Raw genomic sequence first — 576,716 nt, forward strand, 5'->3', positions numbered from 1 at the left:
GCTCTCTCTTGGCTCAAACTGGGAATGCCCCGAGGCTCTCTGCACAGTTCCTGTTTTTTGTTCTTCTGGTATTGTTTCCTTTCTGCCTAGCGCCCTGAATGACAAGGCTGGTGTTTGAAGTTCCTCTACTGTGAGCTTGGCTTCCCCAGGGAACCCAAAGATGAGTACAGAGCTCTGCCCACTGGCTTCCTCTGGGCTCTGGACCCTTACAACCATCCTTATTCTCCCTCTTGCACTCTTGGGGACCCCTGGTCCCTGGGCTCATCTCATTCAGGCTAAGAGACTCACAAGACCCGTAAGGGGGTCTGCTGGGGCATCTCTGTTTTTCTCAGGTAGATGTAGGGAAGAGGCCTTCCTGTAGCTGAATTTCACCTATCAGTTCCAGAAAGAACTTGGCATTTGTGTCTTGCAAGGTCTCCTTGGTCTTCAGATAGCCAGCTGGTTAGCACCCAGTCTTCAGGAAGTCCTGTTGTAGGAGGAAGACAGCAAACCTGGGGCCTGCTGTCACAACTTGAGCACTTGAGAGGCAAGCCTGGATAAACACGGTGAACTGAGGGTGAACTAGGGCTTAGATTCTGTGTCTTAGGAAAGGACAGGGGAGCGGGTTAGTAGATAAAGCAGGCAGGATCCCAGAGTTCAGGGATGGGGGAAGACATGTAGGGTGTGCGTTCTCTGCCCATGGGTTGGATATATGCATTTGGTGATGGATGGGGGAAATGATTTGTCATGTATACATTTTATTTCTCTCAGTCACAGTTTGCTGACTTTGTACATATTCCGGTTTGGAATAAAGTGGTGAGGTCTGATTGGACAGACTGGCTTTGGGGGTTTTGTTGTTTCATCGGACTTCACTCTGGAGCCTGTTAGAATTTTATTGCATGGAAAACGGGAACCATCTCCTAAAAATGTTGATGCAAACAGGGACACCTAGTCCGGGGGTGTGGTCCCCAGAGGAAGACTTAACTGGAACCTCTCTGCTGTCTCCAGACCCAGCAGCTCCGATGAGACCATTTCACTCACCAAAGCTGTGATTTTGTTTCTCCTGGATAGGACTTAAAGAAAATAAAACTTCAAAAAACTGTGGAACACACTATTTAAAAACATGCATTCTGAGTCAAGCATAAACACAAAGCTGTCTTTTTATAAAGTCTGAGCTTTATGAGGCTGCCAAAATGTTTCTCCGTCAGTTTTAAAAATTGAAGTAGGAACCACTTAAGAGTGAAAAATATTCCATGGAGGAAATTCTCAGATGTTGAATTCCCAGGTTTATATCACAGAGAAGTCACTATCTGTGTGTGAGAGCCTTGTGGGCAAAGCTGGTCAGATGGAGCCCTTGGGCCAAGTTATTACCTGGGAGGACACTGTGAGAGACCAGATTCCAGTGGAACACCTCAATAATTGAGATGTCATGCTTATGTTCACCAAAATTCCCCAATTTCCCAGTCACCCACATTCCTACTTCACGTACCTGTATCCTAAACGTGCAGACAGACACACACGCACAGAAGAGCCATCCTCCCTTCTCAACCCATCTGGGCCAGAACGGAGCGTGGGAGACACATCTCAGGGGTTGCTCTGGAAACAGTGCTCTATTACTTGTTCCATTTCCAGAGACTCCAGGTTCAGGCTCTCACCTCCCACCATCAGTCCCATTACCTTCTGGATTTTCCTCTTCCTTCCCTTCCAACGTGTCCCCTTTCTCAACTGTTTGTTTTCAGCTCTTAGAAATGAGTGGAGAACAAAGCCATCACTGTTCTTGAGCCCACTTCTGGGTATTTCTCAGACCCGACGGGCACTTCTCTACTGTGTTGTGGGTGTTGTTGACCTGGCATGAGGATCCATCATCTCATCCGGAGGGCAAGAGCCCAGACTAATTTTGCACACTCGCCCAAGAGCTTAGGAAGCCAGCACAATGCTACTTTTTTATAGCGATTTGACAGAATAATCTTGACTCTAGTATGATATGGGGACTTGTTTTTAAAATAAATGTTTCTCATGTTTTACAAAAGAATTGGACTATGTGGATTCGAAATAAATAGCCACAACTGCAATTCATAGATGGGTTTGAAAAACAGTGAGCCAGGGCACCCTAGAGCTGCCGTTGACAATCCAGAGGCTGAAGTGCTTAGGGAAGGGGTGGTTTTCCTGTATTGGGACGTGTGGCTGGAAAACAGAGAACAGAAGTACTTGTGGAAGGCTTTGGAGTGACGTGTGAGGGGACGCTGGAGTGTGATGGGCCAGCACTGCCCCCGGGGCACAGTGCAACAGATGACATATAGGCTGTCACACCATGCTTCCCGGTGGGCCAGATCCACGCGGGTCACTCCACGTCTTTGTAGAGAAGAATTAGGTTCTAGTTATGGGTGAGGTCTTTGCTGTCCTCAAGGCTTCCTCTCAGCTTCTGCAAGTCTTGGGCTGATAGGGAGTCAGGGTCGTGGCTAGATGTAGTAACTGTTCAAGGGACCAGGCTAAGGTGTTTTCACAGGAGTTTGGATTCTCCTTGTATTGCCCTGGTGGCAGTCTCCTCACTGGCTTAGAGAGCACGAGTTGATAGTGCCCACTTGTGCTGCTTCTGGATTCCTTACACAAGCTCACCATAGCCTCTTCCCACCCAGTATGCCATAGCGGTGTTACTCATCCCCCTCTAATAATGGAATTACATCTCTTCTACAGAGAGGGCCGTTAGGGGAAGTCCTAAATGCTTTATTATGTGAATAACCTCTCCAGGATTGAACATTCCATTACTAAGGTCAATGGCAAAGAGCTGCAGCTTTGCTGATAAAAATCACTAACTCCTTTCAGGCACCATGCTGAGCCCTGTTTCTCTTCATCTTATACCTTTCACATTTACCCTCATTTCACGTGTTGGAAAAGTGAGGCTCAACTTTTCTCTTGCACATTATCCCTTTCTTTTTAGAATACTCTGGTCATACACTGAGCTCTATCTCATTTGAGTTATGAGAATTTAATTCTGGGCAGAATTTCATTTAATATTTCAGCGTATGAGGCATTTCTACATGTTTCCAGGGACTGTTTTGGATTTTGTGTGTCACTTGAGCAGCTTGAGCCCGGTAAAAAGAGAGTCGGTGTGTGGTCATTCTTACAACGTCAAGCTGTGGTTGCCTCAGAGAAACCTTGGATTGCTAAATTTTGGTGGCAATAACTTCTATATACTATGTTTCTTTTGCCTTCATATTCTTCTTTTTTGGATTACAGGTTTAATTATATAAACCTTGAGTATCACAGGCCAAAAAACAAACCAAACCAAGGCTCAGAGAGGTTAAGTAACTTGTTGAATATCGCACAGCCAGAGATTTCAAACCCACATTAGGCTCTTCAACCATTTGTTTAATTGCCATTATTTGTATCAGATATACTTGAATCAGAGGTATTATGAGATTCAAGCCATATGTAGTTAAAATGTCAAGGTTCCAAGGAAGCTGTTGTTTCTTTATACCATGGTTAAGGGGTGAAATATGATCTCAAAGACATTGAAAATGGAGAGGAAGCTATAAAGATGATCAACCACAAGGATAGAATTTGTATTTAAAAATATGCCTTCAAGTCAGGTGATGCATATACTGACTACTCGGGGCACATATCAAGTAGCATAAATGTTTATACCTCTACCCCTCCTCTTTCGTTAAAAAAAAAAAAAAGGGAATCATAGTTGAAGACAGTTTGCATAGACTGGTCAGGTGGTAATTGTTTACAGCGATGTCATGCTCATTCTTCCTTGCTGGCTTATTTCTAAGATTTAGTTCTTGCTTTCTAATCGATCATATCGACAAACAGGAAAAAAGACACACACACCAGTGTTACAAAACCTTGTATTAATCATTTCCCTTCACTTTCAATATAACGTTGATATGAAATATAGCCATGATTCTTAGTTACATGGGAGGAAATGAGTAATAAATACATTGTAGCAAGTTTAAACCACAAGGGTGTTTCACTGGTAACAACATTTGAAAACTGTACACTTGCAAAGAACAGCATCTTCAAACATTAGTATATCTGTATATCAGTAAAGCTTTACATGTAACAAACATGCTATTTCCATATATGACAAATTTAAAAAATATGCATTGCTTGGCAACATGAACTAGGCAAAAATAGTTCTTTGTTCACTAACTTTATACAGGAAAACAGGACGAGAGGCATGCATGTACAATAGGGATGCCTGCACGGGGCATGCAACAAAAGAAAGCTTTTTAAAAGTCAGCTTACATTAGGCATAAATACATGAGGGTTATATATTAATAAGGGAGGAAGTCTTCTGTTTGACATTATTAACATTCCTGTTTTCTTCCTATTCCTCCCAGAGGAATACACATTCACCTTTAAGTAAAGATAAAGGAATTACAAAAAAATAAAACTCACTTTGCAAACATCTCTGATGACTTGTAAAAAAAAAAAAATCAACATTAGTGTTATCACAGCCCCATGTGCAAATGATCCTTCCGCAGGTCCTTCTTGTAACAGGCACGCCCGAATGCCTTGGTCAGGCTGCTTCCCTGTACCCAAGCCGCAGCCGCCTGCTGCAGACATCTCCAGAGGGCCAACGAGACTGGGACCTGCTTTTCCGCCCCTCGCTGCCCTTCTGGTTGCATGCCTATGCATTCAGCCCAGGCTTTTGGGGGACTCCCGGTGCTAACTGGGGAATGCACGTCTACAAACCTTGCACTGGCAGTCGCTACAAGAGGTGCAGAAGAACACAGGACCCGGAGAAGGCTCCCATTCCGTAAAAGGCAGCCAATGACACCTCAAAAGAAAACCTTGTTTCCCTCAGTGTCTCTTCAAAGGAATGGGAGATGGGGGCCCAGCTGTAGTTCCAATCCTGAGTACCAAAAAGGGACCATCAATACACAGGATTTGAGAGCTTGGTGCAAACAGCCGCCCTCTGCAGGCAGACCCAGCAGCGTCTATTTGGCTTGCTGGCCCTTGTTCCAAAAGTTAAACTCAAAAAGCGTGTGGAAAAAGACACATCAGCAGCAATGTTTCAATTCTTGTACACAGTTCATGTGTGTCTTCCTACTGTTTCTGGTAAGAAACCACTATGAATAAAAAGCACCAATAAAACATCATACATGGTAACAATATCATAGACCACCACTGTCCCTAGGACAGTGTAGAGGTGCCACATACATACTGCTTAAATCAGAAAAAGGGGGGGAAACATGTAGTGAAATAGATTTTCCTCTAAGATTTTTTTTAACGTTTACTATTAATATAAAACAGTTGCATTTGGGGGTCAATGGGTAAATACAAAAAAAGGCACTGCCGCTTTATTACTAAATATCCGACTTCACAGCCTTACGCATGCAACTGTTTGATTTTTTTTTTTTTTTATAAATAAAGTTCTTTTGCTTTAGGATTTTAAAATTGAGCTGTATACCTGCAGTCAACACAGGACTCAAAACAAGGTTGGGACAGGCTCCTAAAATTTATCAGAACACTCAACTTAAAAAAAAGAAAAATTGAAACACTAATAGCAAAACACAACTAAGTAGATAAATCTATACACAGTCAATGAAAAATAAGCTTTTCTTTTTTTTAAAAAAAGAATTATGTTGTTATTAATAACAGACTTTATCATGGTTACCAGCCATAGCAAGTTAATAAGTAACATATCCAAAATAATATCTCTAATAATCAGATAACCATTGTTTCTATATTCAGTGAAGGAATAAATAGAAATCCAGATTTGCAAATACTTTAAGGTCTTCTTCCTTTTAAAGGATTCATGCTAATGTGATTGTGTTCACAATCTGTTTTCTGAACAACCCAAGTCTTTATGGATATATGTGTTTTGCAGCAGATCTGAGTGCTTTCTCATTTCCCCACAAGATGTGTAATACCCTTGCTTTTTCTTCTCTTTATTAACTTTCTTAGCATCCAAAAAACACCTTCACAAACCCTCTGGTCTTACCTTTGGCCTTCGACATTTTTTATCTTTTCTTCCTGCCTTACATGTGATCGTCTATCTCAACACATTCCCCAAGCAACACGAAGCTTGTTTAGAAAAGGGGTGTGGAGGATGAATGTTAATGGCACTTGGTTAAAAACACAAAAAACCAAAAATAAAACGCACTAAAAATTGCTGCCCCTTTTTGCACATGGATTTGCATGTTTAGAATGTAGTCCCCGAAGGGGAGGTCAGTCTGTCTTAACGCAAAATGTGATGTGGTGGGTTCAAGTCCCCCCTTCCCTTGCTAAAGGCTCTCTACGGTTAAGATGCTCCCACCTTTTTAAACCTTAGAAAACTTCAAAAGCAAGGCTGAACTGGGTGCACATTTTCAATCTTGAAGGTAAAAGAAAGTTGTTTAAATTTCATTAAGGCCTTTTAAATCTGTATTTACTTCATTAATTTTTTTTTTTTTAATAACCGTAGGCAAGTGCAGTGATTTTCATGGTCCAATCTCTTCAATTTCGACGCTGCCTTCGCCGAAAGCAACGGCACCAGACTCACCCATTTAATAAACAGGCCTTAGACCGTCTCCCCGCTCTCGCCTCTGGCTGAGCATTCATACCATCATTTACACAAACCAATTTTCCAGTGCAAAGCACAACTCCTCTTTGATTTCCTTTAATACCCTCCATTGCCTCGAATCCCAAACGTCGTCTTTCTTGCCCTTAAGAAACAGAGCTATTACTTCGTGGTAGCACAGTTTGTTAATACCTCGCCACGTCAGGGCTGGTTTTCTGGCTCTTCTGTGCCGCCGGATCGACGACACAGCAAACCCCTGACGTACACGTGGAGGGAACCACGTTTGCATCCTGAAGCCGCCCTTTCTCACATCTTCCTTCACAGCCCGCCCTGCCGCGCGCACTGCACGTCTCCCTACACGCTCTCTCTGCCACTTGCTGACTGACCCCTTAGACACTGTCCTGGGTCTGGCTCTCCTCCCCTTCCTCAGCAGGGAGCGAGCCAGGGGGACGCGGCCCCCAGGCTCAGGTCCCTCTGCGCAATCGCAGTGGAAGTGGTCTTTTGAGCTCCTTATCTGCCATGAAGGCCTTTCGCAAGGGAAAAATGTCGGTCCTTGCCATTTTTCCTCCAGTGGAACTTGAACCCACGTGTGTGTGTGTGTGTGTGTGTGTGTGTGTGTGTGAGAGAGAGAGAGAGAGAGAGAGAGAGTGGAACTTGAACCCGTGTGTGTGTGTGAAGTGAGGCAGAGGGCGATAGGATGAAACTCCACCATAGGGTGGGGAGGAAGAGGTGTCTCTGGGTGAGAAGCAAATCCAGCCCAGAAAGGGGCCGCAGGATTCTTTCAGCATCTCACGGTGACCTGCGAGCCGACCCTAACTGATCACACACACGGTGCCGTCCTTCCCCGCGCTTCCGGTCACGTGCTCGTCCCACCAGCCGAGCGCGGCCACGGTGGAAAGACCGACGCCTCCTCGGCCTACGTGACGCGTCCGCCTTCCCGGCCAGCGCGGCTTCGCAGCCATTTTGAGAGACAACCCTGCTGCTATTATAAAAATAGAGGAAAGAAATGAATCCATATCAACAAATCCTTTACAAAAACCATAGTATGAAGAGAAGTTCTATCCAAACTCTTTACACATTATGTACCCTTTAAAATTGTTATGTAAACAATACACAAATCAAAGTTTCTCTGAAATTTTGTTGGAGGGAACGTTCCCCCCACTCTGCCGCCGGGGCCGTGCGGCCCTCTGCGGCGGCTCGACTCCAAGCCGGGTCCTCAAGGAAAGCCGGTCCTGGCGGCAGGGAGGGCGGGCCGCCATCTTGCTTTGGTCGCACTCGCCCACGACTGCGTCCGGGGGCCTGACTGCGGTGGCGGGCTGTGAGGGGCGCCTGGGCCCAGGGTTCAGCCTCCCTCCCTCGTCACTCCCAGCTCTTTGCCCGCGGTACTTTTTGTTCGTTTCTCCCTCTCTCTCCATCCAGGAAGCCACTTGCCTTCCCTCTCCATCCCCTCCCAGCCCCACATTTCCCTAGAGACCCCTCCCCACCCCGCACACCAAGCCATCCCGTGACAGAAACAAATGACAAAATAACCAATCCCCGGTCTACTGATATGTTTACAAGGACGACCTACGCTCTCACAAAATCAAAATGGGAGAGGGACCAGGGAAAAAAAAAAGGCTGCAAAGTATCTCGGAGGATTCTGTGCAACCCTGAAGATGGCTGACACTGGACCCGCAGCAGTCGATTTCACGGCCAGCGCGGTCACTCTCATCTTCAGCTTCTAGATTGTGGAGGTCCGGTCAACCCCGTCTGGGAGAGAAAGAATTCATGGTGGGCACAGCTGAGCAAAACCGTTCCCTTCACGGCCACCTAGTCGCACACCCTGCACGCTGGGCTCCCCGGTCTCTGAAGACAGGTGAAGACCACACTTCCCCATTCATCCACCCCTTCATTCACACACTCACCCACTCAACATCTGCGGAGTAGCCATTTTTCCAGGAACTGTAATGAGTCTGGGAACCAACACAGGAGACCTAGTCCTCACCCTGTAAGTACACACATCCTTGTCGGGACAGCTCTGTAAAGCCACAGGGATGTAGGAGGCATCATTGCTATGATGGAGTATGTACCAGGCAGAGCAGGAAAGATGGAGTAAGAGTTAAGAGGTCCCTGGGAGTCAAGTGCAGTTTAACGGAGAAAGAAAATAACTTTTGTAAGATGGTGCTTGTAGGAGGAGGAGGAAGCAGGAAAGGAAGAGGGTGTGGGGAGGGCATACAACTCATGTACTGGTGTGATGTTGGTCATTAATTGGTGGGGCTGGGGGCTACATGGAGGTTTAGGGTGTGGGATGGGGGAATGGAGGAGTGGCAGGAGATGTGCTGAGAGCTGGCAGGGATACTGAAGCAGACATGCAGGTGGACCTGTCTAGCTCACATCCCTTTCTTTGGTAGCATCCTCCTCTCAGCGAGTCCCTACTGAAAGCCTGGGCATGAGGTGGTTGTGACTCTGAGCCCCAATCACAGCTGAGCAGACCAAGGGGATGCAGCTCACCCAAACTGATCTAGATTCTCTGTCTCAAGAATCTGGTTAGGGGCAGACAGTATAGTTAGAGGTGTGGGCACTGGGAACGGAAAGATCCTGTGGAAGTGGGTGAATGCTATGCTATGCAACACAGGCTATGTCTACATCATGCAGAGTCAGTGAGACCAGGCTGTAAAGTGGAGGATGTGCATGTCCGACACAGAGGCCATGAGTGAGACAAACTGCTGGGGGAGCCGAAGGCTGCCTAGCTCCTTTATGGTTGTCTTACACATGGGACTATAGGAGGATCCCCAGAATGAGGCCATAAGGGTCTTGTATACTATGAACAGGAGCTTGGACTTGGTAATTGGGGCATTCTGAGCAGTAGAGTAATTGGGTCTGATTTTAGAATGGTTTCTCTGGCAGCTGTGTTAGAAGACCTAAAAAGGGACAAGGCTGGTGGCAGCAGGGCCCCTACAGTGGTCCATGCTAGGGCTTGTCTGACAAGGGCTTATCCAGTGAGCAGAGAGAAGCATGGATGAGCCATTGTAGAGGTAGACATGACTGTGTTCAGTGGCCAGTAAATGAAGGCCAGGGAGAGAGGCAGGATGCTTCCCTGGTTTTGCTGATATCCAAACATCAGCAGGTATGTCCTGGTCTGAGCCTTGATGTCACAAACCTGGTTTACCAGGAGGAGCATCTAGATCCAATAGACAGAACTCAGGTGTGAGAGGGGAGTGGCAGAGTGTTGTGGGAAAGCTGGAAGACCTAAGTGATGGGGGGGAGTACTGAATCCACTGTACAAGCCTCCTCGCCTCCCGATGGGTGGTGCCAGTCTGGTGTCTTGCCAGCAAGGACTTGAAGGAGACATGTTTAATTGAAATTTTTTTTTTAAGATTTTATTTATTTGATAGAGAGAGATCACAAGTAGATGGAGAGGCAGGCAGAGAGAGATAGAGATGGAAGCAGGCTCCCCGCTGAGCAGAGAGCCCGATGCGGGACTCGATCCCAGGACCCTGAGATCATGACCCGAGCCGAAGGCAGCGGCTTAACTCACTGAGCCACCCAGGCGCCCCTGTTTAATTGAAATTTTGACTGAGATTACTGTAGGTTCACATGCAGTTATAAGAGAGTATCAGGTTTCTGGGTTTGCTGGGTTTCTCCCAATGGTAACATTTTGCAAAACTATAATATTACCATGAAGATACCAACGTTGACACAATTCACTGACCTTACTCGGATTTTCCCAACTTTACTTGTACTTGTGTGTGTCCATAAATTTCCACATAGTTTTTGGAGAGATTTTAAAAAAGAAAAGCAAATGACCCGGGGAGTGTTTATGATAATCAGGCCATCAGTCCTCGAGGCTCCCAGATATGAACTTACAATCATAATGCTGCCCTGACTTCTGCAGGTGTTAACCTGAGCCTCTTATGGTGGTTCTGCAATGGTAATGGGTCATGGGAAACAGCGGGTGCATTAAGTATACACACGTGTTGGTGTGTAGACATCACTCCCTTGTCTGTAGGAGTGAAGTGCACACACTTGCCAGGGCTCATGGCCTACTCATTAATGCCAACCCTTCATAGCTGTGTAAGTGGGGAGCGAGAAACATAAAAATCCCAACTAATCCAACCCCAAGCTGCATTTTCACTTAATTCCAATCCTATACTTCATCCTCCAAGGGTGACAGTATTCATCTGTAGGGAAATGACCCACAGGTAAGTCCAGATTCACTATTTACAGTTGTGTAAGGTGTACAACTCCAGGGAGCACCATTTTCATGTATTTGTTGTGAGTTTTATAGTTAATTGACAAATAACAAATCAGTGGCAGAACAGCATGTTAAGAAAGTAGAGCCTTTTTCTAATTTACACAAAGTCTGGTGTGGCTCAGTGGGTTAAGCCTCTGCCTTCGGCTCAGGTCATGATCTCAGGGTCCTGGGATCAAGCCCAGAGTCAGGCCTTCTGCTCAGCAGGGGGCCTGCTTCCCGCGCGCCCCCCCCCGGCCCCACCCCTGCCTGCCTCTCTGCCTATTTGTGATCTCTCTTTCTGTGTCAAATAAATAAATAAATAAAATCTTTTTTAAAAAAAGTCTCCATATCAGCTAGAAATGAGGCTGTTAAGTCTCAAGAAGGAATAAGGAAAGAGGGTGAGAAGGAATGGCGAGGGAATCATGTGAAATCCATGAATCCTGGAGCACCAGAAAGTGGATGGGACATTCCTCTTTATGATGGAATTCACTGCAGACTCTGTCCTGCTTGGACAAGGCTTGCTTTTGTAGCCATGTCTGTTCCTGCCCATACAACCTCTGTGCAGGAGGAACATAGCAGCCAGGCCACCAATAAGGAGCAGGTCCAACAGAGCCAGATGAAAACCTTAAACCAAGATGGCAGAGGCAGCCCACCTCCTTGGCTTCCTCATGTTGGAGAGGCCAAGGGGAGGGCAAAGAAGAAGCAGAAATGGAAGGCCAAAGAGAGAAATGGCTTAGACTGGCACCAGGAGGGTTGTAGTTAGTGTAGGACACTGAGAGTAGAGATGTCAGCATAGAAGGATGGGCCCCTCCAAGGCCTGGGGCTCATGGACTAGCCACATTAGAAAGTCCATCATAGGATGTGGTGTCCCAGAACTTGGCCACCCTCCCATCCTGTCCTGAGACACAGGCAGAGGAACCTCTTTTACTTTGCTTTCCTCTCCATAATTATATGTCCTCCTGTAAAATGATTTAATTCATTGGCATTCTCTTCCCAGCGAGGTCATCTTCCTAGCACCTGGAAGAGGTGGGCCCAGCAGAGAGGTGCAGTCTCAGTGAGGGCGGGCTCACGGCCACTGTGCCTAACTGGGCCACCCTGAACTTTCATTCTCTGCTCTGGAAACTGCTTACGAGGCTTCCCACCAGACAGGATTATTGAGGAAAAACACAGCAATAAGAAGGCTTAGGAGATTAACAAGATGAAAACATTAGCAAAAAGCCCCATCAGTTCATAGAGGTTTTCTGTAAAAGTAGAAGAATGAGCTAAAAAATGAAACCTTTTCAATGAAAACCTCCCTTTAATAAAGAGCATTTGGCATTCTTGCTACTAATGATGATAATGTTAGCACTTAGCAGTTTGAGAAGGGCTCCCAAAGTGCCAATTATCGGAGATATATCAAGCCCTGGGGAAGAAGGTCAGTTATCCTTGCTGACTCTCAAAGGCGGAGGGAGTTCCTCACCCACCAGCCACCGTTGGGTGGGCGGGAGCTTGGGCTGCCTGAAGTGGGCCGAGCTTGGCCTGAATGCGCAGGGCCTGGGAGGCTTCCCTTTTTGAAAAAATTGAGATCTAATGTGCATACCACAAATTTCACCCTTTTAAAGTGTATAATTCCGAGGTTTTCGTATATTCACAGAGTTGTGCAGCCATCACCACTGTCTAATTCCAGAACATTTTTATCCAGTATCCATCAAGCAATCACTATCCACTTGGCAGTTCCTTCTGGTCCCTGACAACCACTAAACCATACTGTCTGTTTCTACAGATTTGCCTCTTCTGGACATTTCATAAATTCCTAAGTGGAATCGTATACCATGTGGCCTTTTGTGTCTGGCATCTTTCATTTAGTGTAATGCTTCCAAGGTTCATCCAAGTTGTAGCATGGATCAGAACTTCATTCCTTTTTAAGCTGAACGATATTCCACTGTCTGGCTATAATGTATTTCGTTCATCCATTTCTACCTGTTGATGGACCTTTGGGTTGTTTCCCATTACTCATTAGGTGCTACCAGTGTGCTGACCCAGTCTCCTTGGTTAGCTGGAGAAGAGCAGTTGGTGGCATCTCCCCACAGAGGGACCAGGAATGGACCAATGATGTGGTAAAAGCTTCTAGGATATGAGTGGCTAAGGGAGAGAGCAGTGTTTGCAAATGGGGTTCCTGGAACCCCGTGGAGGTCACATTAGGAGCTGTGCCTTCCCAACATCTGTTCAGTCAGAGGCTCTGGGAGGCCTTGGGATAGCTCGCTTCTGGTGCTGAGTGGAGGATTTCTTTGGGCCGTGGAGAGCCCTGAACAGCTGAGGTCAGGTAGGTACAGTCCTTGCTTTCCAATCTCCTCCATGCTGAGCATTTGTTGGTCTCATACTTGGTGTCAGGATAAGACTGTGTTTGCAGGGACTAAAAATCTAAAAGTCCCTGGTCAGGAGGACAAAGCCCGCTGGAGCAGCAGCTGACCGCAGCCTTTCTCCCCACCACGGCTAGATAGTGCACATTTTGGCTTTAGGTGTTCTGACTGCCCATCTCCAGGGAGGGTGAGCGCATCCCGACTGGAGAGGACTGTTGGGAAGGGTCACAGGAGGCCTCTCTGACTCAGAGCCTCCTGGAGGTTGGCAGGAAGGGGTGGACATTGCTCCTCTGCCTGCCAAACATCCCCATGGCTGGCGCAGAGTTCAGGCTGGAGAAAAGCACTTGGTTAGTACCCGGAGGGCACTGAAGGCCTCCCGGGGCTCCAGTGATGACATAGGGCTTCAACCAGACAGGGGACAGCCCAGCTGCTTCTGGAGCTCCTTGCGGGGCTGCAGCCCACAGGCACATGGAACTAGACCATCCCTGTCACACTGTGAAGGACGTCTCAGACTGCTTGGGGCTCCAGGCATCGTGGAAACCATTTGGAGCAGGGAGATGTAAAAACAAGCAGGGATTTTTGTTTCAAAAATTCTATTTTTAGAACAAGCTGGGATACGCTTGGACCAGACGGGGAGATCTAGTGCCGAGAAGGAAAGAATCCAATTCTGTTGGCGGGGGGGGGGGGGGGGTTGTTGCCACTAAAAGCCATGTCTTGTGTTTCTGACTCCTCCAGCTCCCAGCATTTGGCTGGGACAGCTGCTGCGCTAGGACCTCAGAGTGCACTGGGTGGGTGGCTCTGAGGAAAAAGGGACAGAGGGACAGCCTTGGTCTCCGGGTCCCTGACTCACCTCCCAGAAAAGAAGGAGCAGGGCATTGTGGGCTCCTCAGTGTGGTATGGCTTGACAAGGATCCAACAGCACCCTGAGGCCACTCTCTCTCCTATCCCCTGCCTACTTCTCCTTATGCCTTGCACATTCCTCCTGAGCTATGGCCAGAGTGTAGACAGCAGATGGCTGCTAGTTCTCCCAGGCATGTGGTAAAAGGCAAGGAGGACTCACTCACCTCCCAGGGCGTGCTCGGTCATACTGAGGCACAAGGACTCCAGCCTGTTGTTGATGTCAGGTTCAGTCACAGGAAGCTGGAATTCTGCAAGGGACAAAGGGTTATCTTGGTGATAGAGACTCTGAGAACAAGGAGAAGGTATGCACGGTGCTGTGGGGCACCACCCTGTCCACCCTGGAGCAATTTCAGGGGGCTCTGAGGATCAGCATGGAGGAAAGTTACACTCTGATTTCAACCAACCTATGAGTCTGTTAGGCGTACGGAGTCCATTGTGAACATGGGCAGCTGGAAGAAAACTGCTCACTAAAAATAGCTGGTCAGAGTCAGAGTCTGTCAGTCCTCTGCTCAGAACCCTCCAGCAGCTTCCCATCAGAGTAACAGCCAACCCCCTGCCATGGCCTGCAAGGCCCACATGATCGGACCCTTATTAACCCTTCCCCGTGTACAGCTTTCCTCGCCCTTCCTTCCTTCCCAGGACCTCTTCTGCCCGTTTTTGCACTGCTGTTCCCTCTGCCCAGAATGGTAGTCCCTCGATACTTCCATGACTTTCTCTCTCCCTGCCTTCACATCTCTGGTTCTCCTGTGTCTTTAGAAAGGACATTAGAGATAAGCAGAACTTTCCCAGCCCTATGCCTTTTCCTCTGCTTGCTTTTTCTCCACAGCTGTCACCAGCATCTGACCCATTCTTTATTTGCTGCCTGCTCCCAGTTCCATGTTCACTTCGCTGGAGCAGGACTTGGCCCTGCTGCTCCCCGTGCCTAGAAGCGGGCTTGGCACATTTCTGATTTGTTACAAGGAAACAGAAACCACAGCATGGCACAGTTCTCGAGTGGTCTTAGAGTGACTGGCCAGGTTGGCTTGGCTAACACAAGAACCCACCGAACCCACAGGGGTCTGACTCCAGAGCTGGCTCTCCCCAGCATGCTGCAGCAACTAAACTTGCTCGTCAGTCCTCGCTGCCTCCAGCCACTTAGAAGGTCAGAGATGTCCACTGGGCAGACTCTCACTGCCCGGGACTAGGCTGTGGGCCTTATAGTCACAAAGCCCCCTCTACCATCTGGACCTTCCCTCTCTCTCCAGGCTCCAGTTCGTCCTCCGCCAAGCAGGAGGCAGCCAGTAGGGGCCTCCTCCTCTGTTCTGCTGGGCCCCTCACTGTCAGTACGTCCTTCTCTCCCAGCCCCCGTCAACCTGGGAAGCTCTTGAGTGTCTTTCACTGGCTTGGAAGCACCTTGCAGACAGCGACAGTGCTCTCATTTCTGAACCTCGCCTAATTCCAGCGATGGCCTTCTGGCACGCTTCACACATGTCTATTGAGTGATGAAAAAGATGGAAACTTTTCCATCTAAGCTAAGAACTTAGAAAGAACTAAGAACTGTGAAATCCCATAGTGGGGGTTAGGGGACAGACAAATCAGCAGTGGGATATGTTCTGAGGGCCTGGGAATCTCAAGGTTGCCACTGTCTTCATATGTGACTCTGGGAAACTTCTCTTCTCCATTGGGCCTTCCCTCTTCAGTCTGGAAGTGGGAAGAGGATCCTGGTGGCCCAAGCTTCAGGCCATTTCCTCGCTCCTTTGAATCTCCACCAGAGGGCACTTGGGGCTGGTGGGCGGGATGACAAATGAGGTTAGGTTGGTGGTTTAGTGGGATAGGAAGTTGAAACCAATGGCTAAACCCAAGTATTTGTTTTCCTTGATGAGCTACACATTTAGCTTTTCTCTGCAATCTGTGTTCCCCATCACCAGCTAATTCAGAGGCAGATATCATTTCTGTTGTTTAAAATTCTGAGTAGATGGGCAAAATGGATCAATACGAAAAGCACTGGGGAGCAGACAGGGTTCTTTCTGACACAAGTTCCAGCATCAATGGGTTTGAAAGGCAACTGTTGCCAATTCATGAACAGAGGATGACATGAACAGAGGATGAAGGGGGGCTGCCGGGAGCCAGGGAGAATGGAAGGGTCTCTCCCACCACCACCCATTGTTGCTGTCAGAGTAGGGTCGGGGCAATCAGACAATCCAGCGGGAAGAGTATTTTAGTATTTTCATCCATTCATGTGAAAATCATATGCATGCAAAATTAGCAGCCTTCAGGGTGTGAAATCTATAAAATAGAAACACAGTTTTATATATAGCCAGTTAGCAAATATGAAAAAAAAAACCCTCAGCAATTATAACCATCCATATGCTCATTGTAAAATTTAGTTTACTCTCTAGCACTCCCCTTTAAACAAACACTGTGGAGAGATTTGGATAAATAAAGATGCTCGACATTTGGAGAGAAGTGTTTCAGCTGCAGGATTTCTTGCCAACACGCAGCAAAATGCCATTTTCCAAGCCTAGGACTGTGTGTTCAAAAAGGGGGCTGAGAAATGCGGGGCTCTCTGCTCTAGCATCTCCAAACCTTAGTGGCTGCTCTTTTAGGTTGAAAGTTGGCACGGTTGCTTTTTCTCCCTTGGCTCTTCCCTCTGGTGCGCCAGGGTGTCGCGACCCCCACCACTCTCAGAGAGGCTCCGAAAAATTCTAAGTCTTGGGAGAAGCCCATATGTTCACACTCCAGAGTTTCCTAATAGTGTGACTTTTTAATTGTGTATTTGATAAAAACAGATCCGTGGCATCTCCCCACACATACAAGACAGAGGGAGACCAGCTGGGTAGATAACAGCTTCCATCTCAGGCTAGAAGCCCTCAGCCAAGTGTGGCTTGGGTGGGCAGAACTCTCAAAGCCCCAGGAAGCATTTGGGCAGCTCCCGCCACCCAGGCACACATGACGCACCAGGCCAGCTCCTGCTCTGGCTCCTGCTACCCCAAAGGCTCATTGCATTGAGCCTGGGTCCCTAGCTGTAATGGGACAGGCAGATGCAGTTTTATGTCCTCAGTAAGGCAAAAGGGAAAGACTGAGCCTTCTCTGCTGTTGCTGGAGGCAGGCCTGTTTCCTTAACTCAGGTGACATCTCCGAGAACAGGAATTTTTCCCCTGACCATCAGCACATTCCAGTATTTAGTGAGAGTTCTCCGTCCTAGGAACCCACGTTCTAGGTTGACCTGGGCCTTTTAAAATTGTGCCTTTTCAGAAGTCCCGTAAGTAGAGAACCTTGTACAGGCCCAAGGTCAACGAGATTCTGGAAGGGACCAGCTGCCCATGCCTAATGGAAGTGTTTCTGGAGGGTTCACCTGGAGGGTCCCATGTGGCTTTTTCTTGGCAGAAACCAGCCATCCTAGCTGAGTCTCACACGCGTGGAACGTATGGTATAGTCTGCAGCTCTCTCCCAGTCCCTGTGGCTGAGGCAAAGAGGCCGGTGTCTTCAGTACTTTAGAAAAAGAAATGGGGTATCCTAGCAAAACCCGCTAGAATTCGACTTTGCCAACAACAGCCTAGGATACTTGTTGAATAGCTAGGAAAGCTTCAAGTTAAGTGAAAAATGGGGTTGCTGGGAGGCTGAGGAGGACAGGACAGAGGGTGGAGAAGTGGGATCCGGACTGGGGTAAGGGGTATAAGAAAGAAAGGGAGACAGGGAGGATGGGAACCAAGCAGGACGGGGGAGGGTAGTCACAGAAGGAAAAGAAATCAGTGTGGTCAGGGCAAGAGAGCCACGCTGATAATCGCAGAGACAGTCATGGTGGTCGTGGCAAGTGGCAGAGGAACATGAGTTGCACTCCTGAGTCTGCTATGGGAACACAGCTTGTTCTCTGGTGGCCTCATTCCTAAACCTGCAGAAGTTTGTGCTATGAAAATCCTCTAGGACGCACACTTTCATGAAAAATGATGAGAACATAAGATAATATTGTACTGTCTAGGTCTCCAGACCTAGAGGGACCACCTAGACTAGAGGTTGGGTCACTCTCAGTTGGACTTTCAGAGGCAGGGGAGCACAGCCCAGGTGCGTTCTTGGCTGTGATACAGCCTCTCTACCTGAGCAGAATTGTTTGCCCTGGCCTACTAGAAGGCAGAGAGCAGAAGTGCACCAGGTACTTTAAGTGGGTCCCTGTTATGGTCCCTTCCTCTGCATGGCGGCCCCTTGCATTCCCCTAATGGACCCAGTGTATGCACAGCACTCTCCCTCTCCCCACTCTTTTGAAAGGCAGTTCTCTGAAAGGGAGAAACTCACATGAAGGAGGCAATGAATGACAACAGCTTGGGGCACTGTGTTCCCCGGTATGCAGCATTCTAATGGTGGAAGAAATACAGTCACGAGCTGGTGCATAGGGGAGGTCTGCTATGGCGAACAACTACGATACTTCATGAACCGCTGCCATGCAAGGCACCTTATTACCCATCTTACATCTGGGGCAGTGCAGCACCAAGGATAGATTGCAGATGGTTTTGTGCAGGAAGGAACCCCAGAATAAAGCTCTGTGAGACTGCCCAGACTGCCCTTCCTCAGGCTTTTCTTTCAATGTCGGCGTCTGGTCCCTCAGCCCCTTCCTGTCAGGCCTTCCAGATGGTGAGGAGACTTTGTGGCTTCTCGGTGCTACACCCGGGCTGTTTTGAGATCCTCTCTGACAGTATCTCAGTGGCGGCTGAGCCTTGGTCAGCAAGGAAGAGATCTGCTTCCAAGAGAAGGTAGTCCTGCAAGCGATTTCCCAAACTAATTTTCCAGTTGGGAAAACACCCTGCCTTTTTGGGAGAACATTACTACACTAGGCACCACACCTGTTTTGAGCTCAAGTTACCCCACTGGTGAGTGTAGAAGACCCTTCTCCCTCTTGCTCTGGGAGGACCAGCTTAGTGTTTCTTACTCTTGCCACAGGCCAGTGAGAGGCAGCGATCACTTAGTGGCTCTCCTTGTTTATCCCAGGAAACATCTAGAAAACTGTTCCTGTGGGAATAAACTAAAATACCATTCCTGACGTGGCCTTCAAGGGTCCATAAATCCTGTAGATTCAGGAAAGAAGAGATTGTTTTGCAAATTCGAGCCAGGTGACTGATTAATTGATACACAACTCAGGAGCTTGTTCTAGCCCCCAGACTATTCTATATTCTTTGGAGACATTTAAAATTTTCCATCATTTTAATGAAAGCATTTTAAGTTTGAATTGTCATCTTCAAGATCTGCCCACCTGATTTAAAATGGGTAGATATCCAGTGGCCAGGAGGAAGCCACTGTGCTGTATTATAATGGTTTTCTGACGATCTAATTTAGGGTTGGTCACATATCTCTACTCCATTTTCTGTTCACTACCACTTCTGCTTGTGTAAAATGAAAACCACTTGCTGCCTTCCTGATTTTGACTCCCTGACATGATACTTGTAGTTTGGTCGTGGCCCCCCGGCTGTCAGACCCTAGACACCTGCCAAACAAACAAGGACATGCTGCTCTGAGTGGCAAGGCCTATCCTGGATAGACCCTGTCTATCTAGTACAAAACTTCGTCTGGGCCTGACTGTGGCTGTTAGCTGCGGTAGCCCTGTCAACAAGGCTGACTCCTCAGGAAGAAGGAAGAGCTCTGATGATGACATGTGGTCTTAAAAACCAGTGTCTGATCTGCCAGGGGCAGGAATGATCTTGGAGACTGAGGAGCCTCCCATGGCAGTGACTCTGTGCAGGGTCTGTTCCCTTCAGCCAGGAATCCCAAAGTCGTGGCTGTGTCTGCCTTGCTCTTCATGACCATGTCCTGGGAAGAGCCACCCAGCATGGGCTGAATGTGCTGGGCAGGACTTAAGAGTGGCTCCTGCCCAGTACTCACCAGTTTATTTGCTTATGCAGGAGGCTAACTGAACCCCCTCCTTTAAAAAAAAAAAGACCCCCAGGCGTTCTGGAGTTCTAAGTCCCATTAATAAAGAACATCATTTAGAGACTTTGAGTTAACTACCAGGAAAAGTGAAAATAATTATAAGTGGCTGTCTCTGGGAGATGAGACTGGGGGCTGAGAAGGGGAGGGGAAGGGGACAGTCACTTTTCCTTAAAAGGCTTTCTATATTATTTGTTGTTGTTTTTTTTTTTAACAGTAAGAACAAGAGGGTGGAAACAATCTTAGGGTTATAGTTGCTCTGAGCATTAGCAAGTGACAAAGGTGCAGATGGAGGATATGTATCTACAGACTCAAAGAGTCCTCCTAGGGATGGCCCAGGTCTTCCTGGTGGGCCTGGTCTTCCCAATTCACACAGGAGAATGTGGGGAAAAGTAAGGTGAGAAGAGAGGACTGAGGACTTGGAAGAAGCCAAACGAAGGGACAGGGGCTTAGAAAGGAGCAAGGAGGCCACAGGTGTATAGAGACTGAAGGAGAAGGAGAATGGTCAGCTGTGCTAGGCCTCCCATGAAGCTGCAGGGTGGCTGGTATGTTGTCCCAGGACCAGGCCTGAGATCAGAGTCGAAGGATACATTCAAGGTGAAAGATCTCCTCGTGCCCAGGATATCTTTAAATCTCATCTAGCTTCTCTTTTATTGGAAGTGGATTATACAAAATTCTGCATGAAAACAGAGGCTGCGACTACAAGACCCAAGGAGAAGACCTTCACAACCCCTAAATTTCATCAAATATTTCTTCCCGGGAAGCTACAAGTATCAAAGGCATTTTAAAACAAACATGCACAAACAGTAAATGTTCTAGAAGAAGCAAGTTTAAACAAGCATTTGGACCATCTTCCTTTCCTGACACACCTTACCTCACCTTGCCATTCCTCCTCAGTGTCTCCTGATCTCCGTCCCACCTTTCCCTCACTCCACCAGGCACACTCCTACTCAGAATCTTCCACACATTCGCCACTGAGAGTGGCTGGGGTCCGAGCTCCTTGGCCTTGGGTTCAGAGCCCCCGTCATCAGCCAGGATCTTTCCAGCTCCCTTGTTCTACTCACTGCTACTTCAGCTTGACCCTTTGGCTCAGCCACGGCTTCTGGAACTCACTGAGGTACTTGTTACCATTGCGGTCTTGCTCCCTTGTTTCCTTCTGCATGCAACTCCACCCTCCTCTTTCCACGTCTTCACTCTCCGTCCCCTGAAGCTCAGCTCCAATTCCAAGAGGCTTTCTTGCCCTCCCAGGCCACAGCGACATTTCTTCTCCTCAAACTCCTGTAAGACTTGCTGTACAGAGCATCCCTCTTGCCTAGCGTGGGTATTTTCCTACAGGTACAACCTCTGTACCTGTGTGATTTTCCTACTTAGAAAGCCATCAAGCTAGATTCAGTCATTGTTTGGATGGCTCTATATTACTCACAGACTCTTAAGAGGTCGCTGTCTCATAGACAAAGTGTGCAAGTGATCATTGTCTGTGCATCATTTTGGTAACCCTGCTTTTAGGAGGCGCGGTGAGAGGTGCCACTGACTTGAAGTGACCACGCTGCTCTTTAACCAAGGAAAGGGAAGATGGCTGGTGCAAGAAGTCATGTTTGCAAGGTGCTCCCCAACCAGGGGTAAGTCTCTTAGCGTCAGTGCTGTGGAAGTTTTCTCTTTCTCTGTTTCACTTTCTGCACATCCCCCCGACATACACCCAAAGTAAACACACACACACAGACATGCACATGCATACTGCACATGGAACCCCTCCCAACTCCCCCAGATACCCTCCAGTGATATCTCTGGTTTAATCAATCTAGAAATATGACTAGTATCAAAAATATCCCCGTCAGATTGCAACCGACTCTGGGGCTCCATGTGCTGGCTCCCAGCCAACCAGCCGCTATTCATGCTGGCAAGGCACAGTTTAAAAAAGGAAAGGCTTCTATAAGCTCAAAAGAATGCGTGGTGACAGTCGAGGCTAAGCACTTTCCGGCTGGGTTCACAGGGGCATCTATTTTGGCGTCCTGGCCTCCCCTGTGTGTCAGGGGGAGGAGAGAGGGAGAGATCAAGTGCAGAGCCCTACCTGGCTGTTGGAACATCAGCATATTCTGTGGAGAAGTGTGCACGGGCAGCGAGCGGGTCCTTTGGACTGAGCTGTGGGTGCGGCTCGGCATGCTGTTGCTGCCCCCAGGGTTGGCGAACCATAGGTTCTAGTGAGAAACACAAAGGGGGGGACCCATTAGCCCACACACCCTGGGGTCCGGGGAGGGGTGTGGAGCAGGGCCGCCAGCCAGAATGCCGGAGGCAGATACCCCTGAAGAACTCTTTGCTAACTTCTGGGAGAGGCTCGTAGGCTCGTGCTGCCCATCCACATATTTATAGAGAGGGGGGTTGAGATTCCATTCATTTTCTTCCCCTCTCCAAGCCCCAGGCCTGTCTAAACCCCAGCTTAATCTGGACAGCTCTCTCCTTCACGATCTCCAAAACTCTTTTTATCCCTTTTGTTGCCTTTGCTTTTCCTATCACTTTTTTTCGGAGATGGGAAGAGTTCTATAAATGTTTGCAATGAAGAGCACAAACTATTTCGGGGCTCTCATTTGATTTTCTTTTTGAGATTCTTACAACTTACTACAAAGCGAGGGGGAGAAAAAAGAATCTTTCAGCTGGCACTGAGCTGGCACACCAAGCTCGCGTTTATTATTCTGCGGGTGTCCTGGTGGTGACTTCCTCTTGAACTGATGTGGGGCTTCCCACAACGGTCAGCAAGTGGGGCTTTCTCAGACCTTGTGGTGTGTGCTCTGGAGAGGGAATTCTGCCCATTTTCCCGGGAGCTCTTCTCCTGTTTTTAAACCAATCATCCCTTAGTTTCTCATGACAACGTAGACCCACTCATGCCCCTCCAATCCCAGCCCCAACCTGTGGAGCCCCACAAAGCCTTTCCATCCACAAAGCCGGGCACATAGATGGAAGGTATTGGGCAGAGTGTGAAACGGGACTGGTGGGTGGGGAGCCGTGGGACAGAAGTCAAATCTAAATCACACGGTAAAGACCTCTGGGGCAGCCTGGTCTTGACAGGCGGAGAATGTCCAGCTCTTTCTCTGACAGCTCTCTCAGGCTCCTCTTTGGATTCCCCACCTCAGCTGGGACGGTGACAAAGGAGCTTTTCGCGGTGAATAAGGCTAAGAAAGCTCCTTAGAACTCTGGAACCCAGATCTGGAGGTGGTGAGTTCTGCTGGGGCAGGTCAAGGACCAGGGGCACATAAAAGGTCTTGCATTTCCTCCTACAGGGTGCTATGTGCAGGGCCCCCAAGGTTAAAGTGGCCAGAGGGCATCCTAAGTAAATCCCACGAAGCCAGGTGCAGCCATGGGATTGCTCGGTCTCCCAGAGAAACAGTACATACCACTGGCTACTTTCGAGCACAGGGACCCCTGTATCTCAGTGCAGCCCTCCTTGGCCTCTGTGCTCACCGTGGGGTCATGTAGGGATAGGTCCTGAAGCCTGGGGCCCTGAGCCTGGCGGCTAAACCTCCTCCACAGACACAGAACCAACCTGTCTTCCTTGCTTCATGATGGTGGGGTTGGCCGCGGTGCTGCGCTGGGTGGAGCTGACGAATCCACTGGTGCCCAAGAGGCCGAGGCGGGCGGATGGGACGTTCCGGGAGGGGATCTGGTACTGGCGCGGGTTCCGCCGGCCCATACCACCGCCCACAGAGCCGGCTGTCGGGAGGGAGTTGGACTGCCCAAAGCCGCGGCTGCGAGATGGGAGAGAGCAGTGAGAGGCTGTCAGCCACCCAGTGTAGTTCCCAAACCCCAGGCTGCCAGTGGGCTGCCTTCCCGGAGTCTGCTTGCATTTTGACAGTTATGAGGTCTCTCTAGGGGCACAGGGTAGCTGCGTGCAGGAAAAGGCTAGGATTAAGATGACAGCTAAGAGATATCCGAGAGGGACTATCACGTGCACCATCCTGGGGCTTTGACCCTGATTCTTCAGTCCTCATGAAAACCCGAGGAAATAGGTGCCCTATCCCCTTTTTCAGCTGGAGAATGAACACTGAGTGCTTCGTGATTTTGCAAAGGTCCCGCGGGCAGCAGAGGACAGTGCTGAAATACGAGCCTGGGAGGTTGGCCGGGGTGCTCTTCAGCGGTCTTGCCTGCCAGGTCCTAGGACCCTGAGCGCTCACGTGCCCATCCCAAAGCCACATAGAGCAAGAGCGCAGAGCCGTGATCCATGCACCTTCTGCCACACCACAGTCTGTTTCTGATGTCTGTGTAGCACACTTGGAAAGGGTAGCCTGTGAGCCCCGCTAGGATGGCAGCTCTGAGACAGAAAAGACGGCATCCATTCTCAGCAGTCCTGCATGGCCCAGGCCGCTGGCTCCCGGCACAGTGAATGCAGGCTGAGTGAATGAACAGACATTCACCTCTGCCATCAGGATGCTTCTCCCTGTGGAAGCGCTGACCCCATGTCTGGGGCTCCGATTCCCAGCTTGAGAGTGGGGAAGGGGAACAGAGATGATGATGTTTGCAAGTATTCTGGACCTAGGACACTGACGGCTCCCCAACTCCACAGGCCCTCCCTGCTGCAGAAAGATGGGGAGGTCCCATGCTTCCCCACATGGACCAGGGAGGCCGCCACCGACCCGTGGCATGGCATTGGGACACCGTGCTCCCACTTCTCCAGTGACCTCAGCGCTCAAGAACTCCTCCTTCTCCAACATGCTTCAGGTTCCGGGATGGTGCGCGGCAGCCAGTAGGGTTTCAGAACCAGCACATTCTTTCCAAGAAGAGTCAGCTTTAGTCATTCACTGATGTTTAACTCGAAATGCTTTACCTCCAATGGCCACAAGATGGAACAGACTTGCTTTCCCAGCCACACAGGGGAGGTTTGTACCAAGCCTGTGAGGGGACTCCAGCAGACCGGGATGACGTAGTTTAACCAGCTGAAGAATTTAATGGGGATTGGGGAGGGGGGGGTTGTTGCAAAATAGTAATATCCTGCGAAAGAGAATTGTGTGTGTGTGTGGGGGGGCATCTAAGCCATTAGACAGGTGATCTCAGAAAATGTTTCTCTTCTCCCCAGAATGCCTACATTTCCTAGGGGGAAAGGGGGCGGGGAACAGAATTCCACAGGTGAGCTGGCTGCAACTGATTTCTGGGCCTGTGTCTTCCCACTTCTAGGTTTTTGGGACAAAGGAAAGGGTTCCTGATTCCTGTCAGGGACTTATCTACATGTAAGTAGATGAGTTCTAGGTCTCCCCCACTTCTTTTTTTTTTTTTTTTTTAATGAACATTAAAATTTTTTGGTTTGGAAGAAACCTGGGCCTGGAGAGGGTAAGAGCTCCTAGATCACACGATCTAGACGACCTTTTTTGGAGGACGGACAGTCTGACATCCATGACAGGTGGAAACAAGAATCAAGTGGTTGTTTGCTTTTTAAGCGATGAAAACTTGTCCTTTGGCCACCTGGCAGATGATTCAGTATTCTAAGACTTTTCCTTATTTAGTGCAGATAGCTTTTTTGCTCATTTTCCTTTTTGGTCGGATTTTTAAAAAGTTATTTCATATGCAAAATACAGTAGTCAATGGGTGACGTTAAAATGATTTGTGCTTCCAGGAAGGCAAGATGATATCCTCGAGCAATTCATGTGGGTAGAAGATTCTGTGATGGGACACTTAGTCACTGAAACCAGGGCTCCAGGGACTCCTACAGCTAGGACCCATGAGCTGGGCTGTATGTGGCAGGTAGAGCCCAGAACATTATGGGATCAGGCTAGATCAGGGGTAGAATTTGGCTAGGCCATCTTTCTAATGGCTGTGGGACCCTACTGTGACACCCTTAGTTGGTTATTACAAAGCCAGAGTTTTGAGGGTTACTTAAGATGACTAGGCTTAATGACATAATCATTCTTTCCGGGTGGGGGGGGGGAAGCAAAGTGACACTAGTTAAGTTTTCATTTCTCATTCTTTTGCTCTGCCCATCTGTGTCTTTCTCTGATTCCCTAAATCTAGCCAACTGACTTCATTACCTTGAAATGCGTGCAGAGGCTGATTAATAAGAACCAATTAAGTTGGTATTTCTGATCATTCAGGCAGGGGCTGGGCGGCAGTTACCTTTGTATTATGGGAGAAACGGTTCTTTGAAGCAAATAAATAGCATAAAAAGACCCCAGAAGTAATACTTATGAGAACAAATGATTTTTCTAGAGCTTTAGCCACTTCCACAACTGATGATTGAATTCATTCTTATCTCATCAAGAAAAACAGGTCCATCAAGACTCCAATATGGCAAACTTTGCGTAGCCCAATACACACGTTAGTTAGTAACACTCTAGAGAGCTCAGGCTTCAGGGGAACTCCAATATGCACCCCGGACAGAGCAGAGCTGACAGAGGCACTCTTCTCTTTTGAGAGAAGCAAAGAGCTCAAAGGCTCTGTCTTTCTCTTTATCCTCTAAATTCCTTCTTCCTCTTTCAACATGTTTCCTGAGGGCCTGGTGGTACAAGAGGGATCTGGAACCTCGTCCCCTCGCTTCAGAGATGTATGACTGCCCTTACAAGAAGGGAGCTCGAACCTGGGAAGGGGGCAGTCCCCAGGACAAGAGACCTACTAGCCTGTCTTGATTTTCACCTGGGCCCCTGGGATGCACAGGTGGTCCCAGCCCATCTCCCCAGGGAGGGCAACCCCAGAGAGCTCGGATCCAGGGAGCTGCCATGAGAGGGCCGCTCTGCCTGATGGTTTTTTTCTGCGCATTGGCTGGAGAGCATGAGGGCTGCCTGGCATGTGTGGTGGGTTAAAAGCACGGACTCTGCAGCTGGTGCTGGCCTGCCTGGTCCAAATCCTGGACACCCACTGCCTACCGAGTCCTCTGTAAATGGAAGTTAATAATAGCAAGTCTACCTCATATGGTTGTTGCAAGGATTAAATGTATTAATATTCCTAAAATGCTTGGATACCGCTTGGCATACAGGAAGTGCTAAATGTTTGTTTAATAAATAACAGTGTAATGTATGCTGGCAGGTGATAACACGTCAACTTTTCCATTAATCTTTAATGAAAACTTTCCATAAATCCCAGCTATCCTTATCTCCCCCAGATGATATAAAACAGTGATGATTTAAGACATACTTCTGCAAATAAATGCCAAAATTGTTAATAACACAGAGCTTCTCTGTGCATACTGAGAAATGAATTCAGAACTTTTCAGGTGCAGGTGAAAAATTATTTACCCGCTCATGTTTAAAAATGTAAAACAGAGAGTTGATTTTTCACGATGCTTGTACCGTCACCCTTTGTCTCCCCCCAACTGCCTGTCACTGCTGAAGGCTTCACCCCACACCTCCCTAAATTCCTCCCCCAGACTGTCGCTGTACTTCACCTCTAATATGCAATCGGATTCCTCCATTTAAAACCAGATTAAGGTAATGGGTTCTAAAGTACAACGAGGCTTATTTTTAACCGCATCCAAGAAGCGGAAGTACTATGAAAACTCAAGAATGGTGCTGCTTCACTCTGGGACTGCAGCTCAGACCAAAATAGACCAGCACTGGGCTCTTCACCCTGCCACCAACTATAATTAGCTAGTCTGCTGCGAGAAGGGAGAAAGAAATGACATTACCTCAGAAGGTGCTGCTGGAACAACCCATTTTTGTCCCTTTCAGGGCCCCTTTTTGTGGACAACCCCCAACGTGCTTTGCGGGCAGTTCCTTCAACTGTATCCATCTCCCCCTCGATGCCCATCTGGCCCAATACTGTCATTTTGATCATGTAAAATGCGTTACGAAAGATCATATGTGGTTCTTTTTCTGGGAACGCTCTCTCTCTATAGCCTTTTCCCAACTCCATCTGTTGAAGGAGTGCGATCTGGAACTCCTCACAGGGCATCCTGTGAACCAGGAACATTGCCCTGCCACGGTCCTGCACAGGAACCAAGGGAGGCAGCAGCCGGCTAGGGAACCACCACCGTGCATTAAGAAGAATGAAATCCCAACATACTTTCTTTGCTGTCGATATCCTGATATGTCTAGAAGGGTTTTCCGAGGGAAAGACCGAAAGAGCTTCTGCACCTGCTGTTTCCATGACAACAATCTTTTTTTCTGAGTCTCTGTAAATGCCTGCAAAAACAAACAGGACTTTTTAATGGGTGGCGCAGCCTGGCATTACAGGGAGGAAAATGCAATTAATAGGGGGGACATCAGAGTCTCTGCAGCTGCCTTTGCTTCACCTGCTTCCCACCCGGTCCAAACAGCAGTCAGTTTCACTTGGGAGCCACCTGTACCGACAATTTAACATTTGAGGTGCCTGGTTAAGTATGTGCATTAAGCTTTCGACGACGCTTATTTTTGGCTGCATTTCTGGCAGATCTGTACTCATCTTCGCCACCTTCCTGACTCTACTCTGGACTCTATAGATTAACCGAGAATGGATAGTAAAAATGGATTGTTGTATAATCTGGCTTTTGCAGGGCCCCCTTCATTTTCATAATCAATGGAAATGCTAAACCACTCCAAAAATCAATCAGCTTGATCGTGCGTGGTCTGCAGGCTTTCAAAAAATGGCACATGGTCTCCACTATACTATACCATAGGCCAGGACTGGTGCACTGGGGTTTTTGTAGGGCACGGGGCTTTGCTGAGAAATCTCCAGTTAAGGGGCCCTGTGCCTTACAAAAAACTCCAGTGCACCAATCCTGACCAAAACTTTCCCTAAAGTTTAAGGAAACAGGTAGATCTGATGCCTTTTCACATGTTTTTAGTAAAAGTGGCACTGAGGGGTGTTCTGCCTGCTTTATAACACACTGTCATCTGTATCACATGTACTTTTGTGTACACTGAACCCCGGACAGTGACTTTACGGGAGTTGTGAGTCCCCAAGGTGGAGACACTCAATTCTGGGATATAGAATCCCTTAAGAAAACTATTAAATGCAGATTCCTAGGTCCCTTCCCTGATTTAATACATCTGGACAGGAGTCTAGAGGATGTTTGCAGCAAGTGCCCTGGTAATTCCACTGCCAATGGAACATGGGCATGTGGCATTCTAGATGGTTTGAGGGCCCTACATTCAATATAGGAATGTCCTGTCAGGTGCCTAGAACCATGGTCTACAAGCTGTGGGAGAGCCTGCAGCTCTGATTAGCAGTAACCGTGATAGAATACCCGTATAGTTTTGTCAATAAGACATGAAATCCTTTAAGTAGCAATAAACTATACCTTAGAGTAACAGACTATATGGGTCTTTCCCATAAAGGAAACAGATTCCTTAAACAGAAAATATGACAGCTTAATTTTTTTCCAGATGACATTTAATCTTTAAGGACCTAAACACAGGAGAGCTATAAGAACAAAAGCAAAAGATGTTATGTTGTGAAAAAATTACTGACTTGCAAAAGACCCTTCCCCCTGGATGACCTCAGCCCAACGCTTTTAAGGATCTTCATCAAGGAGGGCTACCCAACCAAGGGACTCCATGCTTCCTTAAAGAGGCGCAGACACTGCGCAAGGTACATGGTGGGTTGGTCTCATGATAACACGGTGAGGACACGGTTCTACTTTGTGGTCCCTTCTCATTCGTTGGCAACACTTGGTGAGTGTCCAACTATACATGAATGCCTCTGAAAGCCTGAAAGGCAAGCATTTCTACTGGCCAAATAAAGAAAGGGACAGATAGATTCTGCTTTTGACTGGCTTCCTCTGCCAAAGGTTGAGTGAGAACACAGGATGCAGAGGTGCTGATCTAGGTGACTTGGGGAGGAGAGTCCAGCCCAGCTGGTCGGAGGAAGGCTCTGGATGGATATGGGCAGGGCTTGAATCCCTACACATTCTTATGCAAGTTCCTTTACCTGACACTCAGTTCCTTTGAAAAACCCAGGATACTATCTCCCTCCAAGAGATGCCGTAAGGGTTAAATGAGAGAACACATGAGGTCCACTTAGAATACTTAGGACATGCCTCGGCTTAGTAATGAGCCACTTAGAACTGCGGCTCAGAGATCCTCTACTCAGGTTTTTGTGGTCACACAGACCAGACCTTTGGGGGTGGTATATGAGTGTTTGTCACATTTGGCATTCAGCAATCACATTTAGCCCCAATAAATGACTTCAAGTTCTCAAAACTACAATACCAAGCTGGTCTGGAGCCAGCTTGAAGGACAGCTAGCCTGAGTTTCCAAGGGACAAAAGAGGAAATGGCTCACTTTATAGACAGGCCTTCTAAGTGCTTCCAAGGACACCAGTTCATACAGGACATCTCCCGTGGTGGCAAAGACTGTCCAAGAAGATGGAAATGTTTATACCCCAGCACCACCCAGAGAAGTGAGCTCATTCACTCAACACAGGGCAGCACGCTCATTTCGTTCCAGGCTGCAGAGAGGACTAAGGCCCTTGGCCATGTTGAGTGAGTGTGGTGGCCACTTCTCAGTCTTGGAGGCTGAAGCTGGGAGGCCTGGAGAGGAGCTAGAGGTCATGGCTGGCAATAAGGGATTTCGAAAAGCTGGTTTGCCTGTATTTGCCTGAAAAGTAGCCCTCCATTGTGGGAGCTCTTCTGCCAGCAGGGATGGCTGACAACTCACTTCAGCCATTCCACTGGCAGCTCTGGCTTGAGCTGATAGCTTCCTCAGGGAGTGGAGAGGAAAGAAGCATCCATACAACACACTGACACAGCCAGTCGGCCTCTTCCAAGTCCTCTGTCCCTGTCAGGGCCAAACCAAGGAGTCTGTCTGGACAAAGATGGCTAGGATGCACCCTACAACTTTCGTGTAGTGTTAAAGGGCTCATAAACGGGCAAAAGCTCATCTCCACAGAACCTCCTTGGGATGGCGAGGAGGCAAGAAGCTGGGGATTATAATCCAGGAGATGAAATTCAGAACCTCTCTGTCCTCTCTTCTGTTACTCTACGGAACTGGTCCCTTTGTCCCTGAGGAGGAAGGAAGGTGTCTAGGTTTGGTCAATCCGCTCCCATCCAGTCAGCTAAGGAATGGCTTATTTGGGCTGTGAAAGGGAGTCCTGTTTCATGGGGCCCAGGTGAAATTCAGCCAGGATGGAGACTGTCGTGCCTCCATGGAGCCTCACGGGGAAGGAGTGTGCTTCCCACACAGAAGATCCCAAGCCTGTGGAAAATTATTCAGACATGCTTCCTCTTTCTTGAACTAAAACAATAAAAGTCTTGCACAACATTTTCCCTTCCAAGACAGAGTGCAGGCCCCCTCCATCCTGACATGAACGCAGGCAAGCAACGTGGCATGAGCTCTACTTGGCCCAGGACTCCCATCAGCCAGAGGTCCCTCTACTGTCGTCGGGGTCTCTTGCCAGCAGATGAGTCTACATGGCGCCATCTTTGCATTTAATCACTTGGGCGGGCAGTGAGGAAAAAACCAGGAATTTCTCTAAATGTTCTAAGGAAATGAAAAGGAGAGCCAGGTTGCCCAAGGACGGCATGCATGATGGCTGTAAGGTGAGAGGGATCAGGCCCCAGTTTTGGGGCTGGCGGGATCCAATTAGGAAGCATGAGCACTGTCCAGTGGAGGCTGCTGGAGGGCTCATTACTTTGTCTTATAGGCAAGACAGAAGGTAACTTACAACTTGTTCTCCAGTGTCTGGAAGGCTCAGCGTGAGCATGGGCGTGGAAGAACATGCAAGGTTCTAGTTTGCTTTACGAAAGTTTAGATCATCCCCTCATCAGTGCCCCCCAAAACCCACTCCAAATGTTCTCCTGCCCAGTAAGACACAGGGGAGCGCTCCCTCCTGCTTATGCAGTGAGTCTGTACCACACCAAGACTTGGTTTCCCTTTCGTGCCTAGCTTGGAGGCAGTTCCTCTGAGGCAAAGCCATTTCCGGCTCCTGGTTTGGTGGCCTGGCTCCTTATCTGGGTTCTGCGGGATGCCAGCACAGCCCCAGCCTCACGTGTGTGATCACCCACCCTCCTTTAGTCTTCCCCGCTACCCTCACACCATAAGCTACCTAGCCAGGGACAGGGCCTAGGCGTTTAATAAAGATCTATGGAATGAATGAGTTCTACAATTCTTTAAGTGCCCTTGCCTTCTCTTCTTCCTGGTGCTTTTTGCTGGCTGAAATGTGCCATGTCAGGACTGAAAAACACCAAAGGGTGAGTTGGGGGTTGAAGGGAGGGACGCATAAGAATTTGCACTGCTGAGAGAGGAAATAGCATAAAGGAGAGTTTAGGGGATTGTGGGGCAGTGGCTGGGAAGGAAACCCAGAAGGAGACTGTGCTCGTGAGCGGTGGGTAATCAGACCGTGGAACGGTGGAGGGCCCAACGAACTGGCCTTGGACAGATGCGCCTGTGTGGCAGCTGGAGGGTGGGGACGATGTGAGTGGGGTGGTGGGTGAGGGGGCTAGACCTCTGCCCTGGGTGTCTCCTTTCGCTGGGGCCCACCTCACTTCTGGAGCTCTGGATGCCAACCCAGCAACTGTGAGCAGACTTGGGGTGGGGGGCTTTACCATCTTATTCTAACATAAAAATCCAACAAAAGGACCTCAGTGCTCTTAAACTTCTCTAAAGCCTACACTGTGATTCTTGTCTCTGGGACTCTTTGGAGGGGGTTTTCCCAAAAAGCCACTAGAGTCTCGGGTCTGGTGCGCCTCGCGGCAGCCGGCCAGGCAGGTGGCTGTCCCAGCAGCAGCCCCCAGGACCTGCCCTGCTCCGTCAGGGAGACGGCGCTCACACTGAGTCTAACGGGGCACAGCTCCAGCCTGCCTGGGTCCTCTTGCCAAAGGACATGTGGCTCAACACAATTCCCATAAAAATCACAAATCGAACCACATGGAACATAAACACAAACACATTATTTCTTTTGTACACTCCCCAACCCTCCCCCAAGTTTCCCTGAGTCGAAAGGCAAAAATTTTCAACAGAAAAATTTTAAAAGACTCGAAAACGCCAAGGCGAGGTGGCAGGGCTGGACATTCCCACCTCAGGCTTGGGTCACTCAGGGATTCTTCTAGAGCCAAAGTTTCTCTCAGGCATTCACCCCCACATCAGAGCTCTATCTAGATGAATTTCTAGACACCACCGTGTTACAAGCTGTGCTTAGGTTTGAAACCATCATAGCTGAGTTCTGCCCGGGTATTATTTATGCTTGTCTAGTCTTCAAAAACAAGTTGTTGGAGACCCAAAGGATCACATCACAGAACCTCTGAGAACCATTCCTAAGCAATGAGAAAAACAGTTTTGTGAAACCCATTACTACTCACCTCATGAATTAGACATTTGTCTATGAGCTGTAAATAGGAACTTATATTTTCCTCATCAGGTCTGGAGACCAAGAGCTGTGTGCACACTGTGAGTTAAAAAAAAAAAAAAGATGAATTAGAAACATGTATAACCATTCCAACCTCCAAGATCTGCCCCTGATTTCCTTTCAGGACCAATATTTTGAGAGGTATGTGTGCCTGTGGTTTTATGTAAGGTTCACAAAAAAGGCCAGGAGGCTCCTCATTCCACTGAAGTCAAAGGCTTGGTCGCCACGGGAGCCCTCGCCTTGAGAAGCCCCTTCGGTTAATTCCAGGCATACCATTCTATATTAAGCCTTCTGCAATCCAGCCTGAGACAGACACTCTGGGAGAAGAAGAATGTGGCCATGTCCTGAGCCCTCTCTCAAAAAGAGGCTCCTTTTGAGAAGGGAGTACAAAGGCATCAAAGACCGTGGACATCATCAGAGTGCTGTCTCCATAATTTGATGAATGAACTGCACGCCTCATTTGGAGGCGTGAAGCTCTGGCACATCTTCTAGCACACGAGGTTTGTGGGCACGCACACGAGCAGGACACCTGCTACTCGGTTACTGGAGGGTTATTTTCTCAAAGCGGTAACACACTTACACACATGTTGGTCCACCCACACACGCAAGTAACTGAAGTAATAAAAACAGAGAAGGGTGGGTCTGCAGGTAGAGCACACTGCCGCCCACCCCCCGGCCCCTGAGCTTCCCACAGCCACGCTAGTATGGCCCGTTCGAATCTCGTCCTGGAGGCTCTGATGCTCTGATCTCCATGGGGGTGTTTTGAAGGCCATGGCACAGGTGGTTGGACAGAAGATGTCCATGAGAAGGGAAAATGCCTTACACTCAGGTAGACCATGCTTGAAACCTAGGCATCACGATTCCTTTCTCCCCCTAATTCTGCATACCCACTCTGTTGCAGAATTCTGCAAATCCCATTTATACCCTATCTTTGCATAGAGACTCCCAGTATAGCATTGTTTGTACTAACAAAAATTTGGAGACCGTCTCCATGTCCGTTCTCTGGGGCCCTGTCAAATTATGCCTTATGGGTAACAGTGGAACACGGCATGCAACCTCGGAAAGAGATTGGGTGGTGCTATGGTAGTGACAAAATACTTGAAGTATTCAATGTCGAAATACAAGCTGCAGAAAAACGTGTGAACAACACTTGCTTGTGGATAAAAAGGATACTCGTGTGCTTGTCTAGGACTATTAGGAAGTTTCTGGAGGGGCAGTCCAAACCTGTTTAGAGTGGTCACCTCTGCGGGGGAAGAGGGAGGCACTTGGGGAGAGAGGTTATTTTTCACTTTCCATCATATTGTTTCATTTTGAGTTTTTATGTGGAGCATGAATTGATTTTATAATTTATTTGAAAGTAGCCAAAGTTTAAAAAAGAAGCCATGCCAGAGGAGTTTGGGTGTCTTGAGGGCAGAGCCCAACATGGACCACCATGGTGGACTCAGGCATCCACCCCCACACGTATCTTCACCCTTGGGGTCATCCATTCTAATCCCCCACAGCGAAGAGCCCACTCAGGGGTGGGAGGTCAGGACTCTGAGGCGAGTGGTGGGGGGGAGACCCAGGACCCACCCTGGCCATCAAGCTACTGGCATCTCCCCTCAAAAGGATATCACAGATCATCTCTGAACCAGATTTCTATGGCTGGACATCTTTATTAGGATGTGTATACACCGGGAGTTTCTCACTGCACCTGTAAGACTCAGGTGTCCATTTCTTTTGGTAAAAGCTTGGTTCCTGAAAATGACTGGACAATCAAGAAAAAATTGTTTCTCCTTCCAAAGGAAATGTATGGGCATTCACTGCATTTTTAACATAATCACATTTTCTCGTGCAACACTGCATTCGAGCACAAATTCTTCTAGCGTTGGGACTTTTCAAGGATAATCACGTAATCATGGTGCCATTCATGGGGGAGGCCCAGGGCAGTCCAGGTGGAAAGGGTGCTCTCACCGAGAGGACCACACGAGAATTCTATCCCGCCCTCAAGCAGGCATGAGGCATGGCCATGGTGCCAGCCAGGCACGGTCTCCCATAAGGGCTGACTTCCGCCTGCAGGCCCAAAGGCCCCACAAGCACTCACCCTACCAGGTGGGCCCAGCAAGTCCCTGTCTGAGGGAGCGGGAAAGAAAGGGGACTGGAGTAAGGAAAGGCCTTTGGGGATTAGAGGGTCAGAGTTCAGATCCAAATGACCACCTCTGAACCTCACTCTCCTCATCAGTAAATGGGCTAATGGCCTCGACCCCGACAGGTTTATCCAGCACTCTGGGAAAGCTTCTCAGGGACCCAGGGCTCTGGTTAGTGCTGTTGGAGGTGGAGGGGAAGAGACGGGAGGTGTGAGAATCAGGCTCTACCTTTCCCCATGACACGTGTGAACTGCCCGGGGAGATCCCCCTCCGGCAGCGGGGCGACGGCCAGCTCCCCATCACAGCTACTCAGCTGGTGTGGCTGCAGCCCCCCGCTGGCCCCAGCCGAGGTGGTTGCTGGGACCCCGGTGGCCGAGGCACTGTCTTTGCCATCAGGGCTCTGGCCCTCAGGGCCCATCAGCGAGGGCGGGTGCGGAGCCTGGGGCTCCCGGCGGCAAGCCTCGGGGGTGGTGCTCGGGGAGCTGTAGGCCTTGATAGGAGTCAGGATCATCTGGTGCAGTTCCTGGAGTGGGACGCGCAGGTTGCCCCCCTCGATGATGTCCTGGAGGGTCAGAGGGAGAAGACCTCTGTTAGCAGCAGGAACAGGAGTGACCCAACTGGGTGCCTCCCCTCCCCTTTCCCGAGCTGTTCCCAGACAGGACTCACAGCTGCTGACCCCCTCATCGCAACGTTCTTTGGAAGTGCAATCACTTTAATTTTATCGTCCTAGGATTAGTCCAGGTAGAAAACTTGGAAAATACGGATAGGCATATCCGTATTTGCAGCACCTGTAAATCCCACCAACTAGAGGTGATCATTAAAAGGATGTGGCACGTGGCGCCTGGGTGGCTCAGTGGGTTAAGCCGCTGCCTTCAGCTCGGGTCATGATCCCAGGGTCCTGGGATGGAGTCCCACATCGGGCTCTGCTCATCAGGGAGCCTGCTTCCCCCCCCCTCTCTCTCTGCCTGCCTCTCTGCCTACTTGTGATCTCTGTCAAATAAACAAATAAAATCTTAAAAAAAAAAAAAAAAAAGGACGTGGCACATTTCCTTCCCTGGCGTCTTCAGTGCATTTCTAGAAAAAGCATTTATATCATTGACAGATACAGACTTTAGGAGCTGTATAAGAAAGCTGGGTCACACGGTAACGTCCTGTCCTGCGTATGATTTGTTGTGCAGGAAGGAACCTGGGCACTCCCACCTTCACTCAGCCCCCAACACAGGCATCGCGGGGCAACAGTGAAGGATACATAACGGCTCTAGGGCCCTGCGAGGGCAAAGGCTGAGGCGGGAGCCTGCCGGGAGAGTGTGAGGCAGAGCAAGGTGGCCTGACATGGAGCCGGATGGTGAGGGGAGAGGGCAGGAAATCAGTTCCAAGTTGCTACTGGGGCCTGAGCATAGAGGCATGAATGCTGGAAGTGTTTCTAAATGAGACGGGACATCAGGGAAGGTTTTGAGCAGGGGAGTGACACACTTTGGAAGAATCGTTCTAGAGAGAAATATGTATAATCTATGTGTATAGGATACAGCTGACCCTTGAACAACGTGGGTTTGAACTCTGTGTGGTCCACTTACCTGCAGATTTTTTCAATCAATATGGTGCAGTATTATGAATTTATTTTCTCTCATGATTTTAACTTTTTCTACTCTCTAGCTTACTTTAAGAATACAGAATATAATACATATAACACGCAATATGTGTTAATCCACTCTTCTTGGTATCAATAAAGCCTCCAGTCAACAGTAGGCTATTAGTACTTAAGTTTTGGGGGAGTCAAAAGTTATACATGGATTTTGAACTGCACAGGGGGTGCCTGTCTACCCCATGTTGTTCAAGGATCCCCTGAAGTTATCTATAATATATAAAGGGCTTTATATATTGTAGAATATAGTTGGGTCCTTCTGTACCTACTGTTTGATCTACTGGCCATTATGTATTAGAAAAAGAGTGAAAGTGGATTTTGATTGACATTTATTTGTGCCCCCGATGCTCACGGAGGCACAGAACAGGCTCCAAGTCTGGGGGCCGGGGGTCAGGTCCTGGGAGTCTTGTGGGTATGGTGAGCAGCCTGGCCCTCTGCCCCGCTGCTGTCCCGGTGCTTCTGCAGCAAACCTCTCCCTGGGACCCAGGAAGGACACTGACAATTGGGGCCCTGATTACTAATGAAGTACTTGGTCTTCTGAGAGCCCAGAATAGCAAGGACGTTGCTGTAAAAGCCTGAAGATTTTAGATGGATTTACCATCCATTCCTGGGATCCTCTCTTACCAAGGAAAATTGTTGGATGATGTCAAGGAACACAAACCCACGGAACACAATCACATCTACATCCCGACTTCCCAATCAGTCAATTAGAAAAAGGAAACCTGGGGATGGGAGACTTGGACAGGCAACATTTCAGTTCTAGGCAGTAGACCACCAACAGCCCAGCCCCGTCTTTGGAGGGAACCTGCTTTGCTCAGGACGCTGGAGGCAGAAGCTTAGCTGAGTTGGCACTCAGGGTTATCGAGGAAAGTGAAATGTAAAGTAGCCATCAGAATTGTTTCAGTCTTGTTCAGAGCTACTGTCCACTATTTTAGAGGGGATGGTCCATTTTTCTTTTAAAGAGGAGGGTTTTAGAGTCTACTGCCTTCCTTGTAAGCCTGGCAGATATGGCAGAAGTTAAGACTAGCCTACTGCCTGTGCTGGCAAGCCTGATGTGGGAGCCTGGTGGGGCTGGGGTGGGGCTGGGGGGTGCTCCTGATCACTCCCAGTTGTCCTGCTGCCCAGACTGGACCAGCCTCTTCCAGAGTCTAGGGTGCAGCATGCAAATGGTTCCTTGACTTTGGACATGGTGATCCACCTGGGCACGGTGTATGGAGATAAGCTAGCTGGCCCACAGCAGAAGAACACCCGTTGTCTTTCCCAACTCAACTGTGTGTCAACTGGGGAAACCCTGTGTCAAGGTCCTCCACTTCCGGCCAACTGTGTAGCTGGCACCTAGGACATGGGGGGTTCTGATCTTGTCCCCCTGACTGAGCCAGGGGAGGGGGAAAGGAGAGAGAAGGGATGAAGCTTCCTCCAGAGTGAGGCTGAGTAGGCAGAGCTGGCCAGCCTATTTGGGAGATCACATACCTCCCTGCCACGCTACCCCATGTGCCAGTGACCACTGAGGTGACATTTTGTCACCTGCCACCAAGCAACCCCCGTCTGCTCCTGTCACCTGCCAGAAGGCTTCTGTAGTTACTCAGTGATGGAGGAAGGAGAGTCTGATTATGCTAAGAGCTGAACTCCTAGAAACAGGAAACATACAGGTGCCCCAAGTTCAAATCTCATTTTATTCCACTGGAGACAACTGCCCCAGAAAGGAATCCATAAACCTAATGAATAATGACGGATGCTCTCTGTAAAATATCTTATCAGGAATCATGAGGAGTTTTGTTTTGTTTTGTTTCCCACCCACAGCCTTCAAACTAGTGTCTCCAAGAAAACACCTGGCTACCAACAAGTTAACAATGCCCTTTAGGCCAGCTCCCATGGAGTTACATGTATGACCCTTCAAAATCCATTCTAGAACTTAACACTCCATGCCCAGGTTGGGAAGGAAGCTAGAAAATGGCCCGAGTGGGACTCACTCCAGTGTCCTCAACTCGCTATAGGAATTAATTCTGCATGTTGACAAAAATAGGGAACCAACCCAAGTCTCTATTGATCCTTCAGACAATAAATATAATCCTACATTATAAACACAAAGAGGCAAAATGAAGTTGTCTGTTCACCTATGGGCAGAGCCGAGGAGCCCATGGCGGAGCAGGTACCACGAGACCTGTCCCAGCGCTCCGCTCGGGGGTCACAACTCAGGGCTTGCATGCAGGAAAGGGAGCTACTTGCCGACCCACCCCTTGCCTGGCTTTCTTAGGTCTTGGAAGAAGACTGCTTTGGAAACTTTCACAAGGCTCGTGATGGCAGCAAGGGGCAAATCACCTGGAAGACAGGACTCGGGCAGCCAGCATCCCAGCACTCACACACTGTCCGTGGCCCCACCCTTCCCCCTGCGTGGGAAGCCCTGGACTTCTCATGCAGGAGACAGCAGGCTGGCATTGGCTGAGACCCGCTCCCTCGCCACCTTTCATTCACCAGACCCCAGCTCAGCCCTACTGGGAGCCATGACCTAAAGCAAATTCAGCAGAATCTTCGTCCTAAGATGCTTACTGTTCCTGGGCCCATACAGTGTTAGCATGCTGCTGGGACCCGGAGCTGTGGGAACACAGCCCGTGTGTGTGTGTGTGTGTGTGTGTGTGTGCGCGCGTGTGTGTGCGTGTGTGTGTGTGTGTGTGTCTCCTTTCTCCAGGCCAGGTTCCCAGAGAAGGGTCCACCTTTCACAGTTTCGGAGTCAGTTGCAAAAAAGACAGTGAATGAAAAGCATGGGGGAACATTTTTAGTATCAGAGATCAATGTTGAAAAGTCTGTCCCAGCGACCCGTCTGATCTTCCCTTTTCCTTTTCCACCAGACATCTTTCCCCGATGACCTTCTCACCCATCCACACTCCCTGGCTCACAGGTTTTTGCTCTATCCCTCCATTCTCCTGGCGACCCTCCTCACAGGGGCTACCAGTGACCTGCCGGTGGCTGATTTCGGGGCCTGGGGTGAGTAGTGTTCAGTCCTCGTGGTATGGGACACATTCAGGACCCCTAATGGGATTCCCTCCTGCACACACTATCTCTGACCCTCAGGGCAGCTAAGCCTCTGGCATTGTTCGGTCCCTCCATCTTCTGGTGCTCCTCAGGGTCTGTCCTCGGCTCTTACCACTCAACACACACTTCTGGGAAACCAACTGCCATTTACACACAGATGAACCACAGTGAGTCTTTCAAACCCTTGTGGACTCCAGCGCTGTGCTTCTGGCCACTAACTTGCCCTTTGCGCCGCAGTGTCCCATTGGCACCTCAGACAATCTATCCAGCTGAGCTTCACTTCTCCCGCCCTGGCAACACCTCCTACATTTTGTTTCCAAACGGCACGACACCCAGGCCAATGCCTGGACTTCTGCTAAATGACCTCCCTTGTCCCTCTCCACCTTCACGCCTCCCCGCCTTAGCTCAAGGGACCACCAAGGCTGGCTCTAGGCTCCTACCGGGTCTCCAGCCAGTGCCGGCCCCTCCATGCTCTCCCTCCTCCCCGCAGCAGAGTGCTTGGTTTTATCCCAGGAAGCACCCCCCCCCCCGTCCCCGCCACCAGCCTCGGCCATGGCACCCATCACAGGGGATTGTGAGAGCACCACAATGTCTGTGTGACATATCCGTGTCGCAACATGCATCCAAGCTCCGCAAAGGCAAGAAACACGTATTTCTGTATTACTCACAATTAGTCTCCAGTGGATGGGGGTAAATCTAGTCCAAGGCAGCTGCCTAGTACGTATTCAGTGAGTGAGTGGAAGTGCTCTGGACCTAGAGCTTACCTGCAGCGACTACTGATTATGAACTAGCCACGGGCGGGGTCCCAGCTATCTCCTTAGAAATCTCTGGGTTCTATGTGAGGTAAGAATGCTGTAGGCAGGGGCCTGATGACAGCATTTCCAACAGCATAATCAGCTCAGGACATCTGGGAATGCCAGAGAAAGGGCTGGTGCGAGTCTGTGGGAGGAGACCTAAGTGGCAACACAGTAGGGACAGCTCCCTCCCTCCAAGAGCAGGAGGGTCCTGGGGCCCAGAGGAGAGAGAACAGAGGCAAGGGCCTGAGTCCTCAGTGGATGCAGGATCCCTACCCCCAGGCCATCATTTCCTGAAGGGATGAGCATACCGGTGTCTGAGATCAGGTGTTCTGAGGCAAGGTCAACGCGTTGGTCTGAAACACACACAAGCTTTCTTCCCCCAAAATGTCAAAATAAACTCCTTATCGCTTTTCTCTTGGCCATTAGCGGCCCTCAGACTTTGTGTGACTTTTTTTTTTTTTTTAAAGATTTTATTTATTTATTTGACAGAGAGAGATCACAAGTAGGCAGAGAGGCAGGCAGAGAGAGAGAGGAGGAAGCAGGCTCCCTGCTGAGCAGAGAGCCCGATGCGGGGCTCGATCCCAGGACCCTGAGATCATGACCTGAGCCGAAGGCAGCGGCTTAACCCACTGAGCCACCCAGGCGCCCTTTGTGTGACTTTTGTCATCTTTTTAACAATTCCCATTCCAGTGAGCCTGGCAGAAGGTATTTTTGTGGAATTAATATTATTCAAGGTGTGAAATGGCAACGGGCTTCTCAAAGGCCAGACAGAAAGTGAGCGGCATGTCAGGCCACCTGTGCCACCTTGCTGCTCTTGTGTTTCCACACCGAATTGGCCCAAGGCCACAGGGAGTAGAACAAACAGCAGTTCTGTCTCTGTCCCTCAGGTCGTTGTGTTTCCTCAGTGACAGCGTTCCTGTGAGTTTACGAGGAAAGCTCCAGAGATAAAGGGGGCTGATCCCTCTCTCGCCTAATACTCAGCTGTCTAGTCCTTGGGCAGAACACTTCCTGGGCTTTCTAACAGAGACAGAGAATACTGGCGTTTTCATGGTCGACAACAAAATGGGTTCTTATATTAAAGATGGCAGCAATCACTCAGTCAGACAAACTGCTTGGTAAATGAAACAGAATTAAGAATAGCCTTGGTTTCAGTCAGATAGGTCGCTTGTCATCTGTGATTCACTTTAAGGACAGGCCTCTCAGTACGGACGTGCATGTGAGTAGTCTCTCCCCATCTATCTATCTCAAGGCTTTCAAAACCACCTTCCTTATAAAGTTATATATGCATATTCTGTAAGTATATGTTACTTTATATTTTATGAGATATGCATTCAGGGTAGCTTTATATATTCTATGTAAAATTATACACACACATCTTTGTAAATCCGTTAAAAAAAACTCCTGTTGCATTATAAAATTTTTACGTGCTCACAGAACTTGTGTTAGCCGCCCAAGCTCCATATTTTCTTGCCTTCCAAAGGCACCCTGGGATTGCGAGAGGACATCACTGCTCAGGCTGTGCAGGGAGCACATGCCTATGGAGCTCCCAGCCCGCCAATCCCAACCACCTCCCAACAGCAGTGCCTGCACCAGAATTCCAGGTTGGGGCACAGGCAACACGGGAATGAGTCTTGCTCTCTTTTGCCCCTCAGATGAAATCATAAAGTCACCAAATCCCCAAAATGGTATTGGTACGAGGGCGATGTCTGGATACAAAGATAGGAAGAGAACCTGTGTAGGCAGCAAACAAAAAGAGACAGTGGCAGCTGGTAAGTGCTTATCACCCCAGTGATTCTGATGCCTTCTGTTGAAGCCAGAGTCTCCCAGGATGGCCAGTCACCGGCTGCCTAGACCCAGGGAATAAGTACATGGCAGAGGTCAGGTTACACAGGAGTGTGGATAACCGGGAAACTTGACTTTAAAATCCTTTCATTCTTTTTCTGCCTTTGGTAGGAAAACAAGGTGAAAAACTCTGCAAGGTACATCTACCCATGACACCTTCAGCCGAGACTTTTCCCATCATGGCGGCAGAGACACACCCTCCCTGGCGGTCACTCACCCTTTCCAAAGACTTAAGGAGGTTTTGTCTTTCTTTGAGCTTCTGAATACTGATGACAATTTTGTGTCTTGCACCTTTGGTAACATTCTGTAATTAAATAAAAGTTACACTTAAAAACATATTTTTAAGAATCAGTTTAGAGCTCCTGGAGGCTATTCAGTACTTCACTGTCTTCTTGGTTCCTACGTTTGTGGACTAGTAAATATCCATCAGTCCCCTCGGTCACAAACCTCTCCTTACTAAATGTTCTAAGTACATCTGGCTATACATTTGCCTGTGTCCTTTGGCTGTGACCTTTAGGAGAGAAGAGAGAGAGAAAACTAGAACAGCCAATTACCCACCCAGCATAAAATTTCTTGTCTTCAATGATCATTTTAAAGTTATACACTCTTCTCTGTATTTTGTCATTTCATTCCCACCCAAGGTTGCTTGAAGGTTCCAATCCCATACAGAGCTTCATTGTTTTCTTAAAACTTTCCTGGGTTTCCCCATCTCTGAAGTCTGGTAATGGTTCTCACCAGGTACCGTACAATACAGGGTAATTTTTGGCAGTTTACAGCTCATCTTTGGTCTCCATAAGGAAAACAAGAATAGAAAAGAACCTAAAACACTTGTTCAGTCATCACTTGAGCTAAATGAGGAGGATTCACAGTTAGGGTTGTGGATTTTGTCTTAACGGTGTGCAGTGGTGAGCCCAAGGATTTAGTTCAGTGCTTGTTGATTAGAGATACAGCAAAGTTCCAAACAGGAGGTCCTTTCTTAAGTCAGGTCTCTAAGGCAAACTTCTGGTGACTTCTTCTTACACCGACTCATAGGATTCCTCTTACAGAAGGAAAAGATGGGAACACCAGAGGCATCTCCTTCAGAGATATTAACACTCAAGTGATAGCAAAACTCATTCTCTAACATGAAGTGCTGAGGGCAGATTTCTCTTTAGCCTTGACTTCGGGTTCAAGTGAATTAAATTACTCTGCATGCCTCTGGCTTTGCCCTCTCTGTCAATTAGGTCTTGTTTTTTCTCAAGTCAAATAACTGAGGACTTAGATTTTTTTTTTCTTAACTCTGACCCAAACAGCAAAAAATGCTCTTAGAAGTAGGTCTCATCAATCCCTGGGATTGATTAAGGAACAATCAAGATCTAAAAAGTGGTGCAAGAAGTGGTAAGAAGTTGAAATTAGTGCTTTTCATTCTCCTAGAATGTACAGTGACTTTGGGCTTTGCCTTGCATCTCAATACTGGTATTCAGCCAGGCCTGCAGAGGTTAACTGAGGGTACTGAAGATGCAATGGGAAACCAGCATCTGCTGGGAGGTAGGAGTCGAGACCAGTGTTGCCCCAAAGGGTACAATCTCCTCTTCCTGCGAAGGAAATATTATTAGCCTGTTCAGACATTTAATTCTTTTAAATCATTGCTCAAAAGAAACTGAGGTCAATTTGAAACATGCAAATGGCATTTTAAATAAGGGAAACAAAGACATCAGTCAGATTTATTTATTTGAGCACAGCATGGTAGGAAACATGGTCAGTTTGGGGGGGTATGTTGACTGGCCTAGCCTTTGGCATCCAGACTTGGGCAAAGATGCCTGAGAAGGAAGGGGAAACTTTGTTCTTTTATGGCACTCAAAAGGGAAATGAAACCAGAGACCTAGGGTAATCCCATTCTCTGCGTCAGTCCCATGTTATTCAAGGTAGTTAGAAGAAAGAAATGTTTGGCACCACTTACTCTGATCTCAACTATGTCCAATCTGAACATGTTCTTGGAAAAGTGCTGGGGAAGGTCTGAGGGACTTGGTGTTTCTAATTACTACCTACTAGAAGTTAGCTGATTTCTTATCAGACTGGACAACAGACAACTAATCTGTCATAGTCCAAACAACCCCTTGTCCCACAGATGGAGGGAGGGGGTAGGAAAAGCAAGGGCAGGGACCCAGACTCTTTGGGGCCTTGGTCAGATGTTCTTTCTAGGCCACTCTACCTTGAACTTAGAGCATGCACCTAGGTATTACCTTTTTCATACTCTTTCTCACTGAGCCTTATTTGCCTTCCAGTTATCTGTTGGTCCCCCACCTCCTACTGGACGCTGAAGACAAGAACTCAGCCTTACTCACCACATAATGTGGGCCAGCACCTGGCAGTTCCTAGAACAAGGCAAGCTACTGGGTGGAGATAGGTATGTCTTGAGCTGGAACTTCAGGTTCCACCTGGCGCAACTTCTCAGGGAATGGTCACCTGCACCCCTTACCTGAGCCTCCAGCTGGCACTCGGTAAGGGCCATCATTTCCTCATAGGTCATCTGGGAGAAAAGCGCAGCGTACTTGTGCAGGCGGAGACTTTTTAACCAGGCTGGAACATCTGCAGGGCAAGGTGCGCGAGAGATGGGGAGAGAAATTGAAAGGGAACAGGAAGAGATGACAAAAGATGTGGGAATAGAGAGAGGACAGGAGGGTGATGGTCAGAGGGGAAAAAAGAAGAAAAAAACCCTTTATGTTACTACTTGTTCAATTCCATTTTGGCAACAAATTATGGACTTCGAAGTCTTGGTCTAGCCCTGACATTCCCACTGTCAGGCTCCCTTCTTCTATTTTAGACTAGGGGTTGCTACCTTGGGGTCCGTGGGCTGCAGGGCATATAGGAATTCCCTAGAATTATATCCCAATTTGTGAATATAGGAGTATTTTTCTGGACAGAGGTCATCCATAGCTTCCATAAGATCCTCAAAATGGTTCATGGCCAAAAACATGACAAAAACCACTGCTTTGGCCAGACTATTTATTACTGATTTGGAAAGAGGTGACTTGCAATGTTAAAACTACATAGGATGAGGCTTCCTCTCCAAGATTTCCTTTTAGGTTCAGTGTAGCTCTCCATGTGTTCTTTCTGCCACTTCCACAGAAAAGAGCTAACCCAGGCAACTGTGAGAGTCCATGGGTGGAGTTGCTGTCATTCTTAGCCTAATCTTTCTTCTGCCTTTTTCCACCCCAGCGGGAATAAGGGCATCCTAGACTCCAAAACTATTACTCCAGTGTGTGTGTGTCTGTGTGTCTGTGTGCGCGCGCGCGCGCGTGCGATGACCATTTCTCCAGGCCATGGAATGTGTCTGGATGTGTCTCAGACCTTTTCCTTGAATATTAACCACAAATATACCAGGACTGGAAAGGCCCCCAAATTCGCTAGATCATAGGATAATAGAATCTCCAAAGCATATCTGAAATAAGCCCACATTTTGGATTCTAGAGTTGGAAAATTAAATAGTAACTGCATCAAGATCCATGAGAATTACCACCTTGCTAAGTTCAACCAAAACAAAGCACTTGCCCCTGCTCTTTTAATTCAGAGTTTTTGAGCAAATAGGATCTTTGAAAATTCTTTAGAATCTCCTTCCCCCACCCTTCACCCATTTCACCGATGGGAAAGTTAAGTCATTGTCTAGGTCATGGAGCAAGCATATGATGAAATGGGGCTAGAACCAGGCCTCCTGCCTCATGGCTTTTTCCTGCCTTGTATCAACTTCTTGTGAGAGGAGGACCACACAGTCCATCAGTGGTAGGGCTGGGGAAACAATGACATCAAAGTACTTTGAAATGTTAAAGCACTGGGTAAATGTTATTCACGTCTCCTATCAAGTATTATCCATTACTAGCCATGTTGATCACAAGATGCTATTGTGCCAAGTGCTTTATTATGAGGCACTGACGAACACCCAGAGTAAGTGGGAAATTTCCAATTTCCAATTTTTAAAGTAGTTAACTTTGATTGATGAAGAAAACTGGCCCACTCTGTAATCAGGCCCAGCCCCCCCTGCAGAACCTGACCTAGGCTTATGGAATGTGGGTATTTGATATCTCCCCAAATTCAAAGATTACAAGGGGAGGGTAGGCCTGGTAAGATTACCTCATGATCTGCCATAATGTGAAGGCTAAAGAAGGGGAACCTGTAGAGAAACAGAACTGGATATCCTCAATGCCTTTTGAAGAACAAACTCAGTCATCTTAGGCAAGAAATCAATTTGATTCTGAACTTCTAGGCCCTTCCTTCTACCATGACAAGCACAGAGTCCCTCTGGGACCATCAGGAACCACAAAGAGATAAGGCTTCCCCAGGCACATAGTACCAACTACTTAAGTCCTCCTTGACTCAAACTGTGGTTGCATAGATTCCAGGCCCTGCCAGCTCAGTTTCTGGTACTTTCCCTCCTGCGGCATCCTGGACCCATCTTACCAGACTTTATTCTCCACCATGTTTTTTTGTTGAATCAATGCTGATCCTTCTGCAGTGTGAGCAGCAAATAACCACAGCTCCAGCTTTGGGGCCAGTGACTTGTCAACGCTTTGGCATCAGGTTTCATGTTGGCTACTCACGTCTTTGAAAAGTCCCAACTTTCTGCTCAGAAAACTCAGTGATCATGATTCAGCAAAGTCTGAGTGACCCCATGGCACACTTGGGCATAATCTGTCACAGAGTATGGAGCATCTCATGGGCCAGACTTTTCACCGGTGCCCTAGTGTTATCAGGCAAAAGCCACTCATGGTAAAACAGAATCCTGAGCTACTAAATCATGTCAAAAGAAGTGGGTATTTTAAGCCAAGAGGGCAATATGGTGTTTTGAGAGTTGGGGACAGTAGGGTACAAATCTTGACTCAGCAAGACTAGCACTCCAGTCAGTACCAGCTCCTTTCTATAAAAGATTTGGATAACTAGAATTCCTGTCAGGGGGTTGGAAGAGCCCGCCTCATCCATTTAGTGAAAATGTGGGCCAGAGGGAGTTGTCTTCCTATCAACTTCACAACATGGTGAGTTAGGCCTTCTGGAGAATTTATTTGTGTATATCTTCCTGGTAAGCACCCATTGGCCACTGTTCCCTGAGGCAGGCACATGTTGACTCTGCTTGTACAGCAAGTGTCTCCATGCCTTGCTTGGTGTTCCATGCTTAAAGAGCTCTCCTTCCTCAAACATGAACAAAGAAGAGAAAATTCCAGTTCTTAAGAACACAGTCTATTAATCTTTCACCCCCTGCTTGGAGACAAGGCACCTTCTTTTGCCAGGGATTAAAACAAAACTCCTTTAAGAGGGAAAAAAAAAAACCAGAGAGGTGTGCACCCGCACCATTCCACTCCTCCCAAGCCAGGAATTCCAATAATTTGGATGCTAGATTCTGTTAAGATGCTACCCAGAGATGAAGACTAACTGAAAATTCAGATCCTTTCCCATGGTCCAGGTGCTACAGGTGGATGCAAAGCTGAGAACCATCTCATATAACCTCAGACATTATTTCTTCATTCTGAAGAGCTATGGCTATGGTTGAACGAAAAGACAAGTAGGGGTGTTTCTCAATTGGGGGCATGCATGCCTCCTGGGCTCCCCCCTCTAACTGGCACACAGCCATTTAGCCTCCACTGGGCTGCTTCTGCTGGACTTGCCAACGGAGGTCCCAGACTAGAAACTCACTCTCTTACGCAGTGTGAGAAAGATTAAGATGCTTTTGCTATATGCCGGGTTGACTTCCTTGCCACGTGTGACCATCCTGATATTTGCCCACTCAACCCTTATTGAGTGTTTTCTATGGGGGCCAGGCATGTCCCTGCCATCAAATAGATTTTAATCCAGAGAGAATGACTGACTCAAACAATACATTTATAACAGTTGTAGAACAAGTGCTAGGTCAACTCCAAGTTCGGGGTGGGCACAGAACAATGAGCATTTTTATTTCCCTTGGGGAGTGAGGGATAACTTCACAGTAGGAGCAGCCTGGAAATCACTGGGCAGAACACGGTGAGGAAGCCTCTCTGGAAGCAGGAACGGCATATTAGCAAAGCACAGAGCCAACAGAGCATTTGGCGCTGAGCAAACACTTGGGTGGGTGATAGAGAATGGCTAGTACAAGGTGGAGCACACAGGGTCTGATGATTGAGATCCGTAATGCTGAAAAAAGGAGGGTAGACCTGGTCTTTGGTGATGAGGAACTGCTGAAATCTGAGCAACAGAGGCACAATCCGATGAGGATATTAGAAAGATGATGGCTGTCCATGTAAAGGCTGGACTGGAGGATGTGGGAATGGATTAACTGAAGCCCTGGGAGATGGCTTGGAAGGGCAGTAGCAAGGAATAGGATAAAAATGGGTAGTATCTGAAGATCAGGGAAGAACAGAGGAGCCACAGATTTGGGGTGACAAGGGAGAAATGATGAGGTCCACTTCATGTCAGCTGAGTATCACTGCCTTTGAGCCATCTAGGGCTCAGAGTCGATAGGACAAGATCTCTGAAGAGAGGTCTGAACGGGAGAACTTGTCAGCAGCATATGGTGGTGACTTTAAGCCATGGAAGTGGTAAGATCAGTCAGGGAAAGAACATGGAGTGAGAACAGGGGTGATCCAAGATAGAGCCTTGGGAGCATGAGGTATTTAGGGGAAGGGATGAGAAGAGAAGCCTAGGAAGAAAACTGGGAGGACAAATCCAAAGGGTAGGTTCTGGGAGAAAGTATCACCATTCATATGCAGATGGTGGGTCCCCAAGCACCATCCTTCATGAAGTCCTTCACTGTCCATCCTTCATGAAGCTCCTTCTAGATCTTGCTGCAGTCCACAGTGGTTTATCTCCACATGGCCATTTTTGGTAATAGCGCTACACTCAATTTTTATATGCTCTATGTTTACCTGCTGGTCTTTACCAATGGGTTCAATTTCCAATTATGTTGGTTTGCCATAGAGAAGCTTTGTGGCACGTACAACAGCTCACACAGAGGCTAAGGTCCAATTAGAACCTGAGTTACTTTTTTCAAATGTTTGCTTCCAGAATGGCTGCATATACCATTCAATGGGCCATGCGTCAACTGCCTCACAAAGAGGCTCCACAAGAATGAAAGATGGAACCAATACTGCAGAAGGGCCCAATATGGGAAGACTTGTAAGGGCAGGGAGTAAGGTGCCACTGGAAGAGAGAAACATGAACAGCCTTGGTTTCCACAATAAGCCTCACCCGTGGTGGTCCTGGTACCTGCAGACAGGAGAGCAACTTCCATTCACCACAGAGAGCTGAGACAACTCTCTCTCTCTCCCCAAGATACAAGCGCATACTTGATCTTTGAGGGAGAGAAGAGGAAACCAGCTGAGGGTAAGAAGAGGCGTACTTTTCAGTGTTGAAGTGAGAGGGTAAAGATTCCTTTCAAAAACAAAGCAGAAGTTCAGGAACGGCATCAATATTATGGAAGCCTGTCTACTTTTGGTCAGAGTGGAAGGAGCAGCCCAATGCTGCTCCAGCCTCTGAGCAAAAGAAAGACACGCCTTGGTCTCTGATTCTTGGGAGCTGAGAGTGTGTTCCTCAATCCTGGGAAACGTCTGCTGTGGCCTCCAAGAAGGGCTCACCTTGATGGGGAGCCTGTGTGGGTCTCAGAAGGAATGGTTTGAGTAAAATACCAACTTAGACCGTTCAATTACAAACACAGGAATTAAATTTCTCAATGTTTCCGTGAGCTGTGACACTCCTAAGTGGTGTTCTACATGCAGCCTGTTTTGCGTCATTAAGTGGCGGCTGGGTTCCACGTGGAAAGCTGCCCTCCCCAAGCCTGCACAGTTCTTCAAGCACCACAGCTGAAGACCCATGCTTGGTAAGGAATGGTGATTAAAAGACTTCTATCTTTTAGAATTTGGGGGAATCCTGAAACTTTGCAACGGGCCTCTGGCCTATCTGAGAAGAGGGGGCACAATCTGAGCCCATGAGGACCTGCCCATGCAGGATATAGGCTGGCATTTGAGAATAAAGAGAGTGAAGGGAATTTACTAACTCTTGGCCTTCAAGTTAGATGAATTCAAGACAGCGTCTAGAAAGTCAACATTCAGAACATGGTGGCTTGTTTCCAGGAGAGCCATGCTGAGAAGAGTCCCGGCCAACTCCCAGCCCATCACTCATACCCTTACGATCCTAGAAATGCTGGAGTCACCACTTTTCTCACAAAGCTTTATCTTAAAGGTTCTTCATCTTAAAAAGGATCACACTTGTCAATAATTTTTCTAATCGCATTCTAAGACAGGTAGAGAAGTTCAAAGGTTTATATTTCAAAACCAACTCGAAACCCCAAACTGGCTACTTCAGAACAGGCAATGCATTTCCTTCACTGTGAGCGAAAAAAAAGTTTACTTCAGTTTCATTGAAGATGCCCAAGAAAAGGCAACCAAGCCTATACTCCCAGTCGCTGGTTCCCTCCACTCTTAACTGCTAGGTTTCTATCAAGGTAACTGGAGCCACAGGTTTCTTTTGAATCTGTATGATGTCTGAATACAAACAATGTAACAGTTTCTATTACCTCCATATTTTGAGTACCACACATCGTAAGGCAACCCAGTCAACGTCCACTCCTGATGGTGAGGCTGAAGCTCGTGTCAAGATAAACAGCCCCCGACCTCCACCCCTCTCCTGCTGACAGCTGTGACGAGAAAGTCATGGGGCCTGCCACTTTTAGGAGCCCGAATCTATGGGCCTTACTAGCTAGAAATCTGGAATGGAGTCTCCACACCAGCTTCCCCACAGGCAGTCAGAGTGCTAACCTGCACAGGTGGGGAGAGAAGCTGGGGCTTAGGGAGACCAGCCAGGGAAGAACATGGCACACTGAGGTCTGGCTCAGCTCCTCAGAGTGTCCTACTGGTTTCCAGACTCACCAGGCCCCACACTGGCCCAGGATCTGTTTCTTCTCCTCTGTTCTCTTTGCTATAGAGGACACCGCGGGCTATCCAGCTGCCCCGGCAGGATCCTGGGCATCGTCCTAAATTCCTCCCGCTCCTGCGCGGTCTACTTTCAAGAGGACACATTCAATTCCGAGCTGTCTCGGTTCTCTCGCACAAAGACCATGCCCACACACTCCTTGGACTCCGTTGTCACTGCTGCTTCCCTTGGTCCCATCTCTTTTTCCTCCTCTTTTACTAAACAGCCCCCACCTCTCAGCTGGTTTCCCAAATCAGAATCCCCTGCTCCTCCTCCCTTCCATGCCCCCCTCCCCATCTTCCACTAGGGTCCGATTTCTCAGGAGCAAAGGTAAGTAGGTCATTCTGCTACTAAATGCCCTTGACAGCTTCTGTGAACGCCAAACCTTTTGCAAAGCCTGGCTTTCCCCTCTCCAGACTCCTTCCCATGTCCTTTTGACCTTCAAGCTATAGGAGGTACTCGATTGATCTGTCTCATCACCATGCTTTTCTTGCATCCTTTTCCCTCTGCACAGAGTGCCCTTCCCTCACCTTATGTATTTGGCTAACATGTAATTAGGCTCCAAGACTCAGGTCCAGGCCTCTCCTCCTCAGGAACTTCCCTTGACGTCTCTCGACTTGGCATCAGGGCCGTCCTTGGTGCCTACCCTGACCCAGGGCAAGTCTCCAAAGACAAGACAATTTCATAGCTGTGCACCTGCGTCCAGTCCGTGTTTGTTGCTCATGGGATGGGGACTCCCATGAGGCAGGTCCCATCTCTTTCTTCTCTGTGTCCCCAGTAAACTAGTCCAAGCCTCTCTCAGCAGGTGCTTAAAAGCCAACTGACTTGATAAGAACTAAAGTAAAACCCATGAACCAGTCTTTCTTCCCTTCTCTCTGCTTCCATAGAACACCGCCCCACCACCCATTGACAGCCTTGGCCTTTTGAGAAGTCTTTGGATGTCATGTCTCTACATTATTTCTGAGCACATGATGCTGCTATGAGGGGCAGATGTGTTTCCCCAACCAACAGACTTCTGCTCATCTAGGTTTCTCTTCCTTGCAGGAAATTAGGGGAATGTCTTTTTTCTTCCTCTGGGTCACCTGAAGGCTTTGCATGAGAGAAGAGGCAAGGGAGCCGAGGGAAAGGAGGGTATTATGATTGAGAAGCAACCTGGAAATCATGAATCTTTCCCCTGGGATAAGTCACAGTGATGTTTCTGCCAACAACGAGGACAACTGAATTTAGAAACCCCCATCAGCATATCTGGGCCAACAATGTATAACCAGTAGCCTCCACGGGGCACGTTAAGGGGGAAACTCCTATTCCTGTTGTTTCCTACTTCAGTTCGTTAATTTCTCGAGTAGCTGATCCCACTCCTGCTTCAGCCTGAGATTAATCTGAGATCCCTACCCGGAGGGACAGCCAATCTGGGCTTTGGAGCTGACTTACGTCTTCGGGATGATATTTACTATAAAAGGAAAAACAAAGCAAAGCAGGCAGATGATGTTATTCCCCGGAGAGCGCAAGCTGGTCTACTTGGGAGAGAACTTTGCGACGACCCCTGACAGGGTGCTGACCCCAAAACAAAAAGAGGGGCGAGATCAGATCGATGTTCGTGAAAAATTAAAAAAAGAAGAATACTGGGCTGCGAGCTTTATTTCACACTCTTGACCCAAGAGGCCCATTCCTAAGGGACAATTCATAGCCAGGCCTGGCCAGTTTGTCCAGATGAAAAGGAAGGAAGAGATGAACACTGTGTTTCCACAAGGTATGCACAGCTGTTGGCAAGAAAGATGAATTCACACTAAATTAAGCTCAATTATGGCGACTTTTTATTCTTTCCCCAAGGTGCAGGGAGAGGGCTGACACGCATCCTCTGGAGAATTGGAACTCCTCCAAATTCAACTACAGATTCCTTGTTGTTTCTGTAAACCAGGCTTTTAAAAGAACTTTAGAAAAATAGCAATTTACTGATGGTGTCCTCAGGTGGACCAGAAAGTAGCCTAAAAGGGCTGATACTCCTGCCAAAAATCCTGGTTACGTGGAAGAAGGGGATGTGGATCTGAGGGCAAGAGCTGGCTCTTTTTAGAAGCGTTTCATTTGATTTCATATTTCATTTCTCAGAAAGTATGAATTAATTTGGAAACTTAAACCTGTGTCTGCTCTCGGACTTGGGAACCAAATGAGAAACTCTTGAGCTGGGCCTGGTGAGGGCTGCCTCCTGGGCACTGTCCCGGGAGGCCACCCTGTACAGGCTTCACTGACGGAGTTGCTGTCTCGAGAAGACATCTCCAGGCACCGCGGGGGGGCTGCCTTCGGCCCCCCACATTCTGGGAGGCCGCTGTTTCAGGTGTGGACGTTTCTATGATTTGACCTATCAGCTGAACTACAAACACACTTTTCCCACAAATACAACTCTCCGTTGTTTCTCCTGCCTTCTTTCAAATATGTTTTGCCCTCTAATTTGCTACAGACTTTATATTTTGAATCCTGATCCAGTTCTTTGGGAAAAGGACAGTTTGCTAGGTCAGCAGAAGGTGGGTGTATATAGGAAAGAGTCTTCGGTTTTACCTGGTCACCAAATCCCTTGGGCCTATAAAGAAAATCTTGGATGTAAGAGCTTATCTCTGCCACTTTCTGACTGAAGGATCTCTGAGGAGACAATTCTTATCAATTCTAAAGAAAAGAATAGAAGATGCTTACATAGGGGATATTCCCTGAACTTTGGAATATTTTGGCTTGTATTCTAAAACAGCAATAAGAAGTTTATTTGGGTTTTCTGTCATTTTTTTCTCACCTCAAAACAACAGCACATTATGAGCACACCTTTACCTACTTTGGGAGGATGTTGAAGGTATACATTAAAGCTGAAAAAAAGAACGAATGAATGAATGTACAGAAGGAAGGAAGAAAGAAAAGGACAAGGAAGAAAGGAAAGAAAGCAGACCTCTGATAATCAGACAGGACCAGCATTCCTCTCTGGGAGATGTCTGTATCCCAGAGAACAATCTTCTTGTAGGACCCTCCTTGCCCTTGAACACAAGGGCCAAGGCCTCCTTCCCATAGTCACCGATTAGAACCACACGTACACTTTCTTGGAAATGTGCTGCCCAGTCACTCCACTAGGCCTAGGAAGAAGCTAGTCCAGAGGAACGACTGGCCCTGCCTCCTGGGGTCCCTCGGGTACTTGGGGGGTCCCCGTGACAGATGTCCTACAGGCTTACCTAAAACATGGCTGAGGCTCATTGGTTACCCGTCACCTGGGGCTCAGCTGCGAGAGCACAGAACCATACAGCATGAACTCAGAAATGAGTTTTGCTAGGTCTCCAAAATTATGACACATTCCCTCGAAAACTGTGAAAGAGAAAGAGGACACACATCCCCTCCATGCCAAAATGAGCCATTGTTTGTGCTGTCTGTTAAACACCTTGAAAGACCCACTTGTATCAGCGGAAGAAAGCATCAAGACACATCCCACTCACTCTGGGCACTCACCATGGGATGGGGGTGGCATGGGAGCATACGGGCCTGCCGCTGAGGGAGAGGAATGTTCAAGGAAGGCACCAGGGAAGGAACTTCCGGCAGCTTTGTTCCCCTAATGGACAGGCTCCCTGCGTCAGCCTGGTGGTCTCACACAACTGGCCCCTGGGTGGTCATGGGTGTCTCTCTGTGCTACGCTTCCATGGCGGGGAAGGGACTTGGTGCAGAGACTCCTACATCAACACAGCCTTCTCGAGGGAAAGGCTGGAGACAGCCGGTCCTCAGGACTCTGGATGCCCGCAAAGAGGGCCGCTCTCAGAGGCCCCCTGCAGTCTTGTACTCCCAGAAGCAAGGCTAATTACTGTTTCTCCATCTAAATCTGTTATTCCTGGGTCTCTGACGAGCATCTTTCCCCGAGGACTTCCCAGACTTTGAACAACTTGGCGTCTAAAAATACAAAACGCACGTATCCTCTTTGAACCTGTCGAGGGTAATTTGGCAATCTCTGTCTCCTGATGAGTAGCTTAAGAAGAGGCTAGATTTACAGGGCAATGTACAAACATTTATTTATGCTGCACGAGAAGGCCTTTATCACTGTACGCGAAGCTGTTCTCAGGCTTAACACCCTGACATAGATTCTCAGTGGTACTGTGTTCACGTTCCTTAAACAGGTGCAGAGGAAAGGGTTTAAAAGTTTCTTTGCATATCAAAAGAAAAGGGAGAGAGAAAGGAAGCACGACTACCATTCTGCATTAGGAGAGACTTAAAGAGCCTGTGGTTTGTGTTGCTGAATTATTGACAGTTCCCTGGCCACAGCCAATGAGGTAGAAGGCTGGAGGAGCTCAGCGCCTTTCCTAACAGGACAGACTGAGCAATGTACGTGCACAGGAGATCCTACCGCCGGTAGCGGTGACTCATTTAATTGCCTGCAAGTCACTGCATTTAAAAAAAAAAAAAAAAAGAGTGTTGACCTCTCCTGCTCTGGTTCCTGCTTCCCAGGTTTTGGCAAGATACCCTGGAAGGGGAATCGGAGCCCTTTCCGCCAGGGTGGACCCTGGAGCTCTGCAAGGGCTGGGTCAAATGCATGAGTCTGGGGAGGGGGCTGGGCTCCTCTCTCGCTGACTACCTACCTCTCTTTTCACCCTTCTGACTCTAAATAAAGGGACAGATTCTGTTCCCAGTGGTTTCTCGTCCGTCACTCACCTTTCATACCACTACCTTCTTCTTGGAATGTGTTACGAGCAGTGTTCTGATCTTCTAAGTGTTCACTCCCACCACTTCCTGAAGAGGCTACACTGCTTTGTGGAGACAGGGGGGCATGATCGGATGGGAGGCACTGGGGTCCTCTAGCTCGTAAGTCCTCATGAGACATCCATCCGTGGCCTAGAGGCTGGTTTGGCACATTCATGGGTGGGGTAAGGGACACAGATCGTTTCAAAGGGCTGTGGTGTGCCTGGCCTGAGAGAACTGGAAAAAAAAATAAAATGAAATAGGTTATTCCCCCCCCTTTAGCCTGGGCCACAGAGAACCCACAATACCTTTTAACCCTGAGAAATGACGCTAACTATCTGTGGTCCCCGCAGGCTGAATACAGGCCTGGTAGGGACCTTCCCTTCAGGGGGTTCAAAAGGATGTATCTGCACCTCTTAGTGGGTTGGGTTTCCCCAAAGAGGCTAAACCTACAGGCCCCACCCATCTGGCCTTCACCTCTGTGGGTCCGGATCTGGTTTTCATTCTAACTCTAGAAATCAGGATCCGTGGCAGGAGGCCTATAAATCAGGTGAGGCTTGACAGCCTGGCAAAGTAGCCATGGGCCAAGAGTGAAGAGAACATGGGCTGGACATTCTCTCTCTCTCTCTTTTTTTTTTTGGGAAACACATAGAACCCGACATTACCCATGTCATTGGGGGTGGACTCCTTGAAGGGTAGGCAGGCTGGTCACCGTTTGGGATCTTGGCTGGGCTGGACGAGAAGGTGGACTAGGCCTGGCAGCCAGGAAGCAGGGGAGCCTCTCAGTTCTGGAGGGGTGTGGGCTCCTGGGGGGCCGCAGGGCGCACACAGACCTCAGGGTGTGTGTGGGACACGGGCAGCTGTGTGTGAAAGGGCCGATTCTTTCCCCGGGCTTCACAGGTTAATGCCAAACTTCACACTGACAAAACTGCCAGGTAACAAGGCCTTCATTCAGAAGCCGGTGGGGCGCTCGCAGTGAGCTGGGGACGGTTTCCACCCGCGGGATCAACGTTTCCCCCCCGGTGGGCTACATCTGCGCAGCCCGTTTTCCATGTCTCTTCCAGAAAAGGAGGAAAAAGCAACACAACTCCTGTAACTAGCCAAACTCAACTGAGGTCATTTGAGGGAGGGATTTCACCCAAATCAACGCCCGGGGAGCCGGCGTTACCCTCGGTTGGTTTTTCTGGGCGTTTAAGTAACTTTACAAAATAAGTCTATTCATAAGAGTCTCTGAGGCCCGTTTCCTGACAGGTCTGGGGTATTTTGACTGCAGCCACGCTCACATGGAATTGAGCCACATGCATTTTTAAACATTTTTCAGGGAAGCCATTAAGTTCCATCTTGGGCCTTATCCCCTACAGTGAGGTTTTGCTCTCCCAGGCCCGGACAAGCTCTTCCTGGCTGGTGTGAACCTGTGTTTTTTAGTAAGCAGAGCTGACACCACAGTGTAAGAAGCACCCACGCCACAAAGACCTGAGCAGCAGACTACCTTGCCCTCACTTCAAAGAGAAAGATCAGAGCCAAAAGGCTGGGTGCTTCCAGAAAGCATATCTGGGGGGAGTGGTGGTGTGGGAAGGTAGTTCATGGTCAGCTGGCTTCAACCAGGCCTTGAGAGCAATGGGGTCACATCTCTGTTGTCAATGTTTCCTTCCATGTGGCTTCACGTGGCCAGAAGGGAGACAACTTGGGCAAAAGAGGGACAGCCTGAAGGGCGAGAAGCTTCTTCATTAGCAGAACAGGGAGGCAAAAAGGGAGCTGCCCGAGTTTACCATTTGTAACCTGAGAGATTCCCACCTGAGGCAGATTCTATCAAAGGCAAGGAATTATCACTGGACTTTAAGAAAAATGCAAAGGGAACTTTGTTTAAAAAATTTTTTTTGACCCTAACAGGCTGAAACAGCTTGCCTTTCCACTAAATAGGCTAGGGAAGAAACTATTGAAAAAGGCTCCCTGGAAAATGCAATCCTACCTGGTTGGATCAGAATTACCAAGAGAAAAAGAAAAGAAAAAAAAAAGCAAAAAGGAAAAAAGTAAATAAAAAGGAAGCAGCAGCAAAAATGAAGAGAGAAGCCAATAGGAAAAAAAAAAAAAAAAAGCCAGACATCCAGAAAATCCATTTCATGCCTGTCTAAGTATTTATATAAAATTGGGCAGACTTGTTGAGGGCTCACTGAGTGCTGGAACAGTCCAGCTTAGACATCTTAGCTTTCTGATACCTTGGTAACTGTTTCAGACTATCTATCTGGTTGATGCTCCGACCAGGTGTGCCTCAAGTGGAAATGGGGTTCCTCTTCACAGCCAGGATTAGAGGTAAACCCCACACCATAAAAACAGGCTAAAGAGAGACACCCAGCTTTGAACTGGAAGAACCCTTAGGACCTAGATTGGTTAGAGGCGACAAGTGAACATGTATGTAATCATGGGTGGGCACACCACTAAGAGAATCCCCTTCTTTGGGTGCTGACAGTGATACCCCAAATATGTAGGAGTTGAATTCCATTTCTGGATGGAATCCATTTGCATCTTTCCACCTAAATTTTTCTTAAATGCCACGCCACCTCCCCATCGATGGGCATCCTTGGGGAGGCGTGTCGATCGATATCTGAGGATTCTACCAGTTATTGAGAATGGAACAAGATCGTTACCTTAGTGGGACTTATCGGGTTTTACTCATAAATAACTACACCCATGTCTTCATATATCTCTGAGTTTGACTGACGTCACAGGGAATATGGCATCCACTTGGCCTCTGCCTCTAATAAAAAATCAATTATAGCCGAGGGAAAACCAGGGCCTTTCCCCAGTGACTTTCTACTGAATGCCCACCCTGTCTGCATCATAAAGATTCCGCAGCTGGCACCCAAACAGCAAGGTCTCCTTAGGAGTCAACCTCCTATAGCAACCAAGCAAAATGCCTCACACACAGCTTCCGATTTGCAGAGATGGCCCTGTGCTTAGATCCAGGCATGGGACCCACCCCAGTAAGAGTGAAGTCATGCTGGGCAAATGCCTCATTTCTCCAAAGAGAACCAGGCCCAGAGGCAAGACCAGGTCGTCTTCCTGTGTGAAGGAGAGAGAAGCAGGTGACAGGTGACCTGTCCAATGTGCCATTCTGGGGCAAAGACAATTCTTCAGGTAGAGATAGTAGGTAGAGGCTTGTACCACAAGGCCAATTTTAGGGTTACTTCAGGTTCGGCACAAAATGGCAGAGGCAATGATCAATGCCGTGGGCAGCATGTAGGCCTCACCGCTGTGGCATGAATGAGGTGGCCAGGGGCACAGCGCTGATGGTCGTCCCCTCACTCCATTTTTTTTTAACCAAAGAATTCTTCTGATGTGATAAATAGAGGAAAAATGGATATGCAAGCAAAAGTAAATACCTAAATAAAAAATTCCTTTTTCCTGTGAGTAGAGAGGCAGAGCAATGAAAACAGTCTTCTGGTAGCTGTCCCAAAAGGACTCTAGCTAGAGGCAGACCTTTAGAATGACAACAGTCAATGTTTCATTCAGACTTAAGCTGCCCCTGGGTATCCAAACCCTGCAGAATTAAGTACACCTTGGGGAAAAAAAAAAATCTCAATATAGATTAGAAATCAGCAGGTTCCGGCAGAATTGAAGTCCTGAATTTATATTGCATTCGTGACTTTAGAATAGTGGGAGTTGGAGGGACAGCGTGTTTCTGGATGGATTTATTATATCGAAAATCCTACTAAAAATTACTCAGGGAACAAAGGTTGCACCTCTTTTGCCCTTAAAAAACTGAAGCTAAAACTTAATATAGTGTAGAGTATAAATTCAATATTGTTTATTATTTTTAGAAGGAAATAGAGGTTCAATATTGCTTATGTCTTCTTACAGGAAATTTCAGGAATGTCCACATATTCACGTATGTACACATAGGTTGGCCAATAGAATATTGTGATTTGGGGGGCATTATAAATTCAAGTGAACCAAAAATAAATAACAAATACTGAATAAGTCTAGTTGAAATGTAGGGGAAAAAAACAGCTAAAAATAATCTTGTTATAGCCATGGAGCCGTGTGATACAGGTTGAGAGGGTCTTATAATCTGGCAATAAACTCTGCCATACCATTCTTGGCTAGCCAATTTCTCTGACCTTATTTAAACTTATGATTTCTTTTTCATCTCAAAACATCTTTAAGGAGACTCCTGTCAACACCTTTTTAGAGGAAAAGACCATACCTGACTCTGGGACCTATTCTTTTAAGTATTTTCCTAAAAGCCTGGAAATCAGATTTTTTAACCCCTTTCCTTTGACCAAACTTGACTTCAGCTCAATTTCAGCTCAAAATTCAGTGACAGGCTTTTGGGGACAGACTCTTTTAAGAAAATTAGGAATAACTACTTTTTCTGCTTTCTAATGTGACAAATAATAGGGTTTGCAGAAAGAGGAAGTTTGGAGGTACTGGCCCACGAGCTCTTTGGTTCACTGTTAGGTTAAGCATTATACCTCACCGTGGAGCAGAGAAGTGATCCCCACAAGCAAACAGTATAGATAATTGGACTCCACTTTCAGTGAAACTTTATCCTCACAAACTTTAACGGACATCTTTCAAAGATACATTGCATACTTCCCTGTCCTCCTGAAGCTTATGCATTGAATGCAATTTCTGCTTTAAAAATTGTTAGGAGCCTAGATTCATAACTTTTCAGAGCTGGAAGCTCCCTGAAAGGTAATTCAAGAATTCCTAAGTCATGAGCTCTGGGCCCCTGGGGACTGAAATTCCCTTAAAATCCCTGTGTGCACCACACTTTGCTCATGGATGAAATACTGTGTTGCAAATAATCTTTATATATAAGCAGAGTATAAACATTAATAAAAGGCAAATTAATTTACATGTTGCTGAATTCATAGCTCTTTTGGTCCCTTTTTTCTATCAGCAGATTCAGGGTAGAATTCTTGCTTTTTGGGGACCCCTATTTTTTTTTTATATATTAACAACGGAGCTCCAAATTCAACAAATGGTAGAGACTGCTGTACTCTGCTTTGCTGACTGAGGTTTTCATGGGCAGTAAAGGCAGCCTTGGGCACTGTCGTGCTCAAAGTCCCTGGCATGTCTTTCATCGTCAGGATATTCCCTCCAGTCCTGTCCACCAGCACTCTGCGTTGCTACTACTATGTGTTTCCACCTCCTTACGGTCTTAACATTTCGTTCTAGAGTTTATAATCTAGAAGCTGACTTCTTTTTGAATAAGGGCAGTAAGTGTTCCCATATTCCTAATCACGCCCTCTTTCCTCAAACCAAATAGCTTGATTTCTCAACCCAAACTTGAGTTCTGTCTCGTCACATCCCTAAGAGTTCAGACGGGATTGGAAATTTTAATCTTTTTTACTCCTCAGGCAGTCTCTCAATTTCTAATTCAACAAGCTGCCCTTCTCACAGGAAAACATGTACTTCCTCAAAATTTCCAAATTCTAGATGCTCACGTGATACAACTTGACAAAATTGCGAGTAAACTTGACAAAAATAACTCATTCTAATTTAGGGATTTGAAGAAGTAGAACGAGGAAACCAAACATCAGCACATGATTTTAAAATATTAACTTCAAGGTTTTTTCCTAAATTAAAACATCCTAGGCTATTCCCTACTCTCAGGATACACGCTGGGCATGTCAACACACTATGACAAAGCCTAGGAATACTCTACGTGTGAGCTGCTAATGGTGTAACTTTAACATTGTCTATTAGACCTACTCTGAAAGAAATTCAGAGTATCCACAGAACCTTTGCTGTATACAGCAATTTACTATATACAGCAATCATATAATTCTTACATTTTGTTATAGGAGATGGTTTGATACTAGTCTAGTTTAAAGGAGAAAAAACTCAACCCACTGCCAGCTACAAAATAGCTTCAATTATTGTTTCAAAGTTACTGGGGGAGCAATTCCGATCATTTCTTTAGATTTAAGGCCTGCTTCTCAGGCATTTTTCAGGTGCCATCCAAGAATTTCTCGAGAGTGCTTTCAGGGCATCTAAGGAACTGCTACTAAAGGCTTTCCGTTTTCAAAGAGTAGAGTTCTGTTAACATCACTTGTTTGAATGATTCCAGGCATTTGCTTAAGGGAAAAAAAAAAAAAAAGCCAGCATTTTCGAGGCTCAGTGGCGAAATGATACCAGAGCCTGGATTCCTCTTCTTTAGTTGGTTTTGTGGGGCCACAACCCGTAACCCTGTAGTGGGAATCTTTGAGGAAGAAAAGATTAATAGTACTGCAAGACTACATTAAAAAACCAAACCAAACAAAAACAAAACCAGAGTGTTTGATCAGTGACATCATGCAAAAGAAGACAAAATAACACCACTCACATTTACAGCCAAGTACAGATTGGTGTAAAAGGAGGGGGAAGGGGTTATTAATTACTCAGGTTAAAATTAACATGCTCTGCCATCATTGCTTCAGGGAACAAACTAAAAGCCCATCTAGAAGGTTTCATGCCTCAACTCTGCATGCTTGCTCTCTGCTTCTTGTTGAAAGGTTTGGAAAACCAGTGCTTACAACATCTGGACACCAGGAGATGATTCCCCCAAAACAGCTTCAGACTCCACCTCACTCTGGGGGAAGGGGAGAGAACAGGCTACAAAGCAAAGACGTGGCCGGTGGATGGGGTGTTCCCGACGAGCCCAAAGGGGAAGCCACACACTCTCAGGAAAGAGAAAATGTACACTTGCCTAAGCAACAAAACAACACAAATGGATACTCTGAAAGAAGAGAAAGTCGCAAAGAACATCGCGACGAGGTTGACAAATACACAGCGCCAAATCTCTTTTTCCCTATTAAATCTCATTTTCATACAGCATTGAAACAAAAGCATTCTGATGCAGGGAAAAGCACCTGGAGAGGCTTTTTCAATAACACGAGTCCTTGTCCCTGATGTCAGCTCTTATTACTCTCCAGACGGCTCAGCCTTTGGGCAGAGGAAAGATGTATGTTTCTGCCTTCACGTTATCACTTAAACATTTGGGCTTTTAAGAAGTAAATTAGGATGTTTCTGGCAGACTTTTATTGCTGCATTAATCTCTGGTACATTTCATTTGTCCTCTTTTGTCAGTTTCTGTAATGGCAAAACTGGGTGTCATCCAGTAGAAAATCTATTTTAGATAATGGCTATTTGACTTTGTATTGTCATTATTTATGAAATAAGCTAGACAAGAAGCCAATATAGACATTTTATAGAAATTGGTTGAGTCTCACTCACAAGCTTAACTTCAAATCAAGCAGTCCTAAAAGGAAACTGCCCAAATCCTCTCATTCCATTCCATCAAAACCAATGACATCAACTATGGAAGTAATCGGACACCACGGAAGCAGATGTTGAAGCCAATTCAAGGGACGGTGGGATCAACCCAGCCACTTCTGAAGTTTGTGTATGTTGGGTTAACTTCTACTTTCCTGCATTTTGTTTCTTTTCCTATCTATATTTATACCTACACGTGTTCAACCCTGAGGCTTGTCCATGGAATTTCTACCCACATAGAGACTTGAAGAGATGAAATCCAGAAAAGAATTTAGACAGAGACACAGAATTGGAATCATTTTGTTGATGACACCAAGTAGAGTAAATAATTGAGTCAAGCCAGTGGCCAGGAGTGGATTTAAGAGGGCATGTCCTTTTTCATTTTCCACCGTATCCATAAAAATGCCCCAGTCATTGTGTTTCAGGAAGAAAGTGGAGACACTCAGAAAACTAGATATTCGATGAAAAAACATCTCTCCTGCCCCTTTCTTAAAAGACAGCTGTCAAATTGTAACTGCTCACATGCCTACCCAGGAGGTCCTTCTTAGCTTTACAAAATGCAATGTCCATCCTGTGTTTAATGACGTTGGGGCTGCTCACTGAGCATGGGTACCAGAAAAGCAATCCTGATATGGAACTGCAAACAGCTGGAATTTCATGATTGAGCAACTCAGACCCTCTCAGAGCATCAGTGCTCCCAAGGCCACAGCAGAGTCGCTGAACAAATAGTCAATGACTTCTACAACCTGACACTGCTAACAAGGCTTCTCCAGAGGAGAAGCAGGTCAATCCCTTGAAACGGGCTCACAAAGGCTATTTTAAAAACCTTGTCTATGAAGGCAAGGTCTGCTGCTGGAACTTCAAGGCTCCCAGATAAGAGGCCGGTATGGCTTGTAAATGTCACGGCTCTCATTAGGCAAGGACTGGAATCATTAGATGCCTAAGTCCTGCCTTCGGGGCTCAGCTCAACCCCAGCCCAATGCACTGCCCGTGCCAGGATTTCTCTGGGCGCGAAACTCTGAACTTTGCCTTGATCAAGCAGAAATCTTTTTTCTTCTCTTTCTAGTGCTAGGAGAAGGGTGATAAATAATTAGGATGTATTATGTGGTCCTGACTAATTCTTAACTTAGTTACTTGATAGAAGAATGAGAACCGGAGTTTCTCAGCATTGTGACTCGCGGGGCAATTTACTGATTAGGGAACTGGTTCTTGTTTTCATTAAAGCATTCAATCTAAATGTCAAATGTAATAATACACATAAATGACCATTCAAAAACCCCACAATTTGAGCTTACATGGCTAATTAGATGATTTTTTGTTGTTGTTAATTAAGAGAAATTGGATGGTTTAAGCTCTCCTGGCTTCTTAATTATGTTTGATTGAATTCACCATGTGATTCAAGACAAGCTATCGAGGCTTCACACATCCCAATTCCCACTTTGCTTCACCTTTGGTATCTCCTCAGATTCCAAACTGTCACAGCCAGCTCCGGTGGGTGTTGGAATGTGGTGATACTGGTACTGTGTTTGTAAAATTGATTTACTGTGGCCTGTAATTACACATACAGATTTGAATTTTTGACTCGACACTGCATTTTTCACTTAAACCGTACTGTTCTTCTCTACCCCAGAGAAACAGAATTTACGTAATTGCTCTCAACTCATCTACTTGGGTATTATAAATCAGTCCTGCAATAAAAGACTTCCAGAGACACTGCAGGCACGAGGTTGCTGGCATAATTCAGCCCCCGGGACTGTTCTAGTTTAAGGACAGGAATTGAACAGCAGTCATTTCTTATTGGAGATGAGATGGGAAGGGCTGTGTGGAGACTTTGGATCCCGGGGGTAGAGAGAAAGGGGCCATAGGACCATCAGGAGGGCTGGCCAGAACCCAGGCAGCCAGTTCAGATCCATAGGTCCCCTCCCTTTGCTCCTCGCCAACTGTCCCACATACTGTATAACGTTTGTGGGGTCCCCCTAACCTGTCCCACAAACTGTGTGACGTGTTGTCTGTTCTTCTATTCTGTGTCTTATCTGCCATGGATCCTCCATATTCACAGATTCCATACTTGTGAATTCACTGATTTGCTAAGCTTTATTTGTAGGCCCCCAAATCAACACTTGTCTCATTTTCATGGTCATTCGTGGATGTGCTCAGAGGGGCAACAAATCGGAGTCCCTCATGCACAGACTCCCAACTGAGGCTCTGCCTTCCTGTGTTGGCTTTCGTCCTGTAAGCAAGTGGCCTTTTCCAGGCCTGTGTAGGGTCATGGTTTTCTCACTTTGGTGTTTTTCTTTGGTGATTTTTCTATTTTTGATGGCCCCAAGTGTGGCAGAACTGAGGTGCTCCCTGGTGTTCCTAAGTGCAGGAAGGCTGCAATGTGCCTTACAGAGAGAATACATGTGCTAAATAAGCTTCACTGAAGCATGAGTTATAGTGCTGCTGGCCTTGAGTTCAAGGTTAATGCATCAACAATACATAAGACACAAGATGTCTTTAAACACATATGAAACAAAGTTACGTACTGATCTGCGGATGAAAATGTGAGGCTTGCAGGAACGTCACCCTCTATCTCCCCTAGGAGCAGTGGTTCAGGATTTGCTAATTTAGTGTTCACAGTGGTTTTATAGAATCTACTACTGCAAATACTAGGAACTCACTGTGTGCATATGTTGATACCAACTCTTCATCCAAATGCTGAATACAAACTCCACCTCGCATCCTGGGACATGTTTATCACATTTGCCACTTTTTTTCTTTTGCCTTAGGCTAGTGGTTCTTCACCTTGGCTACACAGTCAACCTTGCTGGAGGCTTTAAAAAAAAACCTGATGCCCGGGTCCCATTCCAGACCAAAGAAAGAGACAATCCCTGTAGTGGGTTGGAGCATTTGCACTTTTTAATGCATCTGAGGACCTGTAATAGCTAGCCAGGCTGAGAACTACTATCTTAGGCTATCTTTTGGCCTAAGGGTACCCCCAAACTGGGCCTGCCATCCTGGACATTGCAAACTTCCCCAGGTTGGATGCCATTTCTGCCTGGTCTTAAAAAGATGCCCACAAACAATGGATCTCTTGTTTCCTTTTCAAGTGGCTTTTAAAGGACAACATACAAATCTTTGCTTTTCCTACCAAACAAGTCTTGTTTGCTTTGGATTCACATGTAGAATTCTGTTTGGGCTCTTCAGCTCAGGATTTTATCACTCTCGTTCTGCCCTCCAAGTAAAATAAATAATATTTTGCTTCCAGAATTCCAACCTGAAGGATACCTGAGGAGAAATTTCTGAAGACTCCTTAGACACATGTTTTTACTCCCGAACAAGAGTGCCTGCTTCTTGCTGTGGCCATTTTGCTCTTGCTGAGTAAGAAGAGAGGATCGGGGTCAGTGGGAGGCCCTCTCTGAACTCTCTAAGTCTGGAAATTTCTGCTGGTGAAAGCAGAAATGATTTACAAACAGCAAAAACTGTGTTCTGACCGGCACTGACACCACCTGGGAGCTCTTTCCTTTTTTTTTTTTTTTTTTTTCTCGCAGAAAGGCTGGACTCTCTTGCCTTACCTCACACCTACAGAGAACCATGATCTGATTTAAAATGCCAGGGGATTTGTGTGCATATTTAAGGTTAAGATACACTGCCTATGTACCTAGCTCTGACCTGCTAGCTTGACACCTGTTCTCTTGATGTTGGGACAGGCATCAGCCACACAAAAAGGAGCCTGCTAGAGTGAGAAAAATTTGGGGTTTGTGTAATAAGTCATATAACCTTTCTGTGACTCAGTTTTCCCCAATATTAGATATCAAAGGATACAGTGTGGGATTGTTGGAAAAAGGCCATTTAATGTACATAAAAGGGTTTTGGGGAAAAAGGGGGGTTGCAAAATGTAAAGTGCTACAGAAATACTAGTTATTGGTTGTCAGAGTAAGAAAACCTCAAATGGAAACCAACACTGCTTATGGAAAAATCAACTCAAATTGTTAGCCAATCTAATGACATTCATGGATCATTTTCAGCATATTATGGACAATATGAAAAAATATCTCTGATTATTGATAGTGTTTCACAGATTTACAAGAGATAAATTTCCATCATGGTGTGTCATATCAAAAGGAGTATCTTCCTTGCTCTTTCAGAATCCTTACACTGACAAAATTTTCTCTGCCCTAATCAGAATCCTCTTCCTTTGATTCTGACTCAACGTTGTCTTTCCTTTCCTCTCACATGTTTTATTTTTTAAAGATATGTTTATTTTTGAGAGAGAGAGAGTGAGCGAGTGAGAGAACGCACAAGCTAGGGGAGGGGCAGAGAGAGAGATCGCCAAGCAGACTCCCCCCTACCCGCCCCTCACTACTGAGAGGAGAGTCCAAGGCAGAGTTTGGTCTCATGACCCTGAGATCGTAACTTGAGCTGAAATCAAGAGTCAGACACCTAACTAACTGAGCCACCCAAGCGCTCCTCCCCTCATACATTTTCGTGTTCATGTTTCATTTCTATTTTCTGGAGGGTCAGGGCATGTGGCCCACCTTCTTTATCATTAGATTTCAGTACCCAGAACTCCTCATGAGACCCTCTCTTTCTTTGTCCTGATGTTGGTAAGCAACATTGATTGCCCAAAGTCTTACTGATGCTAAGTATCGCCAGTATATTTAGAAATTCAAGCTATAAACCTATTATGTAGCTGGGTAACACTCAGTTCTTCATATGCAAAACAAAGATGTGGACTAGATGACTTAATTAACTCAGTCATCAGATACGAGTTGAGTGCCTACCATGTTGCATGCTCTAAAAGCTGAGGGCACAACACCGAAAAAGCCATTACAGCCCAGTGGATGCTCTTTTTTTTTTCCAGTGGATGCTCTTTCAGTCCCTCTCTGAGCCAACCTTCTGCAATGGTATTAGCATGTTGATGCAGTGCCGTTCTCATCTGGACAAGGTATTTTCCCCACATTATGTATTTCTGCATATTTTTTAAAAGTCTGCCTTGTAATACCAATAGCACAGCCAGCCAAGGATGTCAGGGTAAAAAATCTGCCAGCTGCTCACCACAGGCAAGGTTCTGGAGAAGGGAAGGCACTAAATTTTATCATCCTCCCCACTCCTGGCTCATCCCAACGCTCTCATTTTTCCCTGCACATTTTAGGATCTCACGAAAGGGTGACCAGATGAATGAATGCCCTATCCCCTAACTCTGCTTCTCTCTTACCTGCCCCAGGGTGGGGATACTGTACTGTCATTTCCCCAAATGCAATCTAAAAGACCCATCCCTAAGAACCACCTTTCCTGGTCTTTCATTTTCTGAAGACGAGACCACATGGCAGTGAGCATGGCACCAGCTACAATTTGCCAACGCCACTAAGTGTCAGCTACAGATAGATATTGTTTCATTTAGTACTCATTTAATGCCTTCTGAGGTAGGTTCTACCATTGCTCCTCCCTCCACCCTGCCCAACACAAATTTCACAGACAGCAAGCTGAGTTGCAGAGAGTAAGGGACTCATCAAAGATCAGATAGCTAGGAAGGGGCAAGAGCCAGGGTTCAAGACCAAGTTCCTCTGACTTATGAGACTGCCTTCTTGTGACCAACACTACACTGCTTCTTGCAGCAGAAAGAACTTGCGTGCTTAGACTTTCAGCCCTGACCCTGAACACTCAATATCCAAAATCTTGAGCAAGTCTATTGGCTCCTCAGGGTCTCAGGAGCTCTAGTGGAACACAGTTCTAACAATGGTAATACCTCTTCTACCGACTTCCCAGGGTTGCTGTGGGATCACATGCTCCCTGCTTCATCCCCATCCACCCATCCATCCATCCATCCATCCATCCATCCATTTGCTGAGCATGTGCCCTGTGGTCAGAGCATATGCTGGGCACTAGGAAGGACGATCAAAAAAGACCCACTAAGACGATAGGTGAAAAACTGCTTTTGAAATTTTTCAAAAAAATTGTTTGAATTTCTTTTAAATTTCCCTTCCTGGGAAGAGATGGTTCAGCTACTCGCCTCATTCAGCAAACACTTAGTGTATGCATAGGACATTGAACTAGTCACCAGGGCCCCAGATGCCAAGGAGAGTATAACAGAAGACAGGGCAGCCAGAAGCGATCGGTATCTTCTACTGTGTATTAAGCCACCGCCCGCTATGGTGAGAAGCACATTGCAGCGAGGAGCTTAAGGCAGTGCTAATATTCTAAGTAACACCTTGCACGAAGGTGAAGAAGTGCTGAAAAAGTAAAAATTTTAGATGATTTCAATTTCAATGAATTCACCACAGTATCTCAAGGACTAATGAGCGTTTTCCAGGAGGTATAATAGGCCTGGCCCTCTATTTTGGAATGACAGTAGCGGGATATTTGTGAAAGTCAAAGCTCTTCTCTCTGGCTTCCGCAGTAAACGTGCATGTTGTTTCCTTGGCTGTAAGTTGGCTATTCCGTACAATCATTTAAAATTCGTGAATCTGAGATGCATGAAGATTCCCTATGACTGAATTAGAAATCACCTGCTCAACCACATGGAAAGCATCTCTTTTCCATTTGGGCTTTCCCCAAATGACTCACAAAGCTTATGGTTTGGGTCTTGTGTGGGTAGTCTGAGGGCAGAGTCAGGCAATCATCTGCATAAAAAAGCCAAACCAGGATCTTTTCATTTTAAAGTAAATGCTGGAAGAGCCCCAGACTTAAAAGAAACAACATGGCTTTTTTTTTTTTTTTTCCCCTTCAGAGAAGTAAGATAACCACATAATGTGTCCCTGAACAAAAAGCAATGCTTCAAAAATGATTCCCCATGAAATGAAGGAACCCCAACGGGGGTGCCTGAGGGGGTGAGCTTTTCATTCCTGAGGCAATATCTCAGGAGAACTGGTCAAGAGCAACACCAACATTTTATTGAAAAGTAGATGTTGCTGTTGTTTGGGTGCCCAGTAGAGTTGGTCCTGATGGAATTTTAATGATGGTGCTACATTTCTTGGGCCCTTCCTCCAAAAATATTTTCAGAAGGCTGGAAGGTATAATACTACAATTTGCTTCCCTCGTTTATTTACTTTCTAATTATCTTGGAATTCCAGAACTTTAAAGCAGAGAGGGAGTTGATAAATAGGATTTAGGAATCATCTATTCCACACCCGTCTCTCCCCTCACTGCCCCCCAACCCCTGCATTTTATCAGTTAAAGAATCAGAGGCTTAGAGAGATACAGCGACTGTCTAAGGCCACTCAACAAAGTTGATACTGAAGCTAAGATGAGAGCCTTGATGTTTTTGGTCTTCATCATTCATATTATATCGACAGTTATTAGTCTTCATATCAGTGATATTGATAAAGAGGAATAGAATAATAGAACTGTGATCTAAAACAGATAAGCCCTCATTTAATACCAGAGTAATACATTGCAGAACCCAGCTGTTGAGGACTATAGATTTGTACAACAGTGTGAACAGTGTAACCCACACACAGCAAGGACCTCTGAAAAATGATCATATGCCATCAGAGTTTTTCCAGAACGAGGGCTGTTGCATCTTCACAGATGTCGGCATTTTTTGGATCTGGGCATTCTGTGCACCTGTCCTTCTCCTGTTTGCTGTCTACACTGTTTAGCCATCATCAATCCAGATATGCCACAGAACCCTCTCATATTTATCTCACTGCTCAGAGAGAGAGCCACCACTGATGTGAAATCAAGTATTGTTTATAGATTGGAAAAGGCAACACCTTCTTTAGTCAAAGTCTTCACCTGTGGAAGACTTCTTTCTCTACTATGATTAATCCTGCTCATCAGTTTGGGTTTTATTTCCTTAATTCCATGGTTTTAATTAGACAATACATTTATGGAGAGATTTGCAGCTAGGATGTCTATATGTAGACAGACCTAGAAGCCATCATTTATATACCTAATTATCTAAGGAATCAACTGATTTGTCATTTGAAAAGACTTGACATTTTCACTGGGATGTCACTATTGTCTGACGTGGGCCTTAGAGATGGTTATTTATTATTTACTGACACTTTGTAATTAGCAGAACTGCAGAATCTGTCATTTTCGATGCTGGAAAAAAACTTCAGAGATCATTTAATCAGTATTTTTCTTCTCTGCAGGCTAGTTCCCAGATAAGAGAGTGGAAACTGAGCGAAGATGGCTGACAGGCTGAAAGTCACATGGTAAATGAGAGGCACCGAGCTTGAGTTCCAGGAATCCTTCTACTGGGCCATGGGACCTTTCAACAGTCTCTTAGCATCCAAATCCAGCCCTTGCTTTAATGGAAACAGGCGACACCCTATCAGTTATCCAGATTGATGGTGAGAAGATCACCATTAGGAAACGTTCAAACTTGAAAAGGAAGTTCTAGGGGAGGTAAAGATATTTCAGGAACTCCCCATTAAATATCTTAATGTAAAAGTAGAAGATTTGGGGTGCCTGGCTGGCTCAGTTGGAAAAACATGTGACTCTAGATTGTGGGGTCGTGAGTTCAAGCCCCACTTTGGGTGTAGAGACTACTTAAAAAAATAAATAAAAAACTTAAAAGAAAAAAAAGCAGCACGTTTATCCCCATTTAGTATCAATGGCTATGAGTAGCATAAAATTTTATTTCACTGCTTAATCCTCAAAGACAGAAATAGTTATGGGTAAGGTATTATTTTTTAGTGGGATACAGAGACAAAAAGAGATCTATATCACAAGTACAAAGAGATCTATATCACAAGTATTTCATTCATGCATTCATTCAATAAGTATTTATTCAACATCTGTGATATGCCAGGCAGGGTTTGGACAATAAAAGTACTGCAGGGAACAAGACCAGGCCCCTGACTTCTTGGATTTATATTCAAGTGCAGGAGACAGATCACAAACAAGTAAACAAATTAAAATATACTTCCAATTTATGCAGATGTTCCTCTGTTCTTTCTGGAAGCTCACTAAAATGACAGCAAATGCAAAAACCCATAAGGAAAAGAGTTCAGCCGAGATGACAGAAGAAGACAGTGGGTATCACCAGAAGTCAATATTTTGGAAACTGGAAACAGAAGGACATGGGATAACTGACTCAGCAGAGCAAAGAAAGATGACACATACGTCCACAGGAAGGAGAAGCATGACTATTCCTGCCACAGGAATCCCAAGAAGTTCTGGACTCAGAGACCAGGTATCTTTCAAGGCAGGGGTACAAGGAGGGGCCAAAATAAAAGGTTTGGTAGAAAGTATATCGAAAGCACAAGGAGACCCCTAGATTCTCTCCCACACCCCATAAAATCAAGTGACTATCTTAGCACCTTTCTCATAACAGCCCCTACAATTCTTGCAGCCAGGCCTGAATCTTCCAGGAGGAGACAAAGATTCCTCTAGGGGAAATGGACTGGTCCATGAGAAAGGAATTATGGCTAGGTGTTTTGTGTTAGCCTCCAACAGAAGCAGCCAGTCCTATGGTAAAATCCACACATATAAGGTTCTAGCAACTTCCCAGTAAAAGAAAGGACTCTCACTTGAGAGACAGGGTCCAAAGCAAACTGAAAAAGAAACTCCAAGGAAGCACAAGTTTGGGAGCAGAAAAAGACTCCAAAACTCAATTGTCATGTCTTCAGAGCTATTAGCAAAGATTTTGCACCCATGAAACAAGAACAGAATGCAATACAAAAAGGAACACTCACAGAACAAGAAAGAAACTCTGTCAACATCAAAATGTGATAGCAGAGATTAAAGTTTATATAATAGGTTTGGAGGACTAAAGTCTTAGAAATCATCCAGCAAGTAGAACAAAAAGATTGGAAATAGGACAGGAAAGATTAAGGAGATAATAGGATCATTAGAGAAAGGCTATTATGTAATTAAAAGGAGTTCCAAGAAAAAAGAACACAGAATGAATAAGAGGAAAATATTTTTAAAATTTGAGAAACTTTTCTATACTAAAGGAGAATAAGTTTTAGGGGTACCTGATGGCTCTGTTGGTACAGCATGTGACTCTGAGTCTCAGGATTGTGAGGTCAAGGTGCACGGTGGGCAAGGAGCCTACTTAACAATTTTTTAAAAACTTTTTTTAAAAATGAAGAACAAGTTTTTAGACCAGGACTGAAACAGAAGGATAGGGGACTCCACAAGGGATATCTTTAAGAGAAAACACCCAGAAGACTCTCATAATCACTCATGGGTGGCGATTAGTCCCCTTTTTATAATATGAGGAAATCAAGGCCAAGAGAGATTAAGGCCATTTCTCCAAGGTCACACAGCTAGTAATCAGTGGAATTGGGACTGAAACACGGGTCGGTCTGACTCCAAAGCATGTGTTCTGAACCACAGCTGGTATTGTCTGAGATCTTTCTGGACTCTGTTATCTTTCTGTAACCTAGCATATTAATGACCCTGCCAGATCTGTACCACCAGAACGAATTCCCGAATTCACCAGAGTATGACAAAGGAGGGAATGTTGGGAAATGCTGGGTCATTTGCCCCAACTCTCCCTCCAATCCTAGAAACAAATTTCTCCAGCACTGAAGGAAGGCTCCCGCCAATGCCGCTCTGTGACAGGCCTAGAGATAGAACTCCTAGAGAGTCCTTACAATCATCAAGAACTGGTTTGAGTTAGAAATTCCACCAAAGTTCCAATTGGGTAGGCTTGGCTTTGGGATTCTAGAGATTCGTTAGGCTGAAGAGAAATCCGGGTATCAAGATGGTTTTTCTTAGAGTTCTAGGTTGGCCAAGGGCCCATTCAAATCTTTGCCAATCTGGATGATACCGAGGGCTTAAGTCTATGCTGATCTAAATGAGGGAAAGGCAGAGGGAAAGGTGTTCCTTTGCATCCTTCTTTCCCAAAGTCAGGATCCTTTCCCCTCCCCTTGAAGTCAGGATTCCTAATGAACTTTTTTCCCCAGTGCTTTGTTTCTCTCAGTCCATACCATTTAGGGTGGCAGAGTTCTCACAGGGTAGGAGGATCTCTGGAAGTAGACCATTATTTACTCAATAATGAAGTGGAGTTGAAAAGATTGACCTGCAAGCAAAAGCAATCTGCTGGGCCAAGGAATTTTAGCAGCCCTTTTGCTTAGAGTCACATCAGTTTGAGAGTTTGACCCCTAAGTGTGTAAAGCGTCTTGCTCCCAAGCCATTGCAGGGACAGCCAAAACGACAAAGCCTTGGTTAAGGAAAGGCACTTGTCTTTTCTCTTGGCCACTCTGTGGCTGGGTTTCTGGAGTGAAGACCCAAGAAGTAAACAAGAAATCCTCTGCTCGCTCCATCCTGTCAGAAAAAGCATTTATTTCTGGTGTTGACCTTTCTAAAAAGTTTGTTCTTACAACTGCACAGGGGATGGAAGACTGCTCCCATGCAGACCGTGTGGACGTGAATGAGGAGAGGGTCATGAGCGTGACCTCGGCATCAAGCCCTCCTGGTTGAATGCTTAAAGAGCTTTTCTCCAAACAACTGCTTCTCTAGTACCCCATAATTAGCCTGCTCTCGGAACTGCATACAGATTGAGTGGCTGGGGAAGAGGAGCAAGAGAATAACTCTAAAAGCAAATAAAAATTATGCAGCTGTCTCTAGCTAGAGAGAAAGAGAGATCACCCACAGAAAATTAGGGAAAGAACTGTGACCATACAAAGTTTTCCATTCTTTTTTTTGCAAATCTCATAGATTGAAAAGAAAGTCTTCAAGCAACACATCATTTGCTTGCAAGACATCTACCCTCTCCGAGTACTGACAATTCTTATTCCTTAACGACAGTGAGCTATGCACCCAGACTTACCTTGAATCGAGGATCTGCAGCTCAGATCCAGCCTTAGGGACCAGCTGGCTTCAATCACGTTCCCAGCTCACACCCCAAGTAGAGACACTTTGGGGAACCAAAAACTCTGACTTTGAAGTTGAGCTCACAGAGCTTTGGGATTTGGAGCTACGTTGCCCACAGTAAACAAATGTACACATGTGGTCATTTTTACCCAAACGATGCCACTATTACACTTGCAGTGAGCTCTGGCTTTTAGAATAATACTTAAATAGAACATTCAGTTGGGATATTTAAATTATCCTGCTAAAACCAGCAGAGTTAATAACAATATCACAGGCACAGAATAATTTCTTAGATAATGATGAACATATGTGAATAATTCCCTTCCTCACAACCTAGCTCCCTGAGGCCTAAAGACTACTCCCCAACTCTTCCAACTTCCCAAACATGCTGCAGTCTTGAATGTTCTCCCACTGCACCCAGTGGATCGAGACCCAGGCATTATTCTAGCCAAGCACCCCCGCCCCCCCGCCCCCCCCCCCCGCCCGGGGTCAATAACTCTCCTCAGCAAGCTCTCTTGGTGGGGGGGTTGGCGGGGGCGGGGGAGATGCACTCTCTACAGTTAGAAATGCAGCCCGAAGTGTGATTTAAGGCACCGCCTACCTTGCCCGTCCAATGCCATATAAATGGGACTTGTTAGAGACAGCAAACCCAAACCAAAAAAAGCCACTGAAACAATTCCACCTTACTAGCAAAGAGGACTATTAATACACATTACAAAAAAAAAAAAAATCACTTGACGAAATCTTTTGAATATCTGTTATCTTAAGATACTTCACAAATTATTAACTTTGATAGAAAATCTCAGGAACTGAGTTCCTGCCAATGAAGATCATTAGAAACCAGGATAATGTGCACCCCAAATGAAAGTTCTAGTCAAAGGAAAAATGATTTAATTCCAATAAAGGTCATTTCAGGCCATCTTAAAATAATGTACCCAGCATGTAAATGAGACTTGTCTATATTATATGTTCTCTCCTTAGGCTTCACTTTGACACTAATGATAGATTGGAGAGTGTGCTCAGTGTCTTCTTCTTTGCCACCACTATATCCCTCTTCCCCTGGGAAGAGGAACTTCCGGGCTGTGTGAGATAGTGTTGGGTGCTGTCGCCCTCCCCTGACGCCACTCAGAGACTGCTCCTCAGGGAATTGGCACTGAGGGATACAGTCTAAATTTATTTTGACTTGGGTATTGCAAAAGTTGTTGTTGGTGTGTGTGTGTGTGTGTGTGTGTGTGTGTGTGTTTTAATCCAAAATGGGTAGTAGCTTTTGCCATAGAGCCTCAAAGCTGCATGTCTCCACTTCCTCTGTGGAAATATTTGACTTAATGGCACAGGAATAACCAGTAGCACGCCGAATGTGTACCAGATCTCTGAAAACAAAGAACCTTCAAGCAGTCCACTTTCTCCCAAAAGAATCTCCTCGAGATGATGCCACAATCACAAAAAAGAGTGGCTCTCAGGTCATCTGTGATGTGGGCACTGGGCAACAGGACCTGTCGATCCTCTGATGTGTCTTAATTCCTGACAGGACAGCAAACCCACATTTGTCATCGTAACGTGCTCTGGAGTCTCATCACCACCAAGATCTTTACCTATCATTGTTGCCAATTTTCTTTTCTTTCTATACGGCAGAGACCAAAGAACTCATGGTAATGCCCTTCCTGTTAATGTGCTTTGATATACTTCTCAATGATCAAATCACTCCTTATTTAGCCTTATGATTCCAGGCTAGATCACCCTGGCTTTTCTTTTAGATCTTTTTTTTCCTCTCTTTCTTTGGGAACATCTTCATACTGTTTCCATTTTATATCTTTTTTATTTTTAGTAGGTGGTATGTGGCACTAACACGGTACTCACTTCAAAAAGTGTTTCCCCTGCAGTCCCTGTCCGCCAGACTTTTCAGTTCCAGTGAGCAGTTACTGGTGGTCACATTCTTTTAACAACGACGGGAACTGAAATCTTACCAGGTTCTCACTGAGAGTGCAGTTAATGCCAAATACATCCGGGGAGCCTCCCCCTGGCTTTGGCAGGTGCCACTCTAACACCAGCCCAGCCCAGCACCCACCCCAACCCCCACTCACCACAACCTAACAGCAGCAGCTCCTACCTTAGAAGTGTAGGATCCAAATACTAACAAGGGTCCTTACGGTCATCCAACCTAATGCCTGCATGAAGATGTGGGAGTCCCCAAGATTGCAGGATCACACACCCTGAGTTAGAAGTGGGGTGACTTTCCCAACCCACTGCTCTTTTCACTATGCCACATTTTTTTCCTTCCAAATATTTTAAACTCTTGGGACCGGCAGCACTTCCCTGGCCTGTTTCTGTATGCATAGCCTCCTTTGTCTCTCGTAAATCCAGTTCCGTTCCTTAAGTATCATTTTATTTTTTTAAGATTTTATTTACTTATTTGAGAGGGAGAGCACAAGCAGGGGGAGAGGCAGAAGGCGGAAGGAGAAGCAGGCTCCCTGCTGACAGGGAGCCTGATGTGGGGCTGGATCCCAGGACCATCATGACCTGAGCCTAAGGCAGACGCTTAACCGACTGAGTCACCCAGGCAACTCCCCATCAAGGATTATTTTTATAAATTTGAATAATATCCTTACACTTATCACTAATTTAAAAAAATTATTCCTGTTAGCAGTGGATCCCAAAGAAGCAACAACAAATGTTTACCTTACTTTACTCATGTTTTTTTCTAGTCTATTTTAAGGCATTAAGATAAATCACTGGAACGATCCTTATGGGTACACTGACATGTGTGGAGGGCCAGCTCTTTATAGAGCTAAGTCAAAGTATCTTGATTTCAATTTAGCATATAAGAAGAGCTTTGTCATAGGGCTACCCCAGGGAGCCTAGTCCACCCCCATTTCCTGCAGAGCCTGGCGTGGTGGAAGAGGCAATCCTTACCATATCAGCATTAGCAATGAGTACAGAAATAATAATAATAATGAGGGCTATTATTTGTTGAGCGTCTCCTACTGGCAAGAGTTCTACACACATTTCTCATTAAATCCTCACAACAGGGGCACTTGGATGGCTTAGTCGTTAAGTGTCTGCCTTCGGCTCAGGTCATGATCCCAGGGTCCTGGAATTGAGCCCCACATGGGGCTCCCTGGTCGACAGGAAGCCTACTTCTCCCTCTCCCTCTGCTGCTCCTCTACTTCTATTCCTTCTCTCACTCTTTCTCTCTCTGTCAAATAAATAAATAAAAATTTAAAAAATATTTTAAAGAAATAAATCCTCATAGCTCTCAATTCATCTTCATCTAACCAACTTGCTAGACCAACCAGTACCCTCCTTTTCCTTAGACTACTTCCTGATGGCCATGGTGCACCAACTCTTCAACAGAAATTTAATTGTGCACTTCTGCTCCCACCAGCAAACCTGGAGGGGGACCAAGGGTCCATTAATCTTGTTCCCAAACCTGTTTATGCCACTTGCATTTACTGTAAATATGTCACTGAGAAAAGTGTAACAGATGATGACAAAGGAATTATAGAAAAGTTGATTGCACAAAAACTGTGTTACATGCTTTAGAAATAGTCATTGTTTTGCTTAAAAAATCCATTGAATTCAGTGAGAAAACTATAAGCTGAATGACAAAAAGACAAAAAGCCTAGAAAGATTCTGTTCTCTGATTGGTTTTTTTTGGCTAATGTCTTCACAGTTTCTTGCTCCATTTTAAAGAGATCACAATCTCGCATCCAGGGTGTGAATTATGCAGGAAAGACAGAGCAGCCACTGTCAAGAGCGCTATCCTCAAGGAAAGGTCCATCACTCTGCACAGAAGCAGCATCAGAAGGTATGCATTCAGGCTTTAAGTTAATATTTACGATTTTATTCCTTTATGATTCCTTGCTTTAAACAGCTATTACAATCAACACATCAACTACCAATCCTGATCAAATCATTTAAGAGGTCTCCTACTGAAATTCAGTTTCATTTCACAGACAAAGAAAGCTTTGGAGGCCAAGTAACTTGTCCATCACCACACACCTACTCATGGGATGAAAACCACAGCATCTGACTTTGAAGCCATGTTCTCGATCTTCATGGACAGTGCCCTGTAATCTATACCCCAAACTTGAATATCTAATGTTCCACTTAGCCTTGTAATTCCCTTTGCACAGCAACATTTTCCTGTGCAGTGGAGTAGACCGAAGTATAAAATAATCTGTTATGAATCTTTTAGCTCCATATGGATTTGCTGGGCTTTTCTGAAAGGATGCATCTTAGCAAGGCTGGCTGTGAAACAAATCTGTACAGCAAACCCTGTGCTCTCATTGGTTCCTCTAATTCTAGCTATGGAATTCGTCTATGGAAATGGGCCAGACTTTTGGCAAAGAATGATTCCTCCAGGATATGTTAGAAAATCCTATATAGCATTTTCCAGATTTTGGAACTCCCTGCCTTCCTTGCTTCCCCATCTCCATATCCTTTGCTTAATTGGCTTATACCTGAGATTTCCGATACCCAGATACCAGATACCTATCCACAGATTTCCCACACTTGGACACCGTACCTTACCCAATAGAATGTTGAGAATGGGGGTGGCAGGAACAGTATGTACAGTATTGGAGAGCTAGAAAATATACCCCGAATTGACAGTAAGCACTGCCATTAAGATTCAACCTCACTTGAAACCATGAAATTCAAGGGTTTAATTTGGCTGATATTAAAGATGTCAAATACACACACACACACACACACACACACACACAAATAATGTATATATTTAAGTTACATTCACGATACATCTTTATTCAACGTAAACTGAATTTGTCCCTGGAAGTCTTAAAAGTGAGAAAAAAAAAAAACAAGTATAAGATTAAAAGTTTTCTTGTCAAATTTCTTCCTTTCCTTTCCTCTTTTTTCTTTCTTTTATCTTTCTTTCCATCTGTCTGTCTATCTGTCTTTCTTTTTTTTTGTGGAGCAGCCTCTGTTATACTATGACCCTAAATCTTGTGAAATAATAGAAATCATAAGACTACAGGGCTCAGGGACGCCTGGGTGGCTCAGTGGGTTAAGCCTCTGCCTTCGGCTCAGGTCATGATCTCAGGGTCCTGGATTGAGCCCTGCGCTGGGCTCTCTGCTCAGCAGGGAGCCTGCTTCCCTCTCTCTCTCTCTCTGCCTGCCTCTGCCTACTTGTGATCTCTCTGTCAAATAAATAAATAAAATATTTTTTAAAAAATGGACTACTGGGCTCAAAAAAGTCTTAAAGAAACCACGTTCATTTCTTCCTCCTCCCTCCCCTCTTCCAGCCTAGTCCAATCCAAGCCATGTATCCCAGCCAGAACCCATCCTATTTTTGCATTACAGTAGAGAATTAGAATATAGCTCATCTAGTATTTAATAACCCTCCCTAGAATTAGGGTCGAAGAAAAATCCTCCCAGATAGGGGACGGATGGCACAGCGTCCCGACCCAAGGTGCATGGAGCCCATGGAGGTCTTTGACTTTTCCCAAGCAGTGGGATCTCCGCTGACTCACAATAAACCAGCAGACTTCTTGCTTATTGTAGTGTTTTTCTGACTGTTGGCCCAGAAAATGAACATGAAGCATGGTGAAGAAAAGCACAGTCCTATAAGACCTCTGGATACTTGGAAGGGAAGCCTTAGGTAGTGGCAATATCAGGTCCTCTGAGATCTCGCTGAGCCACCTTCACACCGTACTATCCAGAAGGCCAGCACCATGCTTAAAAAAAAAAAGTTTCCCCTGAAGGGGAAGGAAGCTGAGGCTAAAAATATATCATGCCAGCTGTTATAAATGCTTCTCAAAGGAAGCAAAGCAACTAGAGTTACCTCTTTGAAGAGCAAAGGAGGGGTTAAGGAAATAATGGAATTTTTCAGTTACATGCCAGCTTGGCTAGATTTAGGGGAGGAAGAAATTTTCCAACCAGGAAGTATGTTGGTAAAAGACAAAATAATTCCATGAAGAATTATTTATACGGCACCAGCGGCTTGGGACGGAGAAGATCTGCAGCCTGCAAAGAAGAACTGGGGTCTGCAGGCCTTGCCCTTTCTTTTCAGTTTCCAAGAGGCCACTCCCAAGACCTCGCTTGCTGTCAAGCTACCTACAGTTGTGTGGCATCCCTCTTTCCCTTGAATACCTGGGTTCTGATGGTTTTCTGCAGACTGACTGGAATGAGCTTGAAATGGCTGCAGGTCTTGTAAGAAAATGCTAAAGGGCAGAGGATTTCTTGAACCAAACATGTATTTCTGAAGGGAGTTGGCCCTGGCTGAAGGGGTCAATCCATGGGCTCGGGAGGGGTTTTCTCCAGTGGCAGACCAGGGGTTCCCAAAGGAGCCACTTTCCCTGAGACTCATGTCACCCTCACTTTTCCCCTTGCCTGCTGGAGTGTTTTTTCCAGGTGTTGGCTCCAGGTGTTGGCTCCTTCCCATAAATCCATAAATGAATGGACCCTCCACGGTTCTGGAAGGCCAGGTCACAAGGACAAAAGCCTAAAAAATATCCAGGTACTGGATGCCTCGGTAGTTTTTTTTTTTTTTTTTTCACTTTTAATTTTGAAGTAACTATAGATTTAACAATCCTGGGATGGAGCCCCACATTGGGCTCTCTGCTCAGCAGGGAGCCTTCTTCCCTTCCTCTCTCTGCCTGCCTCTCTGCCACTTGTGATCTCTGTCAAATAAATAAAATCTTAAAAAAAAAAAAAACCCAAACCCAGGAAATCAACATTTATGCAATACAATTAACGAGATTACGGACATGGCTTTGGGTCTCAGGAGTTTTGTACACATATCTGGGGGGGGGTGCTTATAAATTTGCGTACAACCCTATGGCATTTTTTTTCACATGAATAAATTCATATAACCACCTCCACAATCTCGATCACAGTATGTTATTAAACGTCTGCTAGTATTGAGACCTAGTTGGCAAAATAAGTCATGCAAAAAAAAAAAAAAAAAGCAAGAGTAACGACAAATGTCACTATGAGGATTATGACAGAAGGCAAAATGATCAATATCATCACCAGATATTTAGTGAATTCCCAAGGACGCTTTCTCATTTATTTTGGAAATTCATTAAGTTCAAGAACATCTGCCTGGTGAGCCCAGGAATTTATTAAGTTCCTACTGTTCAGCAAACACTTACGGCAGGGCGGCAGACGGGCTTCAGCTCACATGCCATCTCTTATTGAATTATAGTGGCTGCCTTGAGGGGTCTACAGAGGAGGACTGGGAGGCCACATCTGGCCCGAGCATGAGACAGCCAGAATCTAACAGAGACGTACTACCACGAGAAGATGGGAGCTGAACATGTGCCAGGAAATGACCATCTCCACAGTTTCTGTGACTTTTTGAGCCACGCAAGTGTTCTAGATGCTGGGAAAGAGGGATCGAGAAGACATAACCCTTGTCTCCAAGGAGTCTGCCTACCCAAGGGAAGGTAAACATGTCAGCCAAAAACTGTGGCACAGAATGCTAAGGGCTGACATTGAAACATCAGGGTCAATGCCAAGTACTGGGGAAGGGGGTTCCAATTTGGCAGGATCTTAGATCTGTGCGCTATGGAGAACCATGTGGTGGCAAATTCAGAGTCAGAGTCAGACAAGGGTCTACTAGCTAGTAACTGAGTCGATCTCTGGGAATAGGATTAGGAGAGACAGTCATGTCTCCTCAAGGAGACTGACTGGAATGAGCTTGAAATGGCTGCTGGTCTTGTAAGAAAATGCTGAAGGGCAGAGGATTCAGAACCAGACTCTGGAGGCTGGCCATCTGGGTTCAAACCCCAGTTCATCCAAACTTGGTTGGTCTGTGACACTGGTCAAGTGACTTCACCTCTCTGTACCTCAGTTTTCCTCCTCTGTCAAGTGGGGATAACAAGAATACCCACATCATGGAGGTATGAGGATTAAATGAGTCAATATTTGTGGAAAGGGTTTTGAATGGTACCCAGCACATAGCAAACAATACACAGCAGTGTGCTATCACTGTTAATTTACTTTTCATGAGCTCTGGTGCCAATATTTTTTAAGGTATTGTTTTTATTACAAGAAAAATCAACTGAGACTAAGAAAAGAAATACTAAGGTTCCAATGTGTACCATAAGATTGTAGAAGTGGGCAGTTTAAATGAAACATTTTTGAAGAATTTCTGTTACCCAAAGTTTCTGAGTTCTTGTCTCATACTAGGCTGAGCAAAGGGCAGCATGTTTTCAAACCCAAATGTAAAGAATGTGAAGAAAAATCAAGTATTGCAACAATTTGAATAGAAACAAGTTTCTTTCATTCGTAACCATAGTACATAGTTTTTTTCTAGGTCCACATCCACCAGCGAAGAGTAGAAAATGGTTAGAAAGGCAGTCTGGAAAAAAAAAAAAAAAAAAAGGAAAGAAAAAAAGGAAAGGCAGTCTGTCATAAAAGAGGGGGCACTGACCTCCACACAAGGGAATTCTATGGGCTCTTCAAAAAACCAGGAGGTCTTTTCCTGAATGTTCTTTTCCTGAATGGTTTACTGTTTTCTATAGCAGACTGCAGACAGGAAGCAGAGATGCTAAGCCAGGTTCTACGCACTTTACAACTGGAATTGCTTATAATGGCCAAAACAAAGTTGACTAAGGCTTGTGGATGGTTTGCAACAGCCAATGCCTTGGTTCTTTCTGGTCCCATGGGCTGATGAAGAAGAATCTGCATGTTCTTGCTTTTAGTGATCAGACCCGTGAATAGCCTTCAGAAGAGTGAGGTACTGAAAAGTACAGTACCGCTTTTCGGAAACACCTTGATGCTATCCAAAATGTTTACTTGACTTCTCAACTGTCCCAACCCATTCTTTGCTTTCTCATGGAAGTTCTGGCTCAAAGGTCTTATGTGGTCTCACTTGATTTAATGCCAGCAACCGCTAAAAGTAACTCTTGATTCTGCTTATATGGATGAAAACAGGTTAATTCTCTCATAAAGGGTTTAGTTTTTGCCCCCTACTCTTAGCCTCATGCTAATCCCTTCCTTACAAAACTTCCCATGGCACCATCATGTACATTTTAAATATCCTCTAAACATTATTTTTCTCCATCTCAATGTTCTAGCACCTTCTCTAATTCAACACACTCCAAAATTGAGCTTGTAGCTGGTTTCTACTCAACTTTCTTTATCCCTTAAATGCCTACCATGTGTGAAGTACTCCCAACTTATCTCTAATATTCCTTTTTGATAAATCCAGTGGTTAATTCTTAGTCCTCCTTTTCTTGGATATATCAGCAGAATTTTTTCTGATCACTTTCCCCCCTTGAAACACATTCTTTATTCATTTTTGAAGATGCCCACACACTTGAGTTTTTCTTGACTTCATTGGTTTCTCTGTGTTTCTTTTTACTTTATCCTCCTCTTCCTCAGTCTTCATGTTGAAGTACCCAGGCTCAGTCCTTGGTCCTCTTCTCCACCTATATCTTTGCTTTGGTAATTTCATTCGATTTCAGAGCTTTAAATTCTACTTCTGCACTGGTAAATCCCAGATGTCTATCTCGGATCAGTCCCCCTCCCAAACTGCATACTCATACATCTAAATGCCTACGAGACATGTCTGATCATCTCATGGGCTCCTAGATGCATCACCTGCGACACAACTCCCAATCTTGTTTTCAAACTTAATAGAAACTTTCTCTATCCTTCTAGTTACATAAGCAAAAACTCTGGAGTCATTCTTGAATTCTTTCGCTCATACACTTCATCTCTTTCATCAGGAAATCCCATTGGCTGTACTTTGAAAATACAGTCAGACTCTGACCATTCTTCTCTCTTCTACTTCAGCCATCCTGGTCAGAGTCAGCAGTGTCTTGCCTGGATTACTGCAATAGCCTCTGAACTGGTCTTTGTGTTTCCATCCTTGCCCTGGTACAGCCTAGTCTTAACACAGCACGCAAAGTGATCCCTTTAAAATGTAAGCCAGACCATATCACTCGTCTGCCAGAAACCCAATGGCTTCTTGGCTTCCTGAGACCAAAAGTCCAAGTCCTTGCTATGGCCTGCAGTGCCCTGTAGGATCTGTCCTTCCCTGACACTACTGCAACCCCTGCCACTCTACCTCACTCACTCATTCCCTTTCAGTCACTGGCTTTCTTTCTTTTCCCCAACAAGCTGGGAAAAGATCTTAGGATCTTTGCTTAAGCCTTTTCTCTGGCTAACCCCCTTACCTCCTTCAAGTCTTTGTTCACACGTTACCTTCTCGACGAGATCTATTCTTACCATACTTAATACTAAAACCACTTCACCACTTATGCCTGAATCTCCTGACCCTACTCTTTTTTTTTTTTTAATTTCCGTGTCACTCACCAATCTCTAACACACTATATAATTTCCTTATATATTATAATTTATATACACTAGACTGCAAACTCCACAAGGGAAAGTATCTTTGTCTTGTCCACTGATGCACCCTTGAGCACCTAAAACAGGTCAGGCATATAGCAGGTGCTCAATAAACATATTCTAAGTGAATGAATGAATAAATAAATGAATCAATAATGTATATCCCAGTCAGTAATGAATCCTAATTCTCATAATTACACCTAGGAACAATTCTAGGACCCATTCCTTCTGCTCCATGCCTGCTCCTATCCTCATGATACTTTTACTACCGCACAACTGAGATTTGGTAACTCAGCACTTTTCAATCATCTGGTTTGCCCCCAGCAGACCAGTCCCCCTACAGCATTGCTCACATCACTGCCATGTCCATGGTGGGATGCTTAGACTCCTTAGAGCTCTACCAGCTTACTTGGATTACCTGGCTCTCCAATTCCTCACCCCAGTCTACTTTTATTGCCTTCTCTCACTACTCTTTTCCTTTCGTGAACCCCTCCTTCTTCCTCACTGTCTTCCAACCCTGACCGTGTACTACAACCTCCACGCCTTTGTTCACAATGCATGTCCCGACCCCTGCCATATCCATCCTAGGTTACTTGGATTACCTGTTAACTGCAAAGGCTTTCCTGACCCTCTGGTCCACAAGGATCTTTCCATTTTATGCTTTCACAGCCCTTGCAGTACAGACCCCCTGTTCCGCTGACACAACCCTATATTGCCCGATGGCAGCTACTGGGGTTATTTTTTAACTGCACTTTTATGTAATGCATGGGTTATTATGTAAAGCTTTTGCAGATTAGTCTGGCTAGAGGGAGAGATTTCACTTTTAATTGTGAGACTGAGAGATACATCTTCTCTCTCCACTTATATTATTGGTTCTCTGAAAGGGAATCACTTTCTTCAAGCTTCCTTATATTTCCCATGGCCTCAAACATAGTGCTGGGCACCCAGGACAGGGGTAGTGTTTGCAATGAATGGAGGATGCAGGATCCACATAGGGAGGTGGTCATGGATGCTAAGGCACTTTGCTGGAGCGTAAGGACCAAAGGAGAAAACGTTCATGCGAAAAGCCAAGATTAAAAACCAAAAACTATGTAAGGAAGTTGTCTTCTAGTTAGTTTCTTTTCGTTAACTGTCATAAATGTGGTTGGTAATTTGAAAATGTGAAGCACCAATTGATCTCTGTTCTCTTACTGTGATTTATAATCCTGTTGTAGTGTGTGAATATCTTTCCCATTTTGAAAGAAGGAAGACATGTAGCTCGTTGGTGCAGCAGGAGAGGTTCAGCAGCCTTCGGCCCAACCCATTTTCTATTGTAGTGAAATGGCCAAAGGTCATGGCATCAGCGAGGACCCCTAGTCTACTCTGCAAGGCCCAGGCTCAGGGAAAGGTGCTTTCATCAGGTGACGATCAGAGATGCAAATGCAGTTACAGATTCTGTGGGTCAGTGTTAGCGCTTTGCTCCTCCGTGTCCTTCCTACTCTCTCTCATTTATTCGCTTAGCAGATGCCATTGCCAGCTCTGGCCAGGGCTGGCCATCCACATACAGAATCTCAAGTGCCTTCACCACCGCCCTCCACGATGGATATCATGAATGTTCTCATTTTACAAGTGAAGACCCTGCTCAGAGAGGTTAAGTAACTTGGCCCAGTTATAGATCTGAGATTTGCACTTGGTGAGGCTTTGACATCAAAGTCCTTGTTCTTTCCACTTCTTCAAACCGCCTCCCAGGTGCCCAGGATATATGTGATAGAGGTACAAACGAATGAATGACCCCAAAATTTGTAGCTTTGACAAACACCATTAAACCACCATAGACAATGCAGAAGGCTAAGGCAGTAGCACCGTTTTGTTAAAGAGATACTGAGATACAAGTGTTGACACAGCCCAAGGGTTTGCATGAAAGTTTCTGGAAGACAGATCTCAGCTTTCTTTGCCAAGGTTCTGAAACAGGGTTCCAGCCCCTTCCTTCTTCCTGAGATATGTGATCTAGTTATCTTGTCAAACCTTGAAGTCTCTTTCTACTCAAGTACTACACAGGGACCCAAAGATCTGGGAGGCCATGACAGTCATCTCTGAATCTCCTCCCCTCTGTGGGGCTGGGCGGCGATGGTGAAAAATGAAAGTACCCACGGACGACAATCTGCTAACCACCCCGAAAGTACTAATCTTGTCAAGACTTATAGCCCTGACTGTGCAAATCAGGAAAGACAGAAATAGGATGACCTAAGATTAATGACATAAAATTCAGTTTTGAGAGGGCAGGCAGCCTGGAGCTCGCCTCTCTCCCAGCTATCAAAGAGTTCTGTAATAATTACTAGATTCTGTCCCTGACCCAGGAAACTTGGGCCAAAAAGCTCTGTCATTCAGCCTTCATGTGTCTGCCTTAATAGTCCCAGCCACCGTTCTCTGTCACAAAGCGGCTAGTGAAAACGCTCCCTGGATTACTAGTCTGCGAAAGAGACCGCCCCCAGACTCTCTTACATTATCAAGTAACGAGCAGTAGTCCCTTAATTCCCCAAATGTATGAGTTATTGAAATCTCGGTGTAAAAATTAAAAAAAGGAGAATTAAAAATCTCATGTTGTAGCTTTATGAACACAGTATCTTAAGTATTTCCTTGGTTATTTCAATTAATGTAGTTCTAATTCGATGCTCCTATGTATTTGAGAAAGCCCTTTCAAAGGGCCCATTAGCTGAGCGATCCGAGTGGAGGTTGAGGCCAAGAAGCCGTCACTGTTAATTCTTACTACTCTTAGATCTTTTAATTGGGGGTCCTGCATGTTGACAGGCACGGAAGATGTGACAAAAGCTTTCCCCCGAGAAAGTTATCTCAGTGCTGACACTGTATTCACAGACACAAGCAACTAGCATCAAGGATTTCCGTTTAATGACGGGTGCCCCTGTCCCAGGTTACCACTGTCTGTCACTTTGCTTAACCTAAGTGGGGAACCGCAGAGAGGACTCCTGGCCCTAGTCCCGGCTGTGCACAGGGGACTTTGCTTTAGTGGTCAAAGGAGCAGAAAGCTGTCCTCTGCTCTCCCCTTCCACAGAGCTGTCCCCGACCCACCTCTCCTAAGTTAGACTGAGCGAGAAAAGGCCACAGCAGTCACACCAGGCCACAGCACAGAGCAGCATTCTCAGTTAGCAGACCTGTTTCCCCAGTCGGGGCAAAAAGTGCCCCCAACAAGGGGGACAAAAACCAGAAAATGCAAGGGAGGGAACATTCCAGGGTGAAATATATTAAAAAAAAAAAAAAAGGAAGAAAGAAAGAAAAAGGACAAAAAAAAAAAAGAAGGGAAAAAAAAATGCACAAATCCCATGAGGGTGTCTGGTTAACCAGGGGTTAGAATCAGGTTTAGAGAATCACACGTAACTCAGTGTCTTGGCAAATCCAAAAACCCCAGGGCGAAAGGCATGTGGGTAAAAGGCATTTCTACTTGTGGAAACAGGAATTTTCCTTCTTTTACCATTTATTCTCTCTCTTATTTATTTTTTAGTCTGTTTGTAACCCATATTTGGACCATCGATCACTTTTACCCAACCCTCCCACCCCCTGCATTTTTATCTTTCCAGAATGAAAGGAGCAACAAAGACGGGATCCAAAGATCCCTTTCCCACAGCCAATTCCAGTAAGCCCCTCTCTCCCAGGGTTACAGGGCGCTCGGAGCAGACATTCTCAGCAAGACGTGCCACACACAGCAAGTCACCACACCAGACTGCTCTAGAGGGCTTCCAGGGAACTTACTTGTACTTGTGCTGGTTCCAATTGTATTGATTGTGGTGGGGACAGATGAGGAGGAGTAGAGGGGCACGTGGCCGTTCTCACACCCCAGGCTTTTGTCCTGCCAGTTGGAGGCATTGATGCAAATCCCAGAATCCCGAGAGTTCTGCCATCCATTGAGCTTGTCATCGGAGTTCTGTCTTTGGTGATAGTAGTGTGTCTGCCCATAATCCACAGAGTCCGAGCGGCTTCGGTTCTGGCCACCAAAGCTGGTCGATGTGCGGTCCTCCAAGTGATTCAGCCACATGGCTAACGCACTGCGGTCTTCCAGCGAAGTGGCCGGATGTATCAAAGCATAGGACAGCAGTTGCCTGCTCTCCTCAATGTGCTGGTTGTGTTCAATAGAGTGCGCCAGGATTTTGGGCAGCAGTTTCATATACTCTACTTTTGCATCAAGGTTTCCTGGCTTCAGCAAAGGCAGATGAGTTAACAGGAGGGAAATCACTTTATCCTTGGATTCCTGTTGCCATTGGTTAATGATTCCTGGAAGGGAAAATATACAGGGCAAATAAGCAAATCCACCCACCATGGCATGAAATACCACACTGTAAAGAGAATTCCTATGGGTTAGAGTCTCCTTCTATGTATCCTGGCTAAGTTTTTTTTTTTTAAACAGGTCATGCATTGGATTGGATAACTAACTCCAGGTTGTCAGGAGGCAGTGACATAAAAGAAACACAGAACAAATGTTCTTAGATGTTGGGGTGCCCAATCTAATTCCCACTCACGTCTCCAAAGAGCCAACAGCTACTTTGGTACAATCAAATAGAATTTACAGAGCGGTGTTCTTAGAAAAGCCTAGCTACGCCTTCAGATAGACGGGGATAAGGATTAAGAAAATCTCCACAGAGAAAAGAAGTGTTGTCTTGTCAGCGGTTCATTGGATCCTTGTGGGGGGTCAGCCTGCTTTCTCTTCTGAAGACATCTGTGGAAAAGTGGTTTACACCCTAGCCAAGACATTTGTGTGAAGGTGGCAAAACTTCCTAAATAGAGAAACCTGTCAGGAAAAGAAAGGACTCCCCTCATCCCAGTGAAGTAAGACTACACCTTTCTCATGAGAAGCTGCCTCAGAAAACCACTGTGACCTCAAAGCTAGATCTCAAAGCTAGACTTAGCTGAGGTGGCACTTCTGATCACACGTGAGAAGCAAAGCTATTTTTCTTTACATATAGACGACCTGTTTAGTTATCTTTATTAGGGTAAAGTATGTATAACGTAATATTTACCATTTTCACTGTTTTTAAGTGTACAGTTGTGTGGCAATAAGGACATTCACAATGTTGTGCAGCCATCCCCGCCATCCATTTCTGAATCTTCTTCATCTTTTCAAACTGAAACTCTGTAACCCTTGAATAACAATTCCCTATCTCTCCCCTCCCCCAGCTCCTGGCAACCACTGTTGCATTTTCTGTCTCTATCTATTTGCCCACTCTAGTTACCTCATATCAGTGGGAACCTACAGTGTTTGGCCTTTTGTGACTGGTGACTTCATTTAGCGTCATGTCTTCAAGGCTCCCTCATGAGAAGATCCATTTGTGACACACTCTCAAGGATCCCTGCCTGTCCCCTTCTACCAAAAACACAACTTGTTGCCTTTAGGTAAACGTGGATAAATAATGTGCTTTGACTTTGACTAGCCTTTGAGAAGTAGCTTGTTCTGGAAACTGGTAGTTATCTTCAGAGCCTGGGGCTACTAGAAAGCAAGCTCCCTTCCTGAAAAGTCACTGCTGACACCTGAAGACATTGTCTCTGGCCTACTGATTACCCTACATAGGGTAGGGCAGGGCAGTCCTCCTGGCTTTCATGCAGTATCTGCAGAGTCTCTGGAATATAGCAGAAGGGCTTCACAATTCTAGTGAGGCACAAACATATCAGGACACACTCAAGAGTCATTGCTGACCAGAAGCATCAGCCAAGTACCGTAAGCCCGTCAAGACCAAGGGTATATCCAAAGAAAATTGTCAGGCAAGGAAGGCATGATATATAATGCAAAAATGTGGGCTCTGGAATCAGGCAACCCTGGGCACGGATCCCAGGTCTGCCACTTAATTTGCCATGGGACCTCGGTATGTTACGTTGCCTGTAGGAGCCTCAGTTGTGCCATCATTTAAGACTGTTACCAGCAGCATCTGTCCCTCCTTGCATGGTAATGTATCAGAACGACAGGTCAAGTACTCAATGGCAGAAGTAATGCCTTCTACTCATCTCTACATTGATCGGGTCCCACATTAGACGCTTGTGGGTTGGTTTCAGATACCGAGGTTTAAAAATAATTATAGAGTCTAAAGACCACCCGGGGAAGGTCATTAAAAACTATCAGAGTTGGAAGAGGTAGGAAGTCAAAGGGTGAAAAAAAAAGAAAGAAAGAAAGTCAAAGGGTGAAAGAAAACAAGGCTTATAACTGAACAACAGGAAGGGATGCTCTATGTGGGGATTTCATAAGACGAAGACTCAGCAATTTGAAGTTCACGTCTTCAAATGGAAGCAGCAGAGATTAAGACTGGATGTGTAGAAGAAATGAAGTGTCAGAGTGACAAAAGACCCAGAGTAGCAGCCAAGGAAGGCTTTATCATATCTGTCCTGGGGGCCTGAAGAATAGAGATAGACGGTCTAGGGAAGCGCTGTTGGGTAGAATGTAATGTGAGCCACACACAGTATTTGAAATTTTCTAGCATTAAAAGAAAAGTGAAAAGAGGGAGATGAAATTAATTTTAATGATATATTTTCTTTAATCCAATATAGCAAAACATTATTATCTCAATTTGCAATCAATATAAATCATCAATGAAATATTATACATTCTTTTCTTTCCATCAAGTTGTCGCCATCCAGGGTGTATATTACCACTGACCTCACATCTCTAACTGGGACTAGCCACAGCTGAAGGACTCAGAAGCCATGTGTGGCTGCCCAGCCACAGGGCTGGAGACATTTAGATGGGGAAAGAGGATGGCAGGAGGGCACCCATGACCTCAGCAGGTCCCTCCCGGCTCCCTAACTCTATATTTAGCTAACTGCCACCTGACAAAAGACAATCCTGGTGCATTCCATTAGTATGGCCTCCCTTTTAAAGCAGCTTTGGGAGACAGAGGAAGCACCCGTTCCAGCTTCCATTGACACATTTTCAGGAAACACCCAGCATGTTTTTAATTATGAATATGCTTCGGACAAAGATGAAATCTATTCATTAAGTCACAGAACTAAAGAGTCACTGGCAAGAAGCAAAAGGCCCCGAGAGGAAGATACAGCTGTGTCTGATGCCAGCCCAATGAGCAGATGTGGCTGGCGTACACCTGGAAAATGTATGTGTAGAAAGAAAATTCAGGAACCAGTTTCAATACAAATTCACGAGGTTGAGGAACACCCTGGCTTTCTGCAAGGTTACTTTTCTGTTTGGGGATTCTACCCTTCTACAAAAGGTCAGCCTGGAAAAAAAAAAAAAAGAGAGAGGAACAAAAACAGAACATAAATAGGACTCGGAGTGCAAACTACCCATGTTATCTCCATGTAAGTACTCTCTGCCAGGGATTAGCAGCAAAGGGGAGAGGAAAACAAGGGCCCTGGCCCTGGTCCCTTCCACGCCTGAAATGGGTCTTTTTCTATCCTTGGGACAGGGCTTGGGTGGTGTGGAACTGGGGTGTGGCCAGGAAGACAACCATGACTTTTGTTTACTACCACCAGGAACCTGGACGTGAGGATGCCCCCTGAAGGCAGTCTTCTGAGGTGTACTACTGGATCGAACGTTTCCTGAAGCAGCTACAGCTACAACGCTCAGAGCTAACGGTGTTGAATGGGGTTTATGTGCACTCTTGTAAGCTCATTTAATCCTCCCAAGGAACTGATGACGTAGGTCCTGTTACAGCCTTATTTTACTCATGAGGACAGAGAGGCACAGAGAGATCAAGCCGTTTGTCTCCAGTCCCACTGGCAGGGGAGGTGGCAGAATGGGGGTATGCAAATTAGCATAAAGATACATAATGGTTACCATGCTAGAAGAGTTTGGCCATAAATTAGATACATTAATGTTTAGAAATAGGTAAAACGTGATTCTATAATACAGAAGATACATAATACATTAACCATATGTAAAAAGTGAAGATGTGTATGATATTTACAAATATCTGAATAGAGTGCATGGATCAGCAGAAGACTTGCCATCTGCAGACATGCAGGAAGAAGAGCAGTTACAGGGTGATACTTACTGTGGTTTTAAAATATGTCCACCACTTCCTTGATATTCCTCTACAAGATGGAGCCTCATTAACTCCTTTCCCATTCAGGGCAGAGCTAGACTTAGGGAGTCACTTCTAACAAACTGAACATGGCGGAAGTGACGGTGTGTGAGGTCAAGGATTAGGTTTCAAAAGGCACTGAAGGGGCTGCGGGTGGCTCAGTCGCTTAAGCGTCCGGCTTCTGATTTCAGCTCAGGTCATGATCTCAGGGTCGTGGGGCTGAGTTCCGGGTTGGGCTCTGTGCCAAGCGTGGGGTCTGCTTGCCCCTCTCCCTCTGCTCCTCCTGCTGCTCACACTTGCTCTCTCTCTCTCAAATAAATAAATTAAAAAAAAAAAAAAAAAGAGGCGCTGAAGCTTTTACCTTGCTCTCTCTTGGGTTGCTCACTCTGGAGAAGCCAGCCAGCCACCATGCTGTGACAATACTCAAACCACCCAGTTAGGGAGAAGGGTCTTTTTTTTTTTTTTTAATATTTTATGTATTTATTTGACAGACAGAGATCACAACTAGGCAGAGAGGGAGGAGGAAGCAGGCTCCCCACCGAGCAGGGAGCCCCATGCGGGGCTCCATCCCAGGACTCTGGGATCATGACCTGAGCCGAGGGCAGAGGCTTAACCTGCTGAGCCACCTAGGCGCCCCGGGAGAAGGGTCTTGATAGCGAGGGACTGAGTCTTCCTGCCAACAGGCAACGGTGACTTGCTAGCCCTGTGAGGGAACCATCTTGGAAGCAGAACTCCCAGCCCATTGAGCCTTCAGATGACCACACTCCAGACAACATTTGGGAGACCCTGAGCCAGAAACACTCATATTCCTGATCCACAGAAACTGCATGTGGTAACATGTTAACTGTTATTTTAGCCACTAAGTTCTGGGTTATTTGTTATGTGACCCCAAAAAACCAATATATCTCTTCAAGAGTTTTCCTCTAGAAAAATGGAAATGTTAGCCACTTGGCTTTGAGCAGTTCACTCCTTCAGATTCTGAGATCTACTCATGAAGCCAACTGGTGCCCTTGAACGTTCACCTCAGCCTCCTCCATCCTGATTATCCATTTGTCAACAACTTTTGGACAGTGACTAATCTCTCAGTGTCTTTAGGGAAAAAATGAACTGATCACACAGATTTAAGGTATTTCTAGATTCTAGATTCTGGTATTTCTAGATTTAAGGCGATTTAATGGTTTCTGATTGTGATTTGGTTTCCTGTGGAGGCTGCCTTCCTGTTCACAGTACATCTGGTCCCTCTGGTGATGGCTCCTCATAGCAAATTAATAAGCCAGCATTGTGGGGTTTACTTCCCTGCTTCCTCATTAGTACTGAGTCAGTCTCTCAGGGTGAACATCCCCAGGACACTGATGAGAGTAAGCATCTCCACCTCGAAGTGGGAGCCAGGTCCTCCAGGTGGGAACTTGGGACATGAATTCTGGGTCCTGCCCACCTGTCCATTGGTCTTCTTTGTGGCATCTGCGCCATCTTCTAGAGAGCAAGGAGCTTTTACTGAGATGTGTATTCAATGGATTCTCCTCACTGGGGAAGATTTAGGAATCTTGAAAGTTTAAATTAGTCAATCACTTCTGTGATGCAGTTTCTGTTACCATATACCCCAATATCACTCTCTTCAGTAGACATTCTGGATTACAGAGGTCCAAGAATGGCAAGGTTCAATGGTGCAAACTCACCTCCATTACTTTCTCTGAATATTTTCTCTAGATAAGGAGCAAAGATATCATTTGCTAGATGTTTTAAGTGGGTAAAAGTTGATGATTTATAAGTGACATAAGAGTAGTAAAAAAATTCCTAACGGAACTATAATAAAAGACCATGAGGATTAGGAAACTGTCCCAATGATTCTTAGAGTGACAAAGATTGTGTTTAAATACCAAGTCTGGTACTATTACTACCCAATGGTATGTCAATACTTAAGGGCTCCAGTTGTTAGTAAATTACCCTTAAATTGCTATTTTATTATACCCTTGTTTTCTGTTTAATAACATTTACTATAAAAGGGTTTCTCACAAGTATATTTAGGTAATTAGCTTATGTGAGGGATGGCTGGAAAGTAAGTGCACACATATAAGAAGTACTGTTCAAATAAATGCACTAAAAGGCAGGAATACTAGGGGATCTTAAATGGTCAAATTCTCTCTATATGACAAACTCAATCCTAGACACATCGCATAATAAAACCTTCTAAATGAAGTGCAACTCTGCACAACTCAAGGACAGAGAGCACACACTATGCATTTGGTAGGGGTGTGAGCTGACAGGGCACCTAAAAAGGGGGACAAATGGCAAATACCAACATGGAAAACGGTGGGATTCTTTTATTGGCACTGACACTTGCTTACTGTCTCCCAAGATAACTTCTTGAGCTAGAAATGACTGGAGAAACAGTCCCATGATTTGGTGAAGCCCCGAAGAACATGAGGATTGGACTAGATGTTATGGGGGACCTGGGCAGACTGTAGTTACTGAGTTCCTATTGTTACAAGTGGTGCTTCAAGCAGATACAAAGCGCTGAGTAGACAGAAACCTTCTCTGTTTTCAAGGAGGGTGACTGCCAGCTTCTCAGCTGGCTCCCATTGACTCCTCTTGGTAGTCACACCCTTGTGTACTCTCCTCCCACACTGAATCCAAACAGGTCTATGTGACCAATGAGTGTGGTAAGGTGTTATAAGATTAGATCATAAAAGGCACTGTAGTTCCCACCTTCCTCTCTTGGCTCACTCACTCTGCGGGAAGGTAGCCACATCAGCTATGAAGACATTCAGGCAGCCCTGGGAGAGGCCTGAGTGGTGGGAAATCCGGCCTTCTGGCTAACAGCCTGCACCAGCTTGACAGCCATGTGAGTGAGCTACCTTGGAAATGGATTCTCCAGCTCTAATCAGTATCTTGCGAGAGACCTTAAGCCAATACTACCCAGCGAGGTTGTCTCAAATTTCAGACCCTTGGAAAACTGCAAGGGAAATACTGTGTGAAGATATTGGGTTTTGGGGTAATCCGTTACACAGCAATAGTTAACTAATATAGCTTACTAGTTAACTAATTAGGGCTTCACATTATTTGGTAAAAAGAAAAAAAAATCACTCAAAAATGCTACTGTCTCTAGAATTCACTAGAAAAGAAAGGGATTTGTGTAGCAGACTTCACAGCCCAAAACTAGAGTTTTCTCTGAGACCATGAAGGTCATTAGCTATTGGACACTCAAAGACACCTGACCATCTTCAAAAGGTACCCCTGACTCCAAAATACCTACAATGATCCACTTACCACTGCAGAGTGATCTGGTCATCTCTTCAATGGGGCCTTTCCATCTTAGTCACGTTTCGTCCTGGGCACTGGCATGGCTGAAGGACCCAGTCCAATAGTAAACTAGTTCTGAGATCTCAGCCAAGAGCTCAAGCTGGGATTCACATCCAGGTTTCTGACCTCTTTCTGGCTATGGCTAACTTTTGTAGGACTGAGACTGCTCATTCCCAGAGGGTGCACAAAGCCAGCCAGCAACTCTGACCACTTGCCTCCATTCTGACCTCACATCTGTATAGACAACTCCCACATCTGTATCTCCAGCCCAGGTCTCACCCTGTGCTCCCGACTCACACATTCAATTGCATCTTCTATGTCTCCACTCAGATGATCTCCTAAGTTAGTCTTTCCCAAACTGAGCTCCCCCCTCACTCTCACAAGATCTGCTCCTTTGGTCCTCTTCTCTATCTCAGCAATGGCTCTTCCATTTGTCCAGCAGCTCAGGCTGAAGGCTTCGAGTATCCTTGACTGCTCTTTCTTACATCCTGTATTTCACCTGTTAGCAATCCTGTGCACCAAATTTTCAAAATGTACCCAGATTCTGACTACCTCTTACCATCCACCTCCTGACCCATAAACAACATAACCATCAGAACAATCCTTTTTATACTAGAATATAGGTCATGTCACTTCTCTGATTGAACTTTCCAATGGCTTCTCTTCTTACTCTAAGTAAAAGCCATACAACAGCGATTAGGCCCTCTGTGATACAGCCCTAGACCGTACTACTGGTCTCTCATTCTTTTCAGTCCATTCTGGCTTTCTTGCTGTTTCTTCAACATGTCAGATACATGCCTACCCCCCAACCTTTGCTCTTGCTGCTTCCTGTCTAGACTGCTGTTATCTCCAGATCCCACATCTAGCCCCCCTCAGTTCTGTCTTTGCTTAAATGTTGCCTTCTTGATGAGAACTTTTCCATCCACAGTATTTTAAATTGCCCACATCACTGCCTCATCCTACACTTCCTTATCCCCCACGCTATGCTTTATTTTCCTCCCTACCATTCATCATGTGACCTGGTATGGACGATACCTATTTTCTGTCTTCCTCCACTAGACAAAGGCTCTATGAGGGTAGTGATGATAACTCCATTTTCCCATCCATTCTCATTTCCTTATTAATCACATTTTATAATGGCTATATAAAGTTGTCCCCAGGCATTTTGTCTGATAGTGGTTTATTAGACTTTGGGATTTCTTACTCAAAATCTTTAGCATTTCCTAGAAATTTCTTGTAAATGAAGACTGACAGAGTGGGTGACCTGCAGACTATAGTGGGTACAAAATGTCACCCCAAAACTGTTTGGTCACCCTTTTCACATTTGATTCCGCAGAATTCTGATTATTTCTAGCTTTAATATCAATAAAAATAGGAACATGTAAAAGAGGAAAATAAAATGATGAACTTATTTTTCAAAATCTTTAGTCCATTCCCCTCTCAGGATTCTGTTAGGATGGAAAATTTCCCTACGTGCTAGAAAACAAAAGCATAATGGGTGCTTTTCTTGATTATAACTGACACCAATTAAAGTAATCTTCATGATAAAGTTTCGTTAGGCTGAGACAGCAGAATTAGATGTATTTAATATGACTCTTTTGCAAACATCTGTTGAAGAAAGAAATAAAACCATTGCCAATAGGATTGTGTTAAGACTATTGTATATCCAAATTTTTGGGCCATGAGTAACTATGTTCTAATAAAACCCCACAGGAAAGGGTCTCCTAAGAGTCATATAAATTAGAGATGAAGAAAATGTTACCTTACTCCCAACATATATAAGACAAATCCTTATAAACCACATTCGGCTAGTTTTTTATACCAGAAACCCCTCAGAGCCTCAGAGGAGAGGCTATAAATGTTCCAAAAGCAGGAAGCTTTCCCACTCACTAATCTTCAGTACCATTCTCGTGCTCCCAGACCACCACCAACAAAACCCCACATACCACAAAATGACTCTCCAATAGTATTTCAAAATAATGAATTAGCAATCCTGACACTGACCTTGCAGAGGAGAAAACCATGCTTTGTACTACACCACTTAGATTTGGGCCTTCTTCGAGGAGAAGCACTAGAAATGAGAACCTTGCAAGCAGCACCCTGCTGTCCAGGTAGCCTAACTGCAAACATATTTGTTAGTGAAGAATTCCCAAGACCAAAATCCTCGGCAATGTCCAGATGGGAGTCAATAAGGAGTGCCTTGGGAGGAATATAAACAGGTCAAGTCTCCAAAGAATAGTTTGTGCCGGACCAAACAGACCAAGCTGAACAAGAGCCACTTCCCACAACAGGTTTACAAACCTCACAAAGTCTGGGAAGAGCTGTTTTACCTCTGACAACAGGGAGTCATTCTATATCTTTAAAGGAGTCTGGATCATTAAGTCACTGGGTCCCACGCGTTCTAAAATGCGGAAGTTGCTCAAAACTTCTAGACAAAATTTCCCATCTTCAGAGATGGGAATCCAAAGTGTAAGTGTGAATGTAAGAACCCTGTGATGTGTGTAAACACTGTCACCAAGGAACAGCGTACATACACCCCCAAAACAGACGTGCCAGCAAAGTTGGTAGTAAGACTTATATATCCCTCATTTAGGTATAAAATCTGCAATACATGTACAAGTTATTCCACGGAGGAGAGAATGGACGATTTTGTGGAGGGGAGATATTCGAATCCATGGTCACAAATTAACTGTCACTGTATTTGAAAATAAGGGCCCTTGTCCAACTCTGTACAAGGACAGAGTTGGGTGAGCAACCCTAGAACATTCCCAGTCTCACTCACTTGTCCTTACTAGGTACAGCCCCATAGAGGGAGTGAGAGGTATACCTTCTTTTCTGGGGTTCTCTTGAGCTATTAGCCAAATCCAAGAATTTATGCAAAGGTAAGCAGCTTATGTTCACCTGTTATCTATGTACCAAACTTGTGTTCAGGTTGGTAGGTCTGTCGATGAAATCAGAACAAGCTTTCACAGATTTTTTGAATAGGGGAGGTCCTTTTTAATTTCTTTTTTTTTTTTAAAGATTTTATTTATTTATTTGACAGAGAGAGATCACGAGTAGGCAGAGAGGCAGGCAGAGAGAGAGAGAGGAGGAAGCAGGCTCCCTGCTGAGCAGAGAACCCGATGCGGGACTAGATCCCAGGACCCTGAGATCCTGACCTGAGCCGAAGGCAGCGGCTTAACCCACTGAGCCACCCAGGCGCCCCGGTCCTTTTTAATTTCTAAAGCCCTCTGAGACAGCGGGATAAGAAGGAAGACGAGCAGGAAGGACAATGGCAAGGGATAAAACTCTGCAACCAGAAATGAGAGTGGACAAGGCTGTTTCTCTCCTTCTGGGCATCCCACCGTGAAGCTAATAGGCCCACCAGCCACTGGATGGACCAGAAGGAGTGTGGACCAGCTGAGGACCCTTTGCTTGAGTAGACTTTGTGGGAATACTGCCGGAAGAGACAAGAGCTCAGAGCTCACAGAAAAATTATGGATGAAGGCCTCTCACTTAACCTTCTTGAGCCTCAGACATGCCGTCTGGAATTCTAAACCAAAGGAAGACCCAAAGACAGCAGAAAGACTTAGGCAACATTGGTCCAGAGCTGGGAGTGACCAGAGCAGCCTATTTTGTTTTAATCTACCTTTACATCACCACCATTAAGGGTAGGTGTGTTTATTAAGCTCTTGGGTCTTTATCTTTATCTTTATCATCTACTCCAATGTAGATGGTGACTGTTAGGATCTATCCTCTTTGATGGGGTGTGCAGGCTCAGAGATAACCATGGGAAATGTTTTATACCCCATAGAAATGTCTGCAATACAAAGAATTTGGAGAGAATGAGAGCAGAGAGGTAGATAAAATACTTTAAGAAGGTCTTCAATTATAGAGCCAACTGGCAACTCTGTAAGGAATAGAATCCATTTTCTAAAATAACACGAGAACCTCCAGCAGACCTCCAACCAGCATCCAACACTGTTTACTGGAAAAACAAAAAAGTTTAATAGATCATCACTACACCAATGGAGACAACTTTGGTTGTTCAAATCTTAAAAGAGAACGTTTTTTATTACTAAAGATTCTCTGCTGCAAAAATGCCTGTATACATCTAAACCTTTGGCCTCCTGACCCTCATCATCATCCACGACATGGTTTAAGAATCTGCCAACTCCCTCGAATTCTGTTGATCTCCTCTGGCCCTCACTGCCTCTCTCTACTGCACAGACCAGCTCAATGACATACGCATTTGTGTGACACTCTCCTCAGTGAGAGTGCTGGCTCCCGGAGGGCAGGGACGGTGCCTCCTCTGACGTGTCTTCTAATGCTTGTCTAGGTCAGTGCTGATCACACAGGCTTGCTGGACCAGACTGGATAAAAGATCCATGTGTTTTTCTATCACAGCCGATGACAAAGCAGATCAGTTCCCTTCTCAGCTTTGTCAGTCTCTGGTTAGAGTGCTCAGTGTTAACAGTGGAAACCTCTGCACCAGGGCAGAATCGTGAGAGGACACTGGACTCAGCAGAAGGGGAGTTCTGGCCTCTTTTCAGGGGTGGATGCTCCCAGAATCTTCACTTTAGTCCCTCCAGAGGATCTCTGAGTCTCAGTCGGCTCTCAAACAGCCACCTCCTACCAACCTACACATACACACACACACACACACACACACACACACATGGGAGCCCAACTGTCTGGAAACTCAGACCCTAAGACACAGGTTACAGGTACCGAAGATGGGCTCAGTTTGCCTTGGGGCTCCCTTCTGAGGTATTCACTTCCAAGGACTGTAGGCACATCAGATGCTCTAAGTGGACTGAGGAAAAGGGAAAGAAAGGTAATGGCCGTCTTGTATGGGATGGAATCTTGAATCCTGATCTTCCGTTTGGTTAGCTGTGTGACTTTGGGCAATTTACATAACCACTCGGTACACTTCGGTTTCCTCATCTGGAAAATGGGATACATCATAGGATCGTCAGGATGTTTGAATTCTCTAATCTGTGTAAAGCAAGGGACCACTATCTGGCCCATAGTAAATGGTGTGTAATTGTCAGTGATAGTTACCATCATCTAAGGAAAATGCTCCATGGACTCCTCTCCTACAGATTTGGGAAAGGGAGGAAGAGAGGACAGGAGAGCTGAAAATGCCTAAGACACTGGTTCTAAAGTGTAACAACCCCCCCCCACCATACACACATACCTGGCAGCTTGTAAGAAATGCAAATTCTGGAACCCCGTCCTAGATCTACTGAATCAGAAACTGTCATAAAAACCCCTTTAGGTGATCTGGATCCAGGCTTAGGTTTGAGAACCACAGGTCAAAGGAGCTAGGAGAAAATCAAGGCCTCCAATTTCCAGCTTTGGGACGATCAGCAGCTTAGGCCTGATGTGTAACCAGGTAGGAAAAATAATTGCCTACAAGGAGAGGAGCTAAGAGGAATCAATACAAAGAGAGGGGGGAGGGCAGGGACCTATTTTTAAGAGAAAGCTGTTGAATTTTTAAAAAGTCCTCAACAAATAAGCAAGCGAGATATCATCATATTTCTAGGACAGGGGTGATCTCTCCAGTTTTCCATCCATAAGCAACCGTGCTAGTAAAAAAGAGTGAGCACTAGACAGGGAGGTCATAACCCACCTCCCCTGAGTTTGCAGGGACCTGTCAGAACAGTACAATCTCTCCAGGCCTGGGGTTACGGCTCTCGATAAAATGAAGGTGAGAATTTCTGGTTTAAAGCATCTTTCCCACAGAACCGCCCACGCCCAAACCACTTCCCCTTTGCCTTTGCCGCCCCCCCCCGCCGAGTTCTCTGCTGCTCCCAGAAGGCTGGAGGGGGGCCTGGGAAGTGTTACCTCTAGACGGTTGCTCCGGAGAGCCCTTTGATGAAGAAGTATCAACTCACAGGTCTGACAGTGAACCACGAGACATGCAGCAACAGGAGCAAAACTCTCTTGAGTAGAGGACCGTAAGATTTTGCTGAGTTTGAGGGAGAGGGCACAGACGCTGTACAGGTGATATGGAGCTGAACACATTACAGTTGAACCGGATGTTAGGTGAAAAGCTGTGAGTTGATGGAATGATCACATAAGGGATTGCTCCATCTCCTCCCTCTCCACTTTGTCCTCCTCCTTTTCTCCCCTCCTCTGGTGGCCCCTAGGCACGGCTCCTCATTATTGAGTGTCCAGCTGGGTATTGTGATGTCAGAGGCATCCCCCACTGTGGGCAACGCTGGAGGAGAGAGTGGCGGCCCAGTCGTGTTTGAGGATACATGGCCCTGGTTCCAGTTGCCGTGACACCAGGGGACACCACGTTCCCTCCATTTACCAGTAACATCTCACACTTCATACACATCTCTGGAACCCCTCATTGTCTCCTCTCAAAACCAGTATGATGCTTTGGGGAAACTGAGGCACAGAGACGCTCATCCAAGGTCACGCAGCCATGCTCTGGTAGGACGGTGAACAGTGCCAGAGTTTCCTGACCACTCATCCACACCAGTCCAGGGGCCCCGGCTGCCTTTTATAGAAAGTTTCCACACACCTTCTATTCCTAACCTTGATCACAAGCATCGCCTGTCCGCATGCTTTGGAAGCACCAGCAGACTCTGTGTGTCATGGACTTAGTAACGCGCCCCATTTAGGACCATGAGCACAACTTGTTTGCACGGGACATTCAATTCCAGATACCCTTCTTGGGCCATATTTTTGTTTTTACTTCAAACACAGCTAGCTAACTCAGGTTTTCTACATTAAAAAAAAAAACAAAAGCCAACTTCGATTCTCCAAGAAAACTCAGCGGCTTACCACCCACATCCTTTCCAGATCATCTTCGGGACCCCGAAGACATCAGAAATCTGCAGTTTTGAGATGCAAAACTCTCAAAAGTTTTGAGAGTGGGGCATGGTGGGGCAGGGCCCATCTTTTTTGGTTTCTTTTTTGCAAGCTGAGAGGAATAGTAACAGAATATGAAAGATGATCTAATAAGTAGAAATCATCACCTCAATACAGTTACAAACACCCGCACAGATAGAAATATATATGAAGCTATCACAGTGTCTTAACCTTGAGATCTAAGAAGAGAAGGATGCGAGCCCCTCCCAGTAAGACCCGTAGGCAAAGGTGAAGAGCAGACATAGAGCCTTTAGCACATGATTTGTTCCACTAATTACTGAACACATTCCAGCACCTAAATAAAGCCCCAGAAAACATACACACCGGAAGAACCAGCTCACTAAGAGAACCACTGATGGGCCCAAACACGGACTGTTCACCAGCCAGTGAGGTGACTTGGTTTCTCAATGGGACAGAGGTACATTTCGATTGTGTAGTAAATAAAATAAAAGTTCATTGTAAAAGGGCCCCGACCGTCCCCCATGTGATCCGTCTTTGCTGCCTCCTCATGTGACTGGCCTCCCAATTTAGAGCATAACCAACTCCCAGTGACCTGTAATAACACCATTCCCAAATTAGAGCTCTCAATTTGACTTGGCCTCGGTCCCTCCCTCAAAGCAAAATAAAGCATCCGTTTTCTTTTTTTTTTCACATTCATAATACTCTCCTTTTTGAGTTGCCAACTCAAACCCTTCTCAGTCAGATTGAGCCCTTCCTCTATTTTTTTTTTTTTCTGGTTAGCCAAAGAGCCCGATGGAAAAACACCAAGAGACAAAAACAAAAACAAAATCAGACAAAAATTCCAAGTAAGTGACATTCAGCTGGAAAAGCTATGATTCACATGCAAATAAAAATCTCCCTGAATTCACTGTTATATGACGCAAGCCTCTGGCTTCGACATAAAAAGGGCAGAATGAAATCACCCACAATTAAACTCACTCTGGAATACTGGAATTCTCTGGCTAGGCCTCCCCAGCTAATGATAAGAAAACCCCCAACTGTGACAGAATGGAGCTAATTGTGTTGGATCTCAGGATATCCCCACCTCAGTAGACATTCTCTCCTGAACATTCCCCGGCCCGGCATTCCCCATCTTCTCTCACTCCCTGTCCTGGACCCAGCATAACCAAGGAGGTAGGGCTCAGCCAGGTCTCCCAGAGGTGGCCGTCCTCTCTGGGTACACATGAGGGCACTGTGCTGAGAACCTTGGACTTCACCTCCCACCCTCTCAGCCTGGGCTGCTACTGTGCAAGCAAGTTTTCTAAGCAGCTCTGGGAAGTTCTCCCCAAGAGTGAGCAGAGCCTCTGAACTTTACAGTACCATCTGTCTCTGATCTCAAATCCAAGCCAGAGACTGTTCCACAAGTCACTCTCCTGACTGGTACATAATTTACCGTCCCATTTCTCCTATTTCTCCTGGAGGCAGGGAGGTGGGAAGGGAGGGAAGTTGATCTAATACCACTTTCATTTCCTTCCAGATGGTTCCCTTAGGATGCTCACTCCATCTACCTGAGAATCACAGAATTCTGGAGATGGAATTGCCCTCAGAGATTCTCTGGCTCCTCCTTTACTAGCTGTGGGGGTCTCATCCCATGATTCCTCCCCAGTGGTCACCAGGGCCAAGCTCCTCCCTAGCCACCATCAAGGGGAGCTAGGATTATTAAAGCCACCATCAGGCTCTCTGTAACTTCTTTCCATTCAACAAAGGTCATTTTTCTGAAACCACAAAGAATAAATCTAGAGACACTTACACACCCGTGTTCATAGCAGCCTTATTCACAATAACCAGAAGCAACCCCAATGTCTATCGACAGATGAACAGATAAACAAAGTATGGTATACACACACCATGGGATACTATTCAGTCTTTAAAAGGTATGAAATTCTAACACATGCTACAACATGGATAAAAATCAAAAACATTATGCTGAATAAAGGAAGCCAGACACAAAAAGACAAATATCATAGGATTCCTTTGTATGAATACCTAGAGTAGGCAAATTCAAAGAGACAGAAAGTAGAATGGTGGTTACCAGGGGTTGAGGGGAGGGGGAAGATGCTGTTCAATGTGTGAATAGTTTCTTTTTGGGATGATGACAAAGTTTTGTAAATGGATGGTGAGGGGAATATAGTGGGAATATAAGATAATGGAACCGTATGGGCACCTGGCTCAGTGGATTAAGCCTCTGCCTTTGGTTCCGGTCATGATCTCAGGATCCTGAGATCGAGTCTCACATTGGGCTCTCTGCTCAGCAGGGAGTCTGCTTCCTCCTCTCTCTCTCTGCCTGCCTCTCTGCCTACTTGTGATCTCTACCAAATAAAAAAAAAAAATTTAAGATAATGGAACCGTACACTGAAAAATGATCAAAATGCCAAATTTCATGTACATTTCATTCCAATCAGAAATACTAAAAAGTTTTCTTCCCCCTTTCATGACATAGCTATGTCCCCTGAATTTTCTTTTTTCAGGCTCCAAACCCCCAGTTCCTTCTAATAATCTTTAGATAATAGGACTTCTAGACCCTCACAGCTTCCCAGCCATACTCCTCTACCTGCAGAGGGGAGGGGGGGCGGGGGCAGATGGGGGGACCTGAGGTGGGGCAACATGTCAGCTGAACACACTCAGGCCTTTCCACAGATTTTCCTCGCTATGCTTGTGTTTGGCAAACGGAAACAGGGCAGGCCCAGGAGGCATCTCTCTCCAGGCACTCGGGGGTGTCCCTTGGCAGCCACCCACCACCGGTCTGTAGCCGTCATCATGGTGTTCACCCCATAAGCTGAACCAGCCTCTCCATCCCTTCTGGAATAGCTTTTTGGACGTTTGAGGTAGGAAAGTTGCCTTTTGCATTTTAAAGTCTGTTGAAACTGAGCAGTCTGGGTGTTGGTCTGATTCCACAAGTGAGTAATCCATTTCCTGAAAGTAAACTGCTCACCCTTTGGAAGTGGACCAGTGATTTTGGGGTGCCATTTGAAGTGTCCCTCACTGGGTAAATATTTACAGGCACAAGCCATGGAGCTTTTCTAGGAATGTCAGTTAATTTGCTAAATTAATGACCCTTAAGGTGGAACCCTTAAAAAAAAAACGTTAATTCATCTCTAACGGGTGAGTAATTTATGCCTTGGGACAAGGTATTCGTGGGGGGCGGGGGAGGGTATGCTTGTCTGACTAGTTAGAATAACCACATGTAAATTAAAACCAGGCCTGACTCAAAGTCTCTATCTTCTAATTTTTTTTGACTCCTGATTTTCTACGACTATCTGAGCCAATGACGGGTTGACTTTGGAAAACTCTTTTCCATGCCAATATTTTGCCTGGAGTTTGAAATGACAAGATTTTTTAAAATCCCTTCTTGGTAAGTCTATCGGCCTCAGGGATTGCATACAGAAGGTCTCATGTATCTGCCACTCACTAAAAGATTGTGCCCACCTGCCTGTACCTGGAGACCTGCCTCCAGTTCTCTGGTGTGGAATAATTCACACTTTAATCAGCTGGCTTGAAAGAGCCTTTTGTCTTAAATAATCAAAAGGTGATTTCTTTTGGGCTCAAATGATCACTTAAACAATCCTTTCAAAAAGACTCCTGTGCCATCTTCTCCCCCCTCTTCACAAGACAGGCAATCTGCAATAAGTCATCTAAATTTTCTGATTAAAAGTATGCAGCTAGATGAGTGTTTTTGGAGCTCTGTTGGGAAGATAAGTTTGTGTGTGTGGTGGGCTCTGAGTTATGAATAAATCAGGCGGAGAAGTGATCCTCAAGGCCAGCGTTGTGGAAGTTTGTGCATCTGATAGGGAAGAGTCGTTCTGGATTCCCCACCCGCCTCCCTCAAGCACTCTTCTGTCTCTGCACAAGCCTGTATAGTAAAGAACTTAGGAATCCCGTGTGACTGATGGGCTCAGCTGTCACCACCACCCTTGCGGGCTTCCCAGACAGAACTAAGGGTTCCCCTGACTCTCCCTGAACCCCGATGTAGTCCGGGGCCTCCGACTCTGTCCTATCTTAAAACCACTTATGCCTGGGTGTTAGCCCAAGCCTATAAGACTTCCTGGAATTTGTGGCTGGCTACCTGCTAGCCCATTCCCATCAGGGGTCCTCAGAAAGGAAAGGACTCTGTGACTCCGAGCGATGACAGCCCTCCCTCAATGTCCTGGAGCTTAAGCCCACGAAGGCCCGAGCATCAGAACACCCCTCCATCCCTGGAGAACCAGGCCGGGTGCTGGCGGGGGACACAGCTTCCCCAAGAGGGCCCATGTCTTAACAGTACCGGAGGGAAGGAAACAGGTGCAGAGAACCCAGGGCTGGTTATCCAGGTAGCCAGCAATGCTGAAAACAGTGTTTTTCCTTCTTCGTTCATTTCCTTCCTTCCCACCAGGCCTACGTATGAGGCATCAGGGCTCTTCACGAGTCACTGAACACCAGAAAGACAACCGGCCGTATTGTCAGCAGAGTGGGGATCTGGTCTTAATTTATTTCCTTTTATGCTTTAATTTGGCCTGTGTTCATTCCCCATTCCATTACCTTTTTTATTTATCTTTTTAGGAAGGCAGCCACAGCCGGAGTACAGAGACCCACCTCAGGAGCTTGATTACGCGCTGAGAAACTCCATCTTAAATATTTGTGGGAACAAAAGTAAATGCTTAAAATACAACTGATGATTAATAAGTATTGATGCCACCAGGGTTACCAGGAATTGGGGAATGTCAGGCTCACAAGCCAAGCCTTCAATGGGCTGTGTGCTGATTAAGTCGGGGACCCAGATATGGTGTGTGCGTGTCACTTGGCGACTGTTGCTACCAGCAACCAACAGCCCCTGACAAACTACCTTACTTTGTTTTTCTGTAACTCCCTCCTGTACAGACCCGGTCTGGGGAGATGGAGAGGCCGCAGAAGAAAGCAAACAGAAGGAAACGGTAGCGAAAGGAGGCGGACATGGAACCCAGAAAGCCCCAGTGGCTTCTGCAGCCTTCTGAGTGCTGGGAGTAAGCCCAACTTCTGGACTTTTCTCCCTGATGAACTCACACTTCAACCTTCTTCCATGCACACGGCAGACTCCCCGTGACCCTGAGCAGCCGGCCATGTTGTGGGATGAGAACGCGGCTCCTTCTTCATCTGTGGATCCCTCAATCACACACCCCTTTCATGGACTGCCCGCCTCACGTGTGTTCCTTAATACTTACTGCCACACCCTCTGTAAGGCCAGTCCTGTAACCAAACGTTGTATATATTTTTAAAATATTTTTATTTATTTATTTGACAGACAGAGATCACAAGTAGGCAGAGAGGCAGGCAGAGAGAGAGTAAAGAGGAAGCAGGCTCCCTGCTGATCAGAGAGCCCAATGCAGGGCTCGATCCCAGGACCCTAAGATCATGACCTGAGCTGAAGGCAGAGGCTTTAATCCACTGAGCCACCCAGGCACGCCCAAAATGTTGTATATTATGATCGCTCTCTTCAAGAGCTCTGGGTTTCTCCATCAATCTTTCCATCACTGGGACCACTGGTCTGTCATAACTTATTTCTACTGCTCGCCTTTGGGGAAATTTCCAATTCTCACTTTGGTTAAACTTACACTGCTGAACTGAACCGGTCTCCTTGCCTATTTTTCACTTGAGGCCCCCTGAAAAGCGACTAAAAACTTTTCCAAAATTACCCGCGTCCCCCACATATAATGGTCAATGCACACATAGAATTAAACGTTTACCTACTTGGCCTCTGGCTTAGTTCCTAACTTAGTCTGTGGAGTACTTTTTCAAAAACTCCGCAACTCTTTGTCAACATCATCACATCTAATTTTCAAAACCAGCATGAGTGGGTGCGGACCCTGAGGCTGGGGGAGGCAAAGGGCCATGTCGGGGGCTCCCCTGCTGGCCTGACTCTGCTCCTCAGCCCCGGGGCCAGCATCCCTGTCCTCTCACGGTAAGGCTGAGCGAAGGCTCGCTGGGAGAAGGGTCAGCGCCGTGCAGCCCGACCAGTTCATTTGTTTTCTTGGTTCTTCTTACACAGGAATCTAAGTCTAGATGGACATTAGGAAAATCATAGCCGTTTAAGAGCAAATCCCAGCGTGTCTCCAAAACAATAGAGAATCAAATTCTGAAAGCAAATAAGACGTTGCTTTAGTCTTCTTTTCTGCGGCACTGCTGGCTGGGTGTGAGTGAGTTGGGCGTGTCGGGGGAAGGGGAGGAGAGCCTCCAGAACATACCATTATGATTATCTAACAATAACAACACTCTCACTGGCAATGTCAACTGAAAAGATTAAAAGCATGCGGTTTCTTTTTACTTTACATGGCAACTAGCTTCTGAAGTTAAAAAAAAAAAAGTAAAACTATTAACTGCTTCATTAAGTCTCAGGGATGCTGGTTACTTTAAGTACTCTTCACCCCTTAACATTCTAAACTAAAGAATGTGCTGGAACAGAGACTTCTGGATCGTATTTTAACTTGTTACTTCTCAATTTTTAGGAAAGGATAGTTAACACATGTGGTTAAATTTAAGCAACTTCAGCTTAGTTAACTTTCCCTTAAAATAACCACGCCATAAAGTAATCGTACACTAAAAAGGCCTCAGTCCTCACATGACGACCCTAAACACTGTCTCTCCACACAGTCCAGAGACATGCACCATCCAAGTCTCAGTCACAGACTGGAAATTACACCCCACTGGCAAGAAGCAACGCTATAGCAGATGCATTAAAAAAAAAAAAGAGTGGAAGCTTCTGAGGCCCGATTTGCCAGGCATCATGTTATTAATTTTATATTTTGAGAAGTAACTTTTTTTCCAAATAGAAAATGTGGCAGTTAGGCGCCTGGGTTGCTCAGTTGTTGAGCTCAGGGTCCTGGGATCGAGTCCCACATTGGGCTCCCTGCTCCTCCTCCTCCCACTCCTACTTGTGTTCTATCTCTTGCCCTGTCTCTCTCTCTCTGTCAAATAAATACATACAGATCTTTTTTAAAAAAAAAATAAGTGACAGTTGTAACAGGACCAACACTGTTACTTCTCACTTGAATAATTCTTATCCTACAATCACACAAAACCTAAGAAAAGATCGCTGGGTGCAGAAAGACACAGTGACCCCAGACTCGCTTGTGAGATTTCCAGGCAGACACAACACAGGAATCAGTGGTGGTGGAGGACCAGGCATGCGCCCTCCGGGAGCAGAAGACAAGGAAGTATGGCCCCAACGGGACTCTGGACACACATGCACCTGTCCCACAGCACCCCTCACCCCCCACCCTGGGATTACCTCAAATTCCTTCAGCTCATTTCCCCCTCCTGTCCTCTCTATCTCAGGTCCCAGACAAGATCCCTTAACCAAATCTTGAAGGCTGTCACATAAAAGTGTTTCCCTTGGCCCATTCGGAGAGATTGTTCCAGTAAGGATAAGCAGATGGAAGAGTTACCGTGTAAGAACCAGCAATGCAAAAGCAGGTGCCCAATGGCAGAGAGGTACTCAGGGACGTAGTAATAGGTTCTTAGTCTGGGAGGCAATCTCTTGTATTTCAGATTTCAGTTTTTGGTTTTCTCATAAGAAAAAGTAAACATGAGAATCTTCCTGCCACCAGCCACTTCCAAACAATGACCTGGAAAATAATGGTGTGGGGATCTCTAGAGACTCAGTACTGGGAGAGTGAGAGGCATCCACTTTGAATATGGTTGTCTAAAGATCTTTACTCCTATAAATAACAATCTCTCCCAACCCCACACTCCCCCTCCCCCACCCCCACCCCCACTCCCCCATGCCCATGCCTCAGGGCATCCTCTGAAATCCAGTGTTTTTCTAGAATCAATCCTGCATCATCTGGAAAGGGAAGAGAGTTTAAACATTCTTAGTTGCAGATTGGTATTTTTAGCACTTTTAGAAAAGATTAGACTGCTTTTCATGTAACTCATTTCTCGTAATATTAGCACTTGTGTTTTAAGAGCACGGAGCAGGGAGCTATTGTTAGAGAAGACAGGATCAGAATAAAGTGGCTGAGTTATAAGCTATATTGCTCATTCTTTTCTTTAGCTGAAAATAGCTCCTCAATGTCTACTTTCCTATTAGCAGCTCCCAAATATTCATGGTCCAAAGGACCGTAGATATATAAGATTCACCAAAAACTGGCTTTAAATATTTGACCTTCTGTCCCAGCCTCCAAGAATGATGAGAAACTGGCTCATCTGTGTTTCCAGAAAGTCCTACTAGTCTGTCAGACACAAAATTCTAACCTGAGTCAATAAAAAAACAAGCATTTGAAATACCTGTCTTCCTTGTTTCCCCCACTTCTTCCTGCAGTCTATTTTTTTGTTTGTTTTACAAGCTTATTTTTTATTACTTCATATAACCCTGAACTGAAGACAAGATCTACTGCAATGAAAAATAAAGTAGCACCCCCCCCCAAAGCGGTTCAGACACATACAATGGATTAATAAGCAAGTCACACACAATTTTAGGTACACATGTTCTCCTGATTGGGCCCAACCTCCTGCAGTCCATTTTTTGGCTATTTTACTACTTTTAAATTTTACAATGCACAAAGAAAGGGGGAATATTACTTGAAAGAATTTGGGGTGGGAGGCACACCCGTTGGCTAGGCCGTTAAGCATCTGGGTTCAGCTCAAGTCATGATCCCAGAGTCCTGGGATAGAGCCTCACCTCAGGCTCCCTGCTCAGCGGGGAACCTGCTTCTCCCTCTGCCCCTCCCCCTGCTTGTGCTCTCTCTCTCTCTCCCTTCTGTCTCTCAAATAAATAAATAAAATCTTTAAAAAAGAAAAGAAGTTTGGGGACAAAGTTGGATCAAACAGAATGTAAAATAAAAGGTTGGGATTATTCAGGGTTTCAATTTTCTATGCTCTCCCAATAGACCTTATGTGTGTGCATGTGTGTGTGTCCGTGCACACACGCATGTGTGTGTGTGTATATATACACCACACGCACACACAAACACAATTACAGATGGGTAGATCAATAGAATGAATGAGCAAGAATTGGAGACTACTTAAAAAGTGTTCAGATACGCGTATACTCCCCAGGAGACTAATTCTGTAGACAAAAACGCCCTTTTAACCAAACAGTTCCAACATAGAGGAGAATGTCCTCCTTCCACCAAAGCCAAATATTTTACTGTACATTAAAAGACTAATTAAAACAATATTGTGGTGTTCAAGCACGGTGGGTTATGAAGAGAAACCTTCACTTCATGAGCAAACACTGAGTCACCAGTGAGTGAGGCTCATGCAGGAGTTTTGGAGACATGGGGTGTTTCATCAATATTCACATATCCACTTGGTAAGAACTGTAGCTTGCAACTATGATTTCCATTACAAAGCCCCTGAAATGCCAGGAATGAGTCATGGCTTTGTGCCTGGGCATTGCGCTGATTTTCTCCATTAACCAGACTCCCATACTGACAACTTCCAGGAGAAAAGCTGAATGAGTCAGTTTCAGGAACAAACTGCATTAGAATACTATGTGCGAAGAGGAGTTTGGGTAATAGGAATTGGGGCTTTTTTTTTTGTTTGTTATTGTTTGGTTCTCCTTAAATAGAAACTTTCATAAAATTCGTTTCTCCAAAAAGCAGCAAGCATTGATCCATGCAGTTATAAGGATTCTAACACCAGGACCAAATTGGTTACCCAAACGCAGCACAGCGTGCGTGAACTGGCTGGGATCAATTCTAGCTTTTTGAGGACCATTCTGCAGTCACTCGAACACACACGGTGCTACCTCTGGACCAGTCCCAAACATCTTCTCTTGTCCTGGCTCTCTTCTTCAAGTGTCTTCCACGAGCTGACTTTCGCATGGGAATGGGACTCACAGGGAGACAAGTCAGCTAAGGGAAGGAGGGAAAGGCAGGGCCAGAATTTGGGTAAAGCAGGGACAGGGTCTCAGCAGTAACAACATCCCTAACTACACAGACAAAGCTCTGGCATCAGTGGGAAACTGAGTGCATTCTGTGAGGCTCCACACTGTTGGGACCCTTGCCTTCTGTCCTATTCCCTGGTGCTGTTCTAGGAGATAGGACCCCAGATCTCTTTAGCCCTCCTTTTCCTTGAGAGTTGTTCCCATATTCAAGAGGTGAAGGCCTAGAATACTGTCATCCAGGCCATCTTTTAAAAAAAATTACCTTATCTGGGGTGCCTGGGTGGCTCAGTGGGTTAAGCCTCTGCCTTTGGCTCAGGTCATGATCTCAGGGTCCTGGGATCGAGCCCGGCATCGGGCTCCCTGCTCAGCAGGGAGCCTGCTTCCTCCTCTCTGCCTCTCTGCCTACTTGTGATCTCTGTCAAATAAATAAATAAAAATCTTTTTAAAAAATTACCTTATCTGAGCATTTTTGGGGAATGGCAAGGCGGAAGTATTCAAAGTACAGTGAGCATCAGTGGTTAACACCTTCTCAGAACTTCTGATCTTATCTGACGTTTGAGACCTGGATCATGAAATGCTTTGAAAACAGCAGGATCACGACAAGTGGAGAAAATCTGAATATGGTATCGGCACTTGCAAAGCCACACCGTGAAGTTAGTTAACGAGAGTGATTCCGCGAAGCTGGTGCCCCTCTCTCCAACACGGGCATCTCATAGGCTCCCCCTGTCTAGGATTATATTCTGTTGCTCTACGTCTTTCCTAGGACTGAGCCACAGGCTTACTTTTTCTCTTTTTTGGATTTGGCCTCCAATGTTTAGGCACGAGTCGGCACACACAGATGAGTGTAGATGAACCACGCTAATTAAGGGAGCCCTCCCATGGAAGGATTCTCTTTTAGCCCTCTATATTTAGTTAAGCACAATTTCAGTGCAAGACACTGAATTTTCTAAACCTTGCGAGCGAGGAGTCTCTGCCATGAGATTTGCCTCCTACGAGGCTCCTCGCTTGTTCACTGGGGCTATGAGGTCCCCATAACCACAGAGCATTCAAACAGGCCAGTCAAGGTGACCTCATTGAGAGGACGGGGGACTAGCTTCACTTCTGTCAATGCAGCAAGCCCGTACGGTGTTGGGATCCAGACTGGTGAATATCCCGATCGGACAAAACCCACTAAATTAAACTTAATTTGACATGACATCCCTACTGAACTGCTCCCAGAAGCAATCATTTTCATTAAACCACAGGGTTCCTAAATTTTACATTTAGTAGCAGACTGAAGATTTTGAAGCTTCCCATTGCTGAAGCATGGATTCTCATGTTCTTACGCTGTTGCTTTGTCAGAACGGACACGTGGTGAAGGAATAAGTTTCACGTCTAGCTCTCAAGCAAAAATTTGAGAAAGATTCTGCAGCTTCCTGGCTGTGGCACAAGTTGCTTTCCATGATAAGAGATTCTCTGCCTTCTTATAAAATCTCTCCTCGTCCCGTTGATGGGAGCGTCGTTTCGGGCATGGCTACCTCAGTATTAAGGAATATACTGCACTGTCACGATGACAAAAGTCAATGGGTTTCCTCCTCATGTTTTTGACATTTAAAGACATCTGCAGAAAGGTAGACTCCATCTGTGTCCTCCTGCTGGTAGAGACTAAACACCTGTACGGAAGAAACCAAGCCAGGATTCCGTTCCGTGTCAGGATGGGCCTTTGGAGAACAGAATCAATTACCCTCTGCTTTCTCTTTTGTTTCTCAAACTCTTGGGCAGGCTGAAGTGGTCAAGTTTCAAACAAGCTGCTGTTGCGTTCTGGCTTTTTTAGAGAACCTCATGCAGAAATGTATACCCAGAAGCAACCTAAAGGAGCAGCAAAGCTCCTGTCCTTTTCTCCCTAAAAATGGAATAAATTTACTTGGCAGCATCTTTGCTTCCACTGAATATATTTACTTCTTAAATGAGACAAATCTCTTGCCAGGCTTCTCACCCACTCTGCAGGGACATAGGCCTCCTTTGCATAACCTCTTCTTCCCAAGAAAAAGAATGAGAGTGCTATGCTTTCATCTTCTGGCATTTCTTGCTGGATGCAAGTAGGATACCAAAACGGATTTAGGTCCCAGGAAGGAGAAGTGAAAGAATCTTCTTCATTCCCTCCCCTCTTGAATCACGTGTGCCCCAGCATGGGGTTTTTACGACTTGTGGAGTAAGCTGCGTTCTTAGAGACTTGAAAAAGCAGAGAAGAGTGGTCTCCAAAGTTAAGGTCTGAACAAGAAACCAGTCCAGATCCATGGGCTGAGGTTTGACGTTTTTAAGACTAATGGCTGTGACTGTTTACACAGACAGAAGACAGTTATTTAAGGGTGAAATTTGATCTACCTTCAGCTCAGCCAAAAGGATGATCCAAGAGAAGTGTAATGCTAGGTCTTCTTAGACTCAGCGGCTGCAGGGTCCTGCAGAAGCAGCAGGGCTGGAGGGCTGACACCTGCTGCTCCCTCCCTTGGATCCTAGGCCCAGGACCCCATGGCAGAGCTTCCCCTCAATGATACTGGGTGTCCCAAAGGCAGGTGGGGCTTCAGTAGACTTCCAGAATGTTCCTTCCCAGCAGACAGGGCAGGTAAATGAAACTGGTCCAAACCTCAAGTGCTAAAAGCAACAGGAAGCCTGCTTTGCTGACACTGTCACAAAACCCATGGTCTAGAACAAGGAAGCCGGTAGTTCTCTCCTGGTCCGGACAGAGCTGGTTGCCTGTATTGTTTTCTAGCTTCGGAAACACCAAATAAGGACGACTTTTGGTTCAAGGTAGGAGACATGGCTCTTTTTATGACCTCACTTTTTCTTACATAATATATTAAACAGGCCCTTTAAGCTGAAGTTTAAAAGCTAAATTCTGCCTCTGCACAAACATGTGCCATTCCCATTGAAGTTAGTGCAACTTGGCTGTCACAGCTGGGGGCAAACTTCACTCTTCAGCAGGAGTGTGATGGATAAGTAATAGTTTCCAAGACTATTGGAATCCAACGTTCTAATAAAGAGACACTAGAGGACTATGGAAAAATGCCTTTAAAGCCCAAATCAACAAATACTTCCCATCATTTAGGAATGTGCTTGTGGACCTTCCTGGGTTACAAGGAAACCCTTGAAATAGGGCCCAGGCACCAGTCTGAAGAACATTCAAGATCTCTTTGGGAAGGATTCTACTGCAGGAGAAATCCAGCCGGGACCAGAAGACCCCACTTCCAACAGTGGACAAGCTGGTGTCTCCCTCCCAGTCACTTGGTGGGGAGATGCCTAGTGAGTTCTAGAACAACAGATTACGTTATAAGTCGCACTTTCTCATTTCCCTGTTTCCGGCTACACACAGACATTTTATGGTATTTGATCTTGATGTGGTACTTATATAGATTTATTGTATACTATGTTGTTCCACAACAAATTTTATTTTTTTTAAAGATTTTACTTATTTATTTGAGAAAGAGAGAGAGAGAGAGAACAAGTGGGGGAGGGGCAGAGGGAGAGGAACAAGCAGACTCCTCGCTGAGCAGGGAGCCCAATGCGGTGCTCAATCCCAGGACCCTGATACCATGTCCTGAACCGTAGTTAAGACACTTAGCTGACTGAGCCACCCAGGTGCCCAATTCCGCAACGAATTTTAAAAGACTTCCATGGGGTCTTAGGAACTGTCCCACATCCCCGTAACACTTAAAAACAATGAATCTAACTTAAAAACTTGAAAACAATATTACTTACTTAAAATAATTTGGATGATTATTTTAAAAATTGAAGATAGCCTTTACACAGCTAAAGTCAAAAGTAAACCAAACCTGAGGCATTCAAACCCTCCAATTTTCATTTAAAGACAAATTCCAAAAGAAGAAGTCATCCTCTTGGCTGTGAACACTGTACAGCCCTTTCCCAATTCCTACAGAATCCTCCTCTAGGTGCATAGGAGAGGGCAACATCCACATCCTGACAAAGCATACATCTATAGGTCACTGAAACCAAAGTCTCCAAAAGTCAGCTTTAATCAACCCCACCGTACTCCCCACCACCCTAGCACAGAAAGTAAAGATGACACACGCATCCCAAAGCTCAAAAGAAATAAAACATGAAAACAAAAACAAAACAGCTGACTATACCCTAAAGAAAAAAATCTGTACCCTAAAAAGGAAGCAGTAGATGGGGGTAATGGTGTGACCTTTCCTGCCGCCCCGCCCCCATGCTTCCGCACCTCGCCTCCCTTCGCTCCCTGGTTTTGCTTCCTGCTCAGGCTCCGCTGCCTGTCTTCCCTGAGGTATCATTTCAGGCCCATGTGTTGAGCCCTGTTAATCCAAGTTTCAACTTCATGCCCACTGGCATCTGGTTCATTGCCATGTTCCCTGCCACGGAAATGTAGAGACCTACCCGGAGACACGTTCAGATTCTGGCTTCACACGCGCTGACAATGGAACTCTAGAAGACTGATTTCATTGCACATTTTCAGTAAAGTCTACGGCCCCTGGGCCACACTCCACAACACCCATAGTCTCAGCTCGAGCGGCATTCCCCGCCCTCATCTTCTCCCACCCTGTACCTCATAGCAGGCTCTGCCTTAGTTTATGTTATTCCTCCATCTAGAAACAACATTTCTGCCCCCCTTTGCTTGGAGGGTAAATTCAAACCTGTTCTAAGCATGTCACACATCTCACTGAATCCTTACACCAACCTTGAGAGGTCGATATTATTATTATACCCATTTTAAAGATGAGGAAGCAGAGGCACAGAGATGTGACCCAGCCTGCTCAAGTAGCCCAAAACAAGGAAGTAGTAAGGCCAAGGTTTGAACCTAATGGCCCAACCCCAAAATCTGTGTTCCTAAGGATCCTAACTAAGCTGCCTCTTTCATAATACCTGCATGTCCCAACTCTAGCTAAAATTTTGTTCTTCTCCCAAACTCCATAGCCCATGAGTACTGTCTTTACTATGGTCTTACCATTTTCTACCCAACTTCCCGGATGTTTATGGGCATTTCCTCCTTCCTGGTGGATGGTAAGCTTCATAAGGACAGAATCCATGCGGGATTCAATTTGGGCCCCTAGGGCTCACCTGTGAGTCCCGCACAAGGCAATGGGTACCTGTCCATATATGTGGGTCCATATCTGGAGAGAAGCAACTCGTCATTCTTTGTTTCCATCCCGATGTAGTCGCACTTTTATGTTTACTTTTACTGTTTTTAGAGCAAGGACAGTGCTCTGGTAAGGAAAGCAAGTTGCCTAGCGGGTTAAAGCTGTGTCCTACGTGCACGGGAAGAAGCAGGGGTCAAGATCCCCTTGGTGCTTCCCACGTACAAGTGCTGCTTGGAGAGGCAGTAGTAATGGCAGAGAGGACAACAGCAGAAATAACAAGGAAAACCACCAGCCGCGATCGCACACTAGTGCCAGGCACTTCCCATCCAGTGTCTGTGATCCTTTCAATAACCCTGTAAGCTAGGCCTTGTCATCTTGCATCCACAGATGGGAACTGAGATTTGGAAAAGTGAATTCTTTTGCTCAGGGTTACAAGAAGTTAAAGCCCAGTGCAGTAGCATGAACCTAGATCTTCCTTCAGGGTCGGTCTGGGCTCTGTTCACTCGAGCCACAACGCCTACAGTCCCCTGAAAGCTAAGAACGGCAAGCTACCTGGTCCATTCATTCTTTACTTCCCGGACTCTCTCTTTGGTTTTGTCTTTTGGTGAAAAATGACCCTCGCACACACCCAGTGCTTCCAAGAAACCAAATGAACAGTAACCTACTTTCGTGTTGCTCAGAGAGTTCTTAATTACTAGGAACAGACAGGACCGTGGTCATAAAAATGTACCAGGAGATATCCAAGAAGGTGGTGCTGATGCAGGAGGGCAGCAAGGGGTGGGGCCAGACAGATGTGCATGGAGTCCAAGAGGCAGACAGAGAACTAAATGTTCTGCTTAGAAGAAAGATAAATCACTTTTCATTAACCTATAAAGTTGTCTTAGTTGGACCACAACAAACATTTGATGCGTTCACAACATCACCACAAAAACATTTTCGTGGTCTTGGCTGTAAACAATGGTTTTACACAGGAAGAGCAATGCTTTCACCCTGCAGGGGCGGGGCGGGGTGGGGGGAGAAGGGAATCCCTCAAAATGCAGCACACACTTAAACATGATTCAGCTGTGATTCATCAAAGCTGGAGTAGTATTCTGTTCCCTCTAGGATTCTGGGTGCAAAGTGTTCTCTCAATGCTGGCAAAATTATCTTCCCATGCTCCTGAATGATAGGCCACTTCCGCTAATGTGCTCTAAAGTTCACAAGACATTTAAGATAGATTCTTCTGTGTTGTAAGGCTGAGTGGCGCTAGCGTGAGCAGAAATCCTAATAGCTACTGGGAGCCTAGTTAGAAATCAGCCACATTAACAGTCATGCTTCTAAAGATAAAAGCTCCCATTCAATATTCTTTATCAGCTTGCTTTAGCCAAACTTGACGCATTTGTTACTCATGTCTAGTTGTGGTGATTTTAAGTCTGTGACTGTTCCCTTGAAGGCAGCCTTCCATGAAAAGCACAAGCTCTGGAAGGAGCATCTGGGGAGAGAGCAGCAACCGTTCCCCAGCTAAGGGACTCCGGGCTAGAGGCACAGGAGCGGTTTAACAGTCCCTAGACCAAGCCTCCTATAATGACTGGGATACAAGGCAGGCAATCTGGGTGCCATGCCTTTAGGGAGTCTCACGGCAACCCATGATCCAGGCAGCAGGGACAAACCCTGTGGTCCGGCCATTACTCTGATGTTTAAGTGGAGATCCTTCTCAATGGAAATTCAAAGAAGACAAAGCATGGCAGCCTCATCTAAATGTCCTCTGCTCTATTGTCTTGGGCACCGATCTGAGGCTCATCCTTCTTTATGAGGAGAATGAGCTTTCCCTGTCTGTCCATCCTTTATGACTTGGCAGCAGAACACGGTGGAAGAAGAGCACAGGCTCAGTGGCCAGACCCCTTGGGTTTAAGTCCTGACACTCACTTATCAGCTCTGTGACCTCGAGCAAGTCACTTTAGTCTCTCTTGCCTTGGTCTTCTCACCTGTAAAATGAGGCTGAGAATAACAGGACCTATTTCGTAGGGATTTTTTTTTTTTAAGTAGGTTCATGCCCAGCATGGAGCCCAGCACAGGACTTGAACTCACAACCCTAAGATCAAGACCTGAGGTGATATGAAGAGTCTGACCTTTGATTGACTGAACCACGCAGGCGCCCCCTAGGGACTTAAAAGGGAGTCAACTAGAAAGGGGATTAAGTTAAAACAAAAGGGCTGTATAAGGGGTAGTTATTACTGTTTTTTTCCCGTCTTATCTTCTTTCTTTTGCTTTCTTTCAATAAATACTTATTGATTAACCCCTAGATACAAGATGCTACGCAGGATGCTAGGTAAACTTTGACTATAGACAGGGTAGAGTCCTTGTCCTCCAAGGAAGGACAGAAGGTAAAACGCTGTAGTAGAAAAAGATCACCAGTCTGGGACTGGTGGGAATGGGAATGGGCCTCTGGCCCCAGCACCATCACTAACCTCTCTGTGGCTTCCTCATCTGGAAGCCCAAGATCCTTCTAGGGATAGTGACAACAGAAATCAAGAGTACCCATCCAGGCCCCACACACCATACCATCAGTACCACAGCTAGAGGGGAGAGAAAGGATCTCTAGCCGGGCCAGTCAGGGAAGGCTTCAGGGATCTGGATTTATGCGTGGCCCTGAAGGGCAGCTCAGAGGCTGGGAGATGGAATTGCCGAAAGGAAGGATAATGTGCAGAGGCACAAGAGTATTTGGGTTAAGAACACATTTTGCAGGCAGCTGAGAATGAATTTGGGGAAAGCAGAAGGGAAAAGAGACGTGCTTAGTTTTTGGAGGGCGGGTGCGCATACAACGCTGGGCAGGTTACGAGGCGGAAACCCTAGCAGGACGGCGGTACAGGGGACACGTCTGGTGGTGGCCTGCAGAATGGACCAGGTGGAGAGCGAACAGTTGGAAGACAGCTGCACAAGGCAGCCTTGAAGACTGAGAGGCTGGGGAGGGAACCTCCCCACCCCCACAGGACAGCTGCCTGGTCTGGGGGACTCCTGTCCCCTTCCTTCTCCACAGTTCTCTCTCTCCAGTTAACGAGAGGATGACAGAAAAAGTGTTAAGCATGGTGCCTGCGCACGACCAGAACTTAGTACACATTCTCGAGAAAGCAAAATAATGCGCGTGAGAATAGTTGTGAACAAGAATTACTATTCACTTGGAAGTCAGTTATGGGTGAAACGCATAGCAGGTGAAAGCAAAAGGAGGGGACCCATGGAGACCTCGCCCAGGTCACCAGCCCTGTGAGCAGGGAGAATATGACAGAGAGCTGGTAATCCAGGAGAATGTCAGGATGTGGAGAAATGGCGTGGACCTCTCCTTGACTCTCCAGTCCGAATGACGGAGGGTTATTGGACGCTGGAACTGCTATGTAGACGAGGGAGAACTTAAATCCAATGTCCTCCCTGGACTTGGATCCCTGACCCACACTCGTTGTCCCTGAGGAAGAGAGGAGAGTTACACCCTCAGACTCTCAGCCTAAAACCACCAATGGTGCCAATCACAGACACCACTGCATCCCATAAAAAGACAGTTTGTGTAATTGTTCCCATTTTTCAAAGTGAGGAAACTGGGCTGAGGTCACTTGGTGAGTTGGTAACAGCTGAACCCAGAGCCTGGGACTTTGTCATGGACCTGAAAGCCTGCTCCCTCCCCAGCTGTCTCTCAGGGCTGGTCTTTGCCGCAATCAGCCTTCACAAACAGATCTAAAAACCACAGGGCAAAATACAGGAACATGAAATTGGAAATAAAATAGGTGCTTCTACATCTATTTAAATCTCATTTATTTTTAGTAACTACTGAGGTTAGGCTTTGCATGAAAGGTGAGAAGTTGGTTTAAATCTTGATTCATGTCTTGGTTGACTAGTAAAATACTGTCATTCTGCTCAAGTGAAGAAAAGGCCCATGGAAAATGCCCCACTTATTTAGCTTTTAAAACTAACTGTACATCTCCTGGGCATTTTCTTCTGTGGTCTTAAACCCCTATGATCTTCCAGATTTTGTTCACTGGTATGTTTCCTTCCTCCAACACGTGCGGATACATATGTGTCTGTAGGTCTATGGCAACCAAAGGTTTAATGCTCACCTTGTCAGTCACCCATAAGTTCCCATCCTAAATGGGGATCATTTGTCCTCTTATTAAGTGTCTTTGACAATGTTTATAAACTGAAGGCATCTGGCTCAGAACGGGGGCTAATACAATTGCAATAAAAAATAACAGTAATACAAATTGTTTAGCAGGAAAGTCTTCAGTATGAGCAAAAACAATTATGTCAATAAGCCTACCCTAATGTGGAAGTAAATGAGAATATCAGGCCATAGATCAAGAAGCTCATACAGGCATTGTTTTAATTAAATCAAACAAGGCGTTGCTGTTCCTAGTACTTCCCATGGGTGCCTCCTTCCTTTGATCTTGGGGATCTCCTCTCTACCTCCATGGCCTGAAACAATGCTTCTGGGATTTTCCCACAATCATCTGCTTCTCCTTATACCTTGTTCCATAGCATGAGTGACCCCTGTCTGTCTTGCTTAGTGATGGGCAGTGAATATCTCATTAAACTTAATCTAAGAACCCAAAGGTCTCTCCTCTTACCTGAACAACAGCGGAAGAAACTTGTGTCTTAAACTTACTCCCTGAGTTTTCGCATTCATACCCTGCCCAGTTTTGTCCCATTACCAGGAAAGAAAATCTCCCGTTGCTCGAAGGAAGGACAAGATTTCAGGTTGAGGTGGCCCCTCTCTTCTAAAAGCCTGAAAAATAGCAGGTGACTGCTTCTTTCAATCTGTTCAGATTGTAGTCAGAACATTTTGGTTATTCTGGAACCAGAAAATCCTCAGAAATCAGAATTCATTATGGAGGGTCAGAGAGATGGAGATGGATAATGGTCAACCAGGAATTAATGAGGATTGAGGAAATCCAACCAATTTCGCCTGGAGATCTCTGTGGCCATCCATCTTTTTCACCATCTGCTCCAAATTTGGACCTATGCCCTGAGAGGCAAAAGACAAACACATCCATCTTAGAAGTCTGCCCAGGTGAAATGCCATTAAATTGCATTATTGTCCAGAACTGCAGAGAGAAACATTTCTTTCCTAGTTAATCTGGAAGCCATCAGTTGTTCCCCCATTAAATTGAGAGAAACATCTGGTTTATGTGCTAGAATAAAATACCTCACCATCTATCAAAATTAAACCCTGAAGAGCTATTACTGAAATGAAGGATGGTGTCTTATTTGTTGGAGGTGGGTATGCATGCTTTCCCACGACGTCTATGTTCTGGCATCCTTATCTTTGGGATCTGCATTCCCCGGATGAACAGGAACCCAATAATCCTACCTGTTTGATGACTTTAAGCATTTCAGGTTAGCATAAATTAAAGCACGTTCATATGACTGTTGTTGTGAAAGACACCAGCCACAGAGACAGAGGATGGCCTTTCCAAAATGTTTGTAGACAGGGAGGATAGAAAACTGACCTAAAACACATTGGATTTGGGGATACCTACAAAAGAATTCGTTCCTTATATCCCAATCTCACTTCATGGGAAGTAGGTGTATTCCTGAACTATCTAATGGAAGTCACATATTAATAAATCAAATTGCATCATCTCATTATTTACAGGAATTCCCTCTCTCCTTCTGTGTGGGTTGGAGGGGGTGTAAACAAAGATAAACAAACAAATATTTCAAATGTTTTTTAAGCCAAAGACTACCTTTCTTGAAACAAGTATTTGAAGGGACACCTGGGTGTCTCAGGTTAAGCGTCTGCCTTCAGCTCAGGTCATGATCCAGGGAGTGCCAGGATTGAGCCCCCCATCGGGATCAAGCCCCACATTGGGCTCCCTGCTCAGTAGAGAGTCTGCTTCTCCCTCTCCCTCAAATAAATAAGTAAAATCTTAAAAAAGAAAGAAAGAAAGAAACAAGCATACTTTGGAATATACTGTTGTTCAACTCCAAAGACTCTCTCCCTTATTGATTTCAGAGTCCTCTGAACTAAACTACATTGGTTAGGGAGAGCGGAAAGAGAGGCAGAGAGGAAAAGAGAAGATGGGGGTGGGTATGGGAGAAAGAAAGTGAGTGAAGTCAGCAAGCTTTCATAGACAGTTCTGCCCACAGCATCCCCCAGCTACATGGGTCCTTGATGAGCACTATCGGGAAGACTCGTGTCTGTCTGCTCTCTCCCCAGCCTGGCTCAGTTCTCTTGTAACCTGCGTAGTATAAGCATCTTGACGGGCTCAGTGGACATGTGTATTTTACACAACAGACCACAGCTGCAAAAAAGACATTCCCGTACAAGACTGGGTTGGCACTCAATCTAAAAAAACCAGTTAAAGCATGGAATCATAAAAGTGATACTCTCATTATATTATCTATCTCTATATCAATCTATCTATGTATCTATCTACCTAGATATACTCATTGATACTTATTATATAGATTCACGGAATTTACGTGTCATCCTTGCTCAGGGACTATGCTTAATCTCTGTATCTTTCCAGGTTTAGTAGATGTGCTGCCAAAACCAGCACCACATTCACAGACATTTAAACATATGAGTGTACACTATCATTCGCAAATTTGGTACAGGAGTAATGCCTTGTCTTTGAAAATGGGTCCACTCTCTGAAAGTCCCAGTTTCCTGTATAAACCAGAAATCTGCTATGATTTTCAGGTTCTAGTTTCTTTCTTTCTTTTTCTTTTAAAGATTTTATGTATTTATTTGACAGACAGAGATCACAAGTAGGCAGAGGGAGAGGAAGAAGCAGGCTCCCTGCTGAGCAGAAAGCCTGATGCGGGCTCCATCCCAGGACCCTGGGATCATGACCTGAGCTGAAGGCAGAGGCTTTTAACCCACTGAGCCACCCAGGCGCCCCAACTTTAAAGAAGATAAAAAAATTCCAAAGAAAGCTGAGAAGCAATGCGACTATGGACTCTGCCTAGATTTTTATGATGTTCCCCACCATCTTTTAAGGCTATCTTGTTTCTACTTAATTTGCCCATCATTTTTGTTCAGCCTTGACAAGTCTTTCCAAGACAATACAGAAATACCTCTCCTTGTCACACTCACACAACATTTGTTTACATAACATTTAGTTACATGTCTTAAATGGAGAAAGTACAACTGGTGTAAACAGGTTTGGGAACAAACACGTCTCCGTTGTCTACCGATAGCCGAGATCAGGGAACTGGGAGGGACCACGAGAGAGCAGCTGCCTCAACCACCGGGCACACAGGCGCCAGGCACACAGGCATCGGGCCTGTGTGCTGGGGGACCAGGGCACAGCCTGGTTGGGAGCGGACCCAGTGAGCTTCTCTGAATCTCAGCTGAGACTCAACCAAAGAAACAGCTAATGAGCTATTCTCATGCCAGAGAGGAAAAAAACTGACCAGGTTGGCCCTAGGGAGAAACTATAGGCCAGTTTCTAACCTGATGCCTTTCTATGGCTTTGAAGGGTTTTCTGTCTGCTCAATTTTTATCTTACATAGTATTGGACAAACTTCCTTATAAGATGTAGTAACACTGCTGTAAACAGAACAGAAAGAAAACGTAGTCATGCTTCTGGCCAAACAGAGAAAAACTAAAAAGGCAGAATATACATCGTGTAAGTATATATAAGTATGTGTTGTATTAAGTATAAATACTTTAAAACATATATATAAAACTATACATATTTTATATTTATATTCAACTATAATGGTACATATTATGTAAAAATATATATTATATATATTTATATTATGTTTATATGTAGTGTTATTACATATTTATATTCTATATAAAGCATGTATTTTTACATATTATTTTTTATACACGTTTTAAGATGTATATATACATTTCTGTATGCTATGTTTTTTTTTTTTTTTAAAGATTTTATTTATTTATTTGAGAGAGAGAGACAGTGAGAGAGAGCATGAGCAAGGAGAAGGTCAGAGAGCGAAGCAGACTCCCCATGGAGCTGGGAGCCTGATGTGGGACTCGATCCCGGGACTCTAGGATCACGCCCTGAGCCGAAGGCAGTCGTCCAACCAACTGAGCCACCCAGGCGTCCCGTGTATGCTATGTTTTCTTATATTCCACCTTTTAATTATACCTATTCTGCCTTTTAGTTACATATATGTGTGTATGTATGTCTATAAGAGTAGGTACTCTTGCAGGTCTATGCAGGTCTATGGCGTGTGTGTGTGTGTGTGTGCACTTATATGATGGTGCCTCATGAGGTGTGGAGGTTCACACTCTGTCTTAAGATAATTTGACTAAAAGCTTTAATCCCTAAAATTCCAGGTGGATTGAGAAATCGACCTAGTTGCCTTGGTTCATTCATTGGGTCCGAAGTCCATCATTTTACTCATCCCAGCTGCTCTCCAGGGTTTGGATAAACTTATTGTGGATGAAAAGTATCTGCAGCTGAATCCAGACTCAGTGTCAAGGGGTGCCCACCCCTGATCAGTCACCCGCACCAATGTCACTGCTTTGCCACCTTGCAACACTTGCAGCTGTGAGGGATGGTAGATTGAAAGGGCCTTTATTTAGCACCTGCATTTTGCTTATTTAGGATTTATGATTTCCATCCTGCCTACTTCTGCGGATTGGAGGCAGCTTAGCTCTTCAGTTAAGCCCATTCTTAATCAGTTCAGTCCCTTCTCCTTCATCCTGCTGCGTCTGACTTCAATGGAGTAGTCTTCCCAGTGTGATCAATTAACTCGGACCCCTGTGGTCTGGGCCTTCCACTGAGCAACAAAGGCGGTGCCTTTGCAGAGTCTGTGACCTTTGGATTACTGCCCCAGCGATACAGGAAATTCTGGCAGCCCTTCCCAGGGCATCCCTTTTGGTGTCAGGACTTCTCAGGGGTGGCATGGGGTGTGGAGACCCACAAGGCTGTCATCAGTTCCACACCCTGTGCGGAGGGAGCTGAAGAGTGGCTTCGAGGACCTTCCCTGGTGAGGACTTTGGCTGTCAATAAGCGTCCCATCTAGCAGGGGTCTCCGTCAATACGTTCAATAATCATACACCCCTTTGTGAGAAACATGAGAATGAGCAAAGCCTCAGTCTCAGCTTCTATGGATGCCCACCCCTCCAGGTTCACCAGTCAAGACTCTAACCAATGGAGCAAAGCATCCACAGGTGTTACTTCAATTTGCCATGATCTTCCTGGGCTGAACAGATCACCTAACTTTACTATGCTTGGTTTTTCCATTTAGACCTCCAGTGATGGAAACACTGGTCACAGGCATGCTTCCAGAACCCCAGGCAACCATGTGTGGCTCCAGCAAAAGCCCCTGAAGGTTGCTGAGCCTGACAGCTGCTCCTATCTGACCCCCTGTTCAGGCACCCAACCCCTTGCTCCTGGCTTTTCGTTGCAAAAATGGCAGCCACTGTTGGAGTCTTTGGGAGTGACCCGTGGCCACGGAAGACCGTGCAGCTAGCTCGCATGCATAAGGAACGAATCCACGACCCACACTAACAGATTCACAAAGGACTGAGGTTAACGAAAAGACACATGATCCACATGCTGGTCTTGACTGGAATGGAAGCAAATCACAGAAGAGGAACCTCTGGGCTAGATTCCCCAAGGGTCGACCTCAGTGGTCCATTCTTACCTGCTACTCAGCGGTCTGTCCCAACCACCTGGCGAACCAGTTACAGACTTAGAACATGCTAGACATGCCACGGCAGGGCTTTGAACTCTTCATGAATAAAATGACAACAAAACAATCTATAGCCTCTATTTTATGTGTCTGAAGATAGGTATGTAAAATTTTTATTCTATATTATATTAATCTCAGAAGTCAAGGCAAGTAAATGCAGATCCATGTCCTGGGTATAAAAATGCATATAGATCAAAAGAGAATCCCACTTCTCTCTCCATGAAGCACTTCCAAATGCTACCCGTGTGTGGTCTCATTATGGAAACCTCGCTGGACAGTCGCGGTGACTAGCATGTTCTCCGTCACTGGCAGACCAAGGTGGTGCCTCCCGTTGTTGAGCTGCTGTCCCCCTGGACTGTGCTGCTTCAGTCCTGGGGACTTATGGGCCCCCAGGTTCCTGCTCCCACAAACTCTCTAGGAACACTGCTCAGCCACAGAAGGAACTTTCTCCTGTTCTTTGCAAACAGAAGACACCTGTGGCAAAACTTATGCCGGGGCAAATGTCCCGAGAGAGCAGTAGATGACAGTGTGACAGCTGCCTGGGCTTATGTCCCCAGCCTATCACTTTCCAGAACAAGTTATCTAGTTTCTCAGAGGGCTCTTGGTTCCGTCTGAATTAGGAAGAAAATAAAAATAATACCTACATCCCATATTCCTATAGGGATAAAAGGAAGGAAGGTGATTTGAGAACAGCGTGGCACCATCCAAAGAAGAGTTTAGATACATGGTAGCCTGGAAAATTAGACTGGCCAAGACCCTGGGGTCTTGACTGACAAGGGGCTCTAGAGTGGACCTGGTTCATTTCTCTACTTCTCCTTCCCAGCTCCAAGCACATACCCTGCCCCCTCCCCGGTGGTGACAGCAGGCCACCTAAGCTCCGTCCCAATGTGTTGTTATACAGGGAGCTGAGGTTGTCTTAAGCATAGTCCCAGGAAGTGACGCAGCACAGATAGTTTCTAAAGGACATTTTCAGAGCCCAGAGATAGCCAGAACTCTGACAGTTGGGCTCCATGACTGTTTTCACGTGCAATGTTCTACCTCATGACCTCTAGCTCCCATTCATCTTTCTTTCCCTAAAGCACCAAGTAGGGCATCCCCAGGAATGAGAATGAGAACAGGGATAGGGATCCATCAGTTGATTATTCATGGTCCAGATAAAGGAAGGGCCATAAAAGAACCAAATGCCACCACCAAACAAAATCCCCCCCACAAAAAGTTTTGCTAACAGCCCTGAAAAGAATGGATACCACCCAGGAAGATGGCAGGCCTCTCAGGCCCTGTGAGTCTGAGTTCCTGATCATGATATATCTTGAATCGTCAAAGGTCTGTGGAGATACTGATCCTCTCTCACCTCGAGCAGCTGGGCACAGCCTGAGGCAGCTGGGTGACACCAGCCTGCTGAACAAATGTTAGCATTCTCCATGTTCCTGATCATCTAAGGGACCCCAAAACAGCCACAGCAATGTGGAACTGCAATCCCAAATATCTCCTCTTCATAATACAAATAGCCAGAGCTAGATAGGATAGTGATTGCTCCATTTCATCTGTTTCCTGGCTTGATTGCTCCCCTATGACATTAGGCCCTCTCAAGCAGCCTGTGAACAAGGCAGCCACAATTTACAGGTGCATAAATGGGGCCTTCGAGAAGCCCAGTGACTTACCCAGTGACACTGGGTGCCTCTGAGCACCAGCCTGGCCCCAATCCTCTCATTCTCTACCTCCTGCACAGCATGTAAACCATAGCCAGCCAGAGGTGGGCCCAATTCCTCAGTCTGACTTCTCTTCTAGTGAATGTCATCTTAGAAGATGTGAGAATGGAAACCAAGAGTTAAAGTAAGGACATTGCAATGGGAAGAGAGTAGAGCGGCTTGTGGGGAAGGCTGGCAAGATGGAAGAACTTCACCTGGAAGCCAAGTGGATACCACAGTGGAAACCTCACAAACGGCACGGAGAAGTCCGGCCCCAGGCGATGATGGAAGAGACTCTTGGGGGAGGTGGGCGTGTGGGGTGGCAGTCGGGATTTGACTGTCGTAGGGCCAGATGGCTACCCACCCAGAGCGGGAAGTCACACAAGCTTTCAGGAGTGTCAGGATGGAGGCCATCGAGAGATGGAATTTGGCAGTCATTTGTCCAGAGAAGGAGGCCGAAACTCTGGCTCGCTGAGGCCTTGTAGGAGAATACGGCCCAGATCCGGCATGTGAAGGGGTCCCTGAGTTTCCATGAGGAGGTCTGGAAGATCTGTGGCCCCAGGTTAACATTTATAATTCACTGGAGAGCTAAATAATGACATCTTCCCTTTAAGCTCCTCGTACATTTACGTCGTGTGACTCAGTTAAAGAGTACTCTTGACCTCAAGGTCCCGGAACCTAAAGTTGAACTGCATTGTTAAAGGACTCTTCATTCTGCAGAACCCCAGGTCCTGGGATGAGGGGGTGTAAGGGGGATCTCCTCACCGTGCAATCTTCAGACTAGCCAGATCTACAGAATTGCAAAGTAGAACCCGAAGTGGACATTCTCACCTCCAAGAAATGGGTGGAAAGAAGCCTGGTTCTCCACTGGCTAATTTCAACCGTCCTCACATGGAGTTTCTTAATATTGTCACTTACTATGTAAGGCTGACTGTCCTCCCGGGGCAGCTGGCCCGTAAGGAGGAGCAGGGGGCCATCTGATGTGACTATCCCACCGCAGAGAATGGACAGTGCCTGTGCCTCAGCAGAGAACCTGGCACGATTTTGACAGCAAGGCTGCAACACTCCTGGCAAAAAAACCCCTTGACTACGAAGCTAGAAATCGTGCTTCCGGCTGACCCTTCCTCTTCCCCTTCAAAAACCTGGCATCTCTCTGAGCCCTCAGCTGGCAGTGAGCAAGCAAGACGCCAATCACACAGTTCATTCTGGCTGCCTTGGAAAGCGAGAAAGGAGTCGGGGAGAAGAGTTGCACCTACAGGGTTAGGAATGCAGCAGAGCCGCGAGGAAAATCTTCCTACAAGAACACTATGATCGTGTGACTTACCGAAGGCGAGTTTTAGCTCATGATCAGTTTCAGTTTCTCATTACACTGCAGATAGGTGGTGGGCGGACTAATTTGTTTCAGTGGCCAAGGTACCCGGAATATTTTATAATAAAGTATTTTAATGGCTGATATGCGTCACTGTAAGTTTGGTGAGGAAATTGAAAAGTGCCCAGACTATAGGTATTAGACACACGTGTAAGAGTAGACAGAATGCTTACATTCTTAAAAAAGGCACCGTAAATTCTCATCAATCTGGCATTGACTTCCACTGGAAAACAGATGTTAGGTTTCTTCAGGGAAAGGAGAAATGGCCAAAAAATAAATAAATAAAAAATCACATTATCTGTCACCTTGCCTTGTGGGCTTGAGAAAATAGGAGAAAGTGCATAAAAAGCTAGTCCCAGAATCAGCTTTACTCTAATTCTGGCTACTTATTTTAGAGGATATCTGTGCAAATATCTCAGCATCTTGTAGTGTCTCAGCAGACAGGTTCATGTTTGACTTATCACGAGTTAGGGGGCGTCTCCTAATACCACCAACTAAGGCAAGTCCAAGCTCAAAGGGGAAAAGCCGGGAAGGGGTGACCTAGGGAAGTCCCACTGGGACGGGTCCACATCACCAAGAACAGAAGCTTCTCCGAAGGAGCACCTTGGGGAGAAAAGCCTTGACAGCTTCAAAGTACCTCTCCATGTCAACAGAGACTAGCCAACCAAAAACGCGATTAGTAAAGAACAGTCTCAACAGAGTGACGGGATATGAAAATCTACTGAAACGATGAAGGGTGAAAACAGAAACCAAAGATTTTTGGAGAGGTGAATTCTATAGGAAGGGAATCTGACTTTTTAGAATCTATAACCCTGCCCATTTGATTTTTATCCATTTTCCATGTCCACCACAAAACTAGCTTCCTCAATAATATAAATAATAAATAATTGTTGATCATTCAGATTATGCACCACTCTAAGCACTTTACCTGTTTCAACTCCTTTCCTTATCAAAACAAATGGCAAATTGTATTATAATTATCTCCATTTTACAGAAGACAACATTAAAGCACAAAGAGGTCAGGGGCGCTTGGGTGACTCGGACTGTTAGATGGCCGGCTCTTGATTTTGGCTCAGGTCATGGTCTTGGGGTTCTAGGATGAAGCCCACGTTGGGCTCTGTGCTCAACAGTGAATCTGCTCGAGGATTCTTTCTCTTTCTCCCTCTGCTCCTACTCCCATCCTGGGGGGCTCACATGCGTGCGTGCTCTCTCTTTCTCTCAAATAAATAAATGAATAAATCTTAAAAAGAAAAGGCATAAGGAGGTCAAATAAATTGCCTAATATCACACACCCAGTAGGAGACAATGCCTAGATTCATACCCGGCCACTCTGGCTTCAGAGTCCTCTTAACCATTATACTTCAGTGTCTTCCAACGAAGAGGAACATCCAAAGGAAAGGGGGAAAACCGTACGAGTGAAATAAAATGGGCTCTACCTTAAGCTTGCTGGAACACATTCTGTAAGTACATTCCTACTGCGTGGATTCTGTGTTTTCCAAGGAAAGTGAACACAGTGATTGCCTCGCCAGCAGCCATCCCACCTCGACCCCACTGTGGGAAGGACATGGGATTTGGGCAGACCAATCAATTGATTGGTCTGAAAAAGCCTATCTTCTGTTTGCAGAACAATGAACTGTATTTTTATGTATGGGTTAGCCGCCTGCGAATTTGGGAAAGGCAAGTCTTTCCTGACTGTCCATGAGACTACTGATGACTACTACTGACCATCCTCAAGATCTGGGTAGCTGAAGATCAGATCCTACTTTACAAGGAAAACAAGCTCCACAGAACAGTGTCCCTTGAAGACCAAACTGAAATAGTCATCATGAAATAGCGCCATTCACTTTTCTAGGAGAGAATAAAAACAAGCATCATTTACTCAGCGCACACCATATATGTGCCAGACACTGATGCGTTCTGCTCCCTGTGCTGTCCTTCATGCATCCTTTGGTCCTCTCCCTGGAGAGACAGGCTGGGGCTTCCCAGCCCCAGAGTGAGGGCTGTGGTTCCAATGCATCACAGACCAATACAGCTTCTGGGACAAACTTCATGCTGGCCTATGGCTAAGTAAGAGAAACACAATACAACACAATAGGGTTTTTTCCAGAAGCTGTATGTGTGTGGTATAGAGGACTGTACTTTATTATTTTTTCTTTTTTAAAGATTTTTTTTATCTGAGAAAGAGAGAGAGTGCATGCGCACAGATGGGCAGGGGGAGAGGGGCAGAGGGAGAAGCAGACTCCCTGCTGAGCAGGGAGCCTGATATGGGGCTTGATCCTAGGACCCGGAGATCATGACCTGAGCCAAAGGCAGATGCTTAACCCACTGAGCCACACAGGTGCCTGAGGACTCTCTTTTATTCTGAGATTATATTCTTCCTACTTCTGGTGTTAAAATATCTTTTCTTTTATGAAAGGATTGTAACATTATATGACAATTTTGCTCTTACTGTTTTTAACATCCTAACTTCTCCAGATAAAAGCTAACAATCTTAGGTTAAGCCTCTCAGTTAAAAAAAAAAAATTGTTAGATCATAAAATTCCAAAGTGTGGGGTCACTGGCCCAGGAAGCTGATAGCCTGGATTTTGTCCGACCTCAACCACAGGGGGAACTCAGGAAACAAAGAGAAAATCCCAAGTTCAGAAAAGTACCTGCACTGCCAATGTCTTCCTTGCTAAGCTCCTATCTGACCTCTAGTTACTCCCTGGGTCCCCAGTGGCTGCTACCAGTAGGAATTCCCTATCCTTCCTGGCCAAGCTGACATGCTGGGCAGAGTTCAGGACACAGCTTTAAATGTGGTTTCCTGATTAACACAGAGACTCCAGTGAGGCAGGAAGGAGTTCAAGCTCGAATATTATATGTCATAGTCATCTACCGGCTCTTAGGAATGAATACATCCACAGAAATGGCCTGGAGCAAAATAACATTCCTGAGAAAATCCCTAACAACCCAGGGAGGGACTCCTGTGACTGCACTCCACCTTTTGTGTCTTCTTTTCACAAGAAAATGGCACATGAAAGACTCCATTCCCTGAAAACACATTTACACAGAAAAATATTTGGTGACTAAGAAAAATGAGTGCTAAAAAGAACTAGGCAACACATCTATATGACTTTCTGGCTAAAAGGGATAAGAGGAGAACCCCAAAACAGGAGATGGGGTCGTTAACTTGGCTTTACCATTAAATTGCCCTTGAATCTTAGGAGAAATCACTCACTGCCCTTCTCCTTCCTCACTTGCCAAAGAAGATTCTGGTCACTCTCGAACCTCACATTCTCTAGGTCTATTCGCTGTCTGGAGCAAAGAGTGAAGTACCCTCATGAATCAAGAAGGACACCAAGAAATAACTTGGAAAGGAAACATGGTGCATTTCCAGGGGCATCTCCGGGGAGGGGTCTCCCCAGAGTGGACTTCCAGCCAGAGCAAACGTAGTGGCCCTACATTGCTGAGAGCAGGAAAGAGAAAATAAGGAAAAGAGCAGGAAGAAATGAGGAAGGGCGGCGTCCAGGGCGCACCTGGGTACTTCACATCATGATCCCAGCATTCTGGAATTGAGCCCCACATCGGGCTCCTGCTTCTACTTCTGGATGCTGCTCCCCCTGCTTGTACTCTCTCTGTCTCTCTGTCAAATAAATAAATAAAATCTTTTAAAAAAAGAAAGAAAGAAAGTAGGAAAAGAGGAGGGGGGAAAATCAGAGAAAAGGCAGGGCTTACAATAAGTGTGATCCTTTGAATAGAGAAAGCTGAAAACAGGAAAAGTGAAGAAGAGTAGAGAAAGAAGGGGAAGAAAGGACCAGACCCCTATGTCTCATTTTGGATAGAAATAGAATTTCCTAGCTCTTCTACCATCCACGCACCAAAAACGTCACCAGATGTGAGGTCCCACGGCATTCTGCCAAATTAAATAGAGAAACGCCTCTCTCTTCTAGAGAACAATATAGTACCATTTTCCATAATACAGCGAAAACAGAGGCGGCCCATCTGTCCACAGATCTGACAGAGAAAAGGAAAGAAAAAAAAAAAAAAAAAAAAAACCTCCACAAAAGGTCTATAACCTTTAGGGGAAAAAAATGATTCTGGGCTGAGCTCTCCAGAAATAGAACATTTTGATTACAAAATAAAAACTAGGTCAATAAGATAATGGACATGATTTAAATGAAAATCACAGTATTTGTAATGGGCTAAAAATGGTATCAATATTACTGCAGAGAAGGAATATAATTAAATGTATTTTTACACAGCAGCTCCCCGCCCCAGCCCTACAAATCCCAGCCCGGCCACCAGTATTCCTCCACCTCATCGAAGAGGAATGTGCTGGCGTGCCCCAAGTTGGTCTGAAGAATGCAGAGTTTCCGTACTCCTTTAGAAGATCCCAAATGACACTGGTTAGCTACATTCTTTCACTTTTAGATCACTGTTATTCATTTATAAAGCAAAGAAATGGAAAGGTTAGGGACTGGACCACTTCATTCTTTCACGATTTCTGCTCTATGGACAGGAAACATGCAGAGGGAGGTGTCAGTGCCACAGTCCTCTCAGGCCGAGTGACCCAGGAATTCCCCACCATCCTAGGAGGGAGACAGAGATCCTAAGAGGTTTCGCTCAGGGCAGGAATTAAGATAAAGGGTGGAAGGGCCAATTTCTGGTTTTCTTCCTACAACTTGGGCTGTGACCTTGTGGATAAACTCTAACTCTGGGGGGTAATTCATCTTCCAAGCCCTCACAAGGGGAAGGGGAACAAAGAGAAGCGAGATGAATGAGCCATAAGGAATCGTGCACTGAGTGGTGACTGGGTGGCAACTAGTGGGCACAGAAGGGCTGCTGCGGCACCTGCCTTTGCCTGGATGTCCACATAAAAGCCTGGGACTCTGTCTACAAGAAACAGTCAATGGTCCTTCCACACTCAGGCTGCCTTCCGGGGTCACAGACTCCTGATTGAGATTAAGTAGGATTACTCTATGATGACTATATTATCGCTTTAGAATATATATATGTACACCCACAGGCACAAGGACAGAGCATTCCTTATGACAGGAGGCCACGTCAATATTGATTTCATGGAAATCACAGAATATGGTATTTGCCTCAGAACACACCATCGTCATCATTCTGAAGAGACCGTTTTCTCAAAATCTCTTTGTGGGTAGCGCCCATTGACTAAAAAGTCTTTTTTACAAGAATTAACTCTTTAATATGTTTCGATTCCAACACCCTGGCCACAAAGGGCAAGGCACTCGTTCACCCTTAGACAGCACAAGCTCACGTACCATGAAGAAGATCTGTGAAGTGACCAGTGAACTTGCCCAACAAAAAAGAAGTAGAGAACTTAGTTATTTGACGTTACGACTCCCGTAACGTTGAACTCCTTAAGGGCATTGAAGTGTGTCTGTAAAGTATCCCTCCGTTACTGCCCACTTCACCCTCTCTTTACTTTGAGCATCGGAATACAAGGTATTTCAACAAGCAGCAAGTGGACAGACACCCTCACCACGAGTCCTTTCTGTAAGTGACTTAAGGAGCTCCGAGCCACTGGTATTCTCAGTCAAGTGAAATAAGTCACTATAATAGGCCTTGAGGAATTCTAAGCCAGCAGAAAGGCCAAAAAGTTAAGGATCATCTGAGCTCATCCTATCACTCTCAGGGTTGTTCTTATTTATAGTTCCTTCCTATCACCAGGGCCTCCAGACCATGAAACAAAAATAGTGAAGCAAATGTGTGGCGAGGGTCACTGCAGACGAGGCAAGATTTCTGCGCGTATCCACAAAGCGTGGCACTCGGTTCTCTGCAGACAAGCAGTCTGTTAATCTCGTTTTTACTCTGACCTTCCATGACCTCAGTTGGGAGATCCTAAGAGGGGTAAAAGAAAAGAACCCAAAGGTCAAGCGAGTAAGACACACTGAAAGAATGCTCACTGCAAGTGTATGATACGGGGCATGCCTCTGTCCTAGGAGGGTGGTGGAGGGAAAATGGATTATTTATAGGGGAAGAGAAACAAGATGACAAAATAAGCTCTTGACAAAGAGGACAGAAGCTTATGTTTGGAAAAGCTTCATGGGGCGGGGTGGTGTTCTTTGCACTGTCACAGGGCAAATGTGGTCTGGCCATGACTTTGGCAGATTTGGGCTTCTAGCAGGGAGGAACCAGCTGGGGGCTGGGGAAACTGGTGTTTTTGGAGAAAGAGAAACAGCTGCTTGAGCATGAATGTCGGAAGGAAGTCCTCTTCCCTACTGCCAACCCACAAGACATAAGTATAATCCAGTCGCGGGAGCTACTATAATGAGACAAAGGGGGACAAGATTGAGTCACTGCTGATCAGTGGCCCCGGACCTCTGACGATAGGACCATGCCAACAAACACATGAAGGGAAAAAGCACGAGCCAATGACATGGGGATCCCTGTCTCGAAACAGGACTCAAGGAAGAAATTCTCATTTTATCTCCTCAAGCAGCTATTAATTACTTATACAGGTTTGGAAACAGGATGGACTGGTGAATCATATGCAATGTAAAGATTTATCTATAAACAATATGTAAACCCTCTATTCCAAGCCTTTGATCTGGTAAAAGTGGGGAGTCTGATTGACTTAATTTACCTGCATTTGCTTCTCTTCTGTTGACTGTCAGGTGAGAATCAGTGGAGGAGGTAAGTGGTAACTGGAATGACAAGACCTTTCTCTCTGGAGTAACCATTCCCTTAGTAAGAGTTTTCAGTAACCCCTTCCACTGCCCTTATTGGTCCATTAGAAGCCAACAACTATAATAGAAAACCTTCCTTTTTTAAATAGCAAACATTCTTATGGTTAAAAGCCTAAGTAGACCAGAGACAAGAATAACTAGAATACCGAATATTTCAACACTTGGCCATTTTAATGGGAAAAAAATATGAAGTACACATTTCCATGTAAATGGAAATCCTACATTTATAAAAGCAGGCAAGATGATTACGTGTGACAAATACTTATAGGCAAATGAGAAAAACTAGCAAAAAGTTCCCTCTTCTAAAATAAACTCCTCTTTTTTCAGCGCACAAGTCTCCTAAATTCTGACATTTATGCTTGCTTGAAAAACAATTTAAGTCAACACTTCCCACTCTGTTATTCAACCCTGAGGCATAAAAATTTGATTAAATAGCCTAAAAATGCCTTCGTGCACAAGGATCAGGCAACAACTGGCTTATACCATGACAAAGTCAGGCTGTAGCTTGACTTCTACCCAGGTGCTCTGTTGGAACCTCCTAAATCCATCGTCGACTTTTGCTTTCCCTGCCTTCTCCCTTCTTTGAGAACATACCAAAGCCTCCCAGCGTGGGCTTTCTCCCAGTGATTGCCACCACACTACACCAGCCTCTTGAAAAAACACCTGGTCTGTTTCAACAACACCATAACCAGAATGGCAAGTTCCCCCATCCCCCACCCCCTGGGTCAGCACCTCCATTCCAAAACAGGATCTTGTAACTTCACACTTCCTAAAATCTCTGTCCCACTCTTGAATACTCTTGCCACTCAGCTTCTCCTTCTCTTCTGGTTCCTTCCTTCCCCCAAAGACCTTAGCAAATCATAACTCATCAACTCATGAGACAATCCAAGATCACATGTTCAACTACTTCCTTGACAGCCTCACTAGGATGTCTAGTAGACATCTCTAGCTTACTATGTCCAAAACAGAATTCTTGATTTGGGGTTGTAAACCTGGCACTTCTTCAGAGTTCCCCATAGCAACAAAGGACACCGCTCAACTGCTTAGGGCAAAATCTGAGAATCACTCCTGACTCCCTCGACTACCACCACCATATGTCTCATCCAACAACAGCTTCTATTGACTCTGCTTTGAAAGTATCTCTCTGCAATCCAACCACTTGTCTCCATCATGACTACGCCAATTTAAGTCATCAGTCTCTCTCACCTGGCGTACTGTAGTTACCTAACTGAGCTCCCAGCTTCCACACCTACTCTGTTACTGAAGTCTGTTCTCTGGACCCCATTCAGAGGGGTCATTTACAAAGCCCAAGAAAACTCATGCTCCTTCTCGAACTTTCCGAATGCCTCCCATCATACTTAGAATACCGTCCAAACTTATATAAGGACTGGATGACCCCTAGTAGCCCCGTAACCTACAAGGCTACCTCTCCAACTTTATTTCTGACCACACTTTGCCTTGTTCTCCCGACTCCACTCACACTGACTTGCCTACTATTTTTTAAAACATATAACTCTGAATATTATGTGGGTGCACGGATTACATGTTATCACTATTCAAATGCTAAGTCTGTTTATCCACCTACACCTGCTCTCTGATACATCCTCAGGATACACACTCTGTCTATAAGGCATCTGAAGCTAGATGTTCCTATGCCAACACAAATGAGACATTGCAAAAAGAAGCCGTTTTCCTATCACCAGGGTGGAAACCTTGAGGCAGCTGCCAACCTCCAACCTCCACTGTACTGTCATCCACCAACAGTCACGGACCAAACCCTGCCATGTCCCCTACCCCGGACACATCACCTTGTCCCTTTCTTCTTCCTCCCTGAATTTAGAGTTTTGTGTCTGTCCCGGTCTATCTCATGTCTGAAATCCCACGCCTCCACTTGTCACTTATCTTCCTCATATTGCTATCCGAGGGTCCTTCCAGAGGGCTGACAAGGACTTCTTTCTATACCCGAGTTCAAGTCCACACATGTCAGCCTCCATCTCTGCCTCCCACCCCTTAAACTTCCTATTGCCTTTTACTGTTCCTATGCTGTCCAATAAGGACAGCCACTAGCCACACTCGGCTCTTTACACTACAGTGAGCTAAAATTTAATACAACCCGAAATTCAGTTCCTCCACTGCACTGGTCACCTTTCAAGGGCTCAAGGGCTACACGTGGCTGGTTGGGGACCCTGCTGTACATTTCCATCTTTACAGATAGTGCTACTGGGCAGTGCTGGAACCTATCCCCTCTGGAAAATTTACTCACCTCCCAAAGCAAACCTTTCTGTGAGAACAAATTCCATAACCAATGAGCCCTTTCAACCTATTTTTGTCAAAACCTCACGCTTCAACATTAAGGAGCTCCTGATACAGTCTTCCCTGCGATCCACCCTAATTTTAAGGGAAGGATAAATGCCATACCCTTCGCCCTAACACACATAAACATGACTTTCCTTTCACAAAAGTTCTTTTCTGTGCAAATATTTGCATATTACTATTCAATTTTTTTTCAGTGTTTGATCAGATCTGCTCTTCACTGTCTGCTCAATAGCGTTAACTATTTTAGACTGAACGCCCTTGCAGGCAAAACCAATATTTAATGATGCCAAGTATAGGAAGCTCTTCAAAAAGTGTGTTTTTAATAAGGGTGAGAGCGTAGTGGGAAAGCACCTATGCTTCGGAATTACCCTGCTCCGAGTTCCTGTCCTGATCCTTGCTAGCCACTTGGATCTTGGGCAGGTTCCTTAATCCTTCATTCTCAGCTTAAACATTCATAAGACAGAGAACATGGGGTTGTTGTGATAATTGCATGGGATCGGACCCATAAATCTCTTAGCAATCGCTGATACATGATGATTACTCATTAACGTCAGCTGAAGATATCAATGATTTTAGTTAGTTGTACACAAAATAAATTTAAATAATACTTGAAGGGGTTAAAAGCCTGATGAAAAAGAAATCATGAATGCAAACTGCTCCTCTTACTGAGTCAAGTGAGTGTCTTCGGATACAATGTGATGGATATTACTTAAATATCAAATGGTGGAAAATATGTATCAAAGTAACATAAATTTGAGCATTTCTATTCTGCTTCTTGTATAAAAACTGCATAGAGTTTCCAGTTCTTTGGAAAATTTTCTTCAGGAACAGTGGAACCTTGCTTGGCAAGTTGAAGAACTTTCCATTAGTTAAATGCAAGAAGGATGATTTCATTTTAAAAGTGAAATGTGGAAAGTAGTTAAATGGGCAGGCTATAACTAATCATACTAGTCTTTTAAAAAATCTAAAAAACAAAACAATAATAGAAGAAAGACTCATAATTCAAAGCACATGTGGACATCTATTTGTATTGATTGCTTCCAAGTCAACATGCCAGTGAACAACTAAAATGAATATACATATTCTGCACATTCCCTAATCGCTATCCCCAGTGTGGGGCTCGAACACGCAACCCCAAGATCAAGAGTCCCATGCTCTACCGACTGAGCCAGCCAGGCACTATTCCACACATTCAGAGCATGAACTATCTCTCCCAGCCTTCAGTAGTTGAAATTCAGAAGGGGCTGTGTATACTTAGTAGCCAAAGCCAGTATATGAATTCTGCCAAACCCGATATCCATCCTTCTCGTTCGATGGCTTCTGAAGGTACTAAGCCTGTGCGGTTATCAAAGTTTGCACTTTGGACCAATAGCAAGAGTATCACCTGGAAACTTGCAAATTCTTGGGCCTCACCCTGGACCTACCGCACTGGGAAAACTCTGAGGGTGGGGCCACCCACGTGCATTTGAAGAAATACTCCAGGTGTTTCTAGTGCCGGAGCCTGGGAGGCACACCAGGGGCTGCACCTGGGCCCTCTACTGGGGGCAGCTCTGCAGGGAAGCCGTTAGGCCTTTTCGTGGACAGACTGTATTGAAAATATCTTCAACTGGCTCTCATTTGTTTGGACACGTGATACAGATTCAGCTTCCCTCACTAAGATATGATCCCCTGATGGGAAAATTAATGGACTCATTAACGACACCAAGCAGAGCCCAGGAAGAGAGGACCCCCCACGGCTCTAAGGCACAAACAAGCCTTCACAATACCACACATTTTGTCTATCACATTTAGAATGGAGTCAAAATTACATGGCCCTAAATCATACAGCTTTATAAGAAGACTTACTGACCCACAACGAGACCTAGAGGAACGACAGAAAGGTTGGCAGGCTGTGGCTAATTTCCCTTAATGCTTGTTTATTTTTAAATTCGTTTGGGAAAACAAAAGAGTCACATGATTATATAACAAAATCGCACCAACTATATGAAAAACAAACAAAAAGTAAAGATACTAGACACCCTCTTCAGAGGTTCTTCAAAACAGAACACTTCCAAACAGTCTAAATTCTTTTAGAGGGAAAATGGAGAAACATGCTCAACCTCAAATTTTCATCCTTCGAAAGTACTTTTAAGCAAGAGTCACCCTCAGTGACTTTTGTTGTGATTTTTAAAAGGATCTAAGACAAAACGGAAGCTTATTTTAATACTTTGATGCTTCAATAATGTTGACAGTTACATTTTCACAATTCAAATGTTTTCTCCAGCACAGTGCCTTACTCATCTTTCGGTGGCAGGCAATGGAATTCAACGTGCATTAATCTAAAGTCTTGTGCTTTTTAAAAGATTTTCTTTATTTATTTGAGAGAGAGTGTGTGTGTACATGAGCAGGGAGAAGGGGCAGAGGAAGAGGGAGAGGGAGAGAATCCCAAGCAGACTCTGTACCAAATGACCGGCTCGAGGAAGGGGGGGATTCCAGAACAGGATCTGAGCCCAAATCAAGAATCAAGTGCTCAACCCACTGCTCCACCCACGCGCCCCTGAACTCTTGTGCTTTTTTAAAAACAGGTTTTGTTTGAAGATCTTTTTATAAGGCGCCTATAGTCATACACTGCCTTTGCAAATAAGAGAATTTAAGGAAACTAGCAGATTCTTTCACAAAAATTTTTAAAGATTTTATTTGTTTGTCAGAGAGAATGAGCATTGGCAGAGGCAGAGGGAGAAGCAGGCTCCCTGCTGAGCAAGGAGCCCAATGTGGAACTCGATCCCAGGACACTGGGATCATGACCAGAGCCAAAGGCAGCCGCTCAACCAACTGAGCCACCCAGTTGTCCCTCTTTCACAAATTTGTATCACAGACCTATTGCATAGTTGTATATGAATAGCCAATTTCTGAAAGACCAATTTCTGAAAGGAGAAAACAGTAGTAATGTCTGGGCAATGGGACTGGGGTTGGGGGACAGAGAAATAAGACTTTACTTTTCCCCTCTAAATTCTTAAGCCCTATTCAAGCTTATTTTTGTACATATTTTGTAAAATTCTTTTAACTACACTAGGCAGAACTAAAATGAGTGAACTTGAAAGTCATAAATCCATGTTGCTGGACCATTAACCTTTGGCATCCATTTCATTGTCCATCCCCTGATAGCTTTGGAAGCAGTTTCTGCCAACTCTGCCTACTTTGGGGGGCACTGTCTCCAGATGACAGAAGGCTCTCATCTGGTACAATTCAGTCACACTGCCAATGAAGAAACCGAGGTCGGAGAGGTTAAAGTCGGTCCATGTCATCAAACTTACCAATACTGGGGCAAGGCTCAGCCTGAGCTCCTGGCCTTCTTGGTTTACGCTCGGTTTGTTTTTGTTTTTGTTTTAATCCTATCATGTTGCCCATCCCATGTTCTACACGCCACTCATGCATTAATCTAAGATCTGTATCATCATCACGAAGGTACTAAAGTGTTACACAGACATGATTCCATTAGAACTAAAGCTGGACACTGTAGCCGAACCCTGCACCTAGCAATGGTCCAGGCAGAGAACCTACATACAAAGCAGCAGAGGCATGGGGGGTAGTGCTGAAGATCAGGAACTCAGCAGTTTTCTGCCTGAATGTGACTCCTCAACTTAATGATTGTTAGACTTCTTGCACATAAACTCTTTATGCTTTCTTTTTCCCATCAGCAATGTTGCAGTTAAATAGACTATCTAGCTAGGGAGAGGGTGGTGGGGAGATGGACATCAGGGAGGGTATGTGCTATGGTGAGTGCTGTGAACTGTGTAAACCTGGCAATTCACAGACCTGTACCTCTGGGGCTAATAACACATTATATGTTTATTTAAAAAAAAAGACTACCTAGCTACTTAATAGAACTGTGACAATTAAACGACATAATAGATATCAAATTTGTAGCCAAATGCCTGATACATAGTAAGTGCTCAGTAAAAGTTAGCCAACATCAATTACAATTTAAATTAACAAACTAGGCAGAATCTAGAACCTTCCACACTAACTCTGGCCGTTTTTTAACCTATTACAGACATAGTACCACCCTAAAATTTGATTGTAAGTGTTTGTCTTTTGCGAAGATCTGCATTTATCCCAAGTTAGTAACCTAAGAAAAGATGCACCTCCCTGCTCCGTTCTCCCCAGCACTCAGGGCTGAGTAGCTCGAATTAATGAATGCGTGTGAAAACACTGTGGAATGGCAAAGTCTCCCAAACAAAAGATAGATTTTGTGTTTAGCTTACCCTGAATCATGGCTGGGAGTCAAGGTTTGTTCTCCGCTCTCCTGATCACCCAAACGATTCTGATGGCTTCTCCAGCTAGCTGCCCAAACAAGAATTTGCTCTAACAGGTCCCTCCTGGGCCAGCCTGCCTTTCCAGCCCAGTGAGAAGTCCCAGGCCCGCCCCTCTATTAAAGCCCCCTCTTTTCTCTTTTCTGCTGATGGAGAGACCGCTCTTCTCTAAACCCAATGTAGGGCGGGGGAGGGGGGAGAAACGAACCACAAAAAACCTGTGAGTAATTTCTTTTCAAATCTGGAGAAGGTAGTTTTCCACTCTTCTCTTGAGCAAAGAAGTCAGTCAAACCCCTGTGACCTCTAACAAAAACATTCTTTGAAGGCACAACAGAATAAGCAATAACTGACAATTTAAACATACCTAGAATACTTTGCCACACATATTTCTCGAGTGTCTTATAATGGCACAAAACTTCAAACAGCATACCAACCCCTGCCTACCGGCTTAAATGGAAGTCAAGCAATCTAAATCCACTGTCAAGGCATTTCAAGGATATTTTAAAATGCCTGCTGGAAACAACTACAACCTACAGAGCGCTCAGGCTGTAGACCTCTGGGCCCAGAGGACTTCCTAGCTCAAGGCTGGTGCAGCCATAAAAGGGCGGACATTGGCCAGCGTCTGGTCTGGTGACAAACTCAAAAAGAACAGCTTTGGATTTTGAAACCAAACACTCAAGGGTGTGAGGCAGGCACTGGCTGTGACCAACAACCGAGCCAAGGAGGCTCGAAGTCAATTCATTTGCAGGGAGTCAGAGCAACAATTACTCTGTGACCTTCATAATCAGGGCAAACAATCCCGAAGGGCGTATTCCTTTTTCATCTTTCCTATAGTTCTTTTTCCAAATCAGATCTGTTGAAGAGGAGCGGAAGGAAAGTGAGTAGAGCAGGCAATGGAGTTTGTTGGGTTTTTTTTTTAATTGAGATATAATAGACATATAACATTTTATTAGCTTTAGGGGTACAGCATAATAGTTCGACATGTGTATATATTGTGAAATAATCACAATAAGTTTAGTTAACATCCATCACTGCACATCATCACAGATTTTATTTCTTGTTCTGAGAACTTTTCAGATCTACTCTGTTAGGCCAGTTCACGGGGTGTCCACACTGTACATCTCATGCCCGTTACATCCATGTGGAAGATGTATTGATCTTATAACTGGAAGTGCATACCTTATAACCACCTTCACCCATTTCACCTAATCCTCGCCCCCACCGCCACCTCTATTAATCACAAATCTGATCTCTACCTCTGAGTTTGGCTGAAGTTTGTTTTTAGATCCTACATATAGGAGAGATCATACATTATTTTTTCTTCCTCTGACTTATTTCGCTTAGCCTAATGCCCTCAAGGTCCATTTGTTGTTGCAAACGGCAAGCTTTCCTTCTTTTTTATGGCTAAAACATATTCCGCTCTACATAGATCACATTTTACCTAAAGGATGGGGTTCCTGGAGCAGGGTTCTAACTCTTCCGCTCCTGCCTGTTGTCATATTGATCTTTACCAAGCTCCTTGCTGATCCAGGGCTTTCTTCTTACTGAATATCTGCCTTCCTATACAGAGATTAGAGGAACTAAAGAAGCGGTTGAATCAGTAAATCACATTGAGACCTTTGAGGAAACGGACTATTTCCCCATAGAGTCCAGGACTTTCCAGCCACATGTTGGGCCCACCGCTGAGCTCCCCAGAGGAGGAGGCTCTGGTTGGGCAAGTGACCCCATTTGATACATCTCCTTTTATCTGTTAATGCTCACGGACTTATGATACCGTGTTAAGAAATGTAGGATTTGTTCGTTCGGTTCAAGTAGACTCACTTCCCCTTGACTCAGAATGCTTTTCTCTTCGTCTGACCCTCTGACCCTTCCCTCCCGTCTCCCTCCTCCTCTGTCTCCCACCCAGCAACCAGGAAGCTGGATCATTCATTCAACAGGATATTTCATCCCTGTTATTCCAGTGACTAATACAGGCACGTAGCTAGTATTGAGTGAATGTCTGGTGAATGAGCAAAGATTTGCCCGGATTTGGGGCCAGAGTCAATGCCAGATGGCTTCAAAAGGGATCCTTCGACAGACAGTCAATGCCTGACCGATGTGAGGGCAGCAGTTCATGCCAGGTTTGCCACACCGGCCCTTGTTTTTGTGTTGCTTCTCCCTCCTTCCAATTCCCCAGCTGTAGACAGTGTCTTCCTCGTGAAATGGGAGCCCTTGTGCTGTACTCCCCAAGCACGACTTTTCCAGCCTACACAAAGCTTTGTCCATATTATCATGACCCTAGTCCTCAGCCCTCAATGAGATGTCAGGAAAGAAACCTAGTAAGTAAGTTCAAGCCATAGTACTGGGAGAAGATGAGATAAATGCATTGTAGAAAGAGACTCAGAACGCTCATCTACCTTCCAGGAACTTAGAATTGAATGACTTCTTGATAAAAGCCCAGGTAGAAAATTCAATGTCATTGCTCCTCTACAAACACACACGTAAAGGGGACCCACACAGAAACTACACTGGACTTGGAGTCAGAGGGGGCTTGAGGCTTGGGTCTGCCTCCAATCGGCTGGTTATCTTAAGCAATATATGTACTCTCTCTGATCTGAAATTTTATCACGTGTACAATGGAGAGCACGATGTCCCCATCTCATAGTGCTGTTACTCAGATTAAGTGCAGTGACATTTATAATGCTGCTTGGTCGAATGAAATGTAGATAAATGAGTGAGTATAGTGAAACAATGCAGAAAAGAAGGACAAGAAGACTATTTGAAAATCCAGAATTGAGTAGAGAAGAGAAAATTGGCACCATAGGAAATGCATTTCAGAGGAGACCTGGGTTGTGATTTGTAGGGTCTAACACGTAATCATAATATCAAAATGACAAGTGCTCCCTGACGGTAAACCCAGTATATGTCTACAGATGGTGGTGATGAAGGACATGATAATGTCTTTACTGAGTGATGATCATATACCTGGCACTATTCTGAGCACTTTATATGTTTTATCTGGTTCAATCTGACAATAACCCAATGATGAAGTAAGTAATGCTATTATCCCCATTTCACAGATGAGAAAATGAACTAAGACCCAGAGAGCTTAATTCATGGCTAACTGCAATTCTCCCTGAGCGCATACTTATCTTTTCAGTAGACTCCTGGGAGAGAGGAAAAAAACATCAGGAAGTGAGGGGCGTCTGCACAGCTCCCGGCTCTTGGTTTCAGCTCAGGTCATGATCTCACGGTCATGGGATCGAGCCCTGAACCTAGGCTCCACGCTGAGCAGAGTCTGCTTGAGGTTCTCTCTCCCTTTCCACCGTGCCAGTACTCCCTCTCTCTTTCAAGTAAATAAATCGATCCTTTTAAAAGAAATGAGGACGTGAAAGGAAAGCATTTATTCAGCAGGACTGAAAGGGTGAAGCAAAAAGAGGAAAAGCTCAAGATCGGGAGTGGGATGAGGTTAGAGATGCTGAGAAGAAACCCACAAGAATCCTACCGGGAAAGACCAAAAGGACATTCCTCATAATGGAAGACAAAATGTATTCTGTGTGGAAGGCGAAGGCCAGTAGGAAGCAAGGAGAATGTAATTGTTAGGAAATCAACAGAGATCATACCATGGCATTTCCCTCACAGCCTGCCCAGCGCACCAGGCACACTAATCAGCAATGTTCTCATTCTCGGAGGCACGACCCCACTGCTGTGACAGTTGAGGGCGGGGGTGAGAACACACTGATGAAGCTGCTGCCACCCCAAGAGCCTTGGGCCACCTCGGAGCCTTCAGCGCCATTCCTGTGAGCAACGACAGGAGGAAACAGCTAAAGCTAGCGGTCACCACCAGACTGCTAATGAAAACAATAAGTCTGCAAACAAAACGGCCAACTTCTTCACAATGAAATGACCACCCAGAAGAGAATCAATTCAGAAAAGGGGTCCCTTCCACGGGGAACAGGTTTCCTCAGTGGTGAGTCCCCGAACAGGCTTGTCTTAAGGGACCATCAACCAAAAGGAGATACATACATCCTGACACTGTCTTTGCCGTTCCATATTCTTCTCCTTCTAAATCAGTAAGTAACTGAATCTGTGTCAATTGGGACTTATCCCAAACACAGATAAGAGATTTCAGAGATCTTTATGGCCATGAAAAAAAATTTACAAAACCAGAGTAAAACATGGAAGCCCATGGCACAAAGGCTGCCAGGTCCTATTACAAGAGAGGGATGGAGACAGAGGGCGGCGGGTGTGTGTGGCGGGGGGGGGGAAGGGGGTAGATAGAGAAAGAAAACATTTCTGAGGAAAGGGAAAAAAGGCAGTAATCCTGTACTGTGTTTTGTTTGATTGGGGGAAGGCCAACACTAGTCACTCTCTTTCTTGATTTGCTCAGGGTAACAGGTTTTGCATATGATGATTTAAAGGCATGCGGGAAACGAAATATGTAGGTTATCTTTTTATCAAACACAAATATTCTGCTTTAATTAGCCAATGCATGCTGGCGTTTTCAGCCAAATGTATTCTGTCAAAAATAAACACAATTGCAAGGATTTGGCATTTTAAAAGGGAGTAGTTTGTTGATAGCTGTATGCTAAGACCTCTTTATTACCTCGTCAGTGACCCAGATGTGTTAGAACCACAACCTGGTAGCAAGTAATTGTGTGTGTGTGTGTGTGTGTGTGTGTTAATCAACACCAATTCGACATTTAAAACATCTAATAAAGGTAGGCAAGTAGCAGGCACTGCTGGCATACTGAGGAAATGGAAGCAGTGTGGGATAAACTAACTTGTTTGGAATCCCCAAGCAAAGGAGAAATAATCTAAAAACCCCAGGGTTGAACAAGGGACACAGGTCTACAGAGAAATGCTGACACAGTCTGAGTATGAGGAGCCCTCCTGGAGGGAAGGAAGGGAACCACCAACCCACCCCATTAGGCCACATTGGCTGCCATTGTTTCCTGTGGCCTGGATGGTGGCTGCTGTGAGAAGGAGCCCCTCCCCCCGACTCCTCCCTGCCCCCTCCCCGCCCAGCAAGGCTGGCTACCCCCTACCACCTCGATAGCCCCTCATCCCCAACCCTGATGCCTCAGTTGAGACAGAATGTAGGGTGGTGAAGTAAAGGCAAGATGTTTTAGGTAAGAGCGCAGACATGCTTGAGAAGCACAGATGCTGAGAGATTTCACGGGGGTTCAACCACCGTGTTTCTTTTCTTATGTCTTCAAGACTGGAGGGCAGAATGTCACAAGAAGCTGCCATGGCTCCGAGCTCCTAAGCATGGAGCACGGCGTGAGGAACTTTCCAGTCAATTATTTTGTTTAATTCTCGCAAGAACTCTGTGATGCAGGTTATTTCCCCCACAACAGAGGTGAAGAAACAGAAGCTTGGAGAGATTCCAGTATTTTGCTGGGGTCAACAAGTGCCATGTGTCATGGCCCACAGATCTGTGGAGCAGTGTCCCCTCCCTCTGGCATGCCAACCTTACTCCAGCATCTAGAGAGATGAATGGGATTCTGAGCCCTATGGTGAATAAGCCTAAACTTAGTCAGATTTTAAAAAATAAAACATGCCAAAAGGCAAAGTCAACCCTGTTTGATTTAGGGAGGAACGTTTCTTCGAAGACAGCATTGAAAATAGGCATGGCCAGACGCCCACTCCCCTAGAACGTGAGTAGACATCGGATCCGGATAACAGAACCAACTTTACAATTTCTAGCCTGGCTAGAAATGATTATGAATAGTTTCCATGAGAATAGAAGTTAATTTTGAGATTCTATTATAACTCAAGAGTATAACCTATCCTGAAACATTATAGTAAGTGACTGGCTTAATCCTAAAACAAACAAACAAAACAAAACAGAAAAAACCTCTCTTGTTGCCCAAAGAATAGTAATGGAAACAGTTTTACTTACAGATGAATCTTCTTATAAACCAAGGACTTACAGATGACTATGCTTTTAAACCAAGGAATTTTTTTTTAAATTTTTTTTAATTTATTCAAGAGAGAGACAGAGTGAGAGAGCATGAGAGGAGAGGTCAGAGGGAGAAGCAGACTCCCCATGGAGCTGGGAGCCTGATGTGGGACTCAATCCCAGGACTCTGGGATCATGACGTGAGCTGAAGGCAGACACTTAACCAACTGAACCACCCAGGTGCCCCTTAAATCAAGGAATTTAACAGCCTCTTTGATAATTATTTTAACTTCTCTTTTTTCCCCACATTTATTCTCATTAAGACAGAGGATAGTTATATTGTTAAAATTTTATAATACCAATCACTAAATATTCACCCTCAGGATGTCAATATTCTAGAATTCTACTGCCTTTGTTCAAGGTAAAATATTAATGGGTACAGAAATTTGTATAGGATCAACAGAGCCAACTCAGTATGACAAATGGGGCAAATTCCATGCACAACATTATGGGAACATCAGGTTAGTATGCCCCTAACACCAGCTGTTCCGTGCTGGAGCTCCCTGGTATAATCACCCGTGAATCACGAGGATTCACAGTTGCCCCAAGCCTGTGGCATTCACCAAGTGGCTTGCTTGAGCAAAGACAAGACTTCTTCTGCTCCTGGAGAGTGAGGACTCCATATGTTGTGCCGTAATCTTCTTGTAGCAAAAATAGCCTCAGGGATTTATATCATTTCCAGGAAGAAAGGATGTATGGATGGTGACCATTTGGCAAAAAGCTACCCATGTTGGGACTGGGTGCAAGAACGGACCTATTTTGATGTCTGAGTCCTTCCTTACTATAGGAACATATTAGCAGAGAGTTTACGGAGTCTGAGTATTGTTTTTTGGCATATGAAGAATTCTTAGTAAGAATTTCAAGAATTCAAAAGATCCCGAGTGGCACACAAAACGACTGGGAAGGAAATTTCATCTGCAGGGAATCCTTTAGGATTTTAGAACCAAGTGAACATAACTTTACTGGTGGTTCATCCTCCTTGCTAGTTCTCACGCTTCTCCCAGCCTCTTAATGCTAAAATGACTCAGTTCTTGGTCCTTGTCTCTCCCCTACCCTCGCTCCCTTGGTGATCTCATGCAGTTTCATGCCAGGCTGATGGTCTGTCGAGCAATCAACACCCAAGTCCACATCCCCACCCTCGATTACTCTCTTGCATTCTAGACTTGTATATTCAACTGCTTATTTAACAGTGGACTTGGAAGTAAATAAAGATCTCAAATTCAACATGTTCCAAACTGAAGGCACTGCACACACACACATTAAGTCACTTATTTATAACCACTATATGAGAATGCTGAGATTATTCTCATTTTATAAAGGACAGTAAAGCATAGAAAGGTAAGATGATCGTCTAGGGTCACACCTCTAGTGCGTGACAGAGCCAAGAGGGCACCATCATCCTTGAGTTCTCTTCTCCCTGTCTTCCTCCTCCTGGCAACTCTGCTCCCACCCCTCAGTCCTCTGAATCCAATCCATCAGCAAAGCCGGCAGACTCCACTTCCTCCGTCCCAACGACCACCACATGCCCCCGAGCTCCATGGTCTCTCTCACACGAGTCACTGCAATAGCTCCTCACTAATCTCCCTGCCTCCTTCCACTTGCCCCCAACTGTCTAGTGTCTACCTCACAACAAGAGTGATCTGATAAAACCAACCTTTAGACCCTCGAATAGCTTCCATTCCACTTAGAACACACTCTTAAGTCAATATGAGCTCTGCCTTCCTGTCCAACTCAAAGTCAGGCACCCTCCCGCTCATCCACTAGCCGTCAGCTGCGGTTGGCTGCTCTCCGGTCCTTGAACACACCAGGACTACTACTTCTGCCTTGTAGCACAGTCCCAGCTGTTGTGACCCCAGATCTCACATGGCCGCCAGCTCATCATCTGGGACTCATCCTCAATGTCACATCCACAGAAGAATCTTCCTTGACCACCCAAGGCAGAGTAGCCCCTGCCTCCACCCCACCTACCCACTCTTATACACTATACCTTGAATTCGTTAGACAGCCAGTTGGCAACATCCATCAAAGCCTAAATGCACATACCTAGCCATCTGACCCAGCAATTCTACTTCTAAGAATTCATTCTAAATATAAACTTGTACATGTGTGAAATGATATATATTATAGGATTATTTATTGCTGTGTTGCCTCTAACAGCAAAAGGCTGGGAACACCCTAAAGGTCTATCAGTAAGAACTCCTTAGATAAATTATTATATATAATAACAAATAAAATAAATGTATTTGATACCTAATAACCTAACCTTAAGAGCTAAGTAATATTGTAAGCCTTCTTTGTGAGCAGAAAGCTAAGGGGAGTTTAGGTAACCAACCCAAGAAGTGCAGCTAATAAGTGGTAAAGGGGGGATTCAGATCCCAAATTCTTAGTCTTTTTACTTTAATGCTTCCCAGTACATGTATCATGGTGAAATACTATGTGGCCATTAAAGGCATTCAAAACATATTTATATGTACTCATCTTTAAGACATGTTATTAAGTTAAAAAAAAAGTATAGGATAGTGCTTTTTAAAGAAGGCAAATATATATGTTTGCAAGACATGTAAGAAGCTGTAGGACACTATGTAGGAAACAGTGGCTACCCTAAAAAAGGAAAGCAGGTGGCTAAGGGCAGGGGTGGAAGAAAACCAACATTTCACTGCATACTCTTTTGTGCCTTTTGGTTCTGTTGTATACGCACAGACATATACCCATTGCTTATTTAAAGAACGAAATAATTGAAAACAGATTGCTGAGGTTTTTCAAAAGAACAAAAGAGCACACCCACATCACTCTTTCTCATGACATCTGTTGTATTTTCTTTATCTATGTACTAATAAATGATTTATTTCTTAATGTGTGCTTATGACTTCACTAGAGTCACTGTCTAAAATTATTTGTTTTTTCTTTGTGGGCAGGGCAGTGAATACTTACTGTACTAAGTATACAAGCTCACTAGACCCCATTAGAATGTGAGCTCCATGTGGACAGGGGCTGGGTGCGTGCAGTTCAGTTCCACAACCCCAAAACTGAGCATAGGAGTCATGTTTAGTAGTCATGAATGAATGAATGAATGAACAAATGAAAATTAGTGCCCAAGAGGCTAAGGCTTAGATAATCAGAGTCAAAACAGTAAGAAGCTTTTTATTAAAAATGCACAAAAGCTTTTAATGTTTCGGATCAACAGTAATTTTTAGTATGAAAAAGTAAGATTTGAGTTCAAAGAGCCCACTATTAACAGCTGAAAGTAGAGATTCTAAATAAGCAATATTCACAATGATAAGCCCTACTTGCCATGGGACTTTAGTTGGGCTCAGATAGGGTCAGAAAATGCTGCTAATGAGCAAATAGTGGTAAGGTTATAAAGAAAAAAAAATAACTCAAAGCTTAAAAACTAGGAATGATTTTGTAATGCTATATAGGAATCTACAAAGCTTCCGTCACTGTTTTGGGTATGTAATTTTGGGTTATAAAAACTGTTGATTCAGTCAAGGGAAAACTCCCTCTTTGAGGCTGCATGATGCTAAAGAGAACATCTGCCCTAGAAACAACCTCCATGAGCCCAACAGAGATGCTTTGTCTGGTCATATCTTCAGATACAAAGAACCGAGCCCAATAACAGACCCAGACCATAAAACCTACCAAAAAATGATGATCCTGAGAATATTCTTCATTTTCAAACTAATTAGCAAGACAGAGAAGGATATATCATTTATCAGTGCATGTGATGGCTAACTTTGTATCAATTTGACTAGACCATGGGGTACCCCATTATTTGGTCTAATATTATTCTGGATATGTCCATGAAGGTGCTTCTGGATGTAATTAACATTTAAATTGGTAGACCGAGTAGAGCAGAGTGCCCTCCCTAATGTGGATGAGCCTCATCCAATCAGCTGAAGTCTAAAGAGGACAAAAGTCTGACTCTCCCTCCAGAGAAAGGAAGAATTCCTCCCCCCGACTTCGGGTTGGAACATCAGCTTTTTCCTGCCTTTGTACGCAAACTGAAACACAGGCTCTCTTGGTTCTCAGGCATTTGGACTCAGACTGGAACTAAATCCCTGGCTCCCCTGGGTCTCAAGTTTGTTGACTCACCCTACAGATCTTGAGGCTTGTCAACCTCCACATCGTGTAAACCAATTCCTCATAATAAGTATAATCCATATATTGATTCTATTTCTCTGGAGAAGCCTGGTTAATACATGCTGCTTCCTCTGTTAGGAAACAGAGCGCAATAGCCCTTGTCTGGTACTACCTATCACTACAAGCCTGAGATGGGAATACAGTGTTTCTCCATCTGTGACCCCCTTCCCATGAAAATGTATGAATGTATTCTCAGCTAGTGGCAAGAGAATACCTGAGAATACCTGTTAAGGGATGGATATCCCAGAATATATAAAGAACTGTCAGAACTCAACAACAAAAAACCAAACAGCCTGATTATAAAGCCAGGCAAAGGATCTGAATGGACATTTCTCTAAAGAAGACATACAAGTAGCTAATAAGCACATGAAAAGAGGCTCAGCATCACTAGCCATTACAGAAATGCAAATCAAAACCACATGTGATAGCATCTCCTACCCATTAAGATGGCTATTATAAAAAAAAATAGCACATGTTGGCGAGGATGTAGAGATATTGGAAGACTCAGAGACTGCTGATGGGAATGCAAACTTTGGTGTGGCTGTGGGGAACAGTATGGCAAGTCCCCCCAAAATTAAAAACAGGATATTGTATGTCTAGCAATGCCACTTCTGGGTATATATAACCAAAAGAACTGAAAGCAGGATCTCAAAGAGATACTTGCACACCCATGTTTATAGCAGCATTATTTACAATTGCCAAAAGGTGGGAGCCACTCAAGTGTCCCTCAGCAAATAAATGGAGAAATGCACATGGTACAGATAAATGGTGGAATACTATGCAGCCTGGAAAAGGAAGAACATTCTGACACACACTGCAACATGGCTGAACCTGGGGGATACGGTAAGTGAAATAAACCTGCCACCAAAAGACAAGTGCTCTATGATTCCACTTCTAGGACATTCCCGGAGTTGTCACATTCCTAGAGACAGACGGTGGAAGAGTAGTTGTCCAGGGCTAAGGGGAGAGAGGAATGGGGAATTTCTGTTTAATGGATGCAGGGTTTCAGTTTTACAAGATGAAAAGTGTTCTGCAGATGGGCGATGTTGGTGATTGCACAAGAACGGAGTGTAGTTAATACCACTGAGCTGTCCACTTAAAAGTGTTTAAGCCATGGGGCTCCTGGGTGGCTCAGTGGGTTAAGGCCTCTGCCTTCGGCTCAGGTCATGATCCCAAGGTCCTGGGATCGAACCCTGCATAGGGCTCTCTGCTCAGTGGGCAGCCTGCTTCCCCCCCGCCCCCGCCTGCCTCTCTGCCTGCTTGTATCTCTGTCTGTCAAATAATAAATTTTTTTAAAATCTTAAAAAAAAAAGTGTTTAAGCCAGTACATTTCATGCTATATGCATTTTACCATTAAATAAGCTAAAGACTTACAGATTTCCAAGATCCACAAGTAAACGCAAAAAACTCAAAAATAAAAAGGCTAGGGGTGCCTGGGTGGCTCAGATCATGATCTTGGGCTCCTGAGATTGAGTCCCATACTGGGCTCCATGCTCAGCGCAGAACCTACTTGAGATTCTCTCCCTCTGCTCCTCCCCGGCTCTCTCTCTCTCTCTCTTTCCCTCTTTGGAATAAAGAAATAAAATCTTAAAAAAAAAAATCTTACAGCAAAATGCATATAATATAGGCCCATTAGATAAAAACGAATATGAATATATATGCATAAAGGAGACAAATCAAATCATCCCTAGCAATTAGCAGTATGGTGGGAAGGGGGAGATAAAGTGGATAGAAAATGTTCATCTGTCACTCTGTATGTCTCTGTCTCGACTGACTCTGGTATAATAAGCATATATTTGTATTCCCTTCCTAGGACGGCTGTTAACAAACCCAGGAGCTTAAATTCCCTCCCTATTCTGAAGGCTAGAAGTTCAAAATCAAGGAGCCAGCAGGCCCCAGCTTCCTCTGAGACTCTGGTGGAATCCTTCCTTGCTTCTTCCTAGCTTCTGGTGGTGGCTGTCACTCCTGGCTCCACGTCCCTTGGCTCCCTGCTGCATCCCTCCAGCTCTGCCCCTGTGGTCACACGATGCTCCCAGTGTGTCTGTCTTTACTGCGTATTTTCCTCTTCTTGTAAGGACACCGGTCATTGGACGAGGGCCCACCTAATGACCTCATCTTAGCTCCATTACGTCTGCAAAGACCCTATTTCTAAATAAGGTCACATTCACAGTCACTGGGGGGTGAGAACGTCAACATTTCTGAGGGGACACAATTCAACCTATAACGACATTCATGTTTAAGAAAATAGTTACTTTTTCTGGAATACTCTACCTACCAGCCCACAAGGGGATAAGTAAAGATCCTCTGGAGGCAGTTTTATGAGAATAAAGACCCTGGATTCAGGTTCACACTACAAAAGTTCAAATCCCAGTTTGCCACTTACAAAACACAGAACTTCAGGTCTGTTCACGAACTGCCCCCGCCTCAGTTTCCCTGTCTTTCAAATAACAGCACCGAACTCAAAAGGTTGTTATGAGGATTAAAAGTGTTCTAAAGTGCTTAGCATGTAGGACGTGCCCAGTCAACATGAGCAACGGTTACGCTCTACCACCTTCAGGGTTCTTAAGGCCCCCCGGCCCACCCCCACCCAGACAGCACTCTGGAGGACAGAGTAGCTTTATGTTTGCAGCACCTACTCAAAGCCCTTCTCTATGGTTCCTCGCCCAAACAGTCTCATGCTTGACTTTCAGAGCACCAGCAGTTTCATTAGATACAGGTTAGGCTAAAGATTGCACGAAATATTCTTCATCCACACAGTCATCCAAAACGACCTTCCTGGGGGCGCCCCAGCTGCTGAGTGGCAGACAAGCTCGCGAGGGCTGACTGGGGTCCCCGAGCAGCGGCACCTGAGCCATCAGGGCCAAACGCCCATCACTTCACGTGCAGCCCTGCAGAGGGACGCTGAGCTGTCCTCGGCCTCAGCACCAACCCCCCTTTCTGTAATCAGTGCCCTAAATTTGGATTTTGATCTTGGCCTCCCTTGCTGCTAAATCTGTATCCAGTTAATCTTACAGGGTTGTGGGGGAGGAGTCACGTTGCCGCGGCAACCCAACAGCTCCGGGCAGGAGGAGAGAAGACTTGGATTTTCAGGACCCACGGAGACCACCAAAGGATCCAGAAGCTCTCCTTTCTGTCTTTGTTTTGAAGATACGCATCTTGATATGCTAAAATAAACAGACCTCTCTTCTCTTTTTTACAAGTTTCCAGCCATTGACAAAAATAAAAGCCTGCTTCTACAAGTATTCTATTCACATGTCATTTCCTAACAGGATAGAAACTAAAACTCGCACTTCATTCAGCAAGTCAGGAAGTCAGCTGATTTCCTTTAACGCTCCCTCTCCGCATGAAACGAGCAATTGTCCAGTCGGGATTTTATACATAATATTACTTTTTGACCTGCAGTTTACAAATAATCTACCAGAGGGACACAAATAGAACTCAGGCCCTCTCATCTCCTGGCGGCTGAGAGGAGCCAGAGGATGGCAGAGAAAGATGAAAGAAACTGCCTTGGGGGCACACAGATCTCCTCTTCCACGAGGACTCCTTACCCTGCCCACACCATAGCAGAGCCGCTCACCCACGCAGAACCCACACCTTCCATCTCCTTGTCTTTGTTTTCCTGCCAACATTCTGGGGGGAGCTTCTAAGCAATAGTAAACGAAAAGATAAATCACAGTCAAACACGCGAATACAAACCAGGCATGAAGACTGTGTCTCACATATGCAGGTGTGAAATCATCTGAAATGGACCAACGCAAAACCTGGTAGACTAGCTCAGGCCGCGATCAGCCAGGGAACAGCAAGAGAGACCGACAGGCTTCCTCTCTGAGAAACTACGCTGGCTTAAACTTAGCACTGACATCTTCGGGCAGCAGTTGAAATGTTCTCTAAAGGAAACAAAAAAGAAGAACTCTTAATCTGATTCTTGTTGCTTTCCATGCTTCTTTACCTCTTTTTCCAAGATAGTCTTCCAGACTCCGGACAACAGAGCTAAGTACAAGACCGGGGTTTGTTAACTCGAGGGTCAGGGAGTGCAGAGGGGGAAAAGGTGGTGCATTCGTTGGGTTATGATTACATAAATTTTCTGAATTTTTAAGGGAACAGCAATTGCTTAGAATCACATAATAAGATTACATAAATAAACAGACCGGAGAAGTAGGATGTGATCAGGGAACGCTCTGGTGCAGGAGTCAGAAGATTGAACCCCTTGGCTGGCCTCTACCACTTAACCAGCCACATAATCACAGACAAGTTAGGTAAACTCCCCAAACCTTGGTACTTTCAACTATAAAATGGGTATAATAATACCTGCCTTGACCTCAATCATGGTAGAGATCAATTGAAATCATACACATGGAGAGGTCTGAGATAAAATATTAAGCACTGCTTGGTGAATATATAGCTATTTCTTTTTTTTTTTTTAAGATTTTATTTATTTATTTGACAGAGAACGAGAACTCACAAGCAGGGAGAGCAGCAGAGGGACAGAGGGAGAAGCAGGCTCTCCACTGGGCAAGGAGCCCAATGCGGGGCTCAATTCCGGGACCCTAGGATCATGACTTGAGCCAAAAGCAGATGCTTAACTGGATTGAGCCACCCAGGTGCTCCATACCACCATTCCTATTAGACTCTAGATTTGTTGGATGTAGGGAATGATTATTCTCTCGCTTTGTGTTTCCTGCAGTCTCCAAGGATTTCCTTGTATCTGGCTGGAAAAACAAACAAATGCGACTGAAAACAAGAATGTGCTAACCAAATCTGCATCTAGGTTTTTAGACCAGTATTTCCTAAAGTAGGTTTAAGGGAGTGCTGTTGGACTGGGAAAGTCAAAGCGGTGGCCGTCAGCAAACCATCAGCACCGCATTCACCACTCACGAGGTCCAGAGCACCCCGAGGAAGAGCTGCCCTGCCGTCCGCCATCCACCTCCATCATCGTATCACTCACTGCTGGGCTAGAGTTAAGAAGTTTAAGTTCCGGAAAATTCTAGCTGGTAGTATACCATGTCAATTAGTTGCTTACTCTATGTTCATAGCATTAACACCGAATTAGAACTAATTACCCTCTGAATTGACAATTTAGAGGCCTTTAAAATATAAATCAGCATGAAAGAAATACAGTATCCTGTGGGAAGTGAAATTCTATGGAAAGCAGATAAACTCTAACATCTAACTGTTAGTGTGTTAATGACCCTGTGTCACGGGCTAATGTAGGGTGTTAATTAAAGTAGAGCTACTACCTCTCCTGACCTCCTGAAACCTAGGGTCTAAAAGGACAAGGTCATTCAGACACACACAAGTTCATGCCCATACCTCACAGAGGAGCGGCCATCTGGTCTGACACACAGTCGATTCCAAACCTGGGTCCGGCTCAAAACCCAGACCTTGCTAAGCATGCTTCAGAAACAACCAGAAGTTTTTTTGTTGTTTTGTTTTGTTTTTAAAGATTTTATTTATTTATTTGACAGACAGAGATCACAAGCAAACAGAGAGGCAGACAGAGAGAGGAGGAAGCAGTCTCCCTGCTGAGCAGAGAGCCAGATGTGGGGCTCGATCCCAGGACCCTGGGATCACGACCTGAGCCAAAGGCAGAGGCTTTAACCCACTGAGCCACCCAGGCGCCCCCAACCAGAAGTTTTTAAGCAGAAGTCACAGAGATATCAAATTGGAGTAGGATAAAGAGGTACGGTGTCTGGAGAGATGTAGCAGGGAAGAAAGTGGGGAGAACAAGGCAAGGGAGACCAGTAGTTACGAGCTGAACATGCCCAACGAACAAAGCTGCACACAGGAACGCAGAACATTTATTTTTTAAAAATTGCTTTATTACTTCGGAACTTCCTGAGGATTTGGTATTTCAAAACAGGCAAACCACTGTTTAAGGCCTTCTCTCTGAGAAGACCTGCAAATTCCGGAACTAAATTTTTAAAGAGGCATCCCGTGATGGATTTAACCTCTCGTTGTATAAACATCACCAGGGGACCAGGAGAATAACAGTGTATCAACAAACAAACCCCACCTGGGTCTACCAACAAATCAGTACTCCGGGTTCTGGAAGGAAACTTATTCTGGCTATCTTCACAGCTGAACCTGGGGGCAGCTCCTTTCAGAACAGTGATGTTTACATTCTGTTTGCTACAACCCCACACCTAGTGTAGGGGAAGGGGAAGCCTAATGACAGTGTGGCGAGGCAGCAACTGTGGGAGTAATTACTTAGCAAGGCGGAGTGCTTGTAATCTGGATGCACACAGCAGCAGGAAAGCCCATTACTCCAATTGCTGAAATTATGTCTCACTCTAGTCAAGTTTACAGAAATATTTATAGAATTAGCAAAACACTATCATTGGCAGTTTCTTTGGGTTGCCTAATCTCCTGAAAGGCTTTTGGGGAGGGGTGGGGGCGGGGAGAGCGCCTAGGGAAGGAGGAACATGGGAAGCCATCCACCAAAAAATAAATAAGTGTTAAAAAGAAATAATTGGGCTGTTTGCTATAGTAGCATAGCATTTAGAGACAGTATGGGAAACCAAACCCATGCCATAATTCATCCTAAAGAACAAACAGATGCCTATCGCTGTCAAATCCAGATATGTGTTCCAAAGACTTCTATTAGCCTACAAAATCCTTACATTTGAAAAGCACTCTGAAAGGTGGTATTGATTTTCCTGATATATACGTTTTTAATCACTGTATATCTTTGCCGTATCCTTCATGTTTTAGTAATTTATGGTTACTTTTCCCCACCAAAAAAAAAAAAATCTCTTTTCTCAGGTCACCATTTACATTACAAAATAATTGTGGTGTTCATTAATTGAATTTGGTAATTGAGAATAACTGCACAGTCATATGAATAAAACTACTTGCTTTCTTGGCAATTCTGTCAGTTCTCAAAATCTATTAAAAGTCACAAGTGACTCAGAGGGAAGACTGCATTTACTTTCTAGGTCTCAACTGTAGGCGTTTTACCAAACCTCAGTGAGCACATCATTTGGGCTCAGTTAAATTGGTTGTTTCTGAAATTTCCTGCTAGCATTGAAATAGATGTCAAAGCAGGTGGTCTCCAAAAGGTCTTAGATCAGTAATTCTTGGGCTCCCTGGCTCAGTGAGGGTTTGTATAATAAGAGTCAATGGAAGTGGTTCCAGAAAAGAAATAGTCATTCTGTGACGTTTGATGTCTTTTTCCTCCCCACATCACAAACTGACATGTAAGTTATCATGTGATGGGAGAGGACTCGAAGGAAATTAAATAGGAATACATGAAATCAAACCAGTTCCTCCTGATACCATCCATTATACTGTCCCCTCACCCTAAGGTCTTATAAAAGAAGAAACATCCTTCTTATTTTCTCCCTGGTTGTTAAGTTAGAGGAGAAGGGCCATGGGCAGTCATCGTCCATTTCCTTCCAATGTTTCAGGGAGAGTAGAAAGAATGAGAACATTCCAGGTCAAGAGATTTCAAAGGTAGGTATGCTGTAATAGCTGGGACCTCTCAGGTTGCTATCCCCAACTATGTTCAGTATATTTCTACATTGATATTTACCCTTACTTCAAATTCAGCAAGTCCAAATCAAGCTTATCCTCATTCCACCCAAAACCTGTTTTTAAGACCTATTCTAGACACCATCCAGCGAGTTCTAGTAGTTTCTGGATCAACTCATTTTTCAGCGACAGAATTAAACCATTTCCAGGTGCCATTAGGACCCTGGGCTATCAAAAGTGCATCTCAGACTTGAATGTACATACTTGGGGCTCTTGTTGCAATGCAGTCTCTGTTTCAGTTGTGCTGGGTGGGACCTGAGACTGCCTTGGAAACAGGCTCCCAGCTGATTCAGCTGCCGCTCCTCCACAGACCACACACAAGAGAAGTAAAAGTCCCAGTCTCCAGGCTATATGGCAGACCCAGGAGATGACAGTCCCAGGCAGTGGGACCGGGAGTCAGGAATACTTTGAGTTTTGGATGACTCCATAGGCAGCCAAGGTTGAGACACCCCCCGCCCCCTGGGCCACTGGCCAAGATGCTTTTCCAGGGCCAGGAGACTTTCCCTGGCCGGCATCACTACACTTTACATGCAGGAACACATAACAAGACTCTGTCTTGCAGAAGCCTGGGCTACTGCCATTTCTTGAAGGTCCTCAATGTCAAGGCAAACCGGGACATTTTTTTTAAGGGTTTACAGGTGTCAAGCCAATGCCTTTAACACAAAGTACAACTTCACGGATATGCTCGTTTGAAGATAACATCGCAAGTGTTCATGTGAGGCTCATCGTAATCTCCCATTCTGCTTCCCAGAATAGTGCCTCCATTAGTTGCCTGGTTATCTGAGAAAACTATTCTCTGAGAACTAGATAATGAGAGCGCAAAAATGGCAGAGAGACATTGTAACTGTGGCCTTCTCGGTACAACACCAAAATTGATACGGCAAAATAACAAACCCTAAATGATTAATTTCTAATTTAAACAAAAACAACATAACCTTCATAGAAAGTGATTTTTTCGCCTCATTTACAAGCCACAGCATAGTGTCACTGCCGCAAAATTCTATCCATTCAAGAAAATTCGTTTTTTAAAGTCAATATCACAAAGATTGTGCATAGGTAACACATTTTTATACACAGAAAAAATTCAGTGAAATACTTCCCTTCCTCCAGAGAGAAATTCTTCCATGAAATATTCATTATTCTAATCCTAAATTTCACATATTATCAGCAACACAAAGGAACCCAAATGAATAAAAATAATTATTAAAAGATTAATTGCTTCTCCCCCAAAAAACTGTCCTCCCCTGCTTCATTGGCATACCAAAAATGAGTCCAGTTCTCACTTAATGGTTTCGAAATCAGGTTTTCCTTTTTTTTCCTCTTAGACAACACATGACAAAGTATCGATATGTATACACTTTAGGTGGTAGATATGTTTTCTTTGGGTACGGGAAACTAGAAAGAAAGGATGGAATCTAGGATCGCGTATGTACTTCAAAAAGGCATTCTGAAAGTTAACACGAAGGCAACAGTCTTCAGGCATTTTAACCATGTGGGTTAAAAATGAGCCTTATTGGGCTGTCTGTGGTGAGTGCCAGCGAGGGAAGGCTATTCTGTGTCTGTGCTGTTTGAGTTCAAGAGTTGCTATTTTAAAAAAATCTGAACAGGAAATCTGGGAGTTGCAATGCACGAGACCTTCTCCTAGAGGTCACGCCTTCAAAACAGCTCTCAGATGTCAGCTCTTCCTTTCTCCTTTTGTCACCTGATTTGGTGTAAAACTTCAGTTGCACATAAGGAAAAGGGAAAGGAGCAATGTTTTCTTTTCTTAGGTGCAATTTAAAATTACACCTCAGTCTGCTGAGGAAACACCATGGCTTTAGCACATAGTCCTTAGGACCTCTTTCCTATCTGGTTTAATTCCAGTTTCAAGAAAAAGACCTCAGACCTGAAAATAGTCAAAAACATCCCATTTTGCAGCAAGAGCAAGTGTTTCTAAACTGGCAAGGGAGAACCAATGCCATTATAAATCTGTGCCCTCTAAGTAGACCACAGCCGCATGAAGGGAAGGGAAGGGCACTCCTATTCACCTGGCATGGGGGGGGGGGCTTGATAGCACCGAATTTGGGATCAAATTGACCTAGGTTTTTTTTTTTCCCAAATTGACCTAGTTTTAATGATAATAGTGATGATGATGATGATAACAGCTGAGCCATACCCATTGCTTGTTTTTGTTGTAGGCAAAGTTACGGGCCGTTTCCAATGGCTAATTCTTTCACTGTTCAGAACAACCTTCTGCGGTGGACAGTGATATTGGGTCCCTTCGCAGATGAGTTTTGGCTCTACAGTTGCTACCTGTGAGACCTGAGGCAAGTTAACCTATGATGATGCCGACCTCACGGATTGATGTATGGAAGTCTCTCTTCATGTCGTGCCCACCGAAAGGTAACTGTGAGTGTTAGTGGGATGCCTGGTGTAAGAGAGGACCAACAGGGTCTTATGGCTAAGCATCACCTCACATCAAGCTGCGGCTGAATTAGAGACATGGTGGCAGCATTCATGGGGCTACATTTAAGGTCATCCAGAAGACAAATGTTCTCTAGAGATCAATGAAAACAGAAAAGCATCTCCCAAATCCAAAAGAAGACATTATTCCTAAAAATTAACTGACTTGCCTGTTTCTGTTTTTGTCTTCCAGCTCAAACAAAAAAGGTTATCCCTAGCCACAAGCGTCATCCCTTTTCTGATTTCTTAATGTGTTCTGTATTAAATTTGTTCTGGTCATTTCTCCAATATATGCTACATATGGAAAGAACACCTGTTATGTAAAATGCACTAGAAGTTAAGATGTGTCTTATAGACACAGCTAGAAAAGAAAAATGTAAATGAGAAGCAGGAGCTCAAGATTACCCCTTCTGCCCCAAGGGATTAAAGGATTTTAAATATAATTTAGGATACTGTGGGAAGAGAGTTATAATTTTCAGTCTTGATAACAACTATATCTGAATACCAGAAACTGATGCTGGCTAATTAACTACTGACTTGAAATAGTTATCTATTAATTATATCAATAAGTAGATTATCATTCCTAGCAATTTTTCCATTTATAATTCATTCCATTTTAAATCATTGTTAAGAATATATTTGACAGCAGTTGTATTCATGTTGGAAATAATCTACAAATCTACCTCAAAACATATTTAAGTGACATATTGGTCAATAAAGGGGCTCTTTCTTATCTTTCTAATGAAAGCTATATATTTTTATTCAAGACATGACTTTTTTATACGATGCTAGCCCTACTATATGGAAAGCCTTAGGAAAGAAGTACATTGCTTTACAGAGATCCAATAAATAGTGAAGTAAAACATTTTTCTTTTTTGCCCAAGCCATCTTTGAGTAAGTAATTTTCCAAAGAACAAGTGTTATCTTAAGAATAAAACAAACAAAAGAAAAGTGGAAAGCATCTTGTTGGCCCACTTCTCTTGCGCGCCAGGCAAGATGAGCAGTCCCAAGGAAATCTTCCTTAGTAACCGCAACTGGCTTTCTCCAAACGGGAAAAGACCTACACCCAGAAGTATCTATTAAATCAATACATTACCAAAAAAAAAAAAAATACAATACAAAAATACATTTTAAAACATATTTATCTATTCTAACCCAGGCTTAAAATCTCTTGTTCATTTTTAAGTTTGAAAGGAAGCAAGTTTAATAAATGCTTGAGTAGAGGGAAGTAGTTTGGCTAAACCTGTGATTTCTTAATGTCAAAAGCCTTATTTGGTATTTCCTTTGTGATCGATCCTGGGTAGATAGTTTAAAAATCTCAAAACTGCAGAGTTTGTACATCTTGGTTTGAAAGCAGCAGTGTGTTGGTCAAAGTATTATTAATAACTGGTTCTAGGAGAGTGGAGAGGTGGACGTGCAGGGTGCCAGGTTCCTTGGTGTGAAGACTCCCAACATAGCTGATTTCCGCTACCACAGTTAAGTCTTCAAAAGTCTAATTGGAAAGAGGTGTGCGCTGTCAGCTCCTGGGTGCTGGTGTGAATTGTCTCCAGCACACTAGTACAGATAAAGCACATCAGCAACACTATAGAGCTGTAGGCCAATGGTAATCGGAATTACACCAGAACCCACCTCATCTAATTTGAAAGCATTTAATTTTGCATTCTTACCATGTTTGTCACCAAAAGACTAATAATGTTTGGGCACAATCAACTGTGAACTCCTTGAGGGGGAAAAAAAAACAGGCTAATGAATGGAATCGCTCCTTAAAGAACACCCCCTCTCCTACTGAATCTCCAAAAACTCAGGGACATACCAAAAAGACATCATCCATCCTAATGCCAGGAAGGCTCTGAGTCCGTTCCCATACAATACAGTCCTCAATGAACTTGTGAAAACATAGTGTATATTGTGATTAAAACAGGTACTCAACTTTCAAGAAACTTCTACACTAGGCACAGTGATGAGTCGCAGAGGTAAGAATTTTCCTAGGAATAGTTGTCGAATGGTGCTCCAGTTTAAAGTTATTAAAAGGACCTCGCTATTAGTCCTGTAGAATGATGTGCGACTAGGGGTCGTCAGAACGCTCTTGGAAAAAGAGGTTGGATGACTTCTTGAAATTAATGGTGAAACATAATGACTCATCAGAATGACTGCATCAGTACATGGAATTCCAGACATTTGCTCATTTTCTCAACTTCACGGAAGACAAAAAATGTGAAGCCTCTAGGGAATGGGCTAAAGTAAACTATCTTCCTACACCGCTTTCCTCTGATTTGTCAGGTTCTTCCTCACATAATTTAAAAAACCAGCCTGAACTCCTGTCTTTGAGTGAAGAAAATGGTCTATTACTTGCAGTGAAATTACTGACATAGAAATTCATGTTTGCATGTTCTCGTAATATAACTTACTGACCATTTACGTACGTGAATGCACGGTTGTATTTATTTTTGGTTGAAAAAGCCTATCGTGTTTGGGGAGCCACAATTTTTTCATATACCGCTGGGAAGGAAACACCGTATATATCCTACAGAATCTATTACCTCAAGGAAATGAATGATCCTTTAATGTTCCCTCCTTTATTGTCACAGAATCACAAAGGAGAGTACCATATCTAAACATCTCCACATTTATTAACTATTTAATTTCAGCACCTTTAAAAATCCTTTGGTTTATAAATATATATTTAAAATTCATCAGAGTTTGAATAAGTTGTTTGACACATCCGTGAAGTAAGGATACATTTTACTCAAATGTAAATCCACTAGAAACAAACTCCAGCTCTGGCTTCAAGGTTCACTATAACTCACATTCAAAATTCACCTTTTGCAATTAAAGGATATTATTTTTCTCCTGCTACCTTATAAAAAGAAATTTCACATACTTTTGAAAATCCAGTGCCCTTAAAACTGCGCATTGTTATGTTGGGAAAAAATACACAACTATAGGATTGGTGACAACATAGTCATCATAGGGCCCCAAAATTGTCAAAACAATAATCACATCAATTTAGCAAAAAGAAATCAATAATAGTACATTTAATTCTATAAGAGCTTAGCTTAACCAGAGGAATTCACAATAGTCAAGTCTTCATATTATAAGTTCTGGAACAAGCCAATAAATGGCCTCACGCAGGAGGGGGCTTTCCCACACTCAGACCCTCTGCTTTCATGGCTATTGACCCAATCACCAAAACATACACAGCTTCATACAATGACACAAAACCATAACTGGCAGAATGGGCTTCTAATGGAATAAGAAAAGAAAAGAAGGGTGGTATATTAGTATGTGATCTTCCTGTTCAAGAAAGACTTAAGAAGTGCGAAAGAATCAAAAAAGAAAAATAGGCATTGTCACCTAATTCGGGGGAGAGTTATGGAAAGATTTTTTTCCCCCCTAACAATAAGAAAGTATAACTGAATAGTTTTAAAAAGAACAATAGAGACAGATATTAAATGTGCATGACTGGAGGGAACAAGGCAATTTATAATCTCTCCTATGGGAGGGTTTATATTTTCATTCTCTATATGGGATATGCTTAAATTGAGGCAGCTATCTGCCTTTAGTTATTGCCTCTAGAAATAGTATGTAGTTTTATACAGAGTCACATGGGGCATACCACAGACTGTACAGCCACCTATAAATACAAGTAAAATTAAAAAAAAATACAAGTAAAATTTACTTAAAAGACGATAGAATACGTCAAAATTTTATTTTTATATAGGCAATCTCTGATAAGAATTTTCCCCCCACTCACTTCTATAATAAAATTAAATGTGCCTTCTGAGGGAGCAGAGGAGGGGGACTCCCTCTACAAAATAAAATAATGAAGTAAAGCTATTGACTCTGGAGGAAATACTATTGGCTTAGTTCATGATCCCAGAGTCCTGGGATAGAGCCCCGCATCTGGGTCCCCATTAGGTGGGAAACCTGTTTCTCCCTCTACCACTCCTCCTGCTTTTGTTCCCAAATTCCTTGTCTCTGTCAAATAAACAAATAAAAGCTTAAAAAAAAAAGAAAAGAGAAGAAAAATAAGTAAATAAAATAGTATACTGTACAACTATCGCTTTCAGGTGAAGTATTCTGACTTTTTAGTGGTACCATATTACGATTTCAATTAAGTCACAAAATGAAAACGATAAACATTTAAAAAGAACATAGTCCCCAACTATCAAGTGCTTTGTATTTCAAAAGCTCATTTACATACAGGTTGTGTGGAACTCGAAACACCTCTTTCATGGAACAATGCCTTAAGAGGTGATTGGGAATTTAGGTTGATACCCACAAATATCTACTTAGCCCACAGTACTCCTCAAATGTAGTGCTTACAATATCCAGTCCTAAAAACTGCCTGTAACTAGCTATGTCGCTATGGGAAAGCATTCAGAGCTCCAGCTTGAGGAGTCCAATACATCTCCTATGCTTTGAGCACGCATTTCTCAAGGACCCAGAGCCCGGTTGACGTACACCATGGCAGAGGTTTTGTGCTGTTAGGATGAGGAAGAGAATGAAGTGTCATCCCTACTAATCATATAACCTCCGGTACTTCCTGAACTGCAGTGAAAGTAATGACACCTGCCTTAGTTACTTCGAGGTTTGTTGTAATCATGACATGAGACAGAATACAAATAAATTACATTATAAACACTAGCAGTGCCCCCCACTTCTCTAGGCCAGTATGTCTTTATTTGACAGATGACCCAGAAGCCCTGGGAAGGTTGGTGACTTATCCAAGGTCACAGGGTGAGCTCATGAGTTGCTGAGAGAAGCCAGGACCCTTGACTTCGGGTCCATCTCCCACTCTACTAGATTTGCAGTATCTCAGACAGTCTTTCAATAGTTAATCTCTGTCAAAAACACATCGGGCAGAGTACCAAAGAAAGGTGACAGTAACGATGGCACATTTTGTAGTGACTTAGCTGAACTCAAGAGAACCAAGTAACAACCTGTCTCACCTCTAAATCTATGACTCTATGAGATGTCACTTTCCACTTCATAAGTTCTATGTCTTTAATTGGAAGAAATAATGTGGCTTCTCCAGTCTTCTTAGGAGACTGATACTTTGGCTTTTATTTTAACAGATAAATAACCAGAGAATCAATGAAATTTTGTCGTAAAGCTGTGTCCCTCTGGCAAAAAGGGCAAAACTGCTTGCTCTTATTAAAGTATTATTGACAACTTGAAACATTTCATGAAAAGAGAATACATAGTAACTGTTTCCCACATATTTATATAAGGTTTCAGTCAGGTTTTACAGTTATTGGTGTGTAAGGGCAAGAAAGAAGAGGGAGATGTAGCAATTCCTGGCACAGAAGACAGGAGAGACCCAGACCAACTACTTTGTAAAAGTCATTATCAATCTCTGACTTTGTAACTGTATGTTTATGGACCATACATTTGTGTTATTAAACCACCAGATTTCTGTGTTATAAACAAATGCTTACTTTAAAGCTGTGGTTCTCTACCTATTTAGTCTTAAAATCCATTTCCACTCTTAAGAATTGTTGAGAGCCCCAAAAAACTTTTGTTTATTTGGCTTATACCTATCTAGATGAACCATATTACAAATTAAAACAAAGAAACTTTTAAAATATTTATTAATTTATTTAAAAATAACAGTAAACCAATTATATATTAACATAAATAAAATATTTTGTGAAAAATAACTGTCTTCCAGGAAAAAAAAAACTAGTGAGAAGAGCCAGTTTTCACATATTTACTATTCTTTAATGTCTGCTTTGATTGAAGTCAGCTAGATTTTCCTATCTCCCTCTGCAGTCAATCTTTTGTGATCTGCTCTTTCAGTTAAAGTATATGCAGAAAATCTAGCCTCACAGAAATGTAGTTGGAAAAGAAAGGAGTATTTTAATAGCCTTTTTTGAATTCTTCTTTGATATACACTAAAACTTGACAACTGGTTGTTCCTTAAAGGTTACTTGTGGCATGGAAGCTGAATCCTTATTGATGAACTTGTACTCTGTACAGTCATGAGATAATGTGAGCAAAAAAAGGCAAGCAATATCTTAGTAGTGAAAATAGTTTTGATCTTGCAGATTCTCTGAAAGAGCCTAAGGGACCCTTGGGTTCCCTAGACCACAGTTTGAAAACCACCTCTTTAACTTACTTTTTTTCTCTCTTTCTTCTTCTTCTTTTTTTTTTTTTTTAGTAGGCTCCATGCTGGGCAGGGTGCAAACCACCAACTCTGAAATCAAGACCTGAGCTGAGATCAAGAGTCAGACTCCCAATCAACTGAGTCACCCACATGCCCCAAGAACCTTCACTTTAAAGACACAAATTGTTTAGATATATAATTGGTAGAATAAAGGAGACACCGAAACTCAAGAAACAATGTAAAAAGAAAGCTACAAAGAAATGGAAGAACGATCACGTGCAAACAAATCATTCATTCTATGGTCCACTTTCATGGGGACATGGGCTGGAAATCAAGCACTGTAGGAAAGAAGCACCAAAGAGATGGCCCCAGCTGGAGCCTGGCAATGGTTGGTGCACCCTAACAGGCCAAACATCTCAAAGGATGACTTTTCAACAGTTTGTCTGGGGACACTGTAAAGACATTTACTGCACCGTAACTATTCACAACTAGCCCTAATCCTTTCAACCAGCCTGGCACACACACTCCACGAACCTACCTACCAACAGAGGCAAATCAAGAATACCCAGTTCTCGTCCAAGCAATGCCTGCTATCTGCTTCATTTCATCACTACCTGTTCCCACCTCCCTCTCTTCATCACCTAGCTCTTGACCCAGGACTTCTGCTCTTATACATATCCTGTTCTCGGTGTCAAGTGTATTTGCTTTCCTTGGCTTTTCCTCCTTATGAGGCTTGTGATTTTTTCTGTTACTGACTGCCTCAGGTGGCCCCTTCCCCACCTTCAGCTCTCCCGCTCAGGTCCTGACTCCTAGGTAGATAAGGCTGGGTGCAGCAAGCTTGAACAGGCCATCCCAGAAAACTGATGCTTTCCAGTCTTCTTGTACAAATTTTTCTTTTTGTCTGTTTCATAGCACAACAGAGAACATGGAAATAAGTCATTTTCATACTATTAGCACATTTAGGAAACAGGCTTCTCCCATAATTAAACTAATGAAGATGACCCTAGACTGAAGAAACAGCAATTAGAGTTGACTGAATAGGCATTAGGGAAAATGAAGACATTCACATTCAAAGAAAGATAAGATTTTAAATAACAGGTAAAACTAATAATAGTCCAAACTCTGTTGAGGAGGAAGAGCTTCTGATGACTCAAAGGACGGTTGGAGACATGCAGATTAGTTCACCAAACTCAAGTGAATACAAAAATGATGGTATCCTAACACAAAAGTATGGACATTGAGGGATAGAATAAAAGAAATGAAAAAAATTAGAAGAAACTGGCTAACTATATGTAACCCAAATGAAAATGGAAAGGATTTTCTTTGAATAAAGTTTTCTTTGCTAGGTAAATTTTCAGTTATTGTTTTCCAAAGATAAACAACCAACTTTTAAAGTAATAATTCAAATTCTGTGCTATTCAGAGATGCAATTTGGAAACCAAAGGAAACTCCATTCCAGTGGTACGGGTACCTAGTACTACCCACCCAGTTCACCTCAGCAGAGGAGTCTGCACATTCAGATGGGTTAAAGGAAGGCCCGATCTGAGGGCTTCCATCCACAGATTGAGTACATCTGTCTACACTCATCATTAGTTGTGACAACATTTATTGCTGGTTTATTTCCAATCAAACCCAGTGTGATACCTGAATCTATGTATCATGCTCTCCTTGTACCCTTACAGGCAACCAGAGGCCAAACCCAGAGGGGAAAAGGCTATTTCCTAGGACATGACTTCTTTGTAAAGGCTCATGGAGTGGTTTGCTGGGACCTGGCGCTCCCCAGGGAGTTTTGTCCACTCTGGAAGGCAACTTGAGTTCGGAACATTACTCAATTGCCAAGCACAACAGAAACCTCGAAGGCCACCCATGGGGCAAACAAGGAATATGCTCATTATTTTTGATGCTGTTATGATTAATAAATGGGGCTTTATGGATGAAAAGGGGAGTGAGCTATGGCATTATTAACATTCATCTTCTTCATTGATCCTTCTTTGAATCTTTTAGTTTTTTTTTTTTTTTAAGATTTTATTTATTTATTTATTTGACAGAGAGAGATACAAGTAGGCAGAGAGGCAAGCAGAGAGAGAGAGAGGAGGAAGCAGGCTCCCTGCTAAGCAGAAAGCCCGATATGGGACTCGATCCCAGGACCCTGAGATCATGACCTGAGCCGAAGGCAGCGGCTTAACCCACTGAGCCACCCAGGCGCCCTGAATCTTTTAGTTTTTTCCCTTCAAGACCTATATGTCCAGCCAAGATTCAGAGGCTCCCTTTTATGAATTAAAGTACTGTATCTGTATGCATAATCACAATCAATATAACTTTTAATGCATAAATTAAACTGCTATAAATTCTAATTATCATCATGCTGGTTTTTAAATCATTTTTATTTGATGAAACCTTAGGAAAAAACACATACCTATCGTGAACACTAAGAGCTTCCTATTTTAATTCTACAAATTTGGGCCTATCTGCTGGCCGAAGGCAGAGAGGAAAAAATCTCTTTTTTTCCATCTGACTAAAAGTGCTTTTCATAGTTTATTTTTTCCACACTCACCCCTAAAAAATGCACTGGAGCTGAACTATTGTAAGATTGTATCAGAGTCAAAGAATTATATCACTATCAATTATGTCACAGGAGAATTGAACTTTCTGTTTTTTTTTTTAAATCAGAATGGACTTTTATAGTAATGAGACTTTATCAACAGTAACTGCACGTTTCATGCAACTTGGCTCAAAAAAAAAAAAAAATCAAAGCTTCAGCAATTAACTTCATCATCAAAAACATTTAGCTGTAAGCAATATCCAGCTGTAGGGCACAGAGATGAGAGACATGGGCTAAGAAATAAATACTTTTCAGACGCCGAGTCGAGAGAATAGTGAGAGCTGGTGTCCGTCCACAGCAGTGCCAGGCCGAGCTAGCTGGTAAGTTCTCTGGTGAAGAGAACGCTTTTCTGGGAGGACTATAATGGGTACTCTGTGAGCTCTGGGGCCCGGGCTTGCTTTTCTATAGATGACTTTGTTCCTTCTTTACATTGTGAAGTTCAGTTTATATTTCTGTAGAAATACATTCTTGTCATTTCAAATGTAGATGCCGATACAGCCCCATTTCAGTTTCATCCTGGCTCGACTTTAGAAGAGAAAATCCTGCAGAAGTTCTTGTTTCCCTCTGAAACTTTTATTAACTATTCCGGCCAAAATGGAAGTCACCTAGTTCTGGAAGGGACAGGTCATGTTTATAGTTAAAGACAAAAACCAGGTTAGGGACGCCTGGGTGGCTCAGTGGATTAAGCCGCTGCCTTCGGCTCAGGTCATGATCTCAGGGTCCTGGGATCGAGTCCCGCATCGGGCTCTCTGCTCGGCGGGGAGCCTGCTTCCCTTCCTCTCTCTCTGCCTGCTTCTCTGTCTACTTGTGATCTCTCTCTGTCAAATAAATAAATAAAAATCTTTAAAAAAACTTTTAAAAAAATTAAAAAAAAAAAAGACAAAAACCAGGTTACCCAAAGATCGAAAGACAAAGCAACTCCCTAGCTGGTTGGAAGTTAGAAACACAGTGTCCAAGAGTCACCTCCAACTTTAGTGGCAGCAGTGCCAATAAAAGGAGATTTTCAAGGTCATAATGGGCTCCCACTCTTTGGAGCAATAAATTCCTTAGTGGAAAAAGAAAACCACAAAGACATGGTAATTCTTCTTTTATTTCCAAGATCAAATCATGCCTCCAATGCTGCAAGCAAGCTTAAACACTCCAACAAAGTTTTCCAAATGATTCTGGTAACTTCTGCTATCAGTCTAACACACGAGAGACAGAACCAACTTCGCCTTCTTTGAGAGTCAGTTAAAAGTCTGCTCTGAGTAATCATGTGGCAGAGAGAAGTACAGTGAGGCCAAGAGGCATTGGTACTGATGTACAGGTCAACCACTGCTATTTCTTTCAAACCCGTGTCCTGTGAAATTCGCCTTCCCCTCCAGATGCAGAAATCAGCCCTCCAGGAAAGCATTCAGATGCCAGAAAGGACGTGATTCTCCAGAGATGAACCATCAGGAACAGACATAGCATACCTTTCGGTGACCATTTTGGAATGGCTTGAGTTTCCTGTTGGCTCCCATGACAAATCACCATAAACTTAGCGGCCTAAAACACCCACATTTACTAGCTCATAGTTCTAGAGGCCAGAAGTCCAAAAATGGGTGTCTCTGGGCTAAAATTGGGGTGTCAGCTGGGCTACGTTCCTCCTGGAGGCTTTAGAGGAGAATCCCATTCCTTGCATTTCCTAGCTTCTAAAGGCTGCCTGTGTTCCACGGGCGATGCTACCCCCCTGTCTTCCACACCTCACCCCTGCTCCCCACCAGGCAAGAAGTAATGGTTACACAACCTGGAGGAGAATTTCCCTCTAAAGTAGAGTCGGCTCCTTTATCTCTTAGGACAGCACCAAAGACAGTGCTGGCAAATATATGAAGATGGGCTGACCAACCAATACACCTTCAGCAGCACTTTCAGGAGCCAGAGAATCTCTTCAGCCACCAAATGAAAGCAGGAAGGGGGTGGGGGTATAAAAACATGGCGCCAGGCGGCATGCAGCGTGCTGAATTAAGAGCCATCTGAGTCACTCAGTCTCTCTGGACGTTGAAAGCTAAACCTTTAAACCAGACATTATGAGAAGACATTTCACAGAAAACCTCAAAGAAATGTACTGAATGAATGCTGACAGTCTAGTGATGATTTCCGGAGCGCGGAGACCAAACGGGGCCCGTGGCCTTCATCTTCCCGAGGTTACTGTGCCTGCCGGGGAGAGGCAGCCTCACCCCCCGCCTGGCTGGGTGGGGTGCACCCTCCCTCCCTGGGCTCAGCTCTGCCTCCCGCTAGGGGACGTGTGAGAAGGAGGCACATGCCACAGATGAGGCAGCACCAAGCAACATTTTGCAAACAGCTTGTAAACATGGACGTCATACCAATCTGTGATGTCCAGTCAGGATGGTAATAAGGTGCTCTCTAACCTAGAACTTGCTCTGCTGGAAACCACGTGAAGCCCATGGCATGGAAGCTGCGCTACAAAAGTGTGCACCAGGGGCGCCTGGGTGGCTCCGTGGGTTAAAGCCTCTGCCTTCGGCTCAGGTCATGATCCCAGGATCCTGGGATCGAGTCCCGCATTGGGCTCTCTGCTCAGCGGGGTGCCTGTTCCCCCCTTCTCTCTGCCTGCCCCTCTGCCTACTTGTGATCTCTGTCAAATAAGTGAATGAAATCTTAAAAAAAAGAAAAAAGTGTGCACGAACACACATGCACACACACACACGCACCCGCTCAGAATTAAGGCAGATAAAGTCGTGATTGCTTCCTTACAGTGGAAAGTTCAGGCTTCATATTTTCCAAAAGATAGGACTAATCCTTAAACTTATTTGCACAACTTCTTCCCCTTCCTAGTAGTTAGAACAGTCCCAAGGTAAAAATGGGCACCTAATACTCACAGAAATGAGTTCATTACTGTTTTATTCTAGGTTAAGGATAACTTGCTTTTAACTAACAAGGATACTGTAAAGGCCTAGATTTCTTTTAAGGTCTGTATATGTAAAGTTAGCAACACTGCAAAGTGTTAATTCAGTAAAATAGCTTTTTAAAGTTATATATACCTGTGTGTCTGCTAGATGCCCAATCTATTTTAAGAAAATAGTTTATTCACAAATATGTTTACGAAAACATTAGTTATAACAGTCAATACCAAACAATGGAGCAATGTAGAAATTACTAGAGTCATTAAAATTATATTAATAAAGATATCATGATGCTAATACTCGTATCATCATTATATTATCATTGTAAGTATAAAAGGATGATAACGATCACAATGATATTAAAGTAGTACAGAAAAGGGCAAATATCAACAGAAATTATGTTTGGATAGTGGCAAGAAGTTTTTTCCCATTTTATTTCTATGTATTTTCAAATTGCTCTATAACAAATAGTTGCTTTTATAATAAAAATGAATTATTTTCTAAAATATTAAAATAGCTGACTCAGGACGCCTGAGTGGCTCAGTTGGTTGGGCCGCTGCCTTTGGCTCAGGTCATAATCCCAGGGCCCTGGGATCAAGTCCCTCATCGGGCTCCTTGCTCTGCAGGGAGCCTGCTTCTCTTGATGCCTCTGCCTGCCACTCTGCCTGCTTGCGTGTACTCTCTCTCTCTGACAAATAAATAAATAAAATCTTTAATAAATAAATAAATGAATAAAAATAGCTGACTAATCTCAGACTTAGAGAAATGCTCCACACTGACTCTTTACTGCAAACTAGCTAGACTTTCCTAAGTATGCATTGTATGGTATGCACTGGACCGAGGATTTTACAGTCATTACTTCTTAATCCTAAACACAACCCTAAGAGGAAGGCAGTGTCAGTATCCCTGTTTTACAAATGAGGAAAATGAGGCACCCAGAGGTTAAGGTAGCTTGGCCAAAGTCACAGAGATAGTAAGTGGCTGAATGCACCATGAACCCAAATGGCCTGTCCAGTGCTCACCCCAAAACACTCTGTAATTCTTTCTCTATGAGACTCTAGTAGAGACAGTGACTAATGCAACCCTGGCAGGTGCCTTAGCTTCTCTGGGCCTCAGTTTCCTCATTTATAATAGGACCTTATCAAAGCAGTTGCTATGAGACACTTAACACAATGCCTGGCACACAGGAAGCACTCACTGTCAGCTCATTCCTAAAAAAGAACCAGTGCCTTTGGCCATGAGCCCATACCTCCAGCAGGATGGGCACTCCACCGGGCCTCTTGAGAACAGTCGTACTAGCCCTCCACATCACTGGGAGGTTTCCCTGCCCATTTCTAAATGACATAATATAATAGTTATCAATTCCTTCACTCTCTCTTTTTCAAAACTCAGATTTTCATCAAAGCATGTAGTTATTAAATGTATGCATCCAACCTTGGCTCTTTGGAACTGTAGGTGACAACAAAAAATCCACGTCAGAAGTGACAGGGTAGAACTTTGATGCCCCCGTCACACACCTAGAAAATAATGACACCTTCAATGGATTTAATGTCGACAACTTAAAGACAGTTTCCATTAGCTATGCTTTCTCCCGGGCCTGGATAGATCAGTTTCTAGGCCCCTCGACTTCTCTACAGCAGAAGCTCAAGCTGATGGATACTCAGCCTGGGCTCAGGGAAGCTACCACTGCTGTCACTGCTACGTGAACAGGAAAATTAAAGTCATGAAGGATGCTATTATTTTTAAGCAGGATAATTAGCTTGTTAAAGATCAGTTTCTAAGAAGAAGAATTTAACTGTTTTCAAGTTCAGTGTCAGGCAGATTAGAAATAAGAGAAAACTCTACTCATGAGATAAAACTGACTGAGTCTCTCTCGCTTGGGTGTTCACCAAAACGAGTGCTCACAGATAAAACATCGAGGGGCACATTAGAGCTGTCTAGAAATGCACGTTAACAGAGAAAGCTTTAAAGACACTGGTAGGGCACCTGGGTGGCTCAGTCACTTAGGTGTCTGCCTTCAGCTGGGGTCATGATCCCAGGGATGGAGCCCCGAGTCACGCTCCCTGCTCAGCTGGGAGCCTGCTTCTCCCTCTGCCCCTCCCCCCAGCTCAGGCCCTCTTGCTCTCTCTCTCAAAAAAAATAAACAAAATCTTTAAAAAACGTAAAGACACTGCGTAATGTTCTCTTTCTTGGTCTGGGTGGTAGGCACAGAGGCGTTCATCTTATCAATCTTTAACGGTACATAAATGTGATATACTCTTGTATGTGTGATAAATTTCACAATTTAAGAAAAGATCAGAAGTCAATGGGAATTCCAACTTTAAAGTGCATATTAGATAGAATGTAAATTTAAGGCAAGGAGCCCTTTTTCTCTTCATTTAGAATTTATAAACAATGTTTATAAGAGTTCAAAAATTTCAGACTAGAAAAGACTGAAGATCATCTCATCTAATGGGTTTCCAACAATGTCCCAGAAATAAAATTCCATCTTGCATGGACTTACAATCAACTCCTTATTCAGAGCTGGGAGTTTTCTTGGCACTGAAGCTCATTTTGCATTTCAGAAGAGTGGCCCTAAGTCTCTGTGTATCAGACATCACCCCTGGTACTTCCTTTCTTTCTTGATTCAAGAGCCTCTTTCTCATCACCTGAATTGCTTCAATAAAGATACAGATTTAATTTGTGTCTTCATTAAATTCAGAGAGAAACTGACAATGTGCCTTACAGAGACCTATTCTATTTAAAAGGCAGTATGAAAATCCATTATTCTTGCTGGAACGGTAACTAAGCAGGGAGAAACCAGCACCTTGAAACACCAAAAACTCAACCAGCCAAGCAAGGAGCAAACAGTTAATCACACCTCAAACAGGTATGGTCAGCAAGGGCACTCCAAGGGAATGAAGCATTCAAATGGGTAAAATTGTGTAGAGGGGGAGGGCATATGGGAAATCTTTGTACTTTCCCTCCAATTTTCCTGGGAAGCTTAGACTACTCTAAAAAAAAAAAAAAAAAAGTCTTAATAAAAAATATGAAGAAATTAAAAAAATAAAACCAAAAAAACTCACAAAAAAACTCTTTAACTAAAATAAACTAACGTAAGTAGAAGAGTTCTCCATTCTGAGAAAATGTTTTCTAGGATGTGTAATGTACCAATCTATAAAGAAGCCGTAAGTGACTGATACACACACACACACACACACACACACACACACACACCCCGGTCCTTGAAGGATCTGATTCACAGAATTCCTGAAAAGGGCACTCACATGCTCAGTCCTATATTAGCTATAGGCCAAAGACCTGTATAATCATTGAAAAGAATCAACTTCACAGGCTAATGGGCATGATGGGAGACAGAGCTATGCACACGGGACTCCAGACAGAGCTGGGCACCACGAGCTTTGTGATTGCTAGCACTGATCAGTGTCTGCTAGCTAGAAGCGAGACGTAGCTTGTGTTAAATCACCTGAGCACATTTTTGTCAGAGCAAAAAACTCCTATTCATACAACTGCCTAATTTATACCCAGTCTATAGTGTTTCCAGGCTTAATTACCTTTGAGCCAATGAAACATAAGATATAAATAAAACAATGACATTTTCAAGTAGTAATGACACTGCAACCAGTTTTATTTATTCCTAAATAAATCGCAAGATTTCTCTACTAACTTTGTCTCAGCAGTTGGGAACCCACCATGGTCCTAACAGATGCTACAAGTGAAGGGAAGCCTGAAAGTCTTAGAGACTGTCTAAGATGAGCCAGCCTGGCCTCTCCCTCCCACAGGCCAAGTTCATGCTTGTTACATGGCCCTGCCCATCCCCTCACTCAGGATGATGACATTGGAGTGGGCACCTGAGTAAAGGGAACATCGCTATAAATAGCCAGGGAACTAACACAGTGTTCCTCAAACCCTAATGTGCAAACAAATCACCAGGAGGTCTTGTTAAAATGCCAATTCGGATCTGGGGTGGGGCCTGAGATTCTGCATTTCTACAAGATTGCAGGTGATGTCCCTGCTTCCGGTCCCCAGTCTGCACTTGGAGTAACAGGACCTAGACGTTGAGCCTGACAAACACAATGAAGGGAAAGAGAAAGTGAGAACGTAGCTGTCCTGGATCCCAAAAAAGCATCCCAATTCTAGCTCCCCTGAGTTTGGGAAGGTTCCTGACCATGAAAGTCTCACATCATTCTCCCAAGAACGTAATCACATACTTGCACTAAATCCCTGTTTCCTTAAGCTGGTTCATGATGGTTTCTGTCCCATGCAGCCGGAAGAGGCTTGACTAGAACAGACAAAGGGAAGTATCTGCATCCCTGAAAGCCACCGTCTGGGCCATTCTGTTTTTGTTTTGTTTTTAGAAGGGCAGTCTTCTAGCAAGAGACAAATACCAAATTATTTTGGTTTAAAATAAAGCAGCAGCATGTGAATGTGCTTCCTCTTTCAACAATTTTTCACTTACCCCTAAAGGAATGGTCCCGTCCTGGAAAGATGTTCCAAGTCAAGAGGACACTGATTCCATGGGGACCTAATCTATGACCAACTGTCCCACCCACATGCTAGATCACAAGCCCTCCCCAGGACCCAGTTGAGACTCCGTGAGAGAGGACAGAAAGCCTCTGGTTCAACCTGGATCTCAGGATCCTGCTCTGTTTTGCTTTCCCCTTGGTTTCTATATAGTTGTTGCCTGATATTCTCCCCACCACTCCTGCCAGATGTCTTTTGAGTTTTTTTCTTTACCCAATGAACTATCATCTTATCCTAAAGTCTTTAAGTCCCTCTAGCCAGACTGGCTTTCCAACCCTAGTGCTCATGCATCAGTTCTTATGGATAGTGATGTTAGAGTATCTAAAAGGTCAGACTCTTTCCTCCACGTCATCAGCCTTGGTTTCTGCCTAGAACAGGAACTGTAAACACCGATATGAGATTCAACCAAAAAGCACTTTGTAATTCTAACACTGAAGGCTGCAGGGGAGATTTTGGCCACGAAGTCCATTATTTAACCTCAACAAAACCCCTACCCAAACACTCTTAACTCCTATGCTGTACCTAAGACAAATGATGGCTATCTGATTCACATGAAAATAAAAATATTTGTACAGTAAGCCTTGTAACTTTATACTTTAAACTACAAAAAATGTTGCCAGGTTTCTGTTGAGGATCATATCCCTTTTTTGTTCCTATTCTGGTTTTCATCCCCATCCAAATATGAGCGAATCAAAAAGGATAAAGGAGAAGTTCAGAGGGAAGCAAGAGACTAACGCCAAACATAAATCAATAATGTGACTGTGACAATAATACGAGCAACAGAATTTTATTTATAATCTGAACTCTACCTACTTCCATAAAGGATTTAAAATGGCTTAAAATAAACACACATACAGGATCACTGAAATAAAGAGAAGAAGAGCTAATCCACATGGAAGAAAGGGGAGATAACTACCAGGAAATGAAGACGAGAGTTATTGTAACGAAGCACTAATTTTGGCTCTGAGCTTAGGAAACCAAAGCTAAAAAGGAAACATGATAGGTTATGAATTCTCAATTTCATAAACGTGGAAGCAGATGGATTTGTCGGAAGGAACGTCCATTTTCTACTGCTGAGCTGAAAGAGGAATTTATGGCATAGTCCCTCCATAAAATAAGTTAGAAATAAGGAATGGTGATTCCAGCTGAAGCCAGACTCTTCCTTCAACCGCTGGTAGAAGCCAAAGGCCAGATACTGAAGTGCAGCTCGGTAACGGCGTATCTGTGCACGGCTGGTTGACACAAGCCCAAGCAAGCTGTTTACTGGGGTTACTATGATAAAATGGAAGCACTTCGAGAACATACAGTAACTCATGACTAATCCCCCTGCAAACTGTCTTCCTCAAGGAACGATTAAGGTTACTTGAGCATGTTGAGTGCGGCCTATAGGGTACAATCAGCTGCTGTTCCATTCAGGAAACGAAGGGGTCTGACCTGAATTCTTACCAGAAAAGGGGCTCTCACCTTCTGTAATGGCTCCTATAGGCAAGAGTCCTATTATTTTTCGGTAGCAAGCTTTTAATAAGCTTTATAATGCGAAACAGTTACCTGAGGAATACCAACCCACCTGTTCTGGATGACAGAGAGAAACAATTTTAATGTAGAAGGTTAAGGGCAGGGGTTATCTGGTGGCTAGCTCAATCACAAAACCACCACGGCATGGTTCCAGCAGAATGACAAATTTGGAGAGAAAATATACCCTATTGGCAATTCACCAAATTCCAAGCAGCTAGGTCTACGGAAACACTGGAAATACTTCATAATAAAGATCTTACAGGAACAAGCATAAAAAGAAAAACAAAAGCAACAACTACCACCACAAAACCGCAGAAAATGTCTTCCAAAGACCCTCATTTCAGGTGTGAGGCATTTAATGCCAAAACATGATATCGTAAGTAGCTGCTTCCTAAGCCCAGACCGTCTGGGTTTATGACAATGACATACACAGACGAGGGGCCTGGCTTCCCTTTGGTCTGGCAGAAACCAGGCATCTAACTCGCCTAAAAAGAGAAAAGGGACATTTAGCTCTAATTTAAAAAGGAGAAAGACCAAAGCACAGCTTTGCTTCCTGGATTTTAAAAAACTGAAATCCGATCCGCCCAAAGGTTGTTATTACTCACTGCAGTTGGGCATTAGGAAATGATGTGGTACAAGGTTGGGAGCAGAATTAAGAGCAGGATTAATGATCTGGGAATAGGCAGGAATACGTGTCTCTTCTCTCCAAGTTCCAAGACTACAGGTTCATAAATTCTCCTGAAATTTTCCTTTCAAGATAGAGAGATCCAGTGTTTTAAGAAGAAAAGAGGCACAAAGTTTCAAGAAAATGTCCATCCAACTAATTAATCTGTACCCTGAGGAGTAACCAGAAGGAACTGCATCAGAAAAATTTAAGAATAATATTACTATTATTACTAATATTATCAAGAAATTTGTATATTGCTTTTGCAGTTTACAAAATACTCTATATTTTCATCAATAGTAGTGTTTAGCTCTTACAGTAACACTCTGAATCAATTACGGTATCTTCTCCACTGAGTAAATGAGAAGATTAAGACAAGTCAACTAACCTGTCCAAGATCATATAAACAGAGAAACAGCTGGCCCAGAATTAAAATTCAGCTCTTCTAATTCCAATCTTTTATCATGGAGATAATGAGCCCATTTCTCTTGCTACAATCTAAGCAGTATAGTATTTTTTAAAAAATCTTCTCACAGGGGCACCTGGGTGGCTCAGTGGGTTAAAGCCTCTGCCTTTAGCTCAGGTCATAATCTCGGGGTCCTGGGATTGAGCCCTGCATCGGGCTTTCTGCACAGCTGGGAGCCTGCTTCCCCTCTTCTCTGCCTACCTCTCTGCCTACTTGTGATCTCTCTCTCTATCAAATAAATAAATAAAATCTTAAAAAAAAAAAAAAGAATATATGAGAAAGAAAAAAAAAAAAACCTCCAAAACTTAAGTGCTGAGATTATTTACAATATATGGTCCTAGTAGGTAAAAATGTAGTCTGTTTCTGTCATAAATACCTAACAGGCTGCCTTTATTTTGGGTTAGATGTCCTCACTAGTCCTCACTATTACTCCAGACATATAGGTCAATTTGACAATAAGAAAGAATTAAAAGTCTTAAAAAAGAGGTATGCTGTTTGGGAATGTCTCTCAAAAATTTAAATGCACATTACTGCAGCAATTCCTCTTCTAGGAATTTATGCTAAAGAAATCGGGCTAACTTCGCAAAACTATAAGAAACACGATGCTTCTGACAGATTATTTATATCATAGTACAGGTTATCTGCTTTTTCTCTCTCTCTCCGTCTTTCTTTCTTTCTCATTTCAGCCTTTCTTTTTCCTTAGCATGCTCTTGCACTGAAATAAGGAATAAACTGGAACATATTTTATTCGACAATCTTTGTCCTATGGAAAAGAATTAAAAGTTTAAAGGTAAACACAGAGACTGATCTAAAAAATCCAATTGAATTTCATGTATCTAGCAAAAGCTTCTCCTAGGTAGTCTAACAAACACTCGGGCTGTGTCTCCAGGGACAAGATTAATCTCCCTGTCTCTTTACTCCCTCTGTAGAGAAACGCGTCTTCCAAGACAGACCTTACTGTCTTTCTAGGTTAAGTGTGACTTATCTATCTATCCTTCCTTCTCTAAAGTGCTTCGGTAAGGCCAAGGGTCACAAACTGAAATGTCTACGGGGGTCAGAAGCCATGTGGGTTAAAGACAACAATAGGGAGTGGTGGGGATTGAGGCAAAATGAAGAGCTGTCCAAAGGGGCAGCTCCTACTAGGCTTCACAGATTGTTCCCAATGCATGTTCAGTGCTGCCAAATTTTCCATTTGTCAAAAGAATTGTGAGACTCAGACTTTGATGTGAATCTCCCCAGCGACAATATAGTTTGCCATTTGTGGTTTTTAAAAGAAAACGCTGTGTGAACCACACAACCTACCTGATCTGGAGGTCTACAGGCAAAAAAAAAAAAAAAATCCTAACAAATGAAGCACTTCATTTAACCCCTCAAACAAACACAGAAATGCTATGGACAATAAAGGCCACTTTTCATAACTTGAAGATTTTTCCCCCGTCTGGATATTCTCCATTTGTCCCTCCAGATCCACACTCCTCTACTTTGAACCCTGATCTGTGCTCCAGGAGTACTCTCCTCAGACTACTTCTCTTGGCCTGTGCTTTCTGGGGTCCATTTCGGTCATCCAATAGAACGGGCAGCAAGAAACTGAATGAAGGGAAGAGACACAGGTGGCAATATTTATCCCCCCTGGTCCCTGCCCTGCTGGGCTGCTTTGGCAGTGACTGTAATCTTTCCCCAAAGGCCACAGCTCCTGCCAGGGATAATGATGTTCTGTTGTTGTTAACTCTAGGATTCTTGTGGATTTTCCTGACCCCTGCATACATCTTTGTTAATAATCACTTTATTTCCTCCATTTCCCTTTCAAGTGAGCCATGTCTTTCTTGCCAGAACCTGACCAATCCATCTTCTCAGGTCATAGACCATGATCTAGTTACGATACTCAACAGACAAGATCGAGATCCCTCCCTTCCAGAACTGTGAGTCTAATTCCAGAGAGGAAAGAGATCTGCTAGTAAAGCTACCTTGACACTAATTTTTTTCTTGAAAAAATATTATTTCTTGAGCCTTACATGAACTCTAGTTTCTAAATCATACTTCTGAATTACTAAAACCTTTAGATTAGCAGTCCCACTCTTGACTGTTAACATGGAAGGCAAAAACCAGTATCCTCCCACTAAAAATATAATTTGGAAATCATATAGGCTCACGGGGCAAAGATTTTTTTCTTCTATCTTCCTAAAATGTCCACATAAGACAGTTAACAATTCCTAAATAACATTGAATGAGACATGCCACTAAAATATATTATACTGAAGCTCTTCCCATTTAACTCATTAAACACTTTTGGGTGTTCTGCTTAATCCCATTGTCTAAATATCCAAACATGATAAAGTCTATATTAAGAAGGACATCAGACTGTCCCTCTACTCCTCTTGACACTGTTCCTTGACTCATTGTATTGCTGTTAGGAATATAAAGATTTTGGTCCACATTACTAGCTTTTTAGTTCACTCAACCATTTATTCAACAAATGTATGCTCCTGTCTGTCTGTCTATCTATCTATCATTTATCTATCTGTCTTGAGCACCTACTACGTATTCATTTTGACTCTATAGCCATGAACATACGAAGGCCCTAACCTCAAGGAATTCGACATCTATATTACTGTGTAGTTACAGGACAATAAGTAATGCCCTCGGGGAGAGGTGTTCGAATGTGAGCTGGGAGGGATCTGCTAAGTCAGTCTGTAGGGCTAACAAGCCCGGACATCAGAAATGACCTTTGTGTTGAGACATGAAGGATGTGAGAGAGAGGCTGTCAGATAGAGGAGAGGAAGGTATTCCAGATAGATGGGAAAGCATGTGCAAAACACCAAAAGGGCCGACAGGGGCAGGTTTCACAAGTCTGTATCTCTAATACTGAACATAACAGCACAGAGCAGGTGTTTTTTAATGAATGAACAAAGTGGGATTTCACGGGCAAAAATTCTACTGCTTTCATTATTGGGCTCTTATGCCTTCCTTTTCTTAAGCTTCCCTTCTGCTGTATTTTCCATATATAATCAATTCTGTCCTGTTATTTCTACTTATCATTTTACTTCTAACCAGGAGAAACTGTATGTGGTCTGTATACTTCAAAGTTCCTGATTACACTAGCATTTCAAAAAGTAGCACTTTTGTTCTGTGTGTTATGCAGATAATATATGCTAATACAGGCCTAGAGAAATCAAAATGAGCATATCCAGCGCTCCTAAGAGTGGTCATCCAGTGGGAAGGGGGGTGGATTACAGGAGACTTTCACTTTCTCTCACTTTTCTGTACATCTCTAGTATAAATCTCTGAAAACCTATTATCTGTCTTTTTTTTATATAGAAACTATGTTTTACTTTTTTTTTTCCCAAGATTTTACTTATTTATCCGACAGAGAGAGAGATCACAAGTAGGCAGAGAGGCAGGCAGAGAGAGAGGGGGAAGCAGGTTCCCCGCTGTACAGAGAGCCCAATGAAGGGCTCGATCCCAGGACCCTGAGATCATGACTTAAGCTGAAGGCAGAGGCTTAACCCACTGAGCCACCCAGGTGCCCCAACCATGTTTTACTTTGTAACAGAAGAAACAAAGACATTTTCTTAGAGTAGGCAGGCACATGAGTCATCTTCGCGCGTATGACCCGGTGTAGAAATTTCAGCAGGTGCCGCAGAAGAACCCCCATCAGTTCGAGGGCAACAGTAATCCCACTGCCCATCTGACTCTCTGTTCACTCATCCTCCCACAGCTCACAACGGGCCACATCTAAGGAAAGCATCTCTCTCCACTGCCTGAGATAGTACCTCTTTGAAAAAGAAGCTGCATACCAGAACTCTCCCTTTAAAGATGCTGTGTTTTAAAAATACCAAATACACTTGTTAAAATGTACATTTAAATCAGCTCAAGAAATACACATATTGGTTCAGGTACACTTTAGATGCTCACCATTTCATCCATTTTTCAAGCAAAATTAAGCATTTAAAAAATAATTTTCCATTGACCAAAGATTATATTTTACCAGATATTGTTTCTCCTGAAGCCATTTTCTCTTTTCTTCTTGTGTTTGCCCCTTAAAATATCTAGAAAGCAAATGCCATCTCCTACATAGTGAGTTTTGGATCTTTTTCTTCTAAAAGAAGAAGAGGAAAACATGACTTGTTATTCTAATTCACTTGAGACTCATTCTGGCTAATGCAAGAAATACCTGATGGATGGAGAAAGAAAAATGATAGTGAAACCAGTTACAGATATGAAATACAATAAAAACCCCATAACATTAAACTACTAATAATCAGATTTACTTAATAATGAAGAAACTAATTAGGTTCTCCAAAGAGCAAAAATAATAATTATGACTAGAAGTACAAAAACATAAGCATCTAAAATTACAACAAAAACAGAAATCATCGAAATTTTCAAGAAGAGAGAAGGGGTTAAATAAATTATGTATCATCCAAACAACAAAACAGTGTGCATCCATTATAAACTACACATTCAGAATGGCATACTATTGATAATTAGTGAAGCTGAATGTCAGGTATCTAGGAGTTTATCATATTATTCTACTCTTTCATGTCTAAATTTTCCATAAAACATGTTTTATATAAATACAGTTTCTAAAACTATTCAGTGACACAGGAAATGCTCATGATACAATATCAAGCTAAATGGGCGAGGAGAGTAAAATACAAACTATAGAAAATACAAAATTCTAATTTTATAAAAAACAAAACAAACCAAAACAAAAACATAGATATATTCAGAAAAGACAACGTAGAAGAAGTTTTCTAAAATGACAGCAATGAGTGGCTCTAGACAGCAGATCAATGATAATTGTTATTTTCTTCTTTTAGTTCTCCATATTTAAAAACGCCTTAACAATGCATAGATTTTACTCTTATAACTAGCGAAATGACAGGGAAGAATTCCTATCTGGGGAAGGAAAGAGGACAGGAGAGCACAGCTCAGGAGAGGGAGCTGCCTCCTCAGAACGCATGCCTGGACGCGGCATGGGATCCAAAGAAGACCAAATCAAGCTGACCATCTGCAGGCAGCTTACAAGCTATTTGAGGAAATAACTTCAACATAAAAAGATACGTATCGTTACCAGACAGAAGACAGGTGTTGAATGAAGAGCTCTTACAAGTGCTACAGTATTTAAAAAAAAAAAAAAAAAGTCACGGAGCTCTAGTGGTTGAGGAATGACAGCTTCACAAGGTCGCCTGAAACTGGGCTCTGATGGATGAGTAGGATTTATAGAGGGGGAGATGGAAGGAAGTTGGAGGAAGAGGGATAGTTTGAGTTTAAGGCTCACATGGGGGAAGAGAAAATGGGGAACACACAGCAAAGCACTTTGGCTGAAACAGAGTTTTCGCAGAACCGTGAGAAATAGAGCTGCCGAACTAGGTTGGAATGAAGGACTTCAACCTCATCAGACTCCATGCCCCTTTTATAATCTTATAATGAAAATCACAGTTCATATACTCTAAGCTACACATAATTCTAGGAAATCAGTATTAGGCCTAGTTATGATATAAAAAAGAAATAAAAGGAAAATAGTTCGTAACTGTCTAACATATCATAGGTACACTTTCGGGCACGAGATCTCAAGAAGACATCCTCACCCCAATACTACAATCACCATGTAAAGTTACACATACAGGCACAGACACCCATTACAGACCACAAGTCATGGTGCTGCCAACGTGGGAAGCGATTCCTGGTAAAATCTCAAAGAAAACAAAATACACACTTCCATTTACTTAACTTGTGCAAAAAACCACCTTCTTCTTACAGAGTTGGCTGTAGACTCTGACAAGCATTGATAGGGCTTTTCCCGTCTCTGTTGCCAGGTGGTCATTTGAATGTCAAGGGGGATGTTGGGCAATTCTCCGGCATGGGCGGCTGCCCTGGGCATTGAGGGGCTGCTAGTATCATTGGCCCTGCCCATAAAATGCCACTAGTAAACCTCCCTTTAATGTTGTGAAAACCAACAACATCCAACAAATTTCTAAGGTACCCCCCAGAGACCACAACCAGTCTTGCTGAGAACCACTGGGATAGAGTCAGCACCTCTCGCTGAGGTAATACTGGCATTCTGGACAGGCCAATTTCTCTTGGGCATAGCTGTCTCCTGCATTGTAGGATGCTGGGTATTCTATCATCAGGTGCTAAAATCTGGTCATGGTGATAACCAAAACACAGCCCCTCAACCATCCTCTCCGGAGTGCTACCTCTCTGCCTTTGAGAGATGCTGAGATCTTGGAAGATTTGAATGACAAGTTACACAACTGAGTGAAAGAGATGAATCTGTCAAAGAAATTAAGTTCAGAATCATGTGAACAGAAAATGAAGACTATAATAAAAGTATCTGTGAATGCTTACTAACAGTTGCCTATCTATCAACCCCTAAGATAGCCTTTGGCTACTTCTGGAAGGAGCTAGTTACTAAAAAGCCTGCTACCTGGGAGTCTGGGAAGTACACTGTTCAAGAGTTGACCACTTTGGGTTTTCATGCCATTCAAGTGGGAAGGTCAACTTGGAGTGAGGCATGAAAAGAATGTCCTGTGACTCCTTCAAGAGACTCGGCACAGCTGACAGAGTGGCCATGACAGGGCTAGGAGAGAGGAAAGGGGAGGACTCAAAGACACTCAGGAGAAAGAAAAGGGAAGATAAGACTGCCTTATCAGTGTCTTCTCACCTTTTATAATCCAGGGACTTTTAAAATAGATGTTTTTAGGAACTCCTTAATGTCTCCTTAACCTGCTTTATTTTTCTTCATAGCTCTTTCCACCAACCATAGTGTCAACCACACCACAGGTACGGAAATATTCAGTGAAATAATTCATTCAACAAATACTTATTGCATACCTGCAATATTTGATGTTCTCCTTCTGATGCTGAGGAAAAGCAGTCAACAAAATCGACAACACCCTTCTTTCATGGGCTTTACATTCTAGTGTGGGGGGGAGTTCAGATGACAGATACATAACGTAATACTTCTTACAGCGATAAACATGATGCCTAAAATAAATCAGGGTAAGGGTTTTAAAGAGGGTGGTCAGGAAGACTTCTCTGAGGAGAGTACAAAGACCTGAAGGACATGAAGAAGGGATCCATGTAGACATCAGAGGGAATCAGAGCAATCAGAGGGAACTCCTGTCTTATTTGAAAACTAAAGTTAACATATATCATGGTTAAAATAAATCAAAGGAATGGACTTTGCTTTCAAATGAAGGAAGAGAAAATGTCTTGCCTACAGCTGTATCCTCATCTTCTAACATGGTATGTGTTCCTTCCCATATAAAATAGTTCTGGGGCACCTGGGTGGCTCAGTTGGTTAAGTGACTGCCTTCAGATTGGGTCATGATCCTGGAGTCCTGGGATGGAGTCCCACATCGGGAGTCTGCTTCTCCCTCTGACCCTCCCCCTTCTCATGCTCTCTCTCAATCTCTCTCCTGATTAAATAAAATTTAAAAAATAGTTCTGAGAGCCACAAAATAAAAATTCCGAAAAAAATGAATAACACAAACCACCTTATTACCACCTGGAAAGACATATGTCCTCCCCATATTGAGAATCACTAGCTCTAACTGATGTTAATATCATTTGGCCTCAAATAAATTTGCTTACAGTTGAGTCTTGCTACTTCAATTGGTAACATTAGTTTGATGCTGAAAATATCGGAAAAATAACAACATGGAAAATCCAATATTAAGTATCCACACTACATATGGCTATAAGATTCTCACACACTGGAGTGAAGAAATGAGCTTTTTGACCCAGCAGGTGTCTACAAATCAGAAAACCATCCGTTTTGATTGGCCCATAGCTGTCATTGTTCCTATCGATCTCTCAGCATTCCTGAGAGATGAGTACACAAATTAGTCTGTCTTTAGAAAATTTCACACACAATGACTCATTGATCCTTTTTAACTTTCATCCCACCTCTAATGTGTCTTAAGTTGGCATAAAATAAACCAAACTCTAATATGAGGACTTTCTAGCATAAAGTACTAATTTGAGCTCTTTGACATAGTGTTCAGACAATGTAAATACAGAAATGTCTTCTTAATATATAAGCTGTATACATTTTAACAACTTAAAACCTTCCTGAGAGGATTAAAGGAAAACTGAGCAGTTACCTCCTTCTTCCTTCTGGAAAACTAAATGACATCACACAGGGGAGAAAAATAAGCTTTTGATAGAAATATCACTTGCTCTCAAAACTCATTTTCCTATCAACAGGCTGCATCATAATTTAGCACTTCCCAGCACAGTCACACTATAAGAATGGAAAGGGAAAAAAAAAAAAAAAACAACAACACATGTAAGAAAGAGTGCTCATAAATTAGAAAGTAAAAACAGATGCCCTCACGGAAAAGGAGACAGAGAATAAAAACCACAACTGGATCATAAATATAGGAAAAAGTACCATCAAATAAATGCACCTGAAAATAGTAAGTCTATCAAAAAGAGGTATTGTGTTAGTTTTTAATGATAGCCATTTTAGAAAAAAGGGTACAGGAAGTCAGTACTTAAATGTTCGCAGGAACGTTCATTGGGCCAAACCTTCAGAAGGACGATATGGTTAACACACGATATACAAAATTCTAAGAGTGTATTACCCAGAAATTGTACTTACAGGCCTAGATCCAAGGTAATAACCGTGTTTTAAAGGATGTTTATCACAGCATTGCGAGCAACCAGAAATACCCTGAAGGACCATGGGAGGCACAACTGTACTGTGAGAAACCATACAGTCACTAAAAATATTGTTGTAAGACAATTCATGGTGATGCAGCAATATATGAATGACGTACTCGGTTTAAACAGACAGTTTAAATAAGATTTTTTCACAGAACAGCACATAAACACGTATCTACTACTACAATACGTTCATGTGGTCTTAATTTTGTGTATGCATGTAAACCAATTTATTTGTGTATTTGTGCTGGGAAAGAAAACAAAATGAATTCCATAAAAGGAAGAACAGGATCATAGGTGCTAATTGATGTGATTTTCTCCCTTTTTCAATTTTTCTATCATCGGAACACAATTCTTCCAAGAACGTTGTCTTTTGAAGAACTTTTCTACCCAATTTGCTAGGACCTGATTTGCACAATTTGATAAATCTTTTCAGACACAGAAGAAAGTATACTTAATAAAATAGACTTCTCAGTAATAGTTTTCATGTCAAACTCCATCTCATCCATTCAATGCTTCTAATTCTCTATATTCTAATCTGATCTGGTATAAACTTAGCTTAGAACATTTATTTTAATCAGAAAACATGTTAACAATTGTGTTGCCAAGCAATTGGGAAAAGGGCAGTAACTGAAAGATCTTCTATTTCCAATAATTAAATCATATTAGAAGTTAAGTAACATCCCAAACATAATTATCTAGTACATTTCATCAAACAAATTTTACTTTGAGTGCTCACTGTTTGCTAAGCACTGGACCAATCATTAATTTGACAAAGCCTTCTTCAGTACCTTGGACACGAGATAAAAAAAAATTCAAGTCTAGGGGGTTAATCTGAACAGTTGCCCTTAAGCCTAAAGCCCAGGAGAACAGTTCCTCTGGTAAAAATTCCTCTGCTGCATAAAGAAGACTCTGGATGCTTTATCCCTCAGCTGCTATGTCTTATCTGTAAGCTTTCCAACTCCCGCACATGCAAGACACCCCACCCTGAACCCAAACCTCAACACTGAAATACAATTTGCCAAAGATGAAGTCAGCCTAGCACTTAATCACAATTCCAACGGTAAAATAATGCTGTGCTTTATTCGAATCACATTTCAGTGAAAGCAGGCCAACGAAAGCCACCTGTTACTTGCATAGACCCCTCTTTTAGTAGCTCGGCAACAAAATACTATAAATATTCATTCTTTATGAAATTGCTCAAAGGTCACTTTGAAGGGGAAGGTTATCAATGGGACAGCTGGCAATAAGCTAGCTGTCTTTAAAGACTCCACACCTGCATTTTAAAGGGCACTGGTAATCGAGAACATTGTAATACACTGTTACTACATTGGTGGGGAAAGTTACTGGAAAATATTACCAAGTGTGTAATTTCTAAGACCATTATATTTGATAATTTAACCGTGAACATCATCATCATTTAAATTCTATAAAATACTATTTGCCTGAGCAGCGAGCTCCTCTTTTCAAAAAGTTCACTGAATAATATCGGTGTTACGAATAACCTCCTTAACCCGCAGGAGCAACAGCCTAGATTTCCAACAGCTGTCAAAATAGATTCCAGTATCCATTCTACTCAAGTGTGTTAGGAGAAGATCTTAAAACTGTCAGGAGTGTCAGGATGCTGGTAACTTAGTATAACATGTAACCCAGACGACTCCACCAACTGACAGAGAAATGGAGAAAGCTTGAAGCAGCTCCAAGAGAAAAGCTCATTCAAAGAGAGAAGGAATAGGAGGAGATCAGGTCCGAGAACAGGCCAAGTCCCAGCTCCACGCTCTGACCCAGTGGCTTTTACCTAAGGGGACTACAGAACAGAATTCTGAAAAGACGCGGCATTCATTCCTGGAACAGAGGAACATGTCCTATGGGCCCTGCATGCTGCGGGTACCAGGGCCGTTGCTCGTTTAGGGCAGATTTGCCAGATACAGCAAATAAAAACATGGGACCCCCGGTTAACTTGAACTGCAGACCCATCATGAAGAGTTTCTGAGCACTGTGCATGCTATAAGCATGCTCCCATGGCTCACAGGGTATCGGCAGTCCAAAGGTAACTGGACGTCCTATGCAAAGGTCTTCAAACACGTCTCTTTGGGAGCCAACGTTCCAGTGCGGGATATTGGTATAAAAAGGTAAACATTTTGAACTTGTTGTTTTTAAAAATGTACTCTCCTGTACATTTCACCAGGATTCACTAATTCTTCATCTTTGTTCACCTTATAAATAACCGTTTGAGAATAAGCTGCAGACATCAGGTTCCTTTATCCCAAGACTTCAGTACACATCTCCTAATAATAAGGACATCTTCTGATGTGACCAAGGTCTAATTTTATTAAGAAAAGTCAAAATTGTATATGTTATCCTTATTATCCCCTAAAATGGATAGAGTCCACACTTAAACTTCACCAATTGTCCCATTATCCTTTATGGCAATGCCCCCTCCCCCCAACCTAGGCTCCATTCCAGAACCTCCTGTTGCACTTAGGTGTCCCCTCTGTTGATTTCCTTTACTCTGGGACAGTTCCTCAGCTAACACAGTAACTGCAATCCATTATGCCAGGTGTTGAGCTGGTGATGTATAGGGGTGGGGGGTGAGGGCACTGGGTACTATGGGGCACCTTCTTCTCTTGCCTTCACCCACCCATATCCATTCTACCTGAGGACCAAACCATACTGATGTTCTAACTCTTGAGGAGTTCAACAAAATACACAAGCATTTTCTCCCTAATTGGAAAAAAAATCCAAGCATTTCTCTGAGAGTCTCACTCTCTCTCTCAATGAGAAGAGGGGAGAATCTGAAAGAAAACCAACAGCAGCAATTCACCTCCAAATTACCTCTACAATACCATGAACTCAACATACGCACACGATTGTTTCCCTGTAACCCACCCGTGGCGTAATATCAGAATCACACACGAGGTTCAAGTTCAACCTTACGGCTCACAATTTCAACATTTCAACTGTGTTCAGATCATCGGCAAGTACCACAATAATCTGGAAAATGTGCTAACACAGCTCATTCTGCCACAGAAAGGAAATGTGAGAAGAGGGAGGTTTTGTTAAATACAAATGACAAGAAACCATTCTCCTCTTCCTACTAAAACTTGTTCGGTGACAGGTAAAGGCGGAAGTAATATTAAAGAATAAAAAGCCAAGCATAATATTTTCTTGTTTAGCTGAGGTACACAAAAATATGCAAAGGTTCCCCACTAAATGGCTTTAAGTTGGATAATAACTTTTATGAGGAGTTCCTTCTTTAATACTAAAACAAAACAAAACCCAAACTGTAATTATCACAGATTTTGAAAGAATCTAGGCCTGCCAATTCATGCATAGAATCCCTATGCCTCAATGACTTCCTGAACACTCATAGTGTCATATCTGAAGGCAGGAGTATTATGGTCACAACACAACATTTTAGGGAGCTTTCCCCAAAAGACGTTCTTTAGCACTGACATCAAAGTCCTTCACGCTCTGAGAGAATGCACCCAATGACCTAATCAACTGAACGGATGAAAGTGGACACCAACGGAACTTTGACAAGTGACAGCCAGGCCAGGCTGTGGGGGCTGCGGGTCATCGACTCCAAGTTCTGACCGAATCAACAGATTCGGGCCTTTTTCCAGGCCCAGAGATGGCCAGCGTTCACCAAGAGAATCTTGCGAACGAGCAAAAGATCTGAAAAAGAATCTATGCTTATCTTTTCCTAGACCTTTTGAACACTCGCATTCCTGAATTTTGTATCCCACTGTTTCAGTGAGTCCTTTGAGAATAATGTCAGCCCGCATTTGTAGAACGTGATGCAGTTTCCCAAGTCTTACCTGCATATATAATCCCGCTTCATCCTGGGAGTTATCCCTGTGAGCTCCAGGGGGGGAGCTCCTTTCACAGATGAGGAAATGGAGGGTCAGAAGTTAAATAATGTTTACAAGGGTGACACACTTCTGTGTAAGAATGCCAAGACCCCAACCTGGGCCTTCTGTAAGGGACTGAAAAGTGACAGCCTCTATTTCTCTCATCCCATCTGGCCTTTATCCCCTACCTCTTCATACCAGCATCAGGATTATCATCACGTCCTATTTCTTCTTATGAAATCTTTTTGCAGTTAAGTTCCTCTCACAACCAAGATGTAACCAAGCTAGGGCTAGAAGCTCAATGTCTTTGTACTCATTCACCGTTCTTCTAACAACCACATACTGAGACCGCCCAGGCGCCATGCATGCTATTAGGTACTGGCGGAGGAAAGTGAACGAGACACAGGCTAGCCTGGAAGGTGGATGATGGCAGCACCCCGTGACTGGTCCGCTAAAGGAGGTACCTGCAGGGTGCAGGCAAGTCCAAGGGGATCAGGGGACACCCTCTGGAGGAGTCCTGCTTGGTCCACCACCTCACCATGCAAAGGAACCACTTCACCAACCAGTGAATGACATCCCTCCCATAGGCATGGGGACAGTCATGAACAACAGCCGGCTCTCTGCTGGGATTTAGAGTGACTCCAGCGTGGCCGAGTCGGATTCCCCGTAAACAAGAGGACATCATGGAACTGTGATGATGCTGAAATAAAGCCCAAACTTTCTACACTGTTACTCTCTGGTGTTTCAAAATATGAATGCCAATCATCTTCCAATAAAAATGAATCTGTGCTTTACTGTGAGTAAAAAAAAGGAGGGGGTTGTGGACCTGAATTCGAGGAGACCAACCCGATGAACAGCCTTTGACACTCAAGTAAATAGAGCATCCAATAATCCTTGAATGGGGTGACTGCAGCAGCCATAGAAAGTGGCGCGATACCAAGTTCTAGGTCATAGATGGTCAGAAGGTGACCGTGGGTAACAGCAGAACTTCCTCACCAGCAGGTACCCTCAGCTGACCTGAGTCTTCCCCAATCTTCAACAGAGGGGCTGGCATAGTTAAATTCTCTCCCACCTCCTGAATTCTATGCTGTTCGAAAATGAAATAAGGGGGATTCACCCTTACACCAACTGTAACATGTGTTTTCTTAAACTAATCTTCAGAAATTTTCCACCATTTACAAACAATGGGAGAGCTTGTTTTAATTTACAGCCCTCAAGTTGGTGCTTTGCCCAATTCCAGATCCTAAGGAGATCCTGACCCAGCTCATCAATTGCTAGCTTGTCAACGTCAAGGATGCCATGAGCTATTAGATAACACATTCCTCATTCTTTCCTCTCTGCAGCCTGCCGAGCCTGTTTCCTTCCCCAAGTCCTGCCCGTTCATGCACAGGCGGCAGAAGCCTCTGTTCCACCAGTCTTTCTTACAGGAAGGGAAATGTCTGAATCGATGCTTTTTGCTAATTAAAAAAAAAAAAATGCTAGTGGAAAGAAGAAGCCAAACTGTATCAAGCTACAAAGCATTAAAATGGACAAGCCACAAAGAATTCTTCCCAGATTAGATTTCTAAAATGTTAGAGGGAAACCTATTAAAATTATCATTAAATATCCTTACGTACTTTTCATTTAACCGCCAACATATTTATTTACCTAAGAACTGGAAGAGCCCTGCAGCGTTCAGGTGGTGGTGAGGATTCAACATGGGCTTTTGGAACAGAAACACCTCAGGGACCTTAGTTCATTTCCAACGCTCTCAACCTAAGCTCCTTTATCCAGAAAATGGAGATAAGATCTGCTTTGTGGATTTACATAATTTTGAAGCCAGTTAATAAGCACTCACTACGTGCTAAACTCTGGGTCATAAGCACATTATCTAATTATTGAAATATAGTGCATTTAATTTTTACAACCATCAGTTCTGCTCCTTTGTATCATTCATCTGTTCAATAACTGGAGATGGCATCTGAGTATATGTGTAGCTATCTGCACAGTGCCCAACACATTGAAAGTGCTTTTTTAAAAAAACAAGAGTAGGGGCGCCTGGGTGGCTCAGTGGTTTAAGCCTCTGCCTTCAGCTCGGGTTATGATCTCAGGGTCCTGGGATCGAGCCCCATATCGGGCTCTCTGCTCAGCAGGGAGCCTGCTTCCCCCCCCCCCCGCCTGCCTCTCTGCCTACTTGTGATCTCTCTCTGTCTATCAAATAAATAAATAAAAATCTTAAAATAAATAAAAATAAAAATAAAAAAACAAGAGTAGCTCAGTAGGTTGGTTAAGCATCTGCCTTCGGCTTGGGTCATGATCTCAGAGCCCTGGGATCAAGCCCTGCGTCAGGCTCCCTGCTCAGCAAGGAGTCTGCTTCTCCCACTGCCCCTCCTCCCATTCATTCTCTCAATCTCTCTCTCAAATAAATAAAGTCTTTTAAAAATTTTCTATAGTGGCACCTGGATGGCTCAGTGGGTTAAAGCCTCTGCCTTTGGCTCGGGTCATGATCTCAGGGTCTTGGGATCGAGACTCACATCAGGCTCTCTGCTCAGCGGGGAGCCTGCTTCCCTTTCACTCTCTGCCTACTTGCGATCTCTCCCTCTCTGTCAAATAAATGAATAAATAAAATCTTAAAAAGAAAAATTTTATAAAAAGAAAGAAAAGATAGCTATTACCCTATATATGGTCACTTGTAGAACCCCGTGGAGAAAACAAAAAAGATTTAGAGATAGAGATTGCAATTATGAGTTAACTCTGCTGATAAGTGACTGATGCTTGCAGGGCTTTATCACTGCTCTGGTGGGACCCAAAAGAAACAAGATCCAATTCAGCTCATCACATCTTCTCTTAAACAGGATGGCCAGATTTATCATAGTGATCTAGCCTCACCTCACTGCCTACTTCAAAAAAGAAAAGAAAATCACCCTACATATTTCTTTTCTTTTCTTTTTTTTTAATTAAGTTTGGGAACCAAAGCGTTAATGTTTATAAGGTTTTTGGGTTTGTTTGTTTTTTTTAAGATTTTATTTATTTATTTAACAGATATCACAAGTAGGCAGAGAGAGGGGGGGAAAGCAGGCTCCCCGTCAAGCAGAGAGCCCGATGCGGGGCTCGATCCTAGGACCCTGGGATCATGATCTGAGCCGAAGGCAGAGGCTCAACCCACTGAGCCACCCAGATGCCCCACCCTACATATTTCTTAAACAAAAGCCACAAATCAGGGACACCAATAGGCCAAGAAGTACAGAAGGAATCCACTGGAAACAATCTGAAGAAGGCCCTTAAGACCATTCATACAGTCTCTCTTTCTCCTCTGCTCCCAACAGCTTTGTTATTCGTATCTTTATTCCTGATTTGCCTAAGCTATAGAATCTTAAGGTTAGAAGGGACTCTGGAGGTCATCAAGGAGGTCATAGTTTCTTTTTTTAAAGAAACCCATGGAGTGGGGGGTGTGCCTGGGTGGCTCAGTCATTAAGCCTCTGTGTTCAGTTCAGGTCACGATCCCAGGGTCCTGGGATAGAGCCCCGCATCAGGCTCTCTGCTCAGTGGGGAGCCTGCTTCCTCCTCTCTGTCTCTCTGCCTCCTTGTGATCTCTGTCAAATAAATAAATAAAATCTTAAAAACAACAACAACAAAAAACCATGGGGTCCCTAGAGTGGAGAAGCACGTGGGATTGTCTGGAAGTGAGACTGCTTGTTTCCTCCCTGACCAAGGGAATAATGAGAGTTCCTTCCTCATTTCATAGGGTTGTTGGGATGCATGCCCGGGATAACGGATGCAAAGAATTCAGGATCGTGCCTGGCGCACAGCACGCACTCCATAACAAGGAGCGGGTCTCATGCAGAAGCATTACTCGGTGTCCGGCGCTGTCCTGAATGCTCACCCACCCCCAGTGAAAAGCCAGCCTCCACCTCCTAGGGCAACTAAAGCCACTGTCCGGGAGCTCTAACCATCAGAAAATTTTACTTTGAGCTAAACTTCAGCTTCCATATATTATCCTCTACACGGATACTGAATTAAAGCCCTCAGCTCCAAGCCAGACTTCCAAGGGACCAATGACAGTTATCATGTTCTTTGCCCACCTTCTTCTCCAGCCTAAATGCTCCCCTGGTTCTTCAAGTGTCCCCCATCCTTTTTCCTCTGGCTACAACCTCACCTGTCCGTCTCTTTCAGCATGTGCACCAGAACTGCTCCCCGGACTCAAGGGACAGTCTGGCCGGCAGAGAAGACCTGTTTCTAAAGACAGTATTATTATACACTATATTAAACATACAATGTATTAGTAAAGGTTCAGTGGCTTTGGGGCAACCGCATCGTGCCGTTATTCATTCTGAACTCGAAGTCTACTGAAAGCGAGAAGTCCTTTTCCTGCACACTACTGTGGGGTCGTCCCTCTTCGGGCTGGGGCCTGGAGGATACAAATGTAGGGGCTCTGCCTACAGGAATTTCAGAGTGATCCTGTTACCTTCAAGTATTTTGGCTCACGAATCAGTCACCAGGTGCCTGGTTGTCCCTCTAGGTTCATCCGTGGATTTGATAACTACACCTAGGCTTACGCCGTAGTCCTTGTCTTAGCCGCCAGCCTTGGGCGGGTGTGACCTGACAGCGCCACGCCTCAGTTGTACCACTTCTCTCCAGCTTTCTGCCTTCTGGCTTCTCTGTCACCCCAGTGTGGGACCCTGGGAAAGACTCAGCACTCACGATGTGCAAACTGGGTAATGCAGAGACTTGGTACCCCAGGGCAGCCCTTGACCAAGGGGAGAAGGGAGCCATGGACCAGTGCCACCTTGTCTCTCCCTTCTGAGGCACGGGCAGCAGCAGGGAAGCTGGATGACATAATCCTGTGTTGGCTTTCCCTCCTTCTATTTCTCTCCAGAGGGCCCTCTCCTGTCTCTGGGATCAGTGCCCTAAATAAGCTACCTGAACGACAGCCCCTGCCTAGGGCTCTGCTTTCTTGGGGACCCCAGGCTAAGTCACATGTCAACACGAATAATGATGGTAGACAGAACACGTGAGCTCTGAGGAATGGCACCAAAGTCCTCCCTTAAGGCTGACAGCGCCCGAGCCAGGCCTGCCTGTCAGTTCCTGATGCCACACTGAGGCCACATAACTAGACTCCGACCCAGCCTCCACATCTCCATTTGATTCAGCAGGAAACAAGGGGATTTGTCAAAGGCTGTGCTAAAATTCAGGTAGGGGCTGGCTACCAATTCCTGTGATCTGCCCGGAATACAGAAGTCTCCCGTATGCTATCTCCCTTCCTTTCCCCATCTCCCATCAAAAAGGAAATGACATTAGTTCTCCACAACCCATTCTTCCCCTTCTTATGAAAGCCAGGCCACTTCCTACTTCCTCATCCAAACACTCGCAAATCAAATTTCAATTACTCTTCTGGTATCTGACGCAAGATTAGTGTTAACTTCATAGGTCCCTGCACAGAACCTACTTTCTCCTGCTCTTCTTTAACAAACTGAGACAAAGATTATTTCTCAAGGTTCTCATGATTGCCTTATTCCTTGACCACTCTTCAGAAATTCACAAGTGGTTCCACATTGCCATTTTAGTCACATACATCTCCATCACGTATTTCGTGCACATATTCACACTGACAGAAAAGTATACAATGAAAAGTCAATGTTCTATATGCATTTATGCTGCACACACAAACACTTGAATTCTACTGACAGACCAGGGTGAGCTGCCTCAGAAATTCCAATGATTGTGCTGTATGGGAGTGCGCTGGGGAAGTAGGAAGAGATCTCTCCCATCCGGTCTCTGGAATTAACATTCCTGCTCTTTCCAGCTCAACTTTACAGCCCACAGCATCAGCAAAAAATGAATCTCTCCTGGAGCCTCATTTTCCATGGGACACTGATCATTAGAATGCCTAAATTCCAGCAGGGGTACCTCGAAAAAGCTCAAGGAAATGCTACCACAGAGCCTGGTACTGCTTTCCTCCAATCCAGACTCATTTCGGGCTGGGGAAGAGACGGTTCAAAAGCCTCTGAGCCTCTGAGCCAGGGGAAGAAGTCACAGGGCTCGGACAGAGATGATTTTCAAACTGTTCTCCTCCGAGTTAGTGTGGGGGAGGGTAGGAGCATCCACTTCTCATAAGCCTTCATGTCAAGTTTCCTTTCCAGCAAACAAAACTCTTCTGATTCAAGGCATCCATAAGACTTGAAAGCCAGTGCACCAAATACCTCTAAATAACTTTCCATCTCTAATCAGTCTATGATCTTTCCACTCAAAGAGTGGTCCACAGACCTGCAGTAGCATCACCTGGGGCCTTATTAGAAATACAGACCTTGGGGCGCCTGGGTGGCTCAGTGGGTTAAGCCTCTGCCTTTGGCTCAGGTCAAGATCTCAGGGTCCCGGGATCAAGCCCCACATGGGGCTCTCTGCTCAGCTTCCCCCTCTCTCTCTGCCTGCCTGGCTGCCTACTTGTGATCTCCCTCTCTCTGTCAAATAAATAAATAAAATTTTAAAACAAACTAAAGAAAGAAATACAGACCTCCTCAATCAGAGTCTTCAGTCTAACATGATCCCCAAATGACTTATGAGCACATTATATTTTGAGAACTAGTCTAAGCCACTTATGCCTTTTCCTACACATCAAAATGTTTCTGCTGAACACGAGTTCTAATCAAGATAACATCTAAAAGTACTCTGCTGGGAGGAGCCAAGAGAACTATGACTAAGTCTCATAATTTTATGGCTAATTTTAGGAATAAAAATATTAGGGGAGCAGATACTTCACTTAAATGTTAGAGATCACATGGGTGCCTGGGTGGCTCAGTGGGTTAAACCTCTGCCTTCGACTCAGGTCATAATCTCAGGGTCCCGGGATCAAGCTCCACACTGGGCTCTCCGCTCAGCAGGGAGCCTGCTTCCCTCTCTCTCTCTGCCTGCTGCTCTGCCTACTTGTGATCTCTCTCTCTGTGTCAAATAAATAAATAAAATCTTTAAAAATAAATAAATAAATGCTAGAGATCACAAAGAAAATAAAATTTAAAAATTAAATGTTAGAGATCACAGAAGTATTTGGATTACTCCTGCTATGCAGAAATTCATTCCTGATGAACAACAGACATCACGCTCCCCTATCTCTAACATACTCATATTCATCCTTCAAAGGCCCAGGAAGTCTGACCCTTTCATGGCTCACACACAGAATCCCCCTATATGTGTGGTTTCCTTTATAAAACTTGCATTACGGATACTTCAAAGGCAAGAAGTGCATGAGTCTTAAAGCACTTCGTTTCAAATGACACGTTCAGATTTATTCCTTCTGCTCATTACTTCTTGGACTACCCAGCCCACCCTGTTCTCTTCCTTACATTCAGCTCCATATTCGTTCTCTCGTGGGAACCCCAGCATATAGTATCTGTTTATGGTCTAACCATTACATATATTGACATTTGCTTTACCTTCACAACTCAAGTGTAAGTTCCTTGAGAAGAATCATTATACCTGGGGCGCCTGGGTGGCTCAGTGGGTTAAAGCCTCTGCCTTTGGCTCAGGTCATGATTCCAGGGTCCTGGGATAGAGCCCCGTACCGGGCTCTCTGCGCAGCAAGGAGCCTGCTTCCTCCTCTCTCTCTGCCTGCCTCTCTGCCTACTTGTGAACTCTGTCTTTCAAATAAATAAATAAAATCTTAAAAAAAAAAAAAGGAATCATTATACCTACTTCATGTTTTGACGTGGACCTCGCTCTCTGCTCTGATATTTGGGGAATAAATAAATAGGTCATAAGGAACTTGGTACCACAGTTTCTTATCCATTAGTCCTTGCCAGGTACCAGTTGATGGTATCATTTACTGTGTAAAAGAAACCACCAAATTATTTGCTTGATTTTTTCTTTCCCCTAGTAAATCAAGCAAGGAAAACTCTATTACAATGTTGCTATGTGGAGTGGGAACAAATTCCTACAACTAGCTTATGAGTCACCCAAAGTGATGTGCTCCTGCATAAAAGCAGGCGATTTCGCCCCAAACCCCATGCTGGCCTTTGGGTACAGGCCTCAGAGCAAGGCCCTGGCATTGGACTCACTCACCAAGAGGGAAAGCTCACCTCTCATTCTGAAAGTTCTGCTTTCTTTGGGAGATCCCTGCCTCAGGCAGCTTACACAGAAGCAAAAAAATAGCTCAGAGGAGACATCTGATTCGGCATCTTAATCTATGTGAACTGGTAAAAGTCAGGAAGGCCTTAGAAAGAATGATTGGGAGGAAGGGAAAGGAAGGAACTGGCTAAAACCTCAAAGCAACAGTTCTCTTTTAAAAAGAAAACAAAAACAAAAACAAAAAACCACACCTTTCCTGGCAGATGAGTTCCACAGAGCACTTCACTCAGAGATGCAAACCTCTGAATTTCTCCTCAGATCACGGAAGAGAAGTATTTTGCCTTCTCTGGTGTTGTCACGGCTCTCTTTAGAATCACACCTGTGCAGGATATACTGGGAAGTTTCCGGCTACTTCTCAATTCCCTGTGACCCTCATTTCACCCTGCTTTGTTTATTGAAACGTAAACACACTGATGGTACTGCTGTTAAGTTTGTCTACCTCTCACTCGCTTTCACAGGACCTGCTTATGACACATATGCCGTTGCTTGAAGCCCTTGAGCACGGAAGATGAACGGCCAAATCCAAGTGCTTCACAACAGAGAGCATAAACATGCGTGACCGGTCGGTCACCTGTCATGCTAGACCGACCCAAAGAAAATGATACCTTCAGTGGAAAGTGCTTCAGATATAAAGTCCTTACACATTTTGTTCAACAAAACGACTTCTGCTTTTTCACATTCACCAACTGGAAGGGAAATAAAAGCATCACCAAGTTATGTAGGAACAGTGGGCCAGGGTCGAATTTTTTTTAGGACCCAACATGATAAAGAATAGAAGAAAGCTGACATGCAGAAGGTGGAGGGAGGTAGACTTGTATCTTTTCGGGGGCCTAGTCATCTTCACTCTCTTCTTGATAATCTTTTTGAGAAAAAGAGTTCCTCTCATCTCCAATTCATATTCCACATTCCACATCCACTAGAGGCAATCCCACATAAGTTAGAGGCAAACTGAAGCCATGCAGCATAGAAGAGGTACTCAGTGGATTATTAACAACTAACTTCTGGACAATAACAAGGTTTTATGAGCTCCATTTTACAGATGGGAAAACTGAGCCTCAGAAAGTAATTGACTAACCCACTCTTATTTCAAAATCCATACTCTAAGAATCCCTTACAACAGATGCCCTCCCATGGATATAAATAAATGCCCACCTGGACAATATCTTCTTTTCATCTCCACATCCATCCCTTCTTCTCCCCCACAGATCAATGCTGACAGCAACAAAGCTGTCCAGAGCTGATGATGCCACCAGGTGACCAAAATGGAAATGGAAATAAACCAAATTTTACCTCACTTCTCCCTTTGTGCCTCTCAGAGGATCATGCAAATACTAGAAGCTCCTTCCCAAAAGTGTACAAATACACACACACCTTCCATCTTCTACCTCCTTTCCTAAAATCCTTCTTGGGCTTTCTAACATCTCTTCAGGATTGAATCCAAACATCCTAGGCTGGCAAATCCCACACACCCGCAGCTTCTGTTTTAACTTTAGCCTCCTCATGGTCAACATTCTGCTCTCCTCTAGCCACCCTGAACTCACTATTTCCTGCACAAGTCCCTTCAAGAGGCAACATTCTTATCAAAGCTATCCCTTCTACTTGAAAAATGCCTTCACGCCTACTCTTTACAATTCTTTGGACACATTGAACCAACTCCTAGTCACCCTTCAAAATTCAACTCAAACATATCTCCTTTCCAGTAAAATGTTCTCGGACTCCCCTAGACAATTAATTAGCTGCTAGGTTCACAATGCTCCCAGAAGCCCTTCCTCCACCTTCTTTATTCCCATAATTGTGCTTCAGCACAATGATATTGTATTAGTCATTTATTCGACACGGGGCATCTATGGACCAGGCTCTGAAATATAGCAAGACACCTGTGCTCCACACTGCATAACAGAGGGGCAGGAAAGTAGTAGGCAGTCAGAAAATGGATGTTGAATGAATAAGGGAAAGGAAGAACTACACACAAGGTCTCCTCTAGGATCATCAGGAAAATCTCCATCCTCTGCTTTCCTTTGACTCCATCTGTGATCTAAAAACAAGCACCCTGGGGTATGGCATACCCACACTGTGGAAACCAAACACCATAAAAATCACAGAGTCAACATCTTCATCCTAAAATGAAAGCAAATGGGCACACAGGTCCTTTACAATTTCCACAACTAGTTTTGTCTCAAGCACTGCCATTTCAGATCATCTTTTCTGTTGTATTAATTGTAAGTAAAGCAACAATCTTTTGCCATTTATTTACCACAAACATATGCAACTGCCCCAGAGTATGCACTGTTTTGGAAGTCTTCATGGATTCACTTGTGAACCTCCATTTGTAACACTGTTTCCACCGCAAAACATATTTCAAGTCCAAATGACAAAAGTCATGAATAAACAATGCCATACAACCTATTTTTCTTTAGGAAACTGCAAATAAGTTCAGTGGGTTCCATTTTTGCCATTTTAATGCATCAAAGGAATTGTTAGCCCCAGAAACACTCACCTACAAACTGAGGCTGGCCGGAATTCTCATGGTTAATCTGGGTTGGTGGTCAAAGTGCACTAAAATCTACGATTTCAGGGTTCTGGAATTCAGCCTCTACTTAGGAAGGTGACCATTAGCAATACCCATTGGTAAATCTAGAAGGGAAACACACACACACACACACAAGCCCACAGGGATGGATTCAACCATTTTTTGGATCTCAAATGACCATGAACTCAAGGCAAAGGATAAACCAGTGAACCCCTAAATTCTCAATAAATGCTAAATTTAAGAGACTAAAAAGTTAGTATCAAAATACATCCCACAGATCTCAAACAAGCCATGCTTAACGTGAAAAACTCTCTCTCTAAGTAAGTCAGTCCTGGAGAAAACAGAGCCAAGTTCATACTATGACTAATTAAATTTTTTATTATACTGAGATCATGCCTTAGATAGGAATTTAGTTCCCATTCAGCAAGGTTTAAAATCTCTCAACACCAAAAGAAATATATGCTTTTTAATTGATGATCACAAAGTACAGTAAGTGATACATGATGATTTTGGTATAGGAAACCCCAGCCAGCCAATGAATGAGTCATTCTACACAGCCTAGTTTTCTGAATGGGTAAGAGCTTTCCACACCAAAACCGCCTTGGAGGTTAATTATCTTGAGTGTCAATATTTTCAAAGTTTATGGCATATTTCCCTCTCTTCTCAAAGACTGTACTTGAAAGCATACCCTTTTTGGTAGTTCACGCTCATTCATGCTAAATAGTAATTATTGATTAACATTATTACAGAGTAATGCCTGCAAGATCAATTGAGCGTTTCTATCCTCACATATTCAAACCTTAGGGCTTCTGCTCCCAATTCTTGTGTTGAAAGTAAGAATGCTTCTATCACTTTCCCGGTGGCCAATCTGTCTAGGGTCACCTTGCACTGCTGGTGAGAGCGGCCCCCCATCCCATTCTAAAGGTGCTACCCCTAAGAGACTATGGATTAATTTTTCACATTAAAAAAATTGTTAGGACTGTTGTCTAAAACAAGAGTAAGTATGTTCTGAGAAAGGGTTTGAAATATTCTCCCATAATTTCTGCCCTCTATTCTGATTGCCGGGTGGGCACTTTTGCCCCTTTCCTGGCTCTAGGCTAGGTTCCAGGTACGTGAGAGAGTCATACTCCAGACATGAATGGATAATGACAAAGCTTGATGTTCTTTATGATCCTCCTAGAGAAGTAAATCGACTCAACACACACCCTTACTAATGAATTTCTGTCCTGGCCATACAACAAAGTAAGTGTGAAGTTTTCCAAGGAAGCAAAATCAGGTGGAATGATTAATTCAGAAACTGGAAAAGGGTCCCTGTCTTACATAATGGCTCTAGATTTGGTATCCCTACGGCATTTGGCAACAGGAACAGGTAGGCTTACACAAGTTAAGTGCAGTGAGATAAAATTTGGGGTGGGGGGGAATTACCAAGTGACTTTTAAAAACTCAGAGAAATTCATTTTTCTCTTGGTTTATTCAATGGCAAGGCTTTTAAAACGTGCAACTTCTTTTTGCACCACACGTTGAATGCTTTCACTTACTGAACTGCTGCTACGTGGGGGAAAAGTCTCCTTTAACTCGAAGGGTAAAAATGTTGCTCTAACATTTGAGTCACCTAAAGATTCATTACCATTCTTTGAAATAGTCCCTACAAGCGGTGAAGTCAAGCATTGGACATCAATGGCTATACTGAAATCCCCTGCATTCTCTAACACCCGAAAGTTTACATAACCTTGTTTGTCAAACCTGAGAAAACAAAATTGAGCTGCTGAACCAGGCCACCCTGTCATATCAAGGACAGAAGTCAAGAGAGTAGATCATCGGTTTTCCTCGTTATGCTTCCACACCCTTATGAAGGAGGCTGGCCCTTCAGCTATTTATAAATGTGGAACTGAACAGAAAGGGTCCCCCCCACCACTGCCACCCCTGTAAGGGGGTGGGCTGTCTGGGCTCTGGCTAAATCCCAGTGGGGCCTGTGTGATCTCTCTCATGTGGCCTTCCACACCTGGCAGCATAGGGACCTCTGGGTCCAGTCCTGTCTGGTTAAGGAAAGGGCTGTGAGGATTTCCCGGCTCACTTCCAGCCTATGATTCTATATATGGAAACATCCCATCCAAGGTTTTCAGCCTCATGAGCACCACACCAGGGAGGAGGAGTGAGGAGGAGGCCAGCTCTCCTCTTGCTGCCCAGACAGCACACTCACTCACTCTGGTGTCTCCCAGGCCCTGCTGCCCTGGACTGGACCTTGTCATCCCAAGGCAGCCCAGACCTCTGCTGAGTCTTGCAGACTGGTGGCTTTAACATGGAACAGCTGGAAGAAGACCCTGCATTCTTTCCTCTTGGTAAACACTGGGGGCTCTGTTCACCCTCCTGCTGCAGCATGAACTAAAGAATTTCCCCTATCCAAAATTATACGACCAACAGACCTTTCCCCCATCCCCCATCCTTACCCCCACTTCCCCACCCCAAGATATAATTTCAGTCTGTCACCACCCATACCAGCAAATAGAAAACTGCAGCACGTTCCCAGTATATTCACTTTCTATACTAGTTGAGATGTCTGTAAATACTAGCCAAGTATGAAACAATTGTTATATTCAGTAAAGTTTTCCGACAAAGAGCATGACAGACCCTGATTCACGCCTTCTCTCCGCGGAGACCCTTTCCATAAGATCCCTTCTACAAGATCCATAATCAACACGATAAGGTCGTGATTGGTCAGTATAACCCCATAGAATATAACCTGCAAATATCATTTAATAGTCTGTAGCGTCACCTGCGTCTGAGTCTGAAGACAGAGCTCTAAAACTGGAATATCCATGGGGGGAAACGAATGATAAAATTGAATTTCCATGTATTCCTCATACAGCCTAATCAAAGCTCGGCTTTCTGAAGGGCAGTCCGGCTTCTTCATGTGTTGCTGAAATCCAGAGAGCCACGTTGCCCAGAAGGAGAAGAAGAAGAAGGGGGGGGGGGGAAGCCCAGAAAATCCAGACTCTACGTGACCTGACTTACTTATTTCCCAGGAAACTGCATGAGAGAAAAATCAATCATTCATGCTACCGTGGCTACCACACAGAATGGGCTGAAGGAGTTGACAGTGGGCAAAAAACCAAAGCGGCCAGCGGAGGTAAGTGGGCGGCAGGGACTGGGGGGGGGGGGGTGGTGAGATGCCAAGGGCCCCGGCTCGCGCCCTCCGCGTACCCGCTGGGAGGAGGGCGGGGGCGGGGCCCTGGCCGGAGGCTGGGAAGCAGGAGGGGGTGGGGGAAGGTGGGGGGGGTGGGTAGCAGGCGGGACAGCCGTGGCCGCGCACTTACCGGGGCTGTTGGCCTCCCCTTCGAGGACGTGCAGCTCGGCGCAGTCGGCCAGCGAGTGCTCCAGGCAGAGCTGAAGGAAGCGGGCCTGGGTCTGGCTCACGCGCTTAAGCAGCGACAGCAGCGCAACAGTCTGCTCGCACTCGTTCCAGCCCTTAAACCAGCCCGCCAGCACCCCGACCTGGTCGCGAAACATCATGGTTAGGGGGCGGCCCTCGATCTACGAAGCCCCCTCGGCGCCCCAGCCCGCCCCGCCCGCCCCAAAGTTTGGCGGAGCCGCAGCCCCGCGGCCGCCGGAGACGCGTTCCCGTTCCAAGGTGGCTCTGGTGCCCGGACGCTGCAGGTATGGCCTCGGCTCCTGCCTCTGTCGTCTGGTTTCGGTTACGTTCCGGTGGTTCTGGCTGATTTCCCCAGAGATGATGACAGACAGTGGCACGGAAATGTTTCTTTTTTAAAAAATAACGATTAAAAAAATTCCCCACAAGGCACACAAACTGAAAGAATGCTCTCTTTCCCCCCCTTCTCGCAGCTTCGGGATGGTGATTTCCGGCGTCCCGGGGTCTCTTCCCCGCTGGGCGGCAGCTCGGACCCTTCACACCCGCATTCCCGAGCGGCGATCACCACTGGAAGGAGAGAAAGGCTGCAGTGAGTCCTCGGCCAGGGAGAGAGCGCGCCCCCGGGAAACGAGTGCATCAGAAGGGGCGGGGGGGGCGCCCCGCGGGGGGCTGGTCCCCCCAAATTCCGGCAGACCCCCTCCGCACCCGGATGCGCGAGAGGAGCTATTCCCGTTCTGGGAATGGCCAGAAGGCTTCTTCCCAGGTGCTTGAGGAGACCCCACGGCTTCCTGTTGCTGCCGCCGCCAACCGCTGGTGCTCCCCACACACCCCACCCGGGGTGGCCTCGAGGGCTGAGCCTGCAAAGGCCAGCACCAGCAACAGATCCTCGCGCGGAAAACTTGCAATGCGGCTGGGAAGGGGCGCGGGGGTGGGGGTGGGGGCTAATGCAAAACAGAGGCGGAGGGAGCAGCAGCCCGAGTTCCTTCCTCCTCCTTCTCTACCTCCTCCTCCTCCTCCTTCTCTTCCTCCTCCTCCTCCTCCTCCTTCTCTACCTCCTCCTCCTCCTCCTCCTTCTTCTCTACCTCCTCCTCTACCACCTCCTCCTCTTCTCCTCCTCCTCCACCTCCCGGAGAAGCAGCCGAGCGGCTGCAGCTCCATCTACAGCAACAGCCAGCATCTCCACCGCCAGGCGCCCCTCTGGATTTAGGCCGTGAGCAGCCGCGGCAGCAGCTCCAGACAAAAATAAACTCCCCACCCAAAGCTCGGAGCCCAGCGGGCGGAGGCGCAGCCGGAGCCCCGGGTCCCCCGCGCCGCGCCGTGCCGTGCCGCGCCGCTCCAGCCCATCCGGAGGTCTCCAAGGGCCTGCTTTGCCCAGAGCGATCAGATGTGTGCGTGCGTGTGCGTTTGTGTGTACGAGCCTGTGCGCTTTAGGCATTCTGCCCTGACTGCCACCGCCTACGGGCGGGTCCCGCCGGCCCAGCGCCTCGCCCGCGCTTCCCAGGCCGGAGACTGCACGGCCCCCGGCGCGCACCAAGCGCGGAGACCGCCTGAGTCCGAAACACTGTTTCCCCCGGCGGGCTGGGCGGCTCCGCGGAGACTGCGGCTCCACGCCGCCCGCACACGCCCCCCAACGACCGCAAAGAAGAAAGTTCAGCTTCGGGGGGCTCCCCCACTCTTATCCCTGTCCGGGTGGCCGCCAGCGGCGGAGAGAGGAGCCCAGCGGCTCAGCCCTCGAGGGGCCAGCATCCCTCTTCCCGCCTCCCAGAAGTTCTCGAGCAGAGGGGTTGGTCTCTCGGGAAGGGGACCCAGTGGCCGGCAGATCCCCTTCCCGGGGTCGGAAGGGTGGAGGCGCTCACCTCGGCGCGGCTCATCCCGGCGGCTCGGGGCCCCACGCGTGGGTCGGGGGCCGCGGCGGTTCTCAGAGAGGTTGCGGGCTCCCGGAGCGCGGGCCGCGGGCCATGCCGTCGGGGCGGGCGGCGCTGAGAGAGTGCGGCGCTGCGGGTCCGGGCCGCCGCCGCCGCCGCTGCTGCTGCCTCCAGTGTCGGCTCGCGGAGGACTGAGCCGCCGGAGCCGGAGCTCCCCACATGCTACTGATTAACATACACCATTACATCATGGGCTTGGCAGGGAGCGCCCGAGAGGGGGGAGAGGAACCCGGGCGGCGGCGGCGGCACGCGGGGGGGAGTCGGGGGGAGGATCCCCGGACCCGGCCGGCGACGGGGGTGGGGGGGGCGGATTCCTAAGTGGGGACCAGAAAAGGGGAGGAGAGCAGAGAGGGAGGAGCCGGATGGCGCAGAGGGGTCGGGTTGGAAGAACCGCCCGGCGGAGGGAAGAAGTTTGGGGAAGGGGAGGGGTCCGAGTGAATTCCTCCCCTGGCCGCCAGCGAGTCCTGGAGAGGTCAGGGCCCTAGAGCCGCGGGCGTGCTGGCCATAGAGGACCCGAAGGGCACTTGAGAGGGGGCGGTGCTGCCACCGGCTGCTCGTCCTTGGGAATGTGGTTCGCCGACTCGGGTGACCCCTGGGTCCCATTGGGGCCCGGGGGTAGCAGATCGGTTTGGCCCGCGGGAGGTGGAGAGCTGGGGTCACTGCCGCTGGGCGGGGAGCGGGGGAGGGGGTTGGTAGTGAAGGGGGCGTGGGCGGGTTCCGAGGGTCGCAGAGCAAAGCGAAGGAAACCGAGGGGCGGTACGCAGGGCTGGACGTGCGTGGGTGTCGGGCTCCTTGTGGCCCTGGTCCCAGCGGCGCGAGAAGTGCCCGGCCTGATCACCCCTCACCCGGCTCTGGCCTTTGCTGCCCTTTGCTCTTGTCCGCGGCCTCGCGGGAGACCCGGCGCCCCTCTCGGGCCTCGCTCTCCCTGGGGAAGCCTCCCGCCTTCTGGGGCCGGCTTGGGAGCTGTGCCTGGCGCACGGGCTGTGGCCGCGGACCCGGAGTGGGGAAGAGCGCCGCCCGGGCGGCAGGAAGGAGAGCGAGGCCACCTGTCAGCGCGTCCGAGTCGCGTGGCTGGGCAGTTTACCTGGACCTGGACAGTGCGCCAGGCCGACGCCGGGCTTGGGTCAGAGGTCCACGCGTGAGGGAGAGAATAGGGGGGCGCGGCGCGGGTCAGAGAGGCACCGGGTGGGCTGCACGAGTGCTGCCGGATTGTCTGGAAAGTAGAGGATGGCTTTAAAAAAAAAAAACCCCTAAACCCTAAAAATCGCTGTACCTTCTATTATCAGGTGAATATTCACGGGGGGGACTTGATGGCCTAATCCAGCTCTCTCCGTGTTTTCGATGAAACACTGAGCCCTTGAACATTTTCTTCTGTGACTTGAAGCTTTGTTTATAAAAGAATACTTCTGAGAAATCAGTGAAAGGCGCGCTTCAGCCTCAGCCTTCCCTACTCTCGCTAACACAATATTTTTGTAGAGAAAGTATTCGAGATATTATCCCACTAATTCACATTTCCGTTTTTCAACTCCAGCATATGCCACTGGAATTTCAGTCCTGCTTTCTTTCTTAAAACCTAGCTTCTGCACCGTTTACTTCGTGTCAGACATGGGACAACCCGTATCTGTTGGAAGTATTCAGAGGTCTTGTGGAACTACAAAAGTTTAGGTGTTACCATTAAAATAGGGTATGCGAATAATTTTTCAAGCTCATTATTAACTAACCAGGAAAGACATCTGCATAATTTAATGAATCTTTTCCCTAAAATCGAGAATTCTAAAGTCAGTGTTTTATTTTTGTTTTGTTTTGTTATTAGGCAGAAAATCTTGTCGGCATTTGCTCCGAGACATTGCCATCTATTAGCTAGTCCTTAGTAATAACTTGGGTCAGGAAATGGGGAGGAGGATTAGAGCCATCTACCCTGGTGTACATATACCTTGCTATCAGTGGCAGCAGAAGTTCAAGTTGGGCATCTGAGGCTTTTGAAATCAACAAGGGTGATTCTTTTTTTTTTTTTTTTTTTTTTTGAAGTGAAAGAAAAAGAAAAGAAAAACGTGAAAGAAACCTCAGTTTCACTAACTTATTTATTGTCACCTGCAGGTTCCTGAAGGAATAGTAAAATTAAAAAACAAAAACAAAACCAACAAACCTTGAGGCAAATGTTTAAGAATTCTACTGAAGTCTACTACTTTCTACTGAAGAAAGAAAACACTGCCACCTACTGGAAAAATGTAGCCTGACACCAAGCTTTAACCTAAAAAATGATCTTGATTTAGCTAATTTTTTAGCTATTTTTGAGAAATACAAAGATAAGCATAACTGAGTTGCTAGTCCCCCTTGTTTGGTGGGTTCACAATCCTTGTGATTTCCCTTGCCTTTTGTCCTTTTTCTCTGATAATAAAGGGAGTATAGATAAAACCCAGTGATGCTGCCTCATTATTCTAAGGAGTGAAGTCAAGACTGAAGGAAGGAAAGTAATACTAACAGTTAAATATATGTTTTTGTATTAAATGTGGAATTTTCTCATATGAACCTTTATCCAGCCTTTATGGATAATGATGCAGTGGCTTGGGACGCCTGGGTGGCTCAGTCAAGTGTCTGGCTTTGACTCGGGTCGTGATTCTAGGGTCCAGGGATGGAGCCCTATGTTGGGCTTCTTGCTCAGTGGGGAGCTTGGTTCTTTCTCTGCCTGCCATTCCCCTGCTTGTGCTCTCTTAGAAAAGGAATGAAAATATGGGTTAAGAGAGATTATTAATATGTCTGTGTTCACTATTTTTCTATTTATTCCTACCTATTGTTCACCTACTTTGTTCCAGGCACTGCATTAGGCAGTGAGTAAACAGCACAAGTACTAAGTCTATAATGATGTTCCAATCAAGAGAGTCTCTGTAAATTAACATTCTTTGAACACTCTTTTGCTTTTCTCCTTCCTAGAATCTGGGAAGGGAAGAAATTGGTGTTTTCTCAGTGAATAATAATACTTTTGATCAAATAATTCATGTTCAAATATTTCAAAGATAAATAAATCATTGCTTAAGAAAATGTCTAGGTATTGGGGTGTCCGGGCAACTCTGTTGGTTTTGCATCTGCCTTCAGCTCAGGACATGATCCTTCCTCTCCCTCTGCAGCTCCCCCTGCTTGTGCTCTCCCTCTCTTTCTCTATCAAATAAAAAACAAAATTTTGGAAAAAAAGATGTCTAGGTATTGTTTGCATCAATAAGATATCTCCAGAAGCCCATGTTTATAGATTCTAAATTCACATTTCTTCTAGTAGTAATAAGATAAAACAAGAAAAAGAAGTGCATTAGTTATAGAGACATTAGAACAAGTCATCTTTAACTATTTGCTGTATGAATTAGCAAAACTATTAAAATCTCCACATAAAGGCAAAAGACAATGAAGAGTTAACATTCAGTCATTTAATATATGTGTATTGAGTATTTATTCTGTGTCAGGTCCTCAAGATACAATATTGAAGATAGATGGTGTTTTCTATCTAACATAAAAGACTATATATGTGTGTGTGCATATATATGTGTATATATGTATATATATATAAAATATTTGTATTTAATATATAAATATAGTATACTTAATTTATAAGGAAAATGTAATAACAAATAAATAGTAATAAATAATAAAATAAATAATTTAAAATGCTGAAAGAAATAAAATTTCATATATCCTCTATATATTAAAATATATTTTATTGCATTTATGCATAGGAAAAGGAAAAGATTTCCACCAAAATTATACCTACTCATCATTTTCCCTGGATGGTAGAATTACTGAGAATTATTACCTTGTTGCTCTATATTTTCTAATTTTTCTACCGTATGTACTAAAATTGCAACAAAACGAAACACTGCATAAGCTCAGGACCACTGATCAAACTTACATTCAGCAAGTATCTTTAAAACACACACACACACTGTAGGGGCGCCTGGATGGCTCAGTGTGTTAAAGCCCATGTCTTCGGCTCATGTCATGATCTCAGGGTCCTGGGATCAAGGCAGTGTGGAGCTCTCTGCTCAGCAGGGAGCCTGCTTCCCTTCCTCTCTCTCCCTGCCTCTCTGCCTACTTGTGAGCTCTGTCTGTCAAATAAACAAATAAAATCTTTAAAAAAAAAAAAAACTGCACTATAAAAATTGGGTCTTCAACTCCCAGTAATTGTTTAAGGGTCTGTTTGCTTCTTCCTGGGATCCTGTTCCAGCCTCATTACTAAATCTCTGGGCTTCAACTCTAGTCTTTCCAGGTCCGGTTCAGACACTTCCTGTGGTTTCTGAATCAACATTGAATATGTTCCAGGCTCTTTGGCCTGAAATACAAAGACTCCAGCATTTGGCCACTATCTGCTGCTCTGGACTTTACTCCCGAGTTTCATTCACTGATTCATTCAACAAGAAGTGTTTATTGAGTATAAATCGCTGTGCTGGGCAAATAGAGGATACAAAGGTAGGAGGAAGGCACGCTGTCTTCAACCTCTAGTGAAGGACACAAATTACGTGCACGCACACACTTCACTACAAGGTATGATATGCAGTAGGTATAGGCGAAGGCCTCACACGGTGTTGAATGAGACCGTGGAGGCAGAAATTTTTCCAGAAAATTCAGAAAGGCACCGTTCAGCTGGTGCTTTTTGAGTTGGTGCTCATTGGATGAGTAGTTTGAACAGAGATGGGTACAATTTTAAATGCTGACAGCATCTGGTGGGAGCAAGGATGTATGAGGCCTTGTACTAGTAAAGTGTCTTGAGAACTCCATGTTTCTATACTTTTAGTCCACACTTCTTCTAGCAGCAATAAGATTAAACAAGGAGAAGAAATGCAGACCTTTCCAGACTGTTAGTGGCATTGTACTTGTGGAAAGCGATCCAACAGTAACTACTTAATGAGGCATATCCCTTAACCCAACAATCTCATTCTTAAGAATCTATCCTACTGAAGTTAAAGCATTATTACTACAAGGAATACGAAAATATACAAGAATGTTAATACAAGAATGTGAATTTTAGCATCATTTATGAAACAAAACACTAGACTGCTTATCTGTAGAGGAATGTGTGAATAAATTATCAAAACTCCGTACTATAAATCTTTCACAGCTATTTTTTAAAATGAGTTATAGTTGGAAAAAGTCTATCAGAGATAGGATGGATTGGGGCGCCTGGGTGGCTCAGTGGGTTAAGCCTCTGCCTTCAGCTCAGGTCATGATCTCAGGGTTCTGGGACTGAGCCCCGCATCGGGCCCTCTGCTTGCCTCTCTGCCTACTTGTGATTTCTCTCTTTGTCAAATAAATAAATGAGGGGCTCCTGGGGTGGCTCAGTGGGTTAAAGCCTCTGCCTTCGGCTCAGGTCATGATCCCAGGTCCTGGGATCAAGCCCCACATCGGGCTCTCTGCCTGCTTCCTCCTCTCTCTCTGCCTGCCTCTCTGCCTACTTGTGATCTCTGTCTGTCAAATAAATAAATAAAATCTTTAAAATAAATAAATAAATGAAATCTTAAAAAAAAAGAAAGAGGATGGATTGATGGATAGAGGGATACATAGGTAAAGTAACGTGTGATAAATATGAGAAAATGTTAATTGTAGAATCTAGAGTGTATAGGTGTTTAACATTCAATTCTTCTAACTTTTTTGTATGTTCATGTTAAAACAAATTGTTGGGAATCAAAATGATAATTCAAATTTCATGTATTGGCCTAGACATAAGCTTTTTAAAAGTGTGGAATAATGTCTATGTTATGAACCTTGTGCATCAGAATCACCTGTAGCATATTTTAAAATGCAGATCTCTGAGTTTCCCTGCAGATGTCATGAATCAGAATCTTAAAACTTCAAGTTCCTATGTGAGTCTCAATTACAGTGCTCACTAAGCTTCTGTTGGCACAAGATGAATCTGGACTGTTTAGTAACATAACAAGATTCCGAGGCCCCTTGCCTGATAATTCTGATTGATTTGGGCTGCGGACTTGAGAATCTATATATTTGGGAAACGTTCTATGTTATCCTGTGATTGGATTAGTTTGGAAAACACTGAGTCAGAAAATTCTGAAGAGCCTCACGATAGAGTTTCCTAAACACACTTGGTAAGAATCACCTGGGCTGTTGCTATGAGAAAGCATGCATATTTGCAGCTCTCACCAAAACCTCCTAAACAGAATTTTCTGCGGTGGGCCTAGAAGGCCATATTTTCAATCAAGAGCCTCTGTTGATTCCTTTTTATTTTTTTTAAGATTTTATTTATTTATTTGACAGAGAGAGCGAGAGAGGGAACACAAGCAGGGGGAGTGGGAGTGGGAGAGGGAGAAGCAGGCTTCCCACTGAGCAGGGAGCCTGAAGCAGGGCTTGATCCCAGGACCCCAGGATCATGACCAGAGCCAAAGGCAGATGCATAACCACTGAGCCACCCAGACGCCCCGCCTCTGTTGATTCTTGAGACCAGACAAGTTTCGGGACAAGGCGGGGGAGGGTATCAACACACAAGTGTGCAAAACCATCTGGGTAAGAATGGCCCGTTGAAATAACGAGGTCAGCCACAGAAGCAGTCAGAGAAGAGGGCCCATGAAAACTCTCTCTAGAAGAAAGACAGCACCCAGGGTCCCTATGTATCTCAGTTGGTTAAGAATCTGACTATGGCTTGGGTCATGATCTCAGGGTTGTGGGATCAAGTCCCACATTAGGCTCCCTGCTCAGTGGAGAGCCTGCTTCTCTCTCTCCCTCTGCTGTTCCCCCTGCTTGTGTTCCCTCTCTCTCTCTCTATCAAATAAAGAAATAAAATCTTTAAAAAAGATTTTTTTTTTTTTTTTTTTAGAAAGATAGCCCCTTTCTCTTCTTGGTCACTCAGGGACATCTCTAAGCATTCTAATCGCCACATTCCAGTGCCAAGAATCTGATTAGAGCCTGTCTTCCCACACGGAGTACTTACAGATGAAAACGTGCTCTGGGAGTGCGCGTGCAGATTTTTGGTGCCCTTGAAAGTCAAAGATCTCACTGTAAATTAATACCCAGTCATACTAGATGTATGCAAAAATCTCACAAATGTGCTCAATATATGTCAACCCCTGGAAGATGGAACAATTTTTTTTTTCTTTAGTCTGCAAAAAGGAAAGCCCTGATGAATTTGTAAGGTAAGGCTGTCCCTTTCAATGTTTCTGGGGAATACCCAGGCATCACGCTTCAAGCCAACTTCACACTCTGCTTTCCTGTGAACTTCCAGCGTATTTAGACAAAGAGGAATATCTGTCACTGAAATAAGGTTGTTAAGAGCCCTGGACTGGACTCTCAGCCAGACACCCTGGAAATTCGTCCTGCCGGATCTCGCAGGCTGCCCCGCTTTACCCCATTTCATGTCCCAGCACCCCCCGCCCCCCGCCCGCCTCCCACCCCGCCTAGGTTCACTTCCTCAAATGGGCCAAGCTCATTCTCTTCTGGAGGACTTTGCGCTTACTATTCCTGGAGAACTATGTCTTTCTGGCTTCTCGTCCAGCACTTCAAAAGCCTGGCTCCTCCCTTGGCTCAAATGTCACCTTCTTAGAGAGGTCTTTTCAGACCACGCTATCTAACTAAAGTTCTGGTTTTTTCCTTCCCGGATCAGGAACCACCAGGGAGACTGTAGTGCTCAGTTACTGGTTTTCTGCTTCTTTCTCTCTCTCCACTCACCGGATTGTAAGCCACACAAGCTCAGGGACTGGCTCAGGACACTCACTATCTTCCGGGATCCATCCCACAGAAGTGCACGGTCAATATTTGTGAGTGCAATGAATGAGTCTCGGTGTCCCATCCTGTACGTACGTACCCTTGAACTGCGTTTCGAGATCCAGCCCACGAGCATGTTTTTACCTAAACTGCGGCAAAACGAGAGTAGCAAGAACAACGTTTTTTCACTGTTCGAAAGGTATTCAACTCAAAGGGCTTCACTCTGAGATTATGTTCTTCGTGCATTGGGGGGTATTAAAGTATCTTATATTAAATGATGGTGGTAGTAAGGAGTATTTCACTATTAATGTCTTAGGTGGAGAGATTTTAAAAATGGGGGGGGGGACTTTAGTTGGTCTGCTAGTTTTTCTGGCCCATGAAATTCAGAAGTCTCAAGTCCGAGGTCACATCACTCCCTCCAAGCGGCTATTTCCATGACCTGGGGTGGCCGCTGGCATGGATGATTATTATCGGCTTTCTTCAAGTCCTCCGTTCGTGTCTCTGTGACTTGCACATGCGGCAACCACGGACAGGCACTGGTCAGCTCTCCCCCGAAGGGTCTGCCCCAGGATGGTGTGGCCGACCCCAGCTGCCACCTCTTTGCTCGGGGGCACACTGTCCACTTTGTAGGGACTTTCTCAGAAGTGTGCTGTGGTCTGAGGCCCTTCCTCTCACTCCTTCCTCCCTCTCTGCTTTCACCATCCTCATCTGCAGGCTCTCCCTGCCCAGTCCTGCTCCCTCCCCATGGAACCTTCAGGAGCATTTCCTCCCAATAAATGGCTTACACATCTAATGTTATCTTCTTGAAGGACCTGCCTAAAAGACAACCTATCCACTGGCTTAAAGTGACCCTGGGGATCACACAAGGGATTCCAAATGTGATCTGACCAACTGTGCAACCAGGGATAGGTGACAATCTTATTTCACCCTCTATAAAATGGAGAAAATACAGGGCTGTTGTGAGACGTGAGTGAATTACACATGCACTGCCTCCCAGTGCCTTTCAGTAATGGCAATGGCCTGTCCCCCACTCTCCCTCGCCCTGAGGATATGGAAATGCCTGTTCAAACGCTGTTCTGATCTACGAAGAAGTGTTTCACAGGTTCAAGGGAAAAGTGAACCAAAGTGTAGATTCTTTGAAAGTTGTACATTTGAAAGAGCCTAAATGAAGGTCTCCTAGGGTAATTAGTGTGTAGTATCAGATGATCACATGTAAAATGAGCTCTGGTGCAAACTCCAGCTTCCAAAGAGCAGATGTTCGGGCTGTCGTCTGGGTGGAATGGGGTTTAGCTGAGCTAGAAACGTCACTGGCAGGTGGCAGAACCATTTCCTGGTGGAAGGAGACAAGTGCAGGTGCTTCTCTGTCCACTGTCCTCAGGAAAGGAGCAGAAGCACTGATAGGCATGCTGGTGAGAGCAGGCTGTTTGGGTGGAGATGCAGAGAAGGAATGGACGATGAAAAGACTGGACTTAGGCCAGGACTGATTCTGATTTAATTCTGATTTAAACTGTCTGCATCAGACAGAACTCTGCATTTCCCACTGGGGTCTAGGGTGCTTCCTGGAAAGCAGACACAGCTCTGGTAAAGTAGCTTCTGCATGAAAAATACTATTTAGGGGCACCTGACTAGCTCAGTCGTGGAAGCATGCAACTCTTGGTCTCGGGGTGCTGAGGTCAAGTCCCACATCGAGCAGACAGCTTACTTAAAAAAATATATTATTTACACACAATTGCAATGCTGACTCTCAGAGGTTCATTAGGAGGTCTGACATAACCGACCCATTAGGAAGTACTTGATAAATAGTAATTTTCCTTATTTCTGTGCCCAGGTTAGAGTGTGTTTGTTTGGCTACTTTACATCTTAGGGCTGCCTCGCACGGAGACATGCTTGGTTCACTCTTCAAAGACATGCTCTCTCAAAATCCATGTTATAGGCCTAGGACAGGATTGCCAGGGCTTGAGTCAGGATTGGAGGGGATAAAGAGAGAGATGTGGAGGAAGGAACCACAGAACTGGTGACAGATGGAACGTGGGAAGGCTAAATCAGGAGTCAGGTTTGCTAAGATAGCAAGTGACAGGCAAGCCAGGGAAGGCCCAGGAGCCATGCATGGCCTGGGAGACTACACTTGAGTTCAGCTCTCATCAGAAGAATGCTCTGAAACATCTGTGTTGTCAGGGGCACACATGCGGATAGAAAGCCCGAGTTCTGTGAGCCCAGGGCAGAGTGGGGATTGCCTGGACCAGCTTCCCACATCTCAACCGGGCTGTGTGGGCCTTGGGGAAGGAAGGTAGACTCTTGAGAAATCAGGTTTTGCTTTTCATTAGGGCTCTTAATTCTCTCAGGACAATTTTCAAATTCTGTTCAGTTCCTCCATTTAAAGACTTCTTCCCAGGGTGCCTGGGTGGCTCAGTGAGTTAAGCCTCTGCCTTTAGCCCAGGTCATGATCTCAGGGTCCTGGGATCGAGCCCCGCATCAGGCTCTCTGCTCAGTGGGGAAACTGATTCCCTCTCTCGCTCTGCCTGCCTCTCTGCCTACTTGTGATCTCTCTCTCTGTCAAATAAATAAATAAAATCTTTTAAAAAAATTAAAAAATAAAGACTTCTTCCCCCGCCAAAAAAGACTTCTTAAACCGTTTTAGGTAAATAGAATGCCACTATCCAAAGCTCCTGACAAATAGTTATGATTAGTTATTGTTCAGGAGTCCAACTGGAATGTGAACTGGACAAGTCTGTTGAATCCAGGAAGAAAATGGCTTTTTAAAAAAATTGTGGTAAAATACAGGTGGTGGGTATTATAGAGGGCACAGCTTGCATGGAGCACTGGGTGTGGTGAAAAAAAAAATGAATACTGTTTTTCTGAAAATAAATAAATTGGAAAAAAATTGTGGTAAAATATATAAACAAAACATTAAATTTACCCTTTTTGTCAACAATTCTGAAGTGTGAAATTCAGTGGCCTTAAGCACATTCACGCTGTACAGCAAATCACCACTATTTCTGGAACTCTTCATCCTCCCAAACTGAAATCCTGTACCCATCAAAAAAAACAACTGCCACCGCCCCCCTCCCCTGCCCCATTCCCTCCCAGTTCCCTTAGCCCTTGCTAACCAGTATCTATTCTCTGTGTCTACAATTCATTTCTAGGGACCTCATAGAAGTGGCATCATACAGTGTTGTCCTTTCATGTCTGTGTTCTCTCACTTAGTGTGATGCTCTCAAAACTCATCCATATTGTGGTATGTGTCAGCATTTCATTCCTCCTTAAGACTGAAGAAAGAGGGGCGCCTGGGGGGCTCAGTGGGTTAAAGCCTCTGACTTTGGCTCAGGTCATGATCTCAGGGTCCTGGGATCGAGCCCCGCATTGGGCTCTCCTCTCAGCGGGGAGCCTGCTTCCTCCTCTCTCTCTGTCTACCTCTCTGTCTATTTGTGGTCTTTCAAATAAATAAATAAAAATCTTTTTAAAAAAATGACTGAAGAAAGAGTCTATAAAGAAAGCTTTTGAAACAGCTTTCTCTAAGATGGAGTTAGATAAGAGGGGGTTAACTCTGATTTTTAGAACTTAGTCAGGAACACTACATTTTTTACTGATTTCCAAACAATATAATTCAAACCAATTAACTAGTACAGTTATTTAAATAAAATATAAATGCTAGCAAATGAACCACAGTTTCAAACACAAACGCAGATGGAGTCACACTTTTTTTAAAAATAGACAAGTGTGTGAAGTATTAATTATAGTTTTTTTACAGTAAAACATCGCACAAGGTGTCATAGGTAAATTTTCAAATAAATATAGTCAGAAGGTTAAATGTAGGCATTGCAAAATTACTTCCATTTACAGGATTTATATAGGTCAGAATTTAAAAATGGGAGGGATTTTGGAGGGATTACTTGTTCCAGATTGGCATAAGAGAGTAAAAATCAGGGGCACCTGGGTGGCTCAGTCATTAAGCATCTGTCTTTGCCTCTGGTCATGATCCCAGGGTCCTGGGATCAAGCCCCTCACTGGGCTCCCTGCTCAGTGGGAAGTCTACTTCTCCCTCTCCCACTCCCCCTGCTTGTGTTCCCTCTCTCCCTGTGTCTCTCTGTGTCAAATAAATAAAATCTTAAAAAAAAAAAAAGATTTATTTATTTTGGCAGGTGGGGAGAGGGTCATGGAGAGAGAAAATCTTGAGCAGACTCCCCCTGAGTGGGGATACCCATGCAAGGCTTCATCTCACGACCCTCCGTGGAAACTGGAAGTCAGATGCTTAACCAACTGAGCCACCAAGGCGCCCCTCGGATCACATTTCTACAATCTATTCAAAGATCAGGCTCTCCCTTCCCCAATATTCTTTTTAAAATTTATCTAATATTATGTTTGTTTATAGATTTTGTGATACTTGTGGTATTAGTCAGCTTTGTTATATTTGTAATTTGTTATACTTTCCCCCAGTACTTTTTGCAGCAATCTCTGTAGGATGAGAAGATCCCGCTGTTGCTGGCACCAACAAGCACTCTTGCACGGGATATGCTAGGTTAAATATTGATGAATCCCACATTTTCCACACCCTCAGAATGTTCCCAGTCAGAAAAGCTACGAGAAACGGCCTGGTTACATATTTAAATTTTCTTGCAAGATTTTTCAAAGCCTTTATTGAGCTAATGTTCATTAAGCCTCTTCTGGAGAGTATAGTGTAGGCAGGGCAGGCCCTAAATTTACTTGAGCCCGGAACCCATTCTTCATAGCGTAGTCTTGTCATATAGTATTGCCTGGACTATGTTTTAGGAAATGCATAGCTCTGATAATAGGCTTGAGAAAAGCAATAAAAGTGATGAAAGAATTTTTAAATTGTATCTACAGTTCAGTGATGGAAAACCATGAGTTTTTCAGACGACGTAGGAAGGCAACTAGTGACTGAGAGTACAAGCTTCAGGCAAAATAAGAGACTGCAAAACTGAATTCAAATCCCCACTCTACCATCAAGTAGCTGTGTAATGGGGGCTATTTAGCCTGTGGGTCTCAGTTTCCTGTCTACCTCAGTAAATTGAGCCAGGATTACGGGAGATAATATCTAATTGTGTCAATTAGAGTATACCCAGGAGACAAAAACCACAACAATCATTTTATCAGAGATTATTAATAATAAAGAGTCATTAACTGAAAAGTCGAAAGGAAAACATGAAGGTATTTCAGAGGTAGCAACAGCAGAGAGCAGCTCTCTTCCCCAGGGCTGGAGAAACAAAGTAAAGAAGGTGGAATTATAAAACCTGGGGCATTTGGAGGTTGAGGGGTTCGTGGCTCCCAGAGCTGAACTTCTCAGACCGCTGAGGATGGGGTGCCGCTGGGCTGGGGCTGGTGTCCTGAGTGGGGAGGCGAGGAAGCAGGTTCGGCAAATGTCGGAAGAACGGCCCGGGGAGGCGGGGGTTCAGCGGCTTCTCCTGGAACCAAACACCCCTGCCAGGTAAACTGACCGTAATGCTCCCAGTAATAGGAAGCCCACAGGAAAGAGACAGCAAGGAGCAAAACTTTTCTTCCTCTTATCTGCCAGTCTCCCTCTGTTGGTCTGATTTGCAAAGCTCTGTAGGCAGCCCACTGGGGAAGCATGAATGTGGTCCCCAGAGCCTTACCCCAGCATCACAAAGCAGAGAATGGAAGGGAAGGGTGGGTCTGGAGATTAGAGGCAAAAGCTTCATCCCCCACCCTCGTCCCTGCACAAACCACAAAGTGATTAGGTCATGGAAACTAGACAACAGCTCTTTCTGCTCCTCCTAATCTGACTAGTTGACTCACTCCTGTACCTGGGACAAATTTGCAGGATTTCTGTAGGACGTGGCTATGATAAACACAGATGAGATTAAATGTTTGGGGCGCCTGGGTGGCTCAGTGGGTTGGGCCGCTGCCTTCAGCTCAGGCCATGATCTCAGGGTCCTGGGATCGAGTCCCGCATCGGGCTCTCTGCTCAGCGGGGGGCCTGCTTCCCTCTCTCTCTCTCTCTGCCTGCCTCTCTGCCTACTTGTGATCTCTATCTGTCAAATAAATAAATAAAACCTTTAAAAAAAAAAATGCTAGAGGTTCAACCAATTACATGAAACAAACAAGGTAGGCGTAATGTCGCACCTGAAACTTAAAATGTCTAAAATGGAACTCTGGGTTTTGCACAGCCCCTTCCCCAAACCCATTCCCCCTTTGCCTTTTAAAAGTGCAATTTGAACGAGGTCACCTCCCTATTTGACTCTATTATCTTCCCACTGCACCGAAGACAGTCCTAGATCGTGCCGTGGCTGATAAGGCCTGTCCTCTTTCCAACCCCACCCACGTGGCTCCTCCTTGTTTATTCAGTGCCGGTCACACAAACCTTCTCTCCGTTCCTCTTCCAACAAACACCCAAGCTCTTTTTCACTTTGAGCCATCGCACTTTTCATTTCTTCCATCCAAGTGTCAGACTTCCCACCACCACCAGGACCACCACCAGATGACTAGTCTCGTATCAGTCTCTGGGGCTTCTATCTTGACCTCTTCCTTCCCAACAACACACCAGTTCATTCTCCACATTCAGCCAGCTAGCTTTTTTATTATTTTTTTAAATAAAGAGCAGCTCATATAAGGTCACCTTCGTGCTTCAACTCTCTAGTGTTTTCCCATTGTTTTTTTTTTTATTTTTTTTTATAGGTTATTTATTTGATAGAGAGAGATCACAAGTAGGCAGAGAGGCAGGGATAGAGAGAGAAGGGGGAAGCAGGCTCCCTGCTGAGCAGGGAGCCCAACATGGGGCTCGATCCCAGGACCCTGAGATCATGACCTGAGCTGAAGGCAGAGGCTTAAACCACTGAGCCACCCAGGCGCCCCCCCATTGTTGTTTTTAATAAAACGAATCAAATCACTTCTGATTAAAACCCTTCAATGACTCCTCTTTATTTTGTGATAAAGCTTAACTCTTACCAACCCCTTCCTGATCTTTCCTTAGTTAATCCAATGATACCCACTCTTGCCACTTCTGCTCAACATTTTGTGAAGCTTTTTCTGTACATATTAAGATGATCTTATGGTTTTTATCCCTCCTTGTGTTAATGTGGTATCACAATCATTGATTTGCATGTTGAAACATCCTTACATCCCTTGAATAAATTTCATTTGATCATGGTGGATGATTGTTTTATGTGTTGTTGAATTCAGTTTGCTAGTATGTTTCGAGGATTTCTACATGAGAAAGAATGTAGTTGAAACCTCTTCCTCAAAACAGATATAAAATTGTGGAGGCCGAGAAAAATTAAGGCCATCCCACCTCAGGGTTAGCCTTAGCATAAGTACAGCCATCTCAGACCCCTGTGCCCAAGGGCTGAACTTTCCCCTACTTTACTTTAGTTCCAGAGACCCCCACCCTGCTTTAATAACAGGAAGCCCCACCCTGCTTTTTTAACAGGAACCCATAAATACCCCTGCCTTAACTAAGCTCGGGGTCCAAGTCCCTACTCTGCTGTGCCGGTTGGGCCCAAGCTTAAGCTTGTCGAATAAACCCTCGTGTGATTGCATTGGTGCTTGGCTCCTTGGTGGTCTCTCAGACAGAAAAACTCGGGCATAACAAAAATTTCACTCAAAATTATTCATCGACCTAAATGATAAAACCCTTGGGAGAAAATACTGCAATCATAACTTAGGCCAAGTCTTCTTAGATATGACACCAAAAGTACAAGCAATAAGAGGAGCAAATAGATACACTAGACTTCATCAAAGTTAAAAACTTCTGTGCTTTAAAGGACACCATTAAAAAAGTGAAAAGACAAATCAAAGGATGGGAAAATACTTAAAAATCATATTCCTGGTAAAAGACTTATATCTAGAATATAAGCCCCTACAAGCCAAAAATAAAAAGTCAACCCAATGGGCAAAAGATCTGAATAGGTATACAAATGACTAATAAACACATGAAAAGATGCCCAACATCACTGAGCCATTAGGAAAATGCAAATCAAAACCACAATAATACTGTGTATGGTGGTTGTCTGGGGCTGGAGTGAGGCAGGTAGAGTTTATTGAGTATAGAGTTTCGGTTTAACAAAATAAAAAAGTTCTGGAGATTTGGTGCACAAGAATGTAAATATTCTTAACACTACCAAACTCTACATTTAAAAATGGTTAGGTTGATAAATGTAATATTGTATACATTTTAACCACAACTTTTAAAGTTTAAATTATTCTTAAAACCCCCTAATTAGGGGCGCCCGAGTGGCTCAGTGAGTTAAGACCTCTGCCTTCAGCTCAGGTCATGATCCCAGGGTCCTGGGATTGAGCCCCACATTGGGCTCTCTGCTCTGCAGAGAGCCTGCTTCCCCCCCCCGCAACCCCCCTGCTGCCTCTCTGTCTACTTGTGATCTCTGTCAAATAAATAAATAAAATCTTTTTAAAAACCCCACAGTTAGGGACTTCTGGGTGGCTCAGTCATTAAGCATTTGCCTCAGCTTGGGTCATGATCCTAGGATCCCAGGATCCAGCCGCTTCAGGCTCCCTGAAGCGCAGGGAGATTCCTGCTTGACAGGAAGCCTACTGCTCCCTCTCCCACTCTCTCCACTTGTGTTCCCTCTCTCCCTCTGTCTCTCTCTCTCAAATAAATAAATATCTTAAAAAAACAAAACAAGGGCGCCTGGGTGGCTCAGTGGGTTAAGCCACTGCCTTCGGCTCAGGTCATGATCTCAGGGTCCTGGGATGGAGTCCCGCATCAGGCTCTCTGCTCAGCAGGGAGCCTGCTTCCCTCTCTCTCTCTCTGCCTGCCTCTCCATCTACTTGTGATTTCTGTCTGTCAAATAAATAAATAAAAATCTTTAAAACAAAACAAAACAAAACAAAACACAGTTATATCACTTCTATCCACTTGGATGGCAACAATCAAAAAGATAATGAGTGTTGCTGAGAATGTAGAGCGATTGGAATCTCTTTGCATTGCTGGTAAGAATGTAAAATAGTGCAACTACTTTGAAAAACATTTGGGAAAGTCCTTAAAATGTTCAAAATAGGATGATAGGACTTCCACTTGTTGCTGTATACCCAAGAAGAATTAAAACATGTCCACACAAAAACTTGTAACCAATGTTCACAGCAGCATTACCCATAATAGCGAAAAAGTAGAAAAATCCAAATGTCCATCAACTGATAAATGGATAAACACAATGTGGTATATCCATGTAATGAAATATTATTTGGCAATAAAAAAGAATAAAATGCTCATTCATGCAATAACATGGATAAACCTTAAAAATATTATGTCAAGTGATGTCACATATAATTCTACTTGAGATTCTACATGTGATTCCATTCCATGAACTGTCCAGAATAGGCAAATCTATAGAGACAGGAAGGACATCAGTGGTTGTCTAGAGTCGGAAAAAGATGGCAGGGATTGAGGATGAATGCTAATGTGCACAAAATTTCTTTTTGGGAGTAATGAAAATGTTCTGAAATTGATTTAGTGGTGGTTGGAAAATTCCATATTATACTAAAACTAGTCACTATACTAAAACTATTGAATGGCATGTAAATTATCCCCATTAAGCTGTTAAAAAAGAAAAAGACAAAACAAAAAAGGCCACGCAGCTTTTACCTTGTTCACTAGGAACAGTTGCTCTTGGAATCCTGAGCCCCCTTTAAAGAAATCTGACTACAGTGAGACCACCAGGCTGTGACAAAGCCCAAGCCCAAGGAGAGTCCACATGTCCTAGATCAGCCCTGCTTTCAAGTCATCACAACCAAGGCACCAAATATGTGAACGAAGACGACGTCAGATGATTTTAGCCCTCTGGCCTTTGAGTTACACTCCCAAACATTTGCGTTTTCCCAACCTAACTCCCAGGCAGGCTCATGCCTACCATATTCTGCCCCAATACCTGACCACAGAATCTAGGAGCCTAATAAAATAGTGCTTGCTTTATTCGACTCAGCTTTGGGATGGTTTGTAAATACCACTCTTCTGGCTTTCTTCCTATCTCACTGTCTACTAGTCTACGGGTTCCTGTCCAATCTCTCTGAATGTTAGATTATCTTCTCAGTTTGTGGACTTCTGTTCCTGGGTGTACTCCTTCAGCCACTTCACATAGATCCATGGCTTTACATACCACATTGATGATCTTCAAATTTATATTTTTAGCTGGATCTCTCCCCTGAACTTCAGAGTACTATCTTTGCCTGTTTATTTGATATTCTTCCTTGGTTTCCAACTAGTAAAACAAAACCGAACAAAAAAAATTGCTCTTTTCCTCCAAACCTGCTCTTTTTCCAATTGGCTCCATCTCATTCTTGTAGTTGTTAAGGTCTCTTTGCATAGACATTCATGTGGCTCACTTCCTGGCCTTCTTCAAGTCTCTACTAAAACCCCTGGTGAGGCCTTCCTATTACTACTATTTGAAATAGTAACCCCATTTCCATCCTTCACACTCCCTGTGTGCCCAACCGAGCTTTGATTTTCCCATAGCCCTTCCCTCCACCTGAACTGCTACATCTTTTACTAATTTGTCTCTCTCTCTCCACTAGAATGTAAGTGCCACAAAGGTAAGTGTCTTGCCTATTATTTTCACTGCTGTATTCTCATGCCCAAACAATGTGTGATGTCTGGAACTCAGTAATTACTTAATTATCGAATGAAGAATCAAATGAGTTCAGGGAGCAGAAATGTGATCAAGAACACAGGTAGAGTACTGGTCTCAAAAGTAGATATAATACACCTCCTCTTTTAAGGAAGAGAGAAAAGTCCACTGGCTATGAACATCTAAACAAAGCAGTAATAGTATTAAGCAGCACATATAGGGCTTCCTCTGTGCTCTGCCCAGGTCGAAGCACTTTACACATACTAACTGGGCTAATCCTTTCAAGAGGCTACAGGTAGGTTCTTTTATCGCCATTTCTACAGATGAGGAAACTGAGGTGGAGTGAGTAAGTAACTTAGCCAAGGGCCAAGTGGCAGAGCTGGGATAAAAACCCAAGATATAGGACTTCAGGCTCTATCATCTTAACCTCCACACCACACTACATCTTGAAGGTTCTTTGCTGGAGGGATACAGGACTGGTGGGATACAGAACGTGAAAAAAGTGGAGGAGGTTTGCAATAGCTATTAGGAATTATAGGGGGTCCAAGAGGAAAAAAAATGAAAGGATTGTTGAGCAGCAGTGAAGGCCTGAACACAACTAAACAACATGGCTCTGTGGTAGACTCCATTAACTGCTTAGTTCATTTGACCTTCTGTGGTAACAGCAGTAAAGAAACACAGTTGAGTTCAGCCAAGTTTGTAGGTTGATGGGGCAGGTAGAGCAGAGAGATCAAGAAAGCAAGCTAAGATAAAAACACAATTTGCTTACTCCAAAATAAAAAAATAACAGATTCAAAGGGGCACACACATCGATGTTTACAGCAGCATTATCAACAATAGCCAAACTATGGAAAGAGCCCAAATGCCCATCGACTGATGTGGCATATATATATATATATAATATGGGCAATATGACTATTACTCAGCCATCAAAAAGAATGAACTCCTGCCATTTGCAAGGACGTGGATGGAGCTAGAGTGCATCATGCTGAGTGAGATATGTCAGTCAGAGAAAGACAAATACCCTATGATTTCACTCACATGTGGAGTTTAAGAAATGAGACAGATAAGCATATGGGAAGGGGAAAAAAAAAAAGAGAAGGAAGCAAACCATAAGAGACTCTCAACAATAGAAAACTGAGGATTGACGGAGGAAGTGGGTAGGGGGATGGGCTATATGGGGGATGAGTATTAGGAAGGGCACTTGCTATGATGACCATGGATATTGTATGTAAGTAATGAACCATTAAATTCTACTTCTGAAATCAATATTACACTAAAAGTTAACTAACTAGAATTTGAATAAAAATTTGAAAAGGAAAAAAAACCACATTTGAAATAGTGAGCAGGGAACCCAGGAACGAGTTAATGAATTATTAGAATAAACTCAAGGACCCAGGAACTAGAGGTCAGGCTGACAAGGATGAAGATTCAGGAGGAATATAATACAGAGAGGCAATTTCAAAATATGGGAAATGGCGTTAGGGAATTATCCAGCGATAGGGCCCATCTGAGGCAGAACAGGAGGCTGAAATCATCTCTTCCTACCCTTCCTATCTATGTTCCAGACTATCTATGTTGATGCTTCAAATGGCCACAAACCAAGACAAGGCTCTTCACACTACAAAAATGGGAAGGCTTAAAAAATACAATAGCCCCATGGGAAATCATTCAATGACTTGTGTTGAGTCCTTGAGTTTTTAGGTTCCTCCTCTAGAATTGGTTTGGACAGTAAAAGCCCTCATAGACACTAAGTTGGGAAGAAAGAGCCACTGAAGGAGAAGGTAGCCAATCCCCTGTCAGGTCTGCTTAAGGTAGCTCTGGGTGGGATTTTTGGAAAGTAGCAACTAATCTGTATCAACCAAATATTTTCTCTAATAACCCATTCAAATAAAATGCTTATGTAGATGTTCTCACAAAATATCACTTGTTCACTACTACTGGAAGATTCTGACATAAGCCTCTAGGAGTCAGTGTACTTGTTTCTACTTGATTACCTACCAAATTCCTCATATGTATTACCAGAAAGGGCAGGAAGATCAATTACTTTAGTCATAGTAAGAGAGGCTAAGGGCAAATCATCTTTAAGAGTTATAAAAAATGATGGGCGAAATAAACAAATTCCATACCATGGAATATTAGCTTTTAAAGTGAAGGAATTCTGACTCCTGCCACAGCACGGATGAACCTTGAAGACATTGTACCCAGTGAGATAAGTCAGACCCCAAAAAACTAATATTATGTGATTCCAGGTCTATGAAATACCTAGAATAGTCCAATTCATAAAGACAGAAAGTAGAAGGGTGTTACCAGGAGCTGAAAAGAGGGAGAATGGGGAGTCAGCGTTTAAATGGATATAGAGTTTCAGTTTAGGGTGATAAAACATTCTGAAGATGGTTACTGATGATAGGCACACAACCATGTGAACATACGTAATGTTCCTGAACTGTACACTTAAAAAATAGTTAAAATGGTAAATTTTCTGGTATGTATATCTTACTACAATTAAACAGTTACGAAGAATGGAGAAGATTGCAGGTGGAAATCTATCGCAGATGAGAAAGCAACCACATGGCTCAGACCGTTTCAGTACGAATGGATCCGTAAAGAGAAGCAGGATGGCTGAGATGGACAAAGTGATCTTTGAGGATTCCCCCAATTTACAGCAGAGTGAGTTTCCCAGATAAGCTGGTATGAGCTAACTGTAGCTTTCCCCGACCCCTGCTTCCAGGGGCAAGGTTGGAGCAGAGGCCTTGGGACTTCCGAGGTGGGGACATGTTTCTAAAATGCTGCCGGTGCTCCTTTGAGGCCTGAAGTCTTGCCCGATTCTCTGTAGCCCAGATTGCCAAGAGGGATCTGGCCCCTAGGAGGTATTTAATACATAGCTACTGAGCAGAGATGAAAGTTTGATTTGGTTTATAAAGTGGAGAATAGGTAATTTTTTTTAGTGTTATATTTGATTAGAATAAAATGATACTACGTAGAAACACTGATACAAAGATAAGGCATTACTCTTAATACAAACAGGACAAAGAAGTCTTGAAAATTTCCCTGAAGTTCAGTTTATTTGCCATGATCTAATTTCTTGGTCAATGGAAGGTAATTTCCCCTGAAGACACAGAAAAGCTCTGATTTACCTTTTTCTTCTTTGTCATCTTAGAAAGCAGGAGGGATGGGGCTTTTTGCCTATCAGGTTACTACTTGGGAGGATATGGGTTTATTTGGAATAAAAATAGAGTAGAAAAAAATAGGTATTTGTTTCTCTTAACAGCTTTTCCGGCTCTAAAACTTTTTTGGTTTTAGAAGGATTTGCTACACAGGAGGAAATCAAAAGTAAGGCATTACAAGTCTCACAGTTCTTCCCTGATAGGTCACATTCTGCTAACCTAATAATATTTGACAATAAATTTAATTATCCAAGACATTTTATTATCCAAGTTTTATATATCTGCTTCCTATAGATGAGTATCATTTTAATCTATGATACACTGAGAACAGACAAGAATTGCATCTCACATTTATGATTTAAGATGCTATATTAGAATTAAGACTTGTGTTTATGTGACTATAAGGAAAATTAGATGGATCTTTATAAAAACTGTTATTTTAGGAAAAGATTTAGAGTTAGAAGCACTTTCCAACTCCTTTAGAAAATGGGGAAGATAGAATTACTTTAGGAAGAATTCAGTTTTTTCCCAATTGCAATCCATATGATGTCAAAGGCAAAAACATCCATAGAGCTTGACTTTTACCTTCTCAGATTTTAGACGGACTGCTCTTCAGGATTTTTCCTAATCAGCATCATGTGAACTCCGCTAGCTGATAAAAGGCCAAACATTTACATTCTTCCCAAGAGGTGAATGCATTTTTTATGTAGTAACACAGATGGTATTCCAGTATTTAGCATATAGGACAGGAAGGAATTCATGTCATCATCCATGTACCATACAAAGGTGAAGTTAAAATAGAATTTTCACTGATGGTCAACACTGTAGATTCCATGTTATGGTCAATTCCAAGAACACAAATTTCTACATCTTCAGTGGAAAGTATACTTTTCAGTCGTAACAACACTCTCAAAGAGCTTTCGGTTTGTCTTTCTCTGGCTCCTTTTGACTACAAAGTGTAAAAGACTCCTGAACGAACTGCCGGCACATGGGACACTGCTGGAAATAGCGAACACAGCCGTCACACAAGCATGCGTGCCGACAGGGCAGCAACACCCAGTTCACAGTTCCGTTCTGGCAAACTACACAGTCCTTGCTGCTCTCCTCTGGAGGCTCCGCTTCGCTCTCGGACAGCCCGGCCTTTTCCAGCAAACTGCGCTCTCTGCTTTTTTCTTCTGGAGATGAATTGCTGGAGGGAGTGGAATTATTATTTGCAGACATGAAGAGTTGCTGAAAATCAAAGACACAAGGTGAAGGATAATCACAAATGACAATTACTCCTTTTTTTTTTTTAAGATTTGATTTACTTATTTGAAAGGGGTGGGGCAGACTCTGTACTGAGTGCAGAGCCTGATGTGGACTGATCCCACAACCCCAAGATCACGACCTGAGCAGAAATCAACAGTCAGACGCCCAAATGACTAAGCCACCCAGGCACCCAAACAATTACTCTGTAAATCTGGGAGTCATAAAAGCTGCTAAAAATTTGTGAGCTAGCAAATCCAATAGCAAATAATAGCTAGTTTCTGTGATAACTGAAAAATTTTATCTCTATATACATGGTCATCATTTGAAACTCTCCAGATAAAGGGACAGAGATAAGATAACAGGGTACTTACCTTAAGATCATGAAATTGACCTTGAGCCAGGAGTAAATATTGATACAATATTCTACAGGAAAGTTTATACGTTTTATCAGGAATATGAATTACTGACACCATGGAAATCTAAAATAAAAATTAAACACTAGTCAGTCAGTATTTAACCTCCTTACATTATTTCACAGATATGTAAAAGAAAAGTAAAAGGTGGGGCACCTGGGTGGCTCAGTGGGTTAAAGCCTCTGCCTCCGGCTCAGGTCCTGATCCCAGTGTCCTGGGATGGAGCCCCGCATCGTGCTCTCTGCTTAGCGGGAAGTCGGCTTCCTCTTCTCTTTCTCTGCCTGCCTCTCTGCCTACTTGTGATCTCTATCTATCAAATAAATAAATAAAATCTTTAAAAAAGTTAAAAATTTTTTAAAAAATTAAAAAAGTAAAAGGTTGATAAATTAGAAAACACAATAATTTTTTAAAAAGATTTTATTTATTTTTTTAAAAGATTTTATTTATTTATTTGACAGAGATCACAAGTAGGCAGAGAGGCAGGCAGAGGGAGAGGAAGGGAAGCAGACTCCCTGCCAAGCAGAGAGCCCGATGTGGAGCTTGATCCCAGGACCTTAAGATCATGACCTGAGCTGAAAGCAGAGGATTTAACCCACTAAACCACCCAGGCGCCCCAAAATAAGTGATTTAAATCATAGTCACTAAAGTGGAACAAGTTATGGAACACATTTTTGCCAGAGTTATTTTAAATTATACTCAAAGTTACAAATTTAATGCAATCCCAACAAAAATAAAAATGGGCTTTTTCATAGAATTTTATGAGTTGACTCTACGATTCCCATGAGGAAAAAGAACACGTAAGATTAGCTAGGAAAGTACTGGAACAAAGCTGTGGGGAAGATCAAGCCCAGTCAGATATTAAGACATAGTACAAAGCCTCTAAAATTAAAATAGTACAGGCACATGAACAGACAGGTGGCTAGACCAGAACAAACAGTCCAGAAACAGACCCAACTATCTATACAAATATGACAAAGTTGCCATCTAAAATCACTGGGCAAACAGTCTTTTTATAAAAAGTACTGGGACTGGATAGCTATTTGGAAAAATATAAAATTAGATGCACTCCTCAAATCATATGGAAGAATAAAGTCTAAAAGCTTAAGAAGCCTAATTATAAAAAAATAAAACTATGCAAGCACTAGAAGAAAACATGTGAATTCCTTTTTATTCTCAGTGGAGGGAAAGACTTTTTTTTTTTTTTAAAGATTTTATTTATTTATTTGACAGAGAGAGAGAGATCACAAGTAGGCAGAGAGGTAGGCAGAGAGAGAGAGGGGAAGCAGGATCCCCCTTGAGCAGAGAGCCTGATTCAGGGGTCGATCCCAGGACCATGAGATCATGACCTGAGCCAAAAGCAGAGGCCCAACCCACTAGCCACCCAGGCACCCCAGGGAAAGATTTTCTTTTCTTTTCTTTTCTTTTTTTAGTTGTTGTTTTTTTTTGTGTGTGTGTGTGTGTGTTTTTAAGATTTTATTTATTTATTTGACAGAGATCACAAGTAGGCAAAGAGGCAGGCAGAGAGAGAGGAAGGGAAGCAGGCTCCCCCCTGAGCAGAGAGCCTGATTTGGGGCTCGATCCCAGGACCCTGGGACCATGACCCGAACAGAAGGCAGAGGCTTTAACCAACTGAGCCACCCAGGCGCCCCCAGGGAAAGACTTTCTAACAATGACTGAAATCCAGAGGCAGATGCATTTATTTGACTGTGTCAAAATTTAAAGCTTGTATGACAAAAAGCCCCATAGGGAAAGTCAAAAGACATTCGATGAAATGGAATAAAATATTCACAATATCCATAATTTATGAAAAACTTTTAAATATTGAAAACCAAAATATTGTAACCAAAAATCCTATTTAAAAATGGGCAAAGGGGCACCTGGGTGGTTCAGTGGGTTAAAGCCTCTGCCTTCGGCTCGGGTCATGATCCCAGGGTTTTGGGATAGAGCCCCGTATTGGGCTCCCTACTCAGCAGGGAGCCTGCTTCCCCTCTCTCTCTGCCTGCTTCTGTGCCTACTAGTGATCTCTGTCTGTCAAATAAATAAATAAAATCTTTAAAAAAAAAAAGAGTAAATACAGCCTTTATGACTGAATTATGATTGGAAATGGAAGTATTCCACAGTCTGAATATTTAAACTTTCAAATAGCAGTTAGTTCTTGAGTTCTTGGTCTAACAGAGTTCAAAAATAAATAAATAAATAAAAATGGGCAAAAGACATGAACAGACAATTCACACAAAATTATAAACACAATTAAAAGATGTTCAATTTCACTCATAGTATGATAAATGCAAATTACATCTTCACTGAGATATTGTTTCCCACTCATTGGATTAAGAGATTGCAAATGTTTATCAATATAGTCTATGGGGAAATAGTCACTTTCATATATTTCTGGCGGAAATGTATAAAAAAAGAAAAAAAGGTACAAGTCCAAGGATATAAACCGAATGGAGGGGAATTTGGTAATATGTATCAAAATGACATACCTTTGCTCTTCAACCATGCAACTTCAACAATATAAAAATACATATGCACAGGTTATTCAGTGAAAAATTATTTGTTACTGCAGAATACTGGAAATTACCTGAATGTCCAGCTGCAGGAGATTGGCTAAATAGCTATGGTACCTATCGATACAGTCTACATACCATTGAGTGCTACACAGCCACGGGAAAACAATGTGAGGAACAGCTCTATTAACTCATCTGAACTGATTTCCAGAGATATTATGAAGTGAAAAAAAAAAGCCCAGAACATGTATAGTATAAAAAGTGTAATATCTTTTGAGTAAAAAAGAAAATAAAAAATATACATATCTGTATTTTCTCATTACAATAAGAAATAGGAAGAATAAACCAGAAAACAATGAACTTGGTTATCTACAAGAATTGGTGTATATAAGAATGGGGGGCACCTGGCCTGGGTGGAGCATGCAACTCTTGATCTCAGGGTTGTGAGCTTGACCCCCTTGTTGGTATTGGTATTATTTAAAGGTAAAAGTGTTTAAAAAAAAAGAAAGCATTGTGGGAAGGGATGAGAGCAACATCTGAGTACATTTCCTCTTTATATGGTTTTTTCACTTACAGGAGAACTAATCTAAGTAATTTATGGACACAATTTGATTATAAATCCTTGGGCAGAAAACAAAGGAGAGGGCAGTTGAGCATCAAAATAATTAAATTCAGTAACGAGTTATAAATCACTGGGGGAAAAAAGAAATTCATGAGGACATATGGATAATAAATAAAGAAATAAATGATTACAGTATGACACTGTACTATAGTATAGTACAATACTGCTTATAGTACAATACTTGTACTTGCTTATAGTACAATACTGAGGGCTAAATGGAGAGCTGGAATTGGAAAATGATCATTTTGCAACCATCATGGTAAAGATAAAATCTATTAAGAATTATCAATGGATAGGGGCATCTGGGTGGCTCAGTGGGTTAAGTCTCTGCCTTCGGCTCAGGTCCGGATCTTGGGGTCCTGGGCTCAAGAGCAGCATGGGGCTCTCTGCTCACTGGGGAGCCTGCTTCCCCACTCCCCCTCTGCCTGCCTCTCTGCCTACTTGCTCTCTCTGTCAAATAAATAAATAAGATCTTAAAAAAAAAAAAAGAATTATCAAAGGATATTAAATCCAGGGGGGAAATTTTCATAAAGACTGGGATTTTGTGTGGTCTTAAAAGTGTCCTCTCCCAACTGCTTATCATTTGCAAGGGAGGGGAAAAAATAGAGCAGAGGAGAAATGAGACAACCCCTTGCAGAGAGATCAAAATTAACATCACCAATGAGAGGAAAGAACTGCACGTGCCTCCAAAGGTGACGCCCTGAAAAGCCCGCATCATCACCCATGCCAAGTAGACTGGCTGAAAATGCACAACTCTGATCCGATCATGATGAAATATCAGACAAACAAAATGGCAACTGTCTTATTTTATAAAAAGGGTGTACATGACTTGTATTCTTAAAAAATGCTAATATCGTAAAAGACAAACACGGGCTGTGAAAATGTTCTAGATTAAAGGAGGCTAAAGATACATGACAAAAAGACTATCTGACTCTAGACTAGAACCTGTACTGGAGGAGGAAACATGCTGTAAAGAACACTGATACATTCACTGACATAATGGAATATAGGTCATAGATTGGATAAAATATTTTGTCAATGTTAGATTTATAAAGTTGATAACTATATTGTGTTTATATAATAGAACATTTCCTATTATTAGGAAATACAAACTAAGGTATTTAGGGATAAAGAATCAGGCATACAACTTATTCTTGATTCATTTAAAAAAAAATACACACACACATATGGGCAAATAATAGTGCCAATCTGGAAAATGTCAACAATGAACAAAAGGAGATTTGGGTAAAAGGTATAGGGGTATTCTTCCAGTTTTCTATTTTTGCAAGTTCCTAAAATTATGTCCAAATGAAAAGTTTAAAGAAAGAATCTTAATATGGTTGTAAACATATAATATTCTTTACTGCTTTATAAAGATTTAATAATTTGGCAATGGCTTCAGAAGTTGTAATATTGAACCAAAATGACAGGACTGGTAAAAGACAGTAATATCATCACCTCACACAAACAATCCTGCCATTCGATTTAAATTAAAAGCTTCAGAAGCTACTATCATGCTAGTTATAAATATATATGTAGCTGTATATATCTCAACATATATAAATATGTGTACATATATATGTATATATATACATACATATATAAATGGTATGTCTAAACAAAGTCATACTCTGAAGGAGCTGTTACATGTATAAAAATCATATATCTGTACTTCCCAGGTATTCATATTTGATATGGAAAAGATGCTCAAGATACACTGAATGAAAACAGGTCACAAAATAGTACATATACCTTTACCCTGTTTTTGTTTAAAAACTTACATATTATAAAGGTCTGCAAAGATGCAAATATTGACAGTGGTTAACTTTGGATGAAAGAATAGAGGTGATTATGCTTTTTTCCTTTTGGCTTACCTAGATTTTCTAATTCTATTTCTGCCACAAACATGTATTATTTGAGTAACAGAGAAAATATAATTGAGTAAAAATGAAAAAAAAAGTCAAAATCAAAATATTGCAATAATAACCCCTGCTTCTACCTAAAATAAAAAACTGACTACACTATCAAAACATAATTTTTACTGCTACAACAGGAATGGTAGGGCTTAATTTTTTTTTCTTTAGATTTAGACTCTGATCCCCAGATAAAATAGTGAAAAACCAAATGCTCAGTTTGCTTTTAAAATTAAGAAGGAGAACATTAATACAAACTATGCTAACAAATATGCTATAGTTCCAATATTAGGCCCAATCTGAGTGATAAGAGATGGAGAGGCAAAATTAACAGGAAAAAAGGGAGGGCATGTGCTGATGAGAAGAAAAGACCCAGAGAAGGAGACTCCAAAAGGAAAAGAGAAAATGCATATTAACCTCGAGGGCCCGCTGCCCCAGCTCCCCTGTGGGATTGCGCCTCCCACAGGTTCAGCCAGGCCACACCATCTTCTTTCCAGTTGGATGGGGGGCTGAAAGCAAATCTTTCCCTCCTTGTAATGCCATTGACTTATACACTGGAAAGTGGTTAAAATGGTAAATTTTATGTTATATATATTTTAACACACACACTCTGCTGTTTAGACTGAGGAAGAAAGTTAGAAAACCAAGAGGACTCTGAGTACCTCAAAGAGATAGCGATCACCTTCAGTGAGGGGGCAAGAAGCTAAGAGGAGAAGCTGGGAGGAGGTGAAAGATCTGACCCTTTCTGTTTTGAATGAGAGGAAGAAAGGAACTTAGAAGACACGGGTGACATGGTGGTGACAGAAGGGTTACCTTGCTGGGGTAGGCTGGGTAATGAACAGAAGCTGGAAATATGAAACACCAACCTAACAGTTCTTATCTATCTTCAGCTGAACAAGGTGAAGGGGAAGAGGGGAGGAGGGAAGGGAAACCAGATCTCTCATATGGGCTCCTCAGGCACAAGTAACTGACTTGCTGTCAAGCTCTATGAGGCTCACTAACACTGCTTATGTTTGGGTTGTTTTTTGGGTTGTTGTTCTCACTTATCACATTTATTGACCACCTTCTGCGTTCCAGGCACTGTGTTAGGTTCTGGAAATATACTGCTTTCGGTATGACTTACCTAGAAAAACCAAATTGACTTCAGTTCACTGGAACTTCAATTTGGTTAAGATTAAAACCCCAAATTGTGTATAAGCAGGGTCCAGATTTCTCAATAAGGGTCTGTACTTTCCAAATGCAAGAAAATGTACATTTGTTTTGAGGAGATATTCCTTAAAAAAAAAATTTTTTTTTTTTTTTTCTGAAAGTACTGGCAGAGGGTTGCAGAGGCTTACTGGTCCCGTCTCTTCCTGAATGACTGAGAGTTCTCTTCAGACTCCCATTTCAGTCTTTATAAGAAGAGGATTTGCCCTAACACACAAGGTTGTTGGAAGAAATAAATAAGGTAACGCTAGCCAGTGTACTGTATATGTTACAAAGTATCATAAAAATGTTACTGTATCTTTATTAATGAGCATATCAATACCACGCACTTCAGAAAAGTAGTAAATTGGGTATGATAGCATTCCTACCATGAAATGGTTTTACCAAAAGTTTATTTCATGTACAAGCTTCTACCATACTCAGAGGAATGTCAGGGCTCAGGTCCTCTTAGGAGGACCTAAGATGCTTTTATCTTACTAATAGGGAAAAACTACTAGACTAAAGAAGTAATGAGCACATAATGAGAAAAGGAGATCACTATAATTACTGAAAATACAAAGGATCAAGTACATAGAAGATGTAGGTGCAGCAGGGCGATGACGGAAACAAGGTGACTTGCAACCATGTAGAGAAATAAGGGAAGATGGTCTTAAAACTGAGCACTTCAGATGATTACAAGGCTTACTCATTCGGTGCCAAAAATGCTAAGAATAAACATGCTTCCCAAGAGACTTTTTTCTATCTAGCAAACATGATAGAATACAGAATGATAAAATTAACTTAATTCAACTATAATGTGCCTTTTGTTTTCTAAATAATATCCTATTCTTACAACATATTATATATATATGTACATATTTATATATATATAAATAATATATCTAACGAAGTCATACTCTGAAGGAGCTGTTACATGTATAAAAATCATATACCTATACTTCCTAGTTATTCCTTCTTCAAGAAAAATGTGTCTGGGCCAAACATATAGCCTCAGAAATTAAAATAAAACCTTTTCTATTTACCAAATAATCATGACCCATCATGCTTCCAGAATTTTAAAGTTACTTACAATGTCATAAATTTCTCGGTCTTCCTCATCAGCTAGGGTCAACAGCGCTACCAACGGATAGCGAGATCTGGGCACTGTACCAAAGTCTTCAATTTTAGTATCTCTTGGTAACTGGCAATATATTTCTTCTTTGCTGTCCTTCTTAATACTTTTTGAAAATGTAAAGGTAAATTGCCACTGTAACCCAAAATACAGTAATACACAAAAAGTGATCAATAATAACTGAGCAAATACTTTCTTCATTAAAAAGTCTTATGTCTGAGATTTTCACTGGTTAACGGATGTATCAGATAAAAGGATACAAATACTGCTCTTGATAGAGATATTCACTATACAGAGCATCTTCCAGGGCTCGGGGGGTGCTTATTCGGAAGCAATAAAAGTGCTTCTGCAGAGCTTCATAGAGTTTTTGGACACTGCACCCCCAGTAGCATGTCAAGAGGCTATCTTCAAGGCAGTCTGTTGTCAAAGTTATGCCGGCTGTCGAAAACAAAGAAGAAAAGAAGACAAAGAGAAGAAAATTACCGAATATAGTTTTTCATACAATTATACACAGCGAATGACAAAAGCTTCCTTTCGATGGCTGACCCGGCTGATGGCAGTTCAAGGAACTCATTAAAGGGCACGTGCCTGTAAATGAAGGAACTGGTCCCTAAACAAGTAACGGAAAAACCTCAACATCTATACACAATTTTGAAGCACGATCAGTAAACTCTTATTTGTACATTTACACGTGGAAATCATGAAGTTAATTTTTTGGCTGGGACTCAGAGGCTTCTCCCACATAGTGTTTAAAAACTGAAATATAGTTCACCATTGATAACCTACCATTCTAATAGCATATGTAATCCTAATTACAAGAAACAGGAGCACTGTCTCCAAATGTGGATATATACAACCTTGTAACTATAAGAAACAGAGCAGGACTGTCTGTGAAAGTGGATATACATAACTCATGGGGTCCTCAGATGATCACTGGAGTAGAAAAAAAATGAAAAAGAAATCAAGCCTTACTAATATTAATATGCACACTGACAACATTTATACTTTTTTTCTTTTTAAGATTTTATTTATTTACTTGTGAGAGAGAGTGAGAGAGAGCATGAGAGGGAGCCCAATGCGGGACTCGATCCCAGGATGGAGGACCCCAGGATCATGACCTGAGCCGAAGGAAGTCGCCCAACGGAGCCACCCAGGTGTCCCAACAACATTTATACTCCTGTCACATAGTTAATGTCCCACATGATATGCAAACATCCTAAGGAAAGAGTAGGGATTCCAAAACATGAAGGGCTTAGTAGCAATGCCCTCGTTCATTTATTTGCTTTCAGCATAATAAAACACATTATAATTTGAATAAACCTGATTAAGTGGAAAAATAAATTATAAGTGGGCATACAAATTAGACTATTTTACTATTTATTAAACACTCACATAGGACTTACTATTACCACCCATATGATTTTTTCCCCCTTGCTCATGGCAGTTGCAGCAATATCAAGTTCAAGGGCAGCAATATCTAGGATCCTATACCATTGGCAGTGGAAACTGTAGTATCTGGTGTTCAGTGGCAGCAGCGGACTTGCAAGACCAAAAGTACGTGGTCTGGGGATTGTTCTTTGCTGAACAGCCTTAGTCTCTGATTCTGGATCTCAAAACCTAACAGCAATTCTGTAAGTTACCCAGTATCCTTTGACTGGAGTCTTTTTTTTTTTAACTTATTAATAGGAATTCTGATGGATACACTGTGTAGTTTTAAAAAGGTGATCATTGGGTGGCTGGGCAGTTCAATCAGTTGGGTGTCTGACTCTTTGTGTGTGTGTGTGTGTGTGTGTGTGTGTGTGTGTGTGTCTGACTCTTGATTTCGGCTCAGGTCATGATCTCAGGGTTGTGGGATGGAGCCCTGAATTGGGCTCTGCACTCAGCAGGGAGTCTGCTTGAGATTCTCTCTCTCCTCCTCCCTCTGCCACTACCCCCTGCGCTCACTCTCTCCGTGTAAAATAAATAAATATTTTTAAAAATATATATAAATCATCCCTTAAGAAAATAAAAAGGTGATCAGAGTATGTTTTAGAAGGATATACACAAATACAAGCAGATGCTCTACAGGATACCAAAAATTCAGTTTTTATTTTTCTTCCCCGTAATAGTACATATGTAGACTTTCACATTTGGAGTATGTGTAGCAGCAGCGACACAGGATTATATCCAATCATAGTTAAGCAAAACTTTTAAATGGCAGGAACACTGCACAGGTAATTGGAACAGAATTTGATTTCAAAGTTTTATATGACACTAATCATCAGGTATTATTCAAGAATGGGAAATTTAATTAGCTATTATTTGTTAATTAGCTATTAAATAGCCAAAGAAAAACACCCCATCAATATAAATTTAAATATATTCATATATATTTAATATGTAATTACATTAATTTATTCATTAAATATCAAAACACATTAATGTCATGTTCATATATACTATTTATATTATCCTACATAACTGTGCTCATATATTTAAAATTAGTATACATATTAAAAATCATACATCCTTTTCTCGATGTCACCACAGAACCATACAACATGAGGGAAGGAAAAAAAGCTGAAGTAGATATGAAAGGGAGAAATAGAAAAGGCATAGAAAAGAAAGTGGAGGGGTGCCCGGGTGGCTCAGTGGATTGAGCCTCTGACTTCAGCTCAGGTCATGATCACGGGGTCCTGGGATTGAGCCCCACATCAGGCTCTCTGCTCAGCGGGGAATCTGCTTCCCCCTCTCTTTCTGCCTGCCCTCTGCCTACTTGTGATCTCCCTGTCTCTGTCAAATAAATAAATAAAGTCTTAAAAAAAAAGAAAGTGGAAAAAGAAAAAAAGGAACTCAGAAAATTATTTCTTAATATTCTTGGCAGAAATGTGTAAATGTGAAAAGATGTTAGTTATATCTAACTAACTCTAGTTGTATCAAAATGACAGGATGCACCTAGATGTCCAATGATAGGGGATTAAATGAATAAAATGTAGAACATTCTATAATGAAGTATTATGGAGCTCTTAAAAAAGAACTGAGGCATGGAATAATACCTGCATATACTACAGTGGGATGATCTTCAGAATATACACAAATGAAAAAAGCAAAATGGAGGCAAGTATATAGCATATTCCTGTTTATATCACAGGAGGGGATATCCATATCTATGTGACTGTTGACAGTAAAAAAGAACCATAGAAGGATAAGGCCTAAAACATGTAAAACTACCCAGTTTATTTGCTCTGTAAAAAGCATCAGAGTTCTAGAGATTCAGAGCTGCATAAAAGGCTTATTTATAGACTGCATATATGTGACTAAAGTGGGGAGAGCATCAGAGACTACTGACAACTGGATACTAATCAGACTTCAACAGCTATGTCTCTGAAATTAATTAAGTTAATGAGAAGGGAGAATACAATCTGTAAATTCTACTCTCCACAATCTCTCCTACACTTGTCCATGACACAGACTGAAAAGAGAATGTACTGATTAACACTAACTGACGACAGTTCAAATCCCACAGGCAAAACTGTTCTCCCTTTTGTTTTTTCCACTTGTTCTGCAGACAGTTCTCATTCCTACATTTTCTGTCTTCTAAGATTCAGTGCAAACACAATGCCGTCTCAGATCGACAGCAACAACAGACTTGGAACACAGCCTTAAACCAGAAAAAGTCAGAATCGAAGCTAACTGAAGCAGCACGGGGATGATTTCCCTCAACCTGCCTAGTTGTAACGGGCAAATGGAGCCCTGCATATGAGACAACCTTGCAAAAAACTGCAAAAAACAAGGACAAGAGTCAATGAGTTGAGGCATTAAAAAAAGAAGAAACAACAGAGCAGAAAAGCCACAGACTTTCAGGAGGAGAATCCCTGAGAAAGAACTAGCGCACAGGTGATCCTGCATGAGGATAATAAATCTGGAGTATTGGGAGATGAAAGTTTTACATCGTAGAGAATAGAGGTTCACAAATTCCTCCGAAAATGCTATGTGTGTCATTTTGTCTAACCCTTTCACCTTTGTTAGGTCTCACCAGGGTGAATGAGCCAAAATATGAGGAAGCTGTCACAAGGGACAAGAGAATTTCTGACCCAAAGGAATTAAACTCAACTAGCAAACCCTGAACAACTCCTTTCCACTTCATTAGAGCTTCTTACACTGGGGACATGGAAATACCATAAATCCAAATCCAGTATCATCACATAACAACAAAAGAAATCCCAACAAGCACCCATGCTAAAGATAAACAGAGGACTAAGATTAAAACTGATTCTCTTGTTCATTTTCAAGTAAATCAGATCTCCAGATATTCCCCTTCCCTTCCTACATGCCAAGCACCTTGGGAACAGTGGTGAAAAAAGACCTGGATTCTTAAACTATCTGCACACCAAATGAAATAACTTTTTAAAATGTCACAACTATTGCTCAGAATATTATTTTAATGGCCTTGTTAGACATCTTTAATGATATCCTCTGTTCCACAGTTTAAACAAATGAATTTTATCCTGCGAAACATAATTCCCAACAAATTCCTTCTCCTTATTTACCCGAAGAAGACATATAATGAATGATAGGCACTGGTCATTTAAAAGATTTTATTTATTTGCGAGAGAGAGAGAGAAAGAACACGAGGTGGGGGGGGCAGTGGGAGAGGGAGTAGACTCCCCGCTGAGAAGGGAGACCAAAACAGGGCTTGATCCCATGACCCCGAGATCATGACCTGAACTGAAAGCAGATGCCTAACTGAATGAGCCACCCAAGGCACCCCAGCACCAGTATTTTAAAAATTAAAATACTTCAATAAGCATGCTATAAACCACACATTTTTAAAAAAATTTTGTGTACAGCTGAGAGAGGTCTTCTACTTAGTAGGTATCTTTTCATTTGTTTCTACCATTTATAGAGGGGCAGGGGAGGTTCTTTTTGATACTATTTCTGCTTGAAAGGAAGATTGGCAGATTTCCTCCCCGTTTCTACCTCATAAGTATTCTGTGTTTGTTGGCTTATAATTTAACAGTTCTTACTTTTTCAGCATTTCCCAGCTTGTGGAACTATGTAGCAGGAAGGACAGCTTTGTATTGGCAGCTTTTTGTATGGGCAGTCCTACTCAAGATCCCAGTGTGACATGGCAGCAGGTGCAAGTGCCTGACCACAGAGGTCAGAGGTCACCAAACTACCACTGTTCTCTATATTTTAATTAGTCATGTTTTCTAAATAGGATAATTTTCTTGTCAGATCTTGAAATTTGGTCTTCCCAAGTGAAAAATGTCAGAACAAACCCCTTATCTATCATTAGAGGTGGAAAAAAAGAGGTCCTTAGTTCTCTTCAATTCATAGGGTAATAATATAGTATTTATAGCTAAAGAAGAGTAAGAAATTTTATACTACTTCATTATGAATCGGTATTTACTTAAGATTGATAAGTCTTATTGAAAAAGCACACTGATGTTTTTAAAGACTTTATGTATGCATGTGCGTATGTATGTGTTTATAGAGGGCACGTGAGCAGGGGGGGGCAGAGGGAAAGAGAGAAGGAAAGACTCTCTAGCAGACTCCCTGCTGAGCACAGAGTCTGACTCAGGGCTCGATCTCACAACCCTGAGATCATGACCTGAGCCAAAATCAAGAGTCAGATGTTTAACCAACTGAGTCAATCAATACACTGATTTTTGACATGATTCTGGAAGTCAGAGACAGAAAGATGACTAAACAAGAAGAGTCACAGAAGCCAAGGGAGAAGGCTATCAAGAAGGAAGGGCTGATCAACTCTATTAAACTCTGCAGAGATAGTGTTAATTCAAGCCTACAATGCCTGAGGGTCAGGGTAGGCGGGCAGAAGTGAGGATTGGTGACCTCAGAGAAAGCCAGTTCAGCAGAGAGACATAGGCAAAAACCAGACTGCACTGATCTGAGGAGTGAAAGTAAAGCAGGCTAAGGGAAGAAGGCAAATGTAACCTGCTTTTGAGAAGCCTGAAGGGAAGAGGAAGAAGGCAGTAGTTACAATACGATAAAACATTGAGAAAGTTTGGGGTTGTTTTTAAGATTCCAGAAATCTGACCAAGTATAAAGGGTGATACGGTCTCAGCCCAGGAATCTTTGTAGAGCCACAGAACTGTACCTAGAACTTCCTACTCCATGTCTTTACTTACCTGCTACAAGAGCATTTCTAAGCCCAGAAGTTCAAAACTGCAGTCATTACTTTTCTTCCAAAACCTGCTGCTCCTCCTGTATTCTTTATCCTCGTAATAGGATCTGTCTATGGGGGGGGCCCGTGTGAAGACCCTGTCTTCTCCTACTATTCTCTCTCACCTGCTCCACCCTGTGTTTTATACACAACAAACTACTTATTGTTTCTCTACTGTCTTATTCTGTTTCTGTACTGGTGCTTTGTTCATGCTTCTCTCTCTACCTAGAATATCTCCCAACCCCATGTGATAAACACATACTTATCTTTCAAGACTCTACTCAAAAACAAATAAATAAATAAGACAGAATCAGCACATTCTTTAATGAGGCTTTTCCTGAATATGCCCGAACTTAATCATTTCTTCCTTCCCTCTTCCCTCCCTTTCTTTCCCTCACTCCAATGGTTCCTAGATAGTCTTGCAGACAATTTATTTTTCCAAGTAAGCACAGAAACAAACAATTGTCATCTATTATTACCATCTCCCAGAATAACATCTTATACTAAAATAACTTAGACCCAAAATACCACAATTTCAGATTAAAAACACTTGTTCTTGAGGTTAGCAACCTTACAGTAACTGTTTATGTTATACAATCCATACCTTTTTCACTGCACTCAAGACCCATGAAAATGGCAGTGTCCTAACAAACTATTCTCATTAACAGTTAAGATTCTTGATTCTTCTCACATGAATGCCTCTGTTTGCTAGTTGATTAAGTTAGTCTTTGTAATAGAGTTAAAGTTAGTTAACTTTAATAGTTAACTATTTTAAGTTTAATAGTTGTAAAGTTAGTTAAAGTTTAATAGTTGTAAAGTTAGTCTTTGTTAGTACTTTGTAATAGTACAAAGTACTATTTGTACAGTGCCCAGAATAAAACAGGTGCTCAATAAATACTTGTTGAGTCTAATGAAGAAAAAGCAATGTAGAAAGAAAAATGCTAAGAAAGGGGGAATAGGAAGAAAAAGATCTTTGGAAAATAGCCACCAACTTGTAATTGAAGCTGTAGATGGATTGGTGATCTCTAAGCCAAAAGGATTCTTGACTTGTCTCATTTGCTTTTTGAAAACTCTTGTGTTGAACTGGGTCTCTTCTGAATTTCTCAAAATTACTGGAACATCCCAACCAAACCTGAATAAAAATAAAAATAAAATAATACATAATTCTAGCAAATGCTGAAACTTTGTTATATGTGAAATATGTTGGGCTTCATTAATTATTCCTTTTAACACAAGTACCACAAAAAGAGATTCATTTATTCAGTTTACATTATATTACAGAATTAATCTAGAAGTGACTGATGAGAGGCCCCATGCAATATATTGTTCAGCTGGTTGAACTGACATACTCCTGAAACAAAGAGTTCTATTTTAATATTGTCGGTGATAACAAAGTAGTACAGTCATTAGAGATTAATTATACTTAATATGACAGCAAAAACATGATAAGAGTTAGTGAACTTTTTACATGATATAAAAGCAAATTCATATTTAACATGCAGACTATCTGATATTATTTATGGGCCAGGAGAACTTTTATTTAAACACCAAACATAGCACTTCATTTATATAACATGCTTTCTACTTTTAAATTTCAGGTAAAGCTGTGAAAATGCACACTGAACAGATGAAAAGGAAAATGAAACAGACCCAACTCAATTTGTTATCAAGTTAGAAAGCAGCTAAGTTCACTCAATTAAAAAAAAGTAATTTAAAATTAATAGGATGGCATTTATACTCTGATGCACTTTCTTCTCTCCAAACACTTAGCAGTGGTGGATAAAAAATAAACAGAGAAATCAAAAAGACCCCACTGAAATGAGCAAACAAACCAAACTGTGTTGAAACAAAGGAACAGTAGTACTCAGCAATGAAAAGGAATAAATTATTGCTAGAGCCACATGGTCAAATCTCAAAAGCAACATCCTGAGCAAAAGAAGTCTTACACAAAGGAGTACATGCTCTATGATTCTGTAATATACAATTTGAGAGCAGGCAAAACTAATTCATAGTAGAAATAAAAAACAGAGCAATGGTTGCATCTGAGGCGGGGGGAAGGGGTATGGACTGACAAGGAAATGGCATGACGAAACTTTCTCTGGTGATGGTCATGTTGCATACCTTGCGAAGAGGTTTGAGTATAGATGATGCATTTAATAACACTGAAGACTTGTATATTTCATTGTGTATAAATATTACTTTGAAAGAAAAAAAAGGAACTATAAACAAAAATGTTGAGGGACACCTAGGTGGTTTAGTCAGTTGGTTTTGGCTCAGGTCATGATCTCAGGGTCGTGAAATCGAGCTCCACATCGGGCTCTCTTTCCCTTTCCCTCTGCCCCTCTCTCCCTTTCCTACTCCCTGCCCCCAAACAAAACAAAACAAAACAAAACACCCAAATGTTGAGCTCCAGCTAATAATATGCAATGCTTTAGTGTTTATGGGAAGAGTAACAAATTACTTTGAAGTGATCAAGAAATAAGATGGACAAATATGAAATAAAGACTCTATACCAAAATATTGATTGTAGAACCTAAGTGATGGGCATATATATATTCATGGTATAATTTTTTCAAGTTTTCTGTATGTTTGAAAATTTTAATAATAAAATGGTAGGAGAAAAAGAGACATAGCGGGTTCAAAGACAATCTTAACGGTTCTAAAAAAGGGAAATAAATATAAAGTAATGAGTAAGGCTAATGCCAGGGTTTGATAGGTCCCAAGTGTGGCAGCAGGCAGTGGCAAGTAAGCCTTCCCATAGTAAGAGGACTTTATAGGTTGTCCATTCAAAACAAGAGCCAGACGGAGGTTCATAATCTGAATCCAGGCGCTGGGTTAGGACAATATCAATATGGATGTCATTATAAGAGGTGTCTGGGTGGCTCAGTGGGTTAAGCCTCTGCCTTCGGCTCAGGTCATGATCTCAGGATCCTGGGATCAAGCCCTGCATCAGGCTCTCTGCTCAGCAGGGCCTACTTTCCCCCTCCGCCTCTGCCTGCCTCTATTTGTGATCTCTTTCTCTCTGTCAAATAAATAAATAAAATCCTAAAAAAAAAGAAAGAAAGAAATGTCATTATAATACCTGTCCTTAACTAGGAGGCATCTAGGAATTGGGTTGGAGACAATCGTAAAATGGTTAAACAGCAAGGGTGATGACAAAGGGTAGGGAAGAAAACTATTAAAATTAAGTTTGCAAACCAAAATTTCAAACCACTTCAATAAATCTAATGCCAAGAGAAGACCACTAAAAGTAACATACAGTATAAAGTTATACTCTAGGCGCACCTGGGTGGCTCAGTGGGTTAAGCCTCTGCCTTCGGCTCGGGTCATGATCCCAGTGGCCTGGGATCGAGCCCCTCATCTGGGCTCTCTGCTCAGCAGGGAGCCTGAGTCCCACCTCTCTCTGCCTGCCTCTCTACCTACTTCTGACCTCTGTCTGTCAAATAAATAAATAATATCTTTAAAAAAAATTAACAGCCATGCAAAGAGAAAGTATGACTCATAATGAGGAGAGAAAATAATCTAAAGAAATAGACCCTATAAATGACAGGTATACTAGAACTAGTAGACAAGAATATTGAAATAATTGTTATAACTACACTTCATATTTTCAGAAAAGTAAGTAAAGATTGCGCATACTACATGGAGATGTGGAAAATATTTAAAAAGACCCAAATCCATTTCTGAAGATGAAAAAATACAACATTGGAGATGAAAAATACACTGGATGAAATTAATAGCTGACTTAACATTATAGAACAAAAGAGTAGTATATTTGAAGACTTATCAACAGAAAGGATCCAATATGAAACAGAGAGAGGAAAAAAAGGCTAGACAGAAAAAAACCCCAAATCACCCAAAACATCATTGAGCTGAAGGACAACTTCATGTAGTTTGCAGAGAAAGGGCAGAGATGCACAAGAAAACTACAGACGTGTATCACTCAGGAAAATAGACGCAAAACTTTTTTTTTTTTTTTTTTAATTTGTTTGACAGACAGATCACAAGTAGGCAGAGAGAGAAGGAAGCAGGCTCCTGGCCGAGAAGAGAGCCCAATGTGGGGCTTGATCCCAGGACCCCGGGATCATGACCTGAGCTGAAGGCAGAGGCTTTAAACCACTGAGCCATCCAGGCGCCCTGACGCAAAACTTCTTAACAAAATGTTAACAAATGGAATCCAGCAATACATTAAAAGGCTAATATATCATGACCGAAGGATGGCTTAACATAACATTAAAAATTTAACATAACTCAGCATATTAACAGACTGAAAAAGAAAAACTATATGATCATCTCAATACATGCAGAAAAAGCACTTGTTCAAATCCAATGTCTCATCCTGATAAAAACTGTCAGCAAACCAGGAATGTAAAGGAACTTAACCTGGTAAAGGGCAGCAATAAATATGCAGAGCTAACATCGTACTTAATGAAAAACTGCTTTCCTCCTAAAATCAGGAACAAGACACTTAATAGCTATGTGTCCTTGGGCAATCACGCAACCTTTGTGTAATTGGTTTCCCATCTGGAAACCTTTGTAACAGAGTGTGGCACTAAGTAAGTGCTAGCGATGATAATGCCGATGATGGAGTAGACAAAGGGGTTGGCAGAAGAGCTAGAGGGAAAGAACAAATCCAGTAATTTCTCCTTTTTGAACCTCAGAATCAGTTACCCCACAGCCACTGTGTCCACTGCCCAACACTGCCCCAGTGCCTTTTAGCAGTTAAGTCAGGAATGTGAAATGGTAGGACACAAGATATAATCTTCCCATGAGAGCCATAAGATAACACCTCCCTCTTCTTTCCTTCATCCCTTGGAGTGAAAAAAACAAGGGGAGAAAACACCATTCTATGCTATATATACTCATTCTATTTCCTGGCCCCTTCACCATTTTAATTCTTCCTACCGTCCACCTACCCCCCCCCTTTTTTTCTTTACCCCCACTGCCTGTCTCCTTACACCCACACTACCAGCAGTAAATTCTGGAATTCAGAGCTCATTTTGTTCAGTTCTACTGAAGGTTCAACCATTATATTTCAGATATTTTATCATATTGTACCTAACATTTTCTTTTCTTTCTTTTTTTTTTTTTTTTTAAGATTTTATTATTTGACAGAGAGAGAAAGATCACAAATAGGCAGAGAGGAAGGCAGAGGGGGAGAGGGAAGCAGTCTCCCCGCTGAGCAGGGAGCTTGATGTGGGCTCCCAGGACCCTGGGATCATGACCTGATCTGAAGGCAGAGGTTTAACCCACTGAGCCACCCAGGCACCCCTTACATTTTCAATTAAAGAATCTTTAAAGGTATAGGAGTCAGAAACCCAAAAAGCAGGGCTTTGGAGAAGTATCTGAAAGCAGCCTTTTGTAAGCACAGAATTCCTCTGCAATTGTTTTATTTATTGCATGTCAACTACACATCAATAAATAAATTTTTGGGGCGCCTGGGTGGCTCAGTGGGTTAAGCCGCTGCCTTCGGCTCAGGTCATGATCTCAGGGTCCTGGGATAGAGTCCCACATGGGGCTCTCTGCTCAGCAGGGAGCCTGCTTCCTCCTCTCTCTCTCTGTCTGCCTCTCTGCCTACTTGTGATCTCTGTCTGTCAAATAAATAAATAAAATCTTTAAATAAATAAATAAATAAATAAATTTTCAAGAAAAAATGTGCTTTATTTATTCTATGATTTATCTGGTTTTAATACAAAAAGTATTATTTCTCCAAATCTTTACAAAACATCAGTGTTGTAGGAAGATACACCATATCTATTCTGTGGCTTTGAATACACTTCGGAATGGAAGAAATAATTTGAGATGTAAAGTGTGCTTCTTTTTAAACATGCTTATCCAAGGCTGCTTCGCCCAGTATCAGATCAAGAGCTGCCAAACCACACTTATTATTAGAAGAAATTCATCTCCCTAGATTTTTTTCTCCATCTCATGCTTTGTCTTGGGTCTGCATTTTCTAATGGCCTAAGGTCCTAGATTTGAGTCGAATACATCTTTTAAAATTGGTATTATGGATCATGCTAAACCCTTGGCCTTTGTATCATACATAACCTCTTTACCGTGAAGGATAACACACAGAAAAGTACACAAAACATAGTTCAATGAATTAGAAAGTAATTAGTATTCGGGTGAAGAACCCGAACAATATTCTCAGAAAGTCTCTGGTGTCCCCTCCCAGGCACTATCCCTTCCCTCTCCAGTATCTTGACTTCAATTGCTGTAATTTAGTGTATCTGTTTCTGAATTGTTATGTAAGTGGAAGGATGCTGTGTACACTTCTACTTCCTATTTTATAATGTTATGCTTGCAGATTTATCCATGCAGCTATATCTAGCACATCTTTGTAGCTATGTAATATTCTACTGTACAATCAATATGCTGTAACTTGCCTCCTCGTTCTACTCTTAATGGACGTTTAAGTTGTCCTCACTCTGGCCATCACGAATAATGCCTACATCAACATTGTCATACAAGGCACTTGGTGAACATGGGTGTACCCCCATTTTTTCTTAGGTGCCCATATACTGAGAATGGTATTTCTTGGCCGGGTCTGTGCTTCTTCAACTTCCGAGGAGAAGGCTAAAGATTGTTCTACGGGGTAGCATCAATTTACCCTCCTATGCTCCCCTTGTGCCAAAAACTGGCCAAAACCTTGTTAGCCACCTGGTAGGTATGTGGTGGCAGTGCACTACATACTTGTTAATTTATATTTCTTTTTTTAATTTCTATTTCTCAGATGACTGTTTTTATTTATAGAAATTCTTCATATGTTCTGAATGTGAGCCCTTTGTTGGATATAGCTTCACCCCTCCTGCACCTTGCCTTTCACGTTCATAATGGTATCTTTTGATGAACAGAGCTCTTAGTTTTTACACAGTTATTAACTTTTTCCTTTAAGGTTAATGCTCTTGCTCTTTGGCTTTCCATTACCGGCTAATCTGAATCATGTCCTGACACTGCCACACTTCTGAATTAAGATCTCGGACATTTCTGTACTCCTGTCCTCTTAAAGGACTTAGTCAAGCATGACCAGAACGGCCAATGCTGAATCAAGGCTCTGGGTCCATATCTGACTTCACCAGCCCTGTTACCTCAATATCCTTATGCTTTGAGGGAAACAAGTGTTGGGGAGTGAGGGAAGATAGAATTCACTATATACTAGAGTGACGTTGCACACAGTCCGACCACACCTCTCCAAAGCATTATGTTTAATGTAGTCTGAGATCAAGTAAGCTGGTTTTGGGGCAGCTAACACACAGATGACTCATGATGAACTTTCAGCCTACTATAATCCTAAACCTTTTCACATACCTGACCCAACATGAACTTCCTCATTTTTGCACAAAAATTCACAACTTCCACAGTTTTAACCTGCTCGATGAGGATCAATGTTTCTATCCTTAACATATTACTCAAAAGCCTATATGCAGAGATGACCTGAAATAAGGTTAAAAATTAGAGACTGGTCAAATAGTAATCCATGATTGGTGCTGAAAAATAGTTCTGTGAAATACTGGTAAAGAGACCCAATGACGTTTCTCTGGCCACAACCTAACATCTGGTCTTTTCCACATTTTTAAAAAAGATTTTATTTATTTATTTGACAGAGAAAGAGATCACAAGTAGGCAGGCGGGGGTGGGGGAGGGAGGAACAGGCTCCCCGCTGAGCAGAGAGCCCGATGCAGGGCTCAATCCCAGGACCCTGATATCATGACCTGAGCAGAAGGCAGAGGCTTAACCCACTGAGTCACCCAGGTGCTCCTTTTTCCACATTTTTAATCAAAAACTAGAATAAAGATGTTGATGCCCTGTATATCAGATTACAGCTGATATGACATTACAAGGAATAATAAAATAAAATAGTAAAAAAGAAAACTGACAAGTTTTCTTTTCAATTTCTTTTCAATCTTTTCAATGATAAATTCACCTTTATCTTTTTCCACTTGAAGTCAAGTTGGCAACTGTTAGTAATGACATACTAACTAAACAAATGCTTCTAAACATTCATTACTTTCTTTTACCTAAACTTTGTCCCCCTTTTTACCACAAAGAGGATTTTCTATTCTCTTTCCTTTACTGTTACAATTTTATACTTATTCCTCCTGGATTTTTCATAATTATGTTTTTTTTTTTTTTAAGATTTCTGTTTGTTTATCTGACAGAGAGAAAGCATGCATGCACAAGCAGGGAGGAGTGGCAGAGGGAGAGTGAGAAGCAGACTCCCCACCAAGCAGGGAGCCCGATGCAGGGCTCCATCCCAGGGTGCCAGGATCATGACCTGAGCAGAAAGCAGACACCCAACTGAGTGAGCCACCCAGGCACCCCTGCTTTTTCCCATTTCTAAATTGTTTATTATACTTGTTCATAATGTTTAAACTTCTAACACAGCAATAATCTGTGGACCTCCAATTCTTTTTTTTTTTTAAGATTTTTATTTATTTATCTGACAGAGATCACAAGTAGGCAGAGAATTACTCAGAGAGAGAGAGAGAGAGGAGGAAGAAGGCTCCCCGCCGAGCAGAGCCCATTGTGGGGCTTGATCCAATGACCGTGGGATCATGATCCGAGCTGAGGGCAGAGGCTTTAACCCACTGAGCCGCCCAGGCGCCCCGGACCTCCAATTCTGACCACATTTTTTCTTATTGCTCATATAATGTCTTATGTGGCACACACTTCCAAAGCTTTTAATCAGAGGCTGAATTGGTAGACCAGACCTCCTTTCCTTGTGTCTGGAGTCTCATAGAGCTCCTCATGAATAAAGGTTACTTTGAAGATAAAATTTTAGGATCAGCAGTAAACAATTTTTATTACCCCTTCAGCTCTGAGTTCTCAAGCCAGAAAACAGACATGCAATTGTTAATTTGGGGGGCCTTCTCTCTACGGTGATCTCCCAAAGATGGTCTCATGCAGTAGCTGGATACTGACACTGGATCAGGATAAAAAAGCCCTTCGTGGGTAAACTCAGAGGATTGTCTCTGAGGGAACTGCTGTGCTAATGATAGGACTTTGGGAAAATGACCCAGTCTCGAAAACTCCGTGCCTTTACTTGTAAAATGAGGGTTTAAAATAAGTGACCTTAAGGCCCTCCGAAGGCTTGAAATGTTGTTTCTAACAGTTTTGTGTTTTCTTCTAGATTCCTCTAAAAAAAATCTTGCCAATGCAAGGGTGGAGTATTGTGCACTCTAAACAAACAGAAACCAGTCATGTTCTTTTCCTAAGGAAGAATCTGTACCTCATCACCAACCTCATCACACATAGACATCCTACTGCATTCAACAAGTGAGATGAGAAATAGTCAAGGTCAGTCTTTCAAAAGAATTGTTAATCAAGTACTAAAGACTGAAAATGCAAGACACTGAGGTATCCTAGCACAAAGCAGTTATCACTCTTAGGGTGGGGAAAAACAAAGGGAAAAGTGGGGATGATGATGATGATGATGATGATGATGATTTAAGATCTTATTTCTTTATTTGACAGAGAGAGACACAGTGAGAGAGGGAACAGAAGCAGGGGAAGTGGAAGAGGGAGAAGAAGGCTCCCTGCCGAGCAGGGAGCCCGATGTGGGGCTCGATCCCGGGACCCTGGGATCATGACCAGAGCCGGAGGCAGACACTTAACATCTGAGCCACCCTGGTGCCCCATAGAGTGGGGATTATTATAATTTAGAAGCTTAGATAAGGGATTCCCCCAGAGCTGGCATGCAGACGTTTGTGGTAGGAGTGTTGCCAACTGGCACTGATACCGCTGAAGGAGTGTGATGAGGCTAGTTCTAGGAAAAATTGTCAACTAAAATAAACTGCTGCTACTCGGGTCAACTGCCAGTGCCAGGGCAAAGGTCAGTGCCACAGGCATGCAGACCAGGAAAAGGAAGCAAACTGTTAAGCAGAAGTCCCTTCTTCCTCCTCCAGCCTTCCTGTTTCTTTCTAGCATCATCTACTGGCAGATTCTAATAGGGAGCAAATGATAAGAGTAACATGCAAAGTCCCCGTCCCAGTATTACCACGCAGAGTACAGAAGAGCATGTTTGCTTCTGAGAGACAACAGCTTTTGAGAAAGATCTGGAGGATGATTTAGAGTATGTCCTGTGGCAGCACAGAAGGGTACAAGGTCCTTCCTCCAGGGGATCTGACCTCCCCTTAATCAGACATTCTAGGTCTATGGATTGGCTTATATCTATAAACTGGGTGAAAGGTGGTAACTCGCCGTTGTGAACACTCAAGTCAGGTTTCTGGCTCCAGACATGGAGTTTCTCCTTCTATGTAGTTCATGTAGCATTTAGTAGGCTGCCCATCTATTTTATTCCTAGAAACACTCTAATCCATTAGCCACCGCCAAAAATCCTTGTGAGCCAAAACATTCTCTGCTTTGTCCTCCACTGCCCATTATGGAACATATGTACACCTCGACTCTGATGAGGTGCCACTGGACCTCAGGTCAGGAGCTCCCACCATCACAAACAGCCTAGAGAGAACAGAGATTTTCAAGGATACAAGTCTCCTCTCAGCAATTTATTTCTCAGTGCCCTCATGAAAAAGTGCCCTCTTCTGTGAAGTCTTCAAGGATGCAGTAGGGGGATGGGTGTGCAGGTTGCACATAATAAATCCAGTCCAATATTCTTATCTTTCTAAACTGTTAGATTCTTTCCTCGTTATGCCAGGAAAGTTCTAGCACCTTAACCTTATTACATACAGGCCACCACTGAGTCTAAGTTTCAGTCAACCACATCTGAGTTAATACCTTAGATTCAGAATTTCTTAAGAACACACCCAGATCAATAAATTTTATCTCTAGCACCTAGGCTGCTCAGTTGGTTAAGCATCTAACTCTTGGTCCCAGCTCAGGTCTTGATTTCAGGGTCCTGAGTTCAAGTCCTGCCTTGGGCTCCACACTGAAGTGGAGCCTACTGAAAAATAAAGAAAGAAAAGAAAAGAAATAATTCATTTTATCTGATTTACTGTTACATTCTATCCTTCCTGGCCTAATCTATTTACAATCAATTGTTTGCAATGACACAAATTAGCAAAATTTTGCACATCTTTTAGAAGCTAAGCTCTTTCCAAGCAAGTTGGATTTTGTTCCTGTCCTTTGGAACATGAAGAGATCTGGGCCTCACAGCAAAAGGTTATAAAGATAGGTCTTGAGTATAGACATCCTTTGCAAAGCAATTATTCTAGGAAAGGTTATAAAGGAGAGTTAGAATGACCGGGGTTTCAAGACTCTCAGTTTTATCCAAGCCAATTCAGATGTTCCCATTCCAAGTCTCAGGGGTCTGGTTCTTTCCACTCAGTGTCCTCAACGAGACATTGACAAGGCTGTATAATTCTATTAGCAGCACAATTAAAACTTTGTTCAATATTTAGTTCTGTGGCTACATGAAATAAAGTGCTTTAGAACCCAGAACCTCTCTGATTCTCTAAGGGTTGCCCTGAGTGTGTTAAGATGTTAGCTTATCATTTTCTTTCTGTAAGCGTTCCAGTGATCTGAGAAGCAACCATCCCATCCATCCCTCAGTCCTTATAGTTAAAAAGTGCTTTAACCACTTTAAACACTTCAGAAGTCATTTTATCACAATCAATCAAAGGTAGCAATCTGATGAATCACTATGCAAATAATTGCCATTGATTACTAGGACCTTATATCATGTTGGCAAGGAGCCGAAGATGCAATCGCTGAAGCCCATCTTTGAAAGCACCCCCCACCCCGCCAGGGTTTCCAATTGTAGTAACAATTTCTTTATTAATATCTTTTGTAAGTCCAACCGGGAGACCAAAAACACAAAAGCTATTTTAACAGAGGGAATTTAATATGGTTAATTGTTAACCATATGCTGAAGAACTGAAAACGCTAAAAGGGGACAGTGAGCATCATAGAAGTAGTACCAGTAGGAAACAGCTATCACTCCAAAACAGGGATAAGGAGAATTACTACAGCTGAGAAATTTGGAGCAAGGACTGCCATGGAGCTGGGACTCAGATCTGAGGAAATGGTATTGATATCTTTGAAGGGGTGTGATGGCTGGTTCTAAGAGAGTGGAAAACTACAAATTGGAAAAACTGGGGCCAACTGTTAATGCCAGAGTGAGGCATTACCACTGTGGTGAGAGAGACAAGAAAAGAATCACACAGGAAGCAGCAAGCCCTTTTGTCCTCTACCCTTCCACTCACCCTCCCCTGCTGGCAAAGCCTGCTAGGCAGCCAGCTAGCAGAGAAGAAATGTGGTTTAGAGGTGCTGCCCCAGATTCACAAAACAGAATCTAAAGGGGTGCTATGAAGCTGAGGGACAATAGCTTAATAGCCTGTAGTCAAGAGGAAGCAGGGGGCAGCTGCAGAGTCAGGGTCCCCCATTATATGAAACTGTTAAAGGATGTATGGCATTTTGGTCTCCTCTCTGCACAGCACCTGGCAAATAGCAAGAGCTTAATAAATGTGAGGTATTAGAGCTCACAAAACGACCAAGAGTTAAAGAGAAATACCATACTTCAGTGGCACGATTCTTTGCTATTGCTATTGGGATTCAAATGTTCCTGTTCTTTCTCCACTCCCACACAGTGCAAACAGACAAGGAGAACATGAGAAAGAAGCAGTGGAAAAGAAAATCAGAGCAGTACTGAGATAATGGCGAAGATACAAAACCAATAGGGATTATATTTTGGGAAGTTAAAAAAACATGACACAGGTGAAAAGCATAGTGGATTCATGGGTTTACCTTCTGTCGGGGGTATTATCAGAAAGTTGCTTTTATGAGATCTACATGGTTTTCTTTGTTTCTACTCAATGTACCCATTGCCTTGGCTTATGTTAGCAAATAAACACTAGTAAAAAGTTTGCCTAGACAAAGGTAACCCAGCTAAAGGTAATGGTTGAGTTAGGTTCAAGATAACTAGATAGAAAGTGATTGGGACTTACACGGTTTCAGCAATACTTAGCCCAGACTTTCAAAAATTCTAGTTATCTGGCCTTCCACCCTTCAAAGTCATATCCAAATGGAGTGGTTAGGCAGTCATTACGTTTTCAAAACAAGTCCTAAATTTGGCAGAGCCAGAATTTGCATCTAGGTCTGTCTGACTCCAAAGTCTGTCTCTTGACCAGTACAAACATGAGGTCATGAGGTTCCTGACTACCCTTACCCACAGATACTGCCATCATTAGCCATGTGGCCCTCACTCATTTTCCTCTTCCCAGTACTATACCTAAGATATCTAATTATCTGGCCTACAGAAAATTAATTTTTTAAAAGATTTTATTTGTTTATTTGACAGCACAAGCTGGCAGAGGGGCAGGCAGAGGAAGAGAGAGAAGTAGGTTCCCCGCCAAGCAAGGAGCCCAACGCGGGGCTCGATCCCAGGACACTGGGATCATGACCTGAGCTGAAGGCAGCTGTTTAACCAACTGAGCCACCCAGGCATTCCCAGAAAATTAAAATTTAAGGATAAAATGCAATGATCAACTAGTTACCTATTTTCCTTAATGGAGGAAAATCATATTTCTTTAAGAGAATAACACTGACATTATAGTCATTAAGAAATCCTGTGTTAAAACTGCTTTACTCACTTAGGCAACCAAGTTGCAAATTCCAATTACAAACTTTCTTGAAATGAACACTAAATAGCAGTGAAATCTGGTGAGTCAAGAATAACAAATTGTGTGAGACTGGTTTAGTCTTCTCCCACTCAAAAACAAGGAATTTTGTGTTCAACAGCTGGCAGGGTGAGGGGCAGTACGGAAGTATTAAGACTGGGCTTAGTTTCTCAAGAAGGCATATAGTTTCAGAAATTAACAAGGACTTGTTTCCTTTCTGTAAAGTAATCCTATATATGTGATTAAAGGGTATTTTAAGATTCGTTTTAAACAGGCAGATCTATTCACTAACACGCTTCCTCTGTCTCTCTATGTTAATGATGTACCCCTGTAATGTCTTCTATCCTCTACCATACAGACTTAACTTCATTTATTTCTCAAAATACTGATTCTTCAAAATCGAGCTCATGTTTCCCTCTGCAATGGATGAATTAGTAAGATAGTTTCAACTAGCTGTATTTATAAGGCTTCTCTAAGCATGATACAATGGCATCTCCTCGAAAGAGAAATTTTAGAATCTCTGAGCTAGAACAATTGCTCAAGGATTACCTAACAGTCTATTCTCCCTGTCTCCAATGCGTAAACTGCCCCTACCCGTTAATGTAACTTATCTCAAAGGTCTTTTCCAGCTCTAAAATTATGACTTCACAGTTCCACCGACTAAATATTACTTCAAAAGGCGTGGAATGTATCTAGAAACCATTAAATTCTCAAACGGTAACGGAGTTCAGTTATAAGTTACGCTCAAAGATCTGAGGCCAAGTCCTCAATTCTGGTGAGAACAACAATCAGCTGTGCTTACTGTCCACGTCTGTGCACTGTACCGCAGGTGACCGATTCACTCCGGGCACACCGTAGGCCCCAATCCGGGACAGAAGCCTGCCGGTCAAGCACTCTATCCCAACACCGAGACCAGGCCCTGACAGACCGCTTTATCTCTTAGAAACAACGCTGGGTAAAATACCTCCACCCGGCACCACCCCCAGATACCCGCAGCGACGGGGACGACACAGCGATGCAGAGCAGTGATGCAGGTGCACACCGCACCTTGTTTTGCTCCCGGAGCCAGGCGGAGTTCGCGACACCAGCTCCCCCCACCCCCAGCCCCGGGCGCCCCAGCCCCGCAGGATCCCCCGGCGCCGATGCACCCCTCCTCCGGCTGCCCTCCGCGACCCCACTGCCCCAGCTGTCCGCCCCTCCGTCCCTTGTTTCTAACCATGGGGCACTTACCATCCCAATACCAGGCCGGTGGTCACGATGAAGCAGGTAAAGACCACTGCGATGTAGAAAAGCGGCGAATACTCATACAGCGTTACCAGAAACACCGCAGCCATCAGGATATCCTACACTGAGCCGAGCTTCAGCCGCCCAGCCCGGCCCACCCGGCTGGGGTAAAAGCCACTACGGCGCCTCGGAGCTGACAAACTTTGTGGATACGCACTCGCCCGGGGTTCTAGGACTAGACGTCGGGGCAACCTCGCCGGCTGCGGGAGCCGGAGTGCCAATCACGACGCCGCCTGCAGGGCTCGCCCCGCCCCTCCTGCTCCCGTCCCGAGCAATTGGCTTCGCAGAGGGGCGGTGCCCGGACTGACTCACGGGATTGGTACCCGGAGAGCGTCCGTCTGTCCTAGCGGTGAAGGCTTTTCTGCGGCAAATTCTAAACGCTCATCGCGGCCAAAGCTGTCCAAGACTCAGGTAAGGTTTTTCTGATGACACAGAGAGGAGGCACGGTCCGAAATCCACGTCACAGAGTCTAAATCCCGCATATTGGATCCGCGGCAAATTTGAGAGGAGGAGAAGAGCCGGCATCTTGGGTTCTACAAAGCGAAGTAGTAGTCCCGCACCTGCTCTTGTTTGGTCTAGACAAGTTACTGTTAGAGACTAGGAAAGACCGGAAGGAGTCTCACGAGCAGTTTATACGAGCCTTGTCGGCCTTCTCAAGTTGGATTTAGTGATAGACGAAAATTAGCGTTGCGTATCGGGATTCTCATAGAAGTACATCAACTGTCCGTCCACTCCCTTCCTCTTCTTCTCCCCACCCCCCGCCGCCCTCAAATTAGAATTAGATCTTTGAATTTTCCCATTCATTTTTACTTTAACAATAATTTAAAATATGTATGTATGTCTGTATTTTTTAGCTAGAAGAAGCCTTTAAATAAAGGAGCGAAATGCTTATTCCTTCTCCTCCTCCCCGTTCAGCCAGCTCCATCAAGGTAGCCTCCCTGGAAGTCTCTCACACCTCCCCTGAGAGCTCAGCGGTTTGCGTTTAGCTCTTGGCCACACCCAGTTACCGCGGAGACAGGGGAACGCAGTCTTTTATTCTGAGCAGCAACACCCCCTGCTACAAATTAGGGTTTTGTTATCAAGGAAGAAAGGGACAGAGGACCATGGGGTAGATAGGTAGTACCCCTTCCACACTCCAAATCGCTAGTAAAATCAATGCTGGAGAAAGATGAGATAAATTTGTTGTATGGCTTCACAGGTCTTTTGGCAAATGATCCTGTATTGTATGGAGTAGTGTATATGTTGTTGTATATGTATGTAGTAGTAGTAGTATATGTATGGAGTGATGCTGTGTAAGCAACTTAGTTCAACAACATAATTTTTAACAGCTACATATATGATAGTATATAGTTTATCACTGGGCAATTTTTTTTATTATAAACAACACTGCAACGAACATTTTTTCAAAAAGATTTTACTTATTTATTAGAGAGAGAGAGCACAAGCAGGGGTAGAGGCAAAAGGAGAGGGAAAAGCGGGCTCCCCACTGAGCAAGGAGTGAGACAGGGGGCCGATCTCAGGACCCAGAGATCATGACCTGAATGGAAGGAAGATGCCCATCCCACTGAACCACCCAGGCGCCCCTGCAATGAACATTCTTAAAGCTAAAACATTTCTTTAGGTGAAATCCTAGAAGTGGAACTTTTAGTTCAAAAAGTTTGTACGTTTTAAGCCTTTAGGGAAACAATGCTCTCCAGAAATACTGTTTTGACTTATGCTTCCACACTTTCATCCTCAGTTTTACGATAAAGAATTTTCATAATGAAAACAAGAAATTCCAAGTTAAAGTGGCATATTAAACATATGCCTATAATTTTGCTATCTCCCCAAACTCTACTAAAACTACAGTAAAGGGATGTAAAAAATAAATCAACAAAAACAGAACAGGAAATAAAATAACAGCAGCACATATTGGAAGATGGAAAACAGCTGAACAAGGATTATTCACTAACCAGACTCAACTTAAAACCGACTCAACTTGACTTACACTGAAGAATTCTCAAAAGGAACAGGAACTAACACAAATTTGGATATCTGCTTTGGATATCTGGATATCCGTTTGGATATCTGTATATCTATTTGGATATCCATTTGGATATCTGCTACAACTATTCAAACTTGTCACTTTACTTCCAACATTGATTCTTTCTAACATATAATACATAATACACACTGCCGGCAAAAAAAAAAGTTTTAACATGTATCTTCATTTTTAAACATTATTTTATTCCACCATCTCACATCCTTGATTGCCGTGCTACATATCCTTGAGGATGAAGTATTAAGTTCTTTGTTTGAGATACCCACCCACTTACCTCTTACTTACTCATTCACAAAATGTTTATTGAGTGTCAGGTATGTGCCAGACACTGTAGAAGGCATTAGGGTACAATAATAAGCCAAAATGACATATCTCTATTCTAATGGAGTTTATCATTTAATGGAAAAGACAAACATTAATCATAGAACCTTGGGGGCACCTGGGTGGCTCAGTGGGTTAAAGCCTCTGCCTTCTGCTCAGGTTGTGTTCCCCGGGGTCCTGGGATCCTGGGATCGAGCCCCACATCAGGCTCTCTGCTCAGTGGGGAGCCTGCTTCCTCCTCCCCTCTCTCTCTCTGTCTGTCTCTCTGCCTACTTGTGATCTCTGTCTGTCAAATAAATAAATAATAATTTTTAAAAAATCAAAGAACCTTGAACAAAATATAAAGGCAAAATTATAATAAGTGCTATTAAAAAGAGATACATGAGCTATGAAGGCATATAATGGGAGAATGGTGAAACTCAAGGAAAATCTGGAAAACTTTCCCTGAAAAACAGATGATTGAGCTGAGAGCTGATGGAGAGAGGAACAAGAGGGGAGGAAAGGAACAGGAGGGAAGAAAGAATTTAGGACAGAGCTCTAGCATGTGCAAAGGCCTTAAGGTGGGAGAAATCATAGCACACCAGAGAAAATGAAAAGCCAATGTGCCTAAAGCATGGAGAGTGAGGAGGAGCATGTGGGGTATGAAAAGGAGAGATAAGTAGGGCCCAGACCATATGTGAGTCTTCCTATTTTAACTACTTAACTGTACCCTTAGAGCAATGAAAAGCCACTGATATGATTGAAGAAGGGGCATGTTATGGACTGAATTATGTCTCCCTAAAATTCATATGCTGAAGTTCTAGACCCCAGTATAATTGTATTTGTAGATGGAGCCTTTAAGGAAGTAATTAAACTTAAGTGGGGTCATAAGGGTAGGATGCTAATTCAATAGGACTAGTACCCTTATAAAAAAAAAAAAGAGAGAGAGAGATAGAGAGAGAGAAACCAGAGATTGCTCTCTGTTGTGCAAGTATATACAGAGAAAAGTCCATGTGGGACCCAGTGAGAAGGCAGCTGTCTGCAAACCAAGGAGAGTGTTCTCTCCAGAAAACCTGCTGGCACCTTGATCTTTGACTTCTTACCTCAAGGATTGTGAGAAAATGAAATTCTTTTGTTTTAGCCACTCTGTCTGTGGTGTTCAATTATGGTAGCCAGGCAGACTAATACAGGGAGTGACATTCTCTTTGCATTTTCAGTCATTTTGGCTATTGTGTAGAAAACTTATTGGCAGGAGGTTAGGATGGATATAATTGAATATGGGGATATCAATTAACAGATTCTTTAAAAAGTCTAGGCAATTTCGGCTCAGATCATGATCTCAGGATCCTGGGATCAAGCCCCACGTCGGGCTCTCTGCTCAGCAAGGAGCCTGCTTCCCGCTCCCTCTCTCTGCCTGCCTCTCTGCCTACTTGTGATCTCTCTCTGCATCTAATAAATAAATAAAATATTTAAAATAAATAAATTAAATAAAATAAAAAGTCGAGGCAAAAGTATTAGTAACTCTTACTAGGATAGGGACGGAGACTTGCAGTGAAGTGGATTATTAGTTAGAAATTATTGCATTTATAAGTGACAAAACTTGAAACAAAACAGTAATTCACTTGAGATAGAGATGTATTTCTCTTTCAGGTGAAAGTCTGGAGGTGGGTCAAGGCAGGACTGATATGGTGCACAGTGCAAGGGACCCAGGCTTCTGTTTTCCTCCAACGTGTGAAGCCCCCATTCCCAAGATCACCTTATGGTTCAAGATGCGTGCTGTAGCTCCAGCCATCATTTCCATATTCTTGCTACCAGCAAAGAGGTAAGAGAGGGAAAATGAGAGTACTTCTGTTTAAGGAAACTCTAAGGAGGCACCACTTATTCCACTGGCCACAACATAGCCTCATGCCCACCTTTAACTGGAAAGGTTGGAAAATACAGTCTCTGTTCAGGGCAGCCACCTCTATTGTTGAACACTATTGCTTCTGTTCAAGGTGGTACAGAGCCAAATGCAAATCCCAGGAGGGGCAGAGGGAGAGAGAGAATCTTAAGCAGCCTCCATGCCCCATCGAGGAGCTGAACAATTGGAATTTGGGATTAATGCGGGGCTCCATCTCACAACCCTTAGATCATAACCATAGCCTAAATTAAGAATTGGGTGCTTAACTGACTGGGCCCCCAGGCGCCCCTCTTTTCCTTCTTTCTTAAAGAGAAAGTGGACTGCCAATTTCAGTCTCTTCAGCTTCTCCAGTACCATACCTATTTGGATGCTTTACTCCAACCCCGTCCAGCACCCACCCCCTTCCCATTCTGAGACTGCAGCCTGGAGGGGAAGCCTACATCAGTACAGTATGGCCTGTTGTACTTAGTCAAGCCCCACCTTCTTGCCATGCTCCAGCACATTGGAAGGGAAAGCCTTCCCTTCCTTAACACTCTACAAATACAGGCCTTCTGTCCTGGCCTCAGTTTCCTCTACCACATGGCATAGACTGAATGCCACTTTGAGTTTTGCCATAGTCTGGATTTTGAATTGTTAGTGGAGCTTTAAAATTTTATAAAACTTTTCTCAGTAGTTTCTGGCTTTTTCTAGATTACTCTGTTTCTGGGGATTCAAAAATCCCATTTTGGTAGCCAAAAGCTGCTTGCTTTCTTCTGCATTCCCAGCATCACAGTTCTGTTTATCCTTTGAGGCTTATGCATGCTTCTGACTGACCAAGGAGGAAGTCTCATAAGAGAAATGCAAGTAAATATTAACATGTTTTTAAAAATTATTATCTGCATTATATAATTTTCTTGGAGCTGCTAACCCTTTCATTTTCTATGGTCTTTCTTTAGCCTACATTATTTCTTGGAAGGGCAAATTTATGTCTATGTGAAGACACCAGTAGGAACATAATAATCATCATAACTCTGAGTTTCAAACTTTGAGACAACTATTGCCCAACCAAACTCAAAGAATGTACAATTGGGTATAATCCCATAGAAAGGAATTGTGAAAAATCTTGTATGAAGTACCTCGGCATAACCTGACTCCTTGTAGTCCATTGAATTTCCAAGTCCCTCTAGTAAAAACTTCTCATGTTCTTAGCTGTTGGGCTTCATCATCTATGTATATACTATGTGACGGGAGGCTACCTGAAACTCATTCCAACTGAGCTGACACTGATGATTTATGTGGTACATGGTCTGTGGCCCAAAGCTTAGGACATTCATCTAGGACAGTGGTTCTTGATTAGGGTTGCTTTTCCACCTCTGTGCCCGGGCAACATTTGCCACTGTCTGGACGCATTTTGATTCCCAGTGTGGGGAGGTGCTCCTGGCCTCCAGTGCAACCTCCACTCCCCCAGGCCCCGTATGGTATTTGGAATTCTGCTAAACACCCTACAATGCATAGCACACTGCACCCCACAACAAAGAATTATTTAATTCCAAATGTCAGTATTGCTAAGTTGAGAAACTCTGAGACAGAAAAATTCTTTTTTTTTTCTGGGCACTTCTCACCAAATAAATCACTGTTTCCATATTGGTCCAGGCCATATCTTCCCTGGATTACCACAGTCACCTCCTAAATGGTTTTCTTGCTTCTCTATCTCCCATAGTCTATTCTTTTAAAATTTGTTTTACTTTTTATAAAAATTTAATTTGTCATGTACATATAATAGAATTCATTACATCACATGTACAGTTCTGTGAGTTTTAACAAATGCCTAGAGGTCATTATTAGCACCATTAGGTCAACATTAGCCCCATCAAGGTACAGAATGGCAGCTCAATTTTCCAAGTCTTTATTATGCTCTTTGGGTCTGTCCCTCCCAGGAACTGGGGTTAATCTGAGTCTTGGCAAAGGCTTATATTGTAGGTAAGTCCTCTAGTCTCTGCTGTGCTTCTGTGGGTGTGTTCTGCATACATGGACCTAGGGGTGTGTGCCTGTTGTCTGTTTCAAACTCTGCTCTTCAGGACTTCCCTTACATACTTGGGCTCCCTTATCCTGTTCTGGTCTGAAAGATGGGGCTCTCCATTCTACACTGTTGCACAGTTCTGTGTGACTGAGCCTGACCTGCAGATGAAATGGCAAGAGAAAAAAAAGGAAAAAAAAATAACTGGCACACCTTCTTCACTACGCATAACAGGACCCCTTTCCAAATTCCTCACAGAAAGATGGATTTTCTCTCAGGTTTTAGGTGCCAGTGTTCCTGCCCTGCTGAGACAAAGCTAATGATTTTGGCGGTTGGTGTTGTTCTCAGGGCAGGGCAACGAGAGGAAAAAAGGGGAAGGGGGAAGAATTCCTTCCACATTTCTCCTGTTCCACAGTCTTCCCTGATCCAGCCTGCTCTCCTGTCAGGCAGAGGAGGAGGAAAATGTTAGGTCCATGGTCAAAGGAGTGAGACTGATACAAAGCGAAGGTCAAGCAAAGCTTTATTTCACGCCAAGCATTGAGAATCAAACTGACTGGCCAGGCCAGTCTCTTGCAAAGAGGCAACCTCTCTCTTCTTTACAGACTAGCTTTTAAGGGCAAAGGCCATGTGGTTGGGCCTGGCCACACACAGGTGACCAATGAGATTGTAACACAGAGAAAGCTGCACAGTCCTGCTAGGTCACACATAAGTGACCAATTGAATTACAATTTGCCCTATAGTAGATATTTGAACTAGCCTATCACCTTGGTCAGAATTGGCACCCAAAGGGCAGGGTCCATACTCCTTGGTAGCTAGGACACAGTATGTGCCCCCACCAACTGGATACCTCCACCTGGCCTGACCCACCCTTATATTTGGGCTTTGTTACCTGGGACTGGTTTCCAGGACTTGTTTTTAAGTAAGTTCCCTGAAGGGGTGGGGCCAGGGTCAGGATGGAGCTGCTCTGGCTAAATAGGCCTTTACAGAAAAAAGAACAAGAAAATTCACTGACACCCTACTGGTTATGCTTCAGGTTCTACCTTCTTGTGGTAGAAGACCTAAAATTAAGGTCTTCTGTTATGTGCCGTCACATTTGGTAACACTGGGTATGACCTAAGTTCAAGCTCTACTCCCTACTCTGCTCGCGTAGTTAAGGTTCTCATGGGGACCAGGCACAGTGCCGGCTTATTCTTCAATGGCAGGCTTCAGATTCCCCCGCCGGCCTGGGCACCACACCCTCTTTAAGCGTGTCTCACATAGACTAGTTCTTTGTTCACTGTGTTCCCAAGGGCAACTCCCTGGCCCTGCATGGCATTTGGTGTCTCCCTCCCCCAGACTGAGTATTTTGACGAGGAAACTGCTGTCAGTGGCATCTGCCTAGTGTTGAGGGTTATGTGTTTGGCTATCTCTATAACCCCGGAGCAGGAATGCTCCTTCACAAATAGCAAGAAGAGTCTACGGCCATACCACCCTGAACGCGCCCGATCTCGTCACAAATAGCAAGAAGAGGAGACCATCAAAACATTTCCTTCTGCAGTTTATGGGCTAGTTTGTTATTATTTACTCTTCAGAGTCCTCAGGTAGTTGTGTTTTTATTCTGTCCAGAGATTTTAGTTATAATCAGTGAAAAAAAGGGATTGTAGCTTGGTTATTCCATCTTGCTGGCTCTGGAAGTACCTCTGTCCCTACAGTCTAACAAAACAGCAGAAAAGTATCGTCTTAAAAGGACACTAAGTCAGAATGATCCTGCTAAAATGTGTGACAGTCCACATCATTCCCCTGCTCAATGTCTCCAATAACACTATATCTTCACTCTGTAAAAGCCAGAGTCCTTATGATCATTTACAAGGCTGTAAGATCCAACCCTCCAATCCCTCTATGACTTCATCTACAACTCACCCCAGCGCATCCATTCCAGTCATTTGATTGCTTTTTTTTGTCCCCTGTAATAGCATGTATGCTTCTGCCTCTGGGCCTTTGGAGTGTTGTTTCCTCCATGTGGAATGTTCCTCCAGATATCTACATGGCTAATCTTCACAGCTTCAAATCTTGGTTCAGACATGACCTTCCCTTTTCTTTTTTTTTTAAAGATTTTATTTATTTATTTGACAGAGAGAGAGATCACCAGTAGGCAGACTGGCAGGCAGAGAGATGGGGGAAGCAGGCTCCCTGTTGAGCAGAGAGCCCGATGTGGGGCTGGATCCCAGGACACTGAGATCATGACCTGAGCCAAAGGCAGAGGCTTAACCCACTGAGCCACCCAGGTGCCCCAGACATGACCTTCCTAATGAGAAGTAGGACTACTACCCTATTTAAAATCACAAATCCCTCCTCCCCTGCACTCCCAATCTCTCATTTCCTATCCCCTCCATACACTAATCACCTTCTAACATACAATATTGTTTACTCATTTTTTATTCTTGTTTTCTGTTTCCTCCCCATTCGGAGGAGGAGGGATGGTCGGGATGTTTAATCTGTTTGGATCTTGGTGCCCAGGACAGAGCTGATTACATAATGAGCCCTCATTAATATTTATTGCTGGAATAAACAGGCGGGAATATATAAATAATACAAATATACTTTAGCAGGCCTGCTGTTACAGAGAAAAAAGGACTTAGAAAAAATTCAGGCCAGAAAAGATTATTCTAATTCTGATCTTCCGTTAATTTTTACTTAGAATACCCCTTTACCATTGACCCTGATCTTGTCTTCATGTCAGATGCCTGACATGGGATAAAACACATTTCAGTGACTTCAACACATCTTAGTATTGATAGGTTCTTCACCTTTTTATACAGGTTAGCCAAGCAGAAAAGTTTTGGAAAACATTCTGGAACCCCCTTCATGAACAACCCAAGTTAGATGGCATTTCCAAATCCCATTTAAAATAGCTGCAATAGGGACGCCTGGGTGGCTCAGTTGGTTGGACGACTGCCTTCGGCTCAGGGCGTGATCCCGGAGTCCCGGGATCGAGTCCCACATCAGGCTCCCAGCTCCATGGGGGAGTCTGCTTCGCTCTCTGACCTTCTCCTCGCTCATGCTCTCTCTCACTGTCTCTCTCTCTCTCAAATAAATAAATAAAATCTTTAAAAAAAAAAAGCTGCAATATTTTTTGTGGTTAAAACACTTGTATAGAATGAGTTAGAAGTTTCTGTACATAGTCTATATTAATTTTTTACCTCCCATAAAAGAAAATAAATCACATTTTTACCAGTGTTCTTATCTTGTCAGTATACCCAGTCCAACCTTTCTTTGGTTTGATATAAAACCAACCATTTCATAGCCAGTAACACTTGGGAAACATTAAAAAACCAGAATGAAAGGGGAGGGGAAAAAATAACAATGGGTTTTCTTTTTATCAGGTGTGATGTTATGCAGCTTAATGTTAAATTTTTCACCATTTCCTCCAATTTCTCTTATAGATGGGGAGAGAGGAGATCTGGGGAAAAGGTGCAGAGTTCGTGGGAGAATCTATGTTAAAGTCGAATATAATAAGCTGATGGACCACTAACATCATTTTCTCTTCCATCATTTGTTACAGATAGTATGTGTCAAACTTAACGGTCCCCTTCTCATAGTAAAAAGTATTATGGGGGCAGATCACTATGAGAATATAGTTGAGCTGTGGAATTTCTTAAAGCTAATACTTTTTTCTAACTTATGAGCAAAGGTAGATATTGTATCAGTTTATTTATTTTGAGCCCTGACTTAATGTTATTTATTAACATGCTAACAAGTTACTACATGATATCTTGCCTCAGGGAGGTTTTTGTTTTTTGTTTTTTGTTCTTAAGATTTTATTTATTTATTTTACAGAAATCACAAGTAGACAGAGAGGCAGGCAGAGAGAAGAAGGGAAGCAGGCTCCCCACTGAGCAGAGAGCCTAATGCGGGGCTGGATCCCAGGACCCTGAGCCACCCAGGCGCCCCTAGGGAGTTTCTTTATTGAAGGCAGAACTGCATGAATTTAGAGTTCAAACTTTGCTTCTTCCAAACTACGTTCCTCACCACATTAAAAAATAATCTTGCTCTCGTAAATTCGCATCTCCTACAGAAACTTCTTAAAGTGTCATTAGGCTGTGGTTCGTAACACCTACAGAGACAGCCGTCATTATTCAATTACACTTCAATAAACAAACACCGTTCAGAAAAGGAATGTATTCATCCAGTCCTGGAAAGTGGTGGGGATCCGGGGTGGGATGTTCAGAGATGGTGGGAGGAAAGGCAGGCATGCCTACGTTTGAGGGTCCTTGGAGGGACCTGGGGGCTTTGGTTTCAGTTCTGGAATGGGTTGAACTCCATGCTTAAAAATACAGTCGAGGGACACCTGGGAGGCTCAGTGGGTTAAAGCCTCTGCCTTCAGTTCAGGTCATGATCTCAGGGATCGAGCCCCGCATCGGGCTCTCTGCTTAGCGGGAAGCCTGCTTTCTCCTTCTCTGCCTGCCTCTCTGCCTACTTGTGATCTCTGTCAGATAAATAAATTTAAAAAAAAATACAGTGGAGAGTTAAATTTGGAATGTAGGCTCTGGTCAGTGCACATACTTGCCATTGAAACGACTGACTTGACTTAATTAAGTCAGCATGAAATTGCTCTCTGAGTTTGGCTAAAGCAGACAGAATCTCCTTTCCTAAAAGGAACAGTAAGGAGCGGGCGCTCGCGTTTCGGTGAATCTTGAGCCTCGCCTCCCGCCGTCCGCCGTCACGTGGCGACCCGCCCCGGCCGCGTTGATGGGTGGGGGCGACTCTGCCAGGCGCCGGGGCAGGAAGGGAGGCGGCCGCCGTGCCATTCTTAAAGGGGCCCGAGGGAAGGCGAAGAGCCGCTGACGGCCGGAAGGAAAATGGTGAGTTGCCGCCGGGAGGGCGGGGGCCGGAGGGCTGGGCCAGCCAGCCGGGCTCTCCCGTTTGCCAGAGCCGAGTTCGGCGGGCAGCGCCCGGGGTGAGTCGGCGGCCGCTTCCGCCCCGGCTGCTGGCGCGTGCCCACAGCCAGGGACTTGGCCTCCCTCCGCCGCCGCTGCCACCCCGCCTAAGGGCAGCATCTTCCAGCCGGGCCTGGGGTCGACCCGCCCAGCGGATCTCGGGAGTGGGGTGCGGCCAGTACAGCTAGGTTATCCTCGCCCGATCTTTCTGGATGGAGGCTCCCAGCTCCTGAACTGCAGGGTCGGAGGGGCCGGGGATCTGGCACCTCGAAGGGCTGCCCCAAACGGCAGTTTATGTGCCAGGACCCGGGCCAGGCTTGAGGGCAGACAGGCGCTGAGCTCCTTCCGCCTGGCGGCCTTTGCAGGAAGGGCTCGAAATTTCAGATTCCATTCTCATGGCCTCGCCTTAGCTTCTGTCTCCTCCTTCCCCGGCCTGCCTTTAAGGATTTTTACATATTGCTTTCCTCCAGTTAGGGCAACTGGAAATCTTTTGACCTACGGTTTTAGTTCTTAGCCTTGAAGTGACTGTCAAAAGCTTTAGTTTGTTCTGGGGGCTTTCGCTTCCGTTCTCGAATGGACTGAACCCCTAACTCAGAAATAAAGTGGAGAATTAAATAAATTGCCTAACAAGAATTTGCTGGATCTTTTCCTACCTGGTATTTAAATATGCTCCTTTCTCTGATTAGAAACCAAACATAATCCCCCACTGTCCTATGTCTGACCTCCCACTCATTTCTCAACCCATCTCCATCTAATAGATCTTGTCATGGTCACCAAATCCAAGGGACTGTCTTCAATTCTCATCTTTCCTGACTTTTCATCTGCATTCTAGGCAGTTGACTACTCTCTCCTTTTTGAAGCATTCTTTCCTGCACGCTTTCCCTTGGCTTCTCTTTTTTCTCCTGCTTTTCCTGTTGGACCGTTTGTGTCCCATGCAGACTGTTCTCCTTACCTGAATATCACATGTAGGAGTTCTAGGCTCCATTCTAATGCTTTGTTTTCTATTCTGTATTCTTTCCATCTTTCCTTACACTCATAGCTTCAGTTAACTCCTATCTGTAAGCAGATGACTTGTGAATTTTTATCACGCTTGCTTCTGAGATCCAGTCCAGATCTATATATCCTATTATTTAGTTATCCTCTAGGAAGCTTTTCTCCGCTTGGGTGCCTCAGAGCCACCTCAGTTTGTCCAAAGTAGAACTCGTGCTCTTGCCCTGCAGACCTGCTCTTTGCTCTTCCTCAGTGTTCTTAACTCAGTGAAAGCTATTGTTTGGTCTATTACACAAGTGGGAAGCTTCCCAGTCACCTTGATAACACTTTTTCCTAACTCACCCATCGAATACCCAATCTGTCACTAGGCGCCTTTAGTGTTAGCTAGAGAGCAGGCTTCAACTGGTTGTGTAACTTTGGGAAAGAAACAACCTTTCTAACCCTTAGTTTCTTGCAAAATGGGGAATCATAGAACAAACTCATCCTAAGGGATTGTTTTGAGTATGAGAGGAGATGCATGTAAAAGATATTGCACTGTGTTTCTCTCATGGCGTTTAATATATGTTAACTGTTATTAGCAGTTATTTCTCTGCTTCTGTTGATCTCCATCAACCTCAGCTACTTTTCATCTCTCCTTTGTACTAAGCTTGCCAAGTAACTAGTCTTGCTTTATTCATCTTGGCACTCTGCCTGTTTCCTGCATGCAGATCTGGTCACGTTTCCCATAACCACTCTGCTTAAAACACTTTAGTGGCTTCCCATTGCTCATAGGATAAAGACCAAAATATGACCCACTGGGCCCTATGTGGTCCAGCCCCTGCCCAACTTCCTGTTATACCATGTTCCAGCTCATTCTCTGTGCTTGAGTCATGCAGGCCTTTCATTAACTTAGATGTGCTGTGTTCCCTTTAATCAAAGAGTCTATGCATAGGCAGTTTTGGTCCTCCGCATACCTTTTTCAAGCAGATCTTTTGTGACCATGGTGTTCTTCCTCAGTCGTAAGTTGGTAGCAGCCTTTGTTTCTACTGCCTAGTTCTTATCACAGGTGCAAACAAGTATGTTTTCTTATGTGATCCTTTTGATGTAGGTCTGTTCTGTATAGACTATATTAGAAGCTCCCTGAGGGCAGGCCCATATTATTTGTTTATTTTATATGACCGATTGTATCCCCAGCCCTTAGCACAGTGCTTACACTCACTAAGTGTTCCTGACGTAGATAAACCAATAGGTGAACACTTGAGTTCAACTCTGCCCTTAACTGTGTGTTAATATTTTCTCATATAGAGTTGTTTGCAGAGTGTTACACTTATTCTTTTTTTTTTTTTAAAGATTTTTTATGTATTTATTTGACAGAGAGAAATCACAAATAGATGGAGAGGCAGGCAGAGAAAGAGAGGGAAGCAGGCTCCCTGCTGAGCAGAGAGCCCGATGCAGGACTCGATCCCAGGACCCTGAGACCATGACCTGAGCCGAAGGCAGCGGCTTAACCTACTGAGCCACCCAGGCGCCCCTACACTTATTTTTAAATGCTTCTACTAAGCAATTAGAATTGACTGAGCCTGGGTCCCTTTTCTTGTAGAAAGGAATCTTATTATGGTATTGGGAGGGGTGACTATGCCCCCCAAAAGAGCTATATAAATTAAATCACAGCACGTTTCTCACTTGCTTCCTGGTCCTTAGAAGGTCAAGATTGCACGAGCAGCTCTGAAGATGAGAGGTGGAAGATAAGACTTGTGATAAATTGGTCTTTGCCTGAAGAGTAATCTAAAACACTTATTCGTTTCACTGATGGGTTCTACCTTTGGTTGAAGAGAGAATGAAAAGTCTAGTTTTTTGACTCTGTATCTTTCTTGAAAGATAGAAAAAAATAGAGTAGGATTGAATACTACCTTCAGGAAGCTCCATATGACTTAGCACCTTTTTCTCTAAGGAGAACTAATAGGATGCATGTACTTGACTCCTGCAGGAGCCTTATTCATTGGATAATAATTATTGGTGGGATATCCTTTCTTACTGTAAATAGCATATCCTGGGATATATCATACCTTACATATTACCAGTGTTCTGAGTTTAAAGGACAATTTAAAATTGACAGCTATTTCCTGCTTTAACTTACGCTCTCATTTACCCAACATGAGGTTAAAAAAGCAAGCTTTTATTAAATTTGTGTTTTAACTTAAAATTGACAACATTAATCCTTTCAGGTTATAATGACACATCTGTGTTTAGCATTGGTCTCAGAACTCTTCTAATTCTCTTGAAAGAGTGGGGGTGGGGAGTTTGGGGTGGGGGTCTTATATATGAAAAGATTAAAGAATGTGGACCTTGTTTGGCACCTGACTCAATTAAACCAACTGCTGGGGGAAAAAAAAACATTGAAGGGAATTTGAATCCTGCTTGTTTGTTTGATACTGGAATTATTGTTAGTTTTTTAAGGTGAGATAATGTTTTTGTCCTATATTCTTAATGTCACATACTGTCATTTTAATGATACATACTAAAATATTTATAGTTGAGGGGCGCCTGGGTGGCTCAGTGGGTTAAAGCCTCTGCCTTCGGCTCAGGTCATGATCCCAGGGTCCTGGGATCGAGCCCCACATCGGGCTCTGTGCTCCGCGGGGAGCCTGCTTTCTCCTCTCTCTCTGCCTGCCTCTCTGCCTACTTGTAATCTCTGCCTGTCAAATAAATAAATTAAATCTTTAAAAAAAAAATATTTATAGTTGAAATAATTTTGGGCCTTTTGACAGTCCATCAGGCAGTGTGGAGAGTGATCATGCGATAAGATTGGCTGTGTGTTGATAATGTTTGAAGCTGAATTATAGGTGCATAGGGTTCCATGATACTATTCTCTTGTACGTGTTCAAAGTTTCACACATTGAAAAAAGGGAAAAAAAAATCCATGCTTGTGTTTACAATCAGTAATACATTTGCATTACTACGAGAAGAGTCCTCTGGTCATTTCCTTGTCACATTTCTGAAGATGAATCTCTTACATTTTTTCGTAATTTGTAAAAGCTGTTTTTAGTTGTTTTTGTTTTTTTTAAAGATTTTATTTATTTATTTGACAGACAGAGATCACAAGGAGGCAGAGAGGCAGGCAGAGAGAGAGAGGGAAGCAGGCTCCCTTCTCAGCAGAGAGCCTGATGCGGGGCTCAATTCCAGGACCCTGGGATCATGACCTGAGCCGACGAAGGCAGAGGCCCCAAACCACTGAGCCACCCAGGCGCCCCTGCTTTTAGTTTTTATATTTGTTCATCTGGCTTTTTTTTTCATAGTTCCTTTACTTATTGTTTTTTTTAAAGTAATCTCTACAACCAATGTGGGGCTTGAACTCATGACCCCAAGAACAAGAGTTGCATGCTTTACAGACTGAGCCAGCCAGGCATCTCACTTTCGTAACTCTCAATAATTCTTTTTTTAAATTCCCATAGTCATTTCATAAAGGTAGAAAATGTTGTTGGTCTTTACTCTTGTGGTTCATCTTTCATACTTTATTTGTATTTTTTCATAGTTGTGAGACACAAAAATGAACCAAGGTCTTATTAATTCAAAGTATAATAAAGAGTACTTTCCTGCCTAGTGCAAAAATGTCATACTTTGTAACAGCAGACAGTGATCCTTGAATTTCCCATATTCTCTTCCTCTATGATTCTGATGAAGTTGCACATTATTGTGTCTAGTTCTTTAAGCTATTTATTAGACAAAAAGAAAGTGAAAGCGTAGCCTAGATTAAGATGAACAAATGTGTATAATTCAGATACAAACATTGGTAGATTTAAAACCTTTTTAAGTATTCGTGTGTTTCATGTTAACCCACATAATTGTGACATTTGTAGATGTCAGTATATGTTTTTAAAGGTATTAAGTTTTATAACTTTAACACATACTTGTACTGAAGTTATGGTGTTTTATACATGATTTTTTTTTCTTTTCTAGAGTGAGTCTTTGGTGGTTTGTGATGTCGCTGAAGATTTAGTGGAAAAGCTGAGAAAGTTTCGTTTTCGCAAAGAAACGAACAATGCTGCCATTATAAGTAAGCTAAACGTGATTGCCTCAGTTACATGGTCTTCACTGATTTTTATCTTGTAGCTACACTGAATAAACTGAGCCATTAGGAAATAATTTGCCTCCTTCTGTTTTAATCTTCTCCCTTGCTTTTATTTATTTATTTGAAAAAAGATTTTATGTATTTACTTGTCAGAGAGAGAGAATGCAGGCGCACAGGGGTGTGCACAAGCAGGGGGAGTGGCAGGCTCCCTGCTGAGCAAGGGGTGGGGAATGGGGACTCCATCGCTGACCCTGGGATCAGGACCTGTGCCAAAGGGAGAATCTTAACGGATGGAGCCACTCAGGTGTCCCTTCGCCTTGCTTTTACATCACTTTAAAAAGTAAGTAATAGGGGCGCCTGGGGGCTCAGTGGGTTAGGGCCTCTGCTTTTGGCTCAGGTCATGATCCCGGGGTCCTGGGATCGGCCGCATCGGGCTCTCTGCTCGGCGGGGAGCCTGCTTCCCACTCTCTCCCTGCCTGCCTCTCTGCCTACTTGTGATCTCTGTCTGTCAAATAAATAATCAACAAAATCTTTAAAAAAATAAATAAATAAAAAGTAAGTAACAGCTGTTATTCCAGAACAGAGGTGGAGTGCCCTACCTCTCTCCTCAGCTACATGTACAGCTCTGGAGAAGATGATCTTAGCCACCCAGTCATTGTAGTGACCCATCTAGCTCCATCCTTTAACTTCTCAGGAGGCTAAAAATTGCCTGATCATTCAATCTGAGCCAGAAACCTTTGCCTGCACCTAAAATGTTAACGTGTTCAGCATTGTCTTCAGTGATTTGAGGCCTTATTTCAATTCTTGATTTGAGCCGCTAGTTTCATAGAGATTACTTTTTAAGTATCACTGACTTCTGACAGTGGGAAGAATGATTTGCATATTGCCTCTCCCACTGTGAGCTTATCTTATGTTATGCAGATTTCTTGTATATTCTTAAGTAGTATTTAATATGTGGGGTAGGGATTTAGAAAGGTGAAAGAAGGGCAAGGGGTAACAGTATAGATCTCTATAGACTATACTTAACAGAGAGGCATCTGGCAGATGTGAGTTAATGAGGTAGTGACAACTTGTAATGAGTTTTGGGCGCCTGGGTGGCTCCGTGGGTTAAGCCTCTGCCTCAGCTTGGGTCATGATCTCGGGGTCCTTGGATAGGCTCAGGTCTGGCTCTCTGCTCGGCAGGGAGCCTGCTTCCCCCTCTCTCTCTGCCTGCCTCTTTGCCTACTTGTGGTCTCTCTCTCTGTGTCAAATAAATAAATTAAAAAAAAAAAAACTACAATGTAGGCAAACATTTCTTAAAAGTGAAAATTCGTGTCCATGCTTTTGTGCTGTGAAAGGTAAAGCTATTTGAGACCTTAATATCTTACGGAATTTACTATGAAATTAGTGTAAAACCAAAAATGGCGAACTTTTTAGAGTTATAGAAAGAATAAAGGCATAGATTATCTAAACATATTTCACCTTGGCTTTGGGTTATGTTACGTATATTTGGATATGGATCTCACTGCTATTTGGTAATGCACTATCTCATAATAATCCCATTGCTCTATGAAGTCTTGACTCTGGAGAAGCTGGGAATTGGTTCTATCTTAACTCCTGGTCTGCTTGTCCCTTGCAGTTCTAACCATGTTACATAGATCAGTCTCATTTACAGTCACCCTTTTGCACCTTATTATATAGGGAGTTGTATTTGAGTTAGAAAATTCTTCAGATACTCAGAAAATGTAAGGAGTTGACATAAAATTCTAAATACGCAAATTAGGTGATGGAAATTGTGGGTAAAAGCCTTTAAATGCTGACTGCTTGAAAAGCACAGCTAGCTAATAGACCGTAAACAAAACTGCAAATGAGGTTTATGTTTGTGTTTCTTAATGTTTTAATTTTAGATGTCTGAAAAAGGGCTGAGACTCTGGGTTGGGGAGATGAAGGTCCATTAGAATCACAGTTTACTTACACGGTATTTTTATTTTAGTGAAGATTGATAAGGATAAGCGCCTGGTGGTACTGGATGAAGAGCTTGAGGTTTGTTTGATCAGCTAAGTACATTTTTATAGTTAAGCAATTTTTATTGCCTAAGAGTTGATATATTAGTTATGTGTACTTTTACAATGAGTCTAAGTAAATGCTCATTATGTATGAAAAGCCTGTGCTAATTATTAGGTAGCATGTTGTCTTGCTAATTGTATCACCTTCTTTAAAACATTACTGAAATCCAGTGTAATAAGTGATAGAAGATAAGGCTACATGTCTGTTGTAACTTCTCAATTGGTTGGCCAGTAATTAAAAACCAAAATGCTATAACCTAAGCACTTAGTTTGTCAAATTAAGTAACTAATTTAGACTGAAAAGAAATTCACTTTTTCCCCTAAATCAGACATTGATTTTTTTTGATGGTTGGCTTATTATCTTATTCCATTATTTCCTGATAGCTGGAACATGAGCACAACTATTCTGTTAATAAATGGAACTAAACTGAGTGGGCTCTCAATGGATTGAGGGTTGAGTAATCTCAGGTTATATACAATTTGGTAACATAAGATTTTATGTTGTGGTATATGGTTATGAATTTATATCTGTTAGTAGAATGGGTGATTGGAATATTTCTTAAGGATTTAGGGGTCAGAAAATGCTTACAAGTTGTTTTTCTTTATGGTGCCAGGGCATTTCACCAGATGAACTTAAAGATGAACTACCTGAACGACAACCTCGATATCCTTTTCTTAGTGCTTTAAAAAGATTTGTTTTCTTTAGTGGTTAGAATTTTATTTATGAAGTTGGTTTGTTCAATTTTTAAAAGTCCTGTATTTTACAAAATTTTCTCCTACACCATGATCACAATCAAAAGGTGCAAGCATATTGGACTAAGAAAAATGGGAAATTGACATCCTAGTGGGATGAATTATTTCCTTTTTAAAAAATTCCCTTTATTATTATGTGTTTACAGTAAAAATTTAGAAAAAAATCCATACTTTTAATAAATTTATTTTTAACAGATTATATGTTTTTGTACCTTATCTTTGGGGCTCATGTATGCTTTTGTGGAAAGATAATGATAATAAAGGTATGGCTCAAATGGAGAGGACAGAAATTTACTACTCATTAGCTCTCCAGGTGTGTATTTTCTTTCAAAACTTTGTTGGTAAGTACTTGTGTCAAATAGAGCAGTAATTTTAGTTTCTTTAACTTGAGAAAAACCTTCATTGTGTATAGTTATAAATACCAACATGACGATGGAAGAGTTTCATATCCTCTGTGCTTTATTTTCTCCAGTCCTGTTGGTGAGTGAATTTCTTTGAATAGTGCATGTTTGGTTCTGATCTAATTAAACCATTTTTGTAGGAGACAAATTGTGTGCTTATTTTTAAAGATGTGAAGTGTTGAAAAACCTAAATAGAGTTATGTGTGCATGTGCACGTGAATTCATCGCTAGAAAGAAGTGGCTATAAAGCATCATCTATTAGAACTTGCTTGTTTTCTAGGATAAATTTCTAGAAGTGTAATTGTTTCGGTCAAATCATACATACATTTTAAGGGATGTAAAATGTAGCGACATTTTAAAACAACAGACATTTTCTTTTTAGGTTTCGTGAAGTACATGAACTTCATGTATAATTATATACATATTTGCACTTATCTTTAAAATGGTACTCAATGATGATATGCCTGTAACCTTACAAATAGTCCCAGAATAGCTAACGTTGGATATTGAAGTCACTTCCTGTTATTTAAGGTATACCCAATTATACCCAGAACTCCCAGTACTACTACCATTTAAGCCCACATTAAACTCTCCAAACTCTTCTCTAAACTTTACTACTTGTATCATTTACTTAGCACTTAAAATAGCTACAGTACTTTTTTAACTTAATATGTAAGCAGCCTGTAAATTTTTTCCAGAGCAGATCTCCCCACACTGATCCATCACCATTTCCAAACCCATATATGTTAGGCATCCATAACACTGATCTTGATATTTAATGTCAAAGTTAAGATTGTGCTGAAAAGTTCTTAAGTATTTACAGAGGTCTAAAAGATCGGCAGAGATCTAGTCACATTTATTTTTATCAACCCCAGGGACCTGTTTGTCATTTAGCTATGGCTCTGTGCAGGCAATATGCAGTGTTAAGACTCTTGAAATACAACCATATACAGTTAGATTGAAGCTTTCTCTAAACCTGAGTGCTAAAGAAAATCCTGAATGTGTCATTGTAGAAGTACAAAATGAAAACCTATCACTTTTTCAAACTCTAAGTCTCATTTCTATACTAATCTCTTTTCCAGGGTGTAAGCCTGAACAACAGATGATGTATGCTGGGAGTAAGAATAAGCTAGTCCAAACAGCTGAACTAACCAAGGTGGTATTTGTGTTTGACGGGCTTGTTGAGATAATATTTTCCCTCATTATTAGAGTATTAGCTAAAGTAAGCTGAAGAGTTAGGTATTTTTTATTCAGGTGAATGTTATTTAGAGCAGTAAACTTAAAAGAGTTTTACTGTTTGGAAATAGAATGATAGAAGTCTTTAATCAAAGTATGTTTTTTGAACGGAAATGATAAGTTGATTAGCAGAAATCATGTTTAAAATATAGGCAGCTTGAGAAAAGCCACTGCCATTATTCAATCTATTTTGAGTTTTTCATTTTCCATAATGTAGTTCTAGTAGATAAAAGTAAGCATTGAAGCTTCTCAGAGCTCTTTACCATGGGCTCAATGAACCACATTCTATGCAGGAATTCCATATTATGTAGTTAATTGTATATTGTTCCCAAGTCTGAAATTGTTAAGAATACTTACTAGCTTTATTGAGCTAGACCATTCTGTTTTTTATGAGACAATTTCCTTAAAATTTAGCATGCCCCAATTGTTTTATGGCATTATTGAAGTTTAACGGTAAAAGGGGTATATATTCTCAAACTTTATTTAATATCCATGTATTAGTTTATTTGAAAAAAGTATATACTTTTAAGGTTTTGAGATGGGATATTATATCACTAAAATAATATTAAATAACCTTTCCTTTCAGGTTTTAAGTACAGCATCAGTGTTTTCCCCTTTAATGTTTAACCATGAGCCCATGAGATGTCTTTAAGTGCCCTCTGCCTTTTCCCTTTAGCTCATGTAATTGTCATTGACACCAACAGCTTATAGACACTACCTTTTCTCATTTGTAGCATAGGAACACCCTGGAATTGCTCTAAGAGGGTTGGGTGATAAGGAAGGAGCTCTATTAACAGCCTCATTTCCATTCTAATCCCACGGCACACCATCAAGTGCTGGTATTAAGACATTACAATTTATAAGTTACTATTATAAATAATCACATCGAATCCTCACCACAGTCCTGAGGTTGATGATGTTATGCCTGTTCTGGAGATGGGAGAACTGAGGTTCAGAAGATGAAAGACTTGCCCAGGGTTGCATAATAGTAAATGACACTGCTGGGTTTCAAACCCATCCTTTCTGCTCTATTACATTGTTTCTGTAGAGCTGTTATACTTCCTGGGCCTGTTTGTGTACAGATTGTTGGAGAGATTGGTGGCTGTGGACCTGTAGTCCATCCTTTTCAGAACAATCTACAGCTTGTCTTTCCTCTAACTATGGAAGACTAGCGTATGTTCTTCCATTTCCTAACTAACTAGATTTGATTTTAGTTTTGTGTACTTGGGGTATCTCTTCTAATGGGTAAGATGTACAGAACTCTTAGAGTTAGTAGATTTGATCCATAGATTCTTTTAGAATATTCATAGCTTTTAAGAGAGTTCTGGTTTTATGCCATCTTACTGCTAAACTTTGGTAAGTCAGTACTTAGCATTTTAAAAAAGTAAAGGTATATCTAATTTACAAAGATAAGTCCTGACCAACATGAATGAAAGGAAGGAGAATTGGGTATTTAATACTCCTATATACAATGTGTTTGATTTTTTTTTTTTCTCAAAGTATGACCTAACGTTTTTTCTTAAGGTATTTGAAATAAGAAATACCGAAGACCTAACTGAAGAATGGTTACGTGAGAAACTTGGATTTTTCCACTAATGTGAACTTCTGTGTTTCTAAAGTATTTATGTATTAACCTGACCATACTGGAACCAGACATAAATACTTATGCCTAAAAATGCACTGTTACTTACAGTTTGTTTCCTGCAGTAAAGAAAAATTATTCATTTGTTCAAAGTTTGAACAAAGGGGAAATCATCTTCATAGTAATGAAATTTGTAAAGTGTTTCCTTATATTTGTAATTGTTAGGTGGACTACTTCTCTCCAGGGACTTTTTGCACTCTTGTGACTAATTTCTATAACCTATGGTTCAGAATTTGTTACTATTTACAGACACCATTGGAAAGTGGGTATTAGATTGATAGACAACAGTTGCCTCCTTTTGACAAATACTGGATATTAGCAGTTTATATATGGAAATAGCATATTATCACTTGTCAAATCTTTAAAATTAATTTGGGGTAAGAGACTTGAATGACCCAATACAGAGCCATGAAAAATAATTTACTGTAATGTAAGCTGCATTGCAGGTACACTTGTCATCAATTCCATACCTTCTGTGGTTTCCTGTATCTTTTAAATCAAGTACAGAAACTTTGTTCACCAATCATTCATTCTTAAGGTCTGGTGTTAGATTTTATAGTAGTTATGACTATTATGTTTTCTTCTTACAGAAAATAGCATCGTAGTCTTGGAAATTGATAGATTGGAACTAATCAAGAACTTCATTCCTTGTTGTGCCATAGCTAGTTTTGCATCTGGGTTAATAACACCTTATTTATAAAGCACCTCTTAATGTTGTCCTGTGAACACAAGTTATTTTAAATGTGTTAATACTGTGCCTTTGATTTGTTAGCTTTAAAGTTAGTTTAAGACTTTTACACTGCCAGTATTCCAGATTTGGTGAAATTAATACTTTTGTAAGGGGTCCAAGTAAAACAATTTTCTAATGTGTGTATCTGAAATTTGTAATAAAATCAACTTCATATTTTTAAAAATTCCAACTATCTGCTTGCATTGGTGAATATATGGCAGTTGAAAGTTATAATTTGGGATATATTTATGATTACCCTTGTGCCATGGGAAAAATTAACTTATCTTAAAATCTTGGCCAGAGTTAATAACATTAACACATCAATAGAAATTGCATCTTCTATCCTAAATGTCAGAAGATATTCTGAACTGGACATCCATCTTGTTGGCATCCTTGGCATAAAGCAAGGATTCTAATATATAGTGTACTTTAAGAACAACATACAAGTAACTGTTCAACATTAATTTGACAAAAGGTCTTAGGACTCTAAAGACTAACCAAATTTGGTGAGCGAATTCTTATATTAAGAATATCTTAGTCATTTCAAAACTATAAAGGCATTATTTTATGTCGGTGTATTTTTCATTTATATATTCTCTGCTTTTTTTTTTTTTTTAAGGTTTCTGTGCCAACACTAATAAAGAGGTAAAGATAGTTGGAATTTTCACAATATTGACTCTTTTGTGGCCAACACTGTTTGGCTTCACTAACCTTAAAAACGGGAAGCAATAGGAAGTTAGTTGGAGAAGAGGAAGTGCTAGAGTGGGCATTTGTTTTGGTTAATGAATGGGAAGGATTATTTATTCCAATTTTCAGGGGGAGAGAGAGAGAGAGAGAAAGAGACACCTTCACCCAGGAAGTTTACAAATTATGAATTCTTTAAACAGCTATTTTGATATTGGAGAATAATGCTTATAATTCTGTGGAAATGCAGATATAACCCAGGTGAATGAGAGTGTTTTTAATGTTTTTAAATGAAGGAAATGAGATTTCATTTCACCATATTTGCAGCAATAAGAGAAACTAGTGCTGCAAGAATGTATTTTTTAATGAGGTTCTTTATTTTGTCTTGCATGTTTTAGTTGTTTTGGTTAGTTTTCAAATTTGAAAGTCCTCCATATTGTCAGAGGCTACTGACTTCCATAAACAGAACTTAGTTCCCCTGTTCTCTAACAGGGACAAAGAGCTGTGATAAATCATGCTTTTTTGAGCTTGTTTGACTCCTGATCAATAACATGTATTTTGCAAGACAATAACATGTTTTGGCTCCCTCTGTCCTATAGGGAGATTAGGGAGATTTACACATCCAATGCTCTAGAATGTTCTCGGACTTTTATGTAAACTTCCCTGCCATGTAATCAAATTTTGCATTCTTCTTTTCAAGTATATGTTCAATTTGCTCTTTTTCTGCCTTCTCTCATATAGTAACTCCAGATTGGATAATTCCAATTTTTACATTCCATAGCTTTCTGGTGCAACCATTCCCATTCATGTCGTAATCTTTCCCTTTTGGCATCAGCTTTTTTCCTGGGAACCTCCTTCATGGTCTTCTGAGTCAGCATTAGTTTTGAAATTGTTGGCCTTGCATAAGTTCTGCATAGCATATAAGAGAGTCAACTAGTAATCCTAGCATGTTTTTAGTACAGTGTTGGTGACAACATAAATGACATATGAAGAAAACTGTTCTCAGGTTACTATGCTGAAATTCCAAAATGTCAGAGTTTTGAATAGTCTTCGCTTTGTTCTGGTATTGAAGCAATCATGTTAGGAGAAAGGTTGTTAGACCGTTTTTTTGTTTAATTGACTTCTAAAACAAATGTTCAAATTGTCTATTTCTAAAAAGTTTATCAAATGCATAGTGCAGTTAAACATACTCTTGTTTAAGAGGGTGTTACTAAATTTTTTATTACCGTTACAACCCTTTGTGGCAAAATGTCTGTCAGCACTTTTCTCTCCCCTTTTATCTCCTATTTTCAGGAGTCAAATGTAGCCATAAACTGTATCCTGGTCTGACACTTTAACTAAAAATTTCCAGTTAGAGGAATTTATTGCCAAATTAAATTTGGCTGTCTTTGTTCCCCACCTATATAGATAGTAAAGAAGGTATACTTAAAAAAAACGTTTGGACTACTTTAAAACCTGAGCAATGTCATTAATCCATAATGTGGACTAGTGATGAATAGATATTTTCATAAGAGTTTAAATGCTGATATTTGGTGGAAGTAGAAAGTAACTTGTATTCTGTCAATTCAAATATTCTTAGTACAGTTGCTTTCCCTGTTTGTTCAATGGACTGATAATACTGGAATCTATAGAACCTGAGCCTTTACAACTTGTGTGAAAAAGTGTCTCAAACATTTCTGGACAAATCTTATTTTGTATTTCTGGAAGAATGTAAATCTTCTTAGGTGACTTAACACCAGTGGTCCCAAGTTGAATATTCTTGAGAAAATTTGTTTCTTGTTATGCCGTTTGACATTTCAAATCAGTGACCACGTTCCTATAATATTCAGAACAACTATGTTAAGGTTGTGATAGAAACTGTGTTTTCTTGCTTTTTGGAATATAGTTCATACACATATATTACTTGAATATTGTTTGAGATCACTAACTTGCCAGGGCAGTTCCCACTGATCCGGATGGTCCAATATAATCTCATTTAGGAGGCTTGAAACATTAATGGTTTAGTCTTGTGAATTTTAACAGTTCCCTGTCATCATTTAACAAACTCAACAACTGGCACAACTTCTTAAGCTGTGATTTCAGTCTCTGCTAGTTCATTATTGCATGTTTATTTTGGACCGTCTTCTGTTAAGCATGGTGCTTGTACTGGTTTAAATAAAATGTTAACATGAAAGGACTTCTGGCTTCTCATTTTTTTTCTCACCTCCTCTCCCTTTTGGAGTTACCATTACCTGCCTGGCTCAGTTGTGGCTTTGCGTGAGCCACACAGATTCAGCAGTTCACTTTCTCTGGAAAAAACTGAGAGGCAAAATAAATAGGAACCACTAGGCAAAGATCGGAATGGGTGAGGGAGAATTTAACAAGGCTATAAAGATTTCTAAAACTTGTTCTGAGGCTAAAATGATTTGTTTGTAGTGGCAGAGGGCATTATCTCAAATGATGAACCCTCTGCTGTCAAAGGGAAAACCATAAGTTAAAGGGGCTGTGCACTTCTAAGAAATCAAATTGAAGCATCTTTTATTGAATATAGTATGTCACTATTTACTAGACATCCATTGAAGGTCCATCTTGCCTTTGTTTTAAACTATTCTGCATGGTTTGTGTTTCATAGCTATCGAGTGAATACAAGACAGCACTAACCTAATTTGTAGAGTCTCCCATACACTTCCTGTGATTGAATACATGCTAAAAGTCATGATTTGTTCACGTTTGTGAAAGGAGTAGTTTATTGTCTTCCTGTCTTCAGGAATCTCACAAGGAGCTTGGAAACAGAGCCCAGAGCTTGGAAACAGGTATTATTTCTCAAATTTGTCCATTTACCTATTCAAAACATAAATTTTTTCACCTTGGTTTTGTTTGATTGGTTGGTTGGTTTTGTTTGTTTTTGCTTTTGTTTTTTGGTCTTTTCACTTTTCAGCAGCAAAAAGCATTTCTTTTTTTTTTTTTAAAGATTTTATTTATTTATTTGACAGAGAGAGATTACAAGTAGGCAGAGAGGCAGGTAGAGAGAGAAGGAGGAGGAAGTAGGCTCCCCGCTGAGCAGAGAGCCCGATGCGGGACTCGATCCCAAGACCCCGAGATCATGACCTGAGCCGAAGGCAGCGGCTTAACCCACTGAGCCACCCAGGTGCCCCAGCAAAAAGCATTTCTAATCACTTAATGTCCCAGGGTGGGCCCACTGTCATTTGCATGAGGACACACCCTGAGTGGATGTTGAATCCTTTACAGTATATTTTTCGCTAGGTTGAGGAGCCAATAAATTAAAGATCTTACTGCTGAGCATCTCTTGTTCTTGAGATCTGTCCCCAGGTGACTTGAAAGTGCCCTGCCTCAGTAACCCCTCTTCTCCAATTACAGGAAAGAAAAAGAATGCCTAGGTTGCACTCAAAAGCCATGCTGTAGTCCCCAGAGAAAATACGTGTGTGTGTGTTTGCGTGTGTGCGCGTGTGTGAGAGAGCGTGCGTGAGACACTCCTTGTCACCACCACCTACATGATTAAGCAGATTCTCATCCTAGAATGTAAGACCCTTAGCAGTTTGGCCCACTTCTCACCTGTGGTGGACAGCCAAGCCCAAATGTTCTGCAGCCCTTCGTGAGGTAGGGCTGCAGAACATTTGCGACCCCTCCTTGCCAAAGCCCTTTAGATCGTCATGACTTGTCCCAGATGGCTGTATTTGCTGTCTGTAGCTCCTCTCCATCCTAAGATGCACAGGGTCTCTCACTTCCAGCACCCCCTGGTTGAACTCAAGAGCCTCGCCTCTGAGATGTTTGCCTGACTAGGACCAAACAATGAGCTGGGCCAAATTCTCCCAGTGTCGCTACCAAGAGGTACTTTTCAAATCCTGACTTTGGAAAGAGGTGCCCGTTCTCTCCAAGGGCAACTGAGCTGGGAAGAATGCCATTAGATGGAGAAGAGGGAGAGAAGATGTTGGCTGGGGCAGCCTAGAAGGAAGCAGGCTCACAGAGTAGCTGAAGCACGCTAAAGGCAGAGCCCCACGCTGAAGAGCCACACTCCCGACTTTTAGCTTCCTAGGGCCTCCTCTGACCCAGGGCCGCTCCTCAGAGTCCCTCTTTCTGAAGCCTGGTTGGTTGCTTAGCTCTCTCTGGGTTCCTCTGCGTGTCCACCCCTACCAGGAATGAAATTAATGTGGACATGTCTGTTCACTTGCATGCCAGAGAAGCTAATTCTAATACGACTTCTGTTTTCACCTGCCACCATGCCCCAGCCTAACTAAACACCCTCCTTTCGTGCAAGCATGCTCTGTGTCTCCTGTTCAGTTCCCCTCCTCAGGGTTCAGACTGGCCCTCAAGAAGCATGTCTCTTTGCCTTGCTGCCATCAGGGAGGGTACAGTTTGCTTCTTCCGCCATCAGGGGCAGCTCTCAGATCTATCTGTACACGCTTCTCTGACCCTCTTCTGGCCTCTTCTCCTAGCCCACTACACCTGAGCCATTTTTGTTCTTTTTTTTTTTTTTTAAAGATTTTATTTATTTATTTGACAGAGATCACAAGTAGGCAGAGAGGTAGGCAGAGAGAGGGGGGAAGCAGGCTCCCTGCTGAGCGGAGAGCCCCATGTGGGGCTCGATCCCAGGACCCTGGGATCACGACCTGAGCCGAAAGCAGAGGCTTTTAACCCATTGAGCCACCCAGGCACCCCGCCATTTTTGTTCTTTAAACACGCCGAGCTTAGGCGTTCTCACTAGCTGTAGCTTCTTCCCAGGAAGATTTCCCACTTTTCCTTTTCTGCACCCACTTCCCCAGTAGTCATTTTGTTGAGTCCTTTGTTCTGAACTGAGCTTCACTGAGCCTCTCACGGAGGCTCTCCCTGATCCTTCATCCCAAGGTAGCAACACCTTCACCATCACGTCCCAGCTGTTCTAATTCTCTGTCCTGCACTGACCACCATCTGATCGTTGTCTAATTTTCATAACTGGTCTGAAGAAGGACTCTCAAAGGTCACCACATAACAATTTTGGGGGTGTTTTTCAAGAAATGATACCTCCATTCCCCATCAGACATCTCCTTTTTCCCTCAGGCTAAAAGGCATCCTTGGTGATCTAGTTCCATAATATTTCAGTTACAAGTGCCTTTTTTGTTACTAAGATTTGGTTCTGTTCCTTTTAAAAATTTAGTCTCCTAATAGATTCAAACCTCTTCTCTCCTTCAGCACACATTAAATTTGTTCTGGGAGGGGCAGAAGGGAGCACCTGTCCTCAAGTTCTGCTCTCTTGTTCTGCCACTGGCGCTTCCCCCATGGTGCTGGGGACATGAGGGCAGAGAGAGAAAAGACGTTAGCTTATGTGCCTGCCCAGGGCCATAGACTCTAACCTGCCGGGTCCATTTCCTTTATTGCGCGTGCACATGTTGCTGGTAAGTAGGTTGCTGTTCTTTTGGATGTTGTTGCTTCTCTATTGAATGCTAGGCCTTGAGTTCCCAGAGTAGGGCAAGCCTTCCAATGCTGACTCTTTCCTAGAAGTCATCTTCTGCGTCTTTGTATGGCATTGTAGGGTCTCTTCATGATTCCCCTTTCTATAACTTTTGTTTGACTTGAATTAAACGATGATATTTTGTCTCCGTTTTCCTAGTTTTCAATGTAATTATTGTTTTTTTTCCCCAGATACTCCCAACGGATTGCTCAAATGCCTAGCAATTCTACCAAATGCTTCAACAAATAAGAAAATCTGTCCATTCCAAAGATTTAAAATAAGAAAGGAGAATCGAAATTATATAGGTTTAAGAAATATGTAGTTAAATAATAGTTTCCAGGGAAAAGTAAAAAAGAAAATTTATTAGGTTTTCTTTCTTTCTTCCCCCTCCCCCCTCCTTCCTGGAGACATCCTTCCCCATCTGTCTTCCCTCTAAAACTGTGCTGGAGGCTCTACAGGCATGAATGTGTCATCTGGAAGCTTCCCTCCCTTGCTTCTTAGTTGGAGCCTCTTGGTTCGATCTCCCTATTTTATTAACCTATTTTGTTGAAGCCCATGGCACATGGGAGGAGAGGTTTCGTATTTTGGAAAATGTTTTCACTCCAACCTCACAGTTGATTGGTGGTTTGGCTCCTGAGCCGGATGTTTTCCGTTTTCCGTTTGCCTCTCTGGAATCACTCTCCACCTTTCTCCACTCTGGCCCCTGCCCCCAGGAGGCTGAGCTTGAGGAACTACATCAGTGGTTCCCTTGCCTCCCGATTTCTTCTCCAGGTCAGCCAATCTCCGGGGAGGATGGAGAGGGAAGACAGGTACTTATTCCCTCATCACTCCATTAGGGGCTCGGCAGGCAGTGGCCTTCCACGGAAAGTCATTCATCCACTTGACAGACTTCTCTTTCTGAATCCTCATAACCACTACTTCCCCTCCTTCCTTAGGCTTAGTGATGGGAACAGCAGAACCTTGAGGACTGCGGTATCTCTTCCTACACTGTAGTCTGAGCCCTTTATCAAAGGCTCAAATTATCCTAATTTTTTTAAAAGGATTTTATTTATTTATTTTTCAGAGAGAGACAGTGAGAGAGGGAACACAAGCAGGGGGAGCAGAAGAGGGAGAAGCAGGCTTCCCACTGTGTAGGAAACCCTATGCAGCTTGATCCCAGGACCCAGGGGTCATGCCCTGTGCCGAAGCCACGTGCCCCTTAAGGCCAACTTTAATTTAGCTCCAGATCACATTGGGGTATTGATTACAATCATGGTAATATAAATTAATTTGGGGGAAAATGACATTTTAAAATAATTTCGTTCCAAATCTCATTGAGATATTGATTACAATCGTAATATAAGTTAATTTGGGGAAAATGACATTTTTTAAACTTCAATCAAGGGAAATCTTTAGTTACATCTTTTGTATATCTGAGTGAGGTGGTTTAATTGTTTCCATATTGGTAGCACACACTCCTTGTTGAAATTTCTGGGGATTCATTTTAATCCGTCCCTGTCATGGGATTAGCTCATGATAGAAATGATAGAGCATGGGATTACTCATGAGATAGAACCTGACCCCTGGATGGCTGTTCACCGGAGCATCACTGAAGTCAGAATATGGCCCGAGACCTGGAAGCACCTTGCTCCAGCCACGCAGACTGAGTTTTCTGGGTTTACCCTAGAGGGTCCCACGCCTTCCCTGTTAGATTCCTGCAGCCCCACCCCCACGGTGCTCTTAAAATGAGTACATTTTGTTTTTTGTAAACCATATTTTAATAACGTTGTTTTTTAAAAAAAGAATGAATTATTGATGCATGCATCAAATGTAGAAGAATCTCAAAGAGAAAAGCCCCAAAAAGTTGTGCTGAGCCAAGCAAGCAGACACAAAGAATGCAGATGTTTCTATTTAATGAAATTCAAGAACAGGTAAAGCTAATCTATGATACTGGAAGCAGAATGGTTGTTGCCTATGGCGGTGGGTCATGACGGAATTATGTGGGGTGGTGGCAATGTTCTCTGTCTTGTGTGGGGGTGGTTATTACATGGACTTATGCATGTACTGAAAGTCCTCATACTCTTAAAATCTGAGTCTTTCACAATCTTTAAATTTTACTTTTGTGTGTTTTATGAAAAAAAAAGACATAGGAACAATAACAATGAAGACATATTTTGCACACATGGAATTGTTGAGTGAGTCATTTCTGTACGTTGATTCTTCTTCCAAATGGTTGTGTAACAGGTATTTCCAGGGCAAAGGGCACGGTGGATGACACAGCCACCTGACACTGAGAAGCCCCAACCTGCTGGACAGACCAACGCCCTGTAGGGCATGTGGCTGTAACCCAACGTTTTAGAAATGTGTATAGTGAACAAAAAAATTACACCGATAGTCATCAGCTCAACTGTATATGGAGAGCAACTGGGAGTCAGACATCACTCCGGAGAGATAAGAGTTGCCTTTTCCCAAATCCTTGGGCTTGGAAGGGCTCTTCCTCTAAGCACATGGCATGGGGGTCACGAATCCTGGACAAAAACCTGTGCTCCGGCAACAAGAAAGAAGTGGGGTGGCTTTGGGGGCAACCAATACTTCCTGCTACACCTCACATTCTTCTCAGCTCCATAGCTATTCTTTCCAAGTCCCATGTCGCTGTCCAGATCCACGTGCCACGTACAACACCCAGGTGACATTGCTTTTCCTTTAAATGTACAAACCTCTTCTGGAAGATTGGGAACTTCTGGCCTATAATTTTCTGTGCGCAGGGTTCAATCCTCTTGGAAGCGCCTCATTACTCGGGGCCAGGGCCCAGATGCTCCCAAAGCGTCATGGGGACCATATGATCTTTGTAACTAGGATTACCATTCACCTATTATTCCATATCTGTGGGAAAGCTCAAATTGGTTGAGTACAAATTCACGAGAGTCCAAGAGCTTTTCCTTTTATATTACTATCATGCCTTTAAGTATCCTACTTACTGCTCCCCATTGTGTTGCAGGGAGTGTGTGGTTTATGAGTTTCCTTGGCCATAGAAAATGGATTGTCTCCCTGGCATGGGCTGGATGGAATGCTGAGTGGAGTGGCAAACATAACTACCACTTGGATGATGGATAAGCTAGCTGAGCTCAGGGGGAAGGACAGGCTACTCCTTGGGGATTGCCAAGGCTGAAATTGTTCCTGTAGAGGCTTGGAGATATCTTGAGCTCACGTTCTCTTAACTGCTCAGCACCTTACCTTCCCCTTTCCCACTACTGTCTTTCTCTATCTAGTCTAGGGGCCTAGAAAGTTCTTTCAGGTGTGTGTCTGACCTTTTTGGGTCTCATTCTTAGACTGCATGCTTTGTATTTCAGTTTTGTTTTGTTTTTTCCTAGTTCTCTGGTGGCTGACCTGTGCCCAGCCATTTGGGTCAGGGGCATGGTCAATGTGGGTGGAATGGGACCAAACTGATGAAAGAGAAGTTGAATAAAGGAAGTCTGAGTGGGATAAGGGGGGTGCAAGAGGGAGAGAGAGAGAGAGAGAGAACACAAGATTAATATTTCTTTGCCATATCAGCCAGCTCCAGTCCTAGATACAAGTAAAATCAGGAACTTAATTCAGTATGTACTACAAAATTACTCCCATGAGGTAAAAGGGTTAATGCAACTTATGAAGAATGCTGAGAATTGATTGAATGAGGATGGTATCAATAACTCGCTACTTGTAATGGTTCTCCAAAATGTCAAGTAAACCCATTATCTTCCTTACCGACTGCCTCATCTATAGTTGGTTGATCTCATTAGCCCTTTGCCCTCATTAAAATGGGTGTATTCTCTAACCAGTCACCACTGTGTAATATTGTCTAAAGCAGTGCGAATGACACTTTCTGTGGTGATGGAAATATTCTAAATCTACATTGTCCACCATCATAGCCACCAGCTACATGAGGCTAGTGAACATTTGAAATATGGTTAGCATAGCTGAGGAACTGAATTTTTCATTTTATTTAATTTTATCAATTTAAATTTAAATAGCCCTGTGACTAAATGGCTCCTCTACTAGACGATGCAAGTCCACAATTTACCTGCGTGTTCTGGTAAAATGGGAAAGGACTTCGAACTGCCCCAGCTACTGAGGGAATTGGCATTCCATATAATACAGAATGGGTGCTCCGTAAACCCTCACTGAAATACCCAAATTGTTACCCTTGAATGGAGTGGAGGGGCTTGGATTTTACATAACAGCAGTTACGGGGGTTGGGACAGATGAAATTTCTCTTGCCAAGTCTCTCCATCTCCTCGGGTGAAACTTGGGATGTCCCTTCTAGAACCAAGGATTTGTTCTTGGGGGGCAGTTCCATTGTGTAGTAAGGTGCTAGACGTAGTTACCAGGTAAGGGAAAGATATATTTCAAGTGAATCAGGAGAATAATTTGTTGCTAAAAGGTAGGAGAACCTAGAGGTTCTTAGTGATGAACCATCACTTCCCAAAGTGTAGACAGAATTTATGTATAAGAACCAGGCTGGATCTCATAGTCTGGCTTAGACAATTCTCCCCCTCCCCCGAACATCCCTGACACCACGAAACTGCATCTACCCCTCATTAGATGATGAACTCTTTTGGACAAATACTGCCCAATGTTGTATTTTGCTGTAGTACCGAACACCTTCATTGAGGCCTTCCTTTCTCTCACCACTGCATTCCATCTATCCTGCTGGGCTTAACTCTCAGATGCTATCAAATCTATCTTTCTTTTCTCTCCTGGTTTCTGTTGCTTTCGTCAGAGCCACAGCAGCTTCTTCTGGGACCATTGCTGTGGGCTCCTTCCTGCTACTCTCGCACTCCTCTAATCAGGATTGTGGTGCACAGTTGGGTAGTTTGTATACTGAACAAACATCCTGCATTCCTTTGTTTATCTGGAGAGAATACCTTCGTGATGTGCACGCAGGTGCCATATAATCCTGGTAGTATAGACCTACTATCTAAGACAGTAGCCACTATCTACATGTGGCTACTTACATTTTAATTAATGGAAATAAGTAAAATTTAAAGTTGAATTCCATAATCATACTAGTCACATTGCGAGGGCTCAGTAGCCACATATAGCTAGTGGCTACTGTATTGAGCAGTGCAGAAAAAGAAAATTTCCACTATTGCTGCCAGTTTTGTTGGACAGCACTGGATGGACTCCACTTCTAAACCTATCTCTATACAATTTGCTAGGGTGAATGATTTTAATACAAATCTAATATGTCCCTCTCTTGCTTAAATGCCTTCAATGATTTCTACTTCCATCAGTAGAGATCAGTTAGTAGGTGGTGAATCAATTTTGTGGGTCACAACCAGCGTAAGAACAAAACCAAGCTTATAAGGCCCTCTCTGATCTAAACCCTAGCTAACCCCTAACTCTCAACACTGTTTTTTGCTAGGTTCCACTAATTTAGAACTGTTGGTGGATTCACCTGAGACAGATCTTCTTTCTTTCTTCCTCCTTTACTGCCTTCCTTCCCTCCCTCTCTTTTTCCCTTCCTTCCTCCTCCTTCCTTCTTCCTTTCTTTCCTCCCACCATTCCTCCTTTCTTCCCCCTTTCCTTTCCTCCGCCCTCCCCCCGCCCCCCGTTTCTTTCTTTTCCTTCCTTCATTCCTTCCTCCTCCTCTCTCGCTTGCTCTTTTTTTCTTTTTTTCTTCTCTCTCTCTCTGGTCAAGCTGAACCCTCTCTTAAGAGTTCTGGTTCTGCCTTCTCTTTGCTTGGACTCATCCCATAAGTCTCAGCTTGAGAAACGGATACTCCAGGAATCCTGCTCTGAACGCTGCAGAACGGGATGGATGCCCTTCTCTGACCTTTCATTACGAGCCGCAGACTTGCGTTAACAGGGTTGTGATACCATAATGATTTATTTAAGTGTTCGTTTCCGGCACTATACTAAGTTCTTTCAGCGCAAGAACTATGTTTCTCATCTTTGCATCTCAAAGGAGAAGCACGGCGCCTGAAACATACTAGGCACTCATTCAATAAATGTTTGTTCAAATAATAAAGGAGGGAAGGAAAATCAGTCAGCTGCGCGGACAATGTAAGTGCACCGCAGGCTTTGGCCATCAGAGGGCGCAGGCGCACCTTGGCTGGTGCGCAGGCGCTCAGGGAGGGCGGGCGCCGTGGCGGCTGCAGCGGCGGCGGCGGCGGCGGTCGTGGCTGCGGCCGGGGGAAGTGAATGGTTTTACCCAGAGGGCCCTGCGCCGCCTTTCTCCGCTGGCACCGGCGCTGCTCCCTGCTCCTCCTTCCCGGCCATGGCGTTCACGTTCGCGGCCTTCTGCTATATGCTGGCGCTGCTGCTCACCGCCGCGCTCATCTTCTTCGCCATCTGGCACGTGAGTAGCCGGGGCCGGGGGAAGAAGGGCGAGGAGGCGGCGCAGCCTCTCCTCGCCCCGGGTCGGCGGTCCGGGCGGCGACGGCCCGCGGAGGTGCGCGCGCGGGGCGACGGGGCCGAAGCGAGGCAGGCCGCGCGGTGAGGGCTCTACGAGCACTCCGTCTGCGAGCCGGGGGCTGCAGGTCCGGGGGGTGCGGGTCCAGGCTGCGGTGGCCCGATGGATGCGCCCGCTGTGTCTCCTCGCAGGCCGCGCGCGCCGCTACTCCTCCGTGGATGGGTGGGGCGGCCGCGGTCCTGCGGGGGCCCCTGCGGGACAGCGCTTCGCCCGCGCGGACCTTACCGGCCCCGGGCGCGGAATCCCCGCATCCCCGGGGAGGATGTCAGGGGCGCGCGGAGGCACGCTGCGTGCTTAGCGGGAATGAAGTTTGCCGGTGACTGTTATTTAATCACATTGTCTTTCTTTCCCGGTTTCCGCCGGAGTGTGGCCCAGATGAGATCGGATAGCCTACTTTAGATGAATTTCCAACTCTGTTTTCAGCACTTGTTGGGCGCTCTTCGAGGAGAACGCCCTTTTTTCCGGATTCTGTTCCCTTGTGAACTTTGATGCAGATTGGATTCATCACTTTGGTGACTGCGTCTCCGAACTTTTCCCCTAAATCATACTTTGACCGCCAGAGTTTCTCGAGAGACGCTCTTCCTAGCCGCCCGTCTTCAGGGTAGCTGGGTTCAGTAGAGGTAGTTTTAATTTGATTTCGAAAATGCTCACAAATCTTAAACTTCTCCAGGGCAGTTTTTTGTTTTCTCTTTTCTTTCTTTTTACTCACATCTCGCTGCAGGATAGAAGCACATCCTTACTGGTTTTTGTAAGGAACAAGGAAGTTCCTCGTGACAGTTCTACAACAGATTTTAAAGGATTCTTGTTTCTCTAGCACAAAATTAGAAGTAGCCTTCTGGAAGTCAGCATTCATTAAAAATGTATCTTATATTTGCTTCGCCCTCCTTATATTCTTTTAGTGGCTTCTGGAATATTAATTAGTCTTTTGAATGACTTTTTTTTTTTTTTTAAGATTTTATTTATCTATTTGACAGACAGAGATCACAAGTAGGCAGAGAGGCAGGCAGTGGGGGTGGGAAACCAACTCCGCACTGAGCAGAGAGCCCGACGATGCTGGGCTCGCTCCCAGGACCCTGAGATCATGACCTGAATCCAAGGCAGAGGCTTAACCCACGGGGCCACCAGGGGCGCCAGTCTTTTGATTGTACATGTTCTTTCATGAACATTTTAAGTCAGGTTTCATCATGCCAATAACAAGGATTTCTTAGCGAACATAGCCTGGCGGAATGATTTAAATGGCAGCCGTGTCTTGTGTTAAAAAAAAAAAATTCAAATGTAGAATGATAACCATAAATTATTCTCTTTTGATAAAGAGTGTGATTGTGTTTGTAATTATTTTAGAACCCAACTGCATTATAGTGGGGAATGCTTAGGTAGGCTGTTCAGTAACTGCTCCCTCAAAACTCTTGTCAGTAGGAACCAATAAATTAAGAGCAGTTTAGGCTCTTTGGTGGAAGAACAATAAATAAAGATAATTTGGAATGCAAACTAGCTCCACTTTAGTAAGCCTGTGGTGGAAGTGAAATGTGTGGCTCCCTTCCATTTGTAGATGTGAATTTAAGTCAGTTCCTGCTTGATGGGTACTCTTGGTGTTTTTGAGACATGAGGATTCTAAGCAAGAAAGCTGTGGATGGCTTTGTTTACATTTTGAACCTGTTTGTTTGGCTTAAGGAAAATCTGAACTGCAAAAAAAAAAAAAAAGGGTTATTTGGGGCACCTGGGTGGCTCAGTCAGTTAAGCATCTGCCCTTGGTTCAGGTCATGATCCCAGGGTCTTGGGATCAAGCCCTATGTGGAGGTCCCTGCTCAGCGGGGAGTCTGCTCCTCCCTCTGCCCCTCATCCCGATTATTCTCTCTCCCTCCCCTTCCCTCCTGCTCAAATAAATAAAATCTTAAAAAAATAATAAAAAATAAAATTTAAAAATGGGTAACTTAGTTTCAGTGTTGAAATGAGAATGTTTCTGATAATTTTAAGTCCTATTATAGAATTTTTAAAAATTCATTTATACTCCACAGATTAATTGAGAGCTTTTATCCTTAGGGATTTCTTCATAGTTCAGATGATTATGCATCCTTTGGGAACAGATTGAAAACTTTTAAGTATATAATTTTGATTTTTCTATTAACTATATAACCTTCAGTTAATTTTTTTAGGTAGTTTAAGTATCAGAAAACTCATTTTGGAAATTTCAAATAGAAATTCAAAGAATCCTGTTTACATTAATCATTGTATGGAGGATTTTTTTTGTGCTAATGGTTACATCTGTCAGTTTACTCCTAGTTCATGTGATTGATACTCTGTGGAGAGTAGATGTAAGAGCTTAGGTTTGTTTGAACAGAAGTCATTCCTTAAAGACATGCATCAAATTTGAAGGTATTCTGAACAGCATAGTTTGTTATCTTTAGGTGTATATCTGTTCTGCCTTAACACTTCTGTGAGACTTTTGTGAATATCTTTGTCCAGACGTACAGTCACTAAAGATAAAGAAAACCACTAGGTTAATCTTTATAGAAGAGTTGAAAACTCCAGCTTATAGTACTCAAACAGAAGCTCATACAGTAACATACCTGTTAAAAAATCCCTTGAGGTCACCTGAAGAAAATGTCCAGTCAAAAGAGTTAGTTTTAAAACACAAGATTATATTCTGTTATTAAATTGGATTTTATTATAGGCAAGTAATTTTATTTGTGATGAGAGTCCTTACTTTGAACTTTATTACTAAGATGCATTAGGGATATATCACACAGCAAATGTCATGTATTTGGTTAATAATATCCATAAGTAATCAGAAATTAGTATCTTCTAGTTATACATTTATTTATTTTTTCTTTTTTAAAGATTTTATTTATTTATCTGACAGCAGAGATCACAAGTAGGCAGAGAGGCAGGCAGACAGAGAGAAAGGAGGAAGCAGGCTCTCTGCAGAGCAGAGAGCCTGATGTGGGGCTCGACCCCAGGATCCTGGCATCGTGACCGGAGCCGAAGGCAGAGGCTTTAACCCACTCAGCCACCCAGGCGCCCCTACATTTATATTTTTAACATTTATAACATTTATACATGTTAGGTTTCATTAACAAAGGCAAATGCCTTTTGGTAAGTTCTGTATTCTTTTAAAGCTAGGCCCTCCCTCCACCCCCCTACCCCCCCTAACCCCGACTGGGCTCTGTCCCTTTCCTTCAATAGATATTGATTGAACATTTAAGTATGTGCCAGGGCTAGGGACATAGCAGCCAGCACAGCAAAATTGTCATGGAGTTTACATCTTGATGTCTAATTATGTTTTTCTATTCCTATTTTAGTTAGAATTTTTATTTGGTCAGGTTGGTTCATTTTGTAAAATTCTAGAAATTAAAAAATAACAACCATCTTTTTATGAAGTGAAGAACTTTAACAGGGAAATAGTATAAAGCATAGTAAAAGCTAGGAATATGGGACTCCATTGATTACTGGTAATATTGAGTAACACAGCCTCACACACGAAGATACTATTCCTAATTCACAAGTGGAAAGGCAGACTGAGTTCTCTATCTCCTGGATGACCAGTGACAGCAACTAAAATAATTCTCCTATAAACTTGGTGCCTGTAGCTTCTTATTTTGACATCTGACCAAGTACCACAAAGTGGTGTGTTGCTCTTATTTTGATTTTTAATACATTTTGACTTTGAAGTTGTGCATTAAGTGACCCTGTTTTGCAGCCAGATTTCTCCAGAGTATAGACAGAAACAATCTTTTCATATTTTTCATAAGTGGATGAGATCTCTCTCCCGTTACCACATTTATAACTGTTTGACTCCTCTTATTGTGAGAAGTTGGTCTTACCTGGGTTACCCTTCTTCAGTCTTTAGTTTGGTGACCTCGGGAAATCACCCTCAAGTGTAGGAGATGTGCATAGGACCCAGAAGGAGGTTAGATTGATGACTTTCATCATGGCCTTGAAAGGGGCAGCTCTTGCTTCTATGATGCCATTAGGTGCATTAGAACAAGATGCCTCTTGGGGCAGAAGAATTAGAAAATCCTCCTGCCCCGCAGACATAGCTCCTCCATGCAGAGCCTGATGTAGAGCTGATGCCAGGGTGCTTGGCATGGAGCACGGGCTGGCTTTGAGCTTCCATCCTGGCCTTCTGTCCCATGCAGAAATTGCGCTACTCTGTGTGGCAGTCCAGGCCTGGTATTCCTCTATTCTGAGGCCATTTCTTGTTATTCCCTATTGAAGCAGGACTTTGAAATGTATGTATTTGGGCTCAGTGGGAACAAACTGGAGCATGTGAGTCCATCTCTAGTGTCCCACTGAGCTCTGATGTAGGTGGGACATGCACAAATGATTAAAAATACTTCACCCCGGGGGCTGCTGGGTGGCTTGGGGGTTAAAGCCTGTGCCTTGGGCTCAGGTTGTGATATGGGGTCCTGGGATGAGCCCCGTGTGGGGCTCTCTGCTCAGCAGGGAGCCTGCTTCCTCCTCTCTTCTCTCTGCCTGCCTCTCTGCCTACTTGTGATCTCTGTCAAATAAATAAATAAAATCTTTAAAAAAAAAAAAAACTTCACCCTGAGGGACACACAAGACACACAAACCTGTGCACAGATACTCCACTGGCAGAAATGCCATATTGGTAGTATCGTAAAGCCCTGTGCTCTGGGGCTGTTAGACATGTATGCAATTATTTCCGCCCCAGGGAGTCAGGGAAACCTGCAGAGTAGAGCTGTTGTAGGAATAGGGTTTTTAGATGACAATTTTTTTTTTTTAAGATTTTACTTATTTATTTGACAGAGATCACAAGTAGGCAGAGAGGCAGGCAGAGAGAGAGGAGGAAGCAGGCTCCCTGCGGAGCAGAGAGCCCAGGACCCTAAGATAATGACCTGAGCCGAAGGCAGAGGCTTTAACCCACTGAGCCAACCAGGCCCCCCTAAGATGATGATTTTTGATAGATAGAAAAGATTATTTTAAGAAGAGAAAATAATTTGAATAGAGGCATTGAAAAATTGAAAAGTGAAGATATTTATCACAGTGATACCAGATCATTTAAATGATATTAGTTATTTATTAGGACATAGTGAATTTACTATAAATTGGTACATGTAGTATTGGTATACTTTTGCTTTTGTTTTATTAACTTTATTCAATTATCATTTGATGATGAGGCAGGTTTGTTGCTGCTTTTTATTAAAGGTCCTAACTAACTTTAATTTTATTTTAGATTATAGCTTTTGATGAACTGAAGACTGATTACAAGAATCCTATAGACCAGTGTAATACCCTGAATCCTGTAAGTTATAATATAGGATTTTTCTTTAGATTTTTTTAACTGCTTTTGCTCTTAATATAATTTGAAAATGGCCAATATACTCAGTGGCATGACATATTTGTTCTTTTTGAAGTAGGCAGGATTTACAAAAATACTCTTTCTCCTGCTTGACTGTTCTAATATTAATCTGCCAGTGATCTTGTCAGCTGTCATACTAACATTCTTCCAATCTGCTTTTTACATTGTCGGCCAAAGACAGTTGAAAAGGTCAAAAAGATTAAAAGAGTCAAAATTGCATTAAAGGTGTGTACTGCTTTTTAGTTTAATGTTTTAATGCTACATTCATTTCATGGGGAGGGTTAGGGCATTTGTATTGTAAAATGTTCTGTTTGGTGTGCTTGTTCATATGCCTGTTGAGGTTTATGATTTCGTGAAATTCCGCATTTTATGCAAATGTTTGCTTGCTGGCCCAGTCAAGTAGGGAAAGCTGTTAAATGCTTATGCATTTTTTTAAAAATGTTATAGCCATAGGCACTTTTATATTAAATTATTTGGTGCAGTGTTTGAAAGTTGGTTAACAGAAAATGACTTTAATAGATGGTAGGATGGTTTTTCTGTTGTGACTTATTGGGAGATAGTCCCAAAGTGGAGTCTTAGTACCATGTCTGCTTTTATCTTTCGTTATGTCTATTCTGGAATTAATTATTCACTCTTTCAGCTGATGTTTATTTAGAAACTTTTAGGTGGATAGCTCTTTCCTTGGGCTTTGGAATCAGTCGTGCTGATCTTTGGACTCACGCTGCCAGAATTTTGTGGATAACAGTTGGTCTACAAATGTCTACATAGTTATTTCTGATATAGATCCATTCTAAATTTTTAAGCCAGACTTTTCTTACAGAGCTCTGATGGATTTCGTTATAACATGGCTCCATTGTGCTTAGGGATTTATATATATTTTTGGCTTCAATCAGTTTATTCATTTAGGAAGATTCTCCTTTCACCTTTAGGTTTGATTTTGCCTAATTGGTCAGAAGCTGAAAGGTTGTTTGTAAGAAGGCTGTGGGTATGTCTCCAAGAAATGGAATATAATAATTTATCTTAAAAATTACTTACGATGAGAACTTGTGTAGGCTTTAGTTGTGTAAAACTATAAGACACTAGCACACCAAAGGGATCTTATTTAGAAAGGGGTCTTTAAAGTGAGTGTGCTGCTTTATCATTGTTTCCTCTATAAATGGGAGTGATGCGACGGATTTTTAGTTTGTCTCTGGAGAACTGCTACAGTAAGACTTGATGTAGGTACAATTAAAAGTATTAACTTACTAGCTGTGTCTCTGTTCTTATGAAAGAAAATATGTGAAGAATCTGCTTTCTCATTGGAAAGTAATAAGGTTGATTTAAAGTGTCTTAACCTACTGTTAAAACTGATTGTTACCAAGAGATTAAGGAACCAAAATTTCTTTTTTTGACATTTGTTCATTAATAGTATTCTGTCTTCTTTGGCTTCTCATTACTTCAAATAACCAAACGATGATGAGGATGATAAGAGCTGAAATCAGATGAGGGCTTTCCTAGGCAACAGGCGCTGTGCTTTCTTTGAGCTCATGAGCAGCCTAAAGGGTAGGTGTATTGTCATTCTCTTGAATAGGAGGATAGGCTGCGGCTTAGTAGGGTTGAAGCACTATACCAGCATGGTCACACAGCTAGGGTAGACCCAGCATTTGAACCCAGACAGCTGGATTTTTACACTCATGCTTTGGTATTTCCCCAATTTATGGTAAGTTTAAGAGGGACTAATTTAATTTTTACATATGTGTGATGTCTGACTCTCCTTCATGGAAGGAAAGTCTCACTTAAAAAAATACATGTGCTTAGGACCTCCTAATGCTACATAGATTAGAAGGAAGTTTTTGCAACAGCACAAGTTAGTGTTTGGATAGGGTGCCGATAATTGGCTTACTAGCAGCGCATCTGACAGTTTTCCCTATTTAAAATTTGTTTTGACAATTCTGCCAAAGTATGGGGGAAGACAAATATTATTTTTAAAAATGTGAGCCTTAACTAGAGAATATTATGATTTGCATTTAAGTACCATCATTTCAGCCATATTTGCATGAGGAATTTTTTGGGGTACTAGCTTTTGGGTAAACATTGATTCCTAAATGGAGCAATTTTTGTGCCACTTACGGGGAAATTTCACTAAATTTCACTAAATTAATTTCATTAAAGAATGATTGGAGTGGACTGGTTTTTATAAGAGATGCATTATAAAAATTTCTGGATGTTTTTGAGGAGAAAGGAGTGTGGCATGTGTTTCATATTAGAACTGGAAGAGTTGCAGATTATCCGTATTCTCACTCTTATTAAAGTATATTGTTGAAGAGCCATAGGTATTGTGCATTCAAAATAATTTTCTCCCCATATCTCAGTCCGGAAGTGTAGGATGAAAACTTGAATGATAATTTGTATTGTTAGCTATCACTTGGCTTTAGAGAGCTGAGATAGACTTATTATATTATAAAGAAAACTCCTGTAATTTAAACTAGCATTATAAACAGCTCTAGTGGAGCTCCTAATACAATATTTATTTTTCTTGGTTTGTTCTGGTTGTAGTCCTTGTGTTTCAAAGATTTCCTGTGGACATTTTCTTGTTTTCTTGCAGATGTTTGATTTTGATCTTAATTAAATGGTGGCTTAATGGTTCGTATTATTTACAAGTTTATATATATATGCGGAGTTTATCTTTTGTTATTATATTGCTTAAATTTGTAGAAGATACCTGGTTAGTAATATAGATTAGTTGGTTTTATTGGAATTTCATTTAAAATATTATTCATTAAAAAACTTTGCTTTACAGCTTTGAAATGGAAAAAGTGACTTGGGAGTATTATAAAGTGGTCTTGAATATGTAGTACAATTGTAATTATTTATACAGCAAAGCTTTCCTCTCAGGAATGATCTGATGATGTTGAGGATTCATATAATTTTACTTTGGTATGATACAGTCATTTGAGAAGCTGGCTCTGTTTCTGTGACTTGCAGGAAGTTGTTTAGCTTAAACTTGCAATGTAAAGTTTGGAACTTTGATTTAACAGAGTCATTAGGCTGAATGAAGTCTTCAGGATGAAAAAGATTTATTAAAAATAAAGCATGAATTCTTGGTCATATTATAAAAAGCATTTTGCTTGAATTAATTTTTCTCATTTAGTACCACTTACAATAAAAAGAATCATTTTGTTTTTGAGTTCTGAGTGTCTCCTGGTATGCTGTGTCTATAGAAGTTCACTGGAAAGCAGGTTTAAAGAAACAGGAAGCCATGTCAGAATTGGAGCCCAGGAACCGGGAAAATTTCAATTTTATGGTTCAGAACTGTCTTTTCCCTCCTACATTGCAGAATGCACATTGTTTGCATCTGTGTATATTAGTATTCTTCCCCCCCCCCCGACTGTGCTGAGATTATTGGCTTTTGGCTTTCCATTGAAAAATTACTTTTGTGATAATGTGATGTGGTTTGCTAAATATTGTTTATGTAGCATTCCTGGTTTCTGTTAAAAGCTTTAAAACACGAATGTGTAAAATATTCTAAAAGGGAGTTTTGTTTTGTGGGTTTTTTTAATATCATGTTGCATGTGACCAGATAGCTCCTTTTTGTATTTTTATCATTACTGAATGGTGGAAAGAAAAAGTATTCCAAGTGATCAGCAAATAACTGAACTGTCTGGGTGGTAACTTTGTGTAATTTAACCTGTTACTGTAAGAATCTAAGAGTTTAAGAGTTTTAAATTTTAATTTAAGAGTTTTAAATTTTAGGTTCTATTTATTCTTTTAGGGCAAGCTATATCATCTGGATAGTTTGCTTGTAATTCTGCTTTTGGTAAAAAGTTAAATATGGAAACAGACCTCAGTACCATCTTTCAGGCCTGATTCTTAGAAAACAGTGAATTTTTTTCATTATGGAATCTTGGTTGCCACCTGCTTTCAAATTAGCATTTGACATACTGCCAAGGCATTTTGATAACTGGCTTGTATTTTTCTTCCAGCTTGTACTTCCAGAGTACCTCATCCACGCTTTCTTCTGTGTCATGTTTCTTTGTGCAGCAGAGTGGCTTACGCTGGGTCTCAATATGCCCCTCTTGGCATATCATATTTGGAGGTAATATTTAAATATATTTCTAATACTTTACCTAATTATATTTTAATTATACTATGGTTGGTACAGTTATCTTGCATGCTTGTCACCTAAATGAAAACTGAAAATTGGTTGGCATTTATTTTAAAAATCTAGCAGATGAACAAATCGCTGTTTCAATACCTTTTATGGTGCTTACTTTGTTACCCTTTAAAGGAGTTTTTCAAAAAGTGAGTTTTAATTTACATACAATGGTGTACATAAGTCTGAAGCCCTATCCCTGTCAGTTACCCCTGTACCTCCCCGGGACAGCAGTGACCTCTGTCAACTTGTATAAGTTTTGCCCATCTTTGAACTTCACATAATTCAAAATGTATAGGGTGTCTAACTTCTTTCTAAAGAAGTTATAAATATTTTATAAATATTTATAAATAGTTTATAAATATTTTAAATTTGGTTGTTTATAAAATATATTCATAATTACTGAATAATTACTGAAAGTTATGTCTGATCTATATAATAGAGTTAGAGGTTTTCTTTTTTTTTTTAAAGATTTTATTTATTTATTTGACAGACAGAGATCACAAGTAGGCAGAGAGGCAGGCAGAGAGAGAGGAGGAAGCAGGATCTCCGTGGAGCAGAGAACCTGATGCGGGGCTCGATCCCAGGACTCTGGGATCATGACTTGAGCCAAAGGCAGAGGCTTTAACCCAGTGAGCCACCCAGGTGCCCCTAGAGGGTTTGTTTTTTTTTTTTTTTTTTTAAATAGGAATATTAAAAATCTCATTGCTTTTGGGAAATATACTTAAGAAGTGTTTAGGTGTAAAGTGGTATCACATCTGTAACTGATGGTATCACATCTGTTTGGTAAAAAAATGTGTGCATATTTGGAGCTAAGACTAAAAAGAGAAGGGTAAAGCTGTGTGATTAATGTGAGCATTTGAAATATTTTGGTGTTCTTGCACCTTTTCTGTAAGCCTAAAATTATGTTAAAAAGTTATTAAAAGGAAGAAAAATCTCACTTCATTTTTACAGTTATTTTTCTTTTTCTTGTGTTTATAAAATTGTTGGGGAGACCAGATAGGACTTGTTTAACTGTCCTGATTTCTTATAGGGGCTCTTGTTTTAAAATTAAGATGATAAGAGGAAAGAACTCCACCCTAGAACTAAAGTTACTCTTCCCTATGTGGACCACCTCTCATTGCAACAAATGTTACTGGAGAAGAAAACCCCTCCTTCCCATCTTAAAGGTTGACTTCCTGTTTGGAGCGGCTAATTGACTGTGTTTATTACAGGTATATGAGTAGACCAGTGATGAGTGGACCGGGACTCTATGACCCTACAACCATCATGAATGCAGACATTTTAGCGTATTGTCAGAAAGAAGGCTGGTGCAAATTAGCTTTTTATCTTCTAGCATTTTTTTACTACCTATACGGGTAAGTTTAAAAAGAAAATGAATATATGATTTCCTTTTGCTTCCAAAAAAGTCTGTAGGTATTATGGTCTTAACACCTTAAAATCCACTTAAAGAAGAACTCAGTGTCTTGCATGGTGGAGACTGGTAATGGTGCAGTGCACGCCCCAAACGCACGCACACTGACTATGATTATAAACTGGTACTTGTCAGGGCAGCCAGCTGGTGTGCAATCAGAGGCAAAAAGTTTGGGCAGGGGAGCTGCTTCCTAAATTTTCGGACATAGTCCGTCAGTGAAGGATAATCCTCATTCTCCTGGCAAAGTGATGGCCTTGAGAGGATTGCAAAAAAGTGTGTTTGCAAAAAAATGTTTGCTTGGCTTCACTGTCTATTTTGAGATGATGTTTGATTTTTTTGTCATTCTTTACAAACTGTATGCTCTACCCTTTATTTTCTGGCTTGCTTGACCTGAATGTGCTGAATGAAAAATGGATCCTGTCCTATATGATGTTGTAGTTATTGATTCTTCTTCCTTTATTCCATGATGGACTCATATTATTCCTCCAGTTCAGGGTTTCTCAACCTCAGCACTATTGACATTTTGGGCTGGATAAATCTTTGTTGTGGGGGCTCTCGTGGGCACTGCGGGATGTCGAGCAGCGTCCCTGGTCTCTACCCACTAGATGCCAGCAGTACCTCCTTTGGTCACCAAGACCAAATCTGTATCTAGATGGTGCCAGATGGGGCAAAAACCAGCCCTGGTTGAGAACCACCACCCTAGATGTCCTGTAGATTCTCATTAAAACGAGAAAAGTCCACAAGTGTGGAATTAGATTTCTTTAAGCCACATAAATATACTTTCTCAGTTTATTAACATATATTCAACCAGAGGACATTCCACCTGATTCTTTTCTTTCTTTCTTTTTTTTAAGTTTTTATTTATTTATTTGACAGAGAGATAGAGACAGTGCACAAGTAGGCAGAGTGGCAGGCAGAGGGAGAGGGAGCCCGATGAAGGGCTCGATCCCTCATGACCCGAGCCAAAGGCAGACGCTTAACCGACTGAGCCACCCAGCGCCCCTTTTTTTTTTTCAAAAAGCACTTTCTGTGTGTCAGGCACTGTGCAGGTAGCTACACATATACACAGCTGCTGTCTCCAGTTACCGAACAGACTTGAGCCACCCAGGCGCCCCTTGATTTTCAAACTATGAAGAAAATTGGCTGTGTAAGATGGAATTGTAATCATTCAGCATCTTCCTATTCCCCTCTCCTTTTTGTTACTTGAAAGCTTGCTAAGTATTAGATGGTAGGTTTATATTCTTATTTCTTTTTATTTCATATAAGTTTCCATTATGGAAAACAATGAAGTACGAGACTGAAATTTATGAAAAAGTTATGTTTATGCTTTTAGAGGTTATAATTGTGAAAGTGAGTAGCCTTTAGTGCATTTGCAGATGCTCATTTATGAAACAAAAATATTAAGTTCTGAAAAGTGAAATGCCAGGTGTCATTTTCATTTCCTGTTAATGTTCATTTTTTCAGTTTCTTTAACAAATGCCTAGAACAGTGCTGGTATATAGCAGGCACTTCAGATGTGTGTGTTGAGGGGTGCCTGGGTGGCTCAGCTGGTAAAGTGTCTGACTAGATCAAGAATCAAGGGATTCTTGATCTCGGGGTTATGAGTTCAAGCCCCATGTTGGGCTTCATGCTCGCTGTGGAGCCTACTTAATTTAAAAAAAAAAAAAAAGACATACTTGTTGAAAGGAAGAAATGAATCATTGAATAAATGATAATGTTGGAGATGTACAGTTGAGGGAAAATGTTCACCAGGAGATGGTGGCACTAGGTCATTTCATTTCTGCTTTAAATTGTTAATTGAGTTTACACAACCCTTTGCTTTGTATTTCTACATAGAGATCCGTGCTTTTGAACCATGCCTTTCCTACATCATTCTGGTAAAATTGCCCTGAATTAAATGTTTTTTTTTTATTTTGCTCATTTGTGCACTTTGTCAGCCCCGTTGCTGTTGTCTAGAGCCTTTCTCTAATGGGGAGTTTTCTTAATTGACCATTCCCATCTGTAAAATGGGGATAATAACGGTACCCACCTCCTGGGACTGCTTGGAAGACTCAGTGAGGTCATGTACATAAAAGATCTGGTGGAGGGCCCGGCATGACGTGAGCCCTCCAGAGATGCTCGCTGCTATTGTTAGCTCCGGAGCAGTGTACTGTTTGGATTGCTTCTCTAAGCTCTGGTCCCCTATTAAGCTTTCAGCTGTGCTGTTCTACTTGCTAAAATTGGAAAAGAAATAGGGGACAACCACAGCACATGCACTGAGCCAAGTCCTACCTTAAGCAGAAGTACATCAGTGCAAATTGAGATCATACTGCGAACTACTTGGTTGTTGGTCTTTTCAGTTTCTGTGGTGGCATGATACTGTACACCAGCTTGCTGTGGAAAGCAGACTCAACGTTTTGGTGCTTTTAGTTTTTCTAGTTAGAACGTTTGAATTAATAGGCTTTTTCTTCTTTTCAGCATGATCTATGTTTTGGTGAGCTCTTAGAACAACACACAGAAGAATTGGTCCAGTAAGTGCATGCAAAAAGCCAGCAAATGAAGGGATTCTATCCAGCAAGATCCTGTTTCCAAGAGTAGCCTATGGAATCTGATCAGTTACTTTAAAAAAATGACTCCTTATTTTTTAAATGTTTCCACATTTTTTGCTTGTGGAAAGACTGTTTTCATATGTTATACACGGATAAAGAATTTAAATGGAATTACGTATAAATTAATATAAAATGATTACCTCTGGTATTGACAGGTATGAACTTGCACTCCTTAAGGAACAGCCATAATCCCTTGTATGATTGCATTAATTATTGACTATCCTTAGTCCATTGGAAGCTTTTGTTATATATAGGAACTTGTAGGGCTCATTTTGGTTTATTGAAATGCCGTCTAATTACAAATTAGCTGTAGATATCAGGTGCTTCTGATGAACTGAAAATATATATCCGACTTGTGGGAAACTTCATGGGTTTCCTCATTTATCATGTATGTGATTATATATGGACACATTACAAAATAAGAAGAGTGGGATTTTTTTCCCTTCAACTTGAATATTATCCCTGTATATTGCATGAATGAGAGATTTCCCATATTTCCATCAGAGTAATATACTTGCTTTAATTCTTAAGCATAAGTGAACATGATATAAAAACATATGCTGAATTACTTGTGAAGAATGCATTTAAAGCTATTTTAAATGTGTTTTAATTTGTAAGATATCACTTAATAAGAAATTGGTTATTATACTTACTGTTCTGATCTGGTGGTAAAGGTATTCTTAAGAATTTGCAAGTACTTTAGATTTTCAAAACTGAATGAGAGAGAACATTGTATAACCATCCTGCTGTTCCTTTAGTGCAATACAATAAAACTCTGAAATTAACTTATTTTCAGTGCATTGTTTTAAAGAGTACAAATAGCTATTTCTTACACTTGCTTAATCCATAATAAAGACATATTACTGTCAGTTTTTTTAAAAAAATAGTAGAGTACGATATCGTGTATGTGCGTGTTGCTTTTTTTTTTTTTTTTAATATCATGTCTGCATCTAAAAAGGAGTATTTTTAAATGGCTAAAAGCACATTGCCCTCTGTCACCACTTGACAAGACTATCATTTTTCTTAACCAATTTAAAAAATTATTGTGAGACTTAAAATGTTAAAAAATTTCCCCCCTTTCTGAAACAGCAGGTTTCAAGGAAAAATAACTTGTTATATTTACTTTTTATTACTGCTTGTAAGGCAGGTAAATTATGGCTTGCATGTTTGGGGAAGAATTCTTGGGCTTTATTTGGAATGAGGTAGTTAAGGCAATTGAAAATAGTGTAAGTGGTTCAGAAGTTCTTAAAAGATCAGAGAAAGAAAACCACATAATGCTCATGGGAGTTTGATGGATGAGTCTGTGGAATTCTTATTCTGAGAGCTCTTTGAATTAGACGCTGTTGAATTCTCAGCAGAGAAAATGCCTCCCCACCTTTGGGAGAGTAGATGTTAACATTTGGGATTGCGTGAGAGGGTGAGCGTGCCGAAGAAGAGGATGTAGACTCAGAAGAGTGAGGAGAGCCAGACCGTTTCATAACGAGAGAGGCTTTAAAGACCTTACATTTTATGGTCTGGAGGATATCTGGAGGGATCTGGCTGTTGGGTCAGTTCATGTAGAAAATTATTCATTGATCAGTTGCTAGGCACTGAAGATTCATGCTCAGAGTTTGAGCAGTCATTCAGTTTTTAATCCAGCTAATTATGTCAGCACCCACTCCTCCTTTTTCTTTCTGGTTCACAAATAGTTCTGATCATGAGAGACCTTGCCAAGTCCAGATAGGTTTCTTGGGGCCATTATTTTAGCATTCCTGTCCCAAGTATTTTCACAAGCCCTTGCTGTCTCTTAGCAAGCACTACTTTCTTTTATAAGTTTTAACACATCTCCTTGTAATAACGTATTCCAGAATATTCTCCAAAATTCTGCAAGGTTTACTGGCTGCAATTTGTGGAAGCCACCTTCTCATGCTTCCAAAATTAGATACATAGTCCTTAGCTGATTCCTCAAAGGTGGCTGACTGCCAATTAGATTTACCCATCTCAGAGGTAGGTTGTTGGTTTGTAGGCATGTAAGCGATTAAAAGATTGAGTACCTGGAAGCTCAAAAACAAAACAAAAAAAACTACCCCCTTTGATATTTTAGGAACTTAAATCACTTGCCAGGAGGAAGTAGAAACAAAGTACTTGCATTAGGCATATCCTACTGGCTCTTTTCCTTGTTTGGAATCTGTTTTGTGCCTGCTATTAATCTGGTTGGGGCAGCCCTCATATTCTATTCCTTTAGGTCCAGCTGTGGCATAGTTAGCCTGGGTTCCTAACCCTTCCAGCTTTTACCACCCTGTACCCTGTGTAGTGACAGCTGTTTATGTAGGTAATACCCTGTGTAGTGACAGCTGTTTATGTAGGTAATTTTTTTTTCTTGTTAAAATTGCTTTTGCTCTTATGTGCTTTGGTTTATCTTGAAGAGTTTTCCAGCTTCCAGAAACCATTAGTATACCACACTGTGATTTGTATCTATACTGAGAATTCTTTGTTGTTATGATACTATAGATTCTCCTGAATTAAAAATCTCAAATAATAAATGTAGTCTCTTTAGCAGTTATTCTATGGAGTAATAATAGTATATCAGGAATATGTTCCTTCAGTGCTAAGGAGGTTTAGGGGTAGAAACTTATTAATGATGTTTAATGATTTTCACAGTGCTTAACTGGTATCATCCAGTTGTCCCATGGTTGAGAAAAGTTGGGTTCCAGGTGATGGATGGATTGCTAATTTGTTTGAAGTTTGGTTTATTTTTCATGGAAGGGGGAAGTGATAGGAAATGACCAGACAGTTGCTTTTGACATATGTCAAGTATTAGGAAAGCATATGAGAAGTCTCATGGGTTACACCATGAACAGCCAGACCTAGCAGTCAAGATCAGATCTGGGGATCTGTAACACAGTACGTGGTAGTTTGTGGCATGTGTCTCCTTTAAAGCCTGTTCAGAGGGGCACTTGGGTGGCTCAGTCGGTTAAGTGTCTGCCTTTGGCTCAGCTCATGATCCCAGGGTCCTGGGATCGAGCCCCGCATTGGGCTCCCTGCTCAGCAGAGAGCCTGCTTCTTCCTCTCCTTCTGCCTACTACTCCCCCTGCTTGTGCTCCCTCTTTCTGTCAAATAATTAAATAAAATCTTAAAAAAAAAGTCTGTTCAGTATATTTGGCCTGAGAAGCATTCATGCTGATAGCTCTCATAGAGCTCTTCTCTGCTCTTCAGATCAACATATTTTGAAAATATGTCAGATGAGTGCATGGAGAGGAGATAGACATGTAGATACACTCTGAAAGTAGAGAAATATTTTCCTTGCTACAGCATTTCTCTTTTCTTCCAGTTATAGGTTTATGAACAGTATTCACGGAATATTATTGCAAATAATGACTTCTGTGTATCTCTTACACAGGGTGTGAGCTTTCATTTTAGGTGTGGCTACGTCAGCAGGGTGATGTTGTATCACACTCAAATAATCTGTATTTAAAAGTATTCATGTCGTTTATTATTTATATGTCATTCAACAGGCATAGATGTGCATGTCAGTAATCAGTTGTATGGTGTAATTATAAGTTAGAAGTTTTGACAGCAAAAATACTTTAAACCAACTCTATTTTCAAAGGGAAAAGATAAATATATTGATACTCATCAAGCATTGTTCATAGAAGTACTCATATTTATCCTTTTGGGAAACTACTAATGTTAGTCCCAAATTATTTAAGCTGTTTTGCTGAAACCAGTCTCCGATCTGTGGTCAGAGCAGCATCTACTGAGTCCCTCGTACCAGCGTTATAGCTCAGAAGATGATTCTGAACGAATGCTTTAGTATGATGCCAAGAGAAAAAATGTGGCTCTGTTTCTGGATATGTTGAATAGCTTTCTTAGAACAAATTCCCTTTGATTAAAATGAAGAGTCCCGAATCTAAGTATCTAAAAGGAGTAAACAGCTCTGCTGCTTGTTCTACTTAGTTTTGGGAAACAGTATCAACCGTATAAAGTGACTGATCTGTGGGACTAGAGTGAAGGTTTTATTCTATGTTAATTTTATTAATGCACATCGTGGACATCAAGATGTAGAGAGCATCTTCACAAGGATAAGTTAATTTTACTGTATGATATCTTTTCTAAACCTTTAAATCTCTTTGCTTACCATGTTCACGTAGCCTGAGGAGAATTTTTTAAATAATAGGTCGATGACTAGGTAGACCCTAAAACTACGAGAGAAACATAGAATGTAGTTAGCCATCTGTGCTCCTGGTCTGTTAAAATCTGAGTTAACCTGATTGGTGCTGTACCACTGTCCAAAGAACATGCCCTTAAGTAGTCCTACCTTCTCAGAGCTTGACTTTTGCTTTTGTATATTAAATAAAAACCATTTCAAATGTTTCCTTGTGTAGTTTATGGTTAATGGCTGAGTCTCTGTTACTTCAGTTTCAGTAGCTAACTCTGGCTTGTGTGTAACCAGGACTCTAGGTTGTCTCTCTGCCTTCTCTCCCCCATTGTTTTGAGGGAGGTCTATCCCACAGGTTTGGTAGAGAAAATACTTTTCCAACAGTGTGAAATTACATTTTTTTTTTTTTTTGAATAGTGCCATTCCATGTTTCTCTGTTAATGAAATAATTGATGTTTTCCCTTGACGCCTAGTATTAAAGTTGTTAAGCATTTTAAACATGGAAGACTTAACTAGCATTTGCAGTAAAAACGAGAGAAGGATCCACTTTGAAAGTTCAGTTGATTATTAAAGGATTTGGTTAATCCATGCCAGTAGCTTCCCTTTACTTTCTTAAGTGTTCATGAATAAGCTTTATATTCATATTAAGAGAAAGCAATGTAAGATTCGGTAATGTCAGTTTCAGTACTGTGATTTTTTAAATTGTATTTGGTACTGAAACTGTGAGGGAGTTCTGTTATTGCAGGCTGTACTTATTTAAAAAATGTTTCTGGCTATAACTTTTGGCATATATTATCTTAGATAAGAAACCCCTAGTTTAAATATTCAGATACTGGTAGGCTATGTGGTTCTCCCATCTTCCTTCATATTCTTATAAAATCTCAAATTCCTGAAGTAATGTATATATTAAGTATTAAAACACTGATTTTATATTATGGAACATACTGGTTCTCTGGTCTGAAGATCCCAAACAGCACCAGTAATTGTTTTAAAGTTTTCCCCAGTGAAGTTAAAGTAGTTCATCAGCCAGCAAGAAGAGTGTGAGACAAAAGAGAACTTTTGGCAATTACATGGTTATTCAAAAACAAAGTTTTGACGTGGTGACATTTACTTTATCTTGTGTGGAAGTGCCTGTGACCCTTGGTTCACCTTTGTGATTGCCAACAGCCAGGGGACTCTGTATGTGGCACTGAAGCCACCGATGCCTGTTGAAACATCTTGTCTACAGTGCTGACTGCTCAACATTACAGTTGAAGACAAAAAGACAATATTCTGTAGCATGGGGTGAGGTGAAGGAGCGAGAGAATTGGAGACTGTCAATCTGTGGATAAGTGCTTTCTTACATAAATGTGAAAGAGGGATTAAATTCATTGCATGTAGTTCCTAGGGTTAAAAAAAAAAAAAAAAGAATGTTCTAGGAACAGAGAAGCTATCTGACCCAGTGAATTCCTCTTATCTGAAAATGTTCCAGCAAATGCTGGCTAAACAAACACCTGTTGGGGATGATCCAGCATTGGGTGGGAGGTGACCAAATGAATCATAGGATCGCTCACACTTTGTGTCTATGAAGTAGAAAAAACCATGGGAGGAAATGTGGGAGGAATAGAGGGTGAAAGTTACTTGATTTTAGCTTGGGTATTCAAACCAATTTTTATGCTTATTACCATGTCATGTTCCACCGGTAGTTACATATAGTAAAAGGAGGTAAAAGTGTGGTAAATAATAAAAATAGGCAGTCAAATATTTTTCCATATGCTTGTTTCAGCATTACTTCCAGGTAAAATATTTCAGAGAAGCCAGCTCATTTCTAAAAAGGAAAATTGTATAACAATTTTTTGATCTATAAGAGATGAGAGACACAATCAGGATTTGTCAATAAAAACTTTAGGATTATCTGCACATAAACATTTACATTCGGGCTGGTGACACTAGTAAGTTTCATTTCTGTACAAATTATGTTAAAAAGCTCTTAAATTTCAGACATGGTCATATATATGTTATTTGAAATTCTCTTTTATCTAGATACAGATCTTGATAATGAATCTCTTGATGATAGATGTGCAGCTAGTTTGTCCCGAAACTCATGAAGATAATTATATTGCTGAAAAAAGTAAAGATATATTGAAATATATTGTAGAAATCTAGTTAGCAGAGTAGTCACAATACTAGTAGGAATCAGGAATCAAAAAATAATTGCTAAGTATAGTTCTACATCCTTTTGGATAAGGAAGTGTTTGCCTTATGAGAAGATTTCCCTTTTAATAAAGCAGCATATAGTGTGAAGAAACTTGTTTAAAAATCAGAAGGTAACATGCAATACACATGAATGTTTTATAAATCTGTACAATCCTTTTACTGGCAGCAGCAAATTAAAATTAAAAATAATATGTGAAGGCATTCTTTTTGCTAATATATTTTCCTCTGGGGTATAAGTAGGGAGGAGAGGGTACTTTCTATAGCAATTAATAATGGTATATTTCAAGAAAATCTATTTCTTAATATATGGAAGCCCTAGATCGCTGCTTCTTGTGATGATACAATCCATTTGGAACAATGTTCATAGTAGTCAGTATTAAAAACACGAATCTTAACAGATAAGTGAAATAAAACTTTAAATAATTTATTTGGAGTTTTAATAGTTTCCTGGAGGATATTTTTCTGCCAATAATCTCATTTTTTATAGTTATCGGGAAATTGAAATTTCCTCCTACTAGCTCTTATAACACAGTAATGGGAAAGCCTGTCTGCTACAGAGTGCTGAGGTGATCAGCAGACAACCCATATAATGTGGGCTCGATTTGCTCCAAAATTAAAGATGTAAAACACACAGTCAGGTATGTTTGAGCATTTGGTTTTGTTTCAGAGGGAGACCTGAAAGCTTCTTGAATTTGAAGGATCCCTGGATTTTAAGAGATAAGAAGGGGAATTCTGTTTTCAGAACCTGTACAGTGAAGTGGATCCTGTATGGATTGTTTTGAATGACCTGAGTTAAGCCCCGAGAATCAGACTGCTTGGTGAATTTGTCAGTTACTGTAATAATTCACATTCATGGCCCTTCCATAGATCCCTGACCCTGGGAAGATGGACTCAAGCCCAGGAAGCCCCTGAAGGCTAGGACTCTCGTGCCTGATCTTCTGATTTAGTCCTAATGCGGAGACAGTGTACTTGGGAAAGGAAGGCAAATTGGCTTTACAAATCTAGAAATAAAGTGAAATCTGCAGGATCTTTCAGGAACATTAATACGAAATAATATCCTTGGGGCACTGCTACCGCAGAGATTTTTAAGTGTTAAGGGGAAAGTAAATGCGAAGTTGTCATTTTAGTTATTCACAGCAAAGGATAATTAGCATAGCTTTGTGGGTTTTTTTGTATTATAGTCATTCATTGGTCTTTGTTAACTGTTTTGGTGATAGGAGAGGATGTTCACTAGATCTTTCTGGCCAAGAAACTACCAAGTTTATAGGAATACTTCCATTTGGAAAAGTTAAATAAATATTAAATTAAATATTTCCCAATTTTTCCAAATAAGAGGATTCATTCTGAAACTGAATGGGCAAAAACTGAACAGTGGTAGATCCTGCAAGAGTAAACCGGAAAGGTCATATTTTTCATTAGCTTGTTAGAAACACGGTGAACTTCTTCAGACATTCAGGTTATATATAAATGTAAGTTTTGAGCAGGTGATATATGACTAACAGAATGCTTTGGGTTTTCATTGCCCTCTTGATGATGGGACTCCACTGTGTCTATAACTGTCCCTAAACCAGGAACACACAGCCTCCTTACCTTGATCGTCTGTATTGCTCCAGACCCTCGCAGGTCTCTCAGGCTGTCGATGGCTTGCTGTGGTGAAACTGTGTCAGACAGGTAGAGGAGGAGACAAGCGGCCACTAAGGGAACACATTAGGAAAATAGTATATTATTAAATAATTAATGATAAGGTAGAGCGTTGCATATTTAATTAGACTTCTGCTGGTGCAGGAGATGGAGTTTAGTGTCATTGTGCAAAGTGGATTAAAAGACTTCTAGCGTATCTTTTTGACAGTTAAATTATGATTTTAAATGACTGTGGTTGAGTTGAAGTTTAAACTCATTCTTTATTGAGCTCTATTTAATGTACCATAGAATTCATTCATTTAAAGTGCACCATTCGGTGGATTTTAGTGTATTCACAGATGGGTGCAGCCATCACCACAGTACATTTTAGAACCTTTTCATCCCCACAAAAAGAAACCCTGTCCCCTCTTGTCATCATCCCCCTGCCCCCGTCACCCTGCCCTAAGCAACCATTAATCTGCTTTCTATGGGTTTGCCTAATCTAGATATCTTATATAAATGTAATCATATGTGTGCTTGTGTGACTGGCTTCTTAGGATAACGTTTTCAAGATGCAAACCTATTGTGATGTGTCACTACTTCATTCCTTTTTATGGATGAGTAGTATCCCATTGTATGGATGTACATTTTGTTTATCCACTGTCAGTTGATGGGCATTTAGGCTGGCTCCATTTGTTGGCTCTTGTGAATAACGCTGCTATAAATGTTCACGTACAAGTTTGTGTGTAGATGTGCTTCCATTTGTTTTGGGCAGGACTTGCTGGGGCACATGGTGACTCTATGTTTAACTGTTTGAGGAAGTACCGCCAGACCGTTGTCCAAAGCAGCTGCACCATTTCACATTCTCTCCCGCAGTGTATGGAAGTTCCAATTTCTCCACATCCCTGTGGATTTTTTCCATTATTTGGATAATAGGCATCCTAATGGGTATTGAGGGGTATCACTTTATGGTTTTGATTTGCATTTCCATGATGATTCATGATGTTAGACATCTTTTTATGTCCTTAATGGTCATTTGTATATTTTGTTCGGAGAAATATCTATTCAGATCCTTTGCCCATTTTTTAATTGGGTTGTCTTTTTATTATTGAGATGTAAGAGTTCTTTATATATTCTAGGTAAGCCCCTTATCAGATATATGATTTGTAAATATTTTTTCCCATTCTGTGAATTCTCTTTTTATTTTGATAATTTCCTTAGAAGCATAGAAGTTTTTAATTTTGATACTGTCCAACATTAAAAGGATTAACTGTTACTTCAGTATGCCACTTTGTTAACTGTTTTTTCTTCCTAACACATTTTTTAAAAAGTGAACAGTAATTGCATGAAGTAATTCACTTTGTTTTCATACTTATGATGGATATTATTTAGAATTTGCTGTCAGTATCATAACACCTGCATAGAGAAAACATTGGAAAACAAAACAAAACACAAGAATGCAGGTGCTAAGATGTGTATATTATGTTTTGCAGAATCCTTCAAAACAATGTTGAAAATACTTCCCATTCGCACTCTAGCTTTCTAATTAAGGGCCTTAAATTAAGGGCCTTAAATAATTCCTTAGGTCTTAGCAGATTTATATATTTTTTTGGTCTCATTTTAATACAAAGTGAGCATATGGCCCAGAAACTGATACTTTTGCCTACTTTGAGGATAAAGAAAAATACTGAATAATGAAAACACATTTCTTACCAAGACAAGATCTCCCAAGTCCTCCATAACAGCTGAAAGGGAAGCACAGTTTTGAATATTGTGTTTTCCTTCTACCCCACCAATTAGAACTGAATACCTGCTCTTTCTGCCCTCTCTTTCGAATAGTGCCTACAAGCACAGCACCTGGCACACAGGTTAATAAGTTTTTAAAAAAATTTTATTTGTTTATTTGACAGAGATCACAAGTAGGCAGAGAGGCAGGCAGAGAGAGAGAGAGGCGGTGGGTGGGAAGCTGGCTCCCCGCTGAGCAGAGAGCCCGATGTGGGACTCAGTCCCAGGACCCTGAGATCATGACCTGATCTGAAGGCAGAGGTTTAACCCACTGAGCCACCCAGGTGCCCCAATAAGAATTTTTAAATTAACCAGGAGCAGGGTGTACTTATTTATTTGTTGGGGGGTATTCTAAACACCTCTAGTGTTCAATGCAGGCAGGGCCTTTTCATCGACCTCTTAAACACCAGGATCCATATCCAGGAAGTGGAATATGTTACTAAATAGAAATCGGTCTGTTTTGACCAACTGCCAGTTTATTTTCCTCTGTCTAAACAAAACCATGGTTATGGAACAAGTCCATATGATGACTCTTCATTACCTAAAAAGAGTACAGAGGTGGCGTGTAACAGAGGTTTGGAGGCTGGGTTCTAGAGCCCTGCTGTCTGGGGCTGAACGGTGAATCTGTCATTATGACATGCGTGAACCTAAGCAAGTGATTTAACCTCTCTGGGCCTCAGCCCTATCACCTAAAAAATGGTGACAGCCACAGTACCTGCATCATAGTTAGGACTGAATGAGGTAACTGAATTTGTAAAGGGCTTGCAACAGAGCTTGGCACAGAGTAAAAAGTCAATGCATGTTAGGTGCTCTAGTCTAGCCCTGTGAAGAAATCAGCAGTTCTGCAGAACTGGATTTTCCAGAAAAAAAAATCATGATTAAACCTCCAAGCAACAAAACCATTCATCCCAATTACTTTTGAAGATGCTTAAAAAATGTGTTACACAATTCCTAACTTTTTAAGAGGGTTTATTGAACCTAAAGTAGTGCCGACAACTTCTCAGGACCATGAATGAGCGAGGGGTACTGTAGATGAAGCCAGGAGAGGATGTGAGCCACTGACCAAGCAGATACTGGCTCCTAGAGTAGTCACAAGCTTGCTTTCTACAAAGTGTCCCGGATAGAGGCCCATTTCAGAGATGAGGATCTATACCATAGGAAGGTAGAGATGGGCACTTCAGTGTATCTCTGCAAGGTGAATACTTCCTCATACCTTTATCTTTCCTCTTCTGATTCCTGCTCATCCTTCAAAACCTAACTCAAATGGCCTTTTCTGAATTGCCTTTGTGCCCCATGGAAGCTCTCACTGCCCTTTGTGCCGCCTTGTGTATACCTTGTGTGAGTCTCACTGCACCTACGTGGTTGTGCCATTAGCATGGGCTCCTTGAGGGCGGGGAGTGGACCTCACAGTGCCTGTTTTGTATTCATAATGTATGGTACACTGTGGGTGTTATGGGTTGAATTGTAGCCCCATAAAGGTGTGTTGAAGTCCTAATCCCTGGTACTGTGAAATTGACCTTATCTAGAAATAGGGTCTTTGCAGATGAGATCATAGGGGTAGACCCTAATGCAGTAAGACTGATGTCCTTTTTTTTGTTTTAAGATTTATTTATTTATTTGTGAGAGAGAGAGCACAGGCAGTGGGGAGGAATAGAGGGAAAAGCAGACTCTCTGCTGAGTAGGGAGCCCAATGCAGGATTTGATCCCAGGACACCAGGATCATGACCTGAGCTGAAGGCAGACACTTAACTGACTGAGCCACCCAGGTCCCTGACTGGTATCCTTATAAGAGGAAATGCCCCAGGAAGACACAGCAACACAGAGAGAATCCTGTGATGACAGAGGCAGAGATTGGAGTGATGCAGCTATGAACCAAGGAACGCTAAAGAGTGACGGCCACCACCAGAACCTAGGAAGAGGCAAGGAAGGATTCTACCAGAGTCTCAGAGAGCATATGGTCCTGTTGACACCTTGATTTTGGACTTCTTCCTTCAGAACTGGGGGAGAGAAAATTTCTGTTGTCCTAAGCTACCCACTTTGTAACAACAGCACTAGGAAACAGCATAGTATAGTAGGCAAGCAGTTTTGCTGATTTTATAACGGAACAAAAATGCACAGGGAGAATCAATGGGATAGCACCAGCAGTCAACACAATGGTAGAAAAAATTTTACCAGACCCAATTTCTGAGGGACAAACTGTAGAGCCATCTAGCAATGGAAGCACTCAAAGATGGCAGAATGGGTAGAAAATTAATCACTGTAGAACACCTTTAAAAGCTCTAAGATGATGAAAATTTCCAGTCAACAGATGCTTTATTTTATGGGAGCCAGAAGCATTCAACCTATGTAACCATCTTTCCATCCTGTTTGTCTTCTATTCAAACATCAGACAACATTTGGTGTGCTAGAACCCACTCAAGTAAAATTCATTAAATTTCACTAATCTGAGCTAGTTTGATCTCTAGAAACTTTTCAGTAGAGGCTGTTCTCAAGGATGTATTTAAAAAAAAAAAAAAAGAGGAGCACCTCGGTGGCTCAGTCATTAAGCATCTGCCTTCGGCTCAGGTCATGGTCCCAGCGTCCCGGGATCAAGCCCCACATCAGACTCCTAGCTCAGTGGGGAGCCTTCTTCTCCTTCTCCCATTACCCCTGCTTGTATTCCTTCTCTTTCTGTCTCTCTCGGTCAAATAAATAAAAAAAATCTTAAAAAATTAAAATTAAAAAAAAAAAATCTCAGAACTGATTTGAAAAATGGGTCCCCAAATTGAAAAGTATTTTTTGCAAGCCACATGTAATTATCTAATGCTATTTTACTTAGACTTATTAGATAATTTAGAATAGACAACTTTATTCTAAAATTTTGCTTTTATAATTAGTAAAGCAGTTAGTAATTGCTTATAATTGTAGATTACGCTTTTCTCTAGAGAAAGGCTGGAAACTGTAGAATGTAGGATAGTGTCTAGTTCTCTGTACATTTGAGTTCATTTCAGTCACAGTGTGTGTCCCCAAAGCTCCGTGCACTACTTTGTTCACCTTTCTAATGGGAACTGTGGGCACAGGGTCTAGGTCTATGGAGAAGCTGGCTGGGCTTGCCCTTTCCCTTGGTGCCATGAGACTACCTGGTTATTTGGTATAGTCTGCATACTTTCTAGTTCAGAGCAATGGACTTTAGGGCTTTTGATGTATCAAACTATTTAATACTCTATCTTGTTCCAGGAAGGATTAAGCAGTTTATTAGGATACAAAAAGTACAAGAATCACAGAACCTCGGCTGCGTGTCTCACTGCAGGCAGAGCATCTACTGCATTATCCACAGCATCACTTCTAATCTTTGTATTGCTATTGTCTACTGCCGATTGGCACTCCCTTTTTTCTTTCTCCAAGCTACTTTTCTCCTCTCGCCTCCTTTCCCCCCCTCTTAGTTCATTTAATTTTGTTTTAAATTTCCATACCAGCAGCTTGTGCCACTGGTATGGAAATTAAATTAGCCATTGACAAACAATGAGAGTACCTCTTTGGGTCTGGTGGCAAATTGATATCATCATATATAATTTTACAGTCATATTTTTAAGATTGCTTATTGCTTATGATTTCTTTGCTGATTTTTAAAAAACTGACCTTTTTTTCCCCCTCAAGATTTTTTATTTATTCATTTGAGAGAGAGAGAAAGCAGGTGGAGGGGAAGGTCAGAGGGACAGGGATAAGCAGACTCCCCATTGAGCAGGGAGCCTGATGCAGGGCTTGATCCCTGGGATCATGACCTGAGATGAAGGCAGATTCTTAACTACCTGAGCCACTTGGTGGCCCTCCATGCTGACTTTTTTTTTTTTTTTTTTTTGGTGGTTAGAAGCAACTAGGCCACTGAAAGGCTGACCAGTGAGTGAGTAAGGGTATCCTAAGAATGATGCCCCATCTTTTTTGGAAGGAAGAGGGACCAAAAATTATAAGTAATGCTCTAAGGCAAAAAGAAAGAATAAAAAGCCTGTAAATCTGTTCTAAAAATTTCCAAATCTACTCATCTATTGTCCTTACCCTTCAAAAGGACTAATGGCAAATATCAGAGTGCTTGCCCTATAGTAGACATTATACGAGTACCTGTCATGCTTTATTTCCTTTTGATCCTTTCACCAAACTGTAAGGTAGGTAATAAGTGAATAAGGATGCAATAACTAGAAAAATCTTTCTGACCGGGGCATTTCTCATGTTATTTATGGAGAAAAGAATAACGTACTGTATTAAGGTTTTTCGGTTATTTTTAAGGCAGATTGCAAGCTCCTCCATTATTTCACAGCAGCTGGCTATGTCAGGAGTCCCTCCATCTGGAATTGGATGATGATGAGTGATAAATCCATACTGATGGTAGAGGTCCAAAAGGTTTGGGACTCTGTATTTTGACAGTTCTCCTCTGGTGCAGAAAACAAATATGTCTTGTATACCATAGCTCTTTAGTTCTTCTGCCAATAAACCAAGATACGGATACACATGTACAAAATATTACAAATTTAAATACAGTCAAGACAGAGGATGTGGTGTTAAATTTCTTAAGCCAAATTAAGTAAATAACAAATGATAATCTAAAAATTTGAAATACTTATTAATAATCTAAAACAATATTGATCTGTCTTCAAAGAAGGGTGAAAATCAAGTCACTAAGCACAAAATAGGAATTGGAAAACCTGGACCAAAAGGTGTTTAAAATTAATCACCTTAATAATAAAATCATACTATAATATAATAATCCTAATTATATTATAATAGGATAATAACATTATAATATAGTGATTATATTATCATATTATAATAATTATATGATATTTATAGTATTATAATGACTTAATAATTCAAAATGTTTTGAACTGAATTTTAAGATGAGTCAAGTATATTGCTGTTCTTGAAAAAAATCTTTTTTTCCATATGGCTTTAAAAATGAATTTTAAAACATCTGCTATTTCAAAATAAACTCTTGTGAAAAAACAAAAGCATGTTTCTCTCCCATTTTCTTCTCCCAAAATCCATGTTTGCTATTTTCCTCCCTCTGCTGTTTTGTTTTACCCTAAGCATTGTATGTAAAATCTCCTGCATGCCCAGGCTGCCTGAGCTCATGCTCTCCTTTATATTTGCACGGTGTCTTGCCACCATGCATTTCATTTTATGGACTAGGTCTCTAGGAAATAAAACGTTAACTATGCTAGAATTTCTAGGTGACTTAGCTAATTTCACTATAATGAATATGAACAAAGCAATAGTACTATAGGTCATTCTATACACTAAAACATTCTCACGGCAATATTCACTCTAGAGTCTCATGTTCAAAATGAATAACTAATTCTGGCTGATCTCAACCTCCTCTTTCTCCCTGCTAAATCCAGGGTCTAATTTAACGAAGCGTCTTTTATCATGAAGCTCCAGATTTGTACTTGAAATATGGCTAGTCCAAATTGAGATGTATCCTAAGTGTAAAATCCATATCTGATCTCAAAGATCAAGTACAAAAGAATCTGTATCTCATTAATAATTTGTTTTAGGCTTAAAACCATCAAAATGAAACTATTTAGGCTCTGTTAGGCTAAATAAAATATATCAAGTTAATTTCATCTGTTTTTACTTTTTTAATATGACAGCTAGGAAATGTAAAGTTACACACATGGCTTCTATCTGTGACTCTGGACAGTGCTGCTTTATTTTATTATTTTATTTTGTTTTTTATAATAATACTATTATGTTTTCATACTTCTAAAAGAATTAAAACTGAAGTCTGCATACTTCACCATTTTTAAGGGTAGGTGATTTTTCTCTCTGACTCTTGCACACAATGGATAATTTCTATTACACAGTGGTTTTCAAACTTTGCTAGAAAGAGCTCTGAGGAGGGAACTATAGGGGTTGATGCAGGGAGAGTCTAGGTCCCTCCCCCCAGACTGTCATCTTTTATACTTTGGATTCCATTTAAGATCTCACTGGAAAACAAAAGGTTTGGTAAAATATTGGAAACCCCATTTATAGAAGATACTAAATGAATAGGGCTTTCCAAAATGTGCAAGACTGGTTCTTGAGCCAGTGATTTTCATTATAGTTTGCTTATGACCTAAATGTTCTCCAAATAAAAACTCCCTTCCATGGCAGTTATATCTAAATCAGAGAATCTTTACAAGTAATTCAAAAGTTAACTAATCTTTTAGCCTCTGTAAGTCTTTTTTGGTAGGTAAGGAATAAATTAGAGAAAGCAAATTAATGAATTGATATCCCAAAATAGCCAGGAAAAAACTTTAAGATTTAAAAAATTTATACCGGTCGGAATCAAGATGTGTGTGTGTGTGTGTATGTGTGTGTGTGTGTGTGTGTGTGAGAGAGAGAGAGAGAGAGAGAGATTAAGTGTGTACGTGTGCACGTGCGTGTGTTTATTTATATTTATTTTGGTATATTATGGGGACCTTGGTGGGACTATTAGCCTTGAGATATTCCAGGACAACAGGATAAAATGTTTTGAAAATCCAAGTTTTTTAGTTCCATGGAATATGTAAATTCCAAATTGGGGTGGGTTATCGGGATATTTGTGGGGTGAACATCCTTGAGCCCGGGAAGATCAGACCCTATTCCATCTTTCCCACCCAGATGCTAGCTCTCTAAATTTCCTACCCAGGATGGACAATTTCAGTACTACCTCTGGCTTAGGTTTAATTTCTACCATCACAATCATGTCTGTAAAGGACAATATGTTAAAAGATCTGGGCAGTGAAATGGCAATTTTCTATTTACATACTTTCCTCCCTCTAACTTACACATTTTAAACTCAAATGCAATTTCTATGTGTAACTACAATAATCAGTGAAAAGCGATGCTGTATTTAGTAAATGAGGAGTTAGTTTTCTGTGCCCTTTGCAAATATCTCTTTGTGTGTCAGAATAAGTCTTCAGTTTGAAATTATGAAATAACAAACATATATTTTGTATACTGAACAGAGACTAGCATTTGTTCTTTTTGACAAAGAGATTTTCAGTGTTATTAAGGAAAAAAAAATTAATATGGTTGTTTCATGTTATACCTACCTGTGTCTTTTTGGATATTTCTTCTAACATTTTTAAATTTACAACCTATAAGCAGTAATAAGGCAAGTGAAAAAGTCAGTTTTTGGTCACATATAACAAATATATTTAAACACATACACAGTTTACTTTACAAGGTCATACCTCTATGATCATTTATATGTTTCAATTTCATTTTGAGTGTGGATTTCAACTTCTTATATTCCTAGGAATATAATTGAAGGGATTCATAGACCCCAGGTGAAGGAGCTCCTAATCCATAGAGTCTTTTTTCTGTGTCCTTTCTGTAACAAGTACCTGCCTGTTGCCCTCAGCCTCACCTTGTACCCCAATGCTGAAGTTTTTTTTTAAGATAGGTAATCAGAAATGCAGAACTGTGAATGGGTCTGGAAGGATTGAAGAGTGATTTCTGTTCTTTTAGCTAGAGCCCACATGAGGGCATCCTAAAGTGAGTTCTCCAGGCTGATGATCTAGGAAATTCTCTTCTTGCTCAGTACAATGATGTATTAGCTAATTAACAGATTATCTTAAGTATCAATAGAAGCCAACTGTAGTGTTACCTACCTGGAAGAGCACATAAACCAAGAAACTGAGAACAATTCACTCTTGACAGGGGTAGCCTGAAAAGAATAAAACTTTAAGTTTACTTCAGTTTTTAAAAAGTTGCAAGTGGAAACTCAGTTCAAGAAATGCGTGGTTGGCATGGAATAAGGGTGTTTTAAAGTTTTACTGTAGTCACAAAACAAAAATGCATATGCAAATATAATAGTATAAAACATATTTAAGTTACCCTGTGGTATGTTATCTGAGATATTTTGCGTTAGTAATCTTGGGGAATTGTCTAGAAAATGACTTTCTGATGATTTCATCCCCACATTCATTCTCCATTACTATTTAAAGATTTCTTTGTAGGACTTCCTTAAACAGATATAATTTCATGTGATAAAAATTGCAGGTCATTCCTTGTTGTTATGGATTTTGGGTCAAATAAAATAATTTCAAAATCATATTCCCAGTTTGCAGTACTCAGGGACAAAGCAGATAAAGGCTAGCTCGGTCTGTAAGACAGAAGATGAATTTAGAGGAAAACAGGGGGCATTGTATAAATACCATGTTAACTTTGAAAATTAGATGAGTTTTGAGTTTTAAAGGGGGTTGTGTAAGGGGAAATGAAAGATAATTGCTATTTGATAATAGAACAAAAGGAACTTTGGAGGTAACACACTCTTTCTCTTCCTAGAGTTGGAAATGGTGTTTTCTTAGAGAGATTATTACATTTACAGGGATGAGAGAAAGCGTTGATTGTTGTAGAGATTCTGGTGTAATAAGTCACTGCCAAAATTTGGAAGTTGATTCTATATAGAAACATTTGTTTTTGCTATTGTATCTATGGTAACATGGCATTTATCTTAGGCAGGGTCTGCTAATAGATGCATTATTGTGGCAAGTAGTTCTAGGATTTGACTAAATGATAAACAATTAAGTATCTCATCCTATGTTCGGTATATTGTTCTTTTGTCATAAAAGAATAAGTAGGTTTGGGTACTAAATTGCAGATATACTGATCCTGTCTCAAGTCCTTACTTGTTTCTAGTATGGTTTTCTGAATGCATGAAGAATTGACTTCCTCCTCTGCCCATCCCCCATCCAAAAGAAAAGTCTTCTTCTATCATAGACAGTAAATAAATCATGGAGTTAGAGGGTCCCTTAAAGATCAGAATTACCCAATCCTCAGAAGAGAATCACTAAATATTTTCAAAATGTGGACTACACTATCTACACGGACTATGATCAAATAATCAAATATATAAATAATCAAATAATTTAGCTCATCATTGATCAGAAGTGATCATTGATCAGAACATACCATGATATCTGAATTGGAGTCTGTTCATCTTCAATAGGCTCTTCATCTGATGAGTCAAACTCACTTGTTTGCAATGAACTAGGCTTCAAAAGAAATCAGTTATGTTAAATAACTGTAAAGAATAATACGTATGTATAAGCTGATCCTTGCTTAAACACACACCGAATGCATATTTGCAATTTATTCAACTTGGAATATCAGAATGATCAGCGATATAAATACTAAATTACTGAGTTTACCATCCTATTAATAATTATAGTGTTCTGTGGTGGAAAGAGAGTTGGACTGGGAAAAACCAGGATCCTGGTTTTGGCTCTGCCACTTACTGTATAATCTCGGACAAGCAACCTCAGTTTATTCTGGGTCTCCGTTTTCTACAACTATAAAGTGAGAAGACCTAATAGTTAATTCACAAACATTTCTTAAACACCTTCATTTGCCAAGTTTGGAGATGCAAAGATCCATAAAATAAAAAGTTTCAGTACAGTTGGAGAGGTGTGTGCATAGATTAGAAAAGAAAGTCGTAAGTGCTAAAATGAAAGCATAAACTATGCATTTTATTTATTTTTAAATATTTTTTTTTCATTTGATGGGGAGGAGGGAAAGAGAGAGCACAAACACAAGCAGGGGGAGCGGCAGGCAGAGGGAGAGGGAGAAGCAGATTCTCTGCTGAGCAAAGAGCCTGATGTGGAGCACCATCCCAGGACCCTGAGATCATGACCTGAGCCAAAGACAGATGCTTAACCAACTGAGTGACTGCTTAGAGAGGTGGAGAAATCTTCAGAGGGGATAAATTAGCTGGGTTTTGAAGGATAAGCAGGAAGTTTTTAGGCAGATAAGGAAGAAGTTAAGGCAATAAAGGCAAAAGGAGAAAAAACTTGTTTTCAGAAACTGTGACATTGGAGCAGAGGTGATGAAGCCAGTTAAGTAGTTTTAACTACCCCCATCTCTCAAAAAACAACCCCAATATGGCCTAGTAGTTTGGTTAATGTGGGGGGGGTGGACGGGTAGAATATCATGCCCTCAACTTTGTGAATTACGGACTAGAGAGATTGAGATGGAGTTTGTGTAACAATCTAAGGAGTTGGAACTCAATCCTGTAGGCACAATTTCTACGTAAGAGTCAGTAGTTTAATAGGACCAAAAAAAAAAAAAAAAAAAAGACACCTTTCTTCTTATTTCCAACTTGGAACCACTGAGAGATAAAACAGTGGAGAGGCAAATGGAGATCAATATGTTAGTTTTATTACTGAGTGTCAAAGGGAGGATGTGGCTTTAAAAGTCAAGTGGTCCTGTCAGCTCTTCACTCCAGAATTGGACTTACCTACCCAGTCAGGAGCAGCAATGAACAACCCATTGCAGAGAGAAGGGAAGAAAGGGTCCAGCTATTTTGTTCAGCTCCTCCCAGTCTGGGGGATCAGATCTCTCACTCTGTCTCTTCAGGGAACAAGCGGGAAAAGAGGCCAAGAGTGAAGGACGGCTGACGCCCCTCCACAAGGAAACAAGGGGATTAGCAAGAGTAACCAGCTAGTGTGCTTTCTAGCTCGGAATCTATACTCTATAACGGTCTTGTTACTACAAGATCACATTGCAGAGCCATTTAGGCTATGGATGTGAGTTGTTTCGGATCTCTTTGCGTTATTATTGTTATCAACTCAAATGAATAAACGTCCTTTAATATTCCATAGGTTGTCAACCCTGGTGACAGGTGATTGAGTCAGGTGGGACCTCGGCTCCTTGCGTCTGTTTTTCCTTTCCCTTTAAAGCAGTTTTGACGATTCAAGATTTTCAGAGTGTGGCTCCTTCACTAGGCTCTTCCAGCCAGGTTAACAAATCCTAACAGAGTCAGACGTTTCTGCTCCCCCCCGGTCCAGAGATTCTGAACCCCAGAAAGGCGCGCAGTGCCAGTTGGCCCAGGGAGATGGTGACGCGCCCACCAACGGGGGTTGGCAAAGGTCTTTCCTCGAGTTTTCCCCGTCTGCGGTGAAGACCGCTCACCAGGGGCGCGCGGGCATCCCCGGACATCCTTTGGGGCTGGGTATGAGGCAGACTGATAACACTGAGATCTCTCAGCTCTCCATGCCTCAGTTTCTTCCGTAAAACCGGATTCAGCCCTCTCTGGCAGGGCTGTCGCGCGGCTTAGGAAACTCCGCAGGCGGCAGTACCCAGCCGGTGCACAACAGGTGCACAGCGAATGTCTGTCGTCCCCGCGTCCGCCACCGACCCTGTTCCTTCTCAGTCATCGCTCTCCCCCGTCCAGGGAAGCGCCATCTCCCCGACCCAGGACGGTTACAGGGCGAGTCAGGCCGCGACCAGGCCCGGGCTGTCCCCAGGCCCGAGAACTGGCCTCGGGGCCGCTTCCGTCCCTGCGGCATCGCTCGTCCAAGCCTCCGCCCGACTCACCGGCTTCATCGCTGGCAGCCCCGCGTCCTGACCTGCTGCCGCCTCTCTCCAGCAGCACCGGCGTCCCAGCGAGCGCCCCGCGCCGAGCCCGCCCCTTCGCTCAGCTCATTGGTAGATCCTTCTGGGAGGTGGAGCGCGGCGCCTTCTAGGAGCCAATCAGACCCTCTCTCTGTTTTATCCTCCGCCCCCGAGTGCCTGGGCTCGGCCTTTAACCGCCCATTGGTTTCTAGGGGCCTTTGAAAGACGCGCGGCTGGAGGGCGCTATTGAACGTTGATTGGCTGGGAGGGCGCCCTCCCCCCCCCGCCCCGCCGTGGGGAGCCGGGAGAGGGCGGGAAGCCGGAGCGAAGAAAGCATCTGAAGGCAGCCCCAACACTTTGGGGACGCTGGAAAGGCTTACTTTCTCATGACAGGATTCCTGAGTGGTACCAGGTTAGGGTATTCCGTTTCTTAAATTTTTAAAAATCTTAAGGGCTTAGGGGGGGGAGCACTGTCTTGGAGCATCTTATGAAAACACTCCATTCCCCATAGACTTTATACTTATGGTCATATCTAGTCATATAAGTACGATGGACAGGACTAAAAATTCAAAATACAAACATAACTTGTATGTTTGGTATTCTGGGTTCTAAACTATGCTAGAATCTAGACAAATTAGCTTGTAGATCTGCTTTCGTGTTCAGTAAATGTGAATGCAATGGTATTGTGAGCAAGGAAGATAAGTCTCCAGATGATTTTTCGTGCTAGTGTTTTTACATAATCAGTTACAATCTTGAAAAGCTGTGGTTGATTATCCTCTCCCCCACTCTTCCATCCCCATTTAGCTGGCCAGGAGAAGGAAGTCATCAGGACCCATATTACCTGCACATCTGCAGAATGTGTGGAAATTTCAGCTCCCTGACTCATGTTGTGAAAACCAGTGGGTGGAGAGCTAATAAGAGGAATTCTTTAGTAAAGAAGAAAGCATAGTTTGACTTGGAGTCTGTATTAGTCAGGGTTCTCCAGAGAAAGAGCACCAAGAGGATAACAGACAGAAAGAGATTTATTTTAAGGAAGTGGATCTCCCAATTGTGAAAGTTTGGCAAGTCTGCAAAGTCTGACAGAGTTGTTTATGGGGTTGGAGCTTCAGGAAGGAGGTGCAGCTGAAGTTCAAAGGCAGTCTGCTTTAGAACCAGGACTAACAGATTTTGCAGATGAAGCTGAAAGGCAGATTGCTGCAGATGCTCTCTTGTCTTTTGTTCTATTCAGACCTTCAACTGATTGAACATGGCCCACCCACATTATAGAGGGCAGTCTGCTTCACTCAGAGACCCCCCATTTAAATATTAATCTCATCCAAAAACACCTTCACAGAAACATCAAAAATAATGTTTGACCAAAGATCTGGGTGCAATAGCCCAGCCAAGTTGACACATAAAATTAGCCATCATAGACATGTTGGATTTGATTGATTGATTGATACATTCATTCAGAGAATATTTATTGAGCACCACTTGGGTCCTATATACTATTCAAGATGCTGGGAGTGAACTGGAATGAATTAACCAATATCTCTGCCTTTATGGGGCTCACATGTTATAGGTGAAGAGAGTTAGGTAGTGATAGGTGCTATGAAGAAAAATTAAAATAAGCAGAGCCTGATGAAGATGCTATTCTAGATAGAAAAGTGAAGGAAGGCATCTTTCGAGGAGATGTCATTTGAGACATCCAAATGAAATGTGAGTGAACCATTTGTGGAAAAGTTTTCTGTCTGTCTAAAAAGTCTGTCAAAAAAGGAGGTGCAAAGGTCCTGAGGTAGGAATGTGTTAGGTATATTCCTGAAACATCAAGGAAGCCAGTTTGGAAGAAAATGAATGAGGCAGAAAGTGGTAGGAAATAAAGCAGGGGATTGCGGGAGGCTTAAGAGCTTCTTTTCTAAAGGATTCAAGAAAGAGTCCAAAGAAAGATTTGGACCTGGGCTCCAGGTAAGTCCTCCCTGGTGGCTATTCAATACTCCCTCATTCTCTAACTCTGACCTTCTTTCCCCTTCTCCCAACGTTGTCTTCACAGATCTCTTTAATCTTCAGCATCAGAGGTCTCTTCTGTTTCCTCAGAACATACCTTCTTCCTCAGAATGGATGAAGTCCCAGCTCCATCGAGTGTTGTGTAAGTTCTGCCACCTCTGGCCTCAGCTGGATGCAAACACACAATCAACCTATTCTGGCCCTTGCTGAATCTGCAGAGTCAGGAGGATGAGCATTAGTCCCATGGTAGGAAGGAGGTGGAGGGCTGGGGGTCAACTGGGAGCATTTCAACTTCTGTTTGTTCTCTCCATCAGCAGGGCTGGGTCTGGGCTTTGTCTTTGCCTAAAGACAAACACATCTCACTTATATGATGTAGTTTTTGGTTTTTTGTTTTATCCAGTCCCAGGGTTGGCAAACTGTGGCCAATGGACCCATTCCCACAGGCCTGTTTTTTATAAAGTTTTATTGGCATACAGCTACACTCAGTTGTATAAGTATTGACAGTGGCTGCCTTTGCACTACAGAGCTGAACGTCTGCAACAGGGGCTGTATAGCCTGCAAAGCCTTAGATATTTACTGTACGGCTCTTTACAGAAAATGTTTACCCAACCCCTGATATGTATAGCCTACGAGAGAAATGTATATTTCTTCTAACAACATGATGTTAAGTCTCTGCCTTATTATGTGAAATGATGTTCTCTGCTTGGTGTGGTCCCCTTGTTAGGGAGGGTCCCACATAAGCTGACAAGGCCTTTGGCTGAGCCATCTGGTTAAATGGCTTTGTAGTAACCTGGTTCCTCTCTAATCTTCGAGATTGTCCCCTGAGAGGAGGAGTGAGGGCTTGGGCTCAGCCTGCCACACCTATTGTCCTCAGTTAATTTTTGGGTTTGAGACATGATAGCTGTTAACAGAAATGTATGTGGTCAAAACAATGTGGAAGATTTGTCCAAACTATTTTGTCTCTGAGACAAAAGTGTTAACATATGTTCGTATACAGATGAGTATTTTGAGAGATGCTCAAAGAGAAATGAAATATGGTTGCTACCAGTAGCTGCACTTTGGACGTATGTTTTACAACTAGATCCATAGTTTAAAAATGTTTTAATGTTAATACTAATAGATTTGACATGTGTAACACATGTTAGGGGAGAAAACAATGGAAACTTAGAGTGGAATGCCACTTGAGAGAACATACTTCCTCATACTTGATATGCCAAGTTTTAGAGTTTCCTGTGATGATGACCGTCTGACATAGTCTATGACATGGCGGTAGGCATATGTTGTTTTCCTGTTGCTTTTCCCTTTGGAGAGTTTCCCCCTTTCTCATTTCATATGATATTGTTGAACAAGTGGCTGAGACTGACCCATAAGCATACCCTATTCTTTTGGTCACAGTTATTGGTCCAGGCAAGGCACATCACACTGAAGCATCGTTTCTTGTTTTGTGTGCTTTGGTTGCTGATGCTCTTATTTTCTTCTTTACCTTCCTTAGGCTTCTGTTTTACCCCAGAATGATACTTGATTTGCACTGCATAATTGGAGTAGATTATAAAATCTATTTAAAATATTTAAAAAATTTAAAATGCTATTGTATTTTATAATTGGAATGCCTATCACAATTTTACTCACCCCACATGCTCTTCTGCAATGTGATTTTGCCATGCTCCAGCATAAGGTAGAATATAATACTCCTCTTAAATATGGCTGACCTTAATGACTGGTGTGACAAATAGTGACAAATGATAAGCTCAAAAAGCACCCAGATCAAGAGGTGGAATATTACCAGGTCTTTTGGACTTAGGACAGTATTGATTAATTTCATTTGCTTGTAAATGGTATACATGTGGAATATCTTATGTCTGGCTATTTATGTTCAACTTGGTGTTTGCGAGATTCATTCATGCTGTCGTGTGTGGTTGTACGTGTCATTCTTATGGCAGTATTCCATTATATGAATACACTGCAATTTATTTATTCAGTCCACTGTTAGCAGACACTAGGGAGTTTCCAGGGCTGGGCTATTATGAAAAATGCTGCTATAAACATTCTTGTTTGTGTCTTTTGGTAAACATATGTGTGCCTTGCTGTTGAGCATATAGTCTACAGTGCCAAACAGTTTTCCAAAGAGGTTATACCTATTCAAATGCCTGCGGGCACTGTGTCAGAATTCTAGCTCAACATCTTTACCAACATTTGGTATCGTCTTTTACATTTTAGCCATAGGATGAGTGAGTTATTTTATTTCAAAGTGGTATCTAATTTCAAATTGTTGAAAAGCTACTACTGATCACTTAGATGACAGAGAGAACCAGGAGATGCCATTCTTTAAGAGGGTAGCAAAAGTTCAAAATTTTTAGGAATTTTTGGAAAATGTTCCTGTATAATGTGTTAATTACTAGGTATACACATTTTTCTGTATTATTTTAGAAATGTATGTATCACTGCAACATACATATTGAAGGGTATGAGCTGACATTAGACTATGAAACTACTGATATGAACTGAGTGGCTCCAAATTAAGAAGGTTCTCAAATTTAGACAACATCAATGAGCTCCTCATGCCGTGGAGGAAGAAATATTAAGGCAGCCCTTCTGTATTCCTCACGATAGTTCACTAAGCCCTCATGGATGACCTTCCATATGCTCTGGGATATAAGAGTAAAGCACCCACTGTCTTCGGCTCTCCTGCTTTTGCTTGCTAGGGTAATGTGTCTGGTCATTGCCCTAGCCTGCAGCAGCAGCCTTGCTGACATCCACCAAAGGTGCTGTGACGGTCTACTGCCGTCCCACCCAACCACAGCGCCAACCACACCTCCTCTGTCGCTGCTGTTGAAATTGCTGGTGCAGGATTTCACCAACCCTTGCATCTTCATGTTCTCTTTTTTTTTCCTTGTGGAATCAGCATTTACTTTTTTTCTTCCCCAGGGTTCCAAGATTCATTGTTTATGCACCACACCCAGTGCTCCATGCAATTCATGCTGTCCTTAATACGCACCACCAGGCTCACCCATCTCCCCACCCTCCTCCCCTCCAAAACCCTGTTTGTTTCTCAGAGTCCACAGTCTCTCATGCTTCATCTCCCCCTTTGATTCCCCCCAATTCACTTTTCCTTTCCTTCTCCTAATGTCCTCTGTGTTATTCCTTGTGCTCCACAAGTAAGGGAAACCATATGATAATTGACTCTCTGCTTGACTTAATTTTACTCAGCATAATCTCCTCCAGCCCCGTCCATGTTGATACAAAAGTTGGGTATTCATCTTTTCTGTTGGAGGCACATTACTCCATTGTATATATGGACCATAACTTCTTTATCCATTTGTTTCTTGAAAGGCATCTTGGCTCTTTCCACAGTTTGGTGATTGTGTCCATTGCTGCTATGAACATTGGGTTACAGATGGCCCTTTTTTCACTACATCTGTATCTTTGGGCTAAATACCCCATAGTGCAATTGCAGGGTCATAAGGTAGATCTATTTTTAATTTTCTGAGGCATCCTCACACTGTTTTCCAAAGTGGCTGCACCAACTTGCATTCCCACCAATAGTGTAAGAGGGCTCCCCTTTCTCCACATCCTCTCCAGCAGTTGTTACTTCCTGGCTTGTTAATTTTGGCCATTCTAACTGGTGTAAGATAGTATCTCAATGTGGTTTTGATTTGAGTTTCCGTGATGGCTAATGTTGATAAATATTTTTTCATGTGTCTGGTAACCATTTGTATGTCTTCTTTGGAGAAGTGTCTGTTCATGTCTTCTGCCCATTTTTGGACATGATCATCTGTTTTTTGACTTGAGTTTGAGGAGTTCTTTATAGATCTTGGATATCAGCCCTTTGTTTGTAGTGTCTTCTTCCATTCCATGGGTTTCCTCTTTGTTTTGTTGACTGTTTCCTTTGCTGTGCAGAAGCTTTTGATCTTGATGAAGTCCCCAAAGTTCATTTTTGCTTTTGTTTCCTTTGCCTTTGGAGACATGTTTTTAAAGAAGTTGCTGTGTCCGCTATCAAAGAGGTTACTGCCTATGATCTCCTCTAGGATTCTGATAGATTCCTGCCTCACATTGAGGTCTTTCATCCATTTTGAGTTTATCTTTGTGTATGGTGTGAGAGAATGGTCGAGTTTCATTCTTCTATACATAGCTGTCCAATTTTCTCAGCACCATTGGTTTTCTATGAAACTTTTAATGAAACAGCTCTTTTCAATTTCACTGGCTTTTTAAAGCCATAGTCACAGGATGTTGGGTGTGGCCAGCCCTGGGCAGAACTGGAAATTATCCCTCCCCTCTGGTCCTGTCTTGATGTTATGGAGGTGTCTCCTTTGCCTTTTCCTTCCTTTCTGATGAATTACTTCCCAGGAGTGCTCTGGCCTATCCTGTCTCCAGTCCTGGCAAGATTATCTCACTCTCCACCAGCTGTGCCCGGTCCTGTCTGTCCTGAGTGCTTGGTCTCCAGCTGGGGTGACCGCACGTCTGGGTCCGCCTGGGTAAGTCCTATGCCAGTTACTCATTCACAGCTCTCTCTTTTATTTTCGCAGGTTTCTGGGTTTGGGTGGTAAAATATATGGTCACCCTCTCTCCAGCCATCTTTAGGGAAGTCTTTCAGAGGTAAAACAGAATCAAGAGCACATTTTATTTTATTTTATTTATTATTATTTTTTAAAGATTTTATTTATTTATTTGACAGACAGAGATCACAAGTAGGCAGAGAAGCAGGCAGAGAGCCTGATGCAGGGCTTGATCCCCAGACCCTGGGATCATGACCTCAGCTGGAGGTAGAGGCCTTAACCCACTGAGCCACCCAGGCACCCCAAGAGCACGTTTTATAACAGTCAAAATAGAGACTATATAGAGGATTCTGAACTCCCCAAGGCTGGTGTTGACATTGCAATGACCTCGCTCACTCCCTGGCTTGCTTGCTCGCTTGCTCGCTCTCTGCTCCGCTGCGCTATTCCGAGGCAGCCCTGCCACTGGTGCTTGGCTCCACCTACAGGTTGGTCTCTGTTCTGGTCCCAGATGGTTTCTTCCTTGCACAGGGCTGGAGCAGAATGCTCTGAAACTCAGTTGGAGGTTAATACTTGGGGTGGTGGGGCCCTCCAGTATGCCCTCGTGTGCCCACATTTCCTAATCTGGCTCTGCTGTGCTCCTCAGACAGTTTCTCTTTTGTTTATATTTTAGTTCTGAACAGGGCCCTGATGATCTCTTGTCATTTCCTCTATCCTGTGGTATGCCCTGGAACTGGACTCTAGCTCCTGGCCTTCAGTCACATGGGTCCTGCTGTCCACTGCCAGCTTGTCCCACAGTCCTGGCCTGTGCCCGCCCTATTCTCCCTACCAGTGTACTCTGCCCTTTGTAACTTCTTGCCACGCTTGCATGTTAGCTTCCCACCTGGAAGGCAGATGCTCTAGCAGAAAGGGCAAGGCCATCGACATCAAAAGACCTGGATTATAGCCTTGGTTCTGCAATTACCTGTGCGACCTTGGATCAACCAGTCACCTAACCTGAATTACGATCTCCTCATCCGTAGCCTATGAAATGAAATTCCTGCTTCAAAATTGACCTCTGGCCTCAGAGAATTTTCCAGTGAATTTGGTATACATCAGTTATCTGGGGCTGGATCAATCTTTGGGAAAATCAGATTTCTGAACTTGAGGAATCAAGCCTCTACGTAAAAGAAGCTGGGGAAGAGAAACTGGAACAGCCAGCTTGATTTCCCATCTTCGCGTTAGGAGAACGTTTGGCCAGCTCTTGAAGCCGAGCTATCCACATATCTCAAAATGACCTCAAGCCCAGAAAGGCCTCAAGTCAGATGGCTTCTCACAGGCAAGTGCGGTTAGAACCTTTTCGCCATCTCATCTCACTGGGTTTTGGGCAAACTACTCTGAGAAATTTGTCAGGAATGGAGAAGAATCCGAAACTCTCAAATCTCTGCCTTTCAGTAATACTTAAGTTGCTTTTCAGTACCATCTAAAATAAGGAGAAAGAGTTATTTTCATCACTTTATACTGATGTGAGTTCAGAATGAGTTGGAAACATGTATGTTAAAAGCATCCATATTAATAACCTAAAATATAAAACAGAAATTGGCAAGGCCAACCAGATAATACTTTTGTTCTTCCTGGAATGGAAGGTGGCAGTGGAGAGAAGTGGTTTCAGTAAACATGTCTTGCCTGCGCAGAAATCCCCAAGGTAGGACGCAGATCTGATTAAATGAGTCAGGCTTACATTTATTACGGTATATTACGAACATTTTTCAGCATTCAGAAGCAACTGGTGTCTCCGTGGATTTGGCCAGTTCCTGGCAATTATGCACTTGGCTGCTAGCATAAGCCAGTATGCCAAATGCCTGGAATGACGATCGACGTCTGAGTGGCTTTCAGTCTGGGAAGGATGTTGTTCAAACACTACGTTCCTTCCCGAGGTGGCCAAATCCTGGTTACAGCTCTGTCCTTGAAATCTACTTATCCAGAAACTTGACCAGAAAGGATATGGCTACATCCCTTGCCCTGTTCAGCTTCCGCAGCACACACCTGGCAGACCTTGCGTGGGTTTTACAGGGTTTGTCTGTTGTATGCCTAGCGCCTTAATCAGAAAATCACATTTAGAACATAATGTTTCAGATGGATTATTAGGAAACACTAATTCTTTTAGAGACTGTGAAATCTGGAGGCCCTGGCCCAATTCCAAACTAAGTCATGGCATTCTTTTTTGAAATGTCCTTCCAGTTTTATTCGAATGAGTGGGAACCCACCTGTCCTCTATGATTCTTGACCCAGAGTTGTTCTTTGTGCTTCCCCTCCTTTATTAGGAGGAGAGGCTGTTGCTTAGCATGGTCTGTGCAGCAGTGGAAGCTGGTGGAACAAACAAACAAACAAACAAGCACTGTTCAGGAATGTGAGCAAGGACTGTCTTAGCATATATGCCAAGGACTAGAGGACTAGAATATGCATTCTACGAGGCAAGAATTTTTGTCTTTTTGGTTAATCATTGCTAATGATATCTAGACCCACATCTGGTTCATGGTACCACTTAGTAAATATTTGTTGAATGAATAATGAGTGAATATATAATTGATTATAAGTCCAGCCTCTTCTTAATTGCACAGTAACTATCATAATGTCCATTTCTTATTTTCTTTTATTCTTCTTCTTTTATATTCAATGTAGACAGAAGACAGTTACAGGCATCTCTCTACTAAATGGGACAAACGGAAAGTCAGTATAGCACCTTGAAAGGGGCCTTGTGTACATGTTCCAGGCTTTTTCACTTATTTTTGCTTCTCTCCCTCCCTTAGCCTTTCCCACTCTGTTCAAAAAGAGGCCCTCTGCCCCCGGTTCAGCCTGTGGCCTGGCCTGTCTCCAAGGGACATTTGTCTGTACCTATAGCATGACGTGGCCTTACCTCTTTTGCTCCAGTTCAAACAAGGCATCCCTTCCACACAAGACAGATCCCTTTCCTCTGTGGAATTTTGCACATTACTGACTTCCTCTCCTCTGTCTGCTCCTCATCACTGGTTTCTTCAGAGTCCACAGAAGAGCTCAGGTTTCTCTGATACCAAACACACACACCACACGCACCCATGACCACCAACCCAATGACCCCTCAGCCCCTCCCAAATAGCCTCATATCACTTTTATCGTCACAGCCCAGTTGTTCAGAAACAGAAAGAGATTGCACTTTCTCATTTCTTTTTTTCTCCTCTTATCCTTTGCAAAACTAAACAAGAAAAATTTCTCTCAGTAGGAAAATATAAAGACAGAAAATATGTCTCTCTTTTAAGAAAAGAACCAGATTTTATTCTTCTTTGCTAGCTAGATTTCTTACGCTCAGAGCATAAATCCCAAATTTAATTGCATTTTGTTATCATGGAAATTTCTGCTGGCAAAATCTCTTGATAATAAAGGAGAAAAACACAAGAACAATCCATTATTGTAAAACTTGTTCCTTATCCAATAAGAAACACTCATTTAGACCCCATCTACTGGAGTGGAAGGTTGATGGACTGACCAGGTGAGAGTAAATGATGGTTCTTAAAGTGAACCAGTAGATGTAAATGAACCAGCAGAATGTTCGCTAATCTTTCTCAAGGTGCATTCTTGAAAAAGGTTTAGAAAGGCCTTGCAGACTCCTCCTGGTTAAAGGGAACAATTCTAATGCTCTCTTTCTTCTTCAAAAGTAGAGTCCTTCAGAAAGTAATTTCTGATACTTATTCCTGAATCCTAAACACTTCCCAGTGTCTTTTGCTGGACTCGGTATTATCTTCCACATCAGCCACACTCAGGATTTTAGCCTGCATCTCTGGCATTCTTCTGATACACTCTGGGAAGATCACCTCCTGAGGATATCTACCTGTACCACACAGTAGACACTTCAGGAGATGCCTCTTGTAATTTTTTATCCTGATGACCAATCCCTTCTTGAGATTCTTTCTTCCCTCAGTTCTCAAGGAATAGGCTCTCCTAGCTTTCCTTCTCTGATTCCTCCTCCTCCGACTGTCCTGGAAACATTCCTCAGGCTCCTTTCTTTGGCTGTCTTCTAACCCCCTATACCCTCCCTGGGCTGTCTTATTGATCCTGTGGCTTCAGCTGCCAATGAGCTCATGAATTCCTAACCTCCACTTCTGGCCCTTACCTCTCTTCTGTGTTCCAGACATGTCCACAACTGCCTTGCACTTTGATGGCCCTCAGGCGGTAAACCTCACCCCATATAAGGCTGAAATTATGATCTCTTTGTCAAACTTGCTTTTCCTCTGTGTCACTGTAGCCTCACTCCTGAGCATCATCGTAGCTCTTTTCTCTTCCCCACACTCAGTGACTAGGTGTTTATTGCCTTTTCAACTCCTTAATGCCTTTTGTTTGGGTCTCCTTCTCTCTTGCTCTCTTTCTCACTACCACTGCCCCAGATCAGACCTTATCAGTTCTCACTTGGAATATTGAGTTTCTCACCTGCCTACTTGCTTCTGCTCATCACATCTTCAGTGCATTTTCCACATGAATCTTGGTGATTCCAGAGGGATCAGTTTGAGATGTTAATCTTTTTTTTTTTCAATATTTTATCTATTTGACAGAGAGAGATCACAACCAGGCAGAGAGGCAGGCAGAGAGAGAGGAGGAAGCAGGCTCCCTGCTGAGCAGAGAACTCCATGCGGGGCTCGATCCCAGGACCCTGAGACCAAGCCTCTGAGATGAAGGCAGAGGCTTAACCCACCGAGCCACCCAGGCGCCCTTGAGATGCTAATCTGATCACGTCATTTCCCTATTGAATACCCTTTACCGTTCCCCACTATAGTGAGGAAGAAGTTCAAACTTTGAGCATAGCATAAAATATTATTTGTTAATTGCCCCCCTCCCTGCCCCACCCCACATAAACTATGCATCTTAGCCTTCTTGTTGGGGGAGTTCAGACTCAAATGCCTACAGTGAAGGGGATGGTGGGGACCAGATGTGGGTGTTGCGAATTGGAGAGTTCATAACCCCATCTAAAGGGGACATTCCTTGGCTTCAGCCTGTTGTTGCTGGGTGGGAATTTGGGCCCAGTCCAGCCAAATTAAAGATTTTTTTTTCATAAGAGCTGGATTTTTATGTTAAACTTTCTGTTTATTAAATGTTGGAAACTGATTTAAAAAATTAAAAAACACTGTGTGGTAGTTCATTATGAAAGTGAAAAAGAAAAACACATGATCTGTGGACTAAATTAAACACATCTGTGTAAGATTGTGCAAGATTGATGCCTGTGTCTAGAACTCCCCCTGAATTCTGCATCCTAGCCACATGGAACTGCTTCTAGTGCCCTAAACATGTGGTATGCCTCCTCACCTTTGTTTTGGCTGGCTTGCTGGTTTGGAATGGCCGCCTTCCTCCTCACACTCCTCCCACCCCACCCACCCTTGTCCCAAATAAATACTGAGGAGTTTGGAGTTTATCCTAATTTGTCAAGACTACCCTCCTAGGTCCCTCTTCTCTGAAGCATTTCTTGGCATTCCTTCACTCCACTTTAGGGAGAACCAATTCACTTTGCTTTGCCCTCCAACAGGTTCTGTGGAACTTCTTCTGTTTTTGTTTTCTATTGGTTTCCATAATGCAGTCTCTAGACCTTAAGCAGCAAGGGGACAGTTTCTATGACAGATTTTCCATGCATCCCCAAGACCTAGCACAGGGATTGGTACAGAGCTGGCACTTAATAGATATTTGTTGAATAGATAAGCTGGATGTATACTTTCTAAAATTGTCACTCACGGGCGCCTGGGTGGCTCAGTGGGTTAAAGCCTCTGCCTTCGGCTTGGGTCATGATCTCAGGGTCCTGAGATTGAGCCCCACATTGGGCTCTCTGTTCAGCAGGGAGGCTGCTTCCTCCTCTCTTTCTGCCTGCCTCTCTGCCTACTTGTGATCTCTGACTGTCAAATAAATAAATAAAATTTTAAAAAAAATTGACGCTAACTCGAGTTTTCATCAAGAAATGTCAAAATGTTATTTTATAGTTGAAAACTTAATATCTTTCCAAATCCTCATAATGGATATTATGGTATCGGTGCCTCTTTCGGAAGCCAGTCCCCAAAGATGGCTGCCTGTGAACATGCCTTCCAGTGGGACACTGTATGACTCCCAGGGCTGGGTCAGAAGAGGTCTTAATGGCTTCCTTCTGAGTTTTTTGGAGTTCTTGCTCTTTTCCAATCTCTCTGGCAACCCAGCTGCTCTGCTTTGTGGAGAGGCATGAAGAGGCCACATGTAGGCCACTTATGGACTCCTGTTGAGCTTCAAGCCAATAACTAGCATCAGCTGCCAGCATGGAAGTAGATCATGTTGGACACCCAGGCCAATTGAGCCTTCCTAGTGAAGTCATCGCCAACTTCACACTGTAACTGCATGATTCTCAGGGAGGTCTGCCCAGCTGAGCCCATTCAACCCACAAAACTGTGTGATAATAATAAAATTACATTTCAAGCCAATTAAGCGTTGGAGTGGTTTGTTAATATAGTTAATATAGGATAAAGGAAGCTTGGAATTACTATGTCAAGAATAGTTTAACCTGTCATGCTACAATTGATCTTGGAGTTCTGTGTAGTTTCCTTCACTGAATTATATCTCACTGCTACATTTATGTATTTATCAAAAAATCTGAATTAAGTTCTCCAACAAGCTCATCTCCCTCAAATTCTCTCACCGGGACTAATGTGATGATGAAAAATTGCCAGTATCAATTCCATCCTATAGTAGCAAGGGCATTTTTCATTTCATTAGCATGGAATTAAAGAAAATATTTCCTATGGTCCTTTCTATGGAGCAGCCATTCTCTAGCAAAATAATCTATGGCAGATTTTAGTCAATAGCATTTATTTGGTTTCTGGATGTTGGAGAGCTCTCTTTCCCCATTTTTAAAATTAAGGTAATTTATATACAGCGACATACACCCTTTTTAGTATCAATTCTATGAGTCTTGACAAGTGTGGGCACCTGTGTAACCACCATCACACTCAAGCTACAAAAGAGTTCGATTTCCTCCCAAATATCCCTGTGCCCCTTTGTAGTCAGGTCTCCCCCTTGACCACTGATCATTTTTTTTTAAAAACAATCATTTATTGAGGTGAAATACATATAATGTCATATTAACTATTTTAAAATGACTAATTCAGTGGCATTTTACTATATTTATAATATTGTGCAGTTCCCACCTCTGTCTAGTTCCAGAACATTTCTGTTATCCCAAAGCAAAACCCCTCACAGTTTTCTCTTTCATTCTCTTTTAACCCCAGGCCCTGGCACACACTACATTCTGTTTCTGTGGATTTATGTATTCTGGGTATTTACTATAGATGGAATCATACACTATATGACCTTTTGGTTGTGGCTTCTTTCACTTAGCGTAATGTTTTGGCTGTTCGTCCTGTTGCAGCACGGATCGCTACTTCATTCCTTTTTGTGGCTGAATAATATTCCATGGTACAGATATGATTTGTTTTTCGTCTCTCTAGTTTTGCCTTTGCAGGGATGTCATATAAATGAAATCCTATTTTACATGGAGGCCCTGCCTAGAGCGTGGGCATCAGTGATGTTACTCACCATTGCCTTAAGGAAAGGTTGTTGGTGTGAAAGTAGAGAGCACAAGGGTCTGACCCTTCACCTTAAATTAAAAAACCATTTTATGGGTATAAGTAAGATCTGTGAAGAATACTTAAGGAGTTAGGTTTTTTCCACTGGGAAAGTGAAAGTTTTTCACAGAAGTGAAAAACTCTGGGCTGGGCAGCACGGGGGCGGGGGCGGATGGTGGGGTGGGGAGGGAGCTAATTAGATGTAGAAGGAAGGGTACTAGATGCTGTTGTGTTCCTGGAGAAAGGAGTGTTGCTGCGCCCCACCCCCTCTTTGGAGAGCATGGTTGGGGGAGGGGAGCATACCAGGACATTCAACTATGTAAGGGGATATGAGGACAGAGGTAACTGGTGATTATGTTCAGGCTGGGGTGTGGGAAAGCAAGGCGGACGCCGGAGCTTCCCAACTGCACTGGTGAGATGTCCCCAAAGACGTGTAGATAAGGCCTCGGAATGTGTCAGTACAGAGAGGGGCTCGGTGGCCTGCCCGGTTTCCGGGCTGAGTGAGCCATGGGAGGGCAGACACGGTGTCACACTGAGAAGGACTTGGAAGTTAGCCAAGAGGCCAAGCAAGAGCAGGTGGGCCTGAAGGGGTCTCTTGGTGGGGAGACCAGCCGTGTGAGAATATATGTGTTGTGTGGCCGGAGACCAGATGGGAATTCAGCCCCCTCAGCAAATGCTGGCCTGGATGGTCATCCGTCAGAGCCAAGGGCCAGCCGGGGCCGAGCATCTCAGTAGAAGCCAATGTAGGACAGATGATGGCAATGAAAGACGAGATGCCTTCTGCAGATGTCATGATGCCGCGTGAGCCCCAGAAGCTTGGAAACCACTAAGGGGGAAGCAAGGGGAGGAGATACTGGAGAACTGATTTGAAACTTGAAATGGCTTAATGTACTTGGAATTAGCTAGGAGGGTAATTTCTGCCAGCACATGGAATAGGAGCTTGAGATAGAGAATATGAGTGGTGGACTGATTAGTCTCTCTGTGCCCGTCTTTTCCTCTGGCAAAGAGGGGGGCAATCATAGTACCTCCTTCATAGAGTTGGTTTGAGGGTCCGTACAGCATTTAGGATGGTGCCTGGCAGACAGCAAATAATAAATATTAGCTCTTGTTATCTGCAAAATACATACGTACCTCTATATCACAAGCAAACAGAAACAGAGAGTGATAGGAAAATAAAGACCTTGTTTGCAAACCTTACCTGTTGCGATTCTGTGCTGTTGTACAGGCGAGCCAGGAAGTCAGAGTTCCTGCCCTTTGGAGCATTCTTTTTTTTTTTTTCTTTCTTAAAGTTTTTTTATTTTTTTATTTTTTAAAGGATTTTATTTATTTGTGAGAGAGAGGGAGAACACGCTGCTGGGAGGGGCAGAGGAAGAGGGAGAAGCAGACACCTGGCTCAGCAGGGAGCCCAGTGCAGGGTTCCATCCAGGACCCTGGGATCATGACCTGAGCTGAAGGCAGATGCTTAATCGACCCAGGCGTCCCTCTTTCTTAAAGATTTTACTTATTTATTTGAGAAAGCAAGTGTGAATACGCGGGGTAGGGGAGGGGCAGAAAGAGAAGGAGAAGCAGGCTCCCTGTCCATGTGGGGCTCGATCTTGGGACCCCAGGATCATGACCTGAGCCGTAGACAGCCGCTTAACTGACTGAGTCACCCAGATGTCCCTGGAGCTTTTAGTTTAAGGCATCCTCAAACTTCTGACAGTCCTTACTGTTGTGGCTAAGGCTGAATTAATCAGTCAGTATTGACTGTGTGCTACGTGAATTCAGATGACGGCAGCAAGGAGCTGGATGGTTGTTTCAGACATGACTTTTAGGGTCTTCACATCTGGAAAGTCACTTGGATCCTGCTCTCAAGTTTGTACCTTCACAAGCTTAACTTAATCAATTTACACACAGCGTGCAATCTTCCTATGACTCTTCCTCTCTGTTTTTCTCTACATATTACACTTAAAAAATTTTTCTGTTTAAAAGGTGTATTGGTCAGGGTGCCTGGGTGGCTCAGTGGGTTGGGCCTTTGCCTTCAGCTCGGGTCGTGATCTCGGGGTCCTGGGATCGAGTCCTGCGTTGGGCTCTCTGCTAGGCGGGGAGCCTGCTTCCCCCTCTTTCTCTGCCTGCCTCTCTGCCTACTTGTGATCTCTCTCTCTCTCTCTGTCAGATAAATAAATAAAATCTTTTAAAAAAATGTGTATTGGTCAATTTTATAATAGTATATTATTATTAGTGTTATTGCTAGGAATCAGTAGCCAAGATATAATCTGTCATGTAGTTTCCTTGTGGCTCTCTTGCTCATTCTTACTTTGCCCACCCTAACAATTTCAGGACTCTTAAGCATATTAACTCTTTCATCCTTCACAGTTCTGTAATGATGGTTGGTGTCTATTGACGTCTATTATGATCCTGCCCTATTGACTTGCAGATAGTCAGTTACTGCTGTGTTGGTTTTGATACCATTGGCCACCTTCCCCATTACTGGTGGTTGCCCTTTTCCTGATCACCCTCCTCTTCTGTTCCTCACTATTTTCGGGCAGGCAGGTCCTCTTACTTTGTGTTCATTATGTTAAAGTTCAAAACTAAGTCCTGTGAAAAGAGCGGTGTGCCTGGTCTGATTTTCCAGCACTAGAATGAAACAATTAAACCACAAAGTCCATTAAAAAAAAAAACAAAAAACTACCTTATGTTGGGAAAAAGCTTTTTCTTTGATATCAAGTCTTCTCTAGGAAACCACTAGGCCTGAGGGTCCCACAAACCCTGCATTAGAACCGTATTCAGTAATTAAGATTGTATTACATTGATTTGGGGGAATAAATTCAAGAGTTCAGATGCTCCTTCTTTCTGTTTGAATAGGGGGGGTCCAACATTGCCTTTTCTTCCCAATACTTACGTTTTCCTGACATTTAAAAATTCACGGGTGACTAAATTGTTACAGTGAAGTACTTGGAAGCCTTTTGATTCCGGAGAGTTCTGGGTACAAGAACATCCCATAGTGAGCATTAATACCAGGCTCCGAGGGAGAAGGATGAGCTGCGTAATAAACCAAACCGTGGGACTCTGGCAGGCTCTTACAGCTCAGACAGAAGTGAAACCAAGGACACAAAAGGAGGCTTCCAAAGGCCACAGCAGGTTGCTAGCTGGAAGAGAGACTCAGTCGTTTATTTTTAAACAACCTCTACCAGAAAGTTGCCTTTTCTTTCCCCTTCCCAGCTTTATTGAGTTATAATCGTGATTTTCCTTTATGCTGTTTCTGGACCCCTCACCGCTGTGCTGTTGACATGTAGGCTACAAACAGCCCAGTTTCATAAGAAAATGTAAGTGAGAACCAGTGAGGAGAAATTAATGTGCTTTTTTAGTGCTTTTCCTCACGTTGCTTCCTCCATTGCCTTCACTTAGGCAGGAGTGCCAGTGTGAGCAAGGTCCCTCCCATAGCTTGCTGGGCCGTGGAGTTCAAGGCCGCTGGAATGCCTGAGCCAGGAGCACATGGCGCTGTGCAACCAGGCTGATGGGAAGCCCCGAACAGCTTGCTGAATTATTACTTCATCCTCAGCCGAAGCAGCGGGAGGCGAGATGATGAGTGAGGGAAAGAGCCCGTGGACTTCAATGTGGGCTGAGGGAACCAAAACAAACACAGAGAAGACAGGCCAATATTTAAATCTGTGTAAAGGATGGAGCACGCAGGAATGTTTGACTCTATTTTGTCTAGTGAACAGATTTCATTTTTTAATGGCTGTGTTAGTCAGTGCAAAGCAGAATCGTGGAATGGAATCTGTTTTTCTTCCCCCTCCCCTGAGCCACTTGTGACTCACAGGGACATTTGCCTGTTCCGGGTGGACAGAAGGTGGCCTGCAAGTCTTAGAGGGAGACCAGTTCTGAACTCACATGCTGTGCCCAGATGCTTAGTACATCTCTCCTTCCTGAATAAACCTTCCCTAAGAATATCGGGATGAGAAGAAGACCTTGCATAGAGCAACAATAGCATTTCACAAGTCGTGTTTTCCAGGCTGCTCAGCTCTGGTTGAAAAGCATCAATGTCCCGGACATAGAGCCCTTCCCTTTCCCCTCTCCCGCTGTTGCAGTGGGTGCCTCTCTGCACATTCTTCTTTGATCCCCCCATAGGATATTCTTCTTCTTTTTTTTTTATTGCCTCACACCAGAGTTTCATGTTTACATTCATCTTTTCACTTTGTCACCCTCCTGGGTAGTCCATTGCATTTTCCAAGATGTCCACACCATTGTTCAGCTGTGTGATTCCAGTTCTTCCCCCCGACCTCCTGCCGTTGTCAGTGGCCAGGGAAAGCCAGTCCCTTACCTCATTGTTCTATTGCTTTATGCAAATATTTTTTACTGACTTGAAACCAAATATTGTGATGAACAGAAGATGACCATTTAAATACATATTCGGGGCGCCTGGGTGGCTCAGTGGGTTAAAGCCTCAGCCTTCGGCTCAGGTCATGATCCCAGGGTCCTGGGATCGAGCCCCTCATTGGGCTCTCTGCTCAGCAGGGAGCCTGCTTCCTCCTTCTCTCTCTCTGCCTGCCTCTCAGCCTACTTGTAATCTCTGCCTGTCAAATAAATAAAATCTTAAAAAAAATACATATTCTATCCTTGTGATTACATAATGAGGCAGAATATTAGAGTGAGAATGTAGGTGTAGATGTGCACGCGCGCGCGCACAGACACACACACACACACACACACACTCCCTCCTTTTGGTCTATGGAGGGAGAGCACATTACCCGAAAGGGCGGACAAATGAATCCAATCTGTGTTTACATTATAACTGCCCAAGGAAACTGCTGATTTCACTTCTTTTTGATATTCTTTTCCACTTTTCAGGAAACTGTTGGAGGATCTAGCTTGCCGTGGGTGGCATGGGCTTGGGGGATGGTAATTTTTCAGTCACAAGATTAATAAAAATACCTTTTTTCCGGTCTTAGTGTAGCAGTAAGATGCAATCTAGGCTCAGAGCTGTAGAGGGCGCGCGCGTCTCAATAATAGCACAGCCATCGGCCCTAGAGAAAAGGAGCCGGGTGGTAGGGGAGAAATAATCCTTTTCTTACTAGATATTTTATAAGAAAGGAGATAAGGTGCATTTGGGAATAGCCACTAAATCGTATTGTTTTCATATTACCTTTTATAATAGTTCAATAGTTTTTCTTGAGGATAAGCTCATCTTCTAATTTGTATCCTTTGGTGATGGTTTTGTTAGAAGGCGCAAGCCCCATGCAGTGAGAATGAACGTCTTTTAAGATTTTATACCTTGTTTGCTTCACACAAACTCCTCAGAGAGGCTTTCTTCTTCGTCAGTCGGGTCTAAAATAGGTCCCTCAACATTAAGTTTTTTTTTTTTTAATAGAAAAATTTTAATTGTGTTCTGATTAACACAATTAACAATGACGTTTTACATAGCATAGACGTCACCATTTTAAAGTGTACTATTCGGTAGGTTATAGTATAGTCAGAAGATTGTACAATCATCACGGGGATGCAAATCTCAGAACATTTCCATTACCTTAAAAAGAAACCCCATACCATTAGGGAGTCGCTGCCCATCCCCATTCCTCCCAGTCCCTGGTATTCACTAATCCGCTTTCAGTCCCTGGGGTTTGTCTATTCTGGACATTTCACACTCACCTCTTTTGAATTATTAAAGTACTCTGTTTGTTTCCTTCCCGGAACACAGGCATTTGTTTGTTTACATACTGTTTATTCTACTCCATGAAAACTTGTAGGGTTTCTTTCCAATTCAGTCTGCCTAGCAATGAGGTGAGCTCAGCCTGGCAGTGTGGGGGTAAACCCCGGCGGGGGGGGGAGGGGGGTTTCTGGGGTTGCTGAGCAGCATGACCTCTAAGGGCTCTTCGAAAGTTTCCACATTTCTGTGCAACATCTTCCCATTCGTTACATTTCCAGTAACCACTCTTTGGGCTCCAGGTCTTCCCTAAGGATTTTCTGCTCTTCAGTTGCAACCCACAGAGTCATAATCGATTTAATCCCATTTAACCAAGGGCTGTGTTGTGCTTCTAGAAAACTCTTTAAGGGCTGGGACCATGCCGGGGCAATAAAAATAGCAATGTTCAGGGAACTTAGGCCATGTGCCAAGCATGGGGATGAGTGTGCTACTTGCATTTTTTTTTTTTTTCAATTATTTCAATGGTCTTCTTACCATCTGGTAGGATTGGCACTACTATGATCATCCCATTTTGAAGATGGGAACACTGTGGCTTAGGGGAAAGGATATATTTTACTCAGCTGGTTTGTGGTAGAGCAGGATCTTGAGTCCTGGCAGTCAGCCTCTGGGGTCACTTTCTTAACCACTTCATTCTCTCTTCAGCTTCCTAGGTTTCAACCTTGTGTTTGCTCAAAGTGCTGGTGTAATGTTTGCCTGTGATATATGAATTAATATTATTGTAATGTTAAGATTCTTCACAACAATGACATTATAAACAAATATTTCGTGCAGTTCTTAGCAGAGTCCTTGTTTTATGGGGTTTTCTGCTTCCTCAGGGCTAGGGAAGTGACTAGCTAGTGTCCTTTGGCACATCTAGGGGTTATGTAAGCATCTGTGCATGGATGAGGGGAAGAATTCCTGTTGGGGACAGGAGCTCATGCATCCAGAGCAGTTGGCTTGTAGAAGAAGGTGTTTTCCTTCAGGAAGAGATCCCCAAGAGAAATGCCTTTGAATGGCTTAGCGGGTAAATTAGCCAAGATTCTCCAGAGAAACAGGACCAATAGGAGACACACACACACACACACACACACACACACTGCATAAATGAAAAGATTTATTCTTTTTTAAAATAAAATCTTCAAGATGGGCTGGAAGTTTCGAGATACAACCATGAACCAAAGCTGCAATTCAAGTTTGAAAACTATCTGGTGAAAAATTCCCTCTTGCTCAGGGAAAGTCAGTCTCTGGGTCTAGTCAGGCCTTTGGCTAATTGGATAAGGCCCACCATATTAGGGAAGGAAATTGGCTTTACTCAATGTCCACCAGCTTAAATGGTAACCTCATCCAAAAACATCCTCACAGAAAATCCAGAATAATGTCAGCCCAGCTCAACTGGGCTCATAAAACTAGCCATCAAAACCTGGTACTTGGTGCTTGGGTTCTGCAAGGAGGTCAGTATTGGAGAATGTTCCACCTCCTATATAGTGAAGAGAGTACAACTCCACCTCCTGTCAGGTACAATCAGTTGGCTCTCCAAGGGTGGTCTTGATGGGTAAGGATGTGTCTTTGTCACTTGAGGTTTGCCCAGAGAACAAGTACTTGTTTGAGACCCATTATTGGTCAGAGGGTCTGTGAGCAGATGTGTTCCTGCACTTTCTAGCCGAGTGGGCCTCAAGGACCTACTGACCACTCACCCAAAAAAGCCTACTTGCTGTTGACTTTGTCACTTCTGGATCACATTTTTTTAAAAAATTAAAGTGTAATTAACATACAGTGTTATATTAGTTTTAGGCGTACAATAAAATGATTAAACAATCCTATATATGATTTAGTTCTCATCATGATAAGTGTACTCGTTTTTTTTTTTTTTAAAGATTTTATTTATTTATTTGACAGGCAGAGATCACAAGTACGCAGAGAGGCAGACGGAGTGAGGGGGAAGCAGGCTCCCCGCTGAGCAGAGAGCCCGATGTGGGGCTCGATCCCAGGACCCTGGGATCATGACCTGAGTCAAAGGCAGAAGCTTTAACCCACTAAGCCACCCAGGTGCCTCTATCCCCCCCTTTTTTATACCACATCTTTATTTGCTCATCTGTCAATAGATGCTTGGTTGCTTCCATATTTTGACTATCCTAAATAATGCTGCAAGAAACACAGGGGTGCATATATATTTTCAAATTAGTGTTCTCATTTTCTCTGGGTAAATACCCAGTAGTGGAATGACTGGATCAAATGAAAATTCTAGTTTTAATTTTTTGAGGAAGCTTCATACTGTTCTTCACAGTGGCTGTGAAAGTTTGCATTCTCACCCCTAGTGTATGAGCATTTCTTTTTCTCCCCATCCTCAACAACACTTGTTACTTTTTGTCTTTTTGATTCTGACAGGTGCAAGGTGATATCTCATTGTGGTTTTGATTTGTGTTTCCCTGAGTAGTGATGTTGAATATCTTTTCATGTGTCTGTTGGCCATCTGTATGTCTTCTTTGGGAAAATGTCTCCTCAGGTGCTCTGCCCATTTTTGAGTTAATATGTGTATGGTTTTTTTTGTTTTTGTTTTTTTTTTTTTTTGGTGTTGAGTGGTGTAAGTTTGGATATTAACCCCTTGTTGGATATATTATTTGCAGATATCTTCTCCCATTTAGTAGGTTGCCTTCTTGTTTTACTGATGGTTTCCTTCACCATCAAAACTTTTTATTTTGGTGTAGTCCCAGTAGTTTAATTTTTCTTTTGTTTCCCTTGCCTCAGGAGACATATCTAGAAAAAATGTTTCTATAGCTGATGTTAAAGGAATTACTGCCTATGTTTTCTTCTGGGAGTTTTATGATTTCATGTCTCACATTTAGGTCTTTAATCCATTTTGAATTTATTTTTGTGTATGGTGTGATAAAGTGGTCCAGTTTCATTCTTTTGCATGTAGCTGACCAGTTTCCCCAGCATCATTTATCGAAGAGACTGTCTTGTCCCCATTGTGTACTCGTGCTTTCTTTGTCATAGATTAATTGACCATTCGGGGCGTGTCTTAGTCCATCTGGGCTACTGGAACAAAGTATCATAGACCAGGTGGCTGATAGACAACAGAAATTTCTCAGAGATTTGGGGGCTGGGAAGTTCAAGATCAAGGTGCTGGCAGATTTGCTGTTTGGTGAGGAGTGCTTTCTGGTTCATAGAGGGCTGACTTCTTGCTGGGTTTTCACATGGTAGAAGGGGTGAGGGAACTCTCTAGGGTCTCTTTTATAAAGGCACTAATCCTTTGGTGAGGGCTCTGCTTTCATGACTTAATTGCCTTCCAAGGGTCCTACCTCCTAATACCATCACCTTGGGGGTTAGCATGCCAATATATGACTTCACGGGGACACAAACATACAGATCACAGTAGGGAGTGTGAGGCAGATGCACAGATGCCTGGCCAGAATTCAGGGGAGACACGGTGGTGCTGTGGACCAGATGACCGTGAGAAGAAGCTGGGTTCTAGATGCATTTTAAAGGCCAGGCCAACAGGATTTGCTGTACATAGCGAGGCCTCTGTGAAGTATGTGTGGGCTGGGGAGCATTGAGAGAGAGGTTTAACATTTACATTCCCATCCAGCCCTCTTTTGCACATTTACACTTGAGGTAGGAAGAAGATGGCCTTGCGATTTTTTAGGATTCTTGTCCTCAATGAGAGAGGGTCTGAGGACTGCCTTTGGGGCTGTTTCAGGATGTCTGACCAGTTTGGTCTTAATGGGCAAGTAACACTTTCTGTGGCCAGTCTCTGTGGCTGAAAGTGGATTGTCTGACTGCCCATCTTCCTGGTCCTTCTGTGGGGTGGACATCCGTGGTCCAGTGGCCATTCAAAGGAAGTGACCTCATAAGCCTGCCTTTCAAACCACACAGGATGGGTCCTTGTGCGACATTCAGCCATCTCTCTGGTTTACACCAAATTCAACAACTTGTGGCCTGCAGATACTCAGTATAAATAGCTGGAAAAGCCTGACCTTGACAACCTCATTTCTCATTCCTTTCTTGTTACAGGTAATAGAGCTGAAAATGTGGTTTTAATTATAGCACTAATGAAAACTGAAAATCCAGACAGACACTTGACGAACTCTGCTGTGCTTTATATTACATTTGTGCTAACTACAAAGTGCCCAGCTGGGTGTAACATTATCCCCCTTTCCTCGAGCATCCGCCTGACTGAAGCTGTATAATTGATGTGTACTTTGGCAGGAGGTCAGCTTAAAGGTTTTTTTTTTTTTTTTTAAAGATTTTTTTTTTTTTTTTCTTCTTAAACATCTTTAACGGTGTTTGGGGAAAGGAATACGTTTATTACCTGGGCTGGGAGAACATTTCTCTGTACTGCCCGACCCTCCCCACCCCCATTCCAAACTTCTTCTAGAGCATTCCACACATTATCTTCAGGGAATTCTAGGGCCATAAGTGACCTTAGAGACTTACTTTAACTAGGAGCTCTGTACCTTTGTTTTTGGCCACTGATGTTGCCAGGGCAAAGCAATGCCTTACCAAACAAACCCGTTTAGCTCTCTGTCTTTTCTGTCAGAAGGGCATGTTCAGAGTCTATGAAAGGGAGAGTGATGGTGGCCATATCCCCATCTGCGTAGGCCCAACTGTCCTCACCTGCCAGCCCATGGCTGCCACGTGGCCTCTAAGGGAGTTCTCAGAGGTAGGGTTTTGAAATAAACAACGGGACACCCCCTTTAATTTGAATTTCAGCTAAGTAGCAAATAATTAAAAATTAAAAAGTATTTAAAAACCCTCTTAATTAATTGTTGATTATTCACTATTTATCCAAAACTCAAATTTTAGCTGGATTTTCAAGTAGTTTTATTTGTTGAATCTGGCAATCCTACTTCCAGAATTTCCGAGACTGGACATGGTTTCTGCAAGGACTCCTCAAGAATCCTCACCTATGACTTAAAGCAAATCTAAATCTTCTTTGGGGACAATGTAAGGTTAACTCTGTTCTAGCTCACCAGAGACTTCTAATCATATTCCACCTGGATTGGGAAATCACTCCCTCATCCTGCTCCTTAGGTCACATGGAATGTCAAGGTTCTAGAATGATTGGAATTCATGGCCTTGCTTGCTTCAAAAACAATGAAGGTTCTGCAGAGACCCGCTGATGGTAAAGGCGTCTTTAATGACTTGGTTGGCGACCCTGGTCAAGCTACATAATACTTTTCCTGTTTAATTTTTAATCTTTCTGTTTTCATTTGAATTCTTGAATAGGTAATCTATTTATATTACATATATTGATTTCAACAAAATATAAAAGGCATGTGGTAAGAAGTCTCCCTTTCCTTTCTATTGTCCAGCCATCCAGTGACCTACCCCAGAGGCAGAAACTACTATTAATTTCTTATTTCTTCTTCCAGATATATTTATACATACATATATATATATTTATGAAAACAAGCACATATTTTCCCTCTTTGTCATTTCTATATAATTGTTAGCATACTGTACCCACTGTACTTATTATACTAAAAGCATCTTCTTTTTTCTTCCTTTGCTAGCTCTTGGAGATCTAGTCATATCATGATATAAAGAGCTTTCTGATTCATTTTTTTATGGCTGCATAATAGTACATTGCATAGATGTAATATTTAATCAGCCTCTTTTTGGTGGCTATTTACATAGGTTCCAAATGTTTGCTGTGACAAACAACAATGTGGGACATGCATCATTTTGCAGGTAGGTGATTATACCTTTGGCTAAATTATTCGATGTGGAGGCATCGGGCCAAAGAGCACCTGTATTTGTAAGTTGAGAAATTGCTCTTTTCATTTCCCATTGCTGCTGTAACAAATGACCACAAACGTGGTGGCTTAAAGCAACACACACAGAATTATTCTCTTGCAGTTCTGGATGTCAGAAATCTTAAGATGAAGGTGCTGGAGGGCTGTAATCTCTTCTGGCGGCACCATGGCAGAATCCAGATCCTCGTCTTTTCTGGCTTCTAAAGGCTGCCTGCTTTCCCTGGCTTGCGGCCCCCCCTCCATCTTTAAGGCCAGAACTCTCTTTTTCTCTGACCCTTGTTTCCATCATCACATTTTCTCTGACTCACCCTCCTGCCTCTCATTTGTAAGGGTTTTTGTGATTATATTGGGCCCACCCAGATAATGCAGGATAATCTCCCTATTTCAAGATTCATAATATTTATCACATGGACAAAGTTCCTTTTTGCCATGTAAGGTGATGTAGTCGCGGGTTCTGGGTTACCTCATGGACATCTTGGGGTCATTACTCAGACTACTATACTTACAGAATTTGTACTAGTTTCAACTCACACCACGGCCTCACCCACAAAATGCATTCCAATATTTTGAAATTTGATTGGTCTGGTAGGTTAAATAGCTGGTGTTTCTGTGTTAAATTTTAAGTTGCCTTCTCTTCTTATGAGTGAATGGGTAGGGGGAAAGCTATCTAGGAGCCCTGTCTTTTTTTCGTTTTTTGAACTGTCCAGATCATGACTTATTTTTTTACCAGGTTGTCAGTTGGGAAATGATTATATATGTCAGAGTTGATGACGTTTCCGAGAAAAAATTGCAAACTCTTTCTTACCAGTTTGTCATTAGTATTTCAACGTTGCTTATGAAGGCCTTTTTCCATGCACAAGCTGTTATTTTTATGTAGTTAAATTTATCAAATTTACTTATGGGCACTGTGTCACGATTACCAAGGTCTTCTCTACTTCTAGACAATGAAAGAGACGTTAAGTTATTTTTTAAATTTAAATCAGTAAAAAAAACAACACAGGAACCACATGGTCTTTGTTGAAAAAGTAGAAAATAAAGATCAACAAGAAGAAAAATAAAAGCCACCTAAAACATGCATCCTGTTGTTTATTCTCCATGAGGGTGGTCTACAGATTACATATTACATATGTTATGTATATTACATACATAATATTATATATTACATATTATACATTACATATGTAATGGTCTATAACATATAACATATTACAATATGTTTGCAGGTAGAGGGTGGGCCATGGGTGCTAGAGCTGGTTCATGAGGGTTTGTGAGAGTGCTGGAGCCCATGGTGAGTATCTATTCAATGCCACATTCAGTAACATCAAGTTGGTAGTTCTGGGCTGATCACGTTGAGGGTCTTTATCCCATGGAAACCGATAACCGCTTTTGCCAGAAATCAGATCTTTCCCCCTGGAGAACAGATTGTTAAACCTTTACCAGCATACCACTAGAGAACTTGTCTAAAAAGCCTTTAAAAAAATCCAAGAAATGATTTTAGTTAAATTTTTATATTTGGGAGTAGCTGATGTGAGGGAAGGCTCTTAGGAAGAATGTGGGGTAGCTTTAGATTGGTGGTGCTTCTTTACACACATACACACACACACACACACACACACCTGTTGTACATTAAACTGGTGACCTGTTTTTTTGGTCTTCTTAATGGTATATTACTGCCATCTTTCCATCTCAGTAGACTTTTTTTTTTTTAAGCGGCTGCATAGTATGTCACAGAATGATTTTCTGCCTTTGACCGATCCCCACTTCTGAGCCATTTAGCAAACTTCTGTTGGTTTTGGTTGTTCTCTCCAGTTGGTATGATAGGAGGCTCTTCAGCTCTCAAGGGTGTTGGGTTTATCAGCGAGAAAACTTTCAAGAAGTGCTTTCAGATATATGATGCCTTTACAGTATTGGCATCACTCTTCTACTTACCCCCAGCCAGGCAGGCCTTTTGGGAAATGCCCTGGTTTCTTTTGGTGTAATTGCTCAGACTCCCTAGAAACATAAATTCTGGAGAGGTTTACATGGCAAGAGCCGCTCAGGAAGAAAGAATGCTGGCACTAGGGATGTGGATTCTGAGAGACAGGAGCCCAGCCAGGAGGCAGACAGGGAAGGTGACAATTAAGCCATAGATAAAAATAAAGAGGATAAAGCCCATCAACTCATAGAGAGATTGCAGGCAGGCCAGAGGGAATGGAGGATTCAGAATGGAGGATAATTAGAGAAGGTATTTTGGGGCCGAGACAAAGTAAGAGTGTTGTTTCCTAGTTAGCGCAGGCTTTTATGCAGGCTTTTAAAAAGTGCAACACAACATTTATTTCTCAAGGATAAGAATATCCTTAATACCATGTTAGGTGTTTTGGAGAAGTTACGAGAAATGTAAGAAAGGAATGGATGGACTGTTTTTAATCAGGAAAAAACTGGAATTTTCAGAAGTCCATAGGCAGCTTTGAACAACTATTTTGCAAAACATCGGTCTGATTTTGCGATGTCTGGAGTCATTGGCTACTGAGTACACTTTCGATGAAGGGATGCAGGATTTTACACTCAAGTCAGCGCAGAGTTCTCCTGTGATGTTATTTGAACAATGTAATTGCTTTGAGTGGGATTCCCATCCACAAAAGGGACGTAGGTGCTTTGGATTTTTCCAGCAAGTACTAAGAAAGAGTATTAGTAATAGTGGAATTTTAATTAGTGCCGACATCAAGGCTTTGAAAATAATTTTTCAGTGTTTCCTTGAGCCTAAGAGCACACAGGTACTAACTCCTAGGCAAAATAGTATATACACTCTGTGGTTTTTGGATTTTTAAAACCTATTGTTGCCACTGGAAGGCAGTGTTGCCTAGTCACTGGGTTCATCCCAGCCACTGGAAGGATCTGAAGACTTGGGCTGAATTTGCAAGGAATCCAAAGGAGCCCAAAGAAGTACTTTTCTCTCCACCTCTTTCCTGAATCTGGCCAAGATCTCCGGCTTCCCTTAGAAATACCATCCGTGTTGGATGTTTCCTGGTATCCGATGTGCTGTCCTTGATTGTGTGAGGTCAGCCTGTATGGATTAAAGGGTTGAGAATTGATTCCCTTTGGTCTCCACTTTTCTCAAATATACCATGGGACTACCAGCTCTTGCCATATCACAGCTTCATTAAAAGAAAAAAGCAGATGGTGGAATTTCCATACAATCAGATAAAAGCAACCTTAATCAATCATTTATACAGGTAACCTTTCAGAAATCTTGCTTTGACTATTAGCTTTCATTAGACCAAATTATTTCATGATTATCCTAGATAATTTTTTTTTCCTGTCACCTAATATACCTGGTAAAATTCTAGGTCACCCATGAGTTCACAGAGGAAATTGTTCAACAATTAAATAGTTTTTCTGTATTATTTTTCCCTTTTTATCAACAAATATGCAAGTAAGGTTTTGATGTAGAAGCATTCTTCAGGATTTAAGGTAGAAAATATTCTGTCGACTTTTTAATTGTAGACGTATCCTCTTTAGAATCTTTATAACGATCCCTTATCTTTGTACAGTGCTTTAAAAATGTAAAGCCCTTGTATATGTTTTCTCCCTGGATTCTCCACTCAGTCTGGTAAACTTGGTAAAGGAGGAATCATGATTTCCATTTTGATGGAAATTTCAGGTTGAGTCAGGCTCCCAGAGCCACTTATGTACCTTCCGGTTCTAAACTGTGCTCTTGCCTTCCCCATACATACTGCGTATAAACAAAGGCCCCTTCATCTTCTAGGCCATGATAGTAAGGCTGGAATTGGAGCCTTTTATCCGTGGGGTTTTTTGGTCCTATCTTTCCTCCCTTGGTTTATAGAGAAACATACCTCTTTTTGGTTATGTCAATAAATGGTCAGCACAGTGTGATTTTTCATGGACTTAGGGTGAATGGGGCCTCTATACATTAGAAGCGTTTCTGCTTCTTAGGAGCCTTTATTCTAAAGAGTGTTTCTGTAGAAACGTTTTTACTTGAAAGACGATGGATCACTTTTCAAAAGCGGAATTGTCTTATCTGAAATACATTCCTACCTGTGCTGAAAGACACAGGTATAATCAATGCCTTGATCATATGGACAATCTTTATCAAAAGTGCCTTAGATCCCAAGGAGCCTGAGGGGATGAGAGAGAGGGAGAGAGAGACAGAAAGAGAGAGAGAAGAGTGCTTTGCTCATGTCTGGATGTGGCAAGGAGCTTGGCCCCCTCGTGGACCAGGTGCAAAGGAAGGTTTCAGCAAACTGCCTCCCATCCCCTCTAATCCTTCCCATGGTTTCAGCATCAGATAATTAACATATTTCTAGATGCAGGCCACTTTAGATCAGTTGATGACTTTCTGTTCAGTACTATCTTAGGTTTAGTGTCATTTTGAAAATTGAAAGATAGAATGTACTAGGCAACAAATTAGTTAATGAGGATTCTTTAATTATGCTGCCTGTCGAAAGGGATTGAAAATTAAATTCGCCTAAATTCACTGCCCTCCAGCAAGATTCATCAATGAAGAATCGGCCCCCAGATGCTGCTTAGAAAAATCCAGGTCAGACTTACCAGTGATATTCAGACACAGTCTATAAGTACCGGAGGGTAGGGTCCTCGAATCTACGAGGAATCCAGCTCCGTGCAAGGTGTGTTTTTGAGGAGACTGGAGAGATCATTGTTGGCGTGCTTCCTTTTATGTTGATGTTGTGCATGATAGTGGAGTTTCTCACATTGTGCCCATACCATTTAATAATATATCACAAACATAATTTAAAATTTAAATTTTTTAAAAAATTTTGAACATTTTTACTGAGGTGATCGTTGATTCACATGCAGTCCAAAGAAATAACAGAGAGATCCAGTGAGCCCAGTTTCCCCCAGGGCTAACATTTTGTAAAATCCTAGTATATTTTACACCCAGGATATTGGCATTGATACAATCCACTGATCTGGTTCAGAGTTCTCAGTTTTACTTGAACGAGTGTGTGTGTTCCATATAGTTTTATCACTTACATACACTCATATATCCACCACCACAATCAAGACCCTGGATAATTCCATCACCATCAGGATCCCTCACCTTGCTCTTTTATACCCACCCTCCGGCCCCAATTCCCTAGCCACTGGTAACTGCTAATCTGTTCTCCATTTTTAAAATTCTGTCATTTCAAAAAAGTTACATGCATGGCATCATACTGTCTGTAAACTTTTATAACTACCATCTTTTTTTTTTTTTTTCCCACTCAGTGTAATTCCCTCGAGATTCATCCAAGTTGTTCATATCCGTAGTTACTTCCTCTCTATTGCCAGTCTTATTCCACAGCACTGAAGAACCACAATTTGTTTAACTGTTTTTGCTTGTTGAAGGACATCTGTGCTGTGTCCAGTTTTGGACTATGAGGAAAAAGGCACCTTTGAACATTTTGTATACGGCTTTTGTGTGAGCATTAGTTTTCATATCTCTGGAATAAATGCTCAACATATAGAACATTTTTAAGAGTAACAGGAGTAGTAGAGCTTTCACGCTTCCTTCTAGGAGGTGTATTCTTCTAAAACATGAACAATTTCAGCTTGTATAGTGACTCCAGACTTATAAACCGGTCTTGTAGCTCATGTATATTATTTTCATCTTGTCCTAGGTGGAGTAGAGTTTTTATGCATGAAAGTAACTTGAATTTCAATTCATTATGTGGCTATTTCATGGGGAGATGAGGTCGACCCACTTTTTAAAAAAGGAGGTATAGGCAGCGTTTTCCCTTCCTGCTTTGCTTTCCTGCCTCCAAGCTCTCCAGTCATTTAAGTCTGTCTTTGTTGCCATGTAATCATGTGTTTGCACACCAGATCCCCCCCATTTCTCAATTAATCATTTCAGTCTCCATTTCAGTAACACATATTCTCAAGGTAGATATTTAATAACTATTTCTAGAAGAATGCATTTCTTTCTCACATAGGACAGTTTATAAGTCATCATCATATTTTTAAGTGTCATACAGGTAATTTGCTGAAAAGAATGTACTCTAATATTTTCTAATTATACTATTATGATCTTATACAGAGAAGAAACTCTTTTTTTTTTTTTTAAAGATTTTATTTATTTATTTGACAGAGAGAGATCACAAGTAGGCAGAGAGGCAGGCAGAGAGAGAGAGAGGAGGAAGCAGGCTCCCTGCCGAGCAGAGAGCCCCATGCGGGACTCGATCCCAGGACCCTGAGATCATGACCTGAGCTGAAGGCAGTGGCTTAACCCACTGAGCCACCCAGGCGCCCGAGAGAAGAAACTCTTGATTATGACCATGCTTTGGTGAAAATTGAAGAGTGGTTTAATGTTTGTTAGGATAAAAGGAATTTATTAAGGACCAAAATGATATAATCCAGTATTTCACATGAAAGAAAATTAAGATTAAGAATTCAACTCTTCCCTGGGTAATGTTAAAAAAAAAAAAAAAAAAAAAAAGACATAATCCAACATTAAGCCCAGACCTCAATTTTGTAGTGGGATTAGTGCATGTATGACATTTAAAAATACTCTACATTTTAACAGTTGGAAGATATTTAATGTTATTTTAATTTGGGTTTCTGTGAGGTGTGATTTCAGCAACACTCCTTGGAGACTATAGCCATTATGGCAGAAGGAGTATAGCAAGTCTAGGATAATTTTATTTTACCAATGGTTTGAGCTTGATATTTTCTTTTAAACTTCATGATGAATATTGCATTCCTGGTATTAACACCATAGCCTTTGTGTATTACATTGCTTTGGTCCTCACTCAAGATGGTAAGGCCCAGTGGTCCTGGAGCCCAGGGTCTAGATTTATTTATACAAATAAATTTGACATTAAAATATTTGCATCATAAGAAAAATATTAACACAGACCAGTGAAATGTATATATAATTATTCAGTTATTTTAAAACAATAAATGTGAACTTCTGTTGTAACACTTATGGGGATTTCTGAAGACAACGATTGTTGATAATTATCCTATGACCTCTCCTTTTGCTACTTCTATTAGGAGTATGTATTTGTATGCAAAGCTGCCAAATGAAGGAACAATTAGAAAAACAAGGTTTAAAATTATACAAAAATTTAATTATCTGAAGTAGTCAATGTACTGCTGCATGATCTGATATGAATGTTGTCTTTTTCTTTTAAATTTGTCATGTTTTATATCAAGGAGATTATAGGTGTCCTCCTCATGTGAAGATGAGAGAAAAATTTCAAACTCTTCCAGTCTTGACATCTTTATTATTATTATATTTCAGAGAGTTTACAGTAGCAAGCTAATATGTGATATTGTTTTAGAAGCAGCAGCAGCAATTTATAGTTTGGTTGAAGCAAGTTCTTGTAATAATGACAGGCACAGTTCAGCACTAATCCATAGGGATCTATGCAACATGGCAAACAATACACTTTCCAAGACATGTTTGAATTATGAATCCAGTGGTGGGCAGTCTCTAAGTTCTGTGCAGAATAGCTTTGGTGTGAGTTGATGGAGCATTTTGTACCTGGGATTCAGAACTTTTATGAAGGCCAATACCCTGAAACTCATTCAAGCAATAAATTCACTTGTCTTTGAGTTTACAAGGCAATAAACAGTGAAGGCCTTTGACCTTAACATTTACTGAATACATTTGCAGCAGTTGTGTTTATTGACAACTATTTATAGGGAAGCATTGGGTACTGAATTTGTTAAGGGGAGGGGAAGAGCAATTCTGTAGGTCTTTTCCAAAAAAATAAAAATGATAAATTTAATTTTTGGCAATTAGTTTCAGTTTTGGCGTTGAGATTTTATTCTAACTGCATACAAATCATGCTTCAGGAATTTTTTTCTTATAATAAAACTTCCTCAAAGAAGACTCACAGGGCAGAAGACTAACATTGGAGTTAATGTTTGTCCATTCCATTCACTGGGTATTCCGCATTTTGAAAGGAGGACAGAAGAAAATGTTGGAAGATATTTTAAGGTGTTCCCCCCCCGCCCCCATAGAGGCGTTGCATGTCATGGAGTAAGTAAGTTCTCTTCTGGGTCAACAAACACTTCTATGAACAGTTATACTGTGGCTCAGCAAGGATGTTGGGGGGATTTACTAATCCCAAGTATATTATGCATTTTGAGTTTCATGAGTCACAAACATGGAAGAGAGGAATCCTTACTACTGAAATAATGACTATGTCACAGAAAGGACAGTCTGCAGTTCTTCTTTATTCCTGAAAGTTCAGAGTGGTTTACCGTTGCTCCACATTGCAGGTGGGGACGTTGGGTGCAAGGTGAAGTTTTGCTTCAGTTAGAGGTTGAGTCTATGGCGATGGCTGAATCAGAAAAGATGCAGTAAGCCCCTGAGGTTTGGGACAACAAACAACCATAACGGGAAGGTCACTTTCATGCAAGGAGATTCCTCTGAGTGAAGTTTTTGCTGGAGACTCAGACCCCATTTACTTCTCACCAAGAGGAAGCATGAGTCTATAATGGCCCCAGGAATCAGGGAGCCCCTTCTGATCATGCTGTTTGAACACGTTCGAGGCAGGGAGAAATCCCTTGCTGATTTTGGTGAGGCTCATGCCTTGGAGAACAAGATGTGTTGATCATTATCTTAACATCTGGTGATGGTGGGAGTAGTTGAGGGGGCAGTTAACAGAATCCATCCCTTCCAGATTCCACCGTAACACTGACACCACACTCGTAGAAGAATTCTGCAATAACAGCATTTGGCAGCCTTGCAGTTAGCTTAAAAAAACCTCAGTTCAGAAATTCTTCGCAAGCTTTCGTCTCGCTGAAGGAGCAAACTGCAAAGTAAACAAAAGAAGTATGTGTTCTTTGGGTCATGTTGTTACTTTTTATTAGACAGTGTATCTGTGGACCCACTCCACTGAAGCCAAGACTATATTTTGCTCACCAGTTTGAATGTGGGCTTGTTTATATGTCTGTTTCAACAGGTTGTGAAAGAAAAGTATGTTTCATCTGCTTGTTGAAGGGAGTGGGGGTAGGATCTGTTTGGGTTGGTTTAGTTAGGTAAATCTGGTGTTCTGGCGTCAGGGGTTAATGGTTCTAGTTAGCTCTGCCTAGAGAAAAAGACACGTTTCAATTGAACAGACTGCCCTTCTTACAAATGTGGTCATTGTTCTGGGGACAGAGGAGCGGTGTAAGTGACTCAGGACACTTCATTCATTAAGACCGGAAAGGTGATTCCCAGAGCAGGTGCTGCTGTTAGAATTCGGTTGGTGAGGTTAAGGACCAAAAATGGAATCACAGGTTACTTTATAAACAAGAGTTTTTCATTTTCCTTTTCATAACGATCCCATATCTGGTAAATATTTAATTATACCAACCTTATAGTCCTATTCAGAATAACATCTCAATACAGGCATGCCTCACTGAAATTAATTTCTTCTCAATTTAATTGTTTTGGTGGTATGACTCTGGCCTGTAATTGAAGACAACGCTCCATGCTAAGTCACGGTGTTGGGCAATAACACTTGTTGGGCAAAGCAAGTGTCTGCTTTCCAAGGTTATCATGTGTAATTTCTTTTTCCAGCTCAAGAACATATCTTGTTTTAAACAACTTTTTGAAAGGCAGCCAAAGAAAAGGTTGGCTCTGATATGCCCTTACCAGCCCTCTTTATGGGATGGAGTGCTTCACTTCTTGGAGGAAGACGATAAAACAAAGCTGGCTTTGGGAGTGTATGTAGGAATATGGGTTCATGCATTTAAATTCCATGTGTAAGAGTAAAGCTCAAAGGGAAAGAATTAGAGGATGGTGGATGACTATCTCGTGTCCAGTTACAGGGACCGAGGTTTTCTAAGAGTTGTCAGTGAGGTCAACATTGGTAAGAGCCATCAAACCCAAGACTAAGAGGCATTACTTTTGATGCATCAGATTTGCAGCGAGAGAAGGACAAAGGACATGAAGAAGATTTGGAGGACTTCTGTTTTCTTTCCTGTTCGCTCTTATCAAATATACAGGCAAACAATAAAGTTTTCTTTGAAAGCCAGTTTCTCAAGGGAGGTAGAACTGTTTTTATGATTCAGCCCATCCCCTGTTAACTTCAGGACGCTCACCTCGAAAAACGGGAAGCCGAACTCCCTGAAAAAACTAGGAACTCCCTGAAACAACTAGAAACTTCCCAGAAAGCAGTTCACTCTGCCTTGTGCTGGAAACAAACAGAAAACAAATCCGAAGGCTGCTTAAACCTGTTTGTTAAGCAGCGAGGGGGAAATGCCCTCAGCCAGACAGTCTAAACACAGGAATGCTGGGCGGGAGATCCGATCCACAATCGGAAGGGGAGAAGAGGCTGATAAGGCTGCAAAGAAAGCAGCGTCAGTCACCAAAATTGGTTTCAGAGGTAAAGTGAGGAGGGCCAGGATGTTTGTGATACAATCACATTGTGCCGCTAAATCCTGGCACACAGCACCGGAGCTGTGAGTAAGAGGCACCGTTTCAGCTACCCAGCCTGTGCACCTCTGGAGCCCAGCCAGCTGTGCCGAGGTGTGAAATGAGATCTCTCTCGGTGACTGTGGAGGAGTCTTCTCCTTCAAGAGGGGGCGCCTGGGTTCTGCCCTCAGTGCCAGCCTGTTCGAGGTATAACTAGGGTTACGGATGATCCAGGCAGGTCTTGAGCTTAAGACCCGCAAGGCTCATTTCCATGTGTGCACAGGGAGATCATTTTTTGTGCAAGGGGGACTTTCTATGGCATTGCTTACCTTTTCGTCAGTCATAGACGTGCTTCAGGTAGCTTCAAGACGAGGCATTTTCTTTCTTTCTTAAAAGATTTTTTTTTTTTTTATGTATTTGAGAGAGAGAGAGTGAGAGAGTGCATGAGAGGGGAGAAGGTCAGAGGGAGAAGCAGACTTCCTGGGAGCCTGATGCAAGACTCCATCCCGGGACTCTGGGATCATGACCTGAGCCAAAGGCAGTTGCTAACCAACTGAGCTACCCAGGTGCCCCCAAGACCCCGAGGCATTTTCATGCTCCTCTCTAACTTTTTGCTTTCTCGGAAGTGTCCTCTTTCTGGGGTAGATGGCATCTCTGAACATTTCCTGTGCATTTATGAGTTGCTAGGATTTCAGCGGAGGGACCCATAATGAGGAGAGGTGAAAATGAGAGCGACCCCAGATGTGGCTGAGGTGTCGCCAAACGTTGGGGACTCGCTTCATCACATCTGATTCTGCCCATTGAGGGCACAAAAGCGAAAAACCACCTGCTGGGTATTCAGCAGAAGCTAAAATGTATTTCAAGGTGTTCTGAAGCTTGTTTTTGGACACTCTAAGCACAGTGTGGCCGATGGGGAGGTGTTCAGGTGTCCATATGTGGAAGCTGAACATTGCTGCTGAGTGGGAATTGTCAGTAAGTGGAAATCAGTGGCAGAATACCTTAGCCTTTCTTCTTGTTCAACATTAATCTCAGGACTACGTTTATAGGCTGATTCCAGATGTGGCTGACTCTAAGGCTGAGTTTTCAGAGGTGACAGGTGGTGTGTTTACTTCAGCCTAAAGAAGGTCAAATGGTATTATAGATCTCAGGGCAAATGTCTGCCCATCCCATGGGAGCGCCTGATCATTTGGCTGCAATCTGGCCCAGAAGCTGGAGGCCAGAGTGCTCCCTCCTGGGAGGAGGGAAGAGATGTTGTTCTTGATGGCCTCGATAGAGGTCGCAGCTTGAAAGGAAAGTGCTAAGTGAGGGAAGTGAAATATGAGCTTTTCACTTGGTGTCCCCCGGGGTCATTCCTCTCCGTGCCCCACTCTAAGCTGCTGGCTGGCTCTTGGTGGTGTTATCCGGCAGCCATGGTATTTGGTGAGCTCTGTTTTTAGGAACACTTAATTGGTTTGACCTGCCCCACTGCTTCTTACACGAAGGGGAGCAGAAGGGGAGCATTCCAGGAATAGAGATTGAAACTCCTGCCTCTCAAACTTGAGAAATGTATGGACCTCTTTTAAAGGGACAACACTGTCTTCATGTGTTCCTGGTGTTGACTCACATCCTTATTTATTGTATTTGACATACGTGTCCAGTTGGACATATATTCCTGATGGTTGCCGAACAAGTACCGTTCAAAATAACAACATCGATCCAATAGAGCGGATGGTGTTTTGCTCAATCCAAATCTCAGACTCGTGGCAGAAGCACAAACCTGAGATCCAGTCCCGTGTTTAATTTGTACTTTTAACTTCGGGGATGCTAGTTCTGAGATTTTCGGTACATGCAAGTGAATCGTAGGAAAAAGATTAGTGACGTAAAGGCATTGTTGTGGGTTTAGGAAAGTCAGACCTCATGTTAATCTAAGATCCGCTGGAAATAAATTTTTCAAATGTCAGTTTGAATGAGGCATTAGTTAATTGTGTGAAGGTATCTTCTGCAATAGAAAGTGAGATTAGCATCACAGTACATTGAAATCTGCATCAGATGGGTGTTTGGTTCAAGGATTGTTGCAACTGGGAATGGCAATATTCTTTTTGGGTTATTTGCTAATGTACATAGGTAACAAACTGATACAGATAATTATATACAGAGACAGCGGACGCCCAACGCATTAGTGCACATTATACATGGAATACAGACTGCTAGGACAAAGGTTCTTCTGAGCACTGCAGGCTTGTATATTACTGTGTGCCTTGTGATGACTCATGTTCCTCTCCGTGGTTTTATATGTGGAGTACTAGGAGGCTGTCCCATGTGGATCACATACTGTGGAGAAGCAGAAGCAGACTTGGCCATCCCAGAGAAGGATTCACTTGTGGGTCACCAGCAAGATCATTCTGAATTTGCTTATGTTACCTATCTGAGATTATTATCATGTGAAAAAAATAACTTAAAAATTCTAATAAAGTACAATAATCAAAAAGATGGCAACAGCCCACGTGTCCAAGAGATGAAAGGGTAGACAAAATGTAGTCTACACATACAATGGAGTATTATTCAGACCTTAAAAAGAAGGAAATTCAGGGGTGCCTGGGTAGCTCAGTCAGTTATGCGACTGCCTTTGGCCTGGGTCATGATCCCAGGATCCTGGGATTGAGCCCGCATTGGGCTCCCTGCTGAGTGGGGAACCTGCTTCTCCATCTCCCTCTGCCCCTTCGCCTGCTTGTACTCTCTCTCTCTGTCAAATAAATAAAGAAAATTAAAAAATAAAATAAAGTAAATGCAGACACATGTTACAGCATGGATGATCCTTGAAGACCTCATACTCAGTGAAATCGGTTAGTGACAAAAAGACAATTATTATAGGATTCCACCATGAGGAGTACCTAGAGTAGTCAACTTCATAGAGACACAGAGCAGAATGATGGTTGCCAGGGGCTGGGAGGAGAGGGGAATGGGGAGTGTATTATTTTGTGGGTTTGGAGTTTCAGCTTGGGAAGAAGAAAAACAGTTCCTAGAAGTTGGACGCTCCCGATGGTTGCACAACAATGAGAATGTACTTAATGCCACTGAACTGTGCACTTAAAAGTGGTTAAAGGGATACACTTTATGTTGCAGATATTTTACCACCATAAAAAGTTCTAACGCAGCAAGTTCAGTCACCCAGGCATACCACAGTCTTTGCAATGTGGTTGCCCAGCATGAGTCGGGGGACCAGAGCTGGTCCACTGTCTTCGGTGAAACACGGAAAAGACAGGCTGTTGTATTATGGTTTCATAAAACTATTTTTTACATTTAAAAGGTTTTCAGGTATTCTAGGCTTAGTTTATGATTTTTTTTTTTTTTTTTGAGCAAGGGGTGCCTAATATCTTCCTTTTGTGAAATGAATAGAGTAGCAGTTGGTAACGATGGTTATTCTTTAATGTTTCTGCCTCCAATTAAAAGTTTATTTTAAGAACTGATTAGTAAGATCTGAAAGTCTTAGAACTGCTGCTCTTTAAAACTGGCCTGTGGTCCTGTTATTCCTTCCCATTTTGATGGCTGTATTTAACTCAAGGTGCATTGAACAAGAGAAAAATTATAGCTTAGCTTTCTAGAGCCGGATTCCACCGTCTCCCTCGGTGGCCTTTGCAAAACATAAGGACCTATACAGATGGACGCCGTTGCTAACTCTCTTTCCATATTTAGTGAACACCGATGGTAGGCCTGGGGAAACAAAGATGAATAAGGTTTGGTCCCTGCCGTGGAGGAGCCCATGACCCGGCAGGGGAGGCAGCCACAGAACCCAGTGTAACACAGCCTGATAAATTCTGCCACAAAGAGATGGACAGTGCGCTAGGGGAGCACAAAGGAGGGGGTAATAAACAGTAACATTACGCCAATGTTTTACAACTTTTATAGTAAGGAAATATATTGTTATAAGACTTAAAGTCTTACAGCCTTATGGCTGAGGCATGGGCCAATTTCCCCTCATGCTGACCCCAGATTAGAAAACAAATCATCCCATCAGGATGTGGGCAGAAGTGGCTTATGAATTCAGGGAAAGGATCCGTGACGGCAAGCTTGAGCATGTTGGAGGGAAGAGTTAGGGGATCGTGAATTGGGTGATCAGACAGGAACCCGGGTGGCCCAGACCCTAGAGGACAGAGTAAGACAGGCCTACACAAGGACCCCAAGGGGCAGGAGGACAGCTGTGGTACAATGTTAAGAATGGAGTTGATCACTGTAATGAAGGAGATGGCTCCAATGACAGTACAGTTGACCCTAGAACAGCACGGGTTTGAACTAGACAGATCCACTTATATGGTGATTTTTACAATACAGGACTGTAAATGTGTTTTCTCTTCCTCATGATTTTCTTTCTTTCTTTCTTTCTTTTTTTTTTTAAGATTTTATGTATTTATTTGACAGAGAGAAATCACAAGTAGATGGAGAGGCAGGCAAAGAGAGAGAGGGAAGCAGGCTCCCCGCTGAGCAGAGAGCCCGATGCGGGACTCGATCCCAGGACCCTGAGATCATGACCTGAGCCGAAGGCAGCGGCTTAACCCACTAAGCCACCCAGGCGCCCCCCTCATGATTTTCTTAATAACATTCCTTTTCTCTGGCTTAGGTTCTTGTGAGAATACAGTGTATATCACATATAACACACTAGGTGCTAGTCAACTGTGTATGGTATCGGTTAGGCTTCTGCTCAAGAGTAGTCTATTAGTAGTTAAGTTCTTGGGGGAGTTAAAAGTTATGCATGGATTTTCAATTGTGCGGGGAGGTCAGTGACCCAAACCCCATGTTGCTGAGGGGTCAGCTGTCTAGGTTCTAGGCACTGTGCTAACATGTATTCTTTTGCTTAGACTTCACAAGGATGCTGGGGATATGAATACTGTCTTTATCCCCATTTTACAGATGAGATCATTGAGGCCTAGAGAGGTTACTAACTTGCCTCAAGTCACAATAAGTAGGACATGCTAGAGGCAGACTCAGGGCTTGACTCCAGGTCTGCAGGACCCCAAAACTCATCCTTTCGTGTCCAAACTCTCACACAGGAGCTGACACACTCTCACCTTCCAACCGAGTGTTTCCAGCTGAGTAGTCCACTGTCGCCTCAAATCTAATGTGTGAAAGTAAAATTCAGGCCTCTTCTGTGTGTTCCAGTTAGCATCCCTGTTCCTCTTCTCTCCGGCTTCTCTCAGAACCTCAGCTTGTTCTTCACCCTTCCCACTCCTCGCTTGCCACTCAAGAAGGTTTCCTGGTTTTGTTGGTGCCCAACCCACACGTTCCATTCCTGTTGCCACGGCGGCTGTCCAGCTACATGCTGCCCGTCTGCTGCTAATTTGTCTTGGGCCGCTAGTCTCCACTATCTCCATTTCACAAGAATGCTGCTGCCAGATAAAGCTTCTCTTAAAGCCCAGCTCTGATTGTCTCACGCTCTGCTCAGAATCTAACCCATGAATAATGGAAGAGGGCTACTTCCTATGGCTTCATGAGAATGTTCAGCCTTGTTAGTTAATCATTTAAGGCCTTCAATGATAGTCTTCAGGCCAACTTTCCAGTGTTAAATTGCAAGAAGTTCTCTTCCTGTCTCTTGTTGCTCCTCACATCCTTTTATCCCAAGCCAACTCTTCCTGTTGCCTTACCCTTTACCCCTGTGCTCTTATTTATGTGCTCCTGTTGCCTGCATCATGCTCTCTGTCACCTCTACATGCTCAGGTCCTAATTGTTGGTCCAGCTGCCACTTCTTCCCCGGGGACCCCTCTCCCCCTGCTGGAAGTGAACTCTCTCTCCTTGGGATGTTGGTGGCAGTTTGTACAGTGGAAGGGGGGCAGTCCTGTGCTGCTTTATGCTTCCATATGTACTTGCCTTCTCTCCTCCTTTTGACCTCCAATTCTGGAAGGCATTTTATTCACATTTCAGATCTCCTCAGGGCCTAGTCCAGGAACTCGAATATTCACTGAGGGCAGAAATGGGGTTGGAATAGGTTTGGCCGATGGAAGAACGAGGGAGCTGAGAGAAAATGGGGTTCCAGTCACAGATTCAATACTTTAGATGCCTCCAGAGTGTCTCTGAAGAAGTAACTCCAACTTCATCCACATATTTTTTTTTAAAAAGGTTTGCTTATTTATTGAGAGGCAGAGTGAGAAGGTGAATGTGTGTGCATGAATGGTGGAGGAGGGGCAGAGGGAGGGAGGGAGAGAGAGAGAGAATCTCAAGCAGATTCGAGTGGGGGAGATCATGATCTGAGCTGAAATTAAGAGTCAGACGCTTAACCAACTAAGCCACCCAGGAGCCCCATCGATATTTTAGTCTCAGACTTTGCTTTGTGGCTAACCTGTCACACCATCTTTCTCCTTCTTCAGATTGTTTTCTCTTCATACTCTCTTACTCTTCCAGAAACTGTTCCATCTTTTAGGACTAAATCAACACTCTCCAATCTTCTCCAAAATTCATTACACTTATTCCAAGGATTTGTGTTTTATATATTCTAAAAATATTCTTACAGCCTCTGCCATTTACATTTTGGGCAACTTAATCTTATATAAGGGAATTCCCTTATATATAAGGGAATCTTATATTCCCTTATATTCTTTGCTGAGGGCAAGGTCATTGTGTGGAACAACTTCAGAGCCCCAGTATCAGTAGCCTGTAAGAATGATATTCTCTGGAGTTGAGCAGTGCTCAGCCTGCTCCACAGTATGTGGGAGCCCTGACTGTGGACTCATGAAAGTCAGGTGCACGTTTGCCTAGCTTCTGATTATTTTGTAAGACATCGTGGGCTCATTCAGATCTTGGGTATCTCCGGAAAGGTTGAATGAAAAGCCAACTGGTTGCTGGTTTCTTCAACTACTCATAGCGTTTCAGGAAAGCAGGCTCCTGTTGGGACATCCAGCCCTTGTCTGGTCTGTTACTGCACGTGCAGAGACTCCGCAGACGGTCGATGTGAGTGCTGGGGCCTGAGAAACCACTTGCAGGTGCTAAATTTCACATTTGGGTGTTCAGATAGGCACCGAGAGGAGCAAATACTTGGAATCCAACAGGACTGCCAATTATGAGAAGTTCGTTGTGGCCTTTTGTGTCAAAATTATGTCCTTGTTTAAGCCCTGGGTACTATGGTGATCGGTCCTGTGTAAACACAGAGACAAATAACACTTTATATTAGTCTACCACCTGTGCCTGTCAAGTCACCTAATTGCCCCTTCGTAAGCCTACTTCTTGTAGGATAAATGTACCAGGCAGTGTAATGAGATGTTTCCCGTTTGAGTGTTGGGATCGCTTACTCCCACTTGAGATGCCCAGCCCTCTGAATGCCATGGCAAATAAGGACAGGGGCCTTCCTGAAGAGGAGTCATGGTGTGCAATTTTCTTGGAACTCCTCATGAGTTTGAAAGGAAAAATGACCCAGAGGAGGACAAGCAAGAAGAGACAGCCCATTAGCAGCTGAACCATATGACAAAGTAAAAAGCAACTTTGGAGCTGTCAGCACAACAGCTGGGGGAACATGCCAAGAAGCCAGATGCTGCTGCTGAAAGACTGTTTTCCACAAAGTTTGGGCCTGTGATGTTCATCTCAGCCCCATGTGTGGCCCTGGGCATGGGGCTTTATTGCTGGATAAAATAACAAAGGCAGGGAGAGGCGGGGAATTGGGTGCATGCCCGAGGGCTGACTTACAAAGTTAAGGAGGACAATAGGAAGTGGAAATCCTATTCATACAACTTCCCAGCACAATCAGGAATTAGAACTCTGTACTTACCTCTCTCCAAGGGATTTGTTTATTTGGAAGATGACCTAACAAGTGGCATATTTTAATTTGAAACTAGACATGAGGTCAGTGACATCCCAATGCTAGCTCATTCTCAGACTTTCTAGCTTTTTTCTGTGGTCCCCAGAATATTCTTATATGTGAAGTCTTCTGCTATTGATCATTGCCCCAGACAAGAGGAGTTTTTTTTCTCATATTACAGGTAAATGAACCGAAAAGAAATCTTACCCACTTAAAGGATTGTGACGTGGCTTGCTTAAAGTTATTCCACTGGACGCCTCCAGGAACAGAGCTCCTGATTGCGGAAGCCCTGTCTTCAGTCTTACCACCGGACTGTAGCCTCCCGCTTTCTCCCTCTACTTTGCCCTTTCTTTGGGTTCACCTGTTTCCATCTCCTGTTCTCTCTCTTTCCCCTTCACCCTGGACTACCGATGTAGGAAACCAGTACATTTCCTTTCATACTCGAAAGACTACTGGAGGAGTCATTTCTTGATTTCCTGGAAAAGCAAAGCTTTTTTTTTTTTTTTAAGACGATTTGTACCGGGAAAATTTTCTGGAAACAGGCTGGATGGTAGTTACAAAAATCTTGAGGTGTGAGGAAATGATTCTTTATGTATCAAACAAATAGAACAGTCAGAAGATAAGTTGTAGAAATCAAGCTCTGTGAGTTTCCTGATCAGAGAATTTGGCCGCTCTATTTCTAGGGTTTCCACTCTTGGTTTATTCCTCATCCCCCCGCCCCTTACCACTGAAAGAGAGCAGATGTGGGACAAATGTAAAGTGTTGGCTCCTCTAAAACTCTGTACATGGTGTTGCAGTGAGGCTGAGCCTTGACACATTTGCATAGGGTTGGGGGAGGTCTGAAGATCTTGGGGTTTGTGGACAGGTCATTGAGACCTGGGGGAGTGAGTTTTGAATAAGCATAAGAAAAAAGGTGTTTTCTTCATTGTTTTTCCTTTGCTTCCTGAGGTTCTCATCTGTTTTGGAGCAATAAGAAGTTCTCACTACCTTAGCTTGGGATCTCCAGAAAGCAGAGAGAAAGGTTTGCTTGCAGATCATTTATTTCCTGAAGTATCCTAAGGGAAGGGTCATGGGGAGAGAGAGAAGGAGAGAGAGACAAGGGAGGGTTGGGAATAGTAACAGGGAAAGAGGGAAGCCAAGGTAAGGTACATCACTGAGCCGGTGGCCACCTGGGACTCAGTTCATTGGGAGCGCTAAGAGGAGCCATGGAAAATGCACATCAGGATTACCTGCCCATGGGACAGAAGAGGGGACCATTCATCCACTAGTTCCCATGCTCTGTAGGTCAAGGTTTGTCCCATGCACTTACCTTCCTCCAACTTCCAGGTCTGTGAAATGTGAGGGACAAGATGTCGCATGCTGCCACGTCAGAGAAGGCTCCCAGACAGAACATGAGAGACTGTGGGTGCAGCTGAGGCTGAGTTGCTGCTGGGCATACCCGTGTGCCCCTGACCATCACAGCAAAGGTTTGGCTAAGAGGTGGGATGAGAGGACCTGCAGAGAATCCAGAGGTATCTGAATTATGCCTCCATCCAGGTGTGGCCCTAGCATTACAGGGTCGCCTTGAGATTCAGGGAAAAGCACAGTTCTTGGGCACATGGTAGGCCCCCACAAGACGGTTGTATTCCACTGGTTTCTTTGATTTTTCTCTGAAGTTGTCCTGCTGTAGGACCATAGGATATTCTGCTTCCCACCCCCCCCGCCCCACTGGCTTTAGACACAGGATGAAATGGGAGCATGACTCGTTATTGGACAGTCATTTTCTGCATTGCCTGATGGATGAGTCAGGGTCTCAGCAGACACCAGTGGCACACCTGGTTACACAGGTTTGGGTACAGTTAAGGGAAATCAGCAATATTGGAAAGCCTCACCACCTGTGTTAGTCTGCTGGAACGAGAAGAGGGCACAGTTCCTGACCCCTGAGAATGGCAGTTGTAGCCAGAGTGGAGGGCTTCTGGAGGAATGAAGTGTCCAATCTGTGGAGACCCAGCAGGAAAGGAGCTGGGGGAACAAACATCTTGACCTCCATTTCCTCTCTCCTTCTGATCTCCTGCCAGTGCCTTCCATTGGCTGACCTCAACTAGAAGCCAGAGGGCGGGGGAGCCCAAGATGAAGCCCATCCGGTCAGCCTTCCTGAGCACAGAGCAGACTGGAGAAGGGTAGGGGTGGACCTGGATAGGCCAGTGGAAGATATCCAGCAGGGCCGGTGGGCAATGCATACTGGCAGTTTATGGTCCAGCTCTGTCTTACTGGGTATTAGGTACTAGTCATACTTACTTGGAAGTGGCTTGCTTTAGTACGGATAAGGAGTCTTTAGGCCTGAAAATGATTGGCTAAGTACAGATCTACTGGGGGGATATGGCTGAGAGTGTGGCTAGACAAATCACTATGGGACTTTAATATATTCAGTAACTTGGAAAATATTTTCTAACAATGAGATTAGAGAGATATTTATTTACTATGTAAAAACTGTGTTGGCCCGTGGACAAAGAATAGAAGGGGGAAGATGAGATTAAAACAAATTCTTGGTTTGTGGTGAAAGTGAAGAAACTTTTCTCTCTTCTAATTTCCTTGGTTGCTATTTTAGTGCAGTTTTTGCAATAAATTAAAAATAGGGAAAAGCCACCAATCACCTCGATGAGCTTGTTTAGGCTTCTGGACAACCATGCTGGCTTTACCAAGCATCTTGGAGGAAGAAGGCTTTAGACTGAAAATTTCTTGCCTGAGTCTTGGAAACTTAAACTAGAATCCTTGTGAGGTTCATTTTAATAGAGCCCTCTAGGTTTTTAAGCATTTTTTCCCATAATTACTTCTGTTTTCTTTATAAGCAGTTTTATGGGGAGTGGAGGGGAGGTATTTTCCTTTACCCCTTCAAGTGGCTTCATGCCCAGTTCCCAGGTCACTGTGGATGCACGGAGTGAGATCCCGTCTCTTGCACAACTTTGGATATGTGGGACATCCAGTGTTCGGAGTCCCATCCTGTCTTCTGGGAGGCACAGGGAGAAAGGTGGTGATGGCTGAGTGTGGTGAGAGGGGGTTGGGGGATCCCAGAATGCTGCCAAGAGCAGCGGCTTTCCCATCTCAACCCCCCACCCCACCCATGGGGAGGCTGCCACGCCTGCCAGTCGAAGCTGGTGTCACTACCGTGTATCAGTGTCCACAGCCTGAATGCCAGACTATTTCTGGCACATGACCCCGTGAAGTGGAGACGGGCAGCTCCAATCCTTCTCTTTCTAACCACAACTGCAAACCTGACTCCAATATCTTTGGACTGTCACAAGAATTTACCCTGAGAAAAATGTTTTAGTTGAAAGGTATTGTTTCTGATCTCATGGACTCTGACCAGTTGACAAGTTATCTGAGCTGAACTGGATCAGGGGCCTGGCTTCCAGATGTGAACTGGTAGTTTGGCTTTCCATTCTCCTCTCACCCTTATCTGCCCAAAAGGGACAAAAAAGGAAAAAAAAAAAAAAAAAAAGCACGTGTGTGTGTGTGTGTGTGCTGTGCGTCTGTATTTGAGGGGAAATATACAGCTGGCCAGTTCCTGGCATGTGTCTGATGTCTTCAGGTTGGGACTGTATCTAAAGGGAATTTTGTTTGTATGAAACAGAGGTGCCTACTATTCTATCTGAACTGGGGCAAGAGAATTTTCTCTCTTAGCTCCATGCAAGGAACCAGGTTAGGCTTATGGCAGAATTTATCAGCAGCCAATTATGGCCTCCAGATTTGTAGCAAAATTAAAAACTTAAAAAGACTACCTGGTAACGTTTCTTTGCCTCAGCATGGCTGCTGGATATTCTTATATTTGTAAGAAATTAATTTTGACGGACACCCAGGTGGCTCAGTCGGTAAGCGTTGGCCTTTGGCTTAGGTCATGATCCCAGGATCCTGGGATCAAGTCCAGCATCCGGCTCCCTGCTCTGTGGCAAGCCTCCTTCTCCCTCTCCCATTGCCCCTTCTTGTGTTCCCTCTCTCACTGTCTCTTTCTCCCTGTCATTTAAATAAATAGATAAAATCTTCAAAATAAAATTCATTTTGAGTTGTCTCAATGTCTTGAATGTCAACTGTGTTTTTGAGATGATTGAGATGGTGTTTGAGTAAGACAAAGGGTGGGCCCTTCACCAGCGAGGGGCAAGTGAAGGGAAATGGAATAGAGAGGCCTCGTTTAGGGTTTTTCATGGGTTCCGGAGACAAATTCACAGTCTGCAGACAAGTCCCTTTTGCTTCCATGCCAGCCTTCCTGCCCTTTTGAAAACTGGAATTTTGTCTGTGTGTCTGGACTTCTAGCAACAGAAGATTCCTGGTGGAAATCCTAGCTTTGGGGGCTGGCCATAACCTGAAAACAGTCCAGAGAACTAAAGGCAAGGTAATAGACTTTTCGGTGCTTCCTTCTCTTAATTTACAAAAGAGAATACTAATTGCTTACCCTGTAAGATTCTTGTGGTGCTTAAATGAAACAGCAAGTCTCATTAGCTTACACGAAGGTCGTTCTTATTTAAATCATCTATGTGAAACCAGATCATCTCAGGCCTCACTCTTGCCTGACTTCCTAAGCCCTCAAAAAAAAAAAAAAGAAGTGAAATGCAGGAGACAAGGTGCTAGACCAAAGAGAGAGAGCACATGTGAGGCCGTTGATTAGGAAAGCTGCATGGCTCCCCATTCCCAGCGGTGGGAGATGGACAGGGTTAGCCTCATCTGTGAAATGTGCTTTTGCCAGCCCATACCGGGCTCCAGGCTGTTTCTCAGGAGCAAACTAAACTCAAACGTCAGAGGTGGTAGTCCGATTTCCCGGAGGGTTTCCATTCTCCCTCCAGGCCAGAGCGACGGGACCAGGGATTCTCAGAACCGGCCTTTTCTCAGGCCCCGAGTCTCTGACCGAGAACTCTCTCTGGCTCCGCTTTGTACACGCGAGACGCCGTGCAAGTGCAAGGACAAGACAAGAGCATTAGGAATTGTTTCAGAATCAGAGACGAATGTAAACTAATATAAAAATAACAGCACTCTCTTGACCCCGTATCTTTGAGGTTTGCGGGGCCTCCGAGCTCTCTAACGTATTGTTTCATGGTTTAATCCGCTTTGCATTGCTCTGAATTTAGTGATGCTGGGAGAGCAGGGCACAGGACTCTAGGAACTGAAACAAAAAAACAGAAAAGCAGGGAGTGCTTGGAACATTAAATTTTTAAAATATTTTTTGTTTTCTTTTCAGAAAGTATCTCATTGTACTGTTGGAAAAGAAATCTGTACAGAACGTTTTTTTTCAAAGAAATCAGCGTGTGTGTGTGTGTGTGTGTGTGTGTGTGATCTCTATATATTTATATTTGTCATGGATAGATTTTGCTTATAACATTAGAATAATAAAGAAAATATTAGTATGGAACAATAGAGGACTTTAGTGCTTTCTTCCCTTCCTCCCTCTTTCTTTGAAAACGTCTTAAATAAATCTCAAGATAAAATTCAGGGATGTAAAAAAAAAACCAAAGCCCACACAAATATGCTTTAAAAGTTGATGTTTAACAATTTGGAAATGAGCTATTTATTTGTTGTAACTTTAAAATTCAATTTGTTGTGTTTATCAAACACCTACTAAGTGCCTAGAAAAAATAAGTACACAGCTCAGTTCTTACGCCTAAGAGGCTACGGTCTTTTTTTTTTTTCTTTTCAGCGTAACAGTATTCATTGTTTTTGCACCACACCCAGTGCTCCATGCAATACGTGCCCTCCTTAGAGGCTTACGGTCTTGTCAGAGGTAGTGGGAGTCAGGGTGGGTGAGAGCCTGGACATGCAGGAGACAGGGTTACACAGATGTGTGTATACAAATGCCCAAGAACCTTCAAGGTCGTGGGGCAAAAAGTGACCCAGTGACGGCTGGAAGGCTGGGAACGCCGGAGGTGGAGTTGGAGATGGACCATATGGGACTTTTGAGGGATTTTCTTCTTACAAAAGGGCCTCCACAAAGCAATTGTTTGTGTCCCCTGCTAATCTTGGCACATGTGGAGGCCAAAGAGTGAAGCAAATATGTGCCACATTTCCTTCCTCGCCCGAGCAGAGGATATAAGCAACTGGAAAGCCCTCCTCGCTTTGCTCCAGGAGACAACAGACCTAACTGATTTTCAGTGAACCCGTCATCAGGCCGGATCCACCAGAAACAATGACCAGATCTCAGGCTTCCAAGCCTGGGCTGTTCTAGAAGAGACTTCAGCTCTGAGACTCAGAACTGTTGTTTATTCTCCCTGGATGCCCAGAGTGGGGCTTCGGTGCACCGTGGTCTGTGCCTGATTTGAGCTGGTTGAATTGTGTTAGTTCTGATGCCACGTTTTAAATTTGAGGTCCCTGGGATCCTTCCAGTCTTTCAGTTTAAATGTCACCACTCAGGGAGGTCTGTCTGGATTACCCTACCTTATGTGGTCACAACCTCTATTATTTTTCAGCACAGCAATCCTGTTGATGTTGCTGGAGGCACTGGTCACAAATGAATTATTTTGTGCATTAGTTTTTTTTCTTTTTAAAGATTTTACTTATTTATTTGACAGAGATCACAAGTAGGCAGAGGGGCAGGCAGAGAGAGAGGGGGAAGCAGGCTCCCCACTGAGCAGAGAGCCTGATGCGGGGCTCGATCCCAGGACCCTGGGATCATGACCTGAGCTGAAGGCAGAGGCTTTAACCCATTGAGCCACCCAGGTGCCCCTGTGCATTAGTTTTGATCAAGAGAGTGGTCCCTCCATTCTAAGACAGCATTATGTGTCGGTAGTTTCAGAGAAAGAAAGGTTAAAGTCTACACAGGGTTTTAACTCTCTTCTAATAGCCTTCTGGAAGCTTACATATGACTATAGGTCTGCCTCTCTTCCTTTGCTGAGTATCACAAGGTTTCCTTTTTCCCATCTGAGTGTCATGACCCCAAGGCCTTCCTCTGGAGGTGCTTCGGCCCCTCTGGGCTAATTTCAATGCAGCCAGACACTGGGAGTGGTGGGCCCAGTCTCTGGGTAGTTGGCACTTGTGTCTATCCCTACGGCGCATTTCTGAGCAATGCCAAAAACATATTTTCCAGGTTCTGAGTCTAGGTTATCTTTCTTTCCCCTCTACATATATTTGGTACTTAACGTTTGTCTTCCATACTGGATTATTCATACTCTGAGGAGAAGGACCATGTATGTCTTGCTCTTCTGTATGTTCCCAGGGCGCAGCACAGTGTCCAACCCATCCCAGGTTCCCAGTCGAGGTTGGCCTTTGCTTCTTCCTGCCCCCCCTAGCCAACTTTAACTTCCGAAGTGCCCTGTCCCCCCATCTCCCAGCCACCCAAACTTGCAGGGTGATGAGGAAGGAGTGGTAGAACAATTGCTTCTGCTTTTCCCGCTAATGGGTGACAAGCTGTGTTCTGGGGGGTTTGGGGAAGGGATGAAGGAATACAAGGAGCCCCCCGAAGTCACCCCCTACTCCCCATGTTCCTCACTCCCCAACCCAGCTTTCTGATTCAGCCTGGCGGTTATTTATTTTTAATCGGCCTCTCCTGTCCTCTTGCAGTCTCTCAGCCCAGCTCCCTATGTGGGCCCTTCTTGTTCTTGGATGCTTGGATCGCTCTTTATCTCCTCGCCATCTGTGTAAGGGGATCCTGCCAAGATGATCAGATGTGAACTCAGCGCCAGAAACATTTTAATTAATTTATGGTGATAAAATGCGAAAAGAAAACCAATGAGGAAAGTCTGGGCCAAAGAAAATTAAACATAAGAGGAAACAAAGAAACTGGAGCCATGCGGCCTTGGAAGGAAGGGCCTGGTTGGCAAAGGAGCCAGCACACACTTTCTCTCTCTTGCCCTCCTCACTTTTTTAATAACGCCCAAGTGGAAAAGCCACAGAGGACCCAGGAACTGGAGAGGGTGAGGGAGAAAATTGAGTCGCTTGCTGTTTACCTTGACTTCTGGATTAGGTCAGCTGAACGTGGGTGTGTAGAAGACAGCAAGGCTATAGGACTGCAAACCCCCATTGTAACGGGTGGCCGTTGTCCTTAGGGAAACCAAAGAGGGAAGTGTCTTAAGCTCCAGTTCTGGAAAAACCTTTAGCAGATGCTTAAATAAGTCAATATTTAGTGAAGTATGGCTTCATTGCAGCCTGGCAAACACTATTTGGGTTGGGTAATTCCTCTATTGGGAAAACACTAAAGAAAACCAGTATTAGCAAGCTTTTTCCCAGCTGAGACAAAAACAGGCCAGCAATATTTATTTGTAGGCTACCGGGTCATTTGACTTATTTGCAAGTGTGATTTTTTTTTTTTTCTTTCCCCTGCCTCCTTTAAAATGTGAAACACTAGGCGCTGAAGAAAGACAGATTTTGCAGTGACTCTTTCCAAGTGAACTTTCGATGAAGACAAGAGAAAAAAGGGAAATACTGTGAATCAGCACATAGGAATTCTATCAAAATAAATGATTTTTTTCTAATTTATTTGGATATTTTAATAGATATAATTGTCTTAATCCAGTTGGTGTAATTCAGGGACAATAATATACTGTTAAAAGCAACCTGGAGAAGAATATAGTAGTGACAGGAAAAAGGGGGACACAATAGTTGAAGACAAGGAAAGAAATTAGACAAACTTCTCAGTGACATGAAGGAATCCAGAACACATATTACCTATTTTTCCTAATAAAGAGGAAACTATTTAAAATTGAGTAAATTTTTGTTGGACTTAGTAATGGATCGTTTTTACACTGATTTGATAGAATTTTAGATCTGTAAGTGACTTCTTACTATGGGTCTGAATCAGAACTCCCTGGAGAGGTTTCCCTTTTCTTTTTAAAAATTTGCATTGCTTGGGGGGTGCCTGGGTAGTTCAGGTAGTTAAGCCTCTGTCTTTGGCTCAGGTCATGATCTCAGGGGCTCCCTGCTTAGCAGGGGGTCTGCTTCTCTCTCTTCCTCTGCCCATGCCCCGGCTCAAATAATGCTCTCTCCCTCTCAAATAAAGAAACTCCAAAAAAATAATTTACAAGATTGGGCTTCACCTACCAGGGCTTATGGGGTGAGGCATTGGTATGTATATTTGAAAAAGTCTGCAAGAGATTCTGATACATATTCCCATTCATTCATTCATTCATTCAACACTTACTAGGTTCCTACTATAAGCCAGGCACTACGGCAGGTGCTGGGAACACAATGATCAGGAGAGAAAGACATGGTTCTTGCTGTCATGGAGGGATGGTCCGTGGGTAAGGTACAGCCCTTCCATTTTCAATCAAAGACACTATTACTCTGAAAGTGTAATTGACTTTCCCTGGGTCACCCATTTAGTGTGGTAAACTGGAACGGAAGGTTATACACGGATCTCTCGTTTTCCTTCCATATTCTTTCCATTAGCGACCCTTCCTGATTTCCTGACTCTCTTCTATTTAGGCTAATATTAAAATGTCTGAGCCTCCAGTTGTACTGGAAACCAGCTAGTTTTGCATCTTGGTTGAAATTCTTGCTCTGCCATGTGTTAGCTTTATGACAGTGGGAAGTGTATAACCTCTAGCGACCTCCAATCCTGTCATCTGTAAAATAGAATTGTACCTACCACACTGAGATGGAGACACTAGATGTGACTGTTTTATAAGATGATATAAATGGAAAAATCCGTCCCGAGGCTACAACTTTGGGAGAACTCAATTACTGGAAGGTCTCTCCAGTTCTATGCAGGAGACCCCCCAACCTTGGTGGGTATTCCTGGGGGTGGGGTGTGTGGGGAGCCAGCCTGAGAATTTGCAGGGTGACCAAGTCTCCCTCACCCCCTCACCCTCTGGAATGTGCTGAGTCAGTGTTGGGTCCCTTGGCTTCAGGTGAATCTTGCCATGCAAGCAGCAATGGTATGCCTGGGATCCCAGTGGTTGGCCTCTGCAGCCCATGACAATACACTGGCGGTCCTTTCAGAGAAAGCCAGACATTCAGAGTTGGCACAAAGAGAGTCTGAAATCAGAGGGAGCCATCAGCCCTGGAGACAGGGCCTGGAGGGTCGTGGCAGGGATTTCAGAAGCCCTTACAGAATGGCTTCTTGGTTTTTGGTGCAGACCTATCAGCCTTGCCCCTGAGTTACTCCCCAATGGCTTATGTTATGTTATGTTATGTTATGTGGTTACTCCCCACACTGCTTCCTGCTGACCAGCTCAGCAACCTTGGCCATGGCCTGAGTCCTTAGTGAGCTCTCCCTGCCAGGACAGAAGTCACCACCCAAACTTGCTCCAGGTACCAGAATCTCAGATCAGGACACTGAATTAGTAAGGAAGATAGGAGAAAAAAATTGGTTGGATCAAGAAATTAATTGGATACACCACCAGCAGCAAGAATCAGTCTTATCATGCACTTTTCTGAGACTTTTACATCTTTATTATTTAAGAGAAAATATCGTCTCTCCTAGGTATATGGCCAAGGGAAATGCATATACACATGCACCAGAACACCCATAAAAGAATGTCTGTATATTCTGTATACTCAAGAACAGCAGCAATAGCCCCCAGCTGAACACAACTCAAATGTTCATCAAGAGGAGTATGGTTAAGTACGTGGGGATATAACCACACAATGGGATGTACAGCAACAATGAATGAACAAACCGAAACTACATGGAAGAACACGGTGGGTTCTCACAAACTACTGGGCTCTCACAGAAACCAACCACAGAGACCAACCACTGGCATTACATGCACTAATTCCATTTATGCCCAATGTTCAAAACTAGGCAAAACTTATCTATGACGTTAGAAGTCCGCAGAGCGGCTACCTTTGGTGAAGGGGGTTGTAACTGGGAAGACACGCAAAGCAAGTTTCTGGTGTGCTGTGGTGATGGGTGCTGTTTCCTGATTAGAAGGCCAGTTGGGTGGGATTGTGAAGTTGGTGAAAATTCATTGAGCTGCCTATGTAAGTAGGCCAATTTGGTGAGAAATTTTGGCCTCAATATCTGTATATTGGGTTTCAATGAAAAGGTGAGAAAAAAGATGAATGTGTGAATGTCTCTGCACCATTATCCTCATAGATTGCTGCCTGGACTGGAAATCTGCACTGTAAATTTTCTGCCAGTAAAATAATGAAGCAATGCTCAGCATTTGCTTATGTCTGGCACAGAGTAGGCCCTCAAGGGATTATTTGTTGAATAAGTGAAAAATGGGTCTTGGCTCTTCCGTGGGACAGGTAGGCTATGAAGTAATGGTGCCAGGGCATTAAATAAGAGCGCCTAGGGGAAATTTCTATTATTAGAGATTTTCTTTCTCAAAACCACTGTGTCAGACATCCAGGAGGGGAACCTCACACCTCCTGTGCACCATCTGGCTTCATTTGGCATGTGTAATTCTAAGATCCTCTTCGTTGGCGATAGAGACAAGCCCACACATAGGGTAACCTCCGTGGAAGGAGATCTTCCTCTGTTCCACAGCCCCCGGAGCCCTTCCCTAGCCCCAGTTCAGCTGGATCTTTGATGTCATCTTCGTGTAAATGCTACCCAATCATTTTCTCTTGGTCTTTGATGAGTAAAATGTTGAGTGGGAGATGTTTGACCTTGGGGCATGGCTTGTGGCAAGGCAGGAAATGCCTCATCTCATGGGGGTACAAGAAGGGAAATTAAAAGGAACCATGAAGTGGTGCACACGGACTGCCTCTCAGGTCTGCCAGACATCTTTTAGGAAGTGTGACTGGGGCATGAATGCAGAGTTGCCAAGAGGGGCACATGGGGGGTGGCAGCAATTCAAGTTGCCCTCACTCCAGCCCAGTTGGAATCCCTCTCAGTCTGATGTGCCCTCTCGTCAGACCTCTTAGGAAACCAAAGGTGTCAAGTGTTTGAGAACTGGTTTAATTAAGCCACAGAAAAGACCTCTTTGAGGTCATTGTCCATCAGAAGGTTGTGGGTGGTGAATGTGCAAATATGCTTCACACATAGGTCCACTCCTGCCCATAAAGCCTGGATTTTGCTTCCTTTTCAAAGGCTCAAAGAACATCATACTATGCAGCTCAAATCCAATAAACAGCACAATATCAACAAACAGCACAAATGTGTGCCTTTTGAAACCTGGTTTCCAAAGATGTGATTCTTTCGTCTTTAAATATAGCTGCCTTTGGGACTCAGTCAGTTAAGGGACTTACTTTTGATTTCAGCTAAGGTCAGATCTCAGGGTTGTGAGATCAAGCCCCATGTTGGGCTCCACACTCAGTGGGAAGCCTCCTTGAGATTCTTTCCCTCTGCTCCTCCCCCTGCTCTCTCTCTCTCTCTCTCAAATAAAGAAATAAATCTTAAAAAAAAAAAAAAAAAAGCCAACTGCCCTTCTTTTAGCTCTGGTGGTATAGACCAAGAAGTCTTGCTTTTCAGAGCACAATCCCAGAACTGGGTTCTTTATACCACATGGAATTGTGGTGAGCTAATGAACATTCTACTGTGGTCTCTCAGAGGTTTTCTTCTTTTTAATGATAAAATTGTTTAACCAGCTTGTGAAGAAAGAATATCTGTGTTTTACCAAATGTCAAATAATGATGACATTTGCACGGAATGAAGTCAAGGGGTAAAGTCTGTCTTCCAAGGGCAGTCTGGTTCAGAGGGTCTCATGGAGCCCATCCCGGAGGACTAGATATCCCAGCTTTCAGAGCTCAGGTCTCTCCTGGTGCTGGACATTATCCTTGGGGGACAGCTATTAGTAGGGTAAACATGGTGGCCTTCCCCTCTGCCAAGGGCCTGGGCCATCAACATAATAAGAGAGGGCAGATGCAGTGGTTGGGGAGGATAGTGAAGAAAAGTTGGGTAGTGCAGGCTTTGGAAATACCAGAAAATGCCGGAAGACCCAGGGTGTTGAAAGACAAACCAACGAATGTACGGTTAGCATTAAGCCCTATATTAAGCCCTGCTACCAATAACTCTTCCTCTTTTTTTGCTTCTAACACTTCCACCCCTAGATCCATTTGGGGAGTGACAAAAAAGCTTCCTTTTTTTTTCCCATTTGAGAGAGAGAATGAGAAAGCAAGATTGATTGATTGTAAAGATCCCTGGAGATCTGGCCATGTGAACTTGGGAAGGTCTGCAGTCATGTGTCCCCCTTGAGTCTTTGTTTTCTTCTCTGCTGCGGGGCAAGGATATTAGACTTTCTGATCCCTTTTAGCATGAAACTTCTGCGTTCCATGGTGTCTTCCAAATAGCTTTCTAGGGAGGTGTTAACACCAGAGGCTTCAGTTAAATTCTAAATGTGTTTCCTGTGAAGAATAATGTTGTAAGCCTCATTAAAACGAATACCTCTGGTCAAATGTGCTGGCCAAATATACTTGATACTGAGATTCAGGACACAGGCTTGGCTCATTTATACTGGAAGAGAAGGGAGGAATGTTCTGGAGAAAGGGGAACTGACCGAGGAGTGATGTTCTGTGGAAGATTTCTGCCCACTATGTTACAAGAAGGATTTCTTGAGGCAATTGGTTAAGATTCTAGAGGCAGGATTTCTTTACCCTCATAAATGACACCAGGAATCCGGAACCTTCAGGATAACAGAAGGTAGCCAACCTTTGCAATGACCCTCAATGATGCCCATCTCCTGATATTCACAGTCTTGGGTAATCTTCTCCCATTGGGTATGGGTAGACCTGGAATCTTATACCTAATTCATGCAAAGAGGGAGATCTCTAACATATTTGTCATCAACACGTGCATACGGAATAATCCTAGTTTCACCAGTGAAAACCTGTTTCCAACAGCCATGATCCTAGTGGACAGACCACTACTTTTGTTTAAAAACAGTAACCCATTGACACTGAATATGTCAAACTTGTGAGCCTTGAAGTGAATAAGCATTTGTAGTAGCTGCCTTCAGAGTATGGGTTTCCTGAAGAGAACTCTAGCCAACAACTGCAGGTCTGTGCATTTTTTTTTTCCAATTTATTTATTTTCAGAAAAACAGTGGTCTGTGCATTTTTTAAAAGGCTTATTTAGGAGAGAGAGTGAGCGAGTGAGAGCGAGCTGGGGGAGGGGCAGAGGGAGAATGAGGGAGACAGACTCCCTGTTTTAGACTCACTGCTGAGCACAGAGCCTGATGTGGGGCTTGATCTCATGACCCTGAGATCATGATCTGAGCCAAAATCAAGAGTTGAATGCTTAACTGACTAAGCCACCCAGGTGCTGCAGGTCTGTTCGTTCTTTTTTTCTTTCTTTCTTTTTTTAAAGATCTTTTATTTATTTATTTGACAGACGGAGATCACAAGCAGGCAGAGGGGCAGGCAGAGAGAGAGAGAGAGAGAGAGAGGAAGCAGGCTCCCCTGCTGAGCAGAGAGCTGGATGCGGGGCTCGATCCCAGGACCCTGGCATCATGACCTGAGCCAAAGGCAGAGGCTTTAACCCACTGAGCCACCCAGGCGCTTCGGGTCTGTGCATTCTTGAGTGCAATGCTCTCTTGAGCCTGGGCAACTCAAGCCCCAGACTTAAAGCTTAAACAAAGTCATATGCAATGTCCCTCTGCACCTGCGGAAGTATCTGAAAGCAAATTATAGACCAGTGGCAAATAAGGGTAGGTTTGCAGAAGGGTTTTAATTTCTTGTTCATGTTGATGGCCAAATCCTTAGTCTCCTCTTTTCCTTTATATTTCTTTTTTTCTTGCTTTCTCCTTCTCCATCTAGTGCCCTGGTGTCTTTCTGACACCTGATGGGAATAAAAGAGAAGATTCTTTGGCCAAAGATGTCAGTTTTTTACTGCTCCAAAGCAGGGTTCAGAAAGAGATGAGGAATGAAGAGAGGGGTTGATGTGGTGGACTTGAACTAACCACTTCTGGGTCACCCAGGACTACCCAAGGTAGCAAGCCTCATTACTAGATGGAGTTTTGGGATTTAAGGCCCCCAGGGAAGGTATCCTGGAACACCCTTACAAAATATTCCTAAACTGGGTTGCCTAGGGTGGCTCAGTTGCTTAAGTGTCTGCCTTCAGTTCAGGTCATGATCCCAGGGATCTAGTCCCACATCAGGTTCCCTGCTCATTCTTTCTCTCTTTCAAAAATAAAAATTAAAAAAGTTTTTTTTTAAAATTCATAAACCAATAAACAATGGAAATGAAACAGATTAAAGTTTTGCAAAATAAAAATAATAATAATAATAATAAATTGACCATCAAGCTTCCTTCCTGTTTTCAGAATAATTTCTTTTTCCTTTTTTTTAAAAAAAAATCTTTTTAAAGATTTTATTTATTTATTTGACAGTGAGACATCACAGTAGACAGAGAGGCAGGCAGAGGGAGAGAGAGGGAAGCAGGTTCCCTGCTGAGCAGAGAGCCCGATGCGGGACTCAATCCTAGGACACTGAGATCATGACCTGAGCCGAAGGCAGCAGCTTAACCCACTGAGCCACCCAGGCACTTTCTTTTTCCTTTTTTTTTGAAGGAAGCAGCTGGTGGTAGGGAATGGCTTAGATTTGCGTCCTCTAAGCTCTTCACCCACCCTACCCCCATGGGCTTCAGTCACTCATGAATACTCTGTCTTTGTGTATGGCTACTTATTCCCTTGCCCCGGCCGATCAGAGTTTTCATAGCAATCCTCGATCAGCGGAGGAACTGACTTTCTGCACATGAGCGCGCAGATTTGGTGGACGTGGGTGATACAGATGCAGAGCTTCGGTTCACGTACTTCCTGAGAGAGAACCAACACCCCTTAACTATGACTTGTTTAATGAGCAGAAACAGCGAAGCCTCCTAGAAGCCCCCCAGCCTTTGGTCTCTAGGCCACTGGGCCGGTGTGGACCGCTTCGATTAGTGCCCACAGAAACTCGTGCTCCCATTGGCTCCTCTCTTCGGGGCTGAGTTTGCGCTGACCAAGCTCCGGTTGTGTTTTGCTTTCTAGCCCACCTCGGTGGGTGAGAAAAGAGCAGGTTTCTTTTGGGTGGGGAGGAACATTCCTTTCTTCCTATGGGGAAGGTGGTATTTATGTTTCCCAGAAAAGAGGTTCCTGGAGAATAACAGATTGCTATATGCTTTGGCTGTTTGGGATAAAAAGAGAACAATTTAAGCAATCTATTTCTCTTCTGAAGTGCTGTCAGAAGGGTCAAGAGGGAGTACAACCTAGGAGAGCCCTTCTTCAGATTGTGTGAAGAAAGCAGCGGTGCTGAACTCTGCTTACGATCACCTTGGAGCTTTTGTTAAAACAACAACAACAACAACAACAACAACCCCCCACCCAAAAATAAACCCCAAAAAACCACCAGTGCTGAGTTCCACCCCAGACCCATTAAGTCCGACGCTCTGGGTGGGGAGGCCGGAGTCTTGGTATTTTTTAAAAGCTCCCCAGGTGGTTTTCATGCGTGGCCAAGGTTGAGCCACTGCAGTGCAGTGTTGCGTAGCTTATATTAAAAGTGTGAGGGAGACGGAATCGTGATTACTTGAGGTGAAGGGAAAATGAAAAATGTTTTCTCTGAGTCAGGCATTGTGCTGGGTACTTGCCTTATATAGTCCTATAATCCCCACAGCGACTGCAAGGTTGGTGATGTGTCTCTCTGGCCATCTTATGGAAGAGGAACTGAGGCTTAGAAAGATGAGTTGTCGTGTACAAGGTCACCCAGCTGGGGAGCAGTAGAGCTAGAATTTGAGGTAAAATTTATGTGATTCCAGAGCCACTATATCATGTGTTCCTGCAACGGAGCCACGTAGGTGCCAGTGTAGAGAAAGGGCCACAGGCTTTGGGGTGTGTGTTTGTGTGTTTGTGGTGATGGTAATGGGCCAGTCAATAAAGACAGGCAATTTCGAGATAGTTTTAAGGGCACATTCCAAGTGTTCATCTGCTGTGCAGCTTTCATTGGCGCTTGCCACATTTCCTGCTGCTGTTATTTTCCTTTTCCCCTCCCATTCATTCCTGCTTCTTCTGGCTTTCCAGAAGGTAGTCTGGGCCAGAATATAGTACATACCAAAAACAGAATTCATTGTCTTTCTGTCCAAACCAGTTTCTTCTCCTGTGAGCTGTGTTCTCCAAGGTGTACTCTATTCCAGTGGGCACGCTAGCTGGAAAACAGAGACTGGTCTCCAACCCTCTCTGCGTCCTTATATGCGCCTCTGTTGATGACAGAGCTTGGTCCAAACCCAGCTCCCAACTATGTGACCTCCCTCTCCTTTCTGCTCCCTATTGCCATTGGACTACTGCATGATCCTTCTTTTTTTTCCTCCTCCATCTTTGATCATGTCATGATTATCATGAGATAATGCTACTTCTTTAAAAACAGTGATAAGATAGTGTAAGCTTGGGGCACCTGGGTGGCTCAGTGGGTTAAGCCACTGCCTTCGGCTCGGGTCATGATCTCAGGGTCCTGAGATCGAGTCCCGCATCGGGCTCTCTGATCAGCAGGGAGCCTGCTTCCCTCTCTCTCTCTCTGCCTGCCTCTCTGCCTACTTGTGATTTCTCTCTGTCAGATAAATAAGTAAAATCTTTAAAAAAAAAAAAAAAAGAAGAAAGTGTAAGCTTCTCTGAGTATGCCCTTTCATACAGCTTTGGCTTTTGAAAGCATTTTCTATCAATTCAAACAATGAAATAAAATCAGCCATGATGGAAGGTAAAAAAAGGATCGTAAAACTAGAAAAGAACTAGAGCAAATGAACCCAGCTGTATTTCATATGAATGACAGTACCATAATGAAGGGGGAAAAATAACTGATGGAAGTAATTTGTGAACACAGCATAACTATATATACACATCTGGGGCAGGTGTGGGAGATCGGAAGAAGAGCAAAAAGAGCCTTTCTGAAGCTCTTTTAGAGTATTATAGGTTTGAGTAATGAGTAAATTAGTTCATTTTTTTGGAGGAAGTTTTGTCACTGTGGAATAAGAGGTTATGTAGTCGTGATGTCTAGAAATGTGGAATAGGGAAGTCAAGAAAGAACCAGGGGGAATGGATTGGAATTAGACACTCTGGTGTAGACTCAGAATTGTGTGTGTGTGTGTGTGTGTGTGTGTGTATTGTGTATGGATACATATCTATGTATATTTCCCAGCTTTGTTCACTAAAAAAGGACCAAGAAGCAATGATACCTCAGTACCAATGAGCACATTTAGTGCTCAAATCTTGTTGTCTAATGCCATTCCCTCATAAAGGGAACTAGAGCTCCTTGGAGAAATGGATGATTCCAGGGCCAAAGCAGGGTAGGTAGAAGATAAACCTGGAATATCCTGTTATTCTAGAAAGTAAGAAAGTACCAAAAAAAAAAAAAAAAGAAAGAAAGAAAGAAAGAAATCAACAACAAACAACCAATGGGAAACATCACTAGGACACTAGGAATTCCCAGTGTTAGAATCAGAGGTAATTTGAGCACTAAAATTAAAGATGGTAATGAATTACAAGACACTGAAGAAAATTTAGGAATCTATGAATATATACCGATCATACAGAAATGAATAAGAAAAGAAATCAGTGGAGGAGAAGGGGGGGGGGCTCTTGCTTATAATGGAATGCCAAGATACCTGTTGGTAAATGTGGAAAGGGTGCTGAAGTTGGAAAGTCACCATTCTGCAACCATTATAGTAAAATTGCTTCAGGTAAAAATCATCATTAGATGCTAAATCTAGAAGAGAAAATTTGATTAGGAATAGTATATTTATGTGATCTTAAAATGTCTCCTCTCAAATCACTTATTAATAACAAAGTGAGAAATAATAACTATACATAGAATGGAGAGATTGAAAACACTTTGGAGATCAAAATTAATATCATGAAGGAGGGACATCGTGTATCATCCCTCCTGGGAATGCATCTGAATCTAATCAATAGGGAACATCAGACAGCCCTAGATGAGCAACATTCTATTAAATGAAAAGTGGGTAGGAGACCATTATTCAAAAATGCCAATGTTACGAAAGACAAAGGAAGCCTGAGGAAATGGTCCAGACTAAAGGTGACTAGAGAGACTTCACGACTGCATATAGTATGTGGTCTGAGACGGGGTGCTGTACTGGCAGGGGGTGGGGGAATGTGACGAATGACAGTTTGGGGATAATTGACAAAACTGAAATTAGGCTGGAAGGGTGAAGTTTTGCATAAGTGTTCAATTTACTGGAACGGATAACTATACTGTGGAAGGAATATTTCCACTTAGAAAGTACACATTGAGATGTTTAGGGTTAAATAGCCATGATGTATGTAACTTACTCTCAAACGGTTCAGAAAAACAAGTATACACTATACCACCTATGTATATACATCTATACATATTTTTTAAAAGAAAAAAAGCAAGAAAATAAATAATAAAGCAAATAGGGTAAAGTATTAACAATAGGGGAATGGATGTGCTTTTGTGCTTTGTATTATGTGTGCAGCTTTTTTTAAAAAAATATTTTATTTATTCATCTTAGAGAGCACAAGCTGGGGGGAGGAGCAGAGGGAAAGGGACAAGGAGACTCCACACTGAATGCAGAACTCAATGTGGGGCTCGATCCCATGACCCTGAGATCATGATATGAGTGGAAATCAAGAGTGGGATGCTTAACCAACTGAGCTACCCAGGTGCCCCACTATGCAAGCAACTTTAAGTTTGACATTATTTCAGAAAAAATATCATTTGAGAACAAACAGTATGAATTCTCTCAAATGTAGTATATACTAAATTTTAACACTCAGGACACCGCCAGTTCACAAACTCATGTTCTCATGAAACGGAACAATCACTTCAGGAACAATCACTTTATTTTTCATACAATGAGTATGCATTAACAACATAAGCAACATAAGAAACTTATTTGTTATATAAGTTGAGATCATACTTAACATTTCACAGGAAGTTTCTGTCTATTGAAACAGGTTGAAAATCATGGTGTGATAGGATAAAAATCCAAATTCCTTAGAAGGTGTCCAAAGTCTTTGGGACTTGTCCCAGATGCCTCTGCCCTCACCCCCTGGCCTCGTGTGTGTCTCTCAGCTTCTTGTACTTTTCAGCCATTCTCTTAGCCCCTTCACCCCCCACTTTCTGTTGCATTCCTGTCGGTCTTTGTGCATGGTGTTTCCTCTGCATTCCCTTCCCCCACCACACTTATAAATCTGGTGAACATGTTCTCAACTGTAAAGACATCTTTTCTGTAAAGCCTCCTTTGAGGGTCCAACTCCAGGTGAGGCTGAGGGGATCACCCCCTTCTTTGGACCAAAACTGAGCATCTTGGCTGTGCCTGTATTATAGGAATTACTGCCCTACGTTAAAATCATTTATTTCCTTCTCTGTCTCCTTTGAAATAGTCTTTGAAACCAGGGACTTGGTATCATTCAGTTTTTGGTAGGCGTTTATGGAGGGGTCTGTGATATAATGTAGTCAGTGGTGTAGGGAGGCAGGGTCACACCTGCTCCCACCCACTCCACAACGCTCAGGAGAGTCTTGTGTGCCCGTGTCTTCCCTTCTCCTCAGGGTGGAGTGACCTCAGGGACATAGCTGGAAATGGGGCAGGGTGGGAGGATTTTCACCAGGAAAATTTGCACACTTCCTTCCTTTTTCCTTCCTTCCTTCCTCCCTTCCCCCTCCCTCTCTCCCTCTTCCCTTCCTTTCTTCCTTCCTTTCCTCATTTCTTTCTTCCTTTCTTTCATCCCTCCTTTCTTCCTTTCTCCCTCCTTCCTTCCTTCCTCCCTCCACTTCTTCCTTCCTTTCTTTCTCTTTCTTTCTTCTTTCTTTCTTTCTTTTTTTTCTTTCTTTCTTTCTTTTCCTTCCTTCCTTCCTTCCTTCCTTCCTTCCTTCCTTCCTTCCTTCTTTTCCTTCTCTCCTTCTTTCCTTCCCTCCCTCCCCCTTTCTTCTCTTTCTTTCTTGATTTTATTTATTTATTTGAGAGAGAGGACAAGTGGAGGGGAGGAACAGAGGGAGAAGGAGAAGCAGACTCCCCTGCTGAGCAAGGAGCCCAATGTGAGGTTTGATCCAGGACCCTGGGATCATGACCTGAGCCAAAGGCAGATGTTTAGTTGACTGAGCCATTCAGGCACCCCTAGAGAGCATATTTTCTGAACCCCAAATCTAGACACAGCAACAGGTGGGAAGCAGTTTAAAAGATATGTTTTAGAGGTGAAATTGTGATATTTTGGGATATTTTGCTTATTTGTGGGGGATAATTAACTCAGGGATAGCCACATGTATTATATATTTATTTAAAACTTGTTTTAAGAATATTTTTAGGAATTTTGCAACATCATTGGGTTAGATGTTCCCAGAACAGGGCTGGAAACCAGAGGCAACCAACCAATGGTGATGTCTCTGAGTCAGACACCCATCAAAACTTTATCTCTCAACATCCATGCCATAAAAAACAGCATAGCTTAGCTCCAAAGTTCTATTTTAGATTTGGTTGCTCAATTATGTTAAACCTTAAAATAGAAGTGTACCAAGCAGACACCTCATTTTTCAATATAGAATTAAGTTCTGCCTGATAACGGATGGATACTTTCCACATTAATGTAAAATGTGAGTATGCATTGCAAGATAATGTAATGCACGCCAGGAACAGACCGTGATATATTTAGATACTGATTAGAAGTAAAACTGATACATCATTCCTTATAATGTACATGAATAGTACCAGTGCATAACGGTGCCTCTTGGGACTGAGGTCATTTATTTTTCCTCCTGGATATATTGTTTATATCATGTTCTCTCCCTCATGTTATATATTAAATTGTTTAATGTAAGCCATAAGAGAGCAAATGTCACTAAAGGTCTTTCCCCACACCCCCTTAAAATCTGAAGAATCAAATCTTCTAAAGCAGGTGATCTGTCAGTTTTCATTCCTGAATGTCATTGGTACGTACAGCTTTTCTTATCAGTTCATTTCACATTCCCAAATCAAATGACTGTTAATCTACAACATCTGAGCAGAAAGACTGGGGGCTTCCTGGCTTTTATGCAGGCTACTTTCTGGGTTCCAAACGTGTGTCTATAGGAATGAAAGCTTCTTTGAAGTTACAGGGAAAAATTAATTTATTATTAGAAAGTTTCCTAAGAGGTGACGCCCATTTAAAGTCAAATTGATAATAACGACTACGATTATTTCCAGCAAAGTGTGTGTGTGTGTGTGTGTGTGTGTGTGTAGTGGTGTAAGAAGAAAGCAACTGTATGTCTTGGAAAATCGGATGGGCAAGGATTAAACTTGATTAGCAGCCCCTCTTCCGTTGAGATCTACAACAGTAATAATCACCATTGTTGAGGCTATGGTATGTGTGGCAGTGGGAAAGCAGTTCCTGTACATTATTTTATTTAATCTGCACCCACAGAACTCTGTGGTGAGGTGGCTATGATTATTCCACATCCAATCCATCAGCAAATCTTGTCTCTGCCTTTAGAATACCTTCTGCATCTGTTTCCTAACACCTCTCCTGTGACTGCCTGGTTTAAGCTGTTCTCATCTCTTGCCTGGATTACTGTAAGAGCCTTTTAATTGGTCTCTCTGCTTCCCTCTGTGGTCTCTGTGGTATTCGTTAGTGCTGCTCACCCAATATCCCATCTTGCAGGCACATGGTAGGATTGTACTTTCCTGCTGCCTTTGAAGTTAGATATGGTCCAATGATCTGCTCTGGCCAATGAAATATGAGTGGAGGTGATGCATGTCCTTTCCAGGCTGATGTTTCTGAGTGTGTGCATGAGTCCCCGCACTCCCCGTTCCCTCTGTCATGGTGATCTGTGGTGATTTGAATGGAGGCTGCTTCACGCCTGGCTCCCAGAACGAGGAGACCCCAGATAATCTGCAGTGGACACGATGTATGAGTGACAAGTAATGTTTGTTTGTTTGTTTTAAAGATTTTATTTATTTATTTGAGAGAGAGACAGTGAGAGAGAGCATGAGAGAGGAGAAGGTCAGAGGGAGAAGCAGACTCCCCATGGAGCTGGGAGCCTGATGTGGGACTCCATCCTGGGACCCCAGGATCGTGGCCTGAGCCGAAGGCAGCTACTTAACCAACTGAGCCACCCAGGCGCCCCATGACCTTTGTTTTTATAAACAACTAAGATATTATGGTTGTTGCCGTTTCATTTTATAGGTGTAGAGAAGCTGAGGCCAAGGAATAAAATTCATTTGGAGATGATTATGTTAACTTGCAACAGTGAAAGATGACTTAGCCTATTCTGACTGGTGCACTCCTCTCCCACCCCTACCACCCCAGTCTTATCTTCAAAGACAGCTTGAATGTGCATCTCTCTGTGCCACCCAGAACATCTATTGGCTCCTCATTGACATAGAATGAGACCCAAATTGCTCACTTTCAGACCCTCTAAGGTCTGGCTTACCTCCTCGAACTCTTTCTTACAACTTGCCTCCTTAACTCCCTTTTCTTAACCCACACTTGCCTCCTCGCTGTCCCTTGACCATTCCTCAAATGCTCAAAGGCCTCAGGGCCTTTGCACCTACACTTTGGTTCTGCCTGAGTGGCTTTTGTCCAGATGCTATAAGGCTCCTTCTTCATTTTATTCTGTTCTCTGTTGAAATGTCCCTTCCTTGGAGAGAGCTTCCCTGACCACCTGATCTGAAATAGCAATCCATTACTCTAACTTCTCTCCCTGCTTTACTTTTCATCGTAGTGCGTGTGAATTTAGTACTTCCTAACACCGTAGTTTCTATTTCTTTTTCTCCTCTCTGTGCTCCTCCTGAGGCCTGGGATTGTTACCTGTTTGACCCCAGTGCGTGCACTTATTACATAGTTATTGGTCCACTCTAGGCACTCAGGACATACTTGTTGTGTAACCATAAGCCCCATTTTATACATAAGGAAATCAAGGCTCAGAGAAGTGAAGTAGCTTGGTCAAGGTGTAACGCCTTGTGTAACTAGTGTAACTCCTTTACTACGTAGTAAAGTTACTAAGTAAAGTTACTAGTTAAAAGTTACTAGTAAAGTTACTCCTTTACTGCTTGTGTAAGCAGTTAGTAAAGGAGTTGTGATCAAATCTTGGTCTCTGACTTCAATATGTGCATGAGCTGGACTCATCCCTACATAGCATCCTGTAAATTCCATCAGCACACGTGAGCCCTGAGCCTTTGGGTCACACCAGCCACGCACTTTCTCTGGTTTTCATTTATGAGACTTGAGGTTAGGATGAGTGGTTTTGAAAAGTTCCACACTCAGTTGTGGTTCATTTGTCATGTGGGTTGTCATCTGTCTTCCAACTGCATCTCTACAATATTCTCTCATTGTGCTAATGGAGGAGGCTTGTCATATAACACATAAAAAATCTTGGGTGATCCCAAAGTCACTACTTGCCTTTAAAATGAATGGTTTCTGCACTTAACCTTGAAAATGCAAGTGTCTGCTGTTTGGGGAACTCACTTTGAACACAAAAGGGATGTACTATTTTGAAGAGCCGTGTCTGTGTCTTTGAGGCTGGTAGGAGCCCATGGGCTGGGCTGGAGTGATGTGCTCAGTCCTTGGAGGCCAAAGCTGCCACCTACAGACTGCTCAGCCTCAGCCCCCACCAGAGCTGGGGTTGCTGGTGCATGAAAGAGACACAGGGAGTGGAGATGCTGATGAGGCTGCGCTGGATGAAGATAGGTCAGCAAATGGAAGATTTGCCCACATAATCAGCTAACACTTCCTGGGACAGTTTTATGGAGTCACAGACTATTGGAAGAAGAATTGGAATAGGATCACCTCGGAGTTCATCAGACCAGTATTCTCAGAGCGTGGTCCTTGGACCGTCTGCAGTAGACTTGCCAATGGGAAGATGGAAATGGAATATTCCCGGCTCCCGTTTCAACACTACTGACTCTGTTCTGCCAGGAGTGGAACTCTGGAATCTGCACACTGAACAGGTGTTTCTCACGAACACTCCGACATCAGGTCTAGTTCAACCTTTTCATTTAATAGGGTTTAGAGAAACTGAGGCTTTTAGGGATTTGCTTCTTGTAGAGATGTTTATGGCAGATTATAACAAGGAAGGTGAAATTAATTTTCTGGGTAAAATAAAAATAAGAGTCATCATTCATTTTTGGGGGGGCACCTTAATAAAACAATATGAACAGAAAACCCAGGCTTCTATATCAAGCATGTGGTAAATAAAGTTTTCTCGAATATTCCTTGAAGTCCGTTTTCAGATTCTCTGCATCGCCCTCGCATGCTAGAGCTGTTGACCTTGTCTAAAGCAACAGCCTTCCGTGAATTTGCTCCCGTGTTTACCTGCAGAATCCAGGCGGCGAGGACTTAGTCAGCCACTGAAGGAAGAGAAGAGTGAGAGATGGGACAGTGGGAGAGCAAAAAAGAAGAATGAGTCAAACCCCAGCAGATTATTCATTCAAATAAATGGCAGGATTTCTTTAGAGACCCTTCCTACTTAGGCAAGGGAATAAAAGTAGGGCATATTAAAGAAGCCATTCCATCTATATGAACCACCTATTTTTTTTTTTCCTCCAGTGATGTGAAATAAGGCCAAGGACCTATCAATCAGCCCAGGAATGACTAATGATTGGAGAACAGAAGATTCTCTGTAGTTTATTCTTTGTATCAATATGTGAAAAAAAAAAAAATCTCTAGAATTTTGTGGTCAAATGTGGCCTTAAGTGAACAGATAAGGGCCCAAATAAATGGAAGCACTCCTCCATTCCTAAGGGAAGTTGTTCAACTGCCCACATCATTTGCTGATAAAAGCCCATCTGTTAAAACAAAGTCGAGTTGCACTGGCAATTCATTCCAGCCAGAGACCGTAAGTGGTTATTTTTTCTTGACAGCCTTGTTGGCTTTTTTTTTTTTTTTAAAGCCCAGAGAAACAATCCGAGGGTGAAATATAGATTATGCTATTGGCTTTAAGTTAATGTTACACTTCCAGCTCAGAGAGAGAAAAACCCATTGGCACAAGTTCTCTGGTAAACACGGTGGCGTGATAAATTGTTATGAGAATAAAGTCATAAGGAAAAGTCAGCTTTGCAAATGACACACGTAGAAAAACAGCAGATGTCTGATGAAGTAAAGAACCGACTTATGGCCAAGACCTTGAAAAACAAAATTAATTTCCTTTCGTCTTTGATAATGATGATGTAATGTAGTTAAGAGGAAGAGCCTGCCACGCTCAAGTAGTTATAAAAGGAGAAACGTTCAGCAGGCACGGGGTCAGAGTCCTCGGTTTTCCTGCTGTTAGGCTCCACACGTTGGTTGCTAGATGAGGCGAGTCTGAGAAGCGAGGAACTTGTTTCATGTTGTTTGTGATGGAAATGGGCTCGGATGCTAATCATATTTTTTTTTTTTTAAGATTTTATTTATTTATTTGACAGGCAGAGATCACAAGTAGGCAGAGAGGCAGGCAGAGAGAGAGGAAGAAGCAGGCTCCCTGCTGAGCAAAGAGCCCGTTGCGGGGCTCGATCCCAGGACCCTGGGATCACCACCCCAGCCGAAGGCAGCGGCTTTAACCCACTGAGCCACCCAGGCGCCCCGCTAGTCATATTTTTAAGCAGCTTTTTCATACAGAGGAAAGAAAGCAGTTAAGTCAGAGTTTCGCCTCGGACAGGGATTTCAAATATTTGAAGCCTTGGAAAATTACTGTTGGTGAAAAAGATATTCTGCAAGGATGAAAGTCATGGTTTACAGAATCAATACATTTCTGTACGGAAGAGGTTTCTTGCTTTTTAGGTAACTGAGGCACATGGCTGGGGTCGTTTTCCATATAAAGAAATTTTGAAGTCCACTCTAAACAAGACTGATCTGCAACTTAAGCCACACACAACCCATAAGTAGGTCCAACTGTCTCTTTTCAGCCCCATCTAGAAGTAATCAACACGAAAGCTTATTTTAAGGAAAATCTGACCATCGCTGGCATCTTGTATTTCAGGATGTAGAAGCTGCTGAGTTTGCTGGCCCCAGTAAGCTAAGTTTTAAATAGGCAAAGTGCCAGGCAGCCCTACTCTGATCTCAGCATCAGAACTGGCCCCATTCTACTGCACATCTGAATTTGTTTTGTCTGCCCTGAACCGCGTGCCTTGTGAGCAACCTTTCAGTGACGTTGCTCTGAATCTTAGAGAGTGAGATAGCCCTCTTATGACTTATTGGGGGCCAGAGGGTCAGAGTATTAGGCATTGGAGATACCAGCTTGGTGGGGTTGGTGAAATTTGTCCTCCCAGTGCGTTCCCTGGAGAGGGAACACGTGTCTATCTGGGAGCCGCTCTTCCAGTGGCTTGAACAGCAGAAACTGGAGATTGGTTGATGTTCTTGGCCTACTGCTCCTGGCTGCTCCCTCCATGAGAAGGCCCGAGTTTTTACTTCCTTTTGGTATTTTGAGGCCAGTCATTATCTCTCTTCTCCAGGGGAGATTCTTTCTTCTCCCTTGATAAAAGAACTTTGAAGAACTAATGGATGAGTCTCTTCCAAATCCATGATAGTTTATGTTGAAATCTGGGACAGATGCAAACTTTATCTGTTTTGTCTGTCCTTTTCCTCTTATTTTTTCTTTTCTGCTTGTAGACCGTTTATATTGGAAACACATTTAAAAGGGCCTTTGTTTATTATTTTTCTTTTTTTCCCCACTTAATTCATCTGGTATAAATTTGGGCTATCTAGGAGGGAAACCTGACCATATACCTGTGGGCCTAAACTCCTTTGCTATCGTGAGAAGCTGCCTGGTTCAATGATGTTGTAGTGAATAAAAACAATGATGTTATAGCGAATAAAAACAAGCATGGTACCATAAGAGTATGAAGTGTTTTTTTGCTCTATCTTATTAAATTGTGACTATTCTGTCACAACAAAATGATGGATTACAAACTATAAATAACTCCATTTTACAGATGAGGTAACTAAGGAGCTAATTAATTTGCCCCATATTACACAATTGCTCTGTGCCAAAACCGGGATTTCAAGGGCTTTACTCTTAACCAACCGTCCATACCACTCCCACTTTTCTCTAGCATTGTATTTTCTCTACCTCTGGGATTTTTGACCTGTTATCCCCCATAACCAGAAGTGGGGAGATGTCCTATGAATGGACACTTGCTATTCTGAACTGGACTGAGAAAGAAGGTCCATGTGCATCTAGGCTCTCCCTATTATGAAAAGGTTCTTATTAAAATTCAGTCATTTGGTTAATATTTCTTGAAGGCTGCTGAAAGTGCCCTTTCAGAAAGATGGGTCAGGTTGTGGAACTCCTTCCCCACCATAATGTAACAAGTTTGAAAGTGGTTGCTTTTTGGGTTGAACTGGGAGATTTGGATAAGCCTTCAAAACCTTCCGTCTTTGCTGTTTCAGCTGGGGGATTTTTTTGCTCAGGAGTCGAGCCCCAGAAGAGTTGGAAAGAGAGACCGCTAAGCAGAGTTGTAAATCCTACACACTTGCATTTTCATACAAAAGCAAGCAGAAGGGAGGAAGAACTGGGAAGGCCATCTCCAGAGGAAAAAAATTGAGGGAGGAGCTGGAAAACTTCATGTAGAAATTGTGTGGGGTGAGATCAAAAGGTGGGTAGAAGGGACAAAGTTTAATAGGTAGATACTCTTGTGATGAGTTCTAGGCAGAAAGAAAGGAAAAGAATGAGACTCAGAATGAGCTATATGGTGGACAGATTGAGAAAGAAAACTCAGGTATCAGGATAAAAGTGAAATAACTGCAAGTTTGAAGTTCTCTATTTTTCTCTAAAATATTATCCTAATGTCTCTTATAGCTTTGTTTGAGCAGTGTTGATGATGATATAGCTATTGTTATGGAAAAATCAGAACTTATAAACTTCTATATAAACTTTACTTCTAGGAACATTCATTTTTTTCTTTTTTATTAGCCTTACCCATACTGCTGGTAGAAGCTTACTACTAAAGAGAGAGGGACTCAGTTTATATCCTCCAGAAGTAGAAGGTGTTCATCACTTGGAACAAAGAGCAGCAATTTCTATAGGTGCCAAATCTCAACTAATTCTACTTTTTTCCCTTGGGGTTGTTGGGATGAGAAAAACTCACAAAAAACCTGAGGTGGTTGTATTTCTATCTTGCAAATAAGCACTTGTCTAGAATGGTTATGAAGGAGTTGGAAAAATTATCACTATAAGTGAGATTACACAAACGTCTTCAAACCTTGCAAGGACACCATATGTATGCACAGCACGAGCTGATTTTCTTTACTATATTGATATTTTGGCTTCCCAGAACAAAGAAGTGGTTAAAGATTAATTTATTTGAGAGAGAGAGAGAGAGAGCTTAAGCATGAGGGACAGAGAAAGAAGGACAGAGAATCTCAGGCAGATAATATGGGGCTTGATCTCATGACCCTGAGATCATGACCTGAGCCAAAATCAAGAGTTGGACACTAACAAAGAAGTGGTTAAAAGTATGAGCCTTCAGGGCATCTGGGTGCTCAGTGGGTTGGGACCTCTGCCTTCGGCTCAGGTTGTGATCCTGGGGTCCTGGGATGAAGCTCTGCGTCAGGCTTTCTGCTCAGCGGGGAGCCTGCTTCCTCCTCTCTCTCTGCCTGCCTCTCTGCCTACTTGTGATGTCTCTCTGTCAAATAAATAAATAAAATCTTAAAAAAAAAAGTATGAGTCTTCAAGATGGAAGAGACAGGCAAGGTTCAAATACCAATTGGATACTTATTTGTTCCATGTGTTCTTGCAAATCACTTGGGACTTAATCTCCTCATCTGTGAAGTAGGAATAATATCCCTAACTCATTGGGTTACTCTGCAGACTAATGAAAAACGCATTACATACATTCTTGGCAGGGAAGGTACAGACTAAGTGGTAACTGTTACCATTATCTAGATGCTAAATATATCTAAGCATTCTAATATGCAGGCAATTTTGTGTTTGGAAACTAGAGGATGCCCTTAAAGTCAGGGAAATCAGGGAGGTTCTCACAACACGTAGGCACTGAGCAGAGTGTCAGTGTGATTGAAGTTGTTAATGTCCTTCCAAGTCCCTAAATAACAAGCCAGATATTTGATAGTGTCTCTTGAGAAGTTCTGCCTTTCCACTGAAGAACACTGGGCAATTCATTCATTCATTGTTTCTTTAGTTCCTACTATGTGCCATGCATTGCCTAGGTGCTTGGTGTTTAAGAGGGCAAAGAATTGGTGAAGTTTCCCTTCATGGAACTGATATTATAGTGAGGGGAGAGAGCTAACAATGAATAACTAAATAAACAGAATATTTTTGATGATCATAAGTACACTAAAGAAAAGTCTTAGGGGGATGTAATGGACAGTAGCTGGATGGAGGTGGAAGACTGCTTCAGGTGGGGAGGTCAAACAAGTGTCTCTGAGCTGTTGTTGTTATTATTATTATTATTTTATTTTTATTTTTTATTTTTTTGGGAGAGAGAGGGAGAGTGGGGGTGAAGGCAGAGAGAATCTTAAGCAGATCCCACACCACTGCAATCTGGACATGGGGCTTGATCTCACAACCCTGAGATCATGACCTATGCCAAAATCAAGACTAGGATGCTTAACCAACTAAGCAACCCAGGTCCCCTGACTGAGCTGGTGATTTGGGGGGAAGAATTGAAAGGTGAGGGGGACATAGGGAAGAGTCTTCCAGATAAACAAGGAAATGAAAGCACCTGTGGGGAGGAAGGAACTTGGTGTGTTTGAAAAAGAAGGCCATTATGTCAGGAATGTGGTGAGGGAAAGGGCGAGTGGAGCAGGCTGAGGTCTCAGTGAGAAGACAGAGATAAGGAGCAAAGGATTAGGAAGGGGAAGGAGGGGGCCCAGCAGGAAATTACTCCACTAAATCATAGGCTTCCACTGTAGAGGACTCCTTGCCCCTTAGGCATCCAACAAAGAGAAAGACCGAGAGATTAAATAAAAAGGGGACTCAGTGGGAAAAGAACACTAGAATTTTGGTGGTGATTTGACTTTGGAAAACAAACAAAAGATCTTCATTTCTCCAGCCTTCCTGGTGCACCTGTGTGTAATGGAGCCACTGGAAAGCTTCTGAAACATCTTATTTCAGTTTCTCTCCAAGAAGGTCATAACATTTTATATATGTTTTATAGGTATTCTACTTACATATAAAAATATTATATATTTACATACATTTTATATATGTGTATATATGTAAAGTAATGTAATTATTGTGTGTATGTGTATGTATAAATCCACCTACCTATTATTTCAACTTCTCCTCAAGATTGTAAAATTATATGTATATTTAAGATATATTATATATATAATACTGTAATTATGTTATATATATAAAGTATCTATCTACCTATTATATGTGTAGTCCATTAAAGACTTAGAATGAACTTTGTCATTCTGTAGCAGTTTTGATATTTTTGAAAATAGGAACATATCATATGAAGAATTCTACTTCTAGAAATAGATGCATAGGTAGTATTTAAGCCTTAATTTCTCCAGACTTTTCTCACCTATCCAGGGTTCAGGCGCTTGATGGTTTCATGCTAGGTGATGTGACCACTTAGCATATGGCAACTTAACCCTGCTGGGGAAAGCATGGTGTTAATGAAGCCAAGGTGGTGGCCTCAGACACAGTGGTTGTTACAAGGTCAAGAATTCATTAATTCATTTAACCAGCTTTGGCATATGTGCCTTTGACCATGAGGAGTACAGGTGCCCATGTCAGTGGGCAGGGAAGCTCTGCATGGCCATGGGCATGTGAGAGAGCAGGTGATTGCCTCACCGTGGCCTCCACAGAGACACTCTGAGTTGAGGCTTCTCTGCTGTCAGCAAAATCCCCTGATATTTGTGAAATCCCATGGAAAGTCATATTCTAGGAAATGTTACTCTTTGTGGCTCATTTGCTGCAAGTTAGTTCTCCCTCTATTTGCTAAGACGCTCTTGTCCACCCACTGTCTTCTTTGACTCTATTCAACAACTTGGTTTGATTATATTTTAACATAAATTTCAGCATATGGCAAGACTTTATTTAAGTTATGCACTATTGAGGGCAGGGAACGAATTTGACTCTTTTTCCATAGAATGGAAAAAATATTCCAGGAGAACACAGAAATAAGAAATTTGTGGTAAAAATACACTTTTGTGAAATTTGTTTAAGTTGAAGTATGGTTGGCACACAACGTTACACGAGTTTCAGGTGTATGACATAGTGATTTGACAAGTCTATACATTATGCTATGGTCACCATGAGTATAGCTGCCATCAGTCACTTTGGTGTAATTTTGTTGAGTCAGATCTTCTCTTTGAACATATTCTTCTATCGACTGCCCCACTGGAGTCTTAACTTGTCTTACAGCAGTTTTTAAACACTTCCCTGATTCCCATATTGTGAGCAAGTAGGGGCCGTATTCAAATACTTAGATTCCAAGTAGAGACCAACATATTTCTCAGAGGAATAGCATCTTTGATCTCAGAAGGGTACATAAATATTTTATGGAGTTGGCACGGTTTAGGTTAAGTAGGCACACAACTTATCAAAGTACAAAGAAGTGATAGGAAAAAATGCTGCAGGGGCACCTGGATGGCTCAGTTGGTTGGGTATCCACCTCCTGATTTTGGCTCAGGTCATGATCTCAGGGTAACACTCAATACTCAACAGGGTATCTGCTTGAGATTCTCTCTCTCCCTCTCCCTCTGCTCCTCCCTGCTCTAAAATAAATAAATAAATCTTTAAAAAATGTTGCATTGTAGGTTAGATATTCAAATGTAATGTGAATATTTTAAAAGCAGCTGATGGCCAAAATAAGTCAGTCAAGGAAGGTAGTCTGGGTTTGGAGATGGTTTTACATCTAGAGGAATTCTCTCCATGACCTTAGGACGGAGCATGGGAGAGTAGGTCTTCTCCTTAAGGTGAATGATACTTGAGATACCAGACGGTTTCATTTTTCAACTGTGGTTCAAGGAGAGGGTTGACTTGGGCCCAAACTGAAAGCAGCCAAAAGAGATACCAGCCAATTGAACAGGTCACTAAGATAGTGATAGCAGATCACTTCTTAGGGATGAACCAAAGCACCGAGAAACTGACAAAGCCCCAGAACACATTCATCAAGATGAGAGGCCTGTGAGGCCATTACATACCATCGCTGCCACAGGAGCTTCTGGTCCCCGTCCCACGGACTGCTTTCCTTGACAGGGAAAAGAACTGTGTTTTGGCTGGCTTGAGCTTTTTTCCCTCCCTCCACCACTTTGGCTTTGTATGACTTGGCTCAGAGACTTACCCACAAGGTGGACCAGTGGTGCTGATCAATCAATCTTAGGACAAGGGTGCCAAGTTCTGTCTACAGCCAGGCCAGCCATTCTAGTATCCAAAAGCTATTTGACCCTGAACTTTCATGGTGAACTGCTTGAAAGGCCTGACAAAATAGTTATTGGACAAAGGGTCAGGAAACAATGGCCCATTACCTTGATAGGACAGAAGGCTTCCTACCCCTCTAAAGGATTAGTACAAATCATTGTGTTAAGAGGAAGAAGAAAGTGAGAAAAATGGATCTACTCCTGTTGGGGGACAGATGTCAATAAATCATGCCAGGGTTCTCTCACACGTTGTGCTTGAAAACTAAGGAAATTAATGTAAAAGATACATTTCTCCAAAGTCATAAGACTCAGGAGGAAGGTGCAAGGAATTGGTGGACCTGTTTCTAGGTCCCTGCCAATGCACTTTATGATCCATGTTCTCCTCCATGAAATACTGATTTTCTCCTGACTTAATTAAGAGATGCAAGAATGAGGGGAAACTGTTTCAAGAGTAACATAATTGGAGATAGGCAATGCAGATATACCCATGAATAAAACAAACTGCTAAAGTCATTTGAAAGCTTGGCTGGAGAAGCCTGAGAAAAGATGTAGAAGAAAGAGGCTACAGCCTCTTGGTGGGCTAGTGGGGAAGCTGGATTTAGATTTAGATTTAGGTTGGTGGTTCACGGGCTGGCTCTGAAGTCAGATGCTTTCATTCAAATCCCGACATTTCCAGTTACTTCCATGTGACCTTGGGGAAGGCAATTAACCTCTCTAAGACCACTTACCTCATCTGTTAAATGGCAACCTACTTCATAGGACTCTTGTGAGAACTAAAGGAAATAATATAAAGCTTGTCAAATGCTGAGCTCCATGCGTGGTAAATGTAAGCTCTTGATAAATGGTGGCCATCAATATTAAGTCATGCTTTAGAAAAAAATAAACAAAACAGCTTGGCAAGGAGTCTGTATTCTTCCTGGAGGCTATAAATGTAAAGATGACACACCTTTTGGTCTGTTTTCTGGGCTTAAGCTCTATCTGTCATGGTGTCATTTTTCCCAACTTTTCCTCATTTTCTGGCCCACATCACTGATCCACTTTGTTTCTCTTTTCTTGGTCCTGAACCAAAGCAGTTTAATATGCGTCAGCAATCTCTATTGAACATTTCCCATACTTACTAATGAAAAGCTCAAATCGACCTCTTTATATATAATCATAAAAAAGGACGATCCAAGACTTTATTTCTAAATTATAATATGTATGTAATATATATGAAAGCATGTGTGAGTAAACATAACACCTTAGTTAATGAGGCAATCTAAGCAGCTCTATTCCAAAATGAATCCTGTGGACTATTTTAGCAATTTAACTCTCTATATTCTCTCTCCTTCAGTTTCATAGATTAAAGATTTAGGAATCAAAGCCACAGTCATAAAGCGATATAGGAACCAACAGAATTGTTTTTTTAAATGAATATTCTCATGGGTTTAAAAACAATTGGTATGTCCCAATGCACAGGTGTTCTGGATTTAATTTTTTTATTTGTTTGTGGTGCTTTTGGGTCCACAGTTTCAGATGGTTGTCTGTGAAGCACTTGCAAATTCTTTAGGATGAATAGTGAGAGAAGCATATAAATTTTTCTTATACATCCTAAATTACAAAATGAGTTGTTAAAATTAGATCTACCTGTATGTAGCTCTTGAGTAACTCTCGTAAACTTAGTTGGAATGGAAGGAAAGTTGCTTTGGGAAGATTCAAGACGTTCAATTGTACTGCTAGCTTCCTCTCATGGTTTGTGTGTTGAAGACCAACAAATACCAGAAAAGTGTTCTTGGAGCTACTTGGGCATTTTTGTTTTCTTAATTCAGAGAGCAAACTATTTTGAACTCCACACTAAATCTCCCTGCTTCTCAGAAGGAAAGGGATAGCAATGCATGGTTCTTCAACGGACCAAATAAACCCTGAAGGGAAATATTGGATTGTTCTGTTTATTCCTGTGTCAAGAGTTTATTGATGGAGTGAGTTCTCCTGTAGCTTGGGCAGCCTTTGATCTGCCAGGGAGAAATTGGGTTTGGGGTTTTGGCAGAAGGGAGGGGAGGAGGTTGGGGAAGGATTTGGAACGTAATGGCCCTTGTTATCTATAGTGGCCAGAGACACCCCGACACGGGCCAGCTCAAAGCTGCTGCCCAGGCAGAGCGGAGGCTGGGGGATGGCTGGTGGGAGCTGAAGGCAGGCCTTGGGCATTTTCAACAGGAGAGGCACTTAGTTCAAGCCGTTGAAGTGATTTCTTGCTGCTAATAGATTTGTTTCTTTAGAGGCAGATAAGTAAAGGAAATGATGACTTTTAAGTGAATAGTTCCCCTGCTTGGGGCTGGTTACTGTCAGCTAGTCCAGTGGCAGGAAATACCGATGTTTTTTTTTTTTTTTGTAGCCTAGTGACAAAAGGCTTTGCTGTCTCCCCTCCCCCCTCTCCCCCCACACCCCCTCTCCCACCCTCTTACCCTCTCTCCCGGCCTACAAAACCCAGACGCCGGCCCTTCTGCCTGCTGGTGGAGGGCCAAGGCTTGTCTGAAAGCCGTTTAAGTAATTGCTCATAATTGCACATGTTTCCCCGAATGCGCTTTTACCTCTCCACCCCTAAAATTAAAAGGGGCCAAAGATGTGTGACCTTTTTCTAATGGGATGGGTTCTGGAACAAAGGAATTCAAGGAGGAGGCCCAGGGCCTTTATCAGGGCTCATCTCTGACAGCTGGCCCAGGCCTGGGGGAGAGGCAGGATGGTCCTTTTTCAAGTTGGAGAGGAGCAGGGTTGGGAGGGAATTCCTCCTCCCCAGACCTCACAGTTTCTCTGGGTACCTTCTGATGTTCTTGCTTCTCTTTCTTCCTCCACTCTGCCTGAGGCCGAGCACCACTGAGTTAAAAAAGGAAGGTGACCAACCATACCCTATGGCAACTCGGGAGGTCTGCCTTTCCCTGGGTAACTCCTTGTCCCTTGGATAACTCACTTCTCTGAGCCTCAGGTTCCTCATCGGAAAAACAAGGATAATGAGATAATGTCACCTATTGGGGGGGTTGGACTAGTAGATGCCATGCACAGGGCTTGGCCCCAGGGAAACCAATAAATGGTCATTATTTCCTAAACATGATTTCTTGATGTCATTTCTCTCCTCTTTTTCTCTCTCAGCTGGGGAGAAACAAATTCTAGGCCTTGAATTTTATGACTTAAATTAAAATCTATAGAGTTCTTTTTTTCTTTTTTTAAAGAGGGAGGTCAGGAGGGGAAGAGGGGGAGAGAGAGAGAGAATCCTAACAGACCCACGCCCAGAGCAGAGCCTGATGTGGGGTTCACTATCATCACCCCAAGATCATGACAGCCAAAATCAAGAGTCAATTGCTTCATTGACTGAGCCACTCAGGTGCCCCCAAATCTATAGAATTCTAAACCCAGGAATGAATTTTAAGATCATCCAGTCTACATTAGAACACCTATTCCAATTACTAATGTCCAAGTCCCATATCTAGAGATTCTGATTCATCTGGGTATTAGTATTTTTATAAAGAGGTTCAAGATGATTCCATTGTGCAACCAGAGTTGAGAAAAACTGATCTTGTTGAACCACAAATGAGAAACCTGAGGCCAATAGAGTTTTGTTTGCTGATTCCTTCATTCGCTCACTGATCCATCCATCTAGGCACCCAGCACCAAATATATAGAGAGCATTTACTATATGTCAGGTGATGTTCTAAGCCCTGGGGATGAAGTTAGTGGATTGCTCTAATTGTAGGAGAGTGTAAGAACCAGACAGAACCAAGCTCTGGTAAGTAATAGTTCTGATCTATCAACTGTTAGCTTGTTGCTCTAAGTTGCTTCTTTATTATTTTTTTTAAAGATCTATGGATTTATTCATTTTTAAGGGGGTGCGAGAGAGAGAGAAGGGACAGAGGAGAAGGGGAGGAAGAGAGAATCCCCAGGCAGACTCCTCGCTGAGCACGGAGCCCAATGCCAGGCTCATTGTGGAACTCCAGCCCACAACCCTGAGACCATGACCTGAGCCGAAACCTAGAGTCCAATGCTTGACTGGCTGAGCCACCCAGGCAACTCGTTCCTTCTTTATATCTGTAGAAGTTACACTCGGGGCAAGGAGAAATAGGTCATTTGAGATGAAGAGCTGATAGGGATTTAAGCTTCTAGAGCAGATGGTGTTTTCCCTATGCCGAGATTCCTGTGATCGTCACTAAATGCAAACATCACAGTGTATCTTATACCTGAGCGGACTCTGCATGTCCTGAGCCATTTTCTCTGGGCTGTCCTCTTGCCCTCAAATTTGCCTTAACACATTAGGGCACAGTTCATGAGCTAGGACCAGATTCTGGTCTGGAAATCCTGCTGACACAAACAAAATGGAGACAACGTGAAAATTCTGTGCCTTGGTTTATGCTATTAGAGTTAATGATCTGTCAGTGTTTCCATTATAAACCTCTATTTTTGGGGATGTATAACCCAGTCATAAACGTTCTCTCCAGGTAGGGCTTTGGCACTTGTGATTTCAGCCTGGGAGCACATGTGTGTGTTGCTGTGTGCATGTGTTTTTATAAGGATATGAGAGAAAAAAATAAGTTAGCCATTTTTAAGCAAAGGATGGTGAGAAATGGGGGTGTGGTGGGGGAAGGTGGTAATTGATTGCAGATGCTCTTTTGATGCTGCCAGGACTTGAAAACTGCTGAGTTGCTTTGCCCCCCAATTGGGGACCTGAAGAGTTGAGATGCTATTCTGTGCCTTAATTCTGTGCAACAAATGTTATTTGACAAAGTAAAAATTCACACATGGAGGGTAAAATATGGACCTGGGTAGTTTCCCCAAGAACAGGAACTGACTCAGGTCCAAAGGCTGTAGAGACCAGAAGCCAAAGAATCAGGACAACATGCTGCAAAGACAAGTTCCTTTCACCCGGGCCTGGCTTCCCTTCAACCGCTCTTGCTCTACCCCTAAGTTGTAGGGGATGGAGAAAGTGTAGCAGGGGCTTCCAAGAACCTGCTTCCATTTAGTTTTTGGTGGTGGCCATAGTTGTCTTGGTATGTGGTTTCTGGATGGAGTTGTCCATTTTTCTTTTGAAAACAGAATTCCAGAAGACTTCTGATAACTTGGATTTAATGAGATTATAGAAAAACATTCATGGGGAAGGCCCCAGGGTGACCCATGTTGGTTAGAATCAAATGGTCTATAACACCCCTAATGTCATAAACCCTGAAGTGGCCATTAAACATAAAACAAAGCCAGCACAATCTTAATTTGGGAGATGCATCATCCACAGATTTCCAGAAAGATGCTGTTGTTCAAAATTTAAGAAGGACTAACCTTGATGTATGTATTTTTTATTGTTAAAAGCCAATTTTGAGACCATGTGCCTCAAGAAGCACTCATCTACAACTTTCCCTCTTGTTCACTGTACATTAGCTACTCCAATCATCTTTGTTGCTTGAGCATGTCATTCTTCTGTAAGGCCTTTGTACCACCCTTCCTGTGCCTGGAATGTTCTTCCCTCTTTCTTTGCCTGGCTGGTTCCTTATTCTCATTTTAGTCTTAGCTCAAATGTCCCATTCCAGACAGAACCTCACTTCTTGCCCTGTCACTCTATTCTGGGGTTTTGCAAACTGTGTCCTGGGTGCCCGAGCTGCCCATCAACCCGTTTTTATATGGCTTGAGAGATAAACATGATGTTTATACTTTTTTAAATGGTTGATAAAAGAAGACAAGAGTAATATTTTGAAATTATACTTTATATAATTTTACAGATAAATTATATAAAATGTAATTATAAATTAAAAATATAATTTTTATAATTATATTTAAAATATATATTAAAATTATATGAAATTTGAATTTTAGTGTCTGTGAATGAATAAAGTTTTATTTGAATGTAGCCAGGTTTGTTCATTTGCATAATGTCCCTTTATGCCTCACTGGCAGAGTTCAGTTGCAACAGACTGTCTTTGGCTGACAAAACCCAAGATATTTTCTTTCTGGCCCTTTTAAGAAAAAGTTTGCTGATCTCTGCTTTAGTCTAATCCTACATTTGACTTTCTGTATAGCATTTGCTTTTGGTTATAAATTACCTCACTATTATTTGCTTGAATATTTATTTGTCTGTGTCTCCCCACTAGAAGATCTGGAGCGCAGACCTTTTCTGTTTTGTTCACTGATATCTAGTTGCCCATTTCGGGACATAAAAGGAACACTCAGAATGTATGTGCTGAATGACCAAATGAATGAATGAATGAATGAACACAGTTCCTGGACCAAATGATTGGCTCCAAAACTTTAACTGGCTCATTCACCCAGTCCCTCAGTAACTAATTACTGAGGGCCTGCTATGTGTTATGTGGCAAGCATTTGTGACTTTGACTTATCCATTCATTTGTTCTCCTGGAGGTTGACCTATCAGGACCACTTCCTTCCTGGGCAGCTGTGGGGTTAGGGCAAATGGCTTGGCAGACTGTTCAAGTTGTCAGACGATTCTTACTCTATGTGACGAGGCAGTCTCCCTTCCTGCGGCTTCATTCCCGACAGCAGCACGGAGCTTGCATAGCTCAGAGCTCTGCATTGCCTCTCAGACTGACCCCTCCACCCTCTCTTGGGAAGAAGCATCCGTCCTCGTCTCGCTCATCCAAGCACAACTTTTGCTTCTGCTTGTGCCCCAGAAATCCTCCTGTCCCCACATTCCCATTCGTCTGGGTTTGCTCCTGCAACCTCCCACTCACACCTGCAAATCTCATTCCTGTGGTGTTGGATTCATTATTACTGGCCTGAAAGCCTTTTCCTGAACTCAGGCCACAGATTCCAAGGGAGAGGAGGGCAAGAGTCTGGTGGTCTGCAAGCTTTCCTCCTCCTCTTGCCTTCTTTGCAGATGAGTTTCTGGGAAGAAGTCTCTGGGTGCTTTTTCTGGAGTGGATGTGTAGTTTACTAATGGTGCTTGTAGAGCAGGAGGATGTACGAATATATATATATATATATATGTATATATATATATATCTCAGTTCCTGGTGATGATAGGAAGATAATTACCCACACTGAGTTCACATAGCCAGTTGACATGCTGAACAAGATGTTGAAAGACCTCAGGTTCAGACACACAAGAAAGGATGCAATTCATCTTTAGAGAAGCCTATCTCCTTTCCTCATGTGTTAGGATAAAATACCCGTTTTTATACTTACCTAGTTATAGTGACTGTATGATCTAGATTTTCCAGGCCAGCTCTGGTTAGAAATGTACTTCCTCATTGTAAAATCATGAACCCCAATATGGGGTTGGTGAGTCTGGTCACTCCATCATAGAGATTTTAACAGAAAATTCTGTCTCTTTTGACACCCTTTGCAGGACTTCCTGGGTTGTTCAGTTTTCCTCCAAGCAGTAAAGAACTGGTAGGATTCAGTCACAGTGGGCAATGGCCAGAGAAGTTGAAGACCGCTGTTGCACAGGGCTGTTGGGGGTGAACTGAGATAAGAGGAAAGTGACCTGTTGTAGCTCACTGATTTACCTGATTAAGAATTGGCAACTACTTTCCATGTGTTGTATATATCCCCCTTTTTGGTTCATGCTTTAAATATGAGCCTGTCGATGTTGCTATGGAGCCCCCAAGAACACCAGAGTAGAAAGTTCAAATAAAGGGTAACGCCATTATGTTGGCCACCTGGCAACCCAAGCCCAGAGAAAAGCTCGAGGCCCATGTGGGTGCTTCATAAACATCATTTAACGTTTAATGGAGGGAAGAGACTAGTAAATGTGCTCTTGGTTGGCAAGAGGATAGGGAATCTGATCCCTTCCTTCTGACATTTAAGCTCTGCTTTTTCACACACAAAAACACACAGAGCCAGGGAGAATAGATGAGACACATAGAAGAGATTCAGGAAAGCGATTCATAAGGAAAAAAAAAATTCCCATTTTTATTGTTAAATCGGCATTCAAAATGCCACCCCACAGTGCAGAGGTGGCTACATCCTGACATCATGAAGTATAAGGTCTGAAAAATATACCAGCCAGTTAGATTTGGACTAGGGTAAAATAAGAGTCTTTTCTCTTCCCTACCTCTGTCCCTTGTTCCAAAGACTTCAGGTCTCTTTAGAGCAGAGCATCTCAGAATCTTGAGTGCGTATGTATCACCTTGTCAGAAACACAAAGATTTCCTGTCTCCAGTGGGGCCTGAGATCTTGTGCATCGAGCAAGCTTCCAGCTGATGCCCATGCTGCTGGGCCACAGTCCACACTTTGAGTCACGAGGCCTTTGGAAACAAGTCCTCTAGTCTAAATTGTTGGATTCCTCTAGGCCTGAGGTCCAATTTGATTCCTGGGCCAGAACTCTGAAGAGGGAGACATTGTGCTTGGGCTGGATGGTTTGAAATGTGTGTGCATATAGCAGAGTTTGGGTTCCTGATGATCCCGCCTTTGGAATTCCTCCCTGGCCTAGTGTCTCCTCAGCTGCCAGTGAGACTGAGATGTCCTTTTGCCGTCTCTGGTCTTTCTCCAGGCTCTGTCCATCAGGGGCTCTGGTCATAAGCTCTGCCACTCCCTGGCCGTGAAAGCTAGATGAATTCTTAGCGTTAGGCCTCAGTTTCCTCATCTGAAAAATGGGAAAAAGAATATGACCTACATCATAGTGTTTTTAGGATTCAGTGATTTAGTGAGTTAACCCATGTGAAGGACTTAATATGGTGCCCAGCTCCGTGTTAGCCCTCAGGGACCTCTGGTTTCTACCATCACATGCACTGATCTCTGCCCCTCTCAGGGAGCTGACGGTGCTCAGGGAGGATGTGGTTGTTGCTGTATTTGTGGCCAAGTTTTCCTGTATACTTTGGTCTCCAGGGACCCATTCGGGTGCATTGTGATTAGGAGATTTTGGTGAGCAAGCTCTGGGGGGAAGGGGACAGACCTAGTTCTGCTACCTCTCGTAATCTCAGGTGGCAGCTTCTGTATATGGACACTTGAGGAAACCAAAGAGACTGGCAGTCCTCTCAGCAGCGTCAGCGAGAACAGAGGACTTTTCCAGATACATGGCAGCTGCAGCAGTGTACCTGGGTCCTACACATGACCCAGCTTAAGCTCTGCTGCCACTGTTCTCTTCTCGCTGGACCACTCTCTCACTCTGACATGGTATCCCTCTACCCTCCTTCCCTTATGCCTTCTGCTTGCTTTCTGTGTGTTGGTCTCCTGATTCTGCTGCCATTCTTCGACTTCCTGTCTCTTTTCCTCTGTCCTGAGCTTAAACTCTCCCGAGACTGTGTGACCAGTTGAGCCAAATCTAGAGGGAAACACCTCAAGGAGGCGCTGACCAGCAAGTAGTCCATTCAGCTGGGCCAGGACCCCCTGGTTTTGAGGTACAGGTCATGACGGCCTCCTCTGATTATCTAAGTGCCACAGGCAGTCACATGGAAGCCATTTAGGACACTTTCAGCAGAAAATCTGATTCAAGTGGCATACAAAATAAGGAACTAATTATCTAATATAAGAAGTCCAGAGGCAGGGTGGTTCCTGGGTGGGTCACCATTGGTTGCCTGACTAAACCTGTTTTTCTCTTCTCTCCTGTTGGAAGAGCCTGGATTTTTTTTCCATGGGAAAATACATGGTTAGGCGAGATTGTACTTTGCCTATAACTATAGAGGTGGGTTTTGATGAGGTTTTTTTTCCCCGTTCTTTCTGACAGAGATTGGTTTAGGCAGGGGCTTGTGACTCAGTTCTAACCAATAAGATACATAGGGACTTCTGGGAAAAGTTTGTATTGATCTTAAAAAGTAGTATCCATTAACCTTCCAACTCAGCAATCCCACTCCTAAAGATTTACTTGAGAGAAATGAAAACATACATCTATACAACAGATTTATTCATAATAGTTAAAATTGGAAACAGCCCAAATATCCATTAACTAGTGAATGGATAAACAAATTACGGTATACCTATAAAACAGAACAAATCACGGTATATGCAATAATAGCGATGGAGATCATACATGTTATGCTTAGTGAAAAAAACCAGACCCAAGTAGCTAACCCTAATGTATGATTCCACTTATATGACATCCTTTCAAAGGAAAGTTATAAGGACAGAAATTAGATCAGTGGTTGCTAGGTGCTGGCTTGGAGGAGACTGACTACAAACAGACATGACGGAACTTTCCGGCGTGATGGAAATGTTCTACACCTTGGTTGTTACATGACTGTATACATTTGTCAAACCTACAAGGTTGTATATTAACACTGTTGCATTTTACTGTATGTCACTCATATATCCATAAACCTGATTTTAGAAAAAGAAGCAAGTGAGTGGAAGCCATTTTGGCCTTCCAGACAATGCCTTAGGCTAGTATTATTTGAAGCTGCAGTGGCCTCTTGGCGCCATGAGGGGGAGCCGACCTGGAAGGTCACACCACCCACTGAGGATGTGGAGTGGAAAAAATTGCTGAGTGCTGAATTAACAAGCCTTGGAATCACCCTACCTCTGATTTCCTGTCATGTGAGATCCGTAATTCCTTATTGTTTAAGCTGGTCGAATCAGGTTTTCTGCCCAGAGCATCCCATCCTAAACGACACTCATGTAGGTGTAGAGAACTGCCTGCACTAGCGCTGTCCAGAATGGGACTGAAGACGTGGAAGAAACTCCATCAGGCATCGTTATCCATCGAGGCAGTGTGCTACAGGCACTGTGGTGATTCATGCTTTTTATGTCTTGAGTCTCTCAGACTGTACTTCCCATGAATTATTATGGAAGTTTCTGGTCTATGTGCTTTCCTTAGACGTCTGAGGCATATACATCATAGCTGCATGAATAACGTTTTCCCATGAGGAGGACAGGGGACCTACAGATGTTGGCGGGTAATGCTCTGGAAACCCATCGGAGCACAGAAGGACTGAACTTTCCAAAGTGAACTTAAAATTGCCGTTTGGTGCCCCCAGCGGTCTTCTGATGAAGAGGGGGGTTCCAGGCTGAGGACTGAGGAGAGAGGACCATGTGTTAATGTATTCTGAATAGGAAGGTAGATGTCTCTGGGGAAGGTAGAGGTAGATTTTTGGTTGGTAAAATTATAAGATACATTTTAGAAACTCACTTATAAAAGTAAGCTGTGGCATTCAGCCAACATGGCGCTGGAATTGAGGTGAGAGACTTTTCTTCTTTTGGTTTCAGAGTCAAGGGTAGGGCACCCATGACTCATATAAATGAGCCAAAGCCACAGATACAAATGATGACCGAGGTAGGATCTGACACTCTGGGGCACTACGTTGCATATATGTGGCTCCACAACCACTGGGCATAATTTTGTGTCAAGAATCCTCTTCTAGGACTAAAGAGAACCCTATACACCAAGGCTACATTGTGTCACTTAATTTAGCTGGAGTATAAAATTCTCCCAGGTGAGCAAAGCCATCTTTCCTTTTTCTCTCCATCCTCCATTTAACGCCTCCTTCCTTTTTTTTTTCTTTTTCTTTTTTCACTTGGTAGATTTGCATCATTTTACAAATCTGGTGACTGAAAAATTTTCCATGGATTGGCTTCTGGGTGCTTACATATCAAACCTTGTTTCTCCCATTAATCACATACTTGGGATATGGGGTCCAGTAGAATTCAGATTATGATATGACCTCCAGCCCTAGGCTGTTGTCTTGATGCAGAGCTAGCCATCACAATGGGTAGAGGAGCATTGCTGGAATGAGGTCCTACACTGGGATGGCTAGTAATGACTTAACTCTCCGTGGAAAATGACTGTGAACCACATACATTTCTCCTGCTATACACAAATATACTCCCAATTTAATTTCTTAGCCATATCCCCCAAATGCCAGTAACCACTCGGAAGAAAACACCCAAACTGAGGGTGAGTGTGGCTGAAGGAAAGCCAGAATGGAAACATATAATGGATTTAAGCCTATTGTTGTTAAAATATTGTACATTTGCACATTTCATAAACCATACAACTATGTAAGCTTTTTGCTAAGTTCCCTCTCAGGCTTTTGGAAAGTGCCTATTCTAGAGAGGTGCCCCAAGGTTTAAGCTTTATTAATTTAGTGTGCCTCCATCTCTGATTTAATTAAACTGTGTCATATGAGTCCTCTCTAGCCTTCATGTGGTAAATCATTGTATGAAATACATGTGCTGCTCACACATTAGGGCTCTAAGGATGTTTGTTGAGAAAATGAATAAGAAAATGGATTAGCCCATTGCAATTTGAATTGGCTTGAATTCAGAACTAGGAAAATTCACAAATATTTAATTTTCTTTCTTTCCTGCAGCTTCCCCTCTGCCTCCAGGTTGTAGGATGGGAATTAGGAGTTGGACTAGTCAGCTTCTTATGAGCCTATCAGTGAATATTTAGAGAAATCGGGGTATGTTTACTTTTTTATCACCACTATAAATAGAACCTAATCAGCTTTGGTTGAGAAGAGGCCCAGAAAGAGGGTTTGTTTATCTGTAGTGAGTGGAGCAAAGGGCCCCCTTTGGGAGGTCAAAACTGGGCACTGAGTCTGACCCCTGTTCCCCAAGAAACCAAATAGGAATGGTCATGTGGAATGACATAGTGTAGAACTCCGTCCACCACTGGGTGAGATTATCCATCGGCTGCTGGAAACAAAGTGAAAACCTCTTCCTCTACTTTGAGACAGTTCTGACAAATGGCCCACAATGCTCTGTGGCAGCAGAGAGTCTAAAGCAACTGAAGTGGGTCTCCCGGAACCATGCTCTTCTGCCTCCTGGATGTGGTGTCTCGACTCTTCTGCCCTGTGTCAGGTTAGCTTTTCACCACTTCCGAGACCCAGCGGGTAGTTACAAGAGCCTCTAACCTGCAGGCCTGGCAGGGACCCCTGAGTTGGCACACAGCCTTCATGGGTGGCTACCCATTTTCTCCTGAATGATGTCCAACTTCGGCTGGATATGGAGCTTCCTTCCACCATTACCTGTCTCCTCTCCAACCCCAGCTTCCAGACACCTGTTCTGAACTGTGCACCTAGTGCTCTAGTTTACTTCAGGAACCACTCCCTATCGCTCCTCAGTGCCTTTGCTCAGCCATTTGTTCCTCTGTCTGGAAGGCCCAGACCATCAGCTTCTCCAGGGCACATCCTCACTCAGTTTTGAAGTCTTGCCCCACATAGCAACCTGGGAAGGGGTCTTTCTTGCCTATGTCCCCAAGTGTCCATTCTCTGAGTGTTCGCTTCCTGTTCCGTGCATTATCTTCCTGGCCCCAGAGCTGGAAATACAGTAACTGCTCCTGATGTGCATTCTGATGTATGGTTTGGGAATGTGCAATTTTGTTGTAGAAGAGAACAAATGGAAGTGGATGAAACCCATTAAGATGTGCTAAGTGTAGAGTAAGTAGTTCAACAAATGAATTACGTAGTGCATATTTGTGTGAACGCACAGAGAAAGGGTGGACCCAGTTAGTTACCCAGATATAGTTACCAAATATCCATGATACACTGAATATAAGAAGGAACTGAACACTTATGAAGTCTTAATTTGGATGCTTGTCGATATGCCTATTTTGGCCTGTGTGTCCTCTCCCCAAGAAGTACAGTTATAATCATGCACGGCTGCTCAACAGGGTAATTGCCAGACTACAGCTCTGGCCAAATAGGATTGCTCTGATAGAGCAAGTGTGTGCCCTTGAGTCTAGGCACTGTCACCTATGGGACCCTCTTGCTCACACTAACTCTGATCCTCACACCAAGACCATCCACAGGAGAGGCAGAACCCATGATTCAGCTCCTGTAGTTTCTTCCCACCTGCTTGCACTCTAGCCTACGTGTGATAACTTACACCATATCTTTTTTCCCTTGCTTCTCACTATGTGCTTTAAATTCACTTAATGAACCAGCCACGTGATTCAAACATATTAATGTAGTCTAAGAGCTTTTCTGTTCCATGACCCCTGGGAGAGCTTGCCTGCTGGGGCAACTGGAGGTTACCATTATATCAAGGTAGTTTCTCACCCAATGCTGCTCAATAAATATTTACTTAATGAGGGAGTCTGTGAGGGAAGAGAGTGCAGATTTCAGAATTGTCTTTCAGGGCCTCCCAGGCTCTTTCATGGTTCTACCTACCATTGGGAAAAAACAAACAAACAAACAAAAAAACAAAAAACAAACCAACTGTGAAAACCAGACTGCTGTTGGTGCCTTTTATGCTTCCAGATGATCTTTTGGGTAGGGATGGGAAATTCTTGCAGGCCTAAAGACAGGGTAAGCAGATTAGAGGCAGGTGGATTCAGTATGAAAAATGAAGACAGAGAACTAGGTGGGAATGCACAGTGGGTGGGGATGCTGGTTCCCAGAAAATGGTAGTGATGGGCAGAGGATAAGAATAGTGGTTTAAACAACCAGTAACCAAATGGAATGCTTCAGGGAAGGTACGGAGAAAATGCGGGATTCAAGACTATGACTGGGAATGTGAGAGCAGGTGAAATTGAGGTGGGGTACTGAGCACTGGTAATGTGCTGGGCTGGTGTGGAAATAAATTCTGGGGTAGTACAAGGTTAGGAGGGGACTCAGGGGATCTTTGCTCCATGAATGTACAAGGATAGACAGTTTCCATTTTATTGGTCTTGTGCCTCTGTTTGGGATAGGTTCATTCTCAGGGTACACTTTACTTACTACTGCTTTTTAGCTGTAGGTTCCTTCTATGTTGTTTGATATGTATTTTAATAATACAGATCACCTCAGACTCCTTTTTTCAAATTAGTTCCTTGAAGTATAAATAAGCAAATAAATACCCAAATAATTAAACGAGATTTCCTTCTATTGATGGTCTGTGACCATTCTGAAAAATAACATCTGCCCTCTACTTGGCTCCAGGGGACTTTTATGAGCGTTAATGACATGTCTGAAAAGCGTTTCATTTCCTTGGAAACAAGCTTAACAAAGTGTTTTTCTCTCCACAATGATATAACAAGCCACTCATGCTGTGTCCCTGATTTATAATAATTGAAACTTTGGTTGCTAAAAAATATAAGTAGTTTGATGGAAGTTCAAAATAAAATTTTAGATATTTTTTGCTATCTCCTATGTGTTTTTAAGGTGATAGTTAGGTACGTGGCCTTTTCATGACTTAAAAAAAGTTTTGTGATATTTACTCTCTCATCATATTTTAACTAGTCTTTACATTAGTTCACAAGGTCACAGGCTTGGCCTGTTTTTCATTTTGCAAACATCTGGATTTATAGTAAATGATTCATGCAGCCTGATGCATAACTGCCCTCTTTTTGCTCTCTCTTATTATCACTTGTGGAATTGGATTTACCTCCTACCCTGTGAGCTATTCTTTTCATTTGGAAAGGTTTCCTCAGTTATCCAACTCTCCATCCAGTTCGTGGGATAATCATGATTAATTTGCCCATAGTAATGGAAAGCGCTATCTGGGGTGGGTGTTCTCATTTTTAGATAGAAAAATCTATGTCATCCTTTACAAAGGACACAAAAAAGAGCTGAGACAATACAGCCCCAGAGCAGAAGGTTGCATATAGGATAGAATGGAGGAGACCAAGTAGGATTTTTTTAGATACAGTGCTCCTGCCTTCCTTTTCTTCTTCTTTTCACCATCTGACAAGTTATATGATTATTAATGGACCTATTTATCTGTTAACCATCATGAGAGAAGGAACAATATTGCTAGCACCTATAACTGTGTCTGGCACATTACAGATATTGAATAAACATCTGATTTAATCAACAAGAGGCCCATCCATCCATTTGTCAATAAAATAAAATAAAATAAAATAAAATAAAATAAAATAAAATAAATTAAAATACCGATAGTTATTATTTTTTGGATGCTTCTGTATTGGGTTGAATAGTGTCTCTCCAAAATTCATGTCTACCTAGAACCTCAGAATGTGACCTTATTTGGAAGTAGGGTCTTTGCAGACATAATTAGTTAGATTGAGATGAGGTCATGCTGGGTTAGGGTGGGCATGCAGAGGGAGACACAGGGAAGACGTCCATGTGACAATGTAGGCAGAGATTGGACCTAAGCAGCTGCAAGTCGGGGAATGCCAGGGGTTGCTTAGCAGCTGGGAGAGAGGCATGGAACAGATTCTCCCAGAGGGAACCACCTCTGCTGACTTACTGATTTCCAACTTCTAGTCTGAAGAACTGTGAGAGAATAAATTTTGGTTATTTTAAGTCACCCAGCGTGTGGTACTTTTTATGGCAGCTCTAGGTAACTAAAATAATCTCTTTGGTGACAAGCCCTGGGTAAGTATCTTTATATGACAATTGCCAACTTACAGCTAAGGAAACTGAGGCTCAGAGAAGCTGAATGTCTCGCTAGTTGGTAACTGAGCCAATCCAGGTATTTGCATATAGAAAGTGGGCTCCAAACTCTTGCCAATCTTGGCCAGTTTGGAGTCAGGAGCTTGGGGAGATTGTGAGTTTGAAGATAGGGTCCCTAGCCTGGGGTCATTCCATGGCTGCTTTTACCAAGTTATGATTAGTAAAAGGGGTATGGACAAGAGGTTATGTACCTTCTTTATTAGGAGGTTTGTGCCCAATGGAGTCAATGAGAATGCAAGTCAGATAGAAACCAGGGAATGTGATTGCTGGGTTTCCAGATTTTTTCCAAGTCTGTGATTCCATTACCATTTGTGCTCTTCCACCAAATGGCTAAGGCTTTGAAAACGATTTGGCAATATCTACTGAAGTTGAACATTTGCATGCATATCCCATGACCCTACAGTTTCACCCGTAGGCATATATAACCCACTGAAGTGCATACACATGTTCACCAAAAGGAAAGAAAGTGTAAGAAAGTTCGTAGGAGTGCTGTTTATAGTTGCCTCAAGCTAGAAACCACTCAAAGGGCCATCAACAGCAGAATAGAAAATAAATTATAGTATTTCCATTCAAAGGCAGATGATAGAGCAACGAGAAAGAACCATTTAGTGCCAAATGTAACAATATCTCACAAAGACAATATTGAATGAAAGAAGCCATCTAGAAAAGAATACTTACTGATTTCACTGTTATGCATTTCAACAGGCAAAACAAACTTTAGTTTTAGAAGTCTACATAATAGCTTATCTCCGGATGGGTAATGAAGTACCAGTAATATTTTATTTCCTGATCTGAGTGCTGGTCACACATGTGTGTTGAATTTTTTTTAAAAAATACAAGCTATGTATTAATGATTTGTGTACTTCTCTGTGCATAGATAATCCTTCTATAAAATAATATTAAGAACATTGCAAAAGCACTTTGCCTTCCTGCCTCTTTCACTGGAATGATTTTCCAGCCACACCTGGGAAGAACAACTCTTGGTGGGTTGTACTCTATAGTTACTAGAGAGTTTTCAAATGACACTTTACTCTGCCATTAAGCTGTCCTCTGTGAGAAATGGGCCTTTGAACAACTCTGTGCTGAAAAAGGATGAAGGATCATTTCCTAAGGTCCCAACCACAAGGGCTCCTTGTAGCCTTCCTCATGGAGCAAAATACAGTGCATATTTTCAGTGAACTGCCAAAAGAGAATTGTCTCCTGGACTGAGGAAATAATGTTAAAAACTCATCTTATCATTGGAATTCTGGTTTTAAAAAAAAGTCAGGTAAATAAAAATGTCAAAAGAGTATAAGCCTTACCCATTTTTTTTTCAGCCAGTTAATTGGGATTCTGAATTTGACTACTTCTCTTCTGTTCGCTCCATGTAATATGATGGTGGGAGAGGAGAGGGAGAGCTGTCTGCTTCCCCCGGCACCCTCCTAACAACTATCCCAAGTAATCTTGATATTATTAGGAAATCAAGTCACTCAGAGTTGGAGATGTGGAATGAAGTAAGATAAAAACACACCCAGGAAAGGACACTTGGCTTTAATTCACACTAGTGGATTCAATGAATGAGTGCAGAGTCTTTCCAGATTTTGAGAAGATGAATGAAATTCAGAATGCTGGTTGCCTCAAACAGAGGGATAAAGACACTGACAGAGAATCCAGGATTCACACTCATCAATTTCAAAATTATCCTATGAAAGTAGATGTAGGGCAAAGAGCTTGGGAAAAAACCCTTGGTCTTGAACAAAGTGGTAGAGTTAGATGGTTATTAGTGCAGTTCTGGTGCTATAAGAATACTTTCCATATCCAGAAAGTATTCTTGGCCTAAAGTAAGAGAAGTACCATCTTAAATGGACTGTGCTCATAAGGCTGGCTCCTGAATCCCTAGAACCCAACCCCATCTCACTGTATTCTTGCCTGTCCTCTACTGGGTCTGCCTTCCATTCTGGTACCTTGCTACTTGGCTGCCATGTTAAGGCCACTTCTGCATGGAACTAACCTTATGGAGAATGGGTCCCTCTTTGGTGGAACCACTGAGTTCTCCCATCCATGTTTTCCCAGAATTTTCACTATTTCAGCAATGAAAGTCCTGTGTTCTGAGAAACCCTTCAGACCTGGGGAAGCCAGGATGGTTGACCACCCTTGTCCTGTTGGATGGGGCCACTCTGATTACCCAGTCTTGATCACTTCCTGGCCCAGTTCTTGGGATTTGGTTAAACAAGGTATGAACAAAACTTGATAGAAATAGGAGCTTAAGAGTACTTTTTGTTTAAGAAATGGGCCTTGGGGAACCCTTCTACACTGTTGGTGGGAATGCAAGCTAGTGCAACCACTCCGGAAAACAGCATGAGGGTTCCTCAAAATGTTGAAAATAGAGCTACCCTACGATCTAGCAATTGCACTACTGGGTATTCACCCTAAAGATACAAACTTAGTGGTCCAAAGGGGCATGTGCACCTGGATGTTTATAGCAGCAATGTCCACAATAGCCAAACTATGGAAAGAACCTAGATGTCCATCAACAGATGAACAGATAAAGAAGATGTGGTATATTTATACAATGGAATACTATGCAGATATCAAAAGAAATGAAATCCAGCCATTTGTAATGATGCGGATGGAACTGGAGGGTATTATGCTTAGCGAAATAAGTCAATCGGAGAAAGACAACTATCATATGCTCTCCCTGATATGAGGAAGTGGAGATGCAACATGGGGGGTTTGGGGGTAGGAAAAGAATAAATGAGACAAGATGGGATTAGGAGGGAGACAGACCACAAGAGACTCTTAATCTCACAAAACAAACTGAGGGTTGCCGGGGGAGGGGGATAGGGAGAGGGTGGTGGGGTTATGGACGTTGGGAAGGGTATGTGCTATGGTGAGTGCTGTGAGGGTGTAAACCTGGTGATTCACAGACCTGTCCCCTTGGGGCTAATAATACATTGTATGTTTATAAAAAATTTGAAAAAATTATAAAAAAAAAAGGAACAAATGGGCCTTTGGAATCCCTGATTTTGGGTCACCAGATATGGAAATGATTCCCAGCTTGTGTTTACTGGCTATGTGACCTTGGGGATGTCACTTTTCTTTCTGAGGCTCATCTTGTCTATGGGCAAAAATGTCCTATGAAGTGAAGTGGTTTTATGGCTTTGATAAGATAGGGCATGTCAGAGTGCTTGGCTCCCAGTAGTTGCTCAACAAATATCCCTGTCCTTTCCTATCAGTTTCTTTCTTTTTTTTCTTTCTTGCCCATGTGGTTCTCATTCCTCCAAATATCCATATGTATTGTTTATACTTTTTTTTAGTGACTCTTCTCTCCATTGCAAGGTAGTATGGAAGAAGCTTTAAAATTAAATATCTCTAGATTCACCTTCTGGTTTGGTCACTTTCTAATTATAGCCGTCAGGGAAGTTAACTTCTGAGAGCCTTGATTTCATGACCTATAAAGTGGGAATAAGAAATTCTTCTTTAAAAACATGTAATAAATGCAGATATTGTAGTTGCTTTTGGTAGCCTGTGCCATCCCTGCTTAGTTACCGTGGTTACTGGTTCCCTAGGAGCTGAGTAGTTCTGGTTCCCTAGGAACTGAGACTCATACTGCTAGTACCCCATGATGTGCGGTCTCTGCTGTTTAGCCTCTGGTTTTGTTGAAACTACACTAAGACAAACAGAAAATGAGATACATGGAATTTCAAATGAAGTCAGATACTAAATTATTAGATTGGGGGTAACAATATATAAGAGTTTGAATATTCAGAAACAGAATACAGATTTTAAAAAGAGGAGGGAGTCTAATGAATTTGCCGTGATCTGCATCTACCATGTTAACTTGGGCTATATTTTCAATTTACTTAGTAGTAGGATGCAATGTATTAACCAAATACCCACTAATATTTATGTCTGTCTTCAGAACTTTGTGTTGTCGTAGGTCATGAAAATCTATCTGGCATACAAATTCAAACATTTGCTTCAAAGAATGTGGTTTAGAATTCATTCCCGTCATTAAGCCCAGAGCATTACATTGTTTTGTGGGATCTTAATGATGTTCTGGTTCTCTTACTCCTAAACAGATCATTTAAGTGTGCAAGGCATTACGTGTAATATACACTTCAAAAAGATACAGTTTCTGCCTCTTTAGAGGCACATCTCACGTAAGTGAGATGAAAAACTAAATGCAGGAATACTTTTGTTGAGTGTCCATATGACATGCACATTATACGTACCACCTCTAACCATCACCCCCCAAGTGTGTGTATATATAGCTTGGGTTCCTTTAAGAGCAGACACCAAGAATTTGAGATGGCTTAAAATTTTATTTAAACCTTGAGGTGGATTACAAAAAATATGCAAAGTATAAACTATACAGTTAAAGGAATCCAGGGAAAGGCAAATAGAGCTAGTTTGTGATAAAATAGTTCACAAGAATATATCCCATATGGTTCTGTGAGCTGCTTGAGGTGGACTTGGAGTTTCCTAAAGACCAATGTAAGAAAGAAAAACAGGCATAGTTTCAAGAGTTGTATCCTAGAGATAGGACTGAATCTGTTAGGAGAAGCACAGTTTTTCTGGAGACTTGGAAGCAAATCCTACTGTAAGTCTTCATGAAGACCACACTATACAGTAGGGGACACTATCCCAGATGGTATCCTTACAGCAAAAACCATGGATAACTGTTATATGGCTGTTTCTTAAATTGTCCCTCAATAGAAGTCTAAGACAAAAGTCCACTTAGCAAAATGAATGGAAAAATATTTGTTGTTCTTCAAACAATTCTCTATAAATATAATTTTTAAACAATATTATTTGGCTTATTTGAATCTGGATCCTCACATTGCATTTGGTGGAGGTCTTACATCTCTCTTACTCTGTAAGAGTTTCCACACCCTTTGTTTTCCTTCTTGCCATTTGGTTGTTGAAAAAACACGTCACTTGTCCTATTCAATTCCCCACGTTCGGTATTTGGTTGATTATACTTGTGGTTTCATTGAATTTTAAATAACAATTATTCTACTAATACAACTGAAAATTTTATTAAGTTCTTTTTCAAATTTGTCTGATCATTTTATCTGTTTTTTGATAGTCTCTGCCTCCTTATTTATAGCTTTGATTCCTTCATTTATTAAAAAATATTAAATGTACTTCTCTTTGATTTAGAATCTGATAATGTCACTATCTGAAATCTTTTTTGGTCTGGTTCTATTATTTGTTGTTCCCGATGACTCGTTTATGGGTGCTTGTCTCCTGGTAGATTTTGTGATTTTTTTTAAAAGATTTTATTTATTTATTTGACAGAGAGAGAGAGAGATCACAAGTAGGCAGGGAGGCAGGCAGAGAGAGGAGGAAGCAGGCTCTCCGCAGAGCAGACAGCCCGATGTGGGGCTCAATCCCAGGACCCTGGGATCATGACCTGAGCCAAAGGGAGAGGCTTTAATACATTGAGCCACCCAGGCACCCCGATTTTGTGATTTTTGAATGTGAGTTTGTATAAGTTCTATTTGTTGGCATCGTCTCTGACGGAGCCCCTTGAGACCTGGATGGAGGGTTTGTTTCTCTAGGTGGATTTTGTCTTCTTCTTCTTCCTCTTTCTTCTTCTTCTTCTTCTTTTTAAAGTAGGCTCCATGCCCAGCGTTGAGCCCAACATGGGTCTTGAACTCAGTACCCTGAGATCAAGACCTGAACTGAGATGGAGTTGGACACTCAACCAACTGAGCCATCCAGATGCTCCTCCCTAGGTGGATTTTCAATTTTCTTTTCCCATGCCTGCAGGCACCACAGACATAGGTCCATCTTAAATGAAATTATCCTCTAGGTTTTTTGGGCCACATAGATAGTGTAATTTCTAACCCTGAACCCGTGTGCCTGGCCAATTTGGATTTTTGAAAATCAGAGGATGGTTTTTTGTTGTTTTCCTTTTTTAACCTCTAAATGGAGTCAAGGTTTCCTTTGTGCTTGTCATCACTGAACGGACTCCCTTTCAGTTTGCCATTTTTCTGCAGGAATAGCCCTTGTGAATCCTATCTCTATGCAGATGGCTCTCCAATCAGGCTTCCTGTCTTACACAATGCCGACATTAGAGCTCTTACCTCTCTGGTCTCTGTGTCAGCTCCTTAGCAGGTCTGTAGACATTTCAGTTATTTTCTAAAACTGATTAATGTGTGTCTGTATAATTGAGTAACTTACATATAATTATATAGCATAATATATGGTGATATATTATTGTTATTGATATATGTCATATAGATAATCATACCTTATAATAATATATATATATAATATTAAACTTTTATGTATTAAACCTTTTTGTGGCTGGTAGATTTCAGGATCTCTAACTTACCATTTTTCCAAAATACAAGTTTTTCATTCTCTGTCTTCAATCCAATCCAGATCCAGTATGTCTGTGTCAGACCTAAACCCTAAGAACCCTTTCATACTCTTCTGAGCTATCCTCCTATGCTGACCCAAATCTCTTACAGCGACTACAGTTCATCCCACATAACTACTCTTGGCTGATTCTCGCAACTAGTGAGAATAAGTTGCAATGGGTGGCCCTGCCGTGAACAGATCTTCAGTTGCCCTCCCTGACTTTCACTGTTGCTCTCTGGAATCCTCTGATGTTTCAGCTGCCATATTGGACTTCTTGATTCTGAAGATTGCTGGAATCTGCCTTGCTATGATCTTTAGATACCATATTTGAACAGTCCCTCTGTCTGCAGTAGTGTCAGCTTTTCTCACCCTTTTTATCTGCCAGACTATCCCTACCCCTGGCCTGCCCAACCTCAAATATCCAGCTCCACCTTGGGTACCAGTCATTAGACACACTCCAGGCTCCTTCACTACCCTGGGGCTGTTGAGGTTAACGGCATGCCTGTGGTCAAGCTTCCTTGAGCTATGATAAAAGTGATATTTGTGAAAACGAAAAGTATTAGCACAAAGCCTCCCTGGAACAATGCTGTCAAAGAATCTCTCTTCCTTGAATTATGTGTACCACTCCTAGGGCACTCGTTCACCTTCCCCTTTATGCTGTAGGTATTCCTAGGTTACTTTGTCTTCCTTTCTAAAAAAAATTAGCTGTTTAAGGGTTAAGAAATGGAATTGGGGTCAAAACACTTGTGTTCAATTCCTGACCCTATCATATTCTAGTTATGTGACTTTGGGCAAGTTACTTTCACATCTATTCCTCAATGTTTTCCCCTATAAAACTGAGTTTAATGTTCAATTCTTTATCAAAAAACTTTGGGCCCACTTATGTGCAGGGACTTATAGTTTTTTTTTTAAAGATTATGTGGATATAAGTAATACAGTACATATATATTATGGAATACCCCAGCAGTTCCTTGCAATAGTTGTCTTATTTCTGTGACAACACATATAAGCATTCATAGTAAATGGACTAAATAACAATTGTAATTACACTCATATTATTTCATTCAGGCCAGTTTTTGCCACCAAGAGAGTTAAAAAATAACTTAGTTCTTGGTGATTTGACTTTTGTAATTGGAGAAAAAGAACTGTGGGCCTGTATTACTTATCTCACAGAAGTGTTGCAAGGATTAAATAAGATAATATAAATAAGATCTCCCAGCATTGAGTTCAGCATGTATATAGTAAACTCACAAAGTTTCAGGTGAAGCTGATTTTTAATGACCTAATAAATATTTATTTATATTGTTCATGTGGAGGCTGATGATAGGGATTTTTATGTGAATGATAAAAACTTTCTAGTCCCTGGCTTTCTTTCTTTGGAGATTTATTGGAAGGTGCCAGCAGCCAGCTGGTTCTTCTGATGGCAAAGAAGACCTTCCCATTACCTGTGTAAGTCAGGAGCAGGTCACTTACAAATTCAAGTGTTCTGGAATGCTAGGACTGGAAGGGCCTTCAGGGACCATTTGGCCTGTGAATGTGAACCGCTTTCCAAGGCTGGTTATCCATATTGCCATTTAGTCTTTTAATTTTATTGTTAAAGAAATTGAATTCTTAAGTGGCGAAAGATGTGAACGTGATTTGCCCAACATGTAGAGGTGAGAAGGTCTGTACATCACATGGAGGAGAGGAATTCTTTTCACAGCTATACTATGGTGACCATCCCTCCCTGCTGAGAACTACTTTCAGGAAAAAATGGAAAATTGTCCCACTTTTTCAGTTATTCACTTGGTTAAAAAATATTACATTTATGGTTTTACATATGTCCAGTCTTTAAATACTGTGCATTTAGTTGTATTATTAACCTAAATCATCGGTAGCTACAATACATTCATTCATTCAATCGGCATTTGAGTTCTTACCATGCACCAGATCTTGTTGTCTCTCAGTAGAAAGGCTGAACAAAAAGAAAGGTTTTTCTCTAATGGATCCTATGTGGGATCCTCTCCTATAGGAGAGGGGGAAATAGAAAAAATCAAGTAAACAAATAAACAGGCCAGGTAATGTCAGTCCCTGATGAGTGGCATGAAGACCTTTTCTCAGGATGGGCCAAAGAGACTGACCAAGGCTGGATGGGGTTTTCTTCAGTTTGATCAGTCAGGGTAGACCCCTGTGAGTGGTGATATTTGGGTGACATCTGGGTGTTACCCAAAGGAGAATCCAGCCATTTGGAAAAAGAGCACTGAAAGATGAGAGGACAGAAAACACAACATCCTGAAAGCCAGAGGGTGCTTGGGATGCCAAGCAACATGGAAACATGGGGGCCAGTGTGGCTGGAGAGAGTGGTTCAGAGGAATATTGTGGTCTTGTCACCAAGACTCATAGGCCATAAGAAGGAGAAAGGAGTTTGTTTTCTGAGTGTACAGGAAATGGTTGGAGAATGTTGGGACTTAGGAATGATGTCAGGAAAGTAAGGCACAAAATTCTGGGGGGGGGTCCCCTAAAATTCAATAATTGAGATCACTTCTGTGTATGTGTATATATATATATATACAGAATTTATATATATATATATATATATATATATATATATATACACACACAGAATTTATTTTTCTGACAGAGAGAGAGACACAGCGAGAGAGGGAACACAAGCAGTGGGAATTGGAGAGGGAGAAGCAGGCTCCCCACGGAGCAGGATGCCAGATGGGGGACTTGATTCCAGGACCCTAGGATCATGACCTAAGCCGAAGACAGACGCTTAGTGACTGAGCCACCCAAGGGCCCCTAATTGTATATTTTTTAAAAATGGAAATGAATGAAAAATCCTTGATGAATAAAACATCACAATTTTAAATAAAAACAGGGTCTGAGCCTGCATATAGCTGATGCTGAGAGCGAGTTCCTTACCCTTCTCACCCTGGTCTCAGGTCTGCCTGGGCCTGAGAGTGACCTGATTTATGTGTCAGAATGATGGCCTTGAGGCTCTGTGGAATAGTTACCAGCAGCACAGGGCATGGGCAGGGAGGGGAGCGGGGAGGGGGGAGGGAGAGCCTGTCGTGAGAGAATAGGGAAAAGAAGGTGCTGTAGCAGGGTGAGAGAAGCAGATGAATTCCAGATATTTTTGAGGTAGAGACCTCAAGACCTGCTGGACCTAATTATAATATTGAGCTCTATTATTACAACTGGTTTTTAAGTTCCTTTTTGTGTTCTGCAGTCTGTGCTTCTATGTTTTGCTTTGTGAAGTGGGGAGTTGACAGGCATGCGTGCTTGACATCAGACAAGGCATTTAGGCAAACCACCCATTTGAGTGGTTTGCCTAAACCAACGTGGATTCTTCATATCTCGGTTCTTGGTCTTCAGAACAGCTTCTGGGGGCTGCCCTGACATTGGCTTCATTCTTCAGTTCAGGCAGGCCAATGGCTTTTCCTTCAGGCCTCAGATTCTCCTTGGGGCCCTGGGCAGTATTCAGAGTAAAGCTATTGGGTGCCAGAGCATGGTTGGAATTTGGGGGCCTGATTATCTCTTATTTCATATTCTGCACATCCTTCTGGGCAAGAGGTAAACACTCAGCCCAGACACCGCCCCCAGCCCTTCCTCACATTTGCGCTCCATGGAAATAAAGCCTGTTCCTTCCTCACCCTCTCATGGAAGCTACTCTCATCCTTACCCTTTGGGTGAGTACACAGCTAGGACACGGTGGGGTAGAGAGATTATACTGTGTCCCCTGATGAAGCAAAATTTTCACTTTTGGATGTGGGCTTTGGTTGAAACTTTGCCTCTGTTAAAATGGACTCTTTAAACATGAGTTAGGCAGTAGACAATACATTTAGTGACAGTGGGTCACGTTAACAATAACAGAAGAGTTCTCTTTTTTGGTTGAGTTAGGAATGAAGAGTCCCGTCTTTTGGGGTGGATGAAAAACATCTGAGATGGAGTAAAATGAAAGTAGGGTATTTTATATGATTATTTAAATTTTAAGTAATGTTCCTAGCTTCCAATTAGCTTGAAATTGAAGGCCTTGTAGTCTTCACCACCTCCTTCTAGGACATGCCTGCTTCCAGAAGGAGATTGAGAAGACCAGCAAAGAGCCACAGGCAGTTGTGTTTTCTAGCACAATGTCTGGAACTACTCTACATTTTGTAGAGTGGTTCCTGATATTTATGTGACAAAGTGTGTGACTGGGTTGCTCTTTCTTCTTGTTGAGTTTTGCCAGAGGTCACCCTCACAGAAGTCAGAAGAAATGGGGTGTGTAGGAATTTGGGACTGGTAAGTTATTTATTTTCTTAACCATATTTTAAAGGCTGGAGAGCCTTCCATGAAGTCTGTGGAATTCATTGTCATAAGAGGTCGGCAAGCCAGGTTCTGTGACTGCGTTTTACAAAGGATTAGATTGTTTCATAACCAGTGCTATTAGTAGTTATGACTATACCTCAGGCTTGGGTAGAGCTTGAATTGGGGGGACAGGGTGGGGAAGAAATGTTACCACCCCTTTCTCCTCAATCCCAACCTCTGAATCCCAAACAATAATACCCTCGGCCTCATATATCCTTTGGAATAGAGGCATTGGAGGGAGAGAAAGCAATCACAGAGGCGTTATGAAGATACACATCAGAGGACATTTAGAGGGTGGGTCTGCTGTTCTCCGAAGTAGAATCCCATGTTGTGCTCGACAAAAGACCCGGAAGGCCAGTAGTACCTGAAGATCAACTGTAATTGTAGGATGGGGGTCTTGTACTGACACGTGCTAGGGCTGCAGAGATTACCCAGAGCAATCCCCTCATTAAAAACAAAAACTAGGGGTGCCTAGGTGGCTCAGATGGTTAAGCAGCTGCCTTCAGCTTAGGTCATGATCTTGGGATCCTGGGATCGAGTCCCACAATGGGCTCCCTACTCAGTGGAGAGCCTGCTTCTCACTCTGCCTCTCTCTCTCTCAGTCTCTCTTTGTCTGTCTCTCATGAATAAAAAAAAAAAATAAGATCTTAAAAAAAAAAAACAAAACCCAAAGAGCCATGTGCAACTTGACGTATTTTCATGGACATAAGTTATCTTCAGGGTATCTGCTCTGTGACATGCTCCCGCTCTGGATATTCATCTTACTTAATCCTTACAGCCAGCCACTGAGGAAGGGGATGTCATCGCCAATGTCTCAGAATATGGAAACTGAGGCTCAGAGAGTTTAAGTCCATGGCTCTAGATCAGATAGCTGATTCGCTTTCACACCTATGGTCTGAATGATTAAGTTACCTAGCTTCCAAGGAAAAAAATGCATAAAGAGACAGTAATCAAATGAAACGCTCAATTATCCCATCACCTAGGAGAACTCCTGTTAGCCTTTGGCATTCAACAGATTGGGAAAAGGACAACCAGCCTGCTTAAGTGGTTTGCTTGCATTCTGGTTTTGTCATTGTTGTTCCACGGAGCACTTTTCATGGTGAAGTGTGCAAAGATTTGGGTAATATTTGTCTCTGCCAGTAGGCAATAAATTATCTGAGTGAGGGGATTGTTTCGATTAGTTCCTCTCTTTCTCCCCAGGGCTTGACTTGTAGTGGACTTGCATCGACTTTTCCAAATGAATAAATGAATGGACAGAACTAAGTTGTGGCAGGTCCAGCGTTTTTCCTGCCTTCCTCGAAGTTTTGTGACAGGAATTGGTTTCTCTTTGATCTCTGGGAGTAGAGAAGTGTCATAATCTTGTCCCCCCAGGGAGCTTGACCTCTTGATGACATCTTCAAGGCTGTGGTGAAATGTTGCTGGGATGTCAGGTGTGCAGACCCCTTTCTTTCCCATCCTCATCACAGGGGGAAAAAAAAAAATCTTCCCACTGAGAAGCCCCTGTGCCCCAGGAGGCAGGATCTGGATCCCCTCTTGGAGCTTCAGGGAATAACTAAAGGGATGTTGGCAGCCTGGGGCCAGTTGCGAAGGGGCCCGTGGGCTGGTAAGAGTATATAGTGAACGTGGACATGTGGCGGAAATGGTGGTGTGCGGGACTTCTCATTGAGAAAGTCTCCCCTGATGTGATATTCCTTATTGCAATGTGATTTGGGGCACATCTTGGAATTTTCAAGAGAGTCCAAGAATAACAGAAAGGAAAATAAAATGTTCCTTGTGGGAATACTCTCTAGAATTGAAGAATAGATGTGCTTCTCTGGTTTCTAGACAAAATAATTCCGTACGATGGTATTTTATGGAGAAACTTCTATCTCCCAGAGCAAAAGGAAGGGAAAACTATTCTCTATTAGATCTATTGTGCTCTTGTTAACATAGAGCCAGACTTCAAGGGAACCTTGCCCTGAGGATTTCGGTGCAATTAATGACATAAATACCAAGACATGTAGTCTCCCCCCACCCAGACTAAAAGGTCTCTGGAACAATTAGGAGACTGTGGCCCCCTTGCCCCCTTGTCATGCACATGAATGTCACAGGCCTCAGCAGAGGACTTGGGGTGCTTTGATGCCCAATGTGCTCAATTTGGTTTCAGAGATTTCCAATTCTTCGTACCTAAGCACATGTCCTAAACAAACAAATAGCACTGGCATAGAATTCTCTAGCAGGCTGTGGAGACTTAATGACCTCAACTCAGTGGTCTTCCACTGTTGAGAGCCTCCCAGATACTTGGCAGCATTAACATTCCTGGGATTGTATTTAGCTAGCCTTTGTAAAGGAGTTGAATACCGCCTCATTAGCTCAGGCTCGTGGGGCATTTGTGTCTTCGACAACAGTTTAATTATGGACATTGTTTACTAATCAGTATTACCGTGACAGACTAGAGGGCTAATCTGGAGACGAAAACAATAGCTTTCTTTCTTTTTATTCTTTCAGCCAGTGAACATAAGAGTTAAAACAAACCTGTTTTTGTAGCCCTTGTTTTCCCTAATAAGATTGGGGGACACATTCTGAGTCAGGCAAGGGTTTCTCCTTCTCTCTTCTTCAGTTTAACTTGAATTTAGCCTGCTGTGTCTCCCAGAGAGAAAAAGACAGTGTTTGGAAATGTGCTGGTTGGACAACCAGAAGATGTGGGGGACCGGCTGGTGAGGACAACTGGATTTAGGAAGCTTTGTCAGGAATCTTTTTCAGCTGCCACGAAAGCCTCTTCTCAGAAGGGATTTTGAAATCCTGAAGGGTGAATTTTGCAGAAAGTTGATGAACTGAATCAAAAATTTCCCTCTATGCACATTCGCTTTGCCACATATGTAGTTCAAGATTCAGCATGTTTCTACTTAGCACGTTGGGAACTGTGAGCCCAAAGTGTTGTGAAAACATTCCTTCCTGGGGAGAAAAATGGGTCATTCTCCGTCTCCAGGACTTCAGGACTGATTGAGACATTGGGAGGAAAGTGTTTCTGTCATTACTTTTGCTTTATTAAGGAAATAGCCTTGAGCATTGAAAGCCTCAATCCCTCCAACCTCTCACATAGTGAAGGTTAGAGGGTAGCAGTTGGAGAATTCAGCTTTCCAAAGTCAGACTTGTCGCCAGAACGGATGAGGAAGGGATGTGGGTGACCAGGGCGAATTTGGGCTGGATCTTGGAGCCAGGCCTGGGATTGTCTTGAACAACACATGGGCTGGGTGGCAGGCTTCTGGAGGTGGCTGAAAAAGTTGAGAAGAAGCAGATGTACTCTGCTGCATAGATGTAGGCAGAAGCCTGGGCCCCAAGACCACCAGGATCATGCCTGTGTTTCAAATAAGCCTTGGCTGTGTTGTCGTCTGGGGGGCGAGGATCCTCAACTCCACTGACTGAAACAGGGTGTGGGCATGAAAATCCCTTTGCTCTTTGTTATCGTTAGTGACCAGGACCCTTTCACATTATTCTGGAGACTCCCAACCTTTGCATGACTGGACCAAAGGTGAGCAAGTTGGCAACCTGGGAGCCACAGCAGCTGGTTATTGGGGGTTGTTTGCCCTGGTTCACTTTATTTTTCTGTTTTTCAATTGAATTAGGAACTAACATGGAAATTTTGAGACTTCACATGAAAAATCTATAGTTCTGGCTTTTCTGGAATCATTGGAGTCTCTGAGAGCAGGGCCAGTGTTTTCACAAGGACATAACACCTGTGATCTGTCTGTGGTCACAGCTGCATGCCCCCTAACCTCCAGAGGTCTGGGTGTGTACTCTCCTGTGCCCAGACCCCCGAAGCCATTTGGCCTTGCTCACTCACATCGCTGGCTGGCCCCAGGCACATGTTCTACAAGAGCGGACCCTCTTACACAGGGTTAACATTTGGAGGATGGCCTTTTGGGTTATAATTTCCCTACCTCATTCAGAGTATGATCCTTTGGTGTCAATATCCACTAAGTCTCTCATATCCTGGCTCCTAGTATGAATTATCTTGTCAGATGGCACCCAAGAGTAGGAGAAGCTTCTATGAGGGGAGAGAGGGGAGGAAGAAGGCTCAAGAAAAGGCACTTTGATCACTTTGCAAATGGGTTGAGGATGAGGACTAGACAGAAAGCACAGTAGAACAGATTCCTCCACAGCCATTTGTCTGAGCCTGATCTCAGGTAATTGAGTGAGAAGAAAGCTGTCTTGAGGCCTGCTGTAGACTGAATGTCTTTGTCCCCTCAGAATCTATGCGTTGAAATCTAATCCTCAATGTGATGGTATTTGGGGGTAGGGCCTTTGCGAGGGGATTAGGCCTTGAGGGTGTAGTCCTCATGAGTGGAATTACTGCCTTTATAAGAGACCCCAAAGAGCTCCCTTTCTGCTTACATCCTATGAGGACATAGCTAAGGAGATGGCCTCTGAACCAGGAAGCTGGTCCTTACCAGGCATTGAATCTGCCAGTGCCTTGCTCATTGACTTCCCAGCCCAGGACCCTGTGAGAAATAAATATTTATAAGCCACCCAGTCTATGGTATTCTGCTATATCAGCCCAAGACTAAAGTTAAGACCCATGGAGGCCCTCATGCCTCTGGTTAACAGAGATACTGAAACCATTTTGCTTTCTTAGGTTTCTGGAGTATTTTGAGAGGACAGAGAGAGTTATATGGTGACAATAGGAAAACAGTTATGCAGATAGTTTTGAGCATTTTATACATCACCTGTGCTGATGATTCTATAAATATTATTACATTATATTTATAAATATTATAATATATATATTTGGTCATTATATAAGTCACCTTAATTTAGCCACTTTAAAGAACCAAGGTGACTATTTTAACTTCACATCCTCTTTACTCTCCAGTATTAAGGGTGTTAGAGTGGCCAGAAGCAGAGAGCCAGAATAGGGAGGGGAAAAAGGGACGGGCTTGCACGGTCCCTGCCTCCACTTCCTGGAGCACTGGCCCCACAGAGCAGTCCCATGGGCCTTGCCCCATGGCTCTGTCTGCAGGCATCCCCCACAACTGTGTTTGTCCCACTTGCAAGAACTAGTCTCAGAATTCTTACTGGCTTCCACCAATCCATGCAGTGTGATTCAACGTCTTAGAAGAATAAATCAACATTTTTCAAGCCTGCTTCGATTTATTTTAAATAGCCTCTCTCCACTAAAAATGGCCCGTAGTGTGAGTTGGCCCAGCGCTAGGATGGTGGCTTCATTTTGGAGACAAATTTGACTTTAAAATAACGTGGCCACAAGGAAATGCACCTCTCTGTGGGCCGCGCACGTGTCTTTTTGAGAAATTGGAAGGACCTCTCTGAGTCACTTTAGCTGCTCTTCTGAGTCATTTCTGGGAGTCAGGGAGGGAAGGAGGACAGAGAAGTGGGCGATGAAAAGGCCTGGCCTGGGCAGACTGCACCCTCGCCACTGGGACCTACCTCATACTGCCCTGGCCTGCTTTGACTTGGTGACATGTACCCAGATCTCCTCTGGCCTTGAGGAAACTCAGAAGGGACTAAACAGATTTTCTACCAGGCAAGTGTGTTTAGGAGTGTCCTGTATTGTGGCTTTGTAAAAATGCACTGTAGCTTTTCCAAGACCGCCAGACTGTATCCAACCCCTTTGAGGTTGGTCCCAGGGGGATGTGACCTTCTCCTGTATCTTCTACCACCTGTATCACCTGCAGCACCTGTATCTTCCACCACCAACACTGGCTGCCTGCATCCCCTTGCTTGTCCAGGAGGTGTACATGAATTTGGGGCTCCTTGAGTCCTAGTAGAACTGGTGCCCTATCCTCCTTCCTTCTTTGCTTGTGACTTGGAAGCCCCCACAGTCCCTGGGAGATGACTCTCCATCTGACAACTGCTCAGGCATATTTCAAAGGTGTAACCTACTTGGTGAGATTTCTCTCTGGAAATGTGCATTTCTACTTTCGTGGTTCCCCAGGATCAGAATAAGTAATTTTTTTAAAAAAAGATTTTATTTATTTATTTGACAGAGAGACAGAGATCGCAAGTAGGCAGAGAGGCAGGCAGAGAGAGAGGGGAAAGCAGGCTCCTTACTGAGCAGAGAGCCTGATGTGGGGCTTGATCCCAGGACTCTGAGATCATGACCTGAGCCAAAGGCAGAGGCTTAACTCACTGAGCCACCCAGGCACCCCAGAATAAGTGCAACCTAAGTTTTGCATCACTATTTGTTAGTTTGGTAAACTTGGGCAAGTTAACAAATTAACTGTTCTCATATGATGGAGATTGTAATAATGGTGACTATGGCTTGCTTCACTCATTGAGAGAACTCTACTTCATAGGGCTGTTGCGGGAATTAAATGAAAAAAATTTCTGTAGAGTACTTGGGTACCAAATGGGTTAGGCAGGTCAAGTAAATGGGTAGAGCAATGAGTACCGAATAGCCCTTGAGTATTTAGTAAATTCTACTGTTGTTGTATCTTCACGGATGTGGGAGCTAGAATGTACACTGCTGAACATGCAGGGGTGTGAATCATTGAAAAACTTCCTATCTGCTGGGGGTACCTGAACAATCTTTGGACTAGATCCAAACTAGGCCTGGGCACGAGTCTTCCTGGCAGGTATCTCATGTTGACCTCATGCAGGTCTGAGTTGGGGAAAGGTTGTTGCTGGTAAAGGGAAGATTCCAAATTCACCAGCCAGGCTTCAGTCAGCTGGCTGGGCCCACAGTCTTAGGCGGCCGTCTTTTGCCGACTTCTTAAACGACATAAATTGCTGCTTCCTTCTGCATCCTTGGACAAATTAAAAACAGTGTACACACAGAACTCTTTGGCCAATGTTCACAAGCTGAGCCAAATTCAGAGTTGAAGGTTAGACACGAAATAACAAACAGAAGCAAAGCAGACAGGCACTCACACCTGGCTGCTAAGAATGAAGAAAACAGATGCCCGGAAAGTCAGGAAGAATTTGTATGTGAATGCAGAGTCTTATGGATTTACCATTTTTTACTCCAGCAGCTCCTAGAAGGCTTTCAAAGTGAGGGAATGCCCCCTTAGGATTTCTGGAGCAGTCGGGCACCTGCATGGGGAGCCACGCCCAGTGATTCCCGGGAGGACTCTGATTTATGGAGAGAGGGATTCTGAGCTCAGCTGCATTCTTGTGGCTGGGATCAAAAGGGCTTTCTCACTGACCACAGATCACATCCCAGGAATCTTCCCTAGACAGCACATTCCTGAGAACAAATGTGGCCTTGGCCATAGCCCACAGAGTGGAGTAAGACTGGGAGGGCACATAATCCAGGAGGATGGCATTTTTAATACCCTAAATTACAGGTTTTACGTACCCCCCCAAACAAGAGAACTCAGGTCTGAGGAAAGTTATAATCTTCCCTTCTTATCTAAGGGCAACAAATTTAGTGGAAAATAAGCTAACCTTAATTTTTATCTTGACAAATTACTTTACCTTTTTTGGACTATGTTTCATCATTTGTGAAATGGGTATCTTAGGTTAGACTCAGAAGGAAGTTTTTAAGCAGTTTGCCACTGCCACAGTCTTCACTGTTCCCTATTGTCTCATATGTGGCTTGCTTTACTCATGTGCTCCCTGACCCCATTAGGAATTTAAATTTTCAATCTTTGGACTAGATAATCTCTAAATTCTGTTCTTCCCCTCCTCCCACCACTCCCCAGATACAACTTTCTTTAAAATCATAGTTGGGAATAGACTTTAGAATATTTGTTCATTTATACAGGAATTCAGTAAAGTGTCAGGATATAAAATCAATGCACAGAAATCAGTTGCATTTCTCTACACCAACAACAAGACAGAAGAAAGAGAAATTAAGGAGTCAATCCCATTTACAATTGCACCCAAAACCATAAGATACCTAGGAATAAACCTAACCAAAGAGGTACAGAATCTATACTCAGAGAACTATAAAGTACTCATGAAAGAAATTGAGGAAGACACAAAGAAATGGAAAAATGTTCCATGCTCCTGGATTGGAAGAATAAATATTGTGAAAATGTCTATGCTACCTAATGTAGACATTAAATGTCTACACATTTAATACAATTCCTATCAAAGTACCATCCATATTTTTCAAAGAAATGAAACAAATAATCTTAAAATTTATATGGAACCAGAAAAGACCTCAAATAGCCAAAGGAATATTGAAAAAGAAAGCCAAAGTTGGTGGCATCACAATTCCGGACTTTAAGTTCTATTACAAAGCTGTCATTATCAAGACAACATGGTACTGGCACAAAAACAGACACATAGATCAATGGAACAGAATAGAGAGCCCAGAAATAGACCCTCAACTCTATGGTCAACTAATCTTCGACAAAGCAGGAAAGAATGTCCAATGGGAAAAAGACAGCTTCTTCAATAAATGGTGTTGGGAAAATTGGACAGCAACATGCAGAAAAAATGAAATTGGACCATTTCCTTACACCACACACAAAAATAGACTCAAAATGGATGAAGGACCTCAATGTGAGAAAGGAATCCATCAAAATCCTTGAGGAGAACACAGACAGCAACCTCTTCGATCTCAACCGCAGCAACATCTTCCTAGGAACATCGCCAAAGGCAAGGGAAGCAAGGGCAAAAATGAACTATTGGGATTTAATCAAGATCAAAAGCTTTTGCACAGCAAAGGAAACAGTTAACAAAACCAAAAGACAACTGACAGAATGGGAGAAGATATTTGCAAACGACATATCGGATAAAGGGCTAGTGTCCAAAATCTATAAAGAACTTAGCAAACTCAACACCCAAAGAACAAATAATCCAATCAAGAAATGGGCAGAGGGGCGCCTGGGTGGCTCAGTGGGTTAAGCCGCTGCCTTCAGCTCAGGTCATGATCTCAGGGTCCTGGGGTCGAGTCCCGCATCGGGCTCTCTGCTCAGCAGGGAGCCTGCTTCCTCCTCTCTCTCTCTGCCTGCCTCTCTGCCTACTTGTGGTTTCTCTCTGTCAAATAAATAAATAAAATCTTTAAAAAAAAAAAAAAAGAAATGGGCAGAGGACATAAACACATTTCTGCAAAGAAGACATCCAGATGGCCAACAGACACATGAAAAAGTGCTCCATATCACTCGGCATCAGGGAAATGCAAATCAAAACCACAATGAGATATCACCTCACACCAGTCAGAATGGCTAAAATTAACAAGTCAGGAAATGACAGATGCTGGCGAGGATGCGGAGAAAGGGGAACCCTCCTACACTGTTGGTGGGAATGCAAGCTGGTGCAACCACTCTGGAAAACAGCATGGAGGTTCCTCAAAATGTTGAAAATAGAACTGCCCTATGACCCAGCAATTGCACTACTGGGAATTTACCCTAAAGATACAAACGTAGTGATCCAAAGGGGCACGTGCACCCGAATGTTTATAGCAGCAATGTCCACAATAGCCAAACTATGGAAAGAACCTAGATGTCCATCAACAGATGAATGGATCAAGAAGATGTGGTATATATACACAATGGAATACTATGCAGCCATCAAAAGAAATGAAATCTTGCCATTTGCGACAACGTGGATGGAACTAGAGCGTATCATGCTTAGCGAAATAAGTCAAGCGGAGAAAGACAATTATCATATGATCTCCCTGATATGAGGAAATGGTGATGCAACATGGGGGGTTAAGTGGGTAGGAGAAGAATAAATGAAACAAGATGGGATTGGGAGGGAGACAAACCATGAGTGACTCTTAATCTTACAAAACAAACTGAGGGTTACTGGGGGGAGGGGGGTTGGGAGAAGGAGGGTGGGCTTATGGACATTGGGGAGGGTATGTGCTTTGGTGAGTGCTGTGAAGTGTGTGAACCTGACGATTCACAGACCTGTACCCCTGGGGATAAAAATATATTATATGTTTATAAAAAAAAATAGAACTTCCCTATGACCCTGCAATTGCACTACTGGGTATTTACCCCAAGGATACAGATGTAGTGAAAAGAAGGGCCATCTGTACCCCAATGTTTATAGCAGCAATGGCATGGTCGCCAAACTGTGGAAAGAACCAAGATGCTCCTCAACGGATGAATGGATAAGGAAAATGTGGTCCATATACACTATGGAGTATTATGCCTCCATCAGAAAGGATGAATACCCAACTTTTGTAGCAACATGGACGGGACTGGAAGAGATTATGTTGAGTGAAATAAGTCAAGCAGAGAGAGTCAATTATCATATGGTTTCACTTATTTATGGAGCATAACAAATAGCATGGAGGACATGGGGAGTTAGAGAGGAGAAGGGAGTTGGGGGAAATTGGAAGGGGAGGTGAACCATGAGAGACTATGGACTCTGAAAAACAATCTGAGGGGTTTGAAGTGGCGGGGGGCAGTGGGAGGTTGGGGTACCAGGTGGTGGGTATTAGAGAGGGCACGGATTGCATGGAGCACTGGGTGTGGTAAAAAATAATGAATACTGTTATGCTGAAAATAAATAAAAAATAAATTAAAAAAAAAGAATATTTGTTCATATAGGCAGGATGCTCATGTATCTTCTGGACCAAGGTGCTCAGAGCAGTAGAAAAAGGGAATGGACACAAGTAGGGCTGGGGATGGGCTAGGCATGACAGTGTCATGCCTGGAAATTAAAAAGCAAAGAAGAGCATCAGTGTGAAGTAGGAAAATCTGTGAACAGGGTTGACATACTCAAAATATTCCACTATCTGCTTTTCCTGAATCTTTTCAAGAGTTGTCTTGCTCACTTGTTCCAGGGCAATTTGGCTTTGAAAAGGTCCGTGAAGTTGTACTTTCTCCTCTGATGGGGTGTGTTGACTTGGCAGAAGGGTAAGGAACGCTGGGCTTCCTCCTGCCAGGCAACACCATGGATGCCTACATCTGTAATGAAAAGAAGAAAAAAAGTGCTCAATTAGAGCTCCAAGTCCCCTTTTGGAGGATGGAAGAGATATTGTACCCAAAATGAGCTAGTGTAATGAGGAGAACTCCCTTTGTTTTTAGTCTATTCTTGATGAAGTCACAGCCAAAGATTTTGTTTGATGAAGAAATAAATTGTATACTGCTTTTAAGTTTATAGAGACAGTACCAGTCATATTTAAAAGACTAATAATACTAATATTTAACACAAATATTGATATTTATATCTGGTTTGTGAGTTCTATTTTTGGCACAGTAGCTTGAAGTTGTACTTAGATAAGAATCCTGTACCTAAGAGGAAAGTTGATACTTTACTTAATTACAGATTTATCTCTTCCTAATAGATTGAACATTTGATAATTATGTAGTGTTGATAAGTTGTTTTTCTCCCCAACCATGGGGCTAAGAGAAGACATATGGGAAGAGGGCTGGGTGTTTTGGGAAGAATATTGTAATGGGAGTATATGATCAGTGGCCCTTAGCTCATGATACTATGCCCCAAACCCAAGAAAAATTATATTCTGAATATATAACCTTTAACTGAGGGATAAGATCTCACTCACAGATTGGGGACATTGGAAAAAAGAATAATGCATGCCTCTACATCCAATATTTTCTTATTTGTATCAATACATTTGTTTTACAGCCTTCTTTCTGCAAAGAAAACACATTGAATCAGAGAAGGTAGGCAATCCATTTGGAATCTGGTTGTGCTAAGTACCAGAATAGAGAAACAAGGCCCCTTGGGGATTCTAGCAATCCAGTGACTTACAGGAGGCTCTTCCAAAGCAGGACTTGATGGTGGCCCATAATACAGCTAAGTGTCTATATTTCCGGGGGTTAGAATTTTCACTTTGTGATGAAAAGATCTTTCAAAAAATAAAGCACTTATATTAACTTACAGGGATATAGATGAATGAGTCATTTGTCTTCATAGAGATATAGATTTTTAATTGATTGATTGATTGATTGATTGATTTTTTAAGTAGGTTCCAATGTGGGCCTGAACTCACATCCCTGAGATCATGATCTGAGCTGAGATCAAGAGTCAGATGCTTAACAGACTGAGCTAACCAGGAGTCCCCGATGTAGATTTTAAATGTAGTTTTTATATGTATTCAAAATCACCTACTATATAAAATAATTTGAATTAGAAATATTGCATTTTTCACTATCAAAGTTTATGAAACAATTTTATTAAAACTTTTCACCTATATCTTTGACATAAGCCTACTGAGTCTTCTAACATGATTTGAAACTGCACATAGTCCTCACCTTTCTGTTTCAGACACAGCTGTGCTTAAAATGTTTATCCCAACCCACAGTTAGCCATTTACAGAATATTAGAGAGCTATTTTTTTTAAAGATTTTATTTATTTATTTATTTATTTATTTATTTGAGAGAGAAAGAGAGCATGAGGGCGGAAGAGTCAGAGGGAGAAGCAGCCTCTCCACCAAACCAGGAGCCTGATTTGGGATTCAATCCTAGGACTCCAGGATCATGAGCTGAACTGAAGCAGTTGCTTAATGAACTCAACTACCCAGGTTCCCAAGTTATTTTATTTTTTATTCATTCTCTACATGTATAGTTGTGATCCCCACAATATAACCTTTATGACTTTTATTTTTTTATTTTTTATGTTTTATGAAGTTCAATTAGCCAACATATAATACATCATTGGTTTTTGATGTAGTGTAATGAACACTAGAATTAGTATTGACTAATACTCAATCATTAGTTGCATATAAAATTATCTTTGAAAAGCTCCTTTGGGGGCACCTGGGTGGCTCAGTGGGTTAAGCCGCTGCCTTTGGCTCAGGTCATGATCCCAGGGTCCTGGGATCGAGCCCCACATTGGGCTCTCTGCTCAGCAGGGAGCCTGCTTCCTCCTCTCTCTCTCTGCCTGCCTCTCTGTCTACTTGTGATCTCTCTCTCTGTCAAATAAATAAATAAAATCTTAAAAAAAAAAAAGAAAAAAAAAGAAAAGCTCCTTTGCAGTGATACATAATATTTGCAATTAATCTGGACTTACTTTCTTTGCCTCTCTGCCTTTTTTTCTTAAATCACCTCTATCAGTTGAATTGTGTAATATCTCAGATTAGTTTTGATTGTGTTCTATTAATCTAATTATTTATCATTTGATTAAATAATGTAGTTGAGAGCATGCTCTATAATATAAAAGCCCCCCCGCTTCTATACATGTGTACCCTTACTGCTCTAAAAGTCCTCTGTGCTCCACCTATTTGCCCCTCCCCACTAACCCTTGGTAACCGCTGATCTTTTAATTGTCTCCTTAATTTTGCCTTTTCTAGAATGTCATACAGTTGGAATTGTATAGTATGTAGACTTTTTAGTTTGGCTTTTTTCAGTTAGTAGTACATTTAAGTTTCCTTCCTGCCTTTTCATGGCTTGAAAGTTCATTTACTTTTAGCACTGAATAATATTCCATTGTTTGGATGTAGCACAATTTATCATCTACATAAGGGACATTTTTTTTGTTTCCAAATCTTGGCAGGTATGAAGAAAGCTGCTATAAATATGCATGTACAGGTTTTTGTTTTGTTTGTTTGTTTGTTTTTGTAGACATAAGTTTTCAGTTCACTTGGAATAGAGATATAGATTTTTAATTGATTGATTGATTGATTGATTGATTTTTTAAGTAGGTTCCAATGTGGGCCTGAACTCACATCCCTGAGATCCGTTGCTGGGAGCATATGGTAAGAATATGTTTGATTTTGTAAGAACTGCCAAACCGTCTTCAGAGAGACAGAACCATTTTCCATTTCCACTAGCAATGAATGAGAGTTCATGTGCTCTCCATCCTTGCCAGCATTTGGTATTGTCAGTGTTCCACATTTTGGCCATTCTAATAGATGTGTAGTGATATCTCATTATTGTTTAATTTGTATTTCCCTGATTACATATGATGTGAAACATCTTTTCATGTGGTTATTTGTCATCTGTATATCTTCTTTGGTGAGGTGTCTATTAATATCTTTGGCCCATTTGTTAATCAGGTTGCTTGTTTTCTTATTGAGTTTTAAGAGTTCTTTGGATAAGAAATCCTTTATCAGATGGCTCTTTGCAAATATTTTGTCCCAGTTTGTGACTTGTCTACTCATTCTCTTGACATTGTCTTTCACAGTATGGAAGTTTTTTTATTTTAATGAAGTTTAGCTTATCAATTACTTTTTTCATGGATCTTGTCTTTGGTGTTGTATCTAAAAAGTCATTGCCCAATCTGAAGACATCTAGGTTTTCTCCTATGTTGTCTTCTAGAAGTTTTATAGTTTTGCTTTTTATATTTAGGTCTGTGATCCATTTTAAGTTAATTTTTGTGACAGGTGTAAGGCCTATGTTGAGATCATATTTTTGGTGGGGGGGGGGTCTGTGGATATCCAGTTGTTCAAGCACCATTTGTTGAAAGGGCTTTCTTTGCACCATTGTATTGTTTTTGTTCCTTTGTCAAAAATCAGTTAATTATATTTATGTAGGTTTATTTCTGAGTTCGCTATTCTGTTCCATTGATCTACTTGTCAGTTCTTTTCCTGATACCACACAGTCTTGATTACTATAGCTTTATAGTAAGTCTTAAAGTCAGATAATGTCAGTCCTCCAGCTTTATTCTGCTCTTTCAATATTAAGTTGTTATTTTGGGTGTTTTGCTTCTCCACATAAACTTAAGGATCCATTTGTCAATATCTAAAAAATAACCTGCTGGGATTTTGATTGGGATTGCATGAAATCTACTGATCAAGTTGGGAAGAACTGACATCTTGATAATATGAATCTTCCATAATTTAGTTCTCCTTTGATTTCATTCATCAGAGTTTTGTAGTTTTCTTCATATCAATCTCATACATACTTTGTTAAATTTATACCTAAGTATTTCATATTTTGAGTGTTAATATAAATGATAATATGTTTTTAAATTTCAAATTCACTTGTTCATTGCTGATATATAGGAGAACAATTGTCTTTTTGTATGTTAGCCTTGTACCCTATAACCTTGTTGTAATCATTTATCAGTTCTAGAATTTTTTTTGGTGAATTCTTTCAAATTCTCTACATAGATGGTCACGTCATCTGTGAACAAAGTTAATTTTTTTTCTTCTCAATCTGTATGCATTTTATTTCCTTTTCTTGTCTTATTGCAATAGCTAAAACCTTCAGGAAGATGTTGAAAAAAAAAGTGGTGAGAGGAAACAACCTTGTCCCATTCCCAATACTACTAGGAAAGCTTCAAGTTTCTCATTATTAAGTATGATGTGAGCTGTAGGGTTTTTATGGATAGTCTTTATCAAGTTGAGGAAGTACCCCTCTATTCCTAGTTTACTCAGGGTTTTAATCATGAACAGGTATTGGATTTTGTCAAATGCTTTTTCTGTAACTATCAATATATTATGTGATTTTTATTTTTTTTAGCCTGTTGACGTGATGGATTATATTAATTGATTTTTTGAGTGTTGAACTAAACTTGCATACCTGGGATAAATCCCATTTAGATGTGGTGTATAATTCCTTTTACCCATTGTTGGATCTGATTAACTTGTTTTTAATCCAGTGCTTCCCAAATAGATTTCACTATGAAAACCTTTGCTTAAAGCAATGGCTAACAGATTGTGTAACAGCAGGTCTGTGGCACTAATCTCCCAAGAAAAAGTGGAGAGAGAGAAATGAAGAGGAGAGATGTCATATGGAATCTGGAAGGGTCCCCCGTAGTCTTTAGGGAATATGGATACACATTCTCAGGTACATGTAGGAAAAAGTCAAGTGTCAGAAGACATTTCTTTTGTAAAGAAGAATCTTGTTATTTTGTGTGCTCCTCTAGGACACCTGGTTATGCTAGAGCAGGCTGCCAGGAGCATGTGTCCATGAGGCCTGTAGAGACACCTAAGGGAGACCTGGATCTCCTTCCTGACAAAGGAGACCAATAAGTATAGCCCCAGTACTTCTGAGAAAGCAGGGGATACCTGTGAAGGGGAAAAGGTGGTAAGTGAGGGATGCTTTTTGGTGTTACATGGGGTGACGTTGCTCAAAATCCTATTTATCTTTGGACAAAGACTCTCCTCCCTCACCTCTCTCCACCTTGGTCTCAAGAAAACTAGTACCAAATTACTGCAGAACAGGAATTTTGGGAACATTATTTAAATGCACAACAGTCCTTTTATTGTAACTCGATGAAAAATTTTAAACCTTGTGGGAGGAGGACAATTTCCCAGCCATGACAGGAGAGTGACTTGGGTTATCCCACTCTTGGTGACTTCAGGTAGGGAGTTCTAGGAGCGAAGTTTTAGCCAGGAAGGGTGACACCCCTGTGAGCCATGTGGGGAGCACAGGCATAGAGAAAAGAATAGATTCCAAGGGACAGTTAAGAGGAAGGGCTAAAATTGTAGACAAGGAGCCCTGGTGAGACACCTAGAGGACCTGAGAATAGGAAGGAAGGTGCTGCGAACTGTATAATTCAGATCCCACAGCCACACATTTTTTCAGGTCCCCCCCCAAACCAGTATATCGAGGGCAGCAGTCCCCAAATGTCACTGGTGACCAAGAAACATGCGTGACCTTTGAAAAAATGCAATTCCAAGCAACATCCCTTGAAATTCAGAATCAGTAGATATGTTCTGAATGGATTTTTAACAAGTTCCCCAGGTGATTCTGGTGCACATTCAGGTTGAGGGACTATTAAATGTGAGAGAAGGGCCAGGCTTTATACCGAACATATTTCTTGGAATTTAAAAATTTGTGTTGTGAGGTAAACTTGGAGAAATTAAAATATATTCTCTTAAATTCATGGCACTGTTTATTAAATTCAGAAATCTTAAAAAAAAATCAAACAATTGCACATACTGAATGGTGTAAAGAGTCTCTTATTCATCCATTTGTCTGCAGACCTGGATCCTCCCCTTTCTCTTCTGCCCCCATCCCTTTCCTCATTTGTGCTAGTTTGAGACAATTTCCAATTCGTAATTTTAATGTTTTTCTCTTGCTTGTATTATCTACCCTTTGATACTTTTAAAATAATCTTTACTCCCCATTTTTGAGTCATTGAACTGGAAATGGCCAGGCACCAATTTTCTCATTTTAGTAATAGCATTCATGATACCAAAGAGCTGGACTCTATCCTCAGAGGTCAATTTCATGCAAGTCTCACCAGCAAATCCATCTGAAAGGAGATTCTGGCCAAGAGGGAACATACTGCAAACTTTACACCTCCAATCAACCTCTTTATGGTAGTTCTCTTTTAGATTTTGTCATTTGCAGTAGACAGCTGTCTTATGTTTTCTGTGTCATTTTCCAGAAATTTTGCATAAGATGCTTGTGCCTCAGTTTCTCCATCTGTAAAATTGAAGCAATCATGTAATATTACACAATACAAACTTTTTGGGAAGAATAGTGTAATACAAGTGTGGCTGGTTCAAGTGTAACTAACCCAAAATGTGTTTATCATTTAAAATGGAAATCTGCAAAGAACAATTTGATAGTAACTGCATTTTCAATGAGCGGCTTGAGGTCACAGTTCATAAAATAGTCCTGCACCACTTGGGTCGTTTTCTGCAGAATTTGTAAACTGAAAGGATGGAATGCTCTCTGCTGTGTAAATTTTGCATCTGCTATTTCTTACAACTGCTTTCCCTAGAGCATAAGTGACCGAAGCCGCAGAGTTAGTAGAGAAAACAGGTGTGCTTGTTCAAAGGAGGAAAGTAAGTGTATTCATGAAAATGATCTTCCCAGCACCCCAGCCTCTCTCCAGGAGAGATTCACAATCCAGGCATCCCTGTAGGCACAGCCAACTGACTGGTGCAGAGCTGACTCCTTGCATGGGTTTTTTTCAACATGGAAGTTCAGCACAGAAGATTGACTCCTGCCTGCAGGATAAGACATGCATACTTGTTCTTTGTGGCACTGCAGAGTTCCTTTGGTTTTAACTTGAGATTTTGCCAGTTAGAGTAAGAGAACTGTACTTACCTGGGTACCTGCTTTCAAAAGTTGAACCCTAGAGATGCTCATTGGTAGGTAAGGTAGATCAGGAATTTGTGTTTTCATTTCATTTCAACTGTTTCTTTGAGAATCTAGGGCTTTAGGGGATGGCAAAGGAGGGCCAAAGCATAAGGAATCTTAATGTTTAATCTTAAAGGAGCATAACAGACCCTTAAAGGGATGCCTACACAGTGCTGAAAGGGTCACATTTCCTTGGTGAAGATAGCAGGGCCCAGGTTCTGTCTGGTCTTAACATTTGCAGCTTTGGAAACTGGATTTTGTCAGTACCTAGGAACTCTTGAAGACTATCTCATGCCCACAAAACTGACAAGTGACGATGGTTTGAGTTATGCTGAAAAATTATCTGCCTAGTGGACTGGATACTCTTACTGGCTGGGTGGAATATTTGTATCAATTTACAACAAGAAATACAACTGTCAAAGGCACCAGGCATTTAAACCAGCTTGCCCAACATTTCTCCCTGTAGGATGGCTGTAGAGGAAGCTAAAACTTAATCAGAAGGTTGTATGTTGAACATGGAACCTGATCTTGTCAATATCAATACTGAGTACAACTAGTCATATAACCTGATTTGTCCCTCCATGGGATCAGAATTCATGTCAAGCAAACTTGATATTTGAGCCAGGGGACACCCTCTTCTGAAAGGGGTATGTTGGAAGTTTCCTGTCACACTTGAATTATCTCTCTTTTTTTTTTTTTTTTCCTGTATTCAGATGACAAATTTCTTTCCTCTCCAGTGTTTCTCAAATGTGTCTTATGGTTCCCTAATCCTACCTGATTCTTTGGGAAGAAAGATTTTGTGGTTAAAAAATTCACCACTGTACAACAGAGCTCATTTTTTGTGGATTCCCTATGTTCATTGGCACATTTTCTCTAGCAAAGAAACTTTGCTTAGTAAGATAGGGAAGATTTTCTGAGAACCTTTATGAGCCATGATGAGTTCTTATTTGCAATGGCTTTTAAGTTTTAGCAGGTGGTATGGTGGAAAAAGGCCAAGCTTGACATCGAAAAGCCTGGGTTCAAATTCCAGCACCGTCTTGGTGTTACCTTGGGCACACGACTTCAGCTCTCCAAACTTCAGATTCATGTTTATCAACTCAAATGGGGATAATGATGCCAGTTTGTAATGTCATCATAAGGATTAAATAATCGTTGGATAATATTCAACAGTGCTAATCCCTATATTGAGTCTTTTATGTGTTTGTTTGTTTGTTTTTAATTTTCCTAAATAAGTCTATGTAGTAGGAACAGCAGAAGCAGAAACTAAGGTGTAGGGACATAAAGACACATGGCTAATAATAGGGGGCCTGGAATTTGAATCTAAAGATTGATTTTCTTTGCTACAATGTTCCACACAGAAACCTAGAATCTATCACTTAAGTATTTAATCCATGCTTTCTTTTTATTTAACATAACAACTGGACTGATTCATGTAAAGTATGAAACTGTGGGAAAAGGCAGAGACCATAACCCTTTAGGGAAGAAAAGCTCAAGCCAGATAAACTTTGTATAATGCTTAACATAAAATTGTTATTAGATCGTGTTTAGGAAGGTCTGCATGACATTGGTAATCGCTGCCTATAGATTTTTGGTTTTGTTTTTGTTTCCATACTGTTATGCTGGATTGAATGCACCATATTGTCAGACTGCGTCCTATCTTAGAGCAAGCGTTTGTGGTCACCCAACCTTTTGGTGATTTCCCATATTTGAGGCTTACCTTTCCAATGTAGAAGGCAGAAAATGCGTATCTTCGATTCCTCTGGGGTCAGGGGGCAGGACTGTGACCTGGGCTCTGTGACACACGCCACGCAAGGTAGATTTGGAAGTGGGCCACAGCAGATGGCAGCATGGGAAGGAACTGATCTTTTGCTAAGGTTGATGGTAGAGAGATGCAAAGGAGGTGACAGTGGGATATTTCCTTGCCTAAGGGTCCTAAGTGTCTTCGGCACTGAGTATTGGTGCAGTGGATTTTCCTTAGGGACATTGATAGTCAGTGGATGGGCATTATTCCTGGACATATAGCTTTAAGTTTTGGCTTCCTGGCCCTTCTGGAGAGATATGTACTACTGTTTAATCAATTTCCTTTTTTCATTGAAATTGGCCAGGATGGATTCTGCTGTTTGTAACTCAAAATTGTCACTGATAACACTGCTTCACTGCACTGTCTGATACTCTACTGGGTATACAGTAGATTCTCAATGAGAAGAGTAGATTCTCAATGAGTAGATTCTCAATGAGTAATTGCTGAATGTGTAAATGGAGGGTAATTATGAAACTGGTGGTGGTGGTGGTGGTGGTGGTGGTGTGTGTGTGTGTGTGTGTGTGTGTGTGGTGTGTGTGAGACTCCTGCTCTATTACTTTTCTTCACTTTGATCTCAATCCCTTGGAAACTTTTTGCTGGGGTTGGTATGATCCATTTTTGTTTCTGTCTGTGACTTTGGAATGTAGGAGCATTGTAAATATTAAGTCCATTCTTCACTTTGTTTTGAGGGGCTGTTACTGAAGATATGTGGATAAATTTATACCAGGTTTTTCTTCCCTAGAATTATGTGGACAAGTTTCCCTCATTTTTGCTTGTCAGAAGGAATTTTGGAATGTATGGGGTCGGGGGTTAACTTTTGAGTTAAAGTTGACATTTTTCTAGTGAAGAGTCTTCCCGAACATTGCTTCATTCTTTGAGAGATGTTTAACTATGAGTCTTAAAGAGTCACAGGGAGAGTTTTTTTATTTATCATTTTTGTTTCATATTTAAAAATACATCTTATTATTTATAAGGGATTATTCAGAGGTTGATCCAATTTAGTCTTATGTTTTGTGGTAGTTAAGGGATAGTAGATCCTTGCTTGACATCCATCTTTTAGACCCTAGAAAGCCCCAAATAACAAAGTGATATGCCTGAAAAACATTAAGATTTATCCCAAAAGCTATATAAAATGGGACATTTATATGTTGGGTCAAACTTTCACTTACTTGCCTTAAAATTTTTGTAGTTCTGTTGGAGCATCCATCGGTTTCTTGGGGGATATCCTTGAAGAGGAGGTTCAAAATAGAGAAGCCCTACTAAATTTTGGATTTGGCCTACTCAGAAAGAGGTAAAAGGAGGCCAGGGAGTAGCAAGGAAGGAGACCAGAAGATCACATCCCCACCTCCTCACTCTCTCAGGCCAAAAGGAAAATTGGCTTCCCTAGGGAAACCCACCCACTCCTGTCTGGTCCCTACTACACATAAACACTTAAGATCTTCTTTAAGAGAAAAGTCTATTTCCTGGAGTTTTAAGATACCTTCTGTATAATTTGGTTATTTTGGGTTCAGATAGATGTGAATTAAGGGAAATTACACCCCAAATAGCTAATACATATGAAGTTGTTTTGCAAAGGTTATTTTTTCCCCTAGAGGAAAAAGAGAGAGAGAGAGAGAGGGAGAGAGAGAACTGATGGCCTTGTAATCACACATTAGGATGCTCTTAAAGGTCTGGCTTATCTGGAAAGAAGACATTTAAAAGATAAAGTTGACACTCCACTTTAATCCCACCCCCAGCAGAGCCTAGTTTTGTGGCCTTTCTGTTTGTCAAGAATTAAGGCTGAAATGGGCAAGAAATCGGTTTTTGTTTTTAAAACAACAGCTGCTAAGCAACCACTATCATCTACCTTCTGTTACCAAGTTTTGGGCAGATAGTGGCCGGGTGGGTACTTCCAGGAGCTCTCCCATATTTTGGTGCTTTGATCCCACAATAATCTTTGAACCTCTGTTTATACACCCACTGAGCTATTTCTCCTCTCATGTTTAAATCTGGCAGTGAAACCACAATTTTGTAATTCTGCAAGGGAAGTGTAGTGGGAAACAGTATATCACTGTGTTTATAAAAAAAAAAGTGCAATGGAAATAAATACTAAATGTGTAGTATTTCTTTGCATATTAGAATTAGATTCTAATTAGATTCTTGCTAATTAGTTAGTCATTTCTTTGGGTTTTGCTGCTGAAAGAAGCCTATATTGCCTAGCGGTTGCTATAGAAATCATGCTGTGCTTAACTAAGAACCAGGCAGCTGGTCTCTAGGGCTGGCATGGACAAAAGGTGTTAACTTCATCTACCAGTGATGTTGAAGCTCAAAGGCAATTGCTTTGTACCAACATGGAATTAATCTTTGTTTCACAGAAGTGTGTTTCTTAGCAAGAATGAACATTCTACCATGTGGGAAGGGAAAAAGTAGAAATATCCTTTCTATTTTAAGTCATTGTGCATTGACGTTTATACCCTATTTTATACTTTAATATACAGAAATAGCCTATTATATTTATATAAATGTACTTCATATTTTAAACTTGATTTAAGGAATCAGATGGTCTATACCCCAAAGTGCTTGGCATGGTGCATATAAGTATTTACATTTACAACTTTGCCATTTTTTGTCAGGATTTAGTTTTGTGCTTTCCTTTAAAACCTCAGGTCTGATTTTTGAATCAGACCCACACACATCAGACACACACACACACACACAGCTCACATATGATATGATATGTATATTATATATGTATTATATATAAAGAACTAATATTTTAATATATACAGTCAATCTAATTTTTAAAAAGATTTATTTACTTATTTGAGAGAGAGAGTGGGCATGCATGGGGGTGGATGGCCAAGGGAGAGAATCCCCAGCAGGCTCCCCACTGAGTGTGGAGTCTGCTTGGGGCTCAATCCAATCCCATGACCCTGCGATCATGACCCGAGCTGAAATCCAGAGTTGGACGCTTAATTGACTGAGACCCAGGCGCCCTGTTCCATCTATATTAGCCAATCTCTGAATGTTAGACCTGTAATTGTATTTTAGGTATTCTCAAAGGGCATATTTTTTAAAATTTATTTTTATTTATTTTATTTTTTTATAAACATATAATGTATTTTTATCCCCAGAGGTACAGGTCTGTGAATCACCAGGTTTACACACTTCACAGCACTCACCATAGCACGTATCCTCGCCCAATGTCCATAACCCCACCCCCGTCTCCCGACCCCCCTCCCCCCAGCAACCCTCAGTTTGTTTTGTGAGATTAAGAGTCACTCATGGTTTGTCTCCCTTCCAATCCCATCTTCTTTCATTTATTCTTCTCCTACCTCCCAATCCCCCCACGTTGCATCTCCACTTCCTCATATCAGGGAGATCATGATAGTTGTCTTTCTCCAATTGACTTATTTCACTAAACATGATACCCTCTAGTTCATCCACGTTGTCGCAAATGGCAAGATTTCATTTCTTTTGATGGCTGCATAGTATTCCATTGTGTATATATACCACATCTTCTTTATTCATTCAAATGTTGATGGACATCTAGGTTCCTTCCATAGTTTGGCTATTGTGGACATTGCTGCTATAAACATTCAGGTGCACGCGCCCCTTCAGATCACTACGTTTGTATCTTTAGGGTAAATACCCAGTAGTGCAATTGCTGGGTCATAGGGTAGTTCTATTTTCAACGTTTTGAGGAACCTCCATGCTGTTTTCCATGGAGGAAAACAAGTGGTTGCACCAGCTTGCATTCTCACCAACAGTGTAGGAGGGTTCCTCACCAGCATCTGTCATTTCCTGACTTGCTAATTTTAGCCATTCTGACTGGTGTGAGGTGGTATCTCATAGTGGCTTTGATTTGTATTTCCCTGATGCTGAGTGATGTGGAGCACTTTTTCATGTGTCTGTTGGCCATCTGGATGTCATCTTGGCAGAAATGTCTGTTCATGTCTTCTGCTGATTTCTTGATTGGATTATTTGTTCTTTGGGTGTTGAGTTTGCTAAGTTCTTTATAGATTTTGGACACTAGCCCATCAAAGCGCATATTTTTAATGTAAAAATCCTTGGATTCATCTCCAATTAGGTTCTTGGGATATATTCTTAGAAATGGGATTGGCAGTTCAGATGGTATACAGGTTTTAATACATATTGTCTAATTGCCTCTTAAAGGGTGAAACAACTTTCACTCTGACTCATGTCGTATATACATGTTGGTTTTTCTGTCTGTGTTTACTGGTTATTATGGCTTTCCTAATCTATAGCCCTGTGCTAGGCAAAGAAGAAAGTGTCTTGTTTTAAAATTTGTATTTTGAGAGGTGATAGTCTTATCTTCTATGTCATGATTCCTAGAAACTCTTGTTTTAAAAGGGACAGACACTGCAGTGTTTCATGTAGGGCAAAAGTTGTATGGAGGAATTTAAAGCTCTGGCTGAGTAGAGAATCCACATTTTTTTTTGGATGTTCAACTGTTAGAATAAATACAGGTAATAGAAAACGGGCCACTTCCATTGCTTCCAAACTCAGATCTTAGGAATGTACTGTATAGTCATGTAAGCTCAATGCAACACTGAGCAGAGATTTTGGGAGGCTAACACCTGAGGAGATGTATCTGTGAATTCAAGGCTGTATTAAACTTGGCTCCATCGAGATCCCCAGATAGCAGCACTCAAAAGAACCTAACACCCTTCAGAACATATTTCTGTGTTCCCTCTTTCATCATAAGCCTTTGGTACTTACATACGTACACATGCTTTTTTGAAGTAAAACTACGGTGTTTCTGGACAACATGCAAACAGGGGTGCTTTGGGGCATCTGCTCTTTATCTCCAACTCCTTCAACTGTGGCCTGATGGGAAGAGAAGTTATTAGCTAGTTTTGCCACACAGCAGAAACCCTGTAAGGTAGCTAGGGAATGCAAACAGATTCTCCCCAAGCCAGGAGATTTATGCCTTTGCTAAAGCTCTGGGAGAGCCACCTGCAGTCGTCAGCTAGGACTCGAACAGATGGCTAGTGCGTAAGTGGCCACCGCAATTGGACAAAGCAGTTCTTGCCTTTATCATAACATACCCCATCTAGGTGTTTTCCTTGACCATTCTTTACTTCTCGATCACATGTTTGTCCTTTCTCTGGGCATATCTCTATCTTGGCACTGGCTACAGTGGATGGTTTGTGATGATATTTTCATCAGTCTGCTCAGTTACTACCCTGTGAGTGTCCTGCTTCCCCATTGGTAGACCTTAAGTCCATAATACAGTGCCTGATACATACCAGCTCCAGTGTTTGCACCATCTTTCCATGATAAGGGGATCAGCCTTTGGTTCTGCCTCGTGTTGACCGTAAGGGCCACTTTGAGCGCCAGGGAGGCACAGGCTTTGCTAGGTCTGGGGTATCTCCTGGAGTCTGCTGTGTTTCACTATGCACCCAGCTCCTGCATCACCCTCTGAGACTTTGATTTTCTGAGACCAGTTTTCTTTATCACTGTTGAAATATTATAGGGTTTGTAATAATAAAAAACACCCTTTATTGAGACCCGTTTGATATTAATAATAGGAAAGGAGCAGACCTTTGGAGAATTCATTTAAAGATAGCACAAAGTGAAGATTTTGAGTTTATCTGTAACCTCCAAGGATGGGGAAGGGATGATTGCAAGGTATTGCAAGCATTTCTTTTATTCTTCTAAAGAAACGGTTGTGTTCTGAACACCCCAGGGCAGCCTCACCCTGGGTGCCTCTTAAGTCAGCTGCAGGGTCCACATGTTCCAGTCAGTGCAGCGGTCCACGCACCTGTGAGAAGTGCAAGATGTCTTTTGTATAAAGCCCACAAGTTTGATTTTAGCTTACCTGGAAAATATCATTAACAGCTCAAACAGAAATAACAAGTGTTGGTGAGGAGGTGGAGAAAAGGGAACCCCAGTGTGCTCTTGGTGGGAACGTAAACTGGTGCAGCCACAGTAGGGAGACAGTAGGGAGGTTCCTCAGAAAATGAAAAATAGAACTCCTCTGCAATCCAGCAATTCCACTTCAGGGTATTTATGCAAAGATAACGAAAACACTAATTTAAAAAGATATATCCACCCCCACGTTCAGTTTATAGTAGCCAAAATATGGAAGCAACCTAGGTGTCCATCGGTAGAGGAATGGATAAAGAAGATGTGGGGTGTGTGTATGTGTGTGCGCTTCTCTGTGTGTGTATAAATATTACTGAGCCACAAAAAAGAGTGAAATCTTGCCATTTGCAACAACATGGATGGACTTGGAAGATGCTATGCTAAGTGAAGTAAGTTAGGCAGAGAAAGACAACTACTGTATGATTTCACTTACATGGGGCATCTAAAAAACAAAACAAATCAGAAACAAACTCACAAATACAGAGAACAAAGTAGTGGTTGCCAGAGCGGAGGAAGATGAGGGGATGGGCCACATAGGTGAAAGGGATTAAGGGTACAAATTTTAGTTATAAGAGAAGTTAGGTCTGGGGTTGTAAAGGGCAGCATAGGGGATACAGCCACAGATTTTAAAGAGTAGTTCAAATGAGTAGTAAAGTAACTTTAAAAAAATACACAGATCAGTTATTTCAAAACAGACATGCGATTGTAGTTTAAAATTGTTCTAACAATATTGCCGCCTCCCACAAGGCTTTAGGATGCTATTGGAAAGCATCAGAGATGACCATTCTTTTTTTATATTTTTAAGATTTTATTTATTTCTATGGGGTGTGGAGAGAGAGAGTGAGCACAGGCAGGGGGAGCAGCAGGCAGAGGGAGAGGGAGAAGTAGGCTCCCTGCTCAGGACCCCAGAATCATGACTGGAGATGAAGACAGTTGCTTACTGACTGAGCCACCCAAGCGTCCCCGAGGTGACTCCTCTTTATCGCTGGGCACATAGAAGAGATGCAGTAGGTACAGATATTTTATCTCAATGTCTCAAACCTGCAGGTAACAAATCATTAATGTTTGATTTTGGCTAGAAAGACAGATTGAACAATTATTATTAGACTTTGGTTTATTTCCAAGTATTAAATATGTACCAGATAAGTATGATCTTCATGAAAACTATATGTAAAAATGTCTCTACTTTTGGTTTCTTTTGCAGCCCACTAGGAAAAAAAAAGTGATGTTTCTGGGTTTTCAGATAATTTGAATAATAAGACAAAAGGCATGGGAGGTGGACAAATTTTGTCTTAGTGTCAGTCTTTTTATGTGAGCAGCACTGTTACCTCCCATCAAATTACATAGGCAAAAATCCCAATCCTCTGAAAATAGCAATTGTGTCACTCCATGTGTGTTTCTTATTTTGGTTGATAGACTATTTTTTAAAAAATTCTAGTTCCTTTCCACTTTTTGCATATGCTTTGATTTTTGCTCATGAGTATATCACAGTGACTAAATTGTAACTCCAATCTGGCCCCCTTATTAGAAGTCTGTCAGCTGTATTCATATGGACAACATCACTTTAGCAGAATAAGTTTTTAACTTTTTGGATTGTCGTCCCATTTTCACAGTTGCAAACCCCTGTAATGGGAACTTTATATGCTCTTAGAGATTTTTTTGAGCCAGGGGTATAGAAGAGGGGAAAAAGGAGAATGAGAACAGATAGAGCTGATGAAAATACCAGAGAATACTTTAATTACTCAGTAGGTCTTTGTTACTTTTAAGCCACAGACATTTTTTTTTTTAAGAGAAAAATCCCGATTGAACTCAATAGCACATTGAATCCATCCCAATGTTCGGATTGAATTTTCTTTATCTTTTAGGATCCACCCCTTCCACTCCCTATCCCTGGGCTTTTGGTCTCTCAGTTACAATATCATTTTTCAAAGGGAAAAATATTGAACAGTCCTTTGTATTTTCAGCTCAGGCATGATCACTTATGGACTCAGGATCTTCACATACTCTAAGAAAAAGTAAAAGGGCAAATCAAAAAAGGGGAAGTTAATTTCTGAATATGAGATTTGGCTCTTCTCTATCAAATATAGTATGAAAGCTTGAGCTTTAAAAATGTGACATAAATAGGGAAATGGTTCAATAAATTATGGTGCATCTGTATTACTGGATATTACACAGCCTCTTAAAAGAACAATGTAGATATGTCTCATCAGGGTTAGCAAACTTGAGGTCTAGAGGGCGGGGATGGGTATGGAGCTGGGGGGAGCCACGCATGTGATGTACTGAGAATGGGGTTCCCACCAGAGGGACTCTTGTTTCTCATTGGTTCACGGTGCAAATGTTGCTGTATCTTTCATTAAAAAAAAAAAAAAAAAGGAAATAAGGATTTTCTTTATATTGAAAACAAGTTTTAAAAATTTAAAAGAATTTGTGAACTCTGACCTACTGGTTGGCAACTTCCGGCCTAAATATACTGACCTGCAGTGATGTCTGAGACAAACAAGAAGAAAAACAACCTACAGAAAAATGCATATAGTATAATCTCCTTTTAAAAAAAAAAAATCCTGCATTACACATGTGTGTATGTACACAGAAAAATTTCCGTAACATACTTTCTGCATTGCTGAGATTGTTGTCAGCAAAGAGGAGGGAAGCCTGACATGTATTCGAGGGGAGGGGATTTGGGTGTTTGAAGGAGGCTTTTGCTTTTATTCTACATACTTTTGTATTGTTGGCCTTTAAAGAATAATAAAAATGTTTTCATGTATTGTTTGTAACTTAAAACTGCTTAAAACAAGGTCTTAATGTTCAGCTACCACAGTTTCCAATTTTTTAAAAAAAAATTTATTTATTTTATTTTGACAGACAGAGATCACAAGTAGTCAGAGAGGCAAGCTGAGACAGAGAGGGGAAGCAGGCTCCCTGCCAAGCAGAGACCCGATGTGGGGCTTGATTCCAGGACCCTGGGATCAGACCTGAGCCTAAGGCAGAGGCTTTAACCTACTGAGCCACTGAGCCACCCAGGTGCCCCCACAGTTTCCTATTTTTTTGGTAATGTCCTTTAGAATGTAGATGAAAAAATAGGGAGAAGGATTGATAATCTTTTGGAAGGCATTTACCTCTTATGGATATAGCCTCCTCTTATTCACACTAACAATACAACTGCAGTAGAGTTTTGAAAGTCATTGCTGAAATGAGAGAGCATTTTCAGGTGCTTGCTATAGCAGACTCAATGTTATGACTCTAGAGCAATATCGAAGCCCATTTGTATTTTAAGTGTGTGCTGGTTTTGTTTTCTCATTGATAAATTGATAGTTCCTGGGTCATTCAGTGTGTTCTTGGTTACCTTGGTTGGTGATATAATGCCACAATTTTTATTCTTACTATTCTGGCAGTGGTTGGACACTTCTCTTAACGCAGCTATCTTGGGAATGTGTTTTATTGATGAAATATTAGATGGATGAACCACTGTCAATCCACTACTCCTACTGGAATGATGACTCGAAGTAAACAGCCTGCTAGTTGCTGATCCCTCTGTGTACAAATAAATACAAAGGTCTGTAATGCCAACACTGCAGTATTATTTAGCTGAACAAGTCAATATCTATTTGGTTGCAATTGCTAAAAAGAAAAAAAGGAAAGAAAACCAAATTAAGGAGTCTTTACCATTTACATGAAAAATATTTGGGAGAACAAAACCATCTATTTCCAACATGAGGTATATAAAATGGAAATACCAAATGTATTTTCTTACCTCTTTGCATTTTGCAATTGCCCATATGCTGCAGAGCTTAAAATTGAATGATTCATAGACAACATGGTGAAATGCTATGTAAGTTCATGCCGTATGTGAACTCTTGTAAATTGCAGCGCTGACATGAACTCAAAACCTTCACCATTGCAATTCATTGTTTGAAAACACATGTTTTAGTACCAGAGTGGCAAACCTCCCTAGCCCTGCCTAGTTGCTGCTTTGAACCCACACTCCTATTGGTAATTTTTAAAACCTCATAACAATTAAATACTTAAATAATGTTACAATCCCTCCTCTTGTTTCCTATATCAAATTGTACTATGGAATTCCATTTAGATCTTTTCCCAGAGGGAAGGAAAGAAAAGTGAATGAAAGTATACCATTCAAAATATCAGAAATGACCTGGAAGAGAGATGGAGGGTTGTTTCATGACCTAGGATGACTGAGTAAGGGAATAAAAGAACGTTGTTGCTGCATTTTATTATCCACTCTGCAGCTTAATGTAGTCGTGGGGGCGCTCAGTAAAACTGCCGCTTTATCTTAAATGAACTGCAGTATGTTGCAGTACTGAAGCGTTTTGGAAGAACAGTCACTCCATTATTTTTGCAGAGATTACCTGCTTCGAGTGAAACCTATACGGAATCCTTTCTGACCTGTTTGGTATTGTGATATTGATAACCAGCCACACTTTCCAGCCCCTTATCTTGCCTTCTACGGGATAATCTTTTCTTCTGGATCTTAATTCTGCTAATAGCACCCTTGACTGGCTGCCAGACAACAAACACAGGCAGGTGAAAAATGAATGGCTCCAGCCTGACCGCAGATAACTTCCAAAGGCTTTTTATTCTCAGAATTCCCTCCAAAAAATACAAGATGACAGGATGCCTGTCAATTGCATTCCTCCTGCTCATTTCTGAAGGCACCCAGCCTTCCCCACCCGCCACCTCCCTTCTTATGATTTGGTCCTATAAGGGAATAGCTCATTGATCTCTGTTCTGTTTGCTTGTTTTGTTCAATGCATTTTTATGTTTTTTTTTTTTTTTAATTTAGAGAGTAATATATGTGTGTTATGAAAAGCTAGAAAACCCAAAGGACTTTACAAAATGTTCTCTTCCTTCCTTATTCCTAACGGTTAATCACTGCAAACAGTTTGATATGAATTATTCCAGACCTCTTTTAGGGACCCATCAGCATATAAGTCTATTTCTGTTTTTTTCTTTTTAGTGACAGCAAAAAATGATACCAAACTTTATTCGTGTTGTGTTGTTCTTAACACATCATTAAGATCCTTCCTTATCACATACAAATATTCTTTATCCTTATTGACTGGCTATAAGATATTCCATATTATGCATGTAACGTAATTCACTTTATCACCCCCCATTAAGAAACATTTTTATTGACTTTAATTTTTCTGTATTTATTTATTCTGTATTTCTTTAATTTTTCTGTATTTTAATTTCATTTTCTGCTATAATGAACATTCTTATGTTTTTATCATTATGCAAGAATACTTCTAGTTGAGTTTATTAACCCCTATAATTTTTGGGTATTTTGGTCTCTGTGTTTTTCAAAAAACCAGGAACACATGATATTTCCAAATTAAAAGTGGGGGTTAGAGAAAGTAATTTCCCATATAACTGGTTAATGCAGAGGCTTACCTTCTGTGATTCTAGGTCTTGATGTAGTTTAAAATGAACAAAACGAATGTGCACCACAGGTATGCAAAATAGTTTTAGAGAAAATACTTTTTTTGATTTATTATCTGTGGAAGTAACTTATACAATTCTGGGGGAAACACACACATACACACACACACACACACACACACCCCAAGCCCAACCCAGGAGTTTTTACTCTGTGAAATCAATATTCTACATTGTGTAGGACTTGAACTCTGAAAAGTGCTGAAAACAGCTTACTGCCTTTCCCTTGCAAGGGGCTCTGGAAAGTCCATAGTATATGGTGTGGGGGAAACAATGGCTTGTTTACTCCAGAGCAACGTTTTATACTCCTAAAAGATTCTTGATTGTTCTGTGACTCTCTGACTGGGGAACTATATTTAACAGTGCGGTGAAATCAATCTCAGAATAAGACTCATTTGGTACTAAAGTAGTGATTTAGGTGGAACATTTGAACATATGATTATAAGGTAAGTCCTACTAAGGGGGCCTGGCATGATTAGCTTTGCTGGAATATATAAAAGTATCAACTGTTCCTTCAGGGAAATCACTTTAACAGATAACAGCATGTTGTACAATGTTTCATCAGTGATATTTAGATCTAAATTAAGAGCAGTTGTGAGATGGGTTGCCGATTTTTCTTGTGATAAAAGGGAAATAGTTCAAGAAATATAGACCAGATGTTATCTTAATCCAGACCTCATGTAAAAAAGCACACTATGGGACAGTAATAATAGTCCATTCTACCTGTTTTTAATTTTCCTACTCTCAGACACCCCCTGTGAAAAATAGATTAAACCAACACATCATTTATGCATCAGCGCTAGACTGGGGTTTACTTTGTGTGGAATGTACAGATTGAAGTTTGCAGTCATTGTTTTTTGATAAATGCTTTAAAATGCTCGTTTGACAGTAGCATTTAAGAGGAAAACCCTTAGACGGTCAATGCCTTAGAAGGAACGTTCACAGTTTGGGGATAATCCAGATTTCAAGAAAGATTCTTAAATTCATTGCTCCTTGATGCTGAGCTACAAAATCTGTAATAAATTTATATAAAGGCAATATTAGGAAAGTAGGTAACATGAACCATCTCTTGAAAAGTGTCTTTCGTTCATTTGGAAACATCTCCTTAATGGCCCTGTTTGCAACTGTGGAGTAAGGAAGCATGACTCAGTCGGTCTCCGGAGTGTGACACCCACTGTCTTCTCCCCATGGTGGGTAGGTGGAAGAGGGTATCAAAGGTTCATTTTGTAGGAGATGGGCTTTTCCATCATGTTTCTGTCATGGATGCTATCTTCTGTCTCTCACCTCACCTCATCTGTGCCTGGGACAGATGGCGTTAATTGTGTTGCAGGCTAAAATCGGATTCTATGCAAGTCTTTGATAGCTGTAGGCACAGGGGAGAGCTATCCACAGGGCCCCTTAGAGCAGAAGAAGGCTGCAAGGGCCTGGCAGGTAGCCTACGTGGATGAAGTAGAATGGGCAGAAGACCAGAGGGCAGAGTGGGGGCCACAGGGACCGCAAACAGGCATTTAAGAGGGGGAGGGCTACTCCATTTCAATCTCTGTTATCATTCAGGAATGCTGGCTAATGCTAACAGTTTCTTGGATTTCTTTGTTTCTAGAAAAATTGGAGCTCACTATTTTAATGTAAAAAATCTTTTCATTTTTTTATCATGAGTTAATATACATAATATAAAATTTACCATTTCCACCGTTTGCAAGTTGCATTAGGTACATTCTCATCGTTGTGAAACCATCTCCACAAGTTTTTCCATCCTTCCAAATTGAAACTGTACCCATTAAACAATAATAATTCCCTCATCCCTTCTCCTCCGAGTCCCGGGCAACCACCCTTCTACCTTCTGTCTTTGTGATTTTGACTATTCAGGGAACCTCATGTAAGTGGAATCATACATTTGTCCTTTTGTGACTGGTTTACTTTACTTGGCATAATGTCATCAAGTATGGTTTATGTTGTAGCATATGTCAGAATTTCCTTCCTTTTTAAGGCTGCACAATATTGCACTGCATGTATATACCCTTCTTTGTTTACCCATTCATCCTCCTATGGACACTTGGGTTGCTCTCAACTTTGTCTATTGTGAATAATGCTGCTTATGGAGCTCTTGGTTTCTAGAACAACATGCTGTCCAAATGAACATGTCTTCAAGCTGGATTGAGGCTTGGGCAGCCAGTTTGGGACCTTTGCCTGAGAACCAGTCTGTGACAGCCAAATCCTACTTTTTCTTTCTTTCTTTTTTTTTTTTTTAAATCTATTTTTTTATTTGACAGAGAGAGAGAGATCACAAGTAGGCAGAGAGGCAGGCGGAGAGAGAGGAGGAAGCAGACTCCCGGCCAAGCAGAGAGCCCGATGCGGGGCTCGATCCTAGGACCGTGAGACCATGACCTGAGCCGAAGGCAGAGGCTTTAACCCACTGAGCCACCCAGGTGCCCCCAAATCCTACTTTTTCTTGAATGGAACGCAGCGCCATATTGAAAGGGACACGAAAGCAATAACTTAATGGAGGCCCCACTGGCCCTGGAGAGTTAAAACGGGCTGGAATTTCCTTCCTGGGCATACTTTCACAGAGAAGAGGACTCTCCTTGTGAGTAGGGCTGCCTCCAGGCCTAGCCCTCTTCCTTCAGTCTCTGGTGCCAATGGTGGTCAGTGTGAGGAAGGGAACAGTCAGGAGAAGGCTTCACAAAAGCCGCATCTCCCCTGTGGAAGATGCCTTCCACGGCTGGCAAAAAAGGTTTCATTACGTTTTCCAGGAGATCAATGCTCTTTTCAAAATGTGATATTTCCATTTTTATTTAGTGACAGAGAAGCAAGACTGTGTAATAAGAAAAATGAGCCTTTAGGGGCCCGCCCACACAGCTCGACCTCTGCAGGGGGAGTTGTTCCAAACAGCTTCAATAGGGATTACAACTCGGGATTTACATTTTTAAATAATTAACCTTCTGATCACCAGTGACAGTCTGAGGGCATTTTAATGACCATTGTTGTTTTAATTGGAGTGACGGCAAAAGCCTTAGGAAATGACTTTTTCTTATCAGAATCTGGGCAAAAATGCGGTTTTTGTTATTCTGAAGAAATTACTGCAAGTTTTCTGAACTCTAAATTATCTAAAAAGATGTATTTTGCTCAGCACTCAGTTTTCTGAACTCTAAATTACCTAATAAGATGTATTTTGCTTGTATTTGCCAGTGCTGAGCCCGAAGCCATGCACCCTTTGGGTGCTTGATCAACATTTGTAAACACTGGATTTTTTTTTTATAAATGCAGGATTTCTTTTGGACAACTGCACACAATGCGTAGATGAAGCTATTAGAATTGTTTTAAGAACGATGAAACCATAGAACGTGGGATGAAAAGTACATCTTAATTTATGTGTTTTGGATATTCTTTCTGAAATCTCTATTTACTTTGAAAACAAAGACTTACAAAAATGTGCTCTTAATGTAAAAAAGATCCTGTCAGTAGTTGCAACAGGACATATAGGTTAATACGCAAAGTGTGTTATTAGTAATGACCAAAGACCTTTAGCCTCCTGTCCAAAATTCTGTTTTACTGTATAGAATGAGAATGTAAACTCTATCATGTTGGGCTATTTAGTAACTTATTAGTGCATTCATCTTTTCATCATTTGACAGGTGGAAGTAGTAGTTCAGTTTTTAGTTTTAATTATAAGGGATTCCAGATGTAGAATGCTACACAAATTAAAACCAGAGCTGCTCATATGTCTTTTCAAAGCAGGCTGACTTCAAGGTATCTGCTTTTCATTTCAAAATGTTATTAAAGCTATTACTAAGAAATTCATAGTCTTAGCCTGTTCCAATAATTGACACCTTTAAAGTGACTAAACAGATTTAGAGTGTGCAGAAAAGTAAATTTGTCTTAGAGAATGACCCTAATCATCTATTTCCATATAATGGACAAATCAGTGCCCTTGGTATTAGCCTGGGAGTTGATGAATTAAGCTGAAGGGTTCTCCTCTTGCCTCGTTCTCAGTTTTACTTTTGTCTTCCTAATTAAACTTTATTTGCAGAATTTTGCTATTTAGAAGGGGGATTTAATGATCTCTGCTTACCTAAACTCGCAGTTCCCCAAGTTTATTTCTGCCTGTTGGAACAAGGGAAAACATTTTCATGGAAACAGAACAAACGAACCCAGAAACTTTTTGTTTTTGAGTGATTTTGATAAGCAGCCTTGGGGAAGTCCCGTCCACAAAAACTTTCCTACCCCCGTTTCCCAGCGTGTTGTTCATTTGTACATGTACAAAAGTGGCTTCATAAACAGCGGAGATTTTCAGTAATTGGAAGGATAGCTGGCTGGGCTGATAAATTAGAGAAATAACTTGTTTGGTGTAAACCGAGACTGTTTCTGAGGCAGAAATGTTAGGCTTTTATCCTCTGGAGTGTGATTGAAAGGGTGAGAAGTTAATTTGGCAGCCTTGCTTCTATGGTTTCATAATGTTTCTCCCCACCCCCTCCCTCCAGCCCCAGCGAAGCCCCGGGATTGCAACGCTTTGCGCCTGCCCCCATACAAGGCAGGACCGTGACCCGAAACGGAACCCCTCTCCCCAGGGCACTTTCTGAGCAGCAACAGCTTGGCTCAAGTGTTTCTTATGAACAGCCGTCCTGAGCACTTGATCTAAATCATGCCATTTCCTTCACAGCATGGCACAGTTAACAAGTCAGTGCACCAACACAATCTACAGATGGCAGTTCAAAAGGTGCGGGTCCCCCCAGCAAGATAAAGGGCAGGCGGTTCCAGGGGGATGCTCATTACCGGGATGCAGCCGGGGGCTCGGGAGGGGTGTGAGCTCCGAGCTGGGCTGCGGGGGCGGGCGGGCTCCGGGTGGGGGTGCGTCAGCCCTGCTCCGAAAATGCAGGCGTGTCTTCGCAAATCAAGCCAGTGTTCTGAGAGCTATGTTATTGAAGTAAAGTGCAAACAGCTTGCAGAGAAAGGCTGCACTCAGCCTGGGCTGCCTCCTTCCAGAGCCTGGAGAGGAGAGAGGGTGGTGACAGGGTACAGCACTTACCTTGCTCCATTTATCTGCAAACCCTGGCAAGTATAAGGCAATTTCCTGAGCAAAGCCCCCAACATCAAAAGCGGTGGGGGGAACTACCGGCGAATGCAGAGTCCCCTTGGCACTGGGAAAGCACCCTTCTAGCTCGCGGCCCGCGCTCCTCCGCAAATTACATTAGCGCTAATGTCCAGCGAAGAATCTACGAGACATATTGGGCCTTTAGACTTCAAAACAGGCCTAAATTGGAACCATATTGCGGGAATACTTCTTAGCTAACATTTATATTACTTCAGTTACCAAATCCAGACTAAGTCCCCGGACTCGGCAGGGGAGGACATAATATATTAGGAAGTAAGAGGAGGGTGTTCTCTTCTGGTCTCCTTTTATAAAAATGTACAAAAACTTTCCTCGTACTAGCAAGGAAATGACTACAGGACCCCAAAATGTGGATTTCCAGAGGCTGATGTCGTGGGGGGGGGGCGCTCCCCGCCCAGGCCGGCCCCCCTGCTGTGTGTCTGTCACGCCTTGGGGGAGAGTTAGCGTGCCGGGGCTGCAGGGGAGAAGGGCTCAGGTATCGGGCAGGTAATTAGATGCGCAGAGCGAGATTCAGCGGGGTCTCTGCGAGATGTCAGAGGATGAGAGCTATCTCAGGAGACCCAATCAGCCTCTCCTATACCGATCTTTGTAAGCAAATCTCTTTGGGAAAGCGCACGCTGGTGCTTTACCACGAATTTCAGTGCTGCGGAGAAAGAACAGTTTATTTCTGAGTCCTGTCACAGCAGCCAGTGAAGATTTTTCCTTTCTGCACTTATTTTAATCTGAATGTACTGAAATGGATAACATTCCTACAGCTCAGAAGTTTCAACAGCAGAGCTGCCCAAGAAGGGATAGATGGTGCGGTGCGAGAGATTCTTTGAAAGTTTCGGGTAGGGAAGGAAGGAAGAATGCAAATGTATGAAGAGTGAACTGGAGGTCATTCTTGTTGCTCTCACTGGTCTGAAGTTTACACTGGTGTTAATGCCATTACCAACGATTCCCATCATGACCTCTCCTGTTCTTCCATTTTTATCACCGGCCTCTTATCCGCACGCAAAAGCGGGCTCTGGAGGTGGGGTGGGGGTAGGGGTGGGGGTGGCGGTTTGTAGAGGGGAAGAAAAGGGAAATAAATCGGAAGGATGATAAGTTAGCAGATTTAAAGTTTAGGCTGGGCCGAGGGAGTTTAGTTCCAGGGGGCCTCAGTAGGACAGAGACTTCACAATGGTCTATCCTATTAAGAGCCCCAACACCATAATCCAGGGGCTGCCAATATTGTCCTTGGGTTCCTGAATACCCCTTCACACAGTGAGAGCTTGAAAATCTCATTGATTTTCAGAAGGGAAGTAGATTTTCAGAATGATTTTCAGAATGGAAGTCAGTGGGTCACAGTGCACTTGTATGTGCTTTAGGCATTCTTTCTCTACAGTTTTTTTCTACCTGACATTTTCAAGACTTGGTGTGACTTTGGAGAGAAAGAAATAGTCATATGATTATATGTACCTGTAATTGAACAGCGTTGTTTTGTCAGAGCCCACATTACATCATGTACATTTGGTTTGCTGTCTTCCGGGAAGGTTTTATTTGCCATCTCCCATCTGAATTTCATTGGGATTTCCACTGGGATATACATGGGCATTATCAGTTTCTCTTTGCCTCGTGTTGAAAAGGCCGTCAGCTTATAGTACCTGTGCAGACTCACAGACGGAATGTAACACACAAGTTTATGAAAACTGGCTAAGGACCAGAGTGTTCTTTGTATCTCTGTGGAAGTGAGCAGAATGCAGTGATCATTGCAGGCTCTTGAACTTTCCTTGGCAGTTTGGAGAACACGGGTTGGCTTGCTGTGGAAGACAGAAACAAATACTAAACATATTATCACAGATCATAGCCATGAAATACATAGCCATGAAATACGAGACTTGAGAATGAATATTTATTTATTTATTTTAAGATTTTATTTATTTATTTGACAGAGAGAGATGACAAGTAGGCAGAGAGGCAGGCAGAGAGAGAGAGATGAGGAAGCAGGCTCCCTGCTGAGCAGAGAGCCCGATGTGGGACTCAATCCCAGGACCCTGAGATCATGACCTGAGCTGAAGGCAGCGGCTTAACCCACTGAGCCACCCAGGCGCCCGAGAATGAATATTTAAAAGACAAAACAAGACAACAAAATTCAGAACTTGCGTCATCAAGTGAGTTTTATTTTTCAAAGTATCACCTTAAGAGACTATGTGTTTATACTAATGATGCTACCATGACTGAGAACATTCTTGGAAATGCTCGTTTGAAATTACCTTCAGAACCAGGATGCAGGGAACTCAAGAAACCTGTGCTTTATACTGGCACTTTGTTTTTGCCCACCCTAACTCTGTTATACACCTTGCCCATTCATTTACCTAATTCATAAGATTTGATATCACATGAACTCTTCAGATAACCATATTCATGGAAAGGAGACTATACCTTTGAAGGTAAATCCAGAAGAGAATAAGGGAAAATGTTTTGAGCAAGGGAAGCACCATATCCTTTATGCTATTAAAGACCAAGTTCATTATCTGTTGGTCATACTTTTTAATGAATGGGAAGGCAAATAATGAATCAAATAGGAAAATTGAAGTAAGAACTTTCAGCAACTCCTTACTTTCTCCTTGGGGTCTTGTAGAATTTACTACACTGAATGTGTCAGATTTGATGTGACTTCAAAGTTTAATTTTTTGCTAATGTGCACCAATTTGCATCATTTTTTCCCCTTTCCTTTTTTTATCATTGGTCAAGGAAACTTTCAGAAAATTTGTGATATACTGGATTATTTTTCACCACAATTCATCTTCTCCCTGTCATAGGATTCTACATTCCTCTCCCTGTAGTGTGTGATTTGCCCCTGCCTCCAGTATTCTTGCTTGACTCATGACTTTGAGCTTGATCCTGTGACATGCCAGTGCTCTGGCCAGTGAAGTTGAGTGAATGTGGAGCTGAGCAGAGACCAGAAGAACCGTAGCTAACCCACAGCTCTCAAGAAACAAGAGCATGACAGATATGCTCATTGTAAGCCATTGATGTATTGAGGTTGTTTGTTACTGTAGCAAAATGTTAAGTCTATTAGATTGGATCTCATAATTTACCTATAAAAGGCAGGTAAAACTTAGTGAGGCCATAAAGAAAATTCCCAAATGTCAGTCATCTGGAAAAAAAAAAAATCTCAGGGATTCTATCCAGGACCCCAGAACTAAGTAAAGTGTTTAAAGAATCCCACAAGGATCCAAGTCTGAACATTGTGTTTATTGAGGGAATATTTGTTGATGGATGGTGACCAGGGCATTTCAAACTGTTAAAAATGAACTTCCAGAATCCAGATATCATATTTGATAACTGGGTGTTAGCATTTTAATGATATGGCAAGCTGTAAACACTGTCAATACTGTTTACAAGGCAAGTGGTACTTATTTTGTTATAGGAGTTCAAGTTACATGATAATTTACAGTGGAGACCTCCAGAGTTTAATTACCAAGTCATCTATAGGAATAATACACACACTTGAGAAAGCAAACGTCAGCCCATTTTATCCTGTGTTAAGACACAAACATTTATTCCTTGGGTTCAGATATTGAACTGATACAAGTATCTGTACACATTCCTTCATCTCTCTCATCATGGCCCATCTTTTCTGATTCTAGTTAAGAAAAGAGAACCACAAGTGAAGCTATTGCTATTTTAACTGTAGATAATTTGTGGTTCCAAATATCCCCTTGGGCTGCTTCTTAAAGACAAGCTCAAACTTCATTGAACAGATCTTCTAGGATAGTGTACCAAATTTTTTCAATCATCCATGATGCCTTTGCCTTGGGGAATAGTGGAAACTTAGGGGATTTCAAATGAAGCATAGCATCTTCTCCAAGGTTTGGTAGATGACATAGCTACATGGGAACTCCCAGTTTCTTCTCTTTATCTTATCCTTCCCTCTCAAAGGTAGAAGACCTATTTTCTTTATGGAATAAACTCTGTGAACCGAGTTTTCAAGACTTGGATGTTGATTACAGAAGTATTTTAGAAAATCGTCCTTCAAAATTTGGTTATAACTGGTTGGGTTAAAGATGTTTATATCCTATCAACTGGCATTTTCATTTCCAGGTACATAATAGGTTGATCCTTATTTTTTTTAAAGATTTGTTTGTTTATTTGAGAGAAAGAGAGAGCGTAAGTGAGAGTGGGGCTTGATCTCATGACATTAAGATCATGACCTGAGCTAAAACCAAGAGCTGGATGCTCAACTGAGTGTACCACCCAGGTACCCCTAGGTTGAGTCATAATAATCTGTCATTTTGTAGGTCAAAATGGTTGAATATTGACAATTTCCTGTGAGTCAATCTACATATCAAAGGAAAACTTCACCCATGTTTAGACAGAGACAAAAATGTTTGCTGCAGCATTGTTTGAATAATGAAAAATTGAAAACTGTCCATTAATAGAAGAATGAGTAAATTAGATTATAAAGCCAATGAATTGAATTAAAATAGCTATATCTATCATTTAATCTATCATTAATCTCAGAATGATAATGATTAAATTAATGATTAAAGAAACCTAAAATTTTCAATTGGAATTATACACTATGATACAATTTATAGAATGTTTAAAGGCACACAAAGTAATAAAGGATACTGGCATGGAAATATACATATATGGTAAAAGAATACAAAAAGATCCACTGATCAGAGTAGAGAAGAATGGGCTTGGGAAGATAACTATTATGTATTGTTAAAAAAGATCCAAAGTAAATATGGAAAAATGTTAAGAATTTTTTATTTTAGATATGGATATAAGGAGATTTATAATATCATTATGTTGTCTGTATGTTTAAAATATTTTACAATAGAACTTAAAAAAATCCTCTTTTAATGAAACCTGACTTGCAAATATATTGTCTTACTTTGGAATCTAATTTTAAAAGCTGAAAGTTGAATATTAACTCTCTATTGCTGTTTACTTCTCTGCCAAAATAATCAAGCAGGTGATACTTTAGGAGAAGTAAAATACATGGAAATACAAAATAAAACAACCACTTAATATTTTTCAAAATATTACTCCAGTTATTCCTGTTACATTAGTTTTCTTTCAATGCAAGAGCGAGCTGCTCTCATGGATTCTGACTTTCTCTCCATTGCCTTTTGTACTTTTCCTACTCTGAGTAGATCTGAGGTGTGTGAATAATAAACCTCTTAAGAAGATAAAGAATCATTTTAATCTTGGGACTGATGGAGAAAGTTAAGTCCTTATTTCTATAATACCATGACTATATTTTTTTATTATTGAAGTTTTGATAGGATATTAGCAGATGAGCTACCTTTGCAAACCTAATCAAAACGGGTGCACTGAGTAAATGCTGTGTAACACTCCATGATCAGTCTGCTCTGAATGAGAGGTACTTGGGTCTTATATGGGATGTGAGTTTGTGGCTTCTGTCTGAATTCTAGATGGATGCCTTGGAGCTCCTCTAGCCTCTAAGCTAATGTCTATGTCAAGGGATTGTGGTATAGGCAACAGCTCTATTCATTGGGTTATTTAGCCACAAGCAAAAAACTCTGAGTCAACTATTTTAAACAATATGGAGATTTACTGCTTCACATTATAAGAAGTCTGGAGATAGGGTGATCTCCTGGATGCGTTGCTTCAGAGGCCAGTGATGATGTTAATAACCCAGGTTCTTTTCATCTCCATCAACAGCTGGCCTCTGGGTTGACTGCATCCTCAGGCTGGTGGCAAGATGGCTGCAGCAATGTTGGGAATCACATGCACTCAGATCAGTGTTCATGGTAGAAGACACTGTTTTGCTTAGAAGTGAGGAAATAGATTCTAGAATCTTCTAGCAAACTTCTCCTCACACCTTGTTGGCCAGAGTTATGTCATATGCTTATTTCTAAAACATTCTTGGAAAGGCCCATGGAGTTATCTTAGACTACTTGGATTTGGTGTTGGACCATGTTTTCCCTAAGGATCATGACTGTATAGACAATTAGTGGTTGATTGATCGTATTAGGGTTCTGTCAGGGAAGAAGAAAGTAAGAATGGATGCTGGGTAGACAAGTAGCAGTGCTTACTACTGTGGTCTGGAGTGTGTATGGGGGATATTAGTTTCACTATAATCTTCATTAGCCCTTCATTAGCTCACTCTCCTAGTATCCTACTGATAATAATTGTACTATCTAAATAAAATCCATGAGCTTGTAGCTCATCTTCAAGTTCCTGAACTACCCTTCTATCCAGATCAATCCGATAAGCCCCTTCTATATAGAAATTCTGGGACCATCTCTATCTGCTGCCTGGTAGGGCCTTTTGAAGCAGAAGTTCAAGTGTTAAAAGCAAACATTAAAAAAAAAGACAAAAAACAGTTTGTTTATATAGACATTTCAGCATATTTATATCCATCACTTTAACACTTTTAAAATTTTTACCTTGTTTATGTTTTGGGAAATTCCAAGGTTTTCCTCAGGGTATATTCACTTGCCCAATTTGAGATTTTAGGAATATTTTCAAGTATTTTCCAGAAAGCGTTTCCATTTTGGCAGCAGCCACCTTTTTTTCTTTTTTCTTTCTGTGAGTCAGATGAGAGAATTGTCACATTCCAAATTACTCATTTGCTTTGTGAATCTGCTTGTTGTTGTGGTGACCAGAAAATTTGTTGGCTGAGGGAAAAAAAGTTTTATTTTGGGGTGGGGGGGTGGGTAGAGGGAGGGGAAGGAAGTGGCTTTAAGAAAGGGAGTGGAAATGCATTGACTATTTTGAATCTTCTACAAAAGGGACAGAGAGATGAATGCTCTATTTAGGCTCTCAGAGAAAATTTCCCAGGACTTGTGCAATGAAAATAAGTTCACCAGTTGTCTTTTCTTTGTCAGTCATATATTCTTTTCCTGTTTCTTTCTTCAACCACACAAATTAAAATTCAAAATCTGTGATCGTCGCCTCCCCCACCCCCCGACCCTGCCACGGGATGTGGTGAGTGTCTCCTGCTGCAGGGAATTCTTCGCTTCTGAAACAGAGGAGCCCAATGCACTTGTCATCAGGTTTTCTTCTTGAACAAGATAGGCCACTCTAATAATACTTGCATAAACCATCACCTCAAGTCAGGAATTAGGAAGGACCATTTAGGTTCTTGTTTGAAGGAGAGAGGAGAAGCAAGATGTTTTCCCCCCTCTGGTTTCATCAAGGATTCTTGTAAAATATAAAAACAAAACAAAACAAAACAAAACACACAAAAAAACCCAACCTTGGGTTCTTTTCCCTGAAGTGTCATTCCTTCCCCTTAACTGACTAACAAAACAAAATTTTAGCTTTTGCATTCTTATCCCAGCCAAAGAGCTACAGCGATCTTTCTTCGCTTTACTGGAGCCAGTGAGAAGTGGGAGTTAACAGATCAGACCTGGGCTCCTACGGATGCCTTCAGATTCTGCCTCTGCTGCTTCCTAGCAGTATGAGCTTGGTCTAGTTATTTAATTTCTCTGGAATTCAGACTCCTCATTTGTAAAGTGGGGATAGTAAGAATAACCTATCACACTGGTCCTTGGGGGACACAAGCACACAGTGTGTATGACATAAAACGTGTTCAACCTTAGTGAGATATATACACACATATCTACGTACTTTTTCTTGAGTTTTATTGGGAGTGTCATCATAAAACTGGAGTTTAGCTCAGACTCTCTGCACTCCGTATCCCAACAGAGTAGACCTTCAAATACAAAACTTCCCTCAATTTCAGTTTCACCAACTCTTTTTAACGGACAGTTGCCCGAATGATATGGAATCTCTACTTTTTTTCAACGATTCTAGATTCTACTCCTAGATTAAGCCAGACCATTGAGGAGTATTTAACCACAATTATTTATGGGCTATTTTGAGCAGATCAAAAAGAGAGCAGAAGGAGCTTTATCTAGAGGTAGGAAGGCAAAAGGGGGAGGAGTCTAGTGGAGAAGGGAGAGGAGTAATGATATTCTCACTTCTCAGTGTTTGAGCATCTATTATAAGGAAGGATGTGTGTATACCTGAGAAAAAGAGTCTAATAGTAATGAAGATAAAATAAAACAGACTTCTGGGGACAGTCACTTACTCCAAAGAGGAGGAAAAGAGGGTATGAACATGACCTGTGTGGCATTAATACATCTTGATAATTACCAAGCAGTGTTCATTCAAAACAGGAAGTAAACTGATCAAGTAACAGATAATTTTACATTCTTATCATTTACCACTGGCTAGTGCACACCTTGTAATAACTTCCCACAAATGATCAAAAGACATAAGAATTTCTGCTATAGACTCACTAGCATTTGAAATGGAAAGGTTTTAGAAGACGCTGCTTAATTTTCACCTGTCCCATCTCTGAGGGTTGTCAATGTTGTGTTCCAAATTGGGTAGAGAACTTTGAGTTCTACCATTTATATTATAAGCCATTGGAAACAATAATTTTGTCATTGTCGTGATATTTGTCTTAGTTACCTTTGATCACATTGGATCAAGAAGTTAATATTAAAAAAAAAAAGCAATTTCCTTTCCAAGGTGAGGCAGTTCTGGTATGGTGGCTATATATTTAGATATCGTTAGGCTGAACACCAGGTTTGGAAGAAAGAACTCAGCTGAACCTTAAGTTAATTGAATGGTTTCAAACTCATTAAAAATGTTTTCGGCTCTGCAAAAGCCAAAATGTCTTTTGCCTCAAGTGCTTTTTCCCTTGGCCTTTAAACCCTAGTGCAGTTTAAGAGAAATTCAATCTGTGTGTTTGTGATTCATTTACACTTAACTCATCCCTGTGTGGTTTCTTAAGAGCTAGTTTGGTGTTCAGTAATCTTTGGAGCCAATTTTTTTTCTTGGCCCTTGGAAGGTGAATTTTGCACAGAGTAAGTGAACTCAAACCCCCCAAATTTCAGTATTAGCAAGAAGCTCGGAACCCATAAAGTTCAAGTTGGTTCCACACTCACCAAAAATGTGTCTTCCTCCTGTTCCGTGGGTTTTCTACAACCCTTCACTTTGGACTTTGCAGAAGTTCTCATATGCATGTCCCTGGATTGATATTTGGCTATGCATTCTTGCATATCTCCCTTTCGCCTCCAGAAACAGGAGATTCTTGCTCTCAAAGGCTCTGACTCTACCGTTAACATTCTTTAATTCAGAATTAAAATTTTCCCTTTCCATGCCTCATCTGCTAAGAGCAGAAATCCTTGATCCCAAACATACTTTCTTCCCACCCTTAAATATGTTTAATTTCACTCTAGAATGAAGCCAAAATTCAGCTCCCCCCAGCCTGCCTCTTCCTAATATGTCCTTCTGCTTAGAAATTCATGTTTTCTTCCTCAGTATAGGTGCTTTTTTCCTCAACTATGATCTTCCTAAACTCTAAACAATTAATCTGAATTGTGTAAGTAATTATGTATCAGATATATGCTGTTTCTCCAGGGGTTAATAGATGCAATGCCCATCTTGCTTATCTTGTGAGAGTTAAGGTGGGCTGACCTCTCAGTTGCCATTGTTCCCTTTTTCTTATGGGCAAAGCCTTGATTTGGGGAGGTCCACCCTTCTCTTATGTGACCTAGAAGTGAATCCTGATTGGTCTAAGCCAATCACGTTAATCCTGTTCTTGCTAGAGTTTGATTTAGAAAGGGAATGAGACTCCAATGGTGGCCAAAGTGACCTCAGGGCTCAGTCTTCTGGGGGTTTCTGGGATGAATTTCCTCACTCTTAAAAGTGGACCAGCTGGGGGGACACCTGGGTGGCTCAGTGGGTTAAAGCCTCTGCCTTCAGCTCAGGTCATGATCCCAGGGTCTGGGATTGAGCCCCGCATCGGGCTCTCTACTCCGCGGGGAGCCTGCTTCCTCCTCTTTCTCTTTCTCTCTCTCTGCCTGCCTCTCTGCCTACTTGTAATCTCTGTCAAATTAAAAAAAAAAAAAAAAAAAAAAAAGTGGACCAGCTGGGAAACAGCCTCTCTTTCTTCTGTTGCCTCCTTTTGTTGTGCCTAGGTTGTTGTCATAGCTAGGTGTGATGTTTGGAACTGCATCAGCCTCCCTGGGACCTGGGAAATACCAGTTTTGAGGACAAATCTGAAATGTGGTGGTCTTCAGAATGGAAAGATGACAAGAGTTTGGGACTTTGATGACGTTGTTGGACCACCAAATTAACCTGGCTACCATCTCTTAGGATGCCTGTTATGTGAGATCGTAACACTCCTCGTTGTTCAAATCCTTTTGGGCTGGGGTTTCTCTTCCTTGGACCCAAAGGCTTCCTCATGATTCATTTACCCTCCTGAATGAAATCCACATCACCTTTGCTTGTGAAAGTGTTGTTGGTGGTTGCTCAGGATGCCAGCTACTTCTCGACCCCTCCGTGTTCTTTTCCTCAGCCTTAGCCACTTCCCTCCACCCACATTTTACCACAGTGGGGGTTGTTCTTTCCCTGTGCCTAGCCCATCTATCTGAAGTTTCTTTTCTGCCCTCGGAGCCACTAAATCAGTTCCTCCCTTTAAATCTTACCCTGCAGCAGACCCTTTCTCGTCAGCATTTGATTAGCTCCCTGTGATAGCTCGCATGAAGGATGCGCTATAAAAGTGAATTATGCTGTACTATGTTATACTGCTCCGCCCTGGGGCCCAGTAGGAATCATGGGAAACAGATGAGCGCAGAGGTCAGAGGCACAGACTGCAGAGAAAGCCTGCGGAGGGATGGCAACACTGTGACCCTCTCAGGGACACATGTGAAAGCTCCAGTAGTCTCCAGATTCTCTGAGGTATAAGCTAGAAGTAAAACACTAGTTTATGTGACAGCCTGAGAGCCCCAGGGATGAACCGAGGAGTTTCATCACTATAGATCATAGAATTTTAAATAAGTGTGATATTCCAGAAGCTGAAATAGTCTTTGAAAACAAAACACGCCGTAAAAGCCCAAGGATGAGGTCTCCTCTGGGTGTTTGCCAGGTGGAACCTTTGTTTCCAGTCTTCTACTGACTCCAGGAGGGCCCCTGTGGCTGATCTGGGGCAGGCTAAGGAGTCCAGAAAACTAGGTACGAACTTTAATTGGACCTGCAGTGATTTGCTCGAAGGGACCCTTGGTAGCATCCAGAGAACACCAGGTAGTACCAGGTGATATGCGGATTTGTGGGGAAGAATTTCCAGGCTCTGATCACAGCTTACCCTTACACTGCTTTGTTCCATGCCTCTCACTGTTGCATGCTGTTTCCAACTAACTCTACTCTGCATTTTCTGACAACAGTTGCCTTTCCTACCTGTCCCCATTTGCTCGCTGTTTTTCCTGTCCTGGAAGGCTCGACTCTGGCAACTTCCCTTTGGCTTCTGCTAGCCCTCTTGCAAGCTTCAGACCACATGCCATTTCCTTGGCATTAAACTCGCCTGGTTCTCTCAAGAGGAAGCTTTGGAGTCGAATTTGGCCTTGCATCTGTCTCTCCTGGACTATCTGGGGAGGGACCGTGGGAATCTCACTTTCCTATTATAAGGATTAGGGCCACTGGTATTTCAGAACTGTGGTGAGAATCTGTGCTTGGCCCATAGTAGGTGCTTAAAAATCTTAGCTTATTTCCTTCTGTTCTCTTTTTGACTCGAAGTGATTTCCCCCCCCCTCTTTTTAAACCTCCCTTTCCACATATTTGAAACTTTGCTTGAAATTCCATTTTTAAACATGCATTTGTTTATAAGATACCTGTCTATATTTAAGAGTTATTTGTTGGCCATACATTTTATGTATGAGAAGTGAGATGGAGAGTCAAGATTCTTGAGTGTGGAGACAGAAAGGCCAGAGTTATTCTGGAAATTATTTTCTCTTGAGTCATTCCATTTTCCCTTTACCTATTCCTTTAAGGCAGGATGACCATGGGAGTGCATGTGACCAGACCTGGTAGGAGGATCTCTTGGGCATCTGACTTTTACACAGCAAACTTTCTGAACTTTACTACCTTGAACCCTACTTCCCCCCTTATCTTCCTTCTCTCTTCTGGCTTCTTTTCTTGTTCCTGGCCTGGAGCCAGCTCCTTGATCTTGTGTTGTATTCTACTTTTCAGGTTTTATCTCCACATGATCTCTTCAACATGACTCTGTACTTTCACCTAGACTCTGCCTTCTGCTCCCTGGACTCTAACAGTCCTGCCTGATCCTGATTGAGCCTGGAACCTGACCCTGATGCAAGTCTCATTCCCCGCAAGCCAGCCCTGGAGACTAGAACTTTCTTTCTGGTGTAACTAGGTACTTAAAGAATGACCTCTTTTAAAGTTCATTTGTACATATTATAGAACATTGCTCTAGACCATGCTATGATCAGTGCCTGTTTTTTTCAGACTGGACATTTCCAAGTGAATATGCTATTTCCCATTGACCTCAACCTTTTCCTGAAGTGCTATTTATTTTGTACATTTAGAAAGGTAAAAAGATTAAAGTAGAAGGTTTTGCTAATTTTGTCAGTAGTTTTCTGTCATCTCAGACCATTTCGAAGTCTCATCTTGATGGCGTCATGTTGCTTTCTCTTGCTCTGTTCACTGGATTCTTGACTGTAGAAACCAGCCCTCTCTGTTCCAGGGTTAGGAAAATACGGGTTTTGACCTTCCAGTTTCTCTTTTGGGAAGGTCCATCAAGAGCAAGCGTGAGAGGTGGTATGCTGTTTATCATGACCTTGAGTCTTTTTATAAAGCTACACACCCTACGTGACATGGGTGACAGCCAATAAAGGAAGCAGATTTGGGAACACAATACACATGATATTGGTTCAGTACATATTTGAAGTGAATTTTAGGGAGGCTTAAGTCCTTAATTTTTCTAGTGTTATAGATCCAGGTCACTTGTCCCAAATATGTGCAACTTAAAATCCTCCATGACTGGGGCACCTGGGTGGCTCAGTGGGTTAAGCCTCTGCCTTCGGCTTTGGTCATGATCTCATGGTCCTGGGATGGAGCCCCTGCATCAGGCTCCTTGCTTTGTGGGGAGCCCACTTCTCCCTCTCCCTTTGCTGCTCCCCCTGCTTGTGCCCCCCCATCTCCCTCCTAATAAATAAATAAAATTTGAAAAAAAATTCTGTTACTGCATCTCAGTAGTGCTTTCCTTTTTGGCTCCTCTGATTAAAAATGTTGAGCAAAGTTTCAGGCAATGATTTCTGTTTACCAGAGTTATCTGAAGGTTGATATGGTTAATAGATTCTTGTCCTCTCAATATGTTACCCTTTTCTTTCTCTTTGGGTATGATCCTTCTTGGATAGACTCGAGAAAAACTACTCAAAATGGGCACTTTCATACTTTATCTCAACTTCCAATGTATTAGTTTGCTGGAACGTCCATGAAAATATTAGGCTGGCTCCCTTCCTAGTGGGCCACCAAGGCTTTCTCTATGCTCACTCACTTTCTTCTTAATTGCCTATAAGTATGGAAACAGCAATCACTCAAACTTCCCTTGCCTTTGCTCCTGCCTATTGGTACAAGGCCCTGGGTTTCCCGTTCCCAGCAATATTCTTCTAAGTATCTCTGGGAGTCCGCAGAGAGGATCTCACTGGTGCTCACAAGCAAATGCAACCATCCAGACAGGCAGTGCGGTGAGCCCTTGGTCACTATGGTACTCTAACAGGTTCTGGGCTGCACCTGCTGGACACCATGTCTGCTATGGGGAGGATGGGGGACTTTCTCAGGCCCCACAGGCTCCAAGGATACCCCTGCTCCTCTCGCTCTCAGCACCATCTCTCGGGGATGTCTACTGAGCACTGGTGGTTCTCACTATAGGGCAACCCTGAAGCTCTAGAGCTTGTCCTGTTGTCCGATGTTCGGTTTTAAACTAGGGAAGAATCTGCTTTTGCGATGTGTTCTGTTACACAGGGTCCTGAAGGGAGGGAGGATGCTGCTTATGGGATTGTAAAAAAAAAAAAACCAATAAATGGTTCTTCCCATATTTATTCGTGATCCCCCAATCCAATGGGTGGCCAGACTGGAAGACAATTGAAGTGACAGACATTATACTGCATCCAGAATTGCTACTGTTGACTCAAAAGCTTTTTTTTTTCTTGTTCAATCTTCCCATGCTTGGCTACTTGATCTCACACTAATAAGTTTGTTGTCCCACTCATCAGTTCTGCAGTGGACATAGTCATCTTCAACCACACAGAAAGCCCAACTCACAATGACTTAAGTGATGAGAAAAAGTTCTTACTTCACATAAGAAGCAGCCTGGTAGTCAGGGAACTCTAGAGTTGGTAAATTCAAAGACCCAGGTTCTTTACATCCTCTTCCTCTGCCACCTTGTGCTCATCAGTTCTGTTCTCAGATGGATTCCTTTCATGGGTGCAAGATGGTTAGGATGCTTACAGTTACCAGACCTAGAGGTTCCCCTACGTGCCCCTTCCCCCCACCTCCCCTTCCTTCCCTCTGTTCCTCCTTCCTTCCATCCTTCCTCGCTTCTTTCCTCTTTCCCTTCCTTCCTTCCTTCCTTCCTCACTCCTTTCCTGTCTCCCTTCTGCTCTTTCTTCCTTCCTTTTCTCCCTCCCTTCCCCTTCCTTCCCTCCATCCTCTCTCCTTTCCTTCCTCTTTCTCTCTCTTCCTTCCTTCCATCCTTCCTCACTCCCTTCTACCCTTCCTTCTTTCTTTTTCTCCCTCCTTTCTTCCCTCCCTCCATCCCCCTTCCTTCTTTCCTCCTCTCTTTCTTTTTCTTTCTTCCTTCCTTCCTTTCTTCTCACCGCCCCCCACAAGGTAGCCTTTCTCAGACACTGCCCTCTCCCATCAGCAGACTTCTGTCACCTCATGGGCTAGAATTGCTGCTGCTAATGCTCACTGCAAAAACCACTTCCTAGAAAGGGGAATGGGATTAGCACACCTAGTTTAAGAAAGCACAACGCTGTGTGCCCTGTGCAGACTGCCCAAAGAAAACCTGGGGTTAGAAATTCTGGGTAAATAATGGACCAAGTGCCACAGTTGGGTGTGAACAGATGTGATTGAGTACTATGCTTTAAATGAGAACAAACAAAATGAACAAAAAAGATGCTCCGTCTTTCCTGTACTCAACGGTTATAGCTAACTTATAAATTACAGTGGGTGTCTTACTTGCAAGAAAACAGAGAACTTCAGGGGCTTGAAAAGAAAGCGTCCCACCTCCTGTGAGTCTTGTAAGGGGCTTAGCTCCAGGACAGGAAGCAGGGCACTCCGGAAGATCTGGAGGTGGTGGGTGGGGACCAGGAAGTGTGTGGAGGCCACCAGGCTCCTGGAGGCCTTGTAAACCTACCCCCCAGCCTTGCTGAATGAGAGCCAGGATTCCATAGGGAGGGGATGGAAGCCAATGTGCCAGGGGAAGAGGAAATGCTAAGTGAGCAGAGCAGGAATGGGCTCAGAGGCCTGAGGTGGTTTTATTATTTATTTTTGGGTTATTTTCAGGAAGCTCAGGGAATTCTTGTGCTTGAAAGCAGTATTTCTTGTACTGGAAAACAGCTTTCTAAGAAGTACTAAATATTTCTCAAGGCTTGGTTCTCTCTTCCCTACCTGTGCATGTCCACTCCAAGGAGACCGCTACCTTCTCCTTAACTCAAACTCCTGCTTTCAATACTTGACACACTTGAGAGACTAGATTTGAGTTCTGTTTTCTGTAAACTCACTGAAGAGTTTGAGCTGCATTTGGTCTCTGCCCATCAGGAGTTTTGCAATTTATTTGAAAATAGTCAATGTCTACATGAAAAATAACTATGCTGAGCCAACCAGCTCATGAGTTAGCCTTACCCATGAGTTCATTGTTGACTAGTCTTCCAAGAGCTCAGGGAGAATGGTGACTATGTGATAATTATGCTTTGGGACATAAAACAGGATGAACTTTGATGTACGGCAAACCAACCAACCAGAAAATCCGATTTGAATTTCGGCTTTATCATGTACTCACCAAATGGCATTTAAAGTTCATGAAATTTGAGACTCAGTGTTCCTCATTTGTAGAGTGGGAATTACTAATACCTACTCCTCCCCATTGCCTCTGGTATGCCCTCAGTGTGCATTATGTGATGGGTCTTTCTCCTTTCCCACCAAATAAATGTTACTGTGTCTGATCATACAACAGGAGAAAGAACCCGCTCAATTTATTGAACACTTGCAAAGAAATCTGTGACCCAAAGATTTATATAAGATTTCATATATATGAGAAAAAGAATGTAATTAGATATTCATATATAATGTAAATATTAACATGGAGATTTTTTTAGAATTTATTGTATGCCAAGTTTTAAATCATGGAGTCAGAATTTTATGGCTGAAAGAAGTTTATCCTTCTCCGAGCCGTTCCTACTTGCCAGCCAGTCCGGTCTTTCTAAAACTCTGATCATGTCATTTCCCTTTTTTAACCTGGGAATGGATTCTTATTTTGCTCTGTAAAAACAGGAACCTGTTTCTCCTATTACTATTCTGGTAACACCCAAAGCTAGAAAAAAATGCCTGCCCCACAGTAAGATCAAGAAATAGTTTCCGAAGAAATGAATCAAGTTGAAACTCTTTTTGGTGTTGTTCGAGGCCACTGCTGATGGGTCTGTCCCTTGACTCCCTGCGCATCTCCTGTATGTCCACTCCCAGCTGCCTTTGCACGAACCGGACATGGTAAGCCAGTTGTGGTTTCTAAAGGGACCATGGCAGCCCCTGGAAGGCCTTTGACCTCACTGTTCCATTTGCCTGGGTCCCCGTTCCTGCTCCCCCTCTGCATAGGCACCCTTTGCCTTTGGTGGATTTTTTTTTTTTTAAGATTTTATTTATTTATTTGACATAGAGAAATCACAAGTAGATGGAGAGGCAGGCAGAGAGAGAGAGAGAGAGAGGGAAGCAGGCTCCCTGCTGAGCAGAGAGCCCAACACGGGACTCAATCTCAGGACCCTGAGATCATGACCTGAGCCGAAGGCAGCGGCTTAACCCACTGAGCAACCCAGGCGCCCCATGCCTTTGGTGTTTTATGCCTTTGCTTTACATGCCCCTTGCTCTAAGTGTACCCCTCTCCTGTACCCTGCAAGTGAACAATGCACTGCCATCTCACCCCCTATTTACCTTTTTACGACACTTATCACACTGTATTAAAAAAGTGTGTCCTATCTATTTCTCCCAGGAGACTGTAAACAACCCGAGGTATGGATTCGAAGGACTGTGTGTTGCTAATGAGTATTTACTGAATAAATAAATCTGTCTTCTAGCCCAACCCCTTTATTTTCTTCTCGAGGAAGCGCAGGGCCAGACAAGTTAGTGACCTGTCTGATGGCCACCAGCATTTTGGCACCATGGAAGCTGGGCCCGAATTCTTTCTCAGCTGCCTGGTATTTTCTTGGCTGACTTGCTCTAAGACTCAGCTAACATTGTTCCAATAACTACAGAGTAATTGTAATTTAAAGTTTGAAAACTGTGGATAGGAACTCAAATAATTATATAATTAACTCAAAAGACAGATACAAAGATTTCTTTTTTTTAATCCTCTATTATTTTAAATTACCCACATCATTGTTTTCCTCTGTTCTCCTGGAGCCGTTGAAAGAATGTGACATAATAGTGTGCTCACCGTCGGGGGCCTGGGTTTCTGTATGACAGCCAGGATGTAACTCCATTCTGGCAAAATCTGATGTTATCACTCAGGTTTCTGTTGCACTGAAGTTAGGACATCTTCTTCTGGGAGGATCTGGTGGAAAAAACATCCAGATATCAGATCCCTCTCTTGAGCTGTGCCAGCTAACGGGGCTCTCAATTAAAATGAGAACAAAGGAAACCTGGGATGGTAAAAAGAGCAGAGACTTGGAAACGCCCAAACCCTGGTCAAATCCTACTTCACCACTTTGCAACCTGGGGCATAGTGTTTTCTCTGAGCATTTGTTTCTTCATCTGTAAAATGGGTCTAACTGGGAAGATAATTTAAAGTTTAGCCTGTGTAATGAGCCCGGTCCAGTGTCCAGTAATGGGCTCTATTGACGTACTTTCTCAGTTCAGGTATGCATGCAGTGCAGAGATGGTCCTAGTGCCTGGCTTGGGAACCAGTAGGTGCTCATGCTGGATGCTGGATGGTTAATGATTGTAAAGGAGCTCTAGAATAGCTAAATTCTTGCTTCAAAGAATCTGAGGTTATTCTGTCTCTTCCTGTCTGTTTTCTACTGCTCATGTCTTTTAGAAATTATCTTTATATATGTATACTGCAGAAAGAACTTCAGTCTGATTATGCTTGTTACAATGAGAGGGGAAGACAGATCTTTGTAAAAAGGGCTCAAAGAATCTCTCTCAAAAGAATACGGATTTCACCATCTTTGCTTGCTCAGATGACTGAATTGGATTAGTTTAAAAAAAGAAAAGAGGAAAAAAAAAAAACGAAAACAAAGAGAAAAACTTCTATGAAGTGCCCCGCAGAGTCATTTAGGACCCAAGTCCAAAATTCAGAAAAGTTCAGCTGAATGTTTATTAGGAAGCCATGGAGACCTTGAGAAAGTGGGTACATACCCTTCAGATCATTTTCTTGAGGTGTCTATAAGATGTACCTTAGGAAAAATATTAGGAAAATATTAGGAAAAATATTAACACCATCAACTTGTTTGCTTACTACTTCAATCCATACCATTTTTTCCTTAGGCTGACGAATACTGCTTTTTGAATGTACATTCTTAGCATTTAATTATGTACTGTCTTGTATCTGTCCTTTGAAATGAGACTGTAAGCTTCCTGAGAGTGAGGACTGGGTCTGTATGTTAAGGCAGTATTGGGACTTCAAAGGAGAGCAAAATACAATTGTTCATCAATGGTGTGACTCATACAGCATCTTCTCTGGTTTTTCAGTAACTCAAGAGCAGGTGTTCTCCCTACCATTTCAGATGGGGGAAAAACACAAGCTCGAAGGCTTGAGTTGGAAAAACAAAACAAAACAAAACCCCACAAAGGCTTGAGTTGAAATTACTGTGAAAATCTTAACTCCTACCTTTTGGCAAACAGCTATTGTTCTAGGCCATTCCCTCGGCAGGATTCCTTTGGGAAATGTAGGAGGCATTATAATTTTAAGCCAAAAACAGTGAATTGTAATTTGTTTCTTCCCATTTAAAAAAATGAATGTGGAAAGGGACACTTCTGATAAGCAATGAAACAAAGATATAATATCAGGTGAGGGAATGAGGTGCAGAAAAACTAGAATCATTTAGCAAATGGATTGAAGCTAGCCAGAATTTCACTACATTTTAAAACTTGAGCTCAGTGGAACACAAAGGGATGTGTGTCTTACTGTGTCTTCAGCGAAGGCCATTTAACACTGGGAAGGTTTCCAGCAGTGTATTTCAATAACAGCAAGCCCTTCTTACAATGTTTGGGGCTTGCCACTTTGAAAATCAATACTGTTTGGTGTCTCCTGAAGTTGCACATTTGTTCTCTGTAAAATGTATATGGGGTGACCATATAAATTATCCTCCATATTGGGACTTTATTTTTTTTAACTTTTTTTTTTTTTTTTTTAAGAGAAGGGGAGAGCCATTAATTGCACCATGGCAATAGGTAGAAATTGGGACTATCCCAAGAAAACTATTGTCACAGAAAGTGACAATTACAGAAATATTGTATATTTATTGTGTATTTAAGGAAATAGTTATTTTATATATTTATGTGGGCTTAAAAGAATAAGTAATTAAGGTATCTAAGCCACCATGGCAATGGAATCATATACACACTCTTGATTAGTCCCTTTTGTAACTTAGGCCTTTCCTTTGCAGGTTGGCTCCATGCATTAGCCCACTCCAATGCAGGGATCCCAACTGGCCTGCTCAGAAATTGAACCCATAATCTCGCTCTCATCAGTTTGGTTTGTAACCAGCTTTAGATTCTGCAGGGCCCTATCAATGGGTCACATGCTAGACTAGGAGATCAAAGCAAAAATGTAGAGGGTTCTGGGCTTTTCTGTAAGGACCCAGATTCTAGTTCTGTCTTTATCAGTAACTAACTGTGATTTTTGGCAAGTCACGTAACCTCTCTGTGTTTTGGTTTCCTTATCACTAAAAAGGGGTAATAGTATCTGATGTGCAGACCTCATAGTTTTGTTGGGAGGATCCAGTGAGGTGATGTATGTGGAAGCCTTCTGGAAAGTGCTATACATATGTGAAGTGTTATCATTATAGGAGAGAAGGAGGGAACATGAGATGTAAGGGGAAAACCAGGGCTTTCAACTTCAGCTGGCCTTGTAGATTAGGCTTGTGCAAACAAATGATGAAAATAAGGTCACGGGAGAGGCATTATATTCTCTTTTATGAATAGGACTGGGCGGGGGGGGGCGCGGTGAGAAAAGTGAGACAGAGAATGTAGCCTGTGAGACTCAGGGAAGATAGGGAGGTAGGGCGTATGTATGGTCTTCCCATATCACTGTTTTTCCGAAAGCCTGGCAAGACCTCATCAAAAATGAACATGTTGGAGAAGAAGAAATATTAGACAGCTGGGTTCCCAGGCTGTGAGGGCACATTGGCTTTATTTTGCAACCCAGTAGGAATCAGAATGTCATACTTGCCTTTTTTTCTCTTGTTGACTTTTTGTCAAGATTAAACAAAATCACTTAATACAAAATTGCTTCATGAACTATAAATTATAGTAAAAAATAACTTTATGGGATGAGTCTGCTGATACTAGTTATTATTAAAGTAAGAATCATGTTTTTTTTTCCTTCAAAATGATGATAACTTTTTAAAAAGTTTAAAAAGTCCAATGTGCTTATAAAAATTTAGATACAGGCATAATGATGGAAATTAAAAAATCACACCTCATCTTGCCACAAGGGGTGATATTTTGGTGAATGGTCTTTCAGACTTTTTTGGTATTTGTGTAACATTTTTAAAAAAACTCAAAATGGAATCTTTTGTCATTCTTTTTTTGATTTGTTTGTGATTAGTTATATATTAGTAGATAGAATGTTAATAAGATAAACACCATATCTTTTTTTAATGTGGTTTATATTTTCTTGGGGGAGTATAGACAAATAGACAAATGATTTTGTTTCAAAGATTTTATTTATTTATTTGGGAAAGAGAGAGAGCATGAATAGTGGGGAGGAGGCACAGGGAGAGGGAGAAGCCGACTCTCCACTGAGCAGAGAGCCCGATGCAGTATTTGATCCCAGGACCCAGGGTCATGACCTGAGCTGAAGGCAGACACTTAACCAACCACCCAAGTGTCCCTCTCCTTCACTTTTAAAAGATAATTTTGTATGGTACATTATTCTAGATTGGTGATTTTTTTTTCTCTCATCACCTTAAATATTTCATTCCACTCTCTTCTTGTTTGTGTGGTTTCTGAGGAGAAGCTAGATATAATTCATACCCCTAAGCAAATGATTATAATAGAATGTGAAGCATGCCATAGTGGGCAAGCAACAGGTGCTTTGTAGGAGCATCTCTCCCAGGCTTAGGAAATTAGGAGAGACTTCCTGGAGGAGGAGATATTTCAGTTGAGAGCAGAAAGATGACCTGAGTTAGCCAGACTGCGGTGGATGTTGTGGTGTGCTGTATAGGGATCTCTTTAGGGACTGGAACACTCATTCCCTGCTGGCAGTAGTGTCATCTTCTGATGTTCTTAGCTGAGGTCCTGCCCTAGAAATTGCCTTTCACTGAAGGAAGCCTCCTTGTTTAAGGTTATCTCTATCTCCAGGGGCAACTGGGGTAAAAGGTGAACCTTCTTGCCTTAATGTAAACTTCCTTGAAGCCCCATCTCAGTTCCAGAGCTCCTCCTAGGACCAGTGAACTCATATAGCAGTTCAGTTTTTCCTTCTACCCAATCCTGTATTCCTTCCTTCATAGGTATTATTCCTGAGAACACTTTGCAATAAAAATCCCACATACAAATAAACCTTCCCCTTGACACAAAGAATGGTAGTGATGGTGTGAATGCAGGGAAGGTGTTACTAAAAGATGGAACAGCTTGTGCAAGGCCTAAAGGTGTTGGAGGAGTTAAATCTTTTTGTTGTTGTTTAGTTTTTGTTTTTTTTCACAAAGACTGCAAAGTAGCAAGTGAAGTCAGTAAAGAGACATGATTCTAAAGAGGGAGTCAAGCTCTTGTCAGCCACATGGAGGAGATGGTGAGATTGGACTCTATCCCAAGGCCGTCGGGAAGCCCTATGAGATAGTAAATCATGGGAGAGACATGATCTGATTTTCTAATTTGTGTTTTAGAAAAATCATTTTGGCTGCAATGTGGCACCATTAATTAAAACTCTCATCATCGATCATTGTATTTTTTATTAGAACGTTGGAGTGATTCGTGACCTCCTTTTGCACTCTCCGTCTTTACAGAATGAATGGCAAATCATATGTCCCCTGGGGAAGTTATGTAATGAGTACCAGTATTGTAGCAGTTTTGCGGGACCTTTCAAACTCTAAAGGGATTTGATTGTAGTTCTTGAATCTTTTTTCTTTAAACCCTGATTCACACTGTGAATATTTATTGAGCACCAACTACATGCCAGAATGCACTGTGCTATGAATGCTTTGGGGGATCAAGGACAAAAGCTCCAATTGGGAGGCCATGACTGTCTTATTCATTTCTCTATCACTGCAGTGCCTGGCAAACAATGGGTGCTCAGTAAATGAATACATGGAATGAGGAGATTTAGAGAGATGGGAAAATTACTTAGTCCTCATGACCACAAAATGAGAACAATAGTAGCTTCCATCTGTCAAGGATGTTGTGAGTGGTAAGTAAGGCCATGTAGGTAAAACACCTACTTTGCTTCATATTTACTTAAATAGTTCTAAGATTTTTGCTATTCCAAATTTTGATAGAAATTAAGAATGTAAATGATGACAACCAAACTTCTGATATCTATTTTCACTTGTCCTCTAGATCCCATAATATCCCTTCAAGAGAAATATGTGACTAATAAACCAGGTTGAAAAGAATCACCCACTCAGTTTACTCAACAGATATTTTCTGAGGGCTTTCAAAGTACAGTCATGACCTGCTAAACAGAACAGACAAAGTCCCTGTTTTCATGGAGTTTATATTTTAGAAGGGAGACACTAAACAGAGAAAATCTCATTATATTATAATCCACACAGTCTGTCGTTAGAGAAAATACTAGAAGCTAATTTAATAACAGGAAGGTAAGTCTTCTCTGAAGAAGTGACCTTTAATCTGGGAAGTAAGAGTGGGAGTTTTATTAAGAATGGGAGATAAAGCATTCCAGGCAGCAAGAAAATCCTGTGCAAAGGCCCTGGGGTAGGAAAAACAACAACAACAATAACTTTGGGCCTTTAGAAGGATGGAGAGAAAGCCTGTGTGTTAGAGTGGAGGGAGATGAAACTGGAAAGGAGGCAGGGCAAGTCTTGAAGGATGCTAGTTGCCACATGGCCTTCCTTTAACCATATAAAAGGATACATAAACTGCCTGAAATCTCACTGCTCTCTGGCTGTATCAGAACAGTCCAGGATGCTTGTGAAACAGCAGGGCAGACTAACTTGGTCTGAGCAGTCATATTGAAGCCTTGAGAAAAGTTGGTTAGTTTTTCCCCCTTCTGGTCATCATGATAAATGAAAAAGATTGTAACAAAGGAATCTAGCTTGAGAATGTCGAGAATGAAACTTTGTTGAGAGTGCTTATATATTTGCAGATATACATTGCATATATTTCTACCTACATTTCTATTCTTATCAAAGTGAAGCTATTAGAAAACCTTCTTTCTTCTTTTTTTTCTTGGATATGGCTCTTCCAGTGGAAATAATCAGTGGGAGTAAGGAACAATTTAGACTAGAGATGCTGCAGTGGTTTCCCAGGAGAGGCAGGAGAATTCTGGGTGTTGTAAATGTTTGGGTGGTGGTTTATGCCCTGAATTTGCTCAGAGAGGCCTCCATTTTCCCTCTTAGTGATTAGAACAACCTGTATTCTGGAATACAGTATTTAACAGCAAGATTGGCATTGCTATCTTCCAGGATGGTGAGGGCTTAATTAACATTTGAAAATGCTTTGAGATCTTTGGATAAAAGTGCTCTGGAAGCATGCAGTGTTATTATCTTTGGAGTGATATAGGTCATGTGACACAGGAAGTGGCTTTGAAGGAAAAGAAAACCTTTCATCAGGCAAACTCCTTGGGGTGGTTTGAGCCTGTTTTGAGTGACTCAACATGCCCGTGTCATCTCTCTCTAGACCATGAATGAAAGGAAAAACTTGGCCTACAGCTTAGCAACTGCCACCATCATTAACTGCAAGAATTAGGTAAGCTTTCACATTAAACATTTTACAAATTATGCAGAATCCTAAAGCATTTAGAGTAGTTGTCACTTAATAAGCATCAATAAATATTAGCTGTTGCTACTGTTGTTGTTCTCATGAATATAGTTTAAGATGTTTAGATCTCTTTTCTCTGAATTTAATGTCTTTTAACCAAAGAGTTCAATATTCTTCAGCGATAAACTAAATTTCATTTTAAAGACTTAGTAAAGAGCAAAATAAATGTAAATTATTTCTGTTGAGGTCCTAATGTGAGCGCTAGAGATAAAGCACCTTCAGTGCCCAAGACCTTCTTGGCAGGTAACATGAGATCAATGTTGGATACTTAGCCTTCCCTTTTTAACAAGGACTCAAAATAGAAATTGAGTTTCCTAACTTCTGCTTCCCTGATGATTCCTCAGGGTCTTCACTGGACAGGATTTCAAAGAGAACATTTAAAAAGTAGTTGCAATTTATTTAAGGGTAGAAGTGCAGACAGATTTCATCCTGTTCCTTCCACTAGCTTTTACATCTTCATAATCCTTCCTGGAAATGCAGACCTCAGGTCACGGTCGGGGAGTGGAAAAGAGGAATACGGTTCACTTGAGAAAAGTGTATTTTTGAGCACTATATATGTCAAACCAAACTTACCTGTGTGTATTTGTAAAATTAATTTTGTTGGCTAGATGATCTGACGTTTGTTTCCCTTTTTAAATACACAGCTGCCTCAAATATGATATTCCGAACAAAGAAAAGGTGTATTGGGACGTGGTACAGGAAGGAGAAAGAGAAAGAGGAATAGAGTGTACATCAGCCGCTATGAACAGAGAAAGAGGGGAGGTCAGAGGAAGAGCCACTCAGGACACGCTGGGAAGATGGGTGGCCTGGGGCATGCCGGGATAGAGAGCTCGCGCAGGGCATGCTGGGAAGGATTCCAGGACTTTTATCTGCACCAGTGGGTAGGCAGGAGCCCTCTAGGGGCGGGCCCACGGTACAGTGGGGTCAGACACCAAGCCAGCCTAATTAAAAGCTCATTACTAGAGAATATCCCTGTTAGGAGGGGGGACCCACGTGCAAATCCCTCGTGCAGGCGCTCTCTCAGCCTCCGGTTTGGGAATTCCAGCCCCAGCCCCAGCCCCAGCCCCAGCTCCAGGGCCTGGGAACTCCGGTCAGTTGAAGTGATCTCGCCCTCTGTGACCATCAGGTACGGTTTCTTTCGGGATTATTTCACATTCCAGTGAATTAGTTTTTATCCGTTCTGAAGCAGTTTAACAAAGAAAGCTCTCTGGTCATCACATGGGTAAAATAACAAGAGATAAAAGAACATGTACTTCACCTAATCAGAAACAAATAGCGAAATCTGTCTGAAAATGCAGCCTTTCCTGCCCCGTCCTCCTTTGCGTTTGTCTTTCACTGGTGGGATTTTGAAATTATCATTCTAGAAGCAGACTGTGGTACCCGTCTTCCTCTCCTTTTGTTTTATATAATTGTTGCCGACCTTGACAGAAGATCTCAAAACTTAAGTATAAAGTTGGTAAATGATACTATTGTTTGGGAGGTGGGGTAGAGATGGGGTGGGAGCAGAGGGTTTATCTAAGGAGGAAAAAAAAAAAAAAAAGGAAAATGCACCCTAACCAGGCTCAAATGAACTGAAATGGATCAAAGTAAACAGAGACATCTAAAAGCTTTTGTAAGTTAAAAGTGGCTATCTGTTGCAGGTCTTGCCTCATTAACTGCTGATTGAAGCTCTGCTTGGCCCTCTGGGATACCTAACACCCCAGGCCTATCACCAGATGAACCTCTGGTTAGGCGCTTTTGCCTTTGCCTGTGCTGCTTTGCACAGCTCCTTGACCTCAACCTTCTTACAAATGTTTATCCTTCTAGACAAAGTGAGTAAAGGTTTGTCCTTGAGAATCATGCTGGGAATTTCACTCCCAGCCAATGAGGAATTCTTAGAAAAGAGAAAGGGAATGCACAGTTGTAGTATCTAGGGAGATTGGTGTTCTGAAAAGTAGACCTGCGGTTCTGGTGTTTTAAATAAAGCCCCTGCACAAGAATATGCAGGGAAAAGAGTCCACAGTGCGTCTTTCCCTTGGGTGTTGGCCTTATTTCCATATGTGAATGGTGAAAGGTGACGATGAGGCCATATGCTTAGAGATACAGATATCTCTTGGCTCCCATGGTCACAGCCCTTCACCAGGCCATTCAGCTGGGACAGGGAGCTGAAACTGAGAGGGCTGTCTAGGGGAGGAAGACAGAATAGTCATGGGGCTGGGTTTGGGGGTGGGGTAGGGAGGGAGGAGCAGGGCTCTTTGAGTGGGACCAGATAGGTCTCTGTGTAGAGTAATATTACAGCTCTTTCTCTCATAAACAAGCTGCATGCCTGCTTCTAAAGACCCATCTGGCATAGCTTTGAGAATGGCAATAATTACAAGCTGATGATGGACATGGAAAAAAACCCTGCTGAGCTAACTCATAAGGAAGTACAGGCCAGGACTGCAGGGAAATTACAGGCTGAAAACCTTTCTAGTTTAGGCCTTTTGGTGTTCTTAATCACAGACTTTAAATGTTGTAATAAACACTGTTGCATTTTATTGACCAACTCCCATGACAGGCAAATCTTTTTCATTTTATTTTATTTTTACCATTCGCTCTTTGGAAAGGGGCTCAGCAGTGTCTGTCTAGGCCATGCCGATAGGCCTTTAGTTTTTCTGCTTGTAGGAAAATTAGGTAAACAGGAGTGACTTTTTATTTAGTTAATAGAAATTTGCAAAGTTTTTTCTTAAATTGCTCTCTGCATTTGTGATTCAGACAGACTCTCAGGCTCAATGCTTAACCTGTAACTGTATAAGATATGCTCTGGCTGTCTCAAGGAAGAAGAACAAACTTGGGAAGATAAATTTATGACTTGGTACCATCAAATAGTGTTTGTCATGTAGAAACAAGTAAAACTCCAAGTTAAAAACTGTACCATTAGATTAATGGAAGCTTAGGTTCTGGCCTTGTTTGTAGGGATGATCAGGGATACATTTGATACTGAAAGGATGAGTCTTCTCAGTTTTAGATTCGAATATTATACAAACGGATCTAAGACATTTTGTCCTCTTGGACTTTTTAGGTCATTTAATGGAGCAAATGCGTTTAGGAAATCTTCCTAGGAAGAAGAGGATAGAAATGCTGGAAATTTTCTTTCCTCTGAAACATTATTAACCTCAGAATCTATAGCTTTAAGGACATGGCAAAATTAGTCTTGAATATAGCACATCACTGCTTGCTGTAATAATGGGATTTTGAGACCTCGTGTGGGTTTTGTTCTACTTCAACACATGTTATCCATTCCCATCAAAAGAATTTAATCTTCATTTTATACATTTTAAGTCTGAGGTTAGAAATGATGAGTAATGATATGACTCGGGATTTTTCTGTGTGTGTGATCATATTAACTTACACAAGTAGATCTCTGCTCAAAAAATACAAGTTCATTATTCCATAAACAGTACATACTACTTTAGTAACTTATTTCCAGGTCCTTCCCTTCTTTGCCACAATCTCTCACTTACATTCCTTAAAGACCTGTATTTTATTCTTTGTATTTTGCAGATGGCTATCCCAGATGGATTATTTAGCTCTGTCCTTTTGCATTTGACTACTTGTTCAAGGACATAAAGTTTTGGGGGTCTATGAAGTTAAAGCAATGACATGGTTGTGCAGAAATTTACCAATATAAACTCAATTTCTTAGCCATTCTTTGCCTTTCATAAGCATTGCTTTACTCGAAGCTCCCTTGTCAATGAGAAATTATTTCTTTATTTTGAATTGTCTCTTTTCCTCTAGAGGGTAGAATTGTTCCCAACAAAAGAAGCATGAATTGGTGGAAACTATATATTAAATGCAAGACTGTTTGTCTAGTTTTCATTAGGTTGCTGAGTGAAAAGCCTCAATTCCTTTCTTTTCCCAAGGTACTCAGATATCCGTGAAGTTCCCCCTCATCTCATGCTATCATTTCTCTCACCGGGTGCAACCTGACTTTAAAGAATTCAACACTTACCCGGCTTTAGAGAACTGTCAGCAATGACAGCAACCAGGGACGCTGACATGTCTTATTGTTTACAAAGGATGAGCACAACAAGGCCTCTCGGATGGCTTGATAAGCCCTGCAATTTCTCTCTGCCTGATTCTGGCCTCTGCACCAGCTGCCTTTTCGTGGCCAGCTAAAGACACACGTATCAAAACTCGATCTAAACACCACAAGTCAGCAAACAGCAGTGAAGATAAACGAGGGCTGCTCAAGGTCGCTTTGTAAACAGTGAAAACAGAAAGAGAAACAAGAATATCTCAGTCCCCAATGCTTTGTACGCGTGCCATTTTCTTCTGCACTTAAAGGTTGATGAGAAAACATCCTGGGCTAGCATTAAAGTAAGCTCATGGATTGTTATCATGGTCTTGAATATTTAGTCTCTTTCTCTCACTTGAGCATCCCTTCATTCCTCTAAATGTACCAGCTGATGTTGTACTTAAATTATGTTCAACTTTCGTTATTATTCCATTTTCCTTCGAAATATTCTCAACACACTCTTTTCTATTTAAGGAACCATGAGGTGTCTTGGAAATTGTAGAAATGCACATGCTTTCCTCATTCCTACTTTGTAAAGAGGAACTTTCTTATCAGGAAGGGGACCGCAGGAAGTTGAAACCCATTTCCTCTGTTCCTTGTGCTGCCTTTCAGCATTGAACAGGTAGAGGAAGAAAGTCAAGTGTCACGTGTTTATGTTGCCCCAGGGTCAATGCTTTTGTTAAATGGTATATACCATAACTTTTTTTTGTTTTGTTTTTCAAGTTACATTTAATAACAAGGTAGATAACATATACTTAACTAACATGGACTTTTTTTTTTAATATAGATTTTTATTTATTTATTTGACAGACAAATCACAAGTAGTCAGAGAGGCAGGCAGAGAGAGAGGGAGAAGCAGGCTCCCTGCTGAGCAGAGAGCCCGATGCAGGGCTCCATCCCAGGACCCTGGGATCATGACCTGAGCCCAAGGCAGAGGCTTAACCCACTGAGCCACCCAGGTGCCCCGATATATACCATATCTTTAACAACTATGTGGAGCTTGGGGTATGGTCTTCCTTAAATTCTTTGGAATTGAGACAGTGCTGTTCTGAAGATGCCAGGATCTTCCCAGAAAGGAGCTGTTTCAAGGTACTTGGATAAAAGATTTTTACAATAGGCTTCCCCCAACTTCTCTCTTTTTTTTTCTTTTTTTTTCCAGAAATGCCATTGTGTCACTGTTGATTAGAGCAAAGCACCTTTCTTAATTTTAGTAATTTCAAGGCCACATCATTGACAAACTCTGCAGCTTAGTGTTGACAGTCACAGAAAGGGATTTAATCTTGATGATGAGGCAAAATCTTCTTGGTCTCTGCTAACAATCTGTTCAACTCTCCCTGGACAGTTCTCATAAAATATATGCCTAATCTCATAAAATATATGCCTAAAATATCTGCCTGTAGATGCATTTTTTTTTTGTCTGTCGGTAGATGCGTTTTTTGGGTAAATCACTGCTTTGAGTGGAGTCTCAGAACTCAAGTGACTATTCCCTTTTTACAGACAGTGAAACTGAAGTTCTCCATCTCTCTCCTCTCAGGGCTGTAGCATGACTGACACCATGACCTCAGGGCTGTGTGCTTCCAGGTGGATTTTTAACTTTGCCACTCTCTCCCATGAGCCCAGTCTAAAGGTAAAGGCTCGGTTGCAACGGGGACACTCAGAACAGAAGGCCCATCGGTCAAGGCTCCCAGCAGCGATAAGCAGGGGAATGTGAAACAGCCAGCTCACAGCTCTTTGCAAACGAGAGCACCATCTAAAAACACTTGGAACGATGCATTCTGTGGCTAGGAAATGATACGGAGGAAGAATAGTCACTCCAGGTCTGTTGCGGAGCCTATGGAATTGTTGAATCCTGCTGATTCTGCTGGTGCCGTACCTCTCAGTACTTCCTTTCTAGGCTGGGAGCAATTTCTATCCTCCTAAACAAGTTAAATGTATTTTTGTGAGTTGACAGGCTCAAGTGTTAACTCCTGTTGAAATATCTGTATCTGGAGTTACTTACAGTTGTGGTATAAATACATTTTCTTCCAAATGCGAAGATGAACTTTCTTGCCAAATTATCCCAAATACTTTCTTTTTCTCACTGGACCATCCTTTTAAGAATTTTTCATTGGTACCCGGTACAGAGTAGATGGACATCTGTGCTTATATGGGATGCACTTTAGAGGTCCCCATATACAGATGGGACCTACCGATGCTACTTCTAGCAAAATAGGAATAATGCTATACTCATCTGAAGAAGGACTTCTTGGTAAATCAAGGGTCAGAAAGTGATGAGCCAGCCAAGGTGTGTAGTCTTGTGTTTCTCCCCATTTCTTCTCCAGCCTCCTGTTACTTCTTGTCCAGTCTGGCTGTGGCATTCTGACAGCTCAGTTCCAGGTTTTGTTTTTAATTTGAGACTGGGGAATAATTGCGGAGTTTGAGGTGCTTCTGCTCCTGGCTCTTCTTGAGTCAAAGTGTCAGTTTCAAGTTTGGGTTTCTTGTTTTCTCAGGTAAATTCATTGGCCTGCCTGCTTAGCTTTTGGACGATTCAGACCTCTATCAGTGGAGATATGAGACCATGAGATCTGCTAACATGCAAACCGGAGATAAAAGCATTTTAAAAAATGTCTTCCTGCACACAGGCCTGCTTTATAATAAACCAGAACAGTGCAGGAATTAAGATGTTGTTGAAATGCCTGAGTCTTTCTGCCCTTTTATTACATCCAGGGTGATGAGGTCATGGCTTACTGTTTAGCTTATATGGTGCAATTAAGAGATTCATTTCTTAACGTGATTCATCTCAGGAAGAGTTGACTCAAAAGTTTCAGGGGAGAAGCAAGACTCATATGAGAAGATGTTGGAAAATTATGGTTTTCTTTTGGAAGTTTGAGTTCATTTTTTCATTCCAGGCGAGAATGAGAACTACAATGAGCCTGTCTCGGATTTCTGAGTAGCAGGGCATTTGATTACTTAATGCCAATAAGGCTAAGGAGATAGTTTCAGTTCTTGGCTTTTTTCCCCTCTTTGGAAAAATGGATGGCAAAAATGTGGACTAAAGGGGCGCCTGGGTGGCTCAGTGGGTTAAGCCGCTGCCTTCGGCTCAGGTCATGATCTCAGGGTCCTGGGATTGAGTCCCGCATCGGGCTCTCTGCTCAGCAGGGAGCCTGCTTCCTCCTCTTTCTCTGCCTGCCTCTCTGCCTACTTGTGATCTCTCTCTGTCAAATAAATAAATAAAATCTTTAAAAAAAAATGTGGACTAAATATTTGTTTTATTAAGACGTCATTAGATCTCTCTGTGTAGAGATGTTTAAATGAAGTAATATCTTAGATGTTTATGTGTATGTATATATATATGTTGTATATTTATATATTTCTTATACATAATATTTTATTGTGATGTTTATCTGTTGAGCCTTCATCAGATTCTTTTAAATGCAGATTTAAGACTCTATTGCTGAAAAAAAGGTGGTTTCCCCATTTGGTCAGGGCAATTCTCAACAATAGTCAACCCTTCGCAAGAACGTGTGAATACAAAAACGTTATGAAACAATGGATTAGGCCATCTCTATTCCTTTATGAAAGACTTATTCATGGGCCTCAGTCAGAGTAGCATTTACTGAGGTTCCTTTCTTTCTTCAAGTCTTCCTTGATTGTGATTCTTAGTTTGGTCTTTTATCTATGGTTCAGCTTTTAGTGAAAATCATTTCTCTACTGGTCAGTTCAGTACAAGAACCATTCATGAAATGCCTACCTTATTTAAGGCCCAATGCTAGGCACGCAAGACCATCTTTAGAAGGATTAACTGCTGTCTTATCCTTTAGAAAGAGATGGAAAATTCTACAATAGTGAATACAAGTCAGATTGGGAGAAATATTGAAATGAAGGGTTATATGTGCTCTGAGGAGGGAACAATTTTTTTTTGCCTTGGAATTGGGTAGGGCTTCCTGGAGGAGGTAGCATTTGAATTAGTCTTTAGGGCAGGAGCAGAATTTGAAGAAATAAGCTAGAGGAAACGCACAGTGTTTTAGATGTGTGAAAGCTCATGACAAGATTCAAAAAAGGAGATGAATCCATTGTGGGTAGAGTAGTAGCTGTGTGTGAGGAGAAGTGGCAGGTTACTGTTGAAGTACAGAATGCTTTCTATTTATTAGCAGCCTTGAATGCTATGCTCAGATATTTGGACTTTATTCTAAAAGAAAACAGAAAACTAGTAAAAGCTTTTTGACTGAGAGGGTGCACCACAGTTATAACTGTACCTTTAGAAGTTAACTGTGAGGGATGTGACAAATAACTTGGAGCAGAGAAAGCAAGTGGTGACAGGAGACCCATTGGGGGCTATTCTAATAACCCAGATATAGATGACATGTTATAGGACATTGATAGTAGAAGCAGAAGCAAGAGAAGAATTCAAGAGACCTACTAAGTCTAGAATTGAATGTGGTGGGATACATAAATGACAGAAGCTTCTACTTTAGGGTTGTTGGTAAATGGAGAAACTAAGAACCGAGATAAGGAAATTCAAGAGAGGAAGGTTGAAGAAGGCAGTAGTATTTAAATTGGTGTTTTAAATACACTTTGGTTATACGCACCATTTCTTTTGTTTCTTGAAGAACAAACTTGTTATGGCCATTTGCTCTAGATTCCGTTTTAGAATTACACCCTCTTTTGCTTTTGATTTAGGGTCTTGATACTCTCTGACTCCTCTAAGAAGGAGAAGAAAATGTGTGTTTTTACTCTCTCACTTCTGAATGTATTTCTATTTTACCTAATCTCAAGGTATTTCTGAAGAGTATCTTGAGATTTAATCAAGATGGACTCTTTGACCTAACTCCTCTTTCTCTGGCCATACCCTTGAGGATGAGGTTATTTGAAATCCTTACTAATGCTTATAAGGATTCGCAGAGGTAGACAGATCTGGCCTTTACAAGGCTAGAATTGGAGCCAAACTGGATTCTTGTATCATGTGTCTCCTGCCGGTTATGAAGTTGCCAGATTCCATCCCAGTGGGTGGAAACAGACACCAGCCCCTGAGGAAGTGATGGCTGCACATGGGCGTCTGCTACCTCTGCTGCTTCTTCTCTTCCATGGGGAAGGAAACCGTGGGCTTTCCTAGGCATTTTTCTGTTCTTTTCACGCAGGGGGACTGAAGTCTTGGACTTTGGAGTTTGGATAGTGAACCTAAGCCTGGAGGGGTTTCCAGAGAACAGACGGTTCCCATCTCTGAACAGTTACTTCCTTTCTCCACCCCCCTTCCGGTGCCATACAGTTCATTCCATCTCCAGAAATTTAGTGCACAGGATTAGAAAGTCTTATTGGAGTACCTGGAGTTCAAAGCCCATGCAAGGCTTTAAGGTAGAAACACTGGAATGGAAGGAAGGGAGGATATCCCTGAACTTTCTTCCTGCAAATGAAATTGGAATATAATTAATATAGATATTCAAACTCTTTCCTAACTTATTTCTCAGATTTGCATGCCACATATACAATAAACTAGTCCTCTTTAAATGTGGTGAGGAAGAGTGTTACTAAAATTATAAACATCTACTTTAAATTGATAAAGCTCTTCTGAAGTTTACAGTATGAACTTGGTTTGTAGTTAGAATTCTCCAAATCAAATATATAAAAATTCTGGCAGCAAATTCAGCTCTAAATCTCTAGAAAATAGTGTGTGAAGGGTAGATCTGTCTAACCAGATTGTGAGGTTAAGGGACCATGTGGTTCATGTGCTTAACAACTTCTTCAGGCCATTTTAGGTCCTGTTTTCCCATCCAAGAAAATTGAGAATGTTAATGCTTTTTTTCTTTCTTTCTTCTTCTTCTTTTTTTTTTTTTTACATTGTGGCACAAACTTGCTTCTCTAGTTTTGATTCCCTTGATTATTTCAACAAGAATAGCTAAGATAAAATAAATCTTCAAAAAGGACATAAATATCAACGTTTCCTACTGCTTCTAGCCCAAAAGCATGCATTAAACACTTACCATTTACCTAGCATGCTGAAGGGTGCTGTGTGGAACAAAAAGAAGAGGAGACCCATAGAAGTTCACGGCAAAGTTTCTGAGTGAGGAAAGGGAGGGCTGGAGCCGAGGAAGGGGCAGACCCACTCAGAATCCCAAGGCTCTGATCTCAAGGATCCTTTAAATCCCTATGGGGGGAAATGGTCAGAAGAAAAGCCCAGCACCAGCCCTCCTCAGTCTTTGAGAGACGGAGTAGCAGTGGGGACAGAACTGAGATGAGGCGGTGGACTGGTTTATTTGTGATAGGCTGACTGGCTTTAATTCTCCACAATAGTGGGTGTGAGGGCAGCAATGCAAAGAACAGCTTCTTCTTATTTTTTTTTTCTATTAAATGTTAGTTCCTGAGCAGCTTTCATGGCAAAATCCTCATCCTTTTCGTCTTTTCTAATTCTTCATGGTATTCCCTCCTAAAGGCAGCAGGTAAGTGCTGGGGTCTAACCCTCAAAGAGGCTGATATTCTCCAGACACGTCCATAGACACTTGTAAGTTGAGAGCGGAATCCTCTGTGAGACACATTTTCCTTGTCAAATCATGCCTGTCCCACCTCGCTGACACTGATAGTCCTGGGAGCCAGTTCTGATGCCAACCCGTATTGAACTCCTGGATGTGAGGACACTATTTTGAAGGGCAGCTTGGGCTAAAACTTGACCTTTTCGAGCTCTGGGAGGTGGGCAGGGGAGCAGAGTGCTGCTGGGGAGAGAGAGATTTCCTGGTTATTGCTACAGGGAGTCTGTTTACTTGCCTTCAAGGGTCACAGCCATCTGAATGGGCTTCTCTGGCTCTGCTCTTGGGTTTGGTTTCAGAGGACCCAGTCCTGTGGAATGCAGCTCCCCATCTCCCTCCCCTTACTCTGTGAGCTATGGGACTTTCATCCCACAGTACAGTTCAAGATTTCTCCAGGAACACAGCAGCTTGCTTGCAAGAGCAGCAGTTGGAAAGGCTGTTTCAAGTGGAGTTTACTGTTGTTGTATAAACCTTCATTTAAAATTGACTATAAAATGTTTCTGAACCTGCCAAACACGCATTAAAATATTTTGCTCCATGTATGCCTATGTGTAACATTTGGTTTCTAAAGAGCTTTAATCAAGTAATCTTCAAGTAGGAAGTTATTCATCTTTATTGCCAGTCGGTTCTCAGTGGTGGTCGTGGCAACAATCTTTTTATTGCTTCTGTGTTTAGTTGTTCTTTGACATGATAGAAGTCAGCTGCAGTTCAATGAGCTCACTATTTGTGCAACTTAATTGCTTGCTTCCTTCAATACATACTCAATTTTTCCTTTTATGAGCAGGGCTGTTGGAAAAATTAAGCTTAAGGATATAGCCATCCACTGTTAATTAACCTCCTTCCCAAACACATTAGTAAAATAGGTCAAATAACTGTGAGTGCTAAGTGTACTGTTCCTAAGGTCCTCCTCATCTGAGAAGCGGATCCTGTACTAAGTGAACAAATGTTGCAGCTTTGAGCATTTTCTGGAAGCAGTGATGACATAAGAATAATGCTTTGTAACAAAGCATTCCCTGCTGCACCATCTCCTCGAAACTGATATATTGTTTGACTTTGTCTGGCTCTACCATGGGTTTAGTTTGTTTTAAGTTACATCAACTTTAAAAGAAATAAAAAGCCCCTCCCCTTTTTTTCTTCTTTCTAGGTACTGCTTGCTTTCAAAGGAGGATCCTAAATTCAGCTTCCCTTTTAGATAGTGACTGCTGCTGTCATTTTGACTCACAATTCCTAGAATAATCTAAATATTTGTGAGGATGTATACCTGTTTGTGATGAGTATAAAAATACACTCAGTGAGGGAACTTCTCTATTAAAATAGACTTATGTAGAGCTCTTATAATGTCTCTCTTGTCAGGGTTATATTTGGATGGAAAATCACTTTAATTGCAGTGGTGAAGGGCTGATTGGAGCTTTGCCAACTTGGCAGAAAATATTTTGAAGTTTATAGACTTAGAAAAAAAAGAAAAGAAAATGTGATAGTTCCTGAATTTGGTAGGAGAAAGGAAAATGTCAGGGTCCAGTTTATGTTTTTAAAAAGAGCAAAGTGAATGCAAACAAAATTAAAATGGAATACTATGCCAGAGCTCAAGGCTGAAGATCACATTTGTGATATTTATCCTCTATCTCTAGTTTCCATATTTAGTCTTTAATTAGGAGCGAGTAGGGGGAAAAAAAAATAAAAAAAGAAACCCAACCAACTCTTCAAATAAATCTTAAATCAATAAATACAGAAATTTCTTTAAAATTATTACTCAGTTGCAATCTAAATCTTACAGCTATATTTTCTTTAGGTAGAGATTTACATTTCTAAAATCATCTGCTCTGATAAGATCATTACCAAATTATTGTTGGTTCTGTACTCTTCCAAGTTCTCAGGGCCTCCTGATTTGGGCATATTTTTTGCTTTGCACTTACAATCAGAGAGAAGCATCTTGCAGCACCTTTCTTTCCAGTGTGATTTGAGGATATCGATGACACAGAATGGTGTTGAAATGGTAACCTTTGGGTGTCTTGTTTTGCCTACCTGCTGGGAGGTTAAGGATCCTTAGCCAGTCTAGACCCCAGAGGGTTGTTAGGAAACTTGATTAGCTAATGCTTGTTGGGAGCCTTGAAACAAAAAATGTTCTCCCTATAATTTAATTTGTCCCCCAGTAAAGCTTGCAAGAACCACCCCATTCATATTCATTAGCTGTGGGTGCTAAAGGTTATCCTCTCTTATCTTTTGCCCAACTAAGTTCTGAGATGCAAATGGAAAATTGTTGACATGTCAGAAATAGTTGAACCATCAGAAATGTTGTGTGGGAGAAGGGGCATTGCATTCACACGTGCCTATCGATTGTTTTGTCTCTATCATTTGTGTGGATCGCTCGTAGATTCCGTATTGAGGGGGTGCTATAACTTTTGGTGGAGAAAGAACCGCTATGAATCAAAGTCAAGGGATTGAGTTAAAGCTTTTATTCTTTTCTAGCCAATTATGAGGGCAAATTTCATATCTTTTTAAAAGTAGAAGATACTCATCTATAGGAAAGGGGGAATGTAGAAGTTCAGGACTGGTGCGTACAAGAAAGTATAGAATCTTGAAAAATTTTGAGGTCTTGGGTCTAATATTCTAAAAAATATTCTCACATAGAGCCCTGTTGCCAACCTGCATGTAGTATATTTGCGAATACCAGGTTTATCTTTTTAAAATATTGTCTTTAGAAGAGCCAGTCTTTTGCCTCAGGAGAACATGTTGGGCCATGTTAAGCTTCTATGAGTTGGTATCTTGTTCACCTTATAGATTCTTTTATTATTTCTTTAGGGCATGTTCCTTATTTCTTAGGGGTATGTTTTCTAGTCATCATCAGTTGATTTCAAATAAGCAAATCCCTGAAGGGAAAGTGGGGAACCATCGAGATACTTCCTATAATCGGCAGGTGGCGCTGTGGACACTATAGTGGTGAAGAAACTGACATTTAGGACGCAAAGATTCAAGGCGGAAAGCCAGATGATGAGATGACTTGAGCTCCTCTTCGGCTCTCAGGGAGGTTCACAGGGCATCTCAGAAAGCCATAAACCAGTTCTGAATGTGGGAAGCTGTGTGGATTAGCCTTGTGAGAACATTTCGCTCTGATTTTCAAAGTCTGCTTTCAGGCTGCATCAATTGATAACCTGTTTAAATTCTACACATATGCTATTGCCCAGAGTCAAAACAAAAACTTGAAGGGAGGTTTTTTAGGGAATTTAGAAATCAGTATCCACTCATAGCCCAAAACTGCAGAATGTGAACTAGGATCTCAAGCCTGGTGTGTTTGTAATATAGAACTACATTTCATATTCACAATTATTACCCATTAGGGAAACATGTTAATGATTAATGCGATTTATTTAGTTATATTAAAGAGGCAGTGAGGACATTTCCCCGACATCCATTATCCTCAGCATTCTCAGTCATCTATGACTCCTCTTATCTTTAAGAGTTTATTTGAAAACGATTTCTGTAAACCGATTTTTAGAAGACTCTCTGTGCATAAATTTTTGCTTCTTTGGAAGTGCTGCATTTAGGTGGTCAGGCTGAATAAAGATATAGCAACAATTACTTACTTCCAAGTGAAGCCTTGTTGAGATAGCAGGAAATTTCCAAGACTGTCTTGTGAAGGTTGGCTCTTGTCTTCTTTTCCCTGAGACATCAGAAGGGAATTCCTTTTGTAGATTAGACCAGAGGCAGATGGAGGTCCTGGAGAGGAAATGTAATTTCTCTCGATAAATGTTTCCTAAGCTGAGACCTCTTGGGAAAACTGCCTTTCTACCAGAAATGTGGACTTTTCTCCCTGATGAATTTCTGCTCTCTGGAGCAGATATTTGGAAGATTTTTCTTCTCTGCTCCCAGGGCTAGAAAACATGGGTGCTCTAATGGTGACAGAGCCCATTCTCCAAGGGGACAGCTGAGGGAGTTGTCAATGTGTGGACACCAGTTCAGAATTCATTATTAGATGGATCCTCCCATTGTACATTAAGGCAAGGAACCAGGGGTGGAGGTGGGGAGAGGAACAGTGAAGCTGATTTTTAGGACAAGGTGGCAGAAATAGGGATCTGAGAGTGGTAAGACAGGATTCCAGGGGCCAGTTTGAGTGGTCTCCCAGCTCCCCCACAAAGTCTAGAACCTTGCATGCCCCAAGCTACCCAGTCCAATGGGAGCTGAGGCAGGCAGCTGGCTGAGTTGCCCAGGGAGGATGCCGTGAGTGGTCTCACCACGTGGCTGGAAAGTCTGACCAACTAAGGGGACCTGGGAATGGAAACCAGTCTACTGTATATTCAGAAACAGGGATATTTCTGATTCACCAGGGCAGGCTCTTCTCTTATTTCTTGGAACAGATTGCTCTCTTCTGAGCCTGGAGCCTGGGCAGTGCTTGAGCAGCAACAAGGAGCACAAGTTTCCTGTCACTTCCTCTTTGGCAGGTTGTGTCTGCAGACACTGGCTCCCATACCCCATAATTACTTTTTCACATTTTTAATATAGTAACACATGGTTGGGCTTGTGGTGGGGGAACCAAGTGATGCCTCCGGGCCATGAACACTATTAATAACTTCAGGGATTGTTTTATATGGTTAGGGAAGGAAGCAGTTTCTTTCTTAAGAAATAGCTCCAAGCAAAGAAGCAAGGTTTAGGAACAGATAACTTTTATTTTCAGGAGCACCTTTACCTTCTGTATTTCTCTATAGATCAGAAATCTTATTGGTAATCTGTTTTCTCACCAGGCTATGATACTGGCTCTTAATCTGTGTGCTTGTTGCAGCCTTATTTCGTTTGGAGAAAAGTGTGTATATTTTGTTTACTATGAACATGACATTTAATGCCATCAAGTCCATTCCCTATGGTTTGTTTCTGACTGTGAACTCCCTGACGGGGAGCCACATGCAGGTGTATGCGCTGACTCAAGGCCCATGTTGTTGGAAAGGACAACAATAAGCAATCCAAAATAATTCCTCAAGACTTCAACACAATTTTTTTTTTTTTATTTGACAGAGAGAAATCACAAGTACACTGAGAGGCAGACAGAGAGAGAGAGAGAGGGAACCAGGCTCCCTGCTGAGCAGAGAGCCCGATGCGGGACTCGATCCCAGGACCCTGAGATGGTGACCTGAGCCGAAGGCAGCGGCTTAACCCACTGAGCCACCCAGGTGCCCGACTTCAACACAATTTTTAAACCATCCAAGGTGGTGTGAACTTAGAGCTTCCTGGTAATAGAAATTTCGGACATTTATTGTGGAGTTTAGTTATTTACCATTTTTCATTGGCAAGAGGTTTTCCTTTGATTTAATTTTTCAATATATTTAAAATTTTTTGCTTCTTATTTGTTGAACGGAGGTTAACAACAGCTGATTAAGATTACCTTTCAATAACTGCCCTTTACATGTTTCAATAGCCTGGTCTCTAAATTGCAATTGGTCTCTAAAATTGCATATAATTTAATAATTAACACTTATATAAGATAAACCCTATTTTTAATTAAGTAGAAATCCAATAGAAAAATTTCTACATACAGCAGAAATACTCCAAAAACACTCTGTAGATTTTACTACAGGGTCTTATGCTTTAGCTTAACTCATATTTGTATAAATTTGATTTGTACAGTTCCCTTCTAAAGCAAAGCAAGTACTTTGGATAATTTTTGCATTATACATAATGTCTTTTTGTAATATATGTACATTACAGGAAGGCAAAGATAGTAGCCCAGTAAAGGAGATATAAAACTACAACTGGGGTTTCTGGCTAGCTCAGTCAGTAGAACATGCAACTCTTGATCTCGGGGTCATGAGTTCAAGACCCATGTTGGGCATGGAGCCTACTTACTAGACAAAACAAAACAAATTCACAACGGACTTAGGCATTAAAATACTTTATTTTACCCTTAGCAAATTCATTCACTGAAGTAACACTGTGTGGGCAAATGGAGCTGATTTTACCTCTTGGATCCTGCATCAGTATCCTATAGTTAGTGGGGGAAGCAGGGACAAAAACTGCAGTGAGAGGCGTCAGTGGGACAGGACAAGGGGCAGTGGAACACATTCCCAGGGGCGGGGGGAAGTATGAGGAAAACCCAAATCCATATCCTTTGTTTTTTTTTTTTTAAGATTTTATTTATTTATTTGACAGACAGACAGAGAGAGAGAGATCACAAGTAGGCAGAGAGGCCAGGCAGAGAGGAAGGAAGCAGGCTCCCCGCTGAGCAGAGAGCCCAATGTGGGGCTCGAGCCCAGGACCCTGGGATCATGACCTGAGCTGAAGGCAGAGGCTTTAACCCACTGAGCCACCGAGGTGCCCCCATATCCTTCACTCTTTTGGGCCAATATTTGCTGAACTCTGTGGCGCTGTGCTCCGGGTTTCCCATCTGACCAGCACAAATGGAAATTTCTCCCTCTTTCGAAAGGAAAGTACATTTTACTTTTCTCCCAAAAATGAGTTCTTCTAGACAGGGGTGGTTCCCTCCTCAGAGGGCTTGACCTGTAGGGCCCTTGGCTGTTGAGTACACCCAGTGCTGTCGTATTTGCCTCTCTGATGAGTCACAGAGACTGCGGCTGGATTGTCATCTTCAGTAAATGACGCTGTTGGATAATTTTATTTCAAAGACTTCCCTAGTGCTGTGAATCTGATAGAGCACATGTTTTGATGTGGTGCACTGACAGCTACGGCATCTATCAAAAGGAACCATGACGCATTAAATAGCAGAATGCTTTTCTCTCGTGGAGTAGCAGCACTTATGAGGGAAAAGGTCCGTATTGATTCCTGGGCCCTATCCGCTGAAACCCTCCATGAGGTCCTATTAGACGGACCGGGCTGGCACCGCAACTGCAAGTTCTTGTTAACCATACAGGCCAAAAAGGCCCTAACGCAAACAATCCCTGTTATCAAGTTAGCCCTTTACAAATAATATTTCCAGAAAGTACTTGTACCTGTTCTCTGCCATGTTACATTTTTTGAGATGATTACATGCTTATGCTAGGGAGTGGCGCCTCGCCAAAAGCAGAGTCTGCCTGCTGGAGTTTCAATAGTGCTCATTATGAAGGAGAAGAAGTTTCTATTCCTACCCTTGGAAGGAAAAAGGCAGTCACAGATAAAGTGTATGATATGATTACCGTTGCTTTAGATAACTGCAAGTATTACTTCCGACATGATAAGGGATTGTTTTCTCTCTTGATCATACAGAGCTTGGCTGAGCCTTTTTAAGAAGGGGTAGGGGCATTTCTGAAGGCCACCTGATCAGTTTGGAACCTGTGGGAGCCTGAGGTTGCCACGTAGATAAAAATCAACCCTGGTTTTAGCTACCACAGCAATTGCAGTGGGGGTGGGGGAGCCCTGGGAAGAGGTTTGGGAGAAGGGAGCACATGGCGGTAGCAACTCCCTCAGAGTGATTTAGAGGCCTTTAAGGAGACATTGTTCGTAACAGAATCTGCTAGATGGTTCTTTTTGCTGTGCTAACCTCATTCAGATTAGGTTCTTTGGGAGAGCTAAAATGCTCAGCTCCTCAGAAGGGCCTATATTACGGAGGTAGATTTACATTTAAAAAAAATTTTTTTATTTTTTAAAATTTCTTTTCAGTGTTCCAGAGTTCATTGTATATGCACCATACCCAGTGCTCCATGCAATACGTGCCCTCCGCAATACCCACCACCTGGCTCCCCCAACCTTCCTCCCCTCCCACCTTCCTCCCCTCCAGAACCCTCAGTTCCTCAGAGTCCACAGTCTCTCATGGCTGTCTCCTGCTCCAATTTCCCCCAACTCCCTTCTCCTCTTCGTCTCCCAGATTTATTTTTAAATAGTGAAGCAGAAGGGTTAACCCTCAATTCTGGATTTGCTGGAGCAGATATGAGCAGGGAAGCTAGGGAACTGATGAGAATTTAATGAATATTCAGTTACAGAAGGGAATTACAAGTCTGCTCTTGACAACTGGGGTGCCACTCAGGCAAATTATGTTTTAGACTTTCAGTAGCCTTTGGTAGGAAAACCAGACAAGAGGATAAAACTCTTAAGTTGAGGGAAATTGGAATTAATCAGGAGGTAAGAAATGGCATTTTCTCCTTTCTGATACTTTATCAAGTGGCTAACAGGTAGACTACTGATTACAACATAAAACCCAGAGGGGAAAAATCAGAATGGAATCTGAGGATTTAAAATAAATGTATGCGTTATGGGTATGCATGTAAGCATGTATGTGTGTGTATGTAGTTAAAAAGAAAAACTCCCAATTTGAATATTAGTCATTTCAGCAAAGTATCCAAGATGTCCAAAGAGGCCAGATGTATAGAACACGCTCCTGAAAATGTAATGGGATGGGTTGTGATGCTTTTTGTCCCTTGAGACTGGTAACAGCGGGGTCCCGTGTAAAGTATAAGGAAAAAAGAAGAGAGGATTCCATTTCTCCGACTTTTCCACGCCTGTTCTATAGTTGTGATACTACACTCCAGGGGACTGCATTTTTGCCACCTCCTGGCATGACCATTGGCAGACAGGGTGGTGAAGGTGGGGGGAGGTTTGCCTACATGAACACTTGTCCTGGCTCAGTTGTAATACTCAGAATGGCGCTCAAGGCTGTAGTTCTCCAAGAAGAGACCACTCCTCTGTTTTGAATGGTAACGAGGAAAGAGTTATACATCCCCCTTAACTTGCTGTCTTGTTTTCTGTCCTTCATGAGAGATGCAATTAAGCTTGGGAACTTCCGGTTTTGCTTCGCAGGGTTGTGATTACCCAACTTTTGGCAAAGTGCTTGTGACTATCCAGATGGAAATGCTATTTAAGAGCCAGGTATTAGGGTTTAGCCTTTTAAAAATTAAAATCTCCTCAGATGAGCTTTATTTGTATTTCCCTTCCATTCCTTCATGTGGGTATGTTCAGTGGTGGAAAGGCAGGCTCAGAAGTTTCTGAGCACTAACCTTAGCTCTCTAGACAGTTTGGATAGTCACTAGCCAGGGACTTGGCCAACAAGCTGATAGGAAGGTCTTTCCATTGTTAGCCCTCCCTTTGGAGCCAGAACTGAATGAAGCCTGTATCCCTGCGTTGCTAGGTTTGTATCAGAGGTAGGGCTCCCCCCAGACTCTGCCTGCCTATTGCTCTGTTTCCCAAGGACTTTTGTATTAGAGAGACCCTCTCTCTACCTTAGGGAGTCAGGATATTGAGAAGTCACTTGGCCGTGTGTCTACCTTTGTGCCATTATGAACTGGGAATAACCCCCATGGAATTCATCTTACTAGTCAGCTCTCAAGTTCTTTATAAGTTATATTTCATCTGTCTCTTTGTAAAGAAGGTTTCTTGTGGACATAATTCTTGTCACTTTCCATTCTTTCTTTACACTTCAGCTCCTGGAGTTCTCCTTACTAGAGACAGGGATTGGCCCCCTTTCTTGGGAGGGGTTCGAGAACTCCTGCTGCTCAGGGGTTATGGCAGATCTGCTGTTCTTGCCTTGCTGCCTTCTTTTCAAAGCACCGCAGGTCACATGATGACTTCCAGGCCCAGATGGGGAGATGATGTGGATAAAAGTATTTAGCAAGAGATCAAAAACTGGGCTGCACTTCTAAATGGCTTGCCTTTTAGAAAAAGCACATTAGCCTCTCACCCAGATGCGGTTGTGGGTAACTGTCAATACGGCACACAGGTGGCACAGTTATCTGGCCATTTACTGCCTGATGCCTTGGCGACTGCTGCCAGCCCTTCAGAAATAGGAAATGACTAATGATGTGGTGGAAATTATGAACCAGGATTAATAAAACTTGAAAAGGAACAGTCTTCAGTGTTTGATCCTCCTTGGAGGAAGTTAAGTCTGAGTCCTAGATTCTTTTCCCTGAGGTGTTCTTCTGATTTCTTCTGATTACTCGGCTGTGGTGGGAATCGAGGCTGGAGCTGGGAACCGTGAACCAGATGGTGCAGGAAGCAAAGCCCTGCTCCCCATCCCTGAAGGTCCAGACACACGCACAGCTCTGCAGTCCATCTGTGAAGAGTTCAGTTAAAGGAGGCACAAGCACAGAATAAAGATTTAATTTTTCAGGACTGGAGTTGTGTGCCCGCTCATGAAGAACATTCTGGAAAGACATTCACTGGAAAGACATTCTGGAAAGAAATCACCTGAGTGATTTCTCTACTTTTGCATTAAAGACAATTGTGGGAATGTGACTACATTTTAGAGATTTGACATTCTTCTTTTTAGTTTGGCAATCAAAATGCCTTTTCCTTAAGACTCGTTGTCGAACATTTTTTAACACTACTACAGGCCTGTCTTCTCTCTCTTTTCCTTCTTTGGTTCCCATTCCCAGGCTCCTCTAGTCCACGTGGAGAAATGCTAAGTAGGCAGAGTGTGAAATGTACACTTTGATGAAATAGGCGAAGCCAGCGTGAGGCATAGTGGAAAGAAACCCAAACTGTGAATAAAGAGATCTCAGCTCCAGGCCCCTTTTTGGTTTGTGACCTCTGGGAAGCCCCATCCAGCTCTGTGAGCCCCAAGATATCATTTTTACGATGATGGGTCTTAACCAGGTATCTGCTAAGGACTCCTCCTGCACCCATTAAAACACATCTGTGTGTGACGTTCTGTTCTGAGCCGGTCTTCCTTCTCTTGACAGAGAATACTCCAGGAGCCCACCCTGGCAGCCCCAGAAGAGGAGCATCATGGGCTGGGCTAGGAAGAGTGGTGGAGCGCACCCAGTTGCTGCCTTGGGCGTTAACACTTGGGTGATGCCTGTAGTTTGAAGTCTTACTATTGCTGCAGGTCTACTCAGTAAGGAAAAGCCCAGAGAGTATTTCTAAACCCTCTAAAGTCAAGGTAACTCTTGAGTTGGCTGATCAAATCCAGCCAGGCCACAGAGGAATCAGGCTAAGCTGGCCATCTACAGTTTCTAGTGAATCACAGTAGCCCTAAATCTCGGGCTAGGTTAGGGTTGCCAGAATGTCTCTGCGGCCTGGCAGGATATGGGCACGTATGTTGAGCTTGAGTACACGTATATGAGAAAGCTCATGTGTGTGCACGCGTGAGCGCGCATGTGCATGCACTGGGAAAGTAGAAGAGAGTAAAAGTAAAGAAGGTAAGTGGCTTACAGCAAATTTATGTGAGAACTGGGAACTAAGGAGTGAAGCTAAGAGGAGACAAAATAGCATATGATCTTGCTTTGTCTACTCGGCATCTCCTCCTGACCTGCTCAAGGTGGTGAAATCCTTAATGCTTGTAACAATTGCTAACGTTTGTTGAGTAATTACTAAATGCCAGGCCATCTTTTAATGAGGTACTTAATCTCTCTGAGCCTCAGTTTCCTCAGCTGTAAAATGGAGATAATCATAAAACCTACCTCCTATGGCTGTTGTGAAGAGCAAATAGGTTAATACGGATGAAAGACTTAGGATTGTTAATAAAGATGGATGCATTGAAATAGGGGAAGTTCAGAACAGAGCCTGGCACAGAGTGTGGGCTCAGTGATAGCTGTTATCCTCTCCATTTTATGCGCAGGAAAGTGGAAGCTTCGAGACGTTCAGTAACTTTCCCGAACTTGCGGCGGGAGGGAGTTGAATGCAGCAGCCTGACTCTGGAGGTCCAAACCTCCGTCTTACCATTCTGGACCTTCATCAGGGATGCTGTCCCCCAGGGCTCAACTTTGTCAGGCTGATAATGCTAGCTGGATCCTTGAGGGCATTTGGGAAACGAGTTCCTTTAGAACCTGGGGATCTAGGAGGATGAATTTTGCAAAAACCTTCCCTGCATTGCTCTGTCCTGGCTTTTTTTCTTGTGCCACCCTAGGACTGCTGTGGGCCCATGACATTGTCCCTCCCTGGGTCCTAAGACCAGTTCTGAGAGAAAAGCTGTATGTTTAAGATAAATCTTTATGCTTATGCTTCTTTTGGCTCTTACGCCCTGCACATTCCTGTCAATTGGCTTTGTACAATAATGAAAACAGATGATTTGAAGCAGATTTAATGGACATACAGTAGTTAAAATAAAGAATATATTTTCTTCTTGCCTTTTTATCTTAGCTATGCCCTTACACAATAAGAAGTTTAAAAACAAACCTGGCAGCACAGAAATTGAGATCCCAAAGGCCAGTGAAAATACAGTATCTCTTTAAATAGATGTTTTAATTTGTTCTCTAATGGCTGAGTCTTTACACTAGAAAAGCAGATGGATAGATCTGTAAGAGTTTCCTCAAATTGAAGACCCTCTCCTTGGCTCCTGGGATGAGGCTGTCAATGAGGCTAGGGCTTCCCACATTGATCAGGATAATGAGAAGATGGGAAGACAGTCAGGGCCAATCTCTGAGCATCCCTCATACTGGGAAGGAGGATTGGGTCTCACATGGCTGCTCAGAGGGGAGTCCAGGATCCCGTTCCGGGGCTGAGGGGAGTACGGTGACAAGGGTCAGGGACCCAAGGCAAGTGATGTGCTAGGCATAAGGGAAATAGCACTGTGGTCTATCTCTCCTTTTTCTCCCTGTCCTTGTCTCTCCAGGAAGTCCTGAGTTTTACTCAGGGAAGTGAGCCCTGAGGACGACCTTGTAAAGGAGAGGATGTATGGGATGGAAGAGAGAGCTTAGATGGCCAGTGCTCGCTAGCCAGCCAGACCTTGGCTGCCTGCTGCACAGAAGTGTAGGCATCATCTGAGGGGCCTCCTCAAGGCCTCCCTGCCATGCTACCTCCAGTTCTCTGAGCCAAGACTTGGGATTTTCTCAGCAGCCCCAATACCAACTCTGGGCATGACTGGCCTCAAGGGCTGAAGCTTCTGCCCATTTCTGTGCTGAGGCCTGGCATGGCTCGGGTTCTGCTCTTGGGTGCTGGCCCACCCTGCGCTTGGTTCTGGCATCCTGCTTCAGCAGTTAGCTAACAGGCCAGCCATTGGCTTGTGGAGCTGGAGCCACAGTGGCCCTTGTGTGGTGCTGCAGAGGTTTGCTTTCTTCCTGTTTGCAGTGTTGTGTCCAGGCTGGCACTTGAATGAGCCCAACAGACCATCACAGCCATGCAGTCAAACAAAGGTCTTTTAAGAGAACAATTGTCATTTGTTTCCCAGTTGGCATTTCTGGAGATTTAGCAGGATAATCTTGGATGTACGTCAGCAGGCATGAGCAGGAATCATCTTAATCCCTAACAAGGCATACAAATGAATTGGGACTTCATGAAAAGTGTACAAAGAATTTCTCTTTCTCCCTTCTGCTTCTCAGTTCCGGCTGTAGTGGGGTGTTGGGGGAGGGGAAGTTGAATCCTTTTGATTCACCTACCTGCTACAGAGATGGGGGCTCAGCTTTGGGGATGTTCAGGTCAAATGTACGCTCCTCACTCCTGAAGAGAGCTTCTGCCCCACACCCCTGTCACAAGTAAATCCCCTGAGGGCTTGGCTGGGAAACAGAGCTTAGATTCTTCCCAGCCCTTCTTTTAAAGTCCTGCCTGGAGTTAGCCTCAAACAGGCAACTACCAGAGCCCTGATCCCATTTGGTTTTACAATGGCAAGTGAACTCCACAAGGAGACACATCCAGCTTTCCTCCAAAAGGAGAGAGAATTGAGAGGGTGTTCAAGAATCTCCTCTCCATAGTTCCTCCCCATCATTTCTTCCTCCTCCAGCACCACCAGTTGGTCAGGCCTGTCTGGGGGGGGGGGTGCGTTCCAGGGGGCAGGTTACCTCCTCCCCCCACAGACTGAGGCTCCACAGTGCCCATGGTCTTGGGCCAGAGAGGAAGGGAGTGCGTGGAACAGCACTTTCCTCTTAACAGTGCAACAGTTGTTGGGAAAGTTTCCTTTTCCTGTTTAGTATGTGATCCACTGTGCTTGTTGTTACTGTTTGTCTAGTTTTCCCAGCTTTATCTATATGGAAAATTTCTACCTAATTTGTACTCTCCAAGGTTTTTTTTTCTTCTTCTCATATATAGACAAATTGTTTTATCAAACAAAATGAGAGCTTTTAAGTGATGCTTACCTACAATCAGTTATTCTTTGAAGATTTGCTTTTCTCCCTATTCCTTTCTTTCTTTTTTTTTTTTTTTTAAAGATTTTATTTATTTGAGAGAGAGAGTTGGAGAAATAGTAAAAGAGAGTATGCGTTCTGGTGGAGAATGGCAGAGGGGAAGGGAGAAACAGACTTTCCGCTGAGCACAGAGCCCCAAAGCATGCCTCAATCCCAGAACCCTATGATAGGGACCTAAGCTGAAGGCAGAAACTTAACCAACTGAGACACCCAGGTGCCCTCTTCTCTCTCTTTTTCAAAGAATTAAATGAATATTTAATCTGAACATGTGCATGATTAGTAAAATCTGTGACAATCATTATTAATCCTTATATTGGAAATCAACCATAGAGCTTCTTGGTGGATTTCAGTCCATGCACTCCCTCAGGTGGCAAATCTTTGGTATTTTGTATGGATGAAGTTAAGACCCTAGAGGTAGAGTCCTCATTTTGTAATTCTTCCTCTACATTGTTGTTGAGTGGAAAGTGAGAAACTATACAAATAGCATCTCTTTTCTTCTGTATTTCCTCTAACACTTCTCAACTCAGTGTATGACTCCTACTACTCTTAATATTAGATGATAAAAGTGAATGACTTTATGGATCTTTTTCAAAACTTTATTTAATCACAGTTATAACTTTAACACTTAGCAAGTTTTTACTATAAACTGTTTCCTATTGGCTTTAATAACTTCTGACTTTCATTTAATCTTCTAACCAGAATCACATAGAATTTTAGACCTGGAAGGCACTATAACACCTAGTCCTAGGATATCCAAAATGTTTAAACTTGTTTGCTAACTCTAATATGTTGGTTAGAACTAAGAGCACAAGAGTGCTGTCTTGAGAAGACTCTGGGAGAAAGATCTCTATGATTAGTTAAGAAAATAGTCAATAATGCCTATAATGTATAAATTGAGAAATATTAGGATAAGCCTTTTATTTAGAAATATGGAGTTGAACTACCATTTCCAGTTAAGATGTAATAACAAGAATCAGATTTATCCTCCTACTAAAGCAAACCCCCCCCCAAAACAAAACCGACACAATATATGAAAACATATGTTTCAAAACAGGGGGAATTGGGCCAAGAAGGCCAGTGATTTCTAAGAAACAAGAATCAATGAGATGAGCCTTGACTGCTCTACCTTCTTGCCTTGAGAGAGATGTGAAGCCATGGTGCAGGGAGGGGGAACCCAAGTGGAACCTGGTGGGATTCTCTGAATTGAGGAAATGTGGCTGGGGATGGAGACCAGAAAAATAACTAAAGTTCTCAGGGCATGGAGCAGGGAGCATTGGGTGTGATGCATAAACAGTGAATCTTGGAACACTGAAACCCAAAAAAAAGTTCTCAGGGCAGAGTGTCCAAAGAAAGCTGCACAGAAGGAGAATTCCAGGGATCTGCAGAGAGTCCCCCTTGAGCGTTCAGCTCATGTGCAATAAGCATTTGCACATGAGAAAACTAACGAGGGTTGGGGAAAGAACTGTTGGAAAGGAAGAAGGAGCTCACACAGGGCCAAGAATCCTATCACTCCTCTGATGAAGACCCATTGTCTTCGGGACAGGTTTGCCCTGGATGGTCAACCTTGTGGATCATCTCCCATCGTTCCCCCTGGACTCTTTGATCCAACTTTTTGACTCTTTTTTAGCACTCTAATTGGTTTCAGACTTTTCAAACTTTGCTTTGCACAGGTTGTTTCCTCTTCGTGTAAATTTCTCCCCTTCAGTCTCTTCACACCCATCTTCTTTGTCTAGTTAATATGAGTATAGCGTGGTCCCATGATAACTAATGTTTACATCATGCATGGCTATTATGTATATTGTAACTGTTAGTTTATACCACTATCTTACTTAGAGTCCTAGGTATTTGGCAAACATGAACCTTTTGGCCCCACTCTTATATCTACAGATATGAATTTTGGGGCAGAAGGGTTTGGTATAGGAATCTTCATTTTAACATGGTGCTTTAACTATTTTTTAAGCTGAGTAAAATCTGAGCACAACTGGTCATGAATCTTGCTTCTTCCTATTTCATCATCAAAGCCTACTACAGTGGCTAGCATAGAGAGGGTTCCCAGTAAATAAGAAATGAATGAATGAGCAGGGTATTGAAGAAAGAGTAGGGCATGGAAAGTGAGGAAGACCTTATCAAGGGAATGAGATGATATACCAAGAGTCTATGATGGGCAGTTGGAGGAGGTGAGGACAGATCAGCAGTTCTATTTCTCTGAGTGCCAGAGTGAAGAGTTGGAAATAAACTGTTTAGGCAGTAGGGATTCACCACAATAACCCTTTAAAGGTAGTGTTTAAGGAAACCTTTCCGGAAGCAGCATTCAGTGGATATGCGTTGAAAGAAGCTGAAAGCATGTCACCTAAGACAGGGCAGAAATGTAGTCCGAGGATAGTACGGACTTGGTTTCTGGTGGGAACAAAGAGACTTTTTGAGGAACAAACTCCTACACTTTGGTAACTGATTTTATTTTGGGAATAAAAGCAGAGGTGCTGTCCAAGAAGAGTCCAAGATTTGAGTACTATGTAGCCAAGAGAAATGGTGAGATCCATGGTAGGAACATGGATGCTAGAAAGAGGAGCGACACGAAAGGGGTAACTATGAGTTTCACTTTGGACGTGTGGAGTTTGAGGAGCTTAGCACACAGGTCCAAGTGAATCACTCATGGCACAAACACTTAGTGAGTGCCACGTTAAGTAGAGTCTCCATCTTTGAGACATATACAGGCTGGTGGGGAAGAAGGAAATGTAAGAAGAAACACTACAATAATTGAATAAATGTGTATGAAATAGATAAGACAGCCTGGGGGGATAGAAGAGGGTCTGACTAACTGTGAATACAGAAAGACTGGGCTGCAAAGAGTGACTAGAACCTTACCTGCCAGAAAAGAGAAGGAATTGCATTTTAGGGACAGGGAAGAAAGAACACGATATATTTACGGCAACTACACTGAGTTTTGTTGGAACACAAGCTATAAGTCGATGAAGTGCTGGGAAATCAGATGAAGCCCTAGGTTGAGGACAGGTAGTGGGCAAATCTTTATGCCAAGCAAAGGAATTGGATTTCTTCCCATGGACCATAGAGAGTGGAAGTTTCTAAACAGGGTGTGGCATTAGGTTTCATTTTAAAAGGAAGCTAAATTGTTCTAGTAGAACAGTAGAGGCTAGTTTGAATGTAGGCAGGCTGGTTGCCAGAAAAGAAGGTTTGGGGTTGTTGCAATAATCTAAGAGGATGATGGGCACCTCTGGCCATGCCAGTGATGATGGAAACATGGAGGCTACATTTGGGGAAGAAGTGGATGGGCATTAGGCACAGGGACAGTCTTCTATCAGATAACTTCAGAAGAAAACTCTGGGGTTTCTAGCTCTGGATCCTGGGTTGACACCTTGTCTGTGACAGGGAAATAGAAGAGGAAAAGCGTGTTTGCTGTTTAAAGTGGGAATGAGGTCTGTTTTGGACATCATGATGGGCTGAATTGTGCCCCCCAAACTCATATGTTGAAATCATCATCCCCATAATGTCAGAATGTGACTATATGTGGAAACAGGACTTTTTAAAGAAGTGATTAAGTTAAAATGAAACCATTAGAGTCGGACCCTAATCCAGTGTGAATGGAGTCCCCAGCGGAGGAAGAGATAATAAGGATGTGAATGAACCGTGGAAAGGCCGTGTGAGGGCAAATCAAGGAGAGAGGCCTCAGGAGAAACCAAACTTGTCGATGATCTTGATCTTTCAGCCTCCAGAACTTTGAGAAAATAAATTTTTATTGTTAAAGCCACCTGGTCTGTGGTATTCTATTATGGCAGTCCGGGAAGACTAATAAAGACATAATGAGCCTGAAATACCTTGAGATAAACTTGGTGGAGTTGTTGGAAATAGGAGGCTGGAGTTAGGAAGAAGAATCTGCGCTGGGAATCAAGATTTGAAAGTCGTCAGTGGATGATGAAAGCAGTTTACTTTACTCTTGTGAAATCTGAATGTGAAAGGAGTTGTCAGGTAGAGGAGAAGCTTGGGGCAAAGAGATTTGAGGAAGGGACTAAAGACACAGAAGCAAGTAGCTGTAATGATAGACAGCTACTGAAGGCAGGAGAGGGTGAAGGGTTGGGTTGAGTGAGGAGAAAGCAATGAACTAAGACAACTACTACTGCTGTGTGTAATTTCAGATGTCAAGGTAGAACACTCAGGTTCCCATGACACTGACAAAAGACACCTGATTTGGGAGGATAGAATCACATGCTCCCATTGAACATACAACCATAGAGAGTTTGTTTTCCTTTCTGGCCATTGAACTATGCCCTAATAGAATTAGCATTTCTACAGCATTTGTCAAATACATTATTTTCAAAGTTATATCTATATGCATAAATACAGTTTAAAATATGTATATAAATGGGAGGCTGTTACACACATATTTTTGTTGCCATGTTTCTTTTTATGATTTCTTTTCCTTTTTCACTCATCTCCTCTTTTCCCCAGTCACCAGTCCTTGGGCTGTAACCCACAATGATAACCTGGTTTATAATCTCCCATATTTTTTTTTCTCTGTGCTTTTACAATTAAATAAAAATGTATATATACACAGAGAGAAATATATGTATTTATTCCTATGTAGTTTTAGTTGCTTAAAGACGAAACTAGGAATTTATTATATCCAATTTTCTGTGTCCCACTTTTCTCAGAATACTTTTTAGAAATCCCTGTAAGTCATCTGGTACATGTTTAATTCATGATGTCCACATACCATAAATTATTTAATACTTACTGATAGAAGTTCTACAACTGATGGGAAAACTACAACAGTCAGCCTCATATATTCCATTTGTTTTTGTGATTTTCATAGGTTCTAAGGGATGGAATGACTCAGCCAAATGGATATATGTCTATTGGACATATATCCAGACTGCTCTAAGGGCCATAATAACATTTTCACCAGCAAAGTAAGAACATATTATTTTCTTCATTCACCTTAAGTATGATAGGTTACTCCTCTATTTAAAGTTTTTCTGTTCTGAGAGATGTAACTGATGCTCCCTTGTTACCTTAATTACCTGACTACTGTTGAATGTGAGAATTTTATTACATTTGTTAACCATGTAGATTTGCTTTCTGTAACTTTTGTCTTTTAAGTCTATAGTATTTTTGCTGTACAGAATATACATCTATTTCTCTTTTATAGCATTGGGGCTTTCAGTGTTGGTTAAGACCTCCCTAACCATAAGTTGTACATGGGGTCTCCTGGATATTATTGCAATTTTTTTTTATTTAAGTCTTCAATATATTTGAAATTTGTTTTTTATATCTGTGGAGTAATATATAAGACCAGTGTATTTTTCCTTCCAGCTATCTAGCCACTCATACCAGCACTATTGACAAAATAATTCATTTATGCCCACTGAGTTGAAATACATTGCCTTATATTAAATCTTCTAACACATGGGGATTCATTTCTTGATCTCAGTTCAGATCTGTTTAACCCTGTACCCATATCATGTTGACTTAATTATAGTAGCCTTATATTAAGTTCTGGTATCTGGGGAGTCATGTACTTCCTTTTCATACTTTTCTTGGTTATTCTTGGGCATATATTCTTCCACTTATTTTGTTTTTACAAACATCTTTAATGAGATATAATTTATCTACTATATGATTCACCCCACCAGTGGGGATGGTAGATAGGAGAGAAGAACTTAGCCTGGGCAGCTGGAGGCTGGACAAAAGGACGAGAAACCTTTTGACAACCTGCACCTCTGGGGAAGATATCCCTATGACTCAGACCTCAAGGAAAGGGAAGCCCTGTGTTCTTGGCCCTAACAGTCTGTTTCTGTTTTGCTGAGCTTTGGAGGATGAAGGGAGGTTGCAGTCTTGGTTCCAGATTTTCTTGAGTAGATGTTTCTTCATTTGCTATGTCCTTAGGCCCATTTTTAGAGAATTAAAATTTTTTAAAAAGCAATTTTTTTTCACCAGTTTTTCTAAGAGAAGGTCCCTGGTACTCTGCATACTATCATGCTGTTAAGCTTTTAATTTGATTTAAATTATCTGTTAATTTTGGAAGAGGTCATATTTTTGTGATGTTAAGTCCTTGCGTCTAAAAACATTTCCAGTTGCACAGATACTTGTTTATGTCCTTCAGTGAGTCTTTGTTGCTTTATAGTTGTTGGTCCTGAGCCATTCTTTATAACTTATTCTTTAGTTATTTAAAAATTTTATCATTGCTGTGAACAGAATATTTTTCTATATTTTCTTTTCTAGGGATTTATTGCTAGTTATAAATAAAAGCTATTGATTTTACATAGTTATATTTGACCACCCTATTGAATTCTCTTATTAATTCTAGCAGTTTTTAAGCTAGTTTTTTTTTTGCAAGAGAAAGATTTTTAAATATAATTCAGCTTTAAAACAGTCAATGTGAAAAAAGTGCCCCAAATTTAATAAGCAGAATTTAAAAATGGTTTTAATCTAAGTTTATTTTTAAGTGGCTGTTAATATTTCTGATAGTGAGAGATGAACCTAAATGACAGAGGAAGCCAGTGAGGCTTTCGTGATGAGATCATAATTTTTTGCTCCTATTACAAAATGTTTCTCCAATGAAGTTAGAAGTTTTCCTTTAAAGACCATTTTTACTTCCTACCAACAGTAAATATTTCATATAGGGAGAAAGGAGCCCTGATGACTGAAATAAAGTGGGCATAAGCTCGATTTACACACTGTCACCAATCTTCCTCTAATGGATTTATAGAGAGGTGAAATTTCCTAATGTTGATTTGAGTGAAAATATAAAATTGAGATTTCAGTGGTTTAACAGGCCATTTTCTTTGCCTTGGAGACAGTCAAGATGCATGAGACATAGAGATCATACATCGAATGGTGGCAATGGAGGCTACTCCACTGCTGTCCCTTCTCTGTCTGTCCTGTCTTCTCTTTCCAGTTCTTGTCCTCTCCTTGGACTTACCCCATCACTCTCCTACCCTAGCCAGGGATGAGGCAGATTAGCAAATATTCAGTGGAATTAGAAGCACAACCATGGAACAGAGTAAAGTCTTCACTTTCTGTGGCATCCCTGGTGTTCTTTTGATTCTCAGGTACTGCCTCAGTTCCCTTTTGAATAGGGGTGGAGAGAGACAACCTTGAGGGAGAGAAGAGAACCACCTCACCATGAACACTGAACTCCCCACAGACTTGACTTTCCTATACTCCTTTCTCATTTCTGGTCTTCTTCTATAGACTGGGAAGGAAGGGGGGTAGGTTTTCAGGTTTTATTTCCCAACCCCCAGATCTCCTAGTAAACCCGAGAGTAAGGTCCCTGTTATGGATAGCTTTCTTTAGTCTGTGGGTTTCTTTGGTTTAAGGAGATCTGTAAAATGACAGTGCCAGGGCAGAAGGGAATATTCCATCCAGACTATCCAAGGGAAGTCTCTCAAAAGATTCATGGGAGAGGTGAATTTTACATTGAAGGTGACTGATGTTTCTGGTTCATATTCAGTTTAAAAGTCACTGGGAAAGTGACAGTTTAATCAGGATCACTCATTTCTCACAAACCAGAATCATAATTTGAGTAATGACAACAATTACCACATAACAAAAACCAGTATTATTTGTGACTTGTGTTTCTAATTTAAAGTGCTTTCAAGTATGTGATCTCATTGGATCTTCTCAGATCAAGTCTATGATTAGGGCTGGTAAAGCTGTGATTATTATAAATTTTTACAGATATATGACCATGGCCAAATTGAGTGACTTGTCTGAGATCTTGGAGCTATTATGAGGTAGAGTAGGACTAGAAGTCGTTTTTTTCTGACTTCTAGTCTCTCATGCTTTCCACATTCAAAATCCCAACTCAGAGTCAATGTCTACCAATGACCTAGTTTTTCTTCAAGAGCATCTCCAATTATTGGCTGATTTAGTGAAAACCATGGAAGTTAGGTGTTTTCACTCACAGGATTGACTTTTACTAGTCTTTGTATTCATATACTATTTTGTGCTAGATATCTTTCAGTGGTCCCTCTAAATTCACTTACTGCCATTCTCTAATGTGGCCTGTGTCATGGGAAAATGACTTTTATAGACATAATCTTATGGATACTTGCCCTCTAGGTTGGCCTGGGGTCCTCCAAAGGGGATCACTTGCAAGAGATCAGAGGATGGTGGTAGAATGAGTTTAAGTTAGGAAGGTTCATTGCCTGAATTGGGGCCAATGGAATGAGGGTTGAAGTTAGGTACTTTGTTTCCAGGATGCTCACCCTTACTCTTCCCCCATGTTCATGATGTTCAGACCAGCCTCAGAAACCATGGGTCCAAGACAGTAGGGACTTGCCCCTCTGGGTCTCTGAAGGATTGTGTGGAGTATAACCCCTACCCATTGCCCTGCCAATTAAATCTTAGGTGAGTGAGAAATAACGCATTAACCACTGAGATTTGGAGGTCAGCTGTTTAGCAGATAGTATTATCCTTACTACTGTACTGCATCTGGTTTGTTTTGAGTAAGTTACATCTATCACTCTTTAAAAAAAAACAAAGCCCATCCATTTCCTTTAAAATACTGAAATTCACAGCTCATACAACAAATGGCTCCATATCAGAAGGAGCTTTCACACTTTTCTGATTGTTGACTCATGACCCTTTAATAGGTTGTGATTGAGAGTTTTAAAACATTCTCATTCCCCTATGTGTATTTCATACCCACGTGTAAATACAGACTTGTCCACTGTCAACTCAAAGGCAGCAACTGGAAAAAATGTTAATATTACTTACATCATGATATGATGAACTCTTGATTAAACTGCCATTAAATTCATCTGAATAGATTGATTATACCATCTAGCTTGTCCTCCCTGCTTTTTATAACATTCATATCCTTCTTGGAGAGTTATAGAGACTGGGACATACATCTTGACCTGTGACCTTGTGAGGGGTGAATCCATGTATCTTTATATCTTTATCCTTGCTTTGTTGGTTTTCTTTCTTTCTTTCTTTCTTTCTTTCTTTCTTTTAGTCCACCAGGTTGAGTCCATTTCTGGCATTAAAAGTACCTACACCATTCTAACTCTAATCCTTCAGCTCAAGTTAAATATTTAAATAAAATATTTAAAGCATTCATGAGAGATTGTGGCATATAATAAGTACTTATTATGTGTGTGTAACTCTCTGTATATATCTATTTAACCATTCATCCATCCATGCATTTTTTAAAAAAGATTTTATTTATTTGTTTGACAGACAGAGATCACAAGTAGGCAGAGATGCAGGCAGAGAGGGAAAGGAGGAAGCAGGTTCGCCGCTTCCTGAGCAGAGAACCCGATGTGGGGCTCGATCCCAGGACCCTGGGATCATGACCTGAGCCGAAGGCAGAGGCTTTAACCCATTGAGCCACCCAAGCACCCCATCCATCCATGTTTTGAGGCAGAGTCACATTCTCTGGTATCCCATAGACTGCTGATTCTTAAGGGAAGAGCTATATCCAAACCTCACAGTGGATGGGAGAAGCAAAATGTGAGATCTTAGCTGTTTGTCATTTCTCTTGTAGTTTTCAACTGCTGTGTAACAAGTTAGAAACTTCAGCAGCTTCAAACAATGCCCATTTATTATCCTATGGTTCTTACAGATCAATAGCCTGGTCATGACTTATCTGGATTCTCTGCTCAAGGTTTCACAGGACAAAAATTAAGATGTAAACCAGGTTGCATTCTTATCTGGAGATTTGACTGGGGAAGAACGTGCTTCTAAGCTAATTTGGTTTATTTGCATCTATATTCATTCCCTTGTATTTGTATAGTTGATGTTCCTGTTTTCTTGCTAGTTGTTGGCCAGGGACCATTCTCAGCTCCTAGAGGCTGCCCTCAGTTCCTTGCTACGTGGGTCTCTTGCAAGCCCTCTCACAACTTATGGTAGCTTAAGTTAATAACATGACAGCTTATTTCTTCCAAGCCAGAAAGAGAATCTCTCTCACTTGGGTTGCCTGATCTAGACCCTTTTTTAAAAGACTCATTTGGTTAGGTTAGGCATAGTCCAGATGAATCTCCTTTTATTAACTTAAAGTCAGCTGATCTTTGCCTTTGTCATATAGCATAATATAATCATGGAAGTGATATCCGGTCACCTTTGCCATATTCTGTTGATTAGAAGCAAATGACGAATTCCATGTGCACTCAGAAGAGGGATTTATACAAGGGTGTGAGTCATTGGGGGTCATCTTAGAGTTCTTCCTACCACTCCCCTTCCCACTGGTTTGTGCATTGCTCATCTCTCTGCCCTTGTTGACCACTTGAATAGCAGAGCTTTCATGAAGATGAATGAATGAGAGGATGGTGGATTCTAAACTCTTTGGAAAGAGAAGTCAAATAGAAATATGGTAAGTATTACGAAGATACTCATGAATACCATGCCTGTACTAAACTCCTGAGTAGTTTGAAAAGATTTCTGCTTCTCTATAGGTGGTTTATATGCACGTTGCAATAAGAGGACATCTTGAGACAATGTTAGAGATCAAAAATCTTCATCAAGTTGAAACAAATAATTCTCACTGACCTGCTTACTACTTTTGAAAGATTTTTAGAAATCTTGGGGCAGATCCTTAATTTTTAAAGACACCATTCTCCAAATGTAGGCTGTCTGAATTTCTCCTTTAGTTGACAAGAGTCCTTGAAGTTTTCTCTAGGCCCAATTGAGAGGAGCTGCTTATTAAGTTACGAAGTATGTGCTCATGGACGGCAAGAGGGGATGGAAGGGGAGAGAGCACTTGCTTTTCTCAGAAACAGATTCTATTCTCTATAACTTCAAAGTCTCAAGAGAGACAACCCTGAATGGTGAGAAAGAAACCTGTAAAGAGATTACTTAAAATGAAGTATATATTTGTCAGGCTCAAACTGCTAGATTATTTAAAGTACAGCTTCAAAAAAATACCAAGGACTTGATATTTGCCTCTATTTCCTACCTCTGGGTATTTCTTTATACAAGAACTTCTGGGGTTTTACATTCCAAGATTGCCTCCAGATGCTCTGAAGTGTTCTCTCTCAGCCATTTCCCAGTGGCATTTCTTTTCTTACCTGGGGAGAGGTACCACAGAGATCAATGCCAGAGGGCATTATTGAAAACACTGACCCAGAAGGCACAATCCAGGCCACTGACAGCATCTGCTTCACAAATGTCAAGCGGAGGGACATCACCAGATGTTAGTGTTGAAATACCATTTAGAAGACAAACATTGACTCCAGGGGCCAAAGGTCACCTAAACAAAGAGCCAGACTGGCAATGAGGCTCAAAGTGAGGGTAGAGAAACTAGATTCATGTGACCATGACTCTTTCTGTGTTCTAGCTCACAGCTCATTAGACTTTCCAGGACTGTGGAAACTTTCTCATTGTTTTCTAAGGCTTTAATTCCAAGTTCTATCTGGCATTATATCGTCTGGGAGGAGAGGACTGGTGAGGCAGGAAATGATAGGATAAGCACAAATTTAATGTGCAGATATGAAAATAATTTCTTCTTCAAATGGGATCTGGGGGATCCATGATACATAATTTAAAAACCATTACACTAGAGGATTTTTAGGGTGCCTCACCAATGCTGGAGGATTAAATGAGATCATTCCTTTTCTTTTTGGAGAGGAAGATATCCAAAAAAGTCTTCTTGGGAGTAAAAGGATGAACCTACTTCTATCTTTTTTCTTCATGGCCCTTGTCTGTATTCTCAGTTCTTTCCACTTAGAGGAGCAGGGGATTATGAACAGGTAGGCAGGGTATATTTCACATCACTCCATTTTATTCTGCCCCACCCATACATTCTTTCATGCTTGTGCATCCGAGGCAATGCTCACAAGTCATATAACACTAGGTAGCAGTTATCTATTTTGGTTCAGATTAAGGGTGGGAGTTGGGTCAACCTGGATGCTGCAAATAAAGAGGAATGAACAAGGGGCTGGCTTCTTACTTCTTCAAATACATATATCAAGACACCTATGAGAGACCAATAAGATGCTAGCTTGACTATTTCATACCTTGGCCACCAAGCTGCAAATTTGGAGAGTATTATTTATTATATCCCCCAATACTTTATTATACCAGGAATAGTGAAGATCAATCAGACTGTCTCAGCTTAAGTATTCTGTTCTGTATCTGGGTAACACCCTCCCCCCCCAAATAATCTTTGATGTAGAGCAGACTTGTAGAGAATTATAAAAAAAAAAAAAATTACTCATTCCTTAAGCATTTTTCACAGATCTGAAAAGAGTATGAGGTGGTAAAATCAATAAAATTGGCATTTTTCTTTTTCACTCATCTGGCATACATTGTTACTTGGCCCAGGTGAGGAGGCTTTTAAGAGTGATGACAGTATATTTGAAATGTTTTTCATTTCAGTAAAATGTCTTTGGGAGCAATCTTTTTTTTTTTTCTTTTTCTTCTTTCTTTCTTTCTTTCTTATTTTGGGGAAGGGGTGGTGGAGAAAGCTGAAGAATTTTTTTTTTAAGATTATTTATTTATTTATTTGACACACACACAGAGAAAGATCACAAGTAAGCAGAGAGAGAGGAGGAGGAAGGCTCCCCACAGAGCAGAGAGCCCAATGTGGGGCTCGATCCCAGGACCCTGAGATCCTGACCTGAGCTGAAGGCAGAGGCTTAACCCACTGAGCCACCCAGGTGCCCCAAAGCTGAAGAATTCAATAGTTGTTTTACTTTCTGGGCATGTAACTTCAAGCCAGCAGAAGAACTGAGACTAAGCATCCTCAAGTTTTGGCTGATTACAATTGGTCCCCCTATTCTGGGTCTTTGAGGATGAGGTTGATGGAGCTTTGATAACTCCAGTCAACTTCAGGATGACCAGTGGGTGCTGGGCAAGGATCAAGAACTGTTTATCATGAAGGATATAGATGCTATCTGTGGGCTCCATCAGAACTACTCTTCAAAAATGAGCGAGCGCTTTCTCACATGCCCGCTATGCTGCTTTAAACTGCAGAGGCGATTTACCTGGATGGTGTCCATTCACCCTGTTTCTGGTAAAAACAGTCTGATTTTTCATGGGAAGCTGCCCCTCAGACTCTGTGAGATCATGTTACATGGGCGGAGCTAACACCAAGCTCCAGGGTTGGCCACCCGGGAAATTTACATTCTTCTAGCCACAGTGACTGGCTCAGGGATGGGTTTGTGACCCAGTCAGAGTGAAGGTGATTCAGTTCTTGGAAATATTTGGAAAAAGAGAAACTCTGTCGAGGGTTGTTGAGAGGATAGAAAAATGACCTGAAGCTTTTGGCCTCCATCATGTCACTATACTGGGTTATCCTGCCAGAGAGTGGAGCCCGCATAGAGGAAAGCTGAGTCAAGTCGCAGGGAAGCGGCTTCATGAAAAATTGAGCACCTGGATTCAGCCATGGCTGAGGCCAGAATACCCTTGGACTTTTGTCTTAATGAGCCAATAAACTCCCCATGCATGCTAAGGTAGTTTGAATTGTTTTCATTTACTTGGAACAAAGAGAGCTTTGAATAACGCATGTCCAAGCCGGGATGAGAAATGAAATAGCCTTTTACTATTTTCCATGTTTTCAGACATTCATCTATTTCATTTTTAAGCAAACCCTTTTTCTCCCTTAATAAAGCCAAACCCAGATTCTCTAAAATGATCACTGGGGGAAAGTGTTCACACTGGAAGGGAGCCTTGACCCCAGAAATTCACCTTTCCCTTAGAGATGTCTTGTGCAGGCTCCTGCTGCAATCACACATAAAACCCCTTCTCTTAACAAACACATGTCCAGGTTCTGCGAGGTTGGCAGTGGCAGGAGGGGGGCGGGAATCTCCCTGTTGGAGGGACCAGCTGGACCTCATAGCCTCAATGCCTGTTCCCCTGATGTTTGTCTTTCATTGATATTATTAAAAGAGTCAGCGTGTTTCCTCACAGGCTTATGTTGAGCAGATGAGGAAAATGGGCCACCCCTGCCTCTTGCTTCCCCTGACCTGTCTCATCCTCACCCAGGATTTATATACACAATTACACAACCTCCCCTTGTCCTCTGACCGTCATGAAGCCAGGGCAGAAAGAAGGAGCAGTTGTTGCAACGATACACTCCACGCTTCCTTTGCTCCTTTGCTCCCGTTAGGGAACCTCTCCCTTCGAATTTTTATTTGAGGTTTATGTGCTCAGCTTGACCTTGGAAACGTTTTAGTGGTTAAAGTATATAAAGTTGATATTTTTTCCCCCAACAAAGGTTTAGATACAAATTCCAACGCTGCTTCCTTTTCTTAAAGAGTCCCTGAGCACAGTATTGCTCTGTAAAATAGATGGATTACAACAGATTCTTGATGAGATGCCATTCTCTGTGTAAAAGGTAGATGGAAGGTCATATGTGATATTGTCCACTTTGAAACAACTGATCATGGCAGTGCGGACTCTTCTGGCAGTTCTAACATTAGGGCCACATCACTGGGACTTTTTTACACCAAAGTTGCCCGGTGCTATTGATTAGCCTGGTGGTGCATTCTCTTTGTGTATATTCTTTTTTTTTTTCTTTTTTAAGATCTTATTTATTTATTTGAGAAAGAGAAAGAGAGAGAGAGCGAGAGAGCACAAGAAAGGGGAGGGTCAGAGGAAGAAGCAGACTCGCTCCTGAGCAAGGAGCCTGATGTGAGACTCAATCCTGGAACTCCAGGATCATGACCTGAGCTGAAGGCAGATGCTTAACTGACAGAGCCACCCAGGTGCCCCGTGTGTGTATATTCTTAAAACCAACTATGCCGATTTGTTTCACAGTTTGTTCGGATGCTGTCTTCTTCATAAGACCATCCTTAATCATTTATCATTCTCAAGCTGGAAGCATCTTTCTTTCTTAAATATTTAATATTTTATTTGTAGTTTTCTCTTTGATATTTTTCATTATGACTTTTGTGTTAGAATTGGTAATTCTTTATATTTACTTCTATATTTGATGGCAAAATTCTTGTCCAAACCATCTTTCTCTTTTCTTAATACAGTTCTGGACCTCTAGTAGGACCTCAGTTAATATTGGGTGAATGGATGATGGGGGGGCGGTGGGGGAGGGGATGGATGCATAAATTGCCACACTAATAACCATGTGTCTGTAGATCCTTTTCAGTGGCTGTCCGAAGTTCTCAGGAAGACAAGACACAGACCTCGCCAAGTAAATGGGTGCTATTTATTCTTAGCTGGGCCTTTGCCTAAATCTTTCTTAGGTTTTCTACTCTGTGGAGCTAAAATAGACAAAGTAGAAACCTCAGGAACACTCTTTACCTTTCTCTCCCACTGTTGAGGACAGAACAGGCTGAAATGGTCTCTCTTCATGTTCTCTTTCTTATTCTGGCCCCTCACTCAGAGCTCTCTCCTTAAAGCATTAGGTACCAATAATTTCTGTTTCGTAAATCTCAGCCACAGTAGAGGAAAGAGAAGTCATCTTGATAAAGGAACTGTCACTTTGTTGTTTATAACAGAGACTTTAAATAACCTTGGTAAGAAATTTCCTGACTTCTTTGGCCATATAGATATTCCTGTGTGAGTGTGCGTTTGCATGTGTTGTGAGGTGGAGAGTGATACATTGTATTTCTAGAGCCTTTAGTACATTATTTACGGTGCTCAAGGAACATTAGTATACATCTTTTATATACATATACACATGTATAAGCCACAAGAACTCCTTTGGATGGTTGCCTGAACTGCCCATTGCCCAATCTCATTCTTAGTACCAAACAATCTTCAGGATAAAAGCTGTCATCTGTTTCATTATACAGTGGACATGTGGGAATATTATGATGCCTGAAGCTTTTTAGCTTAAGGAGACTTTGGGCCAAGTCCATTCCTAGGGCATTCATGTGTAGATCCTATATATGTGGCCCATACTGAGTAGCCTGTTTACAATTTCTTTGTAAAAGGCATATGGCGGCCAGTTGTCTTTTGCCTTTTTCAGTTAGAAAGACATATGGCAACTAGCTCTCTGGATTTACAGATGTGGGTTAGCTGAAATAGAATATACAGAGGTGGTTTTTTTCCCCATACACACTATTGCATGGTAGTTCTCAGGGACAGTGTTATTTTTTTTAAACTTTTCTCTATTCAGATTAATTACCATTATTTGTGTATTATCTATCTAGAACAAGGATCTAAAGAGGCTTCTATTCTGTAAAATTATTTTGATGTACAGTTTATTAAAGGTATTAAGGAAACTTTGTTTTAGGGCATTAAAATGAGTAATTTTACAAGGAAACTTGGTAACTGAGAAATATTGGTATTTGTTTAAAAGATAATGAGAGACCAAGTATCTGTGAACTTAATTGAGTCAAGAAACACACCAGTTGTTAGTTAGAGGCCTTCAATAGCAAGTTAGTTATTCCAGAACTAATATCTAGGTAGCTGGCCAATCAAAAGTTGGCAGTCTTGAAGCCTGTAAGCCAGTGGTTTAGTCTTTCTAATGGTTGGTATTCAAGTTGTATGAATTTCTGTCTTGTAACTCATTAAATATTTCTTTACCCAACTGATATATCACTCACACTATCAAAAATATCTTTAAAGGTGCTAATTTTTTAATCGAGGCTCATGGATTAAGGCATAATCTAAAGCAATAGTGAGATCATAGAAACTGGGTTAAAGCCCATTATTTTATTGCCCCCTTTTTGGAAAAAAGGAGCAAATCTAATGATGAAAATAAATTGGAACATCATAAAATTTAGATTCTTACAGGTTTCTGCCTACAAATTGCTATTCTATGGGAAATTTATTGTCTGGGCTTTAATTATTCCATTCCTAAATAATATTTAATTAATGAAAGAAAAAGTAGACAGCTATAGTGACAAACAAGCACTAAACTCTGCCCCAAAGATAATCAGCTTGGTATTTCTTTTTATCTTGAATAAATCAAATGTCACAATAATATTGGCCTATTTTCACAATTAAAAGAGTCATAAGTGTGAAAACAAACCAATGTCTGAAGATATTCATTAACACATTTGTGTTAAACAGATATGATTAGTGCTCTGTAAGTGCTGTTTGCCTGAAGTGAGTAACACAGATCCAAACGAACAATGGAACAGAAACAGCAGCAGACAAGTTGAAGAGAGTTTTTTATTTTGTTTAAGAATGGAAATGAGTTCAATTTATGGACCTAATGACATGTAAAATCACTTTACTAGTTAGATAAAGAAAACTAGACTTTTATATGCTGATTCTGGAAAAAAATTTTTAAGACCCTCTTATTCTCCTATTTTAAATTTTATGTTGTAGGAGAAAATATATATATACACACACACAGAGATACACACATACATACACACATACATACACACATACATACACGTGCATTACACATAATTTCTACATATGTTTATATGTAAATTATATAAAAATATATATTTGAACTAGACTGTTGAATCAGTTCTAGGCTATTGAACTAGACTATGTTACACACACATTGCCTGCTTTTACTTATGTTTACATATAAATATATTTGTTCTGTGGAAATTGTAGATGTTTCCTTGGTAAAAATCTCCCTCTTTATTCTTTGGTCATCTGGTAGTTTTTCTTCCCTTTGGCAGTTGCCACTTGGAGTGGAACAGAGCCTGGTCTAATACAGAGGAGGAGAATACCAGATTTTATCTCATATCAATTTTTCAGAGACTACAAAAAGGTTAGCAAAAGACAGTAACCTGAAGTATGGTGTCAGAATTCATTAATTCATCTAGGGTGAACTGGCTCTCCGATAATAACCCATGTTGGCTGTACCTGGAAACAATGTGATCATTCTGCAGAACACTGGGAAATGATCCAGTGGTCTGGCAGACTTCCAGAACAATCCTTCAAGGCCAGATCTTGGTTCTTCTTATCACTCTAGTGATATAGAACACCCAGATTCCAGGGTGCAAAGAAGGTGATGGATGAAAGGGCATTTGCTACCTGAGAAAAGGAATGGAGGGAGTTGCTTTCTGGGCAGCACTTACCCCTAAAAAGGAAGACAGTACCTGCTGATGGGAGACTGGTCTAGTCTGCACTTTATTATGAAGTCCCTTTCTGGAACATTTACTTCAAAGCTCACCATTATATGCTTACATTTTTTGTAGGTGACGAATTTATACCATCTCCGGGGTAATTATTTTGTTCACTAACCTAATGGTTTGGGATATCATTTGACTGTATTTATGGTCAAATTTGTCTTTTTCCTTTATGGCAGAAAAGCTAAGGCTATACTGTCCACTTGAAGTCCTTGACTCATCTCCTTTCACCTTTCCCATGTTCACTACACTCCAGCCATTTGGGCAAGACCAAGCCTGTTTCCACCTCAAGTCCTTGGTACTTGCCATTTTCCCTTTCTGGAACACTGTGCCCTAGATCTATGGAAGGTGGCCATTCTGTGCCATTCTTGCCTCTGCTCACACATCACCCACACATATCATCCACTGTACATTAACCTCCTCTCTTTCTTCTACTGGCCACTTTCTATCAAATCACCCTATTTTTTAAAATCACTTTCTAAAATTAACCCACTTCCCTCTTTGATTACACATTTATTAGTTGTCTTTACTGAAAAGGGATGCCCACCATGCATACCTTTGTATTTGCAGTGAGTAGACAGTGAATAGCAGATAGTGGTGCTAAATAAACACCAGTGGCTAATCTGGATTTTATTTTATTTTTTTTCTTCCAGCTGTATTGAGATATATTTGACATATAATATCACATAAGACTAAACTGGATTTTTAGATTCATCTCCAGCTCACAGCGTTCATCTCTTTCAGAGCAAACCTGCTTCCTTATAGGTAGAGGCTGACTGATAAGCATTCCAGATGAAAATATTGGTGGTGGAAAAAATAAAACAATATTTTGGCTGATTTTTCAATAATGTTGAAGATGGTTGCTGAAAGAGTAGGAAAGAGGTAAAAGAAAAGAAATGTACTTAAGTATGGGATACCAGGGATTTTCTTGGTTCTACCTTCCTGGCTGGCTTAGGACAGATGTTCATTGGAATAGAAATTGCCTTATTTATTTCCAAGCTGTTTGGTCTTTTCTTTTATCATGAGTGGGCCTTTGTGTTGGGAAGGAACTGTTAAGACTTCCTGCTTACTCCAGCACAGACATCTGTTAGTCAAACAGACATTTCTTCATGGACTTCAAATGACTACTTTCTTCTTGTATGAACGGAAATATGCTGACTATAAGAGGGCCAAGGAGAAAAAAAAATTTTTCCATCGGATATCCTTATAAGGAAAACCTGAGACATGTGCTTATAATGTGCAAACAGCTATTACTCTGAAAAAGAATTATTAACATGTATTAACTTTGATAAAAATAAAAACTAAATCATTTCCATTGATATAAACCATTTGTTTTTCAAATGGGATATTCATAAACTTCAATTATAAAATTAATTACAGATGCACAAGAAGTAATATATCTGTCTTCCACATGCATGCACTGGAATCAGCCCTTTTAAGTGCCCATTTTGAAACTTCCTTTTTTATAGGACGGAATACAGAAATGATAAGCCTATTCTTTTCACCTGGGTGGTTTTATAATAATTTAGCTCATTTAATCTGATCTGTTTGCTCTTTGCTCTTTCACTTGTTCATATTATATCTGTCCCCAAATATTTTATTTTCCTAGTGACCTAGAGCTGGGGTCATGAAGCAGTCTTTTATTAAAAATGAGGAGAAGCCGGGGCGCCCGAGTGGCTCAGTAGGTTAAAGCCTCTGCCTTGATCCCAGGGTCTTGGTATTGAGCCCCGTATCGCGCTCTCCAAGCCTGCTTCCTCCTCTCTCTCTGCCTGCCTCTCTGTCTACTTGTGATCTCTGAGTGTCAAATAAATAAATAAAATCTTTAAAAAAAAAAATGAGGAGAGGCCTCTCCTCTCTTAAGATCATGTTTTCATAAAGAATAAAATTCCTGAAGATCTGCATAGTGGTATAAGAAAAGCACTCACACTTAGTTCTTTAGTTTTTTTTTTTGTTGTTGTTAGAAAAAAACCTGAAAATTACCTTTAATAACACGAGACATTATTTAAACTTCTCTTCATTTATCAAGTTAAATAGGACTTCTGGTTTGGAAAGAACTCGGACATTCAGTGAGAGTCCAGCTGAGGGAAGATAAACTTTGAGGTGTGGCAGAAAGAGCAGGAGTCACACCTTCTTTCCGGTATACACACCAAAGAATAGCACTGAGGCATATCCAGGGAGAAATGCGTCAGACTAACACATCCTATGCAATAAGAAAGATTTGTGCCTCCACCTTATGAACACTGTGTGGTGTAAGAATGAAGAGAAAATGATTCAGAAATTTGGATTATCTAGGATGGGGATATATCACTTGGGGGCCAGGAAAACCTATGACCCCCTGAAGTTATATGCAAAATTTGATGTGCATGTATGTATGTACACTCATTTTTTGTTGTTGGTGAGAAGAGTGTCTAATAGATTTTGTTTTGTTCTCCAAGGGGTATGACCCTCAATAAGAGTAAGAATCAAGCAACAGAGCTAGACTACCATTACCCCAACTCTGTTTCATGAGACTTAATGGACCATGTGGTGTGGTCATGTGATCAGATAGGCTGGGGAAATATTGTTTAATGTATCTCACTTGTTGGAGATTCATAAAACATTAAGTCTTTAAAGGCTCTAGGATGTCCTGAGGTAAAGAAGCCTGTTTTGCTTTGTTTAAACTAGTATTTTATTTGAAAATGAAGCCCTCCTTTTATAAATTCTCATAAACATCCCATGGGTGCTAGAGTTCCACATAGGGACTCTGACAAATGTTGAACTAGCATGTGTCACCTAGATCCCTGCCTCTCCGTGTTAAGAGCTCTTCTTCAGGGTCTCTTGTTGAAAAATTCTTTTTTGTGTGTTCCCAATTAGGACTTGACTGATGAGAAAAATCATATGGTTGGAGGATTAGAAGGCCACCCGATTACAGGTCTACATGTAAAAACAGGTCATCTAATTCATCCTCCACTTGAAACTTAAAATTATCTCCATGAATATCATGTAAAATGGTGTGTCCACATTTTGGCAATCCCTTTCTTAATAGAGACTTCACTAACTCCAGGGCCACTGCACCATTTCCAGGATGTTACATCCCTGATCTGGTTCTTTCTCCTGGAGAGACATCTGTCTTCTTCAGAGCCCGTGTGGCATTTGAAGAGAGGCAACAGTGGCAGAGCTTCTTGAAGTCTTTGCTTCTCTAGGAAGGCAGCTGCACTTCCTTCCATTGTTTCTCATGGTTTGGGGCCCTCACACCTTTGGCACTGATGTTTGGTTTCTTCTTCACTGAGCCTCACACAAGCATCTTGCCCATCCATGCTGCCTTGCCAAGGTGACTGGAACATTGCATTGAAAGAGTGCGTCATCTTCAGTCCCCTTTTCAGGAAACTTCACACATGTGTATTTCTATCTGGTGTCTGTTGCCATACTCGTGTGTTCTTTGACAATGAGCCCACTTACCCACAACTGGATGTAGAGCCACTTTTGCATAACTTAGCCCTGCCTGCTCCAGGGTTGATTGAATTATCTGTCCTGATGATTGGAATTAAGTTATATGGACCCTACCTGCTCTCTCCTGGGAATAGGGGTCTGTAGGGTTAGGAGCTGTGGGGGCAGCCAAGCACATGGAGAGCTGAGAAAGAACTGTAGAGGGAAGATGTTTTAGATGGGCAGGAATAAGGAGAAGAATGTGTGGTGTGGGGGGAGGGAGAGGGAGAATAACTATTTCCTCTCTCTCTCTCTCTTTCTCTCTTCCTCCCTTTCTTTCGTTTTTTCTCCCCTTCTCTCTCTTTTTCTTTCTTTCTTTCTTTCTTCCTTCCTTTCCTTTTCTTTTCTTTTCTTTTCTCTTTCTTTCTTTCTTTTCCCACCTTCAGGTTCACTCGAATACTCCTGATTCTTTATCATAAATTTTCTTTTATTGCATGAGCACAAATATAACTTTTTATTGCTTACAATTAAGAGATCCTTGACAAAAGCTACCTGAAGGTCTTGAAAGAAAATGAAGAGTCTCCAGGGAAGAGGTAGATTATCTCAGAGTTCTCCTAACTTGTCTTTCTTCTTCCATTTCACAGCTCACCCCATCCTCACTCAATTTATTAATCTCCCCTACTAATGTGCCTCTGCCTAATCTGTCCCCTCTCCTACAGGGCCATCCCTTGCAGTCTGCTTAAATCTTTCCTCTTCTTTAAAGATGCAATTATTCCTCTTCTCTGAAGACTTGCCTGAACATTTACTGAATGTTTGTTGAGTAAGAGCAGTCAAGCTGGTTAAAGAAATAAGAGAATGGTCCCATAAATAAAGGCAAAGTATAGACGTTTTTGAGCAATATAAGAAAGGGAATTGGTGACTGAATGCCTAGGAGTAAACAGAGGACCGTTCCACAAATTATGCTGAAACTCTCACTCTATCTTCATTCAAGCCAGTGAGTTGGGTCTTGCATCAAGAACAGTTTTGGACCATAGAAAGAATTTCTCAGTCTTTGTAGGATCACTTCTAGAGCAGTTGTTCAAGAGCTTGTGGAATTTCTTGTAGATCTTAAATAGCAAACATCTTTCTTGGACCTTTCTAAAGAGGTGGCTCCTTAGGACGCATTCTTTTAGAGTCTTTTCTTTAGCATGTGGCACATAGGAGCTGTTTAATAAACATTTATTGGGTAAGGAAGGAAAAGAATGAATGCAGCTTCTATCCCTGAAGTTCAATCACTAGACAAGCAAAAGGCCAGTAGCTCGTTTTGAAGAAACGCTTTATCTGGTGGTTGGAAAAGAAACCAAATATAATCTGACACATATAGAAATGCACAGAATTCTCATTTCCAGAGTTAGGCAACTAAAGCAGTTTTAGAGTTGATATAGGGACAAACAGGCCTAATGCTTAAATGTATGAGCCACTAAAAACAGCCACCACATTCCTGAAATCTTGTGCTCCTTGGCTAGGGAAGCAGCATTCCAAAATCCCCAAAACACATCTCTGCCATTGGTCAGGGAGCCAAAGTCTTTGCTATCCATGGTGGTATCATGTCATGCTGAATATCTGAAAGGGAGAATGACTACCTATTTATCTTTCTAGCTCATTTGGGGCCACTGGCACAAAGCAGAGAGCAGGTGGCCCACCTGAAGAATCCAGGCCTGTCGCCAAATCTCTCAAGGGAGTAATACAGAAGGAAATGGAAACTCACTTCCATTCATCAGTTAAGAGTCGCTTTATCTGTAGAAAGTGAGAGGAAAATGCCAACAACAACAAAACTCCTCTTGGAGTGTGAGGTGGTGCAGACCCCAGGGTTGTGGGAAGAATGCTGGTCTAGAACTCAAGGCTCCTCAAATCTGCCCCAGTGGGAAGGAAAGAACCTGCATTGCTAGACAGTGTGTTCAAGTCACCAGCTGGGAGCTGGATGTTATAAAGTGTCGGGGTCTATCTACCTTCCCCTCCTTCGTTTCTATGAGAACAAAGATCGACAGCCATGCTTTAATTGTGTTCTCAAAGGCTGAGCATCCTGTAGTGAGCTAAGCAGTGGATTCAGACAGTGAGACCAGCAGACCAAGCTGATTTTCATGAGAGGAAAGGATTTTTTTCCATCTCAATTGGTGTTTATACCTAGTCATTTTAACTAAGTTAGATCCTGGCAAAGCAATGGGGATACACAGTTGAGTGATTTACATGTGACTTGGGAAAGGACGATTGCAAAGCTATTTCTGATTTTTAGTTACAAAATAAACTTGATTTCTTTTTACTCTCTTCACTCAGCGGTACGCCGGCCTGAGCAATTATACAAATTTCTGAAGTGGTGATAGGGTGATAATGATGAGTTGGGATGATTAAAATCCTTCCCTTTGGACTTCTCTTCAGACTCAGCTCAGATCCTGCAGGTCTTCCCAGCCTCCCTCTGTATGAATTCGCTCTGCAGCCTCTCTTCTTCCATTTGCACTGTGGTCTCTACCATTGTCATGTGAGGACTTTTGTTCTGTTTCTTATTTAGACAATGAATTTCTGCCAATGCTAATGAGAAACTTTGGCTTTAATGGTATAGAAGCGTGATTCTCATGCTTCTTTGGCTAGGGTTTTATTTAATTCTGTCAACTCAAGTGCACTAGAAGTACAGTCCAGCTTCTTAGGTCAAATGCATGAAATTAATCAAATACCAAAGAAAAGGTTGGTGCCCAGACACAGCAGGAATGCTCCTGACAATTGAAAAAAAAAAAAAAAAACATTCAGAGGGATGACTTATCATGGGAACATAATGGAGAATGGAGGTGGGGGAAAGGAGGGTTGAATTTCAAAGGTATTGTCCTTCACACTACAAGAGAACATGAGTGATAAAGTTTTTGTTTTGTTTGTTTTCTGTTTTGGTTTTGTTTTGTTTTTCTTTTTTGTTTGAAGAGCCAGGACTTCTTCCTATAGATCACTTTCTGAGTGTCATGGAAACCTCTTGTATAAAGCTATAAGTAATGTCCTCAGTATAGAGGACCAAAGCAGAATATCCAAGCACATGAGAGTTGTAGGTGACTTTCAGAGTCGCCTGATTGTTGGTTCTCTGTTTTCTTAAAAAGGAAACTATTCTGTGGTTATTTTCGTGGAGAGAAAATTAGGAAAAAAAATTATGCTTACAACCCTCAGAATTCTAAGTCCTATGAAGGCAGAGAAAATGGCTGTGTAGTTTGGAATTAGATCCTCAGGGCTAATATAATGCCTGCCCCATAGCACATCCTTGGTATATATTTATTTTATTGTGTTATGTTAGTCACCATACAGTACATCAATAGTTTTTGATGTAGTGTTCCAAGATTCATTGTTTCTGTACAGTACCCAGTGCTCCTAGCAATATGTGCCCTCCTTAATATCCTCCACCAGCCTCACCCATTCCTCCACCCCCTTCCCCTCTAAAAGCCTAAGTTTGTTTCTCAGAGTCCATAGTCTTTCATAGTTCATCTCCCCCTCTGATTCCCCCACTTCACTTTTCCTTTCCTTCTCCTAATGTCCTCCATGTTACTCTCTTTGTTCCACAAGTAAGTGAAACCATATTATAATTGACTTTCTCTGCTTGACTCATTTCACTCAGCATAATCTCCTCCAGTCCCATCCATGTTGATGCAAAAGTTGGATATTCTTCCTTTATGATGGTTGCATAATATTCCATTGTATATACGGAACACATCTTTATTCATTCATCTGTTGAAGGGCATCTCGGATCTTTCCATAGTTTGGCTATTGTGGACATTGCTGCTATGAACATTGGGGTACATATGGCCCTTATTTTCACTACCTCTGTATCTTTGGGGTAAATACCCAATAGTGCAATTTCCAGGTGAGAGGGTAGCTCTATTTTTAATTTTTTGAGAAATCGCCACACTGTTTTCCAAAATGGCTGTACCGACTTGCATTCCCATGAACAGGAAAGAAGTTTCCCCTTTCTCCACATCCTCTCCAACATTTGTTGTTTCTTGCCTTGCTAAATTTTGTCATTCTAACTGGTGTAAGATGGTATCTTGATGTGGTTTTGATTTGAGTTTCCCTGATGGTTAATGATGATGAACATTTTTTCATGTGTCTGCTAGCCATTTGTATGCCTTCATTGGAGAAGTGTGTGTTCATGTCTTCTGCCTATTTTTTTACTTGATTATGTTTTCTGGGTGTTGAGTTTCAGAAGTTCTTTATAGATTTTGGATATTAGCCCTTTGTAGTGTCATTTGTGAATATCTTCTCCCATTCCGTGGGTTGCCTCTTTGTTTTGTTGACTGTTTCCTTTGCTTTGTGGAAGCTTTTTATCTTGATGAAGCCCCAAAAGTTCATTTTTGCTTTTGTTTCTCTTGCCTTTGGGGACGTGTCTTGAAAGAAGTTGCTGTGGCTGATGTCAAAGAGGTTACTTCCTATGTTCTTCTCTAGGATCTTGATGGATTCTTGTCTCACATTGAGGTCTTTCATCCATTTTGAGTTTATCTTTGTGTATAGTATAGGAGAATGGTCAGGTTTCATTCTTCTGTACATAACTGTCCAATTTTCCCAGCACTTGGAATATATTTGTTAAAAATAATGTCTGAATCAGTAAGTTTCATAAAACTGTAAGCACTTCCAGATTAAAGAGACCACAACAGAATTTTTATTGCTAGTTACTAAGAGATAGTTGATAGATTTAGTCATATATGGTGAATATATATGATATCCACATTGGTTTTAGTATATGTTCTTAAGAATTTATTACAAGAATACCAGGAAAACCTAACCAACAGCTGCTTTTTTCATTTCAAAAGATTCTCTTTATTGCAAAACCTATAGAAGTAGTAGCAAAGTGATATTTCTTTGAAACGAAAATTTAATCATCTACCTATGATAATTGTAAGGATCAATCTGTAAAATCTGGCTGTACAAATTAAAGAGACTTTGGATATTGATCAAAAAGTACATGGTAAAGGCCACTAGTATTCACATTTAGATTTATAATGCCCTCATGGAATCTGTGTTGAAACCAAGAATAATCCTTTTTATTTCTAATAGATCTGCAATCCATTGTGCAAAGTGCAAACATTGTCTTTCTAGCAAGATTTTATTAGTAGGTCTTGATTTTGAGTCATTCCCTAAGAACATTTGGATGGTAGTTCTTTCCTACATATTTACTGAATGACTGAATGAATGAGTGAATATTAAACAGGTCAACAAATCAGAAAATGCACTGATTGGCTGGCTCCTCAATGCTCTCAGAAGGCAAAGAGGTTTTTATTTTTTATTTTTTTTATAAGATTTTATTTATTTGACAGAGAGAGATCACAAGTGGACAGAGAGGCAAGCAGAAAGAGAGAGAGAGAGGAGGAAGAAGGCTTCCCGCGGAGCAGAGAGCCCGATGCGGGACTCAATCCCAGAACCCTGAGATCACGACCTGAGCCGAAGGCAGAGGCTTAACCCACTGAGCCACCCAGGTGCCCTGGCAAAGAGGTTTTTAAACAAAATTTATATATTTAACATAAATGAGGAGAAAAAAACCCTCTCTTTCTTGCAAGTTTCAGTTATTTCTAAGAGTGAGGTCAGTCACTTCTGCTAATTATCAGTAACATTTAGTACTAAGAAATAGTAATATTAAGCACTGAAGACAACCTGAATATGTTTAGCAAAGCCATTCTTAGAAGGAAAATTTAATGGAAAATTGAAGTGCCACACTAAGCCTCAAATGAAATCCATAAGCCTTGGCCAATAATTTCGCTCACTTTTGCTCAGAACTCTACTATTCATGCCATTGCAATTATAATTGTGGGCCCACTTGCTGGGGCAGGCGTTTGCAAAAAGGGCTGACTTTCTGGTGTGCTTTCTGGTATGCTAAAAAGAAGATATCTCAGCTTTCTAGATATAAAGCTGCAGTGCAAAACTAGTATATAAAAGACAAAGTTTTCTTTCAAAAGAAAGATAATCCAGCTCAACCCAGGCACACAGAGGAGAAAGCCTGCCTGCTGATGGTGCCATGCCAATTCTTAACAGTATCTCCAGGATTGCCCAGCATCCCTGCTGGGGTCCAAATTCAGGTTCAGGTGGAAGAAGTGGTGTTCAGCAGTGATTAGTGCTCAGACAAGCTACGCATGAACCATTATTCAATTTGCACATTCTTGGAAGAGAGGTAGCCACATGCATTATAGACAAAAGGAAGTGAGCATAGCATTATTAAACTCTCAAGTCAGGTTTTTATATTATAACTCATTTCTATCACTGGAAATTATTGAAATATTTACATTAAAAATATTTTCTTTTGAGTTAGGTTTCTTCTGAGCAAAGGTCAGAAATCAGTCATTTGAGACTTTTTTTGGTATAAGATAGTTTGGTAATATTGCTTTCTTGATGCTTATTATTTCTAAACATGCTTTTTAAACCTGTGACTTTGAGTTGAACTTCGAGTTGAACTTCGAGTTGAATTCGAGTTGAATTGGAATATGGTCATATACAGGGCCTTTGACTTTCTGACCACAGAAACAACCATGAAAGTATATTCTACAGGACTGGAACCCATCGCCATGTTCTTTGCCCATAAAGCTCCACCAATAGGGGAAACTAGTATTTATTTAGAAATGGCAGTGACACTGAAAAGGGACAAGTATTCTGATAAAGGCATAGGATTTGGTGCCGAGAATTCTTTATTGTTCCCACTAATGGGATTTGTAGGGTTCTTGACCTACCCTCTCCACCCTCTGCAACACTACCCGTGCCAAAGCCAGCATGAACACTTTCATTAGTCTGAGATTGATAATCAAAACAGGTTCCTTTGAGCACACGGGCAAGGCAAGAACGGCTGTCCCAAGCAGTGGCTGGGGAAAACAAGTGCTTGGAATATTCAAACGATTTCTGTTTTTTCATAATTTATTTGTTTCTCTTACCACCATGATAGGGACTTGCTAATCCCTAGCATTTCTACTTTTCTGTAATTGACAATCAGAAATTTCCAGAGAAGTAAGTTTTGTGGGTCTGGAGCACAGTGACATTGTTTGTTTAAGATATTTGGAGCTGGTGCCAAATGCATAACAAAACACGGTTTATGGCCTTCATTTGGCATTGATTTGTGCTAGAAAACTCAGAGTATCATTTCCTCCAGAAGGTTTTGCATTTTTGATGAGAGAAAATATTTTCAACCAAATTCTTGAAGAATTTTACAATGTTTGATTTTGAAAATCCCTCAAAATAAAGCAGCTTTAAATTTTTCTTGTTATCTTAAATTGTTGCTTTTTAAAAATTGTTGCTTTTAAAGATTTTATTTATTTATTTGACAGATAGAGATCACGAGTAGGCAGAGAGGCAGGCAGAGAGAGAGAGAGAGAGGAGGAAGCAGGCTCCCTGCTGAGCAGAGAGCCCGATGCCAGGCTCAATGCGGGGCTTGATGTGGGGCTCCATCCCAGGACCCTGGGATCATGACCTGAGCCAAAGGCAGAGGCTTTAACCCACTGAGCCACCCTGGCGCCCCAAAACTGTTGCTTTTAAATGGAGCCTTAAAAATGATCTTCCCAAGTAGTATTCCTTTATAAGCAGTCACCTGTGTATTCTTGGGGACACAAACCCACTTGAAGCACTGTCCATGTTATTACAGATGTATACTTTACAAGGAACTGGTGGCAAGAAACAACATTACTTACTGGTATATACCCTGTACTTGGAACTGAGCCAGAATTCTTCCAGTGGCCTTGGAATGTCTAGAGAGATGAATGATCCAGATTTCTCACAAAGGTAGCTTTCACCAAGGAAGATCTCAAGTGTGAGCCGGTCAGAAGGCCCATCATGTCCAATAGAGAGGTGGTATAATGTTTTGGGAAACCTAGTGCAAGTGAATTAGATGGAAAAATAAATTAAAAAAAAAGTCAGGTTCTCATATAAGAATAGAAAGGCCTATTATCCACCAAAATAGAAAGGGTGAAACAAAGGGACCAGAGGGCCTCCCAATCCCCAGAAGGTCACATGTCCTTCACAGTGTTGACTTCTCTCACTCAGATCCTTCCTTTGTTAGAAAATAAAACAAAAAACTGAAAAATCAAACTATTAGGTAGAGCTAGCACAAATATTAGTCAACTTTGAAAGAAAAAGCATTGCTATAGGTAATCGAGGCCCAGTCTGTCAGTGGTTTGTCTGGAGGCTGCATAAACCACAGATTCCTAGCCACACCTCCAGAGTTTCTCATTAGGTAGATTTAGGGTGGGGAGGGGGTCCAGAGAGCAATTCTGACAGATTCCTGGGTGATATGATGCTGCCTGTGTGGGACCAACTTTAAGAACTATTGTTCTAGGGCGGGTGGGAGATTGGGGTACCAGGTGGTGGGTATTTATAGAGGGCACGGCTTGAATGGAGCACTGGGTGTGGTGAAAAAATAATGAATACTGTTTTTCTGAAAATAAATAAATTGAAAGAAAAAAAAAAAAGAACTATTGTTCTAGGGGCGCCTGGGTGGCTCAGTGGGTTAAAGCCTCTGCCTTCGGCTCAGGTCATGATCCCAGGGTCCTGAGATGGAGCCCTGCAAGGGGCTCTCTGCTCAGCAGGGAGCCTGCTTCCTCTGCCCCCCTGCTGCCTGCCTCTCTGCCTACTACTTGTGATCTCTCTCTCTCTCTTTCTGTCAAATAAGTAAATAAAATCTTAAAAACAAACAAACAAACAAAAAACACTGTTCTAGCATAATTCATTAACTTTGGGATCCAAGGAGATGGAAGCAAAAGACTTTAAGGTAATCTTATGATTGTTTGGATTTATTCTCATGCAAGCATCAGCCCAAGCAGACTACAATATGGGAAGCATTTATCTGGATAATTCAGGCTACAGGCTTCACTAAAATATTAGAATGTTTTAGGCATAGGATATTTTCCCCCCAGGAGAGTAGAAGGGGAATGTTTCTAAATCATCCTATGATTGCATTATTGCCTTTCTTCATTTTGCATAGGAATAGCAAGGTACTATGTGTCCTAAGAAGCATCTGTTGACCTGTTCTTTAATAATGACTTTACTCTGGTTTCCTGTTTGTACACAGCTGGGAAAAAAACATGTTAGGAAATACAGAGTATGAATGGGCATGGGGTCTTCCAGAGAAACGGGTTCCAAGTTATATCCTTTTCATGTCTCTGGTGTCTATGGGAAAGGTCACAGATAGTCTGATGATAAGTTAATGAAACATTATTTCAACAAGCCTGAATGAATTAAGGAAGTGCCTCCTATTTGTCTTCAGGCCACTCTTGAATTAGGAAGACCAGAGAAAATGCTATGAAAGAGCCTCAGAATCTCCTGGAGTAGTGCTGGAACAAATCATAAGTATTTTATTCCACAAAACGCACAATGACAAGGAATAAAAATAATCTTAGTGTTAACTTAAACCAACTCTTGTTTAATGCCAGTTTAGAGTTCTTAAATCCTAATCTGTCTTGCCTGCATTTCCAAGCTTTGTTTTGTAGGCCTACCTAAGTCTATCCTTTTGGACATTGCTTGTATTTGCCTTATTTATAATACCAATGAAATTATAATTGAGTGATCCTGAAATTCTAGAACTTATAATTCTTTAAAATCAGCTGTTCAGGGTGCTTGGGTGGCTCAGTGGGTTAAAGCCTCTGCCTTCGGCTCAGGTCACGATCCCAGGGTCCTAGGATCAAGCTCTGCATCGAGCTCTCTGCTCAGCAGGGAGCCTGCTTCTCCCTCTCTCTCTGCATGCCTCTTTGCCTACTTGTGATCTCTGTCTCTCAAATAAATAATAAAATCTTTTTTAAAAAATCAGCTGTTCATCTACAAAATAAAAACACTTGTGAATGCTCTTTAAAATTCACAATTGGGGCTTCTTGGTGGCTCAGTTGGTTAAGTGTCTGCCTTCAGCTCAGGTTATGATCTCAGGGTCCTGCGATCCAGCCCCACATCAGGTTCCGTGCTCAGCAATGAGCCTGCTTCTTCCTCTTCCTTAGCCCCTCTCCCCCTCCTTGCTCTCTCTCTTTCTCTCTCAAATAAATAAATAAAATCTTTTAAAAAATAAAAATAAAAAGCAAAATTCATAACCAAATGTAAAAGTGTGGGTCTCCTGTTGGTGGCAACAGGTGGCTTTTAGAAACATATCTCATGTCTCCTAAAACGGACTTCCAGAGCGGGGTCTCCAGGTGGGGTGTCAGGTTTTCAGTCTAACCCCTGGATGGCCACCTTTATTGTGGGCAAAGGACCACTCTGCAGCTCCCATTATGATTCTGATGCTTTTTGAGTCAAGTCTGTGACACAACGAGGAGACCTATGATCACAGGGCCCTTTTGGATTGTAAGGATGGGAGAGAAAGCCCAGTATCATGGAGACTTCTCCAAATAGAAATAATACCAAGTCAGAACAAAGGCTTGGATCCAATCAATTCTGACCTGACTTGTCCTCTCTACATTTTTGATAAGTATAATGAACTTCACCATTCTGAGCTTTAGACATACCCCCCTCACACTTGGGTCTCACCCCATGAGTATGACTCCATAAGAAAGCACTGTTCCCTTTTGCATTATTTTGCTGCTGGGAAACTCAGGTCTTGGGGCCACAGAGGAATCCACTAAGAAGCAGAAGTTCTCCTTTGCCTCTGAGAGATCCAGATGAATGGATAATCAGAGGCAACCAGAAGATACATATGGGAAAATCTCCAAAGGCAGACTCCTATAAATTCAGAAAGTAGGAGAAGCTTGCCATCAGTACATGCCCAGTTACCCTTTTGGTGCACTCCTCTCTCTTTAAGATGTACCTAATGTCCTTTAACTGTGTTCTTGTCTCCAGTAGGCCTGTGGGTCTACTTAAGGTGTAGGGAGTGTCCAAGGCTCAGGATCTAGTTCTCAAACCACCCTCTGCTTCAGACCTTTCTGTCACCTCAGTGTATGGAGACCATATGGTCCAAGCTACAAATAGGTTTGCCTAGAGTCACAAGAAAAAGTGTGCTAAAGAGGACAACAGTGCAAAGTATATAAAATTGAAATGAACACAGAGAATCATACTGGAAGATGTGCTCTATGAGGGGAAGGATCTTGTCCGTTCAGTTCACACCACGATCCCCAGCACCTGCTGGTATGTAGCACAGAGTAGGTGCCTTGCAAATATTTGTAGACTCAGTGACTGAACACATAGTCAAGATGTATGATAGAGTATCAGTGCCATTTAGCTAGGCTCTTACCAGCAGGATGTGAGTTAACAAAGAGTAGATCACTTAATGCAGACTTGATTTTAGTGATTATTAAGAACTGAGGTTCCTCAGACCAGACCAGGAGGAACTCAAGCCACTGATGGAGGAGAAAACACATGTTTATTGAATGCCTGTGCTTTACCCACAGTATTACTTTTGCTTGGTGTAGTAGCCCTGAAATGTAAGTCTTGTTAGTCTGTGCATTTTATTAATGAGGAAACTGAGATCAGATAGGCATGCTAGTAGGAAGCTAAGCTAGGGTTTCCAACCAGATCTTTTCCATCCAAAACTCATCCTGATTAAATAAATTGGTGATGGAAGAAGAGTGGTAGGGGCTCTTTCTCCAAAAAATTAACTAGGCCAATGAATGGATTTATTTATCCATTTTTAAAAGAGAAGAGATATCTTGATAAAATCCCAATAGTTAATTTTTGCCCTTGCTTCCCTTGCCTTTGGCAATGTTCCTAGGAAGATGTTGCTGCGGCTGAGGTCGAAGAGGTTGCTGCCTGTGTTCTCCTCAAGGATTTTGGTGGATTCCTTTCTCACATTGAGGTCCTTCATCCATTTTGAGTCTATTTTTGTGTGTGGTGTAAGGAAATGGTCCAATTTCATTTTTCTGCATGTGGCTGTCCAATTTTCCCAGCACCATTTATTGAAGAGGCTGTCTTTTTTCTATTGGACATTCTTTCCTGCTTTGTCGAAGATTAGTTGACCATAGAGTTGAGGGTCTATTTCTGGGCTTTCTATTCTGTTCCATTGATCTATGTGTCTGTTTTTGTGCCAGTATCATGCTTTCTTGATGATGACAGCTTTGTAATAAAGCTTTTGCACAGCAAAGGAAACAGTTAACAAAACCAAAAGACAAATGACAGAATGGGAGAAGATATTTGCAAACGACATATCAGATAAAGGGCTAGTGTCCAAAATCTATAAAGAACTTAGTAAACTCAACACCCAAAGAACAAATAATCTAATCAAGAAATGGGCAGAGGACATGAACAGACATTTCTGCAAAGAAGACATCCAGATGGCCAACAGACACATGAAAAAGTGCTCCATATCACTCACTTTGATTTGAAATACAAATCAAAACCACAATGAGATATCACCTCACACCAGTCAGAATGGCTAAAATTAACAAGTCAGGAAATGACAGATGCTGGCGAGGATGCAGAGAAAGGGGAACCCTCCGACACTGTTGGTGGGAATGCAAGCTGGTGCAACCACTCTGGAAAACAGCATGGAGGTTCCTCAAAATGTTGAAAATAGAACTGCCCTATGACCCAGCAATTGCACTACTGGGAATTTACCCTAAAGATACAAACGTAGTGATCCAAAGGGGCACGTGCACCCGAATGTTTATAGCAGCAATGTCCACAATAGCCAAACTATGGAAAGAACCTAGATGTCCATCAACAGATGAATGGATCAAGAAGATGTGGTATATATACACAATGGAATACTATGCAGCCATCAAAAGAAATGAAATCTTGCCATTTGCGACAACGTGGATGGAACTAGAGCATATCATGCTTAGTGAAATAAGTCAAGCGGAGAAAGACAACTATCATATGATCTCCCTGATATGAGGAAGTGGTGATGTCACATGGGGGCTTAAGTGGGTAAGAGAAGAATAAATGAAACAAGATGGGATTGGGAGGGAGACAAACCATAAGTGACTCTTAATCTCACAAAACAAACTGAGGGTTACTGGGGGGAGGGGGGTTGGGAGAAGGAGGGTGGGGTTATGGACATTGGGGAGGGTATGTGCTTTGGTGAGTGCTGTGAAGTGTGTAAACCTGGCGATTCACAGACCTGTACCCCTGGGGATAAAAATACATTATATGTTTATAAAAAATAAAAAAATTAAAACTTAAAAAAAAAGAGAGAGAAGAGAGAGAGCGTGCATGCGAGAGCATGCATGAGTGGGAGAGGCAGAGGGAGAGAGAGAGAGAGAATTTCAAGCTGACTCTGCACTTAGTGTGAGGGTTTGATCAAACATACAGGGTTTGATCCCACGACCCTGAGATCAGGAACTGAGCCAAAATCAAGTCAGATGCTCAACTGACTGAGCTACCCATATGCCCTAGAACAAGAGTCTTTCAATTGAGAGTGGATATGGGAAGACAGTTATCAGTATTTCTGGGATAAACAAGTGTGGCCAACATTTGCCTACAACCCTCTTCCAACTTTTGTTCTTCCATGAATATCTGTCCATATTTCCCTGCCAAGATGAGATGATTTTACCCTTTTAACTTCCTACCCCTGCACCAGGTACATTATATTTGACTTTTTTGTCCACTGAGTCATAGGTAGCTGATATATGTTAAATATTACATATATAAACTGTGCTAACATCTGCTGCCAAAAGTAATGATACCTTGTGGCAGTTACCGATAAAACAAAACAGATCGTTTCTTCATTTGTCTGGCCTTGATAGAAACAAAAGCCATGGGCTTTGAATGAGGAGATCTAAGCTGTGGAGTTGGCATTTGCTTTTACTATAGCTGTGCAAGATCAATCATTGCAAGTACTGTGGTAAAGATAAAGGAGGTGTATAGGAGAGCCCTACCTCAAATCTTCAAGATTTCCCTTGAAGAGAGACTCTGCTGCAAGGAGCACCAGGAACTTTGCAAAGGGATTGCCAGACAGACAGCCTTGCCATGTCTTCTCCCATGAGATTTGAAGCTTCTTCTATTTCCTGCCCACTCATAGCTAAGATAGGGGGAGGACGAAAGCCAGTGTTCTATTAAGTGCTGGATTTTGGTTTGGAATAATTTGGCTTAGTCATTTCACTAGGGAAGCCAGCTGTCAGAGTTTTAGGGTCTTTCCTCTTGGGATAGTGTCTTAGTACATTCGCAGTAATGCAGGCTCTTTCTAGCACGCACCTCAAAATTCTTCTGGCCTCCACTTTTAAAGCCACTTCACGTTTTTAGGAATTTGTTGTAGTAGCATACTACTTCTCACTACCAATTTTTGTCTTCTATTTTGTCTTTCTATTCGGGCTGCTACAACAAAAATACCATAGACTGGGTGGCTTATGAACAACAGAAATTTATTTCTCACAGTTCTGGAGGCTGAGAGGTCCAAGATCAAGGTTCTGGCCTATTGTTTGTTTGATAAGAGCCCACTTCATAGATGGCTATCTTCTCACTGTTTTCTCACAGGGTGGAAGGGGTGAGGGAGCTCTGAGGTTTCTCTAAAAGAGCACTAATCCCATTTGTAAGGAATCTGTATTTATGACCTAATCACCCCCACATGCCCTACCTATAAATACCATCTCACTGGGTTTAGGATTTCAATATACGAATTATGAAGGGACACATTAAGTGTGTATGGCAGATGGTCTGTTTCCCAAAGATGAATATCATCTTTTACTGGTTTGTATAAGTTTGGCCTTTGAGGTTCTGAGAGACACATGGAGAGAGGGTGTATATTTGAGTGTGTGAAGGTGGGGAAATACTCACCATTCAGTAGATAGACTTTCACTTCTTCCCCCTATTTCAATATTGAATATTCAGTATTCAAATACTCCCTGGGCTTTGTCTGCCATCCCCGAATCCGCATTTTTCTGCTCTGTTTTCTTAACAGTGTGAAGAAAGTTCTCTGTTCTAGTTTTCTGTTCAGTTGGGAGAGACTGCTTGCTGCCTGCAGGGAAGAGTGGGGGAAAAAGATCTGTGAGTCTGACCTTTCATGCAACCTTTCAGTGAATTCTCTTTTCGAATCTGTCTTCTGCCTCCCATTTCAGAGACCCTGATATCTCTCATTTCTTCCAAAATTTTGTTGCAGCTGTCTCCCTTCTATTCTCTTTGCCTTGATTTATGCCTCACCCTTTGCCATTTTATTGTAATGAAATTTGAGGTAGAACAGGTAGAACAGGAGGTAAACGCATGTGTTCGATCTTTCATGTTTAAGCGGAAGGCTCCTCCCACAAGCTCTGGAGGGTCTGCTTGGCAGCAGTTACTCTTATTGGTTGGGTAGGTGAGGGGTGGTTACAGAGAGGAGTGAGATTTTAAACCTTAAACTACATTAAGCTTGGGAGATCATACCTAACTCTTGGATTTGACTCTGAGGAGAATGGGGAAACTGCTATGAGTAGAATTAGCTCCAAACAGCTCAGACATTAAAGCACTTAACTTTTTGTATTGTCACTGAGTTAATTTTTTGAGTTGCCCAGGATAAGACTACAGTTAGGAGATATTGTGATAAGATGATTAAGAAGCCACCAAAAAATGTTAGCATTCTAACATTTCTAACAAAAAGGTTGGTTTTCTTTGGATATATAAAAATTTCCTGAAAATTTAATTATTCTTTAATAATTAGTAACTTACTGATCTGGTTGAGTAGGGAGATTGGTTTTATATATAGGGGATTCATCAAATAAGTAAAAAATATTGAGAATTGTGAAAGAAGTTAAAAATATAAAGAGAAGGAAAGCTAGATTGAATCCTGTGATGTTGGATTAGATTTGGAGATGAGTTCACCATTCTCAATATATGGAACTAAATATAGATATATAGATGCAAATCTATGTGTGCACATGTTGATAATATAAATAAATTTAGATGTAATTCTCTGGTGTGTATATGTGTGTGTGAGTGTGTGAGTGTTGTACATATACATACATTTCCTAATTCTATTGATAGGACCTGGGAGCAGTAGCACCCCAAGAGTAAAGGATATATCTTGGACCTAGATATTGGCTTTTAAATACTATTCTCCATTAAAAGCAACCAAGTCTCTTTGAATAAATAAATGATCAATTACTGATTTGGGTAGAGGAGTCTGGAATATTTTTTTGACATCAGAAAGTAAAGAATGTTTGAGAAATGCTGGGGCATATAGAAAGGATATGGAAACCAAGTTGAAAGGACTCCTACTTGTCAACTCTGGGACAATTTGAGTATAAGAATAAAAAATAATCATGGATTATGACCATTAAATAAAACAGGAATTCACAAGCCCATGCTGATGAATAATGAATACATGAATAGGCAGAAGAGAAAATTCTTACAATAAAACAGCAACTAATAAATATAGAGAGAATGGCAGAATTAGAAAAACACCTTTTGGCAATTGTCATAGTAATAATCAGTTCAGGCAAGAAGTATCAGTGGATGCTAGCAATAATGGATTAAAATTTGATGAAACACAGGATATTTACTTAGTGTTTAAGTATCTCCCCACAAAGTAATTTTTAATTACAAGAGGAAAAAGAATAATTTTACAGTGGAGAATCCTGGCAAGCACCACCTTAATCAAATAATCAAAGTCAATAACTCTAGTAATGAGACCATTTAAATTATGTACCACCCGAAGGGATGCAATAAGATGGAGGTTTTTGTGTTCTATTTTTGCTAAAAATCGTAATGTGAATCTCATCATGAAGAAACATAGGGGAGACCACCTGAGGGATAGTGTACAGAATAAGTGGGCTGTACTCTTCCAAAATGTCAAGATCATGTAAGTCAAGGAACAACTGAGAAGTAGTCTCTATATTAAAGAAGACTAAACAGAAATGATAATTAAATATTACATGTGATTTGGATTACCTTTTTGTTTTTTGTTTTTTGTTTTTTTTTTTGCTATAGAACAGTGCTTCTGAAGGTAAAATTCTAAGACTAGAGCTCTACCACCACCTAATAGAAACTTGGTTAGAAATACAAAACTTTGGACCCATGCTGAACCTACTGAATCAGCAAGCCTGGGTTTGGGACACGGTAATCTAGGTGTAGTAAGACCTTCCATTGATTCTGATGCTCACTACAGGTTGAGATGCACTGCTATGATTGTTGGGGCAATAGTTAAAACTGGGGTAGATGCTAATAATATATCAATGTTAATTTCCTGCTTTTCATGGCATTGTTTTTAGAAGCACATACTAAATTATTCAGGGGTAATGAAAAGTTATGCCAGAATTTACTCTAAGTGAATCAGGAACCAAAGGTTCTTTATAATATGTATATGCAACTTTTCTGTATGTCTTAAAAATGTCTAAAATAAAATAAAATAAAATAGTGGGAGTTAAGTTACATATTTGTCATATTAAGAAAAAAATCTGACTCATATTCATTTCAACTGCTTTAATGTAGTCAAATACAGCACTAAATACAAAGGATATATATTCCATTACATGTATGGTTAAATCTTCAATGGAAAATAGTTTGTTCTCCCAAGAACCATCTGTGTTTATTTTCAGGTTGAACCAACCCTAAGGTTGCTAACATTCTTTAAACCCATGTTGATGAATGACACAATCTCCGAATCACATCAAAGCCAATATGGTTTCTTTGGGGATTCCATATCAGAGGGAAAACATTTCTGCTGAATAGCGTCTGCCTATCCATATGCAGAAAGAGTCAACACATGAAACTGAAAGATAATTGTTTTCAAATAATTGCCTAGATGACATACACAGCCCCTCATTCTCAACTGCATTACTAATTGCCTGAATGCAATCCATGATCTGATTTTTTTTTTCCTATCATTGTAGATTCTTTGCAATACTTTCCATTGCACACAACTAAAATACAGCAAGAGCAAAATATAGCCCGAGACAAGTACATATGTTGGATTAGATTCAAATATGCAGGGTTTTATCTAGAAGGAAAAATCTTTTTTGAGTTAGAGAGGAAGTGAATCAGGCCCATGGACCTTGGCTAACTGACCGATTCACAAACACTGGTGGTTGGTGCTTGTTTTTCTACTTTTGGTTGTCTACTTTGAAGCCTTTGTACAGCATCCAAATCCCTAGCTCCATTCTTTCTGGTGTTTTGGTGGTTATGCATTTGTTCTGATACTGTGAATGGAGAGTTCCCTTCCAGGCAGCAAGTGTTCCTTCCCCAGCCATAATCCCTCAGAAAAACTGAATCTGATCAGTTATGTCACAACTGAAGACTACATTTGTTTTAACAAAGTTTATTTAGAACATCCTGCTGCTAATGTCAGCACACAGATTGGGCAAGTTCTACCAAAATAACTTTCAGACTATTTGTACTCAATTAAATGTTTATTTAAAATTTCCTTTGGGTTTTTACTGCTGCAAATGTATTGTTCATTTTTCACATACCAGGCACTGTTGTTTAGTCTCAAGGGCATTACTTGTTACAAATTTAACAACTGTGACATATTAAAAACAACATTTAGGGAAGAAATTAGGGTTGAGAGGATATGACCAGATATTTCCGTGGTGTTTCACCAAAATGTCACTTAAATGCCAACAAGATTTTAAAAGGAATTTTTTCCCAAAATCTCTCTACCTTCTTGACTGGCCCTCATATATGTTGCTGTCATAGTTGTATTAGAAAACCCATTTAATTTTCATTTAAAAAAATTCACTATGGCAATAAAAATAATCGGGGCTATGCCATGTTACTTTTGTGACCCAAATTTTCTTATGATTAAAATATGTTTGTCCTTACCTCTTTTGATTGTTATAGAGTTTACCTGACATAATGTATGAGACATTCTTAGCCCTGTACTTGGTACACAATACTAACATTTTAAATAATGTTTATGTTATTGTGACCAGTGCTAATTATTAATATAAGAGAAAAACCCCACTAAGTGCCCTGGTATATATTTCCTTAGAAAAAATGCAGACTTCCCTGCATGTCTCTGGTAAGTTTCAGTCTTCTTTTGAGATTGTCATTTAGCAGGAGGAGAAGAGCCTATCAAGAGCAACTTCAGAAGAAAGTCATTATTACTTTTAAATAAATCTGCTGGTAATTAGATGTAATTAGACCTCTCTGAGCTGATTTCTAAATTCAAAAGCAATTAGAAAAGGAGCCTGCAGGTAAATACAACAGAACAGAGAGACCGTGGGCACCCAAGTGGAGGATTCCAGGTTTGCTCTCCTTCTGTGGGAATTCTGTTGATGTCAGAGGGTTAACAGAGCTTCTTAGCAGTAGACTGGGACCCAGGAGTTTTCATGATTTGGCCCACATTCAAAAATATACAAAAATATAAAAGTCAGTGAAGCAAATGCTGTTCAACAGAGGTTTTTCAGGGAAAAGGGATAAGCTTGATCCAAAAATATTTTGGAGGGTGGAGACATTCCAAGCATACCATTCCATGCCTGTGCCAATGGAATGTGGGCACAGCGCAGGAACAATGTCCAAGGTTGGAGAGCTTTAGAGGACCAGGGAAATTTTGAGTGAAAAACACAAAGCGGTGAAGAACCTGCCCCCACCAAAAACCAAGTGTCCCTATTTACAGATTGGATAGTGAATTCAAAGTAAATTTTAGGTCCATGAACTATGAATTCCAAAATTTGGTGCCAGATAATTGTAGTTGCATTTTGCAAATGTACAGCTCTACTCTGGACACAAACACACCCACACCCACACACACACACACACACACACACTGAACTGGAAGGAGAGATTGAGCAAGTTCCAGTTATTACATTTAAATCCAAGACTGGAAATAACATTTTGTCTCTTTCCATTATCTTTGACTCTAGGCTGGCAAAGCAGCTATAATGAAAATTAAAAATAAGCCCAAGTATGGATTGCTTTTCTATATTAATCATGAAAAGGGAGTAAATTCTAGACATTCCAAAACTTTTTGAAAAAAGTTTATTTGCATATAATGGTTATTTGCTTGTTTAATTGTTGTTATTTTTTTTCATCAGTGTTTGCGATCCTTCAAGACATGGCAGGATTTTGATTTTGAAAGATCCCCATTATTCCCAAGATCTATCTTGGCCTGTAGTTTCTGGATATGGTTATGTCCATTTGCAGTAGTTCATCTTCATACTTCTCTATTGGTAAACTGAGGAAATAAGGAGACACATGGATGTCCAAAGGTGACTTAGGATTTTTCATTGAAAAGGTCAGTCAAATGCCTTTCAAAAAATACTTTGCAAAAGCAAACAAACTTTGCAGACTGTTCTACTAAAGAGGCATTTCCTCTTTGTCCTTGACCTGATAATCTAGTTAACTGAAGAATTGCAATTCAGTTTATGGCAAGGAATCTTTCAAGAGGTTGTCTGGAAGTGGGATGATTTAGTAATTCTCAAAGGTGGGGGACAGCTTACCCCTGATTCCCCTGGGGAGCTTTTGAAACTTCAGATTCCTGGGTCCCAGTGCAGCCCTGCTGAGTCCAGATTTCTGGCGGCGGGGGCTGGGAAGCGGCCTATGTAATGCACTCTGCAAGTGATTCTTAGGCATTCTTCAAAAGCAGGAGTCTCTTCAAAGTGGAAATTAGTAGCTGTATCATAAAAGCCAGTAGCGCTTTCTGACCTGGCACTCCTCTAGCTTTGAATAGAGGCTCAGTGGTGCATTGCTTTGAAAACATTCCAGTTTGATCCATAGAGCAAGTAATTTTCCCTCCTCTTAATGTTTTCTCTAGCTCTGTTTTTCTCCATGGGCTCAATCGTCCAGTCTTCACACAATAGCATTTGGATTTGAGCAGTTTCCAACATGTTCCATTATTATTGTTGGACATCATTTTATTCCTAAAATGTCTCTGCATTTGGGGATGACCATCATCTGCATTTTCAGGCAAGAAAAGGGATATATACTATCAGCTGAGTCACCTGACCCTCGCCAGGTATGGCGTGTAGCTTCTTTTTTTTTTTTTTAAGATTTTTTATTTCTTCATGTAACCGAGACAGAGAGATCACAAGTAGGCAGAGAGGCAGGCAGAGAGGGGGAAGCAGACTCCTTGTTGTGCAGGGAGCCTGATGTGGGGCTCAATCCCAGGACCCTGAGATCATGACCTGAGCCGAAGGCAGAGGCTTAACCCACTGAGCCGCCCAGGCACGCTGACCTGTAGCTTCTTAAAACACCTTATCTAGGGCAGTGGCTCTCAACCTTGACTGCACATTAGAATTGCTTGATAAGGTTTGAACCTCGCAACACACAGGCCACACCCCAGACCAATGTCATCCAACTTGCATGAGTAGGACCCAGGCATCTATACTTTGTAAAGCTCCCCTGGTGATTCGAGGGTTCAACTTAGACCAAGAACCATTGTCCTGAGCATTAGTAGAAAGAGTGCACTGAAGCCTTTAGGACACCCGAGGGAGGTCATCAGTATTTTTCTTTACAGAAATAATTTCTGCTATCTGCAGTGTACTTTAACAGGAGGGGAAAGTTTAGGAGGAATTTCTTTCAGAAATGTGTTCTTGGGAGAGAATTAAAAATTTTTTTTTTTTAGTGTTCAACCACCATTTCAGGAGATCCAGTGTGAAACATTACAGTGTGAATGTTGCAGTTGTTTCAAGTACACTCACATAGATGTACTTATCCATGGTGTGAACCATCCATGCCCACCTATGCAACTCCCCTACACCAACCCATCACTGTGTCAGTTTCAGAGAATCTATGAAATGTATTAGTCTTCGGCTGTCTTCTCAAGAGCAAGTAACAGATCTCCAGTGAGCTGAAACAGGAAAAGTTGTTTTAAACCATTGACTGCTTAATAAATTAGCGCTAGACGGCTCTTAGCCTAATTTATCTCTGAAAGCCAGTTTCCCAGGGTATCAGAGCAATACCACAAGAAAAATTATTTCCATTAAACACCACAAAAATGTCTTTCCTGTGATACTTCACTGGAAGGGTGACATGTGCGAGATTCTCAGTCACAAAACAGGAAAGAAATGTTTGAAAGTTAAATTAAAAAGTAAAGCACAGTTAAGATTTTATTGAGCTTAAACCCCATTCCTACCCCCTAAACGTATAAATCTGTTCTGTGTTCTGTGTCTCCCACTCAGATGGGTGATAAATTTTGGATGCTGAATTCTTATGTCTCTAAAAATAACGTTTACCTAAAGTGAAGTGCAACATCTGGGTCCACTGGGGGAGCATGAAGTGGCCTTTCAGGTTAATTATTTGTGTGGTCAGGTTCGATTTCCAACCCTGAAAATGATGCCAGTTTTGTTTCTTTTGGCCCCTGCCCACCACAGGTAGAGTCCTGTCCCAGTGACTTTCCCATAGATCTGCTCCTTCATGCAGAATGTTGCCATCCGTGTCCCAACATTGAGGACATGGAATATTTTCCATCTGCTCTCTGAACTGAAGGACGCAATGTGTCTGGAAGTACCTCTGTTACCATGGTTAGGAATAGAGGAAAGAGTCACCCCAGTGCTGTCATGGTGGATGCTGTCAGAACAGATCCAGATTATTCTCCCTCTGATATTCTCAAAGGAATGTCTCTCTGCCATCTCCATCAAAGCGTATGTCTGCTTGTCTAGACCAGAGAATAGATTGAGATGGTCCATGTGCATTTTTAGACATGACCCAAGTAGGGGAGGTAACAAGGCTGGCATTAGATTGATCGTGAGAAGAACTCTTCCCCTGCCCTTTCTAATACTCTTCTCCATATCCCAAAAGAGGCTAATCCCATGGGCAAAGAAGCCTTATGATGGAATGTAGGGAGAGCAACCAGCTGCCCAGGGTGTTCCTAGGAAATGATGGTCTTTACTTATTATTTTTTTAAAAATATGGATAAAATCACAGCTTGAAATAAATTTTTAAAATCTCTAGATCTTTGTATAAATTTGAGTCCAAGCATTTTCATCCCTAAGATAAATTTTTCCAGGCATTGGCTTGAGCTCTGGGAGTTATCTTTTCATTTTTCCCCTTTCCCTACCAAATTCTGTTAATTCCTTCTCTCCTTTTCCATTTTCTTGGCCATTTCCTCTCTTTAAGCCTGACTGTTTCATTTTGGTGTACTGTAAAATGCTCCCTACTTGTCCCTAGACCTTCGACCTTGAACTCTGAAAGGATCTATACACCACCACCAGAGCAAGCTTCTTGGATTATTGCTTTGCTCAAATCACTTCTCTCTTTAAACTTTTGCGGTGGCTCTCCCACTGACTACTGAATAAAATCATGGCAATTTATTCAGTGTTCAAGTCCTTTTATAGTTTGGTTCCAAATTATGCTTCCAATGTTATGCTAACCCCCATGATCCAGCCAAATGACACCTCCATAGCCTTTCATCTCTTAACCCCATCTTGCCCTTTCTTACCTCTGGTTCACCTCTTTCTCTCATATCTTTCTCTCTTGATTGCTTTTCTTCCAAAACCCACTCAGAAACTCCCTCTCTCTTCCCTTAAATCTTTTCTGGACACTTTAGTCAGAAACTTTCTTTGCCTTCCTGTCCTCAATCATTTGATTAGAGCTGATCTCAAGACTCTTAACATGCATTGTCTTGTATTATAGTTATTTGGGTACCTTGTTTAGCCTTCTCATTGGAATTTCTGGAAGGCATAAACCACATCCTTATTCTTCAAGATGCCTTGTACATATTGGAGGATGAATGAATAAATGAAAAAATAAAGTTAAATACTACTTTCTTCTCTTCTTAATCCTTACACTGAAAAAGTATGGTGTGGAGAATAGGCCCTGGAAAATTCTCTCGTATGTCTTGTTTGAGGGTAGTTGGGAGAACTTGGCATATCTGAGTTCAGATCAGTTTCCTGGGACCGTCTATGTATGCAGAGGCTTATCTCAATGAATGGATACTCCTGAGTCTTTGGAATTTCAGGGATGGAAGAGGACAGAGGTGCAGGTCTGTAGTCATAAAACACGTATTTTTAAAAACTTAATCAGAAATAAAATAAAATGGAAAAAAAATTAACCAGAGGTTGCATAACTTTCTGAAAATTTGAGGCCCAGAGCTGGCAAGTTTGTGGTGCAGGTGGCTTGGGAGCTGCTGAGTGCATTCACCTTTGGCATGCTTATTCTGGAAACCTGGCTATAAGACTCGGGCAGATCATTAATTTATAGGCTGAAAGGCAAAAGACACTTAAAAGAAAAAAAAAATACTCAAATACTCAGAAGGATTGAAATGTTGGAGTACAAGATGGCTTAGTATATGGGAATATAGGCTTTTGCAAACTAACTTCCCTTAAGTTATTTTTGCAAACAGAGATCTTGGGTAAATATGAGCCATCACAGTTTATATGTAACAATTACACATAATCTGCTCCTTTGTTTCTCTTACTTGCCACAGTACCATGACTGTTAGCATTAACAAAGTGAAGAAATTGTTCAAAGAAAGATGGTGAAGGTGAATTAAGTGAGTAATTTATGGCCTTAAGCTTTTCCTTCCTTCCTTCCATCCTTCCTTCCTTCCTTCCTCTCTTTCTTTCAAGATTTTATTTATTATTTGACACAGAGGGAGGACAATTAGAGGGAGCAGGAGGCAGAGGGAGAAGCAGGCTCCCCACTGAATTTTTCCTTTTTTGGAATATTAGTTATTGGGGCGCCAGGGTAGCTCAGTGGGTTAAAGCCTCTGCCTTCGGCTCAGGTCATGATCCCAGGGTCCTGGGATCAAGCCCCGCATTGGGCTCTCTGCTTGGGGAGCCTGCTTCCCTCTTACTCTCTGCCTGCCTCTCTGTCTACTTGTGATCTCTGTCTGTCAAATAAATAAATAAAAATCTATTAAAAAAAAAGATAAAATATTAGTTATTGAAACCTGACCTTGTCAATAATTACCTGTATTATCTCTCAATTCCACTTTGCCTAGGTAGCTTCCGATTTTTTAATTGTAACACAAGAGTAATAGTAATTTTACCTATCCCATGGGATTATAATGAGGATTAAATAACAAATGTGAAAAGTATATTTAAGAAGGATTTTGTATCTTCTTAAGCACTGTGCATGTGTTTGCATGTTGTAAGTATGTATATGTCATTCAAGTAATGCAGCTGATTACTCTCTGGCTTATATTAATCCTTGGAGCCATGCTCTTTTTCAGACCACTTTCAGTTTATGTAGATAGGCAGATGGATGGATGATAGTTGGATAGGTAGATTGATAATGGATGGATGGATGAATAGATGAATGGGTCAAGTGTAATTGTATAAATACTTGTATTTCTATCTTAAGTATATACAATTTAATTAATAATTATACTTTATCAGATAATAAAAAATTTAGAAATAAACCCAAACTAGGAGATTAGGTTGAATGGATTTTACAAATACTGTTTGTGTGGCTTTAAATTTAATTTTAGTTTCTTTCAGTAGTTGGGAAATGTCCTCCAGGGCAGTGCTTTCAAGGATGGATCTGTGCTAGTCCATAAACTGTTTGTTCCCAGTAGCAATAATAATGACCACATGGCCTAGTTCACTACTTTTATTCCCCTACAAAAGTTTCTTGGTTTTTATTCTGGCACAAGCTCTTAAAGTCCTCATGAACTGGCAAACAATAGTTTTTCAACTGCAGTAGCATTGCTCTAATTATACCTTACTATTTGGGCACTCATTCATTCAACAAACGTGTGTTAAGGAACCATATTAGTTAAGGTAATCCTAGACATTGTAACAAGTAAGTCTTGAACTTAATGTAATAAAAACCTATTTCTCAGAAGCGTCATAGTCTATGCAGATAGGTACTCTTCATCTGGTGCCTTTCCCTGTGGTTCTTGGGGAAATGGCTCCTTCTATCTTGTGGTTCACTTTTTTCCTTGTCCACAGAATCCTCTGCATTTGGATAGCAATGGGAAAAGATAGGGTGGGGGAGATGCAGCCTTAACCATTAACCATTAACTTTAACGTTTAACCAATACATCACTTCTCACAGAAGGAGTGCCCTCCCTTATTCTCATGCAAAAGGACTGGAAAATAGAATCCCGGACTTTGTAGACACTTCTGTGGGTTTTTTGTTTGTTTTTGTTTTTAGAAAGAGTGCATTAATGTTGGGGGGAGCAGGTGCAGAGGGGCAGAGGGAGCCGGAGACAATCTTAATCAGGCTCCTCACCCAGCACAGAGCCTGACTTGGGTCTTGACCTCAAGATCCTGAGATCATGACCTGAGCCAAAACCAAGAGTCAGATGCTTAACCAACTGAGCCACTGAGGCATCCTAGCTTTGTAGACACTTGAGAGCATTCCCATTTCTTTGTTCCATTATTCACATTTATGTTATTATTGATACATCTGGATTTGTGTCTGCCATTCTATTCTTTGTTCTATATATGTCTCATACCTTTTTTCCTTTGTTTTTCTTATACTGCTTTGTTTTGCAGGCAGTGAATATATTCTAATATACCGTTTTAATTCTTTCATTATTTTTTGAGTCATTTCCTTAGAGTTGGCTCTAATGCTTATACACACACACACACACACACACACACACTTATCAGAATCAACTTCAGATTTATGTTAACTTAATTGCAGTGATATATAGAAACATTATTTCTGTAGAGCTATATTCTGTTTTCTCCTTTTTGTTATGTATGTTATTTTTGTTACATATATTATTATTATATGTAATACTTCTATAAATATTAAAAATCCAATAATACATTGTTGTAACTTTTACTTTACATAATTTTATGATGTTTTTTAAGATTTTATTTTATTTTTTTTTTTTAAAGATTTTATTTATTTGTCAGAGAGAGGGAGAGCGAGCACAGGCAGACAGAGAGGCAGGCAGAGGCAGAGGGAGAAGCAGGCTCCCCGCCGAGCAAGGAGCCCCATGTGGGACTCGATCCCAGGACGCTGGGATCATGACCTGAGCCGAAGGCAGCTGCCCAACCAACTGAGCCACCCAGGCGTCCCAAGATTTTATTTTTTTAAGTAATCTCTGTACCCAAGATGGGACTTGAACCCACAACCCTGAGATAAAGATTTGCATCCTATACCAACTGAACCAGCCAGGTGCCCCAATTTTACGATACTTAAGAAACCTGAGAGGAGAACGGAGAGCAAGTATATAATTAAGCTTTTGTTATATTAACCTTCTTATTTGTCAGTTTCTCTTCTTTTGTTTCTATGGATCTGAGTTCGCATCTGGAATAATTTCCTTGGGTCAAAAGGGTTTTGTTCCCACCCACCTCCTTCATACTGTTATCGACAAATATACTATATTTCTACATGCTTTGGTTCAACAATTAAGAGAAAGAAAAATGCATTTTCATTATCTTTTGTGACTACATAATTATCTTTATTGGTGCTTTTTGTTTTTTGTGTTTTTGTGGGGTGTTTTGTTTTTTGTTTTGGTGTCTGCGCTTTCAGCCTGAAGAATTTTTCTGGTATTTCTTTTCTTTTTTTAATTAGGTATAATTAACATACAATTTTTGTATTGGTTTCAGGTGTACAACATATTGACTCAACAATTCTATACATTACTCAGTGTTCACCATGATAAGTGTAACTCATCATGCATTATTAACAATACTACTGGCTATATTCCCTATGCTATACTTCTCATCTCTGTAACTTATTTATTTATAACTGAAGGTTTATATGTCCTAGTCCCCTTCATCTATTTTACCTATCCCTTCACCTATCTCCCATTTAGCAACCACCAGTTTGTTCGCTGTATTTAGGAGACCTTTTTTTTCCTGTTATTGTTGTTTGTTTATTCATTTTTTATATTCCACATACACATAAAATCATGTGGTATTTGTGTCTGACTTATTTCACTTAGCATAATATACTCTGGGTCCATCCATGTTACTGTAAATGATAAGATTTTATTGTTTTTTATAGCTGAGCAATGTTCCATTGTATATAAATGCCAAATGTTTTTAACTATTCATGTATTGATGGACACTTGGATTGCTTCCATATCTTGGCTATTGTAAATAATGTTTCAATAAACACAGAGGTGCATATATCTTTTTGAATTAGTGTTTTCATTTCCTTTGGGTAAATACCCAGTAGTGGAATTACTGGATCATATGGTAGTTCTATTTTTAATTTTTAAAGAAACCTCGATATTATTTTCCACAGTGGCTGTATCAGTTTACATTCTCAGCAACAGTGCTCAACAGTTCCTTTTTTTTTTCACATCCTCACTAAAACTTGTTTTTTCTTGTCTTTTTGATTCTAGACCTTTAAACAGGTATAAGGTGATATCTCATTGTACTTTTGATTTTCATTTTCTTGATGATAAGTGATGTTGACCATCTTTTCCTGCGTCTGTTGGCCTTATGTATGACTTCTTTGGAAAAATGTCTGTTCAGGTCCTCTATCCATTTTTTATTTGGATTATTTACTTTTTTGGTGTTAGGTTATAGAAATTCTTTATATATCTTAACTATTAACCCTTTATTGTATATATCATTTGCAAGTATTTTCTCCCATTTGGTAGGTTGGCTTTTTGTTTTGTTGATGGTTTCCTTTGCTATGTAAAAGCTTTTTATTTTGGTATAGGCTCAATAGTTTCTTTTGTTTTTGTTTCCCTTGCCTGAAGAGACATATCTAGATAAACATTGCGAAGACTAATGTCCAAGAGATGGCTGCCTATTTTTTTTTCCTAGGAGTTTTATGGTTTCAGATCTCAAATTTAGGTCTTTAATCCATTTTGAGTTTTATTTGGTATATGGTGTGAGAAAGTGGTCCAATCTCATTCATTTTGCAATCTAGTTTTCTCAGCACAATTTACTGAAAAGACTGTTTTTCAACAGCCTGTTGTATATTCTTTTTTTTTTTTAAGATTTTTTTTTTAATTTTATTTATTTGACAGAGAGAAATCACAAGTAGGCAGAGAGGCAGACAGAGAGAGAGAGAGGGAAGCAGGCTCCCTGCTGAGCAGAGAGCCCGATGCAGGACTCGATCCCAGGATCCTGAGATCATGACCTGAGCCGAAGGCAGCGGCTTAACCCACTGAGCCACCCAGGCGCCTTGATTCTTCTGTCATAGTTTAATTAACCATATCAGCATGAGTTTATTTCTGGATTCTCTCTTCTGTTCCATTGACCTATTTGTCTATTTTTATGCCAGTACCATACCGTTTTGATCACTATAGTTTTGTAGCTTATCTTGAAATCTGGGATTGTGATTAACTCCAGCTTTGTTGTTCTTTCTCAAGATTCCTTTAACTATTTGGGGTCTTTTGTGGTTCCAGACAAATTTTGGTATTATTTGTTCTTGTTTTTAACATTTTTACTGCCAGGTGTCTATTTGTGAATCTGTATTTATCCTACTTGAAGTTCACTGAGCTTCCTAGATGTGTAAATGAATGTTTTCTAATAAAAACATTCATTTTAGCCTTTATTTCTTTGAATATTTTTTCTGCCCTTTCTTTTTCTCCTCCTGGCACTCACATATGTCTATATTGATATTCTTAATTCTGTCTCTCATATCTCTGAGGCTCTTTTTATTTTTTACTCTTTTTTCTCTGTTCCTCAGATTGCATAATTTTTGTCAATTATCTTAAGTTTGCTAATTTTTTTTCTGCCAGTTCAGATCTACTATGGAACTCCTCTAGTGCATTTTAAAATTTCAGTTATTGTACTTTTCAAATGCAAAATTTTCATTTCCCCCCATAAATTCTATCTCTAGTGATATTCTCTATTTGATGTAACACTACCATCATGTCTTCCTTTACTTCTTTTATCATGATTTTCTTCAGTTCTATTTACAAACATATTTATAATGTTTACTTTGAAGTCATTGTTCAATAAATCTAACATCTGGTCACTCTCACAGGTAGTTTGTTTCCTGCTTCTTTCTGGTATAAACAACATACTTTCTTGTTTCTTTGTGTGTCTCACAGTTTTGTTTTGTTTTGTTTTTTTTAATGGAAAGTGGGCATTTTAAATAATACATTATAGCAACTCTGAGTATTGGTTCCCTACTCTGAAACTTGTTTTTGTTGTTTATTTGTTTAGTGACCATATCGATTACTTTGGTGAAATCTATTTCCTCTTTACAGTTTGAAATCTCTGATGTTGCTTCTCAGGGAGCACAGCCTTAGATGTGTCCACAGTCACCCTGAGATGAAAGTGGTTTTGGAGGCTTTCTTGAAAGGTCTCTTCTTCTGACTACATTTAACTATTAAGTGCTGCTAGTTGCCAGCTGATTGCTATATTTTTTTCAATGATACTAGTGAATAAATTGCTTTATTAAAGTAATCTAATCAGATTCTGGCTCCTTTGAAGATCTAGTTGTAGAGGTAATTATTTGAGATTTGTTCTCACTCCAGTTGTTCTTCCCATCTGTCTCTCTTCCCAGTTCTTCTCAGCAAATTAGTCAGCCTGTAGCTTAGCATATATCTCTAATGAATCCATCAGTCCTCTCCCATTTCCTTTTTACCACAGCTTCTGTTTTGGGGAGTACCATTAGGGTTGAACTTCTCTATGTTCTATTGCCAATGAAGTCATTTTCTTGGGGAGAGATCTGGAACTGTGTGTTCTGTAGACTACTTCTCACAGGCAAAATCTCTGAGCCATGGCTCTGTAGTGGAAGGTGAGGACAATGGCGCACTGCGAAGTGGCATCCTCACTTTGCAGCTGAGTGCTCAGTGGATGGGGTAGCTGCCCTAGATGTTCTTGGTTTGCCTCTCTTGTCATGGAATCCTTGCCACTACGAACTGCAGCAAGGACATTTAGAGTCCCAGGATTCTTAGTGACACCATGCTCAAGGTGAAGCCTTTATCCCATTTGTGGAGGGTGGACAGAAGAGGAGAGTCACCTCTATTTTGCATTCTTCTAGAACTTATCCTCAGCAGTAGGCAGCTGAGGTAGAATGAAAACTGCTAACATTCTGCCCCTCGGGAAGATAGTCCTCTAACTGGGAACTGAGGGGAAAGTGTTCCCTGTATTTTTGGTCCTACTAGTCTGAAGTGGAGTTTCTGTCTCAATGCTGGGGCTGGAAAGAGCATGTAGTTGTTCATTCAAATCCCACAGACTCTTGCAGTTCTTATCGGGGTTTAGTAGATATTTTTGAATAAATGTTTCTTTATTTGCTCTATGCCCTTAGGACCTGGACTATTTCCAAAGATTTTAAGGGTTTTTTTCCCCCCCTAATTATAATTTTCACCATTTTCATGGGGAAATGATTCTTTGGAGCTTCTTGTGTTATCATTGCCAGAAGTGAAAACATTATATGTTAATTTTTTCAATTTCTCATTCCATTCACTCACTTTTATTGAGTGTATTATGTGTCTGGTGTTGTGGTAGGGGCTGAAGATACAATGGTAAATAAAACAGACCTGGAACTTGCTATAGTGGACAAGACAAGAACAAACCAAAAACGGATTGGAAACAACTTTGGCAAAGGTGTCATTATATTTTGAATTAATAATGAATGAACAAGTGAATTATGTGAAAAAAAATCTTAAAGAAATTATGGAACTGGAAAGACCGGCTGGATTTTGCTGTAAATAGATTATTAGGACTTTTTTTTAAAAAAGGCATTTTAGTAGAGTACCATAGACAGAAGCTCATGTCAGCTGGTTAAAGAGTGAATGAAAAGCAAGCAAGTAGGCAAAAGATGTTTAGCTGTTCTTTGAGGAGCTCAGTTTTAAAAGAAAAGAAGGGAACATTAGCCAGAGAGTTAGCAGCCTTTTTTCTTTCACCAATTCTACCCAACACCATGCTCCAGAACTTTCAAGACAAAGGGATACTTCTTGCATCCAACCAATTTCTCTTGTTCTCATTCTGCGGTGAAGAAGAAAGCAGATGATTTAGCTTCTCATACGTATCTGCTACAGGCAAAACCAAATGAAATGGACTAATCAGAAAAATTGAGAATTCAGTCTGTTGAGAATTTGTAATTCTCATTATGAAGGAAGTAACTGGCATTTGACTCCTGTAGCTTAGATTAGAATGAACTGACCTCCCTTGATCTTATCACCTCTAGACATCAAGACAAAACTGATCTGATCTGTAAAGCAAAGCTCAGATCTGGAGCACGCATTCACTTTGTACCTGTCTGTACCAAGCCCAAGCCACACTCATGTTCTGAATTCATAGGACTTGCTAGCTGAAGTATTTACATTGTGTTTTCATCAAATAGCAGCAAAGACAGGTTCATTTGAACGCTGCCTAGTATTATATAATGGGATTATCTGGTATCTCTCTGGCAGACATTTTTAGATAAAAGAAGACTGGAACTTCTCTAGCAGTTGTTATTGAGGATGAATTTTCCTAAAGTTAAAATGAAATGTGAAAAGAAGTTAAAAAGGTAATGAAGGTTGGGAATAACTAGACATATGAAAGCCAGAAGGTAAAGTTACTATCTTGGATGTTAGGCAGTGGGTGAAATGTAGCTAAAGACAATAATGGCTGAAGAAGTAGAGAGATCCTAAGGAGAAGAGAGGGATAAATGGGGGTGGAGAGATATTAGAAGAAAAGGCAGAGTCAATAAGTTGTATGGTACCTACTTTCCCCCAGCTCCAAAGTCTCTTCTGTGTGTCCTGACAAGTACTGAAAATCAGTTTTGACAAGTGGGCACTTGTAAAGGAATCCTACTAGGAGATACACCTTTTTTCCTCACCTGACTTGGGTTTTCAATCCAGTGTGAAATAAGATTTCATTTATTCATTCAAATGTTTATTGACCCTACTAGATGTCAGCCAGGGTGTTAGGGATCAGGGACATAAGCAAGAGCAACATAGAGAGGCAGCTGATACCAAGTTAATGGTCAGTTATTATTCCATGTGATAATATGAGGAAGTGCTTATGGGCTTATGGAAGGAAGGGGACATCAACCCAGACGTGGCAGATAAGCAAAGGTCCCTCAAGGAAGGTCCCCTATTAGGCTGGAATCTCTAAGACAATAGGATCTTTTTCTCTGTTGTTCACTCTAACATCCCCAGAATATAGCACAGTGCCCAGCATGTGACAGAAGCTCAATAAGAATAAGATGAATGACTGAATTAATCAAAACCCATCTTTATTCATTTGCTTGGTATGGAAATAATCCCCAAAAGAGAAGCTGTCCCAAACCCTGTTCTTTAGTTAGTGTTTTCTTATGAGAAGAGAACAAACATATCTGGGACTACTGATGAATTAATCTGTCACTTATTTGCCCTTCAAGTTTCATGAATATCAAAATTTTAGTACAAACTTCTAAGCAATTACTATAACAGCTAAAGTCAATGTAATGTCAAGAAAGTATTGAATAGATCGTTTAAAAATCAGGGGAAAAGCAATATGTAATGGCAACATTGCAGTGCATTGCATACTTTGGGCCTTAACAAATCAGTGAAGAGAGTACATGCTCCTATATGAGCTCTTTCAGAATGTGTCTGTAGTGTTCTCACTGGATATTTACAGATAGCTGCAATGGCTAAGAATCACTTGATTATACTTGCAATTGCTTCCATGCACCACAAAGAAACTAGCTGCCAATCCTTTTATTCTAGTGGCTAATGTTTGGAAAACAGACTAAACTAAATGGCTTCAAAGGAATATCCTCATACTAAAACTCCCACAAATAGTGTGATGTGAGGCAAGGAAAATGAGTTTCAAATGAGAAGATTTACCACTTAGTAGCTTTTGGGATCTGGGATAGGCCAGTTAATCTTCCTGAGCCTGGTTCCTAATCTATGAAATGCAGATATCATGATGTTGCCTAACCTCATGTCATTGCTGTGAAGATCAAAGGAGCTCATATAAGTGAGGGAACTTTGAAAACTGTAAAAAGCAATATGATAGTTAATTATTCAAATAATACGATTAATGGAGGATGTAATTCAAATTGCTGACCATGAGTGTGGTCCATGATGAGCAGCCTTTAATATCCCATAACCAGCTCCAGAGCCCTTCCTTGCCCCATTAACCGTTCATCACAGAGGATACAAAAA

The 576,716-nt window shown here is 42.3% G+C and overlaps 5 protein-coding genes, 1 long non-coding RNA gene and 1 other non-coding gene across 11 annotated transcripts; 3 read left to right on the plus strand and 4 right to left on the minus strand.

Annotated features, from left to right (window-relative positions):
* Positions 1 to 3,812: 3,812 nt before the first annotated feature.
* SAMD4A (sterile alpha motif domain containing 4A) lies at positions 3,813 to 210,363 on the minus strand. 2 transcript variants are annotated; one of them, XM_044229758.1, is made up of 12 exons: positions 209,836 to 210,363; positions 89,185 to 89,703; positions 56,077 to 56,340; positions 44,963 to 45,072; positions 42,722 to 42,808; positions 35,422 to 35,755; positions 33,021 to 33,106; positions 27,809 to 27,927; positions 23,370 to 23,571; positions 21,903 to 22,029; positions 14,107 to 14,190; positions 3,813 to 8,239 (listed from the first exon to the last, which is right to left on the minus strand). In XM_044229758.1, the coding sequence occupies exons 1-12, from the start codon at positions 210,029 to 210,031 to the stop codon at positions 8,211 to 8,213; spliced, it is 2,157 nt and encodes a 718-aa protein (XP_044085693.1). In that variant the 5' UTR covers positions 210,032 to 210,363; the 3' UTR covers positions 3,813 to 8,210. The 2 variants fall into 2 exon arrangements, with proteins under 2 accessions (XP_044085693.1, XP_044085694.1); XM_044229759.1 differs by lacking the exon at positions 56,077 to 56,340.
* LOC122894907 lies at positions 124,966 to 125,071 on the minus strand. Its single transcript, XR_006381907.1, has one exon. It is a non-coding gene; the product is annotated as a U6 spliceosomal RNA (small nuclear RNA).
* On the plus strand, positions 210,106 to 214,418 carry LOC122893006. 2 transcript variants are annotated; one of them, XR_006381553.1, is made up of 4 exons: positions 210,106 to 210,175; positions 210,362 to 210,477; positions 213,345 to 213,497; positions 213,911 to 214,418. It is a non-coding gene; the product is annotated as an uncharacterized LOC122893006 (long non-coding RNA). The 2 variants fall into 2 exon arrangements; XR_006381552.1 differs by having other exon boundaries at positions 213,345 to 214,418.
* Positions 214,419 to 233,104: 18,686 nt separating this feature from the next.
* CGRRF1 (cell growth regulator with ring finger domain 1) lies at positions 233,105 to 263,430 on the minus strand. The gene is made up of 6 exons (XM_044230771.1): positions 263,219 to 263,430; positions 249,407 to 249,546; positions 242,509 to 242,686; positions 242,207 to 242,354; positions 234,845 to 234,952; positions 233,105 to 234,455 (listed from the first exon to the last, which is right to left on the minus strand). The coding sequence occupies exons 1-6, from the start codon at positions 263,320 to 263,322 to the stop codon at positions 234,135 to 234,137; spliced, it is 999 nt and encodes a 332-aa protein (XP_044086706.1). The 5' UTR covers positions 263,323 to 263,430; the 3' UTR covers positions 233,105 to 234,134.
* A 10,803-nt stretch (positions 263,431 to 274,233) lies between these two features.
* On the plus strand, positions 274,234 to 289,130 carry GMFB (glia maturation factor beta). Of its 2 annotated transcripts, none has more exons than XM_044229732.1 (7): positions 274,234 to 274,350; positions 279,352 to 279,448; positions 281,436 to 281,485; positions 282,123 to 282,172; positions 282,656 to 282,741; positions 283,745 to 283,818; positions 285,423 to 289,130. In XM_044229732.1, exons 1-7 carry the CDS (start codon positions 274,348 to 274,350, stop codon positions 285,492 to 285,494), a joined length of 432 nt encoding a protein of 143 aa, XP_044085667.1. In that variant the 5' UTR covers positions 274,234 to 274,347; the 3' UTR covers positions 285,495 to 289,130. The 2 variants fall into 2 exon arrangements, with proteins under 2 accessions (XP_044085667.1, XP_044085668.1); XM_044229733.1 differs by having other exon boundaries at positions 282,659 to 282,741.
* A 9,391-nt stretch (positions 289,131 to 298,521) lies between these two features.
* CNIH1 (cornichon family AMPA receptor auxiliary protein 1) lies at positions 298,522 to 313,055 on the plus strand. Its single transcript, XM_044229922.1, has 5 exons — positions 298,522 to 298,698; positions 304,007 to 304,075; positions 308,095 to 308,207; positions 309,479 to 309,622; positions 312,136 to 313,055. Exons 1-5 carry the CDS (start codon positions 298,618 to 298,620, stop codon positions 312,161 to 312,163), a joined length of 435 nt encoding a protein of 144 aa, XP_044085857.1. The 5' UTR covers positions 298,522 to 298,617; the 3' UTR covers positions 312,164 to 313,055.
* A 5,242-nt stretch (positions 313,056 to 318,297) lies between these two features.
* CDKN3 (cyclin dependent kinase inhibitor 3) lies at positions 318,298 to 333,362 on the minus strand. 2 transcript variants are annotated; one of them, XM_044230909.1, is made up of 8 exons: positions 333,319 to 333,362; positions 330,916 to 330,998; positions 329,613 to 329,668; positions 329,052 to 329,096; positions 326,237 to 326,459; positions 321,934 to 321,965; positions 320,191 to 320,294; positions 318,298 to 318,505 (listed from the first exon to the last, which is right to left on the minus strand). In XM_044230909.1, exons 1-8 carry the CDS (start codon positions 333,325 to 333,327, stop codon positions 318,419 to 318,421), a joined length of 639 nt encoding a protein of 212 aa, XP_044086844.1. In that variant the 5' UTR covers positions 333,328 to 333,362; the 3' UTR covers positions 318,298 to 318,418. The 2 variants fall into 2 exon arrangements, with proteins under 2 accessions (XP_044086844.1, XP_044086845.1); XM_044230910.1 differs by lacking the exon at positions 329,052 to 329,096.
* Between the last annotated feature and the right edge of the window lie 243,354 nt (positions 333,363 to 576,716).

The sequence above is a fragment of the Neovison vison genome, chromosome 13 (genome assembly GCF_020171115.1).
Source record: "Neovison vison isolate M4711 chromosome 13, ASM_NN_V1, whole genome shotgun sequence".
Lineage (NCBI taxonomy): Eukaryota > Metazoa > Chordata > Mammalia > Carnivora > Mustelidae > Neogale > Neogale vison.

What these genes read in the sequence shown, in the direction of transcription:
- CNIH1 (XM_044229922.1), top strand. Translation starts at nt 298,618, where the DNA reads ATGGCGTTCACGTTCGCGGCCTTCTGCTATATGCTGGCGCTGCTGCTC. An exon ending in AGTGTAATACCCTGAATCCT is followed by an intron (nt 304,076 to 308,094) that starts GTAAGTTATAAT and finishes TTTTTCTTCCAG; the next exon opens with CTTGTACTTCCAGAGTACCT. An exon ending in TTGGCATATCATATTTGGAG is followed by an intron (nt 308,208 to 309,478) that starts GTAATATTTAAA and finishes TGTTTATTACAG; the next exon opens with GTATATGAGTAGACCAGTGA.
- CGRRF1 (XM_044230771.1), bottom strand. Translation starts at nt 263,322, where the DNA reads ATGGCTGCGGTGTTTCTGGTAACGCTGTATGAGTATTCGCCGCTTTTC. An exon ending in ACCGGCCTGGTATTGGGATG is followed by an intron (nt 249,547 to 263,218) that starts GTAAGTGCCCCA and finishes ATTTTTATTCAG; the next exon opens with GTTTGGTTGGGATGTTCCAG. An exon ending in GTCAATTTCATGATCTTAAG is followed by an intron (nt 234,456 to 234,844) that starts GTAAGTACCCTG and finishes TTTGATTTTCAG; the next exon opens with CAACTCTTCATGTCTGCAAA.
- CDKN3 (XM_044230909.1), bottom strand. An exon ending in ACTCCAATTCAGATATCATG is followed by an intron (nt 329,669 to 330,915) that starts GTATGTTCTGAT and finishes TATTCTTTTCAG; the next exon opens with GCTACCCCTGTCAAGAGTGA. An exon ending in TGGTTTATGTGCTCTTCCAG is followed by an intron (nt 329,097 to 329,612) that starts GTAGGTAACACT and finishes TACTGCTTATAG; the next exon opens with GTTGTAAATTTAAAAATGTT.
- GMFB (XM_044229732.1), top strand. An exon ending in TATTTTCTCCAGTCCTGTTG is followed by an intron (nt 282,742 to 283,744) that starts GTGAGTGAATTT and finishes TCTCTTTTCCAG; the next exon opens with GGTGTAAGCCTGAACAACAG. An exon ending in AAACAGCTGAACTAACCAAG is followed by an intron (nt 283,819 to 285,422) that starts GTGGTATTTGTG and finishes TTTTTTCTTAAG; the next exon opens with GTATTTGAAATAAGAAATAC.
- SAMD4A (XM_044229758.1), bottom strand. Translation starts at nt 210,031, where the DNA reads ATGATGTTTCGCGACCAGGTCGGGGTGCTGGCGGGCTGGTTTAAGGGC. An exon ending in TCCTTAAGTCTTTGGAAAGG is followed by an intron (nt 35,756 to 42,721) that starts GTGAGTGACCGC and finishes CTGACCCTCCAG; the next exon opens with GACATCATCGAGGGGGGCAA. An exon ending in ACAAATGTCTAATTCATGAG is followed by an intron (nt 27,928 to 33,020) that starts GTGAGTAGTAAT and finishes TTGTTTTTGCAG; the next exon opens with GCATTTACAGAGACTCAGAA.